The sequence below is a fragment of the Falco punctatus genome, assembly GCF_963210335.1.
Source record: "Falco punctatus genome assembly, chromosome: 1".
In the NCBI taxonomy this organism is placed as follows: Eukaryota; Metazoa; Chordata; class Aves; order Falconiformes; family Falconidae; genus Falco; species Falco punctatus.
In genome coordinates, this window is record NC_137580.1 from 58,869,053 (window position 1) to 59,346,017 (window position 476,965).

At 39.5% G+C, this 476,965-nt stretch overlaps 10 protein-coding genes and 1 long non-coding RNA gene across 38 annotated transcripts; 6 read left to right on the plus strand and 5 right to left on the minus strand.

Annotated features, from left to right (window-relative positions):
• Nucleotides 1–3,611: 3,611 nt before the first annotated feature.
• CLOCK (clock circadian regulator) lies at nucleotides 3,612–42,542 on the minus strand. Of its 3 annotated transcripts, none has more exons than XM_080385399.1 (21): nucleotides 42,421–42,542; nucleotides 39,703–39,793; nucleotides 37,931–37,990; nucleotides 37,368–37,516; nucleotides 33,045–33,136; nucleotides 31,569–31,658; nucleotides 29,382–29,502; nucleotides 27,745–27,858; nucleotides 25,025–25,143; nucleotides 21,259–21,341; nucleotides 20,930–21,036; nucleotides 20,141–20,288; nucleotides 19,848–19,923; nucleotides 18,781–18,922; nucleotides 18,297–18,397; nucleotides 17,279–17,368; nucleotides 15,120–15,278; nucleotides 13,371–13,577; nucleotides 11,908–12,116; nucleotides 11,346–11,610; nucleotides 3,612–9,279 (listed from the first exon to the last, which is right to left on the minus strand). In XM_080385399.1, the coding sequence occupies exons 2-21, from the start codon at nucleotides 39,747–39,749 to the stop codon at nucleotides 9,100–9,102; spliced, it is 2,559 nt and encodes an 852-aa protein (XP_080241525.1). In that variant the 5' UTR covers nucleotides 39,750–39,793; nucleotides 42,421–42,542; the 3' UTR covers nucleotides 3,612–9,099. The 3 variants fall into 3 exon arrangements, with proteins under 3 accessions (XP_080241525.1, XP_080241526.1, XP_080241527.1); XM_080385400.1 differs by having other exon boundaries at nucleotides 15,120–15,266; nucleotides 42,421–42,530; XM_080385401.1 differs by lacking the exons at nucleotides 37,368–37,516; nucleotides 37,931–37,990; nucleotides 39,703–39,793; nucleotides 42,421–42,542 and having other exon boundaries at nucleotides 31,569–31,636.
• On the minus strand, nucleotides 42,543–75,256 carry LOC308063021 (uncharacterized protein). Of its 4 annotated transcripts, none has more exons than XM_080385426.1 (5): nucleotides 71,520–75,256; nucleotides 60,720–60,810; nucleotides 57,145–57,229; nucleotides 51,688–51,745; nucleotides 42,543–50,614 (listed from the first exon to the last, which is right to left on the minus strand). In XM_080385426.1, exons 1-3 carry the CDS (start codon nucleotides 72,511–72,513, stop codon nucleotides 57,151–57,153), a joined length of 1,164 nt encoding a protein of 387 aa, XP_080241552.1. In that variant the 5' UTR covers nucleotides 72,514–75,256; the 3' UTR covers nucleotides 42,543–50,614; nucleotides 51,688–51,745; nucleotides 57,145–57,150. The 4 variants fall into 4 exon arrangements, with proteins under 4 accessions (XP_080241552.1, XP_080241550.1, XP_080241549.1 ...); XM_080385424.1 differs by having other exon boundaries at nucleotides 42,543–49,993; nucleotides 60,720–60,813; XM_080385423.1 differs by having other exon boundaries at nucleotides 60,720–60,813.
• A 5,098-nt stretch (nucleotides 75,257–80,354) lies between these two features.
• Nucleotides 80,355–123,573, minus strand: NMU (neuromedin U). 3 transcript variants are annotated; one of them, XM_080385496.1, is made up of 10 exons: nucleotides 102,508–123,573; nucleotides 99,124–99,182; nucleotides 95,243–95,290; nucleotides 95,085–95,144; nucleotides 94,450–94,479; nucleotides 94,292–94,342; nucleotides 92,169–92,243; nucleotides 88,779–88,832; nucleotides 87,352–87,391; nucleotides 80,355–86,776 (listed from the first exon to the last, which is right to left on the minus strand). In XM_080385496.1, exons 1-9 carry the CDS (start codon nucleotides 102,740–102,742, stop codon nucleotides 87,356–87,358), a joined length of 648 nt encoding a protein of 215 aa, XP_080241622.1. In that variant the 5' UTR covers nucleotides 102,743–123,573; the 3' UTR covers nucleotides 80,355–86,776; nucleotides 87,352–87,355. The 3 variants fall into 3 exon arrangements, with proteins under 3 accessions (XP_080241622.1, XP_080241623.1, XP_080241624.1); XM_080385497.1 differs by lacking the exon at nucleotides 94,292–94,342; XM_080385498.1 differs by lacking the exons at nucleotides 92,169–92,243; nucleotides 94,292–94,342.
• Nucleotides 123,574–165,510: 41,937 nt separating this feature from the next.
• EXOC1L (exocyst complex component 1 like) lies at nucleotides 165,511–179,316 on the plus strand. The gene is made up of 3 exons (XM_080385728.1): nucleotides 165,511–167,841; nucleotides 171,517–171,647; nucleotides 174,066–179,316. The coding sequence occupies exons 1-3, from the start codon at nucleotides 167,721–167,723 to the stop codon at nucleotides 174,327–174,329; spliced, it is 516 nt and encodes a 171-aa protein (XP_080241854.1). The 5' UTR covers nucleotides 165,511–167,720; the 3' UTR covers nucleotides 174,330–179,316.
• Nucleotides 179,317–179,431: 115 nt separating this feature from the next.
• EXOC1 (exocyst complex component 1) lies at nucleotides 179,432–209,439 on the plus strand. Of its 5 annotated transcripts, none has more exons than XM_080385688.1 (20): nucleotides 179,432–179,568; nucleotides 181,952–182,085; nucleotides 182,905–183,035; nucleotides 185,070–185,229; nucleotides 186,834–187,021; nucleotides 187,962–188,189; nucleotides 188,403–188,535; nucleotides 188,651–188,760; nucleotides 189,193–189,246; nucleotides 193,566–193,715; nucleotides 195,075–195,180; nucleotides 198,069–198,113; nucleotides 199,273–199,436; nucleotides 201,103–201,210; nucleotides 201,671–201,747; nucleotides 202,317–202,545; nucleotides 203,748–203,931; nucleotides 206,115–206,314; nucleotides 207,749–207,943; nucleotides 208,754–209,439. In XM_080385688.1, the coding sequence occupies exons 2-20, from the start codon at nucleotides 181,962–181,964 to the stop codon at nucleotides 208,904–208,906; spliced, it is 2,739 nt and encodes a 912-aa protein (XP_080241814.1). In that variant the 5' UTR covers nucleotides 179,432–179,568; nucleotides 181,952–181,961; the 3' UTR covers nucleotides 208,907–209,439. The 5 variants fall into 5 exon arrangements, with proteins under 5 accessions (XP_080241814.1, XP_080241816.1, XP_080241817.1 ...); XM_080385689.1 differs by lacking the exon at nucleotides 179,432–179,568 and adding an exon at nucleotides 179,653–179,792; XM_080385690.1 differs by lacking the exon at nucleotides 198,069–198,113.
• Nucleotides 209,440–211,813: 2,374 nt separating this feature from the next.
• CEP135 (centrosomal protein 135) lies at nucleotides 211,814–249,087 on the plus strand. 9 transcript variants are annotated; one of them, XM_080385554.1, is made up of 26 exons: nucleotides 211,816–212,331; nucleotides 217,482–217,677; nucleotides 218,859–219,049; nucleotides 219,557–219,724; nucleotides 220,830–220,971; nucleotides 222,646–222,730; nucleotides 223,707–223,835; nucleotides 225,460–225,675; nucleotides 226,246–226,311; nucleotides 227,283–227,433; nucleotides 228,426–228,619; nucleotides 229,095–229,238; nucleotides 229,750–229,893; nucleotides 231,864–231,941; nucleotides 232,098–232,249; nucleotides 234,282–234,397; nucleotides 234,468–234,622; nucleotides 235,120–235,175; nucleotides 236,184–236,352; nucleotides 239,061–239,171; nucleotides 241,010–241,195; nucleotides 242,151–242,360; nucleotides 243,319–243,521; nucleotides 246,217–246,321; nucleotides 246,634–246,780; nucleotides 248,466–249,087. In XM_080385554.1, the coding sequence occupies exons 2-26, from the start codon at nucleotides 217,565–217,567 to the stop codon at nucleotides 248,485–248,487; spliced, it is 3,453 nt and encodes a 1,150-aa protein (XP_080241680.1). In that variant the 5' UTR covers nucleotides 211,816–212,331; nucleotides 217,482–217,564; the 3' UTR covers nucleotides 248,488–249,087. The 9 variants fall into 9 exon arrangements, with proteins under 9 accessions (XP_080241688.1, XP_080241686.1, XP_080241687.1 ...); XM_080385557.1 differs by having other exon boundaries at nucleotides 217,482–217,587; XM_080385555.1 differs by lacking the exon at nucleotides 211,816–212,331 and adding an exon at nucleotides 213,842–213,949.
• Nucleotides 249,088–255,324: 6,237 nt separating this feature from the next.
• Nucleotides 255,325–386,661, plus strand: CRACD (capping protein inhibiting regulator of actin dynamics). 3 transcript variants are annotated; one of them, XM_080385522.1, is made up of 12 exons: nucleotides 255,325–255,601; nucleotides 316,348–329,979; nucleotides 348,152–348,320; nucleotides 360,729–360,864; nucleotides 370,620–370,784; nucleotides 372,846–372,908; nucleotides 373,292–373,360; nucleotides 374,710–374,892; nucleotides 376,570–379,909; nucleotides 381,366–381,556; nucleotides 382,546–382,711; nucleotides 385,832–386,661. In XM_080385522.1, exons 2-12 carry the CDS (start codon nucleotides 329,886–329,888, stop codon nucleotides 385,990–385,992), a joined length of 4,737 nt encoding a protein of 1,578 aa, XP_080241648.1. In that variant the 5' UTR covers nucleotides 255,325–255,601; nucleotides 316,348–329,885; the 3' UTR covers nucleotides 385,993–386,661. The 3 variants fall into 3 exon arrangements, with proteins under 3 accessions (XP_080241648.1, XP_080241649.1, XP_080241650.1); XM_080385523.1 differs by lacking the exon at nucleotides 372,846–372,908 and having other exon boundaries at nucleotides 374,707–374,892; XM_080385524.1 differs by lacking the exon at nucleotides 372,846–372,908.
• A 417-nt stretch (nucleotides 386,662–387,078) lies between these two features.
• AASDH (aminoadipate-semialdehyde dehydrogenase) lies at nucleotides 387,079–409,343 on the minus strand. 5 transcript variants are annotated; one of them, XM_080385650.1, is made up of 15 exons: nucleotides 409,301–409,343; nucleotides 408,267–408,520; nucleotides 406,137–406,257; nucleotides 405,093–405,433; nucleotides 404,166–404,358; nucleotides 400,971–401,212; nucleotides 398,051–398,157; nucleotides 397,409–397,581; nucleotides 396,686–396,878; nucleotides 396,052–396,170; nucleotides 394,748–395,585; nucleotides 393,491–393,654; nucleotides 392,774–392,899; nucleotides 391,370–391,501; nucleotides 387,079–390,365 (listed from the first exon to the last, which is right to left on the minus strand). In XM_080385650.1, the coding sequence occupies exons 2-15, from the start codon at nucleotides 408,494–408,496 to the stop codon at nucleotides 389,958–389,960; spliced, it is 3,387 nt and encodes a 1,128-aa protein (XP_080241776.1). In that variant the 5' UTR covers nucleotides 408,497–408,520; nucleotides 409,301–409,343; the 3' UTR covers nucleotides 387,079–389,957. The 5 variants fall into 5 exon arrangements, 4 of the variants coding, with proteins under 4 accessions (XP_080241776.1, XP_080241777.1, XP_080241774.1 ...); XM_080385651.1 differs by having other exon boundaries at nucleotides 394,748–394,850; nucleotides 409,249–409,321; XM_080385648.1 differs by having other exon boundaries at nucleotides 409,249–409,321.
• A 138-nt stretch (nucleotides 409,344–409,481) lies between these two features.
• Nucleotides 409,482–416,765, plus strand: LOC308063177. Its single transcript, XR_013927863.1, has 3 exons — nucleotides 409,482–409,571; nucleotides 415,549–415,728; nucleotides 416,560–416,765. It is a non-coding gene; the product is annotated as an uncharacterized lncRNA (long non-coding RNA).
• PPAT (phosphoribosyl pyrophosphate amidotransferase) lies at nucleotides 409,570–464,768 on the minus strand. The gene is made up of 11 exons (XM_080385774.1): nucleotides 464,052–464,768; nucleotides 426,425–426,491; nucleotides 422,825–423,031; nucleotides 421,363–421,475; nucleotides 421,098–421,243; nucleotides 419,749–419,821; nucleotides 416,800–416,951; nucleotides 415,466–415,593; nucleotides 414,950–415,171; nucleotides 414,091–414,211; nucleotides 409,570–412,657 (listed from the first exon to the last, which is right to left on the minus strand). Exons 1-11 carry the CDS (start codon nucleotides 464,177–464,179, stop codon nucleotides 412,482–412,484), a joined length of 1,533 nt encoding a protein of 510 aa, XP_080241900.1. The 5' UTR covers nucleotides 464,180–464,768; the 3' UTR covers nucleotides 409,570–412,481.
• Nucleotides 426,402–474,156, plus strand: PAICS (phosphoribosylaminoimidazole carboxylase and phosphoribosylaminoimidazolesuccinocarboxamide synthase). Of its 3 annotated transcripts, XM_080385748.1 has the most exons (19): nucleotides 426,402–429,448; nucleotides 434,309–434,395; nucleotides 437,868–438,305; nucleotides 439,352–439,441; nucleotides 440,200–440,271; nucleotides 444,371–444,457; nucleotides 451,220–451,291; nucleotides 452,007–452,408; nucleotides 453,839–453,904; nucleotides 454,956–455,146; nucleotides 464,762–464,810; nucleotides 465,535–465,732; nucleotides 468,329–468,507; nucleotides 469,194–469,373; nucleotides 469,464–469,577; nucleotides 470,828–470,911; nucleotides 471,032–471,212; nucleotides 471,969–472,127; nucleotides 472,822–474,156. In XM_080385748.1, the coding sequence occupies exons 1-19, from the start codon at nucleotides 429,061–429,063 to the stop codon at nucleotides 472,986–472,988; spliced, it is 3,204 nt and encodes a 1,067-aa protein (XP_080241874.1). In that variant the 5' UTR covers nucleotides 426,402–429,060; the 3' UTR covers nucleotides 472,989–474,156. The 3 variants fall into 3 exon arrangements, with proteins under 3 accessions (XP_080241874.1, XP_080241875.1, XP_080241876.1); XM_080385749.1 differs by lacking the exon at nucleotides 434,309–434,395; XM_080385750.1 differs by lacking the exons at nucleotides 434,309–434,395; nucleotides 437,868–438,305.
• Nucleotides 474,157–476,965: the final 2,809 nt, after the last annotated feature.

Consider the following 476,965-nt stretch of genomic DNA (forward strand, 5'->3'; position numbering starts at 1 on the left):
AAATGGTGTCCTTCCACAGCCTCCCAAAGCACTCGCACCCTGGCCGTCTCTCCCCTGCTGGCTGATCCAGGGGTTGGGATTTTAGCACCTTTCATCATGCTTCTTTCTTGTGTTTCTAGTGTGTTGCCATTGGAGAGGTGTGTGGCATTGCTCTGTCTGGAAATAACCTGGAGACTTGAGGTAAAGGTAGTAAGGGGCTGTGTGGGTGCATGCACACACACAGATATATGTATTTAAACCACCCAAAAAGCCTTACCCTTTAGGGTGAGTTTGCATCAAAAACTTCCAGATTTTCTTAACGCCTTCCCTTTGCACATACTTTCCAAGTAGCAGGTCTTAATTGAAGAGGCAGGTATGTTGGTGAGATGAAGCAAGCCTGCTTACTAGAGCTAAAACATTTTGGGAGAATGTGCGAGCTGGGTCCTTGGCCCCTGGGCTAAAACAGCCTGTGCAGGAGATGTTGAAGGCAGAACGTGAGAAGGTGTGGGCTGATGCTGCAGTGACTTGTGGTGCCCTCTGAATTCTGAGGGTGGGGAGCTGAAAGCCAGTGTTTTGACACTTGGGATGTTGATGGATGTCAGTGATAATTCATTCCTGCCCCTCCTTTCCCCACCCTGTGCCTGAAGTGCAAGAAAAGCTCGGTCTCTCTACGTGCCCTGATACCGAGAGATCTAGTGGGAACCATGGGGCGTGTCATACCTGATCGAACGAGCTGTGCAGTTCAGGGGGCTCGTCTGCTGCACCTTCATCGAACATCTTTAAGATCCTCAGTGGGCTGAAACGTGTTTAACAGGGTAGCTGGGCATACGGGAACAGATCACTTTGTCTTTTCAGCAGCCAGCTGTAGCACCGGCTTCCTCTCCTCCGAGACGGTGTCCTGACAAGTTCTTCGCCAACTTGCAGGAGCACTGAGCCTGTGTGCTAAAGCGCCAACGCTGCGCAGCATCTGTGTGTGATCAGGTCGGGGGAGATGTGATCTTTATAGAGATGCTCAAGCAGTGAAATTGTGGCCAAGCTCTTGGGGAGGGCGGGCTGGTGCTTTTGTTTTGGCTGCATCAGCTTGTTCATGTGGAAAAAAATACAACTGTACCTGTAGTTCAGGCCTGCAGTGGCAGTGTTGTAGCTGCTCGGGCTGGGAATTGCAAAACACCAAGGTTCAGAATGACAGAGCAGGCTTGATGCTGAACTGATGGGGCAGTACGTGCCATGTGGCATTGTAAATGCTTCTGAGGTGTTATGTACAGCAGGTTCCTACATGGCGGCGCTTCTGGGGAAAGAGCTGGTTAGTGTATTAGCCAGCCAAGTCCGGGGTTTTTGGGAAGAAAATATAGAAAAAGTTGAATAGTGCTTGTGCCCTTTTAAATGAAGGCGAGTTTGGGGGTTGCCTTGCATTTTAGAATACAAAAGGAACACCTGAGGTAACTAGCTGCAGTTTTAATTGCCACGGTCCTATGAAATTTCTTGTTCTTCTGTAGCTGGAGAATGCGAGTTACAGCGAGCGAGTGTTTAAGCGCTGCAGGGAAGGCTGTGCACACCGTTGCAATTGCGACATGGAAAACAGGCAGCTGTCCACTACGGCTTTCCCATCCGTCCTGCAGCTCTCCCTGCTGGGGCCAGATGCAGCCAACCTCAGTCACTGCCAAGGGAACCTTGAAAACAGCATCTAAAGCAGGAAATGGCATTTCTGACTGCCTGCGCACACAGCGGGAGTTTAAAAGTGCACACTGCCTGCCACTGCTCATTTCCAGGCACCAGAAACAAAGTGAGAGGACACGAGTGGTTTTTTTTTTTTAATATATATCCCAGTAGAACTGACCATCAGCTGAGATGTTTGAAGTGAGAAAGGCTTGTCCTTGTTATTTTCGAAGGTGCCTATTCCCAGCCCTTGGGTAAAGCCTGTCTCATTACACCGTATGTGGCAAAGGGCAGTAAGGGCCGATTACAGTAAGCTGCTAATCTTCCACCCCGGCAGGACAAAGTTTTTCAAAGGAAACCTACTGAACCAAGGTACAAGTCCAGGTCCAACTGAGCCCACTCTTCCCAGGGGAGCGCAGCCAGGTATGTGTAAGCTGGGCTGGTGCTTGGGCTTGCTGTTCTGCATCTGGAAATGTGGAAGAGGGGCTGCAAGAGGCAGCCCGCTGCTGTACAGCATCCCTGCGCCTCCGGCTCGGGGCAGGCTGCGCAGCCACTGGAGCGCTGCCACCGCTTTCACGTGAGCAGTTTCACAACACGTTTCTAGAAAGGGCTTGCTGGTTGAGCCTCCCTACGTGTTAGTCCCAGATATTGTCTATTAAAAAAAGTATTTCTGGTCCTGAATTAAGAGGATCTGGCAGTTTCATTGTACTATAACCTGAGTTATCCTTATTTCCAGAGACGTGGAAATAATGATGTAATGGCAGTTGTACCGACGGATTTTTTTTTTTCCCCTAAGATGACCTTGAACAGCCCCTGAAGTCAGCACCCTTGGCAAGTTACAGCTATGGGCCTTTGCTAACATAGGTACAGGTTACATGTAACATTCTTCCATCTCTATGTGGCATGCACTACAGCTGTGTGTTTCTTCCGGGTGATTTAAATTCACTTCCCAAGTGAAAATACATTGCCAAAGGGTCTGACAGCAAGAGACTGTGTGCTGCAAAGAATGCGAGTAAGACTGGAAATTTTTGTTCCTACTTCATGTTACCCTTGAACAGCTGAAATCTTCTGGAATTTATATCACTAATGCCTGAGACTTGGAAGTGCAACTAACCTTTGGATCGCTAATCTTTACAAGCGATTTACAGTTGCATTCTCTGTAAGCATGATTTTTGTTTTTCACTGTGCACGACAGCAAAATGCCATTGAACAGCATGGCAGGTGAGGCAGCAGTTATAATCACAGCTCTTCTTCTTGATAAGTTTATGGAAAAATGTATTGATATTTCCAAAGTTCAATTTTAAGAAAACTGATAATCTTGCCTGATACATGCTATTGGTCTTATTATGGGTGGGTGTTGACAGTTTTTCACTACAACTGCAGCACTTCTATAGCTGATCTTGTTTTGACTCCTGGGGCGCAGGCTTACAGCATATAGGAGCGATATAAAACTTGCCCGTGTAATTCCCAAAGGCAAAAGATCAGCACCTGCACATAGGCATCTAGTGTGGAATTACAGAAAGAACTGCAGACCGTAAAAATGGCTAAGCGTAGTTATCATTTTATCCAGGCATTCAGCTTCAAGTATGGGATTTCCTTCCCTCCCTCCCTTGAACATTTACTTCTAAGTCATTAATGTTTACGCTTTGGTTAGTGCAAAAGGGAGAAAGGGTTAGACCACCCTGATAGGTTACCTGTTACCACACAGCTCTTCAAAGCCAGGGCTGCGTGCTCTACAGGAGTTGTGCTCAACTAAATGCAAGTCTCTGCTTCCTTTTTCAGTGGCAGAGCTGACATTTCAGAACATCTCTACTCCTTTATAAATGGTGTTCTTTGACAGCTCACCCTCACCTGGGGAGGGGAGGCGAAAGCCAGAAACGGGAGAGAAGGGCGAGGCTTGATAAGCCCTCCCGTCCGTGCACACCCGATCACTGCAGTGCTGCTCCGTTGTTTGGCAAGAACAGGGACTGCACACGTGAAGGTAAAAAAGTAGTTTTAAGTTGTGCCCATTCAAACAAGTGCTGCGTGAGTAAATTCCAAGGCAGTCATGTAAATACACAAATCAGAGATCTCTAGCCCTTAGAGTGGGGCATCGATTTATAGCGATACAGAGAGAAGACAAAAAAAAAATACATTATGCGTTTTTACTGAAATCTTACAAGTCATTTGTTTGGGTAGGGGAGAGAAGATAAAATCAACATCGAGCAACTTCTCACAAGTCGGTTCTGTGGGTGGGGGAGAGAGAGTGCCTTCGTTACAGTCCTGGGAAGGGTAAGAGCGCTTCACTGTGAAACTTGGGATGAAACTGACATCAAGCAACTCAGAAAAAAACCTTCTAGAACCTTAGAAGCTACAAAAAGCAAAATTTTAAATGAGTTACATTTATTCAGTTAAAAAATTGACAGTTAGTAATGGTCACATGAACACCAGGGAACTGTATCTACATTTCCTGACGTCAATATGAGCGGCACTAGGGTTTTTCTGTTTTCTTTTATGTATACAAATCTAACGCCAGTTAAAAAAAATACAAAACAAAATTGAAACCCAAGACACTGTGAAATCAACACTGCTTAAAAACTCAAAATTCAATCTGATATATTTGAAAATAAATAATTTTTACCATTCTCATTAAAAAAAGACAACTCGCCAACTGCTTTCAAAGCAGTAACATCTTTAAGACCATTCCTGAAAGTGTTTCAAAAATAATTACCCTTTGATTGTCTATTAATGCAGCATCTCTCAGTCTTAGCTGGGGTCTCTATATTAGGCCATACAGTATTTTGTTCAGACACAGTGTTTTGTGGTTTTTCCCCCCTCCCTCCTGTTTATTTAGGTTCAATTTCTTTGAATATAGCATATCACACTGGACAAAATTCATGCAGATGACATAGCAGCATGAAGCATAGCAGAGCTTAAAATCACCTGTTGAAAAAAAAAAAAAAAAAAGAAGACAAGGAATGTAGTGTTAAAAATCATGATAGTGAAAAAGCAACTATCCAGTCTCGTGAACAACCAAGACAATCTCAAATGTTCTCTCACAGTTGTCTCATCTACTATAATTTGTTTAAATATGTCTTTTTTAATCCAAATTCACTTCATTCTCTTCAACCTTTTCCACCAGGGATAAGTAAAAAAATAAAAGGTTAATTATTAAAACTAGTCTCTTTTTCCCTTTTAATCAAAATAACCATTTTCCAGCCCTCTGACTGTACATCTAATTTTAGTAACGATTTCAAATAGAGAAACTTACGAATCTGACATGTTTGACATCTCCTGATGCCACATCTAAAACACTCATATTAACAATACCTGGGTTAAATCTCTGAAAATATAAATGGTTCTTCAATCGATTTCAACAGTTGAAAAAGGCCACATCTTTAAACCTTCAGAACATTTTCACACAGATGATAATCCTAAGGAACACTTAGAATTACTGAGCAGGCAACTGAGCCTCCAGATGATTCTCTCTCATAGGCAACTGTGCAACCTAAAAAGTCTCCTTCCAAGGAAGCTATCATCATTAATCCCTTCCCCTGGCCATATAAAACACAAAGCCAACTGGTTTTAGAAGCCTTTTTAATCTTGCACTTTGAGCCTCAAAGGATCACCATATTAAAGAAACATTTTCCAGAAATGTCTCTCTTGACAGTTTTATGCATCATGTTATCCCTTGACACCCTCCCACTTTTTAACAGTTTCACTGACTAAAGAAATAATCTGTTTTTCAAATAGTCTTTTCAGTAAAGTGCTTGTTATTACTCAAAAAAAAAAAAAAAAAAAAAAAGAGAAAGTGCTATTTGAATCTTAAAGAGGATTTCTCTTCCTGTGAAAAACTGCCTGATATAGCTTTATTTTATTCATTTTTACATAAAGCTGAAATGAAACCTACCTCTTGTAAGGATACTGGGTTACTAATTTTGGTGTTTGGCAGTAGGCAAGATGCCCACAGAAGGTGGTGACACACTGGAACCGTAGTGCAGAAGGTAAACCTTCTAGATGAAATGGAAGGCATATGGAGAGCTCCTACTAGAATCCTTTCATATTTATATACAAATATAATATATATTAAATATAATATAAAAATAGCTATATTCTTTTTCTCTGAAGTTATCCTAGAAGCTTTTCTTCAAACCCTCACCCATCACAGGCAAACCATGTCTGTTTCCCAAACTCCATGCAACTATGCCGTCTCTTTCACTGTATTGCCCATCACCAGCCCATTTCTTCATAACGCAGTCCTCTCCTTAACAGACTCCTTCCCTTCTGTCAGAGCCATTCCGTAACGTTTATCCTCCAGAACCTGCAGCATCACAGCATCCGTTACCGTGCTATGTATTAGGATGTTGCAAGTAGGTCTATGACTGTAGTAAATGAGTCGGGCAGAAGCAAAAGGCTGATTAAGAAAGAGGCGATAGCCTGGTCCTCTTCCCACTAAAAATCAAAGACAGTTCAGCAACTGATTCAGCAGCAGGGGAAGCTGCAGACCCTTTAAATATACGCTTTTTAGTCACTAGCTGTGAAACAAAGCATCTGCATACTTGCACAGAATCTGGACCAAGACTCGCTTTTGTAAAAAGTCTGCCTGATTCGCAGCAGGAACTTTTCAAATGTGTGCTATGTTTTTCCAGTTTTTTTTAAATTTTTCCATCTTTATACTTTTTCTACTAGCTGGTAGTTCTGTAATCGAATGACCTCCCTCTGAGGTTAGTTACAAAAAGCTTCTTGATCAAAGCATACATCTCTATAGTTCTCTTTCAGTAGCCATTGCTATTGTCATCATCTAATTTCTCTCTCACCTGGGTTAGCCTTTTTTACCGACAGACCTATAGCAGCGCACCAGAGCATTTGGGAAGGGGGAAAGGGGAAGAGAAGTTTAAACGAAGCTTTATAAAAAAAGCTGCCTCATGAACGTCTGGCTGGTATCTCTATTCTTTTGTAATTCTCAGTAGAATAGTTTAATAAACCTATTTTACCACTATTCAATAGTTCTAACAACACTATTAAAGCTCTCCCAGTTTTCTTTTTTAGTGCTATATTATTATTGTAATAGGTTAAAAATTTGTTTTAACCTATTTTCCATTAAGCAAAAGCACTGATAGCACAGACCTCCAGTCAACGCAGCTTAATTCAGAAACAGGTGGAATGGCATGGTAGGGACAGTGGAGCAAGGCAGGATTTCTCTAGACAGAACTTTACAGAAACAGGTTTCTGACAATTATTCTAGCCCAGAGAATGCCAGAAATCCCTTTAAAGAAAGGGAAGCGTTCCTTGCTATGTTTGGTATTGGCATCTGTTCCTTGCTCCAGGTTGCAAGAGGCTTCTTGGAGCAGAAAGCAATCTGATTCTCTTTGGTACTATGTTTTGCACGCTCTCCTTCCTTGTTCACCACTGTGCTTTCTGGCGCCAAACTCGCTTTGTAACTGGGGAGTAACAAAGATCTAATGGCGGGACATGTGCCGAGGCAAAGGCCAGCCTCAAAACAGAACCGTGTCAAACGCTTGGCTAAACTGGTATTACCTTCCTGCAGGTTTGGTTCATCCAGTAATACAATCAAACTGTTTCATAGTACAAAACAGTCCATCACCATTTGGTTACATTCATTCAACTCTTCCTCAGAATTCAAGATTAATCCAGCTTTCTCTCTCTAGTACTAATTTTAACTGCTTTTTTAAATTATCAGATCTATCAGCATTTATTAATTTTCCTGTGAAGTTCTGGTTTCCACGAACTAGTACCATAAAAACCTACTGAACATTTACTTAAAATAGCACATCATATCTGTTGGAACTTTTTATTTTCTTTATAAAGTGAAGTTGCCTTCTGAAGTCTTAGTTCAGTGATATCGCTTAAATCAATAGCCTGGTAGTGTTAAATGCAATCATGATCTCCCCCAAAACACGCTTTAAATGCTACAAAAATTATTAGAAAACCCCCACAAAAAACAACAACAACAAAAAAATCAGCTTACTATTCCTCCTCCTGCAAAAAGAGTTCTTTACTTTTAGATTTTTTTGATCTTTTAGGAGTATTGCCTTCAAGGTCTGAGATTTCAGAGTCTCCTCTGTTTTTGGCTAGTGTTTGAGGGGGAGTACCAGTCAAAAATGTTCATGGTTATCAACTCAGACCATTATTAAAATCAACACAGTACAGAAATACCTATGAAGTAGATAGATACACAAGTTTGGCTGACAATGTACTAAGACTTCAAAAATTGAAAATGGTTACAGATTCAAGACATTGTAATTCAAGATGTTCAACATTATCACCTGAATTAAAATCAAGGCACTATGGGTTCTGTTGTTGTTGTTAAAATGACCCTGAATTAGTTCTGACTAATTTTTGAAGGAGAATAAAAAGATTCCAACATATTTTAACAAGTTACAATTCTCACCACAGAGAAAGTGGTTAAAAAGTGCCCAAAAGGTTATTAAATGTAAATATTTTTGTGCAAATTACTCCTATAACTGAAACATTCTTGAAAATTACTGTCATTTTTTTTTAAACCTTTTACATAAATATTTCCAACTATGAACTATATCAAAAGATAGCTTTGGGGAATAAAATTCCAAACCATCCACAAGAAAGCAGTGCAAATTCCTATTATTTTCAAATAAAACAATGAATTAATTATGAAATGATGGATGATATTAATGAATCTGAATGTCCTGAACCCTGATGCATGATCACCAGTTCAAACAGCTTCATCAATAATTTAACCTCGAGAAGTCAACTAACCAACACACTATACCTCATCGAACAAACCCTGACATCACAGACAAAGCACAAACAAGAGACTTGTGCCCACATTAAGGGTGAAAATAATGATGCATCATGTTGTAAACAATAGGGTAGAACAGAGGAAAACATTAGTCTGAGTATGGCGTGAGAATTTAGGGAAACATATTAAAACCTACAAATAACAGATTACATTTTCATGCATCATATAAAATATTATGCTCTTTCTCCTTTTATGCAGACATATACACAATATTTTACATCATCTGTACAACAGAGAACTGGATTTCACACAACATTTTCAAAATATTTACTGTCCCATAATCATCTGAAAAAAAATTAGATGGTTTTTGGACTATATTGTGGCATTTTTTTCTGCTAATTCAAACAATTGCTCCATGTCCATTTTAATACTTTAAAAATGTACAGGACTGATAAAAATACCAATATTTTCAGCATCTCTCTCATTTCAGTCACATTTTGAGATTTCACCTGGACAAATTAACACATGGCAGCAAATCCTTTAGAACACAGAAACCGGGGCAACTATCAAAGTTGGCCATGTCCCCATCATCATCTTGTGGCTTAACAGATTCCAGAAGTTAGAAGTAGATCTCAGCCTTGTGTGCTGGAAAGCCTTTGTACTGCTACTTCTGTAGCCTCAGTGCAACTGGTTGTGGAGCAGCCCCTTCCTGGTAGTTCTCTTCAAAAAGAGGCAGACCCCCCCCGCTATTGTGGCTGACCTTTGGAAGGATCAGTCATCTTGTCAGTTCTATGCCGCGGAAGCTGCTGCTGCTGCTGAGACTGATGCTGCTGGTGGTGGGACTGAGTGAAAGTGCTTTGTTGTAGTGGGAAAGCAGCAGAGAGGATAAGCTGCGCTGACTGATTTCCATGAAGTAACCTGGATGTCTAAAACATGGTAACAGAACAAGTTTATTTTTCCTGCTGTGCTGAGAAACACAGGCCTAGCTGCTTTTTAACTTTTCATAAGGGTTCAACCAAAATAAACTTCTGATTTGGTCATTTAAGCGGAGCAAACAATGCAAAGATTAGTTCATACTAATAAAGTTAATTAGAGCATCTGACCAATCATTAAAGCAGCTGTAACTGGGCTTCATAATTTCCCATGACAATGGGTAGGAACATATGGCAATTTGTCTCCATATCAAACCGTAAGAGCACAACAGGGCTTAAGGAATCTATTTGAACAAGTGCAGGTGGCTGTCATCGCAGTCAAATGAAAGAACGGTGCATGACTTGGCACAGATCCCATTTATCCTCCACAGCCCAAATGAACAGTCAAAGAAACCGCTGCATTTGCAGACCCGAACATCCCCTTTGAAGATTTATTACTATTGGAAATAGTAATTATTTTTAACTTCTTACAACCAAAAGATGATCGTTACTAAAGGAAAGCAACAGAAGGATGGGTACAAATGCACTTGAACGTCTCAATCCTTAAACGTGTTCTGCAGCAGAAAGTAAGTTACATCGACGGCTGCACCTGCCGAATCGGACTGTCAGAAGCACCAGTGAGCAGAGGAAGGAAAAGCACTTTTCTCCCCTTTTAAAAAGCACTGGCTTCACTTCAAATTCTAGCACTTTTAACAGTTTGTATTAAAAATACTAAACTTTTGCCTAGACCAAAACAGACCTTTGGAGGTCTTCATTTTTCACAAATCTGCTTTGTGAGAATGAAGTCAAAACTGTAACAACTTTGAAATATAGAAACAGAGACATGGACACAACCAGCCTGCTAAGCATTTATCTGACTTGTCAAGAGAGTACATTCAAATCTGTGCTCTGGTTTGAGTCAACTTGCAGCTGAAAAGCCTTTGCCTGACATACGACCGAAACTGTTATTTTCCCATGAAAGACTTTCTTCAACAAGTAAATATTTTGTCAATGACCTAGTGAAAGAAAATTTTACGCAGCCCTAAATAGAACTATGACCATTCCTTGTGCATAGAAACGTAGGTTAAGCTTCCAATTACTTACTGTATTTGTATATGTTCCACCTATGCACAGGATCCCAAATTTAGTGCAAATGGGACACTACACATAGTAAGAAATACTTGCAAAATAAGGATTTTTTAATTATGTATACTCTTAAAAAATAAATACATTGACATGCCCAGAGCAAAGAATGTTAAGATTGTGCACAAAGTACATCGTGATTGTTACATGGACTTTATCTTTCTTTGGATAAGGCAACATCAGAGACCAAATTAAGTTTTTTTTATCCATGTCTTCTTGGAGGCACTTTCTCTCTAGTGTTCCAGCTACCACTCCCTCAACAACATCACCTGCTGGGTGAGCTACGTGGCAGCGATTAAATGGAATCAACAAATGGCAAGCTATTTCCCCATCAATCCTTTCTACCTTCTGGTTCTCTTTTCTTGTTGAGATTTTCTATTTCTAAACTCCTTGGGTTTTGCCTTCCTTCTCTTTTGATCCAATCTCTCTTCTTTCTCCACTAAAACAAGGTGGTTCTCCACTCTCTCTGTTTACAAGGTTACTTGCTGCTTGGCCTCCCCTGTAGCCAAGACAGATGTTCATGCCTCACGTTACAGGGACAAGTCTTGCTCTGGGCTGCATTCTGCTTTCCAGACCAACCAATTCTGTTTGATATCATCTCTCATACCTTCTTGCACTAATATGTGAATGCAAAGAAAACACAAGCTGTTTCAAAGGGAAACATCTGTTTCTTCATCCCATGCTCAATCAAGAGCAGCAATTCAAAGGGAAGAAGACAAAGGGTAGGACAAAGCACAGAGTAAAACTGCAGGAAAGACTACTGCTCCTTTAAATTGAAAGATTTTAGAGAATGGCTACAGAATAAACTTACATGCATCAGGCTTGTTTGCAGGTTACCATTTCAAGTGCTCTGTTTTCAGATAAAGCACCCCTAGGATAAGCTAGCGACGCTGGGAGTGTCAGGGCTTATGAAAAATTTATAGAGAACGCTGCATTACCTGTAGAAACTGTTGGGGGTGCTGGGTCAGCTGTGGCTGAGCTGGTTGCTGAACTGTGGTGAGCTGCTGCTGATGGTCTTGCTGACTTTGCTGCTGCTGTTGCTGTTGTGTTATTGACAAAGTCTGTGGCTGCTGCTGTTGGGCAGCAAAAGTGGGATAAGCTGTCACCACCTGTCCCATAAACATAGTACTTGGTACCATTACTGCTCCACATGCTACTGGGGCCGTAACAAGTTTTGTTACAAGTTGCTGACCTTGAGAAAATCTGTTAATAGAAAAAGACATTTAGAGTCCCTTCAGGAAAAAAAATCAATCTAGCATCACGTGCTCTTGAGAAATGCAGCTTTTTCAGGTTCGTACTTTGCTATAACAACGTGAGTTTTGATAAGCTTGCAAACATTATTTTGGGCAAAGTTTAGTTTAACAGTTCCATCCATATACAGTTAAAACGATAAATCACATAATTTTTTAACGCTGTGTTAGTTCCTTTTGTGTATGATGTAGCTGTGTAAGCACATCATCACAGCAAGTCATCTGCTGAATACTGGTCTTGAAGATTTACCTGATTTGTCTATCCTGTGTAAAAGTGGTTACTGCTGCAGCATTCTGGTTGTTGTTCTGTGGTACACTAGAAGGAACCTGGACCACATTTCCTGTTGTGGGCTGAGAAATCACCATAGTGTTATACAAAGGCGCCGAGACTGCGTTCTGTGACTGACTGGCAAGAGAAGACTGTTGATTATGGCCACCAAGTACATTTTGTTGATTATGCTGAAAAGAAAAAATATTTTCTCAGACAGTAATTCGTAAATAGCCAGGTATTACAGCTGTCCTCCTCACTGTCATTGCCCATACTTCACAACTGTCAATGGTTTTCCATTACAAATTAATACTTAAAGTACACATGTATTCCTACTGACTGAGGATTTGGAGGTGGGACGGGCCCTTGGACATCTGAAAATCTCTTAGATTAAGCTCTTCCCCTGTTCAGGTTATTTTTTTCCCGAATTTTTCAGCTACTTGCATACTGTTTGCCCAAGATCCTATTTCCCACTCCTTTAGCATCTCTGTGCCAGACGTAAGACTAAAATGTGCACACCATGTCAATCCATTTCTTACTTGAAATTCTGCAACTAGCTTACTGCTGAGATGGTAACACTGTCCACCACTAGTCTGTCTCTTCACAATCTCAAAAAGTAACTACGGAATTTGGATAAAGGTACAGAGAAGGGTGACCCCAGAGATGGGAGGTATTAAAAAGCCTCCATACACAAAATGGTCAAACCCATTAGAAGTGTTCAGCTTGCAGAACAGGCTTCTATGGAGATACATGTGACAGAGGACTTTGAAATCACGTATGACTGACAAGATGAAAAGCGAATAGCTGCACAGTGTGTTTCCCAATATATGAGCTGGGTGGCAAGTTTAAAAAGCAAACGTAATCATATTTTGCAGAAAGTAAAGTTGTAGAACTCAGTACCAGACACTGTGGTTTTCAAGTTTACATGGACTTGCAAGAAACTGAATAAACTCAAAAGAAGAAAAAGGCTATTACATCACAGATGTCATTCCCCTACGGCATCTGACCGAAATTGCTGAGGAGTAGAAAAGCCAACTGCAGAAGCGCCAGTATACGCTTGTCCTGTTCCTATGGTTTTCTAGTTATTTGCTGTCTCGACACTGGATTTCAAGCTCACCTAGTACAAATCTCATGTTACATGTTCTGTCAACAGAAAATTCAGACATTCAAAAAAAGGCAGGCTCTAAGTTTTCTTAATACCGGTCTTTCAAAAAAGCTACTTGTTGTTAATTATTCCACATGTCTAAGTTTTAAAATAAAAACAAGATCTGAAATTACATTATCAAGAACTTAAATGCATTTCAAATGGGAACATGAAGAAATTAATATGACTCAAAGGATATTGTTAAAAAAAAATTTTGGGAGAGGGACGTTAGGAAAGCTATTGTATTTCAGCTATGGTTTTGAGCATATATTCTATCCAGCAAAGTCAATGAGAACTTTACCTGTGTTGCAGTACTCTGCAAAGGCTGTTGTTGTATCATGTGTGGAGTACTTATATGGCCTGTGTTCATCCCACTTTGAGTCTGATTACTCTGAACAACTTGACCTTGCATGTTTATTGGTGTAAGCTGCTGAACATTTGAAGAACTTCCAGAAGCAAGTTGCACAGAACTGAAGTTGAGTCCTGAAGCCGACTGCTGCAAGAACATCTTAAAAAAAACCCATAAATCTGCAAGTTAGCTTTTAAGAAAAATCTGTTAATTGTTCAAGATGTTTCAGAGAAAGTAAGCTTAATTATTTTAAATCAATGCAAGATGAAGTTTCATCTTAGTTATTACAAGTGTTTGAAAAGCGTTACATCCACCAAGAGCAAAAGGCCCAACTCCCACGTAGGGTCAGTATTCAGAGACTCTACTGTAACTGATAAAAATCAGAATCCTGATTTCTAGAGCCCTAAACGTTAAGGCTTAATATTTGTTCTTAAAAGAAAAAGTACTATTTAGAGACTAACTTGTAATGTAGTCTATGACTGTCAGAAGACAAAACATACTTGAGACCACATTTCTATTTGTAGGTTCCCCAACAGTGAAACAAATTCAAATGAAGAAAATCTCAGAACGAACAGATCCAGGCATGGCACCAAGAATGTGACCTTCCTTGGCAATCAAGAAATCATGATGATTATACTGAGCTTTCCAAAATGGTTGTAATAAATTGAATTTAGCACAAAATATTTGAGTCTTTACAGAAAGTTAGGCCCAGGACTAGAACAAGACAGGGTAATAATTTCAAATGTGCAGCACTTCGATATCTTCCCTAGTTTCCACAGTCCTGAATAAGGTCCCTCCACAGTGCACAGGGAAGAAAGCTGTGAATCTCTCCTTTTGAGGCATCTATAAGGCAGACTACTGCTGGCAGGCTTCTGCTAGACATGATAAAACACTGAAAATGGCACATGCCAGAAACTCCTACACTTCAACGAGATTTAAGCAACATACTCAATACTTCCAGGAAATATTTTTTTCTCTCTTCATTCACAATCCACAGTGAAAATATTTTGATTATTTCCTTAAGGTGTATTTTAGTTTTAGGTGGGGTTTGGTTGGTTGGTTTTGGTTTTTTAACTGGCAAAACCCAATAGGGTCATTCTTTTCCAAAGACAGCTGTTGAGAAGGGAATGACAAAATTAGAAAAAACTATACTGGTTAAAATACAGAAGTCAGGTAGTCATCTGCTAGACTGAGTAATGCATCCTCTGGACTTCTTGTCTTTCTGGCTCAGTAACTACTTCAGTATACCACGCAAAGTAGAACCACTTCACCAGGAGGGTGTGTAGGAGGACCACAGCCTGATAGTTAGGACAGTTTAAGAAACAAAAGGTATGAATTTGACACCCACAAGCTAAGAGGAAACAAATGCTTATCTTGCACATTTTGGATTAATATCCTAATGGCTGCACAACTTTGCAGGAACTAACAAGCGCTGCATCCTTTTACATTTAGGTTTGGATATAAGCTAGGCTTGAGCTGCTCAACATCGAAAAGATACACTGGGGCACTTCCAGATACATTCAGAAGCAAAATGGCAGGCACCTCAGGAACAGCAGCAGATGCAATGGATTTTAGGCACATTAGGTCCAGCTGGAGCTGACAGGGGTAGGGAGGATCACCTTGTGGAATTAAGTGCCCAAGTCTCATTTTAGATGCCTAAATCCTCTACAGATCAAACCTGTGAGAGCTACACTAACTCACCTGGAGTCCTTGACCGTGGACAATTTGAAGCTGCTCTTGAATCTTACGCAACTCCTCCTGCTGCCGATGAATATTGGCCTCTATCATCCGTGTTCTTTGCTCTAGCTGGTCCTTTAAGTGCTGCATAGCTCCTAATTGAGCTGAAAACTGAAACACAGGCTGTAGTGCAATGAATAATTAAAAGCTGAGCAGAAATAATGGTACTTTATTTACAAGCAATAAATACACTCCTCCATAGCAGCAAAGAAATCAAGCACTGCTTTTTAAACTGCTAATAACCATATTCTGAGGACAAATTCATTAGTGTGAAAATGTCACAGAACTCACATTTAATTGATGTCGCAGTTAATTGATACATCAGAACTGGGGAACTAAAAAAAAGAAAAATCCCAAAAAGAAATTCACTAGTGTTCAAATCACCAAGACTGTAAAAAAGCCTTAGTAATTTAAGTGGTCCTGTGGATGTTAAAGGTCTCTCAGGTTAAAAATTCAAATTGTACCAGTTTACCAAAAAAACTAACCCAAAGCTAAAACATATGCAAATAACTTGGGAATATTCTCAGTCACTAACTACTGGGGGCTGTGCTCACAGATAAACTGTTTACCACTTCTATTCTTCCCCAGACATCTGCTATGGGTCACAAGTCAATATAATCTTTTGATACTTATTATCCTGTATATAGGACATAGATATTTGGTTGGGCCTGATACCACTTTTCTTATTTGACAGAAGTGTTTCATAGACCAAACTGCCTTTTGTTACAGGCATGTGTGTAGGAAGTTACCAGCATAGCTGATGGACTTTCAAATTCATGTCCTAAAATATCGTCTCTTAAATTGTGTTTATGTTTCTAATGGCCAAAGCTTACAACTATATCCACACAAAACAGGGGAAAATAAAAAAATAAAGGAAAAGTGTCAAATTGGGGAATTTTCTCATTTCAAGAGAATAATGTTAAAGGTGCCACTGGCACCAAAGAATTCAATTTCTGAAAGAGAAATTAATCTTACATTCAGAACACAGAATAAAATCATTTTGGTTGGAAAAAGACCTTTAAGATCAAGTCCAACTGTTAATCCAGGACTGCCGAGTCCGTCACTACACCATGTCCCTAAGCACCACATCTACACATCTTTCAAACACCCCCAGGGATGGTGACTCAACTACTTCCCTGGACAGCCTGTTCTGATGCTTGACAATCCTTTCAGTGAAGTTTTTCCTAATATCCAATATAAACCTCCCCTGGTGCAACTTGAGGCCATTTGCTCTTGTCCCATCACTTGTTACTTGGGAGAAGAGACCAACAACCACCTCAGTGCAACCCAGTTGTACAACCCACTCAGTACAACCAGGCAGTTGTAGAGAGCCATAATGTCTCCCCTCAGGCCTCCTCCTCTCCAGGCTGAACACCCCCAGTTCCCTCAGCTGCTCCTCATAGGACTTGTGCTCCAGACCCTTCACCAGCTCCGTTGCCCTTCTCTGGACACGCTCCAGCACCTCAGTGTCTGTCTTGTCATAAGGGCCCCAAAACCGAACACAGTGTTCGAGGTGCGGCCTCACCAGCGCTGAGCACAGGGGGACGATCACTGCCCTTGTCCTGCTGGCCACACCATTTGTGGTACAAGCCAGGATGCTGTTGGCCTTCTTGGCCACCTGGGCACACGGCTGGCTCATGTTCAGCTGGCTGTCAGCCAGCACCCCCAGGGCCTTTTCCTCCAGGCAGCTTTCGAGTCATTCTTCCCCAAGCCTGTAGTGCTGCACGGGGTTGGTGTGACCGAAGAGCAGGTCCCGGCACTGAACCTTGTTGAACCTCATACACTGGCCTTGGCCCATCGGTCCAGCCTGTCCTGATCCCTCTGCAGAGCCCTCCTGCCCTCCAGCAGATCAACACTCGGTGCACTTGATCCCCTCATCCAGATCATTGATACAGATGTTAAACAGAGCTGGCCCCAGTACTGAGCCCTGGGGAACACCACTTGTGACCGGCCACCAGCTGGATTTAACTCTATTCACCATCAGTCTCTGGGCTCAGCCATCCAGCACATTTTTTACCTGGAAAAGGACACCTGTCCAAGTCATTAGCAGCCAGTTTCTCTGAAAGAATGCTGTTCTCCATAAGCACAAGACTTAATAAACAATAAACCAACTTAAACCATACCTGGGACATGCCCGACTGGAGCTGTAAAGTTGCAGGCTGAGACATCGCTGGCTGTGCTACTGGTTGTCCAAGAGACTGGGAGCTTAAAGACTAGGATTTAAAAAATTGTTCCATAACTGGAAGAGAATGAACTTCATACTTGACATGAAATATTTCTTTACATTAAGTGTCAATTCTGAAACAGCATCATCTGAACATATGATAAAACCAAGTAAATGTTTCCTGAAATATCTTACCTCAAATATTAGAGAATTAAGAACATAAGAGTAATTGATTATATACATTATATATATATATATATATGTAATTTTTCCACTGCTGTAACTATATGAAAACAATAGGTATAAAACAGGAAAATCAGAAATTACAGCTGGTTTAGAAGTATTATTTATAGTAAAGGAAAAGCCTTTTTAACAAGTTTGGAAGTTGACACCTTTGATTTATTCTTAAACTAATATTTTTTTAAAATACATTTTGTAATAACGTACTATTTCTGAAACGAATGTATTAGTTCGCTTGGAACATGGGCACCAAGTACATGAAACATGACATTTTCTCCTGTAACTAAGATTTCAGAAACTATATGGAAGTATTCACTAATATTCTTAGAGCCCTGAGTTTATATGAATTCTCTATAGGGACACAGACAGCATCATGTTGGCAATTGTATAGATATATAGATGTATGTAATTGCTTATATACATATCTATCTATCTATCTTCAAAATGCAGAATCACAGAAAGAAGTTCTGTGTGAGTGGTAAGATTCATACAAAATCTTGCAAACTTTAACGTCAAAAAAACCTTCTATGCTTAATTATTGTATTTCCATAAAATGTAGTATAATGAAGTTGCATATTGATGATACAGTTCTGATAATCATGTATTCCAAGTGAAACTGTTAAAAGTCTAAATTATGTGTTTTCAGAAGAAATGGAACAAAGACTATATGGATTTAATAACACCTTTTAAAGGTGAATTACACTCATTAAATACAAAATTTTTCTCTGATGAGTTACCTGGCTACTCAGAGATGATCTTCTTTGTGCAGTCTTTTCATGACCCGGTAAGCTTTGCCTTGGAGGAGTGCTAGTGTCCACCGTCATTTTAGTTGGTGTTGCTGACAATGTTCAGAGTTACAACAGAAAGATACATATTAATAGTAATCTCAATTCTGCAATGCAATAATCAAATCACAGGAAACTTTGCATTAATAAAAAAAAGCTTAAGGCTTGGACTCTTTTTTTACCCTGACTATCCAACAATAATGGAATCTGATGGACTGAAATGGAGTGTTCTAGGGTCTGCTATTGAACTTTTAGAAGTCACTACACAACCTCTGAAAATCTGAGAGTCAGCAGATCTCTGAACCATCAAAAAGGACTTTTTCATTTGCACACTCTTCATAAAATGATGAATAACTGCTAGTTGTGCATTTGATTGAAGTAAGCAGAGAAAGCCTTCACTAGGAAGGCAATTATAATTTCAACAGTTGGTGCTTACATGAATGATCTGATACAGCAGTATGTGAAGATTTTCTTGAACTCCTGGAGGAAGCAGAAGGTGTGGGGCTGGTATCAAATCTTTCCAGTGCTTCTTTGAGACTCACTGTGTTTATGTGATTGTCAGACCCAGAGTCCTGACTCTGAAGAGACACATACAAACAATAATTATCTGATTCAGCACACAAAGTACATTTCTGTTAGCAAACACCTAAGAATATGCTGTGTCTAATCAACCCACTTACACAGGTGACTGTGCAGAAGTAGCGGCCTGTTTGATACCTGTAAGCTTAGTTTCCATTTGTGGCTTTTATCGTTAGAAAAGAAACCAAACCAAAGCCATGTAAGCTTAGAAACCAAAATGCATGGAGACACACACCATAAACTGACTACTGAGCTGACCTCCTTCTTGAGCAACTCAGTTCAGTCTGAACACCAGTGTAATAAGTCAACTGCTTATTCTTTTGAAAAAGGATGAGTTAATTCCATTAGAAGGAGCACTGACAGATGAAACTTGCTGAACTGCCAAGGGAGAACATTTCTGAACTGCCAGGGGAAAATGTGACAAAGCATCTGCATAAACTGGCTTATCTATGACTCACTGGGCTTCCAAGGATATTAAGTCAAAACGAATTTTGTATACTTCTAAGAAGTGGGACAGTCAGACAATGCAACAGCTCCTGCTTTCCTCTTGTGAATTCCTTTAAGCCATCTTTGTGAGTTGACCTTGGTATTTCAGATTATAGGTGCTTCCAGTAAGGAAGAACATTTATTAATGAATCAAACTCTGCAGGAATTAGATCTTAATAAGGACTGCTGGGTACTGCCATGCTGTAACTACATGCACATGAAGCCCTGAAAAGAGGAGAGTGAGTGTTCAGGGCAGAACATAGTTAACAAACACCCTTCCTAGACTGCTTTGATCATTTTGAATAGTCATATTATTTAGAGATCAAAATAATTACTTTATCTATAACAGGACAAAACACTTCTTGCGGCTATGTATTTGCTTACACATTATTTTTAGTATGAGAGAATAAGTAAAATAAAATTCTATCAGCCACTCACTTTATCTGCTGTAATCTCTGGAAGAGACTCCTCAATACCAAGTTCTCGTCGTCTTTCTGCTCTAACTTCCGCATAACTAGAAGACAAACCAAAAATTGACTATTATCTTGAATGATTTAAAAAACATACCTCAAAAACCAAACTCCTCAGAGCTACCTTGCTTACAAAGTATCTCAGGAAGTGTTTCAATGATTCTTTAAACTGCTATGATTCCTCTACCTCCAAAAAGACTAACAATAGAGCTCCCATGACATGAGAATCTCTCTAATACAGATTTTTAAAAAATAACTTACCTTACAACAGTGTGCGTACAGACAATAAACTCTGGCCTGGAATTCCACTGGTGATACGTGATATAGTAATGTGTTTGCAGCCAAATCCATTGTTGTCCCTTTGTAAGGAATCTGTAGTAACATGACTTCCCTTTCCCATATTGCATTACTATAGAAGTAAAGAATAAAGTTTACTGTCTTTCCAGGCTGTAAATATTGCAATTGCATAATAAACATTATTTCCCAGCTTCATATGGTCCCAAACCATGTCTAAATCCAGTATTATGACAATGATAAAGAACAGATTTTAAACTGTAGATTCCTACAAAAAAAAAGTTACACTGCATTTTTCAGAGAACTGCAGAATTCAAACTTCCGTTTTTGTGGGAGTTTTTAAGATATTCTGAAAAATTTACGTGCAAAAAACTTAAATACAGCTTTATAAAGAAAAACATAGCTAAACAGAAAGCTTATTCTATTAAATGTTCAAACAACTTTTGCATGTATTAAACATCACAGAGCCTTTTAAATGCTAATGGAAGAACTGAAGAAGTATTTGTCATAGTGCTGTGCACTCCAATTTACCACCATGAAAACTCCAAATAATAAGATAAAGTTAAATGTTTTTGTAGTTCTGTTATCAAAAGAAAAAAGATGAAGATCAGCAGTGCAATAATGTCAAACAGGAGTAAAGATGCTTCACTCAAATATATCACAAAATTTCTCTATGACAGTTGTACAATTTAACAAACTTTACACCAAACATCTATAAAACAAACTTGTTTGTTTTAGCAACTTAGTCGTACTCACAATGTTCGTGACATTTTGCCAGATTATCTAGATCATCCACGTGATAGTAATCATAGCCTGATGTTCCCAAAACTTCAAATGGAAGATAACCTATTATTGGAGGTGCCCTAATTAATACAAAAATTAATGTCATTTTATTTTCACACAAAAAAGCCAAACAAAATTATTTCATTATTTAAGTTTTCTTGATTACAGCATGTGCTCTGAAAAAAAATAAAAATTAACCCAACACAAGCTATGAGTAGTTAATGCTGATTAGCGAACTCTAAATACTATAGCCACCACTGTGATTCAGCTACTATTACTGCTATACATAGAAGGAATTGCACCTGTGATCCAAGAATAGGAACTTCCATTCTAAGCTATGTCTAGATGTGAACTCTTCATTGGGTTCTTCAACAGTGCACATTTCCTAAAAAGAAAAAAAAAAACACACAAAAACCAACACTCTCTCAAAACTGCTCTATTCTAATTCATAAACTCTTTTGAAATTCAGACTTGCCTAAAGTTAGTAGGTAAGTCTACAACAGTTATAATATTATTTTTAGACAGCTTCATTGGTTTTGCTTGTTTAGATGCATAGTATGAGGTAGAATCTAATCTCAGCTGTGCGAGGCTGACATTAAGTTGATTTAAATGGAACCACCCTGGCATGAGATGAAACTCAAACTCAGTATCTACAACCACAGCAGTACAAGCAGAAATCCATAGTTCCTGCACTTAAGCTTTTAACTTCTAACAAGCAAAAGATGACATGAAACACTCCCACCAGACACTCTGAATACAATTTATGCTTATAATGTGTAAAACCCAAAATTAGCAAGATGGTCATGTTATTTTGAGTTTAGGAATATGATTCTACCTTTTTGTAAATACAGAGTAATCTGAATCACTTTGGCTTGAAGGCACAGACATACTACAAAGAACACCCTATTCTTATGTTTAGAACTTGTGAAAAGTACAAGAATGATTGCATCTCCACTATTACAACAAATCCTCAAGATATTCTGTACATCGTTTTAAATGTATTCTGCTCAGACACGTGCAATCAGTGCATGTCAGTCAATTTCGATTATCCCCTTCCAGACAGGTAAAGATGCCCCAAGTACTGTGCCTGATGCTGAGAGCCAAGTACCCCAAGGCAATCAGTTCTTTTGCAAACTCCTCTAGTACTGCCTTACAAAAAGAAAGATGGATGATAGAATGCATGCATGCATGCATACACCCATCAAAGAATTATAATAAAATTAGAGATCAGTAAATCCTTCTTTTTTGAACACCTGCACACTGTGTCATACTTGCAGGAACTTGCAACGGTATTCCCATTGCCAGGAACACAGTAGAATCTATTGATGATCAGATACCACAACAGTTTCCTGAAGACCACACTATGGAAGCTGCTGCTGCACTGACATAATATTCATGACAGATGTGGACAGACAAGCACCCTGCTGCCCTGTAAACATCTGTAACTAAAATAGTCCTACAGAAAAATACAGCAGACTAAGTGTTGTTCCTACAAAGAGACCACCTTCCTTTACATTCTTCCACATTACAACACAGAGAGTTTAAGTGCATATTTTGCAGTTCTTTAAATAGATATTTCTAAGTTTTCTTTCTATGAAAGAAAAAATTGAACATACCTAGGCAATATTTTTTCCTCACCTTCATCATGTAAAATCTAAAGGCAGTGACTAGAAAGTGAGTTATATGATGAAGGTAATGAAGAAAATCATCCTGCGCACAAATTTATGATTCTTGGTGTGACTTCCAGTTCGTAAGACTTAACCTTCAAAACTGAAACTACCCCTAAACCCTAAAGTTCATCTACTTTCCTAAGATTCAGAACAAAAGTAAAAATAACGTAAGTGCAGGGAGTAAAATCACAGTAAAAACATGATTGTTAAAGAGGAGCTGGCAGCAGGTTAGCATCTGATTACTCAATACATTTGTATTAATGACTTGCAGATATTCCACTGTAAAATACTCCTGGGCAGAAGCTATCTTGTTCAACAAGGCATCTAGAAAAGAAAGGACTTTAATTTATAACAAAAACTATTCTGGTAGAATCATTTTGGCTGGATTAAGCCTACCTTCTTGATAGGATTCAACCATCTATCAGCCAAAATGCAAGACAAATTTTTAAAGAATGTGTAGAGCCAAATCCCTTCACTGAGGAAACAAAATCTGTGGCGTAATTTGTCACAAAAGTGGTGGGGTCATATGCAGAAAACAAAAATGTGAACTTTCTGAGATTATTCTCAATAATACTATGGCCTTCTGCAAAAGCACTGTATATCCTTGAGAAATTACATTCTAGGTTAAAAAAAATCCAGAACCGTATACCATCTGAAATAAAGACAAAAAGTGGCAGATGAGCAGGCAGGTTCTACCTTAAATAAGGCAATCCAGTACTAAAATGCGCATCTCATTACTGTCTGCACCACACATTTAGTAGTAAAGTTACTGAGATGGTGAAGTTCCTGAAGTTACACTTATTTGCTGTAGTCTATTCAATGCTAGCCTCAATAATAACAGAAGGTATCCAAAGAGTATAAGCAAGTAATTTTCAGATTAAAAGTCTTCACTCTCACGTTGGTCTTCTTCACAAGAAGATTCCCCAGATGAACAGCACTAACTGAAACCCTTGAGAGGATCTTAACACCTCTGTAACATGAAAGCTTCCTTAGGCAGTAGGGGCTCAGAAGTTCAGGTAGAGGAATGAAACTTTGGCCATATAATCTGTAATGCTTTTACCCTCAGGAGACTGACAGACCTGAAAAGATCATAAACAGATGTTCCTCAACTTCCAAATGTCCTGTTCCAGAAGTAGGAAAACCAGTTTTACTATAGCATATTCCTGTCAGACTAAAAGACAAAAATATTTGGAAATAATGCCCGGTTGGTCTTTATTCCCCCAAGCATTTCATGCAGCAAAATGTACACATGTAACATCTCTACAGACTGTAGGTATAACAGGAAGAACATTATTTAGACCCACATGGGAAGAAAAGTGTCAGATGAAAGATTTCCATGGCTTCAGGAAAAAATAGACAACAAACTTTCTCTGGCATGCAGCTTGGAGAGATCCAGTTCCTATTCAGCCTGCCAGAATTGAAGAAGTTTGATTTCTCCACAGGCTCCCTACTATGCTGTCAAAGTGCAAAGTATATAGATCACATCTTCAGAGGCTACCACCACCGATCTTCAGCTTAAGACACCAGTGCATTCAACTTATGGGCAGAAAATTTAAATGGTCAAAGGGTTCTGCATGGCAGACAGCAGCTTACCGATGTGCCATATATACATTTCATGGCATTTTTTACAACTGAATTGCAAGAACAAGCGTTAGATAGTAGACTATCTTGCACCTTGATTCATATATTTGTATAAAACATATAATCTGAGTCACAATCACGGACTATCCTGTACTGTATCTTGAGTATTTGACTGATTTTGGTGAGGAACAGGATTATACTTAGTAAACTACTAACTTCATCCACAATCAATTCTAAACTTGGAAAGATACCTTCACTGCATAGTTGCAGTTAAGCAAAATGTTCTTTTTAAACAACCAAGTTACTGAATAACAGCACTGAAACAAAACAAAAAGAGTTCTGTTACCTCAAAACCAACTCTCTGTTACTGACAAGTAACGCAAGCTTTCATTAAGCCCTACCAGATCTGCTTCTGTGTCAAGGTACAGCGAGACCATCAGCATAACATTCACATCCAAATTTCAACTGAAATATTAATTTCTCCATGTAATCTCACTGCTATCTTTGTTTATGTTAAACTTGCTAATTTATATTCCTATGGACTTCTAAATTTATTTCTTGCATATTACTATTTTATGTGATTATTTAGAAATTGTATTCACCATAACTTCATTTGATGCTGTGCATAACATTTAGCCTTTTGCACAATGTTTAACCTATCTATGTGTGAAGAAAAAAAAACACTTTCAGTTTCATGTAATAAAATCCTTTATGGTTTTCATTAATAATATTTGAAATGTGCGCATTCTCTCTGAAGCTTTCCTGTTCAGAGTCCATGTAAAAATGATACAAAAGTGGTTTCATTTGTGCATAATACCTTGATAAATTGAGGTGTAGCTAATCTAACTGTGGCTACAAAGCAAACTTTGTCTTCGTATGAAGGTCGGTGAGATCGCTGAATAGTTCCTTCAAAACCATTGTGCGCTGAGTTGGGAACTGAGGGAAGATAGAGGAGAGGAGGTCAACACACTACAATATAAGCGTGGAGGAATACGGCAATAAGATCACAAGACAAATGGCCAAATATTTATCTAATGCGCTTTGTTTATAACAACATGCATTAAGAAAAATGCTACATATACACAAATACGCACAGGAATAGTAGTTGTAGAGTAGTAATGGGTACACAACCATCAGGTAACTTTCTCAAGGAATGAAAATTACAGTTAATATGATATTACCTGACAGAGCACTTCTAAGAAAATAATAGCAATTCTAATCCTTCTTGGTAACTACTGAAAATGACTGGAATATACTTGCTTCAAAAATATCTTGTAAAACTTTTCTTTTTATCAGGTTTTGCTAACTTTTTCTTTTAGATTTTGAGGTAACTATTTTTTTCTAGGCTTCCATCACATTCAAATGACACAAGCTGAAGACATACTAAGTAACAACTATCAAAGGCATAATTATGTAATACGTATGTGAACAAATCAGGACACTGAGCTGAGAACAAACAGATTCCATGTACCGAATCACAGAGGTGGATGGAATCACAAGGGGGCAAAGGATGGACTAGACCTCAAAACAGATTAACCTTACCTTTCATTTCCAGCAGATACCAATTTAGTTTATCTTTACTAAGCTCTAGAGATGGTGACTGCAAACTGCTGTCAAGCCCTTCCAAGCCTAACTGGTTCAAGTTCAACTCCAGATGAGAACTTCTACTGAAGTTTCTTCATGCAATTTAAACTTACAGCTCCTTGCTCTTTCCATCAGAAAGAGAACAGGTAAATCCCTTCCTCTTTATCTTATCCCTTCTCCTTTGGTCTTCAGAATTTATCTTGCCTTGTAAGTTAAGATTTTTAAATTTCTGATTGCTTTCACTGCTCTACTCTGAACTCCCTTCAACTGCTTTACTTCCAACAAGTAAGTGTCAAAAACTGGATGAGGACATACAGGTGCTAAGAATTGCAGTGGGATTATTTCATATGGTTCAGACTATCCTTTAAAAGGGTCTTTTGGCATTTCACAGCTTGGTGGTTGGTCATGGTGATTTGGTCATGTTCAGTTTACATTCCCCAGTTAATTCCTTTTTCTAAAGGACTGGTATCTAGCTGACTGTAACCTTTTGTCCTGGTCATATAGTTTGTTATTCCTACATGGAGTAACTTGCATTTGATTACTTAGTCAATTTGTCTGCGTTTTTTCTCAAAAAATAATTTATTTTCTAAACTTGGGGCTGAATTCTTATCTTGTTTTTAGTGTTTTTGCATCATTTCATGACTGCAAACTATGTTAATGAAAATACTGTTTAAATCCAGACGTTCATTAAAACTCCATTTTGACAATGAACACTGGTAACCTTTCCAACCAGTTTCTGCAGCTACTCTCCAGCAATTTCAATTAACATGTGATCCCCTTACATTTTTGCAAGAACAGATTATGGTAACTGCCTAAAGCATATTAAAAAATCTGTCATTTATTTGTGCTTTGTCCTCTTATCCACAGTGTGTTACTCTTTGGCAGAGGTAACTGACTTGATTTGCTGCTATCTCTACCTGAAAAATCCACAATGGTTGCTATTCAGTTCCTTGCTGGCCTTCCTGAAGTTCACGTGTAGTTTAATTATTTGTTCTAGAGAATTTCCCAATATTGAAATGCAATTGATAGGTCTGCAGTTTCCCAAACCCTCCTCTTTCCAAGACTAGCACCATATTTGGCCTTTTCAGGCCTGTTTCTTGTCTTTCCTATAATATTACATACCTGTATTTGGCACTAAGACTCAACCTCTCCCCGTTTTGTGAGAAAAATACTGACACCACATAAAACCCCTACAGGTTTATTTACAAGATACTGGTTTTGATAACATTTTGGGGGTCGATCTTTATGAAGATATGCTACTGAGCACGTCGCACAAGCCGTTTGTCTGGCTGACCAAATGCCTCTCAAGTAAACAGGCTTCACAGGCCAGCCAAACAGATTGGAGACGTAGTACAGAGAAATAATACGAGTATATAACTAATAAAAATAACTTCAATGGAAGGGAGAAGGAACTCAGTGCAGAAAACTGTACTGGCCCATCCACTTATCTGAGTGGTAACTCCTGTTGGTGAAAGCACAGAATTGAAAGGGGGGGAAAACTACATTTTACTTCCCAGCTCACTGCATAATGAGAACTGCAGGTACTCAGTACCACTGATCTTCAAGTTACTTGGTCACCTGCTTAAGAGTAAGTATGGATTATGCTTCAATACATATGCTAAATCCAGGCTTTTTATTTTAAAGTCTTTGCTTAAATTTCTCTTACATTCTTGTAAAAATATTTTACAAGATACTAGTTTTCTTTAATTGAAAGCATTAACCATAATTACTACATTTCACATTCAAACACACAGACCTGCAACACCTGATAGGCAGCTTTGCAGCTTTTCTTTTTTTTCACTAAACCAATGAAGAAGTGATGTAACTCTGCTTCAAAATCTTCTTTTGAAAGACTGATTTTAGTTCATCATTAAGGTTTGCACAATGGTCCCAAGCCTGTTTAGTTCTGAAGCTGCCTAGATGTTCCACACTAACATAACTGAAATTACTTACCGTTATTCAAACACTTGAAATTTCCTATAAATTTTACGTATTCATACGTAGGTGGCTCTTTTGGATCTATTGTTCCTCGCAGCATATGGCAACAGAATTCTAGTTGATTTTTTGCTGAGAAAAGAATAAACAAATTAATAGGTTATACGCTTGATGAAATGCACAGACAACATGAAATGAAAAGCAGGAATAATTAAGCTGCACACTTATCGAGATACAGTAAGTGTTGCGATTACAACTGACTACAGCCTCTGCTTTTAACCACCGTGATATTAACTAACCTAAAGAAAAGAACTCCTTTAGAATTTGTGCATGAAGGGTCTGAATGGTAGTGACAGAAACCCCCGAAAAACTAGAGCTATTTTAAAGCAGCAGCTGCCCTGAACTTGTTTACTAAAGCATGCACTTCCAAAACTCATTAGGCTGCTATGTTTTTATTCTTGCCAACTGCTACAACTGTCTAAATAGAAGCTATATAAACAAGATGAAACTTTCTTATACATGGGAAAGTCACAGAGTGAAATGCAATGGAATGCTGAAAATTCTACTCTTCAGCAGGGGGGAAACAACAAAAAGCACTTCTGTTCTTCAAGGCTCACCCTTTTTCTGTTTAGAAGAAAAAGAACTGATCATGTTATCACACTGCAGATTATTTTTAATATAACTACTGTAATGGTTTTATCTGGATTAGAGTTAATTTTCTTCATAGCAGCTCATATGTTGCTGTGGTTTGGGTTTGTGACTAAACCAGCATTGATAACAGGGATGTTTTAGCTATTGCTGAGCAGTGCTTACCCAGTGCAAAGGCCTATTCTGCTTCGCACACTGCCCTGCCAGCGAGCAGGCTGGGGGTGCACAAGAAGCTGGGAGGGGACACGGCCAGGACAGTTGACCTAAGGCAGGGGTCCTCAAACTATGGCCCACGGGCCAGATACAGCCCCCCAGGGCCCTCAATCCGGCCCCTGGTATTTACAGACACCCCCCCCCCGCCCCCCCCGCCGGGGGTTGGGGGGGGAACCAAGCAGCCGCAGATGGCTGCCTGCCACTGCATCCGCACGCCGGCCCCCTGGTTAAAAAGCTTGAGGACCCCTGGCCTAAGGGATATCCCATACCATATATGACACTGTGCTCAGCAATAAAAGTTGGGGAAAGGAGGAGGAAGCGGGGAGAAAAGGAGGAGGAAGCGGGGAGAAAAGGAGGAGGAAGCGGGGAGAAAAGGAGGAGGAAGCGGGGAGAAAAGGAGGAGGAAGCGGGGAGAAAAGGAGGAGGAAGCGGGGAGAAAAGGAGGAGGAAGCGGGGAGAAAAGGAGGAGGAATCGGGGAGAAAAGGAGGAGGAAGCGGGGAGACATTTCTGCTTACAGCATTTGTCTTCCCAAGTAACCATTACACACGATGGAGTCCTGCCTTCCTGGAAATGGCTAAACACCTGCCTGCTGATAGGAAGTAGCAAATTAATTACTTATTTCACTTTGCTTGCGTACATGGCTTTTGTTTTACCTGTTAAGCCATCTTTATCTCAACCCACAAGTTCTGTCACTTTTACCCTTCTGACTGTTTCCCCATCCCACTAGGGAGAGCGAGTGAGTGGCTGTGGGGTCTGAGCTGCCTACACAGGTTAAACTGCAGTAACTACTTACATTTTAAGTATTCTGGTGTCAATGAACCACTTTCCAGCAGATGAGAAGACAGTATTTTATAAATTTCTGAATGTTCCCCCTCTGGGATAAAATTAAATACACTCTGATCCACAAGATCAGACTGAAAGAAAAAGATTTCATAAGCATTAAACTAGTGCAAGATGTATAATGTCACAAAGCCTACTATTTAAATGCAAAACAATTCCACAATTCAGAAGAACATTACTGACTCAACAAAGCCACCTGCTGGAATACACATGAATATTCTGCATGAAAAAAATCTCACTTTTATGTCTTAATTTTGGCACTGCAAAACCTTTAATGAAAAACACTAAATGAAAAGCAGATAAAAATACATATTGAAGTACAATGGAGTCTTGTATTAACTTCCCTGGGATGCAAAAATTCCATGTAAAGAAGCATTTTAATTAGAAATTATAGGGAGTTGTTCTAGGGCACTGTAACCTGTCAGTGGCATCCTCTACACTGAAATAATTTCTTGGAACAAAAGACAGACCCTCCCTACATCATATAGGTTATCATGTTACCAATAATTATATCCAATTGCAATTGATTTTATAAATACAATTGCTCGCTTTGGCTGGGGTAATTTTCTTCATAGTAGATAGTATGTTGCTGTTTTGGATTTGTGCTGAAAAGTATTGATAATACAGGAATGTTTTAGTTACTGCAGAGCGATGCTTACACAGAGCCAATGGCTTTTCTGCTCCTCACACAACCCCACCAGTGAGCAGGCTGGGGGTGCACAAGAAGTTGGGAGGGGACACAGCCAGGACAGCTGACCCCAGCTGACCAAAGGGATATTCCAAACCATAAGGCGTCATGCTCAGCATACAAAGCTGGGGGAAGAAGGAGGAAGGGGGAGATGTTTGGATTGATGCCGTTTGTCTTCCCAAGTAACTGTTAGGCATTATGGAGCCCTGCCTTCCTAGAGGTGGCTGAACACCGGGCTGCTGATGGGCAGTGGTGAATGAATTCCTTGTTTTGCTTTGCTTCTGTGCATGACTTTTGCTTTTATCTCAACCCAGGACTTTTCTTACTTTTCCAATTTTCTCCCCCATCCCTTCAGGTGGGAGTGAGCAAGCAAGCACTGGTGCAGTGCTTAGCTGCCGGCTGGGGTCAACCCACAACATTATTTCATAATTAGTTCCACAACTATGTACACAAAACTGGGAACAACAGAGATGAATGCAATAAAATTGAACAATGGAACAACTAATCATGTGCACAAATGCATTTGATTAAGTATTCAGAAAACAGTGATCACAGAATGTATGGTTGCAACATATAAATCACACCTAAAAGCAAAGTATAAATGTGCCTCTGAGAACCGACTTTTTTTAAAAAAACTAATCATAATTACCGGTACATTTTTCAAAATTTGCAGGCTGATACCATGCATACCTTAGGGGTATTCATGTTCTGCAGAATCATTTTTTAAATACGCCACTCCAAGTTTCACAAAATACTCGGCATGTAAATAACTCAGATATTTACAAAAACACAGCAAGGCACCTATCCTTTAACAGTCATTTGTCCTTCTCTTCTGGAAAAGAACTCACTGTTTCACTCATCAATTGTTTGCGTTTTTGAGTACTAATCTGCTTCATTTCAGAACAACATTATTCAAAGGTAACTTTAAAAACTACAATGTTAAATTTACCAGTGAGCAATCCACTAAGATTAAAGATGAGTGAATGTGATATAACCCAAAGTATGTATCTAGCTTAAAAAGCAGAACCGGCAGCAATGCATGTCTTATGAGTTCTTTGGCAAGAAAGGAGTAAAAAAGTAGTTTAAAAAAATTCCAAAGATATAACTTTTTAGCAATAACCCTCTGACTCACGTAGAGGCTGTGATAGGTGTGAACTCTAAAGGGTGCCCTGCTGTCAACTGTTATTTCAGTTATGTTAAAGAGAAACTGATGCTAGTCTGGCACTTCATAATCCTGCCTAACATAGTGCGGACTGTATTCTGTATTTCCAAAGTAAATGTTTAATATAGTAGACAGACCAGTAGAAAGTTGTGCTGAAGAAAAGGCAAAAGCATTACAACAAAGCATACATATCCTCTATAACGCCAAAAAGGCTAACGGTTCATTAGTACCCATAGCAGAACACCATCCACAGACAAACTGATACATTATAGAAAGCAATTTGTACTTACTGGCAAATGTTCAAGTAAGGGAGTTACACTTTCAGACACATATATTATATTTCCATCTGTCATAATTGCTAAAAAAAAACCATCAAGAGCCTGAAATTAAACATAATAGGCAGTTAAATAAAAAGAAACAGAGCATATTAAAAATGTTAAGCTATATTCAACATGGAGAACAATTTACATCAATTTTAGTTTACTATAAAAATGAGAATGCCTTTCATTACTACTTCTTAGTCTGCTTTTACACTATAAGCTTTATAATTCCCACGCTGTTCTGTTCTTAAATAATCTATGGTTTCAGAAGCAAGCCTGTATACAGCTAGCCACTGTTTCCCCACTCCCACTATGCCTGCATGTTATCTTCAACTCCATCATCATTTCAAACATCACAAAACTCAGAAAAATGAGCCAGAGAAAAAAAGCAAAAAAGGTGGAAGTTTAAAATCTCAGTCTTCCCAATCTCAAAAGAAACTTATAGCAACAATTTATTGAGACTTGAAAATTGTGCGATACAGCTCTGCCTGCCTCATCTTCTGCTTACCTCAAACTTATTCCCACTGAACATAACAACCTACCTTGTAGCTGAACGCTACCAAACATAAAAGCATGACAGAACTGTATTTCTAAATAGGAAATTTTAAAGCTCACATCTTTGAAAATATTTCTTGTATCATACAGTTCTAGCTTTACAGACACTAGTTGTGAACACATATTTTGTAAGAGGACTTAGGAAATGCCAAAAACAGCTAAAAAAACCCTTGAAAAACAGAAGCAACTTACTAACTCGTTGGAAAAAAAATATGCAAATTCATCACAGAGAATTATTGGAAAAAATAAGTACAGAAAATCAGAACTTTTTGCTTTTTAAATCTGCCTCAAACAAAAGCTTTAACTAAAGAATAAAAATAGAAAGTGCTTGTTCATTTAGTTTAATAATTTAACTATTACAAAAAATTGTTTCACTATCAAGATACAAATGACTTATCCTTATTTCCAAGGAAATGATAGCTTATACTGGAAGTTTATTTGTAGTAGTAATCCAACTATTCATGTAATCATCTTTAGCAAAGTAATGTTCACACACCATTTTTGGAAAGTGCAAAAAGCAAAGAAATTACAAGTTACGTGGATGTGTTGAGCCTTTTTTATGGTTAAGATTTTTATTTATGCATAACAATTCTTTATTTAACTAGTACCCTCCTTAAGGTGATAATTTAAAATATCCACTTTGACAGTAAGTATGTTCATTTGTGGACTTGCTTTGTTATAATGTTTTATGTAATTGAAAATGCAGTTAGAAGAAAAATTGTTTTGCATTACAATGCATCCATTAGGAATTTTGCCTTAATTTTAATAAAAACATACAGTTACAATTGAAATAAGAAAATAAAAAGTTATACCATCAAACTGAAAAATTTCATCAAGGAATGGCTCTCTGTAAGGAAATACTCTACTCCCAGAAAAACAGGAATAATATACCTCTAACATTAACTGTGTGAACTCTTCATTACTAAGGAATGTCGGCTTCCAGTCCTGTCGAATTTCACTGGCATCTGACTGTGCAGTAATTTCTGCAATGTAACATAAATACAATATAAGGGTTCACACTCCCAAAAGCCATTATTGTCCCACTAAGCTACATACACACAGTAGGAAATAGCAGAAGGTTCTCCAGTCTCCTCTGTTGTTAATGCATTACATATAGATGTTCCCTAAAAAGAAAAGTCTTCTCCTCTATGTCATAACCAGATTTGTCTTCTCTTTCCTTCTACCAGTTTGTGCTACAGTCCTGCCAAATTTCAATGTAATGCTGAAGTTTATGACAGTAAGTAATGGATTTTGACAATGGAAAAATACTCTTTCCTCTGAGACCATAATAAAATGTATCATTGAGTGTTGTTTTCAAAGATTTAGAAAGCCAAAATTCCTGATCAGTTTAGAACATTAAAATGCCTAATCTTCAAGTATCTTGGCCAATCCTGGTCATTCTAACCTTTTCACTAAAAGTTGTTGCTGTCCTTTCTCTTCTTCCCACTCTTTTCTGTAAAGACATAAGGCTACATTACAAAAAGAGTAGTTTCAACAAAGACTGTTAAGAGCTGTGTAACAGACTCTACTGCAGAATTACAGTCCGATTCATACACAGAGATGAATTTTGAACAGAGATTACTGTAGGACTTAAGAGAAATATATAGATTAACATGCCATACATAGGTAAGAGAAATAACAGCTGCTAAATAAATAAAAAATAGTAATAAAAAAATCCCAGGTTCTGAAAGCTGATGCATCCTTATCAACTGATAACTGAAACAAGAAGCAAAACCACGTAGTATTTGCAGTTTTGATGAGTAACAACCGCATTACAGAAGTGCTGGTTGTAAGAACAACCTTGAACAAGTAATCATGAATAAAGCATTCAGACAAATCGAAAGAACCAAACCATGTCTTTAAGGTTTATGATTTCTAAAGGACAAGTCTGTACAAAGCTGTAAGCTAGTTTGTTAGTTCAGATGGCTCAAAGAATACAGAAAACCTGCAACTGAGTGAAATATGCAAAGGGCTGGAACAGTCCAGAATTTTGGTTCCCAGACTGAAGGAGGAAAACTACAAAAAAGCTTCAGACTTAAATAAAAGTAAGTAAACCAGCAGCAACTTCATGCAAGAAACTGGCAAGAAGTGGAAAGCTGCAAGAACAGGGGAAAAGAAATATCAACAAATAAGATGGACCAGAACTTTGAATGATCAGATCTCACAAAAAACATAAACCGATCAGGCTTTTGCTATTTATTTTGAAATGGCATCACAAAGTGGGCTGGAGAATAAGGACAGCCTAAGTATTACACCAAATTTAACTTGTCAGTCAGAATAAATACTGAATGCTGAGGGGCAAGTCAAAGGACACAGAAATGAAAAGATCTGCCACCAAAGCAGAGGCAAAATTCAAGGAACTTAATGCACTTGGTCCACAGGAAACAGATAATCTCCACTTCAAAACTGGAAAAGTCTGATTCACTGGCTCATTCTGGTCCATATAACCATCCTACTTCAGAATTAAAGAAAAAGTCAGTCTGGCTTCCGCAGTCGAAGGAATTTATACTAAATAAAAGCTTAAGTTCATGCCTTTAACAAACCATTCTGAATTATCTTACCACAAGTACAGGTGTCCTTTTACATTTCCGGTAATTAGAACAAGTATGATATTGAAAACAAAGCCCAAGTAACATAGAAAGAACTTGTTTCACATGTGTAACTTCAGTGACATGCCTAAAAATTCTGGCAGAAGGTTGCATTCAAAGATAAAGGGCACGGAGGCCACGTTCCTGAGACAGATACCAGACAGAGGATAACAAAACTTGCACATTAAACTCCATCTTCAGATCCAGGATCTGAAGCAACTCTGCATCAGCACTGAGTATCCTCAAAAGAAATTGCCAGCTGGGCCAAGATCTGTAGTATTTATCTGTGGGTTGTATGAGTATCAATCTACTAGTTGTAATTATAAACAGCTGAATTCTTCAGTATTTCATAATTTTCAAAAATTTCTTGTTTAAAAATTCAAAGGAAGATGATAGGCAGCATTAGCCAAGGACAAGCTCTCAGTAATAGAATTTCAGTGCGTTTAGCCTGCTGTTTTTTCCCAATGAGAAACAGAACCCACACTGGCCAATCTGGAGCTGCCACCAGAGTACCAAGTCTGGCCAACATGGAAATGGTCCAGAAAGAACCAGAAGCAATGCTGTTAATCAAAACCTGGTGGCTGAACACAGTAGGATTTTCAACAATAAAGCAGCTAATCAGCACTGAACAATTAATTTACTGCTAGGGTCATTCTGCTTTATTGCAACAGATCCAGGCAGCCCAGGAGGCAAAATATGTTTCTGAACTTTGCCAACATTTTGTCCAAAACACTTTAATGTAAACCAGTGCAGAGCAATGCTAGTAAACACTGGCAGCCAGAGCTTTAGAGTCCTTAATATGATAGGTGCAGTCACACAAAGTCCCACCAGGTGAAGGACAAATGCACCATGACCTAACAGACATCCATCTGCAGAGCTGCTTTTTGCCCCTTTATCCTAAAAAAAAAAAAAATAATAACAATAATTTAAAAAAATACTCTCAGAAAGCACTTTGAAAAATAAAGTATGACTGACGCTGCTTGCTGACTACGTGTTCTTTCTTCACTCTACATTTTATGATAGGAATCATCAATACAAGATAGCATGATTCTGAAACAGAACCAATTTTTACAAAGGCCTTAGAACCCACAGAACTGACTTTTACAGAAAAGGAGCCTGCACACTGCTTTATTTTCTCTTATGAGACAAACGTGTCTCAGAATATTGAAACAGCATAATCAAAATTTAATTGGCAAAAAAAACCCTAATTTATGAGTTCTCACACAAATTACCCCACCTCCCTTTCCATTTTAATTGTTAGGTTTACCCTTTTAATGGCACTATTCGGTACACATCTGGTGCTACTTGAACCATAACACTAATGGAAGAGACATGCTAGGGTATGGAAAAATATTTATCATACCTTAACATACTTTAAATTAGCACACATACTGTTGATAAATACATACCTACTAATCCACTTAACAGATTAACTTATTTTATTTTCTAAACTTATAGCTGCTTCTTTTGTCCCTACTGCTTTTGAGTTAGTATGGATGCTCAGAAATTACTGGCGGAAATGGGTTAACTAGCAAGAGTTAATTTTCTTGAATTTTTAATCTTGCTTTTAGCATTGTGAGCCACAAGGTGCCATATTAAGAACAAGTGTAGGCACAGAAACAGGGATTTTTTAAAATACATAAATATCAAACAGCCATAAAAAATGTACACTTGGTGGAATAGTTTTTTCATGACAGAACTAATGATCTGTAATGAACTTCAGTGCAACATATCTGGGTGTATCCCAGCACCAGCTGATGCAAACAACCAGAAAAACAAAACATAGGAAGGATATTCGAAGACATTCATCATTTTGACATTTCATATGACAGTTTACAAAACAACACACACTCATTGGTTTATACATCAGTGGATATGTCTTGATATTAGAAAGTTCAGCTAAAAGTATTTATAGATTTTCTGGTGTTTTTTTCTAGCTAACAGAAAAAAATAAGACACCCATGCTGCTTGCCTGTATGCCCACTGCATGCCACCCTCTCTCATCAAACAACCTACCTAGTAATGCTTGCTGGAGACTACAATGCTCTCCCGCCTTATCATCTTTTTTAAAGCAGCCAGTTGTGTAGATACCTGACATGATGAGAGGGAGCATTAAGTTCCCTCAGACTATGTTTTCGAGTGATTTATCTTGCTTTATGTGGACCTTGGAGAGACAAACCAACTGTTCAAACCAGTCTTATCTAAATATCAAAGTCCTTCCAGCAAGTACTTCCACTGAAATGGATCAGCAGTTTTCTTGTGAAGTAAAATTTTGACAATCTGCACCTTATGAAGCAACTAATCCTAAAGGTCTCCATCTGCCCAGAACAAAAAACTTCAAGGTTATTTCAAAAATAAATTATTTGTTTTATGAAACAGACGACTTTGACAACTATGGGACAAAACAAAATTTAGTACTGACTTTTGCAAGATACAAGTCAAATCATAGTTATATCTGTGCTACCTAAATTGTGATATTAAACATCTTTCTTCAGGAGCTATTTACATTTGTTTTACAATTTCCTTAAAGGAGCTGCAAAATTGTTAATGTTTTATGTACTAAGTGAATATCATTTAAAAAAAATCAAGAATTTACAAATATTTTTTAATTATTAGAAATAATTACCTTTGTGCTTCCGTAAAAAGTCAATGCTCTTCTGCAGTACAGTGGATTTATCCATCTTCCGAGCATTACCTGGAAGCATGGAACCCAGCTCTTTGATAAGTACATTGAACTGATCTCGACGTTTCTTTTCAGACTTGTTCCTAGACACTCTGAAGAACAGAACAGGAAACATTTTATAACACCTATGAAACTTTCTTACAGTAAGCTGCATACTACTGCCAGGTTCCTGATGCTAACAGCCCCTTAAGAATTCCTGCTGTGAGGAGTGTCACAAGCACACTTATTCTGTATCTCAGACACCATTTTTTGAAGGGTGGCTTCCTCCTTCTCACAAAGCGGTATAGCTAAGTCTTTGGAATAAAGCACTCTTTTACAAAAATACAAATCATTGAACCACAGTTATAAATACACAATATATCTGAAGAATAACAGTAAAAGAAATGCTGTTCAGTAATATGACTATTTATAAAAGAATCACGTTTTTATTGTTTAGAAATCACCCCCATAAGTTGAAGTGTACAAGTACAGGACATTTCTTAGCTTTAAATAACGTAAAAACTTACCTTTTTGCTTTATCTTTGTCATCTTCTTCCACCAGCCCATCAAAAATGCTTCCATCATTTCTGAAAAAAAAAACCGAAGAGAAATAAATGTTGAGAGTATAAAATTTCTCTCTTGTGGAGTCCAATCATAATGAAGGGGTTGGGGGGAAGAGCTCATTAATCATCATCTCCATTACATCAAGAAACCAAAGCACTGTTTTACTGTGATGTCTAACAAGGACCATCACCAATAACCTGAAGCCAACTCTGCTGTAAGTTCTCCTTGTAGAACATTTACTAGAAAGAAAGCAAAACCCCTTACGTTTCTGAAACAACTCAAAGGATTTTGAGACTATTTCTAATGCGAACTTACAACCCTATGCAAACACTGAATTGAACACTGTTTTATTTTCCTCTCTTCTGGATTATTTGCATTACCTTACCCTTTTGAAAACATGACAGAGAACATATATAACTTATTTTTACCTACTGAAAACTTCTATTCCAATTATTGGAAGTATTTATAGTAAGAAAGTACATTTTTTCTTAAATACTGTAGTATTATTAATGGAAGAGGGCTGAGGAATATGCTCATACCTCATAAACATATGTAATTTTATAAATATACAATTAATATCAATAAAACCAGTGATTACTTCATTATATTTGCTTTCTCAACAAGTATCACATAACTTTTCCTCAACTTGACGCCTGTCTGCATACTGCTGAAGAGGTATTAAAATATCAAAATGAGAACGTGTTTTCCTTTGAAGATGCCTCAGTATACTTCATAAAAGCCCTTTATTCCATTTCCTTTTGTTTTAGAAGTCAAGTCAAAACTGTTCCTCTGTTTTCCAAAACTGCTGTATAATGGACATTCACATTTTATTCCTTTAACAACTTCTGTCTGCTTTCAGTCTGGTTTAGTGCTGTTCACATTGATCTCTATGTCCACCTTTTTTTTAATCCTGTTTCCTTCCCTTAAGCCAAGTAACCATATTTCTAAAAAGCTTACCTCATCTCTCTGATTTATAACTGATAAATCATCAATCAATTGTACCTTATGATAAGCAATGATGTTAGCAAGTAATTATTTTGTATGCTGCTACATAAAGCTTTTAAAAGGAATTAATATATTCAAAAGGCTGAAGACTCAGTGAAATGCCACAAAACTTCACTAAAAGAACTGACAAGTCAAAGAAGCATTTTAGAAGTTTTACCCTTTACTTTTATTGTTATTTATTTTGATGTGGTTTAACTTTCTATAAATTTGATGCAAGTTTCATTGCCTGAAGTCTCAAAAATGGTAATTCACAGAATATTAAGGACAGATGTTCACCTAAGCTGCTAAGAAAGTCCTGCTCAAGGAACCAAGTAGAAAACGTGTCTCAGCTATTACTTTTCCCTTGAAATAGGTTAGCAGGTCACTTTACTCTCATCTGCTGCATCACTAATTGTTTAAATGTATTTGTTTTCCTTAATCAAATACTGAAGTACTAAAAAAAAGAAATCCAAGTAAACATTATAAACCAGCTCAACTTGCACAGATGCTGTTCCATAGCTGAAAATGGTATTTTTGAGTATTACAGTACACAAACAAAACTCAGTATTTCCAATACAAAATAACACATCTAACAACTACCAAAGTTAACGTTGTCAAAAATAGCCGAAAATTCACTCCTCTTATTTCTTGCATAAATTTAATATTCTGTGTATGTGAACTATAGAAAAAGACTAGTAAAGAAAGCATTGAACAGCAATTCCTTCAAAACTCTCAGTATTTATTAACATACCTGTCTGCAATGGAGCTCATTTTATGAGTGCTTATGGTAAAAAACATAACATATCACACTTTAGTCTTGTGGTAGACATTTGTACGTTTGCCTATAAGAGAAGAAAAAAATATCAAAACGTGACTCTGGAGGAATAAACAGGTTCTTCATTAGAGCATACTCGAGCTTCCACTTCTCTATAAGCTGCTCTTAATCTTCCACTCTCTTCCAACCTACTGCTCTGCCCTCCTACCTTCTCTAATGCAGTCTCCATTAACGTCATAACCTGGACTTAATATCTCATTTTACATGACAGAGAGTTCAAAAGAACATTGTTTTATTAAATGCCATGATAAAAAAGTCTGGACTAAACCAATACAACCCTTTTTCTGACTCTGAATTCAGATTCAGCTTTTCATTTTTATTTTAACTTCTACCTAAAAGGCTCTCGTAAATTTGAAGGTGGAACAGATGTAAAATAGACTTCTCAGTAGTATAACACATTCTATTTAGAAATTTATGCAAACAGAAAGCATTTGGCATATAGTAATTTACAGCTATAATTTATTTCTTACTATATTTTATTCTTGAGCACATTGTTATAACAGACACACAAAACAGTAACAATTAAGATACCTATTAGAACGTGATCTCCTGTGAGAAAGTTATTTAACCTGGCTGTTTCTTAAAGCAGTCACTTACTCATTACAAAGTTTCAGCAGGAAGCTTTTGGTTTTCCAGCTGTACATATTTTGAATAAAGAATGTGCATGATGTATTAATAGTGACAGAAGGAACGTAAAATTAAAAGTAGCATTTAATTCAACAAGTACCTACTTTTAGGTATTCAAAAATTAGAAAACTACACAGATTACAGAAAGGCTGAAAGTCAAACATAAACCAATCAAATTCAATCTTTTCCTTTGATATAGAAAAGTCAGTTGTCAGAGGCTGCTCAAAAGGAGCATCAAAATTGTAACATTTTCAGTGATTAAGGAACAACTGCATGCAGGAAGAAGTTTTATGAGAGCTGAACTTGCAGGTATTTGGGAATTCTTCTATGTTACAAACTTAATAGTAAAAAGGCATTACATTTATTTCAAAGGAGCTAGGTCAGGGGTCCTCAAACTTTTTAGCCAGGGGGGCGGTACACGGATGCAGTGGCAGGCAGTCATCTGCGGCTGCTTGGTTCCCCCCCCCGCAACCCCCAGCGGGGGGGGCTGGGGGGTTCTGTAAATACCGGGGGCCGGATTGAGGACCCTGGGGGCGTGTATCCAGCCCACGGGCCATAGTTTGAGGAACCTTGAGCTAGGTTTAGTAATTTTAGTGACTAATAGTTTCTGAGAAGGAAGGGTTTGTTTCTGAGAGTGCCAAATCCAGTGGAACTTGCAGTGTTAATATGACAAAGAAATATGGCAGCAACTCCATGACCCAGTCTGCAAAGTGTTCCATGAAAATCTTATCCCAGTTTTTAATATATGAGGAAACTGAGGAAGAAAGCTTCTGTTTCAACAAAACTGTCACAGTCTACAACAGCCACATACTATGCAGGTTTGCTTCACAAAACTAGTATTTCTCCCCACAGTTTCATAACTTGAATGTAGCAGGAAAGTAAATGGGAGAGCTGTGCTGCAGCACTATCTTTTTAAAGGTTCATCACAAGTTTTGCGTGCAGTTTTGCCCAAATGCCCATGAGCCCTCTTACCTACCTCTTCATCTTGCCTTTATTCTCCAAAATCTAGTGCTCTGAGAACACACTGGAAGCAAACCATTCCTTTACTTCAATTCTTCAAAGTAAGAATTACACATACCATACTGACCATAATTTAAATTCCTCAAATTAGCTGGCCAAGTTTTATAAAGTAATGGAGCTGCACTATTTGAAAACCAGCCAGAAATGGCAAGATGTAAGTAAATTATGAAGAAGTGTTTGTTTGGACTTTTCTCAAAAGCACACAACAAACCAGCTGCTCAGCAGTAAAAGCAAACTACCATTGCTGGCATGGAATTAGTTTAAAATCAAGACACCAGCTAGAAACTTGTTTTCATTTAAGCTTACACAGTATGCACTAATACATGTATGCACTAAATACACTTTTAGCCCTGTGTTAAATTTTTAAATGTATTTGGTACCTAACATTATAGGGATGAAGAGTAATACAAAAATCTGTAGGAAAAATGATATTTTGTTCTCTTAATCCGCAAAAGAAAAATACATGTACAGCCAAATACAGAAAACTTCCATCTGTGACATAACTGACATCTTCATTATGCAGAATCAGAATCTGAAAGTCAGTATTTTCATTTTAACAAAGCACTGAATTTCTAGAATTCAACAAAACATTCACTTGTTACAGTACACAGATCCTACGTCAGAACTGGCAACCTAGCTTTGCTCTCCAAGACAAACAGTTAAAAGTACTGAAAGCCCACAGGAAATGCACTTGTAGTGCATTTATTTCTCACTTTTCAAGTTCTGACCCTTCTGTCTTTGCATCCGAATCTGCAAGACACTGAACATTCTCAGTGCTTAGACAAGCCAATAGGTAAGGCTGCAGAGATAAGGCCAATGAAATCAGTCAAGTTTAAGGCAAACACTACAGAAATCAAGGAGAACACCTATTTCTAAGATTCAAATTCAGTCGCATTCTGGAGATCAAAAGACACTACTTAACATTGCTACTCAGCCCTTCAGTGTTGATAACAGAAAGCCATAGGAATAATAAGAATATAACTTTACCTTTTACACTTTGGGACTTGTTAAAGTGTGAGGTTTAGGAATGAAACCTGGTTCCTCTGAAGAACAATATGGAGTTAGATGTATCCTCTTCTGCAGAAAAGCATTGAATTCTGAAATGTAAAAAAATTAAAAAGGAGTGTTTTAAAATCAATGAGATGTAAAATAATCACTTCTTTTAATAAAAGAGAAGTTGTAATTTCAACAAAAATAATTTATAAATGCAACATTCTGCTTATTAAAAATATCCTGAGTATTTCACTATCTGAATTCACCTCGCTTTAAAGCTCTTCTCCTTTATAAGCAGGATATTCTGACACAATTTACTTTCTGCTTTAAACTATCACTTTATGCTTACCTTTAACCTTGATGTCATTCTTAATTTCAAATTCAGTATCACCCACACCATCTACGTCCTTATTTCCACTTGCTACCTTAAAAGTATATCTTTACACCATTATTTTAACACCTTTTCTGCTGAAACTCTTTCTTACTTGGGCCTCTCCTGGCTTTCTGAGTTAAGTCTTCTCTCCAAATCTCCAGAATCGCCACCCTCAAGACTCCAGAATGTGTAGAATGCTGCTGCTTCTACTAGCATGTAGAATGCTGCTGCAACTAGCAAAGTCACCCAGCTGCATTACTGCTACTCTCTCAGACACAGCCATTAACCCCTTCTTTCAAAACCCACTTCATAAACATTTCCAAGAATGTATTCCAAATGAACCTCACAAATCCACCTCTTCCATAAAAAAACTCTGCATGAATATGTGACCACCAATTTCCAGTCTCTTTATACCATTACATTTCATTTATAAATTCTTCCCTTGAGCCATGCTACTTTCCACATTTTTAAGTTACATGAAATCAGTTTTCTCATCTTTATTGTGCTTCTATCTGCCTTGCTTACGGTTCTTAAAATAAAATGTATTCACTATACAATAATGTACTTGTACCATTTCTGAAAATTTTTATTTTAAAGCATATTAAATTCTAAAAAGGAAGCTGGGATCTAAAAACTAAGCTTATGCTACTCTTAAATTTATTAATGCGCTTAATGGAAAACACCAGAATTACCTCTTATTTGATTAGAAAAGTTAAGTTTCTCCTTCCCCTGTACCTAACAGAGGTTCTTAAGTGGTTAAAACACAGATGTAAATATTAACATAGGAAGTTAAAGCACAGAACAATCTGCCAACAGGAGAAAAACAATTACAGCATGATTCAATGAAGCCACTTGCTCTTGTCTGGCCAAATAACCTGCTGGCCCATTGACCTACTTTTTTAGGTGCTTACAGCCTCCTCTCCTATTCTGTTTTGTTCCATTTGACAAGTGCTAACATTAATAGTGACAAAGAGTCCCATGAAGTCTAGGTTAGAGAGTCTGCAACATGAAACCTGTGTTTTTAAACTGCTTGGACTCAAACAACTCTGCCAACTCTCACCCAGCTTCGAACAGAATTCTAATGAGGAAAATTTTAGACCTCATCTCTGCAGCATGTATTTTGTAGAGGTGTATTTTAAAAAAAAATCACAATGAAACACTTCAGAAAAATACCGCAGGACTTATATCTGATAACCTTATGCGATAAAGTCTAAAAGAGAATTTTTAAAAAGGAAGTTTTTAAGGATATTTCAAAAAGGGATTTTAAGATGAGAAGGAAAGGAATATGTTTATGTCACAAATACACATAAGCAAGCTTAAATCAGACCAAAAGGAAAGCTAATGACAGCGGAAAAGCTTTTGTAGCCAAAACCACATAGATCTCTAACTCAGTAGAAATGGCATGCATGCAAAAGCCAGCAGAAAGGTTAAGACGCCTACACACCAGCACTGTCAGCCACAAGTGTTCAAAGGTCATGGGTCTGTCTCCACAATTCATGAGGGTTTTTTAAATGCAATGAATTATGTGTACTTGTCTCTAGATACTGTGTCTTTTGTACACATTCAGTGCATGTTTTTAAACTCTTCTGCAACCAAGAAGGCAGAAACTTACAATCTTTAAGAAAGCTGAGGTCCTCAATCTCAAACCTTGGCTGCTGCCATGGATATACAAACTATTAATACATAACATTTCTCAATCTGTAGCAAAATCACAAAAACTAGCAACACTGTCACTTCTACACAATGCCGACTTACCAGTCATGGCGAGGCAGTAAGTTACTGGGTGCCAAGTTATTGCTTGGCCAAAGAAACGAGGTTCTGATTAAGTCATAGGGTAAAAAGCCACAATCCAATCGAAGGTAACAGTGAAAAAAAGTTCACACCATCTGATAAACATTCAATGTTTTCGAATGAAAGAATTTCAGTAACTTCAGTCCAATTTTATCATCAATACCGGTATGCACACTGGTGATATTAAATCTTAGAAACAAATTCAAAGAGCAAACTGTGATATTACACTACAGTCTTGCTCATGACAGATTTCTGTCACGACTGGACTAAAAATGGATGGGACAATAGTCAATGCTCTGCCTGTAATTAATTCTGTACATCATCAGTTACTGAAACCCCTACGCCTCCAGTACTTCACCTTAATGGTAACACTGTCAAATATTTTTGAGGAAGAATCAATACTGCTCTTATATTTTAAAAAAGTTTTTTTAAAAAATGTCTTGATTTTATAAGTAATATTTTCATGACTTTACAGATTGCAGCCCTCAGACAGAATTAATGCAAGGTGATAGGTATTATTATGACAAGTAATTTTACCCAGGAAAGATCACAAGAAAAATACAGGAAACAATGCAGTTTTCCAACGCTACGGTTTCTTCAAACAGAAATAGATTAACTTCTTTAATACAACCTGATCTCTGTGCCATAATCCTATTTTGCCAGGGGAACAAACTAGTTATTATAATCACAGAGGATAAGCTTTAAAGAAGATCTTGTCTAAAGAATCAAAATCACAGCACACCAGCCCACACCTCCACAGCACCTGATGCCCCAGCAGAGCTCTAACGCCAGTTATGTACCAGGGTAAGCCAGCCAAGGAGCAGAAAAACCACACTGCGAGCAAACAGCTGAGCCAGAACCTAGCTCTCAAAGTAAGCACAGCACCAAAAGCCCTATTGATTATATGGATTCTGGGGATAATTATAGACCTTCTTGATACTTTTTTCCAGGAGGAAAGAAATGTTTGCTTCTGGTAACTTGGATTATGAACTTCTGGTGTTTCAGTCTACTAAGACATTACACCATGGGCAAGCAGAGATCCATTATCTCATGCCCAGAATAGCACACCACTATCACTAATGTTCTCCATTTTGCTCTTTGCTTCATAGGTTTACCTCCAGCCCAACCACCTTTCTGTTCAGCTTTTGTTTTTTGGAGGTGGAATAGAGGGAAGGAAAAGGGAAAGAATTTGCTTTGGTTTTGTTCCTCTGTAGTAACCCGACTTTTTACAGAGCAACAGGTTTTTAGGCAGGTAAACCATAACCTGCTCTCTAATCAGATATAGTTTGGCCTAATAGAACAAGCTAGCAGGTTTCAAAATACTTGTTCCTCTGCTTGCAGCGCTATACACACCAACAGAAAGCAAATTAGGATAACAACGGATTGATCCCTTCTTGCTAAACAAAGGCTATCTGTTAAAATATGTTTTTAAAACTGACATACATCCCTTTTATCTTCTACCGCAAAATTAAAAAAAACAAAACAAAAAAAACACACAACCACAAACAAAAAAAAGGCAACCAAACAAAAATATCAGAAGGCAGGGCTGACAGGAACTTCAAGAAATGCTGTCCAAACTTTGCAGCTGAAAAGGTTATTCTAATAGCTGGAAATAGCTACATATTGTAAACTCCTCTCCATCATGTCAACAAATCAACTGTAGTCTTGGCCTGTACTTATGCAGAAGATCTGACATAATCCAGAAATGTCATTTGCTGTAGATAAACACGCTGTAACAGCAGGTGTACATCTACACCTGCTTCACAGGAAAACAGAGTATGAGAGGGCTGCTTCTAGCACAGACATCCACACAACTTGATCCCAGAATATCCTGGTCTGGTAGAGCAGCTTGCTTAGGGCCACTACCTTTGCAGGGGGTAGAAAAGGACACATCTGTGCAACATAATGAAGAAAGGGCAGTAGGACAGATGACTGGTGGTGTGGATTGCCATTATCAGAATAACTCACCCAGTCAAGTCTGTTCCTGAGGGACTTTTGAGAAAGAGATCAAGCCCAAGCAATCTCCTGGAGAGATGACCTGCCTGACAGGAGGCCTGTTGTGGTAGTGGTTAGAGATATCACACCTTTAGTCAAGTTATAATGGCACTTGAAAGAGTGCATACTACCTGCCCACAGACCTGTTTGTACATAGTCCAAACAAACAGCAGCACTTGGAAGAGCCTACAGATCACCATGAGTGGGAGACAACATAAACACCACAGAGGTAAAAAGAGGTTAAGTTCTTAAAAACTGTTTTTAACACAGATGTGTCCTTGTCTACTCCTGCAAAAGAAAGGGACCTAAGCAAGTTGCTCTGACAAGTCTGGCTAAGAGTCACTGTACATAATATCTTCATAGAAACATGGATGATGAGGATTAGAGGAAAAAGCAATCCTCTCCTATGTTCTTCATGTGCTGCCATCAAGAGAGAACTTTGCTGTGTAACTTTGGACTGGACACAATTTGCAATTTCTGGTTGCAGAAAATACCCCAGCCCACCATTCCTCCCCTCCAGGTCATTTGGTCTGATCTCTGTTTGACTGGCTGTTCTGCTGCCACTCTCACCTGGAGCCTGCATCTCCTTCCCCTTCCTCACCACAGAGATGGGCCCACAGCTCCCTCCCCGACACAGTGCAGCACTCCCATCTTGGTTCAGACTACAGTAAAGGTATGTGCAAGAAAGCCGTAAGAAGCCTCAGACTCTTCACCTGGGCTACACTGCTGCCCAGCCATATAACCCACTGATCTGGCCTGTGACTCACCCATTTCTCTTTCTGACTTTTCCTCAGACCTGCCTCCTCATCAGGAACTTGCTGGCCATCTGGGCTCTTCCCTGAGCCTGGCTGCCCATCCCAGGAAAGTACTCAGCAAATTGCCAGGCTTCTAATAACTGGTCCTTGGCTTGGGGTGCTGAAGCACTTACCAGGCTTTTCTCCCCTCCATCCCTTTCCAGGTTGCCTGTATTAACTTTGCCTTCTAAGATCCGAATTAACTACACTTGGAGATACCTGAGGTGTTGAGTATGTGTCCCCTTCAAATTGTTAACAAAGTGATTAGAATACCGATTTTCAGAGTTTGTTAGTGAGGACACTCCCTTTCTCAGAAAATCATAAAGGATAACAAAAAAATAGTACAGACCTAGCTAAGTTTATAAGATAAATTCAAAAGATAGTGTTTAATGACATGGCCATCAGAAACAACTGCTATTCTTCCGTATTCTCCTTTGAAGTATTTTCTCAGTCCTTTGTATTCACAGCTCCTTACTGGAGATACCTTTCCTTCAATAACAAAGCTGTAAAGTGTGGCAGAAACAATGCTGGTAAATGCTGTGTGCAACTAGCCTGTACAAGAGAAAGACTGTGGCTATATGTTACTGATTCCACTTGCACCAGTTGTTATAAAGCTCCAGCCTCCTTCTTGCCACCCTTCCCTTGGCTCCCACTGGAGGTGTGCACCCTTTCAGCTCTGGCAACACACCAAAGCAGATTTGTGAAATGACGTGTCCAAAAGAATCCACATTATCACAGTTTTAAATACAGTCTTTATTATCATGCTCTTATTAAAAAAGTGTGGCTTCGTGTACCTTTGAAAATTGGCATGGCTGAGGGGCTTAACAAAAAAAGCAGTACTTCACAGCATGACTTTTAATCAAGCTAGCCTGTCGGTGTTACAATTCAAAAGTGAAAACCTTCACGTCTCTAAATCTCCACTTCCTTTAATGGGACCTGCAGCCAGCCAGCTCAAGAACAGATCCTCAATTAATGCTCACTGTGCTATGGAAAAAGCGTTACACGTTGTGTAGAATCTGGAGAGTCTGCTAGTCTCTCAATGGAGGCATCTAAACTTGGTATATTTTACAATGAACAAGTAAAATCCCAGCATCCTTCTTCCAGCCTCTTAAACAGAGCCAAGAACAAAAGTTTTTTCAGAAGTTCAAAAGGAGAAAAAATGCCACACATATGCTCAAAAGTTTAAATTCCCACTAAATATTACCAATTATCCCTGAAAATTACCTACTACACACAAAATAATGACTTTCAACAGAACAGTTACCAGACAAAAAAAAAAAAAAAAATATCGATAATTTCTCAATATTAACAGAAATTAAAGGAAAAAAAATTAAAACAGCGTACCAAGATATCTATCCTGGAGTTAACAACACTTTGAAATTATTTATCCAGTTACAAATATGCATATTAATGAAACAGAGCATTAAAAATTTTAAATGTTTTAGATCAGATACGGATGCTAGTTTAAACAATTTGTCTAAAATTAATTGTCACACTTTCCTCAGAGCATAAATAATGCCAAGAATACTAATAAAGCTAACCAAAGAGGAAACATTTATTAAACACTTTATTCCTACAGTGTAAACTATTCATGAAAATTATGAGACACATAAAAGAGTTAAACATTGCCTTTCATCCACCCCAATAATAGGAGGGAAGAATGTCTAGATACAGAAAGTAAACTAACTTTTGAAAACTGTCCTGGAGAAAATTCATTATCAAATTCAACAGATGCAATTACTACACATTCAAAGCAAGGTAAATTCTTCTTCCATTCCATAAAAAAATTTCTGCTGAGTGTTGATATAAACTCATTTTTAAATTTAGAAAATGAGGCTTCACAATTATTATTACTACAACAACACTCAGTTCTCCACTACAATTAATCTTGCAGAAAAACATGAAGCTACATACTAGGTGAGCACCTTAACCAGTTAGTACGCATGTGTGTTGCAAGGTAGAAAAGGTAGCTACAAAGCTGTTTTTTAAATTCATACAAACGACTCTTTCCAAAATTCTATCCTAGACCAGAAAAATCTGCTCAATGAAGATTTATCGGGTTTTATATCCAAATGAACACTAATACCTTTTACATACAGTACTGACTAATCTAGAAAAACCTTCAGTCACAATTTCTTGTTTTGTTCTCACTATTGCATTCTAAAATCTTCAGAAATCCAAGTCGTCAACAAATGTCCAATACTGTCTGTAAGAAGTTAAGTTATGCAAGTTATTTCTGCACCCAATGCCTTTACAGTCTATTTAGGAGAAACTTAATCATATAGCTATAGGCCTTAAATCAGTTTTGTTTGATTTATAATTCACTTTACCGTTTAAGGGGCAACCACGTATTTCATAACAGCTTAATTCCTTTAAGATACCATTACCTAGCACATTCAGAAACATCTTACCGCTTCTCAGTTATGCACACATTAAAAAGGGGTGGAGGAGGCAGAGGGAAAGCAGAATGCCATGCCAGCCATCCTAATGAAATGAATTCAAGTTTTGGTTTTTTGTTGGTTGTTTTTTTTTTAAACAGGAGACAAAAACTTATTCCTAACTCATGGACAGGGTACTCACCTAGAATGTGGAAGAAACAGACCAAGTACTTCCTCTGAATCAGTCCACAGGTAAAAGAATTAGACATGTAGGATAGCAAGATCAATATATAACAGATGATGCAGGTCTACATACATACATGGCTACAGACGCTAGGATACAGATTCTACTACTTCATAGCCTAACAGTTACTTACATTTTTAAGCACTTTTACCAAACTCCTTGGTCAAACAAAGGTTTTCATGTTAGCCTGTGATCATTACTTTGACCACTCATTTCCACACCCATATTAAACTCCCTCTCTTCTGCTACCATCAGTATCTGTAATCACACAGTCAACACAGCTGAAAACTGGTCCAGCCTAAAACTAACCCAAATATTGTTTCATTCAGCTAAATCAACTGCATTTGTTTCACCATATGGCTGCTCAAAAGCTGTGTTGGCACAAGGGAAGGGGAAGCAGTGAATCACCAGGTTAGACAGCTTTTGGCAACAATGCCATTTCATGCTGACCTAACACCATGTGTTAAATTACAACCAGAGAACAAAACTGAGAAAAATGAGATTCAAATTTTTTGTCAAAGAGCAGCATTGTAGCTACTACTCGAGAAGTCTGCTTCATATTTAAATGAAATATCTGTACTCTCCCATGCATTGCTGCATCTCATGTGGCAACCTGTAAAAAACAAAATTTCTGGACAGAATGAGGTTTATATACATTGATCCAGACTCATGGATCAGGTTTGGAATATGAAGACAAACCCAGAACTCAGCTTTAAAGTCAATGGGAAACTCAAGCAAAATGTAAAAGCACAGCAGTATATATACCTGATGTGTTGCTAAGTAGTTAACATACTTATTAAGTAACATGTTAATTGGCATGAACTGTGACTGTTTTAAGATGATACTCTGTATGGATACTTGTACAAGGGCATTCACCTAGATTAATAATATGAAACTAAGAAAATTTAATGAAAGAATGATTTATACCAGCAGCAGCTATTTGCAACTCTTAGTTAGAATTGTACAAGCGTACCAAATGGACCTATATAAAAAGATTAGGACAGTTGTGAACAGCAATGTCCAAGAACACGTGACAGGTGTTTCAGAAAGTTAATATTTACTCTGAAACTTAATTATCCATCTAATGTAGAAATGCAAACATGGAAATAAAACACTATAAAAATATTTAGCGATAAGCATAATTTTTTTCTTCCAAGTTGATTGCACAATCCTCGATTTGTGCAGCTGTGGAAGTGCTTCTGATGCTTAGATTTCCCAGCACGGGTGACTCATGCACAGCTAAATTACTCTGTAAATCTTTTGTCAAGAGTGGACTGTTTGACTGCCTGAAGAATGGAATACGCAGTGCATTTCACTGGAAAGCATCTTCAAAAGGAAAGAAGTGAGAATTCACATTTCCATAAAATGAGAGAGTAGGAACATTTTAAGCTCCAACACTGAAGCACAGTCCAAGTCACATATTAACAAACAAGCAGCTCCTCTTCCTGCCTCCCCCAACCCCTTTCATGTAGAAGTCCTGCACATCATCCTGAGGACCAGAAAATGATAACAGAAGAAAGAATGAGGTAGTAGAAAAACAACAACAAAAAAAATAAAACAAGGGAAATGCTAGGGGATGCTAACTTCAGTGTATTAAAAAAAGATGTGGCAAAATACACTTCTGTATTAGCATGCTTACTGTTATGTTCATAAGATTAACAAGATTTAACAAAAGTAAAGACTTACTTTTCTAATTTCTGGTGTCTGCCAGTAGCTCCTTCAGTTTTTCCCCCAATACAACTACCTGTTACAGAAAAAGCAAGTTTACACATTATATGAAAACTCAACACTACTGTTATGGAATTACAAACCCCTGCATTGCACTACTTAATTTCATTAAACCAAACACTACAGTTACTCTTGCAATTAACTTTCAACGTAACAATCCAGCCTCAACTGGAATTACAGTGATTGCAAAACCTGAGATATAGGACAAGTCCTTCATATTACATAGGCAGGAAGTGCCTTAACAGGAAAGGGAAAAAACAAAACAAAATAAAACTTTGTAATTGGTACAGAGAGGAAATGTCTTAACTGTTGTCTCAGCTAAAGAATGGACAAAACTAAGGCAGAACAGCTTTAGTTTTCTTGTCCCTGGAAACTCTTTGCAAAGCTTGTTGCAACCACTTTGGGGATAGATGTTAGATATCATTTTGCCACCCTGCTATAAGCAAGAATCAAAAGGAAATGGAACATCATCCAATATTTAGTCAATAATTGGACTTGCTGAGGCTGGAAAGATGGTGCATTATTTTAGCAAGAGGGACAGCATTGCATGAACTCTGCAGAAACAGCAATGCATCAAGAGAAAAAAGCACATAAAGTCAACTCTAAATTTAATGTAATTTTACTGTAATTATTCTGCATATATATTCTTATATAAATGGAAATAAACAAAGAACACCACCTTTACTTAAGCATTCAAATATGAGAGCACTGAACACAACGGAATTTCTGAATGTTCAGTAAACACTGTTTAAAGGAAAGCCATAGTTTGAAGTAGCACTGTAATATTTAACCAACTGTCTTTTAGCATTCTGTGTTTCCAAAACATTGTCATTTTATGTAGATATCAAATTTGCAAGCATTCTTTCTTCATTCTCCTGAGGAGCAGCAGCGTGCTTTCCTCCTTTGTGGCTTGCTACTGACATGAGAAGAAACTTTCAGGGCTTGTGCTGACTAAGCAACTCCAGAAAACCTACTGAATTCACCACCCGAGGGTCACCAGAGAAGCAGCTAAAGACGACCAACAAATACCTTGTTCCCATAGATCAGTACGACCTTCAAAATGTTGGGTCCAGTCAATTTAATTGTAAATTAAGTTGATCAATTATGACACAATATTACTCTTCAAGCACTGGGAATTTCTGTAATGAAGACTTTCAGAACCTTGCAGACTAATTCAACACTCATGGCAAAAATTCTGCCAATTATTTCCCATTCCCCCGGCTCTTTCAAAAATATTTTAAGATCATGACATTGATTAAAAGACATAAAACACTGAATGTAACTGAAGAATTTCTAAGCCAATCTTTTTTAAGCTTTGCTGCTACCGTATTTGAGAGAAGAATCTTCAAGATTAGGTTATGGGGGGGAAAAGGATCACAAATTCAGCTCCTTTTTGTATTTTTGGAAATTCAGATTCTGGCCTGATACTTCCATATAAACTTTAAATAAAGTTTCAAATGAGTCATCAAATTTATTTATATAAGAACTATTAGTCCTTTTTACCATCTACAATACTCAACACAAAATCATATTACAAAAGTTATATCAACTACTTGGGACCATAGTCACTACGTTTGCGTAACTTTAAACTTTTCTCAGCTTTTTTCTTTTTCTCTTCTACCATTTCTCAAGCTTTACTTCCATAGAATTATCAGGCCACATTATCTACCAAAACACATGTCTCTGTATGCATACTCCTTGCCCCTCAAAGCCTCCTCTGCATTCTTAAGTTCTCAACACGTCCCAAATTAGTATCACCATATTTTATTTGCAAACATTTAGAACCTTTCCTTCCAGATTGTTACTGAAGATGCTAAAATTAGCACTGCTTAAAAGGCTTCCATCTCAACGAGCAAGTAGGACCTATTTAAAAATAAAGTTGCACAAGATGTATTTTACAATATTTTAAATGAAAGCAAACGTGGTAATCCATGCCTTATAGGCTCTTTTCCCACTTTGTTAACAGAATCTGACTTAGATCATTCAGCAAAAGTCCTGAAAAGTAACATTAAGAAGGTATTTATAAAGTCATTAGAGCTATTCCAAGTTTCAGTTAATATATCAGTTATGAAAAAGTAAAACTATAATCAAGTTTTACTTTCAACAGCAATTCTCTTCTGCTCAGAACATTGTGAACATAGTTTCAATGACCTAGGGTCTTGCTATTTAACACCAGTATTGAGGAATGGGATTCCAAAAGCTATCAATATTCACAGGAAATCTTAAAATGAATATAAATTGTATGTTGAGGTCACATGCTAACAGGCTAATGAAAAAAGCTGTACTGTATTTAAGCATACATTAAGGCTTGAAACAGTTTAGTTGATGTCTAACATTAACAAATATGCAAACACAGAATGAAGCACACACTTCAACATAAAAGTGCAATATTCATAAGACAAGATTACTTAAAATTATGAGGACTCTTCATAAAGAAGAGTTACAATTTCTTTTGTACAACTTAATTTTTACTTACAATTTCCATGTTTTGACTCAACATTTTTCTTCATTTTAAATTGAGGCTTGCACCTTCCTCAATGAGGCCTCCTCCCAAAGTTGCTATATGAAGCATCTAAATACTAAATTTTGATTTTTACTTAATGCAATGTTTTTTTAGAATAGAATCAAATCATTCAGGTTGGAAAAGACCTTTAAGATCAAATCCAACTGCCAACCCAGCACTGCCAAGTCCACCACTAAACCATGTCTCTAAGCACCACATCTACATGTCTTTTAAATTCCTCCAGGGATGGTGACTCAATCACTCTCCTTAGCTAAAATGCCACATACACACGTGGCTGTAATAATCACTCTTTTAGAAAGGACTATACAAATTGAATGGAAAGTTGCTTAAGCCTAGGAAAATAAAATATGCTAACTTTTATATGTTTATGCTAGTTAAAACATGAGGGAATAGACTGTATAAAAACAATTTAAATAATGTTGCAAATAACTGTTTGAAAAAAATAACTGGCTTGCTTTTTTATTCAAGTTCTCCAAAATGCTGCTGATACATGTGCTGCTACAAACTTAGATATTTTTTTTTTGCAGGATTATATTGAAGGGTGGTTGTTTTAATGTCCCTATCAATAGGAATCTTACTTGAATCTTGGAAATTTTCTGGAAAAAAATGCTGAAAGCTAAGACCTAGATTCTGCAGAGACCTAATAAACAGGAAAGATAACCAAGTTTAGTCCTAATCATTGGCTTTGGCATGTGGGATGTTACACTAGCAGTAAGCATGCAAAATTATTGGAAATCTCTGAACTTCAAATTATATAGGACAGATAGGGAGAACTCTTGCAACTGTTACTTCAAGATACAGTGATTTAACATTGGCAACCAAATATTACTTAAACTTTCAAAACCTTAACAACTACCATCTACAAACTCAAATTGAGGAACTCAGTCTGAGCCAGGTCTATCTTGATTCAAGACAGCTCAGTGCAGAGAAAGATGGCAATAACTGGAAACATCGGTGAAGATCATCGCTTTTCCATTTTTTGCCTTGCTCCTACTTAATAATGTGCAAAAAACCCCAAAACACAAAGTGCAATAAAACACTGGACTTGGGGATTTTTCAATGCAGATGAGCAGCTCAAGCAAAATATTTGGGATGGGAAGTATACAAATTTTAGAATTCTATATAAAAATTATGAAATGAAAGAAATCAGAGACTCCTATTTGCAATGATTTAGGAATATAAGCACAGAAGTAAAACAGACTAAGCGATCAGAATTTCAAAAGGCACTTATGATTTAGTAAATTGATTCACTGTCACTTGTATTTATTTGTTTCCTTGACAGTTTGTATTAATAATAGTTGCAAAGAACATTCTGCCACTTTGAAAGCTGTAGATATTAGCACTGAAAGTTGCAACTGGATTTGTAAAACAGATAATATCACAGATGTTCATTGCCCTCATCTACTAACCTAAAACCAAAGTGAAAAATTTTGGCTATGTCTCTATTAGCAAGTCATCTGCAATAGCAGAAATGGATCAGTACATCAAAGCAGCTGGTGCTGACACTCCCATGCTAGCTGTTCAAGAGGGTTTATTTTGGATCAGATTTCACCTGTTCTCCAGAAGCAAACGTCACCACCTCACAGGCCATTCAAAGTTTGCCAGGGATTTAATAACTGATTCAGACCTGCATGTTGCCAGTAGGGACAGAAGAGCACTTTGCACCTGCAGCAGAACTTTTTTACAATATAATTTCCCAGTTTTCTGGGAAACAAATGTAGTTTGAACACCCTGATCAAGTATGTGGTAAGGGGAGATAATAGAGAGATTTTATCCAAAACGGTATTAATGACACAAATCAAAATGCATACACTGGAATTACATCCTACCTTTCCAAACCAGGCTAACCAAAATAGGTGTCATGTCCCAAAACAGAATACTTAAGGGTACTGAAAGACTCTAGAAAATTCATGTAAGCTTTTCTTTATAATGCCTCACCACAATAAAAAAATAAAAAAAAAGAAAGAAAAAAAGAGAGAAACATCATGGTACATGGCAATCTACCAGCTACCAAAAAAAGCATTTATTTACCCTATGCTAGAATTCAGCAGAATACATAAAAATGGATATCCCTATCACTTAAGCTTCATTTCTCTTCTCCCCTTCTTTTGTTTCTTCACTCCATCTTTCACGTCCTCCCCACCTTTAAATATTTCACCCCTTTTCTTATTTCCTCCTTATTTATTTCAGATTTTTTCTCCCTATTTATTTAATTCCCTCCTATTACCTGTGATATTAAATACAGCAAGAGAAAACTGACTATTCCAGCATCTCTGAACTTTAAGACAGAGCTGTCAGTGTTGTTTTTTTCTTTAGAAATTCAGATGGTGCAGACTGAGACAGGCATGTATGGAAGCACCACCTCCATGATTTAACCTGTCCTAACTCAAAATTTAGAAGAGTTAAAGATGAACATGTGTTTGCTTCAATCATTCAAATTGATCTCTAAATCCAGTGCTAAGCAACTATGTGAACTGAGAAAAATCAGATTAATGACACAGGAATATTAGTCTACTGTAAGACTGAAATTAGCCCAGTTCTAAACATCATCTCAGAGTACACCCACAGAAACACAGAACACCGAAATGCTAAGGGAAACCAATCAAGCAACTTATGTTATGGAAGAATTTCATTACAAAAACACTAGACAAAAATATATTTGGCACATACACAGCTTTTTACCTTAGGATTAAAGCCAGGAACATATTGCTTAATCTTTGCCTTCCCCCCCCCCCCCCCCTCCTTTCTGAGCTATGTCATTTGTTTATATAATAATATAATCTTCTGGATTTTAGGTTAAATGCCAGTTTCTCTTAAGTCATAAACAGGATTTTGTCACACATGATTAACTCATTAATTGCTTAGAATAATTAAAATATTCAGAGACTCACCTAGTTTCACTGACATTCAATATACAATATCCAAGTAATTTTCCAGATTTTTGCAAATGAAAGAATGGGCTTCACTCTGCTTTTCCTAAAATTTAGATGAAAATCAGATTTCTTTAAAACGATTCCCAAAGAAAAATTGTTCTTTAAGAAAAACACAAAAACAAGCCACAAAATAACGCTATACAAACTTTCACATATACATAAATTGAAAAATTTAACTATAATGACAATCCTTTTAATTTCAGAAGCTTCCTTCTGTGTGGACCTGGGCTCAAAAGCAAAATCCAGTGTTTGTAAGTAATTCTGGTTTTAATAATAAAAAAAAAGTTAGCAACAATTTCACCACAACTTATTCCACTGATTTTTTTAAAATCCTATGATGCAATTACATAATTGTAATATGAATTCAATACTACATTTTTAATCCATGAAAATCTAAGAAACAATAAATAATTCAATTTACTCCTATACTAAACACAGATTCCACCTTCCTGTAACTCATGAACACCAGATGCTCTTGGGTCACTTCAACACAAAACCCCCAAAATATTTGAAAAGGAAGTTCAGTGCAGTCCTATAATAAGCAAATGAGAGGGGTGGAAACATTAAGATCATCCTCCACAATATAAATTCTAGTTTCAGCAAAAGTGGAAATAGAAGTCTCCGGCCTGTCTTGTAAGTCTGTCGTCATTTCTTTCATAATTTGAATCTTTAGACAAACAGGGCACTGATTTCTCCCACGCAGCACCTCTCTCTCTCCTCTCTGCCTGGCCCAGGGCATACCTGTGTTTCGGTGAACTCTACCACTGCATGTCATTAATTTAAACCAACTCCTCTGATCCAAACGTAAAAACCTAGGGTAATCTCTTAGGCTTGCTCAGAAACAATCTCTCTTTTTCCCTTAAATTTCAGTTAGGATCCAAGAGACGATTTTCAGATCATTAGCTCTCCATACCCTATTTAACAAATTTTAATTTAATGAGCTTCAGTTTTTCTTCACTCTTACGGGCAGAGCAGCCCCAATAATTATGAGCAAAATAACCAACTGCTCTACAATACTATGTTTCCCATTCCTTGTGGATGGGTTCTGATTGTGCTGCTGCTATTCCTTACTCATTGCACTTCTACAGCAGGTGTATAAGAACAAATCTGAGTTAGAGAATAGTTTGACTTCACTGTTCTCCTGAGTAAATGTGGTTTTGCACAACTAGTGACATGGGCATGCTTCCAGAGAAGCACAAAGGCACTGCTGCAAGCACTCACACATGCATACAAGTCAGTGATAAAGGGTACAACTTTCAAATCTCTCTTCTATTTCTGCAAATCAGTGTCAAAAGTATTTTCTCTCTAGTTATTTGCTTTTCATGCTTCTATGAAAAACATTAAGAAAAAATATGTGTGGGAAAATGTTTTTATATAAGTAAATACAAAATTTCTGCAACTTAAGAACAGTTTTAAACTGAGGATTTTCAGCACAAGTTAAAAAAAAAAAAGCACTGAGGAATAAACCCAAAAGGACTAATGAAAACATAAAGATGAAGGAAAACAGCCCACAGAGACACAAGCAGTAAAGAACACAGAAGTACAACCTGGAAAACACAAATTCTTTATAAAACAAAGCAGGTCCTCGTGGTCTAAAATGGTTACTTGAAAAGCAACGCCAAAGATATACAGCATATGTAAGTTTTCAGGCTGCTCAGAAAGAAGTCTTTTGTCACTTTTAACCACACAGTATGCACTGTTCAAAACAATATTTTACTATGATCTGTTCTGAGCACAAGAGCAGCAAAAAAGAAGAAAAATCAAAGAATACAGAAAAGTTGAATCAAAAATGCACAACAGTTATGGAAATATATTACTGAAGCAGCATTTGAAAGACAGAATCAACAGCAGGTTGGGGACAGGGTTAAGGAAAAGCACAAGGAGTGCAAAGTGAGTCTCCTTACTCAGTGTTTGTACTTGACATTAAATGCAATGGAGGAGATTAGGCCTGTTTACTTCTCACAGTCCAGCTAGAACATGCTCAGTAGCTCTGTCTGGTTATGACTAAAAGGATTTGGAATATATCTACCTCATCCGATTTGGATAGATGAAATGGATTTAGGCGAATCATTGAACTGGTACAAGCTGTATTTCCAGAATTCTATCATGCCGCCTAATGCAAGAGTTTGGGATGGAACAAAAAAAAAATAAATAGCCTGATAGTGCTGTGTAACAGTTTAGGTTTTCTCCTAAAATGAGTGCTTGCTCTAACATACGCAGGTGCTTCATCTTTTCAGTGGTAAGATTTGCACTGCATTTTGAATCAAGAGAACAGTACGTTCCTCCCCCTCATCTCATTCTCAGATGCAGGCTGACTTTTGATATAGTTTTAGCTGTAGCAGATACATAATGCAAAGAATTACTGCTCAATAAGTCTTGCTAACTACAAACAACTAAAACCAGGGTCTTCGAATAGAAAGTGTCAAGCATCATTAACTACAAGCACTGCTACCTGGAACTCCATTCACGACCAAACTTCATGCATGACCAAACATCTCCAATGCACGATAAACCATTAGGAATATAGAAAGGCTTTCTGCCAGCAAGACAAAATAATCCAGTTTCAGCAAGATGGGCACAATGTCAGATCTACTTAAATAGGTCAGTTTCTCAGGTTTTTCTGACTCAGTCAAAAAACGAGAACATCTGAAAAAAATTAACAATAACATCTACATAGAAAGAAAAAACACATAAACACATAACATGGAGGCTACAGAGTGCCATGGCTGTGATACTCATGATATGTCAAATCAAACCCCCTCAGCCATTCATGAGGTGAACCTTAAACGAAGTACCCTGCCTGTTTTCTGCTTCTCTGTGTGACCATGGATGTGCAAAGCAATCAGTAACGTTACTACAAGGTAAGAAATGAATGAATCTTGCAAAGATGAAATTGTGCATCTCCTGGTCCATCTTCAGCTGGATAGTACATGGTATCCAATCAAGGAAGAGGGGAGATACAATGTTTTCACAAGTAAAACTACATGTGAACAGGAATACTGTTACTTGAGCCTATTAAGATGCATTCTGTTGCTTTCTATATATTCTTACATTAATGGGGTATTAAGCCCACCTCCACTTTAACAAAAGCATCTGTAAAAAACAAAACAAAACAAAACAAAAAAAGAAACCCACATCCAAAAAAGCTGTAAGCACGGCAATACATACGCTCATTCACTGCAACACATCCCTAGAAGAGATATTAATGCAGTCTCCAGAAACCACAGGGCCACATTAGCACACTTCACTGCTGTGGACAGTGCCATCATGGGGTTGGATTTTTTGGTTTTTTTCTTGTAGTTTCCAAGGCAGCTTAGGTACAGTTAGTTCAATTGTTTCATTCCATGCTCCAGTGTACAGGATGAAAGCTTATTAAAAGCTTATTTGAAGTTTATTCTTGGCCCCACATGACATTAATTTCAATCTCAAATTGAAATGGAACGTCTACCTTGCCTGAGGTTGAATAAGAGACACCTCTGTTTAAAGCATTACTGTCCTAGTAGCAACAAAATCTAAATACTGACTTAAATTACCTAGAAATGCATTGCGCCTTGGTAGAGTGGGTGGATAGCGTTAGTAGTCCAAATGTGATGTCATCTGAGCAAAAGCCTTCTTTGGCACAGTCTTCTGAAAAACAACAAAAAAAACCCCACAGTTTTATAAAGATGAACCCATTCAAAACAACATTTAGAGGTGAGCCCTTGATTGCTGCTCTGTTTTCTCTCCTGTCATTTCAGTCACTTTAATACCATCCCTGAACTGTCCACAATTTCATTTTCCAATTCCTCTATTCAACATGATGAAGTAAATACACATGAAGAAGTTGAAAATCAACCATATACCACCTTTTACGTAGCTGTGGCTCTGCCTGAAATCCAAATCTGCGAGACAAATGCAACAGCCTAACGGTTAACATTAAAGTTACAGTTCTAACACTGTCTACAAAATATTAATACTACAATTACTATATTAAAATTGCTTTGGGGTGTGTTATGACCTTGCAATAATACAACATGCAAATTTCTGGAGAGTAAATACATCAATCTTAACTCTTTGTGTATTATGGTTCAAACACAGACACGATTTTAGAAATCTACCTCAGAACATAGTGTAAAACTCTCGCAGAACAACAGCGTCAGAAAGACTCAACCATCTTCCTCTCACTAATGAAAAACTAATTCCAGTAAGCTGTACTGAGCAGAAGCTAACTAAGCAATAGAGATTTCTAGACACACCCTACTTATTACACAAGGAAATAGCTTCCAATCTACTACACAAATTCTGTATTCCTACATACAGTGCTGTCTTTTAAATACACATGCACCAATTTGGTAATATAATCTCACTGACTACAATCCTGCTGGGAAAACTACTGCTATTTATCACTATTGATGTTTTCTATCCAGCACTCCCATGTGGCAAAGTACATCCTTGAAGGTATACACAAATCTATTTCCTTCCATCGTATGCAAAGACAGGCAGATTTCTTTGACGTAAGATAACAAAACCCAGGAACTTCAAATCCCCTGTTCTTTACCACCTTGTCCCCCAGTACATACAACACAGAAAGAAGGCGGCGTCAAGCTGGGGAAGAAGGTGGGTAATGTTTGAAGGTGGTCTACCGGACAAGCCTAATAGGGAAAGAGAAGTAGACCATTACAACCTACCTCTCTTATTTACTTTCTATACAATACAATGAAATATTCTGATGTTAGAAACCAGTTTTGAATCAAATACCAGTATATAGATAAGAAATGGCAAACTATACTCTATGGGGCAAGACAAGCATCTAGATGCCATTTTAAAGGACAATCTATACAATTTTGTAAGAGATTATTTTTAGTTTCTTATGCCAGCAATACAAACATTAACATTACTCAATATAAATCAGCCATAAATTTGTTCAAATTGTCTATATAAAGGTAGTACCAGTTTAACTGAAGTAACTTTGAAAAGCAATTTCAGTTATTTAATGAAAAAAAATTGTGATCCTTTTGACTGAAAGTGGTAGCTTCAATTGTCTTTGATGTTTGAAGTTTCTATAGCTCCATGTCAGTTACACTGAAACTCAGAAAAAGTCCTCCAGCTTACACAAAAACTGCGTGTAATAGAAGGTAGTGACAGAGCAACATGAATGCTCAACACTGAATTTTCAGGCACAGCTGCCTGTTGTTTTGCCACTCACTTTAAAAGTGAGTCAGAGACAGCTACGCTTCTTAAGGGGTTAAAAAAACCTCTTAGCACTAGAATTTGTGTCCTGACTCACCTGCAAAACCAATCAAACCAGCACAATCTCAAATCCTTTTCCTGTCTCATCTTTTTGTTCATAAAAGCCAAACCACTCAACATAATTTTTAAGTTTCTATGTTTTCCTGCCCCATTTCCTAACACCTTCTAGTTACTCTTCATCTTGATTCAGACTACTCTTCTGATTTTACTATGCCTTCCAGAGCCTGCAAAACAAACCATTTCCCTTCTTTTCCTTCAAATCCTTGTACTATTCGGGCTTGCTTTATGCTGTCTTTTGCTTCTATATTCTCATCTTTCTCCCTGCTGATCTACCTTACTCTGTTTAATTCACTCACTGTGACTCACTTATTCATTTGAACCCTTGTCCTCCCCTTTCTGAGGTCATTCTCCTCATTTTCTATGTCAGTGAAATTCAGATCACAAGCTCTTCAAGGCTGGAATGGTATCTTATTATCTATGAAACATCATGAAAAGCTTTAGTGCAGCACAAGATGTTTAAGTAATGCTTATGAGTTGGAAAAACATTTTGAAAAAACCCTGAAGTACAGTATTTGAAAAAAAAAACCCAAACATTTTCAGAAAACATATTGTAAGCAAAATTGCCAAGATTACCATTGGAAGTACCATACTAATTCCACACTCTAGTTTTGTCCTCAACCACACAACTGCTAGTAGTAGCTTGATTACATATAAGGAATGTTGCTGCTGTGGATGGCAAGAAAAACTTTATTAAATCACATTACTACATTAAAATTGACAGTGAGGAAAGCGTATGTGTGTGTGTGAGAATCTGCATTCCTATTCTGACAGTTCTTGGAAGCTGTGATTCATGCTGCTACTTGCTTTCTACTCATAGTCAGAGGAAAATCTGGTTTCCTTTTGACTATTTGTTACTACGAAAACTACTTTAAAATAAGCACAAGCCAAAGCCACCTAACTATTCTGCAGTCCAGATATTTTAAAACTGAAGTATTTTAATACTCAGAATTAATGAATTAAAATTTGTGAGTACTATAAAATTTGTGAAGATTGTATTGGTTATGGAAGGCTTGAAAAGTATATTTGACACTATTGAGCAGGGAATTCTCCAGAAAACAAAGTAGCAAGCTAATGAAGTTTTCTTTTCTTTCACCATTACTAAGTCTATGAGAAGCTTCTCTAAACCTATCAGCAGCACACACTACAATTCTCCACCAAGACTTGGTAAAAATTGTACAAATTCAACATAATGAGGTAAATTGCAGTCTACTGTTTATCATGATTCATAGGTAACGCAAATATATGCTAGATGGGAAAGAACCAGAGAAATGTCCTTCTAGACACAAGTCCAGCTCCTTCTGCTTTTCAACTAACAACTCTAGATGAGCTATTCTACTATATACATCATATCCAACTAAAAGAAGAATGGGTTTACAGGAAATCCCATTTGGGAGGTACTACCTTTTGTTATTACGCTGAAAGAAAAATCCCATTTTTTGGCTATTAATGGACATATTTCATACAATACCTGGTACAAACAGCAATTTCAGACAGCACCCTTTCAGTTTTATCTCTCCACTATTAAAAGCACTTACTTGCTATGGCCTTTAAATGGAAAAGTCCAATTTCTTAGGCTCAGGTTATACTTTCTTTTCCTCTTTACTACTGAAAGTGAGGTCTAAGTTCTAGTCTTGTCAAAGAAAAACACATAAAAACCATTTCCCCCCTGAAACAATGGGAAAATATTAATCACAGCTTAAAGCTATTATAAATTCAGAAAGACCAAACTGAGTCAGGCAACCCTCCAGTCAATGAAACACTATCATGTAATTCTGATCAGGACAATAATTGCCTGGTTAAGGGTCAAAATATCTTTTAGCAGCTTATCATCAAGCGAGCTCTTCAGCAGGCAGTAAAGCACAATCCTGATAGCTCTATTCCCCTTTCCCCCACCCTCCGAAGCCAGTTCCTGCCACATCATCCCTCTGACACAGCACGATATTCTCAGTCCCTGTAGCCCCTTCCAAAACACCCCAGTGTTCTGCCCGTCTCCTCAAGCCCCGCTGGCACAACCACCTCCTGTTCTCCTACCCAACACAGACCCAGCACGTGCTGAAAAAAAAAACAGGTCAGTGCCAAACTGGCATTGTATTCTCTCCCTCTCTCTGGGTGGGTGTGTGGGTGTGCGTGTGTAGTGACACATTTCTCTCTACCCAGCTTGCCTATTTTCCCAAAACCTGAGGGAACATTACTCTTTGAGATTTCTATCCCTCCTACAAACATGGTTGCAATTGGTCAATGACTTCAAAAGCAATTGGTGAATACATACGGAAAGAATGAGAGAAAACAAGGAAAAAGCATAAATCACGTTTTCTTAGGGAATCAGGCTTAAGGAAAAAAGGCAACTCCCTACAGCTTTTTAATGGAGAAAATTTCTTGATTGTTTACTGAGCCAAAGGAAACACACAGATTTTGGCAAAACATTTTCCAATTTCTCTGACAGTTTACAACTTCATGCCTAGGTTTCCAATATACCTTTAGAGGACTAAGGACTGCTCCATGTCACAAGGCAGTTTTTCCCCTAATATATCTTGAAGCCTTCAGATGACTGATGAAAATCCAAACCTTTGGCATTTCTCTACCCTGATTCATCTGAAAAACTACAAACTTCTACCTTACCACAACAGTAGAAGTTTACCCTCTCAGAATTCACAACCACCTCCTCACCAGCAGCCATCAAACTGATGGAATATTATTCTACCAGGGTGCACATCAGTGACAGCCACAACTCAAAATACAAGAGCCAATCTCTGATATTACATTAAATATGCAATGAAATAGCCACCAAACATCAAATGCTCTTAAATGCCAGAAACTAATATTTACTATGTCATTAAAAACTTTAGTCAAATGTAAAAATGGTGATTTATGTTTTATTTACAACAGCACCAGCATTTTCAGAATTGGAAATATAAAATTAGCTATATTAATACAATTTGAGTATTTTTTTTTATTAGGTAGCTTAACACATCACATTCTCTAAGATAATAATTTAGTAAGTAAAAATACGTATTTCTTCAAGATTTGTAATGTACGTGCTAGGAAATTCACACATTAACCTCTTCCCTCCTACAAGAGCCACTTTTAACAGGCCAGCCTGCCTCCTGTATGTTCACAAATACTTGCTCCGATGGTATTTAAAAGAAAGTGCTGGAACTTTCTGGGTATCTACCAGCTCAGCAGATTATGAGATGCTTATGGGATCTGAGACCATCCTTCTGCAAGCAACTGAGCAATACACTCACAAACTTGTGGAGCTGAACCTAAAAACTCTTGTAGATTATGTTGTTAGCAATACTATACCATACTACAAAGCACTTAAAATTCAGACATCCTGCTGAATGATCAGCCCATTCCCAGATACTCCTTCCCTTCTAAGTGTCCCACAACAACATCACTACCACATCATGAGTTACTAATTAAGTTCTCCTGCCTGCTCTGGCTGTAATAGGCAATACTATCCTAAAGTATAGTCTTCACTAGAAGAGAATATCAGCAGGGCACAAAAAGAGAATTTCATACAATGGGATCCGCAATTCTAAAGCACTAAAGCCAGGGAGACTTGCATCACTCAGCAAGACTTCTGAAAAAGTTAGTAGAGATGCAAACCATAACGGTAACGAGTGAACACAATATTATGCCTTCACCTGTTTCTGAAGGCCTAGGACAGAGGTATGATTAGTACTCACAATCCTGGTCCTCGTCCTTGATGTATATAGGTAAGCTCTTCCCATAAAACAGGAGTAATATATTCCCTTTAATATGCGAGCAGGAGGAAAAAGATGTGCTCTCATTTTGCCCAGCAGCACAGGGTTACAGCACAGTAACCTGGAACAGAGAAATCTGAAAGCCAGCCTCTACTCTGCCAGAAGGGGTTCAAACCATAATCTCTCAGCAGAATCCATGTTGCACTAGGAAGATGAATGAACTCATAACTTCTCATTTCAGTGGCAATCTTCAGAACATGGAAGAAAAAATAAAAAGCAAAGCTTTGCTGGACAGGGTGGAACCAGCAGTGTGCATGCCTGTCTACAGAGAAGGGCACCCAAACAAGAGGACAAGTGCTGGTTTCCAGCTCCTAATGTCATTTAAAATTTTAAATGCAATAAAATACAAAATAGGTTACGGAGCATAGGCCAGAACACAGGTACTCAATTCCTTTTTCTCCAAAAAAATAACTGGTCTAGTATCTCTCTTTGGCCCAATTAGACTTTAATCATCTTGTACACAAGGAAAAATGGATTTTTAGGGTTTGGGGTTTTGCTGATTTGTTGTTTGCTTTTGTGGTTTTTTTAAAGAAGCCATCAACAAAACCTCTTCCTCCTCACCTCTTTGTGTTTCTGAACAAAAGGGATAGTCACCACAGGGTTTTGGTCCGAGTCCAGTCCCATAGGCGTGCCCAAGGCGTGGTTTGAACATGCCTTTGGACAAATGAATGCCTAATTTACATCTTGCCTAATTTATGAATAGTAAAAAGGTTTAGATGCCAAGATGCTCAGTTGCGACAAGATTATGGAAGAGCTCAGTGAGAACAAAACTTCAAGGTGTTTAGAAAACTTTACTAGTGAAAACCTAGGAGATCCATAAAATTTAAACAACATGTGGCTACAATTTTATTTGGGGCTAGACACCCAAAATTCATCTAAAACACAGTTTTGACTCCTCTATATTATTTTATGGGTCTGGCCATATACCAAAGTAACATATATCAAAAACTTCTGAGAGGAGAACAAGGCCACACATATTTGTTTTTAAATTCACTTTGAATGGAGCTGTCTTACTGCAGGAACAATTTTCTTCTGTTTTAACATAAGGATAATAGCCTAGTGCCATTTATCTTGTGGTACCAGGCTGTCATTATGGGTAAAATGATATAAACTTCAAAACTGAAGCTTTCTCACATACACTGAGATTATTAAACACACAGTTTTAAGGACAAAGCACTGAAGTAGCCATCTTAATGCCTAACTTGACTACATTTTTATCACGAAGATGAGGAATACCCATAGTATCTACTAAGCTTCATAAGCTTCACCCTCTAAATGTAAGTCTTTATCGGTCTTGAATTTTGTGGGTATATCTAATTTTTAAGGATCTATATTAAATAAAATATTAATACTATTAATGATGATTTTATAATATACTCAGCAATGCTCCTCAGATCATCAGTGCAGAGTGAGAAAACTAATTCAGTGATTTTAATGACAAAATGTAACAACTGGAAAGAGTCCAAAGTTATAACGCTGAAGTGTTGAAAGAATCTGAGAAGCCTTGTTGCTTCCACATAATACTAAATATGACAACCGCAGAGCACTGAAACTTTTTACATATATGATTATATATTCTGAAAGCGGCTATAATTAAGAATTTATATTATACACAAACAGTATGGTAAGAGAATATTAAGACTATAAAATTAAACACTCAGGCATGACGTATGCCAAAATTAAAGTGGCTTTTGCATTACAAAGTAATTTTGTGGCAACAGTAAGGGCTGAGAATTCCATCCTTCAGGGCAGCACACAGCTGCATTAACCATGAGTCTCCTTCCTCTTCTCTAATTTTGCGTTTCACATCTTTAACTCCTGCAGCAAATGAATGGGGGAAATGTCCAACAAACAGTTTCAAATTATTACAGATCCCCATTAACTGAATTAACAAAATAACCAACTGCAGCAGTAAACTGTTTTCCGCAGGGTGGATCACCCACAGAAGCGAGTGAGATATCCTCCCAACTGATACGGCCGAATTTGCTCGTGCCAAAGTTACATTTCAGACACTGGAATCTTTCATTTCAGACTCTGTTACATGACTGAAGGTGTGCTTCCTACACCTCTTTGTATTCTGAAAGATCACTAAATTCAAAATACTAATACCAATACTACTACTAATAATTCAGTATTAGTAGAAGATCAGAGAGACAGCTGAATGGTTTGGCCACTGTCTGTCTGTAGTCCCACTGATTATTTTTTTCCCCTCCAGAGATAAATTTACCTTAGAACAGCTACTGCTCTCCCAGCAGCCTGTTGACTCTCTCCTGTTCCTGCCTCCCCTACAGCAGTGCCACTACAGCTTTCTACAGGGTGAACTAACTCAACGTAGAAAGGTTAAAAATACTTTGCAAAACAAATAAATAGAAGGTAAGAATGGCAGAAACAACTACTATTGTCTTTGCTACACAACCAACTACTAATACCACCTAACCTTGGAAACATCTCTAGGTCTGCTTTATCATCTGGCCTTTACAATTTCTAGCATTCATACGGAAACTAGGACTTTAGAAATACTGAAACATTAAAATGTATTTTTCCTTACTTCAAACATCTACCAAAGTCTTTTCCTCAAGAAAAACTAACTCATTACAATATGATAAAAAGGAAGGCACCTTAGCTGTAATTCCATTTCTTCCTGATTATAGTGTGTTTTGTATTAAAAACTGTATTAGGGTACTGATTTTCTATTGTAAGAGGAGAACTATTCAGTTTTCAATCTACAAAATTAGGCTGAAGCTGTGAGGCTTCAGACAGCAAACTACACATATCTCCTGAAGGGGTGCACAGCTAAGAAGGGAGCTGTTTTCAAAGATGAAATTACCTAGAGAAGCAAACTGCATTTTTGATTCACAGCTATTTTCAACACAAGTCTATAATTTTTAGTAAAAATTTCACAACTTTTCAAACTGATATAGAACATTTCATACAAAGAACACATGGGGAAGGTGGGGGTCAGTATCTGTACTACTAATTTATACCTTCAACTTTCTGCACAGATTTAGAATAGGGGCAAAAAAATAGCAAAAGCTGAAAGCTCTTGAAAGCAGCAATTTCCTTGGCAAGACCAATCCATCCACGAAGATTCATGACTTCAGTGAAATTCTATACTAACAAGATAATTACCCAATACTATAAATTAAACTTAAAATAATTACCATTCATTTTTTCAATTACGGAGTACAAAAAGAGTAAAATTAGCTACAATACAGTTTACGGGGTCCTTAGTGCATTAATAAAGAAAACATTCTCTGTTTCCTCACATCCTTTTATTTTACCTATGTGTATTAAACTTTCCTATGTAGAACATGAAGCGGAAGAAATAAAAAACAAGACATGGCTGAATGACATCTTAAGCTATTAAATATCAACCCCGGAGTTATTTTTTTCCTGTTTGGACTGTTTCTTATGAGGTAACTCTTGCCTTACCAACAGAATTCTCAGATGTTAAAAATGCTAGCATTCACATTCAAGCAAAAAAACCCTACCCCAAATACGTAATGTTTGGTAATCTGAAAGCAGTCTCTGTAACACATTTGAGAAAGTATCTTAAATGGATATGTATGCAAATCAATAGTTTATTAAGAAAAAAAAATGCAGTTACTTGTCCTGTCAAGCAGAATTTCTCTATTATAACAGTCAAATCCTGTCTAATTTCAAATAGCTGGCCCAAACCCCACAGATAAGTATAGACAAAATCAATTTTATTTTATTCCTGTAAGACTGAACAGTGTGAAACAAAACTAACTGCTCATACTGAACTTTGCCAGGTGTATTTCTCAAGTACTTCTTCCATTAGAGTATTTGCTTAAACAATCCTCTTGCCTTCTGGCACACCTGTCACCCGGAGAAATGATCTGGGTTAAATATAACCGCATTTAAAAAAAGAAAAAAAAAAAAAAAAAAAAAAAAAGGTAGTTAATTTTAACCTGGATCATTTCCCCAACTCGATTACGGGACAGGGTTCCACGAACCGTTGTGCCGGTGCGGCTGAGGGGGGCAGCAAAGAGGTGCGAGCTGGGTGCAACACTGCCACCGAAAGCACCGCCTGTCAAGCCATGTAATAAAATAAAAGGAAAAATAACAATAAAAAAAATACTTTAAGTATTCAGAGGATCAGGCTCTACGATCGGCCTCTCCATGCCACTTCATACCCCAGCCAGAGCTGTATCTTTCTTTGTGCCTTAGTAGGTCAACTTTTAACACAAACATGAACACAACGGCCTTACAAAAATACCTTGCTACAAATACATTTGATTAGTACACGGCCACTCTTCCTCATGAAAAATACATTTCAAATCCAGGCCTAAAGTACCAGGAATTTGAAAGTGAAGCCCACCGAGAATCCAAATCTACCTTAACAGAAAGACAAAACCGAAGTGCCACGGATTTCCAGCCCCTCGCTCGTCATATTTCACACACGGAGTGTCTGACACACTGATCCCAAGGATGCACGTAAGCCGGGAGAGGACCAGGAGCTACCGAGAAATCCTTCCATTTAACAGCATGAACCCGCTGCAGGCACCGCAATAAAGTTATCGGAGCGAAAAACATAATCCAGCGTGGTGCGTACCGAGCCCCGCAGCGCCAGCCCACCTGCCGCAGCGGCGCTCGGCGCCGCCGGAGGCCCCGCACCGCCGTCCCGCCTCAGGGAGGGCCCGGGCCCGCACCCGCCGCCGCGGTCCCTCGGCGGCCGCCCGCCCCGTAAACACCCTCCCCGCTCACCGCGCTGCACGGAGCAGCTCCCCCGCACGTGGGGCAGCGGGGCCGGGCGAGCCCCTCCGGCACCCGCTAGACGAGCCGCCCCACGGAGGGGAGCGACGGACGTGCCCCGGGGGGAGGCGCCGCCCGCGGCTCTGCCCGCCCCACCGCCGAGGGGCCGGGGACTCGGCGCGGCTCGGCACGGCTCGGCCCGGCGGCGGGGGATGCCAGGGAGCAGCCCGGGCGGCGGGGGCGGGAGCGGCCCGGGCGGGCGCAGGGCCAGGCGGGCAGGACTCCAAACGTGCCCGGGAGTTGTGACAGGAGCAAAGTGGGTCACCGGGCCTAGCGGGTGCCCCGCGAGCGCCCCCCGTCTCCGGCGGCGGCCGCCCCGGCCCGCGCCCTGCCCAAGGGCAGCCGCTGCCCTCCCCGCGGGCCGCCGCTGCCCCGGCGGCGGGGGACCCGCCGGCGCTGTCAAACTTCAACGGCCCCGCGCCGCGGCGTCCCCCGCCTTCCCCCCCCGCCGCAGCCGGGCCCGGCGGAGCCGCCCGCCCCGCCCCGCGGCGCTCTCCTTACCCGGCCGCGCGCGGCCGCTGCCCGCCCGACCTCTCCCGGCGAAAGCCGCTCCCTGCGCGCAGCCCCGAGCCCGCCGCCGGCACAGAGCCTCCTCCAGCGGCAGCGCCAGCAGCCGGGCCCGGGAGTCCCCCGCCACCGCGCCTGCGCCGCCGAGCCCACCGCCGGCAGCCGCGGCGCCTCGCGCCACCGCGCGTGCGCCGAGGCGCACTGCAAGCCGGAGCGCCCCGGCCCGCGCGCGGGGCCCCGCCAGGGCGCAGGCGCGGCGCGGCGGTGGCGGGCGGAGGGGCGAGCCCGGGCCCGCCGCCTGCCCTCCACGCTTGCGCGCCCGCCCGCCCGCGGCCGGCTGGGCGGGGCGAGGCGGGGAGGGGAGGGGCCGGGCGCGGGCGGGCGCGCAGGCGCAGTGGGCGCCGCGCCTGCCTGACCTCGGCTCACCTCGCCTCACCTCACCCGGTTCCCTGCTGCTCCGCTCCGCTCGAGGAGGAAATGGCGGCGGCCGCGCTGCCGGGCGGGGCGTGGGCCATCGGTCATCGGCCGCGGGGGGCGGCGCTCTCGCGGGGTCGCGTCCGGGCGCCTCGGGACCGGGGAAGCCCGACTCGGCCGGACCCGGTAGCGCCGCGTCTCCGGCTCGGAGCCCCGGGGCTCGCCGGGCCGACGGTAGCCGGGCTGCGAGGTGGGGAGCCGGGGAGCGGGGTCGTCGCCCGGCCGTGCTCCGCCTCCGGGCAGCGGCGCCGCGGGAGGCTGCGAGCGAGGCCGCCTTGCGGCACAGGCGAGGCGGCCGCCGCCAGCCGGGGTGCTGCGGGGCTGGGTTTGCGGGCGGGCGCAGAGCTCGGGGCCGAGCCCTCGGCGGGGGCTCCCTGCCCGAACGGTAAACCCGGTGCGAACGGCCGTTCCGGGCAGTGCCTGAGCGCTTGGCACGGCGCGTTCGCTCGTTCCCAGAGGGCAGCCGGCAGCAGCTCGGGTGCTCGCGGGGAACGGACGTGGCAGCACGAGTCATTCGGGGATACGAGTAACCCTGACGGCGGTCGGTGGTTTCTTTTATCGGTGTGCACAAAGGGTAAAACTAACGGAGTGGCAGAGAGCAGACTTGACCGTCTCGGGCCTTTTGTTAGCGTGCAATGCTGTTGATACCAATTTTATAGAATAGTCTTACTAACGTTAAAAATAAGTAATGACCCTAGCTGAATTTAAAATCTCAGCACCTAATAAAACTCTGGCATTTCTAAGACACTGTACTAATACTACACGGTTTGCACAATTTATTTTGTACAGTACTAACATTGGCTGTTGAGGTCTGAGAGGTTTCTGGACCACCAAGCTGATGGAAGGCTCACAGCAAGAGTTTGCTGCTTTCTGACTGAAAAGCCGTGATTTTAGTCAGTGCTTCTCATTTGCTTACAGTTTGGGGGGGTGGTGGTGGTGGTGGTGTGGTGGCATGGTAAAAGTAATTGTGAACTCGATTGACTGAAGTGCCCTGTATGGGGTTGAAGGATTTTTTAGGCAGGCTATGTCGCTACACAGCGACGAGATGTAGATCTGTTCGGAAAAATGTATCATTTCAGCATCATAGCTATCATAGGAGTTTGCAAGACTGTCTCTGATAATAAAAGTGTTATTGTGTTTGTGTGATATTAAAGCTTACAAAAACTGTAAGATGAGCCCATATTACCGACTTTGTGGAGAAAGTTGTGAAAAAGCCCAGCTAAAAATGCAAACATCAGGTATCGTAAATGTTACTCAGAGACGACTAACTGATACTGCAAGGTCTTTATGTACAGCTGTAACAGATTCCAGCCACACTGCCTACTACAGAAGTGGAATATGCTTAAATATGCAGTTATGTTTGCATAAACCTGCTCTGCATGCAGCAGACATTGCAGCAAACTGTTTTCTGTAAAATAAAACATTGCTCAGTGGTAATAGTATGTAAATATTCTCAGTTTTCTTTCTCAGTGACAAGGCTGTTTATTTTTCAGTTCATCTCCTAAACAGCAATATATCTAAAAGTGTAGTTACAAACATGTATCTGTAGAAGCCTCATTAGTGTTTGTGTCTGGAATGAAGGAATTTGACTTGGCTGCAAAAATCTCATGGATTTTTCTTTCTGGGTTACTTTTCAGGTGGGTCAGTTTCCCCATTTGAGTCACCTTGTGACTGAAGTCTTATGCAGAGGTATTGTAGGGATAGGAACCTCTTTAACAGTAACGCTGCTAAAGAGCGAACCATGAGCTCAGTTTTTCCGCTGGAGGAATTTTAAAAAGCATTAGGATAAAAACACTTTCTTAGTTACTGATTCATACTCTATTTCTAGCTTTCAATTGAGGAAAATGTGATACAAACAAAACTAATCATTTCATTACTCATGCAAAGCATAGATAATGTTCCTATGATGAAATGTAGTAAAGATAATAGGATACAGCAGGAATGGAAAAATCCAGGAGAAAATGCAGGAATATTTTCAATAAAAATGCATAATTATCAGAACTAGAATATAGTCAAGAAGCCAGGAGGCTAAAAATAACATCATGATGCATATATCAAATTTGCCACAAGATCTTTAGTAACTAGTAGTAATTCTTCAGAAAAACAAAGTAGAGATAGCATGTTGTCTCTCTTCACACCTTGCATGTATGGGAGCGTAACACCTACCTGAATCGGGAGCATGCTTTCTTGTAGTTTTGCTTATCTACAGTTGTAAACATTTTTGTTAAGAATATACTTATTTTTATTAGGAAGGAAAAACTGATCCAACTGTCAGTGTTTTAAAAGAGTGGGAAGATCATCCTAGACACTGGAGAAAATTCTTGAACACATGTCAAACAAACGGAACTGTTAGTCAATGGATTCAGAGCCAAATCCTGATTTTATATCACTATACACATTATTGTCTTTGTGTCACCTTTTCACTGGGTGGAACTCGGAAGGTACTTTGAGCAGAGTTCCACTAGTCATTTCACTGTGAATTAAAGGAGTATCTTCTACTTATGCTGGCTAAAAGGAATAATAAAGTATGAATTAGAACCTACCAGTTACTACCCTCCTTATTCCATTCCATTTAAGCAGAGTTTGTATGAAATGAAGAATCCAGATTCTCTGTGTCAGTGACAGCCATCTATACATATCTAAAGGTAAATATGGCTTTCATTCACTATGTCAATTTCTTTCACAAAAAAAACCACAATGGAAACAAAAAAAATTTATAGTTTCAGACTTGCCAAAGGAGAAAAAAAAAAGTATTTGAGTTAATTTGTGTCAGAAAAAATGATCTGCATTCAATTTTTCTCAAGCAACACAGCATTTCGTATCACAGCTTTTTGTATTGGTGTCTTCATGAGCAAAAATATTTTGTGCTGATCGTGTCATCTTATTCATAATGTCTTTGGGGGGTTTCTTCTAAGTCGGTTTCTATTGCTTCAACTTCTGCTAGTTTTGACTCGAGCTCTGTAACAACAAATTACAATTTGTTCTGATAATTACAAAAGAGGAAAAAGACTTCTATTAAGGCCAAGATCCATCTCAACAACAACAAAAAATGGAGCCACCCTTGCGACAACTTGTTTATCTCAGTAAAATATCTATAACCATGAAACTGCAAAATATCCATGCTTACCCAGTATTCCTACTGCAGAATTACATAAATTCTTTGGGTTTTGTAGACTTTTTTTTCTGCAAATGTAATCAAAAAACTTCTCCACCTTTAAACAATGATCTTTAGATCTAATGATTACAAACATAACATTTCTATAACATGAATTGTTTTAAAATATTTCTCATACCTTCCACCTTAAGATGTATTCCCCCACATTCAGCTACTCCAGTGAAGCTGCCTTTTATTTCACCAGTTTTATATACAAGTATTGTGGGCAAATATCTGTTATGGTAATTCTGAACACAGCTGTTCACAATGGCTTTGAGAAACTTGACTTCTGGAAACTTTCTGGCTAGCAGGCTGAGATGTTCATTAACCAGCAAACACATCGGGATGCTAGAAAAGAATAAGAAAGTATGATGACACTTCTGCTGTACATTATTTGTAAAATAATGGAAGCTATTAAAAATAAAGCCTTTGAAGAATAAATATACCTTTTCTTATAGTCTGCCTTTAATTTGTTACAAGAATTGCACCACAAGTTTTATTTAACTGCTTCTAAAATCACTGTGATTTAAAGAGCTGTCCAAGTACAGATACATAATGGACACAGTCTATCAAATATGTGAGTATTGCTACTAGATGCTTCGAGTGTTGTGCCTCAGCTCATTCCGTCCCATTTATTGTAGAGTTCAAATGAGATCTTTTAATCTGTAATAAACATTTTACTTCAATTTATTTGAACTGGCTTTCAGTTTAACATTTAATTACTTCATTCTTTTAGTGAAATTGTAATATTTTTTTGTAAAAAAGTAACATTGGGGAAACCAATATAGTCGTACTACTACCATAGGCTTGTTCATTACTTTCATAGCTACTATTTGCAATACAACCACTGTATCAACTTCAGCAAAAAAGAAACACACGCTCCAAAACAATGGAATTTTTTTGATCCCCTGCATCCCGTTAACCTTTGAGAAGTGCGGATCTTTACTGTTAACTGAAGCTCGAGAAGCTGATTTAGCCTATGGACCCTCGGTGAGTCCCAGCAGTACCCTCTCGTTGCCAAAGACAGGGCAGGCAGTTTTGTTACAAGCCATATGAGACTTTGGAGATCTCCTATTCATTCCTAAGAAATTACGATTTTCCTCACAGACTCTTACTTATGCAATGGTAAAGTATAGAATTAGTTCTCCAGTAAACAAAAGCAAAAGCAAGAAAAGCTGCTTTTTTCTTTCTTCAGACCTGTAAGTTTAAATTATTGTGATTTAAACAATCTCATTTGATTGTTCTACTTCTATTGCCTCTGGAAATAACACTCAATTCCTGACAACTGAGAAGAATCAAAGATGCTTTCTCCCTGCAGGCTTAAAAAGAAGGAAAAGACAAATCTATTCTGGATCTAAAAACTGCATTCAACATTCCATAATAATTCTCAGTGCTTTTCAAAAACTAATAGACTTGCTTTGACATTCTGCTGGATCCTGTCACAACTTCTGCTATCATTAGAGAATTTATTGGGGAACTGATAAACTAACAAATTCCCTAGCTTTGCTCAGTTTTCATAACTGAGAGTTTTCCTATTGGGCTTTTGCTTTGTTTGAGTTGAAGGGGAAATAAAGGTAGAATAATCCTGCTAAGAAAAGAATCTGCAAACTTTCTTTAACACAGATAGTGGACAACACTCAGTGAAATTCACAAATCTCAGTGAGGTTAAGTGCATGGTGATAAGCACACGCAGCAAAGAAATCTTTCACATAACTGAACAAAAGTGATTAACTATTGCAAGTTAGTAAATCAACAAATCAAGGAGGTCCCATGCTCTGTGATTCCATTGCCTCCAAACAATTTTTTCATTAGTTTACTGTATTTCATTTTTCTTGGTATTGCTTTTTACTTACCAGTTCAATTCTCTATATTGAAGAATTCAACAACAAAAACAAGAATGTAATTACCTTGACCAATAAAGATGAATTATAACCCAAACATCGCCTGCAGCATTTTTAACTTCCTTTACATACTGCTCTCCACAAATTTATCTTAGCTCCCCATACTTTGGCCTCCTCTGAAGACACTTCCATTCCTGCATGCGTTTCTGCATAATTAAAACGTAATTATAACAATAAGCATTTTGGAACATTTAAAATGCATTTTAAAGTAATATCTAGTGCATTTCTATCAATTACCTTAAAAAGCACTTCAAGTAACCCTTTAGCTCAAGGTCTTCTAACATAGTTTCAGAGCTAGAAAGGCTTCTATGCTAATCTATATAAATTAAGATAACAAAATACATTTTCTTAGTTCATCAGTATCAGATATGGAAAACAAGTAACAAACATTGCACAAGGGTTTATCATTTCATACAAAGCAAGAAAAAATAAAACAGGTACTATTTGTTTTTATGATTCTGAAAATGAGATTAGTTTGAGGAAGAACTACTAGTACTTACACTAGTATTTACCAGACAATTTTTAAAATATTCAAGAAAATTGGAATGTAAAAACAGTAGATGGCAGTATTCATCTATAAAAATACTTGCAAGGTAGAAAAGGGAAATGCCTTACTGAGATTTGTTGAACTAAAAGCAACTATTAATTTTACTAACTGAAAGCCACTATAAAAGTGGCTTTTCAAAAAAAAGATTAAATAATATATGTGCAATGGTTTTACACTCTAACAACAATGCATGACAATTTAGGTTCACAACTTCCACATAATTATGTGAATTATTGTCTTCCTGTGAGAATACAGCACTAGATACACAGCATTAGCATTAGAATTATTTTAGTCATTTTAATAATGCAAGAGCAGTAAGTACAGGTAGATTCTAGGCAGAGGAAAAGTTTTGATCACATTAACTTTTTTATTCTGTGTAAACTGCATGTCTCATTTTTCTTATTTACAGTACAAAGCTCTGCAGAACTCAGCAGAGGACTTTGTAAAACACCTACAAAAATATACGTGTATGTCCAGTGTAGCTAAAATTACTAAGTCTCCATACAAGGTGTCAAATTTTTCTGAACCTGAATTCAGAAAACATATTGACCCTGCATGGTATTGTAAGTAAAATGATTGGTGTACGCCTAATAAATAGCTGAGTAAGGTTGTGCCACAGTTTTGCCTAAGAACAGGATATGATAGATCACAGAACTACAGAATCACACCGTGGCTGATGTTGCAAGGGGCCTCTGGAGGTCGATTCAACCCCCTCTGCTCAAGCAGGGTGTGCACTAAGCAGGCTCCTCAGGAACATGTCCAGATGGCTTCTGAACATCTCCGAGGATGGAGACTCCACAACCTCCTTGGGCAGCCTGTGCCAGTGTTCAGTTACCCTCATAGAGTAAAAAAGCGTTCATGATGTTCAGAGGACACCTCCCATGTTTCAGATTGTGCCCTTCTTGTCCTGTCACTGGGCCCTACTGGCAACACCCTGGCTCTGGCTGCTTTATGCGCTCCACTCAGTTATTTATAGACATTGATTAGATCTCCCCTGAGCCTTCCTTCAATATAAACTTAAAATGACTATTTTCATGGAGTCAGAAAAAAAATTAATCTTGGATAAGAAGCAAAATAAACACAATAATTGTGTATTAGGAGTCCTCAGTTGACTTGATAAACACATTTCAAAACCACACAAGTTTATCAACTACCACCATTCTAGCAGAGAAACTGCAGTGTATGACATAGTGAAACTGTAATTCATAACACATTTTATATTGCATTTTTATTTCAATAATATATTTAGAAAGCATATTGTGCCAGAAATAAGTGCTATCCAAAAGGCAGTATTTTTGCTTTACACAAAATTATACAAAAGATGTATTTTGCTCATAATACTGAGATTAATTATTTAATTATAAATTAAAAATACTAAACAGTTTGATTCCAGCACTGCAATACAGTTTTCTTCTTTAATGGCATGCCATCCTGATATAGGTGGCATGCAGTCCACACACACAACAGTATCTTTCACAAAGTTGGAACCATGTATGTTGGGACCCTGTTTTTTCTAGTGTTCTTGTGCAACATGAGAGAGAAAGGATACTCTCGGTCAACCCTCTGTCCATTTCTTCCTGGCTTGAAATCCACAGAAACTGCTATTCAGAAGACGAGAGAGAAAATGGGATACAGAACTTCCTCCTTTGAACATTAATCATCATTGTTCTGACTCCTAAAGACTGGTAGAGAATATCTTCAGAGTGGCAAAGTGAGGAGTACAGTTTAATCAACCAAACAGAGAATGAACTGTACTTGTGTAACTTAGATAAACCCTTCGGACATACAATGCCTCTCAACATACAGTACCGTACTATTTCTTCAGCAGAACTGAGGATGTATAACAGTGGTTTCCACCGTGGCCCCTTCTATTCTTTCTCTCTCAAATATCCAGCTTTCAGAATAAATAATTCTGTTCTAACAAAATGTCAAAATAAAATACGGTGTAAACTGCTTCTTTTTGCCACTGGCAATCAGAAAGAAGTAGGACAGGAATGTTGGTGCCCTCTATCTGCTGGCAAAGGAGCAGAAGGTGAAAAAAGGCCGTTGTGTCAGTCAGCAGACATTATTATTCAAAAGATTCTGAGTTTACTTTTCAGGAGCATGTACACATACAATAGTGGCATGCACTATTAATCTGGATAGAAGTATCTTACTATACCTGTACATTTCAAAAGCTTTTCTATCATCATTGTCATCAAAGTCATCTTCAGCTTCCTTCAATTCTTCAAGATTCATTCTTTCATATGGTTTCACTAGAAAGTTCTCCAAAGTGTCTGCAAACATTTTAAATGTATGAAAAGTATTATATAGACATGGAACTAATGACAGATAAAGATCTACTAATTTCAGAAATTAGTCAACTTTGGCATAGCTCTGGGTAAGAGACAGAAAAAAATGAAATTTATTTAGCTATAACTATACAGGAAAACACAAAATACAGGAGCAGATTACTACCAATTGTTAAGAATGTGAATCTTGCCTATACTGACCGGTTTCTTTATGAAATTTTAAAAATCTGTTATCCATATGTTACCTGCCATAAAGTTTGTCACTGTGTTGTATGTTTAATTCAGAATTCTTTTTAAAATAACAAAACGAAAATAGTTAAAATAACATAAAATTATTGTACGATGGTGGTTACAAAAAGCATTATTGAAAATAACTCCACTTTTAAAATTTTGTCATAATAATGGCATGTATTTTTAATTTTACTTGCCTTCTGCTTCTTTCTGCAAGTGTAAAACCATTTCTCCAATTTCATCTTTCGGTTTTTCTTTTGAAGGAAAAATTCCAAAATTTCTCAGTGTGTCATTCCATTCAGTATCTTCATTTGGATCCTGTTTTAATATTATGAAACTAAATCAACAAATCAGTCTTATGCACCTTTTTTAACATCAAAACCAGCCCTTTTTCACTTTGGAATATAGTAAGAATATTACAAAACACCATTACTTAAAGGCTTCAGTACCTTCATGGACCTTCATTGTATTGGGTTTGCACGGCAAAGTTTTGGTAGCAGAGGGCTGCAGGGGTGGCTTCTGTGAGAAGCTGCAAGAAGTTTCCCCTATGTCCAACAGAGCCAATGCCAGCCGGCTCCAAGCCAGAGCTGCTGCTGGCCAAGGCCAAGCCCATCAGCACCAGACGGTGGTAGCACCTCTGGGATAATATATTTAAGAAGGGGGGAAAAAAAACCCTGTGTAACTGCAGTCAGAAGAGAGGAGTGAGACTGTGTAAGAGCAGTCACTCTGCAGACACCAAGGTCAGTGAAGAAGGAGGAGGAGGAGGAGGAGGAGGAGGAGGAGGAGGTGCTCCACGTGTCAGAACAGAGATTCCCCTGCAGCCCATGGTGAGGACCGTGGTGAGGCAGGCTGTGCCACTCAGCCCATGGAGGTTAATGGTGGACCAGATATCAACCTGCAGCCCATGGAGGACCCCACACTGGCATAGGTGGATGCCCAAAGGAAGCTGTGACCCCATGGGAAGCCCATGTTGGAGCAGGCTCCTGGCAGGACCTGTAGACCCATGAAGAGAGGAGCCCATACTGGAGCAGGTTTGCTGCAGGACTTACGGCCCTGGGGGGGACCTGCACCAGATCAGTCTGTTCCTGAAGGACTGCGTCCTGTGGAAAGGACCCACACTGGAGCAGTTCATGAAGAACTACAGCCCATTAGAATGACTTATGTTGGAGAAGTTTGTGGAGGACTGTCTTCTATGAGAGGGACCCCATGCTGAGGCAGGGGAAGAGTGTGAGGAGTCCTGCACTGGAGGAGGAAGGAGCAGCAGACAACTGTAATGAAGTGACTAGAACCCCCATTCCCTGTTCCCTTGTGCCACTGGTGGCGGGAAGGCAGAGAAACTGGGAGTGAAGTTCAGCCTAGGAAGAAGGGAGGGGGTGGGGAAGGGGTTTTTAAGTTTTTGTTTCTTTCTCATTATCCTATTCTGATTTGAATGGTAATAAATTAAACTTAATTTCCTCAAGCTGAGTGTTTTGCCCATGACAGTAACTGCTGAGTGATCTCCCTGTCCTTATCTCAACCCACAAGCTCTTCGTTGCATTTTCTCTCCCTTGCCTAGTTTGAGGAGGGGAGTGGTAGAGCTGCTTTGGTGGGCACCTGGTGTCCAACCAAGGTTAACTCACCACAATCATTCTCTTATGAATATTCATTTGTAATTTTTCACTTATCAACAGAAAACAGCAAGATAATAAGAGAGAAAGAAAACTCAAAATGTAAGCATAGATAAAATAATCTGTCTCCAAAATATCAGCTAAAAAATTGTCTAAAAGATATATGGAAACCTACTTTAGAAACTCAAAACTATATGCTGCTTAGTCAAACATACTTAAAGAAATACAGCATTATACAGGCAAGATTTTTGTATCAGTATTTTTATGCTTCTACTATGAACAAGGTATTGACACTGTGAATAAACATGTAAAACAATGCCTAGAATAAGAAAAATATTTTTATACAAATTATTAATATTAATGTGTCAACATAGGCTACTTCATACACCAAATTTGTAGCACAGGACTTCTGTAGGTGTTAAGTCTACATTTGTGGTAATTTTAATTAAACAGTTAAGATAAAGGAACTGCATGCTATTTATAAGACTGCATTTCTACTGAAATTACATTAAAAGAATCTGTTTATTGCAACTGGACTGCCGTCAGAATGGTAGAATAGCAACACATTAGGAGGCCTCAAATATGGATTAGAAGTAGTAATGCAGATTTAATTTAAAACAGGTTGTTAATCAAAAAGTGTGGTATTTTTGGCCCTGAAATAATGACTTGTTTGAAAACCTCCATAAAGAAATCTCTGTATAAATACCTATGTATCAGAAATATTTAGTGTTATTCATAACTCCATAATAATGCAGCATCAAATGAAAAAGAAGTATATTACAATAATTTTACCTAAGGAATCATCCAAGATTTCCATTGGATTACTACCATGCCCATGAAAACTGCATTGGCCTTTCAAGCTTACAGCTAACTCGTTTTTATTCAACAAAGATCTTGTACAGAATTTGAATGAAAACAAATTCTAATGAAGATCAAGTGGTACACATGCCTCAGGAATTTCACAAAGCTAAAAAAAGTGCTGTAGATGAAAACGTACTAGGGAAATCCACAAAGAGAGTAAATGGAATCACGCTATCCCTCTCACGGAAGTACAGTGGGTTTGCAAGAAGACTTGGCTCTGCCAGTTTCTCTGCCATGAGGAAGAAAGCGAGGCTTGGCAGGATTTGGAGTGGAAAGGAAGTGGCAGTAGTTCCTCCAACGCTCCTACTACATGTGCTCAGCAGACTGCAGGCAAGGGTACTGCTACCAATATTCACTACTAGCAGAGCACTCCAGCTTTGCAAACATCTAGTGCCTTATTGCTATGGTAAGGAAGAGTTTTCATAGCTTAAAACTTTGGTTCCTTCTACAAAGCTCCAGTATCCAGATTTTGGGCTATAGATGACAACCCCATTGTAAATAGTTATACTATTTGGAAAATTACTTTCTGTATCATTCTACCTCTAAGAACATGGTTATTTCATCACCAAGTCTTTCAAATATACTAGCAAACTTACTTTATCCACATATGAAAACATAGATGAAGAACTAAAAATAAGTTATGTTTTCCCCTTCTTTGATTGAAAAGTAATTTATATAATCCACTGGAAAGAATAGAAGAGAAGCTCCATATATATTCTAATTAATTACATGGTCACTAATGGGTCTAGAATAGGAAAAACCCAAATGCAGATTTTGTTATACTGTAATTCCTTAGGGTTTACTTTTTGTTGCATGGTTTTGAAATTATATGTCCAGTTATGATTATGGTTTTTATTATGTTTTATAATGCCTTGTGATAAATAGGACATAAAAAAGTCCTACACTGAGTCTTACGGCAAGTTTTCAACCCTTCACCAAAGCCAAATTTTTACTTAGGTACAGCCAGGGTATCAAAAAATCCACAGAACTAAGAGGCCTACTCCCCCAAGGGAAACACTGAAGAAACACGAGTGATAGGCACTCTGCCATCCTCAGAAGTGCTTTAGTGTATGATGTCTTGACTTAAATCAAGATCAGATTTCCTCACTTCACAGAATGCAAATCTTTCTCCACAGTAGAAGGATTATGGAGAATCACAAGGCATTATAAAACATAATAAAAAACATAATCATAACTGGACATATAATTTCAAAACCATGCAACAAAAAGGACTACTGAAACACAATTTGAATGTAGGTAACTTAGAAGATAAGCTCTAGCCAGTTTTTGCCAGGGATGATTTTGACACTTTGTGTTTTTCTGTATATGTAGGTCCTACATAAAATCTTTCCACAGTATTTCACATAAATGGGCTATTTTATACTATTTCTATTTAATGTTTGCAACATTCAATAGGTTTGTGTAACCAGTTGTACGTTAGACATTTTCTAGATGCTGTTAGATCTAACCAAATGTAAAAGCAAAAAAAAAAAAAAAATCAAGAATCCTGTATCACAGCAAATGTAACAGGAGATGGCGTCTCATAAATCTGAACTCCAGTGTCAAGGAAGAGAAGATCAGAAACCAGCAAACCTTTTATCATTTTTTAAACAGATTTAATTAAATCAATGTTTAAAAAGTTGGTGTTAAGTGATTAGCTCAAGGTTGTAGTAATATATGAAATAAATGAAAATATGTGTCAAAAAATTCATAAGATATTTGATGGTAAGAGTGCAAAGAAGCCAGGCAGTGACAGAAGTGATCCCATGTAAACTGGAGTTTGAAGGTAGAGTGCTGAAGCAGTATTACTCTAATAGCAGGCCACGATCTCAAGTAAAAAAACTCACAAAACTTGTCACTGTTGCCAATGATAACGTTAATTACCACCAGCTTTGCCAGTGGTGATGCATATATAAAGTCGGGAAACCCACAGGCTGGGTAATGCCAATCCTAACTCTTCAGATAAACTTGATTTGCAGGGGGGTTGGTTTTTTTTGGCGAATGACATGAAACAAATTCTCAATGTTTTTAAAATATGCTACACCTGTAATTGTCCAGCTAGCAGGGTGTAATATTTCATTATTCTTACAGGGCTGTAACGACAGTTAAACTCACAGGTTTCCTGGTGTGTTTGCACCAGGCACCCCCCACAATCTGCCCTCCCGCCCGCCAGGTCTGAGGTGGCCTCAGGCGGCCGCCCGGCTCTCTGCCCTGCGGGGCCCTGCGCCAGCTGCTGCCTCGCTGCCACCCGCCGCGGCGCGGGCGCCTTCTCTCTCCGGCTGCCTCCGTTGAGGCGGTTGCCCCGGCCGGCACGACGTGGCTCTGTAGCGCTCGCTCGGCACCTCCCCCCACTATCCGCCTGCAGTCTCCCCCGTTTCCTTGACGGCCCCACCTCAAGTCCCTCATTGCCCTCGGCCTCAGCTGCTGCCCCACTCGGACAGCTCGGGACTGGGGTGACCCTCCCGCCCACCTGCACGGCTGCCGCCGGGGCGCTGCCTCTCCCCGCGGCGGCCGCCATCTCACCCGATGGTGACAGGGCTGCCCCGGCCTCACCGGTTCTAACGGCGGGAGGCGGGAGCGCGGGGAGGGGCGGGGTGGCCGGCCCGGCCGTTCCAGCCAGCGGTCGTTACTTGTTGCTGAGAAAACTGATCCCGTTTACAAGAATTTCAGGAAGAAAAAAAAAAACAAAAACACCACAACAGAAACCAAGCAAAATTAAACAAAATCCAAACAAAACATCAAACCGGAGGCACTTTCCGTCTGGGCCCCCCGAGGCGGCGGTGGGGTGCGGATGTGCCTGAAGGGCAGCCCTGGTCCCCGCCTCGCCCTCCAGCCACGGCCTGCGCCTCCCGCTGCCTGCTTGTAAGGCAGTTGTGGGAAGAACTGAAACAAATCACCTAATTTAATACAATACAATATAATGAGCGTTTTGTGGCAGGCCTCGCATAAGTTTTGACCGGGGGTCATATATAACTAGATCCTCAGTTCACAAATAATTGCACCAGTCCAACTGGAGACATAGCAGACGGGAAAAGAAGCAGGTAAGAAGAGGGGAAAGAACTTCAGCTGGTTTCCGCCTCTGAGGCCATCCCTTTTCCCAGCTATCTTCTGAAGTTCAGCTGCTTATCCAAGCTTGCAGAAGCTGGATTAGTAATGCTGAGATGAATTCAGACCGTGACCAGCCAATACGTTAATAATTCCCTTCTACACTGAATGATTAGTTACTTTCAACATAATTAAAAATTTGTATTTTAACACAATCCTGGTATGAAAACAAGCTCAAGAGAGAGAAGCTAGGAAGATTGTGAGGCTAACATGCTTTTGGTAGAGTTTCTTTAATTACACTCAAAACCAGTTGAGTTTTCAAGCGAAAACTAATTCTGGAAGAATGTAAATAATGCAATTAAGTGCTCTTCTAAATGAGAACCATGCTGCACCTGCATTCTTAATAGCTAAAAAAATTTATGCCATTGTATTCAATTTCAGTTGAATTGAAATTGAGATATTTCTTCAAAAAATGCAACTTGTTCAATTTCCTTTTCTTAAGGTAATAGAGATTCTAATTTTTTTCATCCAGTGAACAACTGTTAACCTTAAGGCTCATTAACAACTGCCAAACTCCTTTATCATCAACCTAGTTCTGTAGATCACCTGCAGAGCACTTATCTTGACTGACCCTGCAGACTGCCAGAAGTCCACAGGCCTCAGTGAATGACATACAGAGGTAGAGAACATCGTCTTGAAAACCAAACCACACCTTTTGTTTAGCCTTCCTAGATAACCTGTGATTTTAAAGGCTGCACAAATCACTTAACAACATATTTTGAAAAAATGCAATCATCTACATTGCAAACATTCTCATTAAAACAACTCTGAGTGCCTTTATTTATAAGGGAAAATAAATGTACATAACTGTTGTTAGAGGCAATATCTGCTGCATGCACATTTTTACAAATACATTACACACAATTGTAAACATCATAACACTAAGAAACAATTTTAATGTTTTTAATATAATCAAGAAAGTAAAGAAACTTTTGAATCCTTAACAATCTAGTTTAAGAATGTTTACATACTAGTGGTTTTTAATTGTACATTGGTAATGATTAATTTTTCTAAGGAAAACAGTATGTCCATGTACTCGGCACTCGTACAGTATTAGCTCTAGGTCAGGAATCCGAAATCCTGAAAAGTAAGAAAAAGCATTAGCTGTTGGTATGATATAACATTAAATACTTAAAATATGGAAAAGGTATAAAATATATTAGAAAACATATTATTATGTTGCTATACTTTTTAATATCGTTCAAAATAGTTGAATGCTTTGAAATTAAATCCTGAAGTCTGTCCTTAGTTTCACTGAGAGGTTTTTTTCTATGTGAGATTAAGGGATTTCCCCCAGGATTTCGGTTTACGTCTCAGTATCTATTTGACAGGTAGTTGAATCAATTCTTCCTGACATATACTTATCATCATTGGAAACTTTCCAAACTGTTTACAAATCTGGGATATTCTCCATTTCTTGCTGCCTGAAACACCTCAGTGTTCTCTGTTCTAGGAACTGAGTACCTACTTCTATTCACTTCATCTGAAGTTGCATTTATTTAACACATCTGGGAGAAGCTTGGCTGTGGAAATCTAAGTTGGCTACACTGTTAACAGCTTTCTGAAACTACTTCTCAACAAAAATATTGTGGCCTATTTGTATAGAAGTAAACTAATTTAGATGTAGATAATGATTAAAAATATTAAATAAATACCTCCTTAGCGAAAATCCACTGATCTCCTTCCATTGCGTGGCTGAAAGACAAATATTCAATAGAGCTCTATAAAACTAACTCGATTCAGTAACAAAGCCCCACACAGCTTGGTACGTGTAGAAACTGGTAAAATTCCGAGTTCTGTCAATGTCATCTTCCTTAAAGATAAACCTGAGACCACTTATTGTTTAATGCATATCCATCTCTGGAGAACATACAGTAAAATTTACTACATATAGACTGAAGAATGCATTATGCCTATCTTGTATGATTTTATAAGAGGAGAAAGCCACAAGAAGTCACTCTAAGAAGCCATTATCCCTCATTCTTTCTGTATTTTCTTAACATGTGGTTTCAGGTTTGTTGTTATTGCATTGTAAGTGTTTGTTGCAATTCATAAACCAATATATGTCACTCTCAGTTTTATTTTTCGACTGCGTGCTTTAACATAGGCAAGGAGTTTCTCCGTTTTCACTGTGGTCATTTTCAGAAATATTTTAGACTACTTGGACTTAATACAATTTCTACTAAAGCTGATAAAAAATTTCTTACTGAGCTTAATAAGGATTTGCTTTTTACTCTGTCATTGTGAATGCACCAATGTTAGTATTACCCAACTTTAAAGATTCAAGCATGATACATAAGAAATTTAACTACACAAACTTGCAGTCTTTTCATTAGAATCACAGAATCATTTAGGTTGGAAAAGACCTTTAAGATCATCGAGTCCAACCGTAGTAACTTTCTTATTCAAAGCCATTAGCCACTTTCTTATTTAAATAGAAAAAAACATTAACCAAAACCAAGAGAGTTATTATTAAGTGTGACTTGCCATCTTTAACTTGCTAAATTGTGCTAAAATGGAGTAAAAAGGCTCTATGACATAAAAGATGAACATAGTAGTTTTGTTCTCATGAGAATTTTTTATCTAGTTTCTAACCCTACTGGTCAAATTACAAGGAAAATGGGGAACGCAGGCTCAGTAGCAGTTTTGATACAGTGTGTAAGCATGGCATTGTATTTACATCACGTGCAAATGTACCATGTTGAACAATGTTTTAGAACAATTGTCCAAGATGCTGTGTTTTCTATAACTTTCTCTGAGAATTACAGACATGATAACTTATTAAGGCATTGCATGGTATCATGTATACATTATTTGTTGTACATATTAATGTACATTATTTGTTGTACATAATAATGTTGTACATATTAATAAATATTAATATATGTACAAAGACTCCCTACTATTACTTTATTTTAATCTAAGAAAATGGAGCAGATCTTGAGTAGTACTATATGGTGGAATGCTCTTACTGAAAAAGTTTCCTCCATCACAGTAATTCTTAACATAATTCACTCTTTTCTCTACTTTTTGTTTTGTAACACCACAAAAAGAAAAAAAAAAAGTGTTAAACAAACCATACCCTGTAGAAAAAGTAGCCTCTGCTTTGAATCCCTCCAGGCCCTTGAAGTTCTTCCTGAAAAAAAGTATTTTAAATCATAGAATGGTTTGGGTCGGAAGGGACCTTAAAGATCATTTCGTTCCAACCCCCCCTGCTACAGGCAGGGACACCTTCCACCAGACCAGGCTGCTCAAAGCCCCATCCAGCCTGGCCTGGAACACTGCCAGGGATGGGGCATCCACAGCTGCTCTGGGCAACTTGTTGCAGTGTCTCACCACCCTCACAGTAAAGAATTTCTTCCTAATAATTAATCTAAATCTACCCTCTTTCAGTTTCATCATATCTACTCTTGTAAATTAATGCATATAGATAATGCATTTTTTATATACATATTAAAAGTATTACTTCAGTACTACCATACAGTCTTGCCCCTTAACAAGGCACAACCCAGACACAACCAGAGTGTCTTCAGGGTAGCAGAATCTCTACAAAGTAGAGCTGGTCTGTACCTCAGGGAAGGACAACAATGCAAAGCTTAAATATCAGAAATACATTGCCATTGGAGTGTCTTATGGTATTTATATTTCATTATTTTTCTACTTTTTCTATTCAATACATGAACAAAAATAAAACCAGGACCGAAACAGGCAGCTGTTGCAAGTTAAAGGAATTGATCTAGAACATAAAAGGAAATCAAGTGTGCAATTACTAATATGGAATTGTGATTTATGTTAATATGTTATTTTCTGCTTACGGCTAAGCACTTCTTAAAGACTACATAGTTTTCTTGTTTGATTTTATGACAGGTTGGTATTAGAAAACAACTGAAGCTAAAATCTGTATTCATTGTTACACCCACCTTCTAAACTTCCAAGGATTTGGAGATGTTAAAAAAAATACATGCTGTAATATATGTGCATGTATATTCACAAATCTGCATGTGTATATATATATATATATATATATATATATACACACAGAGACATACATATTCTTGAAGAAGTATGGTTATTTAAAGTTTATTTTAATGCCTGTCCTCTACAAGTTATCTTGTTCAGTCTCTTGGGTGGACTTGCTAACAAAATGCTCGTTGTCTTCTTTCTTAGATCATATTTTATAAGTCAAGATGCAACTCAAGAGGAATCAAATTCATGACAAAATCTGGTGTCAGCCCAAACTGGGCTGAGTGAATAAATTTAATAAAACGCGTTTCCTTCTTCACCTATCCACCTTTTCAATTCCTTATCTGATTGGAAAGAGGTGGGTGTGTTTATGTACAACAGGTTCTGGTTTTCTTCCCAGTGAGAAAAAAAAAAAGAAAATCAGCAAGCTAATCATTTCTAAAGCACGTTCTGTGACACCAGAGTCAGATAGTCCAACCAAAGGTGGGCAGCCCACAGGAACATAGGGGCTTCCTGCTCCATGGGGGATCGGAGTTCCTCTGCACATCTTAGGCAGGGTTGCTCCAGTCCTCTACTGGCTTTAAAGTTTACCCATGCTATCTCCCTATCAGCCCAACTGGTAGAGTCTCTTGGAAAGAAATATTTATAGCTTTCTCACAGTCATGGAATAATTGCAATAATCTGCCATCAATAATAAAAGTATTTCAGTGGTTTTGTAATTTTCTATGGCCCTCAGCAATAACATTTGGATAGGGTTTTAAACTCATACTAAAATATACTGAAATCTGCCATATAAACAAATATGATAAGTGTAATATGGATGAATTTCAAAGATTTATTATAACATTAAAATAAATAAGGTGTATGCAAAAATACAAAACCCAAAAGAGTCTGCAAAGGCAACTGAGTCCACAAGATGTGAGCGCTTTGTAAAGATCTGGTGTTTATGGGCTATACAGGAATAAATAACATCTTTAACAAGGTGACTGGCATTCACAGCAGGAATTGACAACAGGAAATCAAAAAAGTTGCTTTCTATAAAATGCAATTCAATTTAGAGCTGTTTTCATTGTTTCTTTAGATCTACATGAATATTTTTAAATGGCTATATTCCGTAAGTGACAGCCATGCCATTACTTTTCTTGGCTTCAGCTGTATAGAAGAAAATGTATGCAAGTACATATTTAATATTATGCATGTCTTCATTGGGATTTAATGAGCTCTTCACTTTGTAGGTCTAAATGCCTATCTTTTGCCTGTATATAGGTCCAATAGCATAAATACAGTTCACATCAAATTCATCACGAGGTAAATTTTACCCCATATTTTCCTTTCAGATATGTAGCAGGTTACATTTTCTTAACAATTTTAGTCCATGAGAAGAAGTACGAACTCTTTAAGTTCTTATATGTGGCCAGGTTCTGTCACTGGATAAGAAAAACGTGATTCAGGGCATATAGTTGGGATTATGCAATGATCCCAAGAGAAGGGCAGAAAGCTGGCATAAATAATCATAGGATTAAGAGTTCAGTGAAAATTTGGGAGTTAACAACACAGCCTTTATCTGGATTGAAAAAGGAAAAATCCTACTTATGGGGATGCTAATATCCGAGTTTTAAGTATCGCATTTGTAGACCTAATTGAACTTGTGTGTCAGTGAATATTAAGATATTGATAAGAATCAGATAAGAAATCACATCAACGTATCTAAGGAACAACCAAGCCGAAGTCAATGTGAAACAGCAAGAATCTGGGTCTTAGACTGTAGTATACTATGTTATACAGGAATCTTTGGTGTTCTTATAGAGAAGGATTCTTATATCTCAGACTACATTTTTCTCTCCATAGCTGTATTAAGGAAGTGGACATTAGTAGCCATCTGCTTTTTTATTTTTGAAATTCTAAGTTGCATTTGCAGCAAATATACCAAGTTTTTTATGATAGCTTAGAAATAATGGTGCTGTTTCTCTCTATGCAAAACTTTTGTTCCAAAACACACTACTGTTCTATTGAAAATTAATTCCATTGAGAACTTCATCTGCACCTTGTTAAACGGTAAAATTGCCTATAAATTACTTTACTAAGTCATAAATAATATGCATTTAAGGAGTAAATATGGTTTGAATTCCAAACAGGGAAAACAAGGAACTCCCTAGAAAATATAACTCAACTGCAATATAATGGTACAAATAAATTTCAATATATTTTTATTTTTATGAAATAATTAACAGATCCATTTTGATACATATGCTCTGTGTTCTACCACTGTCCTGTTTTAAGGTATATTACTTCAGTGTTTTCTTGGTTTAAATGTTAAATATCAGCAGGATTATTTTTCACTAATTAAATAATAGAAACCCCTCATGTTTCTAATGAAAATACACTAGTGTGATATTAAATCATGAAAATAAAAGTATTATGAGCAGAAAGGCCCACAAGGACATTTTTAGAAGAGCTAATGAATCACAAAGTGTGAGAATGCAAGCATGCAGAGTTTAAGATTACATACGTCCACTTTGTATCTCTTCAGTCTTCTCTCATTAAGCTGGGGAACGAGTTGCAGTAAAGGATGCAGGACAGACGACTGAGAGGACATGAACACACACACATGAGCAACAATGAAATTCAGACCTTATGATGCAAAAAAAGTCTCTTCCTGCAGTATTGGCTTATAGACCAAACAAGACAAAAAAGGACTGAATATGTTAATTAAGAAAGTTATTTTTTTAACATTCTGACTTGACAACAAACAGGTACCAACATTTGTATTTACACTACGAATGTGATGCACAGAGTGATGGAGGGAAAAGCTATGCAGCCTCACCTTTACTCACTGAAAGTTCAGAACTGTTTACAGACTTTTTGCCCAGGCAAATGCAATTATTCAGACTCTGATCAGCCTCTGTGAGTGGTAGAGAGAATATTTCCATACAGTACTCCTACTGACATTTCTACGATTGTCTACAATGGAACTTAGCAGCTTCAATCTCCATTGTACTGAAAAGTTCATTTGTCTTCAAAATAAATCACAGCAAGAAAAATTAATGTGGTTTTTTTTTTCTTCTAGAAAACACTGTGCAGAAGGGATCCATTCTCAAGTAAAATTTGTAACCATGGCACTGGTCATTCTACCTAAAAAACAAGCCACAATCATGAAATTCCTTGTGTTCAACAAGACTTTAAACTTGCAGACAACCTTGTTAAGCACAGTGGCATCATGTACAGTGTTAAGTACCCCTCTGGTAAAACACAACCACGTGGGCTTGCGGAGAGAGGTTCAAGCAAGAAACAAAGTAGAACAATCTAAGTTTGCTCAACCAATTTAAACCTTCAACTCATGCAAACATAATTTAAAAAATAATGCATTTTTGATACAGTACTTCTTAGAAAAGTAGCACAATGAAGAGAATTTTAAAATACGGAATAACTAATTAAAGTGTTAATGTACTTAATAAGTAAAATGAACTTGCCAACTTGGAGCTAATTTTGCTCTGTCGGCCTAAGATAGGCAATGTGACATAATATATAAAAAAGTGTAAGTCTGACATGAGTGGAGGAGTTAAAGGGCATCCCAGCTGGCCACTTGGGCTCTGTCTTGCAGTCAGTGGAGAGAGGTTAATAAAGACAGGAAATGACGGATCTCACCTAGGTTAGTATCTGAGAACTGGGCTAGAAAATAGTCAACTAAACAGCTAAACTAGAGTGAGTGAGAAAGTGGTAATCACTGCAGGCAGGCAGAGGCAAAAAGGTATTCAGCATAGGGACAAAGCGGGGTGCAGTAATCTCTTCAGCAGGAGCAGCAGCAGCAATCACTCATTTCACTGTGCCCTGGTTACCATTAAAACTTCCAGAGCAGCTGTGTCATGAAAAGACTGACGCCATTATCAGCAATATCACTTTCTAGGAAATATATCACATATTTCTGATGAAATGTAAAGACCAAGGCAAAAATGGATATTAACATATAATAATGACTGTTAAGAAATGAGAAAACATGAATATGTTTAACTTTCTCAAAATCCTATGATGCACAGAAAAAACACATAGATGCACAGAAATCACAGATTATACTTGCACTTTAGAAGCAGGAATGGATCACGTAGTTTATTTGTTGGTTTATGAGAATGTTTTTATAGCAACAATATTGGACTATTTTTAAAATCATATTTTTCATTTAAAATACAATCCAAAGTCTGAGTGAGACAAATACTATTTTGCCTAATACATATTTATGGCATGCACAAATAGATACAATTTAATTAATTAATAAAAAAAATCATTGAGGGTTCTTAGTATTTATGGTCATGTTCTCAGCTTCTATAAATCTGCATTGTTTCACTGCACATGTTATGTTCTAGTACCAGAAAAAAAGCATTTGATCTTATTCTTAAATGTTGAAACTACAAGATTAAGATGCAACTGGGATCCCATTAAGGTTTGGTTGGGTTTTTTTACACCTTGACAGTACTGATGATCCTCTCCCACGTTCTTAAGAGATGTTCTGTAACTTAAACATGAATCTCCCAGTTCTGAGCTTGCTATTCATTTGGAGAGACTACTGCAAAAAGGAACATCACCTCGTTTTTATGTACAAGCATACATGTACTCACAAGGAGGTGCTATGCCACTTACCATGATGTCTGAGTTGCCTGAGTCATGAGTCTTAGAATAATGAAATAAGAACTGTTCAAAAAAATTAAAAGTGGCATTTTACTACAAAACAGGGTGAGGGTGTTATGGTTTTCTTGACAATTTCAGTGTGATCGTAAAAACATACATAGAAATCTTACCCTTTTGGTGTTGTCTTTTTCATCTAAATCCTGTGGGAATAATCAGTAGAGAGGCTTTTATTTGTTTTCTTAAAAAAAAAAAAAGAGCAATGAACAATTTTGATTACTTTATAAACTTTTCAGTAATGGATTGGAATATCATCCTCCCTTAATAGACATATTACATTTGTCTATTTGTCTAATATTGACATTTACTTGTCAATGTAATTACTCTTTTCTATAATTAAAAGAATTTACAGAACTAACAGAGTTACAGAAAAAACTCTGTAGAGAGCATTGATTACTCTCCACTAGAAGAGCAGTTGCGTTTAGTAGATGCTCTTTTGTATATCCCTAGACTCTCCTAAGTAGATTTCTTTCTCCATTGAGAGCTCATAATTTTTCTAACCCAGAGCAATAAAAGCACCTAAAACCTTGTATCCAGCCTGGAGATTATTTTCCAGATATTGGAGTCTCCCTGTTATCTTTAATAGGTGTTGGATTAAGACACATAGCATTTCAAAGTAAAAAAATTATAGTTTTACTTCCAGGACTGAGTGACACTTCAGATACTGGGTCCTCAGAATTCATTGTAGACACTGGCACACTGAGAGATCAGGCTTCAGAAATGCTACGTGGTCTTTCATGTGTGTTACCTGTGGTTTCTGGAGAAATCCGATTACCAGAAAGCAGAGTTCTTCCAGTATACTGGATGTCTAATGCAAAGAAAACACGAACTCAGGCATCACGCTTCCAACCCTACTACATACAACAAACAGTATCAAAATAATAAAGTAACCTCTGTCTGACTCACCTGAAGCTGAGAATCTGTGGACAGGTAGGCAGAACATGCATCGTCTATCTGTAAAAGTTCACACAGTCCTTTTTTAAGAAGTCAGATTAATAAAAACAAGTGAACTATTTATATTTTCAGAAACAGTTCAGTGCAGCTAAAAGCATGGTAAGCTTGTCCACCATAAGGAATCCTTATAGATACATTCAGGAAATACTTCACATTCAAGGAGGAAAAAAAAGGCCTTAACCACATAAAAAATTACACTTGCTTAATCTGAGCAAACACCTATATATCTGTGTCCTTTATTGTCTTACCTGCCTCATGCCCCTCTTATTTGTAACCTTCTCAGACTAAGTCATATTTTAAATTATGGTTTTAAGCACCTGGGGTATGGACTATAAACTTAAATCTCTTCTGTGATATTTTTGGATTATACAAAACTGTGAAGAAAATGACAAAACTAAAGGAAGTGATTCAATGAGCTGTCCTCAAACACAACTCTTCCAACTGTATTCCAGCATCTTGAGTGATTATGACAGGTGCCAGCACATCTTATGTATGTCAGTCCTTTTGTGCGAGTCACCAAGCAGCCAACGCCCAAGTTTTGCACTGATTTCTTTGTCAAACGGAGAGCCTTACAAGGTTTTGTTTAAAGGAGGTGGTTCCCAGATCACAGTACTAGTAAGAGATATATAAAATATATTTCAAGGGAACTTAAAAGGAACTGTGGAAGAAGCCATTGCTGGTGAACTTAGACATGTCAGCACAGAATGGAACGTGACACACAGAGACACAAACCCCAAACAAACAAATCCACAAACCAAGAAGTCCCAACTCCCATTTCATCTGGATCAAACTCATGTCCATTTAGCTCTACATCTTATCTCCAAAAACCACCAAATGTCAACACCCAGGGAAGAGCAAGACCAGCACCTGAGTAAAACCCATGCTCTCCAACCACCAGCAATCTGTAGTGCAAGCATTCCGAGTTGGAAGTAGGTCTTTGTAACAAAGCTCAGTGGATTTATGTGCTGTGAATGTCACCAATCTCTCTCTGAACCACTGCAAACATCTAGCATCCACAAGGTCCCGTGGCAAGGTTTTCCTAAATACTGCATGAAATACCACTTCTGTTTGTCTTAAGCAGCCTTTTCAAGGCTGTCTTCATTCCGTGCTAGCATAATCTTGTCTTCAAAGAAGTAATGAGTAAATGATTGCTACCCATCCTCTCCGTACTGCCCATAACCTTGTATGGACAGTTGATCACAATCTTCTTCTGTTGTCTCTTTTCCAAGATGAAAGAATCACATAATACTGAATAATTTTTATTGGTGTTATTAATTGAGAAGGGAGAAGAAATGGAATAAAGGGTATTTGAATTAATGGAAGTAATATTACGAGTGCTGAAAGCCTGAAGTATTCTGTGAGGAAAAGAAAAAATCCTCAGTATTCCAATGAAAGTTTAATAATAATGAAAAAAAAGAGGCTTAACTTTTCATTATATAAATTTAAAATTGTATCAAGAGTAACCTCCATTTGTATGCACTGTTGGGGTTTTTCCCATTAAATATTTGACACTGTTAGTCCAGTTGCCAAAAAGCTTTGCCAGTCATCTTGTTCACAAACTGCATTTAAAAAAAAAAAAATGTGTCTTCTGATTTGTTGGGTTTTTTTTTAATAAAGAGTAGGCAATGCAATGGGTCTTATGATTTTACTATAGGTTAAAAGCCCTAAACAGTGCTCTTTAACAATGAAAACATTACATGAAAAAAGCAATAAACAAATAACATTTATCTGAGTACTTCAGGACAAGAAATGATTTATTTCTCTAGAGACAATCTATGAGAAAGCATTAGCAGAGATAGCGGGAAAGCTATTAGCTCACAGAATTCCCCTTTCAAACAGTTTTTGTTGGTAACACATCCTCCTTATTCACTTCATCTTGCATTTGTTTGTCTCTGGGTGTATTAGTTCAGCTTCACTGCTTTCAGAGTAAGGAAACGTAGAGGGAGAAATCAGCAGTGAACGAGATACACTACGCTGAAGTAATTTTGGAAGCCTACATTAAAAATTTACTGTTCCTTCTTAATGAGGTTTTTTTTTTCGTTTTGATTTTTATTGGTTTATTTGCTTGGGTTTTAGTTGGTGGCGTCTCTCAGAGAACTACCATAAATCCGTAGCAGGACAAGCCAGAGATTGCTTTGTGTTCAACACAACACAAGGCAAAGCCTCTCTCAGCTAAAACCTGCATGGGCAAAGCAAGGGCTGAGGAAAAGCCACAGCTTCTGTTAATTTATTTTTTAAAAGGAATTAAAAAGAAGAGCGGTTTCTATCATTCTTGATGCATCATCTCCATAGTTCTCTCTCCTCTCTCAGAAACGTGGCTTGAAGGTAGGAGCTTGCGTAGTGTTTGGGGTTGCTTAAGTAACAAAGAAACAAAAGGATGTGAGTCAAGTAAAGGTACATTATACTTAGTTACAAAGTTCCCATATTTAGAAAATCAAGAGTCATTCCTGGAAAATACTACCTTCATTTAGAGGCAGGGCTTCTCCTGAATAATCCACTAGTAAAGTAATGAACAGGGAAGAACTGATTCTTTTCACTCCAAGAAACTGTGGTGAGCCAGTACGATTTTGTAGTCAGGTTGATTTAGGGTATATAGCTATGCATCTAATTCTCTTTCCTGAGACTATCTCCAGTCCTGCATCATTCCTCCTGTAACAGTAAGTTTTATATCACTTATATTACATAATTTTACACAGAATTTAGTATCTGCATTTTTTCTTGACCAAAACCAACATGAACTTTGCCTTTCTTTCCAGTCACCCTAGGGCCAAATTCTGTTACAACTAGTAAATCTCAGCAATAAATGCAGAAATGTGTAAAACAGCATTATTAATCTAGAATGTAAATAACTTGTTTCCAAAAATTCCTTATAACTATCAGGATCTTACTTCCCAAGAGACTACTTTCTCCCAGGAGGTAAATATTACCAGGACTTATTCAAATGCCAGTCTAGAAATATATCAGGTTTTGAGTCGATACTTCCAATATGAACTCAGGGGAGCTGACAGTAGGGAAGTGTCTCCTGTAATGGCCTCAATAGGAAGAAATTTACTCCCTGCATCTGTACCCTTAGTGTGTCACTTGCTTTCTAATGTTATCAGAAGCTACAAAATTAAATGTCAACAGAATACTTGGTTACAGCAACACTAAAGCATGTGAATTGCAGGCTAAATCCTCTCTGTGTTATGTCCTGCCACTCCATTTGTTCCAAAAGGACAGGGAAGACCCCATGTTAACCTGTGTCATATCCTACAGTCAAAACAAATGTTCATTTCAAAGATGGGAATGGAAGTTATGATAGCAAAGAGTAACAAAATGTTAGAGGGGCTAACTGACACAGTACATTATCCTTTAACTAGTAAAAGGGAGGCTGGAATAGGATTAAATACAGTGTCCCAGCCCTGTGTGCAGAACAGAAGCAGCAAGAGGTTGGACTGGATGAACTGAAATAATTCCTGCATATCACATACAGACTATAAAACTACCAGATGGGACCCTGTGTTGCTTCCAGGGACAGTAACTGCGTGGTCATTGACAGTTAAATGACAAGTGTTATCAAACATAGCTTTCCATTGAACCACAGCAGTCTTTTCCTGGAATGACACGTCAACACCTAGCCTCAACTTCCTCCTGGAACAACCATTCAGAAAATCTGGAAAATAAGATATTTCACCTCATCGCTGATGTCAGGATAGGAGACATACAGGAGAAGAAGGACTGGAAGAAGCAGCACCTGAACTCCGTGCAAGGGAAATACTGAAGAGTGAGATGTGACTGTAGCAAGGATGGGCACAGAAGAAATGGGAGCATACCATAGGGCAGATGATGCTTACCTCTTTCCACAGCTGCAAATCCTCATCTGCCTCAAGTGCCTGAGATGGCATTGGTGCACCTAGAAGCACAAACCGTGCTTAGCAACACTGCCCAACAAAGGTAACTTGTGTAACCATGCTGTGTCAGTCATTTAAATAAACACTCTGAATACAATATACCACCTAGTACGCTTATTAACTGTGAAGTCTGAGAGCTGCGTCGTTCAAGGAAGTCTGCTGCCCTGCATGTTGTGGGGTTTGTCCAATCGTTTCTGCCTGCTCTAAGTCAGCAACACAGCAGGAGGCTTCATCACAAGTTCACAGCAGATACAGACGCTCACACCTCTTAGCAATAGACAGTGTGGAAGTTACTCAGGTTTCACCGAGGGTCAGACTACCGTTAGTCTGTTCTCGGTAGTTAAGTGCAGGCAAGAAAATTTGCATGGCAGCTCTTGAACGTTAAGATCCACTCAGCAAAACACATTCCAGCACCCACAACCTCAAGTTTTCTGAGAACTTGACTCGCCTCCAGCACATGTATTGCAAGTTGAGGATCTGGATTCTACCTCTTGCTTTCTTGTATTTACATAGCACATGTTTAACTCTTTGATTGTAATGTACACTTGCACATGAATGATGCCTGTGATATGAAGATGGTGGTTTTGAGAAAGTAGTAAGACACTACATGTGTAACTGGCTTTATTTCCTCTGTTTGGCATATGTGATGTATGGAGATCAGTCTCTTAGGGGACAAAACATGGTATTAATTGCATAATGCTGCAGAGATGCCATGCTTGGCTTGGGGGCAGCTCCTTTCTCCATCTCTGCCCACCCAGGCTGCAGACCTGGAAGCCACTGTCTCTGGGTCCCTCTCAATTCAACACCCAGAATATCCACCTTTCCACATTATTATTTTATCTGGCAGTATATTTCTAATGGTGATGTATTATTAGAGTTTCTGTAAATAATAGAAATAAGCATAACTGAATCGTGAGTACACTAGACACGATGCAAGTGTATCAATGAAGGGACATGTAACTCACCTGGGAGGGAGACAAGTGCTGGAGAGGCTGGTGCTTTACCTGTACAGTCCTAGCACTGACGGAAACCCTATGAAGTCATCTATTTATCCTCCTGCCCAAAGCTGCTGCCCACGAGCCATTCCTAACCAGTTTATACACGGTTCTTAAAGACCTCAGATTAATAGATATTTTATAACCTCCCAGACAATCTATAATTACCTGTTGTCACATTTTTTTCAAAGAATTGAACCAAATCAAACAACAACAAAAAAAAAAACAAAACCAAAAACCCCCACCAAAACCACAAAAGTGAAGGTAGACTTAGCTAGAATGGCCAAGTAAGCAAGGTATGAATACCCCTCATCTCCATTTGTTTTACATATATCACTAATAACAATAATTGCAACACTAGTTAGTTCCAGGCATTAAGGGGTTCATTTCAAAACTGTATTTTGGTACTGGTACAAATTTAAGGTAACTAATTATTCTGGATGCTTGTTTTCCCAAAAAAATAATCAGAGGGACTCTTATTTTCACACTGTGTAGAAGCGAGATATTTTTTACATCTCTGAGACGTTCACATAACAAAAAAACTGCTTTCTAAAGAAAAATTCGCTTCTTCAGATGTTTGTTTTAGTTCAAGGAAAAACACTAAATAAATTAAAGGTGTTAAAATTCTCTTACTCCAATCTGAATATACTAATTTAAGAATAGAAAGCAAAGTATGCCTGGGACTGGCATCTTGGTTGCAAAGAAAGGAACTGGGCAACACTTCAAATTAACACACTTTCCCCATTAAACCTTTGCTCACCCATCTCTGAGTGCTGCTTCTGCCATTGCCTGGCTCACAAAGCTTCCAGGGGGAGTAGAAGAAATCCAATAGTCTGTAAAGCTTAGGGCAGCAGGCAAGAAACCCTGAATATTACAGTTTGCTTGGGTTTGGGTTTGAGGTTTATTTCACCTGGAGTGTATACTTTTGGACAGAGGAGATGCAATTATTTCACTAGCTCCTACCTAAGTATCCTTAACCCTTCTCCACTTATTCACAACACGGAATAACCGTGTGCAGTCTCATCTGTTTTGTGCTCAAACTTAGGACTATGCTCCTCCCAGTGCCAAGTGGTGTCCCTTCATCACCCCATCCAGAACAGTGCTGCAGTCCCTACAGGGCTTCATTCATTTACATACACACACACCAGCATGCACAGGGAAAAAGTAAGTTATTTTGTAATATACACAAAAGAACCATAGCAGGGAGAAAAAAAAAAAAAAAAAAAGGGAAAAAAGAGTGTTATTGAGGAAAGGAACATGGAAAAGGAAATCCTCCTACAAAATTGACACTGTCCATGACATGTTCATCTCTTATCCTTCAATTCAGCCAACTTCTAAAACCTAAGCTTCCAAGGCAGCAGAATTCCAGACGCACAGTTTCAGTCACTTTTCAACCTGGGATTCACTTCTTATATATTCTTCCCTCCAATGCACAAGCTCCTGGCAATCATTTCTATAAGAACAACGCCGAAATACTGTGTGCCATGGCCTTTCCTTGCCCTCCTTTTCCTTCCCTCCACTCTTCCACATCCCCAAAATTTATTTTTAACAGAATATTAAGTATACTGTATTTAGATTTGTCTGATTCGTGATATCAAAAAACCAAAACAGATCAGAACAAAAACTCCTGATGAAAGCAACTTACACACATATAATACAAACAAAACAAATATTCCTTGCACAGGAACTGATTTTGTAATGTTACTTCACAAGCTGTAAGTAGCTAATCTATCTGGAGTGGGAAAACAGAACAGAAAAGAAAAGAGTGTTTTGTTAGAAAGCCCATTAGCTACGCTCCTGTCGCAATCGCCCCCTGCTACAAAAATAGCAACTTTCAGGTGCGAGACATTTCAAATTAAATCAAGATAATCAAGCTCTGAGCCTAAAGCAACTCAGCAGCTCTACCCTTTCCCATTCAACCCCACCCCCAGGGATTCTTCATGCAATAAATATTATTTCGGGTCGGACTAGGTGACTTCCAGAGGGTCCTAAATTTTAGTACAAGCCTGTGATATATCTCGTTTCCCTTCTCTTAGCTTTTAAATCAAAGTAGATTACATTTAAAATTAAATCGCTTTTAAGAAGAGCTACTTCGCCGAGTTGCTGGTGTGTATTTTGCCAGGACAGGGTAATCTTCCCGGGATAGAGGAAGAAGCCCCCTCCAGACCAATCCCCGAAACCGTGCCCAGCAGCTCCAACCTCCTGTGCCAGCCCCGCACGGGACCCCGGCCCAGCGGCAGCGGCTCGCTTTGCAGCCCCCCCCACCCCCCCAATAAACAAAATCTGCAGACCTGGCGGTGCAGGAAGGGGCGGCGGGGAGGGTGCTTCTCACCTTTGCAAGCAGACATGGAGGAGGCGAGGAGAAGCAGCAGCAGCAGCGGGGACCCCGGCAGCGCCCCGCCGTCCCCTGCCTTCCTCGGGCTGCGCCGGGGGGTGGCTGCGGGCGGCTGCTGGCAGAGGCCGGCCATGCCCGCGGTGTCCCCCGCGCTGCCTGCCAGCCACTCTTCTGGGCATGCCCTCGCTCCCTGCCCAAACTTTTTAAATCTCCCTGACACGTGGACGAGCATCACCTCGGCTCGGGGAGGGCGCGACAGCCGCCCTGCCCCCTCCCGGCGGCCCCCCCGGGCAGACCCGGCTCCTCCTCCGCCGGGCAGCTCGGCCCCGCTCCCCCGGGGGGCACACGGGCTGTAACCCCGGCTGGGGCGGCGGGTGGGACACCGACGAGAGAGCCTGCAGCCTGCCCAGCCCGTCGTTAAACCCCCTCCTTAAGAAAAAGGCCGTGTGTGAAAACACGCGTGTCTCAGACACCCAGCGCCCGGCAGCAGGAGGGGCTGCTCCGCTCTGCCAGCCCCGGCGGCCCAGGGCAACGGAATGGGGGTGGCCAAGGGGAGCGCTCAGAGACTGTCCTAGCCCAGCGTGGGGGGGAACAGAGGCACGATTTAAAATGGGGACATCTCACAGAGATTTGCCCCCAACTAGCTGAGCCTGGGAGTAAAAACGCGTTGAGCTCGCATGCGGGAGAAGGCATCGGTGGCTGGGATGTGGGGCTCTGCGGACATGCACCTGCCTGCCCTGGGACCCGCCGATCGCTGAGTTTTCCGAAGGAGCCCCACTGCAGGGGTGTGCCTGCTTCCCGACTTTCCCTGTGCCCTGCAAACACGAACACAAAATGCCACACCATGAAATAGAACTCAGTAATATGGTGGTATTGGGTGATTAAAATCCTAATGCTCTGCTTAGCAAGGCATTTTACTTAAAATACAGCTGCAGACCTTGCTCCCAGGTGTTATGCCTGTAGATAATCAAAGCAACTACATGATATTATAAGATATTCAAAAGCACACAGACCCCAAATCTGTAAAGACTCTTGGGCAGCTTAGTCCAGCCATCCCTGAAACACAGCGAGCCCTGGCTCACCAGACTTGGTACCCTCGTCTGCCAGTGCCTCCCACTGCCCACAGAATGCTCAGGCTGGTGCTGACCTGCTCCCCACACCCAGCCCAGCAGCAGGGTCCAACTTTCTCCAAAGGTGTGTGTCCAACTGTCTCTGCTCTTTGACCATTTTCTCCAGAGGGATCCTGCCCAGCTGAGGTGCTGCTCCAATGCCAAGATGCCACAGAGAGCACTTCAGGCCAGCATCTCCCAATTTACAGTCTGTCTTTATGATTTGTTTCCTCTTCTTTTTCTATGCACTCCTATTTTTTCACTTGGTTGCTTTTTTTCTGACTTTCAAAGGAAATATTACATCCATGGTCCAGCAGTGAGACAATGGTAAAATATTAGAGATTGTTATTTTCCAAAACAACATTCAGTTCTTTTTGACCATTTCAGTAGGTTTTGGCTGCGGGGTGAACGATGGGTGGTAGAATAAAGCTGCCTGACGAAAGCAGTGGCTGTTACTGTGAAACAAAAGATAAATTTAATTTATAACCACAGCATTGCTGTCTGCTCTTTGCCTTTACCCTTATCAGTTGTATGTGCTACAAATTGTGCTCTGCCACCCTGATGCTTTGACAGGCCATCAAAATTTTGAAAGCTTTACCAAGCAGCATGATAAGACGCTATAAAATTCTTTTAGTAATAGAAGTATCTTCTCTACCAGATTCAGTAGCAAAGCTTTCCTTAAAACGACCGGGAATAGAGCTAACCCTTGTGCCAATGGAAAGCCAGTTATCAGACCAGTACATAAATTAAAGCAGCCTGTATTTTGTATATTTTATTGTATTTATATCTACCTAATTAAAAGAGTTGTTTCAAAACAATCCAAATCAAAGAACAGCATTTGGTTCTGGTTTCTATTAATAAAAAGAGAAGACATTTATTCAGAAGACATTATTATAAATGGGAGATCATCAGTACTGAAAGGTATCTCCCTAATCTGTCTTGATTCAAATGCATGAATCGGTGTCCTGAGCCTTGGCCTAAGGATTTAATTTGTTATGCATTGTAATTATTATCTTCCTGTTAAATACTTAATAGATCGTGAAATAAGATAAATTAGAGTCTTTTATAATTTGAGAGTGAGATACCTGTAAACATTCTGCACCTGTTAAATAGTACAGTGCTTTAAGAATATTGAAAAAAAGATATATCTTGAACTTTCTTCTCAGTTGAAAGAGTTCTGGTTAGCCCAGAAATTGCATTTTTGTGCAGTGTGTTTTAATACTGCAGACTGAAAGATTTTGCTGAGTCTGCTCACACAAAAATATATTGAAAGATATTTTTAGGATGGTGAGAAAATTTTGCAGGTAGAAAAATTTTGGTCTTCTGTTTACTAGGAAAAAAAACAAACAAAACCAACAAACACCATTTAATAATTTTTTCTAGGCTTGGATTTGTATTGTTCCATAGTCTTTAATCTGAAACCTGAATTTTGTTTTCAGCAGATTCCTGTTAATGGGCAAAAGCAGTAGCCATTAAACATGCACTGCTTTTTGTGCCATGAGTTACATTATCTGAATTCTGACTGAAGCAGGTTACTGTCTTCCAGTGCTTCCAACCCAGTATGAAAGGCATTTCATTTTAGATTATGGCTTTTTAGTAAGAGTATCAGTGTACTTTGTATTTTCTGATATATCAGTAAACTGATTTGGGCATAACTGTAATCCTCCTAGCCATATACTAGAAAAAACAATATAACTTTAAACAAAAAAGTACATTTGCATTAAGCCTGATCTCAAGTTTATACGAAGACAATATTTCAACTGAAATCTGTGTGAATTTTGAAAAAGCGAATTCTCTTGCAAAAGCTTGAATCTCAGTTTATAGGAGGTTTACATAGCTTATGGTGGTTACCTTTGCGCAAGGAACTCACTGAAACACAAGTAAGCATTCTTGTAAACAGGAGAAAAAACACATCTTTCTCCACTGTATCTGTTTTTGTTTTGTTTTAATTGCTTGATGAAATTAATGTTACACTATTGCAGGAACAAAGCACATCCTCATTAAACGAATAACTTGGAGGATGTTTTGGATGCTGCAATTAGCTTCTTTGAAATATTTATATTCTTCCTAATGTTGCTTCAATAAATGTTAATTATGGCTAGTGGAAAGGAAATCAAACAGCTGAGTATGTGAAAACACCATCTTCTCCATCTTCAGCAAAGGCAAGGTCAGGAGGTACGTCACTGAATTCACTTGCTGTGTAGACGCACACACAGCCTGTGAAGAGGTCAATGCATATGTTTTTTCTATGACTTTAATAAAAATGACGAGAAATCATTCCATGTATATCTGAACGTAAGCACTAGGAAAGCCTTTATCTGTACTGCACTTTCTTCGCTGATATATTCCAGACTTCCTGGAGAATGCTTGAAATGGATCGGTGTGTGCAAGCACGCTGATGTCTCTCACAACTTCAGATCTTTCCTCCTTCTGTGCAATTAAGAAGTTGCGTACAGGGATTTTCTTCTTACTTATTTATGTTCTAGGGAATTAAACTTTGTGGAGAAAAGCATCAATAATTAATTAACGCCTGCTCAGATAATGCACTTCCTCAAGACATTCTCCACATATGTTACTGACCAATAGTGCACGTAAAGTTTATATCAGAACACAAAAAGATCCACAAAAGAAAAGTGACTGGAGACTCAATTAAAGAATCAGCATCTCTGAACAGGCTTTTATTCCAGCGTTGACTTAACACAAAAAGATACTCACTCAGTAGAAGTCTTTAGGGATATCTCCCTACAAATAGGAATTAAATAATAAAACCCAGGCTGTATAAGGCACGATAGGTCCTGTATTTTCTCAGAATATTCTTTTTGTGTTTTATCCCAGACAATGCCTCAGCTCCTCCTTTATGAATAAGTAAAATTTAAATGACCTTAGGAACCTCTAATGAACTAGTGAGGGAACTTACGTGAACTACTGGAAATGAGCACAGAAACCTCAGCCCTGGGCTAAGAGAGACTCCACGAGGGAACAGCGATGGGACTGGTTGCAGCAGATGTTCAGGACTCCCTTCAAAAGTCCCAGAATGTTTTGTATAAAAAGCCCTGGTATGCAAGAGACATGTTTGAGCCCTTTAATGACTAAAGAAAATTTGCTCAAGATGACAGTGACCAAACTCAGCAAAAACATAATAATCTTTCCAGAATGGTAGGTACCTATTTACATGCGGGCTGAATTTGGCTCACTGTATAGGGAGGCTGATGTCTCCTTGTCTCAGACACACAGCATGGGCACTAACTGTCCTCATACCTTTAGCTTGCAAGGAACCCTTAGAGATAGGATAGGAGATCTCTGAATTTAATTTCTGCATTTCTTGTAGTGTCAGCAAAAGATCCATTTTCCTATGTGAAAAGTAATGCACGTGGAAGAAAATAACCCTTATTGTACCTATGCAGCAACAGGCAGTATGCTATCCACCGTCATATAGAAAAGAGATACCAGAATCATCATAGACCGTTCTACATGGATACCAGCTCATTTCTCAGCCAAGTTAAAAATAGTGAAATAGGATGTTATGAATTACTGGGAAAAAAATATTATTACTACTATTATAATTATAAAGATGTGGAAAAAAAAAAAAGGAAAAAAAAAAAGAGGAAAACCTTATGATAAAAACCACTAACTACTCAGCCTTTGCACAAGGCTCTAGTGCTTTCAATGTGGATTACTGCAATTGTAATCCCATCGTTCCTTCCAGATGAAAATGCAGAGAATTGTAGTAAGTTCAGTGCAAGTTTGAAAAGTTTGGGAGTCTTCAGCATGGAAATCTGAAACTTAGAGAGGGATGCAATATAGGTCTATAAACATATATGTAGATGTGAGCAATGTGAAAAAAGTTGAAGAGTGTTTACACACAGAATTTACAGAATTTTTACAGAATTACTGTAACTAAGTCTTGCAATAAGACCTGGAAGCCATGACTCCTCATCTCATTTATTATATCCTGAGATGTTCCTGAGTCAGTCCCAGGGAAATAAAAATCTCTGTGTTCCATTAGACACCCTTTGCCTAGTCCATAGTGTTTAATCGCTGTCTTTGAAGTAAGCAGATTTCATAAGAAATACACTTAGCAGAATGGTGTCATTTTTATGGACTTGCATTTGTTTTATAGGTGGAACTGGTCACAGATAATCTTTCCCATGTCATTCACACCATTTTCCAAATTTTCCACCAACATTCCTCATTAATTCTATACAAAACATGGGCCTGGAACCAGAATGGTTTATTTCCTTTACGAAGTCCTGACGATTGTACTAAAAATGTAAATTTCTGTTCAAAGGAAAGCAATAATCGTCTACTATCATTACTATATAGGAAGTGTGGTCACATAAATTGCTTTTAAAAAGGCTAATCTTCAAGATACTTCCATCTCACTTTAATACACACCAAAACATATCACTGGCTGTGATGTTTACATTTATCTGGGGAAACAAGATTTTGAGCACCCTGTCAATTATTCACACACAATTAATAAAATAATAACATCTCAACATCACTTTCAGAATCTACAGGTCTTTTAACTAAAAAGACCTTAAGCAAGAAAGAAGCAAAGGTGGATGAGTAGCGACACTTAGAAAATGTCATCCTGCCTTCCCATGGCTGTGAGATGAGTTGGTTTTGCAATGGGATCATTTCTCTTTAAAAAAAAAGGCAAACTAATGTGACCTTGCAATGGTTTAGTCTAATTTATTCACAGTATGTACATAAATCCAGCTGGAAGTAAGGCAATCTGAAAATTTTGCTTATAAAATGCCAATATATTTTGCCAGAAGTTTTGAGCTCCCATTGGCTTCTAGAAAAAAATATAGTGCAGGGCTAAATTTGATATATTGTCTAAAACCATAGGTTTCCTCCCAGCTTGCTAATGAGGTATAGCTAATTCCAGCTGCAGGAAATTTCTTTGCATAGATCTAAAATGTATGCATTTGCTTGGAAGTCTGAAGGAAAAGACCCTAAGGAAATAATTTAGAAAAATGCACTAAAACCCCCTGAATCTCTTCCAGCCTGAATCGTTCAGAGATTCTCTGTCTAAAGCGTTAAGCAATGGGTTCTCAGTGATCTGCTGCTTGCCCTATATACCTGTTCACTGTCCTTCTAAGACCAGAGCACTCAGCAGCTGTCAATTTTACTTAGAAATAATACTTGTTAATGAAGAAAGCAAAAGAATTAATAGATTTTGTTATGTCAAAATAATGGTAAACAAAAATAAATTCTAGCAATTTCTTCATTTTTCTTCCAGCACCACAAAGCTGCTCTTACTCTAGGTTAATCATCGAGGCAGCTTACCTGATGGGATGTTATTTCTGGACAGAGCCTGCAACTATTTTTTTATTATACTGTCCACTGAATGCAGAAGAATGCTCAAAACCATCAGTAGAGACTTCGCCCTCCAAATCTCAAAACTCAAGAAATAAGACAATGGAATTCTCAGCAAGGATTATTTAACAAATATTACTAGATAGGAATCTGTGTAGGAGTTAAAAGACAACAGCACGCTTCTCTCTGCAGAAGATGGCTTACCACTTCTGCGTACATTGGCACAAAAGGGAGATGTAAAGGTTAGTTTCAGACTTGCCCTGGGCTGAGCACGGTTTTGCAAAATAAAGTGATGCAGCCTTTCCCAAGTGAAAAAGTGAATACAAAACACTGCTAAATCAAAATGGAAACCCTATGCAATTTTTCTGCAGTAAGAAAATTGGGACAGAAAACAACAAACTTTTTGAATCAGGCCCAAATCTACTTTTAAATTACTGTACTATGGTTTTACATTCTGGAGATACCAGCATTAAAAGGACCTACCTTTGAGATTAAAGTCCTCAGTATTACTCTTCTTAGTTACAACCACCCATAAAAAGCCATAAAAATTTCAGTCAGGAAAATTCAAACTTATGTATGCTGTCTGAAATCTATGTATACTTATTAAGGAACCGACAATCTCTTTCCAATAATTTTTGATGCAACATCATTCAAGGTTAAAGCACAGCAAAGTTTATCTGGGCTTGAATCACTATGTAAATTAATGGGATGCTTGAAAATAGGAGTTCAAATAATAACAGTGCTCAGTGACATATAATCATGTTTCTTTTGTCCTTTCTGGGCAATCTTGTAATAACACATAATAACACTGTGAGCAACCATCAGCCCCATCGGGAGTGACCATGAGTTGATGCTTCTGAGCTTCGCTTTTGCTGGGCTTGTTTTCACTTGTGGCAGATTTTTACTGACAGATCAACTGAATCTCATTACTTCAAGGAGTCATGCTTCGGGAAGTGAACACCTTGAAATGTCATGACCTTTCCATGACAAGAAAAAATGTCACCAAAGAAAAGGCAACGGAAGTGAGAGACTGAGGATCACAATTAATGAAAATACATTCATTGCACTACAATATAGTAATAGACTTTTCAATGGAAATGCAATTTCCAGTTGAATAGTTGAATTTAAAAGAAGAGAGATGTGCAGAATTATGTGCACCGCTGTATCAGTCGATTAGTCCCTGGTGAAAGAGCAGCTATTGCCCTGTTACTCTGGTTTGACACAGGTGGAGCAGCAAAATAATGGAGCTACACTAACTTTAAGCTGATATAACAGATGATGAGGCCCAATTGGTTGTTAACATATTCTGATCTGGAAATTTTTATTTTTAAGCTATTCTTCAGTGTGTGTCAGGGCTGGAGAGATAACATTTCACCAGACATACATGACCTGACAGCTCCCAACGTTGATCCCTTGTGTTAAACATTCTGAATCTAGAGACAGCTTCTGACTTTTGAAAATATTTAAAAGTGAAAGATTTTTCAGGAGCTCTGTTGGCACGAACCACACAGTTATGCTGAGGAGAGGTATCAGTGGAGTTATCTGAATTTATATTAGCTGAAGTTTTGCTCCAGACTATCTCAATTCCTGGTGGCTCAGGGCTGAGCTTTGTATACAATAATCTATGTAGAGTTATCTCTATATGCGTATGCAATATTTCATGCTGCATATAGAGGGTTTGTATTTTATTTTTTTTTGTATGGTAGAGGTTTTGTAGAATTTTGTACATAGAATATTGCATCTGCAATATTCTACTTTGCATATAGAATTTTGCTCCATCTTTCTCCCAAGTAGCCACAGAAATTTTTGAGCTGACGCAGCAAAGTAAAGGAGCACCAGCAGCGACTTTCCTTAGTGGCCAGCACCAGCTCTGACATCTCAGGCTGGAATTTGCAGCAGGTGACTCAAAGCTGACCAAGGTGCTGGGCCAGATAGCTGAGGGCAAGGACAGCTATGGGGTAAACTGCCCTGTATTATGAAACCAGCCTTTAGTTACGCAGTGATCACCGTGTGCAGAATGATATAACATGATAACAACCCAAACTTGTGAAGCTGAAGTCAAAATTACTATTTTTCACTGGCAAAAGTAACAGTGAAATGTCATAGAAGCTGCATGGAAATATTCCTGAGCCTAATTGCCTGGGCAACGGGCTGTTGTCCTTCAATTCTTGTTAATTTGTAAATCTAATCTTTTAATTAAAAGATTACACACACAGTTAAGACTCAATACTAATGCACTAGCTGAAGCAGCTCAAGAGATATTTACAGGGCTGTCTACCCATAGGCTGGTGTTTGAGCCCCAAAGGGGGATGCACAGCAGAAAGTCAACTGATGTCCCACCTCCTGCGTGCTCATCCCCCGCACTGGCGCAGTACTGGGCCATAGGCCCCCAGCGTTTGCAAACTTCTACTCACCCACCCATAACGCGGTGACAAGGCTCTTCTTTTCCTCCACCCTACAAAGTGGCGGTGGGCCCTTGCAGGAAGGTGCAGATTAATTCAGTCTCTCTTTCCAATGAAGATGTAACTTGTTAAACTCCAGCTGAAGCCGGAGGAAGTTGGGATCAGCCTACAGAGAGCAGCCGGACACGGGGAACAGGGTAATGACGATGGCGTGTATTTGAGGGAAGACTAAGAACAGCCCTTTATAAAGTAATCATGGTCACACATTTGGTGGTTTTATAAGCTTTATTAACAATGTATTACTTAAGTAGCAGTGCTGTTTTAACCCAAACACTCTCAAAGAAAGAGTAAAGACATTGCCATGACCCGCTTCCTTCTCTGAACTACGTTTCTCTGAAAATTTATAGACAAACAGGATAGTAATTTTACAGCAACAGGTACTTTAAAAAAGTAATTACTCCTGGTCTTCCCCAAGAAGGAAGGTAAACAGAATACATATTACCTGCTTTTCTCAAATATGGAAAACGAAGCTAGAAATTATTCATCAAAGGCCAACCAGGACAGCTATGTCAGGTTTGAATTCCTTGGCTCTTGTTTCAAAAAGTGCAAGCATATAGCCTTTCCCCAGCTGACAAAAAGAGAAGACACGAATCACAACACACTCTAGTTAGCTATAGCTAACAGACAGGCAAAAAAGAGACAAGGGATGAAAAGCTCCTTCCTTCCACTGGTACAAGGCTCTGTACGCAGCCAGGAGGTTCCTGCCCCGGGAATCGGAGCAGACACTTCTTTTTGCTGCTTCCAAGAGCGTTTGAAGAGCAGGCAGCACTTACGAGAAACTCCTGGTAATATCAAGTGATTGATATGCCCTGGCTGCCTCTGCAGAACAACTGCTCACTATCATTTGCAATTTTCCTCTTTTGGAGGGCATGATTTCATGACTGCCGGTCTTAATCTTTTGGTCTGTTTTGGGATCAAAGTGCTACTTTTTCTATATTTTTAAAGTTTCATTCAGAAGTGGCATTGGGATATTAACTTCCACAATAATTGACACACTCCAGACATTTTGAATTGATTCATATCACATTGCACATTTCCAGATTAAAGTTCTGAAAAATTATAAATACCTCTTTATGTTAAACAGACTTACAACCTTCTGTAGCTGAAGGACACTTAGAAAGTCTTAATGCTCAAAATGGGCTTAATTCCATATACTGTGGATGACTCAAACTCTTATTATTTTTTCCGGTTTTAAAATATATGTACTGATAACTGTCATAAAGCAACTGCAATAGGTACGTTATACCTGTGCAACAGGTGGAGTACCTAACACTAGGAATACTGTTTTATAATACATTCATTATTTGAGAATAAAGGTTCCTTCCTTAGAAAATTTTTTTGATTCCCACCTAATCCCCTGTTTTGGCAGCATCCCTTTCTGCAGTCCCAAGCATATAAGCTGTCTCTGTGAGATTCTTTGATATGTCCTCAGCTACAGTTTATTGTTGGACTCTGTGATCTTAAAGAACTTTTCCAACCTAAATGATTCTATGATTCTGTAGCTGCAAAACATTTTCCATAGATTGTAGGGAGTACCTGTAAGAGAGAGATTTCTACAACCTTTTTACCTGTTTCAATTTACATGTCCTGATTAACTGTGAATTGTAATGCATTCTACAATAGGCATTACATAAAATTTTTCACTATCTGAAGACAAATTTTGTTTAGAAAAAGAATGGTCTTAGAAATAAATATACCCAGGAATCTGAAAAATTAGGTTAGGTTTTCTAACAGATCTCTTCTTTTCTCTCAATCTGTGATACTCATGAGCATTTCTCGATCTTGCAGTAACAATGTAAAAGCACATCTTTTTTCTTTTGCTACTGCAGACACATGGAGTGGTCAGGTTATTTGTGCATCATCTCCATCCCACAAAAAAGTTTAAAAAACAATGCCTCTGAACTCAGCTGATCCTAAAAGTCAAGCATGAATTGATGTTGCTTCTCTGGGCAGAGCTAAGTGTTTGAAACACCTTTTATAAGGGCTACAGCCTTTGCCACTGCAGCTCTCCTTTCTGAATGCAGGATATTGCTTAAGATCCCTTGTGTGGTCAAGGAGATAGTGGGATGTTAACAGTTCAAACCCAAGGAACTGGAATATAATGTTGTGTTCAAGCCATTTAAAAAACGAGATCTGTAGGCTTGTGATGTGCACTCAGGCTCTAAACTGAGCTTTTCAGCCTCAGCTGTATTTTCAGATATGTGAGTAATACCTGTGGGAAGAAATAGTTGGAAATTTGGGTTACGACAATATGCACCGATATGTTGTTGAAGAAGCGTGATCTCCTTATTTCAGCCTGGAGAACCACCCCACACACCTATTACAAACAAAAAGATGTTTTCTTTTATATTTTCAATATAGTCCTAAGGGAACAATTCAGCGAGCTTTCAAAAAAATAATGTCTTATGCGTATTTTTATTGCTAATACCTTAGAAACAAGATTTTTTTTCCTAAAAAGCAAATGAATTCTAGGGAATAGGAAACACTTTTGAGAAGGAAGAAAATGACAAAAAGCATTCTTGTTTTTTTTGCAAAAGCTTGTGAACTTGAATTAATTCTACAAGTTTCCCTGCTGCTCCCTCCAAAATCAGGTGGATGTTGGAAAACCTCAACATTTTGCCCATTTTTACTGTTGAAATAACCAATAAATGTTTAAGATATTATGAAAACACTTTTTAGGTAACAATGTTTACAACAGCAGGACGTGAAAGTCTCTGACTTCAAGGAGGCTGCATTATTTTTGAAAAGAAAAATATTATTGAAAAAAAAGATTATAAAAAACTTGAGCCATTGGTCTAAATTTATGCATGGAGCAAGCGTGGGTACCTCAATATTTGTTTTCACACCTTTATACCAAATCCAAGTGTAGTCCACTGTCAAAACAAAAGCTTTTTTTTAAATTAAATCTGCCCTGTAATCTTGCATTTTCACACCAAATAATTTCCAAGGACACCAGTTGGTGTGATGCCAGCAATAGAAGTGAATGCTCTGGACTGTAGAAGGTCAAATCAAACAAACTGGAACTGAACAGCATAGGTACCTGCAGTCTGGTTTTTACACTGGCAGTAGAAATTGGGCAGAGAGAGAGATGTAGAATCTCTGCAATTAGAGGGGTATATTTGTTGGTGAATAACCATTTGAGTTCAAAATCATACATTCGGTTACTGTTGTCAGAACAGGAAAACAGAGGCAGATGAAGTTGCAAGGTGAGCCCCTCTCTCTCCCTGCTAAGAAATTAAATGGTTATACTGGTCACCAGTACAAGACCAATGTGTATCAACTCTGACTGTGCAGCAAAGACTAGGTTCCTGCACTGTTTTTCTGCTACCTTGGTACTGCAGTAATTACTTCATGTTAATTGGCATGTAAATGGGGGACATTGAAGCATCGGCCTACACTGCTCACATTGTGCTGGCAAAAGATGCTTTAAAAGTGAGTAACTCCATGCTGCTAAGACAGCTTTCTTTGTCCTACAGCAAACCTTGTTTTCCCTCTCTTTTCTAACCAAATGTCACAAAATTATATGCTGCAAGCAAGAATTATCCATTACAAGGCTTCATGCTGGCTTTTGGTTGACTTCCAAGGAAAAGTAGTTGTGCTTTACCGTACTTAGTTAGGTGAAGATTTACAAAGCTGGTACAGCAGCAGAAACACTGTCAATATGGCTGTTGGTAGGATTTAGTGGTGCTAATAATGGATCTAAATAGAAGCAAAAGCCATCTTCAGCCTACTTTAAATCCCTTTATTTCATAATATCAACAACACATTTAGATTTTAATAATAACCCATTTACATTTTTAACAATTTCAGTTGTTGGAGCTGGAACTGCAGGATACTAAAGAACAGCTCAAAACTATCATTATGACTCCCCAGACCGATGTTCTCCCCTTTTATGACACCTAAGCAAACTGCTAAATATTTAACAGTATAATGACTAGGAATATAGAATGGGTGAATTTAATTTCTCTTCACTTTTTCTAAGATGGCTTTTTTGGTATCCTGTGTATGTGGCGGTAGCAGTTGTGTATTGTTAGCAGAACAGCAGCTAACAAGTTCATCAGCACATTACTCCAACAGCTGGTTTTCGTACAGCTCTAAAGGCCAAGTTTCTTTCCGATAGTTTTCTCAAATGGAGGACAACAGATGTCAGGTTTGCTTAAGAACCTTTTTCTAAATTCTCTTTGTGATGTTTTTTCCCCCCCCAGCTAGTTAAGTACAATTTGGCTTCAAGGATAACTAGGCAGTTATAAACCATCTTCCTGCAATTCGCTGTGCCACAAGCATCTCACACCCAGGTGTTTGAGATGAGCCAGTACTTAAATTTTGCCTCCCCTAAACTGATTGAGCTTACTAATAAATTACTTCAAGCAGTCTAACGATAATATATATGAAGCAGTGACACTACAAGTGAGACCTAATACCTTAATTATCACCCAGAGCCTTGTAGAAAAAGTAGTCTTTTTGGACCAGCTCTGGTGTAGCTCATCATCTAGCCTGTATCATTTGATCTTGTACTCCTCTTTCCCAGTATGAGAACAAATTAAATGCGCTCACCCACAAGTCATACACAGTGCTACACAGCTGTGTACAGCAACAAGCCATTTGATCCTAAGGCGACAACGGGCTTTAGCAAACCTGGGAGTGTGATGCTCCTCAACTGATTCTGATGGGCTTCTCTTTCACACCTCTTCCCCTTTACCCTGGAGGTGGCAAGCAGTTAAAAAGGAATAGAAATTGGGCATTACTTGATTTATGAGAGGAACATGAGGAATTTTCCATCTACAAATATAGTCCCACACTGAAAGCTGTAAATAAATTATGCCATAATCAGACATGTTTTTAATGATGATAAGAATGTTCTAAGTTATAGATGATGAAACGACCTCCAGATTTACACAGAGAGGAAAGTGTAATAAAGTCCCATTCCCCTACAGGCCTAGGGAAAATTTGATATACTATGTGAGACAGCGTTTTGGAGGCAAACTGTCCACTGAACATCCTGAGATGCTCTATAAGGCCTCATCAACCCTATACTTAACACTTCACGAGACAGTCTGCAATAGGTATTAATTTCCACTAAGATTTCAGGCTTTGGTGCAAGGTCACTGTCAGAATGCAAAAGTAACCCTAAAACTGCAATGGTAAATCCTAAAACTGCCCCTAAACCTCACCAGACAGCCTGAAAAAACACAGGAGGGAGAGGAGCTGCTGGAGTCAGCGAGCAGAGGGCTCTCCTGGGGCAGAGCAGTTGGAAACAGCGTACAGCTAATGTGCTGCTAGGGGCACGAGAGCTCTGCTAACCCTGGAGATGGTCTCTCGTGGTGCATTGCTAGAGATGTCCGTGTGGCTGATGTCTCTGAAAGCTTTTGGCTCAGGGCCCAAAGATCCTGGGCCAGGCTTCCTGGAAAAGCGACTGGCTTTAGAGGATTTAGAAAAGCCTGTAGTACAATTAGCATAGAAATCTGTGATGAAAGGACCTGACCAGGGCTGCACCTTGCAGGATAACCCAGGAGTGTCCTAGGAGTGCTCCCACACACACACACGCCCATACAGTGAACTCTGAAAGAGTGCCTTCCACGTGAAATGAAGTGCCTTGAACAACAGAATACAAAAAGCCAGTTTCTGCTGAATTATACCCAAACCCTGGGTCTAACCATAGCATGAAGGATCCAGAGCAAATTTTCTGTCTTCAGTTCAGCCCATGCTTGGTTTGGTGATTTATTTTTTTTTTAACTTGCTACAACTAAGAGCAGAACATGGCCCTCAGCCTGTTGTAGAATAAAAATCAGAAAGATGACATGGGAGAAAACAGAGTTTGGTTCATACCAGGGTATGAAAGTTGTCCTGAACTATTTGCACTTGCAGCTTTTCCTTTACTCTCGTTGTTGCACTCACATGTTCACACTGTGTCACTTCTAATAAACTTACATTCAGTAAACTAGTAAAACATGTAAAACAAGTGACACCAGCATTAAAGCGTTCAGGTTCAGAAAGCTTTCTCCCAAAGCCTGTGCTTCAGTACTACCCAGCCGCCTGCCCGTTTGCTGTTCAGAGGTCCCAGAGGAGACCTGTTGTGTTGCTGGCTTTCCGTTTGCCCAGCCTGGGGGAGCTGCTTCCATGCTTTCCCTCATGCTGTGCTCATACTGGGAGTGTTTGGCCAGGTGGGAGCACCACTGGGGAGTGCCAGAAGAGCGACCCATAGCACCCTTCATGGCAGGAGCCCAGAACCAGACCAGCTGCCCCAGCACTAAGTCTTCACATGGGGGACCTCTGTCACTCCTGTCACTGCTCACTCATCACACCCCAGCGCTTCAGTAGCTCTGCTGGCATAAGCTTTTACTAATTACATGAATACTAATTACAGCATAACATGCAAAATAAGTGAAGTTCCTGTAATGCTTCCCCACTACTCCAGTGTTTCCCCAGAGCTCAGAAAGCCTCATCATGGCAGCTCACTGTAGCACAACTCCCATGCCTGCCTGCTCAGTGTCCTTCTGACCCTGAGTAAAATTGATTTCACATAATGAACACACTCAAGCATAGCCATGGAGCTGTTAGCTTTACTTCAGCAGGGTATTTAAATTTAAAAAAACCTGGGCTTTCTTAAAATTAACTGCTATGTAATCCCTATCCTAAGGTCAAAACCTAGAGCTTTTATTAGCATTGGCTGAGTAAAAAGGTGCAGCCAGCTGTTGGGAGACTTTCCCCAGGTAGATCTTGAGATTTTGGCATCTGAACTGTGTAAAGCAGTCTCTACCCCACTGAGTACTGGAGTTCTGGTCCTGGCTATGGGACCCTGGGTCTGCGCCAGTCTCCCTGGCTTGGCCTCGCTTAGGTCACAGCTCTCAGGCAGCAGAAACGGAGGATCAGTGCAGGTTTAGCTTTCCTTGTGGGCTCAAGACACAGCCGAGGTACCTGTCTAATCTGGGGAGCTGGGAAGGAATAAAGTCATGAACTTAAAATATAATTTCCCTTGTCCTACCATGGTGTACAATAACTACAGCACAGTCACAAGTACCCTATGTAAGAGGTAAGCCTCTCTCGCGGTACCTTCCGCAGCATCTTGTTTAAAGATCAACTTCTGTTAATATTCCCTCATTGAAGACAGTAAACTGAAAGTTCTGCATTAAAAGCACAAACAGGACAATGTGAGGACATGTTGTAGGTAACGAGGTATGATATCCCTGAAAACCCTAACTGTTAAGGGAGCCGAGCATGCAGAAGGTGGAAAGATGCAAGAATGGGTGAGTTCCCATGCAAATTCTGCTCCTGTTGTATGCCAAAGCGCAGCAAGCATCATCACAGCTGTTGCACCTCCCTAGATGTGGCAGTGCTGGTCTCCAGCTGAAGAGAAGGACCTCACTGCTGGTTGAACTTCTGACACAGGGGAGGGCCGCAGGAGGGTGACTACAGGAGGATGTACTGCGACAGAAGCATGCAGCGAGACTTCAACAGCAACAGTAGCAAAAGAGATGGCTCATGTCTTCCCAAAACACGCATGCACGCAAGATACAAATACACCACAAAACCATCAGGCAGGCTGGGTTTGTTAATACAGTTTTCTCTAGGGTCATCTTCTCTGCAGACACCTGTGGGCATTGAACATACATAGCAAGTACAGTAGCTATAGCACTAATCAATCAGTCTCTCCTGATTGTTACTCCAGGCATGATCCTGTGGGATACTTTAATAATAATTTTTTAAATTGTACAAGTCTCAAGAGGCACCTTGTATTTCTAGAGGCATGTTGTAAAAGAATTAGACTCCTTAAGTCTATGTCTTCAAGTGCCTCTTTAAAGGCCTCATCGGAAAAAAAATTATTTGGCTTTATTTAGTTCTCTCTTTTTCAGTGGTACTATTATCTTTAGGGGCACATTAATGGATCCTGAATATAATTTTTCTCTTGCCCTAGCTCTCATAGTGGACTTGCCTAAAAATCCTGAAACTGCAGCTCTATTCTTTGAGTAGGAATCAAGGGAATCTGCATTTCCAGCCTCGGTAGTCCTCATTTCATGACACAACAGATGACAGTAAAGTAGCTGTTAACAGCTACACATTGTTAAGAAGTTCACTCACCTTCCTGAAGGGGTAAATAACCTTTACGGACTGATTCACAGTGAAGAAAATGGATTTTTAATTTCCCAGGATCTTTCCTGGCTCTCATAAAAAAGCCTTGGTTTCACATGATTCCTGTCTCTGGGGTAGCAGTTTATCTCACTCTTTCTGAAGATATTAGAAAACTGGAAGTCGTGTGTACCTTCCTAACCCAGGAAGGATCTTCATGTACGTGCCTTTGAGACTCCAGCCATGGTGCTTGAGGCCATATTTTATGAAGAGTGCATTTTAGAGAAGGTGTAATTGTGCAAACAACCTGCAAACATTATGTCAGCACCCATTTCCAAATCATGTGTTGGCTTAAAGTTAATAATTAAAAAAAAAAAAATAATATCTATTTTCTTTAGCTCCTTAAAGAGGTTATTCAGGTTTAAGCATGCCGTGCTTTAAGTTAAATATGATGGTCTGTTAGCTGTATCTTAGTTTAGCATAAACTGTATTTCCATACACATGCACCCACAGGAGTTCAGTAGATCTGAAAAATTATTTCCAAAAAGGCATATGGTATTTGGGCAGTGTGTGGAGAGCACACATACAAGTTTGTAAAATAACAGCTTAAGCAAAATATATTAGAGGAACTCCACACAGCTTGTTTGCTGACGATTCACGAAGATATATTCTCACCTTACTATAACCATAACCTGCATGTTGCATTGAATATATATGTGTAGACAACGGCCAAGTATGGGAATTTTTATAGTCCAATTCAAGCTGCTGACAATAGGAAAAACAAGCTGCAGATGGTTTGCTCAAATAAGACAGTAAAGCAAATAAAAAACACACACAAACATATATAATCCACAAAAATAGCATAAATAGACAATAAAATAGGAGTATGCACAACTTCCTAGTGCACCTAGATTATACAACAAATTCTAATTATAGTATTACTTTATCTGTATGACAATTGATTTTAATATAAAGCTCTGGTTTCCTGTTTTGGAAAAAGATTCGAGTTTCTACCTTCCCCATGTCCTTCACATCTAAAAACCCCAGAATATTTGTTTGTCCTTAGAATCATAACTATAATGAAAATAACATTCTGGAAATCTCTACCTGAGACTAAATATGTAGTGCTCTTCCAAGTCCTTCCAATTTACAACTAGAGCGTGTATGTGATGACTCTTCTTTTCTCTTCCTGCAGATTTAACCTGTTTCATTACATCCTTCCCAGATATAACGTGTTTCAAAACATGAACCTCTGGTCTTAGTAGAATTTGAGTTGTAAATAAGGACAGAAATCTCCTCCAAAATAAAAACTTAATTCAGACTGTGACTGGCAATACACAAACAGGAAGACAAACAACTTCATGTATCTAGTACCTTAACTGTTTGCATCTGCAGTAACCTGAGAGAGACAAAAAATATTTTGTAGCAAATTAAACAGATAGGTTTTCCAGTGCTTTTGCAAGACAAATACAATTTCGAGAGTTATGCTTGCTATATGATCCCTTAGCAGATCAGTACTGCTATCGACCATGGCTTGGGGGCAGAGTGTGGACAGCTGCAGTGAAGGATTCAGCCTTGGCTGATCTGAAGCGGGCACTCACATTCACCATGATGGAGCAGAAACCTCTCCCACCCTGCACTGGAAGATACATTGACCTTACTTAAAGCCAAGCTCACACATACAACTTTGACCTACAGTCTGCAGCCAAACTACAAACCCATGCAGTGCAAGAAGCAGCCAGACAATGAAAAGATATATTTACTGGAACATACAGAACAAGTCCCACACGCACATTACGCATTTCAGCAAACAGAGGGGAAAGCAGAGCCAGGCTTTGCTCACAAATGAGCCAACACCACTGGATTGCATTTCATTTCCAGGATTACCTGCAAGGAGCTCAAGGCTCCGTGGGATTTCAGGGCAGTACACCAGAAGCCCAGCGCTATGGCCATCAGAAGGTCTTCAGTGTCTTATTCTGTAGAGCAATGAAGGCAGTGGGTTGATTAGCATTGATAACATGCAGCTGTGGCCTTGCCTCGACGGCAGTGGGTTGATTGACATGGATGATGTGCAGGTGTAGCTCGTTCCACCAAGTAGTTAAATAGCCCTAAGGATAGTGGGAGAGGTGGTTGGATGGAGGAGGAGTGTGGTCTGGCCTCTGGAGGAAGGAGAAACAGCACAGATGGGTAGAATCTGATTGATGGTAGAGGCCTTGTTGCAGCCTACTAGTTTGTGCTGCGACAATTGGTTGGACTCCAACTACAACAACTGGTGCCCAATGTAGCTGAGACAAGTGGGAGAACCTGCAATCCATGGCAGGCACCATGAGAGGTGAGCTGTTGACAACTAATTGATATGGGTGTATTGCAATATTTGTGGTCCATCTTAACTCAAATTGCAACTTTATTCTATCATTCTTCAAGCCAATGATATCAGCCAGTTCTTGGGATACCTGACAATCATGTGACATGTAGGAACTGTTGGTGTTTTGTTGTGGGGTGTCTTTTTAATCACTTCTGACTTCTTGAATTATGTATCAGTTGTCTCTACAGCAATATATCCCATGGAGCAGCCCCAGGGAAAGCAACCTGTAGGAGCCAGGAGCTTCTTCACAGACCTCCCTTTCATAGGTCTTTGGCTTACAGGAGATAAGTGACCGTTCCCTCTGCTTACAGGATTGCTACAACTGTGGGGCATGAGGATTCCTGTCCTTGTTCTAAAGGTTTTTGAAATATTTGTAGGTTTATGAAATTTTTCTTTCCCCGCTCCTGATAATCCTTAAAGTCTGATCCATGGTATTAATACAGACAAAAGCTAGAGTGGGCTGACTGTAGGCTCAACATGAGAAGGAAAAGGGCATCTCTGCAGGGCGGTGCATAAATTCCTTGGTTATCTCTCATCCTTCAATGTGAAATTTCCAGTGCTTAATACAACCAAGGTGCACAAACAAAATGAATCAAAGCAGTTTTCCACCTAGAACAAGAAAAGTCAGTGTCTTAGCTTAGCTCACCAGCTCTAAAAATGTTTCCTCAAAATGGTGACCTTTATGTGTATTTTTTCATTATTTCCATCTTTGTTGTATTATTATGGGGACTGTTAGTAACATCAAATTCTTCTCCAAGTCTCTTCGGTTTTCTTTGTGTTCTCCCAGAAAATCACACAAGTCCTTTTTTTAGAAATATTCACTTCATAAGTTGGAAGAAATTGCCTGTTTCCAGTTACTGATATTTTATGAGTATTCTCACATAGCACAGATGTTCTGGGACAAAATCTACTATTTTTCCTGTAGTTCATGTATAAAAATCACCGTTTATAACTACTATGCTTCTGTAGGTTCATTTACAGTAATTTCAGCAAACCACTAGTGTAGTCAAATGCTGATCCACCCCAAATGTTGCTGACCTCAGCAAGTCAGATTCTTCCCCAGTTAGGATGACAATTTGCACTGGTGGGATAGCCCAGTGATTGCCTGAAGCAGATACCCACAGCACTGCTTTGAAATAAAGATATAATGTACAGAATCTGAACCTAAGGCAGTGAAGACAGAGGCTACGATGCACTTACATGATGGTTTTGCACCTGACAATATAAAATAGTGAATGGGATATAACTGAAAAATAATTTTTACCTGCCAGACAGCAATTAACTCAGAAATCCATCACATGGCATTAGAGATGTCTCCAACTGCATGTGAAACATCTGAGATGCTAAACCAGCACAGCAAGGTGCTCTAAGTGTGGTGGTTAGGAAGGTATTATGGCTCCCTACAGAGGTAGGCTAAGCTAATGCTAGATGGAGTGGAAACAAAGAAAATGTTATTTTGAAGTAGGATGGTTCCTAATTTCCTTTCCCACATTAATTGGATGAGCTGTTATTTATTCACAGTGCAGAGGAGGAAAAAGGAGACTCAAGGGTACTTAAAGAGACGTAGACTGGTACAACAGGAATCTAGAAGTCACGATTCACACCTGGTTTGTGGTTGCTGTGCTGTGTGAGCCTCCAGACGGACTCTCTTGGACACTTGGGGACTGAGAGCAAGAGGCCAGCCATCCAGCACCCTCTTGGTGCACTCTGCAACCTCTCAGCTGCAGGGGTGGGAGGGTTAAAATGTTATGTTAAATGTGTTAAAATGTAGTGTTGTGATGGGAATTGCTGGTTTCAGAAATCAGCTTCCTGCTTGTTCTTTCACTGATTCCAGCTGCAGATCCCCAGGAACCACTAGCACATACTGATCAGCTGCGTCTTGGAGAATGACAGCCACCAGGTTATTAACCCCTTTGCCCTCTGCTGTTCAGTCCGTGTCTTATGCTACATTATTTATGTTCCGTATTCTGACCTTGCAGATATCAGCACTGCTCAACATACACATCACATCTCGCAGCTTCCAAGGGATAACTGTCCAACCCGGCTGAACTGCTAAGACAAGTCAATGGAAACATTCTTAATGGAAACAAAGAATTAAAATGACTTTTCAAGGAAAAAAACCCTGTTGTTCAAGCTTACCTTATACTTCTGCCATGCTGCTAGCTCAGAGAAACACAAACCGGAGATGGTCTGCTCTTGCCTTGTGACATGTATGCCCAGCTATCAGCCATCACCAGTAAGAAACTCATGTGTGGTAAATCCTCTTTCTCCTTTACTTCTTGTGAAGTCCTTATAATATTCAGTAATTTAATTTATAAATGATTTGTTGTTAATTTAAAGCTAACTAGACAAAATCTGTATTTAAACATCTATTAATGTTGCCTTGTTTTCGGAAGGTGGGAATGTTGAAAATAGTGCAACTATTTTATTTTCCAGGGAGTTATACCAATCACATTTGTTAGCTAAAACAAAAAATAAATTGCACAAATTTTTTTGTGCGTTTTAATTTTTTTAGATTGGAGCATTTGGATTGTTTGCAAAACTTGGTTTTGGTATTTAGCACAAATTGGCATAATGATATAGTGAACTAAGACACGCAGTAGTGCAAGTTTGAAGTCAGTGTTGAACATGTCAGTCATTTGAACAATACAACACAAAGCATCATCTGCTGAGAAAACTGGTAGCAGAAGCCATGGTGAGAAGCTGCAGTCACTCCACAACCCATGCAGGAGGACCTAGGAAAGTGTCTCAATGTGTGCAGTAATTCTTGTTCGGTTTGTCAATTGATCCATTTTCCAAGACCTCATACAAGTGCCAAACAAACAATGTCCATAGCTGAAATGCTGAAAATCAGAAAGGAAGCAATTATTTTTTTTTTTGTCTGGAATATTTGTTTTGATTGGAAAGGGCTGATTTGTGGCAAGTGAAACACTTCCACTTTGAAAGTGGAAAAATTACAAAGAAACAAAATTAAAAAAACACTCAGGGAGAACAAGGAAGCTAAGATATAATACTGGTTGACACAGCAGTCATATAATGTAAGCCTGGCATAAAGTTGTTTTTTAGATTTGTATATGTGCAATGTTAATAACATAGTAAATATTCGTTTTGTTTACAATCTTTGTCTCTAAAGTGCTTGTTCTCCGCTATTTTATACTTACTAAAAGAAGGAATATACTATTAGTTTTTACTTCAGTCTTTATACACTGAGGATATTTGTGTGTGTGCGCACGGGTGCTGTGAAGAGCCTAGGGGTTTTCACTAGTAAATAGTAAGACCCCAGCCTCTTTTCTTCACTTCCCTGCAGAAGTGTTAGTCTCTGAAGCTGGGTGAAGTCTCAGCTACACCAAACAGCCACATTCCCATCTAAAGCCACCAGGGACTGTACAGACATCTCTAAAAATCCTGTCTGTCAAGCCTGTATTTGTTTTTGTGAAAGCAGTTGTTATGACATGAAAACAAAACTTTCCCCAGATTAATGAAAAGCTGAGCATTTAAAAATAATTTCTCTATTGCATTAATGAACAAAGATGTTTCTGAACTAATTTGCCTAAATGCATGTTGACAGGCTTCACAGGGAAAAGGATTTTCTTATTTTACTCTTCAATAAAGCAAAAATGTTTTCAGTCTAAAAACTCCCCAAACTCTCTTGGTAACATTCTAGAGACTTATAAAATGCTACACAGTGGAATGTAGTGATTTATGTGGTCAACAAGAATCAGACTCACAAAAGTATTAATCAGCAGAATCAGTAAATATATAGAAGATGTGTAAAGTACTGAAGACTTTTAAAGACACATGAACAGTTGGGAACATTTCCCCAAGTGGTATTTCTGAAGCACCCTGCCATCTTCATTTTGCTATTGCTGTGCTAGGATGAGTGAAGTTAAAACAACTTTCATTTCAGCAGGAACAACTACTAAGGAAAAAAGTTAGATGAAGAATGTAAATTCCTCTAAAGTTGTCTGTGGGATTTCAGCATTAAATCTAACAATGACATGAAAATAAAACATTCCCCAGATTAATGAAAAGCTGAGCACTTAAAAACAATTTCTCCATTCCATTAATGAGCAAAGAAGTTTTAAAACTAATTTGCCTAAATGCATGTTGACAAGCTTCACAGGGGAAAGCATTTTATTATTTTACTTCTCAATAAAACACAATTGCTTTCAACCTAAAAACTCCACAAATTCTGGCTTGCAGCTATCTCTGTAACACTCTAGAGTCTTATAAAATGCTCTGCAGTGGCATATAGAAAGTTAGCGGGGTAGAATCCACTGCTTTCAGAAACTGATGACGAAGTGCAGAAATAGCTTGTGGCCCACGTTGCAGTTCATGCTGCAGCAGCAGCAGACCTCAAATGCTCCTACAGGTCAAGCCCTGACTGCAAGGTTACTCGTGAGCTGTCTGCCCCCACCTGTGTGCAGAGTGGTGGAAGGCTCTTGGGAGAGCACAGGAGTGCCACCACGCTTGGATCACAGTCTGGCTGGGTGTTACTCTTGGCTTTGTAGGCCATTCTCTCATCTTCTTGATTTAGAGCTCAAGGAGACCAGTTACATCTTTGACTTCTAGGGTTACCTGGTGAGACACCTTGAAAAGTGTCAAGGAACTTCAATTTGCCAGACATTTCCATGCCCCAGCCATATGGCACAAACAACGAAGTGACCCATTCACTATCGCATTTTATCTATATCACGGGGATATCCTCCCTGTTGTACATTCACTTCTTCCTCTAAGACTTCCTTAATAAGGTAATGGCCAAATTCTCTTGGTTTCAGTGTGTAATAGTTACACTAATTTGTTGTTATTGTCTTGATAACAAACAGCCTACACTATGCTGCTTAGTGTTAGGCTGTTCTCTTAAACATCCACTTCACAATACATTCACACACTCAGAGTTTTATGGAGAGACCTTCACCAGCTAAAAAGCATTTTCAGCCAGTGGCGATGAAGACATTTGGACTAAAAGCCTGAAGATGTCAGCAAGATGGAAGGCATGTGGTATAAAAATAATCTTTTAGCTATCCTAGGTACGTAAAATTTTGTGAAGACCATCTGCAATTTGACCATCAGGCTCAAAATAATATCAAATCTCCCAAAAAATTGGTTCAGGAAGCAATAAGTAATACCTGTAAGACTGATGAGAGTGGAGTTGCATTACTTTTTTGGGGGGGGGGGTGGTGGAAAAAGAGTAGGCAAAGGAGAAGAGGAGAATAATAGTAGAATGGGCTTTTAAATTATTGTGGAAATGTAGTAAAGGGAATTTTTTTGTTTTAATAGTTGTATTATTTCTACATGGCTGCGCTGCAAAACTGCATTCGAGATTTTGCTAGTCATATGTATTTTTGTGTTTATAAATATATTTAAATTCTTATGAAAATAATCACATAGAGAGACTGTTAGAGTAAAATCTCCACCTACATTTCTGACAAAACATCCCAAATTAGACTGTACAGTTTGACAGGTAAAAGAGATATTTTACAAGGCAATCGAAGAGCATAAGGCTGGGCACCCGAGAGGGACCTGTATCCCATAGGAAAACATGGCTGTTGAAATTGTTGCTGGCAACAGAACAAATCCTCTAACAAAAACATTTTAAATAGGTAAACGGGGAGACAAGACTTCTCCTGTTTCCGTAGCTGCTTTATTGCATTTAAGTTAGCAAACTTATTACTAGTCTCTGGCTTCAGCCATGTGCCAATGATGAGGAAGATCTGCCCTAGCTCAGGAGTCCTGCGTTCCCCCTTTGGCTTGCCAACAGAGCTGTCACTTCCAAGAAGGGCTGCCTGCTACCAGATCTGCCGGCGGCACCTCATTACCGCTCCGTGCTGGGTCACCGAAGGCTTCTCTGGCCAGCACAGGATGACATGATGCTGCTGCTGTCTATTAAAACAATGGAGGAAGATGTTAACAGAGCAAAGTGCTTAAAACATTGATTAGTTTTTAGAAGCACGTATATCTTAATTAGCTTTGTCACTGGATCAAATTAACAAGGTTTTAATGACAGTAAGTGATACGTTAATTTAGGAAATGATTCATTTTCTCTTTTTGAATTCCCTTCTAATAAAATGAATTCTGACATGAGTTTTCCAATTAGACACGATGTCCTTGTCTCACATGGTGCAATACTGTAGCTTGAACACCAGGATAGGATGACTACATTTGAGCACAAAAATTGTGTCATTAATTCCAAATAATTGTGTGACTTCTGAAGTCAAGCATTTCTTTTCTAAAATTTTGCATTTGTTTGGTTTTGGCTAAAGGTTTGTTAGCAACTTTAGCATACTTACAATTCTTCCATACCAACCTAAAATATGCTCAAGAATTTCTTAATTAATATTATTTCTTAGACATTTTCACTCTCTGGCCATATACACAACATCAGCACTACCTGAATACAGAAAAAAACCAACCCTAATAAAAAGCAATCATCATAATAAAGAGCCATTATTTCAGTAATAACTGACTGGACCAGCTCCCTGTCCAAATCAGTCAAATCACTCACACTAGTACCAGGCTAGAGCTTAGTAAACCAGATTTTTTATAATTATGCATTCTATCAGCATTTATGCAGCAACACACAAGCAGGTCAAGCTAGCACTCACTAGGAATTAAAAAAACACACAATTTTCTGATTTGTGTTTGTCTCGTCTAAAAAATTGCATGAGACCATCTGCTTTGTGAGGGGAAGGAATTCACCTGACAGCTGCAGGTATCTATACGGTTTTACTTTGAGAAATATAGATTTATTTTCCCAACAAATTAAATGAAGATGAAAATAAAGGTACAGTATTAGTTACAGTACTAGCATGCAAATACCAGCAATAAATTCTGAGGCTGCTCTGATTACCCAGAACAATTATGTTTGTAGAGGATGCTCTTCCTTTCACGTTCTCTGGGCCCTTTAATCAGTCTTTAATCAAAATATGAAATCTTAGCCATAGTTCTTGGCTCTAGAAGCCTACAGTGCTTCCCAGATGGCTCTTGAGGTAACATCAATCATCTTCCCATCCTTGAAAGACTCTTCATAGTTAACAAACCTCTGATGATTGATTACTGAGATGTTCAATCTACTTCCAGTTTTCAGTGAGTGCTTCAATTCTGAGTAGCGAGATGTAGCCATGTGCTGACACTTCTAAGTATCTGTGGTTTTGCTTTTGGACAGATGAGCAAAAACCTGCAACCTGACTGTACAAAGCTGTGCAGGGGCTGCTTTATATGAAAGCCCTAATGTGGAGATGGGGGAGATCCTTTCAGGCTGAGAAACCCATATCTCCTACTAGGAGAGCATCCAAACCACGCTTCCCAGGGCAGTCTGAGTTACATGACACTGGGGGGCTCACCTAGGTTTTGGTTCCCTGCAATAGCAATGCAACAGGTATTTGTGCAGGGGAGGAGGGAGAGACAGAGGGAAGGGGAATAGCTGACCACCGTGGGTGCATGAACCATGGTCCATGAATATTCCTCACACCTGCAGGAGCTTTAGGTCTATTGCAGAACGAAAGCCACAACTTAAGAAGCCCACCCAGGAACAGAACAGGTGAGTGAAGGCTTTGCTGAGTCTGTGGTGCCTGAAAATAGTGTGTAATTCATTATAAGGCCTGAAAGGTGAGTAGAAAACTCACCACACTTCTCCTCTAAGCCTATTGTGCTCAGAGCCTAAACTCCAGAACAAGAATACAGCGCTTTATCACCGCTTTCCCAGCAGAGGCAAAGCTCTTCAACAAGGACTGCAGTTGCCCTTGAAATATGCAACTATTCTGCTGCTTCCTGCGTTCACACACTATTTGCTTCGGTTTCATGGCTGTCAGACTTTTCATGAGCATCCTCACAACAACTCTCAGCGCCATGCCTTGTAACATCCTAAATGTACATTTTGGAAAGCAAGCATCTTTAACACACTTACTGGTATTACAGTGAATATTTGAGCTTTCTGGGATAATTCTTGTTCCTGTCCTAAAGAAAGCAGAAAAAGCACAAATTCTTGGATGCAAAGCAATCTCTAAAACTTCTTAGGGCAATCTCATGCCATAGAAGTGGAAGAAATTTGGGCTTTGCCAACTGCAAAAAGCTTACTTGAAAACATTTTTTGTAACACCGTTTTCAGTTTATGGAGAAATTTGAAGCCTCGTGAGTAGAAATGTACCATTGCTCACTCATGTAGCAGTGTTAGAAACCATGTGGTATATGTTTAGTTACAGGTAGAATTTTTAAAAGCCTGTTCTCCAGTCGCTCTGAGCAATGTAAATCAGGAACAGCTTCACTGCACTTGAAAAGCTGCAAACTGCAGCATAAATCCAGGAAAATACTAGCAATATAATGGTAGCATATCAAGTAGATAAATACAGTAATAATGCTACAAAGCAATGATTTTATGAGCTATTAGAACTGGCTACATTTGCACCTAGTTATTAACAAATTCTCCTGTTTTAAGAAAAAGTTTTCTTTTTTAATATGTGCTTATGTTACATTTTGCTAGCAAGAGTCTAATATCTTCACAGGGAGCCGTGAACAAGATAGCCTCTTTTTTCTGAAAAGGGCATTGCAGATCTCCTATTGAAAAATGAAACAGGGTTTTATGCTTGTTAATAAACCTCTTACTCTGCTCCAAACCATTTGGATGAAATTACATTTTTACTGAAATAGAAGTGAATTACTCTTTTTAATTGGGATTTTCAGGTCTTTCTGTAAATACATAAAACAAGTTAACTATGAAAGCTGAGCTTGAAATGCAGAGGCAATACCATGCCTCTTAGCACACCTTCAGTTAGCTTTTGCTCAGAGATGTGAGAAGCGTTTGCACAGTCCTCCAGACCCCTGGCTTTCTGCAGATTCATCTCAGCCCACCTGGGGTTCTGTTTTAACTTGTGCCAGCTGTAGCTGCAAATATCTAATGACCAGGTAACTACAACCTGCTGCTTTTTAGCTTTTCCTTAGCTTTTACATAATTCTGTAGCTGATAGGGACAGGAGGTTACTCTGTGCAGAGTGAACTATCTGTGATTGTAGAATAAAAATGCAGCCTGGAGGAGTGCAGATGTGGGACACCAAGTATCCATCTTGTAAAACACACCATATAGAGCTTATTCAGATGCTAATTTTTCTTGTGAACTGACAAAGAAAGTGAGGCGTACAGCACATACAGAAAGGATGCCAAGCAGATCCTAAAGTGAGAAGGAAGAAATCACCACTGATGTACTCTTCTCCTGTACAGGACTTGGGGGGCTGATGGCTGCCTGCTGCTGAAACCAGCCCCACTGGGACAAAGGGGGGAGTGGGAAGATGAGGCAGGGAAAGGGGGAGATGACAGCAGAAAGTTTGTGTGCATAACATACACATTCCACTGCCTGCATTTGCTAAGCCTATCCATTTTATAATGGTGTCATTTTATTGTTTATATACTTTTATATACTTATTTTTTATTAATTTTAAATTTATATTTATATATAATAAATGCAAATATATATATAATATTTATCAAAGATTAAAGTTTTTTAATGGTGTCACAATAAAATTCTGTATGTTAATAATTACATTGGTTTTCCATGTGATTCACTCCTTTCCAACCAAGCAGGAGTATCTGGAAATTATACTGTCATATGGCAAAGGAGATCTGCAGAGGAAGGACCAATGTGCTCACAAGGTGCCTGACTGAATTTTTTGTCATATCCAGAAGCCCTAAAAAATTAAATTTTTTAGGGCTTCTGTCCTGTAAAATCCAGGCTATTTTTGTTCTAAATTAAATTGGACCCAGGGAAAGGAAGGAAATCTCCCTGTAAAGATTAGACAAATATGGAGTAACATTAGAAATGACCTGCTAAACGCTTTATGAAGTCTAATTTCATGATACATCTGCTGCAAGTAAACAAAAATGAATTACACTGCAAAGCGATGGCAACTCAATCTGGTAATTTTCCTGGTGTCATTCCTCAAAAACGACTTTATCTTGGTGGCAGTATGTAAGGGCCTTTAAAACAAAAGAGAATCAGCAAAAGCTGATGCCATGGCAGTCCCTCCCCCATATATATATAGGGTAAAAAGGGAGACTGGGGGGAACAGTGGCACTGGAGAGAGCAAGGAGTGAGCCTATGACTTTTTTGGAGGTCTCACCATCAGAAGCTCCAAAATGCTGGGTGAGAAAAGCTCCCATCCCTTCCAGTCAATCAGTTTTCTCCTAAAAGTGAGATAAAATCCAGGAGAGAGTGGGAAAGAACATCAGGGAAGCTTCTTGCTTTGGCATGAAGAAGAGAGAAGGATTTTCAAATAGCATGTGGAGAGAGGGTGCACTGAGGCACTGTTCACAGGCCGTGGAAAAGGGATGCAGAGCCAGCCCTGGAGGAGGCCATTATGTCCGCAAGACTTCTGAAATGAAGTAATTTCTTGTTTTGACTGTCATAGCCAGTTTGGTAGTAAGTGGACCAGGCAAATGTGAAGCGTTTGCTGTGAAAGAATAGCTCAAGGCATACCTTTGCCGCAAGGTTGATTTTCTTTCTCACCCCCCACCCCCCACCCCCGGTTTCTCCTGTAACACAGAAATTAAATGACACCTGTTTTATTCAATTAGGTGCGTAATTGCAGCTATTTGGAGGTTTGCACATCCTTGATAAGCCACTGTGAGTTTATCCTGAAAGAGCTTCCTAACTGCCAGCAAGACAACAGCATGCTCAAGGCTGTGTTTGATCATGCAGCAGGGAGTCTGTGATGCGCACTGATGCCACAAAAATACCAAGGCTTTCTTCTCACTTTATTCGAACCCATTGACTTCGGCTAAGTCATAGGAACAAATTCTGTAGGACAAAAGGTAGGGAATGTTTCCCATGGTCGAGATCAGGAAGCAATACCATCTAATTCCAGTCATCAGCTCAACAAGTTTCATATGAACCAGAGCAACGCCGTGTGTTTGAGGAGGGTTGGCCATACCTGCTGCTGCTGGGAGGCTGCTCTGGTGCCTCCCTTTCCAGTACCACAGGCTACGTCTATCCAGATGGATGCAACTGTGGGTTTGCTCTGCCTACGCTTCAAGCCAGCTGTGTGCAAACCGCAGTCCAGAAGCCACGTAACTGCATTAGCAATTGCTGTGCCTGCAAGGAACATACGCACTGAGGGCCAGGGCTGTGCCATCGCCGGCAGCTGCCATCCTTCAGAAGAACATGTTAGAGCAACGTGGAGGGTGTGTTGGTCTGAAAGTACAAGTTCCTGCGTTGGTTCATCCAGACAGGCTCATTATTCACTAAGGCTAAATGTGCCACAAGTCATAATTTTTTTATAAATGTGATTATCATTTTGCTCCACTAAGTGCTCCAAAGTCCATTCAAGTGTTGAGGTTCTTTCCAGGCAAAATGTATTTGGTGGCTGCATATGTACCAGGGAACGACGCTTGGTCTTGGCCAGTTTTAATACATAGGTAGATTTCTGCCTAAGCACAGTCAAGGATTTTAAAGTGTTTCTATACTTAAAGTTATTCTATCTTTTTAAATGAGAAATCATCTTGTTTACATTGCTAAAAATTAATCAACATGACAGAATAGAACAATCATATGAGGTATTGGTTTCTTAGTAAAATATTTATTAAAGTTGTTAAATACGCTATTACATGAAGCCTTACACTTTAATTTATATAAATAATGCAGTGGAATGAATATAAAACCTTAGCATAAACACAGTAGAATAAATTTAATTAAAAACAGATATCTTGTGAGAATCTGTCTACATTTTTGTACTCATTGGTTTTATCTAGTAAAACAATAAACATACTAATTTTTTGAAAGCAAAGCCTTTTTCATTTAGAAATGCATTACAGAGCAAGTATTTAAGATTTTCAAATAATTACTTGAAGCGCTTTTATTGTTTTTCAAAATGAACAAAAGCTGCAATGGACAAACACCTGCATCGAGAAACCAGGAGTAATTAATTCCTGCCTCAATTAACACTTAGCTTTAAAAAGAAAAAAAAACTGTCTCTGCTAAGAGTATTTCCACTTGCAAAGAAGTGAGCTCAAGGACGTAGTTTCAATGGTTAATAGCACTCATTTTTTAGGAACACATCTTATTTTGATTTGAAATTGTCCAGTTTCAGTTCCTGCTCACGGGAACGTTTCACACGGGCAGGTCCCACCTGCCTGTCACTGGTTTGCCCAGGTGCAGATTAGCTGAGAGGTGGATGCTGCGGGACCAAACCTGGCTCTGCAGGAAGCCAGCCGGAGCTGCTCAGACCGCTGCTTCAAGGGCTCACCTCATTTCTCCACATCTCTGGGGAACCCTGCTCACCTGTGATTTCAGACAACAGCAGGCAGACTAGGTTTTCCTATTCTTTAACCATTCTTTCAGCTCTTCTCCCAATCTTCCCAAATTTTCGTATTCTTTAATTCAAGTGTTACTTGATATTCCTTTTTTTTATAGATTTGCAGATTAATATTAGCTCTTGTGGCTACTTGCCCGGTAGGTTGCAGTGGGATTTCTGCATGGTCAGTTGGCTTTCCATCATAAAGCTGCAGCACTTCCAGGTTTCCTGTTTCCTGGGATGCTGTGCAATGACCTGTAAATATGCCCCACCAGCTCTCCATGCCTGTTTGCGTAACTATAACAAAAATACAAAAACTTGAACCAAATCACCAAACAATTCAGTTACTCTTTGCTTTTTTCCAACATCTTTAGACTTGGTTGGAATCCTAACGTTTGCTCAGCCAACACTAGTTGTACAAAGACCTCTAAAGTGAGGATACAAGACCATGTTCTTATCAAAATTCCTCCTAATTGCTCCAAGAATGAAAAATGTTCCTGCATCGTCACAGCAAATATGATCTCCATTTCACTAAACTCCTCAAAAGGAGAAATATGCACTAAGCAATTCTGTCTTTTCCAGATTAAAATCAAGTATTGAACTCATTGCACCTAAAGTGGTCCAGTACCATTGTCAGACAATTCAGATAACTAGAATTCCTTCTGGTCTTTCCAGTTTTTTTCCCTTTGTCTTTTGCCTTCCCAAAAATGTTCTCTAATTTTTCTGATTGTTTCCTAATTCTTACATTATGATCTTCCACAATATTTCAAGAGACATCCCCCCCCCCCTTTTTTTTAATCACTGAATCGTGGGCTTGGCATCTTGTAAAATGCACTTGAATGGCTCCTAATTGTTATTTTCATTGTTCTGTTGCAATCCTCTCTCCACCTGAATTCGCTTACATTTGGTTTTGGAGCTTTTGAGAACTGTTCTTTGTAAACCATCAAGTACAACTGTTCTTTGGTATGTTCATTGCACAGTTCATATGAATATAGTACACAGATATAGTAGACACCAGCTAATTATGCATCTTGAATTTTCTCTAAAACTTTGGTCTAAGAGTGTTCAGGATCAGAAAAGCAGACTGAAGCCTTAGAGTCCACCGGTGAATCATTTCCTTGCTGGGGCTGAAGTTAAACAACATTTTTTAGCTAGGAAATACTCTAAAAATAGTGAAAGCAATGCTGATGCCTAGTGGTAAAGAATGAAATAGTCGCAGATGATGAGGAAGCCAAAGATGCATTGTAAATAAGAAAGCGGAGGGAACGTGAGAGCACTAAAAGCAGAAAGATATAACAAAGAGTGTGAATAACTGTTTCTGTAGTGACTGGCCAAGAAGCACAACATCTCAGAGAAACAAAATTGAACTAAGCTGAATCCTCGCTTCAACTTATTTAAAGCCAACAGATTTACTTCAAAAATAAATTCTGTTTTGTGAGATTTCCTCCTTAATTCTTTATTTTATAATATTTTAAAAATTAACAACCTCACAAAAAATCATATTTGGGTTGGAGAAAGGACAGATACAGTGATATGTCTTGGGATATATACAAAACAAATCCTTAATTTATGACAGTCTTTTCTCACATGTATTATGAAGTGAAGATCAAGTTTTGGACAAGAGAAAATTAAACCTTGGGAGGCAGTAGCACTCAAATATAGATATACTATATGAAGGATAAACTTTGTAGCCTTTTTGTTTGGTAGGATAGGAAGAATTAGTGAATTAATCAGGACAAAGGCTCTTACTTTCAAAATCTTTCCTTTTTGTGTGTGTGTTGATAAAAGTGGAAGATATCAATTGGCAGAAAAATGTTGGTGAAAGCAGGCAAAGATACAAAGAACGCCTGACTGCATAGCAATGGGATTTGAGAAAAGGCCAAAGAGTGTCATCATGAAATGAAAATGTCTCTCCTCACGAGAAAAACCAGTGATGAGCAGATGACTTGAAAAATCCTTGACAAAGTGACATAAAGATATATGTATGACTTTCAGCAAAATAAACTATTTGGGAATCCAAAAAACTGAAGGAATTAATCATGGAACGATGAATTTATATTGGAAAAAGGAGAAAATTTTGCACCATTGATTTTAAAATGTTCCAGTTTAACTTAAGCTGAGAAGGTTACTCCCAGCTTCTCTGGAACAACAACAAAAAAGGATCCATGAGCCTACAAATTTCTAGTCTCATTACTGTCAGAAGATAACAAAACATTCAAGGTTTTAGTATTCCTTCATGAGACCTTTACATACAGGGAAAAATTCAACAACCTGGCTTTTAGTGGGATTTATAAGGCTACCTAAGCCTGGCTTTTCACATTGAAGCTTTGTAAAATCATTACATGACTGCCTGTTTGAAGCACCAGGGCACGGATAAGCGTGCGTGGAAATCTGGAAGGGACGAATGTATAGAAAATCCCCTCAGACAACTTCCTTCTCACTTCCTTCAGGAAGAATGACTGTATTTCTAACCAGAGGCTGCCCAAGGTTCATTATAAGACATTAAACGAGGTTGCCCAGAGACAGGTCACCCTGCCCCCTCCAGCGTTGCTGCAAGGGAAGCCTGAGGGGCACCTGCCCTGGGAAGGGTGCCCACCTCTTGGGCAGGTGACATGGCACTGGATGAATCGGCAGAGGTCTGAGCCTCACACAGGTCAGTAAGAGTGCCTCAGCTAAAGTCCTTCAAAACCCATGTGCCCAACACCAGGAAGCGTGGTGAGCTAGGAAGTTCAAGCAGAAGATGAGATTGGACATGTGTCTTAATGGGTGTTTGAGTTCACCCCCACTCAAAACCCTGGAGGCAGGTTGTCTTTGCAGCTGCTGAGTTACCGCTGAATGGTCCCAGTAACAGACTGGGCAGCATCCCTTCATTTTGATCAAGCTATGAAGCCACAAGCCTTTCTTTTTTTGATTCCTGTCCTTGTAAGCTTATTGTAGCACATGCCACATGAGTTGGCATCATTCATCTGTCAAGCCAAGCCAGGTACAAAATGCAACATTAAAAGGTTCATGCCAAGATCATATATTACACCAGATTTCTTTCAGCAACAACAGCAGTTTCTGCTGTTGACATAAACATATGTGTTTAAATACGAAGTCATTAGGATTTAACAAGTCCAAATTATCATACTGAAATGGCTAAAGGCTAAACCATGCGAGAAATGTATACAAACATGTACAAGCCAATTTTTTTTTAAAGGAACTGTCTCCTGCTAAAGTATGAGTACGTAACTACAGTTACTAGATGTGAGATGTATTCGTGAATGTAGGTTTTTATGTGCTTGTATAACATGCAAATGTCTTTAAAATATATTATTCACTAGAGTTCCCATTTTTGTTTACATCTACTTACATACAGACTTATGACAGCGGAGAAAAAACACAGAAGACTGAATTATTTGCTTATAAAATACCATACCAATTCTAAGAAAAAAGTTGTCATTTCAGCAATTGTTTCGGTTCCTGCTCCAATTACATGATAATTTTCTTATCAGTAATCCTTTGGAGAGGATGCCAGGGGGTGGATCCCTTTCCTCCCCCCTGCCTGGGGCTGGGCCCATTCGCTATCATCCAGCACCATCTGGTGGACATCTTTCCCTCCCTATGACACTGCCTTGCTCTTTTTTTTTTCTTCTTTTTTTTTTTTTTTTTTTTCCCCCTGAAATAATTTAACTACTAGCTGAAGGCAGAGCAGAATTTGCTGAGGTCTGTGTGAGATCGAGGGTTCTGTTGAGCTCTAATCCGGGTCGCTACTAGTTCCCTTGGACTAGCATCTCTCCGACAGTTACTTAAATTCTTTGCCTCGATTTACATATTTAAAATTAATTAAGTGAAAGATAATTTTTGTTCGGTTTCACAGAATTATTTCAAAATAATTACACTGACTTAAAATAATAGGCTTTGCTTTCTGCGATGAGGTACAGGCGTGCAGGGCGGTGTTTGGCTGTTTATTGCAATTACGGGGGAGGAAGCGGAGTAGTTCCTCGTACGGTTTACAGGACGTTGCATCTCAAAAGTTAGCCACATGTACAAGGTAAGAAACGAGCAGAGAACTTTTCAGCAGGGCATGGCTCTGTTCTGTAACACGTAAGCATAATCCCAGACTTTTTCCACCATCTACTCACCATGAATCAGAGACCAGCTTCCATGTGCCATGGGAAAGCCTTTCCGTCACCTTGGCACCAGATGTCATTGACTGCCTAACTGAAAACTGCAACTTCGTGGAAAGAAACCGCTCAACTCTGGGGAACTCCACACGTGTTTAGAGGAAGTAAAGAGCCTAAACTAAATGTTGTTTTGCTACTCACAAGGGAGAATATTCAGTGCACACCAAATCCCTTTAATATCATTTTAATCTTTCAACAGTATTAAGGAGAATAAACCTAATACAGTCTAGAAGGGAACAGGACAGGAGAGTTGGCAACATGTTGAAAAAGTGGTTAGAAATAGTAAACCATCAACAGATGTAATCCATTTGCATTAATGAGAAGGAACTAAAAGCATCAAGATTCTTCTGTTTGGGGTACTATGCAAATCGACAACGAAGATTCTGCCCCCAAACCCACATTTTCCAGGGGCTTGCATGTGCACCAGTGCTTTAGTTTAAGATCCAACAAGCCAAAAGTTATTTCACCTCCCTCTGATGCTGCTCATTCCTGCATCTACACCAACTTCTCCTTCTGCTGGCAAAAGCAATGATGAAGCCAAACGGGTCTGGGGGGTTTATTGCTTCCTGCTGCTGTTGGATTGTTTTCAACTTGGATTAAGTCCCCAGTTTAGCTTCCTGCACAGCCAACACAAACCCTGCTGGCACAGGGGAGATTGCAGGGACAGGACAAGCAGTTCCCTGCATATGGATAATATATTGGTAACACTCCAGCGGACATAAGATATTTGGACAGGATGACATGGATCAGTAATGGTAGCAACCGAGCATCTGAGCATCTCTCTTTCTGGTCTCTCCTCGTCTCTTTCATCACACACCAAAAAAACCCAAACCTATTCCAAGAATGGAAGTTTAAAGCTTCTACTTCAGAAGTTTACTTCTAATACTAGATGTGCATTTATTATATTATATGCATGAAACAAAAATATTATTTGATAACATCTTTTGCTTTTAAAAAAAATTACGTAAGCTCAGTCAGAAGTAGCTGCACAAAAATGCCTGACATATTCCAATCTTCTTAAGAAAAAGGAAAATATTTTAGAAAAAAAGTTTAAAAAGAAAAATTCTAAAGATAGGTTTCAACACTTTGCATTTCTAAAAATAATGCTGGGAGCAAATCCATTTCTCTCAGCCAAGGTTGCTGAGTTGCTGTAAAAGTAAGGCCACATCACATTGGGGCTCTAACTACAAGCATACATCAATTATGTGCTTAAATCTAAAAGCAAAACTAAACAGCAAATGTGGTAATGGAACATTAAGCATTATGGATGGACATGATTTATGCTCCTCAGCAGCCATGTTTCTACTTGAGGTTGCCAAAAGAAGTCCCAGAACACATTTTGGACTTCAAGAAGGCTGAGAGAAGGTCAGTCATATAAAAAGAGAAGGCAGATTCAGAAAAAGGAAAATCATCAGAAATTAGTTCTTGAACAATGTTCTGAATGGTCTCACACCTTCAGAGATTACAGAATTCTTTCTGATTTATAACATAGGCTATAGGATATAAAAGCATCCCAGGAACTTGCTGATGCGGTTCCCTAGGTGAAGGGAGGTGCTTGGGGACCTAACAGGAGCAGCAACCATCTGCGGGAGCTGAAGGCTGGAGCAAGAAGCTGGGCCATGGAAGTTGTTCAGAAAATATCATCTCCTCAGTTTCATTAATTTGATACCTTGTTGCTGATATGGCTTTATTGACCTTGCCATTAGACTCACAGCCCAAAGCCCTCACAACAGGGAAACCTGGTTTGGCACCAGAGCCTTAGCCACCTGTGGCAGCTGCTAGGCAAGCCAGAGAAGTACATGGGGATATAGAACAAAAAAATTGAAAGATGAAAAAAAAATTAAAAACAGAATGAAATCATTCAGCAGATAGAAAGAACAATTATTAACCCCAAGGTAGCCACATACTTTTTTGAGATGCATTGCTTTTTCTATACAGATTTGGAGTCCATGTATTTCCTGCAGTTTAAATCCTATGCTCCTTAGCACCAGATTTTTGTGGCCATCTCTAGCTAATGGCACCATCCTTTGTGATGCAGCCAAGGACACGAAGGATGGGAGGTCTTAAGTACTGTTCCACTTACAAAGTTTTGATGTGGTTGGGATGTTATGGTAAAAAAGACCACACACTCCCAGTTAGCAGAACTGGAGGCGTGTGGTGAACTTTATCCAGATAACAGGAAAAAAATATTTTTCCCTACAATTACTATAAAAATAAGATGTGCTGTTACTAATTGACAGTCCCTCACACAACCAGTAAAAGAAAGCAGCGACTTCAGTGATGGCAGAGGTCAGAAATCAGGGGTTGACAGGCTTAATATTAATTCAGGCAGTTCTGAAGACTTCTGAATGTAGATCAGTGCAGAACAGACTGCTTTCTTACCATACACTTTGTGCTCTAAGGAAAAGTAAAATTGGGATTTTCATTTGACAAAAATACAAAAATTGTTGTCTTGCCAACTGCCCTGTTTCAGCTGGGATAGAATTAATTTTCTTCTTAGTTGTTGGTTCAGTGCTGTGTTTTGCATTTAGTATTAGAATAATGTTGATGACACACTGATGGTTTAGTTGTTGCTGAATAATTTTTAGTCTGAATGAAGGACTTTTCAAGTTTCCCATGCTCTGCATGTGTGAGGCAGTGCACAAGAAGCCAGGAGGGAGCAGAGCCAGGACAGCTGAACCAGACTAGCCAAAGGGGTGTTCCATACCATAAAATGCCATGCTCAGTATATAAACTGGGAAGAGTTGGCTGGGGGCTGCTGATCACTGCTGGGGGACTGGCTAGGCATCAGTCAGTGGGTGGTGAGCAGTTGTACTGCGCATCACTTGTTTTTTTCCCTTGGGTTTTATTCCTCTCTCTCTCCCTCTATCCTTCATTAAAGTTACTACTATTATTATTATTACCCTTATTGATTATTGGTTTTGTTGTTATTATTATTACTGTTATTATTTATTAATTTTTTCTCATCTCAGCCCACGAGTTTTATCTTTTCCTGGTTCTCCTCACCATCTCTTGGGCTGGAGGGAAGCTGAGTGAGCAGCTGCGTGATGTTTAGTTGCTGGCTGGGGTTAAACCATAACAACAACCTTCATTCAGTTTAAAATTGGCTTCTCTTCTTTTGGTAACTTTAGAGGCATAAGCACATTTTAAAAACAATAAAAGTTTCTCTTCCAATAGTTTGTACCAGTTTAATCAAAGTGTAATTAAACCAAATTTTAACTGTTCAATGGGACTTTTTACAAGGGCATGTAGTGATAGGACAAGGGGTAATGGCTTTAAACTGGAAAAGGGGAGATTTAGATTAGATATTAGGAAGAAATTCCTTACTATGAGAGTGGCAAGACGCTGGAACAGGTTGCCCAGAGCAGCTGTGGATGCCCCATCCCTGGCAGTGATCAAGGCCAGGCTGGATGGGGCTCTGAGCAGCCTGATCTGGTGGAAGGGGACCCTGCCCATGGCAGGGGGGATGGAACGAGATGATCTTTAAGGTCCCTTCCAACCCAGACCATTCTATGATTCTATGATTTATTTGCAGCCAGCCAGCAGCACAGTTTAAATTACTAATGAACATGCCCCTGGGTGTCATGCATTAAGCCTCACATCATGGCTATTGAGTGCTTTCATTTATAGCCGAAAGGCAGCTACCATGACATCGACACAAAGAAACTCCAAAAAACTGCTTGATACAAGAAACAGGTATAATAGCCAAGCATAACATAAAATTATGAAGCTTTAAAAAAAATCTCTACTGTTTTTCCTGTTACACTTTTCTTTCATGTTTCTAATATCATATTTATCATTTATTTGATGCACATTTCACTACCTTGCCTTTTATCTTCATTTTCTAGTCAAAACACGTGACTCAGACTGACCCTTGCTGGTGGAAACTTGCATGTGATCATTCACTCTCAAATCAAAAAAGGACCTATTCCAGGCAGGAAGGTGTATCCATCCGGACCAGGATACCACTCATGTTGAGGAGTTAGCACTCCACATGGCAGTTAACCTGAGTAATCAGTTAATGGGCTGTATGTCCCATGTGGCCTTCAGGCTGGGCTGTGGCAACGCACGTCCCTTGGCCACAGGACAACCTCAGCCACCTCACTGCAACACTGGAGCCTGTGGGCAGCTCCCACTCAGTTCGGGCAGCTACCCCACCTGCACAGCCTTGCCCTTTACCTGAAAGTACAGGAAGAAGTTCTCACGTGAATAACCTTTATGAATAGAGTTGTTTTCTTGTAAGTATATAATAGCTTGAATGTCTAGAACGAAGGAACCGCTCTCCATGGAGGGGATCTGCACGGCACGTCATGGGAAAATCCATCTGGGGTCTGCCTGATGCTGCACAAATGTGGGGTGCCCAGCATCTGAAGGGGATTTACTCCCTATCCATATTCCTTTTTTTATTATGTGGGTGTTTTTTTTTGAAAGAGCTATTTTATTAAGTCATTTGTTGCCAGGCATTTCTTACTGAGATCCAGAAAGCATGCTACAATGTCTTCTCACCTCTCCATCTCTGCTGCTGGTGAAGAACAAAGGATTTACAGATGAGTTTGCACTGACTTAAGAAAAATTATAAATTAAGATATAACTTTGGTTTCAGCTTGCGCCAGGAATTCTTTAACTCAAAATTTACCTCTAAATCTGATATCCAAGTCATTGCACCTTTCTCTGTACATTTTTTCCTCTAACAAAAGGAACAACCAGATACCTGCCTAAAAAGGTACTGTTTAAAAAAATGCCAAAACATATACTGAAGATGCGAGGTACTATGAAGCACGAAACATTGTCATTGAAAATTCTTGGGGCTTATGTATCAGTCTGGAAACTACAGCTCAATAATCTCATGAAACCACAAACAGAGCATCATGCTGCCTTCTGAAGCAGCTTCACAGGTTTTGAAAGAGCCCTTAGGTCCTTCACACTTGGTTTACTTCTCCAGTTATGAACTTCTTCAAAGACAACCTAGCCTAGAGGTGAAAACGCCGCACCAAGTCATTAAAGAACAAAAACTGAGAAACAAAGCCTTAATTTAAAGAGCAAGTGGAGGCTCTGCATTTACCTCTGCCAGGGACAGCCAGTGTGCCCGGCAGCAGGGCATGCCTTTAGTAAGACAGAACCTTTACTTTAAAAATGTGCCATCAGGTCTATTAGGGAAAGCATCAATAATTAAAGTTAATGCCTGGAAACTGGCATCAGCTACGGGCATGATGACTCAACCTCTTGGAGATCCATTCATTACATTCAACTACAAAAGCTAGAAGTTATGAAAAATGCATGAATAAATTCTTTAAGTATTAACACGCTACTTCTTTAAATGTTTGTTCTGACCCAGGTGGCGCTGCTCTGACTTTCTCTGCAGCTTCTTTTCACTTAAATGACCTTAGATTATTGTAGCTGTCTCCCAGGATTAAACAAATTACTCTCTTAAAAATGTATTATTGAAGGTTCCTACTTTGTAAGAGAGAAAATGCTCTCTGGCATCCTCTCTTCAAACTTATTACAGAATGTTAGATTTCATAGCAAAGTTTATACTCTTAAATTTAAGTATTTTGAGTTAGATATGCCGTTGGTTAAATTCATTTCTGGGCTAGGCAAAATTAAGTAAAAGCAGCCTAAGAACTCAAAAGAGAGCCCTATTTTGTGTCTCCAAACTCACCAAAGTAAAACAGGTAGACACAGTTTCACAGCATATCTTTTGGTCAGAGGTGGTAGCACTTAAGTATCTTCCACATTAAATCAACAGCAATAACAAAAAAAACCCCCAACTTTATGGAGATTGGGGCATTTCTCACGTGGTAGAGTGAAAACTGTTCTTCTGTGATTTTGGGGTTTAAGTTTCTAAATTGCATTCATTTCCTATTTTGCTTAAGTTTGGTTTTAGGGTGATATATGTCAAGATTCATCATTGATGGATTCTTTTGGTTTTTTTTTTCCTCTCCAGTAGGGTTTGGCTGAAGTTTATAAATTCACAGATTCACAGATAATCCAATTCCTTCTGCACTTGAACACTTCTTTCCAGAGCAAGAGTAATCAGTAGCATTTTGCAGATGAAAGAAAAGCTAGATGTTTAAAGAAAGAGCGCTTGAATCTTGCTGTTTCTGGCTCTGCAGCCAAATATGCAGAAATTGCAAGCTACCTGTCATTCTTTCTTTCTCAAAATGGTAATCTTTAAAAAACAACAGATGACTTAGCATCTGGGTAAAAAGTAACTGAAGCAGTTGCAGCTGTATTATATTACTTAATCCAAGCTAGAAAGAGAAATCTCGACGTTATAGGAAGTAAATGCCTTGACTTAGAAGGCATATAGTGAAAATTCCACTTTTGAAAATAACCACCATGTTCAAATACTGATCCAGTATTTTAAGATCCAGTTCTTCAGCTCACATACTGCTGCTGTTGTCCTATGTTTTATGGACCACCCATATCTTACACGTCTCAAGTGCAGACTTTACCATTATTGGTTCTTGGCTATTATCTAACCAGCTAAAAGCTATAGCATCTTTTTTTTATCCCTTAGCATATCCATTAATCAATCACTGCTAGTATACTGCAGTAAATATGTAATTTTTTCCAATTATGCATACAGTGGGTTGGATTTTTGAATCCTGTTTACATCCTTTTCTGCAAAAGTATGAGGTTGAGTTCTGCGATGGTTTGAGAAAAAGCTTGCCAGCATTGTAAAACGCTGAACTCTCAGTTCCCACTGAAATTAGTGATGGTTGAAAAATACTGTGCACATCCCTCCCTTGCAGAGTCAGGCCCAGAAAGCAGCGCAGGAGGAATTCCTTCTCCACAAAACAGGCACCTGAGAACATAACCAAAAGGCTTCCTGTAATGACTTAACATTTCACTTGCTAACAGCAGCAAGAACCTCGCATCAGAGGTAATTTTGACGAAGGCAGTAATGCACTGTCTAACTCAAAGCCCCTTGATGAAAGCGCATTACCACAGCACTTCCAGCAAGTGGGGAACTGTGTAAAGTGTGGTTATGGCCAGAAAAGTGGCCTTGTAGGAATAACACCCTCATATCACCCGATACTGATCTTACTTACTGGTGTAAGCTGCTACATCACGTTTGTTTATCTTACCAGTAAAAATGCAAAGGCACCATATTTTGACTAATTTTAGCACCACGGAATGAATCCAGTTACAGAAGGATATAAAAGATTATTTTTTGAGTCAACCTGTTTATATTTTAAAATAAATTCCAAACATGTTTTTTACTGTAAGATGTGTATGCCTGTAAGATATGTAGCTAGACATTTATCATAATTATAACTGACATAACTTAATTTGGAGCAGTTATAGCAACGAAAAAAAGTAATTTTGTATATTTAAACTGTAATTTAACTTTCAAGACTGACAGTAAGAAATAATACATTTTCATTCAGAAACTTAGCTGAGTGCTGATGCTTCTTATTAACAGCAAAACTGAACGGCTAGAATTGCTTATGTAGGCTGTTATCTAGTTACTAACCTAGTCAACAGATAAGTAACACTCACTATATGTAATGGTGACCGTGTGGCCCAGGAATGGCTTTACAACAGAGATTAAAAACACAAGAGTTACAAATTCCATGTTTGTAATATGTCTTTAAAATACAGCTACACTTTAATTCAGCATGATAAGACATGGGTGAATTTTTTTCATTGAATTCCTGAAGAATTCACATCAGCAATCTACACAGCTGATTAATAAACTGCCACAATATTTACTGCATTAACTAACTGTTAATGCAATCCAATTATACTTATACCTTACTACATTTAAAATCAGAAAGGATGATTAGTAAATCAGAGCTAAAGAAGATTGGCATTTAGCGTTGGAGGCGGACACTGTCTGACCTTCATGTGACTGACTGTAGGAGAACCCAGAGCCCAAGCTAGGCATGGAATTTCTTTAAAGAACATTTGGAGTCAAAATAGGATTAAGAAATAGCCTATTTGGACCGCAAAGGGATTTCATATAGGTTTGGAAATCCCTTTAGAGGGCTCTCCTACACCCTGGATGCCTGCTTTGGCCAGGAGTAAAAGGGCTGCCTTAGAGGGTAGTGGCTCTGACGGGGTTTAGGGATCAATCAGTACTTAGGTACTTAGAGTCATGAAAGATACAGCACTTGGTGTTGGCCCAGAGGGTAGAAAATTACCACACAATCACGATGTGGTCAGTACCACGACTCTGACACCAAATTAGTTGCCCATCCTGACAGATTTGTCTTATCGCTTATGAAAAAATATCCAGTGAAAGTGGTTCTAAAATCCTTCCTAGGTTCAAGTTCTTGTGCTTCACTATCTTTATAATGAGTTCTTGAGATCTAATGAAAACCTTCTTGCTGCACATTTCATTTTGTCTGTTGTAGGTATGACGTGAAGAACAATTTGATCATCCTCCTCTTCACAGAAAGATTCTATACACTGAAAGTTTCATTTAGTCTATAGAGGAAAACCAATGAGAGGGTGAAGCAAATTTTCTCCTCCACAATCTGATTTTCTAAATCTCTGATGATACTTTTGTGGACCCTTGGGATCCCTCCTTCCTGTTATTCAAATGTGGATCCCAAACCAGGTGTGCTCCAGGCAGCTGTAATCTCCAGGAATGCCTTCAGGATTTGTGTACCACAGTTGAGGAAAGGGTGTTCTTGCAGTGCTTAAGGATGAGCATGAGCCAGCAATGTGCTCTTGCCACAAAGAAGGCAAGTGGTGTCCTGGACTGTGTTGGAAAAAGTACTGCCAGCAGGTCAGGGGAGGTAATCTGCCCCCTCCAGTCAGCATGGATGAGGCCACACCTGGGATCCTGTGTCCAGTTCTGGGATCTTTAGTACAAAAGAGATGAGGATGTACTGGAGAGAGTCCAATAAAGGGCCATGAACATGATTAAGAGACTGGAGCATCTCTTCTGTGAGGAAAGGCTGAGAGAGCTGGGACTGTTTAGCCTCGAGAAGAGAAGGCTCAGGGGCATCTTGTCAATGTGTACAAATTACCTGAAGGGAGGGTGCAAAGGCTGATCCAGGCTCTTTTCAGTTGCACCCAGTGACAGGACCAGAGGCAGTGGGCGTAAATGGAAACACGGGAGATTCCCTCTGAACATCAGGAAACACTTTATCACCGTGAGGGTGACTGAGCGCTGGCACAAGTTGCTCACAGGGTTGTGGAGTCTCCATCCTTGGAGATAACCAAAGGGTCTCTGGACACGGTCCTGGGCAACCGGCTGTCAGTGGCCCTGCTTGAATGGGGGGGCTGGACCAGGTGACCTGCAGGGGTGCCTTTCAACCTCAACTGCTCTGTGATTCTGTGATAATGATCTATATCAATTGTTTCACAGAGACTTAGTGTAAAAGAAACCAAATTTGATCTTTGCCTGAATATTACAGAATCTTCGTTGCAATTGGTATGAGTTCTTACTGGACAATGCTGAACATTATGTAGCAAAATATCTCAAAAGGGGGAATTTACAGCAAATGCCACTACTTCGAGATCTCTACAATATATCTGTTGACTGTAATTGCCATTGTTACAATACTGAATTTTATCTGTGCTTTTTATTTCTGTGCCACTGTTTATGCATGCAAGAGGTGAAAAAAGAAAACATTTACAAGAGCTACCCCATACTGGACCTCCAAACCCCAAGATCTGACAAGGCTTTTAAACCTTTTTTCTGTATTCCATTACCTAGTTCACCTTAAGTAGATGAATGCTTACAGAGTTTAAACTTCAATCTCTTTATAAAACATTGAACCTCAAGCCCTGCTGACTCTATGATATTAATAATGCATAAAAATGTACCTGGATAACTACCATGTGAGTGGGAGCTATTCTCTGTTTTGGAGGGCATTTCCACCATCAAAATATGTATAGTGAAATACATAAGGAGCAAAGAAAAGCAGAAGAAGCATACCTTTAAAACTGACTAGACTACTGCTATCTAACTACGGACATACTAAATATCTGCAAATGTAACAAAAGAGTTACTGTAAAAAGTTATGGTTTTCTCAGGGCCACTTAAAATGTATCTGTCATAATGGGAGTTGCAAAGAAGACAGAGGACTTAGCAGTTCTGGTAGATGGTCACTGTCCCCAAGTGCACCACTCAAAGCACAGATGCCTTTTAGACCCAGACATGAAATAACTGGGTGGGTAGTAGCGATGGAGACATTGAGAAGATGGGTTTCCTCCTGGATATATTTAGTGCAAAACAGAATTCTGCAGACATAAAATCCAAATATACAGACCTAGTTAGTTTGTCTGTTCTGGAAAGTGATTTATGGTTCTATGCGGGCCAACATCTGACTTTTGAGCTATTAGGTGGCTCTCAAACTAACCAAGGCAGCTTCATTCTGGGAGCTACAGTGTTACAAGACTGGTGAAAGATTGTGTTGGCCTGGAGGAGAAGATGGGCCACCAGGCATTTTCAGTGTGGTACATTACTAGAGACTAGGTGTTTATCCACCCTTTTCATCTGTAAAGGAAAGCTGTACAAGTACTGTTGTCTTCTGAATTAGCTTCTCCTTTACCCTCCAGTTTTCCAAGGTATATGAGATGCTTATTTCCATGGTTGATCACACAAAGATTTTGGCATTCTGGTCGTACAATCAGAAATGTTACCCACTTTTGAAACAGCTAATACTAAGGGAGTGAATTAATAAAAATATGATTCTCTGTCTCAGGACACAGGACGTTCTCCCATGCTCATTCCTATCACATGGTGAAATGGGACGAGTCTTATCCTCTGCTCCTTTGCACACCTCTGTCTCAGACAGCCCTTTCAAATCAGAAATTAATCCAAAAAACTTTGGATTAATCTTAGAGCAAAAAACTGAAAATTTTCTTCTGGTTTAGTAAGTATGATATTCTCCAAAATGCAAATGTACTTTTTTTAAAAAAGGGAGGGAAGGGAAAAGATAGTTTGCTTACTTTGTGCCTGAAGGTCTCACAAAATTTCCATTTCTTTTGAGTTCTCCTTAAGCTCTTCCACTCCCTGGAGGCAGCTTACTTTTCTGTTTCTGCATCTACTTGTTCCTTTCCTTCCCATACATACTCACACTGACATGCAAACTAACAGCACTGAAAAATGTGAATTCTACTGCTAAGATGAAGAATGAAAACAGAAGAAACACTGATACATTGAGAGGCTATATGAACGTTTACTTATAGGAATACTATAAAGTCTCCCAATGTTAAAAAAATTAATTCTTTATACGGGATGCTAACTGTTTGTGCCTATAAATGTCCATTCAAACTCAGTGAAAATCTCTGGATAAGGCCAAGTAATAACACTCTGGAAAAATCTCACACACAGTCCACATCAGCACCATTTCATTCATTGTTTCCATAGTAGTTGATTATTCTTCTTAGGGAAAAAAGTCAGTGGGTTATTTGTGTTCCCTTTCTCCATTCCCCTTTACAATATTTACATATGGAACAACATTTCACATGCATAATTTCTTTGATGGGTGTTCTCCAGCACATGAGATTATTATACCATATTTACTACCTTCACAGCTTTTGGAAGAACAGGAAACTAGATTTCAATGTTTTGGCTAAATTATTTAAAAAAAAAAATCCACAAAACTATGACCATCACAAACCAATACACTTTGCTAAAGCATAGTGCATGTTTCCTTTGACATTTTCAAATTGAGTTGCATTATTTTAGCGTAGCTTGGCCATTATTCAGAGCTTGATTTGTCTCTTTGAATATTGCATATTGACTTGTTTTCTTAGTAGTGACTTAGAAGAGTCTGCTTAAAAATACTTAACCTTTTATACCCATCTAGAACCATTATTTGATTCCATTAAATAATTCTGTGAAGTCTCTCCTTGCTTTCCTGTGTATGTCATTAAACACACCAATAACCAAAAGCACTATCACTGAAGACCACAAAATATCCTACAAACACACTGCAATGTTCTAACAGGGTCGGTAAGTTCCCCGATTTCTGCATTCTCAACAGAGATGCATCAAGTTTATTACTTCAAAGTTCCCTACTGAGAACATAATCAATTAACTCTAGTACCTGGCACATCAAGATAGAAAAACTACTGCTTTCATTAGAACAGAAATACACCGGGCAAATAGCATTAGAAAACTACTTAAAGAAACTTCTAGCCTCAGGGACTTATCATTTGAATGAAGACTAGGTCACTTCCAAATGCTTTCAGTAAACAGTTTAGTAATATAAAAAGAACACTAGAATGGACAATAAAAATTGTTCCTTATTTATAATCTTAAAGAAATAATTTAAATCTTCAGCTTTATCTCTAAAAAGACTCCTGTGTCAAATTGTAATGCACTTGGCATACAAATTAGATCTTGTCTGCTCTAACATCAGTTAATTATATACCACCTCATCCTGTCATGGGAAAAACTCAACTTTTTCTCCAGGCATGAAGTCTGCCCCAGCTTACAATTTCTTCCTGTATAGGCATTCTTTCTGCAGATCTAGAATAAATTTTGTTGTCCCAGGAGCAGTAATGTCATCTCCATGAGTTTTCCCGTTTATCAATGTTATATAAGCTATGCACACCAAAATCATCAGACACCGCTCATCAGCATTCATCATCAATATACGCTAATGTGTACAAAAGTGTAGATTTCATTATTTTGACACTGTATTATTCAAGTCTTAACAAAAAGGATAGCAAATAATTGTCAAAGCACTGACCCTTCTTTGAAAATACAACTTTAAATATTTTAAGAGCTTTTTAATTTTTTTTTTTTTAAATTTGAAGGTACACACTTGGAGCTATGAAGTTCCCTTCTTCAGCTTCACATAGTATTTCAGAGGCAAAAGTATGAGCTTTGAAATTTTCACTGTCTCTGAATTCTCTGAACAGTATTAAGTAGCATTCACCTGGTGCATGTCCTTGCCTTATAATAATGGTTCCAACTTCACAACTAAAAGGCACATATATAAAGCAGAAAATTAAACCTGATGCAATGTCATCAGTAAATAATTATAAAATTTTGGCAGCAAAATGTAGACATCAGAACACTCCTTAGAAAATCAAGCATAAGATTCCCTCACTGGCACTTTATGAAGTGGTGTATGTCCATCAAGACTATTTTTACATCATACTAGTGTCAGAGCAACCACAAAGTCAGTGACATATACACCTCTCCTGTACAATTACTATCAAATCAATACTAAAAAACCTGATTAGTAACTTGCATGCATTCTTACTTCAGCAGTTCTCCAACACATCAGTCATGCTTATTACATTAGACACATAAATATCAATTTTCGCACAAAGCCTTTGCATGCAGCATTCTAAAAGTCTGATTGATTTTTTTTTTTGTACTAGGGTGTAGATCTGCAAGGTCTTTCAAAGACCTAAAAAGGGAAATAGCAAAGTAATTGCAAAATTCACTTATGCTGTCTTGAGATGTTGCACATGCAGGCCATCCTTTCAGAAATGTTTGCAAAGGAGCAAATTTTCCAGTGTCGTAGGTCCTCAAAACCATGGAGGCACTCTAGTTTTCCAAAGGAGTTGAGCACCTCAGTTCCTTTTGATCTCATCAATAGACAGGCACACATGCACCCTTTAAAAACGTATAGCAGTATCTTTATTTTCATAATAAATCCTGGAATGCTAGATATAGGCTGACTCATTAATATTAATTATGTGATTATATGTGCTTATGACACATGAAATACTAACAACAGCCATTTGTTAATAGCTGGTGGAGTGGGGGTTGCACAGCGATGCAGCTGGGATCCATCTGCAGAACTGAGTGGAAATATGAAGTGACTTGCCTGCAGCAAAAGCAGGTGTGTGCTCCCCACGACTTTCCCTACAACGCCTTGGCTCATGAATGCTATTCAAAATATCAAATGGTAAATAACTTCCCAGGTCTGAAGGTACGATGAGTCTAACAGTTTCATACTGCTAGCTCAGTCTCATACAGCTTTCATCTATCCTCACCACGACTTAGGCATAAATGTGTTCTGTTATCCCACCTTGCAAGAGAAAGGAGCACAGAAGAGATCTGAACACTTATTAGCATGTTCCCAGCGCTTATCAATACACCAGTTTTGCACTGCGAGACTGGCTTTTGCCCCGTATTTATGGGCTTTTGTCCACATCATAAGCCTTGAACAGGGCAACCCCCTGGAAGTTAGAGAAAGTTTTGGAGGAAAGTGGGAGACAGTAGGATAACCTACTTGAGGCTGGGAAATGTCTTAAAAGGTTTGAAGGACTTAAAAATTAAATAATCATCTTTAACATTTTAAAGAGTATCCTATATAGCTGATATTGCTCTGTTGCGTGACGCTGGTTTTGCTGTAACGGACATTGACTTCTTAACTACGTTGGACACAGTTTGATGGGACTGTGGCTTAAATAGCAAAATGTCAGAAAGACACTTGTCAATGTTTTATTTTGCAAGGTCAAGAGTTTGAGATATGATTAACATCTTTTGATGAGACTTTGGTTTTGGTTTTATTTGAAAATACTGCTTGTTCAAAGAATGACACAACAGTCTTTCCTTTAACTTTTGATAAACTACAGCTTGGCAAAGTTGAAGGTGTGATTTACTAGATAAATACTGAAATGTTTTGTTCTTCTTCAAAATCATTTGTATCTTTAAAAAAAGAAAGCCTCAATTTTTTGTTCATAAATGGCTTGTGAAAGCTGACAGAACACACAAGAGTCACCTGAAGGTTCATTGTGGTGAAGGTGAAGTTGAACCCTGCTGGAAATTAATCACTGGCAAAAAGTTTGCAAACAATGCTTTTGTTGGTTCAGTCTCAGCAGTACTTGATTTCCATTGCAAAGTTAGTGCTAGTTTGGCTTAACTGGTTCTGTCATTCCATATCTTATTCTTTTTTCTCATTAGGTCAACCGCTACATAAAAATAATAAACCATTCTCCTTAATTGAAAGTCTCTTTTGCTGTATATTCCTTCACCTTCCTTGAATAACATGTGTACTGCCCCCTTATATGTCACATTTGTCTAATTCTTCCAGTGAAATTATTTACTTTTGACCATCCTCAATTCCGGGTCCCATGGGTGGGCTTCTCTTGCATCTGAAGGAAAAGGGGACAGGGGAACCAGTTGCACCAGCTGTCGCCATGCCCATTTCATTGCCACCTGGCCTACAATTTGCTGTCCCTCAACAGAGTGCATGCAGGACTACCTCATCTCACCACCTTCTGATAAAAAAAGAAGGGAGAGGGTTGCAGAGGAACAAGAGGTGAAGCCAGCCCTGTCTGCCTGTTGGGAGAAGAAAGTGGAGTAAGGCTCAGCCTTTCCAAGGTCTGAGGAAGAAACTGGTAGGGGTGCTACTATAGGAATGAAGGCATTTTGCGGTACAGGTTACTGGTGACAGACACTGATAGTAAAGAAGTCAGAAGGGTGGTTGTGGGTCCAAAAGCTTAAATAGTCCCTAAAGCAACCTACCACTAACACTCCAAGAGCTGAACTGGAAATTAGGTCATCAGTGTGAGCCATGAGACTTCTACTCATTAACACATTTGCCAAATTAGGAAATGTTTAGTAGACTAGAACACTGATTATACTGTTAATTACATGAAGTGACAAAAAGAAGGCTTGCAAAAATTTTAACTGGAAGCATTACAGAAATTATATCTAGTTTGTCAGTCACCTTCCTGATGAATGAGACAGCTGCAGTCTCTTAGAGGCAATATTTGTCAATATTTGCCAAATGCTATAGACCAAGCCTTGTGCTTACAGAAAAGGTTTATCCTATTAATGCAACTAAACAAAAACCTACTAACTCCAAAAAGCCTATTTACTTTGTATCCACTAAATAAATGGAATCTAAATTTCTTTTCTCATTATTGTATGTAGGAGGATTACTTTATTTACGCAAGGATATGAAAACTTAGAGTGCAGAACAACATCTTGTCCCTCTATGTCCTTCTTGTTGTGCTTAATTGTGACAAAAAACTCAACAATCCTATAGAGATTGTCTTTGAACTAGTTTGAAAGTCTAAAAAACCCCTCATGTATTCAGAAATACATCTTCCATCTTGAATATTCATTGCCCTGGTATCAAAGAACTGTTTTCATGCATCCTTAATTACCTCATTTCACCCTTGTTCTTTCTCTCTCCCCTCTGCAGAATATTTTCCCCAGTAAAATGACAGCAAAATCTCAACCCAAATTGCTACTTCAGTATAAGAAATAGTCACAGTTCTCTCAACGTCCCAGCATATTTAGTGCTCTAGTATTTACGTCTAATAATATATATTGAAGGGCCAAGTTTCCCCAGAGTATACACATTGCCAGTGTTCGATACTGTCATCTGCTCTTCTTTCATACCACAGCAAAGACTGCCAAGTGTGGGTCCCTCAGGACTGGAAAACAGGTATCAGCTAGATTAGCACTCCTATACTCAAGGCAGCAATGACAGCTTTAAGTGAAATACTCTAAAACGTCAGAACCATCAATAATGTTGCACACTCCAAGCAAATGCTCTTTCTCTTTCTAAATGATATTTGCATAAATGCAATGGCTATGTATACAGGGCACCAGCATTACTGGATTAATTATTTATCAGCAGAAATCTACTTACCTGTCTGCAGTGTTGCTGGCTTTTTTGCTTGGAACAACTGTTCAGTAAATACTCAAGCTTTTCAAAATCTTTGTTCTGAAACAAGGGGAATATGCAAATATTGGTCTCTGCAACTATGTGGATTGTATCCCACTTTTCCCCACGGACACATGGGGAAACATCTGAGATATGAATTTATTTTTCTTCAGAAAATGTACTGAATTACATCTTCATCTAGACAATCAATTATTCATAAAATACAATAATGTACAGGTTGTGAAATACTTAACAGAAAATAGTTTTATTTGAATGCTTTCTACTGCATAAATAAAACCTCAACCAACAGCTACAGCCTTCTATTTTGAGTTTCAGCTTTGTACAATAGCTAATCTGCTGCCTGCTCAGTCCACTTACAGAGTTCAGGTCTGAAGGGTGTTGGGCTTGCTGGGCTGATTTATTTTCTTACTGCTGCTTCAAGAATATAGGAAAAAGTAGAAAGAACCTGTTGTGATTTGTCCAAGCAGATCATTACATCTGGTCAGATCTCTTATAAGTGAAGAAGGCTGTACATGTACTCAGGGTCAACACACACAGGCACGCTACAGCAAAGTTGAGGACTGAATGAGTAAAATGAAGAATAAGCCTCCTCAAGGAGACAACATCCTGACAACATCTTGTGTCTGACATTGCATATCACAAAAATTGTTAGGAATTGTAATAATTAACAGGATAAAAAGTAACACAGGTGGAACAAACTATTAGGGAAGAAACCATATGCTTTCAGAGATAAGTTGTGGTTGTACATGTATTAAACTGCCCAAAAGAGCTGACAATCATACTGACACATTGTCCAGCTGATGGAGGATGCTTAGATTTCCAAGAGTTTTTTACAAGATCTCATAAAAGTCTCTGGAGGGACCAAGAAATAAAGAGACTGACATAGCTAAGGCTGATATAGGGTAAAAAGGAAATTCCTCCCATCAACTTGTGAGTAGTGAAAAGAGAGGGGAAAAAAGGCAGAAACAAATGGTTCATTTTTACTGTGAAAAAAAATTACTTCAGGTCCTTCAGGGATCTGCATTGGGACCTAAACTGTCCAATATGCAGACAAGCGAACAACGAAAGAAGAGAGGAAGTAATGAGGTAACAAAATTTACTGAGAATATGAAATCTTTCAGGTTGGTCAAATCTAGAGCTGACAGTGAGTGACAAATAAGTGGCATTTTGATGGGCTGCTACACATAGCTGAGAGATCCTCTCCAAAATTGGAACAAGAAAAACCTTGAGGCAAAGGTAGCAAGACTGATCAGAGATACAGAGATACAGGTTAGGGTCTTTCAATTTACAAATTAAATGATGAAGGGGGAGGGTACGAAAAAAGCCTATGAAATTGCAAGGAGTTTGGAAATAGAAAATAACCATTCACTATTTCTTACAACACAAGTACTAGGAGATGTCCAAAGATATTATCAGACAGAAGGCTTAAAATGAACAAAAGGGAATACTATTTATCCAACATATTAAGTGAATTATGAAACTCGCTGCCACAGGATGCTAAGAAGGACAAAAGTATAAAGCATTCAAAAATTAAATCAGATAATTTCATAGAAGGTAGGTCTACTCATGGGTACTAAACATAATGGACTGAACACAACCTCAGGCTTAGAAAGTCCCTAAGACACTGGTTGCCAGGAACTGACTGAGTTTGGGAAAGGCCACACTGCATGGGCGCAGCCTGGATGCTTTCCATACCAATACTCCATGTCAGAGTCACGGCAGCGTGCTGAGAAGCAGTAGAAAGCTCCCTTTTGGCCTAATACAACTGGTTTACCTTCCTGGTATCAGAGCTACTTTTCCTGTGTTCTCTTTCTATGGAGAATACACAGACATTAAAAATATCAACCAAGTTACCCGCAAAACTATCACTGGTTCTGAATAACCCAGCTCTTCCAACATGAGACAGCCTAAGCCAAACATGCCCACTGCACTGAGGGACTCCTGCCAATGTATCCAGAAAAAAAAAAAAGGTGTACAAAAAGTTATTACTTGAATGAAAGAAAAACACTCCAAAGCGGCTGAAATGTTTGTGTGTGCTTTGTTTTAAATGTGAACAGTTAATTCAATAAGATTATTCATTTGCTTCAAGGGTAAGCAGCTGGAGAGCAGCAAAGCAATGCAATGAAAAAATAATATACACCAAGGAAACGGTGACACACATGTCACTATGTGTACCTTTTTTAAAATGTACATTTATAATTTAAACCATCACAATCATCTGCAATATCCTAGCCTAGAAAACGTGGCATCAGCAACTGTACAAAATGCACATGTGTAAGTGCATGAATCACTGTTGCCACTTACCCAATTTTTCCATCTCTTGGCTAATATTATTGATAAACATTTGAACACCTACACGAGAGGGAGCGTGTCCAGACCAGTAAGTGCTTCAGCAGGACTCCATGCTCTGCCAGAGCACCCACTCCAAAAGAAACTGAAACTGAGGTGATGTGGATTCTCTGGTGTCCAATAAGACATCAATTGCAATCAAAACTTTTCCTGTGGTCAGGACATTCACAGCAGCTTTCACCAGCTTGGGCTGATGTCTAAGCAAGGAATAGCTCTCACATGGCCATAGTGCAACTCTGCTACAAAATCAACCAGCCACCAGGCAGAAATTTGTTGGAAGCCAAGTTGAATTAGTTTCAGAATAAATTAATTATTTAATTAGTTCAACAGAAGGGTTTGATTCTGAAATGTTTTTATATTTGGCAGACACAATTAAACCACTATCCTGTTGCACTATGCTTAAATTGTCATGTGTGTCTGTGTGTTTATGGAGAATGCATTTGTGCTACTTCTATTCAGTATCACTTCCAGGCTCTTGGCAAAATTTACCAAAAATTGAAAAAAAAAATTGACAATCTAGCTTAGACTGACTGAACAGTGGAATTGAATGAACCTTCTGATCAAAATGACAAATGTGTATATATTTTATACTTTATGACAAATTTAAGTGATGTCTTTATTCATGAAGACTGCAAAAACCATAAAGTACTGAGCTGGAATGAAAGATACTATTTGCTCTTTTAACTCAGTTATCCTTTGGCAAAAACATTTTTGAGTCCCAAGAGGCAAAGTAGCAGAAAAAATGTATTTATATGCTTAATTCATTGTGGATATAAGTTTTGCCACACTTCTGTATCAAACACTCACATGGTCACAGTGTGTAGACTTCACACTATTGACTCATGACTCAATCATGGCTTTTTATATTAAATATTATATAAATATATAAAAATTATATAAATATAAATATATAAATATTATATAAATAAATAAAATATTAGCCATTTGTTTACAATTTTCAAATAATATTTTGCTGTGTCACTTTGGACAGCGTATTTTCAACTTCAAAGAACCATAGTCATTTTCTCTAACATTTCATTTAGGTAACAACTACTTCAAAAAATGTAATCCACTGTTTAGTAAAGACTTTCGCATAAGTCCAGCTACCTGACTTTCAGCATATACTGCTCATGATAGAAGTAGGGGTGTGCCCTGGTTTTGGCTGGGACAGAGTTAATTTTCTTCTTAGTAGCTGTTGTGGTGCTGTGTTTTGGATTTGGTGTAAGAACAGTGTTGATGGCACACCAACTTTTTAGTTGTTAAACAGTGTTTATACTAAGTCAAGGAATTTTCAGCTTCTTATGCTCGGCCAGCAGGAAGGCTGGAGGGGCACAAGAGGTTGGGAGGGGACCCAGCCAGGACAACTGACCCCAACTGGCCAAAGGGATATTCCATACCATAGAGCGTCATGCTCAGTATATAAACTGGGGGCAGTTAGCTGGGGGGCAGGGAAAGATCTCCGCTGGGGGACTGGCTGGGCATCAGTCAGCCGGTGGTGAGCAGCTGTATTGTGCATCACTTGTTTTGGTTTTTTTTCCCTCTTGAGTTTGATTTCTCTTTTGCTTTTTGTTATCTCCCTTTCCATTACCATTATTATCATTACTAATAGTATGAGCATTATATTTTGTTTTATTTCAATTATTACACTGTTCTTATCTCAACCCAGGGGTTTTACCTTTTTTCCCCCGATTCTCCTCCCCATCCCACCAGGGAAAGCGGGGAGTGAGTGGCTACACGGTACTTAGTTACCGGCTGGGGTTAAACCACAGCAAGGTGTCACTGCCCCATAGCAATACAGCACCTGAATTTCCCGCTGCCAGTGTAATGAAAATAAGCCTATGCTTATTCCAGGATTTAGTGTATAAGTGAGTGAGTGGAAAAGCACAGAACTTTTTCAAGCTTTCATTCTCCAGTAGCTGAACAGGGAGCACTTCAGTTCACCAAACATGGACAGCCTGCAACACAAGAAAGATTTTGCTGGTGTTATTCTGCATGACTGGCTTTAGGCAACAAATGATGGGACATTAGCAACAATATTAAGGATCTGAATTTGAGTAAGTTAACATATAGCATCGAACGAGACTTGTGCACACTAGAGGGAAAAGCTAGAAAACTTAACCCAATGGTTCAAACTAGTAAAGCCAACAAGTCTGCATCTATCTATAATAACTTGAGTATACTTATATATATATAAGTATACTTATATATATATAACTTATATATAAATAAAGACTATAGAACTGAGGTAATTACTTAATGATCAAATTGGAATTTCAAGCTTCTCACTCAAAAGCAGGCCTTGTCTGAGAGTATTTTCGAATTTTAATTAACACAGATGTACTTGTTTCAATGAAATAAAAATAATTACAGCATAATTAACAACTTCCATGTAGATGAAACTAGCTGGTTGAGCTTTCTTTAAGAGTTTTTTTGGAAAAAAAAAAAAAATGGATTCAAAGGTCTTTGCCAAAGAATTCAGAGCTGTAGCTGCAGCTCTTTGGTGTGGTTCCTGAAGGGCAGATCTCTTTGAAGCTCTGTATCTCATTGATTGCAGCAGCTTTTCCGAAAGCAGTATAAGATCTGTCTGGAGAAAAGAATTTCCTCTTTAATAATGACTTTACACATATATCTACTTCCCATAGCGAATGCTGCAAGTGGAACAGATCTTCCTGGACAGGACTCATCATTTTCTGATTACACAGTCCCAAGCCATCAGTGCATTGTTGACTGATTTGGTTCAGCGCCATCAGCAGTGTCCCCTCACGGGTACAGATCAGCTATGCCAAACCAGGTGCAGGGTCCTGGTTCTACACTCCCACGGGATAAGGATTTTTCTTTGTCTTCACCCAGTTCTTTACCAGGATGCTAATGAGGAGGAAAACAATTGATGTATTGTAAGTCTGTCTACAGAAGACGAGAAAGGAAAACTATGAAATGTAACTGTAGGAAAATACTAGCCATACATGTAAGTAACATTAGCTGGCTGCACAGCATTGCTCTGACAGTCAGGGCCTTTTGCTACCATGAGAACGCAATGGTGAACAGATGATGCAAGTGTAATCCATGTTATGAGCTGTGGCCTGGCAGAGACAAAAAGAGGTTGACCCACACTTTTCCCATCTTTGTGCAATACTCTCTCATTCTAATTCATAATTCAGACAAGAAAAAAGATGAAGCACCCTGTAGTTTTATTTTCTTGAACTTACACTAATACATAATTATTTATTTTTTTTTAAGTTATGGGGTAAAATGTAAGAATTGAATAAAGACCAAGAAAAAACCATAATGAATCCAGGTTTTCATCACCAAACGTTAAGGAAGTCCCAAGTCAAAAAAACAGAAGTTTGCCCTGGACACCCACTCTTTTTTTTCAAATGCCCTGCATCAAATCATGCTCATTTTATGCACCCAGGGGGGGGCAAGGATGTCAGGTGAGGAAGGCAAATGAGGAATCAGAGTTCTTTAAGTGCTGCAGTTTGGTATGCAAGATACAAGACTTTATGACCACTGTAGGAGTTATGGCTCTGATTAGGAGCAGACCAGAGAAATTAGCTAGATTGGGCTGATCCTGCCTTGAGCAAGGCAAATAGCCTACCAGTCTTGTGAGTAGTCTCAGCTTCAAGTAGTTCCTTCCATGTCCAGGACTACAACTAAACTGGACAATGCAGAATGACCATTTGTCTCCATTGCAACAAATCCTTCTGGCCCCGTGAAGAGGAAACTAGAAACTAGTTTAAGATCAGATCACATAATCTGCAAATGCTGGGTCATAACATTTCGGTTAATTATCCTTATACAGAACCCTGTACTTTGTAATGGACTCAAGTTTCTCTTTGACAATGCCAGCCACCTTTGAAAGCATTTGGAGACATGTCCACCGTTCCCTTGCTAATTTTTTCCCCTGATGAATTAAATTTACTCTCAATATTTTTATATTTTATTTTTATTTCTTCTCTAAATGTGTTTGATGTTAACCTTTTTGAGTAACTGGCAGAATAAGAACTTATAAAGATCTATATAGAATAAAATGTATTTTAAGTCACACAACTGTCAGCTATGTGCTCATCCCCTAAATACAATACCCATACAAGTTATGCAGTTGTATAGATTCCTGACTCTTTATGAATTTTTTAAAAATGGATCAGATATACAGCAGAAGTTTATAGTGTTTTAAGAGTGCTTTGCATCACGTTGATGTATTGATTTTAAATATAAATCCACATTAATATGAAGTAATTGACTATCTACATTAATAATAATGTTCAATTTTCATGAGGGAAGAGAATGGTTCTTGTGCCAAGGCAAATGAAATTTAGTACTAGAGACTACAGCAGCAGAGATGAAAATCATTATTAAAAAGTATAAAGAGGCTTTTGACAGAATATCTGTTAAAGTTGCTCTGGGTAACTCTTGAAGAAAAACTGGGTTTATTAAAAAATTGACAAGCAAATGAGAACATAAAAGGGCAGTTTGGTTGGCATCACACCCTAATTTATTTCAAATGTAATTATGAAGATATTTCTTGACCTTGGTCAACATAACTCTCTGCTCTGCTTCCTCCCCTGTGTTTTTATAGAACATACTACAAGAGTTGCTGTTTTAAACACAGCTGTCAAAATCCTGAGCTAAAGCTTTCAAAAGCTCCCAGCTGTCAGAAGATTAACAGTCATTTGTAAGCCTAAAAACTCACAGGATTGGGTTTTTTACTTTTTTTTTTTTACTTTACTACTTTCTTTAGGGTTTTACCTCCACCAAGAAAACTGTATGACATTGAATGGGTTATATTTGAATGACAAAGTGCTGAATCCATCATGCCAGGATTTTATGATGTTAATTAAATGTGGCTCCAATTCATCAATGTGTTATTATGTGCTTTGCTGAACAGGAGCCTAAAATCTTATGACATAAGTTAACTTACTTAAGGCCCTAATTTTTAGCTCATACATGTGTAAAATTCAACATGTGTAAATTCTTCACAGAAGAATTGGATACTTCTTACTTATGTTTCAAAATACACTTAGAAATTTCATCCATAAAGCAGCATCTGGTTACTATTCTATGAAGAACAGGTATGTATTTTCGCTTTGGACGGGTTGTTGGTATGTTGTGGCATCATTTATCCCAGTGACAGTCATGATTGCAATCTGATGATGACAAACCTGTACAAATTCAATATAAACTTGACACATCTGAGCTTCAGTTAAATAAAACCTCAAAGAAACTCTTTTATCTCCTTTTTTCCAAGAAAAGAGAACATTACTACTTTTTTAAACTGAGTAATTACATCATACCATTAGAGAAACCAATCACATTTGGGGTTTAGTGTTCTTTACCAGAACTGATGCAATCTTGAGTCATCCTCTGATTGAGCACCCATATATCTTGAGGTTGGTAAAAACTCTTTTAACGGGATCCCAAAAGGAATCGAGGAGGAAAATAGTTCTACAAAAACATTTTAACCAAATGATGTCTTCTCCAGCATGTATTTCTATGCTTCTATTTTAAAACTGAGTGACTCAAGCCATACCTCACTGAATAGCACTTCTGCGTAAAAAAAATCTCTCTGCTGCTTCAGTTACGCTTCCACTGCACAGGGATCTAATTTTATTGGTATAGCTATCAAAACACGTTAATAACTAGCCATAAGTAGGAGCCAGATCATCTATAAATGTCAGTGGGAAAAGAGACCTCAGAAAAGTAAATCAATGCTAACGAGGGAAAAAAAAACCCACGATGATCTTTCACAATTAGTTTGCTGAAGCCTCAGCTTTGGAAGCCTCTCTATACATCCAACTGACTGTAGAACGTCTGTCATGATTTCTAGCTTATACTCTAAAATCACATCTATGATGTTCAAAAAGTGGTCTGGAGCCCTAAAGCTGTGAAGAACACTTACAGACAACAGACTAAGTGTTAAAAGAGAAAACCATGTCTGCCTGAAACCTCAAACAGAAACCATAGTTATAGGAAAGTAAAGCCTAATAACTTAAATAAAATGCTGAATTGTTTTTCAGCCTACAGGAATTCTTTGCAGCTCTGAGAGATTATCCTGAATGTTGCATTTCCCGTCCTTTTATTTCATAACATTGTCAAGCAAGGAGCAATGGGAAAGACGCTTCCAGCGAAGACTGCTTTGTAAGGGTGTTCTTCTTGCCAGGAATTTGAGAGAGAGAGATCAAATGTACATCCTCTGGAGGGCTTCAACGTGCAGAACACGGTGAAGTCCCACCTAAACATGGTGACTGTTCTACTGTGCCAGTAATGACTACTCTGAAGCCCACCAAAGTCAAAGGAAATTTTGTAACTGACAATGGGTTTTGGATGAAGCCCCAGGTTATCAGTTACATGTATATTCTAATGCACATTAGTAGTTCCAAAGGAGTTCAGGGACCCACCATAAATATTCTTTCTAAAGCTGGTGAACAGAACAATGTGACTGAGAAACAATAAAGATTAGAGAGATTTATCCTTTTAGGACCTGCTACTACATCTGTTAAAGTTAATGTCCTGGGTACAGTAAGGAAAACTGAGTATGGACATGGGAAAAGTTTGCAGGGAAAAGACAAGGCATAAAAAAATGAACAGAAGTTACTAAAACTTAGCAGAATGGTCTAAGACACTCCCCTGGTGACTATTTCAGGCTGTAGACCGCTGTGACCCCGGGTTAGGGGTTGTGCAGCTTTCACAATCACCTGTAATTCATCTGTTTGGACAGTTACAGGTAAATCCCAATTAAATTTGGATTAAATTTGTTTGTGGCCCTGGTAACAAGGAGTTTAGTCCAGTTTATGTCTATACAGCCCCCATTCGTGGGCAGGATTAGGTGAGGTAGAGACGTCTGGCTGGGGTGTTGGACGCCAGAATGGGAAGTTGATCCTGGTCCATGGTTGGTGTGTCCTTGCTGGCTGGGTAAGTTACTGCCCAGCTGTTGGTTTTCAGTTATGAACTGTTAGGATCTGGGGTCACAGTGTTGCAGATAAGGTGGATCTGGATTCTCATCACTCAAAACATCCACTCAGCTTCTAGGAAACTGTTTCTTTTTTCATTCAGCACTAATAATACCAGCAAGAAGAATTATAGAATGGTTTAGGTTGGAAAAGACCATTAAGATCGAGTCCAACCATTAACCTAGCACTTCTAAGCCTGTCACTAAACCATGTCCCTAAGTGCCACGTCTACAGACCTTTCAAACACCTCCAGGGATGGTGGCTCAGCCACTTCCCTGGGCAGCCTGTTTCAGTGCTTGACAACCCTTTTGGTGAAGAAATTTTTCCTTGAAACCAGTCTAAACCTCCCCTGGTAAACCTTGAGGCCATTTCCTCTTGTCCTATCACTTGTTACCTGGGAGAAGAGACCAACACCCACCTCAGTACAACCCCCTTCCAGGTAGCTGTGGAGAGTGATGAGGTCTCCCCTCAGGCCTCCTCTTCTCCAGACTAAACACCCCCAGTTCCCTCAGCTGCTCCTCATAGGACTTGTGCTCCAGACACTTCCCCAGTTTCGTTGCCTTTCTCTGGACATGCTCCAGCACCTCAGCGTCTGTCTTGTAGAGAGGGGCCCAACACTGAATGGAGTATTCCAGGTACAGCCTCATGAAATATTAAAGCAGAAGCTCATAATGGCAGGTTTTGAGTGGGATGAAATTAGAGTGACCTGGAGAGCTTCAAGTTACAAACCACCAGGATTTCCCATCATAGCCTTGAATTGCGTATGGTGCTTTTCGAGTGAAAGTATGCTTACACCTGTGCCTACACGGTGCTTATCTGCTCTCAGTGAAAGTCTAGTTTTCTACATGAAATTTGTGTTATTCTTTGCATGAGTCATCTAAAAAGAGCCTCTAAGTCCCTAAGAGGGACTCCCTAAGGCTTATGTTGCAGAAGATGAAAGAAAAAAGAAAGAGGAGGTAGAATATCAGTAGAAAAGCAGCAGGAAAAACAGAAACAGAGCAAGGAAACAGACAACAGAGGAAGGTGTAAGTAGGTGAGAAGTTCTGGGCAGACGCTGCAGATGGTCTTTACCTACTGTAAGATTCACCCTTCAAAATTTTTAATTTACTGACAACTAAGCAAGGAGACATAAAAATTAACTTTATGCATGCTGCACAGGAAGAAGATTCTAAAGCCTGTCAAGCCTTATTTCTGGTCCACCCAAGTAAGCAAAGTAGTAGTGAAACAGAGAGGAAGAAAATTATGAGTAATCTCCAAAATGGAATGGCCATTTCTCCCCACTTTCATCTAAATAAGGGAGAAAAGACTATGAAGAATAGGGTAGATATATAAAAAAAAAAAAAACAAAAAACAAACAAACAAAAAAAAACCCAAAAAAAACCTTTAAGGGCATTATTCCAAATGCTACAGGTAGTCCTGATACCAGCTGCACCAGAACTGTCCTGCCACATTCTAACACAGGATGGGGGAATAAAGAATCAAAAGGATCAAGAGCAATAGTAAATTAAAAATTTTTCTGTTTCTCATTAAAACATTCAACGTTAAAATCACCATCATACCTTTCTACGTATATACTCAGTGGTTGTTTAATGTAGCATTTGAGAATGCATTAAAGGATATTGCAGAAGTAATTTAATTTATAAATTTAATCTCTACAATACTTTTTAAAATATAATTTGATTTAAAAGGAGATGTGAAGAAAATAACTACATCACAGGATAGGATCTTCTGAGCACTGTCTGCATATGCAACAGCTCAGAAATAAATCCAGACGAATCTTTTACCAAAGTCACAGGTTTTTTCTTTCCTTTTTTTTTTTTTTTTTTTTTTGTTTCTTGACTGCTGCATCTAACAGGTAGAAATGGTTAGATTATTATATCAGTTATCAAAACCTTTTGCTCCTTTTCCAAAAGATCTCTAAATATGAAAACTGTAATTTATCTGTGTCTGTGCTTTAAGAGTACATGGTTTGGGACATAATATGCAGATATTTATGAATGTGTTTGCATGTACCACACAGATGGTCAAGTCAGTATGGAGGCAGTGCTCTTTCCATACAATGAAATCTAAGTAGGCATGGACAGAAGAAGGTAGGAGGTAGAGGAGCAGCTGAACATTCATGAGTACATCTCAGACAGCAGCTACACAGCCCTAAAGCACCACCTAAAGCCCAATCATGGCTTTCAGTGTAAGGCTCTGCTATGCACTCTAGCCACGTACGACTGACCAGAGTGACACAATATTAATACGCAAGAATATCTGAAAAGATAAAAAGTTTAAGAGTGTTAATATATCAGACCTCAAAACACCCTTGTGAACACTGAGGCAGAATGATTTACAGTTTGATTGAACTGTGGAAAATAAAAATCTAACTCAAGAAGAACAGAGCTATGCACTGCTCTTGTCTCAACTCCATCACCTCCAAGATGCCAATGATGCTTCACATCAGCAAAGCACCATGTAGACCGATGGCACTAAATTAATTCTAATAATATTGTAATTTTTTTTTTTAAAAAAAATCCTCAGATCTTTTACCTCATCTTCTAAATCTTCACTTTAGTACTCGGTTTTATTGTGAGGTTAGATTCCTTTTGAAGCTGCATGGAGACTGTAAGAATAAAAACCCCAATAAGGTCTTTAGGCATAATAAGCTCAAGCGTAAGAATTAGAAGAGAACCTCCAGCTTCTGCAAGCAGCCAGAAACGAGTCCAAAGGGAAAGTTCTAACACAGGCTACTGCAGCTACTGAAATCAGAAGGGCACTCGCCCCCAGAACCTCACCCACACACCTGCAGAGATGCAGGAACGGGCCAAATTCCCGCAGATGCGCTCCCGCCGGTGCGCAAGGCCCCTCCGGGATAGGGACACAGGGGGGACGGCGGCTCCCCCGGCGCTCGGGCTGCCCCTGCCCGCCGCGGGCTCCTGCGGCACGGCAGCGGCGGCGCCTTCCGTGCGGGAGCGGTCCCTTAGCTACCGACAGCCACAAAGCTGTTAGCCTGGCAACCGTAGTTAATAGCCCGAGGGCCACCGAATTCCTTTTGTAAAGTCTACCGACTCTTGGACCGACTGACAGGACTGCACTGGCAGCTCTTGTTGTGGGTAAGCTGCCCCCGCCGTGAGCACTTCGCCGGTTTTCTCGCTCTTTCGCTGCTCCTGCGGCCGGGAGGCGGCCCCGGGCGGGCGCCCCGACGGCACCTCGGCCCCGCCGCGGCCGCCAGCGCCGCACCCGCGGGGGGCAACGCGGCCCCGGCCCGCCGGGGGAGGCCCCGCCACGCAGCGGGGGCGGGCGGACACGCGTGGGGCGGGGAGATCCGCGACCCGGCCTCCCTCCGCGCCGGCGGCCGGACACTTAACGGCGGCGGGCCGCGGCGGCGCAGGGGCTGGGCGGCAGGGCGCGGGGTCCCGCCGGGGGCCGCCGCTAGCGATGCCTCCCCCGCGCCCGGCGGCCCGGCGCGGCCGGGGGGCTGCCTCCGTCGCGGTGCCCAGCGGGTGCTCGGCGCGGCGCGGCGGCTGCGGGGCGCGGGGAGCCGGTACCCGCCGCTGAGCAGCTGCGCGGCGGGGGGGAGGCGATGTCCTCGCTGGTGAAGGAGGACCTGGCGAGGAGGCTCTTCGGCCCCCGGCGGCAGCGGCTGCACGAGTTCATCGAGGTGGAGGGCGCGGGCGCCGGGCGCTGCTACCTGTGCGCCGCAGGTACGGGGGCAGCCGGCCGGGGGGGGTACGGGGGGTGGTGGTGGTGGTGGTGGTAGTGGTGGTGGTGGTGGTGGTGGGTTGTGCCCGGGGGCGCCGAGGGCTGCGAGGGCGCCCGTGCGGGGTGTGCGGGGCAGCGGGGCGGGCACGGCAGCGGCACGGGCATCCCGGGTCCCCGCCGCCAGCACGGCCGAAGCCCGGCGGCCCCGCGCTGCCGGCAGCCGGCGCGAACGGCGTTTTCTCCCCTCTCTGATCCGTGCGGAATTGAACGCTGGTGGCGGCGGGGGGACGTGACACTTGCAACGCAGCCGCTGACGGCGTGCGGGCCGCGGCAGCGCTGCCAGTGCCTGCCCCGCGCTTACAACAGCAACACCTTGCTGCAGTTCCAATTAGATTTTCCATAAGAAAGCATAAAACGTACATTAACACTGCGGAAAACATCTAATTTCTAGAGCTTTTGCACTATCCCTTGTCTTGGTCTAATGTTCAGTTGCTTTGGGAACAATAAACCAGACTTGTCGTTTAAATAAATGCATATTTAAGTTACCAATTAGCACAAACCATGGGTAAAACAAGATTGCTGTGAGTGATTAACTTAATCATGTGACTGCTTACTAAACTTGATTTCAAGTTTCACGATGTTTTTAGAACAAGGTTGCAGAAAAGTTTGAGGTTTTGTTACATTTTATTTCCTGAAACTGAAAGATACTAAAAAAAATGCTGTCACCCCTAAGTATTTAGGTTGAAGTGAATGCTTCTTCCAGTCTGTTTCCTCTTTAGGCTCAAAGTCCATGTACCAGGTAGAAATAAGCTCTATACTGGAGACATATTGGGTTAATAACCGATATGGGATGATGTCACCCATATTCTGTGATCGTTATCTTTCTAAACATCAGAAGTCTTCAGGACAATTCAGTTGTTTTACAGATTACTGGAAATACTAAGCAAGCTGTGCTCTCCATGCGCATGTAATTTTAGTAGAAGAGGCTTCGTATTTTAGAGCTGTAAAAATAGTTTTAAGAAATGAATTCCTGAACGTCACAAAGCTTCTAAATGTACCAACCTGATCATAGTTCATAAAACTATCTGGTAGAGAAGTATTTTTAGTTGCATGTGGTAGATCTAAACAGTTCACTGTTATGAAACATCCAAACAGGGGAAATAGTACAATGCACCTTTAAAATCTTTACTAAAAATTTCTTTCCAAGGTAGAGGAGAACAAGCCACTAGAGAAAGCCTCTAATCAGATTAACTGATTGGAACTCTCTGAAGACATAAAAGGAAATTTATGTGGAGTATGAAGACTGGGATCTTTCCAGTATCCAATATTAAACTCCCTTAATATATTCAGGCATAGTCAAGTAAGTGGTGAGTGGAAATCTGATTCTGAAAGATGGGTTGCATCTGTCTGCCAGCAGCTACTGTAATCTGCTGTGATTCTGTGGGAGCAAAACACATTATCTAAAATCTTATCACTGCAATGGAACCTCAGTATATTCCTGTTGATTTCAAATTACCGTAACAAAACCCCCAAATCAGTCAGACTATAGGTAAAACTATGCCTTTTGAGTTCTATATTACAACAAAATCTTGATGTGGATAACTGAACAGTCTTATTTTTGTGCCATGGGCACAAAATTATTTTCCTTCCTCTTCACAATAGCTACTCTCAGTTTGCGCGTGAAGGCAATAGTATCCTTTCACTAAGTGATTTTTAAACCCTGGAAGAACGTAAAGCTGAAATGCAACCACATTTTGGGATTTTCACAACCCAGTATTGGTATGCCTGACAATAATGGTAGGACTAACATCATGTTGTCCAACAGAGACTCTGAAAAATGTGTTCAGTCCATGAAAGACCTCAAGAAACAGTTTGTGCTCTATGAAGGCACTGCTATAGCTGTGCCCTCCCCAAGAAAAGCTTTTAGAGTTTAACAGAATTACATGGTAGATTTAAGCGCACATTCTGTATAAAAAATTCAATTTCATTTAAATCTGCTAACTGGGTGCAAGAACAAGCAATATGTAAAATGCAGGAAAAATAAAGAAAAAATGAGGTTTGGGGGGTTTTTTAGTTGAAAATAGTCCTCCCAAGTTTCACCACTAGGCAGGAGGGACATGCTTCTGGTTTTGTTATTCCCAACGCATCCATGTTCCATCCTTATGTCATACAATTTCTGCTCCTGCATGAGGGATAAAGAAATAGCAGTGTGTGGGACCTGGGGGCCAGTAGGATATCCCCTTGTGTTTCTGACAGGACTGGGGGCTTTTGGGCTTGAGCTTGTTTCTTTTTAACTCTGAGGGAGACAACATATTCCCTCCCAAGCAAGCAAGCAAAAAAAAAAAAAAAAAAAAAAGGGAGAAGCTGAAAGTATGAAGAGAATTTTCTAAGATTAGTCTAGCAGCTCTGCTTGCAAATGGAAAACCCTTGTAACTTCTCCATAGAAGAAAACACAGTGGCGGTCCTTTGGTTAAAAATCATTGAACAACTATGACTGATAGGACCATAAAAAAAAAAAAAGCAACAGTGATTTGTATTTCCTAGGTAGGGAAGCTATAAGCTGAGAGAAATTATAATACATTTATATATTCCCACTGTTTTTCTTTGCAATGAAAAGCAAGCATATATCCGACGTATATCCTTTGTCTTTATTTAACAACCATTTTCTTATAAACAGGTGAGAAGTAGGAGATGTTTTAACAGGAATAAGATAAAATTAGTCTTTTATCTTTAAAATCTTTAAAAAAAAGATAGTTTCAAAAACTCAGGCAGTCAGTATTCGGAAATAAAAGAATTTTGCTCCTGCATCTGTAGCCTTGTGCTGTGATGTTGAAATGCTCCCCACAGAAGCAGGTGACATCTTGCCCTTACCTTAGACTAGCGGATGGCTTGGGGAGGTGGCCTGCCCTGCAGTTGTCATGCTGGGTGTGCAGGAGCTTGTTCAGGCTCCAGTGCTTTTCACACAGGTTGTTGTGCGTTAAAGAAATCTAGTCTCCTACCCAGCACTCAATATTATCAATTAATAATGGCAGTTATTGCAAACAGTGTCTTCATGCTCTTTTTTCCTCTCATTTCCTGCCTAAAGTCAGAAAATAGTAATTTCTACAGAGACAGCACTGCCAACTTGAAGCTTTGAGAAATATGTTATTTTTGTTAAGTGGCCTACTTACATATTTAATAGGGAAATGAGAGTTTTGCTTCAGAAAAGCAATGGCTTCGTAAGAGAACTTCATCCACAGAATGGAAAGTGTAGCACAAGTCTCGTAAATACAGAGCCTTGGTAGTGGTTTTGCCATTTTCTGACTCTAGGACCCCAGAAGATTCCCTCTCAAAAGTAAGTAGGGTAAGTGGATTATCCATACAGATCCTGTGCCAGAGTTAGGCTTTCATTGCACTGCTAGTGAATTCAAATGAAAGGCTTTTGCACAGACAAGGTTCTCTTTTCACAGGATTAGGTAAATCCTAAATCTACTAAAAGCTGTCAGTTTCATAGACTGAGAACATAGCGCTATCCATACTACCTGGGCAAAATAAAACTATTAAGTCCAGTATAGCCCTATACAGCCCTGCTCATCATCATTTAAGTTATTATCTAGAATGTAGTTTGATTAAGTCTTTTATTATTGGAACTTTTGGAAAGTACTTGCTTGCATATCTAAACTATTCTTTTCTTGCAGTGACTAAAAGTGAAGAAGTAGAAATATGTATGGTTAAACACTCGCGGGTGGATCGAGAGGAGAAATACGAAATAGTTGAGAAGTGGTTTTTGAGAGATCTAGAGATGATTGATGGAAAAGAAGCAGATACTGTAAGTCTTATGTATTATTAAATATATATATATTAGAGTATACTTTTCTTATGTTGCAGTTTGGGATACAAGTATTAAACTGCAATTAAAATGCATTATCTGAAAAAGAAAGTTATGTAAAACCCAAACCAAACCTCCAAGGAATTTTGGTTTTATTGCCTGTGAGAGGCTCTACATTGCATTTGTACTGTTGGCGAGGGAGGAGGAAGGACAGATTTTCTTGTTTGTTGTAATCTTCTTCCCTCTAGTTGAGATCTGAGGGAGAAGATGGATGTTTATTTGTTTAGCATAAGTGGGAATAAAAGCTCTGCACTTACAGCTCCCAGTGTAAACTGGAGTTAATCCTGTAGATTTTAATGTGTATTTGAAACTAAAATTTCATTAAATATTTTTATGGAGACTGTGACCCTGTCATTTGAATGTATGAACCTGTTCTCTGTGTGACAAAGTCAATGTGTAAAATATGCAAGTGCATCGTTTGGTGTACCAGCTCAGGAAATTGTGACTGTTTCACATAGCTTATTCTCACATTAATTGGATCCATTATATATTGGTGTACTTGTGTGTGTAAATATGAAACAGCTTTGGCTAGATGTGGCTGACCTTATGTTCTGGTTTAACCCCAGCCAGCATCCCCACACAGCTGCTCACTCACTCCCTGCCACCTGCAACCCCCGTGGGATGGGGAGGAGAATCAGAAAAAAAGTAGAACCCATGGGTTGAGATAAGAACAGTTTAATAATGGAAATAAATAATAATTGAAAATATTAGCAAAAAAAACCCAACAATTGTAGTGAAGAGCAGTGGGAGAGAGAGCAATAAAACCCAAGAGAAAAAAAAAAGGTGATGCACAATACAACTGCTCACCACCCACTGATCAATGCCCAGCCAGTCCCCCAGCAGTGATCAGTTGGCCCTGGCCAACTCCTTCCAGTTTATACACAGAGCATGATGTTCTATGGGACGGAATTACCCCTTTGGGTAGTTTGGGTCAGCTCCTTCCTGGCTCCTTGTGAACCTCCTCGCTGGCAGAGCATGGGAGACTTGAAAAGTCCTTCATTTAGAGCAAGCCCTACTTAGCAACAACTAAACCATCAGTGTGTTATCAACATTATTCTCGTACTAAATCCAAAACACAGCATACTAAATCCAAAATACATTACTGCTAAAAAAAGTCCTAATCTCTCAGATACAACTTCAGAAAGGTAAAATGAGTCTGCAGTAGTACAACACAGAACAACACCAATAGCAGAATTAAATCCTGTTTTACAAAAGCTAGAAGAATATGCTGAGGTGAATATCTTACTGCATGTATGAGAAGACTTTTTAACAGTTGTCCTTGCATAATAAATGTAGTCCAGGAAATAATGACTTTTTTTCCCCTTTGAAAGTGCTTTCAAGTGAACATAAAATAGAATTCAGATTACATTATCCTAGTGAAAGAGAAATCAAATCACAAGAAAGGTTTCAGAGCCTTGTTCCCAGGAAAATGTCAAACTGTGGTTGTTCTCATTCTGTCCTGTGCACATTGCTCTCAAGTCTGAAACTAGGATCCTGGGAAACAGAGGAAGCTCCGCTTCAGAGCATCCCTGCACCCTGAAAGCTCTTTGCAGTTTAGGCCAGAGAGGGAAAAAAGTAAAAACTAAGAATCCTTTACATCCCCTCTCCAAGTTATCTTGCTTCTAGAGATATTCCTGTCCCTTCCCCAGCCAAGGCAGCCAGAGGATTTCCTTATCACTTGCCTGCATGTATTTACTTCAGCTTTTTTTCTGAAGTGCTGTGCTTGAGTATCTTCAGAGATGATTCAGCCTTCCACAACTGGGATGATCAAAATCTGTTTCATTTTTGGTTAAAGAAAAGCCTAAATGAACCTCAAACTCATAATTATAAGGTGATTAACACTGCTATAAATATTCATAATAGTTATTCATATCCACAGAATTTAACAGCTATTTAACATCCTAGCTGCTGCTAGGATTAATTGTGCCAAAAAGCCAGAAAGCACAGATAATTACAATTTAGGCAGGAAGGGCAATCAATATTCTTCTTCTGACAGGCATATATAGTTATAGTCCAAGGCAAGTGCTTTTCATATAGTGTGTTTTAGGCAAAATGACAAATTGGTTCATTTCAAAACAAGATTGTATAATCCTTATAAAGTGCAGTATATTGCTTGGCCAAAGTCTGAAACTTTTACTCAGGCAAAACTCCTGATGGCAAAGAATTGCAGCTAATTACAAACTGCTACTTTGTAAAGACTTTAAAGACCCTTTAGCTTGAATAGCAGAAATATGCAAAGTCCTTCAGGGACCATCAAACTAAGAAAAAGCCCCGAAGGTACCTGAGCAGAGAACAACAGATTGCCATTCTAACATCTGTGATGCATGTAATAATTTCATTCTCTCTCCATTTTTTTAGGATAATCCATATTTTGATATGCACTTCCACAAAGTCTACAATCTGGAAGCATATAGTTGTGCATCTAAATATACATTTGCTCGAACACTGAACAAACTGAATGAAATGTACCTTAAGAAGGACTTGAAGATTGTGAACTTTGATGACACATACCTAAATGATGATTCAATCTGGTCATCCAACAACAGGGATTGCTTAGTACTTATGAGGATATGCTTCTATGCTTCCAATCTTTTATGTCTCTCCCTCTGTCCTTTGTCCTAAAGATGCATTTTCTAACATTAAGGTGACTGGTTGACTTTCACTGACCAGCATTTCATAAATCATCTGATCAAAAAGATAGTGATATGCAGTATCTGCTTTTAAATTTTACATATCAGTAAAAAACAACACACTTTTTACATAAATGATTGACCATTCATTTATATATATTAGGAGGGCCTCACTCTGGCAAATACTCACAAATATATGAGGCTTTCAACATAGGACCAATAAATCTCATGGTCAGTGGTGACTGTTTATGTAAATAGAGTTCAGCATTTGCTTATATGGTCACGGAGGTATGAATTACCTTTCATTAATAGCTGGAAATATTTTTAAAGCATTAAGTGCATTAATGGTTAAATTATATCCTGGGAGTGGGAAAAAAAGCAACCAAATGAGTTCTGTATGAGAATGACGCACATTTCCATTTTCAGATGTGTTGAAATACAGAACTCCATTAAAGAGATCACACCTACATCAATACAAGTATCAAACTCTTATCCTGACGAATCGGAGTTCTGCATTCAGGTACCATGGGACCAAGTTTTCACCTATGCAGTTACAATATGTTTTCCTCAGAATGTTTAGCACTCCCTTTGGCCTTCCCATTATTTGTTGTACTGTCTTCAAAACCGAAAATGAATGTCCTTAAGCAGAATTGCTTTATTTGTCAGACCTGTCAGAAGGTCCTTTTTTCTTTTGTGTCGTTAACATCTTCTTTCTGGTGCTATATTGCTTATGTATATGATCAGGGCTAATTAGGGAACAGAAACTCTTTGTTTATCTCTTCTCCACCTCTGGACCAAGAATTAACACAATACTATGTAAACCGCAGTTGTTGGCTACTACAGTTAACCTTGTAGGCAAGTGATAGACCTTTCAAAATTCATAGAATTAAGAGAGTAATTTTCACCAGTTTCTAGCTATGTGTTAGCATAATCAGTGCACTACTTAAATGCGTATTAGTATTTAGAGTAACATTTAACACAACGTGGAGTCTACTGAGTGGTTTGGAATATCTCACCCGTAACAAAAAATAATGGCTGGACTGGTGACAGTGTTGTATTACAGTAGAAATGGGATGAATTAAAGCTGTATTGAGCAAGAGCTGAAGAGGAATAGTGTTGACCATAAGCACAGTGATATTACCCAGTGTCAGTCAGCTAAGTTAGTTGACTGCTCTTCCCATAGTCAATAAAGAAATGTCAACCCAAAAGGTCATTCAGAGAAGCTTCTGGTCAGAGCATCCTGCAGGAGAAAATTTACTTTCTCTTTCGACAGCCAAGAGAGTACAGGGAGACTAGCTGTGGACTAAACCAGCTATGTACCTAAAGCTGACTAATGTAAATAGCTCCTAGGAAATCATGAGCTGGTTAATGTCCCCTCTCAGTACGTGCCTTCTGTAAAATGGTATAGTCATGCAAGGGTATGTAGCTTGTACTTCACCGTTGCCTTTCACATGAACTCCCATCTTTAAAAACGTTCACATAAATGTACTTTGGATTCAAAACTGAAGAAACATCAAATAAGTGAGAATATACTTGAAAAACTGTGTGAAAACATACAGCTTTTTACTTTACTTTTTAAATGGTATCCTGTTGCTTGTATATAGGAAATTCTATACCTTTGTTCAGCTAATCTTCCAAGACTATATATTTATTCTAGGCATACATTGTAAATGACATTCATTCTAACCCAAATCTTAGTAATTATGTGTCTCGACAGTTGTGAAGGCATTTTATGTGGGTAACACAAATCTTCTGGAATTTGTAAGGACTTCAGTCTTATTTTTGTCACCTAAATCTCATTAGAGAGAAGGACTGTATGTATAGTAACTGTGAAATGCAGTTGTTCTTTTCAGAATGTCTTTGGGATAAGCCGGTGCAAGTATGTGTGTTGTAACATTTGACCCACAGCTACAAGAACTATTTGCCCAACATCCAGGTTCCACAAACCCATCTTCAATAGCAAGTATGATTCAGACTACTATTTTCTGTGATACAGTGTTTCGTTTGGACTGTGTATTAATTTTAGAGGTCACAATGTTTTCTGTGATGTTCACAAATTCTTTGCTTAATGGCACAAGGAAATATTTTCTGAGTGGAAAAGCTCTCATCATTCATCTTGTAATTGTAATGAAAACATAGATCCTCTAATAATAAGCACTTCAGAGCGTTGTTTTGAAATAAATTACAGGTATAGTGAATTCCTGACCAATGATTGTCTGTATCACATTAGAAACGGGTAAGCTAAAAATAAATATAATGTTCCACCATATTTAATAGACTTGCATCACTAGTTTATATCTTTCTATTCTTGTATAAACATTAAGCTGACTATATTAGAAATAAGAATAAGCCTGCATTTTATGTGGAATAATATGCAATTAAAATCTGTTTGGCATTTCTTCTGATAATGTAGTATTTCAGACATCTTCACCAAGCGATCAGACTAAACAAAAGGGAAGGAGAAAAGGGGACATTGTCCATGTAAATTATTTCAGTTATTATCAAAAGGAAAAATATTTTAGAAGATCTTTTCTGACCTAATCTAGGGACTTGTTGCATTTAGACAGTTCTTTATAAGGTGTCAAATACCAAGACATTGTAATTGCTAGATGGGGCTGGTCGCACTATAGATGGTCTTTGTCCTGAGGTGTGGGAGACTGTCACTTTGCAGTTAGTAAAGCACAGCTGTGCCACAGAAGATAACAGAATATGCTAAATTATAAATGGGCAAGACCTGACAAGCTGAATAGCCAATCTTTCAATTAATGCAGAGTTGTTTCTTACATCACATTTCCTGACCTTGGATGTACAGAATGTAGTTTGAAATACAGTATCTAGGGATTCATCTGCTTCTTCTGGAAGACTTCTCCAAAATTTAATAGGAAGAAACTTACAGCAGTAAAGGATTATCACAAATGCATTTGTAGTATTCTTATAAAAGGTTTCAACCAGATGATGGAGCGAATTAATACTTGATATTCTGTATATAGTGTGGTATTTCTTCAGAAAACAGGAATTGTTACCAGCCATATCTGTTCCAGAGAAGAGGAAAAATATGGCAGCCTGAAAATGAAGAAGCATGATAATGAGCAACTTCATGCTCATTTGTTTAAGAGTCAGAAAGGGAATAGAGGCTGTCATAAAAGACATGATGTTTTTTCCTAAGTGTATTTTTTTAAAACTCTTTCACCAGCATCAGTTAAGAATATGGGCAAACCTGTGACAAAAGAATTTGAGAATATTTTGTTTGTAGCATTTATCAATACCATATTTGTCTTATTCTATACTTAAACAAAACATCAGTTTTCTGCAGCACCATGCGATAAAAAGCATTTATCTTCATTCAGGTAAGATAGTTCCACATCAACAAAAAATACACGGGTGAAGTTCTTGAACTGCAGTTCACAGATTTATGACAATTTTCACCATCTAAGACCCATGACCTTATATTTAAAACAGAAGGACGTTTCCCATGTGTTTATCTTTCATTGACAATGGATCTTTTCCTGCATCTTAAATTAAGCAAATACAGATCAATGCAGAGTTTTAAAAATCATTTTGGAAGAGTAGCGAGCTTGTTTTGGATTGTGCCTTCTGGGTTTTTTCTCATTTTTCTCTTTCTTTGTGTTTTGGAGTCATACATAAAGTAACCCACCTCCTCCCAAAGAAAGCCTATACTGCCTTTCCTGTCATCTACCTACCTATTCCTCAATACTTTCAGCATATAAATCTATCTTCTTCCAGTAAAGCAGGGGATTGTATTACATAATTTGTAATATGTAATTGAAGAACATTTTGTCATGTGTTGAAGTCAGTGTTGGAAGATCAAAGGCCTTTTCTGAAGAGCATCTGTGGGAAGCTGAGACAGGAGGGGAGAGGATGGCGGATGGCACTGTGCATCCTAGAAGATGATCTCATGTCAGTTGTACCATGTGTAACCACATTTTAGCATTAACAAACCATGTTTTGGAGTGTTTTTTTTTTTGCCCTTTAGCAGAATGAACCACTAAAACCAGAAAACTAGAAGGGTTCTTGCTAATAACAACAGCTTTATGAAACCTTGTCCAATCTTTTATGGCTGCCTTATCCAGTCTTTATAGATCTAGCCAGACAGTTACATTTTGTGGCTGAACTGAGAAATTACAGAACTCTTTTTAACCTTGGCCCTCATGAATGATACATTATAGAAGTGCACAGCATGTTTTGCAAGTCAGAAAACAGAAGTACATTCAAAAAGACTCTATTGGTCCATCATGTTTAATGCTTTCAGTCAAGTGGAAAAGTGATACAGGAATGATGAAATCCCAGTTTTACATGTTAAAAACCTACATTTTGGTAATGTGTAACAACCACTTGGAAAAGATGTTTTCTGTTGTAATAAATAAATAACCTACGTTATTTCTCCCTTGGCATTTTGCTATTCTGTTACAAACTGGTGGCAAGCCACCTCACATCATGCCGGCCCAGAGAACACCTCTTGCCCGTTGTAATACAGAAAGATAGGGTTTGCATTGTTTTTTCTGGCCGTTTAATGCCTTGTAATTACACAGCGGGGTTTTACCTAGTTCACAGCCACTGGAGGGAGCTTCTTCTCCCCCCCCCCACCCCCCACCCCCACATTTTGGAGCCCGGGGAGGTTTTCCAGGCCCTTTTTTCCGGTGTTTTTCCCCTGCCTGAGGCAACCCAGCTCCGACCCGGGCAGGAGCCGCCTCAGGAGGACACACACACAGGGGCACGAAGCGGGACCGCCGTTCCCCGCGGCATGGGACAGCCTGCAGAGCCCGCCGCGCTCAGGGCGCCCCGGAGCCGCACGGCCCGCCTCGGCCTGGCCGCACTCGCGGAAGCCACCGCGCAGTTACCGCTCCAGCCCAGCAACACCGCCCGCCCGCTCCCCACATAGGCCTTCCGTGGCCTGGGCCGGCTGCGCACCGCGCTCAGGGCTACAGCGCCGGACCTGCCCTCAGGGCGGGGGGAGAGCCCCCCTGCGCCCCTGCCTGCCCCGCCGCCGCTCCGCGGGTGGGTGTTAGGGCCGTTACGGCCTCCTCCGCCGGGGGGCGCTGCGCGGGCCGTGCGGCTCCCTAGCCCGCCGCCTCGCTGCTAGCGTCACGTGGGCGGAAGCGGCCCGCCGTGGGCGGTGCGCAGCGGGGCGGGTTTGCAGCCGGAGCCGCAGCGGCCGGAGGCGCCTGCTTTCCGGCCCTGTCCCGCCACGTCCCGCCGGCCCTGGCTCTGCGGTAAGAGCGACGTGGCCCTGGCACTCCCTGCCCCTTCCTTTTGCCTCGGGTGCGGGGCCTGCCGCGGTGCTCCGTGGGCCGCGCTTTCCCCCGCGGGCCGGGCCCTGGCGGCCGCCCCGGGCCGGCGGGCTGAGGGAGCGGAGGCGGGGCGGCGCGGCTGCGGCCGTGTCCCGCCGGCCGTTGCACTGAGGGGTGTCTGCGGCCGATTTCTGCGGGGCTGGCAGGTGGGAGGCGGCAGAGCGGGTGTCAGGCCGGCCCCTGGGAGGCCGCCGCTGCTGTCAGTAACTCTTCCGAGTGTCCCTGTTAAGTCACTTTGTGACTGGCTGATTCCGGGGGGTGTCACGGTTAGGGTACCGCCTCGTGTTTCTCTTTGAACCGAGAGGATGCAGGGATAGCGTGTTTTCTTGTTCACACGCTTAGAGAGACAAAGTGCTCGCTACGCAGCCTTAGCAAATTGCTCTGTTGATTTTTTCCCCTGTATTTCCTGGGCAGGCCATATCCATGATGTGATGTGTTTGATGGATCTCATGTCGCCGAGGCTTTTTCTGTGTCATTACTGGGGGAAAAAAATGCAGTGTCTAAAGGGATTTATTAGAGACTGGTGTGGTCTCAGCTGTCTTGAAGCATTTTTCTGAGGAAGCAGCTTTGTCTCTAGCTCCTTGAGTTTGATTCTGTGATCCTTTGGGATAGCAGGATTCATTAATAACTTAATGATGTGCTTGGTCCTGCCTTGCACATTGTGAAGGGTTTGGTGGCTGTGACTAAGGGGGTGAGTTTGTAACAGAAATTGGACTATGTGTCAGGTCGAGTGTGTTCTCGGGTTTAGCATGTTCTGTTTTATGGGAAAGGGGTATTCTGCACAATGTGGACAACTTGTGTTAGCCCTGTAATGGGAGAGTTAGCAAGTTGCAGCAGTCTGAATGTGACTTAGAGCAGAAAGTAAAATCGTAAATTGGGAAGGAAAGGGGATGTTTCTGAACTGCAGCAGGTTGTTGGTATTTTGTGTGTTCATCTTACGTACATGTTGGAGAGTAACAGGAATGACAACCTGATGCAATTTGGGGAACAAAAGATGTGCCAGGCATTTGATGAAAGGGGGGGGGGGGGGGGGAAATTGTTAGCTGCGGAGTGTTACATTGCCATAGGGCTGTCATATAAACAGCATTTCTTGGGGTGCCCCAAGCTCTGTACACTTGACAATACTGATTCCAGCTTGGTATGTTTGCCCTTGTTTTCCCAAAGCCCTTGGGTTACTAATCTTTAAAACTACCGTGTTGCCTAAGATGTGGGCAACTGAGCTGAGGCATAGTGGGACATGTTCTTTACAGAGGTATCAAATCTGGGAAAACTCTAGTACACTGGATTTTTTTTTCATTTGGTTGGTTTGGAGTGCTTTTTTGCCACCATGTAGAATGTGATGTACTTATCCAGCTTTAAGAAAGCTGTTTGTGCAGGATACTTGAGAATGTTCTCATAACATGGGATCAGGTACTAAGGTAGAATTTCTCTCATGGTACCAAGGGAGGCATGAGTGACTAAGCATGCAGAGACACTGATCCTGAATCAGGACGATTTTTCCTTCTACCAGAAGAGAGTTAGGGTGTGTATGTGGTACACCAAAGCTCAATAGTAATTTGTTGGATTTGAAGTTGTGGCATCTAAGTGGTGGACTGAATGACTATAAGACATACTGTATCCAGAATATATTTAAAAAAATCATTCTGTGAAGCAGGGAGCCAGAGACACTTTTTGTCCCTCTCAATGGAACATTATTTTTGGTTTGGTCTGCCCAATGTATAACCTTGATTTAGTGAAAAAGTCCTGACAATTTAATTGAAGGGTTAGATATATTTCAAGGATTCTGGACTTTTAAGTTTCATTTAAGGTCATCACTGTGGTGACTTCAGTTTCACATTCTCCAGCCTGTCAAATTTTGTGGTTTTTTTTTTGTTCACCTGTCTTCATACAGATTTTTACTGGATCCGTGGCATTCATACCCATTCTAGAATTCCACTACTTAGCCAGACAGTCTTGTTGGTTTTGGGGTTTTTTTCTTGATTCCCATTTCAGCTTCTTTTGTTAATGCCTCACATTCCCCTTTACTACTAAGAAGCTTTTTGTTCTCTATTAAATTAAGCAGAAGGATCATTCTAGTGTTGAAAAAGTACAGTTGTGTAACAGATAAGATAATAGGCTTTATCTTGGACTTTTCCTAAAGTGGGCTAGTTTTCCACCTAGGTTGTGCTTGTCTATATGATTCATTCAGTTATGTGTGAAATTTAATTTCAAAAAACTGTAGTTGCTAAAAGTAAATGACTGTTGGGGTTTTTTGTGTGTGTGTTAAATGTTTGTGAATGTATTATGACTTCTTAAAATCTTTCAGGTGAGAGAAAATGACTGCAATCAAGCATGCTTTACAGAGGGATATTTTCACTCCCAATGATGAACGCTTGTTGAGCATTGTGAATGTGTGCAAAGCAGGCAAAAAGAAGAGAAACTGCTTTTTGTGTGCCACGGGTAAGTAGTAATGCCATCATATTTCTTGTCTTCGGTTTTGATTTTTATTTGGTTTTATTTGTCTCACCTTTATTTACAGTATTTATTCTTGCCCCATATAAAGCAGGTGCTTTCCATTTCTAAAGGAGAAAATCAGTTGTAGCTTATACTTCCATTATTGCTTCTACTAAGAAAGAAACAAAACCCAGTACTTTTATTCCCAGATCTCGCTGTAATTTGACATGAAAGAATCAAAATTATTTGTGTGGGACTGGTGGGATTTTGAAGGAGGCTTTATATAGTGCTCAAAAGGGGATTTAGTAGTCATCTAGGCTGATCAGCCTAAATAAAATGCAAAAAAGAGTACGGGTTACAGTCCAAAGCAGAGGGCTCTGGAAAGACACAGTAACTGAACCGAGTTCTAACATTCCTTTAAGTGTGTGTGTATTATATTACATCTCTTAAAAATATCAGGTGCTTTGGGTTGATCTGTCAATATATTAGCTTGATAGAAAATGTTTTTATTCTGACTGTAGCATCCAGTTACCTCTGTGCTTTTCAGTTAGGTGGCCACGGTCTGAGGTCTGCTGTGTCAAAGAAATAACTGTAAATTGGGTTTATTACTTCACAAGCTGTGTGGAGATACATATCTGGTTGACTGAGATTTAAACTGAGCTGTAGGTATTGTGAATGAAAATGTTTTAAAGGGTCTCTTTTCATCAAATAAATGTTACGAAATCTCCCCCGCAGAGAATTAATTTCTGAAGCTGAAGCACAGCAGAAACAGAAGTTAAAAGTAATTTTTGCATCTTGAAATTACCCTTTTACTTCATTTAACAGTGACAACGGAACGACCAGTGCAAGTAAATGTGGTAAAAGTGAAAAAATCTGACAAGGGAGATTTCTACAAAAGGCAGACTGCATGGGCACTTCGAGATCTGGCTGTTGTCGATGCTAAAGATGCTGTTAAAGTATGTGTAACTTTTTTTTTGGTTTAGTGCTTTGCTCAGAACACCATCTTGGTTCCAAGTTAGAGTTTAACTTCCTGGATACTGACTGCTTTAAAGCTTAGAATGAGAACACATTTAATTAGGATGATAAGTTCCTGTGCTGCTTATGCCTGCATTTTGTTTTAGCCTTTCCAAGAATATAACCCTGGTAAACTGAGTAAAAGTAGTCTAGATATGCCTGTGTAGCAATATTTTGAATATCTGCCCTATTTATTTTAGTGATCTCTCAGTGACTGTACAGTGCTTGTGCTCAGTACTTGTTTGTTTCAAGTCTTACACAGATTTTTACTGCAAGCTTAATATCCCCTTAAAAAAAAAATTGATGACCATCTTACTGATGATATTCAGCTACATGTAATTTTTTTTGCTAGGACACTTAAAACATTCTTAATGAGCAGTATTTAAGCTCGAAGGTGAGCTGCTATAATCTGTTCTCTAAATCATGACATTGGCCATTTGTTGGACAGCATACAGTCCTGAGGTGGTGGTGTTTTCCACAGAACAACAAGAGCAACCTATTTTTGGCCATTTAAATTCACCTGCTGTCATAAACATAGATGTACAAACAGACAGAGGTGAAAATTATTCTTCCTGTGATGTCCAGTTTTATGTTCTGTTATCTGGTGGTTTGGAAGAACAGTGCAGAAAACTGAAGTTGAAAATTCTTTGATTTCACCATCCCCAGGTGTAGCTTAAATACATTATTTCAGTTATCCACCTACTTGTTGGCTAGGTTTTAGATTTTCCTTGCTATTCCTAAATAGCATGTTGGAGAATTTGTTCTTTTAGTTTAAGGTTCCACTTAAAATGATACCATCTTCTGGGGCTTTTTTTCGTAAAACAGAATTTAGTAACTAGTTTCAGAAGTATGCTGTAATGTATATACCACTCTAATGAGTGACTTTGAAATTTTCTTTCAAAAAACAAATGTTGAATGCTAAACTATCTCATATTAAAAAAAAGAATTAAAGTTGATAGATGCATCATGTTTTGGTTTTCAAATGTGATCCTGTGCAACTCTTGACACAAGCCTTTCCTGCACTAGTTGTGAGAACTCAAATTTTATGTAGTAATACTGTTTGTTTAGAAATGTATGGTAATTATATTTATCAATATAAGCTACAGAAAAAACCAGAACGGCTTTTTTTGCACTTGTACAGGAAATACCATTTCCTATCATGTGCAGTTTCATGGGTGGCCTGCTTCTACAGATAGCAGTGACAATATAAGTAGTAAGTAACAGCAATAGTAGTTTTTACAAACTAAGCAAGAATTTAGTATGTATCTGATGCAAAAACATTTTTCATCAGATGGAGGCTGGACCTTGTAAAATGCTTGTAATATGATCTTTAAAACAGACTGTTGCCAGTTACAGTTCATACTGAGTTTGTCAGTGGCTGTAGAAAGTATTTAATTTTTATCAAAGTAATATTCTCATCAGGCAGTAAATCTAGTTGAAAATACTTCTGTAGTAGTTTTTTACCATCAAAATTCCAAGTCTTTGCTATTCTGTTCAGTGCTGTCAAATACTATCATATCTATAAAATGTATAAAGTGCTTATAATTTTTTCCCTTGCCTATTACACTGTCTCCTTGAATTGTGTTGTATATATGTTGACAGTAATTCAGCTACCGTTTGTAGTTTCAGAAGGCTAATACAAGGCGTTAGTCATTCTGAAGACAAGTGTTTCAGGGCAGACAGCACTGTAAATGTTTGTTTAAACTCCTACAGATCTCTGTATTATGTGTTACTGTTTCCTTATCTGGCTTGACAAAATACTATCTTCATGGTGTGGATTCTGTTTTTTCACTTTCAGTGTTTTAGCGCATTCAGTAACATGCAGCAGGGCATCAGAGCTGGTGTGTTAGCTTAAGGATAGCACGTGTGTGATTTCATTTTTATCCTGTCATCTCAATAATTAAATGTGTAAACAATCTTTGCTGCTCAGAGAATCATTTGATTGTTGAGTCCATAACATATCTCATCTTTTGCAGGACAATCCTGAATTTGACTTGCATTTTGACAAAGTGTATAAATGGGTTGCAAGCAGCACAGTGGAAAAGAACACCTTCATTTCATGTATCTGGAAACTCAATCAGAGATATCTTAGAAAGAAAATTGACTTCATTAATGTTAGTTCACAGCTCTTGGAAGGTAAACTTCTAGAACTGTATGTTAAGCATAAAGTTTGAAAATTACTGATGTAAAACATACTAAAAAAATAATCCCAATGCTGATGTTTTTTTCCTGTTCACTTATATTTTCTATGTCTTCAGATGAACAAGGTGACTAGATAACATATTTTCTGCTAGAAAACTTCATTAATGAAGTTCTAAATACCGATAAGCTTATTGTATTTTGAAGACATTCTGTTTCTTGAACAAAAATCTACGTGCAAGATCTGGTACATCTAAATGTGTAACAAATCTGCTTTTGTTCCTGTTTTCATTTCCCCTGAATTAGAAAAATGCTTTAAAAAGAGATGCTTCAGTCATATGCTAAAGATTATATGAGGTTTTGTATGAGATTTCTAGTTTACAAACTATGAAGCATGTGTTAAATTCTTCTGGACCCTATTACAGTTCATGTGACTGGTTGCTGGAAGGCTTTATATCTTCTTCACTCATGCCATATCATTAAAATACTTTTAGTCACGTCATCTTTTAATAGTTGAAATTTTTTAGTAAAGCCTAGTGAGTAAGCATACTTCATGTTGAGTCTGTCAGAATTGGTTAAACTGTTGATATTAAATATGTTCAGGCTTGTGCAGAAGAACTTGAACTAGAAATCAAAAACAGGGAGGATAGCATGTCTGTATTTTGGTGTTGACTGAAATTTGGTTTCAACCAACCTCATAACTTTTCAGGTTTGTGCAATGTTAAAACATTCATACTGCCACTTAAAGTATACACACTGTTAATGCTTTGTCTAGCTAACATTCTCTGCTTCCTTTCCTCTGCTTTTCCATACCTTTTAATTCTTCAGAACTGCCTAAAGTTGCAGAAGGTGCGTAACACCGTTTTCCTTTATTTCTCTTTGTAAGCAATTTTTCTTAAATAATGTTTTTCTTTTTTTTTTTTTTTTTTTTTTTTTTTAAATAGTGCTTTGGATAGCTTATCAAGTTGCTAGAGATAAGACAGATGTTTCTAAACACTTTCTGGCTGGACTGCATTGATGTTCTGTTTGTCAGCTTTTGAATGGCTTGTTGAATTAAGGAAGCACTGCTATGAGAAATCATAGTTCATGAAAACATTATTATATAATTTTCACTTACATCAGTACTGATTTTTCTGCTGCGAAACTGATCTTGAGCATCAAGATAATTTTTATTTCTTCAGTGATATATTTCTTAATCAACTTTAGTATGTTTCCCTTATGCTCTGTCTACCAAAAAAGAGAATCCAACTTCTTCTGATCTTCTGCTAACAGCTTAATACTCTTACTATATTTTGATGTCGATTACCAGTGTGAGAGTTGAATAAACTGGGATGGTATGTCCCTTTGTATGTGCAGTAAAATAAGGTGGCTATTTGCATTTTGCTTATGTTGCATAATTTGGAAAACATCACTTGTGGGGAACCGGTTCTGGAAATTGTAATGAAGCCCATGGAAGACTGAGACCTGAAAAAAGTGTACATAGGTAAAAGTTGTTTAGTGGATTCATTTATTTGAAGATAGTGAAACATACTTAAGTGTTCTTAAAATGCTTGTGACTTTCTGCGCTTGATAATGGGTTTTATTTCCATTCTCTATGTAAGAATCTGTTCCAAGTGGAGAGAATCAAAGTGTAGCAGGAGGTGATGAAGAAGCTGTGGATGAATACCAGGAGTTAAATGCAAGAGAGGAGCAAGATATTGAAATAATGATGGAAGGTTGTGAATATGCTATTTCTAATGCTGAAGCTTTTGCAGAGAAGTTGTCAAGAGAGCTGCAAGTGCTAGATGGGGTAAACATTTCTTCTAATGTACAGTGTGTTAGCATGTTGAACTGTTTTCATTGATACTATGTAGCATTTTTTGAAAAGGTAGCTAACATGTTCTGCCAGGTATTTAAGTGTAAATGTGTATCTGTTCCTAGGCAGAGCTACATCCTGTCTATTATCATATTTTAAAGATCTTCAGCTCTACTCTTTACTTTCCAGACCTTCTGGGGTGAGTCGCAGGCTTTCAGATCAGGAGTTGAGAAGAAAAAAGGGAGGCATTCTGCATATACCTTTCTTGAAGGCAGGGGTGCAAGGAGAGAGAGAACAGACATTCATGTGCACGGATGTCGTCTCTTACGCCTAAAATACTACTCAGTGCAATTAGGAAACTCGTTTAGTCTAATAACATCGCAGTATTTGGGTGCGTGTAACAGGTCCATATTGTTTGCTATTTTGCTTTTTAAACAATCCAACATTCTAGGTGTCACTTAAAACTTACACAGATACAGGGAATACAGTCTTGAGGGAACAGTCAAGAGCCTCCTCAGACTGTGAAGCTGAATGTTTCTCTTATATTTTGAACATGGCTGTTACCGTAGAGATAACTTACTGTGCAACAGACTTATGACCTTATCACCTAAACTGCTTTTCTGGAACTAAAAATGTTGCAGTATAGTAGTGTTTATTGTTTGGTTTTTATTTTTGTGCCAATCAATACCTAATTCTAAGAACTGGAGCAGAGTTTTGGTTTTATGTCTTTTCTTTATGAAATAAAGAAGGGCCACAGACTGAGGAACTGCTGTGTTCAATAACACTTTAAATAAGTACTACAAGCTGATACTGATTTGTCAGTTTCATCACAAGTTTTAGCAAGTGTTTGACAGTAATAGAGACAGAAGGAGATACTGGAATGCTTGAGATATAAAAAATCTCTTAAAATGTTGTGGCTTAATTTTCTGTACAGGCAAATATCCAGTCCATTATGGCCTCGGAGAAACAGGTGAATATTCTGATGAAGTTGCTGGATGAAGCTCTAAAGGAAGTTGACCAAATTGAGCTAAAGCTGAGCAGTTATGAAGAAATGCTTCAGAGTGTAAAAGAGCAAATGGATCAAATTTCAGAAAGCAACCACCTAATCCATCTCAGCAACACCAATAATGTGAAACTATTGTCAGAGATAGAGTTTTTAGTGGTAAGCATTTTTATTGTTTACTGTGGTTGTTCACGTCAGGTGTAAAAACTTAAAAGAGTTGCTATGAACCTCATATGAGTTTATTTTTCTGTTTTATTATTGCACTACAGTAAGTTTTTATAATGATGGAATTGTATTTACCATTTTTAGTTCAGGAGCATAGGCAACTTGCCTGTTTCTGGCTTATGGACGGTACTATCCATTGTTTTGTAGAATCACATGGATTTGGCTAAAGGGCATATAAAGGCCCTTCAGGAGGGAGATCTGACATCTTCTCGAGGCATTGAGGCTTGCACTAATGCAGCAGATGCTCTTCTGCAGTGTATGAATGTAGCTCTTCGTCCAGGTAATGCTTCTGTTAAGACTACAGTCTGACATACAGAATTTATTATGGTAGTGCCTTTGCTGTATGTGCCTTTCCAACTAGTCTCAGATTTTTGTGAAGTTCTTTTTGCTTTTAGGACATGATATGCTTCATGCAGTGAAACAGCAACAGCAGCGGTTTAGTGACTTGCGTGAGCAGTTTGCACGGAGACTTGCGAGTCATTTGAACAGCGTATTTGTTCAGCAGGTATTACTTCTTACTATTTAATATGAATTTTTCAGTCACAAACTTCTAAAAAGAAAAACAATCCACCTAGAATTGGACATGTTCTGTCGTGTGATCAGAAAATGAATGGACTGCTAGAGGTGCTTCAAGCAGAGATACTACTAAGCATACCAAACTATATAAGTATTTTAATTGTAAGGCTTGATAATTGAGGAGAAAAAGCACTGACTTTTTTTAAGGGTGTCAGAGGCTGGGAACATTGGAGTTCTTGCTGTCCAAACTTCAAGGGCCATAAAAAACCCAAATATACAAAGTAAAATATCTAAACCTTGATTTTTGAGCCTTAACTTGAAATATTCAGAAATCACTGACCTGAGACTTGTTTCCTAAAGGCTGGATGGCTTTTTTTTAGCATCAGTTTTTTAATTTCTGTATTTTTTTATCTCCAATTAGTTAACTCAGACTCTCCTTCGGCTCTATAACAGGTCCCACTCTCTTTCAGTTCCAGTGAGTACATTGGGTTTGATACAAGCTTTTCTAACTAATTTTTTTGAGCTTGACTTATCTAACTAGCAGCTGCATCTTTGGCTTTACAAAAGAAATTTGTCCGTACCCATTGCAGAGCATTGGACTTATGCCCCTTCTTACTTAAGTTATTTTTATCAGCTCTTAAGCTTTGTTTGTCTGTTTGAGCTAACATTCCTCTGATCTGATCTCCAGAAATTGCTAAGAGACAGATTGAGATGTATGGAGGAAAAATAGGAAATTGTAATGTGTACAACTGTACAGATACAGCAAGTAAAATTGTAATATTTGTAATAATACATAATTAACACAATTAAAGTTTTCAGAAGTTTTAGTTGGGTATTGCACTGTGTGCAGAAAGTGGAATAGAGTTATGGTGGATGATTGCGTAGAAAGTTGCATTTGAGAGTACAAGCCTGGCTTTTTATGGCAAAGATAAGAGCCTCCTACATTTTGGTCACTTGGCAGAATTCCAGTTCTACAGCGTGTTAAATTTTTTTGCTTTTAGCTTCTGTTCGTAAGAAGGTATGTTTCTCCTGTAACTTTTCATATTTTGAAAAACTGGGCACAGACCGTGTCCTGGTCTCCAAACGAGCAAGTAGAAGTTGTGTTGTGGAAGTCCTGTGTAAATGCATTCACAAAGTTTGAATGTTGGACTTGTGTATGAAAGTGGCTGTTTACAGAACGCCTTTTCTGATGTTCTGTTCTGAGGATTTTATTTTAAAAAATGCTAAAATATTATTATTACTATGTAATACTGTGTTTATTAGATGAAATACTCTAGAGACTTTTCAATATTATTAAGAATGCTATTACCAATTCGCAATTTAATTTTTTTAAAATGTCTTTAAAATTCTGGTACTAATAGTGGCCTCACATTTTCTTTCATATGAACTCACCCTCTGAAAAGTTTTGGCCTGCTGTTAGCTGTGACTTATTAATCCGCAGCTAAAAAATATGACCTCGTTGTAAGGTTAAGTAGGGAGAGTTCATTAACTGGAAGAGATGAGCTTCTGCTAAGCCTTTTTGCTTGTTGTAAATAAAAGAAGTCTGCATACTTCATTTTGAGGTATGGATTCAAGTGTGAGACGTGTAACAGATTTTTGTGTTATCTTACTAAAATGGCCTTTTTTTTTTTTAGTCTGATTAACAGGATGTATCAATTTCTAAGTCCCATGTTTTTTAAAATTCTAACTGGAATAGTTTGTTACCTTTAGCATCTGAAGAGTTGCATTATTTGATTAGAATGTTTCTGTAGAAAAAAATAAAGCACTCCAGAAAAAACTAAGGCAGATAAAGATTTCTCAATTAAAATGGCAAATGAAAACACAAAATCATGATGATGTCTAGGCAGTTGTTAATATGAGCAAGACATAGTGTGATTGGGAACTTGTTAGATGGAATACCAAAGTTACATTGACATTTTGGCCTAAATATATATTATCTTGGAAGCATGAAATTGTTGGGTTTTTTTAAAAAGCTAACAAACCCAATGCTGTGATTCAAACTGCTGTTGTAAGATACTAAGGTGCTTCATCTCCTTTACATAAAAATGAGAATATTTGTTTCATATAATATTTGCTATGAGCATATAATGAATCTTAAAAGTTTTAAACAGAAATGCAACTTTGGATTGCCATTCACTGCTGTGTTTAAAAACTATTTGCAGTAACTGTTACTAGCAGTAAATGTTGTCTTTATTGTGTCCTAATAATGTTTGATTAACCTTACTGTGTGACTATAACATCTAAGATTATTTTTTGTTAACAACCAGGTTCAGCATTCAATTAAAAGGCAACTCTGGGCCTTCTGCCTTTGAAATATGAAATAGCTTGAAGCTTTGAAACTATGAAATAGTGGAATAACAAACTCGCCGTATTATTTGGTAACAGTTGGTATAAATGTATATGTAGTGAGAGGAAGTCTGTTAATTATAGAGTTTATAGGTGTACCTTCTCCATCTAATGTTTTGCAGCTGAATTGAACAGGACATAATTTAGGACAACCAGAATGCCAGAATGATTAGCATTGTGGAAAAGTTGGGTTCAAGATAAATTTATCTTGGAGAGGGGATTTGTCATCTAGTTTTACAAAGAATGTACCTACTAAGCAAAAATAAAAAGTTGTCTGTAACAAAGGGACAAGACATGAATAAAAGTGTTTGATGAAGCAATAAAAATTTGGATCACCGAGTATTTCCTAGCAGTAATATGAACTAGGCTTTGGGCTGACTTCAGTTGAAGGAAACTGAAAGCCACTAGTAAATTATCTTGAACTCTAATGAACTGGAATGTTAAAATGCATGCTGTAGGGATGGTTGCACACCAGGGGATAGGAAAGAGAAACATAAATGGTTTTCTGTATCTACTTTTTTATAAAAGCATATCGAAGATCTGTTGAAAACATTTACTATATGCAGCCCAGAAATACACACAGCACCGAGTCTGACCTCAGTAGCTGTGTGGCTAATAATGGCTGGATTCCAATTCAAATCTATATGTAGCAACAATTATACTTCATAAAGTTAGCTTTTTGTTGGAGTCAGACTACAAGATTGTTTTTAGAAGGGAGATTTAGATTGTGAGGATAAATAAAGTTGTCTAGGACTGGTTTCTTTGAGCCCATTTGTGTCTCGGTTTCTGTAGTTAAGAGAACAGGACTTAAAGTAAGTGCATGTTCATGCTGGATACAAAAAAGTTCTGGAACAGTTGCCCAGAGCAGCTGTGGATGTCCCATCCCTGGCAGTGTTCAAGGCCAGGCTGGATGGGGCTTTGAGCAGCCTGGTCTGGTGGAAGGTGTCCCTGCCCATGGCAGGGGGGTTGGAACTGGACAATGTTTAAGGTCCCTTCCAACCTAAACCATTCTATGGAGTAGTCCAGCTTTATTCAGAAGCTGGGATGTTTGCATTGTGTTGCTTAGTGAAGGTTAGTCTTTTACAAATAATGTCAAGACTTCTATCTTCTGTGAATGTATTGTGGAAGCTTTTAGGGCCTTTTAAACCAAAGACTTGAACCGCTAAGTACCCAATACAATAGAGAAGGGCGAACCAAAGTTCCTTTAGTTTTGACTCTGTGATCTGAACTGGCTTCTGTTCCAACTTAAAAGACATGCAAAGGCATTTTTTAAACTGTATAAATTACATTCTGCCAACTTGTCATATCCAAGATGGAACTGTCCAGGAATGCTTCCTCTGTCAAGGATTGACATTGACTTACGTGCATAAACCACCTGCATGTTATGCTACAGGAACTGGAGACCAATTAGGACAATCTTTTTGTGCTGCCATGGCACAAACTATACTTAAGATCAGGTTCTGTTGCTGTACTTACTGCAAGCCTGGTAAAAAAGACTTTACAGAAAATATTAAAGCCACTTCAAAATTAAGTCCCATCCTCCCCTCTGTTAAGCCAGGGCTAATGGTTGTGTGTTCTGTTATGTGGCTGAACTGTGGTGTTACCTTGCTTCCTGAATTGCCTAGGAAGCTTGTGGTTTCAAGCAAGTGAAAACTTACAAAAGCTAAATCATATGTTGTTCAAGCAATATGATATGATGTTCACTTAAAAGGATAGTGTGTTTTTTCAGGAGATAAGCCAGAGAAAAGGAGGAGCGTGAAATTAGTAGCTTGCTGTTAAATGGATTGGTTTATGCTGCATGTTGTAAACTGTTTAGTAAATGTTTACTGAAAGTGTGTGTTTACATTTGTGAGGAGGGAGAGAATGTGTGTGAACTGATGTTTTTAAGATGGCCAAGGCTTGGCCAAAGTGGACTGAAGTAGGTTGAATTGGAACAGACTTGGAGGCACAGCATGAAGTTCCATCACTAACACCCAGGCTGCCTGTTGACTGGGGACTTGAAATGTCTTAAGGTACATGGGAACAACATCCTTCAAAAGAAGCAACTACAGATTTTTTTGTTTTGTATAGAGGAATAGTTGAATAATATCTTAGAATTTTTCAGAAACAATTGAACATATTATTAAATCTTCACTCAGGTGTACCTTACGTTCTTGTGCAAAAAATGCCAAATTGACACACTGTAAAGGCAAGGTGGTAGACAACAAGAGCTTTACAGCAAACAAGCTTCCTAAGATGCATTACCTGCCACAACTGCAGTATCTCAGTGTCCCTGTTATGTTAGGTGTCTTTTCAGTCTGTGTCTCTAGACATTGTTTCTATGCAAGGTATTTCGATGCTTTTCTATTTGTCTGAATGGGGTGCTGTCTTAATCTTAAATTTTGCAGGAAACTTCTAGTACATCTGTATAGTGCTTTCAGATTTACTTTAATACTTTCTCTTATCAAGGGTCATGATCAGAGTTCTACTCTTGCCCAGCACTCTGTTGAACTGACATTACCCAATCACCATCCATTTCACAGAGATTTACTTCGATATGCTAAATTGATGGAATGGCTCAAGAACACAGATTATGGAAAATACGAAGGGCTAACAAAGGTGTGTGAAGTGCTCAAATGACAATAGAGAATGTACATAATATACTGGTTTTGAGAGTCGAAATAATGACCTGTGTGTATGTGCCTGTCCTTTTAATATTCCTTTATATTAAATTTAATTCACTGCTCCTCTTTTCTTGTTCTTCTTTGGAATAGGAAACTTCATATTTTTGGTATTTGTTGTATCCTGGTTTTTCTTTTTCCCCTCCCAAGATTCTGTGTCTGTGTTCTGAAGTATCATAGGATATTAATGTTAATATTTATGTTTAAAAAGTTTGCTATTTTACAGTCTAGTAAGAAAAATAATTAAGCTGGTTTTCATGTTGATGTACTTATTGTCTGTGTGACACTTATTTCAACAGACCTTCATTGCACTTGGGAATATCAAAAACCATCAATGTCTTTTGTAAATCAGATTAAATAGAAACATATTGGCTTTGTATATATGTAACTTAATTACCTTGTTTAGAACTGGCATGGAGTGGAAAAAAAGTACTACAGAAGTATAGAAAATGTTTACCTAGAAGTCAAGGGAGAGTTAGTCCTTACAGAAAAAGTCTTTCTTTAATAAAGTACTGTCATTCTTAAAACCTCAGACATGGAAGATTTAAATTAGACTCTTAAAATGGCTTAGAAGTAGTTGTTCTTTGGCCTTCAATGTAAGGCAAATAGTCAGTGAATGGCTAACATCTTCGTGATCCTCTGATAAATTGAGACACATATTTATGTATTATGTGTGCTAAGTAACAAAATTCTGAAGAACATAGGGAAGTTTTTGGTGATCTTTGTCAATGATTATTCTTATAACCTTTGTACTAAAAAAATCTAAAGAAACCGCATAATCTTCAAACTTATTTCATTCAATCACAAACTTATCATTGTGCCTCTTTAAAATTTGAGCTTATTTTTGGCGGTGTTACAAACACATTATTTTGGGATTGATTGAATCTTACAGTAAAAGGAGGTCACATATTCAGGAAGATGCTTAGCAATGGCATCCTATTTGCTTTTTTTGGGGCATAGTAAGAGACTGGTAAAAGAAGCTACAGAGAATGGTGCTGAATTCTCTCCATTCTACTCTTGAATTGAAATTCTGTGATGGTTTACCACTAGTAATCATATTTGTATGTACCATATTGCATTTCTCTCCTTACAGAGAAGGAAGTAGCAGTTTCTGACTGATGCTCAATGAACTCTCTAGGAAAATGAATATAAACTTCTTAAATATCGTTAATATATTTATAGTCCAAAACAGTTTGTTATTTAGTATAACTTACATACTTTCTAAAAAACTATTTACCTGTAATAGAACAAAGTTAATATGTGCACCTGTTTACTAACTTTATATTTTTCTTTTAAGAATTATATGGATTATTTATCACGGCTATATGAAAGGGAAATAAAAGATTTCTTTGAAGTTGCCAAGATCAAGATGACAGGCACAACCAGAGAAGGAAAAAAGTTTGGTAAGCTTCCAGGAGGCGCATATCTTGCTTTGAATTTTATTATTTGTTTATAGAATACTCATTACAACACTTAGGGCAAATTTTTTAATGGTGTAGAATTGTTTAGTTCTGGTAAGGTAGAAGTTGGATGAAAAATATGATTGGTAAAACTTCTGATTTCCACAAGGCGAAAGTAGCACAACTGAAATCTTGTGAAATTGGTCAAGACAGAAGGATAAAATACGGTATTTCCAAGATTTCTCAGATTTTCACTTTTTAACAAACAAAAATATTTTATTACTTAAACATTTTTATTACTGGAACAGATTTGAAAAATCAGCTCATAGAAAGCCTGGGCAGCATGCGTGTGTTCCTTCTGCTACTATTTCTGCTTTTGATAAGTTTTGGGTGGATTTTGAAGAACCTAGTTTTAATAATTCTGCCTAAGGAAACATGTATTTCATTGTGTTTTCAGTGGGATTTACCTATGTAGTCTGAGACTAGAAATTGTACTTTGTTAGCTTGTAGGTTTTTCTGTTTAAGGGAGTATGTATTCCTGCTAGGATTAAATACTCTTGTGTGAGTACGGAAGTGAAGCTTTTTAAAAAATAACCTGAATACTTAGAAAGCAACAGTGTTATAGGTATATTTATATATGGGCTATTCTACATTTTAAAATGCATTGTTTCAAAGCTTCTTCAAAAATATTTGTATTTGCCACAGTTCACCAGTTTCCAAATTGTAAATTCAGTAATTACTTGCAGCTTTAACTAGTAAGTTCTGTCAAACGGATTTTGGGTCCTGAACTTATGCTTTGAAGGTTGATGGTAGAGAACAGGAAAAAGTAATGAAAGGAAGAAAGCATGAGAGTGGTGAGGCTTGGTTGAGGGAGGGGGAAACTGGAAAGATAAGTCTTGGCAAGTTGTTGGACATGGAGAGCAAGTGGTGTCATCATGTGGTGTTGTCAGAACAGTAAAATTCATAAATCCTGAAAAGCTATCTCATTGCAAGAAAAAACCCACTTTATCCTAATAGAAATTGATTTCTAAAACATTCTAAACACTTTATTATCTTGGTACTTCTTTTGTGATTGGCATTTGTGAAGAGACAGTTTTTGTAGCAATTTCCTAGCTTCTGTAAATGTTACGGAGTGATCAAGCATTTTGGAGAAAGAGGTCCTTCAATTCACCAGCATTAAGAGCTGCACCTTGAGAAGGCTTCTGTGGTGTATTTGTAAAATGTATTTATTTTGTAAGAGCTTATAACACTGTGTATTTTCAAAGGCTTCTATGTTGAAGGTAGTGGTTGTTCTATTACTAGTTGCACGTTAATTCAAAATCCATTGGTTCTTAATAGTAAACTTATTTAAGGAATAGTGTAGGTGCATAATGCTGCAGTTGTACTTGGACATAAAGATGACCTGTTTCCAAGCTGTGTTGGTGTGTGTTCTTGCCTTTTTTTTGTGCTTTGGGAATAGCACTGCTATTTGAATGCCTCAAACGCAGGGGGGATGCTGGGAGAATTCTGGCATTCTGTGCAAGTGCAAGGTTCTTTGTCTGCATTTTTATGGCAAAAAAAAATCTGGGTCGTCAGCATTCACACTTGTCTTAAGTAGTCTTTTTTTTTTTTTTCCTTCTTTTCTGATGAAGCCAAGACTTTGATACTTAAATACCATAAAATCAATGTGGGAAAGAGGGCTACTACTGTCATATGTTTCTATGACGGGGCTTCTGAAAAGCCACTTTGGCTCCCCTGATTGTTCAGGGCCTGGTCTTTGCCTGTAGTTCTTCACATTCTGCAATACAGTCCTTTGCCTTTGTAAATTGAGGACAATGAAGAAGTGGGACTAATGCATGACAGATGCATATGCTGAATATATCAGGCCTAAACATTTTATTCAAAACCTGCCAAAACCCCCAAGGTCTAAAAACTAGGCTGGAATTAAAAATTTGCATTTGACGTTATAATTGTCAGTAGTGTTGCCTACTTGAGAACATCTGGTATTTAAGACATGTTTGTGGCATTTAAAAGTATTTACTCATTTTCTATTACAATAGGTTCTGCTTGCCTGCTCCATTTTGAGGGGCTTGTAGCATCCATCCTCATCAAGATCTTTTTAATACCACATACTGCTTTTAGTGTATGTATGCAAATGCCTTTTACTGGTTAGGGATTCTCTGTTTACTACAAATGCCCATTTACTCTAAATTGCATACTGAAGTCCACTTGAGGAAACTGTTTTATTCTGCAAAGAAACAGGAAAAATGAAAAAACACCTCGTAAATTTTTTTACCCTGTGTTTGTTGTTTTCATCCTCTCTGAATTTGTAGTCATAAATTTTTGTGCAACATGAATACAAAAGATGTATTCTCTATGTAAACATCCTGATTTGCAAACAACAGAAAAGTTTAGCCAGTCTTACTGTCAATATGAATGGTTTTGCAGTATTGGCATGTGTTTTCTAAATTGAAAAGGTGGACAATATCTATGACTCAGTACAAAATTACATAAGTACATTTTAATTTCTTCATGTCTATTATTATGATGATTGATCATGGAAACTGAGTCTTTTGCAGTATTAACTCTGACAAATAAAACCCTAATTTAATGGACTCCTCAGTTTGGGAGAATGTAAATACGTGTTACCAAAAATGTTTTTTGAACACACTATATAAGACAAAGTAAAGTTTAATACCTAGAAACTTACTCTGTTTTCCATGTAGCTTAGACACTGAGCTTCTAGAATAGTACCTCTCCAACTAAATTGTTTGCAATGTAGTTACTTGCTGCTTATAGTTCTCCGCATGTTTCTTTCCAGTTAGAGCTTAACTTGCATCTTGTGCATGGTTTGTGCAAACTGCATTTTAACTTGTCTTTGTCTTTGATGCTTGCAACCTAATCCATCCCAGCTACACTGCCTCGAAAAGAAAGTGCTGTCAAACAGGAAACTGAGAGTGAGTATAACTAGTTGCATTAGTTGGTATTGTCAATGCATGTGTGTCAATGTAAAGATGTAGTGCTGCATCATGGAGAAATGTACCTAACACTGAAGTACAGAACTCCGTTCAGAGTGAAATAAGCATTAGCAGAACCATTGTTTTTGCAAAGCAAAAATGAAGCGCAGCTAAAATGGTCCAACATAGAAGTTGAGAAGGTTTGCAGGTAAAGGCAACATCTTCTGGTTTTTCCCATGCTACTAGTTGATATTAAAAATATGTTTGTGTCTGAGAGCTTGTTGTAGTTTTCCAACTCTTCTAGTAGGTTGAGGTAACAACTTTTATTAGATCCGTATACTTTGTCTTGTGTCCCTAGACTAGATACCAACAAAGCAGCTAAAAGCAGTCCTGCAAATTTCATTTAAGTTTTTGTCGTTGAGGTGTGAGAACTTTATGTGGGGGGTCAAATACTGATGATTTCTTGGTCTTGTTTTGTTACTAGCTTTCTCCGTACTGTTCTAATGCTTCTGAAAATTTGGGAAAAAATAAAAAGATATGCTCCTCACCTAGGAGAAGGCCCCACAATATCAGGAAGAAATGTCTGAATGTGAATTATGATCACAGTGGGGGGAAGTGTTAGCAGTAGAGTTGCTGTGGGGCTGTAGATCCAGCAATGTAGCTGGAGCAAACTATGTAGACAAAAGGATGTTAACAGTGGAAAGATCAAGTTCAAGATGAAAAAGTGCGTCTGTGTATATAAAGCTTTTTAATTTTTGCCCTTTTGTGGATTAAGTTTTCTGCTTGTGGCAGCCTTTGCCCAAAGTACATTCACAAAGATCATAACTGGTCTTTGCTTCTGAGTATTTAAGGAGAGTATCTATCACAGTGTTCCTGTATTTCATGGTTTTGTTCCTTTTGTATCTTTTCCCCCTACTTTAAAGGGCTTATATAGCTACATTGTACTTGAAACTTGCTGGAGTATTTCAGTTACCTTGTAATGAGAAAAGAATGCCTTTATAGCAACAGCATTTGCAGATTAGACAAAAAATGAGTTGTGTGATCTCAGTATAGAACTACTAGCAACTCTTGATCTCATATATTCTGTAAGGAACCTGTTCTTCTTGAGTATTTTATTCTGCCTTTGCTTCCCTCCTTCATAGTGTCTTTTATTTCACAGGTCTTCATGGAAGTTCTGGAAAATTGACTGGGTCTACTTCTAGCCTAAATAAACTCTCTGTTCAGAGTTCAGGAAACCGTAGGTCTCAGTCATCCTCGCTGTTGGATATGGGAAACATGTCTGCCTCTGACCTTGATGTAGCTGATAGAACAAAATTTGATAAGGTAAAGTCAAAATGTTGCATAGGATTCCTGCTTAGTTTTGTATGAGAAGCGTCTTACATGTCCTTCTTGTATAGTTCAAAAATCTATACTGTTTAAATCTTAACACATGCCAATTTCAAATTCTGTATGCACCTAATAAAGACAGCTTCAAAGAAATACATAGATCAGAGTAGTATTCTCTGATTATAAGATTCCGTTTAGTTCCTATATATATATATATTGTTGAGTGTGATCTTTAAAGAACATCAATCAAAAAATGATCTATTAAGTTTAAGCCCAGTATGCTTTTTTAAGCAAATAGGAATTGAATAGATAGATTCTTCAGCTGTTTTTATTTTTCTCAATACAAACGTTCACGTGTTGTGTTGCATTTTGCCAGTATGTAAGCAAAATGAAAGATAAGAAAGCATAATCTTCTCTTAGCCAGGACTTGAGCATGACCCTAAAATCTACTTATACTGGTTTCACATCAAGGTTACCATCAGTTTTCAGCTTTAACCAATGGCACTAAAGTTATTGGAATGTCCTCAACATCTTTTTAAAAACCTGCTGTCCTCAGCATCTGGTGGCTTGGTTTTTTTACTGTGGAGGGAGAAGGTGCTGTTACCACAGTGAGCGATAAAAGTAATTTTCCTGTTCTCTATTGAATTATTTGATGAAGATGAGTATTTTTCTTCTGACTTCTTCAAATCCTTGCTCAGTCTTTTTCTGGGAGGAAATATTGTGTGCCTGAAACCATATTAAGTTATTACACACCTGTAGCAGCAACTTGTCTAGAATTAAAGTGATAGCTTTTAAAAACAAATTTATACAAGTATTGTGCTAAATTTTCCAATTTGTTCTTTTATCTCACACCCACTGGGGACATATGAGTGTAACTAATATATACAGAGTTGTAAGCTATTGAGCTGCCTTAGTAGTTTTTTTTCAATTTTGTTTTCCTATGGGAATTTTCCATAGTGTGGATTAACTATATGGCGCGTATATTAGTCCTTAAATACTTGCGGAGAAAATTCTGTGTTGTGTGAAGATTACAGATTAGAAGTATGTGTAACACCTGACTTACAATTTCAGTAGTTTTTATTACTAAAAGTACATTATTTTAATGAATTATTGGGAAAACAGTGTTTCATTTTAGATTAAATCTAAAAGTCATTATGAATACTTCTATTTCAGTACAAAGCCTGCTGCTGGTTACTCTAGCAGCTATGTAGAAGCTTTTTGTGCAGAGCAGGTAAACTCTGTACGTAGAGGATAACAGGTTTTCTTCCCTGAGGTGCTTAATTTTGTTGCCTTCCTCTCAGCAATCCAGGCAGAGAAGAGGGTGGCAGAACCCATGACTTCCTATCACAATGCATATGTTTTCACTATAGCACTGAGGTCCTTCCTCAGACTGTGACTAGAAAACTTCTAGTTGTGGAAAACCACAGATTTTTCTTTTTGTCCCCCAGTGTTACATGGATGAGAAGGGACTATGTTAAAGATGCAGCTGTCACTTCAAAAGATACAAGTACAAGCTGTTTCCATTTCTATTAAATAGAAATAAGCCTTTTAAAGCTTATTGAAGATAGAAAATATAACATCCTATGCAACAAACAATTAACATTAGTATTTACTAACTGTTCATAGTATTTGGTGTGTTGATAAAATATTTGGCTTTCTTTAGATTTTCGAGCAAGTATTAAGTGAACTGGAGCCTCTGTGTCTGGCAGAACAGGACTTCATTAGTAAATTTTTCAAACTACAGCAGCATCAGAGCATCTCGGGAACAGCGGTATGACTTTATTCTCTCACTGAAGTAAAAAGTACTGAATAGGGCCTCATAAGAGACCTGTTTGAAAGACAACTTCTGAATTTATCTGGAAGTTATGTGGTCCAGGTGATCAATTAGTTTTTCTCCATGAGCTGGCAGAATCTTTGTTTTTGGTTGACCAATACAAAAACTATTAAATAAGAACTGACACGCTGCTTTTGCCATGGCTTTGTTTCCACATATGATCACAATGGATTCTTCATCATGCTACCCAGGAAAGCAATGGGGACTAATTGTCAATAGCATTGTATTTGGTGGAACATGACCAGAAAACTACTAGAACCTCACAAACCACTGTATTTGCAGCTTTGGGGAGCGGGTGAAGCTTACAGTTATGGTTTTGTCAAATATACTTATCACTTTGATATAGAACTGGAGAGAAGCTTTCAGCTTCCTTTATATACATTTGTTGTTCTTACAGAGTGAAGTGGAGGAAATGGATGGAGGAGCTTTAGTTCGTTCATACACTTCTGGTGTTCCACAAACAATATCATCTGAGTATGTGCTGCTGTTGTTTGTTACTGATTCTTAAGCCTACATGTGAATTTATTTGGCATATAAAGCTATTTTCTCTATAATCAGAAATTGTTCTCTTTTAGTGAAAGTGAATAGTGAACTCTTCATTTGTACCTAAACACTGAATGTATTAGTAAATATAAAAACTTCTGTAGATAGGTTGGATGTTTTTGTCTATAGTAGCATAAAAAAGATGCTTAATTCTCTAATAGTTGTCAAAGTGAAACTAGCCACTGTAGTATATAAAATATGTGTTGGAAAATACGTTTAGCAAAGTTCTGAATTTGACTGCGTGGTAGCCTCCACGCAGGAAATGCTTTTTGGAATAGTTTATATCTGTAACTATTGTTTTGGTTTTTTGTTTGTTGTTTTTTTACTGTGTGGCACTGGCTTTTCTTCCCTTAGTAGCAGTCTGAAATAAGTGAGACTTGCTGAATGCAAATGAGACTACTATAGCAAATAAATGTATCCTAGAAATGTTATCAAAGAGTGTGTAAAATAGCCTGGTAAACTGTCAAGAGTAATATTTTTATCTTATGCCTTTTTAATAGGAAGGACATGATCCGACAAATGATGACAAAAATATTTCGTTGTATTGAACCTGAGCTGAATAATCTTATAGCGCTGGGGGACAAGATTGATAGCTTTAATTCGCTTTATATGTTAGTTAAGATGAGCCATCATGTATGGACAGCACAAAATGTGGACCCAGCTTCCTTTCTCAGCACGACGCTTGGAAATGTTTTGGTGACTGTCAAAAGGAACTTTGATAAATGCATTGTAAGTTCTGCAGTTATTCTGATTAAGCTAACTATAATATTATAGGAAGCCCACTCCTGCCAAGTCTGATTTTGCATTTCTTTATAGTTGATTTTTTTGCTTTTAATTGGAAGTGAAAATGAGTAACGGTATTGTTCCCAAAGGTCAAGCTTTCAAAAAAGATAAACAATTTGGTGGTTGTTTCTTCTTCCTCTCCAGTTTTCTTCAATAATTAGCTATTTGTAACAAATATGGCCACACATTCACTGCTATAAGCTAGCTGACATTTTAGTTGTTTGTTTAAACTTGTACTTTTATGGAGAGTACTGAAGTCAGTTAAGTGAACTGTAGCTCTCTGCGTTTTTTACTTAACAAAATAAAACCTCATGGACTTACAATGTTTTGCTTTTCCCCTTTGACCATAATGTGCCAAATAGACAGACACCTCTTCCATGTGTTCGGTTATTTCTATCTTACCTCTAACAAAAACTTGGTTTAGATAAAATGGCAAGTATTTGTATCTTACCTCTAAGAAAAAATTGGTTTAGATAAAATGGCAAATCTTTTGGCAGCAGCAGAGGCAGCTTCTACTGCCAGAAACTTCCTTTTGCTAATACAGTATGACCATTATATGAAATATGTCAGATTCAGTGAAAACATAGTTGCTGGTATAATTCTCTTTTTATTGTCATAAATGTGATTTGACTCTAGGCCAACATAAGAAGACTGACCGTTCTTGGTCAGTTTAATGCTTAAAATATTTTGAAACTGATTTTTTTTTCCCCAATTATACTCGGAAATAAAATGTCAGTAGAAGATTAAAGAAACTTCCTTTAGCAAAAGGAATTGCTAGCTTGACTGAATCAGAAAAGTGAAGTCCCTTGTTAGATTATACAATTAAAATTGTTAATTGTCTCTGGTAAATAAGTTTCGGGTCTCTTTCTTGGTGTTTTTTTTTTATTAGTAAGTAAACAAAAGGAGAATAAAAGCTGTAAGCTTTTACTTGCCCATCTTCCTTTTTTCTTTCCAATTATTTTATTTCTTAAGTTTTTGAGGGCAAAAAGGGAGGAAGACTAAGTAGGCATACCAGTGGAAAGGTAAAATTATTTCCATGTTTGAATAAATGTCAATTTTTCAGTATGTTTGCGTTTTCTTTTACTAGTTGTTACATGGTCTGGAGTCATATATTAGAGGCTAACATCTGTTCTTGTTTCAAATTTAAGAGTAATCAAATGAAGCAGATGGATGAAGTAAAAATCTCCAAGAAGAGTAAAGTTGGGATCCTTCCATTTGTTGCTGAATTTGAAGAGTTTGCAGCACTTGCTGAATCAATTTTCAAAAATGCAGAACGACGAGGAGATCTTGATAAAGCCTACATAAAACTTATTAGAGCTGTTTTTGTCAGTGGTGGGTCTTCTGAGGTTGTCACAGTTACTAAAATGATTGTTTCCTCCTATTTATATATAATTTTGCTCCAAGCAACAGTTTTTCTATGATTTTAAGACTCTATTGCAAGCCCTGTGACCAATATTGTGCTGAAATTGTGTTATCTCCGTTATCAGTAGGAGAGCAAGTATAGACCTTTTGATTGTAATACACTTTTTAAGAGCAAACGGTAGGTATTTCCCTTTGTACATATTTGTAAAGTAACTTTCAGTTATGACCAAAGGAAGTAGTTAAGACTCTGGAGGGAGAGATGTGATGGCAGCAACACAACATGCTCAGTCTGAAGTGGTTTCCTGTCTTTTCTCCCCCAGTCTATCTTAAATTAGGAGATGAATCGATATGGGGATCCCTGGCATTTGGTTCTAATACTGTTCACCCTCACAGCCTTGTCTAAAGTAAATCACTTGAGTTCTGGTTATGAATTTGAACCTTTCTTGGCAGATCAGGTCCTTTGTGTCCTAGTCTGACACAGCAGAACGTTTCTCTAGTCCTTATTTTCCCAGGTATGGTCTGGAAAAACAGCAGCAACCCCTTTGTTCTACTGGTTTTATTTAACATTTAACAAAAAAAAGATGGGAGGAAGATATGCAAGCCAATGAACTCTGGAAAAATTGTCCTTCCCTTTTAAAATGAGGAGGACACAGATGGATGGACCTCTCCATGCTGATTTACCTGCAAACTTTCAAACAACTCCACCTATAGTAGTGCCCAACCACTGAGACTTACCTCTTCTTAAGGGGAAGATTGGGCAAGAGGAGGAAGTAGAAGCGATAAAGCTAGTTTGAGGAAATTGCAACATAGTAGTCCTGAACGCATTAAGAAATTGTGAAGAGACATTACTTAATAGTAGACTACAGTCCATATGTAGTCCGCAGGAGCATCCCAGCTGGCAGGACAGTAAATTTTGAAAAAGTTTATTTGATTGCACCAACTTTTCTGACCTTAAGTATTTACTTAAGTGCTAAAACTAAGCAAACACCATTAGACAGGCAAAACTCTGCAATAACTAGAGCTTAGAAAAGCATTTTTAAAAGGGTTTCAGAATTATGCCAGTCAAACACTGAAGAAGAAACAAAATCTGTTTCAGACAAGTACAAAGCAAACTTATAGAACAAAGAATTATGATGAGGGAGGATAAGGGATAGAAGTAAAGAATGAAGATGAAACAAAATTATGTACAAAATCCATGCAAGCAGTATGTTTAATGCAGTAGGATATTAAATTTACGAGTGATATTCGAAATGGGTCAGAAAGATGTAGTACTTCAGGCAGAATTGGGGGGTAGGGGTGTAGAAAATTATATGGAAGCACCCCGTCGGCTGTAGCAGACTTTTCCTACTTGGCAGTTCAGTGTTCTGACTGAAATGAATTTGTGATCTTTTATTGATATTCTGGTGCCCATGGTCACTTTCATGGTGGGCATCCTGGTAGTCTTGGCAAAATGATTGACGGATGACAATGTATAAACACTTAACTGCACTTTTGGTTGAAGCCATCTTCTTCTAGCCTTCTTGTAGGTGCAGTAAGAGAGTGATAGGTAAATTTCTTTGCCTGCCCTACTTTTTTTTGAGGAGGATGAAAGTAAGAGACCTGTGCAGGATTATCTGGTTTTATTATTAAATTTGGCGATTGACACTAACTAAAACTAATAAGCAAAAATTGAGAGATTGAGTAAGTTTTTTTAAAAAAACCCACCACCTTATTGAGGACTTTTGTTCTAGCAAAGAGTGGAATCAGTTTTATTTTTCTTAAATTGTTTAAGAAATAGAACTATTTAAGAAAATCTATCATGTGAAATGTATTAGGGGTAATGAGAGCATGCTTGCAAGCCTCCACAGAATGTGGATTGTTTCTCATGTAGGTAAATGAGACCATATGTAGTCGCTACTTTATATCTTTTTATAAGTGACTTTTTTTAGGCATACAAATTTTCATGGTCTTAGAGCCTGTACGTATCTGCTACTACTTTAGAAGGCTCTCAGATACCGATTTATTTAGTGGCAATTATGACAATCATTCATACAAATGGTTATTGACATAAAATCCAGAATTCCTTTTCTGACAGTATTATGGTTGTTGGTTATGTTGTTTTGAATTTGGTTGCCTTTTGGTATTCTAAGTATTTTGTTTGCTTTTTCTTTCAGTTGAGAAGGTAGCTAACGAAAGCCAGAAAACCCCCAGAGATGTGGTCATGATGGAGAACTTCCATCATATTTTTGCAACACTTTCTCGCTTGAAAATCTCTTGTCTAGAGGCTGAGAAAAAAGAAGCCAAACAGAAATACACTGATCATCTTCAGTCTTATGTAATCTACTCACTTGGACAGCCTCTTGAGAAATTAAATGTAAGTGTATATGAGTTTATATGTGAGTAGTCTTTCTCAAGTGTTTAGGCGGTACTATCTGATCTCTTTTACACTGCACCTATCATAATCACTATTTTATTATTTTAGACCTGAGCGTGCCTGCCAAGAGTACTCTGCTTGTGAGGGTAACAGTCTTGGATGAAAACAACCAAATTTTTCATGGCAATTGACAGTACTGACTGAACATCAGTTGTGTCTTAAGCAAATGGTCCTGAGGAAGGAAGAAGCAAGGAGAAAATAATCAGGAGCTTTGGGACAATTTTCCCCACCTCAACTGCAGAGAAAATTACTGTAGTTCCTGAATTGTTCAACAGTAAAAAGTTTTAGGGAAGTTCCATATGTCTGAAGTTGAACTAAGCATTAAACTGCTGACAGGTTCACACTCAGTTCTGTCCACTGAGTGTTCCTGTTCATTGCTTTTCCTATAAGCAGGATTTAAGCCACTCGCTCCCTGATAAGTCTTAAGATGTATTCTCTTTTTGAAAATTTAAATGCTTTATTGCTGCTTCTTGCTTGTTGTGGGTTGATGCTGACCAGCACCTAAGCTGCCACATAATTAACTTCTTGCTCACTCCCCTCTCCGATAGGAAGAGCAAAAGTGAGAAAACCTGGGGGTGGGAGGTAAGGACAGTTTAATCAGTGAAGGGGAGAAATCAAGGAAGAAAAATAGAGATGCAAAGGCAGGCCGACACTACCTCTCACAAGCAGGCTGATGTCTAGCCAGTTCAGAGCAACAGCCACTTTGAAGACAAACAGTGCCCTTGCCCATTCCTTTGACCCTGATTTTTATAGCTGAGCACGATGTTACATGCTGTGGAAAAAACTCTGGCCAAGTTTGAACTGTTCAGCAATAACCAAAACTTTTGTGTGTTATCAGCCCTGTTTTCACCACAAATCTAAACCACAGCTCTATATGGGCTGCTGTGAAGAAAGTTAACTCCATCTCGGCCAGACCCAGTGCACTGTTTCAAATGATGTTGTGGCTTTACGTGCATGTTCATAGGTGTACTTCCATCCATTTTTGTTATGTTGAGCCAACTGGTGTGGAGCAGTGAAAAGAGAGGGCAATTATGAACAAATAGTGCTGTAATTATGGTTTAAGTAGAGAAATTCCTATTCAGGTGTTTATACAGTTTATCTGAACGATCTTGTATTTTCCCAGGTTATTGGCCTCATTAGTTGAGGATTTTGAGGCTGATTCAGTATTAGCTATAAGGTTGCAAAAAACAGCTTGATTGCTCCTGGAAATGATTCAGTCTTATGCTAGTAGTTACGGAGCGCTGTATTGTTGGGCTTGTGCTTCAATGTTTAAGGCATGGGGTAACACAACAGTTGTTAAGTAGAACCAAGACTTAATTTGACAAGCATATGTATATATTTATGATAATCATTAATGCTGTTATTGTTTGTTAGCATTTTTTTGAAGGTGTTGAAGCTCGTGTGGCACAAGGGGTACGAGAAGAAGAAGTAAGTTATCAACTGGCTTTTAATAAACAAGAGCTTCGTAAAGTTATAAAGGAATATCCTGGTAAGGAAGTAAAGAAGGGATTGGATAATCTCTACAAGAAGGTAGATAAGCATCTCTGTGAAGAAGAAAACTTACTTCAGGTAAACTAAATCATGGCTTAAGAGCCTTGTAATGTTTACAGAAAGGCTTTTTATTACTGCTTTTGTATATGTATCCTGTGAGAAATGCCTGGCTTCAGAGTAACTGTGAAAAACCATGACTTGATGAGTGGAAGTTTTTATAATTCCATTCTGATTCTATTTCTTGTAACGTTGATTTGAATGGTGGTAGTAGAGGTAAGAGTTCAGAAAGAAACTCTCTTTATGATTCCCCAGCTGACCATTAATGGGTGATCTGCAAAATATACTGGAAGTAGAGAACTAGATTTAAATGAACCGTTAACCTGATAGGAAATTTAGCTGGTATGCTATGGCAGAATATACTTCCAATTACACCTGTTCTCATAGTTTTATTATCTAAGTTTTTTCTTATAATCTGTAAACTTTCTCACTGGAGTAAATGATAAGTAGATTTAAGAGTTAAGTATGTATTAACAGCTTTTTAAAGTCTGAAATGGCAATTAGTAGCACTGTGCTGGTTCAGACTTTTTTTATTTTTTTTAGACAAAAGGAATACTTTTTTAGGGCAACTTCCTCATCATCTTTACTATGTTCCGCTTTGCAGATCTGGTAGGAGTCACATAAACTTTAAAGATCTTAAACTTAATGGGTAAAAAACTTCAATTGTGTTTTTTTGAATGCAGCAACTCTATTTACTGAACTTTGTTGTCAGCCAGCTGTAGTTCTAAGATGATATCTGAACTGAGAATCAACTAATAAGCCAGTGTTTTGTAGTTCATGTATAGTGTATTGTCCCAGTTGACATTTTCTGAAGTTTACTTTCTTTGGCAGGTTGTGTGGCATTCCATGCAAGATGAGTTTATACGACAATACAAGCACTTTGAAGGGCTGATAGCTCGCTGCTATCCTGGATCAGGAATTACTATGGAATTTACTATACAGGATATTTTAGACTACTGCTCCAGTATTGCACAGTCTCATTAAGTTCTTGAAGGGGGAAGAGAAGCTAGCAAAGTTTGTGCCTGTGTATAAGGAAATCAAACACTATAAATGCTATTTGTTTTTAAAATGTGGATTTCCATGTGTATGTGTAGTTAACTGCCACGTATGTCAAGTTACACTCCTGCTTCAAATGTCTTTCAGGGCAGAATGAAACCTTAGGGGATTTGTTGCTCTTCTGCTGGGTTGAAGTACTGTTTGAAAGCATTAATTCTGTGAAACACTTTGGATATAGTTTTCCCTTACCCTAATGTTCTTATACTTTTATTTATAATCCCTTCTCTTGCTAAAAGCAGTAAGCACTACCTTCATAGTATGTAAAAAGGATACTACTGTTTTCACTAGTATTTTGCATCTTTGAAATTATCTAAGCATTAAAGACTATCAAATTGTTCCATAGCTTCTTGAATGAGAAAGCTGATATGGAACGTAATGCAGTGTGAATACTGCATTTGTGTTCTGAGATGTAATGTGATTATGGCTATAATTCTTAATAAAACCGTGTTCATCATTCTTTATTTCGAAGGAGTGTTTTTTCACAAAGGTGAAAATGTGGCGTTGTTTCCATTGTTTTGGCTCTGGACATTGAGAAATAGGGCAATTCTACTTCAACGCTTCCCCACCCCCCCCACCCCCCCTTCCTTTTAGTAAGTGTGATGTAGCATCAGTATACTCCCACATCATGTAACCCGTTCCTTCTCCTGGAGCCTCAGCTGCCTGTGATTCAGGACCTAGTTTTTCTGTACAGCTTGAGGAAATTGCTGAGTTGTTGGATAGAGCTGAGGTGTATATAGAATAGAAACAGGTACAATAAAGATAAACATGTAGACAGAGATGCAGATGCAAGAATAAAAACCAACAGTAATATGAAGGTGAATGTTACAAAACTCAGAAGGAAAAACTAACCTGATGCCAGCTTGGCAACACTGAGACACCTGGATTTAGATGAGCATAGTAACATGTATTAGAGATCACTAAATCCTACTTGTCTTTTGTTTGCTAGCAAAATACTTGATCCAGGTTGTGTATGACCTGCTTACAGTGTCTTTGCATGTGACAACAGGTAGCCAAACCAACACCAAGGGGTGGTGTAAAGGTTACACTTGTCCCATAAGGGTGTTACCGAAATCTTGGAATGAAGAACTTATCGACACCAATGGGATGCAGATAAGCAGACACTTCTTTATTGACGGCCGGGTGCGTGAGTGAGTCCTCTCACGATCAACGCACACCAGGCTTCAAAATCATACACCATATATAGAACTTATTCATACGTATTCATACATAAATGTAATATTTCCTGAAAATCATCAACATATTCTCCTCCCATATCCGATTCTGCGCAGTAAAGATTGGAAAGATCTAGAAATGGGTCTGGGGTACTATATGGGTAGGTGGTACATGAGTCGGTGGTTGCGACCTCCCACTGCCGGAATTACCTTTTACTTAAGGTAACTGTTTCTTGGCAGGTATCTATGGGTTGTTCCAGTCTACCCCCCCCCCCCCCCCCAAAGTTCCCATTAATTCTACATTTTGCATCTCAATGCATTCTCCTATGTAAATACTGTATCCAATCATCTTTAATCTTAAGTCTGTTATCTAAGTTCTAATCATTCCTATTAGGTGATTCTGACCTATTCTTTCAGCCTTGGTACAGTGCTGTACAAAGGATTTCATAGTAGCTGTCGGTTGTTGTGCAAACACAAACTCCACTAAAATATTTCTTATAATTCTGTATTCCTATTAAAATAACTCTGTAAGATCAAATGTGTTTCAATATAATCAAATATGGTTGTTAATTCTAACTAATAATAGATTTGTAACATGGGGATCTGTTACTCCATGCACAGCACCAATTCATACAGAATCGAGGTGTTTCTCTCTTTTTGTTCCAGTTTGCACGAAGTAGGGAGCTAGGTGGTAATCCACAAAAACCAGCTCACCTCTTAACACATAGTTAAACTTTTTATATACTTTGCACAATTGTTTACAATCAGGTTTAGTTGCACATAGTTCTCATTGGTTGCTACAGGCCTTGTCTCCATCAAGACATAGCATTCCCTTTTTCCCCACCTTGCATGTTCTGTGATAGGGGGCTTTATTAGTAGGGGGCTTTCTTTGCTCAAGGTGGATTTTTTTAGTGTGCCGATTAGGATAGCTCACACATAGCTCAAGTAATTTTCTGTTTGGTCTCATTAATAATTTGGTTTTCCTTGAGATTATGTTGTTATTTCTTGTTATATTTATGTTGACATTGTATAGTGTCTGTTCCTTCCCCCAAGGCCATGCTCCACCGTCTCTTAAGGATTAACTTTTTCAAATTTTGCTTTTCATTGTCGATATTTACATATATTGTGTAAATTTCCAGTGAAGTAACAGATTGGCCTTTTATTAATCGTGAATCTGTGAGCCGGTCGACTACACACCGAGTGTAATTCCCTTCAACTACAGACAGCTTACAAAAGAGGAGTACCTCTCGCTTCTACATCAGACACCGCAGTCCCTGCAGTCTGGCCATAGCAACTACGCGACTGGCGACTATACTACAGGGAGCAAATGCAAGCAAGGCCCTCCAAGAAAGGCTCGCATGCAGCGGTTGCATCTGTGTCCCCCCGCTGTCACCGCGGGCCCTGCCTCCGCACGGAGCCCGCAGCTTGCGCCGGGAGGCAGCTCCCGAGGCAGCCGGGGGGCGCCAGCTGCCGGCCCCGCTCTGTGCCTAGCCCGCCTATTTCGCTCCGGGGTGCTGCAGGCCCCGACGGTGCGCGCAGCCCCTCACGCCCACCCGTTTCGCCGGCGCTGCCCGGACGCGACGCCCGCCGCCGCTCAGCCGCGCAGCCGCACTGCGTCACCCTCCCCGCCCCTCAGCGCGAGAGCTCCAGGTCGCGCGGGAAGGGGCGGGGCGGGCGGCGGTTGGCTCGGCCGCCCGCGGGTGCGGGCGTGTGCCCCGTTGCTGAGGTGACGGGGCGGAAGCCGCGGCTGCTCCGCGCGCCATTTTCAAACCGCCGGTGGGGCCTTGGGTGGCCGCGCGCGGGGCTGCGGGGCGGCAGCGCCAGCCCCGGCCCCGGGGAGCGCGGCGGGCGGGCAGGGCCTCCTGTGGGGGAGGGGAGGGTGCTGCCGGGGGACCGGGGCTCCGGGCGGGCGGCGGCGCTCAGCGGCTGGCTTAGGCTCCCGCCGTCCCGCAGCGGCCGCTGTGGCAGCCCCGAGGGCGGCGGGGCTCTGGGCCGCCTCCGCCCGTTGTGCCCCTGGGTGGCGCAGGGTGGCCCGGGCGGCCTCCAGCAGCACCCGACCTGCGCGGCCGCCTCCGCGCCCTCGGGGTTCTGCGGCCCCGCCGGAGCCGCACCTGCCGCAGCCTCGCTGAAACGCCTCGGCTACTCCTCGGCCGCTCGCCCTGCGAGAATTTGCTTTTAACGGTAGGTCTGGTAAGACCGACTCGGAGGGAGGAGGGAAAGGAAAAATAAACCTGTTTGACAAGGGACTGACTGGCTCTCAGTGGGTACAGACAGGTTGCTGAAAGGTCTATGAGGCTTCCAGTTCAGGGAGCGAGCAGGCTCATAATCCATAGGCCTTCCTTGTACTCGGTGTAAACATGAAGATTTTAGTGACTCTAAAGAAGAAATCTGTTTTCCTAGAGCATGGGTTGTCTTTCTTTTGGCAAAGTGGCAACGCTTCGCAGCAAACGTGGCGTATGAGTATCTAGTCGGAAGTGAACTTCCAGCAAATCAACTTGGAGACAGACTTTGCCAGGACAAGTGCAGGCACATTCAGTGCATCTTGAAAATGATCTTGCAGGAACAGCGTTCCACAAATGGCCTTCAGTGTCCGTGGACTGCATAGAGGTGTGTTTTAGCATTACTGTAGTCAAATGGTTGTTCTCCTATGTGACTTTTTTTACCTGTATAAAAACAAAACCAGTTTTTTATAGCAGAATGAGGTATGTAAGCAGTGATTACGTGACAGGAGCAGATGTTTTGCAAACATATTTACACACACACAGCCCCCAGAAATGAAAGCCTTCGTCATGTCTGTTCTGATGAATGAAGAACACATTTTGGTATTTCCCAGAAGTGAGACTGGAAACTCCAGCTCGTAATTGTTTTTAGTGTTATTGTTATAGACTCAGTAAAGAAAGTGATTTCATAGCATATAAATTTGTTTGTGCTAATTTCTTTGTGTTCTGTTGTCAGCTGTGTGGCTTTATCTTTCCTCTACACAGCTCAGTGACCCTATTATGTTTTCCATGGCCAAGATAAAAAAGCAGAGCAAAGGTGTATTCTTAAACTTTCTATTGATAACACAAGTATTGCATCTGGAACAGTTTTTAATCTATATTCATCGTGAATTTTGCTGCACTGTTTTCAGACTTTCAAAAGAAGGGCTTCAGTGTGCTAAAACTTTTCAGTTTCATATTCTACCTGTAACGGTTAGTGTAATGCATTCTTCTTTCACACAATTTTATGCAAAATGATTCTATACTTATAGCCTGAAGGAACTGGATTTGAAGTTTCATTACTGCCTGTCTTTCATGTCAATGTTCAATTTCAGTTGTTGGTGACTTAGAACAATAGGAAACAGTTCATAAGTGCTATATATGTCTATTTCATAAACACAGGCCTTCAGAAGAGGGCTTACAACCATCCAGGCACATCACAAAATGAAGAACGTGAAAGTTGTCATCTCTAGCAGTGCTCACGAACAAAGGAGGAACAAAACTATGAGGCTATTAGCTCTGAATATCTCTTCTGTGAATAACTGAAAGATGCAGTCATTTAGACGTCTTGATAAATCCTTGTCTGGAAATGCCTGATTTAAAGTGCCATTTAATTTTCCCTTTTTGCTTGTTTATCTGATTTTTCTGTTTTTCATCTAAAATGGAAATTACATTTTCTTCCTTGCAGCACGAAATCACATGAAATATTTAGATAATGAATGATGTGAACTATTTATGTGGCTAATGTAGCCTATCTCATGGGAAATACTGAAATTGTCAAGAGTGCTTTCCAGTACTTCACAAATTTACAGACAAATCTAGTAAGTTCAGCGTACCTTTCAGCATAACTCAGTCATGATTCACAAGGCTATTAAGTTTCTTTAAAGAAAAGGATGTTCTGGATTGAGTTGACTGGCTAAGAATGATGTAGAAAACTTGAATTTCCAAAAAACTTTTGAGAAGGTTCCTTACCAAAGGCTTTTAAGAAAGCAGGTCTGTCAGGAATGGAGAAAAGGTCTTTTAATGGCTCTTAAATGGCTCTACCTTAAAGGGTAGAATGTACTACCTTACAGTGAATGTGCAGAATATTTTCTGCTGTTTAACTCTGATTGGGATCTGAAAGAATGGCTTAAACCATGACAGACAAAATCTGCTCATTATATGGATGTTATATGGATATGTTAAGAGCAGTCCAAGGGTTGCAGAAGAGTGTTACTGGAGTGGGTAATAAAGTGGGAGTTAAGGAACAGTGTTAGTAAAGGCAAAGTAATGCACATCATGGGCTCTGAAGTAGCAGGTTTTGCTCAGAAAAAGAGACATTAGTGTCACTACGAATGCATCTAATTGATGCTTTGGAGCAATCAGGAATGCAAATTGTAAGTTAGGAATCATTATGAATACTGTAGACTACAACAAAGAATCTATGGCTGCTTGGAGCAATCTCAGTCTCAGGAAAAAGCATGGAAAAGGGACACGCTGTACAAGTTACTAGAAAATTTTGGAAAATAGATTTGCCCTCATGACTGAATAAGGAATGATTATTTACCGTGTCTTACCAAAAAAAAGAAAAAAGGGGGGAGGTGGGGCACCCATGAATTTCTGATATACTTTTCTAGACATTCAGTTAAACCCAGGAATTCATTGCCACAGGGTTTTTCAATGTAAGAGTGCAAAAGATTGAAGAAAATAATTAGACATGTCTAAGAAAGGTCTGTCAGGTAGTATTATAGTGATTTAAGTTCAACATTAGGCCCATCAAGTCCCTGCACTATAGGGTTATAGAAAGAGAAGGTATGTAGGAGTAAGGTTTGGCTCGTGGTTTTTTATCTTTTTATGCTCTTGATGTGGCAACTGTCAGAGATCTGGGGTATTGGGTCAGACTGATCTTGGATTCAACTGAATTGGTACAGCTGTTCATATTCATTTTTTATCTCCAGAACCCCAAATTTTCCTGATGGAGAAGATACTAGATACTTTCTGATGTCATGATGGGACTGCTGATAGACTTTAGGATATCAAATTCATGCTATGGCTGTCTGTCATGACAGATGCCTGGAATTAGTGACATACAATTTCTTTCCAACAAAGACTGTACAAGTCTTTGAAGACTTAAATATCTGTGTTAAGCTGTCTGAAATAATGTTCCCTAATTATTATTCTTACTTTCATTTCTGGATATTATGTATACCTATACTCCAGCTACTAAGCTTTCTGGGCTAATTTTGACTCAGATGTGGCTCTAGGGAGTATATTAGTTTTTCTTATTTGGTTCTGGTGGCAATAATGTCTTGAACTAAAAATACCCAGTCTTCAACCAGAAAGCTGTTGGTATCTCTCAATATTGGAGTAAGTTTTGGTAACTACACCTCATTTAAACATCCATTGCAGTGATTTAGCAAGATCCTGTATATTTCCTAGCCACAGTTGCTGGAGTGCTAACGTCTGTCCATTTATTTTCCCCACAGTTACTGTAGAAAAACTTACTCCTTAACGGGCTGAGACACAGTTTTGTTCTTGATGTTTCTTTTGTTAAATTTTCTCAATGTGATTTGTGGAAAAATCCTTTCTCTTTCCAAAAAACAAGCCTGATGAATGATTTAAAATTAATTCAGTCTTTTTAACTGATATGGTTGTTCTTAAGGAGGAGATGGGCTCAGGAGTTACCAGCGTACTTCTGTGACAATATAAGGTGTATTCCTGGGACTAAATTTAAACATAGTAACACAGTGACTATTTTCCTGAATTCAACACCAAATCCTCAACATTAATGCAGAAATACCAAGGTCTCGTCACTTCTAGCTTTAGTCTTTGGCTGCCAAAGGAGAATGAAGAGCATTTAGTACACATTAGTACATTGACCTCCACTTGGTACATTGACAGGTAGCATTCAGTGGAAGGAAGGCACCTCCTCCGCCGTCAACCGTCCCAGTGCAATATGTAAAGGATTGTTCTCCATGCTGTTGCTTATTTAATATTGTGATATTCTGAATCTCTCCAAACAAATATTTTGGCAGTGCTTGGAACAGATGCTGGGCTCAGAAGACCAGTGATTTTTCTCTCATCTATGGAGCAGTACCTGGCAACCACAGTCCCATTGCTAGACTTACCTGTAGTGTTTTGGTATGATAAGATTAAATCTTTCCAGCTTCAGACATGAGAGAAACTTGCATGTTTACTAGTTTTATTATTAATAAATAATTTTACTTTCAAATATCTGGATGTGTTTCTTTAATATCTTTTTAAGATCAGGGGGATTGTGAAACAGCACGGTGTAAATAACATCTATATTCTATCCCCTTTATATGAGATGCAAACAGTGCTTCTTCAGATTGGTAGTTTGGCTGCTGAGGTCTTTTTAGCCAGTAGGTTAATACTGAAACTTCTGAAGAAATGTGAGGGAAAATGTTTTACAGAAATAAGTGTTTTTCAAAAATATTTCTTAATATGTGAAAACATCTCTTCAATAGTTGAGGAGCATCAACTTTAGCATTCCATTTCTTTTCTTGTTCTATTTCTAAATTCAGAAGGACATAACAACATAAAAATTGTACCTCCCTCAAAGGTACATGGCAAAACCAAGGTTCTCATCTGCTTTCAGATACAGTGGTGTTGATCCCTTTTATATCAGGTTAGTTAGAAAAAGGTAACTAATCAGTCAAAAGAAGAAAAAAAACTAAAATTCAGGTCCTTGAACTGTACTTTCCAGAAAACGATGCAGGTAGGACTATAGTACACTGATGTTTGGTTTTTTTCTTTCCTGTTTTCACTCATAGAAAAAAGGTGTTCAAAGTTAATCTGTCCTTAAAATTTTACACATTTTATGCAATTTTACAGGTGGTTGGTTGAAGTTAAGTACTGCCTTGTGAATTTTGAAAGTAACATTTATATATGAAAGAAAAAAGTATATGGAGTTTTTGAGAATGATCTGTCAGTTTGCATTCTGGAAAATAACCGTGATGATTCAAAATAAATTTTGATTTTTATTTTGAATAAATTCAATTGAATTTAAATAATTAAAAAAATGGAATGAAAAAAATAAAAATAACCAGGATTCAAAAAATCATACTCTGCTTCTTAGAATCATACTCTACTTGGTCTTCCCACAGAAAGATCTTTTTAGAGTTCGCTTCCTACATGCTGGGATGAAAAATGTATGTTTTATTCTAAGATGTTAGGAAAGAGAAAACTAATTGCCAAAGCAAATATTTCTTTTAAAGAAATACGTATATTTTTAGTTGCTCCATGATTTTCTTTTGGTTTACTTAAATTTTAAGGACATGTTTATGCACTGTGTTTTCTACACAAAAAATGGATTTTCCATTACTTTTTTTCTGTATTATTCCTTCTTTAAAGGACAAACACTGTAACAGACAAGCCTTTGCAGGTGTCCTTTTTTCCTTGACTGTGACAAAAGCCACTTTGGAGGTGTGTTTACAATGACTACAACTGCAGAGCGAAGGTTCGTTAATCTCAGGAAACGTCTAGATCAACTGGGCTATCGGCAGCCATTGGGAGTGGAGAGTTTACCTTTGGTGGAAAAGCTTTTTAGGTATTCAAAAGGAGATTCATTAAAAACCATAGTAATCATGTAGTAGATATTGTTTCATTTTTGGCATATAAGTGAGAATGCTTAGTCTGAAGATTTATTTTCAAGCGTTGTTATTTCAGAACTAATGTTCAGTTCCTGTCTATGATGAAGTCAAATGGGTTTGCTTAAGTGATTAAATCATCTTAAGGTTTCATTTAATTCAGCAGAATTGCTTCTAAAGTTCTGTAGTCTAGGAAAATTGAACTTTTCTAACCCATAAGAGAGCCAAGATTAGTTGCTATTGATATGTGCTTAAAGGACGCACTCTTATAACTGATCATATAAAAAATAATCCCTGTTGTCTGTGCTGTGACTTAAAACATTCACAGCTCTGATTTTTTGGGATCTCATTTGGAGAGGTTTACATTTGCTCTTTCTGCAGTTTTTTCAGGACACATAATAGAAGAAAAACAGATTTTCTGGTGACTTTCTTAAGATATCTGCCATTTCATGGCTTTGATGTGGTTACGAACATAGTAATTTCCATAGTAATCCAGTTATATTTGGCTAAATATCTAAATGTAGGTATTTTGGTTCTGTTGCTCTCTAGCATCTCATACAGATGGAAGAATGATAGGTAGGCAGATGTGGAGTAATCTTCCCTCAACATTAAGTCTCATTTTGGTGCCTAACAGGCTTAATCTCTCAATCTATGATACTATTTTCACAGAAATATTTATAGCTGCTTACCACTAGTCTCTCTTATGGAGCTTCTGATCTCCATATAAATACTAGCAACCTCTGGGCTTTTAAAATCTTTATTTCAAGCTTCTTCTGTGGCAAGTAGTGCTACAATTTATGTAGTGCTTGGAGGAAAGAATAATTTTGCCAATTTTGAATATCTCACTTTATGTAGAAAAGAGAGTTTATTGAATTATCAGATGTAAACTCCTGATGCTTTCTAAATACCTTAACTTTTTATATTTGTCCTGCCCTTTCCTATTTACTTTTTTCTAAGTGAATGACTCCTGTCTTTGGTTTTTTCTATTGTGAATGTTCTTTTTGCCTCTCTGAACCCATTTGTTCTACACTTGACATTGTCTCAGGGAAGGGAGTTTGTTTCTCAGGTCATAATAAATATTTGCACCTGCGGTGTAAAGGCTGCAAACATTTCTGACATGTCTGATGCTCCTTTATTCTAGTGACCTAGTTCATACAACTGAGAGCTTGCGCAGTGCAAAGCTATCTGCTGGGAAAAATGAAAAAGAATGCAGCGATTATGATGCTATTTTGGAACCTTATAAAACAGAGAATGCTAAACTTACCAGGGAAAATAATGAACTACATTTAGAATTATTAAAACTGAAAGAGCAATCTGATCGTCATGTTCAAGGTAATGTAAAGACTGTGATACTTTAAAAAAATATTTCTGTGCCACAATAAACCTGAGGCCAAATCCTTGATCTGCAGATTCATTTATGTTTACTTATTAAGTGAACTTGAGTGGTCATTGACTTTGGTACCTTTGATAAATTAAGACTCGTGCACAGTGGTTCTTTTGTAGTTGAAAAGCTTCTGAGGTCCTGCAAATAATTGTTTTTAATCAAACATGAAAATGGTAGAACTTTTTAACATATACTTTCATACCTTGAAATGCTACTTTTAAATTTAAATACTGCTCTTAAATGTGCCTTTATTCTACAAAGGCATTTTATTTGTACAACTTATATAAATATGTATTTTTCTGTGTTTTTATATATACACATACATATATGTATGTGTATTTGAAAATGTCATGTTCTGGAAAAAGAATGTAGGATTCTCTTTATGTTTATTTTGGTGCTACTAGGAAAAATAATAATGAATAAGAAAGATAATATTGCTTTTCTCTCCCTTGAAGATTTGAAAGCCTCCTTAAGGAGGGTTGAACGTGAAAATGCTGACTTGAAATTTCTAAATAACCAATATGGACATAAAATTAAAATGCTGGAAAAAGAGAATAAAGCCAGGACTGAAAAAATTGAGCAGCTTCAGGAGAAGAATCTGCAAGCAGTAGTGGAAACACCTGGTGAGTGTAAATAATCACAGGTATTTTGAGTTTTCTGTGGGCTTTTTTTGACCCTTCAGAACATAATCTTTTTTTTCTTTTTTTTTTCTTCTCGGAAGAGGACGACTACAGTAAAATAACTATACAGTAGAATAACATTACCCTTTGAAAGTTTTGGCTCTAAATTGAGTCTTTGTATGGAAGAAAGTTTCATTAAGCATATCACTTGTGTTAGGGACAAATTTGAATACAAACTTAGATTCAATAGAAAACAAGTTAAAATGTGATCGGAAAGCACTGCTAATCAACAGCTATTATTTTAAAAAATTTTGAAATAATATTTTCTTTCCAAGTCACTGAATTACTTGGGTATTTTTGGCATCTGAGGGAAATCAATAGGTAGTTAGGTGAACTTAAAATCCCTCTCAGTTTCCACACGTTTCTGCATTTCATGTCCGTTGCTTCAAAGATGCAATGTTAGATTTTTGTCTTTCTGCATACTTGCCCCATGGTCACCAGGCTTTGGGGATTTTTCTATACTATGTCATCAAATGTTGCATGTTCTTATTTAATTGTGTGATGAAGAGTAATTGTTCCATCTGGAAATAATACTGTGTTTTGCTTTGTTTTTTATATAATGTTACCATGCAATCAAACAACTTATTTTGCAATATACTTATGATAGTCATTCACTGAAATGACAATAGGATAGAAGGAAAAAAAATATTACTAAATAATGTGAAGGTTAGTTCAGTCAAAAAGAGTTCTTAAATGTGAAAACAAAATGTCTTTTGTGGTGTTTTAATTTAGCTTTTTTAGTAAGTTAAATCACTGACAGATTCAACAAGTTTGAACTCTAGAATGTTTAGAGTCTTAAACGGTGGGGAAAATTACTTATACTGAACTTTGCATGTTTTGTTATTCTAAAACTGAACTTTGACAAGCTAATACTAACCTGTAAGAACAGTGTTGTCTAGAATGTAATAATTTTATCAACTTCTTAGAATAAGGTTAAAATGTTGAAATGTGGCAGTATTGGAATAAATGGGAAATTTCATTTTGTATTAAAGCAGAATACTCCCTTGCTTTAACTTGAAGTAACAGGCATTTGGGTTTGGGCTTTTAGGTGGCAGAAAAAGAAGCATTCCCTTCAGACGTCAACGCATGCAGATAGACCAGCTTGTCCCCCCATCAGGTGTTAGTGCCTATCCAGTTCCTCAGCCAGCAGACCCTTACATCGCAGACCTTCTTCAGGTGGCTGATAATCGGTAATCTAAAGAACTTTTAAATTTTGAAGTATAGGTGTTAAATATTTGCATTGATTTTTCCAGCTCCCACCCACCTTCTGCCTTTCAGTTTTGCCTCAAACAAAATGATATTTCATGATGTTTTAAGAGCACTGTAGTTCTTAAAAAGCATTTTTGTTTAGTGATTGACAGTGCTGCCTGTGACAAAGTTGCAATAGATATTTAATAAGCTGCCTACTTAAGGATTTCTCTTTTAAGATTTCTATACTAGTTTTACTGTTACACCTAATTTTAGATTGAATATTCTGGAAAAAAGCTAGGTGTAATTGCATAGGAGTAAACTAATTTTTCCTATTTATTTTTCAAGACTAAAATATTCTTAATTTGTGTAATACTGCTTTTTGCTTGGGAGCCTGTGTTATGTAAGGTTCAAGTAAATTCTTTTTTCTTACTTAGAATATATAGAGAGTTTACATGGCAAGGTGTTGGCAGTCGGGGGGCTGTAAGGGTGGCCTCTCTGGGAAGAGACCAGTGGCTGTCCTGTGCTGGACACAGCCAGGTCCACCTGGCTTCAAAACAGACCCAGCGTGGGTCACAGCTGAGCCCATCAGCCAAGCTGCTGGCTCCCCTGGGAAAATTTAAGAAAGTGTAGAAAACAATACTGCGCAGCAGCAGCAGTGAGAGGGAGGAGTAAGAAAAATAAGAGGGAAACAACCCTGCAGACACAGGGTCAGTAAAGCGGGGGGAAGAGGAGGTGTCTCGGGCACTGGAGCAGAAATTCCCCTGAAGCCTGTGGAGAAGACCATGGTGATGCAGGCTGTCTGTGCAGCCTGTGGAGAGCACATCAGAACAGATATTCATGTTGCAGCCCATGGAGGACCCCATGCTGGAGCAAGCGGATATGCCCTGAAGGAAGCTGCAGCCCATAGAGCAGGCTCCTCTAGGAACTGCAGCTTGTGGAGAGAAGCCTATGCAGGAGCAGGTTTTCTGGCAGGAGCTGTGGCCCATGAGGGACCCATGCTGGAGCAGTCTGTTTCTGAAGGACTGTACCACGTGGAGATGACCCATGCTGGAGCAGTTCATGAAAGGCTGCATCCCATGGGAGGGAACCCCATGCTGGGACAGGGGAACAGTGTGAGGGGGAAAGAGTAGCAAAGCCAAAGTGTTACGAAGTGCTTTGAATTGACTGCATCTCCCATTCCCCATCCCTGCACTGCTTGGTGTAGGGGGAGGTATAAGAGGTGTAAGAATCACAAGAGAAGCAGTGAAGTTGAACTTGAAAAAAGTGGAGGGTGGGAGGAAAGTGTTTTTAGTTTGTCTTTGCTTCTCATCATCATACTCTTTTTCATTGACAATCAATTAATCTTCCCCAAGTTGAGTCTGTGTTGCTTGTGACAGTAATTGGTAAATGATCTTCATGTCTTTATCTTGACCTATTAACTTTTTCATCTTATTTTCTCCCACATCCTGTTGAGGAGGGGAGTGAGAGAGCACCTGAGTGGGGGTCTGGCAACCAGCCAAGGTCAACCCACTATAATAGCTTAAACAGCTTGACTTATGCATTAATACTTTGGATGAACAAAACTTTTTTTTGTGAAATATTTATGTTAGGAGCAAAGAGAAAATACTAATATTGAATTGCGTACATATGGTTCCCCCATGAATCCACATAAAGAGTATATTGCTATATTTCAGAATTCATGAACTTCAGTCAGAAGTAACAGAGCTACAGGAAAAACTGGAGCTATCTGGACGTGAAATGAAAAATTATAGCAAACAGGTATGTTTACAGATTTTTTTATTATTATTATTTGGCTGCAGTAGCCATTGCAGTGGCCTCGATTATAATTTGTGTTTTAACCTTGTTGGGAAAGCATTGTGTGGCTTCTGAAATACAATATTCAAACTGGTCTACATTGAGCTATTCCTCTCCTCAGCTTTTGGAGACAGCAGCCACAATAAAATACTTGCCCACTGCTTTTGCTGATATATTTTGTGTATTAAAATTACCTTAAATAAGCTAAACTTTGTGATCATAAGTAGAATTTATGTATGCCTATAGTTTTTTAGTGCAGAAGGATTAACTAGTCCAAAATAGTAATTTGATCTACATAAAGATAAGTTTTTTCACTGTTTTGTCTGGTTATATTTTTAAAATTTTTAGGTTTTGAAAATTAATTTATGAACAACAGATTTTACAATAATTTGAGTGGATTGAGAAGATTATATATAGTCTTTAAGTGAGGGAATTGCATCAACTGTTGATATGTTATTATATGTTTCACTGTCTGGGGATTAGTGGACACCATCCTCTTTTTTTTTTTTTTTTTTTCACTTCACATCTTGGTTTCCCTCTTCTAGTACTCCCTCTTTTTTGGTGACTGAAATAGTCACTAAATTAGCTGATTTAAAAGTTTTTTTCCCGAAGTTTAAATGCTAGTCTAAAGACAGCTAATTTGCAACATTCAGTAAATTAACTTTAAATGAAAATTGTTGGTTTCTCTTCAATAAAACAATTTAGAAGGAATTGTTTCAGGTTTTTTCCCCACAAATTGTATTTGATTAACTTATTTTTCTTTCAAAGAAATCACTTTTTTCAGAAAAATCCTGAATTAAAAAAAATAGATTTTAAGGATAAAAATTGCATTACTAGGTGCATATACTTTTACCGAATGTTATACAGATGTTTATTTGAACGAAAGTTCTATTAAATGGTGTAGAAGATACCAAAGACCTTTTTTTTTTTCTCCTCAAAGGTTGAGCTAAGAGACAAAGAAATAGAGCGCCTAGTGCTAGCATTGGATGGTGGGCGTTCTCATGAGGCTCTTTCTCTGGAATCGAGAACTAAAAGTAATGAGAAGCTTATTGCTGATTTGCATTTGCAGGTAATGGATTTGTTACTGTTGTTTAGTCAAAACTAAAAATACTAGCAATCTAAAAAAACTTCTAAGTCTTTAAAAAAATCGCTATTAGGTATAAACCCAATCAATTTAACTTGTTTTGCTTTTTAGGTGGCAGTGTTTCTTGTGTAAGGAAATTTTGTTTCTTGTTTTAAGACTATTGGAGTGGTTTTGGTAAAGAATTCTGTGAAGTCATATCTGCACACAGTAATGTTAATCTGAGAGTATTCAGAAAATTTCTGTACCTTACACTGTATTCACCAAGTTTGACTACGTTCTCTTTTTTTTTGGTACATACCCCATTTCTGTTTTAGGAACTAACAATGATGTATGTACTTAGGGTAAGGAGTAGTCCTGAAGGTAATCTCATCATATAGTTGGGAATCTATCTCATTGAATTCAAATGGTCCCCACATTTACTCCTGCATAGACTTGCAAGGAAAGGATAAGCTCAGGATAAAGATTTATGTGTTTACTGTGTATATTAGCATGCATTCAGTATTGATCTCAGAATGAGGATTTTAAAAAAAATAATACAGGACAGGCTTGAGTACAGATTAAGTAAAAAAATTATGAAGATGGATAAATCAATCTCTGGATTTGTACCATCAATTCTCTGTTTTTTCCAGCTGAGTTAGATGTTTTGTGTAATGATTGTGCATGAGGTACAGTGGCATGAGAGCCATGTTACAGAACCTAGTAGGTTAGGTTCAAAATTTCATTTTGCAAAAATACAGAATGAGCGATATCTTGGAAGCAGCACAGCTGTGTTCAGTGATCCTGGATTAGGAATTCGTGCTGAACACAGATTGATTGTAGACAGTGAGCCCAGAACTGCATAAAGCTGGGTTTGGGCCACCAAGACTATCTGCTCAGGCTCAGTACCAGTTTACCGCTTTTATTCTATCACAATAAATGGATGAATATCTCTATCTTCATGACTATGAGAGGGCTCTACAGTAATACTCCTTTCTGGAGTTTTGGGGAAAGTCGTGTGGAGAGGGAAGTGGAACACCTCTGTTACCTTAATTCTTTCAAGATACTCCAAGCTGCCTGCCTCTCTTTACTTTGAGGGAAAGGTGTACTGGAAAAAACAATGTAGAGCAGGATTTCTGAGGATGTGTTTAAGGTGCTGAGATATGTTGGGGGCGAGATAGGTTTTGGGAATCTAACTTGTAAATCTTCACTTCCATGAAGGAGTAACAGTGAGACTAAGCCTAGCAAACATACTACAAAGGTGGAGAAAAGAATGTGTCCTCGTATCTTGTGAAATTTAGGGACACTCTTGAGTGCACTGGGTCTACCATACTGATGCCCAAGAAAGGTTTCTATACAGATCTCTGCTTTTCAGTACTTTGTTTTCAGAATAAACCTCAGGTTTTGGAGACAAGATAATGAACAGTGTAGTCTTCACCTTGCATCTTTATAAAATCATATTTTTTCATGTTGATAAGCATTAAGTCCTAAAACCAGAAAATCTTTCCATTTTTAAGAAGTTGTCCCTTTTTTACCATAGATACAAAGATACTGTATTTCAGAAGATTGAGAGGAACTTTTGCTACCTAGTTTAACAATACATATTAATATTTTCGTGAAAACTATCTTTCAGGTTGAATATCTTCAGCAAACAAACAAAGAACTTGAAAAGCGCATTCAAGACCTCTTGGACACTAAACAAAATGTGACTAGTGAGGTAGTGCATTTAAGCAATAAAAATGAAGAACTGTGTCAAGAACTGAATGAAATAGACCACTTGGCACAGCAGTTGGAAAGACACAAGGAAATTGTGCTCAAAACTGCAGATAAGGAAATAGGAGAAGCAAAGGTAATCACTAACAGTGTGAAGGATCTGCTCAGCTTTTAGGTGGCTTTGAACGCTTTAATTCTAACAAATGACCTATTGGCTTGTAAAGGAAGGTTAAAAAGATATTTTTCCCAGTGTACTTAATCTAATACAGAATTTCTCACTAAAAATGATTTATCACAGCAATTTTTTCTCTTTACTGTATTAGGTGAGATGAGTTTAGTTAAAAGGTAATCTGTCTTCCTTCTGTTAGCTTGCTATGAAATAAAATTCTGAGATACTAAACTATTGATAGGAAATGGATGTTTGCAACAGTGATGCCTGAGTTTGGAGGTTGTTTTTTTTTTTCTATGAGGAGTCATGCAGTGATTTATGTAATTACTGTGCTTCAAAGAGCACGGGTGTGTATACTACCGCATTTTCATGCTTTAAGTTCATAGGAGCTTTACTACTTAAAATTCAGCAGATTACAAGAAATTAATTAGACTTTATTTCTTACAAAGATAGTCTGTTTCCTTAATTTTTTTGTAACAAATGAATTGTTACTTTGAATATGTAACTTTTAACATACAGGTTAATTTTGTTTCATAGAAAGAAATTGAAAGAAGACAGGGTGAAACACAGGAACTTGAAGAAACAATAATAAGGCTTAAATCAGTAAGTAAAAATACTTTCAGATCTTGTTTGTAGCATTTTTACTGTCATCCACGTGATTCTTTCATTTATTATTAAAATTAACAATTTAACAATAGAACTTTTATAGTATCCCAAAACTCTACTGTAATTACCAATTAATAAATGAAAGAGCTAGAGAAGCTATGTTATGTTGTTGCAAAAATAAACTGAAAGAAACCTCAGTAGACAGTGTGGTTGACTACATCCTTATTGTACACTTCCTTATTTCTGCTATCTGAAGTTGTAATTTCCATGACATAATCTTTTTTGCCACAAATGAGTTATGACATCCTAGAGGATTTTCTTGATTTAGAAACTACTTTGTCTCTTAATCAGCATGTGAATAATTAGGCACTAGTTGGCGAACTCAGAAACAAAACATAGTAGCCTAGATGAAGAACATCAGGATTATCAATTCCTTGAAAACCAAACTCTTTCCAGCATACAGCAAGTTGTGTATTAGTTGAGTGTTTTAGTTTTTCTAGTGAACTTGAAAATACAAAAATATTTCATTTTCAGCACATCTGATTATAGGAAAGACATGCCCAATAGCATTTGATTAGCTGTAGCGCTGGGTTGACTGAAATGCCGTATTGTGATGTACTTCCACACCAACAGTGTAACTAAATGCCATTAAAAATTATTTCTTGCTTTAAGTATTACTTTTTTCCATGTTTGTATCCCACTATCCTTCTGGTTGTTGTTTTCATTTAAACAAGGGTTGGTCTTGTTTTGTTACTGATCGCAAACTATGTCTAAAGTAATGCTTACTTCGGTGTAATAAAAAGTAATATAAAAATGATGGCCTTTAACAAATGTTCAAGCACAAAATGTCCAGATTGAACAGAAGTAAACAGTGTTAAGTATTAAAAGTTTTAACAAAATGTTAAATAATTTTTTCCAAATGTCTCTATTGGCACTTCTAATTTTTGTAATAATACTTGTTACTTCAGGAGTTGTGCTCATGTCATAGGGAGAACGAGAGACTGAGTGAGGAGCTCTTTAGAAAAGCAGATGATAAAGAGAATCTTGAACTGTTGTTAAACCAGCTTGGGCAAGAAAAACAAAGACTGACAGAAAAAACAGAGAACTTAGAAATAAAAGGTAAATCATCAAATGTAGGTTCCTGTAAATTATCCTCCTATAATTTTTGAAAGAGAAAACCTTACCTATTTAAGATACAGTCAATAATACTAAAAGACTTGATACATGTGAATTAAAAGGAGACTATAGGTCTTCAGTCAGGATTGAAGTGAAAACTTGTCACGGAAATGTTTTCATTCTGTATGTTAGAACTGAAAGTTGACTTTTTACTGGGATCCCATAGGACATCCTAATACTAATGCTGTGGCAGTTTCATACCAAATAATTTATTTTGTCCAAAACTGTTTTTATTCTCTGTCTTTCTGAGTGAATTCAGGCTGTGTTTCTTAAAAGCTTTATACAGTTGATCTTGAAAACCTCCAGGGATGGAGATTCCACAACATCTCTTAAGCAACCCATTCCAGTGTTCGTTTATTCTCAGAGTAAAAAAATTTTTTCCCTATATTGCTTGTCATTGCCTGTAGCAGTTACTGTTCCTTTTTAACCTACTGTGCACCTCTGTGATGAAACGGACTCTGTGTTATCTAACCCCTTCTTGGTATTGTCAGTCTGCTTTTGGGTCCCCAGCTCTTCTCCAGGCTGAACAAGCCCAGTTCCCTCAGCCATTTCCCCACAGGGCAACTGTTCTGGTCCCTGACCAGCTTGAAGGGCCTCCCCTGGGCTCACTCAAGTTTATCAACATCTTTCTTGTACTGGGGGCGGGGGGGAACTGAACACAGTATTGTAAATATGACTAATAAGTGCTAAGAAAAGGGGAATAATTGCATCCCTTGGACTGTGTTTCCATTGATGTAGCCAATATGCTGTTAGTCCTCTATTGGTTCCAAAGCATGCTACTCGCTCATTTTGCCTACTGTCGTCCAGGACTTCTACATCCTTTTCAGCAGATTGGCTGCCCAGATGGTTACTGGGAGTCAGTCCCTTCCAAATGCACGTCTTTGTGGAAATTCATGAGGTTCCTATACAGTTGTTTTTATTTTTATTTTCTGCAGAACGAGAACTTGTCCTAGAAATAGAAAGAATGAGATTAGAATATGGTATAGCCCTAGGAGACAAATCTCCATCTCGTCTAGATGCATTTGTAAAGACTTTAGAAGACGACAGAGATTATTATAAGCGAGAATTAGAATATCTTCAGGAAATGATAAAACGAAGGCCTAGCCCAAGCCGTAGGATTCCAGAGAAGGTAAAGTTCCTGCTGTCAAGACAAGCTGAAAAAATAATGGAAATACTGTAGCACCATTGAAGGAGCTATCAAATGTATTTTCAAATTCTGAAGCAGTAAGTTATTGTACTAGTGTTTTAAATTACGTTCTTGAAATAAAAAAATTAACTGTGACCTTGCGTTTTATTTTCCTATTCGCATTTTACAGTAACATATTGATTAATTATAGATCAGTTTGTTTGAAATAAATAAAACTAGATGATGAACAGAAAAAAGTTGAAATCTTATTGTTGGCTGTTTTGCTTTTTCTCCTTAATGGTTAGTTCTTATTGTTTAAATTATACCACCAATGTCAGGCTTTTTCTTGCAATTGAAGCTTATTACATATGTATTTTTCATGTATTACTGATAGTGTGAGTTTGTTCTTTTTTGATGTTAATTATCCAACTATTTTAATTAGCATATTTTAACATAAATTTTATTGATCACTTTGCAGAGTGAAGATCTTAAATTGATCATCAGAGAAAGAGATGAGCTGCGTTCCATGTTAGACAGATTTGAAAAACACATGATAGAAATTCAATCCAATGTTAAATTGTTGACTGCAGAAAGAGATAGGTTAAATGTTCTTTATGAGCAGGTAAGAAGAGATTGGTTATAATTGGCATTGAAACAACCGATTAACACTTGTTATACTGTGGCTTATTTACAGTGTGAAAACTTCTCTTTCTAATAGAACTTAAGGAGTATAGACCTACTAGAATACAACCAATAATAATATCTATTTTTTTATTACTTGTTTAATAAAATTAAATTGTAGTATTAAGTTAGTGTATGAACTTCAAAGCCATTATAACTTACTGTACTGGCATTTGGAAATGAGAAAGATTGGGGAAATAATCTATAGAATGCATGAGAAAGTTGGGTAAGGATACAGGCTATACTTGGAACAGTAAAAGGATGATGAGTATGTTGGCAGCATAAGTTGTCATGCCACTGCATGATTTAGGGAGTATATTTTAGTTATTTAGGGAAAAATAAGGCTATAATAGCACTTCTATTGTAATAACAGCATTGAAATGTGGGTTTTTTGTTAGTGTATATGCTATATTAATTGCAATCCATGTATGCTGACAAATAATCTTTTAAAGTCTCAGGATGAATTGAACAGGATGAGAAAAGAAGCAAAACATAATTTAGTTTCTCAACGTCATGTGGAAGAAGAAAGAGATGTTGCACTGACCGACTTTAGAAGACTAATGGCAGAAAAAGAAAGCCTCAGAGAAAAACTAAAGGTGAGCTTTTGTAGCTTTGTTGCTTGTAGTGAGGTGGCTATATGGAAAGCTTACACAGTAATGCCATGTTTGTGTCTAGCTGTCTGTCAGTTCTCCTTTTTAGTAACTTTTGAACTTAACCAGCTTCAAACTCATTTGAAAGAACTTGATGAATTGTCAAAATTATCCTTGTAAACTGAGTTCCTAGGTGGGGATGGCGGGGTAGGAACCTGAGGGCAACCGTGGCATCACCTTGTGTGAAGAACCTAACTATGAAACCCCAACCACAGAATATTTTTGTCTGTATGCAGTACTTCAAAGATGCTTGTGTGTCCCTGTGCCTCTTGAGTTGTGGGGTTCAAAAAGGACCCCCTTGCATTCTAAACTTCTCAGAGAGGAGTTTAGATATGGCTGGAACCAGACTTGGTCAACAGTTTATGACTAAAGGATTATATACCTGCAATCAATCCTTTATATCACTTAGATATCAAAGTTTCAGCGCTCTTATTCCCAATTCACTTACTGAGTATCTGATGTGATAAGGATTCTCTCAGCCTCAAGGAGTAACCTTGAGAGGCATCCTTACTCAAGGTGAGATCCTGGCATGCAGCCTGTTGCCATGCAGGAGACCTCAGTGGGCCCTGGACTGTTCCCTAGTTATGGAGTAAGATCATATTTGCATACTAACTGCATTTCGTTTGGTGTGCATTCAACTAGCCTCAGCTGTTGAGCAAGATTTATAGCCCTTAGCTATTATGTTATCTGTCTCCCCAGAGTCCAGCTTAAGCTGGATGCAGCCATCGTGACCGCCATGAGTGGCTATTGCTTGAGCAAAAAAAAAAAAAAAAAATAGGGGGGAGAACACAGTTACATACGGTTCTCATCCTGCAAACTGGGGACTTTATGGACTTTTTCATATTCACTAATCTTTACTTACTGTTGCATTTTTGTAGCAGAGTATTTTTTAAATGTCATAACTGAACCATCAAACATAAATTCATAGCAATCTAAGTTTCATTATTTTTACCTTTTAAAACAGTATTTGTTAATGCAATAATTTTCCTGTTACTCTGACATTTTGATGTCTGGTATTAATGTGCATTAATGTCTTATTTGGTGTAGTCAAGAGCATATGACTTCAGGGGGGTTTCCTTGACTTCTTTATTGGCTTATTAATATAATACATACAGGTTTTTAAAATGTCTTGAAAATTCAGACATTTAAAATCTTATTAATGGACTGATCCAAAGACAACATAAGTCAAGGTGATTGTATGATAAACGTTTCCATAGTTTGATTTACTGCCGCAATAAGAGAACTGCAGTGTATCTGAATGCAGTGGTGGTAACTCTGACCTCTTTGCTTAAAGCATGTGCATGCAGTGGAAGAAATGTTTCCAGCTCCATCCTTTCTTCTCGTAGGTGACTACCAACATTTTGTGTATGTGCCACTTTGAAATACCTGTACAAAAACACTTACCTCAGGCATTTCTAGGAGGTTTTGAGAGTTGGTTTAATAGTTTCACCACATGTATGCATAGAAGTCAGAGAAAAATCATTTAACAAAAGTTTCTTCGTAGACTTGGGGAAAGACCAGTTATCTTTGCAGTCTGTTTTATATTTCATATTAATGATAATCTCGTAAATTATTTTCAAACAGTTTAGAACACTAAGGTATATATGCTAGCAACCTTTAATATTGACCTGTAGCTCAGTAGCTTTTCTACAGTAACTCACAAATATTAATTTGTGATATAAATACGCTTTTTCTTTAAAACAGACAAAACCCCCTCAAACAACCAAAGCCAAACTCAGTGATGTGTATTCAGCTAATGCTTTGTGGTTTTATGGAAAGAACTTGGCATTTGGTCATCCAACTAAGAATGTAGAGCAATGTTTTCTTAAATATTAAGCTTAAATTTCTATGGTTAAATCTAAAAACGTTTGTCAAACATGTATCTTATCACATGTAATTCTATATTTCTGTCTCAGATTCAGCAAGAAGCAGCTAACCTTGAAAAATCAAAGATGCAGCATGATATTTTAGAACTGGAGAATAATATTCAAGGAGTAAGTTCATTTTTAGGAAGTAAGCTTTTACTACTACTAAAATAGGATGCACTTTCCAATCAATTAATTTTGTTAACTATTTTCAGCTTAAATTTGCCAAAGTTGTGATAGCTTTCTACAACAATAACATACATGGTTATTTTTTTTAAATTGCAGTTTGAGATGGAAAGATGTGAACTAAAGACTACAGTTTCTGTCCTGAAAGAAAGAATAAACTCTTTGGAAAATGAATTAAAATTGAAGTCCGGTAAACTTGCCCAAACATCTGATGATTCCTCTCAATTTAAGGCTGAGATTTGCTCACTTCAGTAAGTCTAATACAAAATGTGGTGGCCTTTCACAGATGCTAACATAATTCTGTTTGTTCTATAACTGTATGTATAGCAGAGTTGAGTTCCTGGAAAAGACCATGAAGTATTTTAAAAACCACTTGGTGCTGTTTTTGTCTTAAGGAAAAGTAAATAGGAGTAAGGAAAGTGCTGTGGTTGGCTTTTCAGGGCAAGCTCCTCTTGGACTTATTTGATGACCACATATACTGGTAATTTTTATGGCTAATTGTGAATGAAAATTTTCTCCTCCTTCTAGAATTGTTTCCTCTAACAAACATGTTGTCTGCTCATGAATGTAATGGAACAGAAGATTTCTAAAAGGATTTCCAATGGCTTGTTGTTAAAAGGAAGACAGATGCCTTTGCAAACTGCAGCAGTAGGAGCAAACTGCCAATTTTACAGAGTTGTCAGTGATACTGAAAATTTTATGCCAAGCATTAGGCATTGATATTCCACAGCTGAGTGGTTCATGGAGTCATTCTGTAATGGCCTTTTACCTGAGCTGGTTTCCTTGTGTCACTCTCTTTCATACACTAATACATATGCACACACATACTACAGTTTTGAGAGTTGACATCTTACGATCCATAGACATAGTCTGTGGGGATTTGACCAACTTGCTTAGAACTGGAGGATTAAGTATACCCATGTATTTTTAAGGACTATTTAGACTTGCAGGATCATTGCTGCACTCTTTTAAAGTTGTTCTAAATGTGATGGAACAAGAAGGCTTAGAGAAAGTGGAAACAGAGTATTGAATAAATCTGGGCAGAAATTTGGAGATCTGGTATTTGGTTTAGGTGGAAATGAGTGCCTTTGATGCAAGAGAGCACTACAGGATAGGTAATGCTGTAGATGAGATCTTTTGTATGTTTTACAAGGGAAACCAGGGTCTGTGGCTCACTGGCCACCCTCCCCCCCACCCCCAAACAGTAATGTACTGCACTGTGTAACAGTAAAATAGCAGGGTGGATAACCATGAAGAACCAAAGCTGAGAAACAGGCCTTGGAGTTCATCTAATGCTCCCAATGGCATGGAGAAGGCTGATAATAAATCAGTTAGTGTATTTGTTGATAAAATTGTGACAACATTCATAAAAGTGAAAGATTTTGTTAGCTTCCTTATAATTTTAGAAAGCATTGATATTGTAAAAATGAGGAGATAAGGAGTAGGGCTACAGTCATGTCAGCATTTGGTTCTTCTTTTTGCATCGTAGCAATTTGTTATAGCTGTATTCCACCACCCCTCCCCTAAATTTTCAGTCTAAAATTGAGTGAGAGCAATGTTTATCTGCAGATAATGCTGTATTCCAAATTGGTGGGGGTTTGTAAAATGAAAAGCTTTTCTAGCTTTTGTGCGATCCCACTTCAGAGGCATTTTTATTTTCTGACCTGTTTTGTAACTAATCTATTAAATTACATAGGAGTTTTGTTTTGAATTTTTTCCCCTAGGTCATTGATATTTCTTGCTAAGCAAAACAACCATGTAGGTAGATGGTTTCATATATCTTTCGGGCTCTGTATGTCTTAAAAGTAGGATCAGAACTGTAGCTGTCAATTTGATTGCTTCTTAAAATGTGGTGTGGCTGATACTCACTGCTATGAGCTACATATCAAAACCTTTATAATGCAGAGTCAAAAGATGTAAGTAGCAAGAGCTACATGATGAGGAATAACAGAAATCAGAGGAAGAGAATGTTTCAGATGATCACAGTGGTTCCACTGAGGTTCAGTTGCTCCACTTTGGAATGGTGTTGAGGTGTACTTGCTCCAGGAGGCTGGAGCAACCAAGTGGTGTTGGCCTTAGCGATCCTTAATAGCCCTCTCTTTCCCAGAGAGGGAGGGACAGGACTGGTTAGTATGACACAGCCTCATGCTGCTGGTTGGTATGACACAACCCTATCATGAGGTTACACTGGAACTGTTCCAGCACTTCAAGCAGCTTAAGAACCATAAGTTGATGACCCTGAATAGATCCCAAACTTCTTTCAACTGTATACTGATTTTCCAGACTCTTAAATGACCAACTCCAGAGGTCTGTTGAAGATTTACAGCACCGATTGTCCATAAAAAAGGATGAACTGCAGTCAGCTCAAGAAGAAATTGTAAAGCTAGAGGAGAAAATAGGTAATCGCTAGTGATTTTTCTGCTTATTTCCTGTTTATAAAATAGAAAATACTTATTCTTTGATTTGTAGATAGGTTAAACCAGAGGAGCACTTCCCAGGATGAAGCAGTCAATGTGCTTAGAAGTACTATTACTGTTTTGGACAAAGAAAAGGACAGTCTTCAAGAAACTGTAGATGAAAAAACAGAAAGAATTGCATGCTTAGATGACAACTTAGCTAACAAGGTATGTGCAGTAAAAGTACCACTTTATAGTCCGTCTGGGGATTTTTAAAACAGTTACATTTTAGGAAGACATTTTGCCTTGATAACAAAGTGTGTGCAGAGCTCTAGGCATCACACAAACAATAGGCAATATAAAGACCTAGGCAATATAAAGGCTTATTTGCCAACTCATTAGCATTTAGTTATGATTGTTAGTGTATTCCCTAAACACTTCCAAGAAAATGAAGTATTTTTTGCGTTTGCACTTGGAGGTGTTTATTGAGTTGTAAGGTTCTAGACTGAGGTGACAAAATCTAGACCTGACTTCCAGCTTTTTTGATGACAAGATGATCCTTTCTCAGAAAAGAAAAGATGCTTGGAGATTTGAATGTATAAAGATGCAATTACTTATTGGTGAAGGGTTAAAATAAAGGTTTAAATGTCAAGTTCTTTAACAAAGTATCCTGTTATGCTGCAATGTAATAATATCTAATACAACTTTTTTATTGTTATTATTAGGAAAAAACAATTGCTCATTTATGTTTAACTCTCTCTGAGCTGGAATCCTCAACAGAGTAAGTAAAGACTAGGATGTCGTCTTTAGTGTTTTTTTTATCTAGTCGTTTTAAAGTGAAAGTAGCTGGCTTTTTTAGTTATTTTGGTGAAATTAAGTTAATTCTGTTTAAGTCAAGTAATGTACTATGTCGAGAAAGATGTACACACCTTTTGAAGAAACTTTCCCTGCAATTATATTGCAGGCTGCTAAGATACTGTTAAGACAGCTATTAACAATTGTTTGGCTATATTTATTTTCCTAAATTGGTAATATTTCTTAATTCTCAGTTAAGAAGTAGCGTTTTAGCATTCTAAGTACTCCACTAGATATTATGAGACTGACCCAGGTAAAACCTAGAGCTGAACACTTATTAATTATAGGCAAGCTAATTCTTCCAGCTTTAATTAAAATATATTTATGTAGTTTTATGCTGACCTTCGTTTGATCTCTCCTTGCATCTTTTTAAGTATGACTTTTAAAACTATAGCTCTTTAAAAGAAAATATTTAAACATCAATATTTAAGCATCTGAAGACCAACCAATGTAACTGAATATTTGGTACATTGATACATGAATTATCTGGAGCAGAATACTAACACAAGTTCACTTAAATTCACACATATTTCTACTTTTCGGTTAATCTCTTCCTTACTCTTTTGATTGTTGTCTTTCAAGAGTAAGCTGTCATCTCTTATAGTTTATAAAATATACAATGGCTAACATACTGTAACCACTACCAAACACAGATGAATGCAAGTATCTAATTCCTGTTTGCAAAATAAGATATGGCTTATCAGATACATCTTTGAAGTTGAAGATACATTCCCCTTTATTTGTGCATATTAACATTTTACATCTTTAGATTGTTTAGTCAGTTTGTCAGCCTTCAGAGAGCATGAATTACCCTTTTTTAAAAAAAAAATAAATAAATAAGCTTTTGCATATCCAGAATCCATGTCTGATCATTTTCAGCAGTATGTGGTATAGTATAAGAAGAAACAACTTAAATAAGATTTTCTTTTAATAGCCAGATGAAGGACATGCTGAGCAACAGAGACCATGAGATATCTAGCTTACATCGCCAGCTTGATACGTTCCATGTAGAGCTTGCAGAAACAGGAAGAGTAAAGGAAATAGCTCTGAAAGAAAACAGAAGATTGCAAGATGACCTAGCTACAATGGCTAGAGAAAACCAGGTATGAAGCCAGTACATAACACTGAAGTATTAAACTATTTATTGCTTGTTTACATATAGCGGTACATCAAAACTACTATATCCCTAATTTTGATTCGGTATGTTTAATTATTGGTATTTCTTGAACACTGGGATATTAAAAGAAACTGGGCAGAAATTGTAGAAGTAATTATTTAAGCATTATCAATACAGCAGGGGAGAAACAGACAAGCTTTTGAAAGGTTTAGTCACCCTTCCCCAGGTTAAAAAAGAAATCTAAATAAGATAAATCTAGGATATAATTGTTTATACTATAATGAAATTATGTTAATTGGTTATATCAGTTCGTAGTTGGTGTGTACTTGGTAAAAAATGGGTTTTAGTATCTGTGAATCAGGTATTATTGAGAGAGTGCAAGAAACTGCAAAAGCAGATACCAGGTTGTTAGTCAGGTGAAAGGGAGAGGGTGGAGATTACTAGCACGTCTGAAGTTGTTCTGTTGCATAGTGAATTCATTAGTGTCATCCATCTAGTTTCCATGAAGCTTGGATGTATTGAGTGAGGTATGCCATGTTTTGAAATTAGAGTGTTTTGGAATGTAGGTTTTAATGTTAGTGTTCTGTGAGCCTTGGCAATGGTAGCTGTCAAGAGGTATTGGCAGGCTTTTAATTTCCAGTTCTGGCAAGGTCAGTTGCCATTCATGTGTGTTGCTCTGCAGGAACTTTGCTTTCACTGATGAATTTGGAAAGGTTAATGTTGGATGAGAAAATATAAGAGGGCTTAAAAACTACAAGACAGAGGGACTGAAGAAAACTTATTTTTAAGGTATGATAGCCCTGAATAGTCTGGATTTGTTTCCTGATTTCAGGAATGGGTAAGGATGCACAGTCAATGGGAATAGGAGGGGTTCCCTTTCCATTGTGTCAAGGTTGTATGGGGTTTTTAGATGGTGAATTCAAAGGTGCCTTCTATTTCCCTGGAGAAATGTTCTTATTGGATTGTCTTTGCATTGGTAAGGTAGGTGTCATGGTGAGGGTGGTGTCTTAGAGTTCAGCTGTATAGTGCAGCTTTTTTTTTGGGGGGGGAGGGGTTGGTTTTTTGGGTTGGGTGTGGGTTTTTTTTGGTTTTTTTTTTGAGATTCTCTTCAGGTACTTTATTTGACTGCTTGCAGAGTTTTATGTTATTTATTTCTGTTTGTATTAGTTTTATATGATTTCATCTTTCTTTAGCTCTCTGCTAGTTTAGAGTCATAATATACCTCCCTGCTAACAGCTACCAGTCAGTAGCTTTAGACCAAGAAGCAGGTGGGAAGTAGGTTATGATTGCCCAGTGGACTCTGAGTAGGTTCATGTATTCGTTCATAGTCGGCTTTCCAGTTCGGGGGTTTACCTTCCCTCTCAGCTGCTGATGGCTAAATAAGTTTCCTTGTGAAGTGCATGCTATAAAGGCATGACTTGAATTTACATTACTTATGGAATCAAAATTGAAATAAAATCTTTAATGCCTTGGGGAACTACCTGTTTCCATAGGGTATCATTGAGTATTTTATGGAAAGATGAGCTCTTTCAAGTTGATGGTGTGCGTTAAATTAAAATTCTGCCAGACAGAAATAGTTGAGAGATTCAGTGAAATAAAGTGAGTATCATTATTATTATTATTATTATTGTGACATCTTCATCTTGAGATGTTCTCCAGGGGTTCACAAGTTAAACCAACTGCTGGTGTGTAAGGCTCGTTCTTTCAGCAGCATAAGGGGCTTATATTGTGTATGTCCATTTGTACTCTTCGCAATCATCATTGTTCCATCTCGTCTTCCTCGGAATTCTCTGGGTCTGGGATACGTGGCTTGGAGAGCCTGAAGTGATTGGAAAGCCATTCGGTCTTGTTAATCCCTCATGTCGTTTGGGGAATAATGAGTTGGTTTTGTGCACCATAATAAATATTATCATAATGTGCTGACTAAAGTTTTCCCAGTGTGCTTGGGAAGGCTACCACAAAGACAAACAGACTGATTTCAGCATATGCTAAATCGGGGACAAAGTGAAAAGGCTGTGTTAATGAATATTAATATATCACAGAAAGAAGAGAAAGAAATGAGACAATATCCTCTATTTCTCCCACATTTGATAGTGAGGATAGAAGGTGATACTTGCCTTTTTGGCTCTGTGGGCTAGAGGACTTGGAGAAAGATGAGAGCTGAACCTGAGAAGGCCAGAGTTAGCAGTTCCAACATTTCAAACAAATTCTATGGTGCATTTTTGATGTCTGAATATGATCTTAATAATGTATTTACTTATTTTATCTTGCAATTCTTCTTTAAAATAAATGTTCTTTTGTTATAAAGTTGATTTTCTAGTGACACAAAACTTTCATTTGCTCAGGGACAGTGAGTCTTAAAGCTAGAAGAATCCCAGCTCCCAAACATCTATATGTTGAATTTTCCAAAGATCAGTAGGGTGTGTCATCAGGGAAGCTACAGATTTTAGGAATTGGTATGATAATCATTGTTTTCTGTGTTTATTCTTGCCTGGGAAATTCTTTGGTGTATATGAGGTAATAGAGGATATTTTTGAACCCTACAAATCCCAAAGGGATTTGACTAAATTACTTAAAAAGTAGAAGATAATAAAATCTAGAGCGTATGCCATTACTTTGGTTTAGTCTGATACAGTAATATATCATGATTAATTTATTCCAATGCACTGTTTTGCCTTTATGTAATCTTTTTAGGCTATCAGTACTGAGCTTGAAGATGCGATACGTGAAAAAGAAGAAATGAAAACCAGGGTTCATAATTATATAACTGAAGTTTCCAGATTTGAGACCTTGATGGCTTCAAAGGTAAAACTATAATCTGTAGGCAGTTATTACTGCTTTCAATAAATCCATTAATTTTAGAGTATAGCACGTTATCATTAGGATACAACAGTCAAAGTAAGAAATGTATGGGTTGGGTCCCGTTCTACCTGCCTGTCCCATTTCCTTCTTTTTTTCCTTCTTTCCTGTGCAGTGTTTCAAGCTACTAGTGCATTCATATAAAACCTTATTATACCTGAAGCACTAATAAATTCTGGCACATCACAATTTCATTGATTATTTTCAGTTGGCCATAACACTTGAGAATGACAAACAAATCATGTTTGAATGTTGTTTTGCTTTGAGTTTCAATAAGGCAACTAGTAAATATCTGGTACTCTTTCACAGTTGTAGGCATCAAGCAGCTTATATGATGGTTTTTAATATTTTGCACTTTTTAAAACCAGAAATTTTGTATGTAGTTCTGCAGAAAAGTGTAAAAATAGCACATGGGAGGAATGTGTTCTCTATGAATGTAGAGTTCAGAGTTTTTGCCGTACCGACAAAACAGTGCTCTTGTTAAATGTGTTTTGTCCTGATACTTTGATTCAGAAGTGTGATGTGTGTGAATTGAAACTTAAATCTATTTGTTTTAAATGATTATATGTCAAGACAACATGAACTGGCAAATTTATTATGTGACTTTGAATAAGAAAGAATGAGTTTTGATCTGACTTTGACTTGCATGTCTAGATGAATGCATGTAAATTCAACTTTTTACAAGTAGAAGCTAAAGCATAGCAAAAAAATCAAGGTCAGTAGTGTATTAGCTTAGAACTCTCAATTTGAGACACTTGAAGTTTAGTGTTTAAGAATTTTATAACATATGTCTAAAGCACTTCAGCTAAAGATGTGGATCTTTGGAAAATAAGAATCCAGTTATTCATGTCAGGTACCAAGAAACTGTAGCATGTACAGCCAGTGACCAATCAATTACAAAAGGTTGGTTTCAGGAATTTGTCTACTTTTGCATCCAGATGTTGCCTGTGGGAACAAGGATTTACTTTTCTGCACAGTGTTCACTTGCTTAATCATGAATTTCTGCTTCTTAATGCCCTGCCTCATTCTGTCTGCACCTTCCAAGTGCTGCAGGAAACACAGAAGGAATTTCAAAACCAGTAGCCTTCCTCTTTAAATAAATGTGATTCATACTAGCAACATGCTTATCCCACTGTGCATTACATGAACAGAGGAAGAAGGGAATGAAGCTAAATAAAGAAAAAAATAAATAAAAATCACTGCCTTATAGTATGCACTTGCACTTGGGCCAAATTAAAATTCACAGATAGCACTTATTCTATCACAGCATAACTTGTAAGCATTAAAGCTTGCAATTTTGTACTTTTACAATACACTACTTAGGCGTATGTGCCCAAATAGGTTGTCAGTCTTTCAGGCGTTACTGTAACATAAGTATTTGTAAGATAGCAGTAAGTAAAAGAGCTGACAATTTACTCTTTCTGGAATTTCTTGGAAAAAACAGCACTAGGATCAGTACATCTCAGTAGTGTGACCCTTGACAGTGCAGAGAGATCCAAAATAACCACTCTCCTGGGAGCTTTGAAACTCATTAACAACTGCTAAGTGTGAATACTTCCACTTAATAAAACTGAATGCCATCACTATTTATTTATTATTTGGACTGACAAAAGTGATGACGCCCTTCAGGAATTGCCAGATGCTGGGATTAATAAAATGGAGAAAGGTCTACTTTTGGGGTGGGGGTGGGTGGGGTGGAGATTTTGTCGGGAGTAGGCATGAAATAAGATCAAGCAACTTAAAGGTCAGTTCATCACTGTAAAGTGACTTTCTGTTTCATCTAGGAAAAAGAAAACCAAGAATTGTTAGAGAAGTTCCGAATGCTCCATACACAAGCTGAAGACTGGGAAATGAAGGCTCATCAAGCTGAAGGAGAAAGCAGCTCAATACGACTTGAACTCCTTTCTGTAGATACAGATCGGAGACATCTTCAGGAGAGAGTTGAACTTCTGGAAAAAGAGATTCAAGGGGTAATAACTTGTGCAATGAAATTCTGTCAAGGAAAGTGGTGCTTTAATGAAGTCAACATACTCTTTTTAATGCTTTAATGGGAAATTAATTTCTATGTGTGAATGCTTCAAATGTGAACGCTGCTTTTTTTGAAACTGTAACTGATGTTGGTTATATGTACTTTGCTTCTCCCTTCCCTGCTTTCTCAAAATTAGAATCACAGCATATATTTTAATGCTTAGATTTAATACTTAGATCTCTTCTGTTGGGTGATAATTGCTGTTATATTATTGTCTCTGTAAGAACCTTCAGTTTACTTGCTTCAAAATATTAGCATATAGCTTTATGAATATTTTTGTCAGCTAGCTTTATGGGTATTTTGTAAGCTTGGTTCTTACTCATTCAAAGCTTCAAAGAAATGTATTTGAAGCATTGTTGGCTGAAGTAAATCTGGTGTAGTAGTCCAAATTCAGAATCAGGATTCCATAATTCTGAAAACTCAACCAATAGCATAAAAAATAATGAGGTTTATATTTTAGAAGCAATAACTTCATGGAGATCAAGGAAGTTTTGGAGTAAAATAGTTGTGGATTGACCATATATTGTGTCATGCTTTTAATTAGCCTAAAAAAAGTTAGAGTTCAATATTTTAAGCTGAGTGAAAAATAGATTGTGTTTTGGGGGTTTTAAGCTTCTAATTCTCTTCTGAAGCTGGAGTCCAGCCTTATTCCACTCTTACACGGTACTTGTATAATTTTTTAAGATGATGGTGATTAAAAATTGCATAAGTGGTTTATTAGTTGTTCTTAGCTTTGGTTTAGGTAGAAAAGAGGAAAGGAATGTGATATAAAGTCAATTTTATAGGGAAAGTTAATTTTGAAGGGGGGAAAAATGTATTAAAACCCTGTTACTCAACAGAAAACTGTTAACTCAACATTTAACATTGAATGGGTATCCATATTTGTCTTTGTTTAGCATATCGTTGCGCATCAAGCATATGAATCTCAGATCTCCTCCATTACAAAAAATATGTCCATATTGGAAGAGGATATTAAACGTGAAAATCAGGATAAGTCTTCTGTGTTGGCGGACCTGGCTTCCGTAAGGGAACTCTGTGTGAAACTTGAGTCTAACAAAGAACTTCTGTCTCGACAGCTGACATCCAAAAGCATGGATTATGAAAGGGTAAGCAGCAAAGGCAAATTCAATTTGCTATAATACAATATTTTCCTTTGCTTTTAATGGTTTTGCAGAACAGAATTACTTCTGAGAGCAAGATAAGTCAATTTGCATCACTTGTTTTGCATTTGTATATAAATTATAAATTTTGCAGTACACAGATCTATATCCATGATTTTTTTTACAAAACCAGGGAGTTTTTCATTCATTATTTCTATAAAATGTGGCTTCAGTAGTTTTTGCAATGCCACAAAGACTAATTATATTTTTGGGGGTTTATGTACTGTTCATTTGCTCAAATTTTCATAACAAGTGAATAGTGCCCTTCTTATTTAGATATTAAATAGTTTTCCCTCATGGATTTTTTTCAGTTAAATTGAAATTTAGATTCCGCTGAAGTTCATTAAACATTTTGAAATATTTTAAACAGTTCTAAATACCTGTAATTTCTCAACTTTTTTCTTTACAGTTGATTGTTGTATCTTTACTTAGTAACTTGGTCAGGCTTTCTGTTACTGTAATAGTAAAGACTTTGAGAACAGTCGTTTTCATCCCCACAACTTCTGTTTATTTTCATAGAACTGATGAGGAAAACAAGCATTGCTACATTTTCAGCAAAAGCCAAAAAGCTAATTGTGAGCTAAACTAGTCAGAGACTGAAATACAGTAAATACTATTTTTGTACTTGTGCCAAAACCTACTGCTGTTAAAAGCCAATTAGTGTTCTGGGTACTTACCTGAGCTTTTCCATCTCCCAGTAAAACGTTTGACAGATGTACAGCTTGAATAGTTTTTAACTAAGTATAGTTTTAAATAATTGTAGGCTTTAATTTGTTGTGTGAGCTCAGTTTCCTATTAATTTTTATGAAACTTCTAATCATTAGAGTTTTGATAATAACCTTCACAAAAGAGAACTGTGTGTTTATAAACCAGTGTATTAATAATGTATAAAATTGTGCCCTAGGTTCTAGGTGAATTAGAAGATATAAAATCAGAAGCTGAATTGCTGAAAAAGCAGTTATCCAGTGAGAGACTTACTGTTCAGAACCTTGAAATGTTGCTGGCTACTAGTAGAGACAAAGAATTTCAGAACCGTTTAACATCCCATGAGAAAGATTCTGAAATTCAGTTACTGAAAGACAAGCTAACACTGGCTGAGAGCAAACTGTAAGTTTTAGCAAGTGTATGTATGTATGTGTTACGTGGTTTACAAAGAAAATTTTTCTGTGTGACAACACTTACTCAGAACATCAAATTCTTGATGTTTAGTATGGTTGAGCAGATTTTTGCAGCAGTGTTATTTGGCCTTTCATGGCATCGTCTACTTAGTTTCTGTACAGATTTTTCATACCACTTTCATTAATCAGCACTCTGGTGGACACAGTTTAATACAATCAGTAAACCGTACACAGGGGTTCCAAAGGAAATCTACTCGAAAAGGAAGGAGCCTTTGCTGAGTTTTCAAAGTCTTGAGAATAAGCACTCAGTTTCTCTGGATTTGTCCTGTCTGACTCCAGAAAAGTCGCTTCACTTTCTCTGCTGGTCATGACTTTCTCACATCAGTGAGGCACAGGAGGTGATGCTTCTCCTGAAGTTCACTTGTCTGATACAACTCTGCTGTCTTAGTGCAATCACTGAAATCCTTTCTTTCTGAACCTCTTAATGGATATAACTACCTAATGGCAAGGTAGCTGATCTGTTGCAGACATTATTTCCACTACACAACCAGCCAACCCATGATAACTTGTAAATTTTTTTAATCTGTTGAGTACATCTATAAATATATGTATGCATTACAGTATGATTTGGTTATTTAACCTTTGCATCAGAGTATAATCAATCGTCAAAATATATAACCACCTCTCTCCCAGGTTCTGATTTTTTTTCTTGGCTTCAGGAAGCAACAATTCAGCTGTGTTTTAAGCAAGACGTATTTTTATTTGGCTTTGAATAATTTAATTATTAAGAGAACACAAAATTTCTTACTCTTGAACTACATTTTACGTTCTTATATTGAAGAGTATTCTGACTATTAGGTTTCTGGTAGCTGCAGTGTAAAGAACAGGAACTTTAAATGCTCACAGCCGTGACTGAAGTATGTGACAATTATGTTTGTGTTTTGCAAAGTATAAAAAATCATTTGACTTAGCAAAATTTCAGTTCTAACTGACAAAAATCGTGTGTCAATATTTTTGAACATTATTTACAGTTTTGGCCTTATTGTGCCTGTGCTTCCACTCTATAAAATGGTACTGATAACCTCTGACTTCAGAAGGATTCTCAAAGTTAAGTTTGACTTGTGAAGTTCTCCAGTGTTGTAATTTTGAGCTCTGTGAAGAGTGAGTAGTTGTGTTACTGAGAGCGCTATTTGGGCGATAATGCAGTAAGTGAGAACTTGAGGCTTTACTGTGATTAAGTATTAAATAAACAGAGAATATTGAATAGCTAAACCACTTCTTGAGAGCTATCTATGAAAGAGCCAGATGTCCTGTGAAAATACTGTGTATCATCACGTAATCTTACTATATGATGAGTGCTATGCATAGGGGTTCCAAATTAAAATATTTCTTATTTTTGGAGTAATCTACTTCATGATCATAATTTTGTTTAAATGTCATTGACGTGGAATAACCTCAGAACTCACAAAATTGTTTGCTTGCTTTCTTTATTTTACAATAATGATATTGGACCCTGAATTCTTGCCTCCATCCTGAAAGCATATGCCTGTCTCTGAAGGACTTAGAATAATATATCATCGAGACCACTTGCCTTCTGCGTCTGTTCTCAACATACCATCTCAAGATGCCATTCTAGGAATTTTACTGATGAATAGGAAACAAAGGAAAAAACATTCTGCAGTTCTTTTTGGATCAAATTTCTTGAGTAGTCTGCATCTTCCCAGAGTCAGAGGTCAGCGGGTACCAGACAAGGAAGTCTGTGACTGAGCTAGGAATGGAACTTATTTTTCAGAATTCAACTCCAGTGCTTTAGCCATAAACTAGTACATCTTTGCTTCTCCAGAACTGACTTTGGAACACTCCACCTCATATTGGCTTTGAAGAATCTATGGAATAACATAGCTGTCTAGATTCTGGTTTAGACAACTTATTTTACACTCAATTACTTTTTTTTGTTGTTGGTTTTTTTGCTTGCTTTATAATGCAATCAATGTTTTTTGCAAACAAACATTGAGTCATCCAAGCTGATGGTTTTCTAAGATGTATATTTAATTATCTCACTTCAGATTTTTTTCAAGGCAGCTTTTTATTTTGATTGTTGCAGTTAAAACAGTTAGGCCGGAACATCAAGGGTGTAGTTGATAAACTTTCAGACTCTGGCTTTTGTTGGTCTGAGCTTGCATTAATACAGCTTTTACTTAGATACACTTCAGTTGTGTTCATTGCTACCCAGATAGTTCCAGCTTCAGTAAAAACTGTATCAAGTAGGCTGTATATATTTGTATTTTTTTGTGGATAATTCCTGCTTGCTTCTTCTTTTTTTAAGTCTACGTATAAAAAGGATCTTGTATTGCAACAAAGGAGAGTAAATCAATAAACTAAGGATTTACTTATTTTGTCTGTGTTTATAAAACATGTTTGTGTTTATCTTTCCAGGAAATAACATTATATATTGTAGTAAGGATGTAGTGAGAGGCTCAACAGCTTCTCACTTCTTTCTCGGCTTAGGTTCTTCCAGAAACATTCTGTTGGGTTCACTTGGTTTTCACTGTAATTTGTCTTTGATTTGGTTCTGTGTGAAGACATGTTCAGTATCTATTTTTGTTTTATCTTGCTCTAATTTGTCTATACTCCTAGCTGACAGTGTTCAAAGGAAACTGTTGCTTCTCATGATTTTTTTTTAGAAGCAGCTGTAATAGAGAGGTTCCCATACTTCGAAGTAAAGTTGCACAGCTACAGACTGACTGTGATGTTTTAAAAAGGCAACTGACAACTGAACGATTTGAACGGTAAGATGCTTTTTTTTCAGTGAGGTGACTGCTCATTTCTTCTTTCTCCCTTTAAAACTGTGCTTTTTTCAATATTGAATTTCAATTCTGAATTCCCTTATACATTTTGTGAGTTTACCATCGCCTCTAAAAAAATAATCCCTTCTTATGAAAAAAAGACGTTGGGTGACATTAAGAGAAAACAAGGCTTTTTGCAAAGTATTGTGAAAATCGCCAAGTAAAAACGGGGGGGGGGGGGGAGGAATTGTTTTCATCCTTTAACATCCTGTAGTACCAAAGTGTTATGTAACTGAAATTGCTATCTGTTGGTAGAGAGCGTGCAATTCAAGAAATGCGTCGACATGGTCTCTCTACATCATCGTTACGTGCTTCATCTCCTCTCAGCTCAACATTGAGGTCTCCCTCACATTCTCCAGAACGTACTGTTTTAAGGACAGCTGATCAAGCAGCAGCTGAAAAGTAAGCGATTTGATTTTAGCAGGTTGCTTCGGTTTAAGAGTTAAGTTTAAACTGCTTGTAAATAATGCTTTTTTAGTTATATGAAATTCTTACACACTTTAGGTGGTTATAGGTTCTTTTGTTGACTCTCTTGCTATGAAATATCGATTGGAAGTAATAGATGCAAATGCTCTCCAAAGACTATATAATGTAATGGATTCCTCTTCCTGTTTTTGTTAATGGCCTTGCACCAGCTGTCAGCTTCCAAATATATATTGCCTGCTTATTATTACCATTAATTATATCAAATATACATTGCCGATTTATTGTTGTAAATAGTTAATCTCCAAACAGTGAGTGGCTCATATTAAGAGAAATGCCATGAAATTCTCTCAGATACAACAATGAAGGAAAGGCATTCCATAGGAGAGCGTCTAACTAAAATGCATTTGAACCCTACATGTTAGATGAAAATGTCTCCAAAACAAGTGCATAAAAATAATTAATGCGTTTTTCATTGTTAGTGATTGAATGTTATGAATGTCTAAGATTGTGATCACTAGAGTCCATATAAAAGAAACCAAAATCAACCTTTCACCTGTTCATTTTCACTGACATTTTTGTCCTTTTAGAGATCATTGTTGTTTTAGATGATGTCCATTATGCTACAGGTCTGATTATTGATTTCATATCCTGTCTGTCCTATACCGCGTAATAAACTGCAGTGAAGGGTGGAAGGACAGGGAAAAATAAACAGTGATTTGTTCAGGAAATGTGTGCTGTAACAGCTATATAGTATACTATAAAAGATCATTAATAAAAACTATTAAACTCCAAGAAACAGAATTTCAAACTAATAAGATTTTAAACTTTATTTTTGTTGGTAAATACATACAGCTTATTCTTAAGCTTACTTTTTAACAAAACCACAGGTTTCCTGAGAACTGAGGTCAGCATGGCATGATCCACACTGTCAGTAATTTTTTTCTTCTTCTGCCAGTTTTTGGATAAAGCAAAAAAAAAAAGGAAACTGTAGCAAATGAGATCTTGATAGCGGGAATGAAACAGTCTTTAGTCTTCCTTGCTTTACGTGAAGTCGCAAGAGCGATAAAAGTAGTTCAGTTGCTATACTTGAAGAATACCATATAGTGAACTCTTTTTATCCTACTATTTGCATCCTTAGTTTTAACAATGACACTCTGTACCATATCTTATCAGAAAATAGCCCATTTTCATGAAGTATGTATTTTTAAAGAAAACGGTTTTTAACAACTGAATTTGCATACAGTTTAATTTTTCTTTACTATCTTGACTTTTAAACCTATCAGTGGATTATTACATTAGAATGATCTCAGTAGTACTATCAGCATCTTCCACCCGACTGATTTATTGCTTCCTGGGAGCTTACCACAGTAAAGTGTGCTCTGTAATTACTGTTTTGTCATGTTACAACTGTCTTTTTCTCTAATCTGATTAAATATGAAAAAATACTATCTTCTTCCATGTCACATTTACTTTGTTAAGCATTTGTACAATGTGTCAATAAGCTGAACGTAGAGTTTTAGGTGATATGCTAATAGTTGATATTCAGGATTAACAGAAGAGAATACTAGGAGGCCAAATCTAATTATTACTTTTTATGCTAATATTTAGTAGTAAAATGTAATAGATACCTTTTATTCTCAAATATTTTCTTTCTCCACCAGAAATGTGACCTTCAAGGAATAACCAGTATGTGAGCAACTGAAGCATTACCTTGTTACAAGAACTTTTTTTATTTTTAGTTATGAAGGCTGACTTGTATTCTACCTCTGTTTTCTTCAAAGCGGTGATTGCCTTTGACATTTCTGAGAATTGGTGAAGTAATAAACTTAGCAAAATTCTGCTTTCCCCACTGGCTGGGGTGACTTTTTTTGCTGGCTGGTTGGTGGGTTTTGTTTCAAGACTGGCAAAGTTTTGTTACTATTTTGCAAACATAATTATTATAGAAAGGAAATGAGTACTTGATATGCCAATCTCTTGTTTTCATTTTACTATTTTATTTCTGTTTACTTATTTCATATGATTACAGAAGTTTGTTCATCTTGGTGTGAGCTAACATTGAATAACATGCGTGATTGTCTTAAAAATGCTGAGCCAGTGTATGTTTTATACTTACGATGATTTCCTGTGCTTGGTCTTTTAACAAGTGTTTTTTGTTTACAGGAAATTTTTCATGATAGTTAAAAGTATTGATTATCTATTTTGTGAATGCATTTTGTTTACTGTACCTTTTCTTAATAAAAGAATGTATCAGTTATTCTGTATTAAATTTTATCCTTTAATAACTACTCATCTCCTTTTGTTTAATCTTTGTGTGAAATTGCATTTTAAATATTATCCCAATATTAAATAAAAAGTGAAGAGAGAAATTATATTTTTAAAGGTGTATTGAAGTCCTTTAAATATTATAAAATTAATTCTAAAATATTTTATATTCAAATTTTTTGATCATATCTGGAGTTTTTTCAAATTCTGTTCTTTAAGAGATCAGAAAAAACCTGGACTCCTTCACACAGTTCCTGTCAAGCTTTTGGAAAGGTGACACAGACCTTTATGTTGTGACACACTTATGAGGTAAGTGCAGTGAGAACTAATCCTTAAAATATCTGGTCTGTTTAGCAGAGGGGCATTTCAAATTTGGGCTATGGGGTAAGATGTGATTAGCAATCACTATCTAATGATATGTTCTTGAAGTCCATCTGTGCAGATAATTGTGTATCAAATCATTCTTCTATTCAAGAACATATACAGTTTTGTAATAGTTACTGACCACTCGGGTTGACATGATGTGTATTCATAAGTATCATGCAGAGGACTAGAAGTGGGAGGATGTATTATTGTACATCCCTGCACTGGCCGACAGGTAGTGTTCTGCTTGCCTGACACTGAATAAAAACCCTGTGATCTCTAGCTGGCATTGCAAGCACCTCTAAGGTGTAAACAACATCTTAAATGACATGGGAAAAAGATATTTGTTTTCAGATTTTGTCTATTTTACACTGATTATTACAGTTAGAAATTATAAAGAATATTGTGTTAACTGGAAGTATTGTCTCATATATCCATAGAGAAATAATTACTGTTGTAAGGTGTATAGATATATTTTTTCATATATTGTGTTTTGTCAGTTATCTCGTATGTGTCTATATGTATTAAATTTTACTAATTAAAAACAACTTAGAACACCAATTGAGAAGTACCTGAAAATATTCGTACCACATTAGGCTTCTGAGCCATTGGAAGAAATTGTTTTAAGTAAAAATGTTTTAAATAACATGGGTGCATCCCATACTTTTTAAGTCTCTTATTTGCCAGTTACAGGAATGGGGAGGCTGTAATTTCTAAATGTTAGTTATGCGTTAATACTGTTTGTAATTAAGTCAGTAGTTTCTACTGATGCTAATTGATGTTAATTATTCAGGATGAAGCAGTTCAGTATGAATGAGGAAAGAACTCATGTTCTGTTCTCGAGGGCTTCAGTGGTGACTTCTAAATACCTTTTTTTTATATATAAACTCTTTTAAGTTGGAACCTAAATTAAGAAAAAAATAAGTGTTCTATTTGATTGAAAATACTGTATTCCATCTTACCAAAACATAGATACTTTGACATTACAATTAAAATTGTAGCAATTCAATTAAATAATTCTTACATTAATATTAATTAGGAAGAGCTAGTGGATCGCTGAGCGCAGGTGGTAGCAAAACTGTTATCATTTTGGTGACCAAAGCCTGTGAGGCTTTCTAAAACTAAAACACTACCAATATTCAGACTTTAGTAAAGCTGTCATTTTACCTTCTCTTACTGTTATTTTGTATGCATTTTTGTAAGCAAGTAGAATAAAAGTAGTAGTTACACCGCTTTGCTTTAAAATTGAGTATTTTGTTTTATGAAGTATAAAACAAGCACAAATTTGTGGAAGATTTAAATCTGTGGATTGCCATATATATCATGTGTGAAACAAATGAAACAAGCCTTTTATGGGTCAGGATATTAAGATGACTCTCCTGGACTTGGCTCCAAGAAGCTTCTGTGCTCTCCTTGCCTTCTGGAAGATCAAAGGAATCCTGGAAGTCTCATGACCTGTTCAGTCCTTAGCTGGGGTGAGTTGAAAGCAGAGTGGGGCAGACATGAAATCATGGGAAGAGTCTTGACTACTCAAGTTGCCAGTCTTCTGTTGTTATCTGCGGTTGGGACAGAGGAAAAAGAACGTTAGAAAAATAACAAAGGAAAAGCAATAATCATTGGGGTTGTTTCTCTACACAACAAAGAAACTGTATTGTCAGAAACAAATCTGGAGAGAATAGAAGAACGATTTTTATAGTAAAACCTAAATTGTTCAATTAAAATTATCATAATGTGTCTTTAAGAAATTCTTAGAATTTTTTTTCTAGTAGGATGTCCCTAAAATTTAGATAATTAACCTAATAGTTAAATAAGCAATTCTAGGGTTCAGTTGGAAAAACCCAGTTTTAACTTTTCTGTGGCCCTAAATCTGGGAAACACTGAGATTCCTGTGTGATGCTAATTAAGGAAGGTTAAGATTAGGGCCTCAGTCTTTCAACTTAAAATATTTTATACAGAAAACAGTGTGTATGTGGCAAGCCTGAGCTATTTAAATGCTGTTATTCCTAAATGAAACCAGATGACCACAGACTTGTATTTTTTAAACCATCCTTTGGGACAGAATTTTAATACTCTCTCCTTTTCGCTCTTAACAGCATAAGAAACCAGTTGTGCACAGGTTTGGTACTCAGGTCTTTTAGCTTTATGTATACAGATGTCCCAGTTTCATTTCATCCTCTGAGCCTTCTTGGGCAGCACAAAGATAATAGCTGCAGCAGTATCGATTCCTGGACCTGAAGTCTTACCATCCATCCCCCAGTATAAATGGGGCGAGACAGGAAGCCTTGATGCTGTGCAAGCACTCTTCAGCAACAGCTGAAACACTGGTGTGTTACCGGCACTGTTTTAGTAACAAAGGGGGAAAAAAACCCACCCTTCTATCTTCTGGCAGGCTGCAGTGTTCTGTCACGACATCCACCAGTGCGTGGGGCGCTCCTTGCACAGTGGCTGCCCTATGCTTGGGTACGGGCTGCTCCCACCTGGTAGGGCAGGCACGGTTTACCCGAGGGCACAGTGTCATCTGTAAGGCTCCCAGCATGACATGGGCGTTCTCCGTGAGTCCAGCAAAGGACCCCGGAGGTGGCTGAGGGATTGGAGCATCTCACACATGAGGAGAGGCTGAGCAAGCTGGGGGTGTTCAGCCTTGAATAGAAGGCTCAGCAGGGAACATCTCCGTATACATAAATACCTGATGGGTGGAGCAAAAAGATTAAGACAGGCTCTGCTCAGTGGTGTCCAGGGGACGTACAACAGACAAATTGAAAATGCAAATCGAAATACAGGGATTTCCATTTAAACAGAAGAAAAATTGTTGTGTGGTTTTTTTTTTTTCCCCCGTGAGGGTGGTCAAACAGTGGAACGGGCTGCCCGTTGTGGAGTCCCCATCCATGGAGGTATTCAAAACCTGGTGGGGGACAGTCCTCGATAGCCTGCTGTAGATGACCCTGGTCTGAGCAAGGGGTTGGCCTAGATGGTCTCCAGAGGGGCACCAGTTCTGTGACTGGGACATTTTACCTAATCACGCCAACAGTAGTGTGATTAGGTAAGTGCCTATCCAGCTGTAGTGAAATCGACCCTTATTATCTATACTATGATCTCTGACTTTTTTTAAGACTGGGAGTATAAAAAAATAATTGTATTGTCATTGTTTTGCTCAATATTAGATGTGTACATTACAGCTCAGGTAGATGGTGAGTTTTGGAAGTTATGACATGAGTTGCCTGTCCCACCTGTGTGTGCTGCTAGCTCAACGTCATCTGAGCAGAGCTGCTCCACCAGGTTTGTCCGCGGTGGTCCTTCACCATTTCAAGGTGGCGGTGCAGGGATTAGACTGTTTGCTTAAACTAGTATGGTATGATGGCAAATAAAGTGATAAAAATGAGAATGGCAGTGGCAGCTTCTCCTCGGTTTTAATACTGCTGAGCAGGGACAGCCGTTTTTCCTGAATGCAAACAAAAGTGTGGTTAGTCGGCCAAAGTCAAGTTCGGCAGGAGCAGGTACTGCTCTTGGAGGAGGTTTTCGTTGAGCCTCTAAGTCCAAAGGAGCACGTTGACGTCTGAGCTTGGTTTTGCTTGAGAAGAGATGTGTGGGTTACTGGACTGTACCTGTATGCGCGATCTTTATTTGTACCCATTTGCTTTGCATAAATAAAAATGTTGAATAGGCACCTGCTGGCTTGCTCCTTGCTTTTAAACGGTGTCTTTGTGCCACCTAGTGGACCCTATTTTTTCTAGCGACCGTGGCACATACTTCACAGGTTCGGGTTTCTCCATGGAACTTCTAGATACAGCTCATGAACTCAAAGTGAAAGAATTGCTAATAAGGCCACGTGTTCCTGAAGCCCATCCATCACTTTGCTACTGAGGTTTGTGGCTGCACACTTTCCAGAAATTGTCAGTTCTTAAGGTGGAAAAAAAAAAATAAATTCTCATTTTAGCTTATATACTCCTCCAGGAAAATGAAAAGATCGACCTTTGTCACGAAAGGTCTGATACAATTGAGCATTTGACTGCTTTGAAGGAATTGGCAAAGGCTGGATTCAGCTCTTTCCTGGTGGCTACTTTTGAAGTTTTCCATCTGTATCACCCAGTTCTCCTGCCTGAGACGTGTAAGTGCTGGGACAGCAGCAAAGCAAAACACAGCAACCCCCCTGAATCCTTCGAAGGAGTGCTGCAAAATTCAGCTCCGGTAATTGAGGTGGTTTGGATCCATATATTTTGGATATAAAAACCTATATGTGTCATTGCTAATGCAAAGGTAGCCGATATGGTTAACAGCCATCTACGTACCAGATCTGGTGCATAAGCTTCATTTCTGAGTCATCTGTGCCCTGTACACTATGGCGGTAGTCTTGAAGGGACTGAAAAGGGAACGGACTGAACCTCTCACGACTGGTCACCTCTAGAATACTGCAGGTGAAAAAGTGATTCCTAGCGATTAATATTCTTTCCAGAGTCATAGAGCTAGTTTTTTTGCACAAATCACGTCTGACTCAGGAATTCACTGAGCTGGAAATCACTAAGGAGTGGAAGAGTATCAATAAATGCTTGCCTAAACTTACATTCTTCCTTTAAAATACCAACTATTGGTATAAAACGTGTGAGATGGCTTTTAGGGTTGACCCAGCGTGGGTGTTCTTTTTCCGTAAGACCCAGTTCCTTTTGAGAATGCCAGGTGGGCTGCTCATGGCTGGGCCAAAAAGTTACAGACAGGCAGGATCCAAAGCCGTATGGCCCTTTTGTCCAGGGAGCATCTGGACCTGAAGAACCGGCTGGCAAAACAGCTTTCTCAGCAGTGGAAGACGGTTAATCACACGATCAATTTGGTTCAAAAAAAGTGGCAGAGTCTGGACGGAATTAAGAGCAGTGTCCAATTTTACCGCATTCTCCTTGGGAAACTGGGGAGACCAGTGTCCAGCACCGTAACATCTTGGCGTAGACAGCTGAACTGGGGGAGCGGGACCCAGCAGAGCCGATGCAGCCGCCGGATTTGGAGGTGCGGGGGAGAAGGGAGGCTGCTCTCTGCGCTGCTGTGCTGGGCAGCCGCTGATGTTCGTTTTGTTCCTTGTAGTTCCTCCCATTTTTTGGTGAACGAAGGGGATAAGCGCTTGGCTGGCTGCAGCACCCGCCAGGCGCCGCGCCCCGGCGCTGGTCTCGCTGTGAGCCGAGTCCCCGGGGCGGCGGGTCCCCCCGCGGCGGGGGCGGGGGCGCGGGACCCCGGTGAACCCGGCTAAACCCAGCCGTGCCCCGTCCTCGCCGACAAAGAAGCCGAACGGTACTAGTCGGCGGGCGCCGGCCGGGATGCGGGAGAGGCGCCGGCGCGGGCCGGGGCGCGGCGCTGCGGGGCGCCCGTGAGCGGCGGCGGCCGCCTCCGACGGGCTGGGCGGCGGCTGCGGCACCGGCACCGGCGCGTCCCCTCCGGCGGCACGCGGAGGGCGGACAGGTAGGACCCTGCCGCGCGCGTGTCCCCGCGCAAACGCCGTTGCGGAGCCGGCAGAGGGAGGGAGCCGCACCGCAGCCCCGCGGCCTCTGCGCCCCCAGCCCCTGCGCCCCCAGCCCGGCGCTCGCGCTCCGCTTCGCTCGGCGCCGGCCGCACCTGGGGGGCGCCGCTGTTGCGCGGAGGGCGGGGGCGTGCGGCGGGTGCGGGTCGGGGCCGCCCCCGGGCCGCGCTGCCCTGCCCTGGCCGGCCGTGCCGCTGGGGCTGCGGGCGCTGTGCCGGCTGCGGGCGCGGGGGCTGCGCGGCGGGGCGGGGGCTGCGCGGGCGGCCGCACACCCCCGCACGGGAGCCGCCACCGGCTCCTGCCCGCCGCCTTTGTTCCGCCGAAGGTGCGAGGGGCCGTGCGGGCGGTTTTCCGAAGGGGCTGCTCGACCGCCGCCGGGGAATCCAACGGCTGGACCCGGCTCCGTCAAATTCCTCCCGGTTTTCCTTTGTTAGCGTTTTCCCGGGGAGTCCTGCATCCCTCCGGCTTTGCCGACAAGCAGGAGCTGCCAAGGATGACTGGTTCACACGATGCTTCTCCAGAGCGGCATCGCTTTGTTTGCGCTCCCGTAAGCCATTGATCGCACAGCGGCGGGCGCGTTTTAGTGAGCGATGAAATAAACCTGCTGCTTTCCACGGCTGAAGGGCAGCGGCACATCGTGCTCTTCCTCACCCTGCACCTTCACAGCCGGAGCAGGTAAGCTGTAGGGGTGGCATTATTCTGCATGGGAAATTGCTGCTTTGCACAGTCTCTTCAGTTAGAAAACGTCTGGTTTAGGACTAGAGATACGTGTAACACATTTTTTTCCCTATGTCATTGAAAGATTTTTAATGACTGAAGGTTTGGTGTTTGTTTGTTTGTCTTTTTTTTTTTTTTTTAATTAAATTTGCTGGTATTGCTGTGAGTCGATTACAAATCTGCTTCTCTGTTGCTGTAGTACAAGAAACATTATTATGCTTCTACTCTGTCATTTTAACTGTAAAAATGCCCAGTTAAGAACACAGTTCAAGAGATAAATAGAGACCTGGAAACCACAACTGTGCATCCTGAAAATTTAATATGCCTGATAATAATGGCAGTGAAAGTGATCTGCTGGGTGGTGGGGTGGGGGATGGGGGCATGGAGAAAGGGAAGAGTAATTTGCAACCACAGGCCTAATAACAGATATTCTGTCAATAATAGATATATAGATAATACAAGTTGGTTTATCCCTGAAGAGATTTTCTGTACATACCTTGAACAGTGTGTAGCAATTGCACGAGAAGAGCTCTTTTCCAAGAATCTGAGCTGTTTAAGCTACCCGATAGCAGTAACATGTAGCAGGTCCTATATTTTAACAGATTAAAGACGATGAATTGGAACCAGAACTGACTTTTATTCAGTATGTAGTAATGCATGCTAGAGAAATTCCCATCACCGAAATAATTCTAATTGTGACTTGCATAGACAATTAAGTCTTTTATTGATATCAAAATACTAATTGTTGGACATTAGTGTTATTCTGAATTTCTTCAACAAAGCCAACAATATATTTTAGTCTAGGCAATAGTGAGCAGTTCTGCATATAGCTTACTTTACGTGGTTTGAGTCCAGGTCAGGAATTATCAAAGTGACAAATCCAACTCTGCTTGGCTGCTATCCATTTATCAGATTAGAGATCGTGTTTGGTTTTGAATATTTCATTGCAACAATGAGCTTGAATTTAACACTCTGAAGTGTATCAAAACTTTGTATCAAAGTGATCAGTATATGGGTTTATGTCCAAGTTTGATGATAATTACAATAATTGATTTGAAATCTTTATTAATTAATATGGCACGGAGCAAGGAGGTCGCTGCTGGTTGGTATTGGGTCATTTTTCTCCAATAGGAAAATGTATCTCAGAGCATCCTGTTCTAGAATTAAGGACGCTTTTTAAATATCCGTTTGGGCAATCCTGGATTTTAGAGAGAAATGCTTCACACAGGAGCGATGATTGGGTTTTTTTCCTATATGCTGTATAATGGGATTTTTGAAAGCGCACTGGTGTCAGACACAGTTGGTGTAAAGTGTGAATGTCTTGTTGTGTTCTGTGCTAAGACATTGACTTCCCCGGCCCAAAGTTTGTTCCTTATAGGTCTTGCTATTATAGGTCTTACTTTGGTCTGTTTTCTTGCAAGGGTTATGCAGGTAGTAGCAGTGATGAATTGGTAATGCATCAGGTAATATTTATTTTTTTTTTAACATCCACTTCCTGAAAACTTGAACAATATTTATTTACTTTTTAAAGGGACTGTTGCTTTGGTAATAGTATCTCATTTTAGTTGCAGATACTAAAGGCAGCCTTTTTAGTTTCACACTTCTGATTACAGCTGTCAGAATAACTTTCATGGTTTCTTCTGCTTTGTTTCTTAGTCACTCTGAATACTATTTTGCCAGGTACCTCAGTCGCTGAAAATTGATATATCTGTGTGAGTAATGTAGCTTAGGGTTATTTCAATTTATACCTACATTCCTGCTGGAGACATGTCAGGTAAGCTCTTTTTGACTAAGGAGTACATGGCATAATCAGTGTTGGATGAAATGCCATGATGAGTTTATGAATATGAATATATTTGCTTGTTGTTTTACAATGAAGTCTAACAAACAGAATTTTTATTTAGAGAGCGTAAGCTTAAATGACTGTGTTCTGGCTTTTTTTCCTCTCAAGCCAAAAGACAAATTTTTTTCTTTTCCATTTTCTGAATTATTCATGTTTGAAAATAGCTGACTGATTGTTAGGAGGGATTTTTTTTCTTCCCTTGCAGAAAATCAATGCACAACCTTTATTCCGTAAAAGCCCAGATAAAAGCGTTATAGCAAATATGGATAAGCCTACCACTGGCATGCTAGAAAAGTACAACTGATTTCTTTAGAATTAAGAGATTCAGGGCAAATGAAGTTGCATAACAGCTTCCATCAGTGTGATGTAAATGTTGAGATGCTCTAAAGACCCATATATTGTCATTGATCCCATGTACTGGAGTAAGATTTAATAACGTATGAAGTGCACATTAGAATAGAATTAATTGGTTTCAAATAACGTGATAGAAGGCAACCTAAAGTTACAGTCTCAACTTTACATTAGTGCTTCCACTGGAAGGGCCAAATTCTGCTCTTTTTTTCAATCTATTATTTAAATCAATTAGTGATGAATAACAAGTGTGTTTGTTTCAATGGAGACTCTGTGAGTTCTGTCTTTAGGAAACAATGAGATGTTGTGTAGATCATCTGCTTTTTGTTTCCCATTACTTCCTGAAGCTACTTTCACTCCTTTGATTCTCTCGGTTGCATACCACATGATTTTCTTGTTTTAGAACTAGAATATGTTTTGTCAGAAACATGCAGCATTTACACTTTACATTCAGCATTTACACTTATATTGATGAAGTCTTACAAAGAAATAAATTTGACTTGTAACAAATAATATTTAATTAATACTCTTCAAGAGCCAGCGTGTCACGTGGGCTGAATGACAGTGATTTGTTAAGTTCGGTGGGAAGAAAAAATGTAAAGATCTTGCTGCATATTTTCCTGGGTAAGTGGCTTATGCTGCAGTTGCACTACACATTAAATGAAGATGATTCAGATGCCGCTATAAATGTATGAAGTATATAAATACATTTTTAAACATAGTTCAGTTTCTCCTGTATATACGCATGCTGTATGCCAAGTTACAGAAATACAAGTTTCAGGCCTCTAATAAGGCCATTTGAGAAAATACTGTCATATTCAGCTGATTTTAGTTCATGGGACCAAGTGATGTATCTAAGTAAGGGTAGTTACAACTTTTTTGTTGACTATCTTCATTTGCAATAACCAAAACATACAGTCAAACCTGTTAAGTCAAACACTTCACATCCCAATGATGCTTTGAAAGGGGTAAGCATCTAATTTTAATACCAACACATATCCAAGCTTTAATTTCTTCATGTTTATTGCCTTAAGAAAAACGATATGGAAGTGGTCTGAATAAGTAAAAGCTTTCTTTGTGCTTTAGGGTCTGAGCGTGCAAAATGTTGTGCATGTTGCTGACCTGCTTGAACATCTTTTTCATTACTCAGTATGTTTTGAAAGTCAGCAGTCAGACTTGGGCAGCTTCATAAAGCAGCTTAATCTAGTGATTTGTGGTGAGACTTCTGTAGGAGGATGCTGCACGCAAGAGATTACGTTTATTGCTAAGTTGAAATGTGGAGGGAGTGTAATGAAAGAATTAAAGTGAACTGAACCGTACAAGATAGTGACTTTCATGTCACTCTTCAGAGAAAGTTCGTTTTCTTCGAAGTAACATGCTATCTTTCTCTGTGGCCTTTGATAAAGACACATTTGAAACATTTTAGCATATGGGGGGGAAGAAGGAAAAAAAAAAAAAAAAAAAAGGTACAGCAGTGGTCTGGGGAACAGTTTGGCCCAGAAGAGAAAAATAGTGATAGAAAGCCCTGTGAATCCATAGTATCTGTTGTTGCACACATGATATAGTTGGGTTGGGTGGCACCATCTGCCAACAAAATTGAAATGTCTTCCCCATTGTAAAGGCTCTTTTCTGTTGCTTATAACTTTGCCATGTTTTAAGCATGTGGGCTGTAGTTCATCACATATCCTTATGACTCAGGATAATTTTTGTTTTAATTCACCCAAATGGTTAATTGAGAATTAATGGTTTTGCCTTCTTACAAAAAAATAATAAAAGTTCTAAGACCTTTTGGAACCAGGGTATTGTCCTTCTGGTTTGTATCTAGGCTCCAGATCCTGCTAAGGCAGCGTACTATTGTCAAAGATCTGCATTTTTACTGTCTTTATGAAAACATGCTCAATTTTTCTTTAAAGATGTCTTATATCTTTAGAGTACTGTAGTTTTTACACATTCACCTGTGAAAACTTTAGCAAACAGAATGGGAGATTACACGTTTATCCATTACTCAGTACTGCAGAGTATTTCAGACAGTGATCTCGGTGGTGCTGGCTACATCTGCAGTTGACATCTGATTGGGGAGGAACTGTGAATATACTGGAGATGGAATTAAAATTAAGTTGTTCAACAGGACAAAAATAATTGTAGTTATCAACTGTATAAGGAAGGGTTTGGGTGGTAATTCTTTAGAAGAGCTGTGGTTTACAGTAGATTACTTGAAGAGTTGCTGTAATACAAACACTGTATTGTGATATATATATAGCACGCCAGTGTGGAAGACACGAGATGTGATACTTCCACACTGTGTAATAGTCCTCCTCAGCTGTAACACCATCCAGCTGGGGTGTACGCTTCAGGAAAGATGTGGATGAATTGGAGAGAATCCAGAGAAAAGTAATGAAAATAATTAAAGCTTTAGGAAAATATGACCTCTGAAGGAAGGTTGAAAAGCCTGGAGTTGTTTCAGCTCCAATGAAAGAAGAGTGGCAGGGTGACAAGGCATGTTAACTTTGTAATGTCACAAAGCTATTGTGAAGCAATGTTCATGCCTGTGCTCAACCAGATGATGCATAATGGGCTCAGCATTAATGAAACTGAATTGGGATCCTCAGGATTTTGACATAATTATAAGTTGTTTGAATATTAGTCAGGAACAACATAAATATGGTTGAATTCTTTCTAGAGCAGTGTGGTGGAACATCTTACTCTGGGGTCTCTTCTAGCCTTTATGAATCCTCAACATCTATGCTCTCTGGTGTTGATCAATCGTACCTTGTCTCCTCACAAATGTTGTGGCTGGCAGGATTGCTTGTATGTGATGTCTCCAAAGTGAGCAGGGGTGTGACCAGAGAGGTTCAGAATTTTCTCTATAATCTCTTGCTTAGAATCAAGGCTGATATCCACTCCTCTCTTCTTTCATAGCGGTTCCTCTGCTGGTCTTGGGCAGAAAGTATGAGGGTCAAAGGGCTAGGTGGCTTTGGGAAGAAGCTGAGATCCAGGCAACATAGGGAAGGGGACGAATGGAGGGCATGGGTACAGATTTCACTAGAAATTGGGCTATGTGATGAGTAGGATAGTACACGAACACAGGACATGAATGTGAAGGGGAGCTAAGACTTCATGGCAGATGACTGGGACTTGGTAAAGAGTAGGTCAGGGGTCCTCAAACTTTTTAACCAGGGGGCCGGCGTGCGGATGCAGTGGCAGGCAGCCATCTGCGGCTGCTTGGTTTCCCCTCCCAACCCCCGGCGGGGGGTGTGTGTGTGTGGGTGCGTCTGTAAATACCGTAGTTTGAGGACCCCTGGAGTACGATATAGAGTTAACTAGTAGTTGGAAAGTCTGGTTGCTGGCAGAGACTCTCAATATACCAGAAGCCTTGAAAAGTGCAAATTGGGATTGTGAAAGTAAGAAGATGACAAAGAGCCAAGACAGAGGAGATCACACAACTGGGAAAGTCACGTTGGAGACTATGGGGCAGAAGTAATTAAAGGTTGGAAGAAAATGGCAAAGACTTTCTTCTGAAGATTAAATGGTCTTCTAAACCTTAGCTGAGAACCTACAGTTGTCTTAGCATTTGGGCTTTGGGAGATCCATTATAAGTGACTTCTTGGTCTTTTCAAGTGGAGAATGACCACCTGTTACTGCATCAGCTGTTCTGTAATCCCAGATAACAGAGATCAGTGCCTGGGTTGTAAAGACCGTACTGCACCTTGGTGCTCCTGTTTTTTTTTTTTTCAATATTTTCCTGCATTTTTCAATTTTTTTTTTTGGCAAAGAGGATTGCCAAGTTTGCAAGTGAAAGAAAGCAATGCTGGGACTGAAGTTTCCTTTAGCCTTTTTGTATGTATTTATTTTAACTCAATCTTTAATGTTATTACTGAATTTTCTTTTGCTCACATAACCCAAGCTTTACCAAGTGCAGAGAGTGGATCTGCCCTCAGTGTGAATCACAGCTGTGTGCTGAAGGAAGCTATGATCTCTGGCATCTGTGGCACTTCTTGCGGAAGCAGGAAGATATCTGGTGAAATCGAAGCAGGAGGTGGCTTAATTAAAATATTTTTCACGCACTCAAATGAAAAGCTTAGCTAAAGGCACCAAAAACTCATTAAGGCTTGCTATTGCAATTCTCACTTTTTAAAATGTTTGGGGTTTTGCTTCAGTGGGTAATAGTGATGTACATAAAAGACCAGGTCCTAATTCCCATCTAGCCCAGTGTGAAGCGTTAGGACCTCCCCAACCCTTGCAAATGACATGAAAACGAGCTGCTGTTTATGGCAAGATCGAAATACAAGCTTTTGCTTCCCATGCTGCTTCTAGTGGCAAATAAGGCACTTTTTCATACCTTACTTTAGGAGAAATCTTGTACTTGGACTTCACAGAACTATCAGAGTACGTAAATTGCTAGAGAAAGAAAATGAGCCTGGTTTTTCTTGTTCTTTCAGGATCCTGTTCCAAGCTTGTTAGATATTTTGCAGTAGCCTACGCTGGCCCATCTGGGGGCTATAATGATGAACGGTGCCATACTGCTCTCAGCCCAGAAGCTTTGGCAGTCATTGCTTCCTCCGGTGCTCGTGTTTGGAGGAAGGACAGGCACCCTCAGCTCGTATGTGTGGGTTTCGATGTTCTTTGCAACCACCCTGTTCTAACATCCCCTGTTGACAGTGCAAGGGTGGATTGTATTAAACAACCCTGCTGTGTTTTTTCTGGTGAGTAGATTAATCTTTCAACCACCCACACAGCCTGCTGGATACTGTCACAAGTTACTGGGGTCTGGTATCCCGATACCAACACCTGATATTTGACAAACTGCATGCTTTGGGTGATTGTGTTTCCTCAGATAAGGTGAGGGGAAAAAGAAGTAGGTAAGCTTTGGAACACACAAGCGTTTCTTCAGATGTGAAGCAAAGGCTCTCTTTAGCCTGGGGTTACATTCCTTCGGACACCTGCCTGCCGGAACACCCTTTCCAGCAGTTAAACAATGGATTCCCGCTCACCTTTCCTGGCACGCTTGTGATGGGTTAACGCCAGCCAGCAACTAAGCCCCACACAGGTGCTCGCTCACTCCCCTGCCTGATGGGATTGGGAGAGAATCAGAAAGTGAGAAAACTTGTGGGTTGAGATAAAGACAGTTTAATAGGTAAAGCCAAAGCTGTGCACACGAGCAAAGAAAAACAAAGAATCCATTCATCGCCTCCCACCAGCCTGGAGATGTCCAGGAAGGCAGGGCTCCATCATGCGTAATAGTTACCTGGGAAGACAAACTGCATCATTCCAAACATCTCCCCCTTCCTTCTTCCCCAGCTTTACATGCGGAGCATGACGCCATGCAGTACAGAACATCCCTTTGGTCAGCTGGGGTCAGCTGTCCCAGCTGTGCCCCCTCACAGCTCCTTGTGCCCCCCCAGCAGTGAGCAGGCAGAGGTGAGGGGCAGAAAGCCCTTGGCTCTGTGTCAGCACCACTCAGCAGTAACGAAAACAGCCCTGAATTATCAACACTGTTTTCAGCACAAATCCCAAACATAGCCCTGTATTAGCTGCTGTGAAGAAAATTATCTCTGTCCCAGTCAAAGCTAGAGCACATGCATCAGGAGCCTTCCCAGCCAGAGGCTGGGTCAGTAAGAGGCAGATGCGCTGTAAGCCAGCAGTGCCACTGAAATAACTTTTTTCTCAGCCCAGGAACTATTTTACATTGCCAGAATGAAAGACAAGATGAAGATGCATTTGTGACTCTGAGAGAATGCCTAATGCTTTTGTTTGTCAAACAGAATGGTGGCAGTGGCATTTGTTGCTAGACCACATTTTGCGCCATTTTACCTGCAGCGTGCCTGTTTACAAATTGCATCTTGACTGGTTTGAGAAACCACCTTCCATTTGCTGTAGTCCAGATCCAAAACCAGTACAGGGTGATGCCATTTCAGCTCTAGGTGGCTCTCGGATTGTCTTCCAGGGTATCTGTGACAATGGCTGTCCATTTTCAAGCATGTGGGGTGGCTCTTCACTCTTACAGCAGTGACTGATCAGCGACGGGCAGTTCTTCTGGGCTGGAACAGTCTGTGGCTTTGGTTCTTTGATTCTTATGGTCACACCAAACATAAGGAACACCTCGTCTCGTGGTGCACTGCAGGCCAGGCTTTCCAAGTATTGTCCTAGGCTTGATGACTGGCAGCTGACCTGGAGATAGGTCCACTGAGGACCAAAGGACATACTCTGCTTGCTTTACTTCGCTTACGCTTGATGTTTTGTCAGCACTGGACAAGACAGGAGTTTATGCTTATGCGAACGTGACTGCATACTTAGGTGAACTTTGCCATGTAAACAGATTTGCCAGTGTTACATTTGGCTTTGTACTGTCATGGCTCAGAAAGTGTTGTGGTGGAAGGATGATCACAATTTTGCAGTCAGATTTGAACTCTTGTTTTGATTATGGGAAGTCCTGTCCAACGTTGGTAGGAATGCTTCTTCATCCCTCACCCTCATCTCTTCTCTTGTCAAGAAATTATTGAGACTCATCAGATCATCAAACAGCAATTTTTGTCTCACAGGCTCTGTGTGGTCCAGCAGACGATCTGAATCACTTCAAGCCAACGGGCCACGAGTCAGACAGCATTTTAAGAACTGATTTTTGGAACTGAAATTTTAAAGTCAGTCTTGTTTTCCATGGAGACACAGTGGGATAAGGAGTGTGCTGCCCACGAATAATGTTGGAGTCAAAGGTTCTATTTTTAACCAGAGTTTATTTACATAAGTGCACTGAGTATGTGAATGTGCATAGAAGACTCTATACCCTGAAGAAACTCTAGTTGCTGGTAAGCAGCTTTCCTTTCCATCTCCATGGATTGTCTGTGTTTAATATGTTCACATGGGGTCCTAAATTCTGTGTTCTTCAGTTAGGAGTTTTAACTAATTTTAATTAAATCCAATTAATAGAATTGCTTAACATTATAACTGACTGGAGTTGACATTATGTTTTAAAGATGTCAATATCCACATAGCGTTAAGTTGGCTCAAAAAAGCAAGCACGGATATTTTAAATTGCACACCCATAATTAGTGACTATGTTTTTACCATAGTTTCATGTGTGTCTCTACTTCTGCCAAATAGCACAAGAACATCCCTCTTGCTTCCAGGGTGTTCTGCAGTGTTGACTCTTCCCATCAAGATTTGTTTGTCCCAGGGATCAGTCTGTCTTACTGGCTCCTTTTGATCTTTGGGAGCCTTTAGCTCTCTGAGATTTACGCTATGTGGTAGTGCTGCCGGTGGCACAAGGGCACAACTGACTGTGGGTGTCTAATCGCACTTCTCCTGGGGACCAGCCTCACTCAGTGTTGCCCAGCCACACTGAATTGCGTATTGAATTTGTCATGCACATTCCTTTTTGCAGAACTTTATTGCACGTGGCAAACATATCCTATAATGGGCAACGGAGTCCAAGTGTCCAACCTACAAAAGCCCAAGCAATGTCTCTCAGTTATACGCAATCGGCTCTTTACAGGTTGTATCATGGACTCTGCTGCTGGTTGTGATCTTTTATTGTGTAGCTCTTACAAATTTCAGTTGCACACTTTTGCCATGTGCAAACTACTGATGCAAGTTCCCTGCATTAGTAGCACCATTAAGTCTTTTCATGTTATGTAGCTGTCAGAAGGTGTCATGCTTATCTTGCCCCTGCTTCAGTTGCACAGCTATAGCAATTAACATAATTTTATCTATTTTCTGTATGGAGAAAAATATGTCCTATAAATTATAAATATTTATGTACTGTAGGTCTGCATCTAGATCTGCATCTGCACCTGAAGCATACTGATGGTACGCTACTGGCTGCACTAGAAAGGTTGGTGAGGAACTGAATCATTTGATCTTCAGAGCAGAGCATAACCACTCTGCGATGGATCAAGCCTTCGTTTCTAAACAAGAAGAAAAAATCCTGCCCACTGTCAGCTTCAGTTTTTCTGTTCTCTAACCTGTTAGTACTTATCTTATGAGCAATAATGATGATTTTAAGTAATGTTGTGGGTACAATATCATGTGTGTTTGGGTATCATTGGGCAAATTCGTGCAGTGTTTTCCCTTTTTTGGTCAAACTGAGGCTGTCAGGTAGATGTCTCCTGGTCTTTATAGCTGCTGTCTGTAATTCACTTTACTCTTCATCTTATGTGTTTTCTTTACTTCGGCAGTGAAGGCCTCAAAGTTAGCCAAAATATGAACATTTTTATTTTTGAGAGACAGCTAATGTTCTAAATACCTGAACTGACACATTTAGGATTTTCAGAAAAACTTAATTTTAAAATAATTTTTTTTTTTTTTTTTTTTTTTTTAATTTAAGGTAACCCTAACTGAATTTTAAGGAAATTGTACTAGATTCCTAAAGAAAAATGGATTTCCTAAACCAAAACCCGAATCCCAACCTTCTTTGCCAGGAGGCAAAGAAAAAAAATAATCCAAGAACACTATTGACAAGGCCTTTTTTCAATACTCACTCCAGCTTGGCAGTACTCTATGATGTAGTATACAATACTGAGCTCATAATTTAAAGCTTTAGAGCATTATAAGTTCAGCACTTGCAGACTATGAAGTTGCTTTGCCCACAGTGAAGCAGAAGGAAAATGGGGATAATAGGGGAAACACCCCAGGAAACTCTTTGGTTTGGCTTTAACTCTTGTCATTTAGTAAATCAATTTAATTCCCTTCTATCCCGTCTTCCAAATGAACAAACAACGCACACTTCCCAAAGTCCTGCCTTTTTCCTTTGTGTTTTTTTTTTTGTTCTTTTTAACTTCAAAGATACAAACACAAAAGGAATTCTAGCACTAATATATTTTTTTTTCAAATGTAGAGTCTACATCTGTGGTTCTAATTATTAGGACCTTTTAAATTATATAATAATGTATTATTCAAATATTATAACACAGTAAACGGGTGTGTATATATAAATACACAAGTGTATTGTTAAATATAATTTAATGAATAATATAAATAGCGATTATCTGGAATAACATGTTAGGGAAATCACTTCACAGACCAAAATTTCGCATGCTGCCGCTAGCCTGCCTATTCCTGGTTCTGCCGTCCCTGTGCAAATACCAGCCTTACAACACCTGCTTAAAAGGCACCTCACTGCGCTGCCATCCCACACTGCTAGCGCTGGGAAAGGAGATTTTGTCAGGGAGAGAGATGCACCAGCGTGGGAGCAGAGGCAGCAGGTGCAAGGTTTCACTACATGGTCATCGGTGCTTGCAGGAGGTGTGCCAGATTTGCTTGAGGAAAGAGGCAAAAGGAGCGTGTATCTCTGTTACATACCTCCGAAGTGAGGTCTGCTAAGATGTGGTGGGGTCAGCACAGCACCTGGCGACCCGTGAGTTACTCTTCTATGTATGTTTCCACTGCTGTTTCTTGGAGAGCCTCAGTGCTCTCACACCTGAGAGGTTTGGTCCAGCAGGGAAAGCTGCTGGTGCCAGAGTTTCAAGAAATAGGTAGCTGTACCATCATGCGTAGACCTGCAAACGGTGGCAAGGCAAGTGTGCTTGGGGACCGGTGCCGGGAAGGTCTCTAGCAGTGTTTAATCATTCAAAGTATTATCTGGTGACCTTCACGTGTGCGTTTTGTATGTGTTTGCTTTTGGTCTCGGTGCTCGGGTGGGTGGAGCTTGTGCTGAATTCTGCCTCTGCTCTTTGTGCCCTTGGGGGCAGTGGTGCCAGCTTTGCACTTCTCAGCAATTAATTGCAATTACCCATTGTCCTCTTATCACTTGAAATTTTCAACTCTTTCCTGTGATTTTAAGGCCAGAAGGTTTTGTTAACCTGTCAGCCTCCAAACAAAGAGGCCACCTGGATTTCTGCTTTATGCACTTTCCTGACTGCGAGTGTGATATTTATTTATTTTTTAAAGCCCTGTTAACTGTATTTGTAGGACCACGCATTGTTGGTCTCAGCTAGCAGAAAGGAGGCAGCTTGGGCTATTTTTTCCAAACCATCTTTTAAATTTGCAGAAAAAACTCCTTGGTATAAAGAGTTATCAAATTTCAATAATTAAACTATTAATTTTCAGTAATTTGTAATATTAATAATATAATAACATGTATTTAGTGGTGTGTCGCAAGTGATAAGCTGCATTGTTTAGTATTGCAGTTAATGTGAGAAGGGAATCAAATAACTGATGTCGGACTTTTCCCAGGGAGGTAAGAAGCCGAAGACATTAATTTCTTGGTGAAACATATCGATATATTGTATTTTTTAATCTTTCACTATATGGGGATGGGAAGCTTTCTTCTGTTTCAATACAAAAACATGAGGAACAAAAGCTCAAAGACTATTTTCAGGCTTCTCATTGGGTGATTTAAATCAGAAAAAGAGAGACTGATTACACTGTGTGCTGACACCTTGTAATCTTCTGGAGCTGGTAACTGAAGAAAGTGAGCTCTGCTCTTCTTTTGCTGTTCAAAGGTTGCCCTCCAAAAACATTCCAGTGATGTTTACCTTTGATACAACTGTTAAGCATGACCAGAGATCCCCATGAAGTGGGAAGCAGATGCAGATGGCTGCGGGCAACTGCAGGTATCCAGGAGTCGGCTCTTGACTCCTGATGGTTTTTAGAGCAGGGATGGAGTCGCACCGATACATTGAAATAGCTGCATGAGTGAATCTATAGCTTAAGTGCATTTTCTGTCTTTGTGAGGTTTTGGATTTTGGTAGAGGAATTAATGTCTTATGGCAGCTTTGAGCTTCGGGAAAGCAAAACACTACTGTCATGCACTGCCAGTGATGTTGCCAGGAAGGATATTTGAGTAATGTGAATTTTGCAGAATAGTGTTAAACTTAAGAATATAAGAAGACTCAAACTAACCAGTTCGTTAATTATTTCAGCATCACTTTCCAGCTTCCCTTTTGACCCTTTCATCCTTTCCCAAAGAAATCTGAGTGTCTCATAAGCTGTGCAGCGACTTTTTTCCCCCTGTAATTACTTCTGCTAATGTTTTATTATTTCTTATTTTTGTATAAATCATCTGTCGGGGATAATACTGGTGTCAAGTGTGACAGCTCGCATGCACAGATCCTAGACGTGGGTGATGGTGGCAGCAATGGTGACCTTTAGCTGAATTCCTCATCAGGTGCTGCAGGAACCTGGTTAGAGGGGCATTTTCCACTTGCGTGGAGGTCTGGCCTCTAGGTAATTTTTGCTGGACTTTCTTATCCTTCACCAAGATCTGGAAGTCTGCTTGGTCAGTTTTGTTAAAATATAATGCCCAAAGTAAATAAATGAAATTGCAGCTGGTTAGTAGGTTTAAAAAATAGGGAGGACAACCTCACTGCGCAAGGTGATGGACGAGAAAGAGGCTGTCAGGTTTGGATGTTCTGTCACCTCCTTCATCTTTCCCATAGAGAGAGAAGTACGTGGGCTTCTCGTGCAGTGGATAGCCATGTATTTTGGTGTATGTGGTCAGGCTGGGGAGTAAAGAGAGTGCAGGCACAGAGGCTGGGCTGTTAAAATAGCAGTTTGCCACTTAGGTGATTCTCAAGGTAACCCTCTTAGTCTGTGCTGCTGAGCCTGGATCCCCCAGATAAATCTATCTTTATTTTACACATGGGGAAAATGCATGCAGTTACCAGTAAATGACATGATAGCTTTCACACTTAAAATGGCAAAAATTCTGATCTAAAGTATGGGATACATTTCTGTCCCTATGTAGATCCTGGGTCCTGGCACAGGCAGCTGCTGGCCCAGTTCCCTGATACACTGTCTGATAAAAAGGCAGAAAAGCCCTGCCGAGCATGAGCGAATGCCACTGCTGGGATGGCTCCACCGGTCAGCGGGTTTTATCCTGCCTGTGAAATGCTCTGTTAAGTTTATAAAAGATTAAAAGGAGAAGCAGCACCGTGCTGCACATATATTTGCTTTCTTGTCAGCCACGTATGTTGTCTCCACCTGACTGACCGTGGTACTTCTGTTCTTTCTCTGAGTTGCTGCTATTCTTGTAACTTGCACCTAATTTCTATTTTTTCATTTTTCTGGTGAAGGAATGCCTAAGATTTTGCTAATGTGCAATACATACTGCCTCATTCTTTCAGCTTTCATACAATCTAGTCTTACTTGGCATGGAGTTTTCTCAAAAAATAATCGGTATTCAATATTTCTATCTTCTACAAGCTGCACTAATATTTTGCATCTTCCCTGGGATTGCAGTGTCATAATGTTCAACATTATTAATATTTTTTATTTAGCAACAAATAACAGTCCTTAATTTGCCTTGCAAAATATTATTTATTTTCTAAATATTTAAAGAACATTATCAACAGTCTTTAATTCTGCCATTCAAACTCATTCATTAGTATTTTGTATTGCTGATATGCACATCTGTTCTATGCCTAGGGAGATGAGTTGACTTAAAACCAAATCATTTTTCTAATGGAGGAAACTCTGGGCTGATGCTGTGACACTCAGGTTCTTTCCAATGCTTTGGAGTGTAAATAAGTACTGCACCTCACAGCAGACTTCACAGCAAGGATCAAGGCCAATAAAAACATGCATCTATTTAGAAAGTGGATACTTTTTGATTTTTTTTTTATGTAAAACACATCTAAAGGGGGTATGCAAAACTGGTTCATGGTATGAAAGGAAATGTTTTCGCTATATAGGTTACTTGTTCTTTTATATAGGTTATTTGTTCTTTTTCTTCATATGAAAACACTTTGGAAGATGGTGTAATAAAGTGTATTTAGTGCCTAAGGCAAATCTAAGTCTCATTGATTATCTGTCTAGTGCCTGTAGTTTTTGCTCAACTATTTTTTAATGCATTAATACGACACTTAATACACTGGTAGTATGGCTTTTTAATATTATAACAAGAAATAATCTGTAGGTTAATACATGCTACAGTGATTTGATGTTTCTACCTCTAGTACATTATATCAGGTAACAGTTTAGTAGAGAAGAATGTTTCACCTCAGGAAAAATATTTTTTCTCTATAAATTCTAATGTCTGCTAAGGGGGTGTTACAATAGAGAGAATTATCTGCATGGAATATGCAGAAAATAATATAGAATGTAGAGAATAATGTTTTTCTCTACAAACTCTAATGCCTGTTAAAGAGATACTAAATTAACATTTTATTATTTCGTGTACTGTGACATATCTTCCTATTCATAACGCCATTTACAATGAGTCCTTGACACACTGTTTTCATGTCTGAAGGACGTGCAGGGCATTCTCCCATCAGCATTAGGCTATTTAAGACACACGCCTGGCTTTAGTAGGCTCGGATAATTGTTAGGATAATGTCAGGATAACCAAAGGCACTAGCCAGCATTGCTTTCCAGGCATAGTTTCCTGATCGCCTAAACTATTACTGTGTTTTGTAAAACAGCTAAATATGTATTTTTTTCATCTGTTTAGGTACATCTGTTTCTCAAAGCTTTTTTCTTTTGCAATGTATGAAAACCTTTTCTGCCAAGGTTCATAAACTTAATTAGAAAATCAAGTAGACTCTACCTATCAGATTCTTCCCTCTTTTTCCCAAAAGTAGCAGATGGGGTTTTGCTCTGTGCTTATTTGTCCTACATTTGTGCCTGTTTTTAACTATGAACTATTGAATATAGCATTAGTGTCATACCAGTTATTGTCATCGTGCAAGATAAGAAACAACATAGGAATATTTTCCCCAGCAATATAAACTATGTTTTCATTGCTGGTGTAGGGGAGATGATAATTAAACCTTTCAGATTATTTGCAGTTTTCTGTAGGTAAATGTAAACTCTAGCTGGTCTCCAAGTTGGCAGAACACCAAAAAGGAAAAAAGAAAGAAAGAAAAAAAAAAATATCCAGTCAAAAAATCAGATGACTGCTCTGGAGTCTCGCTGAGGACCTGGGCTCACAGCTCCAGGCTGCGGGCGCTGTGCTAGGAGGGGCACACGCTGCTCAGTTCACAGCTGGCTGGCGTTGTGCCACCCCCGCTTACAGGTAACTGATCTTAAAGGCTATGTAGACATTTTTGGGGTAGCGCTCTTGTGATTGTCTGAAGTGTTGGCTCTATTTAGAAACTGCATCAAAGGGTGGAGGAATTTGGACCTGTGTCATTCACACCACCCGATGGAAACATTTTTTGATCAAAGACCTCTGTTCTGCAGAACAAATACAGCAAATTTGTCCTGATCTGTCCAAAAAAGAGAACCTTTCTCTGTTTATCTGATGGCTTGTCAGGTTGGCGGGTGCGGTGTGAGGGGTGCCATGTGCCCCATAGCCAGGCTCTGCGGCCTCTGAGCACAACCTCTTGTTTGCACGCCCTCCCTGAGTCACTGGGGGTGGCTTTGATGTTCGGATGCAGGCTGATACTCATTGCAAAATGCCAGTCTTGGCTCTTGTGTGGCAAGTTTACCCTAGGAACAGCCACTTACTTTTATGTACATAAGCATGTATGTCTTTTTTGTAACTAACCTCCTCTGGAGTGAAAGTAATGGGCATGTCATTGCCGTAGGGGTCCTGGTCACACTGTGTGCCTGAAATACAGTGCACATCATTGCTGAAAAGCATACACCACTTCTTCAGCTGGCACATTTGCAAGGCAGTGCTCTGCTTTCCCTGAACTGGCAGGTCTCCCGCTGGCAAGAGCTAGTGATTTAGGTATGGAATAAGGAAGGGTAATAATGGAGGTTGTTGACATCTGGAGTCAAGGAGAGAGTTTTCCGGTGCATTGGAAAATAAAAAATGGTATAGAATTCTATTATATACTATTGACAGAAGAGCTGGAGTCCTCCTATGCTTGTGCGTGTGTGTGCATAAAGAGCTGTTTTCTAAACATTGCCTTTTTTCTTTCTTATTATTAACTGGGAAGAATATTTAGTTTTTTTAAAGGTGAGATGTAGATCTCCTGGTAGCCGTGGGCTTCTTGAAAAAGCCAAATTCTCATTAAGAAAGGGAAAAGTGAAACCGTTATCACATGAAATAGGTCTGCTGTCTCAGGCAGGAGTTGTAACTTTTTCTGTAACTACTAATTGCTAAAGCACCCTGAAGAATAATGCTCACCCAGATCTGTCTTCTCCTGCTTTAGAAAAAGCCTTTCAGAAAAGTTGGTGACAGTTTGATCTAAGAAGATACTTTAAAGCTGATTTAATTGAAAGTTATCATGAATATTTTTATTTCTCCTTTAGCTCAAATTATTAAAGTTGTTTTATAACAGATCTAAGTTACACCAAAGGTCCATACACTGTTTGTTATGTTTTTCCCTTTCATGCAGACAAAGCTTATCTATGTGTAGACTGAAGAACAGCAATGCAACAGACTTAATGCCCAGTGGGGAATGGCAAATGCCTCTGGGACATTAAGTTAACAGATGAGGAATACCAGGCTGGCCATGACCAAGGACTGACAAATGCAGAACTGTGGGTTCGAGTCGAATGCTTTTTTATGTAGTTCTAGCTTTTTCACACTCATATAACTTAAGCAGTTAACCACTGTGTTCTTCTGCTTGATTATCTATGAAAATATATGCAGCGATATCTGTACTACTTCAGCTGGTTACTCAACAGTTTGATGACATTGTTTAATGCCTTTGTGCTTCTAGACCCAAAAAACCTATATGTCAGTGGTGTATAAATGGCATCCCCAGAAATAAATTTCTCTTGAAGACCTATGTAGAAGCAGAGCGGATCCTGAAGATGTGCTTGTATCTTGGGTTATATGTTTGCATATGTCTGTGTATGCACGTGTTCAATATGCATGACAGATTTGTTCTGGTGCTGTCCAAAGCCACCAGCGTGGCCACTAATAACAATGAGGTTAGAAATGCAGTGTGGTAGACCAGGAAAACACAGGTTTCTCTGATCAGTATGAAAGATAAAGAGGCTTGACTCAGATAAGAATTCTGTGTTTGTAGATTAAAAGGGATCTGATCCTTGCTAGGACCTGCAAGAAGTGATGACTTAGTTATGACAGTCCAAAACTGAAGTTAAATTTACTGTCTAAAGTAAACAGGAGGTCACAACGATATGCCTGGGAGCAAGAAGTCAGTTTTAGTTATGCTGACCTCAGGCTGAACTTGTCTCTACAAAAAGGACACAGAAGAGCCAACTGTGTAGAAACTATTTTCTTGCCCTGCTGAAGGATTCATGAGTTAAGTAAACAAATCTAGATTAAGGCAGAAAACTTGGAGCGCCAACTTTGGGCCTTAAACTCAGAAGAGCATCAGAATTTGTGAAAAGTAATCCCTAGCTCACTTATAAATTAATGTCTGTATGGGAGCAGGCATTCCCTCTTCATATCTTTGTAACAAGCCTGGTACATTTTCCCACCTATACAATATTCTGTGATAATTTAAGGGTCGGTGAGTCTTTGCCTTCTATTTTTAACAGTAATAACAGTAATTTATTTATTTATTGCCCAAGAATTTCCAGTCAATGGAAGGTTAATTCAAACATCTGTGCTTTAGCTTGATCTCCACAGACCTCTTTCTGCCCTGAAATGGTTTGCAATGCTCCCCAGCACTTCAGTGGAGCTGCGTTGCTGTCTAGTATAAAGAGAATCTTCTCCCAGTTTGATGCATCTAAGTGTCGCTGGACTAGTGAAACACTCCTTTTTGCTTTTTAATGCAGGAGACAGCCATCTAAAGTATGTAATGCGTAAGACAAAAACGTGAAAAGAAAATGGCGCAAGACAACAAACAAGCAGAGTCACAGAAGCTCAGCTGCCCGTTGCAAATGCAGAGCTTTCAAAACGGTGGGGAGAATCAGCAGACTTTGTAACTTGCATCATGAGCTGTTACTGGGTTTATATGGCAGTTTTTGTGCTTAAGTGAGTTGCAATGCACTTTACATACTGTATGTGGCAAACTCCCAAATCTGGCAGTGGCTGTTTGCAAATGGAGTTGACAATATATAATGTCAGAAACCAATCTGGGTGTTGAAAGCGGCTATTGTGCTACTCTAGACAACAGAGTAAGTCAAGTTACTCTGGGGCATGAGACTCTGCGCTGTATGACAGGCTGGAATCTAAATAAATACATTCTGCAACCCCAAGGAAAAAGTCACTGTGCCGTTCATATGGACTGCAGACTTGAGTGGGAAATCAGTACAGGCATCAAACATGTATGATATAAAAATGAGTGTTTTCCTCTCGGTGGTCAATTAGGTTGTTCAAACCTTATATTTGTGTAAGATTTTTGAAAGGCGATCAGACTTACTCAGGAATTTACCAATATTGTCAGTTTTCTATCCAGATAAATACAAGACAATTTTCATAAATTATTTTTAAAATGTTACATTCGGGTGCAGATTAATAGCCTGAAATCACTATTCTTCCACAAAAGGACTTTTTACAAAGGAAGCATGCTGTCTATTTTGCAGTGGATATGGTATCTCAGAGTTCCGTTGAAAATGCCTGCTTATATGATAGAGAAAAGGGAATGTCCTCGTGTTAGAGTTGCTATTTGCATGAATTTCACCATGTATGCAACTGAAGTCATTTATCAGGAACCAGGCACTTCGAAGATAAATGTAACTGGGCTTTTTGCTGCCTTGATTGCAGTATGGTTAGTTTGAGTGCTGGTAAGCACATTTTAAGAGTAGGATGAAAACAGGAGTGGGAAAAGAAAATTGCTTTTCTGTCCTTGATTGCCAAGCTACCAACCTTCGGTAAGGACACAATAAGTCAATATCTATGTTGCAAACCAAATATCTGTCAAGAATTATTCCAGCAGTAACATGCTTCAGCAAATGTGGAAGTTCCTGGCTTTTAAAAAGTTGTTTAATAGAGCCACATAGTGTCATAGCAGTGTTTCAGAGCTGATATTGTAATCTGCCTCTTCATTCCTCCTTTCATCATACCTGCATCAAAACAGATTATTACATGTGATGGAATGGACTAGACCCATGACATGTTGCTGGTAGTCAAATTTAAGACCAGTTCCTAATCTAACCTTCTTAAAACCAAAACATCAGTGTTGCACCTTTTATGTGCAGTGAAACAGACATCAAAATGCAAGAAAATAACAAATGTTTGTGAAAACTTTACTTTTCTTGGGGAAAATCCTTCTAGTAAATCTTCTGTGTACTTTCGTAAGGAGTAGGATAGAAACCTTGAACAAGTGCAGAAGAACAAAGATTTAATTAGATTATCCTGTGCATTTCAGGTTTTATAGCGATTCTTAAGCTCAGGAAGCAGAGGAACAGAATTCAGCATGGGAATACAGTTGTGGTTGATTTTGGAACGTGTTAACCAACAGTTATTTAGAACATAAGTTTTAAACTTTATTTTTAAAGATGAAGATTTTTTTTTTCTTTTCTGGATACTATGATATAAAATCTAATTCTATAATTTACATTATACATGTCAAAAGATTTGTAGAAACTGCTAAGGAAAGTTATGTGTGGAAGTAAAGAAGGAAACGGGTTCCTGGAGAAGATAAAAGATGACTTTTTGTGTGAATTTTTAATATTGTATACATTTCAGCTCGGTTCATGATTCTTTTCAAAACCGTTGCCTTAACATGGCACTGCTTTCTTTTAAATAGACGTTTTAATTCTGTCTCAGCTGTCATTAGTCAGTCCTTATGAAGTTGTTAGTACTTTATACACAGGAGCCCTTTTTCAGCAGTTGGTTTAGCTGTGAGTCTTGTTCAGCACTGTCACTGTGAGTGGAAGCTTGCAGGTGCAGCTCCAAGGGCTGCAAGGGGGTAAAAAGGGCCTTTTGCTCTGCTTGGTTGGCTGTGGGAAACAAGGGGGTTCATGCTGCTTTGGCTGGAGAAGGGATGCCGGAGCAGACAAGGCTTGGAGCTACCCTCCTAAACAACCAAAACTTCTATAAACCAATGCGTGCATGGCAGCGATGACCAAGCACAGTTGGTTTGCTCCATGGTCGCCTGTGCAGGTTTCCAGCTGATGGGAATATAGGGTTGCAGGACATTTTCACTGTTAGTATAACAGGGATGTTCCCCCTTCCTTTCAGCAAGGAGGCGAACCTCCTCGTGCTGCTTGGGTAGGAAACTTGGCTGAACTGCTACCTCTGTGCTCTCTGCTCTGTACCAGCCTGTTGTCAGGGTCTGGGTGGTGCCAGAAGTTTTGAACGGCTGCTTCTGTGGCCAGGAGCACGGGGATGGGCAGGAGGAATGCTTTCTATGGCAGAGATGAAGCTGGCATACCTTGATAACAGAGGAAGGTCCTACTTTGCAGAGCGTGCAGGATACCCTGCCTAATGAGAAGGTATTTGGAAATGTTTGTTTTCTTTGTAGATTGGGCAAACCTGATATTTTTGTCATTGGTGCCTAGTCTAGCTGAACACTGTGACTGAGGACACTGTGTCAAGGCTCCAGTGGTCTGTCTACACTAGTGCTGCACATCAGTGCTCCTGTGCTTCTGCTGCTGGGCATGGTGGGGTCAGCAACTGTGGATGCTTTCTTAGGGAGAAAACTAGATCATAAAATGACATACAGGTCAGATTTCACATTTTGTGGATTCTTATATCAGTCTGCTAATACATTTCCCCGTTTATATTATGAATTGCTTAGCATTTGTTGTTTTAGGCAACATGTGTAAACAAGAAGCATTCAGAGCAGTGAAGCAGCTAATGTAACAAAAAGAGGCTGCAAAACAAGTAAAGCTGGATAAAGGGGAAAAAAATCAATGGGGGTGTGTGTGGGGGTCCCTTTTGCTGCAAATATATACTAGCTTGTATAATAGTTCTCTTCAGATGAAGCACTATTCATGTCATGAATAGCCTTTTCAAGTAAATATGGCTCACTGGCATGAACATTGAGAATTGCTATGGCTGTCAGCATCTGTTCTTTTATGCTCAGAACAATTTTTCCATCAAACATTAGAGGCCAAAAGGATTTTTAACTATGGTGTAGCACTACATTGTAATTTTCCTACTACAGCCAGTCTGGCAATGAAACTTTTCAAGAAGAAAGTAAAGCAAGTAAGATTGGTTGTATGAATCCAACATGACAGAGCTCTCCCTCCACAATGCTGTTAGCACAGAAAGCATTCATTTTGTAGAACGACACACAGATTTTATGTAAATAAGGGGCAGTTCCTTCAGAACAGATGTTTAATACTTAATGAAACTACTTTATCACCCTGAAAAATGATTTTTTATTCTAAATAATTGCCTTACTGTGGTTGCCTTTGAAAATGCAGAAGTCTATCAGCAGCATTTAAAAGAAAAAGTCGTCTTTGTATGTGCTTTTTAAACAAGTGCATACATCGTTTGTGCTTTGTTTCTAGCACAGTCTCTGCCAGCATCTGTGTGAGCTTCACCGAGGAAGCATCACTGTGGTGTTTGGAAGCCGATTCTGGCCACCTCTGCTCCTCTGTGAAGCCTTTGGGTGTTCTGTTGCAAAAGTCCATGCAGGAGCCAGATTTTGCACACGAAGCAAGCCCAGTCCTGAGCAGTAAAGGTGCAGTATCTGTTTTTACTTCTTCGGTACGCTGACCCCCAGTGAGGAGGGGAATTCCCTACAGGGCAGATCCAGTGCTCCTCACGCTTGGCTGGGGTGGGTGCCCGAATTAGGAGAGACACGCTGCCTCCCTCCCCAGTGGTGGGAGGCTGAGATCTGTTCTTTGCATCCAGCCGGGGAGGCAGGTAAGATGCAAAGAGGCTGAGGTGGCAGCGAGCAGATTTGCTCTATCCTGGCTCGCTCAAGGGATCCGCCGCGCTGGTGCGGGGATCGGTGGCGTGAACCTCCCTCCCGCCTTTGGGGCTGGTGTGGATTACACCTGCCTCCGTCTTTGTCTCCAAATCATAGATATTTCTGGTGCCTGTTGCCAAGGCATCCTAGCAACTGCGACAAAAATAAAGGTGGGTGAGTGCAAAGCTTTTGCTAGAAAGTGGAAGAATTCAGCGAGGTTATAAAGCCCTGTTCACTGTAACGCTCTCTGTCAGCTGAAATTCCTGAAGTTCCAGAGAGGCACAGGCACAGAGCTGCCAGCTGCCCGGGCAGAGAGGAAGGATGTTGAAATAACCACGCACAACGTGAGGGGAGAAGTCGATTTCTAATGTTTTATTTAACCAAACCCCTTTTCCACAGCAGAATATTTAAGTGGCATCAGTGGCAGTTAAAAAAAAAAATCAAAACAAAACACAGCAGTTTAAATGTTTCATTGATTTATTATTATAGTTATTATTGTTATGATTTAAACATTTATTTTAGCAGAGCGAGTAGGTTTTCAGTCTTTCATAGTTGCTGTTTTGTGCATTTGCCTTTAGTCTCAGTTTACTCAGTGTTGACTGTGTTAAAGTGATTTATAATGGCACTTTAGCCAGAAAAAGAAGCGTTTGATCAGTCTGTCAGTCTGCCCCTAACTGCTGCTGTACTGGATATACTTTCTGTTTTGAAGAATGTTAATCCTTTTTATTACACAATCCTCTTAAAAAAGAAAAAAAAAATAATCCTGGTGTTATATAAGTGATAAGCAACATGCTCTTGGTATATTATCATGGGTAGGAATATTTAATCACAAGTATTTTTATCCACGTAACCGTCAACAGTAAAAATGAAAGAGAGTAACATAACAATAAGACTTGCCCCATGTTGTTAGGCAGTCAGTGGTACAATCAGGATGTGAGAGTCCTTTTCCAGACCACAGGCATCATGTACTTTCAGATCATCTTGTAGAATATTGCTGCATGCTGCTGTGACTCCCTTTCCATAGGCAGTGAGTTGTTTTCATCAGAGTTCATGTCTGTGCTGTGGGCGATTTTTCAATACAGTGCTCAGTGAATTTAATAATTAAAAGACACTGTCTGCACTTAGATTATGCCTAGTTCCAAACCTGGCACTGTTCTTGAAACAACTTCTTGCTTTTTCTTATGCTTGAGGGATGCTAGGATGTACTAACTCCAGGTAACGCTATCAGTGCATATAGGTTTTTTTTGAATGCATGATGAAACAACCACAACAAATCCTTAAAGGAGTATTTTATTTCTTTATTTTGTTAATCAAAGTGTCAGAATGATGCACTTCCAGCATAACAAACTACTGAAAATTTATGAAAGCTTTAAAACCCATTTAAAACAAATGTGCAGCAGAAGTATCTAGTTTGTATATTGTTCTGTGCTTATCATTCTTGCCTCTTCTTTGCCTTTTATTATTGCACTACATCCTTGCACACACAAGGAGTCCCAAGTAGAGAATCCTGTATTTAAACAAGCGCTGTGTTGCACATTTGTCTTTTGGGTTAGAAAAAGCAGATTATTTCCTATTCACTAGGGAAGTTTGTCTTTGGAAGATTTATGAAGTCATTACGATCGTGTCCAAAGTCATATCCGATTTTGTACCCAAAAGTGAAATGTATTTATTAGAGTGATAGGTTCTCACCAAGATAATAAATATATACAGGATGTCATGCTACCTGGTCGTATCACACTGTTAGTGTCAATTACCTGCAACAGCAGTCATCATTTATGTCTACACTGTAGGATACAGAACAAACCTGGAAGCTTACAGGTTAAGCAATTCAGAGGTGCAATCAGACTGAGTACATGGGAATCTACCTGTTTATACTTCGAAATGTTTTAGAGTTGTGGCGCTGTTCCCTTTTCTGGAAACAGAATCTTATAACAGTAATGATTACAGGAAGATCCGTTAACTGCCCAGAAATCTATTCAGCTCAAAGAAACAATCCTTTATTTGTAGAAAATGCAGAATATAAACAAAACAATCTATCGGACCATATTCCAAAGGCCTGATTTGAAGGTTGTTTACATGGTCGTGAACGGTTAACATTGCTTTTTCTTTGCCCAAAATGTCTGTCTTCAGTTGAAGAATGATGACTCAAAAGGGAGATGCAGTTTGTGCAGCCAAGCAAGTTGTGCAGTTGGGCTATCTAAGTTAGCATCTTTTATAATTATATAATTATAAGTTGGTGCAAGACTAATTGGATGCCCTAGCAAAGTCCATCTTCGGATCCTACTCAGTGACAGTCTTTGAATGGTCCTGTATTCCTGCTAGCAGAATTCAATTACAAACTTTTCTGGAAAGTTGTGTACAGGGTGCCATTCTTCTCACGTTCCTCTCTCTTACTTTCCCATCCCAGAGCAGTATCAAAGCCCACCAGCCCCTGGCTCTCATCACAACTAGAGAGGGATAGGTCCAGCCGATACATTCTCCCATTACTGGAAAACCTGGCTAACGTAGCCGTTGTAACCCTCTAGGTCCTTCAGAAGTCTGCAAACACAGCTCTGGAGGACTGAGCTCCCTAAAGCCAGCCAGTTGTCAGAGTGTGCTTTGGAGACTGGAGAGCTTCAGTGGATTTTATTTGGAGTTAGTGGTTCCAACACTTACTGACAGCCACATCCTGGAAAAGTCTGTGCTCTGGTGATGACAAGATCTCACAGGTTTTAAGAATTTTGTACTATGTGGTCTCAGTGTCTTCGTAGGTAGAGTGAACAGGCTCTTTGCGTGTCGGTTTGGGGTGCTTTGTGAAAGGAAAAATTCTTAAGACTCAGTAACTTGAAAGCGCAGAGGCAAAATGCAATACTTCCCTTAGTGATGTCCCTGGCAAGTGAAGGGGAAATCCTTCGCTGGAATCCTGCGGAGCAGAATGAACGGGTGCGCTTGCATTTACTTGCAGTGTGTCAGGGGCCAGTAAACCCACTCTGGATTTTTCTTTAAGATCTGACATTCTACATAGACCCTTCACTGTGTTTGTCTGGCTCTTGTTGAGTTTGCTTTGGTCAATCCCCATCTACTAGACTAGTATTTTTTTAATATATATGTAATACTTCATTCATTATGGCTTGAATAGCTGTCACTTCTGGAAGGCATCTTCCTGTTGGAAGCAGAACAAAGTCTTTACATGCTCTCCTTAACAAAGTTGTCCCTGGTGGGGGGTTCTGTCGCTGAGGGAGCTGACAATGTTCCACACCTTGGGATCATAATGTTAGGCTTAATGTGTCTTTTGCTCTTGGCTATCTGTCATATTTAATATGTGAAGGCCGCCTGTTTCCTGGCAGCCATTTGGCTTCTGGAATATGGGCCAAGGTGATGGATCCATTCTGCATTTACCCTTGTCCCTGGATGAGGTGAGCTGTCAAATGTAAGTCCTTGTTGATTTTGACCTGCAGCTGGGCATTGCTAACAGTCAGCTTACAAAATGTACCATTAATATCTGCAGGTCACCATTCCAAATCCGTGTATTTCCAGGGCAGGTTGCTCTGTTCTGATTCATGGTTTCTCAGCTTGGTGCACTACCTTGTGTTCTGGGACACCGTGCTGGGAACAGCACACCAAGAATTTAGCTCCTCATGAAAATCACAAGGCTTGGATCATCCAAGCTTCTCTAAATTGAAGCAGATTTTCCAGCCAAGTGCGAGAGTCTATTCTATGTCCAGGTGCCATCTCAATCCTCCATGGCTCTTGCACAAAGCATGTATTTTGTTTGGAATACTGATCAAAAAAGCAAGCAAAAAAAAAAAAAAAAAAGAGTTTATTTTCCTCACCAGACTTTTGCATTAAGAGCCATACTTCACCTTCACCTTGCCACACAAACTCAATACATTCTACCCTTTGCTTCTGTGAATCACATATTTAAGAATTATCATTAAAGGCCACATTAATTGCACAATCTTCACAAACTTCACTCACATCAACAAAAAAGAATTCCCCACACTAAATTCAAAATGACACCATCACAGCACCAAAGTGAAGTGGACGTTTTACACACAATCCACCTCTCATCCCTTTACCATGATTACAAGAAAAATTCCCACGATCATGCCACTTTTCACTCTCTAGTGGTGTTCAGTCCACGTTTTGCCTGTTACCTCTCCCAGTTATTACCCTTATCTTGAATTCCTCACAACCCACATTGAGTGCCAAAAAAGAATGTGGTGGGTTGACCTTAGCTGGATGCCAGGTGCCCATCAAGATGCTCTATCACTCCCCTCCTCAGCAGGACAGGGTGGGAAGAAAATAAGATGAAAATAACTCATGGGTCAAGATAAAGGCAGTTTAATAAAAAAAAGCAAAGGTCGTGCATGGAAGCAAAGGAAAACAAAAGATTTATTCTCTATTTCCTATCAGCAGGTGGTGTTTGGCCACTTCCCAGGAAGCAGGGCTTCAGAACATGTAGTAGTAGTAGTTATGGAAGACAAATATCTTAATATTGAATACTCTCCCCCCTTTCTCTTAGCTTTTATTGCTGAGCAGACATATGGTGTGGAATATCCCTTGGTCAGTTTGGATGAGCTGTCCTGGCTGTGCCCCCTCCCCAATATGTTGCCCTCCCCCAGCCGGCTGTTGCTGGGGGAATGCTGGAGAGCCAGCCTGGATGCGGTGGAGCACGGCTCAGCAGTAGCCAAATCGCTGGTGTGTTACCAGCACCTTTCCAGCTATGAGTACAAAGCACAGCGCTGCGAGGGCTGCTGCGGGAAAATTAACTCCATCTCAGCCAGACCCAATACAAACACTGAACATCGATTTAGAGGAATACGTGATAGCCAGGGTACAATATGGGTGCAGGTTTGTGGCACACAAACTCCAGGCTGCTTTAGAAATGGCTGTATTTTGGAAGGCAGCTCAAAACTGTTGAAGTTCTGTAGGAGGGCTTTATTTTGGTATTAATAGGCTTTTAACCTTGCGCACTGCATTAAGTCTGAAATTCTATGTCTGACTCCAATTACAGTTTTGTCTTATGTACTCGGAATTACTAGAGGGGGTTTTGGGTGTGGTGCTGGCTTGCAGAAGAAGGTGGCTATGTCTTATCAACTCCTGTAACCTACCTCGCTGTTGGTGTGCCACCGAACCATTGCAGTTGTGCCTCCTTCCTATGTGCTGGTTTGTTTACTACACCGAATATGAAAAAATGCCAAGATTTTATATAGGTTCACATGCTGGTTAGACAAACTTGTGGAGGATTAATTTGTCACAAGCTCTTAAGTATGAAGATACTGTTTCTGGTTCAGTAAATCCTTGGTTGTTAAAAGCTGGGAGACTATGCCAGGAGGTGGTATATACCTTGGGTGTTGCCTCCCCTGGACTTCCCCAGCCATACACGTGTATCAGCATGGCTGGGGAAGTCCAGGAGAGAGCACACCAGTGGTCTATTTCCGTATGCTGGGAAAGTGATCACTGGGGCTAGACAGGCGTTGAGCTGACCAAGATCAATCTTTTCTTGAGGAGAAGTACTTATTACTTTTGTTAGTTTAGGATAGTAAATGCTTGAACTTTCGTAGCATCTTCTACTGAAAGGTGGGGTTTTTTTAATTAAATTGATTTAGTTAAGCTGTCAGGTGACCCTGATTGCTGAGTGATTGAATTGCATTTAACATTTTAGCTGTTGAGGTACACTTAGGTAAGCTTAATAGTCCTTGATGTAGCTTTTTGATTGGGGGACTTTAGAACTGAAAGGCTGGATTCAAAAGGCTGGATTCTCATTTTGGGATTTTGTTGTTGTTGTAAGATTTCTTGTGTTGGAGGATTGCATCAGAGACCTGTCATACCCTTGAGTATCTGAAGGGAGAGTGTCCCTCTCTATAAGCTGTGCTGTCATTCTGGGAGAATAAAGCAGATGGTTAAGGACTTGCTTTGCAAAATTCCAACATTTATCAGTTTTGAGGGTGTTCCTAAGACTGACTCTTAAATAAAAGGTGTATAGGTTTTGAAGAATATGGCAGCTAAATTGAAAGTGTCCAAAAAGACCTGAACTGGACATGGAACTAATTTCTGTTCAGATGTGAAGGATATTAAGCCGTTGCAGTCAGTGACATTCCAGGTCCACTGTGTGAGGTAGAATGGTTAGTGAGATTTTGGCTTTAAACCAGCTATCAGTTTTGACTTTCAGACATCAACAACTGTGGAGGTTTTGTGGGTTTTTTTGAAAGAAAAAAGTTGGAAGCAGATGAAATGTGGGGAAAAAATACCTAGTTCCCATTACCCTGAGAGTGCAGCCATGCAAGTAATAGGTTTGGCATTGGATACAGCTGGGAGGTGAAAATGAGACATTGGAGTCAGATACATTTTCATTTTACCTCTTTATTACTTGCACAGAACTGACAAACTTTTGGTCTTGGATTTTCAGCAGGACTTTTATGAAAATTTATGAAAGCTTGGAACATGTAAAAGTTCCCAACTCAAATAGCTAAATAAGATGTTTTTAACTGGAATTTATGATATACATGAGAATGCATCTGGTTTCTAGCCAATAAATGTGCAGGTCCCTCTCCAATTACATCTGCTTAACATAATTTAATAAATAACCAGTTAGTATTTGTACATGATAACAGTTAAGATGTAGGAAGCATTTATTGAATGTTTTTCACCTCCAGTATAGGCTTTTCTAAGCTTTTAGGTTCTCAGTATGTTTGAATTTAAAGCACTTAGGGAATCTTTCCCACATCTGTGTCTCAGCGTGTTTTAAAAACTTTTACAAACTCTACTAGAAATACACAATGTGTCTTTATAGCAAGTTCTCCTGTTTTGCCTGGGAAGCAGAGGGGAGGACAGTGGTGCTCCCACTAGGTGGGACAGGATCCTGTAGGGTTTTTAAGAATTGGCACACCCATTTCTTCATGGGAGAAAGGGCAATTTTCCAAAAGCCCATGGGGGAACCTGTTGAGAGCCAACCCAGTTGGAGCAGGCCAGGCCAGTAGCTGCTGCCTCTAATGGCTTCCCTTGGATTGTAATCCCAGCAGGTGACACAAGAGCCTGTTCTTGGGAAATTTTGACTTCTGCCTTGCTGGGTGATGCTGGGAGGGTCAGCGCTGGGAGGCAGTGGGAACCCCTGTGACACAGCCTGGGTCCCTGCTTGTGCTCCATCAGCTGACCGACAGCGGGGGAGGTGGGAAAGGAGTTTGGAGATCAACAGGGTGTGTAGAACTTCCACTCGTGTGTAGAACTTCCACTCAGGAGCAAGATTTGAATGGTGTGGTAATCCAGGTGATGTTTGCTTGGGAATATTTAGTGCTGAAATGCTTAAAAATATTTAGCTTGAAAATAGTTACAAATAAATGACTTTTGCTTCTGCTTGTACATAGGATTTTTCTTACAATTCTGGAAGCGCTGCTGGAACAGCAGCTCTGACTTTGGCCAGGTCCATTAGTGACATGAACAGAAATGATGTGTGTCCTTTTACCATTGAAATTACCATCACGTACAGATGTTGTTGATGCTGGGTATAGTTCTGACTTGCCTGGTACCAAACTCCCTGGTAGAGATTTATTGTAATGAAGGAGAAGCTTGGTTCTGGTTTTCGGGTACCCTCCAAACCTAAAAGCCACAATGTAATGGATGTGGAAAGCCTGCCAACACTAGAATGTGTTGCAGGAAGATTCAGACCCATGGGTTGTGTGTAATTTTTTCTTTCTGTGCGTTTCTTTTCTGAGTGTTTCCTTAAGAAGTCTCCACTGACTGTTGACAGATGTGTATGAAGAGCTTTGTTGCTTTTTTTCTCCAAGAAATATTATGAATCAGTGATCTAAAGGCTTATGCAGATAATGCTGTAATTGGTTTTGAAGGTTGTCTGGATGTGCCTCGTCACCGAGCAATGAAACCCAGTTTCTCATCATCCTTAAACTGAACTTTAATGTCGCTTCAGTGTCAGATCCTGATTCTTCTGAGAGTCTCTGTTTCAAAACAAAACACTCATAAGTGTAAGAATAAATCTGCCGCTTTTTTTTTTTTGTGAGCCAGTAACAATATTTTTGTCTTGTGCCTTTTTAAGCTGTGATTAAATGTTTAATTTAACAGACATTTACTCACGCTTATTCTAGTTGATTATCTAACATTCCTGAATGTTATATGGCCACTGCAGCTCTCTTTAGATTGGTGTATGAAGGGCAAGAGACTGATATAAACACTGAATGACTAAAAGCACTCCCCCCGTTAGAAAAGTGAATAATACAGATTCTGTTATGCTGGTGCTTCAAAACCATGACTTTTGATGAATACAAATTAATTGATCTTGTCAACATAAGGCTTCAAACAGCCCACTATCTACATGAAAAACCCTCAAATGAAACAGTATGTGGCATCTCATGGCACAACAATGCTGATTGCTTCCACTTCTGTTTCAGGCTTGCAATGACTCTCTAAATTCCCTTTCTTTCATCTTGGTAAAGAACTAATTGAGACCAAATTGGCTTCAATCATGTTTTTCCATTTTGATCTGCAAATAAAACAAAGGGTGAGAGAGCAAAATGGGTTTGAAGGCAACAGTATTTCAAAATTGTGTAAAACCCTTCATTTAAATGGTTTTCATCTCTTTAAGGTCTGAAGTTTTCTGGATGGGAGGATGACGTATTATTAACTGCCAATAAACCATAAATGATTGGGCAATTTATTCTTACAAGTGTAATACACACATCCCAAATTATTAACTCCTTTAAAATACTAGTGATCTTCAGTCATGAAAATTGTAGCAGTAGATTCAAGAAAACTTAGAAATTGAGATTTAAATGAAAACTGTGAAATGGATAGAATGCTGTGCAATACTGTGGAAAGGAAAATATATACTACTTTAAATCAAGTACTAATTTAAATACATCTTCATTTTCCTGCTACTGTGTCATTTCCGGGTAGAGTTATCTGTATCTTTGTCTTAGTGTGGCTGGACCATTACCAAAGGTCTCTGCTATTTTAGAATTCTGGGAGTGTAATGTTTGTTTTGGGAATAATTACAACATGCCTGAGCAGCTCCCCTTTTCGTCTCCCCCTCAGATTGCTTGTACGTGGTCTAAATTAAGATTCCACAGAAGATTTTATTATTTCATTATTATTATTTCAAAGAGTGAAGGAAGTATTCTTTGTATTTTCCTCTGCCAGGGAATATCTAGATATCAAAGGGAGCGGAGCGTTTGAGCCTTTTTAAATTATTCAGGATTGTCATATATTTTACATGAGAAGATATTCTTGTGTATCTTGATTAAGGATAGGAAACTGGTCTAATATAGTATGCATTAATTTGTAGAACTTCAGATCCTAAAAAAGGACTGTGGTATATATATGATTATATATAGAGACCTTTCTATATGTTATAAATAACTGTAAAGTTTATTTCTATGAAGGAATTATTGAGAGGGGAAGACTGGAAACCCTTAGTTTCCGTGATTACAGGCTGAATTTTCTAGTACCAGAAACATCACCTAAGCTATGTGAAGACTAACTGCAGAGAAATATGATGCTGCTAAAATGTAAAACTGTCAGGAAAAATAACTGTTGGCTATTTTAATTAAACAAGTTTATGGAAATATCTCTGTTTAACTTGATTTCAACTTTTTTTCTCAAGCTAAACAGCTTGATCCAGGGTTTAGCTGGCTTGTTGAGGAAAATTCATTTGTTTTTAATCTTTAGCAGTGAAGTAAAAAGTACAATAAAGGTTTAATGCTAGTGTATAAAAAGCCCTAAATAAAAATATTTAAAATATGATAACAGAAAATTAAAATAATTAACACTTTTATGTGTTTGTTGATGACATTACAGATGTTCCACATTTTTTATACTTGCTAGGCAACAGTAGGCATATTCATTACAGGACACTCCACCAAAGCTTACAGACCCATGGCACTATGTTAAATGCATGCTTGGGATTTTTGACCCACAACAGGAACTAGAAATCTTTATTTGAAGAAAAAAAGTACTGTAAGGAGGAGTCAGATTACTCCTCAAAACTTAGCATTATTTTTTCCCTTGAGGGAAAGTATTACTCAGTAGCTCTTTGATGCATAAAGACCTTATATTTATTTTTGTCTTCTCTGACAAATTCACTGATCTGTTGCTTTAGAAACTGGCAACGTCAAGAAGGTACATGTGTTAAAATAACCTTTTTCGTGTCGTACTGCTGCAATAGATATGGAATCCTGTGGCCACAAGTTTTAGCCTTTCTACCTCCCCCAGAGCATAGCTGGAGTATCATTATCTGGTTGGCTTGCTAAAATCTGATTGTTATTACCACTTATCATGGGTACACCCTTACGTCTGTCTTCAGAACAAACCAGAATAAAAATAGGTGGCATCCCACTGCTATGAAAAAGAAGGGTTTCGTTATTAATCATTCTCAAGTTACCAAGTTAAACTTAGCATCTTTGGATTCCACCAATATCAGAAATTTAATCCTAGTGGCAGAGTGGAAAACAGAATTGATTTGCATCTAAAAATATTCAGAGTAACCTTATTTACAAAGCAAACACACTTGTGTAAATATACTTTTAAGTGCTTGTGTGCATGCTTATATACATTAAAGCAGCTGCTACCTTATTTCTACTACAAACAGTAAAATAAACAATTTTAAAATAGCCTATATATTAGGCCAATAAACCATAGCTGGCCATGGAAAGCACAGGTTTCTCTTTTCATCTATTTATTGCCATACCACAAACAGAATTTTGTGCCAAGTTGGCTGCCTGACTATGTCATCTCACTGTGAAGCACAGGGTAAAATCTCTGGAAATGGTGGCACTGCATGTGAAACCATCGCTCATGCAACCTCTTTGATATCTGAGTTAGAGCATTTTCTCTGTAAATAAAGTAAGGCCAAATTAAATGACCTGAAACAACTGCAAGCATTGATTTTTAGCAAAGTATTTCTTGTGAAAATTTCACTGTTTTACTCTAGAGTATAAAATTTGCTTTCATAGACTGTGAGCCTTTGGTGATGTGTGGGTGCTTGTGTATACATTTTAAAATAAATGTATTACCAGAAGGGTGGTATATTAATTGTCCAGTTCAGGAAACATGAAGTTCATGTATTGCTGACAGTCAGTGAGATAATATATTACACCAGGAAAAGATTTTTCTCCATGTTTTGTCAATATTTTGGACTTGGCGAAAATAAAAAAACCCTACATGTATTCCTTTCACTGTACTTTCAAGGGAATAATTCTCCATCTCCTGCTATGCAAACACCAGTAAGAAAGTGTGATGCTTGCTAGTGTTTGTTTCTGTCCTTCTTGAATATTTGTTTCTTCACAAACTGTAATGCTGATTTTATTGTTTCTGTGGAAAGAAAAAAAGTCTCTCACCCCACCAACACAGTTATAGCCTGTACAAAATCTGTGCATAGTCCAGAAATGCAAAATGTTCTCACTAGGATATGCTGGATGAAATCCTGGCTTCATATAAATTAGTGGGAGTTGTGCCATTTACTTCAGTTGGACCAGGAATTTTCTCAGCATGTGCCGTTTAAAGAATACTGAAAAATTCAGAGCGATTTTGGTGGACCAGATGGTTGTGTTTCAACCTCTGATGGTATAAAAGTAATTCATTTAACTTTTTGGCACAAGGCCTGTATCTTTTCAAACTGGGAAATAATGTTTGGAGTTAAAAGCTTGAACTATTATAATAAAATGGGGAAAGTGGACTGATATAGCAACATAGTGATATTAAATTGGAAACTACCACCTCCTTCAGGAAACAATGACAACTCACAGTGACAGTCAGGTTTTGTTCCCCAGCACCATGTTACTGGCAGTTGACAGAAAAACCAAGTCAGAAGATTGTTTTATGGGGTAACTGATCTAGCATTTCCAATGTCTGGGACTTTTTGAAAGAAAAAAAAAAAAAGCAGCAAGCTGTGATTGTAAAATGATGCCAGTTGTTTGACTGCAATGTATTTAGAAAGTAATGTTTGGTACTGAAACGGCAAGTGAGGGCTGAAGGTCAATACTGAGTCATGCTCAGCGCACACCTTGACACTCTTTAACAGATGTGACAGCTTTAAATTAATTTATCTTTTCAGCATTTATTTTTATTACCTCAGATGAACTAGTACCTAATCTAATAAAATGCACAAGGGTTGTTGATTTTAAGTGTAATCATCTTGTAAAAGTAAGACACATGTCCAATACGTGTTTCAGATTCCTTGCCAAGCGCCAGAAATTTAACCTTAATAAATGACTCTGGGGCTGTCATTTAATCTTTTCCCCACAGGAAATAAATGCATTAATTAATTGAATTTAATTAAACTTAATTAAATTAAATAGAATATTTTAAAAAATTATGTAGTACTGGAGCACAGAATTATGAAGTTGATTGCCAGACACCAGGGAAAGCACAGCCCCTTCCCACCTCGATAGAGATGCACTACTCTGAGGGCTGGGCTACCAGAAGTCAGTTTCTCTTCAGAGATTTGCTTCAATAAAATGCTTAAAAGGAAGGATTGGGTAGTTTCTTCCCAAAACTCCACAAGAACTACAATAGAAGTCATCTTATTTAGGTTAGGTTTCATACCTTTGACATTGCTTTGTTTAAATTAATGTAAAAATGTACTTTCTTCACACAAGGACCGACCAGCTTAAAACCAGTGGGAAATGTTTCCTGTACTCTGCTCAGCGTGTAAAAGTCGTATAGAAAGTGAGCGATAGTGATGTACATAACTGAATTGGGGCATGCTTAATAAGAAAATCTGTTTAATTGGGATGTCTTCCAGAGAAACTGCTTAGGCTGAGACTGAATGGAAATGACTGCTGCTTAAATGGAACACTATGAACAAAAAAAAAATCATCTAAATGGAGGTGCATTTTGCTAGGGACATTGTGTAGCAATAATTAACTGTGTATTTAAATAGATACGAAATGTAGGGCTCTTTTTCTATTTCAGAAATAGACAAAGATTATACCTTCCTGTAGCTCTGTCCTTAAAATTCCTGGGCTTATGTAAAAGCCATCATAAACCAATTGTGGCCAGCAACTAAATGAATCCTAAATATTCTCCATTTCCCCTCTGCTTTCCCAGCCAGCATTCATTTGCTCACAAGGCTATACCCACAGATGGTTTTAGGCAAGCGACAATCATTGCATCTCTCTAAATGTGATGCTTTGATCCTAGTTACTATGTCTTAAACTGCTCCAGAACTTTCTCCAAGTTCTGCTCTGGTGGAAGCTCTGCAATTCATTTCAGTAGCAACAAATATAAAATAATAAATAGGTGAGTGAACAAGTATCCCTTTAACTCTTGTGTTGGGCTTCTGTTCAGATCTCACAATTTTGATTCAAATCTGACACTTTCAATCTACACAAAGCTGTCTCCTGAGATGCATTTTATAAATGCATCTATCTTGGTGACAGATTCCTTTCCAGCTTCTCAAGGTAGTTCTTCCAAACTATGCTGTATTCCTTGTGTTGAACACTGAGCCTTGTTAGTATACGATGATTTTATGAATTTCCCTAAAGCACTGGTCTCTGAGCAGTAAATAGATCTGTGTCTCTTTTTCAAGAACGTAATTCTGTGGGCCTCATTTTATTGGGACACAGGAATTTACTGCCTTTCTTATCCTTAACGTTCTACTTTATTCTCATAGAATGCACTGTGGACTTCCAGGAATTAGAGAAGGGGCTCTCTATATGTCAGCTGGCATGATGGGTTTCTTTAGGCAGGCAAACAAAGCATGATCTGTGCTGTAGCAGGCTTGGGAAACGCAGCACAGAGGTTCAGTGAAAGAGAAGCTGGGCAGCAAACAGTGATGTATGTGTTAGTATTGCCCAGAACGTTGCCCAGCTCTGCCACACTGAAGAATGCCGTCTGGATCTGTGATACCTTCCGAGGTCCGGCTGCAGTGGTGGTGAGATTAAAGACCAGATGGCTTTCCTTGAAGGAAAGATTGATTTGTTGTGTGAAATTTTAGCACGATTCTTGGCTTTAATGTTTTCCTTCAATTTAAACCACAGATTTTCCTGATTTATAGAAAGAAAGAATTTTGAAAAAGTAGTGTTAGAAAGGTTTGGATGCTGCTACCCATCCATGTAAATCTTACAGTATCTCTTGGGTACCCACAACGGCGGGCACGGAGAACCTGCTGCTGTTTGCTGCTGACCCTACAGAAAGAAAAGAACATGTGCACTGGGTCTGTGCACAAAATGGAGAATTTAATGCCCTTTTGCTCTTCTGCTATTCAGTGACCAGGTTGGTTCCTCCTTGCGCTTCCAGGAACTTGAGGGTCTTGGAAGGAGTGGGAGGCAACCAGGAGGAAGATAAGGACTGCCATGTGTGCCTATTTCCAGGGCTGTGGCCTTTCCAGGTGCTCCCGTTTGGAGCTGTCTCCACTGGATAGCAATGTGTGGTGAAAGCAGGACAGAAAAAAACTATGTAGGATCATGTATTTGGGCTGCCTCGAGAACAGATTTTTACTTATATTTCAATGCTATAAATTTACTGTCACTTTAAATGTTATTTTTTAGAGAGAGTGCCTGTCTCGTGGTTCCAAAGGAAATAGCTGGACTTGCTAAATTAAGGACCTGGGGAAAGGTGCTCTGGCTCTTCACCTAGAGAAAAGGAAAATGGTAACTTCTGCTCCTAGGCAGAGGTAAGGGGTGGCCTTTACGCACCGGTGTCTTTGCAAATAATGGAGAACAGACCAAGGCTGAGAACTTTAAAAATAATAATTTCTCTGTGTTAAAAAGTGGAACTTGTCATTGTGTTTTGCCTTATCTTTAATGATAAACTAATAGTAGTAAAACTCCTGGCCCCTTAGTAGGTAAGATGCTGTTTGGTGTTGGCTGTACAGACAAAGGTTTATTCCATGCATGAAAGCCCGGTAACCCAGTGTGCTGCAGAGGCTGCAGAACATCGCGCTGAGTCTGGGGAGCTGGCAGCTCATTAGAGGAGCAGGCAGGGCCTTTGCTCTTCATTTGCAGCTGTAGTTAACTTACTGTTGTGATATTGAGCTGATGAGGGGATGGGGGGAAACATGGTTAACATTAGTGTTAATGAGAATGGAGGTTAATGCCAGGAGTCTCAGAATCTTATACAATATTATGGAAAGTCTGGTAAGAAATCTAAGCTGCAGGTATAGTATCAATTTTACTCTCTTAAAATTTGCATACCAAACACATTTTACCCCCATCCACAAAAAAAAAAAAAAAAAGGAAAGATAAAGAGGATATAGCATGACAGTTTAGCTTTGTAACAACGGTTGACATCATTGTTTATTTGCTTACCTTTTAAGTAATATTTCTATTTCCAAGCCTTCTTTTCTAACCATAAGAAACATCAAGAGCTGCTTCCCTCTGGACGTGAAAAACTCCTAAGGGGTTCTTGCAAATGAACTGGAGTCCACAATCCCCCAAAACACAGAACAGGCCATATTCTTCTTGACTCGGGGACCTCAACGACATTGAAGGGCTGAGCTATATGAAGTGAGGAAGCAAAAACTGGTGTGCTTATCGACAAATGTTTATAAAGAAAACTGTTAAAGGTTATTGTGTCCAGTACTAGTCAGTAACTTGAAATTAGGATCTGGTTTCTTTAGGATCATCTGGAATCTCTAAATATATCTGTTGGGGGTTTATTTTTTAGGAGAACATAGCTGTCAGGGAGTTGTATTTTCCTGCTCCAAACGAATGTGGGTGTATGTGAATATGTAATACAATTAATTACCCGCAGTGGATGACATTTTCCTTTCTTTACAGTGCTGAAATAGAAGTCAATTATCACTCTAAAATAGCTTGACTTTCTAGCCTTCAAACAAATAGAGAAGAATATAGAATTTGCGCATGATGACTATACTCTGTGAAATTCTTTCTCCTGCGTGCGTTTGCTTTCTTTCATGTTATTATGGCAAATAACAGAATGATACAGGGAATGCTATACTGTTTTGGTGCAGAGCCCCAGGAGATGGCAAGAGTCTCCTTTTGCCTAAACAGGCTCTGCAGGACCAGCTAAGAATCCTGTTGCTTAGCCTAGTTGGCAACAGCACAGAAAAACTGTCTGAGTAAGTTACTTTGAGGCTTGAAATAAGCATCAGAGCAAGATCAAGCCTTAAACATTCTACAATGCAGTCAGTATGTGCAGAATATGAATTGTTTTAGTGTGAGGCAATTACCAGTAAAAGCATAAAGGCAGAGTGGTTGACTGCAGAAGGGTTTCTCTTGCTGCTGGGGAAGGCGTTTGGCTGCTGTGCACAGAGAAGCTTCAGCCTTTTGCCTTGCCATAGAATTGGCATCATGAGCCACCACTTTGCTGTGCGCAGAGTGTTTGCCAAGAAAGATGGCATGCGTCTATTCAGTATAGTTGGGATTACTGGTGGTTCCTTTAGGACACTGCTCAAATACCAACTTTTTCTAAAGAATGTCTATATTCCTACTTTCTGGTTGATTTGTTGAGGTTTTGGGGTGGTGGTTTTTTTTTTCTTCAGTTTTCATATGTTTTCAATATACAACTTGGATGGTACTATGTAGGGATAGTTGGGGTTTCAGTGTGTGGCATTTTGCCTGCCTTAGCCTTTGCACTGTAGTTCACTCCTGTCATGGGCAATTATGCCATGTATTGCTTCCACTAACTTATCACACTCCATCTTTAAAACAGGTTGCAAGTTTTTTGCTTCCAGATATTGTGGTTTTGGTTCCCCCCCCCCCCCCCCCCCTCCCCGATTCTTGTTTTTTTATGTTGGGGGGTATTGGTGGGGAAGTTTTGTGGTGGGTTTTTTTTTTCCCCATGACCAGTGGATACATAGAGGTTCTCATCCAAGCTGGCCATTATCTTAAATTAACTTTTTTATTAAGACATTTCTCTTACGACTGATGTATTTCTAGAGAACCTCCCTGCCCTTCCCTTTTTTGCTTTAGTTTTACCGCACTACAGAATCTGGGGTTTCTCTTCTGTTGTCCCACTGTCTGGTGCAGAACAGACACATAGACAAAGATTTTGGTTGGCACAGACTTAATCCTCCTCCAGAACCCAAAGCAGCAGTTTTCTGCCTCAGCTGACAAGCCTTCCTCAAAGCATATGGTCGTGCTAATGTAACTCCACTTCTTTTAAGATGTGAGATGGTACCTCCATGCAGGAGACAGAGCAGCAGCATGAGGGTATGTTCTAAAAATAATTAAGCCGCTAACATGAGGATTAGGTTTGCTTCCTTTCTTGCTGCATCACCTTTTAAATGCTTAGATACATTGTGGTAGTAATCCTTCCCTGCAATTTAAGGATTAGTGGTGCGGCCAGATTGGAGTTTCATAACTGACTCTGGACTGGTGATAACCTGGCTGATGCACTGAGGAGTGCTTAGAGCTGGGAGCAGACAAGCACTTAAAGCTCTTGTATAGCCCTCAAATTTGCAGATCAAATCTTACGTGTTCTTGCTACTCATGGCAACGCATATAAGAACATCTTTAGCTACCATGAGATCGCTCTGTTCTCTTCCACAGCAGAGGCTTGTGCTGCTTGTGTGCTGCCACCCACTCAGCTAGGAATCTGTTCCTCTGGCATTTGTTTTTTTCCTTCTTTCTCTTTTAAAACACTGTGTCTGCCACTTGTGAATGTGCCCTGTCAATGGCTGTTTCAACACAGGTTAACAAATGAAACTCATTCAGCTAGAGGGGCCTGCTTAAGAGAGTGGTGAAGTTTGATACAAAGTTTTGGTTCATCCCCAATTTCTGGATCACAGTCTTTGATTCTTCTAATGAGCAAATCCCAGACTCTCAAGCCTTCTCCAGACTGAGGTGTTCAGCCTTTGCCTGTAATAGATGTAGCTGCATAGCTGACAATTTCCTGAAGTTCATTCATTTGGGTAGTAGAAATATTTAAGATATTATAACCTCACTCCATTTAGAATCCCAAGATAAATGAAAACGCATTACTCTTTTAAAGGGTTGTTCATTGTACCAGACAAGGGTTCAGCATTGTTTGCTCAGAGAATTTACACATATCACAGGGAATGTGCAAAATCCGTTTGCTCAAGAGGGCAAAGGAGGATGCATTTGAGTGCCTGAAAAACAAATAGACCTCATACATAACTATCTCTTTGCTTGAAAAGTTATTTAGGGTTTTTTTCCAAATTTTAATGTAGGGTTCCCCTATTGCTATTTGCCCAACGGTGGTATAGCAAGCCCTCAGACCTTGAAAGGCTTGGGTAGCCTAGAAAAGGCTGACTTGTTTCTTCTCAGCAACATACTAGATTGCTTTATGTAGAAAAACACAGGTCTGTCATATAGGATTTACATGCTGTTATACTAAGAAATACTACTGAAATTTCTTAAAAGAATTTTAGAAAATAGAGCTGCTATAGAGTATTTTAAAGTGCTGTCATTGAGTGCTAAATAATATATCCTGTTGTCCAGCAGGCTGTGATGAGGCATGTAATAAGGACAGTTTGGGCATTTCGCTTTTCAAATTGTTTGTGCAGGGGAAAATTGGCAATATTGTCAAACAACAACTGTTTCGTTGAAAAGTCTGAAGTGCTGACACAGACACTTGCGGCACATTTGTGAGCAAAGCAGCTCAGTATTGCTAAACATGCTTTACATTCCTTTACTTGCTGTCTGCAACTTTCTTTGGCGACAGACACCATCAAAAGGCTATTACTTAGGGACCACTGTTTAGGAACACTGTTCTGTCTTAAAAATTGAGATATTAGTAGGTGAGTAAAGATGCAGGTATATACATGAGTGCAAACATTTTCTAGGTCTTGGTATAGAAGCAGTATAATGTATCAAAAAATTATAACACCTAAAACCTATTCTTCTTGCTGTCGGCAGAAGGTAGTGTGCTAGTTTTCACATTTAATGGGTTAAACAAAGTAATGGTTTGCCAAAAAGGAAAAATCCTGATCATCATTGTAAGATGTGGAGATCTGGGTATACAGTTTCTTTAGATATCTTTTGGCCAAGTGGTTAAGAACCTGTCTAGCATTCTCAAAAGACCTTCCTATTTTGAAATATTATTTAAACTGCCTGTTTTCTGGTTGGTAGCCACCAGGGTAGTTAAGAGTCCTTTTTGAGAGTAAGGGGTCTTTTGAATTTCATCAGCTATGTGTAGGTAGTTGGAAAATACCGGGTGGAACTATTGGGAAATACAGGTTTTGTCCCCCTCCAAAATTAATGGTGATACTACAGTGAGGAAAGGCTTTAGCTGTATGGTTTTATGGCTTAGAGAAGTAGATGTTACTCTTATTTCTTAAAACTGGCAAACTTCATAGCATAGATGTAATCCAAAATGCAGCACCTAGATGAAAAATATTTTCTCTTTTATGCACTGTAGTGGAGCCATTAATGGTACCTGTTCTGGTTTTACTTGTATGATGCTCTGGTAGAATTGCTGCTTGCTGGCTTTATATAAGAGATTTGATTTCACCTGGGAGAAAGTGCTGAATCTTCTAATTGAATAGTTATCTAGTTGATAGTTGATACAGAAGAAGAAAATATAGTTACCTCTAGAAATGGTTTGTTGCTGAAATAGCTAGGCTTTCTTGTACAAAATAATTATTAATCTATTCATAGCACTGAAGGCATCTAAGGTGACATTCTAGTCCACTTTTAATATTTAATGTTAAAGGGTCAAAGGTTTGTCAGTCTAATTCTGTCTTGATAGCAGATCCTTCAGACACCAGAGGGTATCTGGAGTATTAAGAGAGGAGAAATAACAGGGTGTATTCTATTCCAGTGAGAAGTCCCGCAACTTCGCTACAAGTTAGCTCAGATTCTAGCGGAAGCCGATATCTAGCTCGTAATTCTACCTAGGTTGTAGTTAGGTTTGAACAGTCATTTGTGATGTTTTAGATGTTTAAACTCACCTGAGACAAATTTCCCTGGGTTTCCTGACCTGAAGGAAGTTTTGAGACAGTACCTAAGTTCACATATGACTTAGCTGAATATTGGGAGCTAGAATTTTACCTTTATGTTTCGCTGTTTGTGCTGCCATGACTGCTGTCTGCCTTCCTGCCTCTGTCATGGTACACACCCTGTCCTTGATGTCCTGCCATTGCCATTCAGCTTCTCATACTAGCAGTGTTATACCAGAGTGACGCATCATCCGACAGAGCCGCTCAGAGGTGTGTAAGGTTAGTCTCTGTTCTCACAGACAACTTCCCAGGTGATCTCATCACGTTGTAAACAGCCTTTTGCAGCCGTTGCCAATGTCACAGCTTGGGACTGGGGACAGTTCTTGGCCATGACCCTCTTAGAGAGAGCAGGCAGGTGCCTTGTAATGTTGTGAAGTTTCGTTAGCCCTCTGCTAGGCTCCGTGGAAGCTGAAGGCAGCTGGGTGCATCCCTACATCTGACACAGTGCATGAGTGAGTCAGCACAGAGGTGTTTGTGTCACATTTCCTGCAGTGTTATCTGAGAGGTGATGGAATGAAAGCCCCGTTCTTGTCTGAGCTGTGCAGCATCACATCGGGAATAAAGACAGGAGGACAGTTTATTTCAGTTGCAGGAAGAACTGACTTTCTCATCAGAAGTAAACTTTAGAGGTGCCTACAAACGCTATCCTAACAGTTTACCCAATGTCTTTTCCACTTCAGTAATTTCAGTTACAGGACGCAGTAATTTGTCGAGTATTTGACATAGAGTTCAGAAAGGGTCTTAAACGTACCAGCTGCTAAGGGCTCTCTTTATGGGATCTAGCTCAATCCCAAATCTTTTGGGGAGTGGCACAGCCCACGCTGCACCACGGTGAGAAAGACCGGCTGGAAGCTGTTGTGAAAGCAGATGGTTCAGTGGGCCACATCTGATTTGTAGGCACGCAGCTCATGTGAGCATGAAGTATTTATTGCACCCAGGAGCTATTCTTGTTTAAAATACCCTACCGTAGTGTCTTTAAGTGCCGCAGTTCCTATGATGTTTCCAGTAATGAAGATGAATGTGCTTGTGCTAAACCCTTACCGTTGTGGGTACATTTGGGGATTTCTGTTGGGAGAGCTGTTTCCAGGTGCTGCTATCATGATAGCTAGAATTAATTCAAGATGAGGTGACAGAAGTAGCTTGCTATCAGCCCAAGTAAGGAGCACTGATAATATCTCGTGCCTGCCAAGGCGAGCTTGTAGCCTCTGGAGCTGAAGGTAGTGGAAACTCCTGGGAAATGTTTGGTATGAAAAATTTAATTACTCTTACTTAGAACTGGAAACAAGTCAAACTTAAAGCACTTAGGAAAATAGTTGAAAAAGGTAAGTGTTTTAGCAACAGTAAATGTTTTTGAAAAGATTTGGCTCAGAGAGCAGAGAAGGGTTCATCTAGTACAGTCCAATACAGAAACTGTTACCTCTAGTCTCCTCTTCCTTCCTCTTGACCCTTCTTCCCCAGTGGTCTCCAGGGGTCTGGTAAAATGAAATATGGATCTAAGTTGGAGGTTGTTGTTTTTGTTTTTTTTTTAAAAGCATACAAAATAAAAACCTATCCTAATGTTAGCTCTTCATTTAAAAACCAGAAGAGAAGGATCACTTCAGAACTTGGTTCAATGTAACCAAGCTATGTCTGAACACTGGATGCAAGTCTCAAAGAGGTTTCTTTTCTTCCTGGAAGTCTGCAATATTCTGGCTGCTCCTGTCCTGACAAGTACGCACTTAATTTTGCATAAGCTGTCATGACAAGAAAGTTTCATACAACTTTGCTTGCCCTGGTTGACGTTTTCCACCCAGCCTGTTCAGTCCTGAGGATTATTTTGAAATGTTTCTGAAGAAACTGACTTCTCACTTTTGAGGAATTGAATCTGGGTATCGGGGAGGAGTTTTCGCCTTTTTTTTAGATGCTTCATAATTTAAACTGGAAAGCCTATGTGCTGTGGAGCCAGGATGTCAAATATGGTAAGGGGCATGATGTGGTGTTGTGCCTCTTTCTACTGCCCTCAAAAAAACCTAGCAAGATGCTCATTCCCTTTCCAAATCTGGAGATTACAGCTTGTGCACGTTCAGTTAGGATTTACTAGATAGTACTTGTGATACTCGCCAGAGACAAGATCCGCAGTTGCTTCCTCGGAGTTCTCATGGTGCGTGAGTGCAGCTGTGCATGGGCTGCACTGAAGCAGAGGCCTCAGCAGAGCTGTCTCCCAATACTGCTTTATGCTCTAGCCTTCAAATTTGCTTCCTACACCTTCCAGACTTTTTTGCCCCTTCCCTTTTCAGACTGTAGTCAATGTACAAAATATTTTTAATGGCATTTTATTACCAAAGCCATAGTTAAAAAGTTATTCTAATATAGCATAAAATAACACAGTTAACTGTTGAAGAATAATTTTTCTGTGAGAACAACTCTGTGTCCATGGAACAGCTCATTTCTGTGCCTCACTCATCTGCTAAGAAATAACAATGCAAGTTTCCAATTAAATAAGGTTTGTTTAATTTGCCTGGTAAGCACTATGGTAACTGGTTTGGAAGCAAGGCAGGGAAGCATTTTAAAAACTTGAATGTGCATGTTTTTTTCCCTGGCTCCACCCTACCCCATGGCTTGTTGCCGTTTTTGGTTTCGTTACTGGAGGTTTTCTACCTGTTTGGTCATATGCCAGTGGAGGGGAGGCACCAAGTCTGCCAGGGGCAAGGTGAGCAGCTGGTGAGGGAGAAGAGAATGGATCCACTGAAGGAAAGAAAAAAGACTGAACAATTACCATTTGTCAGAATAGGTAATAATTAGCCTACATTGTAACAACCTAGGTCTAGGAGTTGCAACTATTTGCTCTTATATTACTACCCTTGTTCAGGGTTATTTCCTTGCACTCTAAAAGGCATCTATAATATGTATTTTGATGAGATAAAACAATAAAAATTGTATATCGAGACTAGCCTTAGCAGAGAGAACTAATTTACTTGTGGCTTGCTGACATTTGAGACTTGCTCAGGGTTTCATGGATTTACAATTCTAAGTCCTACTTGCCTGTAGGATCCAAATAGCTGCTTCTAAATTAAAATTCTGTGTGAAGCTACAGTAATTTGACAAGAAGGGAACTATCCCAGCCTGTTGTTGTTGAATAGAGGTGATAACACCTCCTTTGCAATTTCACACGTTCCCTTTGTTTTTGTGGTGAACTTTCCAAAATTAGGTGGCTAATTCTGACAAGGAGACGAAGCTTTTCCGGCACAAGGAACTTGAGCTAAAATAACCTGGCTGCAGCTAAACTCTTTGGAAAGACGCAGCTTATGTTTGGAACGAATTTGACTGTTCCTTAATGCATTTGATGGATGTAATCCCTTTGGACAAGTCTCCAGGGGAAAGAAAGCTTTCTAATGCACTTCTTCAAAGTTTGGTCTCCATTAATAACTTCGTGCCAAGCGAAGATACTCGGTACCACCAGGAGGGTGCAATTTCTAAAGTAAAGACACCTAAAGGAGTAACCTGTCATTCAGTTAAAAGGTACAACTGTGTACCTTGCGCATGTGGGCATTTTGAATTTTATAAAAGAGAAATCTTCTAGATCCATTTCAGAAAGAGCGTGAGGGATTTTGTTTAGGTTTTTTTAAGCAACAAAAGGCTAAAACTGAGCACCCATGCTATTATGGCATAAGCATACGCTTTCACGTATTAGCTTCAAATCAGACTACTGCAATGGACTTGTCCAATCCAGCCGCCACCTGAACTCTATGAGTACATTAACACCGGTGCATGTATCTTTACATTTCTTCCTCTTCTGTTTTGATTCAAGTCAAATTATTAGTGAAAAATCTTAAAGCCCTGTAACCTGTGTATAAACCTTGTGCATTCTGGAGGGGACTTTTTTGTCCCATTATAATTAGCAAATGAGGCTGAAGGTCTAGCCATTGAATCCCAGCTCTCAGTGCTGCAGGGCAGATTGGGGTTTGTCACCTGAGGATGTGTCTGTCCCTAGAATTCATACTATTTCACCATTTTTCTTCAAATCAGAAGTCTTCACATGCTCCAGGTTTAACGAACATTTGTTGGGTTTCACCTTTGTGGTCTATGAATAAATCCCTGTTTCCACAGGTATACTTAAACCACGGCAGGCTCACTCTCTGTGAGGGAATTAACACCTTAATGAAGCACTAAATATGAATTTAGAGCAGTGTGGTCATTCAGTGATGATTGACTTTGACTAAGTGAAACTTTTGACCTCTGTAGGAAGAAACTTCACTCATAAAATCAGCAGAGAATCTTTCTTTCAGGTGCAAGAGGAAACCTGGCAGGAAAGTTTTGCCTTTGTAATAGAATTGAGAAATCTTGTATTTTCCTGATTAAAATGCAATTAAGTACCCTCCTTTTCTAGGTAAAAATGTATTAATTTAATAGCACGAAACAGACCTCTATAGAAATGTATTAAGCTTCTGTACAAGTTGCTTGAAGGCTTGTTAAATTTAAGAGAATCTAGCACTCTCTCCAATTGCTTGTTTTCTAGAAGATTATCTATTAAAGTGCAAGAAAAAATCCTAAGAACTCTGCGTGGAATATACTGGCGCTTACCTGGAAAAGTTGCATCCCAATTTTTTTTTATACAATAATATATTCAGTCAGTGTGACATGATTTGCTGGTTTTGTTCAGATCTTGGAAGATGAGTGTTGGAATATCATTGCCGTACAGTGTGGAGTCAGCACTCCTCTCAACAGTGTCCCGAGCAAGGAAGGTTACAGAATTGTGAAACAAATTGCTATAATAAGTGGAGAAGTCCCAGATGTCTTAAGTGCAGGGTGGGTCCTGCTGCCACTACCTGTCACGTCCATTTTGTGGAAAAAGGAATTGCAGCCTTCTGGATCTGTCATTTTTATGCCAACTAATCACAGATACTGGCATCATTGACTGAACAGTAAGTCCCTAGCAATGTGGGGAAAAAACTATGCCATGGAAGCATAGTGAAAAATGAAGATGAGTACTGTCATGTTGGGTAGAGGGAAGTGTGATGATTCTGGTTAGACCAAGCAAACAAAGCATGCTTTGCTTGCCTATGACTGGCACAGAGCACGTCCACTGGTTCCATTCAAACCAGACCATGGAAATGTTACTGCAGTTTCCCACAATTTAATGTGATGCTATCTGACAGAAAATTAATGCAGTAAATTAGGGTGGATGGATGCAATTCAGTAATTCTTAGGTTTTGTATGACACAGGCTGTAGCATTCTATAGGAATACACCGAGCTGTTTATGTAAACTAAGAGTTTGACTCTTTGTTCCTGCTATGTCAAACAGTATTATCTGGTTTGGTTTACTAGTATTGTAAGCTGTGGACAAATTCTTAGGCTTTTACATCTAAGTGGAGAACAGCCACACTAACAGTTGGGGAAGACCATATTCTTTTCATTTGTCAGCATATCTTTTCTTAAACTATCTGTGTTGCTATTGAAACTTAGGAGTTCTAAGATGGCTTTTTTTTTTTTTGTTTCAAACAAATGAATGAATGAGACCCTCTCAAGCTGTCTTTTGGTAACATTTTGAGTATTTTCCAACAGTTTTTTTTTTTTTCCAGTGCAGAGAATAGGGTTTTTTTAATATCAAGGGCAGATGGACTCATCAAAGATTTGAAGTTGCATTTGCCTTAGGCATGCATGCTAGACTGGCTATTTAGGCTTATTGAACCTAAACCAAAGATGGAACAAGCTGGAACCATTCACTCCATGCTTTCATGTAAAATTTTCTGGAATTCTATTCTGAGATCCTGGCAGCAATATTCTGGGACCAACTTTTCTGGTAATATTTTGGTCCTTCTTGGGAACTGAAATAGAGAATACAAATATCTTGTGAAAGCTTCTTAGACATTTTATTTAAAAATAGATGTTGAAAAGAACATTCCCAATTTTAGCCAAATGATTTATCTGCTTGCCGCAGGGTATCAGCATCGCTACTACATGAGCTCACCTGCTTTTGTTTCCATGGCAGACCCCCCATGTTTCCCGTTGTCAGTATATACATGCAGCTTCTGTAGCTGCCATTGAGGTCTCTGTAGCTGCCATTGGCTCCCTCGTCATTTTTTTTTTAAAAGCTCCTCTAACTTTTTATTTCCTATAGAGTTCTCTCAAATCTAACTACTTACATCAGCTGGATTTCTTAATTCCTAGCAGCATAGTAAGCATTTGGTCATTCCAGCACCACCGAGAAATTATTTAGCATTGGGCAATATGCTGAAATAGTGAAGTGAAATAAATGCAGGAAGTAATTGCAACAATTTTAATTTTTTGATGTGAAAACATACTGGTATCGCAAATACCAAACTGTTGAACTATTTCTGAACATCTAGCAGAACGCTTTGTAATTGGGTCCTTTTTGGTGCCCAGTATCACTTTAATTTTACTATACTGACCTAGAGAAAAGATAGCACCGAATAATCCCTGCGTTGCTTTCAGAAAAGGGCAGAAAAGAAGACAGAGACAAATACTAGATCCGTGCACTGGAAGTCTTATGAGAGAGAATTGGGATCTCTGGGTTTAAAAGGGCAGAACTAAAAGCAAATCTACACTTGGAATACTTCCTTGGCAGTAAAGAACCTTTTGCCCTTCAATAAAAAACTGTGGCAGGCTGACCTCAGCCAGCTGCCCACCCAGCCACTCTCTCACTCCCCCTCCTCAACAGGACAGGGGGAGAAAACAAGGGGAAAAAACCAAGCTGGTGGATCAAGGTAAAGATAGGAAGATCCCTTACCAATTACTGTCACAGGCAACACAGTCATGACTTAAGGAAGATTAATTTAATGTGTTACCAATTAAAAATAGAGTTCGATGGAGAGAAAGAGACAAAAACTAAACCACCTTCCTCCCAACCCTTTCTTCCTAGGCTCATCCAATACACAAACAGCCATCCAATAAACATTTCAAAACTCTCAGGATTTTGGTTGCTTCACACAAATTTATCTTGCTTCTTAATTACACAAAAAGCATCCCAATACAACAACTAAATGAGGTCCCAATTCCTCAAAAAACATCCTGCATCATATTCCACCTCACACTCTGCGAGATGTGACCTGGCCCTGTAACAGTGGGGATGGAGCTGATGCTGAGCTTCCCTGAGGTCTCTGAGCTCTACCAGGAGAACCTGCTCCTCCAGAGAAGCAGTGGTCTCTTGTTGTCTTGCTGGAAATGCCAGGTAGGGCACAAGGGTTGATGGCATTATCACAACAGTCTTTGTTCCCATCTCCTTTCATCTCCCTTCAGGACATGCTACCTGAATGGGTTCTTTTCCAAATTTCTGCCCATTCTCATGCCCTAGGCACTTTCTCACTGAGGGAAAGTGAGAGGATTTAAGTGTCTCTGCTGCTGACAGCTGACATATTTACCTTCTACTATCTCATTGGAAAAGATGCCCTTCTGAGGTTGTTGCAGAAAAGAATGAGAAATACGGCACTGATCCATAGGATTGTCACAACTTCTTATTGCTGGGATAGCAGCAGTTCCAAAAACATGTCGAGTGCTTCTCAAACTTACAAAAAGATTTCATGATTATCCCGTACAAACTATATAATTAGAGCAATCATAACCTAGGACATTGAAAAATAACATAGGAAGGCTTCCTAATCCATACTTCTTTTCATGTGGAGAGAGAAAACACGAAAGTTTCCAGGTAAGCCAAAATATCTGCCAGGGTGGAAACTTTTTCAGTGTATCAAAATGCAGAAAGCAAAGACGAACGTGTACTGCTGTTGCTATGCTATACTTTCACGGCTACATTTCTTTCACTCTACATATATTTTCTGTCTGTCACACTGGAGGTGGTGACAGGTTTCACCACCAGCCATACCTGAAAAGGGCTATCTAAACTGCTTTAAAATGTCACTGTCTCAATAGAATGTGTGGTGTTCACAACAAACTTCACCCAGAGGATTTTTTCTGATAATTTATGATTAGAAAAAGCATCTGATAAGAATCCATTAAATGCTATGGTATCTATTCTATTAATAAATTCCTATTAAAATAAAGAATAACTCATTTTACAATTAGTTGTTTTTAAAAAAGGTTTTTTACATCTGATAGATCTTCCTTTTTGTGAGAATAGCCTCTGCAAAGATGCATTTTTCCATTTGAAAAAAAAACACAGTAAAGATATTCATCTATTGCTTCACTTTGCTGGGAGACAGAGCGATTTAAGTGAAGAAAAAGCATGACACTGAATAATAAGCAGTGCACATTCATCTTTTCTAGGAACTGGAGTTGTAGCTCACTACAATTACCAGAAACTGACATTTTGAATAACTGTAGAAAATTCAGTATGTTTGCTTAAGATGAAAAAAGACTTAGCAGGAAGGTTTTACAGTTGGGGGGGAAGGGAGAAGATGATTTTAAAAATATTTTTTGTTTATTCTGTTCTTTAATTCAACATAAACACAAACACCAAACTGGCATTTTCCTAGTGTGTTCCAAGATAGGTCCCCTACTTAGATGAAGGGGGAAAAAGAGTTTCTAACAGAGCTGTTAATTCTTTTAAGTCATCATTTGATAGTTAAATAGATATTAATTAGTTTTAAGCTGTGTAAAGAGTCTCTTGCCCTATTAACCGTTTTATTTAAGTCTGCTCGTTAATGCTGAGGAGTTTGTATTTATTTTCAGGTTAGATCAAGTTGTGAAGGGCAAGTAAAAATTCTTTGAGTTTTGAAGCTTTCCCCAATGTGTTGTAAAAACCTGAAGACTGATAGTGTGTGTGTGCCTGAGCGGGTGTGTATATACATATTTATGCACACAGATATTTTAGATTGGGTAGTACTTATCACTGCTGGTAAAAGGCTTGGAAACTTTGCTGCTGATATGGGGCAGTTCTGCCTGTCACATGGACAGGTATTAATGTGTTTTCTGGAAAAGCTATGTATTTTTTTCATACAAGTGTCATGGAATTGAAAGAAAAATTGTTCCACGGTACTCTGTATGGGTTATTCCAAGAAGAGGGTAAACTACAGAGCCCTGATATGCACAAATGAGAGTTTTAATACAATTAATGCTCTCAAGTACTTTCCAGTGATTTTTCTTATTTCCTTTGGGGCTTTTCATTTTATTATAGTTTTACAGAGCTGTTTTTTCATAAATACCCATGCAATTTCTGTCTTTCACTACATGTGGCACTTTATTAGATAAACACAACAAACACTGAAAGTCCTAAGCAAGAAACAATATATCCTTGTATTTGATAGAAGACTGTCATATCTTCATACAGCAATTTATTTCCTTCCCTCATCCCTTCCTATCTCTTGAGGTTTGCATAATTCGCATTGATATCCTTAAGATATCTAGAAGCAATTAGGGAAATTACTGTCCCTCACCACTCAGTTTTCTGCCTTTTCTCTTTTTATATGTGAGAGACAAAATTTAGAAGCTCTTCAGGGCTGGAACTATTGATTATCACTAAGTAATATTAATCTTGTCTGGACAACACAGCTTTTTGCATATAGATTTCTTGCAGGGAAAGAGTGCCAAATCTCTGTGCAAACCCACTTCTTAATTTCCAGATAACAGAAGTACAAGAGAGGGGGAAAGCACAAACCCTTCTGTGCCATTTTTACCACTTAGGCAACAATACATCAGTATGGGAGAAGTAGATGTGAGTCACAATGTGATAGCAAGCAAAAACACTTACCAAGATGAAGATACTGGGCTGCCAGTAACCATCAACCCCAGTTTCAGAGTCAAATTGTCATGTTAGAACAGGCTGAAAAACTATCTAGAACAAGCTGGAAAAATAGGACATTTGAGGTGCTTGTACAGCTAGATGGAAAACAAGTTCTTACATGTACAGCAAAGGTGGCTTAGACCAGTTGTCAGCTAAAATTATTGCGTGCAGCAGACATGACACTCAGCTGAGTTTCCTCTCCATGTTAGCAGGATGGAGATCGTCAGTGAAGTGCTCCCTCTGTCATTTCTCTCTACAAAGAAGAAAAAAAAAAAGGTGTGTCAGTCACAGAGCTGCTGGCCACAAAGAATCATCCAGTGAGGCACTGGTGCATTTGGCTAACTTAACGAGAGACAACATTGCTTCTGCTCTGCCAGAGCAGGCACCTCTCCTTTTTTTTTTTTTTTTTTTTCCTCCTTTTTTTAAAATATTTTTTTTTCCACAGAAATCTTTGCCTTTTTTTGTTGTCCCTCAAGGGTGATGCTTGTGCCTTGAACAACGTCATTGGAAGGTCTTGCAAAATCACCATCCTGTCTCATTCAAATTCCCTTTAAAGGAGTGCTGTCCTCATGATGTCATTAAGAAACCTGTCATTATCAGGGCATTTTGGAGTAACTGAATTTTTAGTGTTAGAGACTACAAAAGTCTCTGTCAAACACCACAACCTTGAACTCACAGGACCTGGATGGGGTACTGTGGAGCTATGATCACTCCTTATTTCGTGTAGCAGCAGCTTTACCACTGTGCGAGAAGCATTTTCCTTGTTCGACTTTGTGCCAGCAGCTACCCTCTCTCCTGCCTTTTCCTGGCAGCCTTTGCCTCCTGTGTCTTCCATGCTACTACCATGTGAATGGACCGGGAAGCGAGTTGGGCTGGAGCAGCTGTAGTCACAGGTGTTGAAAGGCGAGGGAACAAAGCTGAGAAGCAAGAACAGGACCCCCAAAAGCTACACTGATCCCACTGCCGTGTGTGTGGGGATAGTTCCCATCACTCTGTGAGGCTGGAGGAGCTGGGTGCTTACTTCAGCAGAGCTTCTGTTTGTACCTTTGGTCCCCATCTTCCCCAAGATGCTGCTGCAAGCCACAGGTTGGACCACCGTGGTCTGTGTTAACAATTTTGCATCATTTACCAGCTTAGATGCAATGACTATTTCTGTGTTCTTAAATGTAGCAAAATGTATCTTACTTCTGTCAAATGCTTCACTTCAGGAAAGCCTTGGACGAAACAAAGATGTGACAGGGATCCCTGTCTTAATTATTGGACTGTGCGTTTGTTTGTCCCCAGAAGCTTCTGCTTTTTGCCACCAGTGACCTGTGGTGGTTGAGATACAAACACAAAGCCTGTCAAAAGGAATCTACTACTGCATCAGGATGGATGCTCTTGTGTTGGCTGCCTGCTGGTGCGTGGCAGTGCTGACTAGAAGACTTTCTACCTATACAGCATGTTGGTTTTATGCTTCTCTAGTTACTCAAGAGTGAGGTCACTCGGTTCATTAATGATTTATGTTTATATAGTGCCTTTCTTCAGGCAGCAGGTAAATTTATTTCTACATGAACAAGTACCTGAAACAAATTGTTAGGGATTTCTCCACAGGCTGAGGAGGTAGTTATGAGAAGTTCCCTTTCCCTTCTATTTTTGGATACACACTAGGGTTAGGCATCATTACTCCATGAGGCTTGTGCTGCCTGTGCACTTTGTGATATGCCGTTCCTCAAGGAGGATTTCTCAGGCTTTTCTGTTCCTTTTTTCTTTTTCTTTCAAGTTCTTCTGACAGTTTTTTTTTACTTTTACTTTTGTAGAGCAGGATCCTACTCCACAAGCAATTTTACAGCTCATTTAAGTCAGCCTGTAGGACGGAATTCAATTTAGATCAAATAAAGGGCATGGAAGCTGGTCATGTAACATTGCAAATAGTTCTTCTATCTATGTTTGAAAATAGTGTGGGTATATAGTCAGGAATGACACTTGTAACCACAGAACAGTGTTTTTAAATTGTGCTTTAACTGGACAGAAAATAACTGGAGGATTTTTACCATCGTAAAAGAATATTGGAACAGTGGGTGACCTGCCTTATCACTGAAGGTACTGAAGGTACTGCGAGGGGAGCAGTAACATATCTTTTTCTGGGCACTAGAGGCTATAATTGGCACAATAAATAGAGAAGCAAAACCTTAGATCTTGGCAATGAAATGAAATGGTATTATTTCGCATTTTTCTCTTTCAGAGTGTATTAGAAGCATTTCTAATTGAAGATGTTTGTAGTCCTTGCGAAAGAGCATGATATATTGTTTTAAAAGAAACAAACCCCCCTATCTCTTCTGAAGGCAGTGTTACATATAAACTGTGAGGAAGAGAAGCCTAACCACAGGGAGAGGTTGTGTTCTCATTTATTCCTTGCCACTTTACACTTAAATTCCGCCACTGTAAGTATAACTAAATACTGCGATCAAGTGTACTTCAATTCACACTTGAGCAAGCCCCCCGTGGCTTGGGCGGGTTGAGATTAGCCAAGGATGACTGAGGAGCTGGATGGGATAGTCTGATAGAGAAGTTCTAACACCCTACAACACAGGGAAAACGACAGTTTTATTTTGGTTTAGTTGCTGTTCAGCATCAGTGAACGTAAAACTACAGCGTGCTCTGGCTACGCTACAGTCCTGCGGTGTGCTGGTGCTTTGCAAGGATACACCCGTTTTCCTACTGCAGTGCCATCAAGCTCCCCTCTAAGCCCAAGTGAGTGTTTTCCCTTTTCTGTACCTCATCAGCAGTAATATTGTGCGGGCCCAGTCTTATTTACCCGTCTGTATGTCCCCGTGTCTTTTGATGCAGCTTTGCCGTTCTTCTGTGCAAATGTAATTAACCTTCAGTGCCCTTGGCTGTGCTGGGTGGAAGTGAGGGAATGCAGAGGCGAGCGGCGTGCACAGCTGCAGTGTCTGTGCATGCAGGGGGGTGGCTGGCCCTGTGAAGTCTACTTGGTTCATATTAAGACCTGGCAGGTTTTCCTGAGAAGGCTATTCCTGTCTTTCAGTGTGGGAGATCAAAGCTTCCTTCTTCCTCAGTCTTTTGCGTGCATTTGAATTTTATCGATACAACCTTGACTGGAGAGATGACTTTTTAATTGTGTAACCCTGACCCAGGAAAATTACGATGTCATCAGCAATTGCTCTGTAAGTCTGTCAAGATTAATTAAACCAATTTTATCCTATTTACTCATGTCATTGTTTGGCTGATGATAAATAGGTTTGTACATTTTAAAAAAATATGAACGTTTTCCTATATTTTATTTCCTACACACGGAAATTACTTTCCTGGTTTCTTCTTTTCCATTTTCACAGAAGCACAGTCTGGCTGAGGTTGGGAGGCACCTCTGGAAGTCATCTGGTCCAACCCCTCTGCTCAAGCTGGGTCACCTAGAGCTGGTTGCCCAGGATTCTGCCCAGTTGGGTTTTGGGTATCTCCAAGGAGGGAGACTCCACAACCTCTCTGGGCAACCCATGGCAGTGCTTCGTCACCCTCACAGTAAAAAAGTGGTTGCTGATGTTCAGAGGGAGCCTCCAGTGTTTCGGTTTTCACCCATTGCCCCTTGTCACTGGGTATCACTGGGAAGAGCTTGGCATGGTCTTCTTTGCATCCTTTACATCCTTCTAGCTTGTTACATTTATTACAGGTATTTTCAGAAGTATGGGCATGTAGAATACTGCTGAGAGTCAGCTCAGATATTTTTCGGTTTTGTGGTCTTTTTTTTTTTCATCTTAATTTTCTTACTTGGGTTTGCACCTCAGAAGAGGATTCCTTGCAAGGCATGGATGCAAATAGCTGTGTAAGGAGATCTGGGAGAAGTCTCCACTCCTACCTCTACCACTACTGAAAACTGGGAGCTGAATACTTTTAGCAGGTGTTTTTCCCTCAAACACCAAGCAGCTGTATGAATTAAATAACATTTCATGATATCCTAGAGCTCCAGGATGCAATAGATGTCAATGATAATAGATATGCTAAGTTACCAAAGCTTTTCTTATCCCAGGATTCATGTGCTTCTTTTTGAGATATTATTTATTAACTGTGATTTTTACACTTTCTTTTATTTGCAGTTCTCTTAGTTACTAGTTCTGAATGTTTAGCTTCTTATTTATCTCTCAAGAAAGCATATAAGAAATTTAATTTTGGCTGAGGAGTGAGAACACACTTTGCCCACCATGTTTGGTTATTGTTTTCTGCATATGGATCAAGAACGTGATTTGCTCACTATATTTGCATGAGATGAGAAGTGCACTTATTAATATGATGGTAGCCCCTTTTGAAAAAATCTCTGATGCTTTTGCTATGCATTTTGTTAAAAACTGTGTATCTTGCAAAAGCCTAGGAAAAGGCAGGTCAGATCATATCTGCTGGCATTTATTATTTTTTTTCTCTTAATGAGTCCTGGCAATTGCAGTGATGGTGTTCCTTCCCCTTGAACAGTCCAAACTTTGGGAGGGAAGTAGTGTTAAATAAACTTAACCTGTTGTTCCACGGCACGCTGTGTGTGTGTACACAAACACACATGCACATGTATGTTTAGGGATTGTGCTCCCTGCAGGGGCTAGAGAGTAAAACTCAGGTTTAGCACCACGATAATCTGTTAATATGATCTAATATGATCTCTGGAGATTGTTTATTTTCTTAGCTTTGAACAGTTTCGGACACCATGTGATGCGTTGTCAGTGATGATAACCCAAAGTAATGGAATTGTATGATGCACAACACGGAGCTATCTCAGCCTCTAGTACAGAGAAATGAGTGTTTTAGTGGCCACCAAGGAAGTGCATGAGGGTTCTTTTGGTTTTGGTTTGAATTTAACAGCTGAACTTTGGTATCACAACATATTATTGCTTGTTAGTAAAACAACTTCTGTCTTAGTACTAACTTGTCTCCTAAGCCTGACAATGCCAAAAGCGCTTTTCTGAACTGTACTATCCATAACTAATAACTAATTGCAAGCTTTTGTCAGTTAGTCTGGAAAAAAATGTATTCATGTGATATTCTGTATATTTTTGTACGTGTGCCAAATACATGAAATTATAGGTGTTATTAAAATTAATGAGAGCTAACACTGCTTCTAGTGCAGAATGATCTACCAGGTTCTAAAGAAACAATACAATTCACAGAGGGATCATCTTCCTGCTCATGATAACAAAACACTGAATCACAGCTTTCAGTATTTTAACTGAAAGATATCTCTACACTCTATTGCTTTTTTCAGTTGTTGGCTTTCTCTGTCTGATGAGAAACAATTTTTTTCCCCCTTTAAATCAGAATCTTTCTTTGCATATGAAAAAAAGTATAATGTGAGTAATGTTGGTTATGATGCTGAACATAATATTTTCCTTTTGGAGTGTTACTCAGCTATCCTGAGAAGTTGAGACATGCCCTTAGAAAAACAGGGAGTTAATAGACAGAGGGAAAAGACGTAGCAGGGTCCTTTAGTGGACAAATATTTGATGGTTGGCCATGCTTAATTACCCACCAGTCTTGTGTTGTATGGCAAAATAACAACCATGTGTACTATGTACAAGAACAACTATTGTCTGAGGCACTGAAAATAGACCAGTTGATCAATTTACCACTTGTAACTCTAGTATTAGGTAGGTATTTTCAGCGACCTGCTTTTATAATGGCCTTTTTCTGTTCTGAAGTTTTGTACTATTATTATGTCTTGAGGAAAGTGTTGATTATGAAAAGGTGAAGTGCAGAATAGAGAGTTCTGTGTCCTCTCACAAAACTTCCCGAAGCAGAGGCAACGTTTTGCTTCCTGTTTTCCATTTTGGTCAGATTTTCTTGGGCTCTGAGGTTTGGTATCATTGCCTCTGTCTGCTACTTATTACTGTGGGGTACAGTAATTTTCCCTAAGTGTATGCAGAGTATGTGTCTGCTTAGCTTTCTATGCTGGAAATACATATTTCTAATTTTGCATTGAGTTTTATGGAGGCATTGGAAAAGTACCATATAGAATAGTTTCCTGAAATAATCTTTCAAGGTCCAATCTTCCATGCTGTCCTGCCTGCCTGCAGGGATTTCCTTTTCATTGAGATGTTTCCCTATCCACCTGTCTCCGCTTCTTCCCCTGAGAAGAAAAAGGGTGTTAGTAAATAGAAAGAAGACCTTTTCTGTTTGTTACCACCAGGGCAGCTCCATGCATGCTTCTTGAGCTTAGTTGTCAACACTGACTGTGCTTTAAGTTTGTTTTTCTTTCACCTTGAACAATGGAAGTCTGTATTAAAGCCAGGAGTTCAAAGTCCTTTAGATTCTGATTTTCAAGAACAATAAACTAATTCAGAGCTTGGCCTATTGCTCACATACTTCAAAACCTTAGCCAGCAGAATGAAAATTGACTCTCCATAACGGCAGCCACCGGTAGATTTACTGCTCCCCTTGGGATGCACACAAGGTGATAGACCTGGAGTCTCTCAGTTACAGGAGGCTTGCTATTGCAGGTGCATTGAACTCCTGGTGTCTGCTGGTGCCACGGCCATCAGCATAAGTCAGTCAGGTGCAGGAAGGGCAGGGAAACACGTGAAAATTAGCAGCCTGTCCCACTGAGAGATGCTCTCTGCTCTGCCAGTTAACAACACAGTGTCTGCTGGGTAAGGGCTGTCAGAGAGGCTGTGCGGGGAACGGCTTTTGGCTGCAGGCAGGGCTTACAGCTGTGAACTAACAGAGACCTTGGCATTTGCTTACTGGGAGTGCTTTTTGGTGAAAAAGCAAATACATTCCTGCTTGGTTTTGCTAGAACGACACTAACCCAATATCCTTTGCATGCCACAGACTTTCCATGCTCAAACCACTACTGCACATGCTGTTTTCAGTACTGCACCTTGTGCCCATAAACAAGAGGGTAGTGCTGAGTCTACATGTGAAAATTCTGTTTGAGGTTGATGTGTGTGTGTATGAGATGTTAAACATCTGGAGTTCCCAGTTACACACAAGAATAAGTTGTTCAAGACCACAGTTTGCCATACGCATTAGGAGTACCTTTTTTTATTTTTTTATTTTTTTTTAAAATTGGCCTGACAAGCTCAGGGTATTTTCATATTGCCTTCTTGTGTCTCTTTCACAACTTGAAGATATACTGAACATTATCAGTGGCGCAGATTTAACTGGGTGCTAATTTCTCGTTTCTCAGTTTAAACAGACTGCCTCCTTCCAGGTGCCTCTGCTAGGATCAGCGCTGATCTAGATTATCTGTTCTGGCAGCCTGAGAGTGCCCACCAACACTTAGCCCTTGAACTTCAGCAGTAGCTGAATGTTGGTGCTAATAGCCCCACAATTAAATGCCTGCAAGCTGTTCTGTTTGATTGACCATGGTCGAAAAACACACTTATCCTTGTGTCTTCAAATGGAGCGTGATTTAGCCAATACCCTGATTACATTGTTTGGACAAAAGACTCTTCTTTGTAGCTGCCTGAGGATATAATTGTGAATGAATACAGCAAATGCTATCTAATAACTGTGCGGGAATAGGATACTTGCTACAATATCCCTTTCTGATACTTACTTTTAGTTATATGCAAAATGAAGCATGAAAATTCCTAAGAGTCAAAAACTTTTGAGGGAACTTTTACATCCTGCTTTTGTTCAAAATTGCAAAATTAGTTTCAATTTTTTCAATGTAAAAGTAGTAACTAGTGAAGCCAGATGAAAAAAAACTGTTCAAAAAGTGGTTCAGTTGTTCTGTGCAATTTTACAAGGTTTTTTCACCTGTTTAAATTTTTCCTATTTTGCAGTATTTTCAAATCAATTACTATAATTTGAGGTTTTTGTAATAAGATAGTTTTTTTATTTTAAAAGGCATTTCATGCTTTGTTGCTAGAAAAATAGTTAAAACATTTTCACATACTCTGGTAGAAGTAAAATAAAAGTTATTATAAGCTCTCATTTCAATTTTTAGAATTGTTGGTTTTTCCTATTGAGAAACTAGAGTCAAAACCTGCATTTTTATTTCAGCCAAAACTACAGTAAAAACAGTGACATATTTGTCTTGAGCTATAATTGATTTAGAAGTGCAGGATGTGGCTGTTTGGAAGGAAAAATAAGAAAGTGTTTCTATTTCACTAGTTAGAAAGAGTAAAGAAAGACCATTTTGTATGGAAGTCTCAGAGGGAAATCTGAAGCTAATGAAAATTTCTCAGGTTGCAATATCTTTTTTTCTTTTTTTTTCTTTTTTTTTTTTTTTAAGACTGCAAACATCTCACATCTCAGACCATTTACAAGACCTGTGGCAGACAGAAATTGCTCAGTTTATAAGCACCTCTCAAAACAGGGAAACCAAAAAAATACTCCTAGGCTAGCTTAAAAAAGGTGAATTAAATTCTTTCTTTTCCCCTTATACCTAGGCAGTCTGGGAGAAGAATGTTAACCACTGGTCCCTAGCAGTGTATCCAGATTTCTGATCACTTATATCAAAGAAAAATCCCCATTTCAGAGAGGGTGCAAGACTGTGTGGAAGTGCCACACCGCATCTTAAAAAAAGGTAAGGAAACGTTTTTCTGCTGATCCTTTGACACTATAAGTGGTGTCTTCATTTAAAAATTCATTAAGTTGATGGCAGAAGTGAAAATTTAGGTAATAATTTAATACTGAAGTTACTTATTTTAACCTGCATGTTTTTACTTATAAAGAGAAAAAAGGAGCTTCTTTATATTAAAGGAAGGATGTAATGCCTGTGTTACTGTACTTAAAACTATTTTTGGTATATCTTTTGTGTATATTTTGGAAAAAAAGAAAACAAGAACTGCGTACAACAGCAAATATTTTCTTTCCTTTCAGCCACTGAAGGTATTCTTAGCCATGCAAAGATTTATGTAGTCTCTGGTCTCTCATTTTGCCGAGACAGATATATGTTTGTAGAATGCTGCCTCTGGGAATTTGTGCTAAGTAATAGTCCACCATTTAGGCTTTTATCAGAACACATCTGCACTATTTTCCTTTCTGCCAAGTGTTGGATTGATTTGTTATTTGTAAAATATTTACAACTCTACTTCCTTAGACGCTTCAGTTCTAAAAAGTATTGTAAGAAGCTGAAAACTGTTAAAACATACTGCACTGTGCATGTTTCCTCTGATAGTGGAACGGCAGGAGCAGAGAAGTTTTTCCATTCAGATTTTCTTTTCTTTCCCCTCTCTCTCTCTCTCTCTCTCCCTTTTTTTGGCCTGGGAAGGATGTCGGAATTGTGAATGATAGGTAATAATTTCTTCCTAGAGTCGCTCTTCTGGAATGTAGTCCCAGGGAAAATGTGTTCACCGATCACTTTCTCTGCGAACACCCCACTCTACACTACATTTCTATCACGTTTGGTTCAGTGTCTATCTAATGTAGAAATGCTGTCTGTGCTTTTGCACAAGCCAATACGGCTCTGTTGTTCAAAGTTATTTATGTGGTTTAGAGAGTCTGTCCTATCTAACAAATATCAGCCTGTAAGTTAACAAAGACTATTAGTTAACTAAAAGTCCTGCCTTACTTGTGACTGTCTTGCCAAAATGTATGTTTGACTGGTGTGTTATGTGGCAAGAGAATGAATGATAAGCAAGTAACATCGACAACTCTTCTGAAATGGTCAGCTGGAATACATTGGCTACTTGTTAAGAAAAAGGTTCTGTTTTCTTGAGATGGTTGTAGCCATGAGGACATTTTTCTGCCATAAAACCAACTACACCTCAGCCGAACACACAGAGATGTTTTTGAAATACCAATTTGCAAGGTGTTCTCTGTTAATCTATTATAGGTAGGATGCATTCTTACTTTTTCAAAGCAGGAAGATACAAAGTATGCCACCACCAACGGAAAGTGCTCTGTGAAGGCAGAATACTTCTTACCTCTCTCTCTAACCTCCTATTTCCATGCCCCTTGTGTGTAAGGTTTACAGATTCTGAGCTAACTTCTGTTTCCTTTTAATAGATTTCATTTTTGCATGCAATACAGCAGTTTTCAAATAGCACATTTTATACTTTGCCAAGTAAAATACAATACCTGTTGGCTTAAAATACAAATATTCAAAGAGCACTCTATGAGAGTGGTCAGTTACAATATCATCTCCAGGTTAGCTAATATTAATTTCATAAAGTATGCAGGACATACATTTCTGTATAAATCTTACATAGCATTTTTCTTCCAAGAGAATTAAGGCTAGCTTTTTCTGTGACAGTGTAGCCAGTGTTCTTTCATAACCCACCCCCGTATCCTGTTGTTAGAATATTCTGCTTTTTACCGAAAAAAATAGGAACAAAAATTTAATAGGAAGTAATTTGTACTATGAGTAAAGATTTTGCTACATGCAAAAGGCTCTCTTTGTTGTAAATCATTTGTAAATGTTGTGTTAGTCAATTTTTGAACAAGTTTACTGAAGTCCAATATTTTATTTTGTCTAATACATACTCCTATTTCTAGCTCATTCTACCATTTTGCATTTTCTAGGTTAAAATGCTTACTGCTTCAGACTTATATTTATTGGTGACCTTATCCTGCTTCATCCAGAGGCTTTGGTTTTCCTTTAAGGCACACTTTTTGTTTTCATTCCTCAAAAAAAGTGGAAGAATAGGAAAACCTTTGTTCTTTATATTCCGTTAAAGTTTCTGATTTTGTTTGTATCACCCAAAGCTGTTTTTTCCCCCCTTTATTCCATAATTTCTTGTTCTCCTTCTTTTGCTTCTCTTGTTCTTCATATTTACCCAATTCAGATCTCTTTCTTACAATAACTGATGACTATGGATACATTTGATTGTGTTCTTTCAGTCAATTTAGTGGAAGTACGAACAACAAAGATTTTACGAAATGAATCACCGGGCAGTAACTAGCTATGCAAATAATCTATTTCCTTATTTTAATGAAGAAGAGGACTTGCCAAGAAGACAGAGACCTTGGTTTAATCAACATTATATTGTAGCATTTGTTCATGACTGATTTTCTAGATTTGTAGACTTCTTTGTGTTACACTTGCCATGAATTTTAGTGATGGTTAGAATAATCCTCAATGTGAAAAGTCCCTTAATTGGTGGAGCCTCTACATATTATTTGTGTGAATGAATTGGTTGTCTTCTCAAATTTAATATCACAAAAACAGCAAGGAATTCTTTCACTGTAAATGGACTCTGATTTCATGCTCTTCTGCAACTTAACCTTAGCTTGCTTTCATGCAGAACAGTCGTGTCCTCATTCTAACCCAGTGCAGGAGTGACCCCATGCACCAGCAAAAGCTGCTCGTTTAATCCATGGCTTGCTCACCTGGTGCCTCTGGCCGTGCAGGGCTGGGACCTGGGGTAGTGAGCTGCAGAGCTCAGCTGGGTAGCTCTGTGCTTGCACCATGCAGAAACACCCCCCCCTTAAAAACCTCATCTGTGCTTACCATAGCTACGTCTGCCCACTGTGCGGCCTCCCCAAGATGTGTCCTACTTAGAAAGGACTAACTTCTGTCTCCTCCACGACCAAAGAAGAATAACCAAGGAGATGACCTGAAAGTCTCAGCAATTTGGAATTATGTTCACAGTTCCATGCAAAACATTTTCTGATATGCAATTGACTGAATCCCCCTGTGTGCAGAACTGCACAGAACTTTGCAGCAGGAGTTGAAAACTTGTGTGGTTAAGCCCATCTGCTGATCCTTGTAGAGTAGTAATTGCAGTAAAAAAATTTAAGATTTTGATGGTCTGAAAACTATGCTGTAAATATCAAATACTTGTTTCATATATCATTAGGGGTTTATGTGTATTTCTCTCTGTGGCCAACATATAGGGAATTGGAGGCTCCCAGCTTCTGAGTCTAGGTGTTCAGTGCTTCTCTTTCAAAGAGTTGTGAGATCCATGCCTAATATCTACCAGGCTGGCAACCTGTAAGCTTTTGGAAGTTGAGAGGGTTAGGGTTTTTAATTATTACTGGCAGGGAAGTGGGAGGCAGTGGGTAGATCTGTTATAAAGTGAAAGCTGCACAATTTGGGGATCTCCAAGAGAGCCTGGAGAGGCTGAATGGCACAAGATCCTGAACAGTAGCTTCCTCTGAAAGGTAATAATTGTCATGCTGAAGAAGAGTTGATCTTGATCAACTTGCTTTGAAATAATGGAAAGACAACTATAAATAAAACAACAAATGAACAGAACAAGTTGCCACATGATATTTTTCATGTTCCTTAAGCCTCTCAATATTTAACTTAACTACTTTTGCATCTGCTCTCTTTCCCCAGGAAGCTACCCAATATGCAAAAACTTGTCTTGATAATTTTGCAATAGTTTTTTACGCTTTTACTTCCCTCGTATAAGATGGATACTATATCTATGTTAAAATCAGAGCAGTATTTATATTCAGCCTCTAGATGCCTATATTTTTTTGAATCTTTGTGCTTAATATAGATTAAAAGTTTTAGAAAAATGAATATATTAGTTTCTAAGGCAGAGCTAATTTTTTAAAAATTATTTGGTTGCAATAGTTTTGTTTGGTTCTAAATAAATTTGTTTCTTTATTTTAAATACCAAGTTATAATAGGAATTGAGGTTTTTGTTCCCAGTTAATTCAGGAGTTCCAAGCAAGATTTCCATACTCACCAGAAGTATTTTGGTGTAGCTTATATCTCAAAATGGGGCCCAAACTATGAAGTCTGACTGGTTCTTGAGTTTTTTCAACGTGTTCAAAATTTCTTGTGTCAAGTCAATTTTTTCACAAGGCCAGGAGACATGTTGACAAAATTTAGATCAGGTTCTGTTTGGGTTTTTATGTTTTGTGGTCCCACTGATGACAGAAACTTATGCAATTGAACCAGAGTTTAATTGTTATATTTAGTTTTATTATATATTATAAACTATATTTAATACATATTTAATATAATATATATTTATAATCTATATTTAATAGTTATATTTAGTTAATCTGTAAGTTGTGGTCTTTTGATTTCTTCTATGCGAAATTCTGAGACAGTATCAATGAAGATTACTGTAAGCAAAATTATCTGAGGGCAAAAGGTGATTTCTGCTCCCTGTAGTCCTTTTAGAACTGGGTCAGTTAAAGGAGCCCCTATAGTTATATTTTGTATGGCTGCCCCTACTTTAGAGTTTTAAAGTCCAAATTTGGACCTTAAGAGTAGTCAGCAATTCAGGTTTGTAGGTTTGGGACAGGCAAAAACTGACACAAATCCTGACCTGACTTTGCTAAAGTGGCTTTTGTGTTTGTGATGTCCTGCCATAAGTGTCCAGCGGCAGCTAAATAATCTTAGAAGCCCTAATTTGGGGCAAAGAAAATCTCATGCTTAATAAGGTTTAGTGCTTTCTTGAGCTGGAAGCTCACTACAGTCCTGGGCTTTAGCAGCTGACTAGGATGGAGGGAGGTAAAGATATTCAGAAAATTCTGAAAGAATACATGCCCATGTAGATATCACAGCTAATTATGATATGGCATGTTAAATTCAGTACTGGCAATGGACTGACTATCTGGTCTGTATTCAAATATTTAAAATTCCCTGTGGCCTTCCTCTCCATGTGAATCAGTCTCTTAGCTGAAATGCAGCTCAGACAGAAACTTATACTGCTTTTAAAAATCTGCGCGTGCGTACTTCATTATTTTTACTTCATGTATCACTGCACTCCTTGATCTTCTCAGAGATCTGTGATGTCCTGAGCTGGCAGTAGGCACCTCTGAGGTGTATTCAAGACAAGGTCCTTCTTCAGTTCCATCATCTCTATCTTTGAGTAGAAAGGGGAGCTGAACTCCTGTCATGGCTGGGTAATGTTTCCCACTGCAGGGTCCTGCTGAGTTGCCAATTTTTGTTGATATATCTCAGGATAAAACAATGCCATATAGTGCTGGTTTGTATCTTACTCTTTTTCCATATTGCGTGTGTTTTTGTCTACAAGTAACACTTCTTCCCCCAAAAAGAATGGTTCTGGAGATGAAGCAAGAGTATGAAAGATATATAACCCACAGGCAAGCGTCACTAGAAAAACCCTTCAAGGCCTTTTAAACTGTTATTATAATCTTGCTATATGTTTTACAGAAGGGCAAATGCTGTAATATTTAATGATTACCATCTTTTTAGATCTGGAAGATAAAATGCACTGTTATAATACTCCTATGTAACGTAGGCAGTAAAAGTACCATTTATTGAGCCTGTTAATGTAGTTGTTTACTCCTTGGTGAAACTTAAAGTATGGAAAACATGCAACTAGATAATGTAATTTGAAGAAAATAATGTTCTGTAAAAATATTTCCTTCTACAGTATCCAGGTAGCTGATATATAGTGCTTTATACTATAATACTGTTTAACACAGTTAAACTCTTTAATATAGTGTTCATGTATGGCACTGTTTGCTTATTGTGTTAAATAGAAATACTACAAATATTATTTAAGGTATCTATTATAAAATTATATAAAAATATTAGTTGCTTCCATCAGTGATCAGAGGAAGGAATATCGACAGTAAGATGGAAAATGTGTTCTGCACAATGTGACTTTCTTATTACAGGGCTCTGCGACTCCTTGGAGGTGTGACTTACTGGCACTGCTGCATTTTGTTATGAAGCACAGCTATAATGTTCACGTATTAAAGATTTCATAATGTAATGACTGATGTACCCTCACAATACTGCTACTGCACAGTTAAAGCAACCTAAAATGTAAGACAATTTAGTGCATGAACAATGATTTAGAAATAAGGGAAACTTAGCCTTGTGTTTGATTTCAAAATCTCAGTGGCTATATAAATGTCTTCTGCTATACTTCTTGTTTCAGTAACATTTGAAAAATAAAACAAAACAAAAACACCCACAAAAAAAATGGCTGCAGCTGAAAGCAATACTAACCCAAATGTTAACTCTGAGGTACTGGGTACAGATGATTCAGGTACTGTAAAAAAACCCTGGGTTTTTGGTTGCAAATTAAAGAGACAGAACACATTTTCAGTTTATTTACAGGGGAAGCTTCTTCCTTCCTCATAAATTACTGCAAAGATCTGTTTGTGCCTGTGCCTATGTCTGAAAACTGTAGAGTTGACCAGGCTGGTTTTGCAGTTCCTTCTTACTGCAGATGTGTCTCCCAGTGGCCTTCTACATGGTCTGGAGCATATTTGAATGCTTGGGCTAGCAAGATTCAAGTATTTGTATAGGAAGTTTAAGTTACAGGTTTTTACAGCAGGATTTGATTTAGTGTTTTCTTCCTTGCTTCCCTTTCTTTTTTTTTCCTTTCCCCCATTATTTCAAGCTGTAGCAGTGTTCAGCTTAATTCTAGTATCTGGTGAACAAAAAGGGTCCTAGAAGCTGGCTCTGAGAAGCAATACTGTATTCAGTTTATCTTGGTTTTCCTCTTTTAATTGTAGGACTGTTAATTTAATTATATTTCTGAGTACCTTGTCAAGGTGCATGTTCTTACACTTCATGTATGTGTCCAGTTGTTTAATATACTTTATTCAGAAAATTTTCCTGATATTGAATCTGATCTTTCTTTGGCAACATTTTGTCCTAGAAAACACTTAGAGACTCCTAAATAACCCTACTCCTTTCATTCTATAGTCTCACAGCAAAATCAAAGTTTATTACTGAAAGATGAAACTATCTTTAAGGTTTCAAAATATAATCTTTTTTATTCCCAGACTTATGGGGTTTCCTCCCTTAAGCTATAAAAAGAAAGCCACCATAAGGAAATCTCCAGTGACGGAAACATAGGAAGGAATTATAGAAAACTAGATCATAAAGAAAACAATTCTTTAAGGTTCCCATTCAGGAATTTGCTTGAGGAAAATTTAACTGAATTCCTCAGTTGGGGTTTTGGTGTCTTAGTTGAATGCATCTTAGTTAAAACAATACCATCTGTATATTTTACTTCTGCTGAAGTGTTATTAAATGTTAAATAGGCTGAAGACATCTTACTTATTTTCCCTAGTCATATTCCAACTGCCCTCATAGAAACTAGCACCCTTCCAAGGAAACTGGCCCAGCAATTTTAGAATTAACAGACCAAATAATACAGTTTAAAATTTTTTCAAATGAAAATGAAAGGCATTCATCATCACCAGTAGCTTACTAAATTTTAATTCATATTAAGTACATAAGGGAAATTTATATAGTCTTTGTGATATCTATACAAAGTTGTAAATGGACAAGCCTGCAATTCAGTCAGTTGAGAGTAGGAGGAAATAAGTGAAGAGATACTGAACTTTCTTATGGAAGTCTTAATTCTAAAAAACATAAAACATTTACTAAGAAGACTGAAATGCCTGGTAAACTGCTAAGAAATCTGACCTATGTTGAGCACTAGTTACAGAAACAGAAGTTAACAGTGCTTTCTCTGGCTTTAAAGATTTGTAATCTATATCAACTAATGATATATATATATTATATATATATATATAAAAAATGATATATATATCAACTAACAACTAGATGAGCAAGATCGTCCAAGCTCATTCCACAATGATGTTCATCATATTAGTGCATCAGAGCAGACCCAGGCTATTCACCTCTTACGCGTGCTTGATTCCATTGGGGGCAGCAGGGTGTATAAACAATAGAAAGACTTTTAGGGAAGGACTTTGTATTAAAATAGATGGTTGAGCTAATTAGGGAATGGGAGCAGAGACTTTTAGATGCCTCCACTAAACACCATTTTTTCCTTATGGTTTTAAAAAGCTTGGAAGAGCTGTGCAATGGTAGCTCTGAAGAGTCAAAACACTGCTGAAAGTTGTCCCCAGAGAAGTCAGCATACAAACTCATGATCTACCAGTTCTCTGCTAATTTCATGACCTTGACTTCAGAAATCCCAAAATCCACGAGGCAGTGATTTTAATCTTTATTTAGGATTCACATGTAGCTAATCTTGTTTAAATCCTCTCTGCCTCCTTATTTTCCTCCCCCCTTCCTTTCCTTTTGTCAGCCCTTCATCCTTCACCAGTTTGCCTTAAAGGCCCAGGGTGGATGAGTCAGTGATTCCAATCTGGATCTGCTTAGATACCAACTCCCTTTTAGGGATAGCAATATCAGGCTTTAGCTTAGTAGGCAGTCATTCTTTTTGAGTGACCTTTATGTCTAGAACTTTCTTTCTTTAGATACGGACTGCTGCACTCCTCTCTGTTTCAGGAAAGCGTGGTCTCTGCAGTCTTCTTAAAAAAAGAAAAAAAAACCCAAACCACTTAGTTCTTGGCTGCTCAGATGTTACCAATCCGATGAAGATTTAGACTGGTTTAATCTTGTGTTGATCCCTCACTTTCCTTTCTTGTCCGCTTCTCACCAGTTGTTGGTTCATCTTCGGTCACCTGAATGCCTATCTCCTCGCCTTCCTGCCTCCCACCAGTCTTCTCCTCCTCCACACTCCCAGGGAACCCCTAACACCAGCACTACCAGACCACAGGGCACCGAATGTTGCTTTTGTGTGATCTGACAGTTTGGTGGGAAGCTAATACTGTATCTCTCCCATGCTAAATAGAGAAGAGGCTGTAGGTTCTGGAATAAGGAAGGCTGAAAAGTCAGAACACCTGGTGAGAAGGAGGTCTTTCATGCTGTCAGCATGGCAGCACCTGAGTGCTCGAGCAGGCACATCTAAGATGCTTCTGAAGCACCGTAGATGCCCCAGTTGCTCCATGCTCGGGAGCTGCAACCACATGGTCAGATTAGGGGTGTCTCACTTAGAGGGGCTGAGGAAGGAGGGAACATTTTTCTCCCTCCTCACTTCTCTTGTCATCTCTAAAGCCAGGAGAAGCCTGGAAGGTTAACACATGATAATATTGTTCTGTGTTCATTTTTTTCAGTCGGCCAAAATATAGAAAATGCTTCTGTCTCTTTAAAATAGTGTGGCATTTTGTGCTGTGACTACTACTGAATGTGAAGTTATTTGAGTGAACAGAATAACTTCATGCGTGTTGAGGTGTGAGGTGACCTCATTATTCCTAAATCTGTTCCTGTTTTGTAGCACTTCTTATTCGGCTCTACTCTTTCAGCTGCTCGAGTGTTTTTATTTCTGCTCTGGTTGTGTAACAGATTTTTTTTTTTTTTTAAATGTCAAAATCACAGCAACATAAGTTGGTTAGTTATGCCAACCTGGTAGAAATTTAGCTGCTCATAGATAAGACAATAATGGAGCAAGATTAAACAGGGTTTGTGGCTTAGTAAGATAAGAAGCAACACTTGCCAGGTTTTATTTTGCTGCAAGGATGTTGATTAATACAAGGGATGCTTCTTTCCAACCAAGAGTTCTGGTAATCTAAAAGGTAACATTTTGTCTTTGCTTGCACAAAGTCAGGGTTTTAGAAAGGTGTTGGGTTGAAAACTGGTAAATTGGTGCTCCCTGCCTGCCTTCAGAAGAGCTTGTCGTGGAGAGCGCTGGTAGGCACTCTGCAATCAGTGCCCGCTCCGGGGTAGAGATGCCCACCTCCAGGGAGACACTGCTCCCTTCGGCACTTTGTGCTTTTGCTCCTGCTAAGGACCATGCCTTTGGGACTGTTTATCTGGAAATGGAGCACCTGCCCGCTTGCAAGAAAATGAAAAGAAAATATTTCTCAAGACTACACTCAGGGGGTATTGGTCATTATCAAGTAGAGCTTGTTTGAAGAAGCGGGTTGGAGGTGGATGACTGTATGTACCGTTGCAAATGCCATATATTGTCAAATTTCTTATGATAACTTGAGAGTTTTTCCTTTTGGACCACCAGCATTCAAGGAACAAATGAGAGACGAGAGTCTGACTACGCTGCTTGAGAGCTCTCTTCATTGACTCCCAAGTAGTTCCAGTGGGACCTGTTTTGTCTAAATAATGCATCCCATCTTTTGTATCATTAATCACCCTTCAGACACTTCCTGGCTTCCAGTGAAGAGGTTTTCGCCTGGTTAACTGCCTGCCACTCTCGTTTGATTTCTCTTACTAGCTTCAATATTCTCCACTGACTGCATGTAGTTTGGACCACTTGAGTGAGTTAGTCATCTGTGGGGTTTCAAACCAGCAGGTAAGTTTTCTGACCAAGTACGTTTCCTGAGTTAAAGTTCTAGTGCCTATGCCAAATCTATGGTAGCATTAATAACCTCCAATATCTACAATGACAAGGTTTTAGCAATCCCACTGTCTCGATTTCCTGCCACATCTGAAATAGGTCAAGATGAAAAATGAAGTCAGCTAAGTTGGTGAGATGGGACAAAAATTTCAGTTTGGCATCAGTGGTTGGCATCACTGCCAATTCAGCGATGTGAATTATTTAACTACTTTCCACAGAAGAAAATGTAAAAGCAAACCACTCCACATGTCTACATTTTTTTTAAATTATTTTGCATGAACTGGAATTGTTTGGGGAATAACTAGGACCTTTTAAATGTCTACTGCATTACACTCTTCAATAATCAAAACCTACTGTCATGTAAGTTAGTTTAAAAAAAAAAACACTTTATTTTTCTCTCTAAGCTTTGCACAGTTTAATTTTGTCAGTTCACCACCATTTAACTCTCTTTCATTTAATGTTTTGATGTGTAAGAAAAACTTGGGTTTCAATTTTCATCCCTGCTTACACAGAGAAAGGCTGTGGCGCTGGTGGCAGGCAGTTTGGGTGTGACTGAGATAAAGCTGATATTAGGAAGTTATAGGGAGAGTGGTTTCTACCTCTTCATCACAGGGTTGTCCACCGCTTGTCTTCATGCATAGTGTCTGAGTGATGCTGTTCCTCAAAACATCTGAGTGATGTTTTGATGTTACAAAAAGTCCTTTGGTAACCCCGTGTGATGATTAAACACTGAATTGTCCTGGGCTTGGACATTTTTTCATGGTCATTCATGCATCTGCAACTTTGATGCTAGTTTAGGTAGTGCCTCTAAGAGGTACCTCTTGACACCTATGCTTTTCCATATTGTGATGTTCATCTGTTGGTCTCCAAGGTGGATCTCAACCATGAGGTCTGAAGTGATAAAACTGCAAAGGACTTGAATAGCTGAGGAATGTGCCCAGGGCGTGACCACAGCTATGATCCACAGGGTGTTTGCTCCAGTAGCTATGCAGCCTTTCTGATGGTCCTGAGGCCTATTGTAAGCTCTCATGGTCTGAATTAATCCCGGCTTGCTGGCTATTAGGAGGGATGCTAGATCTAGTGTAGTGCTGTAGGAGGAAGGCTTGAGGGGGCTGGGTGAAGTGGTTTATTTGCTGCAGGAAATCTTGGTCTGCCAGCTGCTGCAGTGGAGGAAGCAGCCCTTTTAGATGGGTCAAAAAGCCATACATTTTGTCAGGCCAGAGTAGTTTAATTTCTCTGATCTTCTTTTATTATTTTTTTTAGGTCTTTTTAATTAAAAATGAAAGTGGGTGAAAGTCATTCTCTTGGCTCCTGAGAATCTTTCATTAATGAAATAAAATGTGTCCCTAAAGAAAGAAGTTGCTAAAGTCATTATTACACATAAATCTTGCTATATCTACTGGAAAAAAATCAGTGTGAGATACCTCAGAGGAGAGAGCAACAGGAGGATATTACTCTCAAGCTTTTTATTTTGTCTTCTCACATTTTCAGTTTGAACCCATTTGCCTATGTTTTGGATAAATGATTCTATACATTTGTATTTCCAGTGCATAGCAAAATGAGGCTGCTGAACAGCCTGAGATTCTTCAACGTTTCTCCAAATAGACTGTGGGTTTGATTGACTTGACAGAGGGAGATTTAAGAAACCAGATTATTAAATGCACTATGTACAATGGATTAATTAAAATTTTCCTCTGTTAAAAGCTTTATCTTACTGACTTCAAAAGTCTCTGTGATTGATATGCAAGGGCTAAGGACCTCCATTTAAACCAGATGATAACCATCGATCTCGTTGGTTTCACATTAAGAAAGTACAATCTTTCTCTAGATCTTGAGTTTTATGGGAAGCACTTTTTGGTCTGAACACCTTTGGGATGTGAAGGTCCAAGCTTAGCCACTTGTTGCTGGTCTTTGGGTAAAACCTGTAAAACATTCCTTTGAACAGTTTGCAAGAATCGAAAAGATGGCATTTAAAATATGACTTTCCTGTAGAGGATTTTACTGCTCTATAAGCTACCTGGTTCCTGGGAGGTTTGAAAATTAGACCACCCATTTGTGTGCTAAACTACCGATCTGGAGCCTAGCTTTACTGGGTATATTTTCCCTTAAATCCTGGTTGCAAAGATCCATTATGGAAGACTGGCACTTCTGCGAAAGCTGCTACTGGAGCCATGGAAAGTTTTATCCCAAGCACAGAGAAGTACTGTAGCAGGCTTTGGCTCAGCCTGTGTTGACTGAAAACTGCATAATGAAGTCTTTTTTTAGGTTTTATATTCAAAACTTTATTGCTTTCTAAGAGGGTTTTGCATCACTGTTGATTCTTTTATGATGATAACATAGACTGCCTAATGCTTGTCTCCATTTCATGGTACTATAGGATGCTTCAGAAAATATGAGTGTCTGGCACAGTTTTTCTTGGAAACCGCAGCCTCCAGATTTCATGGTAGTTATTGACATTAAACTGTTCTCGTAAAGGTGAAAACATGTATGATAATATAATGACAGTGGGTTTTTTGACTTTTTAAAAACCACTGCTCTTATTCATAGCACTTATAAAAAGTTGTCTAGTATTCCAGGTATGCCTTACTGCCCTTGTAGAAAAGGTAAGCTATTTTTGGCTTTGTAGCTGGGAAAGACTGAGCAAAAAGCGGTTACATAAACTAATGTATCAAATTAATATGGCATGAAAGATCAGTCAGGAGGTCTTAGCTATCAATCTGAAATCACCTTGGCTCTTGCTAGTTAAAACCTCCCTTAGCATTTTCCACAGGGAGGGTGCTAAATAAAGAGTGCTGAAGTACATGCTCAGTTTGATTTGTAAGGCTGTTCCTACAAGCTTCCTATCACATTATAGTATGTCCTTCAGAGTTGTCTAAAAAGCAACAAGAAAAAAAGCCAAAAAACCCCTTCTCTTTGGTGATTTCATGGCTTTTGTTTCTTCCTCAGAGAAGATCAAGTCTGCCGTTTCTCTGACTTCGACTGAAATTGTAGGCATGATCAATTTGTTTAAGAAACCTTGTAAGTACTTGACTGATTCTGTAGATTACAGAGCACACGATGTCCTGTCATTCAAAAGCTCACTGTTAAGTTTTTGTGGCTTAGTCTGGAATACTTTCCATGGGGAGCTGGCTGAGGGGGGAATGTGCTGTGCTTATTGTTTTTAAGCAGGAGCTGCTGCTCGTGTATGTGCTGCTTTTGTTCATTTTTATGGCAGTTGTAATAAACAGTGTTTGTGTGAAGCAGAGTCAAATGCAAACCAAAAAGGTCATTCTGGTTTATGGTTTTGCAGGTAATTCCCTGTGGCATCACTGGGAGCTACCTGCACCACTGTGGGAAACTTGAATCCCCCAGCTTGTGTTTTATGTTAGATGCTGTGTTTTACCGTACCTTTTGAAATGGTCCTTTTAATTAATGAAATTTTAGAATTTATGGATTTAAATTTGAAGCAAATAGAAAAGTATGTGCTCATTTAGGATCATCTGGATTATTTTTCAAAGTTGTCAAAAAGTTTGCTATTTTTAAAGCTTACTACTGTGGTTCTAATTTCAGTAGGTTTTCCTATGTTAGTTGTCAAATACTGTCTTTCAGTTGCACTGACACCAACTTACATTATTTCACTTTTATTTCTTGTATTGGATTTGCAGGGATTATTTGGCAAATTCAGCATTTATTTGAGTTAAATTATGCGAATGGACTGAAGCAGTATAGTTTGTACTTATGTTTAAATACCAAGCATGCTGTCAAGCAGTAGTGATGGATCCATGTGGTGTCCTTCTGTTCACCTCTTTGTTGGTGGGCTGTTGGGGGGGATGGAGGAGGAGGCATTGGCCCAAGTGTTTATAATAAACAGGAGCTGCTTTCAACACGAGATGATGGTTAACTTCTTAACATGACAAAAGCTTTAGTCTGTTTTCAGGTTTCCTGATTATATGTCTATTCCAGTTCAGAAATAAATAGTATCTGTTTCCACTGGATTGCATGATGTTCTGCACAAGCTTGCGCTGCTGAAAAGGTATTAAGAGGGGAAAACGCTCTCACTTGATTCTTCGGAACAAGGTGTGATGTCCCCCTGTCACTAATGGTCAGGTCAAATGCTCTCCCAGGGAAAGAAAGGGGAGAGGAAGGAATGTAAAAAAGCCTTTACTTCTCAACAAGTTATTTAATCAGCTCTAATTATGGATTTGAAGGATTGAAGTAGTAAGAAGACTTACTTTGCATGCACTGTTGAGGAATTCATGTAGGAAGAAGAGACAGAAGTATTTGAAGTACCTGACTAGCTCTCTGTTGTCATCTGTTAATAATTCACATGGCCCTTTCGTTTGTATTTGTTGAGAAAAACAGAGTAGGCTTGAAATATAACGAAGTTCGTAACTTCCTTTGTGAAGTCGTGGGAGTATAGCGTGTTCATTCAGTACAAAGAAAAGAATTTACTTGTGTGAAGTTTTCAGACTGTTTTAGCTTTCTTTTTGTAGACAACTTCACCAGTTATGGGAGGGAAACTCTCTTTCTCATGTGGCTTTTACACTTGTGTTAGCTGCTATTAGTTAAGTCATAACTGAGTGACAAATTCCAGGCTCAGACTTTCCCAGAATTTGTGCCTGCTTTTGAAGAAAACCATTTGCTACATGATTACCACCAAATGAAACTGTGCATCACTGTCTTGTCTTATATTGGGGTTTGTGGTTGATCACTGTACAGTACTAATGTAAAGACTTTAAAACCCCTGGCAGCCAGCTGTGGGGGACAAATCTGATTCAATGTCATGCCAGTCTTCTCTGAAAGTTGCTGTTCTAGGAAGCTGTGTCCATGGCCGCTGCCTCCTTTCATAGGAAAAGGATTGGCTAAAATATATTTGGTTTCTCTGAGGGTACTTGTGTTCCATGGATAGGATTAAAAGTAGAAAGACGGAGATTATCTACAGTTTACCAGCCTTCTAGCTGAGGTGAGTGATGACGATTTTGCATGCCTTGGTGCTCTTGTTCCCAGAACATGCTTCTGTGCCAAGGCTGTATTTTGCCTTTGCTTTCAGTCCCTGTTCTGTCCTAGTATGTGCAATGATTTCTGAACTTTCTCACCCACAGCAAATTTGCTCTCCCAAAATGGATAAAGAGCAAATTTTGAAAACACTGTGTTATTAAAATCTTGTTGGTAATATCTTTCTTGGGATATTTGATTGTTTCTGATTCCCTAAAGAGTATAATTTATGTAAGAGAAAAGTGTGACTGACTTACCTTACTTCTGCACAAGTCCTGGCAGAACTCTAAAAGATGATAACCGTTATCTTTATTTTATAAGATTTCATTCAGAAGAGTTGGAATGAGTGGTCTGACTGCCTGTCCCTATGGGTCGGGACTGGTTTTTAAATTACTCCTTTGCTGCTTTGAGCAGACTGGCTGCTATTGGAAATGTGATGCTTGTCTAGGTGGAATTCTTGCCTGCGCCAACCTTGCCATGCCTGCATTAATTTTTCTTAATTACTAAACAACTTACACTTAATGAGTTGCAATTAATCAGTACCTTTGGCTTTGTTGCACATATAAAATTATACTTTCAGTAAAATGTTTCATGAACTAATTAGAGATCTCAGCCCAGTAGTTGGGCAACTTCTGTCCTTTAGTTTACTGGTTTCTTATTAAATAGTCAGATTAAAATCTTGTCTCCTTACTCCAAAGATGCAATCTCTTTATGTTCTTCTTCTATGGCAGACTACATTCAATTCTTATTCTGGAATGCTGTTTCCCTAAATGATGCCTCCTTTTTAGCCTACAGAGCAGAGCACTTGTGGCATTTCACAATCCAGCCTAAAGCAGGGGTGACCAGTGCTCTGTGGCTACGTTTGCCCCAGCTGACTACTCAGGTGCTGGAGGATAATAAGGGGCTGAGTCTGCAGAGAGTGCTGGCTTATCCTGAAGAACAGGTACAAACAAACCTTACCAGTCTGATGGCATGGTCCAGGAGGGCAGGGCAGAGAAGCACATCTATTCATAGTGAGGTCAGGTCCTCAAGATTTACTAGCTCTGGCACAAACCTCGTTCCAGCAGAAGAGAGCAGTCCTGCAAGGTGGCCTCGGCAGCTGTGCCCTTGCCTACCAGCACCATGAGGGGCTTACAGCCACCTTGTTTTTCCCCACTGTGGTTCTTGGAATAAAAACTAAGATGTTTTCAGTAAAGAAAACCAGAGCAAAATAAATCTCCTTCCCCCTTCAATTTGGGCTCATTCTGCCAGAGACCAAATAATGCTGGTGACGACTTTGCATCAGTTACCCAGAACCAAGGTCTCCGGAGCTGCTGCTTGGGTTCCTGTTGTGCTGTAAGTGCTATGTTTCCACCACAGCTGCAAAGGGTGATGCTGGCTTTCAGAGGGTTTGTTTCATTGGAGGTTCTGAGGACTTTTCTACAGGCGATTTTTGTGGCAGACAGTCTAAGTACACAAACATTTGATGTTACAAGGAAGTAATACGGATTGCTGCTGCCTTCTTGTCCTTCCTGAGATGTAAGATCCTGCACACATTTTCACACCCCTCCTTTCTGCCCTCTTCCTTGGTCCTGGTTAAATTTCAAATCCTTCAGGAGGCTTTTGGCCTCGTTTATAATGACATGCAGTGCATGTGGTGTCCACGCAGCAGTGGGCTGCGCTAAAGTGCTGCCAGGCTGAAACCCTTGACAGGCAGCGAGGCTTGCAGGTAGGTATCAGCTGCATGGATGTACACAAGGCACCTTGCAGAGGAACAGTTACAGGTAGATAAGCTGTTTCAGCTTCTATCCAGTGTCGCTTCCACTTCATTCTGAATGTTTTATTTGAGTAAAATTAAGGAAAACACTTCCCTCAGCTTTTGGAATAACTTGGTAAAAATATTTTTGTATTTTTAAAAGATGTTCAAATAACTTTTGCTAAAAGTAGAGGAATGTCAAAGCTGTCTTTATTTCCTGTTGCGATAATCCAGATGCTATCTGCATTGCCCTACCATTACTGGAGCTTTAGGATATAGTGTGGGTGATGGCCTTATAGGAGTCTGTTTATCAAAATCAAGTACACATATTTGAACACCTTTCAGTCACATGTTTGACTGTGGTTTCCAAACTGGCACCTTTGAAGTAAGTAGCAGCTGCCCTCCTATTAATGAATGCGGATATCTAATGCCAGGTAGCTGTATGTATTCTTTGCAGGTTTGGTTTTTTTTCCAGATTCGTCTGTGATCTGCAATTTGTAAGTACATGATAAATTTCATGTACAGAAATGCTAAGTGTCTGTGCTCATCTTCATTTAGCATTTGTTTGAATGTTAATAAAACAGTGAATTCTCAGGTGGTATACCAGTTTAGCTGTCATTAGTTAATTTTCAGTTTACAGTCTGAAGTACTTAAACCTATTTGTGTGAGTCAGCCAGAAAGCAGGTATATGTAATATTAACTGTGACTAAAACAGTTAGAATTGCATATGCTCAGAGTAATGTTTTCTACACAAAAAAATTATGAGCAATCCATATCCTGTCATATATGTCGTCTCTCTACCATCAGGTAGGGACATACCTCATAAATCAAGTCATACTGAAAACCAGAAAATTTGGAGAGTCTCCTGTTTTGTTCTGACTCAGTGAGTGTGGTTGTACAATTTATGGTTTGGCTCCAAATAATTCACAGCAGAAAAGTAGGAAAAGAAAAAGGAAGGAGTGGTTTTTCTCTTGCGATTGAGACATACCCTCTGTGGAAAAATCCTGGAGAAATGTTGCTCTGCATTGGCATTACAATGCATTCCTGCCCTATAAGTGGCGACTGGCATTTTTCTTTCTTCCAGGCAAAACATAAGACTTAGTTTTAAATAGTGAAGAATTGGGGATGAAGGTGTGGGAGAAGCCTGAGCTTACTTTGTATATTGTGAAAAGTTACCTTTGTATAACTGACAGCGCTGTCATTTCTTATACATGAATTTAAATGGTTCTTTCCTCTGACTGCCCTGGATGGGGCTTACTGCACATATGGCTTTTGGGCTTTAGCTCTGCTGTTTAAAGAAGTATCAAGGTTAGCACAATCATTTAGAGCATCAGGATTTTTCTGAAAATGCCATAGAAAACCTGGTATTGGGATCTGGGGCTCTGACAGAGGGCCAACACAGGGCAGTGGAATGACTATTCTCTTCACCTAGGACTTTCGGCTATAAATGTTGATTTTGCCCCTCTCTAGGCCATGACTAAAAAGACTGCCCACCATATGAAGCCACTGTTGTTTCCATACTCACACTCGACAGCTCTTTCAGAAATGATCATATGAGGAAGGCTTGAAGAAGTGCAGCCTGGATTTGCTTTGAGATGCTTTGCAGTATCTCAGCTTCAAAATGTGTCAAGGACAGAGATGTGGGCATCTCTTGAGGCTGGTTAGTCACATAATGGAAACTGATCATTTTTATGAACTTTTCTTTCAGCTTGTTTAATATTTTTTTACTGTTAGAATTCTTTCAAACTTGCATGTGCTGCTGTTACCCTGGGTGGTGCTTTACACAGACGGAAAAACTGTTTCAGCTACTGAATGCTTGCAGTCTAGATAATTTAAGAATAGGTATGAGGGAAGTAAAAAAGGTTAAAACTAGATGAGTACTCACCTCTCACCTCTGCTCCCACCCCTTTCCCCCATTTGCTCTCTGCAATTTGTTTTACAGTGATTGCTCTTGAGCCTTCAGTTTTACAAGTGGAGCAGAGGTATCAGTTGGGAGCTTGTTTATGCAGGGTGGCAGGAAGCCTACGGTGTCAGAGGAACAGCTGGGGAAGGGGGCAACATACAGTATGGTCACCACAGGCTTCCCCTGGATCTCGTTGTGACTTCCCTTAACTGGGCAGGCAGGGTACCAATTCCTGTAACAAGCTGCTTGCAGGGGTCCAAAATGTGCTTTGGCACCTGGGAAACAAGTGTTCAGAGCTGCTGAAATGCTTGGAAAAGCTTCCATCCATGCTTGACAGTCAGACTTTGGCATTGATCAGTACCAGGAGCAGAATTTCTGTTTCTTGCTCTTGTTGCTATAACTGGAACAGCTGGAGGGTACCTGATCTGCCAGAAGGCACCCTGTACAAGTGACGTTTTCTGGAATGATGCTGTGTCAAGAGATGTTGCGCTTGGCTGGTCCCCTGGGCTTTTATGGCTGCTGTACCCCCGCAGAGTATGACAGACATAGCCTGTGCTCCCAACGTCCTTCCAAGGCTTGTAAGCTGCAGACTTGAATATTTTTCATTCTAGGGATCAAGTTGATGTTATATCCTAGAATCTACAATGCATTAATTTCCCTTGGTGCTAGTTCTGTTTAATCATCCTCACTAGCGCAGGAAATCTCATACTTTGCCTGGCCACCTGAGTCCCCTCCATTATGTTTCATTCTGGGACATAGTAAATGGTAAATAAATTCCAGTGTGAGCAAGTGATGTTGGCGAGAAAGCGCCATTTCCTTTCTCTGTGAAGTTTTATTGTGTCTGACTTGTGGCTAGATTTGATGCTTTTCACCAGTTTAGTGGCAATAGTGCTTCGTTATCCCAGCGCAGTGAGGTAGTGTGTGAATAAGCATCATCAGTCACATCCTGGCATGGCAAATCCTCGCCTGGAAATGAAACAGCATGAAAATAGGAAATAGTTTTTTTCTCATTGTTCCCACTGTCTAAAGGAAAGAAGATGTTTTAAAAGAAAATGTTTGGTTGGCCTAGTTCAGGGGTAGAAAGAGTTGTTCATTTGTGCAAAGGCCTTTTTATATTTGAATTCTTTTGATATTTCTAAAATGTTTAGGTTTACAAATGCTTGAGTATCATTTCTTTATGGCTGCTTCTCCTCTCTGAATTTGCCTCTTCATGAGTAATTAATTTTCTTCTGTCATCATAAAAGAGAATGGGTAGGGGGAGATTTCACTTAGCATCACAGTAGTAGCTTGGGGTTTCCCATTTTAATGGTAGAGACCTTACAAAGAACCCTTTCGTGATAGTTCTGTTTGCAGTGTTCATGCAGGTACCTTACTTGGCTGACATTTAAAATGACACTGCTTCAACTTAATAGTGTTTTGTGTTAAAAAATATACTCAGAGTTAGCCAAATAAATTTGATGACAACAGACACCTATTTGAGTGTTTTATGAAGTGAATATTGTTAGTTTTGCAAACATCAGAAGAAAAACATACGAGAGGTTTTTATTTCTTAGATATTTTTAGGCAAGTCTAAGCTGTCAAATTTCAGCAGATTTCTCTGAGTTTTCCAGTCAGATAAGTGTTTCAAGTGACGTCCTGTTTCTCTGTTGTAATTCTGGAAAACAAAGGCAAACAATGATTGCCTCAATTCTTCAGTTGCCTGCAAATAGCAAGAGCTTCACTGAAAATATACAAATTTTGGTGTGTGTTCTGACTTTTTACTTGTTTTTAATAAATAACAAAGGGAAATATCTTTATATTCTGTATCTTTTATCATGTTGCTGACAAGATGAGGAATTGAGTCAATTTTAAGCTCCTTTTCTAAAGCAGATCTAGTGTTTGAGAAAATTGCCAGAATTTCAGCCCAAAGATTTACAGTCATCTTCCTATAATAAGGATGTCTTACGCAATGCTTGTGTCAGTGCTTGGCCTGGGTGGTGAAGGCAACCCAGGCTGAGGGCTCCAGTGCAGATGTGGAAAAGTCTCCTGTCCTGTCTCTGACTCTGCTCTGTGCAAAAATGGTTCAAGATTTGGATCTGGGCTTCAGCCTGTTGCCTGCTTGCCGTATAGGGATAGGTGAATGAGGAACAATTAGGTAAGGGCTGTAAAATGCTTTGGAGTTTGAAATACAATACTAATATAGAGATTAATGCTAATGATCAAATTTGCAGTTTTGTCCTTAAGGTCAGCTTGTTCAAGATTTTTTCAAAATCTTGTTTCTGAAATTGCTGGTAGCAGTGTTGGTTAAGCGCTGGCTCAGGTGGAGCTTTTCTCTTGAGAGCATTCAAGTCAATACTGAGATACCAATTTCATCCTTAAGCTGATAGTAGCCTGCGTTACAAAACCTGCCAATTTCAGAAAAAGGTGGGAATGGCCATCTATCCTTGGCACTCGGGAGGGAGATCCCCTGCAGACTGGAATACCAATGTGTCAGCGGGGGAGGTAAAAGCGCGGTATGGTGCTGTTCTCTGTGCGGCACGGAGGGGAGGCTGTGACGCTGAAGATGCAGAGGAACAGGAGCTGTAAGCCACCTGTGAATAGAGGAGAAGTCTCTCTATCTTGTTGTGAAGATCTAGCCAGGTCTGGCATATTTCAGTGTTCTGAGGACTTGCGGCTGGGTCTCCTGGTTGCATGCCAAGGATGCAAGCCTCATCCCTGGATAGAACAGAGAATGTCTCCATGCAGCGCCTGCTTCTTGAAGAGTGGGATAATCTGGGCCTGTGTAAGTAGTGAAAGCTGGTCGGGCAGTGAAAAAACAGGTGTTGGATGTATAGGCAAACTCACAGACTCAGGCCAGCTGTCCCTAGTCTTAATCTGGTCACCGTTATTGTCAATTTATGCAAAAAGGATTTGCTTATCAGAAGAGGTAAGTGAGCCTGGAGGAGTGGTTGGGAAAGGAGAGCATGCAGCAGAAAGGTGGGGAAGGAGCAGTGAGGAGGTGAAGGTGTCCTCCTGCCCTGGCTCTGCAGAGCTCCAGGAGAAGCGGTGGCTCCTTCCAGGGGCAATGGCATTTCCAGGCTTTGGAGGGGAACACAAGAGTAGGTTCTTTACCTCCTGTGCTGCTGGCTAATGTTATTTCCCATGATGTTTTGGTGATATGCCAGTCTGGGAAATGAGTGCCATGATTCCTTCTGAACACCTTGCCCAATAGGCTAAGGTGTCTGAGGTTTGACTTCCTTCAGGAAAAAAAAAAAAGCCTAAACAAAACAAAAACCTTCCCAGCTCCCTACTTCACTCTGGTTATCACCGTGCAAGCATTCACTTTGGTCTTGATCTTTTTACCAGAATTGGCTGGCAAATTCCTGAATGCCATGGTTCTTGCAGCTCTTTTCTTAAGAAATAGTTTATTTTCTTTATTTTGCTACCCAGCTGTAAACCACAACAGCATGATTTTAATTCTGTGAAATCAGAGATGGTCAGAAGTATTTTAGTTTTTAGACACATTCGGCCTGAGTTTAGCTTAGACTTGGCTTCCAGGTTACTCAGTTATGGGGTTTTTGTGACTCATTGCAAAATTTAGAGCTGGTTCTGAGATATCAGCCTCCTAAATTTGGGGAGGGGAGGTGGTTTTGCTGCCTCCTGTTCAGCTTTCACTTTATAAAATTTAATGAGGAAATTATTAAAATAGAGTTTCTACTGCAGTGGTTGGTAATTTGCTTGGAATAAGACCCCTTTTACTCTTGGCTTTTCTATATCACTTTATAGTTCTCTAGAACTTTGAAAGACAACACACAGGCATAAAGTAATCGGTTTGGGGTTCCCCCCACTCCCTGTTTAGAGTTACATGTAGAACTATGCCTGAACTTTTAAAAATGTATTTTTACATCACAGAAGACACATGGTAGCTTTCCTTGTGATCTGTGGAACTGCTCTAACTCAAAAGGTATATTGATAGTTTCCAAAAAAACCCTCCACCAATGAAACATCCCTTATGACTGCGGACTAAGTTTGTAAAATGAAAAATGGACTCTTCATTTAATCTAATTTATCCAAAACATTTTATCAGTTCATGTGAATTTTAAAGGTAATATTCATCTATTTATTTGTCATTGTAAAAGTATATTAAATGGAAACTGAAAAATGAAAAAAATCACTTGAAGCCATTCTTTGACGCTTGCTAGTTGTCATGGTTTCACCCAGCAGGCAGCTAAACACCACACAGCCACGCACCCACCCCAGCCAAAACCAGGGCACCAGTCACAATGAATCAAAAAAACATTTTTATCTGCTGATTTTCTGCATTAATTGGTTATTATTGTTCTGAGTAGTGACACCGCTTTGAAAGTGCTCCATAAATTGCTAGTTTTAGTGCCTGCGGCTGCTGTATGTCACAGTATGTCTTTGCCGGTTTCAGTCTGTCAGGCAGTAAAAGCAGAGACTCTGTCTGGTTTTGCACCACAACAAGAAATTTTTATCCAATAAGACTGCCCTTATGTGACATTCAGGAAAGAAACAAAACACCTCAGCAATGTATTAGTTTGTTTGTTCCCTTATAAAAGAAGGAAAAAGTTCCGAATCCCAATCCAAAATACATTGGAGGTACCTGCTTGATCTCAGCCCTGGTTTGTTAGCACCTGGTGATGTATTTAGCCAGCTGGGTCTCCTTCCCCTTGCTCAGGTAGTAACCCCTATCAGCTTCACAACCCCCTTCCATAGGATGACATTTACTTTTTTTATAGCTGCAACACAGTTCTGGCTTATAACTATCCTGTGACCAGCTGGTGTGGCCAGGTCTGTCTTCTTGCCCATTTCTAGCTGTTTGAGGCCAATTTACTGGAAGAATGTCTCAGCAATATGCCCTAAATGAATATGTACGTAATATTTCAACATCGCCTCTCATTTCTGTTATCCCAGTTCTCCAGCCATCCAGTCTTTCTGGCGTAACGCTCTGACTCTCCTCTGAGTTCAGGATACTTCTCAACTTTGTCTTATCGATAGATGTCAGCAGCATGCTGTTAGCACTTGAGCCTTAATCGCTGAAGAGGTTTGCTCTATGAGTTTCGCGCTCGCCTCATGAAAATTAACATTTTCTATGGTAAGCCAGTAGTTTCTGTGAGAATGATTGCTCCTTCTCTCACTGGCGAAAAAGCGGGAGGTGGTATGATCCAAAAGCACTGACCTGTTCAACACAGGAATTCTTCTAGGGGCTGGAGGGGCAGAAAAAACAGTTCATGTAACACAATCCCCTGCAAGAATAATCTTAGTAGAAGTGATTTGGGTGCAGAATCCTTGTCTGTCGGCAGCCTGTGCCACGGGGAGGGGCAGCTCGAGGCGTTTGGCCACGTCAAGTTGCGTTCCTTGGACTTTGGACTGCTCTGCCGTGGGGCCTCAGGCAAGTCACTTTGCCTCTGGGAGGTTTGGCCTTCCATCTGCGGCCTAGCCAGTAGTTCAGGTTTTAAATGCTTTCAAGCAGGAATTGTGCCATGTAAGAAACAAATCTGCTGAGGGAATCCCATGTTATACAATTTTTTTTACTCAGAGAAGGGAATAATAAGCGAACATCTCTTTACTGCATTGACCTGAAGTGTTTAATGCAGATCTGGAAAACTGAGATAAACCCCGGCATACCAAAAGGGTCTTCCATCATGAATAACTTGAGTTAATAAGTCTTGCCCTAGTAAAATAAAACTTTCTCCCTTCTGTTACATAATGGGTGAATGTTTTGTTGGTGAATCAGAAGCTATTGCAGTCTCTTCCTTTCTGAAAGTCTCACATGCATCACTGAGCCCAGAGCTATTATAAGCAGGTTTTGTTTTAGCCCATATGTTCTGCAATGCAGCCCAGCACCTCAGTAATATCTTTCACGTTTACTTAACCCTTTCGCAAATGTCCTTATATGTATGAACTTTGCGAGGTGCTGTCACTGTGCTCAAGATGCATATCCCAAGTTGTTTTAAACTATTTTCTGTGTCACCTTCCCCCTGGAAGCTGGGAAAGGAGACACTCCCTGGCTACAATAAGGTTTGCTGCTGAAGTTTGTACTGACTTTCCCATACTGTCTTCCCTGCCGGGAGTCCCCACTATCCCTAGCCTATCCCATGTGTTCCTAAAGTGACGTGCCTGCTCTTGGTTTGGCTGTGTTTTTCAGAGAGCGGTGCCTTCCCCATGCCAAAGGTGCTGCCCAAGGCTGGCAGTGGGATGGATTAGGGAGGCAGGATGTTGGTGTTGAAAAGAAGGGTTGGGTAAGGAACATGAGGCTTTATGACCTCTAGGACCACTCATTGTGATACTTAATAAAAATAACAGGCACAGAAATACTAAGAATGGCTGGGAAGGCTTTAATTCATAGACGGGAAAAAGAGGAAAGCGGGATCTCAGAAAGGAAGGAAGGTGAGACTCTTGCCCAAGTAAATGAGACTGAAGATGGGATGGGAGAGGTATTTACCTGGCTCTGGTTCTTCTGTTTAATGTCACCTAAATGCTTTAAAACTGCCTTTTACTCCTTGTCTCCATGAATATCCCTTTCCTGCCACTAAAGACCACCGTACTAATCCTCATTCAGCGGAGGTTAAGTCCTTTTGCCTTCAAGTGAGTAAAATAAGGTTTTACTTTCCCTGTTACTTCCTTGTTGTGTCAAGAGAAGTGTTGAAATAGTTCTTGCCTTGCTCTGGATGATAAAAGCATATTATATGGTGTCCGAACATCAATAAACTCTACTATACTGATTCATATATATTTCCTAAAAGCTGACTGTCTCAGCTATGTATGGTTTCTTTGAAAGGTACAGTCTTTGGGAGAAAGAAAAATCAGAAAATGGGCTGTTGTTTATGGAAATGTTTTTGCTTCTGCAGGTGGCAAGGGAAAATAGACATTTCTGAAAAGTAAGATTGGTTCTGGCTGTGTTATGGATACTTTAGGTAGTATTACTAGTTTATATCAGGTAATCCAAGAATGCCTCATCATCTCTGTGGGACAAGGTTTGCAAGAAATTGTATCTCTTATAAGATCACTTGATACCCTTGGAAAAACAGGCAAGCATTGGCATGCTATTTTTCCTTTGCTTTGCCTAGGTGTTTCATGAGGCTATTGTGGCTGCACCAATTTGTTGCCCTTGATCTCTCTCTATCTTGTTTTCATTTACTGTTTCTCAGGTATCGATTTCATCTCTGGTCATATTATTTCGTCTTATCTCTGTCAGCATGGGACTATTGCATACTGCCTACCTTACGAGCGTTATGTGCTGTCACTAACTGTCTCACACAGTTGAACTCATTGCTGGGAGGTTACGTTATTGAATCTGAGCATCAATCTTTTTTAATATCAATCTTTGTTGTTATGTTAAATGTTTCCTTAGGTTCTTTGGTGTTTGTGCCTCCTTTGTGTATCTGCCCCATGTCCATCTATCAGCCCCAGCTTTCTTTTTAGCTGCCTATGGAAGGGAGGGCAATGGACTGAGGGCGGGTCATGGAGGCAGAAAATGTTCAGAGACCAACTTCCCCTGTGAAATCTGATGAGCTACAATAGCTACAGGAGCTCACACCTATTCTGAATTGTGGGAATGCGGTTAGGCAGAGCAAAGTTTGCCTTCCTTCTCACTCCCAAACAATTTGTTTCCCTTTCCTGGAGGAGTGGAGACACCTCTCTGGGGAGCATTGCTCCCAGCTCTGAACATAAATGTATCAGTAATAACTGAACATCTCTGGGGACTCACAGAAATAGATATACTAAGATGTGGAGTGGGTGGGAAAGCTGGAGGCAAGTGCGGATCCCAGTTTACTGGGTAAGCTCTGCCCTATGAGAACAGACTGGGCAGGGGGAGCCAGAACGGCTTTTTTTGGTGAGGAGCTGAATAGCAAAGAAGTTTGTGCAAATGCATGGCCAGTCCAGGGCTCAACAGAGCAGTGGTAGTGGCTATCCTGTTATTTTAAAAAGAGCATGAATAAGCATACTATTAGCTTAAAATCAAGGCAGAGTGTTTTATTACTGATACTGGCAATGTACATCATAACAGCCTTTTTCTGCTGTAGAGATGTGATTAGAGATGTCAGTCAATTTACCCTCTTAACAGTGTTCTTTAATTCCCTTTTCTGACTTGGCTGCTGTATTGTGCCTGCAGCCCAGTAACCCGCCTGCCCTCTCCCTGCCATGCAGTTCTTAATGCTGTGTGCGTTGTGGATTTCCATTCTCTAAATTCTTTATGAATTATTAAATCAAACAGGAATTTCTATATCCTCATTAATCTAGCCTATTACACCATATTTTATACTCATTAAATTCACTAACAAGGAACACATTATTTTGCAGACAACTCCTGTGCAATATCTCATACTACAGATAATACAGTAATACAGACGGGTGCTGCATTTTACATAATGAGCAAATGTCTGTTAAATCTCCGCAAATCCCATTGAAAACCTGAGGTTTGAACAATCTTGGCCAAATGTAACTTCAACTTTAAGAAGTCACTATAAATCCTGCTTTTATTTATTTTTTCCCTCAACGATCATCTTCCTACCCACCAGCATTTTCTTGGTCATCTCTGCTTGGAGAGGTTTCTCCCTGCAGGTTTTCTCACCCACGCAACTGTGAGTGCCCCCAGCACCCCAGCAAGGAGTAAAAGCTGCAAGGAACCAAAACCTAGTTAGATATTTAGGTGTCTCTTTGATAATTATTTGAGACTTTCTGTTTCTTGTGTGAAGCTTGCTTTGCTTGAAAATTATTTTTCAGATGTTTCCAGTGGTGTGGTCCCATCCAGCAGCATAGCCTCACACACACCCACATTGTGCCTGTTGCTTAGGATACATTACTCACTTTCTTTCCAGTCATTTAGATCTCTTCCCTATGTAAGCGTAATAGTTAAATCTTTATTTGACCTGTGCTTCTGTTGAGGGTTTTGTGCAGTTTTTGAAGGCATTACAGCCTAGGAATCCATATGGATTTGGGTGACATTTGAGCAATTTAACTGCAAGCTATTTTATGGGAATTCGTCAGCTGGTGTGTTGCTAAGACTTTGCCAGCTGGAGTCCGAAGGCTGTGCCTGATTTATCAGCAATGAAGCCCATTGCACCCACCTTTTATCTTTCTTGGGGAGCACCCTAGAGTGAAAGAGAGTGTGAGAGGAGTAGCTGCTCCTATCGGTCTCCCCGCTGTCATTGGGAGTGGAGGGACCATGTGCTGCCTTCACGATGCCGATGCTCTCCACTTTAACTGGCTCTGTGTTAGGCACTGCATGTCTTTATGCAGCTGACAAATTACATGACAGGTTAAAGATTATTCTAATCTGCTCAGCTACTCTTCTGGAATAAGCTGAGAAGGGAGCGTTTACCATATGTGCTGTGTTATTCTAGCTAGCGTATCCAACCTTGTTTATCTGTCGCCTTCACACCTCATGTTTTTCTGTGATTCAATACTGATTTCCTGGTAACTGTTTACAGCGATTTGAAAAAGAGAGGCTTGCCAAACAGACAGGAAAAAACTTTAATTGCTGATTCCCCGTGTTCTCCTGGGGCTGGATCTGTAGGGTTCCCATTTGAGTGATTAAGGAGAGAAGCAAATGGCCCATGTAAGCAGACTTGCTTCCTGGCTATCTCAGCAATTGTCCTTGACACAAGTTGACAGCACTGGGTGCTCCAGCCTTCAGCCTATCCTATCCTATTTTTTTTTCTTTCAGCAGTATAGACAGACAGGAGGGATGAGTCATGTTTGAGCTCTAGCATTAGAGACTCAAAAAGCTTCTGTGCAGGGCATTGTCTGTTCTATTGCCAATGTTTGGGTTCCTTTTTGTACTTGTTTTACTGCTATAGGAAGCATTTTACCCTGTAGGTGATATCATCCCACATCTTCCTCCATAACATCTTGCAAAAAATTTACATAAATAGATTTTTTGTCTTAGTGGTCAGGCATTGCCTCCTTAGAAACCTGGAAGGGCTGGCTGCTCCTTTTCTCTGCACTGGTAGGATGTGGAATAGCGTGTACAGCCTGTACAGGGACGGTTGTTCATCGGTTTTGCAATGAGTCACGAAGCCTGATTTAAAGAATTCACACTTAGTAATGTGACAACTGTGATGATGGGGTATGGAGCGGGGAAACAGCTAAGGGGTATATTAAATCACATGGAGAAAAGCAGATCTTGGCTGGAGATAACCATGTTGGCTCTCACCCATTTTGATGAAATGACAGCTGTGTTGACCTGTCTTATTTGTCCAACACCTAGATTCATAGTTGGTGAATCAGTGCAGTAGATTTTGAGTTGAGGTAATTCACAGTTATATCTGAGGACCTCCAAAAGAGGAGGAGGCAAGAGTAGTGTGGATGAATGACACAGTGAGAACCTTTTTTTAAAAAGCTGTAGTTGAATTGATTTATGCAGTAAATTGGATTAACCAGCAGAAATGGCATCACGCAGCCTTCCTTTTCAAAGAAGACTGAGGAAGAAGGCAAGGTGGGAACTGTGGAGAAACAGCTCTTTCACCCAGTCTTGTGTCTGGTACTGATGCTTTCTCTCCTGTATGCTCTGTCGTTTGATTTATGAGTTTTTACAGGCAGTCTCTGAAGTGCATGAAGTGTTGGGGCAGCTGTGGCCTAGAGCAATAATTCCTCTCTTTCTCTGCACGACTGCCTGACTGTCTGTTGGGGGCTTTGTGTAAAAACATATTTCTCTAAAGTCAGAATTGAGCAGCAAGCAATTGGTGTGGCTGGAGATGCAAGTTGGTCAGCTTATAGATAGCAGAGCTAGGGGACAGGGAGCGCAGACCCCTGTACCCCTTTTTCTTCTGTGCTGGTAAAACTGCTGTCTCCGTGGTTGTTGATTTTCTTATCTGCTCATTGTGGGTCAGTGATCTGGATCAAAAAAGTCTAATGCTGGGCCTGAATTTGAGGTTCATAATTCAGCTTTTTATTTTCATGCTGCTACTGGGATGCCTGGTTGTCTTAATGAAGTAGCAGAAATGCTGTGTATCTTGACAGCCCAATGAGAAGAATGACAGCGGTGTAAACTTCTCAGGGATCTGTAAAGGAAATGCAGAATTGCTATCTGTTGCATCTTTGACATTATAATTTCAGGCTAGGTTTTCTACTTCATCCACAATCAGGTACAGATGGATTCACAAAATGTAGCTTTCTGGCTCTTTGTGTAAGTTTGATTCCACCCCTGGGTTCAATTCGGGCTCATTGGCACCATGCTAGTTTGGAAACCACTTGTCACTGGAAGCAGCCAGATCACGTTGTGCTTGGGTACATTTTCTCTCTCTAACTACCCTGTAGTTATGCCTCTAGCAACTACAAAGAGGTGTTACCCCGATGTGGCCTTGCTATATACAGCTATAGCAGAGTAGAGTGTAAAACCTGATGTGGTATTAAAAAGTACTGTTGGCCTACAGAAGGTTTTTCATGTTTCCTGGGCAAATGTTCCTACACAGGCCTCTACGTACTTTGCAACCAAAATTTCTGCTTTCAGCTCAGCAACGGCTCGTAGAAGAGTAGAGCGTGCTGAGGCGGTGTGTATGCACACAGCCTGCAAGAAAAGCACATACAGGGATTTAAATAGCTTATGAAGATATTTGTCACCAGTACAATATGATGCTTCTCAAACTGGGTTGTGATAGGAAGAGAAAAGTTGTGTGGTTCTTTTCTTAAAAAAAAAAGCCAGTTTTCAGTAGATTCAATGCAAAAATTAAGTAGAAGCAGAAAAGAAATTAAGTTCTTTGACAGTTATGGTGTTTTAGAAATTCTTTGGTGCATCACAGCCCTCAGAAAACCCTTTCTTGGCAATAGTTAACAGGAAACTCTTGGTACTTTTCAGTAGATGTGGGGAAAGTAGTTTGACGCTACTTTTATTTTCTTCAGCCTTTGGTGGAAAAAAAAGTTAATGTTTTTTTTCTGGTTAACTTTTATTTTTTGTTCCTGTCTCATGTCTGTTTTGTCTTTTTGCTGTGCTTTTTTTGGCGGAGCTTTTAAAATTTAAGTGTCTCAAGGAAGAAATGCTTGGTCAAATTCTGATCTCAGTTACTTGGGGGAAAAAAAAAGTCAGAACAATGTATTGACTTTGCTGATATAAAGCTGGATGTTTATTGAAGTAACCCACCAGCAAACCAACAGAACTTTATCCTGTTCTCTTTGTTCATATGTAAATTGACTTGTCTGTTTATGAGGCTACATAAGTGAAATACAGCTGGTTGTGTTCAAATGCTTTTAATTCAAGGCAACGGATCCAGCACCTACCAAAGTGGGGTGACCAAAGCAGTGCTTGTCTTTTGGTGAAAAGGTCAGAAGTGTGTGGTATAAAGCCAAAAAATGAACCTCAGCATTATATTCTGGCTCTGGAAAATTATCCTTTCTCTTCATCCAAACATTTGGCTTGCACTGACACCTCCAAGCAGATCCTTAAACCCACGAGCAGATGTTTTAATGCTCTTACCTTTGCTGTGTCAGTATGACGTGTCAACAGCAAGTGGCAGCCCTGCATTTACATTGCAAGCGCCGGGCTGCTTCAGGCTGGTGACTTGCTCTTTGACCTCATTCTTCCTTTGAACCTGCTGCTGCGGTGCATGCTCGCGAGCCGCGTCCCTCAGCCCTGCGCCTGTTTGTCTTGTAATCCACAGACAAGAAAAAAGCAGGCAAATTCCAGCCTTTCAAGAAGCTCTTCGGCAAGAGGAAGAAAAGAGAGCCCGTTTCAGACTGCGAGGAAGCCAAACTGAAGCCCAGCCACTCCTTCGGCAACGTCTGCAATGGCACCTTCTCCTCTGACGAAGAGCCAAGCGGTGGTCTGAGGTAAGCGCACGCGGGGCTGCTGCCAGCCCATGCGAACACAAGGCTTGTCCTCCCTGCTTCTAACGGAATTAAATTTAAATTCGGCTTCTGCTGAGTGGTATCAAGTTGTACACTGCTTTTTAGGAAGCATGTGCATCTCAGTCCCTCCTTCGAATGTGACACCTGCTGCCATAGACCTCAAGGTCTCGCTTCTTGCATGCGTCACTTATTGGGTACGTGTGCCGGTCTGCAAAAAAAGAAATCCCAGGGTGAAGCAGAAATGAATTTGAATCCGGCTCAGTGATTTAACAGAACTCCATGGCGATCACCTGAGCAGAGGTATTAATGGCAGATGTGTTTTTAAAACTGGGAAAAGGAAAACTTGAACTGGCTGCTACAGATACTTTCTTGTGTACTTTTCCCTCTGAGGTGCTATCTCTGGGTCAGGACAGACACATCCTCTTTCAGTGTCTCAAATCAATCAAAAAGGGATACTTTTTGCATTGTAATTGGGGTCAACAAACAGGCTGCTTTTATTCTGATCTGATTTGAATGTATAGTAGAAGAAGGAAGAGAGGGGAGAGAGGCACCTGGAAATCAGATCATATTCCAGTGGCAAGAGAGGATGACAGAAAGACAGCATGAGAATTTTGTGTAGAAATGGTGGGAGAAAGGAACTGCAGAGTTATCGTCAGCAATCTCTTAACTAGGAACAGAACAGAAGAAAAACAAAAAACCAAGCAAACAAAAATCCAAACCAAAAATAAAAAAACAAACCACTCCAACAACAACAAAAAAACCAAGACCAGATGCACAAACTAATTGGGTCAGTAATACTTATTTCACTTTCTGACTGAAAGTCTCAGATAGATTAGTTGACTTCTGGTCAAAGCCTGCTTCTTTGGAAAAAAAGGACCTGTTTGCGCTGGGGAGTGAGTATCTGAAAGTAACTAAGAAATCTGAGGGCATCAAAAAAACATACCAAATCCCTCTGCCCAAGAAAGAAATCTGCCCAAATCAGAAACATCACACTGCACAGTATTTTCAGTGGTGCAAAATCGTAGCTGTGAATATGTGATTTTTAAAAAAAAAATATTTTTTTTTGTAAGCTTCTAGATTTTTTTGTTCCATTCTGTGAAATTCTGTAAGTTCCAGGTTCCATCTTTGGTTTCTGCAGTGCAATCTTGTACACCTCTTTTGCCTGTCCCAGCTTTTCAGAAAATCAAGACTGAGCATAGCCACACTGTAAATGGAGCTGTGACTGACTGCTATTGCATTGCATTACCTGTGTGCATGATGCTGAGACTGTAGGAAGTTACAGTGCCTTTTGCCTTAGGAGTAAACTGATGAACAAGAGCAAAACAAAGGGCATCATCTCACTCTCAGGGGTTTCCCATTCAGAGTAACTGAAAGTGCAGTGCTGTGCCCAAGAAACAGTGATACGTGAACTTCTGCTGTTCTTCTAACGGTGAAGCAGACCCTTGTGAGACTGTTAAACACTTGCATTTTTAAACGTATTAATTTTTCTATTTAATAAAGTCATTAAATGTAAGCCTGTGGTAGAATAAATCAGGCTATACAATTTAAGTCACAGGGGATTAGCAAACGTGAAGGGTCCCACATCTCCTCTCAAGTGGAACATTTCTTTCTGTGCCTGTGATTTGTGAGAGGTTCTTCTGTTTTAGCCTGGTAGAAATACTCAGTCAAAACTCTGTTTGTCCTGTCAGGCTTCATGGTGCAAACGTGGTTGGGATTTGATAATCATTTCCAGTTTGCAGGTAGTGTTTGTCATGTTGCTCATCTTACAACAAACATGGATGTTCGGTGCAGTGCATTAGATTGCTTTGGGGAGCTTAGTTTTGCCACTCCTTTATGTTTTCAGCAGCATGACTTCTATCCATTATATTTTTTTGCCTTTAGTATAATTTCAAATGTTCATGAATTGAATGTAAAATAGGCTAAGTAAAATAATATACGTAGCTATTTACAAGTTGTCTAACAGCAGATATATTTCCATACCTTCCACTACTCATATAGAAATAGAATAGAGCAAATACCAATAACTAGTAGTATATTTATATAACCAAAATCCCAAGTAGTTTCAAACCATTTGCTTCAAACTCTTCAAGAATGTACAAGGACCGTATATTTATAGAAGCTTAATAAAATTTTGCAGCAAAAGTTCAGGGGTGCTCCCGTCCCTTTAATAGAGCTATATTTCTTCAGCAACCTGTAAAGTACATTAATTTGTTATCTGTAGATGTTTCATGTGGACTCTTTGTTTTGTTTGAGGGAGAGGATGTTGTTATTTTTAAAGATATTAAGGGAGGATTCTGCTTCAGGGAGGCAGAGGCAAGCAAATAAATGAGTTTAGGCTAAATAAGACATCTGTATTGCTTCCAAGACCTAAGCTAGTATTTCACTGTGTGCTGTATTGGCTTACAAGCCTGATCAGCGCTAATGCCTGAATCTCTAATGGAGACTGCGCCAACCGGGTGATGCAGATGTACCAGGAGCAATTTAGGTAATCTGCATATGGTGTAGATTGACTAGCTGAGTTGGAAGCAGCTTGAGAGATCTGCCTGTCCATCCTTTCTTACTCCTGGACTCATCAGATGCAAATAACTTGCTCGGTATCCTGATGTATGCACGCTTCAACCTATTTATTCATCCATGTTGTTTTGCAGTTCCCAGGTAGGAGGTTTCCTACTGCAATTTGTCTCGCCCTGCCTTATGAGAGACTGGAATTCCTTTTCCCACTTTTATATTGCCCTTCTTGAGTTTACAAAGTTAAAACTGTATTCATTAACTTTCTGTCTAACTTTATGAGCTGGAAGACAGAAGTGCTTATTACAAGACAAGTTGTGTTTGTGGAGCTTCGCTGAAGTCTCCAGAAGCTTCTGTTCTGAGGCTATGATTTGGCACTTTATAAGATTTTATATTTGTTTTATTTGTCACAGTTGACACTAAGCAAGTATTGTGAGGATATACCTGAAAGGGCACCTGTGTAGTGCCCTGTGAGAAGTTTGTCATTCTGGGTTGATGTGCAGAGGCAGCGGGGAATTAGATTTTTCGTGCAGAGGGTACAGTAGAGTGCCTGTACTTGGGCTGAATGCAATATTTCAAAGGACCTGGAATCAGACCTGCCAGGTCTTTAAGACTCAAGTGTGACAACACTGATCTTCTTCCAGGGAAAAGTCTCTCAGCAAACTTCAGCCTCTTGAAAGTCCCTGTCCATGAAATGGGACCCCTTTATTTGCAGCATCGGGCAGTTCTGTACGAAGTAATCTAGACCAAGAGTATAAAAGTGATCCGTCTACCCGCTTGCAGCTTCAAGGAGCTCCCAAGATATCTTCTCTCTGTCACATCCAATTTTTATATGCCGGGCATTTTATTTTTTTCCTTTTGCCTTATTAGCCTGATTTCTGTAATTGGCTTTTGTCAGTCTCCCAATTTCCTTTGTAAGTGCCTCATTTTGAGCACCTTCCTGACTCCAGTGGGACCACCTTGGTGCAGTGGTTCTCAGTGTCCACCTTCTCCTAGAGACTTCACCTCGGCAGCACCCTGATTTCAGTAAATAGCTCTTCAAGCCCAAGCACAGCAAAGCAACATATGTCCATTGTAAGACTTTTAGAAACAAAGCATGCTTGGATTGACACGGATCTGTGTAGAACAGGTTTCTTATTTCTGGGTAGTGAGGTCTGTTGTGGGAACAACGGGGTTTTCCAGGATGGAAAAGGTTGTAGCAAAGAGCAGCTTTGCTCTCTTCAGTTTATTTGCCTGGATCTTTTTATAGGATTCAGTACAGGTTTTGGTGAAATTAGAGTTGTTTCACCTTTTCTGTAATTTACACTGCAGCTGAGCAGCACAGCAATAGGAGCCACAACCACCTTAGGAGTGGCCATTCCCGCTGTGTCCCGAGTGGCTTGTGGTCAGGGTGGAGGAGTGGGAAAAGCTTTTCTGAAATGGTCCCCGATGTCTTGACAGAACAGAAGACATAAGACTAGCACCATGCTCAGGGCTTTTGGTGATCTGACCCTTTCTTGATACCTCGGCTCTTGCCTTTCTCCCTCTTATTAGCAACTTGCTTAAGCCTTTGTGCTCCAAAAGCTCTCTTCTCAGGTATGTGAGCTAGGACTTTTCACTGCTTGTTGCAATTTTATCACTTACTACAAATTTGCACTAAATGCCATCAGCTTGCCATTTTTCGGTTTGCTTTTTAAAAAAAAACACTACCAGAGTGCAAAGATGCCTCAATATGTATGCTGTATGTAGGTATGTTGTAGTTTGTATATGATCCTGAGAAGTCTTCAACAGGATTTGTCTCTGCAGCTCTTCAACCTTTTATACCAGGTCCCACTCTCCTTTTATGTCTCCTTTTTCATTCTTGTCCTTGGCCCTGATCATGACTAACTTCATTTTCGCTCCAGTAATCCCAGAACTTTTTATACTCCGGTCTTCACTTCTTCCATCACATATGCTGTCTTTCTTTAGTCTCCATGAAAGGTTAGGTTGCCTTACTGTCCACTTGTCCTCCCCCTTGCCTCTGTTTCAGATGTTTTCATTGCATTCCCCCTCTAATGATCACATACTTTATTTCCTTCCTGATACTGCATAGCAACTGTCTTTTCAGCAGCTGGTGAGGTCTAGGGCAAGCAGAATTGTCACCTGTAGTATAATGTACTGTCTTATTTCCTCTTCCTTTCCTTCCTTATAAGCTACTTAGCACTTCTTCCTGCCAAGGCTAACTTAGACTTTTCACAAACATTTGCTGCTATTTCATAGAATAGTGACGCATGCAATGGATTGCCGGGTCAAGTGTGAAAGTTTGACCATCTAGAGTCTACTACTAGTCTACTACTATTTAGGCTAGTCTACATATTTCTATGATAACTGGTGAATTGACCACAGTCCTCAAACTGCGTTAGGGATTCACTTGCAGAATCACTGGAAGCTAGAAAGATGCTTTTCTTTGCTCTGCATACTGAGGCTTTCTGAAATCAGACAATGTGGTGAACAATTACATAAAATTAATGTGCCAAGAACTGTCTAGTCCCACATCATTACCTTCTTGACTGACAGCAGCAAGGGCAGGGCTGCTCCCTGAAGGAAGGCAAGGGGAGCACCAAGGGGGATCCCACAGCAGCGTAGAGGCTTTGCTGCCCAGGGCCCAGTCACACAGTATCTACACAAGGCAAGAAGGACAGATGCTGGCCAGGTCCAACCAGAAGCACAGATAAGGTGATACCTGGATGATAAGGCAGGTCTGAGACTGAGAAAGAAAGTCATTCTGTAGGTCAGGATCAGATCCACTGATCACACAGCAGGTCCACATTTGCAAAGGCAGGACCAAGGGCAGGCCAGGAAATCCGTCTGCAAATTGAGGGCTGGATCGAGATGCTTCGTGACCAGGCACAGTTGTGAGAGACCAGCACTCCTCCAGCATAGCTCAGGCAGGGACCAAAGCCTCAACTGTGATCTTAAATAAAGCTTGTGGACACATGCGTGCGGGTAGAGGTCCCTAGATAAGGCTGGTCAGGGATGTTACAGCTTATTAGTGCACTCAGGGCCTTGATACTTCCCATGATTACTTCTTGTGCCCTTAATTAACACGATTTTAGTTAGATTATTAGCATGTATTCAAAATTCATCAGGAACTTTACAGTAAGTTCATAGGTTACAGAACCCATGATGACACCAAATGGGAGCTTTTTATAAGGTAACGTTGTATGATGTCTTTGAAATGAGCAAGATTACTAACAGAGAGGCTTTGCAGGTCATTGGCATCAGAGGGGCTCTGGTGGGTCGTAACAATAGGACTGTGAAGTTTTGCTAGAGTTAGTGCCCTGAGGTGCAGCAGTCCCTGAAGGTGATATGGATATATCTTTGGACTGAGCACAGAAACGATCTCTAAGTTTACTTTATACAAAAGAATCCTTCAACTACCCTGCTAAAAAAGTCTCCCTTTTGCCTGTCTAGCTTGCAAGGACTGTGTTTATGGGTTTGTTAATGGAATGAAGTGACACACTGTCAGAGCACAGCTGTAACTCAGAGTTATATTGCAGCATGGACAACATTCCCCATTCAGGCATGAGTTAGAACCAAAACTCACATTCCAGCATGACAGATGAAAGAGAGGACACTAAAAATACAGCTCAGGATTATGATCCATTTTCCTCTCTTACAGTATTAATGCATCTCTGGAATGACTACAAAATACAAATTATGTTTTTCATCTCTAGCTGCCCTGGGGACATTAATGGGAGATGCAAAGAGCTGGAATCACATATCTATTTTAAAACAAAAAATTAAGTAAAGGCAACTTATCACTGCACTTGTCATTTCCCTGGGACACTATTCTGGGAGGTGATTCTCAGATGTCCTTGAAGGGATTATACTAAGGGTCAATACCTGGGTAAAACAAATTCATTCCTACTTTGCATGCTTTGTGAATTTTTTAGTGTTAAAATGGGTTTATGTTAAAAAGTTGACTCTAATAATTACAGAATTGGTTTCTAATGGAAATCTAAAAGAGTGAAGATCATGAGACTGGGATGTTTTTGGAGTCAGTCTCTACAAGCATGAAAGAGCAGAACAACTCATTCTTTCCCTTTATTTTCCAGTTTCTATTTCGAACTCTTTAATATCAGAGTGGGAGGAACATTTATGACACATTGAAGAGGCAATTGGTGGTACTTTTCTGTACTACAGTAATGCACCGATATGGGATCACGCAAAAGCTGAGACCTCAGTGTTCCCTGCTAGCAAAATGTCCCCTTTCTAAAGACACCACATTTATCTTTGAGAGGAGAAATAGCTCTGGAGAAAAGCAGGGTCTAAAACGTAATAGCCACCAGTACTGAGGTAGACTTAGCCTTGTATCTGCACAGCATTACCCCTGCACATGTACTTAGGGATGCAGTCCCCCAGCAGTATATGCTGATGGAAGTCTGAACTGTAGTTCTCTGACTCTTTCCAGCAGCTCTCTGGAGATGTAGCTGGCAGGGAAGCTTGTGTCAGTGTTTGCTCAGCCAAACCAGGAAGCTGTGTGAGGTTTTGAGTTTTGTTGGTTTGGGGTTTTTATTTGTAGTTACTCAGTCAGAACAGCTCTCTGAATTGTTTCATGTGAACCATAAGCGTTAGGCAGGCACAAAATAAGTGATGGCAGCATGCAGGGAAGAGGACAAAGGGAGAAAGTGTGGTATCTCTTCCAGTCCTGACTTGGAGTATCTAGACCTGATGGAAAATCACATCCTAAACAGATGATGATGCACAGCAGTGGATGGCTGATGGGGGTCCAAAGACCCATCAGTTTGCTGGTCATCATGGGAGAGAAGTTAAGATGTTTCTTGAAGTCTCAGGATGGTCCCATTCTGCTGTGAGTGATTTGTTTCACATTTCCTAGTTTCCTAGCATATACAGACACCTCAGCAAGAATGAGTAATGGAAAGAGGAATTACTGCACAGACATTTTTGCAAGCCAAATTCATACATAGGTACATTAGAACTATGATACTTCTGATATCTATGTAATCTGTTTTACCTGTGGTTTTGTGGGAATCTTCCAGAAGTCTGGAATACAGCAGAAGGTGTTCTCCCTTGCCAGGGGAATGCATTTATCAGCACTGAGTTAAACAAAGAGTCTGAGAAACAAACTTATTTTGTGCAGAAAAAAGCTATTTAGGCACATATTTAGGCACGAGATGTATTTGAGGCAACTCTTTACAGCTGAACAGTTAAACCTGGACTATGTGTCTACATCATGTACATGGTCAAGATGTGATACGGTCCTTGTACTCCATCTCTTGCTCTATTTCACACCCATTTGACACTACTGGTTTTGTTATTTGTGAAAAACCTGTGGGATGGTGGGTCTGCTGTACTTTTATGCTCTTGAGGTGCCCTCAAGATAAAGACATGTCCTGGTGCATTCTTTTTGTCTAAAGCCCATGTGTATCAAAGAACACCTCGTACATTCTCAAAACCATAGTAATTCTTAAGAATTTTGTCCTAATCAAAGAAGGTGAAAAGTATGTTAGTTTTGCTAAGAAACCAAGTATTCTGTGCTATCTTCAGGAATCTGAAGGGGGATACAGGTGTGGCAAAGAGAACTCCGACAACGAACGGAATTAAGTTTGCTTCAAGTATGAGAAAATTAATTTTGAAAATTTGTGGTTTGGAACTGAAACTGGAACATGATACTTAGGTTGCAACACATCTTCAGAGAGAACATCTTTAAGGGTTTGCTAGAAGTGCTTTGTATTTTGGTATAGCACATCCATAATTCATTTAATTTAGTCAGGTTTCTGGAAGTGAGTCAGATGATGATTCAATTATTTTCAGCACAAACAGCCTCTGAAGTGTCATCGTTGATATTATCAACAGAAATGCTCATAAACTGATGCCACTGTTTTCCCACTTCTTTTGGAAGTTATATGGCAGTTTGAAACTGCAGCCCAGGTTTCTGACATACCATGTATCTATTGAAAGCCATTTCTGATGTCCACAAGACTTTTAATTGAGGGGAGGACTTTCTGAAGCACAGCCTGTGGATGTGGATTGTGAGGATATTATATATAGGCTTCTGAGGAAAACTTCAGAGGTGGGAATGGTAGTAGCAGTGAAGGAAACTCAGCTATTCATACTGTGTTGTGACTTAAAAGAAATTCAGTCTTTCTGAAAGTAGAACATGAGGAAAGTGAAAAAAAGAGGTGGAAAAAGAATCTTTCTGATATAATCTGTCAAACTCAGCTGGGAGGATTTGAAAGGGTGGTGGGCTCCAAGTGAGTAAAAATAAGACCTTTCAGAAAGTTAAAGTAGCCTGGAAAGCACCTTAAATGTTATTTAAAATCACCCATAAAAGAAACTAGGTTACTACAATGTGTGAATTTTTCAATGTACTTTAGGCTACATAGACATTTAAGCAAAATTCTTAAAACATTTTTACTGGTTATTGGACATGTGGCTAGTAAAATCACTCCGTCACCCAGTTCTGAAATATCCAGTACATCTGCAAAGAATTTTGAGGGGATAAGGTAGTGAGAAGTCTTGGGTTAATTCACCACAGGGTTTCTTGTGTTCTGACAATTTGGAGCGTGTTTGTTTCGGTGGCAAGTTAATAGAAAAACAAAAGTGGACAAGAGCTTTCAAATATTTGGCCTCAGCTCTATGAACCAAAAATGTGTGATGCCATGTAATGAGCAAGTGCCTAAACCGAAAGCAGCTGGTGTATGGGAGAACACCAGAGAGATGCTGTACGTGTTTAGCATGGTCCTAACCTGCCATTGGTACCATTGTGAGCATTTGTCAAAGGTAGGATCGGAATTTCAGTGGTGATGTACGTAGGTACTCCCAAGCTGTTTCACATCACCTGCTGTCCCAAGGGAAGCTTTCAATGACATTTTAACAGGTCTGATCACGCTAGCCATAAACCCAAATCTGCACATAGCCAAAAGCAGGTGTACTGTGTATCTCGGTCAGGAGATTAATTGGATTAGTTCAGTCAGGAGGTGAGACCATCTCACTGATGGCATCCTCGGCTCAGTAGCATGATAGGGAAGATTTTTCATCTACAGCCATGTCCCAGGCAGTCCACTAGCACTGACCTCAGCAGTTGCTCTTTTATTCCATTTCAGGGACTCAGATTATTGGGCAGTTCCCGCTGGCAGAGCATCCCTGCTGCTGGTCAGCTGGAGTTTTGAGGTTTGAGCTGCTAGCAAACCCTGTTCAGTTCAAAAGCTGCAGGTTGCTGTTCCCAGCTTGAATATTAACAGATTCATCAGGAAGGTCGCGAATGACTTGCAAACAAGTCACTGAACTCTTTGGTGCCTGAATTGCAAACCTTGCCTACTAATTAGCTGTAACAATAGGAATAAACATGAGCTGCCTAATGTTAAGTATAAGGACGCCAACCCACTGGACAGTAAAAGGGGAGAATGGTGTCATGTGCATGGTGAATAGCTGTGAGACAAAGCCACAAGCATCTGGGCCACAGAACTGCTGGAAAAATCTTTGGGAGAGGATCTTCTCTGGAGCGCAATATGGCCTGGGTTATGCATCCTCAGCAGCTCTCTCAACTCAAAGGTAAATAATAAACAATTAAACTCCCACTGGCCTTGCCTTCCGCACCTGCAGCAGTTTCATATATTGAACCATGCAAATGTAGGAGGGGTTGGCATGGGCTGGTTTGTCAAATTTTTGCATGTGCTGTGCAGTTTTGGTTGTGAATTCAGACTTTTTTGGCCCCTTGCTGAATGCAATGCTGGCACTTTCAATTCAACCAGACCTAAGTGGTTAAATGAAAAAAGCCAGCTTTCCCTCAGCTTCATGTCAAAGCACTCATTCTGCAAGCCAGGCCTGCTAGGGATTCATCTCTGTTTAAGGGGCATTTCTCAAACTGTGTTCATGGGCTGATTCCTGGATGGCTAAAGAAGGCAGATATATTCCTATGCCACGCAATTTTACCACAGCTCTGTGTACAGGCTGAATCATGGCGTGGATTCAGGACACACACCTTTTTAGAAGAGGATTTAAAAATATAATTTATGATTTCTCTAATAAAAGGTTTCTAAAAGAATGTGTTTTACCTTTAGCAGCCAAAGGCGATCTAGTTGTGGGTTTTGCTTTAAAAAAATAAATCTAAAATGGAATATAGCATCAATTAAAAGTTCCTTCTCTTTGACGGCTAAAACTGATGGCTGTGAAATATTGACCAGCTCTTCACTTGATTGTGTGTTGGTTTGTTTCAAATGAAGCATGTTGTTCAAATATTAATTCTGGATAAAAAATAGTTTTTCAGTGAGTCTGTGATTGCATGGAGGATGAAACGGTACAGAGAGCTGTGTGTGTTCTCCCCAAAAGCTTGGATTGATCATTTTGTGAGTGCAAATGTATTTTATAACGAGAGAGAGAGAGAGAGAGAGAGGTTGTGTGGGGCTTTTTTCCTATTCTTTTCAGGTTACCTGTAATAAATTTTGTAATAAAAGTCAAGAATAGTCAATCATTTAATCAGTTATAAAATATTAATGTAGTCCTATATAACATTCTTTCATGGTAAGAAAATATTGCTGGTTTTGCTTTAAAAGATTATGTTAATAACCAGGAAAAGTACATTCCAAACAGATATTTTTTTCCAATGTATGAATAGAAATATCTTGAACACTTTATAAACAATTAGCACATTTTGCAAGGGAGAAAAAGATAAGATATTGATTTTCTTAAATATGTAAGGTTTTCATTTTTCTTGTTTTACTTAACCCTCTCTCTGGAAGTATCATCTTCCTTGCTTTTGCATTTGTTTAGAATGTTTTTATCACAGATAGAAAATTGTGTTGATTAGATTGGTATATTAAAAAAATCTATTTTTTTTTCCTCCAGATTGTTTATTTACTGAAGCTATAAATGGGTTCTATAGAGTTGCCATTAGGTTATTAAAAGGAGAGATTTAAGACTTCTCGGTTGTTCAGTTTTCTTCTACTGTGGCTTTTAACATATTTGTATTTTACCAGCTTTCTGCTTACCATGAAATATTCCAGGTGACACAAAACATGACTTTCAAACTCTAACATTTTCCCCCCCAGAATGCCCCCAAAACACCAAAGCTGCAACCCACAAACCTTTTTTTTTTTAGTTCTTAGTTTTTTTGATAAGCCTTTAAAATCTCCAAGAAATTAAATCACTTTTTGTTGAATCCCTTTACCTGTGGATTTTGAGCAGAGCCATATAACTAGGTCAATTGCAATGCAGCCTCATCCTTGGCACCCGTACCTAGTTGAACAGTAACACGTGGGCATCTCTCACTCTTCGTAGCTACTCAAACCCACACGGGTTGGTGTAATATGCTTCTTATCAGTTTAGGGGTTTGATGATAACATTTTATTGTCAGTGTGATCATACTGGTGATAGAAACAGCTAAGCAATCAGCCAAAAAGAGCTAAAGCTAGCTCTTTAGAAATAGATTGCTAGAATGTTTTACCTCTTTCTGTGTTATAGGGCTGCCTTTGCTTGGGACCTGCTGTCTTTGACTAAGAATGACAGCAGGTCCCAAGCATTGGGACTAAGCACAAATGCAGGCTTTCTTAAATATGCAGCTGGTAATGTGTACATCATCATCATCTACTCTGTATCCTAAAAATAACATTTAGATTTGAGACTTCTAAGGAAAATCAATTGAACTTCTCAATGCGCCTATTAAAAACACCCCGCTCTATGTCCTTCCAAGGAGGAAAATTGTGCCTGAAGGAATTGTATACCTCTGTTAAACTTTTTATAACAGAATATGTTTGGATGCATCTCTGCTGAGAATGTTCAAAGTTTTTACATAGAAGGCAAAAGAGTGGGAAAATCTATACAGCAGGGCAGCTATGACACGAAGGGTCACTCTCATAAATTAATTGCCGTGCTCATTTACTTTTTAACTGTGTTTTACAGGTCCTCCCATTATTCTATGGGCAGTCGAGCTTTTTCCCATGACAGTATTTTTATACCTGATGGGAGAACAGAGAGTGAACAGGCCATCCAAGCAATGTCACAGGAGAACGTTTTAGGAAAAGTCAAAACTCTTCAGGTAAGAAATTGTAAGTGGGAAAAATACTTAAAATGTGGTGGGAAATGGTCTCTAGAACGTGTTAAATATGGGTAAAGGTAGATTGCTTTTCCAATAGCCTTGGGGCAGTTTCTCAGCAATGTAAGTTGTCTTGCCAAAAGACATATGAATAAATCAGATAATCTGCAGAAGATCTAGATTTTGGTCTTGAAAGGTATGGAAGTGATGCTGCAAGCAAATCTACAGAAATGTCTGCATCTTGTGGAACTCTCTGGAATTGAACTCCTGGTTTTGGCATGTCCTGATCTTGATGCCCAAGACCTACAGACATGGCATTGAGTGAAAAAATGAGGGTGGTGTTGGTGGCAGGGAATGGCATGCAGAGTGAGACTTCTTTGCAAAGCTGATTTAATCATCCTTTTATATGTATTGCATTTTTTTTCTCCTTCATTTTCTGCCTGTCCTTTTGGTCGTTCTCGTGACAGGTGGAAATGCTTATCTCTCCAAAGCAAACAGCACATAAGTAACTACAGAAACAACACATTTGGGTATTTTCTTCTGAAGAGTTTGATGTGACCTGCTTTCCCTTCTTTTCTAGAACTCTGTCCCATTAGTGCTCTTACTAATGCTTTGGTTTACTTCTTGTACATCTGTAAGATTCCCAGCTGTGTTCTAGACCTTGAAAGAGCTGTCCTTCGGAAGCATGTCTCAGTTTATTGCTCAGGATGCTGACATGTCCTGTCCAAATGCTGATAATTTTTTGATGCTGTGCAAGTGCCGTTACCCTATAGCTGACTAGTAAATTTTAATTGATTTCTTGTACATCCGAAATAAACTCCCAGTCCATCTTTTCTGGAGAGTGAGAGGTCATGCACAGTAGACAGATCTGACCTTCAGGATGAAATTATTCCTTTTTCCTACCTGGTGCTGTCAGCACACAGAGCACCTGAACAGCATTAGCTGTGCTGACTGTGGATGAACTTTGAAGCAGAAACCACACTAGGACAGCTCCAATTTCTCTGTGCTGGTTTTTCACCTTAAATTTCCCTGGGTCAGGTAGATTCGATGCATGCTACTTTCCAGACTGGAGACCATTATATTTTAACTTACTGCTGACTCTGGGCAAAGATGCAGTTGGACCCGTCTTGCAGAATGCTTGAGTCTCGTTTGGATACAAAGCCCACTGACTTCTGCAGGGAGCTGTGCCCTTCCTATCTGTTGGATCTGTTGTCTTGGCTTCAGTACCTAAGCTTTCCTCTGAATAATTTTTCACTTTGTAGGAAATGGGAGAAGCCACTCCTAACTCACCTTATAATTCCCAATGGAAATTATTGCCTTCACTAAACTCAGAGACATGATAAAAAGTACAGTCACTGCAGTTGCTAACAACCATCTTCACACAGTAAATGGTAACTCAAGAAAAAGCAAAAATAGTCACAACTTGGTGATAACTTGGAAGTCACAAAATAAACAGCCAGTGATAATGCTCTTGCTTGTGTGAACTCTGCATAAGCCTTTTTTTGGTGTGGTTAACCTGCATGTATTTTAAGGGGAAATGTTGTTTCAGCTGCTTGATGTCAAAAGGGTGCTTGCCTTTTTATTTAAAATTGAAGGACACTAGTTTTATAATTTTAGTATAGCTGCAACCCAACCTGTTACAACATCCCCAATTCAGCTTTTCCCACTCTGCTGCTGATGGTGATATCCAGAGCAACTCGTTCGATCAGAAAGGCAATGCATAATAGATTGTAAATGACACTTCTATATACATGTTTACACAAAAGTTACATATTCATCTAAATGTCCATCGATTATTTTTTTTTTTAATAACACCACAGAAAGGCTCCTTATACCATGCCCAGGGCCAGTTCTTTCATCTGCAAAACTTGATGCCCATCATGTAACTGTCCCCATTTCCCTAGTCATGATTTCTGCAACTGTTCCGTGAATTTTAGGACAAGATCATGCCAAAATCCCATTGCACATTTTAGGTTGACCTTACAGTTGAGTCTCAGGTCTGGCTAGTTATTGGGAGGGACTGTCATTCCTGTCTGAAGGTTTTATGCACTCCATAGCCCATCCTTTTTTTTCTGCTGTAGTATTCTAAAAGGATCCTGTGTTTGCTGTGTGATTTTGCAGTCACAGAAAACACTGATACTCAGTCTACAGTTATGAGAAGCTTGTATCTACTTTGAAATCCCTTTCTGCAAGCTCACTCCCACTGGGAACTTCTGTATTTCTTCAAGTGGTGGAACAAGAGGAGGCAGTCATCTCTTCTGAAGAGTGCTCCACTCCTTAAAACCAATGCTATGGCCAGCTCCTGGTCTCAATCATTGCTATGCCACCAGCATTACTGTGGGTTTTGCCCAGGCTTGTATGTCATGGCGGAAGCACAACATTTCCAGTTTCTATTTGTCTGGCAAGATGCCCCTCAGTAAAGAAGTGTTGCCAGGATTCAGAGCCCTGTGCTGGCTCTGAGCTTCCTGTATTCCAAATGGAGATCAAAAGCTTTGCAAATTTTAACCTTTTTCAGGATTTTTTTGGGGGTGGTACAGAGAACATTCCTGGAAAACCTAAATCTTTTTTGGAAGAGGCACTGCTTACAAGCCCAACTGAAAACATGATGGAAAGGGTTTTGAAATCAGAATAGAAACACAAGCCATTTAATACTGATGGTGCTGGATCTCATTCTGCTGACCACCAAAGTGTTTCCCTCTTTTTGTCTTGCATTTCTGCTGACTTTGGTGTGTTGATAAACCCACAAAAAATGTTGTGTCATGGTGCAAAACTCTGTAGCAGCCTGGGCAGCTGGCCAGAATATGAACTGGTTCAGCTTCTTATTGTAAGAATTCTTCCTTTCTGATTACGCATGCAAAGTAAATTAGTTCTTTCTGGAATAGCTCTAATTTCTTTTTATTGATTTTCAGATTGGCAGCATTCATCTTATCAGGCTTTCTGTAAATGGATTTGGTCATGTTCAAAGGTTTTATTGTGTGCTAGAAGTCAGGCTGAGAAAGGCCTGACTCCTTGTTAACCTCCTATAGCCTTTGTGTACCCTGAAGTTATTTTGTGTTGGCTCAAGCCATCTGCTGTTGTAAAAGTAATCTTTTCCTTGCCCTTTGGATCTGCCGAGATTTATCATTACCTAGTTTTTAAGATCCAGTGTAGAAAGCCAGCCTGAACCTTCTCCTACAAAGAGATGATACCTGGGCACTGGTACTCTTAACACTGAACTCATTTAGTTTCTTGGGTCTAGTGCTTTACTTCTCGTACAGGACTGTAAATGAGACACAAGAAATGTTTAAAATCTAAATCTAGCGCTGTGTCAGAAGAAACCCGAAAGAAACTCAGGGAGCTTGTTTTTACACCCTTCCCTTTCATAGGTAAGGGGGTTGGTTTTTTCCTGCATCAATGTGTTAGATCCATTTCCTCACATTTTGCAGCTGTGACTCTTCTTCCTACTACTGATTTTTGTCAGAAACGGTCAGGAAATTAACAGAAGACAGGTTTTGTTTCAGACCCACAAAAACTGTAGCGAGTAAAATGGAAACTTGTTTTGAGTGTTAGTATCTTGATGCATCGAAGCCATTATCCCCCTTTTGCTGCGACAACGCTGTGGTGTGGCACTGCTGCTGCCTCTGCAGGCAGGACGATAGCCTGTTCTCTGCCTCTTGCCGTCACCGAAAGTATACGAGGTCATCTGGCATCCATGAGGCTGTGGCACTCAGCTGCAAGAAATATTAAAGGTTGGCTATGGCGTATGGCTTATTGCATTGAGGAACCACTGGGCTACTGTTTCATGTGGCCATGTGGTTTAAAACAAATAAACCCTCTGCTCTGTAAATTTGTAAAACACTCATTTATTACACAGATTTTAATTACAATAAAACACGTCTTGGGAATCCAGACTTCTTGGTCAAATTCTAAAGGGCCACTTTTTAAATTCACATTTCCCTGGCTTTGTAATGACGAATGTCCCCAGTTATTTTCTTCCTGTCAGACCTAAGGACTGTTTAGTTTTGGATGCTACTTCTTTTAGTCATTAACGTACTTTAACTAATTATCAAGCTGGTGCTTCCCCTATTGTGCATTGCACATCTGTATTCTACCAGCCATTCCCATTGTTATTTCTGTTTGATATTGCCCAGATCTCAACAAGGCCACAAAGTCTTTGCTGAACCTCAAAGCTATTAACTTTCAACTTGATGCTCTGCATTTTGTAGAATCAGGAGTGAATTTTCACTGCATGATTGCCCAGCTTTGTATTTTGTACAATTAATTTCTTTGTTGCCAATATTTTCTAGTGCCACTGCAGCCTAATTGTTTTCTTTATATTTGACAATTGTTTTCACTTTATAAACAGAATTTATCACTTTCTTCTTAATCATTCTAGCATTTCCAGAGCAGACCTTTTTCCTATGATCATAGTAAGCCCTGGAAATGAGTTTCCATTTTCCTTCCTTACATCTGCTTTGCTCTCGGTACTCTGCAAGGAGACACTCGGGTGACAAATGCCACAGATCCTGTACATATCTTCAGGCTTCTCCAGAAAGTCTTGTTCTTAACACGTAAGCATGTAAATGGTCTATTGTCACTGTATCTGAAATCTTCATTTGCATCTGGATTTGCTGTAAATACGTATCTCTTTAGATCATGTACAGTTTGTTTCTTCACCATCCTTCTATTCTGGATTCTCCCAAAATCTTTCTTGAAGTATAGTGCCCTAAATCACATGCTGCTCCAGCAATGGCAAGTGGAATAGTTCCCTTCCTGCATCTTATGTACAAAATATCTGTGGTAATACTTCTTTTCCTCTTTGTCAGTAGGTTTACATGTTAATTTTACATCTAGTTTACTTTCTAAAGCTTCCAGCTATACCAATATAACCTTACATGATGCTTTCCAGTTTTGCTCTATTAATTTTTTAATTATTTTGTAATTGCTTACGTGAAGTGTTTTGCTTGTTTAGATATGCTGCAGATTTTCCTGTTTGGATAAAGAAGTGGACTCACTTCCATAGAAAGAACAATTAATGTAAACTGGTTTTTTAGTCTAAAACAGAAATTATAAGAGGCAGAATATGGTAGAGAGACATGAAATCATGCGTGGAATTGAGAAAATGAATAGAGGACAATTATTCAGTCTTTCACAGCATGAGAATGTGTGAGTATCAGTTGAAAACAGTAGCACTTTCAAACCAAAAAACAAATATTTCTTTATGCATAGCTGGACTGCAGAACTCATTGTCATACAGCACTGTTATTAATGAAATATTTACAAAAGTTCAAAGAGCAATGTAACAAATTCATACAAGAAAAGTTCCCAACTGGCTATTGACCCGCAGATTCCTCAGATGTCACAAGCCATTGGAGCATTTACAAGGAAAATCTCAGTATGTGCTCACCCTGTTCTTAAATATTCCCAAGATGTTGGATTTTTGAGCCGCTGTGAGAGACTGTACAGGACCAAGTGGAATTTCAACAGTATGGCTATTCTTAGGATGTGTATTATTGATTGCTTCATTATTTCACAATTATATATTACTAGAGAACATAATTCCATTTATTTATATACCTGGGCATTGCAGACAGACCTGAAAAATAGGTACTTGAGTTGAAGGCAAAATATGACAAGCATTTCTTGTAAGACTTGTTTGAATGGAATCAGCTGAATTAATCCACTTTTTTTTTAGTGATTTTTTACTGAACAGAGCAAACAGCTCAGTGGATCCAGTTTTGGATTCACTCCAGGCATAGAGCCGTAAGAACGATGTGGTTTTGAGGGGTTGAATCCAACATGCATGCGAGCAGGCATGTACACAGAAGAGGAGCCAAACTGGAGTGAAAGAGGAGATGTACAGCCCAGTCTGGGCTCTCTGCCGATTAATATGGAAAGTTTGTTCTGTGGCATTTCCTATGCAAACACAAAGACTGCCTTGAAAGTCTAAGCTTTTTAATTTGCTGCAGGAGCCAACCAATGCAGAGCAATTTAACTTACGAGTTTTATTTCTGAAGTTACTAATGGTAAGCTGGGCTCAAGGTTCAGTTAAATAGCATCCTATTTTAGCAAATTATTTTGCATGAAATTAAAGTGGGCCTGTGTCATGGTCCGCTTACTGAGGAAGATGTAAAAAATCAGATGACTACAAACTTTTAAAATTTTTTGCAAAATTCCCAGTATTTCTTTGCTTTTATTAGATGTGCAGCCCTGCCCTTCACCTCGCTTTAATGGTACTGCACAGACAGCCACCTGGGTTGGGTGCGAATAGACAAACTCTCATGTATGTCTTAAATCTTACAGAAAAAAGTGGGGGATGAGGTAAAACTGGTCTGGAGCACAGTTTGGTGATGTGCGTGTGGTCCCTCCAGCTGCTGTTTCATGGTATAATTGTCATACGTGGTAGCTGTGCTGAGAGCGGTCAGTAAGTCCTGTGGAAATACCCATCCACTGGCTGCAGACTGGAGGGCTGGGAAAGCCCTTTGGAGTTGATAAGGCTGGAAGTGGAAGGTGCAAGCAGCAAATGGTCATCTCTTTCCTTCTGTTTCTAGCTGACACCTAGATTTCAGAGCAAGGTGGTGATTTCTGGCTGGTAAATTCCAAGTTGTCTTGCACAAACCAAAAGAGACCAGGGTCACCGATATGCATCTATGCAGATTTCCACAAAGACATTTAAACACATGACTGTGCAATGGTAGAAGAACAAAATGTCATGCCTGCAACTTCTAATGACCAGCGTGGCAAATAATCCTCCTTAAGCAACCATCACCCACATGCTGTCAGCACAAGGAATTCTCAAGTACAGAGGATTTATAGATTTGTGTTCAGGAATATGTGTCTAACCAACACTCTTGAGAAATTTAAAGCAGATGCTCCTTGTCAGGGAATAGGACCCCTTCTCAATGGCCTTGCAGCTTAAATTGATGTCTCTCTCCATCTCTGGGTTAGACTATCTCTGTGTGTTCTTCCAGGTAAAAGTTGTAGGTTTTTTCTTTCATGGGTGATGCACTTTTAGGGTTTTATGATTGGTAGAGATTATATCTGTATGAATTCTTCTGAGAGAGGATACTTGCATTGTAGTTCCAGTATAAGCACATTTTAAAAAGAACAAGGAGCAGGTTTAACATTGGTCTTTGAAAGCAATAAGAATAAATTTGCTCAGTGGTAACTCTAAGCTATCTGAGATTTTGAAACTTGGTATTCAAGATCACTTTTGGAGATTAGAATGCACTGAAAGAAACTGGCCAGTGGAGAACTATTAGTGGAGCTTTTTTTTGAGGTAAATTTGTTCAAAAAAGGCCAATAAATAAATAACACAGAGAAGAGCCTTATGTCCTGGAAGGAATGAGAGGGCTACTAGAATTTCTTCTTCAATTTTCAAACTAATTTATGCAAGTCTGAAAAAACAAACTTTTAAAACTTTGAATTAATTAAAAAAAAACCCCAAACAAACAAACAAACAAAACCCCAAAACCCCAAAACTGTGTACAGTCCCTAAATATTGAGGATGGTCTGTTTCCTGCAAATATCAGGAAAATAACATTTTAAACTTTTATATACACAAATATACATTTTTACAGCAGAGCCCTCAAGCATCTTTGATGACAATTAAAAGGCCATTCTTTCCCAAGCATAGACCATTCCCACAACAGCTCCATCACTAGGCAAATGTCACTGTGCATTGCACTCTCACTAGATCAAGAACTTAATCAGAAGATCAAGAGAATAGCACACCAGCCCTTCCTCCAACACACACTGCAAGCCATATATGTACAGGCACTCATGTTCTCACCATAGGACAGATGTACAAATCCTTTGTTTCTTGGCTAGTTGCTCAGGTAATGCTGGTGGTTCCAGTTTTCTGCCTGGGAGAACTATTTGTCTAGGAATATGACTTTAGGAAGAATAAAGGAACAGCCTTAACTTAAAAACCACGTTATCAGATTAAGAAACTGTTCTGAAGTAATTTGCTACTATCATCAGAGGACCTGCCAATAAAGCAGAATTACAGCCTTCACATGATCTAATACAGACCCATTTGCTCTCTCCAGCTCCCATTTATGCAATGGAAATACGTAACATTGCAAGTCAGAGAGCTGCACTACTAACATGAAAGCCTGGAAGGACTTGGTGAAAGCCTTGCCTTTAGATGATGGATGCACTGCCAGTAATCTAGGCAGGAATAAAACTCTGCCATGCAGAACTGCCCACTATGCCAAAATGATGTACTAGATCAATTTCATTACTTTCTGCCAAAACCCAAATGGGCATAAATAATGCATAACTTGATGAGGAGGCCGAGAAACTGTTCTAATGAGGTGTCTCTGCATGTACTTTTTGTCTTAATAGTTCAACACAGAAATCTGGTAATATTTTGTGGTAATGTGGATAAACTTTGTGTAAGAGTCTAGTCCACTGGGCAGTGATGGCCAGCGAGACTGATCTGACCTGGACACTTTTAGAGGTCCATCTGTTGCTACTAAAGCTTTCCTTCCCTTGCCAACTGCTCACCTAAGCCACACTACTGATTCTGTGCTATGGGGAAAAAAAAATACTCTTTTGTTCTACGTGCTGTCTGCTCCAATCTTCTGCAGTTCTCAGCCGCAAACTTGTGTCAGGGGTCCGTGTACATGCCTGATATCGCCACTGAATAGAAGCTTCACAGTTGAACTGAGTATCACTGAGCTGTAGATGTTCATAATAAGGTAGGTTAGAAGTGGGAGATCTCCTTTGGAAAATCTTCTGTGCTTGACAGAGTAAAGCAGGAAAATAACTCCATGGTGTCTTCCTTCCTGAGAATGATTTCCTGAAGTATTTCATGTCAAAAATCTATCAATAAATGTTCCTTACTCCATTTGTTCCTTCTAGAGAATTTCTTCTAACTCTTCACTTTCAAAGACTGCATGGTATATGTCTGGTATATGTCTCTGCAATAGCCAGGGCTGCAATTTCTCTAATTCACCCTGTCAGAGGACAGATATTATATACTACTTACTTTACTCATCTTACGCTTGATATAATTCGAGATTACTTTCTTGTAACCCTTGAGTGGAGATTACTTCAACAAGGAAAATAAATGGTGGGAAATCTCTTTTATCCATTCATCTACTGCGTGTCCCCTGCATAAACTTCTTTGTGCAAAAGCAGTGATGTGGCAGTGCACGTGAGCATGGGCAGACGGGAGGTTGTGTATTGTTCCTATGAAACTAAGCATCAAAAAGAAGCTGGGTTTCCTCTCCTTTGCTTCCTCTAAGGCATAAACCTTATGACTAAACATTACAGTAAGGATATCTTTAAGAACTCTGGATGCGTGAGATGCAGGGTTTGGGGGCTGAAGCAGAAAAATGTTGCCTACTGGGGCAGTTTTAGTTTCTCAGTGTATGCTCGGCTCATAATCTTATTTCTTTGCAACAGTAAGGCTTTGGTTCTATAAATAAGTCTTAACCTAGGACATAGATTAAAAAAAGAGAAGGAATGTTTTGAAATTCGCAGTAAGTCTGCAAAAGTTGGCAACACTGACAAGAACTCAAGTTGACCATCCAAAATCAGAAATCATGTGTTAATTCCTGACCTTGATCACTTTGCAGGGAGAAGGAAAAGGAGTGCCCACCATGTTGCAGCAACATGAGCCTCAAGTTGATTTTTATTGTCCAGAGTCAGAAGTTGCCCTGGTTGTTTCTGTGCAGCTTTCAGGTGGAGAAGTGGCACACGCTAGACTTGGCTTGTTTTGCTCATGATATAAATACCTCTTTTTTGGTTTTTCTTTTCTTGTTTTTCAGCAACAGTTGGCCAAGAATATAAAATTTGGGCAGCCTCCGCAAATGACAGTTTCTGTGAGGACCATGGGGGAGGCAAACGGCAGTGTAGAAGAGGATGTGTTGCTCAGTGGCCCCATGGAGACTGAGACTCAACAGGACGCAGTGATCTCAGACAGTAGCAATAAAGTAAGCACTTTAAATCGATGTATTCATGGCGTTACAGCAGTACTAGTTCACTGGGGCGTAGCAGGTGTCTCAAGTGCGGCATAGCTGAGCTCAGCAGGCAGGGTTATGTGTGTGGGATCTCTCAGCTTGTGCTTCTCAGACTGGTGAGAAGCGTGTGCTCCTGGCATGCTGAGCCATGTCCCACAGAATTACCAGTGTGAATGCTTGCTCTGAACTTCCAGCAGCGCAGACGTCACTTGCAAGAAGACAGGAAAATTTTCTGAGACAGAAAATGACTTGAAATATGGACTTCCCAACATGGAAACATGGCATTAAATGGCAAAAAGGAAAGTAATTGCAAAATGAGAGGGGTCTGGAGCCTAAATCTGTAAAATCCTGGGTTTTGAAGGTAAATATCCATATTTCTCATGTAGAGGAACCAAAGCCGTAGAAGGGGGAGAAGCGTTTTGAGAATACTCCCTAAATCTAAATGGCCAGTATAATTCAGATAATTATTCAAATTATCCATGAAGATTTAGACACCAGGAACTGTGGGCATTCAGGTGTCCAGAAGGGTCTTCTTCAGACAGTGAAGAAACACAGTGAGTGACGGAAGCTCTTTGGAAATTCCCTAAGGTGAGACTGGTTCTGTGTGTAGCTGGGATGGCTGAAGGGAGCGTGGGGGACAGAGGGACATCCTCCCCTGCCTGGCAGAAGCTGACTTTGTGCCGGGGAGCCCTTGGGGAAGGCTTGCAGCAACCCACCGTGCACATGCAGCCCTTAAGATCCTGGAGGGACACCGGGGCATGAGCCTCTGCTCGCATTGACTAACTCTAGCACTAGCTGTGTGAAATGCAAAGGCAGTAAGTGTCTTCTGCAGCTCATGCCTATATTCAGCCAGACACACAGAGAGGAGATTTATGGCTGAGGTGGCCCAAATTCTTCAGTCTGTAAAGAGCAACATAGCTTCTCTGTGACCGCTTCCTTCGTGGCTGTGGTTGGATCTGTCAGGGAGCCAGGCGTTTAGGTAGGACCTGCACACTCGCACCTGTCCTTCTGCAGTCTGGAAGGATAAAAATGAAGTCGAAGGAAGGTACATTTTTTCTGCTTCACAAATGCTCCTTTCTGAAGCAGTCAAAGTGAATCAAGAGCATCCTGCGTGCTTCAGAGCACGAAGACTGCAGTGGGACTGTGGACAGGCTTTGGCTATGCACTGTGGTACTAGCCGAGGCTGAGGCCAACATAGATTCTCTTCACACAGCCTTCTTGCTTCGTCCTTCAGGAGATCCAAATGTCACCTCATGACCTCCAGCTTGAAGGAGAAAATAATTCAAGCCCTTAAAAAAACCGCTAGAGTATCTTTGTGTAATAAAGAGGGATTCAGTCCTTACCACCTACTCTTTTAAATAATACTTTTTGAAAACACAATGAATGCCCCTTTGCGTAATTCTTTTTCCAAATACTGAAGGAGCAAACATCCCTGCTCAGAGGATATTGCAGACATAAACAAACCAATGCTACATGCACAGGGTCAGCCAGACCACTAGGTACGTACCTTTTTTCTTTCTGTGCACTATTTATTACCTGCTTTATCGGAGATTTTTGGTGCACGGCAGATTGCCTGGTTTCTGCTTCTGTCTCCGCTGTTGACGTTGTAACTCCTCTGTATGTCTATCTGCATAGGTCCTGGGGGACAGGGTGGCTTTTGTCAGGAGCTGGTGGCCAGGACCACATAGTGCTGCTCTGCTTTGAGCAGGTTTCCTGTGTGGCTTTGTGACTTCTGATTTTCTTGGCTGAGTAACTTGGATGGATGGCAAGAGTTCTGGGATTCATTTAACCTGTATTTGTAAAGCTCATTTTTCAGGCTAGCACTAGCAATCATGTGCACCCGGCGTAAGGGGATTCCAGCATTTATTCGGTTATAAAGTAATACTGTGATGTAATGATTAAAAACAATGTTTCTGGGTGTGATGAATTCTGCTTCAAGCCCTGCACCTTAAAAATCCCTCCCTGTGAGATGGCTTGGAGAGGGGAATAGCTAAGGAGTCCTAGTGACGGATGGGTTTCGATTGTTCTGGGCAGGTGGTTTGCTTTGTGAGAAGAAGAGCTGCCAAGAACATGGAGTTGAAACTCCTTGCAGCAGAGGTGATGCTTGATCAGGTTCCTGTGTTTTTTCCTTAGGCGTAGGTCAGGAGATAATAAAGTTGTTAAGAACTGATTGAATTCCTGCAAAGCTGTGCTCTTTCTTTTGATTTGAAATCTAGTTATCTTGTTAAGGAAGCATAAATGTTTTGCCTTTTGTAGTGTCCTGTAGCAGCAACTGCTTCTGTATAGATAGCAGTGATTCAAGGAGCAGCAAAGAGAAACAGCATTTAGGAACAAAATTATTTTATCGCTCAGTCGTGCAGTGACAGGAAGCAGGGTAAAAATGGTACCGTAACATGCATGGTTTCACAAGTCCTTTGAACCATATCTATTAGATCCTGTACATTTTAATATCTATCTGTCATAATCTTCCTGTTTTCTAGTCCACTGACTCTCCAGATTTGTTGAGAACAATGAATTTGCCTGGAACAGGACATGAAGTGGAAGAAAAGGTAAAAAAGCTTTCACATTTTTACACTTTTTTTTTTTTTTTACAGTTTGCACTGAGTTGCTTTCTGATTTTAGTTATTAGAAGCCTGAAAATCAGTTTTTGCTTTAATACACATTTTGTTGTTTCATTGATCATCCAAGATTTTGTGAACATTGTGCAGTTCTGGGCCTAGTAAATAAGCAATAACTAAGACTGAGAAATCTGTAAGAGATGATTGCAGGAAACAGCAGAATTCGGTCTCTGCCAGTCTAGCAGCATTCCTGCATTTGATGTATTAATCATAGAGCCATAATTTTCATAAGTACTTCTACTACGTTGTTATGCCTTCATGTAATTCAATAAGCATATGCATAATGTTCCATCAGCTTTTAAGTAATTGGTTCCCTGATTAGCATGTGTTTAACCTCGTAAGATTACAGAGCTGCCCTGAAAACAATGTGTGTGATTTTCTTTCCTTACAGAAGATGTTTTCTCCCTTCTTTTTTTTTCCTGTCTTCTTTTTCCACTTGGATTGTGCCAAGTACCAGTCTCAGGATGATAGCTTGGTGACTTACAGGAGAGACTGATGACAGGCTCACTCTTACACATCTAGACGTACAGTTCCACTGTATTTATTCATGAGAGGAGTCTCACTAAATCACTTTGTTTCTATTTGCACTTTTCTGAACAAGAGAAAAAAGCACCAGTCAAATCCAGTATTGTCTTATTTCATTTGTTGCTGTTCTTTGGTACTAGCTTGGACAACTCCACGTGACTGTGGAGGGAAGGTTTTCCACAGGCACTGTGCCAGTCTGAGATCCAATACCATAGTCATCTCCCATGCAGACAGCACAGCTCTGTACCTGTTCTATTATAATGATTAGATAAGTCAATCTGATTTGCTCTGGCCTAAAGTGTATAATCTAAGTTATTTAAAGATGTAGTTATTTTTTTCACAGTAAGCAAGCTTTAAAATGTCCCAGTTTGCTGTTGCTTAAATCTCTGCCTCTGCCCTTCCCATTCCCAACAACTTCAGAGTGGAGCTAAACTGTGGAAAAACTTCAGTTAGAATGGTCTAACTATTTTGTAAGTGAAAAGTATAAAAACATGTAGCACTGGCAAAAGGAAAATATTACAACTGTAACCTTCAATGTCCAAAGTTCATAATTTGTATAATGGCAAAGTAAGATTTCAAATCTTTTCTGCAAATAACTCCTTTGAATTCAAACCTGGAAAGGCACCTTCCCTGCCCCTCCCCACCAGCCCCCAGCCCACCACCCCCACCCCAGGTGTATGTATTATTTATTTATTTATTTATTTGAATGGAACAAATACCTTAATAATAGTTCCTTGTGTTTGTGATACAAGCAGGTCCCTCCAGTCAAATCATCTCGGCCTAAAAGACAATTTTCCTGTTCTGGCACAATTGAAACAATCAATTTGGATGCAGTTCCCCAGGCTGTTGCTCGTCTAGACAACAGTGCAGCTAAACACAAGCTTTCAGTGAAGCCAAAAAAGCAGAGGATGTCAAGAAAGCACAAGAGATTAACAAAGGTATTGAATCACGGGTCAAACAGTGAGAGGAGGGGGGTCACTTTTGAAGCTGGGTGCAAAATAACTGTAACTGAGTGCACCAGCAATAACTATAGACAGAGGAATGTCTTCAGACGTGATTAACACTGTTAAAGATAGATATTGCAAGCTTCTTCAACAAATCTCGTGTCTTAAAGTAAAAAATAAATAATAATGCATGCTTCTTTCATTTTGTCTTGAAATTGAGATAGAGACCTAAAGATGAATCCCTAGCTGGAGAAAAGATGCAAAGAAGTTTTCATATAGCCAGTTGAGACAAATGCTACTTACACCTGAGGTACTTCCACTAGAATTTTACATTGGGAGAGTTTTCTGATCCTAGTTTTCCTAGTAAAGATATTTAGGCTGCAAAGGTCGGAAGAATATCTGCCACTGTTAATGCTGCTCTGGTATAGGCAATCAGATAGTGCAAAATTTGTTGGGGAAAAAAATTATTGTCTAAAACTGTCATGGGTTCTGACAGTGATAATATTATTGTCTTATAAGAAAGAATAAGACTTAAGTGACACAGCTCTTGCTACAGCTATAGAGTGAATTATCAGATTCTAGCTTTGTACACTTACTGCGTGGCTGTTTTGGTTTCGATCCTGACATCTTACTAGTGCTTATAAATGGGACAAGACTTCTCAACTAATACAGGGTTCAGGAGAGGCCACTGTCTTTTCTTCCACACTATTGTATTTGCATTTATTACTCTTGCAGTGAGGAAATTAAATTTAAACTTCTTGTTTATACAGAATGTTTAACTGGAGCCAAATGATGGCTCAACAAATGATAGCTGGACTGGGCATTAGGTGAGCTGTTTTCCTCAAGGAAGGTGCTGGGAAGTGCTCTTCAGGTGCAGCTCATCTTCAGACTGCGTTGCTACAGAGACAAGGAGTAAGCTGTGAAGAAGGTGTGAATTCAGTTTGTTGCAGGTGTTGCACCCACCTGCCAGGGCTGTAGGGCAAACCAGTCAGCCGTCAGCACGTCCCTGGCACGGCGCAGTGCAGTGCTGCTGGGGAGCTCTCGGTACTCTGTCCGTGCGTGGTCCCACAGTTCCTGCAGTAGAACTGGAATCTCAACCCAGCTAATGAGGACAATACCCTGGCTCAGGATTTGTGAAAAGCAACCAAATTGTGTTTCCCTGAGCAATGTTCTTTCCTGGCTAGCACTGCAGAGCTCTCCTCTGCAGGCAACAGCTTCTGTCTCTGCAAGTAACAGCTAGATTTGCCACAACAGAACTGGCAAAACAGTGTCCTTAAGCAGGTGCTAATTATTTCAAGCTTAAAGGATAGAGTTCTAAGTAGTAGAACAGGCATATGAAACTTGTGCTCTGTTCCTTGGGCTTCTGTAAATTTGAAATGGCAGGTCTCGATCTAGGTAAGCTCATGTACACTGAATGGCAATTCAGTATTCAGCATTATACTGTTATCACTGTTGGGATGTTTGCTTTCTTTTAAAGGCTATAATCTGAATAGGTGAGAGGCATGGGATCTATGATGTGATCCATAAATCAGGGTGGAGGTGTTGGCTCTGGATCTAAATAATTATTAAAAAAAAAAAAAGTTGTTTTGTAGTTGCAACTGATTGTTCACTGTAGAGAATAACAAGCCAATAGCAATATTCAGTAACTCCAAACTTGTCTTCCAATTTTAGGGATCACAAAGTTTAACAATAACAGAATTTGAACCAGAGGACCTAGAAACTCAGCTGTATGGAGACATACGCCCAGGTTATAATGGACACATCATAGCAGACAAGCTAATCCAGAACAGAGACGAGCAGAAGCAGCTTCAGCTGGCAGAGGAGGAAAGAATTGAAGATCACTGGGGGATCTTGGAGGCTGAAAGGATAAGACAGATTGTAGAAATGGAAGAACAAAGAGAAATGGAAGAACAAAGATCCCAAGAACTTGAGCAGATGCAGAAAGAGCAGGAGAGACGGCGTGAAGAAGAGAGGAGGCAGGATCTCCCTGAAGGAGAGAAATCTTTGAATATAGAAGAGCAAACATGCCATAAAGAGGAGAGAAGACTGCTGGAGGCTGAAAAGAGGCAAGAGCTGAAGGAGCAGAGGTGCCAGGAACTGGAGAAGCAGAGGCAGAAGGAGTTGGAGGAACAACAGAGACAAGACCTGGAAAAGCAGAAGCGCCAGGTACAAGAGGAGCAACAGAGACGAGAGCTGGAGGAGCAGAAGCGCCGGGTACAGGAGGAGCAACAGAGACGAGAGCTGGAGGAGCAGAAGCGCCAGGTACAAGAGGAGCAACAGAGACGAGAGCTGGAGGAGCAGAAGCGCCAGGAACAGGAGGAGCAACAGAGACGAGAGCTGGAGGAGCAGAAGCGCCAGGAACAGGAGGAGCAACAGAGACGAGAGCTGGAGGAGCAGAAGCGCCAGGAACAGGAGGAGCAACAGAGACGAGAGCTGGAGGAGCAGAAGCGCCAGGCACAGGAGGCACAACAGAGGCGAGAGCTGGAGGAGCAGAAGCGCCAGGAACAGGAGGAGCAACAAAGACGAAAGCTGGAGGAGCAGAATCGCCAGGAACAGGAGGAGCAACAGAGACAACTGGAAGAGCAGACGCACCAGGAACAGGAAGAGCAGAGACGTCAGAAGTTGGAGGAGCAGAAGCATCAGGAATGTGAAGAGCAGAGGCACAAGGAGCTGAAGAAGAAAGAGAGTCGAGAGCTGGAGGAGCCGAAGAGGCTAAAGCTGGAAGAATTAAGGCAACGTGATGTTGAAAAATGGTGTCAAAAGGAAGAAGAAATGAATGGGCTGGTGGAACAAAAAGAACTTAAGGAACAAAATAAGGAAGAAAAACATAGACAAGATCTAGAAGAGCTTCAAGAAGCTGAAATAAAACTGAAGCAGGAGAAAGAAGCTGAGAGCCTCCAACAACAGAAGAAACAGGAGGAACAAAGGCAGCGTTTGAACGAGAAAGGAGAAAAGACAGAGCAGGAACAACCCCAGCAAGTAATGGATAAGAAAAAGAGATGGGAAGAGCAGAGAAAACACAAGCTCACAAAACAAATGCACTTGGAAAGTGCAGATGGTGTGCAACAAGATGAACTGAAGCAGCAAAAGGAACAAAATGAACAAGAATGGAACAAACTGGAAGAGCAGAAGCTAGACACAGAGGGACAAAATCTTCAGCAAAACCAACAAGAAAAATCCCTGGAACAGCAACAGGACAAGGATCAGTTGTGTTCAGGAGGGGCTGATAGGCATCCAGTAGAGGAGAAACTCCAAGAAGGATCAAGATCCCAAAAAATGAGCCAGCCAGAAAAAGGAAATAGAACAGCAGAAGAAGTTCTAGCCCAGAAACTGAAGAGAGAAGTTGAGGCTCAGGAACAAAAGCGAATAGGGGAAGAACTTCGGTGGCAAGAGGTAGATGAAAGACAAACTGCATCCAGACCCTTCACATTTCAAGTGTCTTCTGGAGATAAACAGATCATATTTCAGAAGGTGAATCTGAGTCCAGTCATGCCCGTCAAAGGAGCAGGACTCTCTTCTCCATCCATGAAAGACTGCAGGATGCACACTGGCACCAAGGGTTCTCACACGCTGCCGTCATCTGTGTGTGTACCCCATACAGCTATTTTGGTTACCGGAGCACAGCTGTGTGGCACCGCAGTTAACTTGAACCAGATAAAGGACACGGCTTGTAAATCGTTACTTGGCTTAACAGAGGAAAGAAAAACTTTGGATATTCCTTCACCAGAGAAGGCCCAGAAAAAGAAACAGGATCCCAAACACAGTAGCAGTAAAATGAAATACGCCCAAGAGGCACTGAACAACCAGGCCGTGCTAGCTGAGTGGGCCTCTATCCGCTCCAGAATCCTAAAGAACGCAGAAAACAGCAAATATAACGAGAGAGACCGAGTAAGTGTCTGCAGACACAGTGATGACTGGACACCCCGAGGACGAAGTGCTCCCCACGGCAACTTGAGGAAAACCCTCTCTGCAAATGCCAAGTTCTCCATAACACCAGCATGGCAGAAATTTTCAGAAGCCTCAAGAAGCAATTCAGATGCTGAGAATGTAAGTGCGGCAAAAGGCAATGAAACAGTGGCTGTGGGAAGAATCGCTGGCTCATCTGCTGATTCAAAGGAAGATGTGACTTCCACTTTTAAGGATAACTTAGCCGAAAGGGCTAAAGAGAAAATGGAAACCCGTAGCGAAATGACAGACAACACAGAAGGCTGTAAATTTGCAAAAGACCTTCCATCTTTCCTTGTTCCAAGTTTTCCTCATTCTCCAAGTAAACAATTACCCCAGCCAGAATCTCCTGGTGCTCCGGAAAATCAGCAGAATAACAGCACAAAAAAATCAGACAAACAAGCACCAAATGGAGAAGAAAACATTTCTCCTTTTGGGATAAAGTTACGGAGGACAAACTACTCTTTACGTTTCCATTACGATCAACAGGCAGAGCAAAGGAAAAAGAAAAGATACAGTGCAGGAGATAGTTTTGATGGCGTGCCAGACCCACTGGTGACAACAGAAGGTGAGAAAGAATCCTCTGTTTTTGCTCCACAAGAGAGTACACCCCCTGGCATGGGGAGAGCCAACATCCCTGGCAATTTCAAAGACTCAAAAGACTCTTCAGTTACTGTGGTGGAGATTTCCCAACAAGCGGGCATGCCAGTGGTCCTACCAGCCACCAGCCAGAGCGCTTTACCCCCTCATGAAAAATCAGCCTGCAAGTCACTGTTCCCACAGAAACCTGCTTTAGCTCCAAAGCCCACCAGCCAGACACCACCACCATCTCCTCTCTCTAAAGTGAACAGATCACACCTCGCCGATAAGTTAGGGCAAAGGCTGGCAAAAGCTGAATCAGAGGGTGGCTGGAGAAAAGAAGACAGAGTAAATGCAGTGCACCTCACACCATCCAATGAGTACAAAAATGAAGAGGAAGAAATCAGAGAAAAGAAGTCGTTTTTCCCATCTATAAGTATTCCGTGGAGAGAAAAAAATGACAAAAAGCCTGAGCCACTGAAGAAAGGTATATATTTTTCAAAGGTCATTTTTAGCTCCTGTCTGCTTTTCTAAAATGAAATACCGGAGGTCCAGAGGAAGACATTTGGTCTTCAGCTATAATTTTTATCTGACATTGTATTTGTGGAGTACCACTACTTTGTTTAGGGTTTTCTGAATGAATGGGACTTCCCACCCCCACAACTTAATCCGGAAACACACAAACAGGGTGACCAGTGCGACCTGCTTTAAAAAGTTAATTTCAAGGAGGTAGCTGAAGTCTGCGTGTGTTTTCCTTGGTAGAGATGTTGCCTAGCTAGTCAGAGGATGGACTCTTGTGTAATGGTGTCATCAGAGCAGAGGGAGTAGTTTTTATAATTTACATTATGTTGTTTCTTTTTTTAGGCAATATTATCTAGCTTAAAAAAATACTAAGATCTAGGTTCCCTTATAGTGCCTATCCTGGCCAAATTCTCTGTCTAACCCAATATAGCCGGACACAGGAGTCTGCATTTCAGAGGCACTCTTCAGTAACAGAAACAATTACAGTAGCCACAGTGGCTCTTCAGAGGAGGGTTGAAAGCCCCCGTGTACTAAAACAGTATTCTGTACAAGAGGAAAAATTCCCCTTTCGGTGTAAGGACACTCAAAAGAGCAAGGCAGGAATTCAGCATTTTATTAGGAAATCCCAATTTTTTTCCATTCTTGAATTTTGCAAGCATCAAGAGACTTCTAAAACCACATCTCAGTGGAACTGCTCCTCATTTTTTCCATTTTTTTACACTTTTCCCTTTCACGTCCAATTTTAAATGAGAATTTATGAAAACTAGTTGGAGGCAGAGCTGCCAGCCCAGCAGAGCCTGGGCCAGTCGGGGGTTTCTGTGCTCACTACCTCTGCAACTTGGTGCTGCTCCCTGCCACTCACAGCTCTATACTGGGTGCTAGCCCCGATTTCATGCAGGGTGCAGAAAGTGAAACGCTCAAGTGACAATATATTTAAAAAAAAAAATAAAAATTAAGAGGGGCTGCATTTACAGGAGTGCATCATTTCAGCCCCCTTCTTTTGGCCAAAGTTTGGACACTCCTCTTGCCTTAATTATGGCTGGAAAACCAGGGAACTGCAGTATGTAGTGGCTGGATCCCTTTTCATCACAGTTATAAACAATCAATGCGTATGTATCACTTTCACTTAAATATCTCAGTGTAAATATTTGTAGTAAATAAAGCTTAAGTGTTTGGTGTAAAAAAGGATAAATTTGGACAGCTGTATGAATGTGTTGAGTTAGGTCTTATGTTGAATTAGGTCTTATTCTTCAGGCATAAAAACTGTTTCGGGATTTGACATACGGTCCACAAGGTCTGTGAATGGCACGGCAGTCAATGGGCTCAGCTCCAGAGTTTTCACAAGGTAGGGAAGTTGTACGGGTTTGCTTTAGAGAAGAGATATACATTACTCAACCAATTCTTGTCATGTTTTCTTTCAGAAAAGCCTGTCCTCCAGAGCAGGCATTCTTTAGATGGCTCTAAATTGATGGAAAAAGTCGAAACTTCACAACCGCTTTGGATTACATTAGCACTGCAAAAGCAAAAGGGATTTCGAGAGCAGCAAGCTACAAGGGAAGAGCGGAGACAAGCCAGAGAGGCGAAGCAAGCAGAGAAGCTGGCGAAAGAAAATGTAAACAATCTTTAGAAACCTGCCCATTATTACTGCTGATAACCTAATTATAACTGTTAGCTAGTTTTATTATGAGAAAGGTTTTTTTGGTTGGTTTGTTGGGTTTTTTTTTAAATGTTTGGTAGTAGTAGTCTGAAAGTTTTGAGTTCCCTTTTGCAAAAATGAGGCCTTCAGGAGAAAATACTGTGCAATAGTGTGACAATTGTGTAAACTCTGATGCCTTAATATCATGTGGTAGTTAACAGCAATCATAAGCATGACCACTGCACATATTGTATGCAATATGGCTCTTTCAAAGCTTGAGTAAGTTAAGATGTTAATCCTTAATGCTTGAGGAATAACAGCTGGCATGCTCACTTACAGGTGAATATAGGTGAATATTAGTGAGTTTGAATTTATTTTTATTGTAACATGTATTATTTGGATAAAATGCAGATGAAAGAAATGAACCACCACGTGAAACATCCAAATGCCTAAAGCAGGATGAATAGCTATTTACTATCTACGGTTTTCTATTAGTAAGGAAAACATTTCTTAAACACTGCAGAAGTGATGCTACACAAACAGTGATGCTGTATTTAGATTCTACAGATGGTAAAAAAGGGAGATAATATTTTGATGTTTGTTATGAGACCTAAATTTTCTGATGAACACATGCATAACAACAGACATAGATAATTGGCAGAAGACAGCAGTGGGTGTGAAGTGCACACTGTTTCAGTGCTGTTATTTAACAGGTAGGGCTGGCTCAAATTGTTCAACAATTTGACTTAAATGAAAACATCACAAATTTAACTTTATGAGTTGTGGGGTTTTTGACAGTCTCTATTGACTGTTAGTTCTAGAAGTATCAGAGTGTTTTGATCCTTTGCCAAAAAGGAAGGTTAAGGAAAGGACAGGCAATGAATGAAAGCATCATGTGTGACATCTCTTACTTGTAGCCATTGCATGACAGTTTCTCATTTAGCACTTCTCCTTCTCTGTTCCAGGCTGCTGTAAGTAATCAGTCAGAAAATAAAAGCAGCAGCAGCAAAACAAGTACACTGCAGAAATCTACAACTCAGGAAGGGGAGAAGAAAATTGAGACTGCTGTTTCAAGACTGGAAAGAAGGGAGCAGCTGAAGAAGTCAAACACCCTTCCAACTTCTGTGACAGGTACAGTGAGAGATTCAGATTTACTCTAGGAATAATGCACTCCAGAAATGGTATTGCATTTCTTTGAGAAGGTGAATGAGTGAATTTTTTCCCCCCCTTATATATGGGAATGGGTGATGAGGCACTGAACAGGTTGCCCTGAGAAGCTGTAGCTGCCCCACCCCTGGCAGCGTTCAAGGCCAGGCTGGATGGGGCTTTGAGCAGCCTGGTCGAGTGGAAGGTGTCCCTGCCCTCGGCAGGGCGGTTCGGGCTGGATCACCTTTAAGGTCCCTTCCAACCCAAACCATTCTATGATCCTGTATTACCCTTAAAATTACAAATGCATTTGCTTTCAGCATGGAACAACACAACATGTCCCTGTCTCTCATGTGCTGGCTGTTATGCTGTAAGTGCATCGTTTTACCAGGTTTTCACCAGGTTCCCCAGGTTGTTAAGGCTGCACTACTTCATTTCCTTACATTTGCCCTGGTTCAAGTTGAAAAAATTAGGCTATCTTCCCAAGCCATATCCAACACTATTTTTGGAACATGACTAATGCACATTAGAGAGGTTTGATTTACTATAAATCACAATTGCAGTACTGTTTTGCCTTTAGGTTGGGTGTTAGCACAAAGGGGGAATGATACTTAACTTCTACAAAGTGTATTTGTGTAGGAAATGAAGCATATTGTGCTCCCAAACCTCCCAGTTTGCTAAGGAAAAATACTCACCCCAGAATATTTGGAATGAGTATTTTCATTTCATTCAAAAATGCACAACCCAGTCAATTCATTTGAAGGTAGCCTGTCGCTTGGAATGTGGGACTTCTACCTCCCAGTCAAGTATTTGGTATGGAAGGTTGGAACCAGAACCTACTACTTTATCTGTAACTTCAGTTAAGCTGAAACAATTCATATTCAAAAGGCAGGTGCATTAGAGTAAATACTTCCCCAAAAGGGCATAATATTTGGGGTGGTATAAAGCTGTTATTAAAATAGAAACTTGCCTAATATTTCCCTAGCCAACATGAGTCCTAGGCAAAAGGTTTTGGGGAATAGTACAGATAGGTGTTGAACAAACCTTTTTACAGGTTGCACAGTAGAGTGGGCTTCTTTGAAAGTAAATACCTATCTCAGCCGAGTCGATTTGGCACCACTGCAAGCCAAGAACCATGCTATTGAAAGCAATGACATAATTCATTTACCTGATGTGTAATAGCAACGGCTGACAGTGCCACTCCTACATTACGGACTGTTGAGAGCTGAACAACCCCTGCACATGCCTGTGTTCAACTGGTTCAGCAGCTGCACGTGCACACTGCAGCTGCACGCCTGTGCAGATATCCCTCAGAACTTTACTTGCAACATCTTGGGTTAGACTAGATGATCTTTAAAGGCCCCTTCTAACCCAAATCATTCTACCGTCTCAAATAGAATGCCCAGAACTTTCATGCTCCCTGTTAGCCTGCTTCCAGTGTCCAAACTGGCCTTGGAGGCAGGCAGCTGGAGCAGCTTCACAGTATTCCTGTCAACCTGTAACAGGGCTCTATTGTAGCCCTGCCCCAAAAGATTCAGTAGTGTGAGGTTATGCTGTACACGGTCAGATCTAGCAGAAATCAAACTCTAGCACGACAGAGGATGCCAAATTAGATCAAAGAAGGGCTAAAACCTGATTATCCTTAGTTGAGCTGTCTGCACCAGAACACCTGAAACTAGAGAGTTTCAGAAGGAAATTCAGGAGGAATTAATGTAAATTAAAAGCAGAGAACTTGTTGATTCTAAAGGAAATAGTGACTGGATGTCCATGTGATTACTGGCTACATTTGTGGCCAGGTAGCCATTATCAGCTACACAAATATACTATATACAAGTATCTATTATGGACGATGACACCAGTTTGAGTTTCCCACAATTAGGAGAGCACTAAGGCAGGAAAGCAGGCCAGAAATGTTTAAAACAAAAGTTTGCTGAGTCGTGCTCTAAGGACATGAAAAAAAAACACCCAAAACCTGAAGAAGTTGGTATAATTCAGACTTGCACTTGAGTCTTATACAACAGGAACTGATAAGAGGGTATAACCTTTAAAACAGCATCAATAAAAATAATTAGCTTTTCAAAGTGTCTGTCTACAGTAATAGCTGCTGTTACTGTTCATTTGCTTATAGCTAAAAATACATGATTAAAGATGTACTAAAAAGAAAAATAAACAATTACTGCCATCCACACACTTTTAAAAACATTCAAAACCTGAAAGTGAAATGCAACTAAATGTAACTTGGTTTGAACCTGTACATTTAACAACAAAAAGCTTTTTGGCTCATAAAAAAGAAAATGTGTAAGGTGAGGAGTTATTTTGTAACCATGATTTTTAGAGTTACTCCATAGGTTTCAGATAGGTCTAATTTCTATCCAGGTTGCCTTCAAGGGCATTCACTGTCTCAGAATGAAACAATTTTCCCACCTGACTTCTACAATATACTTCTACACTTCTGCTCTGTGAAGTTGCTTGTTAGAAATCAGTTGCTTATTTGACACATTTTCTTGCTGAGACAGCTATTTGTCTTAAATATTCAGTTTTCAGGAAAATGTGACAAACAGCTATTGGAGAAACCAGGTTTGTTTCTTCTTCAGGACAGTCTCATGGGCATGGTTAACTGAGGCAGAAAACTAAAGGACCACTTTAGTCTCTGTGTTTATTTAAGAACCCTAATCTGAAGAGAGAATCTAAATCCTCCTGAATAGTTGGCTCACGTGTTCAGCAGCTGCATTACCAAAGAGAAAAAAAAATAATCCAGCTTTATTTCCCATTGTCTGCCACATTACAGATGTAATTACAATGGTTTATGTAAAGATGACAACTAGCAAATTGGAAATGTTTTCTCTGGATCTCACACAGACTAAAAATTTTGTCCCTATTTTTGTGTTACTTGGAGTCACCTCTGAAAAAGGAAACTCAGCTTGTCCTACCTTATTTTGAAAATACAATAAAAAGGAAGATTTAACTGAAAGGGTTGGAAATAAATACCAAGTTTTAGATCAGAACATCTTCACAGAAAAGAAGCCAAATCTTTAGAATCCTGCAACAAAGCAAAAGGTTCAACTAATGTTTTCTCTCTTTCCCTCCCCACCCCATCAAAAACAGTGGAAATTTCAGATTCTGTTCCACCTGCCACACTGGCAAAAGAGGTGGCCAAGAGATTCTCTACGCCTGATGCTAACCCTGTGTCAACGGAACCTGCCTGGCTTGCATTAGCCAAAAGGAAAGCAAAAGCCTGGAGTGACTGTCCACAGATCATAAAGTAAACTGTAAACTTACATCTCTATTGCTGACTATCGATTGCTTTCTTTTTATTTATTCAGCTTTTTACACATGACAAAACTGAAAATGCATGTATTGAAGGACTGAAAACTGAACTGATTACCATTTTGCTCTAGCTCACTGTAAAGTCTACTCAAGTCATATACTCCATTGCTTTGACAAACAGCTAAATAAGGTCATGGCAAAAATTTCAGAGCCAGACTCTCAAAAACTTAAAAATGCTCAGCTATTGGACGAAAATTTTAGCGAGTATCATAATAAGGGCCAGAACTTCAGTTCAGAAGCTCCTTAAATTCTGTGGGTATTCAGTTGTGAAATTTGAGATCTCTACAGTTAAGTGGAGATCTTTTTTTTTTTTTTTTTTTCTCCAATGCTACATTGTTGAAAATTAAAGGCAAGATGCATGTTCCCTTCTCTTTTACCTAAATTTTTTTTTAAGTGTTAAACTGTATGAAATGTCAGTTCTGTCTGCTATTTGAAAGCTTCTTCCCTAATGGAGAACTTCAGGAGATATCATACTACCTGCAAATGCTAAGTAGAAAGTTGGTACCATCCAAATATTGAGATAATTTCTTTTATCACAGGATTAATACATTATGTCTATATTCCCTTACTCCTCGGAAGAAAACAATTAATCCTACTTTTTTTTTTTTTTTTAAAAAAAAGAAAGTAGTAATTTAAACAAAAATGTGAAAGAAGCCAGGGAGTTGGTGTTTCTTCTAGTCATTTAAGTGCATCACTGTTTGTGCTTGGCCATATTTAAGATGCATAGAGACAGTGATTGTAGATTACAACTTTAAATCAATCGACCTGAATTAAAATCAGTAAAACTTCCTGTGCTCACGTAGCTGTAGAATTTGTCTCAGTAAGTTCCCACAGGAGTAAGACTTGCAGAACTGAAGTTAACTGAGAACGGAAACCTAAGTCAGTGAGAGTCTCAGGAGTTTTAACTCTGCATTCTTCCCGATTTTACTCCATGTGCAACTTCAGGTAGTTCAGATAACTTCCTGTACTTTGACCAATACAGCCAGAACACTTACGAAAGAAGTATACTTACCCCATCTCAGGTGTCTGCTGTGGCAATTGAACACTTTATTACGTCTTGTAACTAAAACAGAAATGTTCGCCCCCTCCCTCTTACAAAAAAGGATAAAGTCCATAAATAGCTAGGTCTACATTTTAAAAAGTCATGCTAGTAAATAGATCGGTAACACACCCTTTTTTTTTTTTTTTTACAAGGAAGTCTTTAACAAAATTGAATGTCTCCTTCTTATAACCTTAAGGCTCAAAGGAACCTTTAAGTCTACAACATCATACAGGGAGACATTATCATAAGAAGAAATTGCATTGTTATAGAATGATACCATATGTTTCATGAAAGTATATTTAGCCAAACTGCTGTATGCAGCATGAGGAGTAGCACTTTAAATTATGCAGAAAAAAGAATGAAACCTGCCGTATCCTCCCGTTCCAATAAACCAAAAAGGGCTTGTCAGCAGAAGTCACTCAATACACTATTTCCCAGAAAACAAACAGTTCAGTATCATGGTTACAACAGCACAAACAAAACAGACTTGCTAGATTGAGTAGGTGTGCAGCAGCAAGATAGGTTTTCTTGGGACTCTTAAGCCATCAGTTTTGCTCAGTTTCATATTTAAAACCAGAATGTCTACAGTAACTTTCTACCCTTAATATCAGTATTTAAAATGGTTTATACGGCGATAAAACAATGCTGCTCTGAAATGATTGGGGAAAAAAACCCTATTTAATGCCTTCATAGTCAAATCTCTGCAACCTTATAAGAAAGAATGGGACCCACTGTTATTTTTGCTCCTCTAGCACCATGAATTAGTGCATCTTAAGTCAAATTTACATTTTTTCTGAGTTTATAAGCCTGCAGTATGTATTTGTAATTACAAGAACTGAACTGCTTGAAATCCATCTTTATGATTATTTCTCTTGGGAGAAGAAGTCAGGCAGAAATATAGAGAAGGTGAAGTAAAACAGGATTAAAGACTTAAAGATACTGGTATTCTGAAAAGCATAGCAAAATTAGGTGCTATTGTGCATGACATAAGGATGCAACTTTCCAATACAATACATTTATAGCACATAGAATAGAGCTTTCATTAAGGATGGTCTTAATCTAAAGCTTCAAAGCAGAGGTTTTTTCCAACCATTAAGGTATCTAGTGTAATAATGGAAACTGTATTATGTACAGTACTCAATGGAAACATTTCTAAAGTGTACATGTTTAAGTGACATTTCATGTTAAATTAACAAAAATTTGCACTAATTACCAATGAAGTGAAGTGTTACTTTGCTTTAGCTTTGTTGCAACCATTTCTGATAAAGTGTTGGAAATCTGTAAAAATAAAACCAAAACATTACTACCGAGTTCAAAACAGCAAAAATGTTTTAAGGACCGAACAAACCACTATGTAGTATATTGTCTCAATTTTTTGTAACTTATACACACAAAATACCATTTCTTCTGACAAGGTTATATATGATTAACCTCTTATGTTCATATAGTAATGTATAAAAACTATAAGATGTATAATTGTGGGGTATTTGTTGTGTACTTTTTTAATTTTTCAAATGTTTTAAAGTGCAATTGTTTATTATACTAATGTCATTTTAATTCTTATTAAACTATAACCCAGTCAAAATTATCTAATCAATGACGCGTGTATTCTGTGTCTCCTTTTTACAATCATGCAGTTCAGGTTTGCTTTATAAATAGAACTTTTTACAGTACTACAACTGTCTCGCCTATGCATTTCGGCTAATGATAAAATGGAGGGAACCAGACACGATGAAGCAACATAGCCAGTGCAACTTCTACTTTACTTTTGATTTCAAGATGTTAGCATTCAAAGTAGATGGCTCATCAGAGAAAGTGAGAGAGCAGTTTCTACTATAGCTCTTTTACAAGACTCATAATTGGGAAGATGCTCTCAGTCAGGTGTACTTTTGTCACTGCAAATACTTGATTTGCATTACTAAGACCACTGATAATTCTTTTTATGTCATTAAAGCCAACCAAAACCAATTTACACAACCATTTATTAGTAGCGCTCCACAAAGATACTGTAGAGAACATCCATTCAAATCTCTTATATATTTTTTTTGCCAGTGGTTGATTTAAGCAGTGCACACTTCATCTTGGAACTCATACTGTACCCATCACTGAAATTTAAGAGATATACATGTAAGTATATTCTCCACTTTAGAATAAAGAAGTAACTCCTACCGACTTCAACGGAGTTTAAGTATAGGTTTGACTGAACTGAAGCCAAGGAGGGCCTAGGCTCACAAGAGATAAAGCACTCAGTTTATACAAACTACAGTAAACAGGTCTCTACTACCAGGTATATGCAATGCAGGCTACCTCTTCAGTCTGATTCAAAAAAGGACTTGGGTTACCTTGCCACAGCATAGAAACCTCGTCATACTAGACAAACACCAGTCTGATGCATGGAAAAGCCAGGCACAGACAGGCTAGGCTGGACTCACGGAGAGGAACACATTTCTCCCTCAGCAAGACAGGCACGTTATTCCAAGCTGTGGAGTAGGCACCTTACCACAGTTTCTCCCAATCTTGCAAGTGTTTGAAGCAACTACTACTAGCTTTCATTTTCTTACTGCATAGGTCAAAGCACAACATTCCCATCCAAACCATATGAAGCATGTTCTTTCATGAACTGGAGCTGGAAAATGAGGGAGGGGTAGTGAAACTTCTGGCTGGGTGCTGAGCAGCCATCCTCCTTCAATCAGTACAGCAAGTCAACAAACATCACTTTACCTACTCTGGACACTGCCTGGTGCAAAATGCTACCCAAGTCATCTGCAAAGAGCACCTCTTGCCTACAGTAAAATAGGCAGAGATGTAGCCAGCAGCTGTGAGTTCTTAATTTACAAATGTAAACAATAAAAAGGAAGCAGCCTAACATCTTAGCTGTGCTTTTTTTCCTGTTACATACAAATCTAGGCAATAAACATAATCATTTCTACAGCCAACAACAAGCTTTGTTCCCCATACTACAGGGGAAGAGAAAACCTCTCCTGGAAGCTTATCTACTCCTTCTGCTGTTCCACTCTTGGCATTCAGGATCCACACTTTGCCATCTGTAGATACTGCTGCCAAAAGAATTTTGTTCTTTAAGTCATCACTTTGGAAAATGAATGGTGTTCCATATACACTTGAAGTGGCTTCAAATTTCCACAGTAAATTACCCTCCATGTTACAACAGTAGATAAAGCAATCATGGGAGCCAAAAAATATTTCTTGCTCAGTTAAACTTGAGATGCATGGAGATGAAAACACCGGTCCATTAGTTGAGAACTGCCAGACCTACAGAAAGAACATAACCACCCATTATCAAAGGTTGTTCCATTATCGGTTTGACAGCAACTGTAATTTGTTAATAGAATAGTTGTTGACAGAAGAGCATACTACATTCCAGTGATAGCTGGTCAAATGACGAGTTTTAAACACAGAAGAAGTGATAAAAGACTCATAAAATACGATGTGCAAGAGTTACTGTCTTCTGTGAGGCCCATGTAAAGATGGCCAACTTGGGAAAAGAATATTCTTAGGCTGTGGTACCACAATTAGTAACGCACTTCAAGACAACATTCTGATAACATGCCATTCTTTGCCAAAAAGACAAATACTCCTTTTGTAATACAGATTTCCTCTGTTCATGCTAATGATATGCAGATCCCTCCTCAAGAGAGTATCAGTTTTGCAACACTGCTGCAAGCAGACACAAAGCATGGCATGGGCTAACAAATATTTTATAATCAGAAAAGGCTTAGGAATTGCCACGTACACTGCATCTCAGGCAAAGAAACAGAAAGCGTCAGTTGTTTCACCACCAGATACAAACCACGTTCATCTCTAAAAAAATACTCTTTTTTAATTCAATGTGAAGGCTGGCACATATTTTGCCATAATTTTTGATAAATGCATAAACATTCTAAGAAAACTTTACTTCTACATAGCCACCATCCTGCAGAAGAGAGAGCTTTCAACATGCTTGAAAAACTCCAAAAACAGAACCACACCATTTCCTTTCCTGGCACTGCTCTTGACCATTAACTTTGGCTGTAAGCTCTGAACTAGAAGTTCTGTTACTGCATCAAGCAACTTGAGAGTCTGCAGTTTTGCCATGAACCACATGGACTACCCTAGGCAAAAAGCTTTTCTACTTTCTCCTCTCTATAACAATAGACACTTTATTTGGTTCACAAAAAGGTTTATGTTAATCATTAAACCTCAGAAAACAGCATTAATAAAGCATCTTATTCAAGATTTTGTGATGAACATAAAAATCCCAACACCACCACTTTTACCTTTTCTCCAGAATGAGTGAAACAGTATAAGTTTCCATCCACACACCCAACACAAACATACTTCTCATTGCAGTGAGGAGAGGAGAAGACTGGTTTTCCCAGGAAGCTTTTCCAAATCTTATTCCCCGCCACCTGTAAACAGCAGCATGGAATAGTATCTGATGCTTAACACAACTGTACAAAGCTGCACAAAACAACCCTCCCTTCACAGCTTGTCCCAGTTCTTAAGAAGGGGGTGGGGGGGAGGGGGGGCATGGCAGGAAGCAAAGAAAAGCAGGCTTCTCCCATCCAGAATGCATACCACAAGCAAACATACTCTTCAAATCTTATTCCAACAAAGTGTTTAGTGTTTTCCATGGGATACTCAATATCTCTGTTTCACCCTTCTCTTCCTCCCCCTAGACAAAATAATGATAATAGTGTAGTAGTAGTTCTAATAAATGACAGATTCGATATTTATTCCATTCCCAGCTCCTCAAGCACGTGACAAGGACCGATGAAGGAGAAGATATCTTGAAAGCAAGTCATACTGACTACGTCATAAACTATAAATACTGTAGGAAATTATTCTCAACTATGCGTTACTCAGGATTATGGGGGAAAAAAGATAAAAATCTATTTTTTCTTAAGTACAGCCCACTAGGGCTGCAAAACCATACACTGGTTTTCTAACACTAGATTGGGTATTACTGAGGACACCTGTAGTGGGTGGGAGATAAAGATGGTTAGGACTGATGCTCTGGCTTGCGTGAGTACAAAAACATGAACAGCTGCTCCAAGTGACTGCTCCTTTTATCAGGCAGGACCAGCTGTAAGCCAACAATGCCTCAGAAAGCCATGAAATTGCTCCACATCTATCAAGAATGCCATTTCTCCAGTGCAGAGAACAGAACAGCAGTCCAAGACTAAAGGGGACAGCTCTTTAAATGACTACAGGGAGGAAAACAGTAAGAGGAATGAAGGGGCTTCTTTCTCTGTTCTGTTCTGATTTCAGTAAATTCTGTGTATTTTTTTTTTAATCCTACAGTCAAAGAGTGGGAGAAAAGTAATCTACAGATTACTAAAATAATCTACAGGGAAAAAAATCTACAGACATGCTCTCACTCACTAGTATAACTGATAAGGTAGTATATGGGAATGAGAAGACACTGATTCCAGCTTTGGCCTACAGTCAGCATGTAAATTCAAGCAAGTCACTTCAGTTCTTTTTATCACCAGACAGCTTTCTGAAAATAGGAATTATTATGGTAACTTTGTGTATAATAATAAGGCCCTCAAGTGAAAAATACGTTATGGTAACATATGATCATCTAGTTCCTTTCATCAGAAAAGTGATCAGAAATGCATTTTGGTTTAATTAAAGTTTGAGATTGGGATCAAAGACATGTAAGCAAAGGTACATACTGGGTTTACAGCCAGTAATAGTCCTCCTAGTGTAGCAACATAAAGATGATGTGGAAAGGAATTCAGACAAGGAGATGAAAACACAGCTCCACCTTCACAATGTAACTTCCATATACATGCCTTCTTCTGTAAGCACAAGAAAAAAGATAAATAAAAATTTTTCAACTCGAGTTAAAGCTCATCACATTTACAAAGACCTTTGAATGTCAAAGCTTATCAAACACTGCATTTATTCAGCAAATGCTAGTTAAGAAGTGAAGATATAATCTCAGTGCTATTATAGCAACAATTACGTTGTTGGCTACTTTCTCTTCCAGTAAATGATTCAGTTAATGAAAAGCCAGTATTCTATTGCTTATTTTGCATGTGCCTTCATCTGCTCTTTTAGAATGCAAGATTCTCTCTCCACTGTTAAGTCAGCTTTATTTCTAGCTGGGCACGCTATTGTTTCAAACCACAGAGAATTTAATAACTAAGAAACTTAAGATTTGATTTCAGCCAGGACTAGTAGCACAAGAACCACAGCTGAGAACGCCACTAGAACTATTTACTACCACATAATCCTAACCCTACTTCAAGCAGGCCTAACTATTTCAAAAGTGTAATTGTGGACTCCTGAGAATACTAACACCAGTGGACCTTCATCTGGTGTACTACAAACATGATCTAAGTTGGGTATTTAGTCTTCTATGCATAAAAGATAGTCAGTGTTCTTACATAAATATCCAAACTATACACATGTTGGTCATGTGAGCCTATGTAGACTAGTCCACTGGAAGGGTCTACAACTGCAGAGCTTTTCACCAAATCTTCTGTGACAAAAGTCCAGTGTATTTCTCCATCACTGCTTTGAAGCACATACACTAAGCCATCATAACAACCTGTGCGAAATACAACACAACAAGGGAAAAAAGAATAATGACTATTTGTATTTATGGGGCAATTTATGCAGCTAGCTGCATTGCTGCTGGAAAGAAACAATACGACTCACAAGGTACAGTTTCAAAACATTTTCCAAAGCTGCTCCTCTTCTTTTAGCCCAACGTCTTTGCTGCTAGTTCATACATTCAAAGTAGATTGTTCTGTATGTTCTTTCCAGATTACATTTAGAATATACTTACTTCACTGCCTTTTATCAAATTTATATAGTAATAACATTAAAAGACAGAGTTGCTGAAAATGGTGAAGAATTTTTGTAAATTAACCCTTTCCCTAATTTTCCTTTCTGAAAACAAAGATGCTGAAAGAATAAAGCCTGTGCGTTTTCTAATGAAAACTGAACTGCAGTTCTAGAAACTCCTTCAGTTTTAATGACTTTTCCATTTTGTTTTCAGAGTAAGTATCAATCAAAATACTAGCAAAAAGGTGGTAACATTAGCTTTGCATAAAAAACCTCACCCCCTGGACATATGTGTGAAGCAGTGATGTATACATATTAGCTAAAAAGATAGCACTGATGAATAATGGCAACTCTGTTGACAACGGATATGACAAGACCAAAGAACTATCCAAACATGTTCTTTACATTTCCAGAAAGAAGTCAAAAAGAGATAATTAAACTCTGTGGAAAATAATCTGAGGCACCATGTACTAATTTCTATCCCCATCAATTTTTAAAGACATTTTAAGACTGTATGCCCTTTCCACACTTCTTTACAAAAAAACATTTAAAGGTCACACCTTAATCAACCACTAAAAAGAAACTGTACGTATTGACTATTCCTTAATAAGGCCTTATTAATAAATTGGTATATAATAAACCACAAGTGTACATGTTAGATAAGCTCTGTCACTGGTTATCATGAAATTTACTTCTGTTTCTATTTTACAATAAATTAGTTCTGAAGCAGATATGGAAATTTATGAGTAAGTGTAGATGGAGGACATTCAGAGGTAAGAAATAAGATTCTCTGTCATTCATGATTTATTTAGCAGAAAAATAATTTCAAATTAAGGCTAAATCAAGAGACATACCAACAACAATGAAATTTCCACACTTGGATATGCAGGCAGAAGATTCAATACGATCTCCAAGGTTCTTCTCCCATTTTATTTCTCCCAAGTCTAGGTCAATCGCCTGCATTGCGTGAGAGTGAGAGCCAACATACACAGATGCAGATATTTCTTCTTTAGATGGTATTATAACCAGCGGTGATGCATCAACACATTTTCTTGTATTTGACTTCCATCTTATGCCTAATGCCAATTCTGTCGCTGTTACATGACTACATTCTGCATGGATCTGCTGTACAGAGCAACAGTCGGCTTTATTTGCCTTGTTCCTAACTGTTAAACTTCTGTTCTCCATTTCATACCCTTGCACATGGCTTTTCATTACACTTGGAGTTACTAAATGCAGAAAGGATGGTTGCTGTAGCAGTTCCACTCCTGCCTGTACTGTATTATTGGGCTGCACAAAAGACTCTGTGAAATTCATAGAAAAAAAATGATTTCCTCTGCTTAGTGCAAAAAATGAAATTAACCCTGAAGCAACCTCAAGACCTCTTTCAGATTTCAGTTTAGCATATTTTCCATGGAATTCCTCTTCACTGTTCCCACTTAATTTTCTTTTCACAACATTGTCATAATTCATTAATTGGTCTTCATGTGGAAACAGATTTTTAACAATATGTCTATGAACCTCTTCAATCGAGCGATTGAGAATAACTTCAAGAAGTCCAGGCACAGCTTTGCCTACTAGCACCTCAATTTCATCACAAAATCGTAGAGCCTTTAAGGAATCTCCACCACTGTACAGAAATATTGCATCTTTAGAAATTCCGGTGGAATCACCCAGGAGATCCAGAACAGACTAGAGAAAAGAAGAAGGGAAGAGGTAACAGTCCACGGGTGTTACACCATGTCACACACATAAAAACTCAGGTTGGGTAAAACCCACCTGAATAACCAGAAGTCCCACTAAAAATCAACAACTGAGGAAACTCACTATTCTGAAAAAAAATCACATGAAACTTGTTAGTGCCACAGAGGTAGTGACAGAACAAGAGCTGGGGAGGAACGGGGAAACAGGGAGATACTAGTTCTGTACTACAAAATGTTTTGCTCAATTTCAGTTCTGCAGTTCTCCAATACCCCCTCTTGGCCATTGCAGAGCAACTAGAATTAAGTATTAACTGAACAGAAAGAGCTGTACTGCTTATATCTATAGGCAGCTAGAATGTTCTGGTTGCATTAGTCATACTTCTTAAAACTGTTTAATTTCTGACACATGTATAATGATCCACTTGCAAAGATAAAAAGGCAGCTCAAAATACTACCTTCCATAAATACTGCAATCTTTCCCACAATTCCTCTGCGCCACTCAGCTTACTGTCACGCCTCCTGGAGTTTAGATGGTTCTGGTAAATCTTGTTCAGTTCAGATATATCAACTTTGCCTTTGTAGAAAATAAAGTATGATTTTTTTTCATTGCTCTTTTAGCACTTACACTTCCAAAATTTCCTCTGCCCAAATAGTCTATTCTTGTAAATACTTCCTCATTCATACCCAACTACACCTGTGTGGTTTTTACCCAGTCAATCAACGCCATAGAACCCAGTAAGGTTTTTAAAAGTTCACCCTAGCCTCCCAACATAATCCCACCTTCAAGGCCTGATCTTTCCCCAGCCAAAATCAGGGTTCTGTTGCAAACTGCAACAGGAACAACTGAGAAAAGAAGTGTGCAGTGATAAAACTGAATTGATTTTACCACTACTGTTTGACTCTCAAATGAAGCATTATCAGGAAAACATAACATGTGGTCATGATCTCCTCCTAGGAGTTAGTTGTCTAATCTACTATTTAAAAAGCACGAATCAGGCACCAGATTTTGGTCAACAAAGAAATTAAAAAAGAAAAAAGGAATAGAGACCATTAAAATAAGCGGCAAGGATACTTAATAGTTTAATTTACCATGTGATGTTAAAGGCAAAGTTTTGATCGGAACAAGCTCATCAGGGACTGCGTAAGATGGTAGACGTTTCTGGAGTTCTTTAAGTGTTTCTCTCTCTTCTAAATCATCTTTGTGTACAACAAACAGGATAAGTTTTTCCTGCTGATACCAGGTCACTGCACAAGCTTCTACCTCACAAAGATCTTCAGCAGCCTGTAATTAAAAAATATTAGTCTTTGAAATGCAGCTCATCAACAGAGTAAAAGAAGTAAACCCCACAATTTTAAAACGTACACATTTAAAAACTGTATGTGTTTCACATTCCTACATAACAACCTATGAAATATCTCCTCTTGTAGTTGAGGTTTGTACTTCATGAACTCAGAGATATATGCATTATTTGTCTAAATGCCAGGAATGAGATATAATCCATGAGGCTGACATTCAGTCCTGTAGAACAATCACTATACAAGCATTGCAGTGCAACACTCGGTATTTTTCAGATGTTTATACAGTTCTTAATTCTGCTGGAAGAAACCATACAATAAAACAGATTTCCAAGAACTCAGAACCAAACTCCTCTCCAAATTATGGGACTAGGTTTTTGAAAATACACCCTCCCAGTTTCTTTTAGATTCCTAAAAGTCATCTGAAAATTAGGGAATACCCACTTCTGATGACAATGTGTTCCTTATCCCTGTTCTTTTATACTGGCATACTCTGCTCACTAGATGTTGTATTACCTGCTGCAAATATTCAATATTAAAACGTTTGCCGTGACGTTTAATCTGATTGTCTTTCCGACCCAAGAAGAACAACTTTGCATTCTGCACTCTCACAAAATCCCCTGTTTCTCTCATTGTGCCCAGGGGTACAGTTATTTCATCATCAAGAAAGCAGACTCGTTCTTCACCACCTATACAAGAAAAGATTGTGGGCATATATATTAAATGGCTAACTGTAAATTGAAATTGTAAATAATATTTTATCAAATTCTCCTAATTCTAACAAGCATTATAAGAAGTACTAAAAGATTATTACAGAAGTCTAAACTTCCGCAACATACAAATTGGGCTATGTAGTTAATCCAGTTCATACACAGAAATTACCTCAATTGAGAATGTCAAAATGCAAGCAGTAAAAAAAGTCAATATAAGGAAACCACATTCTGCAGATAAAATTACGGTAACTTTCTGTTCATTATCCCAACAACCTAAAATACCATCAGAAGTTTCCCAATGGAAACCTAAAATGCTACATTAATCTGTATATCAGAGGCAGACACCAATATAAAGATACAAATAAACAAACAAAATAATCAATGTATTATTAAAATGCAATCAATTAAGAACAGTATCTTAGAAGAATAAGAAATATAAAATAACCTATAAATACTTGTCCCTCGCCTTCTAGAACTGAACAACCGTTGGCATCTCTGACCTCAACTTTTGTTCCAAGGAGCGGTGATCCCAAAGGTATAGGGAAATCAGTTCTAAATATATTAAAGAAAGAAATAGTGAAAAATCTTTCCCTTCTGAACACAAACAACTGTTCCAGAAATTAGTTAGCATACAGTCTTTTAAAGGATTGGTATTAGAGCAAAAGCAGATGCTTGAGGTTTCTTTCTACAAATAAATCTTCTTTAAAAACATCTCAATTTGTTCAAAATTTAAAACCTCATCAATGTGCACAGGTTTCATTATCATACACCAAAACCCCACAAAATGATAGAAAATAAAGCTTGAATAGACCCCGAAATACCCTGAAAAAATGCTGAGAACTTCCAGTTTTTGAGGCACCCAAAGTGCCAAGTTGAAACTTTCAATTAAATTTCATACCAAAAGTCAACCAATTTAAACACATTAACTGCTTCCTAATTCACTCTTTCCCTGACCTACCTAGTTTGAGCTTTTATTCTATTTTATTACTGATGTTGTGGCAACAAGTACAGTTGACTTTTTCAGAAAAGACTGAAATAGAAGAAACAGTAATTTCGATGTCATTTATTATAGACTTCTGTTGAGCTGCAGACCAACTCCTTCCTTTCCCTTCATTCTCTAGCCTCTTCAAGCACTTGCAGAACCTCATTTATTGAACACAGACACTATTTCTGAGTGGGAACAGAGAATAATATATTTTCTTCAGTAAAGCAAAATTTAAAAAGCAAACTAACTTTAAATAGTTTTGGTAATATATGAAGTTATGCATGGGTTCCAGTTCAATTTCTATCATTAAGTATCATATTTTAACCTAACAATTCTTGTTCAACTCCTGTTATTTAGGCTGTTGAAACTTCTCCTTTTCTCTGATCAGCCAATGAGTTCTTTATCTCAAGCTGACCAAAAAGCAGTCAACTTTTGTAAGACATGTATTTCTGCCAACTGAGAATCTTCTCCTTTTCCTTCCTCTGGTCAGTTTCAAAATATAATTACTTGACACATAGGTATGAGAAAGCATCCCAGATTGTCAATGTATCTGCTTCATGTCATGGGAAAGTCCCAACCAAAAAAAGAGCAGAATTTAACATCACCAAATGAAACCCCAAGATTCCTACATATACCATAGAACAGCAAAAATAAGAGACAAACACCACCTCATTGGACCTTATTATTAAAAGACTTGCGATTAGACATTCAACTTAGCGAAACTTACCTAAAGAACAGAAGGGTCCAGACCACTAAGGCACTAACTTTGCGCTGATTTTTTTTTCCATTTTCTAGTGTTCTCTAGGAACTCTGCCAGTTTTTATCATTCAGCTGGCAAAAATAAAAGCCACTGTATTCCAACTGTCCTACTAATACTAAGGAATGAAAAAGACAAAAAGGTCCATCCTTCTTTGTGGTTTTATTGTATCTGGGCCTGCTTACTACAAAGGAATCCTAATTCCCTTTGCAATGAGGCTTACAGGGAGCAGGCTCTGAGGTGAAGGGTGGGAGACAATAGTCAAAGGCTGTAAAAACTTCCATCATCTTAACTGCACCTCAGTTAGGATTAGAAAACAACACACTATCTCTGGAGCGCAGAAACTTTGAGTAGAAAAAACAATTTCACTGTGGAGAAGATAATGTTTGAACTCACGAGAAACCAGAATGAAAATTAGTTTTGCATCTTAACTTAACATCACTTTATGACCACCCACCATTCTCATGCTTCAAGGGTTTAAGTAACAGGTTATACATCACATCATTTGTCCAAAACATCCCATTTCATAGGACGTGATTAACTCAAGTCACATGTGTAATTATCATGTCAGGGAACAATTACACATTTCAGAAACTAACTGGAAATACCTTTCACGACCCCAAAACTCCTGCAACACTCTTTATAAAATACAATTAAAAAAAAAAAAAAAGGTGAGAAATTGAGTAACAGAGTTTAAAATGGCAGAGTGCTAAATGATTAAAAGAAAGTACTTCTGGATATCCAAGTACAATTACTGTGAGACCCTGGGTAAGCCAGTTTGGACGAATTTCTGTCATACTAGTCAAGCAGTATCAGTGGGATCATTTGCTGAATAGTGTATTATCCAGTATTAGAAAAAAAACCCAACAGTACCTAATCTCCACTTAATCGTTCATTTGCGGAGTTTTAAGAACTGCAGGCAAAAGCATGGTAGCCCTAAGAAACACATGTGTACCTACTGATTATATCTGAAAATAATCTTTGAGCATTTTTGCTTAAATAAGTAAATCTCAGAAGTAACATTCTGAACTTGACAGAGCTAAGCTATACATTTGTTCCAAGGCTACTATTAACAGATACACAGCCCGGTTTCTTTACCCTCACTGACTGCTCTGTTAGGTTTCTTCTCTTTGAACATGCAAGATCTCACTGGAAAAGCCTCACGATGAGCAAGCAAATTGGGTAGGAATCATTTGCCTGCAGAAGCACAACACTGATTCAGTATTCCCACATAGTCAGAGATAGCACACCCTGGACTAAGCTAGTCCAGGTTCAGCATGTGGAATCACAGGCTGGAATGAGGAAAAGGTCTAGATACAGAGATGACTAAAACAGACACCATCACAACTCATCATGTGAAATGTAACAGATCTACAAGTATACAGAATTTCAGACTGTAGTCCTGTTCTTCAAGAATTGTTCATCAACAACTTCTACTTGAGGGAGCTGTTATTAGAGAAAGAGAGAATGGATTAGTCTATTTCTACATAAAAATCAAATGTAACTTCTACCAGCATAAACACCCATGAGAACTCAGTAGCCCTGGAAACAGAAGACCAAGGTTCTATTTCTAGAGATTTTCATCATTCAATGCCAAGCCACAAAATCAGTGCATTTTCCTACCTAAAATCAGCAGTAAAAACCTCTTCAGGAATCTTGTAGCAAGTGGCCCAACTTGACACTTCAGTAATACCATACAGATTAAAAATACTTGTTTTGTTCTCCTTGTGCTTCCAACTTTTCAAGAGATTCAGTACAGGAAATGCTTCACCACCAAGGGCTAAGACACGAAGCGAAGTATTTGCAGACAACACTGCTGATTTAATAATGTGAGCTCCAAACCTCCTGAGAAGTGTTGGTGTGGCCTGAATGATACACATTGAAAAAAGAAAAAGAAAAAAAAAGATAAGAGAAAGACCTCCTCTATTTTTTCAGTATATGTGTGCACCTCCTCCTGCTTTATCATATGCACTGCATAGCTACTATATCGTGGATATACTTAATAATCATCTACGTATAGTAGATGGCATCAGCCATTAGATACCCAAATAGATCACACTGGTGTTCTGCGAGGTTTGTTTCTTATGTGAAGCCTTTAATGAGTACTATCAGCACCAATCTACATCCTCTGCAGTTTCTTCTTTACTTAGATGTGTTATGGGTTCCCTGTCGTGTCTCTGCTGTGTGTTGTGTCTCTGTGAAGTGTGTGCGCATCTCCTGGGACAATTTTCTTCTTAGTAGCTGATACAGTTCTGTGCTTTGGATTTAGTATGAGAGTAATGTTGATAACACACTGATGTTTTAGTTGTTGCTAAGAAGGGCTTACTGTAAGTCCACAATTTTTCAGTTTCCCATGCTCTGCCAGAAGAGGTACACAAGAAGCTGGGAAGGAGCAGAGCCAGGACAGCTGATCTACACTAGACAAAGATCTATTTCATACCCAGAATGTCATGCTCGGTATATAAACTGGGGGAGGTTGGCTGGGGGCTGCTGATTGCTGCTGGGGGACTGGGTGGGCATCAGTCAGCGGGTGGTGAGCAACTGTATTGTGCATCACTTGGTTTTCTTCCCTTGGGTCTTATTCCTTTCTCCACCTGTACTCTTCACTACAATTATTGTTGTCATTATTAATATTACTTATTCCAATTAGTAAACTGTTCTTATCTCAACACACAGGTTTCACCTTTTTCTGACTCTCCTCATCCCACCGGGTTGAGGGAAGGTAGGGGGAGAGAGTGATCAGCTGCGTGATACTTAGTTGTTGCCTGAGGCTAAATTATGACAGCATGTTAGTTCTTAGCTTAATTGCTGTGAAACAGAAAGTAGCAAACACAGTATTCTCTGATGTTACTGTTTGAGCTTTTTATCCCTTCATTCCAGCATGTTACAGCTAAAATATAACCTATACATCTGATTAACCTGCATATAGAACATTTAAAGACCTTTCCGTAATACTAAAAATTCCTAGGATGCCAGATTCTGGGTTGTTCCTGATTTGTGTAAATATAACAGTTTACAAAGATAAGTTTTTCTGAAAGCTTTCACAGCACACTCTAAAGTGAGCAGGGGAAAAGAGAAAAAGAAAACAGGTTCCTTAAATACAACTACTTCTATAAAACTGTTGGTGTAGAGCCCTTTCACTGAATGGAAAAATAGCAAATCTTTAACACACTTACTTCACGCTCATTCTTCCCAACTTTTTCTAGTAAGAAGGCTGCACAATTAACGGAATTATGTATTACCAGGTTGTGTTCTTCTAGTAACAGATGAAGACTTTCACTTTTCAAATGACCATATAAACATTTGTGAATTATAGTGGGGGGGGGGGGGGGGGGAAAAAGAGGGGAAGAAAATTTCTTTTCCACTCCCTCATAACCACTTTTCAGATTTCTCAAGTCTGCTCAAGCAAGTCAAGAGGGGAAGGTAATGTCTTATTCTAATTTAAAAAACATAAAATCACTGATCATCAGAAGGTAAGGTGTAAGTAAATTTTTGTCATTAATTCAACTAAGAAGCCCTTCCTTCACTGACTGAGACAACGATCAAAAGATCACAAAATCAAATTTTTCTTAGAAGGACATCTCAAATACCTTTATTCACCAATTTCTGCCTTTCTCTACTAATGCTTAAGATGCTTTTTAAAAACACATCTTAAAAGACTTAAAAAACATACTTTAAAAATCTTACTAATAGAGATTAATGTATCAGAATTTGGAAATTTTTTTCTAAAAGCAAGTGAACTAACTTATCAAGAAACTTGTATATTACAGCAACCATAACAAATAGATACTAGAGCAGAGAATAAAGTTACAAAATATTTGTAACTACTGGATTTTTTTCTGCTGTGCAATCTTCAGCTAACTGCTCACTAATCTTAAATTTGTACCCTACAATCTCAACTACCACCATTCCTCTGAAAGAAAAGGAAATTTCAGCATTTCCTTGAGTGCAAATAGTTCAGAATTACAACGTTAATGGCAAAGCAAGGCTTGGGGGTTGATTTGTCACAATTAATAAACTAATCAGACCACACTCATTTTGTTCTAAGTCAATTACAAGTGAGATCCATTTCTAGCAACTCTTCCCGCCCCCCCGATTTAAGTTTCTATACTCAATTTAAGAGTTTTACAAAATACCTCATTACTCTACAAGGCAAGGGCTAGGCTTGTTCAGCCATGCTGGATGCACATAATTTCAAGTAAATTGAAAAAACCCAAACCCTTTAAAACTATTAGAATGGAGATGCTATAGGACATGATCTATTCCAAGACATAAGAGGCACATGAAGCCTCATAGAAACAAGTGGCCTGAAAACTAAGTGTTGCTGTGGAATCAATTATTCTTTTGCTCTCATTATTGTAAAAACAACAAACATTTTATCATCCTATAAACAGCACTGGTTTAGTTGTATTTTTAGCACAGAAACTACCATTAAAACCTAGAAGTTGTTTATGAGGAAAGGCTTTAAGATCAAGCCCATTAAAAAGTGCTAAAAATGTCTGTAAGAGGTTACTTCATCACCAGATTCTTTAGAACTGCTTAGTTAACAGAATAAATTAATTCTTAAGAATTAATGGTTTCTCAATATGAATGTTGGTTCTATCTTAGTTCATTGTTTTCTGTCACAGAAAGTTTGAGGCTTGTAATTTTCTAAACAGCTAACACTCTACAGCAAAAAAGATAGCATGAGCTACACCTTCAAGGAATAATGCTCCTGTTCTATTATGATTAGCGTCCAGACTGATGAAAAAGTAGTACTCATTAGCAAAGATGAGAAGCAAGACAGTGAAGAAGACACCTATCTTAGGTGTTGCCTACCTGCAACACTGTCACACGGTGACGGTGAAATAGAGCAGCAGACAGCTCCACAGGCATCATTTTAATAGTGTTTGGTACTACAAGAATAGAGGCTCCACTTGTCAGTGCAATGAACAGTTCAACCACAGATGGGTCAAATGTTAGAGGGGAAGCCAAGAATAGCATATCATCCGGTGTGATCTCAAATATGGATCTAAAAATCAGAAAGCTAGAAATTACAAATCTGATGCATGTTGTTAAAAAAACATTTCCAAACTAGAAGAGCAGCATGAAAGAAATGTGCTTTAGCAAAGCTAAGATCTTAAGGGCTGCTCTGAATATATAGGTGTATGTAGGCCAAACGATTTTGAGCACGAGCTCCTGCATCTAATTAAATTAATGAGCTACTTCACCAAGATATCTACCACATTACACACCAACACAGTACACTGAAGAGCATATTTAAACTAAGAGATGCTCATTAAATAAATAAAAAAAGGATGGTATTTTCCATAATAATTTTTTTAGGAAGTACTAAATGAAGCAGAAAAAAACCTAGCCTGAAAAGGAATTGGGACTTAAAAATTACAGAACACAGTAAATGTAACTGCAAACAAATAATTAATTTTGTTAGCTATTTCTTTTAAGCCACAAGCCAGAACACAATACTTAGAGCAACAGCTTATTATTTGAAGTACATCCCTCAAAAATTCAAGTAAAGCACCATTTCAACATTAAAAATAATAGTTAGAGAAACAGAATTTTATATGATACTATTTAGAAACAAAAGAAACAAACACAAATAAATCTGAAAAGGCAGGGAAGGAGGAAGTGAAACAGTTAGCAAAACCCCAATCTACACTCCTCTGAAATATTAATTAAAAAAAAAACTGCCTAAATATCAAATTTGTAAAAGCATTTAAAAGGAAAACTGGAAACCACACTTACTTAAGATGCAGAATATTTGGCACTATACATTTATGAGGCACTCTGACTATTTTGGGGATCCCAGTAGTTCCAGATGTATGCAAGATGTATGCTACAGAGTATTTCTGACCATCACCCATGTATCCTCCTTCCCATGTTTTTTCTTTGTTTTGATCTGGGCAAATGGTATATCCCGGGTGCGAGTTACCCATAGCTTTGGAAGGTTCATATTTACTTTTCACGTCATCTACTTGTGAATTTAAATCAGTATTGCTCAAGTTCATTTGGAAGAGAGTTAAACCAATGTGCTCTACTGTGGAAGAATTGTGGTTAAAGCAACCAACATGGGACATCCGGAATTTCTGTAAGAGAAAATAAACAATTTAAACAGCAGAACTCAGGATGCACTGTTATTGTCCTACTGTATGCAAAATGAAATAACGTTTCATACAAATAATCTGTGATTGTTCATGCCTCTATTTTTGGAGGACACATAGCAGACAGTCTTAAGCTCATGTATTTTTATGTATTAAATATGAGTGAACACAGACTTCATAAATATGAACAATTCTCTGAGCAAATAATGAGAAGGAAAATATATAAAAGAATTCTGCAGAAGACAAAGAACTCTGAATTATAGCTATATGGCCCAATCTTTTATATTCCCTTTGCAATGAGTGAAGGCATAAGACTTGTGAGGAGCTGGACAAAAGGAAACCAAAGTAGTAAATGCAGGAGCTTTTTTTCAACTATTGCAAAGATTTCCAACTCTCAGCCTTGACATACAAAGAGACAACTCTGGAAACCAAAGTCTTCCAGGGCGAGTGCACAACAAGCTTGCCTGGACAACACTGTAATAGGAAAACAGGTAATATTTTTGAAGAGGAAGAGAAGTACTTTGTACTTCTAATTTTAAAGATGTTCTTTTCTGAATGAAAAAGACAACCTCTTGACATGAAGAAACAAAACAACCCCATCCAAGCTTATTAAAACAGAATACAGTCTGAATAACTACACGTTTCTAAATTGCCCTTTAATGCTTCCTGTAGAAGCCTGCAAACTTACATTTATTTTGTCATCCTCAACAAGAATGTACTGAAGATTGCTTTTCTTCATGAAGTAAGTGGATAACATTGGTGGTGCATCTGGATCAATAGGAGAATAGGCAGCTGGAACTTGAAGGATTCTAACAAGACACAAATGTTTTAAACTTACTTTTTAAAAAAAATAAGAAAATCTTCCTAAATTTCACTAACATTTCTTCTATGCTTTTATAGTTGCCAGAGCCAGAAAACGTAGTCACTATGTGACTTTTAAAGTTTTTCTTGGAAATAAAGTAGGAAGAACAATCAGCGTTGCCTTTTGGTATCTTACAGCGCAAAAAGATTAAAGCTGGATGAAAACATTGAACATTATTTCTGGCCAAGCAGGCTGGTGATGACAAAGGTATCACTGACATCAACAGCATCACATTTTAAAAGCTGCTGCTATTGACTAGGAACAGAAATACAAGCTTTTTAGTTATACAACATGTGTAAACATATTTTAAAAGACACTGAAAGTCTGCACACTGAAAACAGTTTCTGTTCTCATAAGTCTAAAGAATCCAGCATAAGAAAATCTGAGCACATACTGGAATTTCTTCCCTAATAAACAAACAGGAACACCGAGTATCATTCCGCTCTCATCCCGGCGCTTTACGTTGTAGCTCTTCCTCCACAGTTGCTCACTACAGTCCCGCCCTCTAGTGGCTCCATTTGATAATGACAAGCACTTGAATTTATCAACGCCACAAAAAGCGGAGTAAGCGGCGACTAAAACATGAGCGGTCCCCATAAATATTCACATTTCTTCGAAGGCTGGGTTCCCACGTACAATTAGTTATATTACCTCTTTATGCAAGTGATTTATCACTGTAGTAAAGCCGAGATTCAGGATAAAGACTTGGAAAGAGCAGCATTCTATATACATGGATAGCCACTGGCTGATCATTAGGCACCGAAGCCTGCCCTGCATCATATATAGTGGTTAACTACTCAGCAATGATAGCTGTTAAGAATCAAAACACCGCCGTAGTTCCCAGTCCCACAGCAAAAGAAAACTGTGCTGCTGCTCAGTTCACTGGGATATAGGATAAATTGGGTTGCAAGGGACCTCAGGATGCCTAGCCCAACCTCCTGCTCAAGCAAGGCCAGCTGTGACACCCAACTAGGTTGTTCAGGACTTTTTCCAGCTACGTCTGAAAAACCTCCAAGGATGGTGCCTACAGAACATCTCTGGGCAATCTACTCCACTGCTGGACTCAGAGAAAAATGTTCCTGATCAGTGAGAAAGTTCCTCAGTGTTTCTGGGAGGTTTATGATTACAGCCCTCACTCACTCACTGCACTGAAATCTTTATACCCAGCTGTGATACATCTTCTTGTGCTGTTGTGTATTTTACATGCTGTGTGACAATAGGAAAATATTGACACAGACCCTCCTCCTAGGAAGCACAACTGCTGCTGTATATATCAGCTGAAGAAAATATGCCTGTGATGCTGCAATTCTGTATTACATCATAAATGCAATAGATATAAAAGATACATATATAAAGGATACAAACAGAATTAATCAGAAGTAGGATTTTAAAAATTCCTGGATTAACATGAGTGTGTTTTCAGGTCACAAACATTTCAACTTCCTAGCTATTAAATAATCAAGGTCACTTTAGTGCTGCATTACTCATTACTTTTTTGTAATGGAATATTTGTAACGGAACTTTAACTGTACACTCATTCAGCTTAAAGCATGAAAATTGTTTTCGACACATCTTTTTTTTGCTAGCAAGACAAGAATATATTAAAAAATCTGCGTATTCCTTTTTTTTGTATAAATTTATTCTGTAGATAACCTCCATTTCTAAATAAGCACAAAGACACAAGTAATTAACTTTTTATATTTCTAGAAATAGCCTTAATCACTTTAAAAATAGACACTTTAGATCAATAAACTTAAGATTCAAAAAGCTTTAGCAGTGGCTTTTGTAAAGATTATAATACTGCCATTTTTTCTCTTAAAGAATGCAAGACTTCAGTGCCTCTTGACTGTATTACTACATTTTTGTTGTTATTAAAAATATAAACAAACTGAAAATTTCCTTCAATGAGATGACCCTTAAAAAACCAACACAGACTGCAAGCATTGAAACCATTACCCCAAGATCCAAGATGGTAAGTTTATTCCTGGATAGCAGTAAAGGCCTATTTCACATTTTCCTTGCTGATCACAGTGCTTTTGAAGGAAAGCTGTTAACTCCATGGCAAGCTTAACCACCGTAGCATACGTGTAGAAAGTTGGAGCTTTGTCATTGCATTCATCAAACCAAACTGCTTTTCTATCAGAGTACAGGCTAGCTGCCCGATTCACCAGTTCCTGAAGAGTCATCTCAGCTGCATATCTTCAATCCCCCTGAAAGATTAACAAACCAGACTGCATTGTCACCTCTTTAACTTTTGATACTTTAGTCAAATTATATAGGCACACAGAACACTACCAAGAGGGAAAAGAAGATTCTTGGCAGAAAGCACACAGCTTCACCACACCTTATACTGCAAAAGTGTCAAGCTTAATACTTTTATCATTTGCCATAGGCCTTACCCCAAGGCCCAGGATACGGTAATTCAGAGACATCGTTGCATAGAGGCTGCATGTCCCTCACCATTACATCTTTATTTTTAAAGCTGGGCACAACTAAATTAGTAACTTTATTAACACAATTTAATTAGTTACTTTCTCTTTAATAGAATTGTGAAAAACTAATCTTTCCTTTGCAAGCAGAAAACGCAACACGCCGATAGCCAAGGCTTTTAGGGTACTGCTCGTGCTGGTGCACGCCTGCCCCACGGGCCCTCCCGTCACGCCCGTACCGGACGGCCGAACGGCGCCCGCAAGGCTGCGGGCCAAGGCCCCCCTCTCGCCTCCGCCGCGGTCCCGACCGAGGACAGGCGGCTCCCGCACACCCCGCCACGCGCAACGCCCCCCGTTTCCACACACGACGGGCACGGCCTGGCCGTTCCCGGGGCCGACGGCTGCGCCGCGAGCACCGCGGAACCTCTGCGGGACGGACGCCAACAGCGCGGCCCCGCCGGCCGCTGCCGCTGGCCCTAACGAGTCACCACTCCGCGCGCGTCCCCCACCTGCCGCAACGCCCAGCAGCACCTCGCGGCCCCAGCCCTCGCCCCGCCGCACCTAGCAACAGTGAGTCGGCCCTCCTGATTGGCCGACTCTGCAGTAATAAAAATATAAAGTTAGTATTGCCCGACTCTGCAGTAACGCGCGCTCTCATTGGCTAGCGGCCGTCGCGCTGTTTGGGCATCCACAAGCAGCGCCCGGCGCGCCAGTGGCCTGCGTGGGGCTGCGCCATTTTTTCCCGAGGGTGAGAGGAATGGTGAGTGTGCCAAAGCCCTCCTAGCTCTGCGGCAACTCTTCAGACGTGAGAAAGGGGCTAAATCAAGCACAGGTGGCTGGGGTGAAGGGCAAGATGCCCCTGCCACACTCAGCTCACTCGTCTGTCTCCGTGTCGTGTGTGTTCCGTTCCCATCCCCCCCACACACCCCCCGCAGGTGGTACGGGCCCTCCTGGCGGTGCTGCCGCCGTTGGGACGGGGGGAGAACATCATTTCCGGGGGGCTGGGACGGGAGGGCGGCAGTGGCGGCAGGGCAGGGCGAGAGGGCTTTGCTGTCGGGCCGGGCTGCGGCGCCGGGCCCGGGGCGGGCAGCGCCCGCTTCCCCTTCAGCTGGGCTTTCGAGGCGCCAGCGGGGAGCGAGGGTGGCTGGAGCCGGCGCAGGGAGCGGGCAGCAGTAATGCAGTATGGGCTGCGTGCCGCGGTGCGGGGCTTAATGTAAGGCACGAAGTGATGTGCTCCAGGTTCGAGGCGCTTTCAAGGTGACTTTATTAAAGAAGTCACCGATCCACACAGCCGCAGTAAAGGGAGAAGGAACGAGATGACCAGTTCATAACCATTTTTAATATTACACATGGGAGAACTCAAGATATTAGCTTTCTACCTTGTCACATTTTGTGAATGATAATTTGGCACAGTTGCACATTGGTAATACAGCAGAAACAGTTTCACAGTAGAACATTAAAAACAATACAAATAGTGACACTTAAAACCAGGTTGCGCCCTCAACATCCTCATTGCATGTGTGTGTCTGCTCTATGTGATAAAAAAAGGCTTGGTAACCTGGAGCATAAGTCCAGCTGTCAGAGAATAAAATGACACTTGAAAAGTATGTCCCCTTTAACTTAAGGTTTGGAAAAATACGTACTAAAGATAGGCATGTAGTGTCTCTAAAAATTACAGTGTTTACAGTAGCAGACCTTGTAATTTCATATGCATAACATAGAGGGGGAAAAAAGGCGTTAGAACTAATTTTATTGAAATCACAATTATGCCACCTAATGCTCAAATCACATTTAAGCAATTATTACTAGATTTCAAAAATGCGTTTTGTTGAAAACATGTTAAGAGTATTTGCACAAGTTTGATTTACAGTCTGTTCTATAAACAATTTCAGATTAATTGATAGATTTCTGTGCTTGCAGCCTTGTTAAACTGTACGTGTTTATCTTAAGCAGAAAAGGCTCCTCACACATATCTATAACCTATGAGCTTGAACTATCCCTTCTTTTAAAGATTATTGCTTTTTTGAGGGAAGGAAAGAAGAAAGGTGAAAAATTTTAATGATATTTTTTCTGTTTTCTCCCACTCCTCCCTGGTTAATCTGGAAGAGGGGGCAGTCAGCATGATTCCACGCTGTTCTTTTTTTGCTCGATTTACTGTCCAAATGAACTGTTACTTCTGTTAAACAAACAAACTTGCTGATTAGAAGAGATCCACTACATCTCCCAATGCGTAGATCTGGGCTTTAGTGAAGAACACATAGTAAGAGCCCAATGCTCATGAAAATTTAGATTCTCCCATAGGCAGTAGGTTCTGGCTCCACTGCACACGGCACAGTTTTGACTTCATTAAATGTATTAGCATGCTTTCTTGAATTGGGACTTTTGTGTTGTGAACATCTGTAAGGCACAATTGCCACAAATCCCACGTAAGAAAGCTCCCTTTTGAATTTAATCACCAGTGCTGAAATTTTCCACTATATGAAAAATGATGGGGAAGGAAAAAGTTCTTAAAAACTTTTTTTTTTCTTTTTTTAACAGTGTCACAAACAATTTTAAGGCCAAAATACACAATATTAAATAGAAAATCTAAAATTAAGTTGTTTGTATTCAGTGAAAAGAAATGAGGTATACAAAATGCTTCTACACTTGTGCGTAAATTTGCAATAGTTTTCAGAAGGTGCTTTCCCATTTTCAGCTAGTGGTTCATTGTCCAAGTGATCTTCATGTATACAAGCAGCCGTCTAATTATGACCAGTTAAAAAATACAATGCATTCAATACCTTATGGTTTTTCAGAACTCTTATTTTAAAAAAGAAAAAAATACTACATTTATTGTAACAGCAGTAATTTTGTAAAATAAAGCTATACCTAAAACAGCTCATAATCTTTAGTTGCTATATCATTTTTACTGTTGAGAATGAAAAGTTACTTTCTTTTTCAGTTTACTTTGGATGTTGACATATGAAAAGCACACTAATTGTCAGGACTTACTCTGGAGAAAACAAGATGTAAAACAGAAAAAAAATGGCAGTGCCAAGTATTTTTTCTCCTTCCACATCCTGTTGGCAACTGATAAAAGCACATGAAGATAATGTAATTACACTAGACTTCAAAAAAAAAAATTGAAGTTATAAAACTAGAGAGCTTTTGGCTGAGCATTTCCCTGAGTCTTCATTTTTTAAAATCATATGTTAGACATTATGCTTATAGAATCAATCTGTTACAAAGGGCTTGATGAATAAAGGCTGTTTAGCTATGCAAAAGTTAGGTACTTCTGTTCTTAAAAATCCTAAGCAAGAACTGCTAAGGAAGCAATTTGATTCTTCAGAATCTAGTATTTGTCCTAAGGAGAAAAGCAAACTTCACATACTTTTGCATTAATACTTTGATAATTGGAAATGACAAAGTAATTGTGAACAAGTCTAACGGATATCTTTTGGGGCAAGACCGAAATAACTCTGGGACTGTCACATAATTAAAAAAACTTTGGTTTTTACAGTATTGTATGAGAAAATAGAAGGCACAACTGTGCACCAAAAATATGATTCTGTATTTTATTCCGCTTACATTGTTTTCATCTGCACACTGGACTTTCTGTAAGTCTTTACCGTAAAGATCTGTTTTAGTAACAGTAGTTAGTTAGCTGTAATAAGCTTTCCATATTACCTAAATGTGAGAAGACTATTAGCAAGAAGGCATCTCTGAGAAAGGTACATTCAACAGCAGATCGGCTCATGTCCGTTCACCATTCTAGCTCTACGGGATACTCTCCAGTGAGACATGCTGTGCAATGACCGATCTTTCCGACACGCGACTTCTGGGTTTTAAGGCTGTTCTCATTCTCTTGCCTTGCTTTGATGCTTTCTTGCACAGATGACACCAGCCCTTCCACAGAAAGATAGACAACACTGTCTGCTCCTAAAAGAAATAAAGAATTCGTCCATTAAAGCTGCAGTATTGTACCAATTGCAGTGCTCTTTGGAAACACAGTCACGTTACTGCATGGATTATGACGCCAGGTGGATCACCTTACCTAAAGAGAATGGATATGAAAAATTATCAGACCATAGTAAGCCTTACCCTTCTCAAACTCTCTATACAGCGAGTAGACTCACTGAAATCTAGACGGAAGGATCTGAGTTGGGAACAAACGTGTCCACATACTGCAAAAACAGAAACAAAGTGCAGAGTGTGTATTAAGACTCCCTAAACTCCCTATAGTTTCCCACTTACCCTGCAGTTCAGGTCTGGAAACAGATGTGTGTGTGGCTCATGCTTCCCAAACTGAACACCTAGGGCTACAAACCCTTACTGGGACTTGGAGGAGGGGAAGACCATCATGTTGAAAAAATTCAGTGTGCAGTTCATGCACATATTCTAGCAGTAGGAAAGTTTGATAGCCTTTTCACATCATTAGTTTTCTTTTGTATGTACTCTTACTATTTTGTGAGTAATACTTAAAAATGAGATCCTACAAACTTGAAAAATTTCAACATGCCTTCACAATAGTTTGGGAGAAAAGAATTCATTGCAATATTAGATGGTAAGAATAAGTATTTAACTGAGGAAATGTAGGTTTACAGTTTTCTAACTGTAACCACAGCTATGTTCAACCATTTTTTAAAGTATTTTGCAGCCCAGTAGACCATATATAGCAGATCTCACTCACAAACCTTCACGTGACTTTTGTTGCCGATACTGTGACAAAGAGCATGTTACCACATCACAACCAACAGAAGCTGTTGGTTCTTTTGTTCTGCTGCAAACATGACTCATTGTAGAGCTTTGAGAATGTGTTTAACATTCTTTGATTAGTTTCAAATGTCATTTCTTTCAAAGTGAAATATATAATGCAGTTAAAACTATTTACATAAATTTCAATTTGTAGAAACATCAGTGGGTGTTTGCAAATTCCAAACATATTTATATGAATATCTTGTGAAACTACATTTTCATTATAGGACAGATCTTCACCACTTATTTTCTTCCTGGTATTTTGCCTACAGTAGCTCCTTGTAAAGTTTCCTAGGAGCTTTAAGTATTGGAAAGCTGTGTTGGAAGTATTGGAAACCTTATTTATAACTTATGATTATGCAATTATGGTAATGCTTTCTATTGTTTGGAGAAATATAATTCACTAACTGTTAAAAAAAAAAGTGTGTAGCTAAATTGGTTTGACCTATAGGGTACTCAAAATGCAGAGATTTAGTGTATCAACCTCACAATTTTGTAGTCGGTTTTGCCACTGTTGCCTTGATGTGTTGTGCTTTGTTTTGATGTAGACAACAAATACATACAAGTAAAAACTCTCAAAAAAAAAAAAGAAAAAAGGAAAAAATAGTAGTATTTACCTATATAGTTTGCAAGATCATGAAATTCAGGTCTGTTGGCAATGAGTTCTTCTTTAGTTGGAATGTTTATTCCCATGTAACAAGGAAATCTTATGGGAGGTGAAGCCACACGGATGTGCACCTGAATAAAAACACAGTTTAAAACCAGAATGCTATAAGGTGAAGGTCAGCAGATCATAATAAAATAACCAAGTCCCAGTTCTGCAAAATAATCATGAAGAACAGAACACAGCACTGCACAGAAGCCGTGGAAGGGTTAAAAGTAAAATAAAGTTGTTTCAGATGCCAACACAGCAGGAGAAAGACGGTTTTAGAGTTTATTTTTATGGTATTTCCTAATGTTATTAAAAGGATCCATCCTGATTTTGCTTTTCTTCTGTGGTGTTCAATCCTTGATGCACATGTTTCAATACTATACAGAACATTTTTGCTCCAGCGACAGACTTGCACACTCTGTTTCAATTAAAAAATACTGATCAATTAAAAAAATTGTGCTTTCGTGATTTAAGGCATGTGCTATTTACTGCAGTGTGTGGTTGTACTTAATGCAGTACGAAAATCACACATATGTCAGGAATACAACACCAATACTTGATTTTCTGATCTGAACTAATTTATTTTCCGTTCTCTCTTTGTTTGCCAGAGTGCTTTTTAAATGGAGACCTGCCCCTCTCCCCTGAACCATCCAAAAATCACGCTATCTTCACAATAAACACTTGCTAGCCATTATTTTTTTTGCACAGTTGCCCTTTTAAATAAAGAAACAATGTCTATTACAATTTAAGACAAAACCCTGTGCTTTACCCTCCCATCAGTCTTCTATTTACATCTGTATTGTACTGACTGAAAATTAACTTACCTCTTTGGCTCCTGATTCTCTCAGTAGTTTTATTATGGGTGAGATTGTATTGCCCCTCACAATTGAATCATCAATGATAACAACTCGCTTGCCTTTAAAATTATCAGACAGCACACCAAACTTCTTCGCAACACCAAGTTGCCGCAACCTCATGTTTGGCTGGATAAATGTTCTTCCTACATACCGATTTTTACAAAGTACTTCAACATACGGTAGTCCACACTGTAAACAGGAGGCAGTTAAATCAAATTAATATCTAAAGAACTGGTTATTCTCAGTTACTGTTTTTCTTAAAGCAACCTTAGGACTTAGTATTGACTTCACAGTAACCAAAAAAACTGTGAAATACCTTAATATACTGGCATAATGACAGAAAAAACAAGTGCAGATGACTCAGTAAGAGTACTCAGTGTATTCAAGATACAAAGTGCTATCAATACAAAACTCTTAACAGCCCATACTGTTATACTCCATTACAAAAAAAGAGGTGTGTGTAGTATGCTTGGTAACATTTACCTTTTGAGCATAACCAAGAGCTGCTGGGGTGGCAGACTCTGGAACAGTGCTGACCAGGTCTGCTTCCACGGGTGCTTCAATAGCAAGCTGCTGCCCGCATCTTCTCCTGACTGAATACACCATCTGACCTAAGAACAGCAAGAAGTGTTTTTCCTGGTGTGCATAATTCAAATTTCCTCAGCCTGCTGTACACATTTCTGCAGCAAGTTTCAGGCATAGAAGTCAGGAAAACTCCAGAACTACAAAGCAGTCACTCACACAAGGTAATATTTTATTTCCTTCCATAATGTATTCTAACATTCATATGTTAGAACACAGAGAATTAAATCCAGTTTGCCCTAACCAGATAACTAAAGTTCCTGTAGATATTACAAAATTTATTTACAGGAGGAAAGAAGCAGAACTTAAGCCTGCCTGTTCGTAATGTGCATATTCAATTTTTAGGCTGGTGTCTCCAGCAAAGTTTGTGCAATCCTGCTGTCTGCCTCTGCCCACTTACTAACTTTTAAACAGTTGGCAAAATTCACCCCAAATTTATTAAGGGGATAAGAGGCCCCAGAAGCTGTTAAGGTCCTAAACAGTCTGCAGCATGGGAGGGAACTGGAGATGCTGTGATAATGCGACACAGCAAAGGGCACAGCATCAGTACTAAGAAATGTAAGAAGGGAGGATACTGAAGTGTAATGGGATCATGAAAAAAAGGGATGTGGGTGAAGCAGGCTTTGTAAGGGTGGGGAACTGTATTGGATCAACAAATGGCATGCCCACAGAAAGAAGAAGTTGTTTGTTGGGTGTGAGAGCCCTGGTTAGTATCTTATCACTGAGACAATTTTTGAGGGCTTCTATAGAAATGATAATAAAAGCATTAGACTGACAACACTAAGTACTTCGATAATGCATAGATTTACAAGTTATATTAAAAGCATCTTTCTTTCTTGCAAAGGAAATGCCAAAATAAAGTTATTTTGCAGATCCTATTTCAGAAATCTAATTTTTAAAAAGTTTTCCAAAAACCAATGAAGATCTGTTCTTAAGTCTCAGGGATGTCTCCTCTACCTTAATCATGTTTGTGGCTTTTTTCATCCCTTCCATAGGACAGGCAGCCTGACTGAGGCCATATGCACAGCCCCAAACAGGAAGGTGATGTTACATGCTCCTCCTGATGAGTTTTATCTCCTCAAGAACTGTGCCAACCCATTCTGTCTCAGCCCTGCCCTGCAAGCTCACATTCACTGGTACCGTGCTATGATCCCAGATCCTTTCTAGAGTCATTGTTCTCCAGGATAACGTCTCCCACTATTTAGGGAGGGGCTCTGCACATTGCATTTTCTTACCTTCAAAAATACTGTCTGGTCTTGCAAAATAAACATATTCAAAGATGCAGAACGCTGATGGATCTCCTTCAGGTCTTGGTACAACATCCAGTGTCTGGACATCATATCTGGATATTTTCACAATCTCTCCAGGAAGGACCTCACGATAGTACCTTGAAAGAGAAATACGTGCATTTAGAACTGTCCAGAACCTAGATGATCATTTATATAATATATAATATAAACAACTGACAGGAAAAAATGCTTTTGAACATTCCAACATGCCAGTTTGCTTCTATCTTAGGATTTGACCTGCAGTGTTTTAAAACTAACATGCTAAGACAAGTGACCTTTACTAAAAGTCTGAATTAATACTCAAAAGCAGTAAATTAATACTTAGTACCAGAGAATTATGCTAATCTTCCTATATGTGAGATATACGGTTCAAACAGACTTAATTGAGAGTAAATTTATTTTAGTAATTTCATCTTGGATCAATACTAGAGGACTTTTCTATGAAAGCTAATAACATTATGAAGCAATATAAAAAACCATGATCAAGAATAAAGATGGTAGCCAAAAAAATCCCACTCCGTAAGCCAGTATCTAGAGAAATATCTGTCTAGTGGTGACAGGCACCTATGCCAGAATGTCATATAGCTGACTGGAAATGTACATTCGAATCCTTATGTCTGAAGAAATACAGAATAGTATTAGGTTTATTATTAAGTTACAATGTTTAACCTTATTAAACATTTTTCTAGATACTTTAGTGACTACTCAGGTGGCTATTATAAAAATTGCAATCTAAATCTATCCCAAAATACTGAAATATTCTGGAGATACAGATCAGACATGAGCAAATCCGTGATCAATCACTGGTCGGATACTAGCATTAGCAGGCAGCAGCAGTGCCTACAGCAGATGTTTAGACAAAATTGTTTTTTTAAAAATCCACAGGCTTCAGCTGATGGTCCTACATGGTAAGCTTCTCTTAACAAGAGATTTTGAAGAAGTTTCAGAAAACAGTTATTCTTATCCACATGTAGAATAAATTGTCTCGAGAAAGCCCCTGTTACCAACAGCTAATAGTTCCTACAGAGACAGGGTTGAAGTTACAGCAAAAGAACACAGAACGCCACTCCGGCAATAAACACTGCAGAATGGCATGAAAGACCTGTAAAGTGCAGTCATGTTGCTTCCTGATTTTACTCTACATTTCCTTTTATTTGATAGTTGTGTTCTTAATGCAATTTTTCAGTTTTTTATTTGAAAGGGATCCAGATTAGTCTAGCCCCAAATGCACATTTTTTAATGTCTGATTAGTAGATTAAATATGCTTCTTCATAATCATAGAATGGTCTGGGTTGGAAGGGACCTTAAAGATTATGTAGTTCCAACCCCCCTGCCATGGGCAGGGACACCTTCCACCAGACCAGGCTGCTCAAAGCCCCATCCAGCCTGGCCTTGAACACTGCCAGGGATGGGGCATCCACAGCTGCTCTGGGCAACCTGTTCCAGCATCTCACCACTCTCACAATAAGGAATTTCTTCCTAATATCTAACCTAAATCTCCCCTCCTTCAGTTTAAAGCCATTACCCCTTGTCCTATCACTACATGCCCTTGTAAAAAGTTCCTCTCCGGCTTTCTTGTAGGCCCCCTTGAGGTACTGGAAGGTTGCAATAAGGTCTCCCCAGTCTTCTTTTCCCCAGGCTGAACAACCCCAGCTCTCTCAGCCTGTCTTCACAGGGGAGCTGCTCCAGCCCTGTGATCATGCCCATGGCCCTCCTCTGGACTCTCTAACAGGTCCATGTCCTTCTTATGTCGGGGGCCCCAGAGCTGAACACAGTGCTGCAGGTGGGGTCTCACGGGAGTGGAGTAGAAAGGAAGAATCACCTCCCTCTGCCTGCTGGCCTCACATCTTGTGATGCAGCCCAGGCTATGGTTGGCTTTCTGGGCTGCAAATGCAAATTGCCGGCTCATGTTGAGCTTCTCATCCACCAGCAGCCCCAAGCACTTCTTCTCAGGGCTGCTCTCAATCCGTTCTCCACCCAGCCTGTATTCGTGCCAGGGTTGCCACAACCCACGTGCAGGACCTTGCACTTATCCTTGTTGAACTTCTTGAGGTTTCCACAGGCCCACCTCTCCAGCCTGTTGAGGTCCCTCTGGATGGCAACCTTTCCCTCCAACATATTGACCACACCACACAGCTTGGTGTCATCAGCAAACTTGCTGAGGGTGCACTCAGTCCCGCTGTCCATGTCACTGACAAAGATGTTAAACAGCACCCATTTCCTTGAGGAACGCCACTCATCAATCTTTCTTACTTTAATTATGCTCTAGTTCACAATTGCCTTCCACTCCAAACTTCTAAAGAACAATCTGCAGTCTCCCAAAGAGCTTCTTAGCCTTCTCTTTTTATCACATCTTTCTTTTCAGAGTATCTTAGCTAGAGAGGTAACATGAATGTCATCTCATTCCTTGGCTCTGATGGGTGTTTGCACACATGGAAATAGTTTCATGTGCCCATCATTTTTTTTCAGACAAGGAGGCTGGCTCATCAGATGGCATATGCTACAGCTCAGGTTCGTTCAGTCTGCGACGTACAAATGCAGCCTTTCTGTAGCTGAAGAATTATTTTATAATACAATGAATCTGCTACAAACAAGGCCTAAATTAAAAAAGTTATACCGGTAACCAGGTTTAATGCAACAAGTAAGAGGCATTTACTTTACAACAATAATTTTTACTGTTACTTTCTGAACACATAATTTCGTTACATTAAACTGTTCAAGAAAATCACCAGGCAAAAAATAAGACTGGCAAAAAACCCCCTCCAAATAGCTCAACAACCTAACCCTTGATGTCTTTCATATTGTTACAGATTATGATACTTGGCAATTTGAGGTTTAATGTTTAATTGCTGCCTGAGGAGAGCGTTCAGATAAAGTGAAAATCAGGGCACTTACTCTGCACCAATAGACAAAAAGCTACAGGATTCAGAAGAGACTACCCATCCTTCTGTCTCACTGTTATCTTTTCCTGAAATGAAAGACTGAAGTTAGAGTCCACAATTCTTGTTACCATTACCCCCCGCAATTGCATTTCTGCTGCAGTGTCTGGCTTCTATGGTTCAGGTTGCTAAGTGCACAATTAAAGACTGTTGTAATTTCTAACTAAAAAGTACAGCATTCCAAAGTTTCTGTAATACAACCCCCCCCCCCCCCCCAACAAGATAAACATCATAAACCTGTTCTAGGCAGAAGTGCCAGTAACAGCATCACATTCACAGTTCATGAAGAGAGACAATTCAGATAACTACCTTTGTTATCTCTGCACTATTTCTAACTTTCCCAGTTCTAGTTCAGTGCCTTTAGATATACATTATTACTTCTGCTCACCTGAGAAACTCCTTCTTTTCCTGTGCTAAATGTGTTGATAGATTCTTTTGATTGCAACAGAGGGTGGACTGAATTTCAATAAGGAGTTTTCAGAGACAGACACAGGAAAGACCAAACTGTGTAATATAGGTAGGGCAGGAATGTTTGTATGCTTTTAAAAAATCTTGATACTTTTTCTTGTGGTTAAAATTACCAAGTTTTGTGTAGACACGGGAGCATTTACTACTTTGCCTTTGAATTATTTTATTTTTATACAAATGAACAATTTTAATCTCACTTCATGGAAAATGTTGACTTGCAGGCTAAACAGGAGCACAAATATTTTTTCCTATAAATTGATTGTATAGTGTTCCATTACCATACTACGTGTGACTGGGAGTGCTTGGAATTTAGAAATACACTGCCAATAATCCAGCACTTTTCAGCCACCTTACTACAGGAGAAAGAAGAAACCAGACTTGTTTCTGGACTGGACATCATCCTGAGTAACTAGCTCTGAGTGGCCCTGCTTGAGCAGGGGATATGGACCAGATGACCTCCAAAGGTCCCTTGTACCTCAACCCTTCTGTGATTTTGTTCTTCCTTGCTTTCCTGTTTAGGTGATGAGATGTTAATACATTTTTACAAATATTCTATTACAGTTGGGCTGCATAATTCTGACACTGTCATCAGGTGACTAGGATTCTCTTTTGCTGGGCACAGGAAAGATGTTTGCAGACATTCTACAAATTATTTTTTCTTTACCAACGTTCTTTTATTTTGAATTTTCAAAACTGGCGTTTGCATCACATATTCCTACTTGCACATCAGTAAGTATAGCTTTTATTACTTATATCAGTGATTTCAGGCAAACTGTATATATACTTTTATATATATATATATATATATATGTATATGAATATATATGTATGGTTTACCTTTTCCGTTCATGTCCCCTACTGGAATAAGGCGACCAATGCAGAGTGGGCGATTCCCATATGGATCACGTACTGCATAGATTATGTCTTTGTGCATAATTAGCAATGAATATGAAGTTGGAGTTTCATTCATTAAATTTTTTATTCTGAAATGAGACATAGGTGAACATAATTGTATGTCACACAAACAGCTGTGTGCATTTACAATTGCATATCGTGTTGAGATTAGATTGCTGTTCTTGATTCTGAAACCCATCCTCCTCACCTTGCTACCCAGTCAGCTGTATCATCATTTTCTAGAGGAGGTGTGAAAGCCAGCAACTGGGTGATCAGTTCACTGTCAGAACTGGTCGACAGTCCTACACCATGCCGCATAAGCTTTTAAGACAAAATAAAAGTGTTACCAACATTAAAAAAAAACACTATATAACATTGCTCAGATTGTAATCTAACAGCACCTTTGTACAATGAACAAATACATTAAAACATCAGTGTTTCAGGTGATCAGATCATAGTAATGTCAATTTTCTTCCAAAAAATCAAAGATGTAAAAAGACCTGGTACAAACACCTATGCTTGGTACTGCATTTCTCCCTTTGCATCTCATTCCTTTGCTCCACATGCAACCAAAATTAATACCACCAATATTCAGGGCATAAATTCATGTTTGGGCCATTTAATCAGCTTTGTGCTTCTGCTTGCTCTAGGAAGAGAGGTCAGATATCCCAGGGAATATATGAAATTACCTACATCAGACAAAGATAATCAGGGCAGAAGCATGGTTTGGGCACAAAGAAACAACAAAAGAAAGAGGTGTAAAGGGAGACAGAGTGGGATTAAAAAACTGAAATCCCACAATTTAAAGTCTGCTAGACCTAGTCGGCCAAATTGTTCTGTCTTGGCGTATTTATGCTTCTAAGGGAGAAGAGAATCTGCAATGTATCTAGCCACCCATTCAATGCTGTATGCGTTACAGTTCCTAATTTTTATCTTTAGAAATCACTTTACATCTCATGTAACTCTGATTCTGCATCTACATTTCCTCAACACTTTTTTTTCTCCCATCCATTCACACACTTATGGCTCTGATTAAAGACGGGCTAGGTTCTTTTGGGCGTGCTATACATTTGCCTCGCTGCAATGCACAAGTATGTCCTCGCTTTTGGGTGGAACATATCATAGAAGAGATTTCACAATGAAACATCTGCATAATTTTATTTTGGTTCTTAACACATACCCTTCTAGCCAAACACACTATCAAAATTTGACATTTGTTGGTTTACATCCTGATAGTGTTCATGATTAATTTTGCAAGCCAGAAATACAAATAAAGACAATATTCCAAACCAGACATTTCATATTACAATCACCTCGCCTTATTATGCCTCTCCTAATTTTAAGCATATGATTTGCTCCTTCTATCAGCCACTGCAAAGGAGCAGAGCTTCAAGCCAAGCTACCTTTTGTTATGGCTGAGTTAGTTTTCTCATTTGGTCAATATGAACGTGACCATCAGTCTAGAGGATTGGTGAATCCCTGTGAGAGTTACAAATTGCTCCCTTCCCCAGGATATTTTTACTCCAAAATGATTTATTTTGATTTTGGTTCTCTTTCACTACCCCAAGAAGTCTGGTATTAAGGGAAGTCATAGCAAATGACTTTAAGGCTCATTGCTGCCTCATACTCAGAAAGAAATGATCCCAGAGCCTCCCAAAGGAGGTACTAACCTTCCTCCTGAGTTGTACAGCATTTGTTAGCTCCCCGTTGTGTGCCACAGCGATCTTCCCATGAAGAGTCTCTACGACAAAAGGCTGGCAGTTCTGCAGCTCAGAAATTCCCGAGGTGGAGTACCTCGTGTGCCCAATACCGAGGTTTGAAACGTAGAGCTTCTTCAGGCTGTCTGCATTGAAGACATGATTTATAAGACCCATTCCCTTCAGGAGAAAAAGAAAAAAAAAAGGTTTGTTTGGTTTTGTTTTCCTGGCAACTTCCTCATTTCTCCTGGTGTTTGGTTTTGGTACAGCATTAACGTAAGCAACTTTAAGAGAAAGACAAATAACCTGAAAGACATGGGAAAGAAAGAAGCTGAGTAGGTGTCGCAGTGATACATCAGATCCCATTACTGTGGTTCTTAAAGAACGCAATATAAATTTTTGTGCTGAGGATTTTCATGGAACAATCTATTCCCTGACCGAAAATACATTTTCTGAAAAATACTGCCGAACTGTTGTCTTGTTTGAAAACACCAGAAAAAAGACTGCCAGAAGACTGGCAAAGAAGAAAAAAAGTTGTGAGAAGGAAATTCTATGTAAAAAATTCCTTTTACAGGTTAGCAGTATATAGGATTTACTTTTATCTGGACCTATGATAATGTTTATTAGATTCCATGGTCTTTCTTACCAATGTCAGAAGCAGAGCTTTTTTAAAGAGGTTTTATTGTTTACTTAAACTTTTCATGTAGCCAAGTTGCCTTCTATCTAAAGCAGAAAGGCTTCAAAACTTTTTAGTCAGCCGTCAGGAGGTGCTTTTCACAACAGGCGCTATGTAGAGACAATATAGCAGCAAGAACAGTCTGAAAATACTGCAAAGTAGAAATTTAGACTGAATTCCGGGTCCTCCTACAAACTCCTGCTTCTGCCACTGCCTGTGGAAAACATTTACATCCTATGCTCGGTTTCCCTATCACGCGTGGCAGTTGTGATACACACACCAGCCCAGGGTAACACTCCTCTAGGACCTTCAAAGATAGATGGGAGAGTTCTGCAGCTGTGAGCGGTTCACAGCCTGTGCCACAGGTACAGCAACAAGAGAGCAGGATGGGGCAGGAGGGAAGGAAAGTGGTTGAACTCTTTCCAGAGCTTAACGGAAAAAGCTTAAAGAAAGCTCAGCTTTAGGCTATTTTCTGCTGTGACTGCTATAAAGTCAGAATACCAAGAGGCTGTGGTTGCACATGTGGATTTAGGATACTTACAATCACAATAAAAAGTTACTGCCTCAAACGGCCAAACTGGTACAGATTTGCTTTAGTGGTTCAGCAAACTTTGCGCCAAATCACTTATTATCTGTTGTCTCACAGATGACACAAAGGTGGTCTGAAGTCTACGTCATGTGCTCAGGCACATAAAGAAATGCAACCATGCACTCTTATTTTACTGAGGCTAACTTTATCCTGACAGTTCACAGGTCCGGTGTTAATGGATGTGGCCAAGTTAAGCACTGCAATAGCTTAAACAAGCAATGTTGTTTTAAACCAGATTTGGTTACACAAGCACATAATCTTTTAATTGCAGTTTGAAATATTCCTCTGAGTTAGATGGCAGTGGTGCGGGATGGTGAACGTAAATTACATCAGTATAAAAAATTCCCAATCTTATGTATGTGTTATACAAGGCCTTACACATGCCAGAACATGATAATGGTCTGGTAAATGGCTACCTTAATATATTATTCTGCATATCCAAGTGTGAAACAATCAGAAAGTCTTTCTCCTACTGGTATCGCTATGTCTATGCAAGGGATTTAAATTTTTCCACATCTTGAGCTAATACAGCTCTGACAATGATGTTTTGTTACACGAATGCAGCTGAAAGGCTCTGACAGACAAATCTGGAGGAGTCTTTCTTGGCGATTTTAAAACAAAGGATTAATAGCCTTTATCAAGGGCTATTAATTTGTGGTCAAAGGCTGTCAACAATCAGAAGGGAACACACCCCCATGCCTTAGGTGTTCCAGTTCATACTATAATTATGTTTTTTAAAAAACTATTGACAAACATGAGTAGTGAGAAGCAAGAACCTTTTCCACTCTTGTCTCTGCTATGAAGAAGAGTCATACGGGGTTTGGAGGACAACAAGTACAGCAGCATCTCAAATGCTGACATTTTTAGGGACTAGTTTAGAACTCAGAGTCCTAGATACACTCAGACCCAAATGTTTGTTACATTAGCACCACTTCCAGGATTAAACAAGTCGTATAAATTGTACTCCACAAGCTCTTTATTACACTTGTGGTTGTTTCAAAGTGCTGGAGCTGAGACATGTATTTCAAGGATAAAAGAAGCCATCACACATGCTCTGCAACTTTTAAAGTATCAAAGCTGCTATGATGAGATAGTAAATTTTAAATTCTTAGCATGACAGCTAAATATTGCAGCTCAGTAACATGGAAACACTACAAATTACTAAATCACCTGCTGTTAGTTCATTCTGAGAAGCACTTTTTACTATGGGATATATAGAGCAGCCTACTTTAAAGGAAGCTGGAATTCCTGTAAACCTTAAGGAAAGCTGCAACCCAAGGAGGAGCAGGAATGAACAAACATAACAGTGCTGAAGTTGAGAAAAGCTGCATTTAAAAGTGTGTGTATGTGTGTGTGAATCAGGCTGTAAGTAACAGATACGAGAGGGGAACTGCCTGTAGAGGGAACAAACATGATGCTTGAAGTAACAAGATTTTGCATGAGGCATTGAGCAGTCATGCATAGATACACATGCTGCTGCAGCAAAGCAGCTCTTACTCTTGGACTGCTTTGAACAGGCTAATTAATCTTCCTCAGAGACCTCTGAACACCAAGACATACCGCTTTCTGATTGTGGTCAGAGAACACGCATCAAGAAGTGCCTCATGGTTATTTTGCTGATGTAGTTTTATTTCAAATCCTCTCCCCTTCCAGGATGGAACAGGCTGATAATTTTTTTTTTCCTAATCACCATTTACTACAGAAGGAGCAGAAATATCCCAGAGCGTGCAAGTATCCTCCTGGCATAATACGTTCGAGGCTATGGCCGTTTTATGCCGTTTAACATCCCTGGGGATTCTCTCAGCTTGAGAAAGACTATGTGACCTTCTCAGGCCTCCACTCAATCTTTTATTCTGTTTATTTTTACCTATGGGTAAAGTAGCTGCCACTTCTCCAGTCTCACTAAGGCAAGAATTAGTCATCCACTTGCTTGTGCACAGCCTGTAATGGTATTTCTTTTCTCTTGATCTCAAGTTGCATTGTTGCTCTTCCGAGTCTCCAGAGTTAACACCTTAGGTGCAGGGTGACTTTGGTAGGTAGTTTTTGTGACATTAATAGACTGATCTTGATACTTCTGTGTCTGCCACTGTGTGTATGGATACACCCACCACCATAAAGTTGGCATGTTTGTTTTAAACATGCACTTAAGACACAAATTGTACCAATAACAGGGTTAGATACTATCACTGACAAAAACAAACAATCCATCAAAACATGTTACTTTCCCTCTAATCATTCTGTTTCCTAGCCAAAACAAACTTTCATGTGCCTGAGTTAGGCACCTACACAACATTAATTCACATTTTACCTTGTGCACTTTGAATGCCTGGGATGACTCTCCATCACTTGTCACAATTCCAGCACTCTCCTGGCCCCTATGGACAAAACAGAATTAACATAAAGTAATGAAATGCTTAGAATATGAAATGCTTTAACATACAATAGATTGATATTTTTCCATCTGTTTTTTACAACATGAAATTTTAATGTAGGCTTATTTGTTGTTTTATTTTACAGGCTTGTAATTGCAGCTGGTTTCTTGCCCATGTTATGCTTTATTTCAAAACAGTCACATAAGGTTTGTGCCTAAGCCTACTGAATTCAGTGGGAATCTTTCCACTAATAAGCACTGGCTCAGGTTCTTACTGCAGTGCTATTTCAGCGTGGGCATAAAATAACAGCAGATGCTTAATCCGAAAAGCCACTTTGCAGTGATAGTCATCTAGGCAGTAGTAGTAGGCTCTATAGTGCTACTCCATTTCTGCTTTGGGCTGGAGGAGTTTATTAAGAAACTGATGGTTTTGCCTAGGGGTATGCATTGCTCCTGCCACAGATCGCCTATGTAGAAGCTTTTGCATTCTTGCACTCCAGCAGACAAGCTAGCCATCTACACCTCTAAAAGCTACGTGGACTCTCTGATAAAAGCATTTGAGTACATCAAGCTAATACTGGACATCACAGCTTCTGAACTCAAGCAAAACAAGTCTGGTGTACAGCATCACTGCAAATGGAAACACTTCCTACAGCAGTTCAGCCTCTGGCTGGCAGTTATGCTTTGCTGAGCAGAAGAGCTCTATCAGCTGGAAGGAGGGTTTTCCCGAGCCTGCTCCCCGTTGTCCCCAGCCCTGTCTCCAGGCTCGGTCCCTAGGGCGGGCAGGCAGCAGGCACGGGTGCCCTGATGGAAGCAGGCAGAACACTGCACAGCTGCCCAATGTTTGCATTTCAGTCCTTATCCATGGAAAAGATGTTTTGCAGACTGGGTTTTAGTGGGCAACAGTGCAGGCTACTCAAATCTCCCTTTACAAGGCCTCCTGGAGTAAGGCAGAGTGTTCCCTCTAACAAAACTGCTGCCGTAGACCCACCATGCCCGTAACACTCGTAAGGACTGTGGTAGACTGGTAAGCTCCCATCCATTCTCATATACAGTAATGCCTGAAAAGCGAAGATGTTTTTCTTAAAAAGAAAACATTCAGAATATTTTTAGAATATTAGACAAAGATGCTATTTGTGCGCTAGACTGGTTTAACTCAACTGAAGTAACTGATATTATTTAGTATAGCCAACAATAAAACTGGGCACCAAAAATCTACAGAATGGACACTAACCTACCACTGACCATGCTCATTAGAAATTTTCTCCCATTCCTAAAATCCCTCTATTGGTCACTAGCCCCAGTTCTATGTAAACCAGAAATTTAAAGAACAATTGCTTACAGAAAGCTAAACAAAACGAGCTTCAGACCTATCAGAGCGACTTTGCCCTGTTACTGACAGAGCTCTTCAAGAGAAAAAACTCAAACACATTTATTTTAACTCGGGAAGATGTCCCACCTGCAAGCACAAAGACAGGTAGTGAGACTTAAGGTAGTGAGACTTAAGAGCTGATCTGCTGCATTCAGCAGCTGTTACCCCGATGTTAATGTTACAGGCAGTTGCCATTCGAATAGGGACACCGTCCCTTTAAACACCAACAACATCAATAGCAGAAAGAGGGAAGGGAAGGTGCTGAAGGCAGGCAGGCCCCTGCCGTGTGCCACCTCGGTGGCCCCCATCTCTTAGGTAGCTCTCATGACCAGGTAAGCTCAATGTCATTACGGCAGAGCCCGCACAGCTCTACCAGTTTAGTCAGACGTTTAAATATGCAAGCTTTTCATTAAGACATCACTAATAAACCCATGAACGCTAGAGTTAAAAATGCGCATATATACCACCACCGGTTCAACCCCAATCCTAAACAGAGAAGCAAACGCCAAGTGGGATGATCCCAGATGGTTTTGCCTAGGGGGGTGCATTGTTTCTTCCAAGGATCACCTATGTAGAAGCTTTTGCATTCTCGCACTCCAGCAGACAAGCTAGCCATCTACCCCTCCAGAAGCTATGTGGACCCTCTGATAAAAGCGTTTTGAGCACATCAAGCTAATATCGGACACCGCAGCTTCTGAACTCAAGCAAAACAAGTCTGGCGTACAGCCTCACTGCACATGGAAACACTTCTACAGCAGCTCGTCCTCCGGTTGGGCACAACCACCAACTCCTCCAAACTTACAACTTGTCGGAGGGCGCAGCCCCGGGCTCCCCGGCTGGAGCCGCACAGTGAAGGGTGGGCACGGACGGGTTTTGCGGGGGAGTGGGTCGCGTGGTGGTTTTGGTTTTTTATTTGTTTGTTTTCGTGTGTGGTGGGTTTTTTTTAAAGCAACTGGATAGCGCGAGTGGGTTTGTCCCCCTCGCCCCCCGAAGGGTTAAGGCGCCGCCGCCCCCGGCGCCGCTGCCCCGCCGCCCCCGCCCGCTGATCTGGCAGTTTCTCAAGTTACTCCCCTCAGGCAGCTTGAGCCAGTAAAACCAGATCCCTCCACCTCGGCGGAGCTCGCTGACAACCAGCCGTCTGGTTTCCTAGGAAACAAAATCTTGGCTAGAAATAGTGAATCATTTCCAGGTCACTTTCAACATGGAGAGTGGAGCGGGGAAGCATTGGACTGAGGAGGAGGTTAAAGCCTTGTTAAGCGTCTGGTCAGAAAAAAATATCAGAAAGCAACTCCACGGCACCCTGAGGAATAAAGGAATATTCATCTACATTGCTAAAAGGTTGCAGGAGTTAGGAGTTTGCAGGGATTGGAAACAGTGCCGTGCAAAGTATAAAAACCTGAAGTATGAATACAGAACGGTTAAATATGCCCACAACTCGGGGGATGTCACTAAAACCATGAAGTTTTTCCATGATCTGGATGCCATATTGCGATACGAACCTGTCACACAATTAGCAGCAGAAGAGAACGGCAGGTGTTCTGCGACTGAGGCGCAGCTGAACACAAGCCCCACCACAGAGAGCGCGCAAGGTAAAAAAACAAAACGTTTTTGCTTCTATTTTTCTCTCTTTGCTTAAAAACCAAAGGGACCAAACCCCAAGCCTGAGTTTGCTTGAGCTGAAGCGGAGGCTGCGCAGCTGCTGGAACTGACTGGATGCACTCCTTGCGCCGGGGAAGAAAATGTTAGCACCCACCAGTGTCGAAGTCTGTAAATACAGCGTAATTCTAGCAAAATTATGGTAACTGCTCCTATTGCAGCCTTGGTGCGTACGCGCCGCTGTCTAGGCTTCTGCACTGGCTGGAAACGGTACATGAGGAAAAGCTGTTCCCGTTGCCGGTGACGCTGGTCCGTGCGCGGTACTTGGCGGAGCAGGTCTGGCCAGGCTCCGGTGCGGGTGGGAACTTAAGAGAAAGGTGAAAGTAAAGGTTGAAATCGGCGTGGTTTTTTGAAAATCGTTATTGGTGATACGAGTGAAATCTAGGGGGTTTATTCGTATTTCCCTGTATCTGCAAATTTAGGTGTGATGGCTAAAGGTAAATCATTTTGTAAGTAATTCAACTTAAATATTTGAGAAACGGGGGGGGGGTGTGTGTGTTTAATAATGTCATCTTAAAAATTGTAATGTGAGGAAAGTAAAACTCAACGTTGTTTGTCATTGAGGCAAACCAAATGAATACAATGGCTTTTATTCTGAAGGGGGTTTTATGAAATTATTTGCATCTCTTGTTTTATTCAGCCCTCTCTACATATGCATGTAAGCTATGCTTAACATTTCATTAGGGTCAATCTGCTATTTGACATCACTCAAATCTCCTTGTCACATCCTAAATGTCACTGAAGCATAAGCCCCAATAAGAGTAAAAAGTACCGAAATAAGACGGCTAAATAGAGAAATGAAAAGCTGAGCTGTTCGTGCCCACAGTATGTGGTAATTTACATCAGTTAAGATTGTGAACCTTTTTTAAGAAAACAAAAAACTCAGCGTTCGTATCAGGGGAGATTGCCAAGGGCACAGAAAGGAGCTGGACATACAGCTTGCCCTTGTACCCTTCCACATATCCCCCTACAATGCTGTTTTACAGATCCCAGGAAAAGAAATTGCCATTTTTCTTGTAATTGTTTACTTTAACAAAAAGCTTGACCTTAATTTGTCATCACTAAGAGAAAGTCTTTAATTTATCAAAGTAACTTCAAATTAAAATGGCAATTTTATAATATTTTAACATGTTCTCTCTGCACTGTGTATTGCAATCCATTTTTATTTTTAAACTTGCAGAACTGAGGCCAATACAAGCTGTTACACTTTTGAGGACTACATGGAACTAAGTGTCCTTCATCTGAGGATCTGCCCTTAGATTACCCTCTTGTTTTTTGATGTAGTTTGCACCAACTATTAATCCTAATTCTCATCTGCTTTAGACCTCTAGCAAGTTTAAATCAGGAAAGTTTAATTTCAGTTGCGAATCCCAAACTAGAATATATATTACAAAAATTACGCCTGGGTGAGACACACCTCATTCTGAAGCATTAGGGCACCTTGGTTTTAAAGATGATATAATTAAAATAAATATTTTCAATGCACAAGCATTTCTGTTACTCCCTTAAAAAACAAACACCCCCCCCCCCCAAGTTTTATGGATAAACAAAAATTAAATGCAACTAAGTGTAATAATGCAATACTAACGGTAAGAATTCAAATGCAAAGTTTTTCACAACAATTATGATTCAGCCACAAAGAAAACACAGCAAGATAGAAATGCGTCCTGCAGCTATGCAGAATGCGTGCATCCATAAGAGGGGCAGAGAGAGCAGCTGTGAGAACACCAACTTTCTTCATTTAAGAGCACAAGTTAAGCAAGTAACACCGTACTAGGGGCCCAGTCCTTTCCGCCTGCGGTCAAGTGCTGCCCTGTCCGCCCAGCTCAGGACTTTGAAGGGCATTTGTAAGGCTAAAATGGCATCGGTGGCTCTGCAGCTGATGCTCACAAGTTCTTTTGTGGGGGCAGATCTGACAGTGTAGCTCCCACAGAAGGAAACGCGATTCCCTGCACCCACCAAGGCAGCTTGCTGCCCCTGAACTTGAACCTGGCTGCTCCCCCATGGTCTGCAGGAGGACAGGGACTGCTTTCATGTGGGTGTCATCCTCAAAGGGAAGGCAAACAGACCAAAGTGTATTTGTATCCCTGCAGGTCCCCCCCCCCGGGCTTCTCCCTTTCAAAGGCAGAGCCTTACAGAAAGGGAAAATGGTCACTCCCCGCTTTAAAAAGATGCCAAGATGCCGAGATGCCTCATTTTGACAGAGCTGGAGGCATCGAGGATGTCTAGGCTTGTGACTTGGGTAGCAAGAACAAAATGCTATCAGGAAACTAAAACCTGTGCCAAATAATACTGTCCACCATGGGCGTCTTACTTTATTTGAAGAACTTAGTAGCTGTACTAGTTTGTTTTGTTTAAAAAGAATGAAAAGGGACAAGGCATGCTCCCAAAGAAATTCCTGTATTTTTACCATTCTGCTTAGCCTCGGTCTAAATATTCATATCCATCCTTAATGTAAAGCTACAAAGCATGTCTTTCTGTTTGATTTGCCTGATTATCTCAACTACTGGGAGGTTGCTGGGGAGGGGGAGGAAGGGGAAAGGAAGGAAGGAAGGAAAAAAGAGACCACGTTTATGGAACTGAATGGTATTTCTGTTTCCTTGAGTGTTTTCTTCATATCTGGTAAAATCAGTTTTCTTTTGAACATGTAACTGAAGAAACTGATACTGAAAATCACAATCAAATCTGAGAGGTGTCTCGGGACAAACTTGGTAGTAGCGTACACACCAAATTCCCAGCTCACTCACAGAAAGATGGCGCTTTTTGCGTAGGCACTTAACGGCAGCAGAGGCCAGAGATGTTCATTTTGTCCTCCCAAAATACATGTTTTCAGAGGCACACAACACAAGTTGTAGCTTAAACAATCATTAAAAAAGATGTAAGTCAACATGTTCACTTATCTCAAAATTTAGTTTGTGTACTGCAACAGTAATCGACAGCCAAGTAAATCCATTAGAGTGATGGTGCACTACGAAAAATGCTATCTTTCGTTACAGTTCAAATGAATCACCTTCCCATTTTGTTAATCAGTTTGATTGTTTCAAGTTAAATCAAGTATTAATAAATTAACTGCAGTATTTACGGAAGTAAAGCTCGCCTAGTATCTCATATTAAGTAACTAACACTCTTTCATAGTCCTCTATGTTTAAATATTAATGCGCTGGTCAGTCACTTTACTTGACCTTCATTTTACCACAGCAAATGCAGAAAAGGTATCAAGTCTGAGCAGAAATGCATCAGCAATGACAGTATTCTCATATACACAACACTCAGACAGCTACTAGAAATGCAAAAAGATCCTTCAGAAATGCCGACTCGAAAATGCCACTCGTATGTAGTTTTACCGTGTCTGGACTTTAACATTAAACATGTCATTGTATTTCATATGCATATTTTTTGTAATAAGAGTGTGTATTGCTCTTACTGAGTAACTTTTTTGCTTATCGGATGCTTTTTTCCCCCCATCAAATATTCTAACATGTTTTTGTGTTAACTGTTCTTATTTACTTAAAATTATAATAAATTGTTTCTCTGTAATACTATGATGTAATTAAACTTGCTCATCCTAGTGCCCATAGGATACTCAGCAGCCTTCTGACAGAATTTATTTCCCCTCTCCTTCGCTTGCTTTGCAGCTCCTAAGCAGATAAAAGGCCAGCCTGGTGCTGGAGGTGGAGGGATGAGCACACCTTTCCCTCCATCAGCCCGGCCGCAGGGGGTAGCAGCTCCTGCCAGAGAAGCAAGGCAGACAGCTGGGAGCAGTCGGAGATCAGGCCACTGCATCTATGAGTCATTCTGAGCCTTGCTGAAAGTCAGGAGGATTTAGGATAATGCTTTCAAGTGCAGTTTTTGGTTTCACCTATGTCAGGATACCAGGTTGCATCCTAACCGCACCTTGTTACTGCTCCTTGTGACGAGCTACCGCAGCACCTTTGAACAGGTAGCTTTGATCTGTGTGACCTGCCTGGCAGGAGCTGACAGTAGCTCAACTCCCTGTACAGTGAATCAATATTTCAAACCTCCCTGTCAACACGGTACGTTGAATACAGCGTGTTACTATAGAATATAGAACTTAGAAGTCTGGCCTCCATGAAAATGAAGCTGATTCAGAACCTGACTTACGTATGCTGCTTTGTAAACTCACATAGCAATTACTATATAATACTGCTTTTTAGAGAAATGTAGGAATGTCATGCTGTAAAAAGCTAGACTGAAGAATCCTGTCAGCTACAAATACATCCATTCTCTAGTTACAATACTTTTCCTGCTTTCCCTGTGCCATTAATGAATTTCATAGATTTCCTGAACTCTTTGCAGAACATTCTTGTTTTCTTCATACACTTCCCTAAATAATTCTTCCTGGATATTTTTTTTGTTTGTTACATAAATGGCTTTGTGCTTACGTGAATCCGTATGCAAAGTCCGCTTTTATTTGCGTGTCTCTTACCTTTCATTATCTACTTTTAAACTATACTTTTAATGTGCTGTCCATCCCAAATGCTGAGTGAAAAGTGTACAAGTCACTAGAATCAAGTTGGTTTCTTCAAGGATTTAAAAATACATTTCAAACAGGCTTCATATGCAAGAGGTAAAATAATTTTATTTACTTCCTGTAACTCATGTCCTCTTAGGGTGACAGGCCAAATTAATTTTAAATTTTATTTAAATACAAATTAAGTGTGGAGATTACAAAGTTAATAATCTTCTCATTGCGTATGGACATTTTCACTTAAACTAATTTAAGCTAACATAGTCCATACCTATTTTTCATCTAAAACCTCTTTCCTTCCCAGGTGAAATATCAGTTTCTTTAGAAGATGATGAGGATGCTCCAGGAGATCCACTACTTTTTATGTCTCATGTCAGACCAGTTCAACTAGGTATAGTATGATGGCGCAGAGAGATCAAAAACTAAAAAGCGGCATGGTTGTCAGAGCACTTTCTGACAGCTTGAATCCGCCGTCATTCTGTTTCTGATCAACATAGCTTTAAAATAGCCACATTTTGCACCATCTCCTTCCGGGTTTTAGCACTTGGCAGTCTCATGCATCACTAACTAGATATTGGCCGCTATATATGATGTAACACCTGCATGACCACCATTCACGTTCAAAACACATCCCGTGCTATAACTTGGCCATATTAACCACGTTCATTTTGTTAAATGCTAGTGGAAAGTATGCCAAATGGTAGGGTGTGAAACCACTGTCAACTTGCAGATTTTCTCTAACTCATGTAATTTCTGCTTAAAGCAGCATGAGTGAACGGCCTGAGCCAGGAGAGATGCAGAGGTCAGAGCTGTCTCACTGAGCAATCCAGACCTGCAGCGGTCTTCAAACTGCATCCAGTCTCCAAGCGAAGGGTGGTCAGCAATGCTTTAGTCCAACCAGCCATACAACTCACTCGGACATAATCCTACTATAGGTGTTTGCTCAGGAAAGTCATTACAGAGGAAAGGCCCAAATCTGGCAAGCCAGAAAGAGGAAGAAGATCCTAGGTGTGAGCCTCTTCAAGGGGCTGCTAAAAGGAATGGAGGAGCCTGAGCACATTTTAGGCAGAATTAGACAACTGATGAGCTGATCCCATGCCTGAACAGTAGCACTGTCCTGAATTTCCTATGCTCTTTCCATTTTTTATATACCCTCTATGCCCATCTATATACATCCCAATCCAGTTACAACTTTCACTACAGAATCTCCAAGGTGCCGTATTCAGGGAGAAAACAAGTTCCTAGCTAAACCTACAGCTTTTACATTACACGCTATCCCCCTTTTACCCGGCATAACAAGACATTAAGGGGACAAGAATCTCACATGGAGTTATATGCACATATATATATAAACAAGTCTTCTCTTGCAGTAAGTATCTGAATCAAGGTTTACAGGAATATATCTGTGTCACTCAGTGCTCTTGCAACACACTGCACAAAGCAGATTTATTTGGCCTGCTAGAAAAGTCTTCGGTTCTGAGAAAGTTACTTTCTACAAAGCTAGCAAAGTAACTTCAATTGCATCGGCTCTTGTGTACTGATACTGAAATGTCTTACCCTAGTACCTGTCTTAGTCTTTAGATTTCAAACTCCACTCTAAGAAAAATGTTGGGCCCTTTGTATTTATATTGCTTAATATTTTGGTTTCATTTCAGCAGATATCTCATTTTGAGGGAGCTTAGAGAAAAATCAAATATGGCATAAAATTATCTTCCAGATAAAAAAATAATGCATATTACAGAATCATAGAATTGTAGAATGGTTTGGGTTGGAAGGGACCTTAAAGATCATCTAGTTCCAACACCCCTGCCATGGGCAGGGACACCTTCCACTAGACCAGGCTGCTCAGAGCCCCATCCAGCCTGGCCTTGAACACTGCCAGGGATGGGGCATCCACATAAGCTGTTTTAACAATTTTTTTAAAAACAGATTAGGGCTAAAATACATTTGAGGCATAAGGAAAATTTTCACATTGTTTCAGAGCAGTGCTTGTGGGTAATACATTTTGAATCGCAATGTTTTTTAAAGGGAATGAGGAACAAACACTGGCACCTTTTTCCACTCTGCATACAGCAGAAGGAATAAGCAATACACTATGTCACGAGCACTCATCTGAACTACCATCCACAACCAAAAGTGAGCCTAGTTGCAAATGAGCTTACTAGTGAGAAATGGTGGTCTACACAAGAGCTATAAAGAAACCTTATCCCTCCCAGACTGCCCCATACTCTGTGGCTTGACTGAGAAGTGCAGGGAGCACCTTCTGCATTTGTCTTCCTCTTCTCTTCCCCTGGGTCCTTCTCTCTGGCCCCCGCAGCACGCTCTGGTAGTGCAGAATGGACCACTCTGGAAATCCAGGTAGTTGAAATGCTCCCGGTAACACTGAGCAGAGAGACTACACCAAGCCTGTCTGATGTTGGCAGTTGTCACCTGTGACCTACGGTTGCATTCACCTGTAAACAAACATTTTCTTTGACTCCCCCAGGAAGAAATGAAGAAAGCATAAGTGATACGTAACCTGAAAATTACCCTCCTCAACAACGTATCAGTGAGCTGGCTGCTGCAGAGTCCTGATTAACACAGGGCAGGACGAACAGGGGAAAACCGCTATCTCTGAACAGCTTTTTCACAACCAGAATGAATTACGGAGACTAGCAAAGAATGCCTCTGTCTAGGACAAGTTGGTCCTCAGACAGGTGGCTATACACAAGTACACTCCACTGAAGCTGTATGTACAAGCAAAGGTCAGATATTTTTGCCATCACATAAAGCTCAGCGACTATAAAGTATCCAACCCCGGTAACCTGGCTTGCCCTTTTAGAATAAGACACTGGCAAAGGCATTTATCACTTCAGTATGGTTGGAAAAAAACGTGTCAGTTACTGTGCACTTTCATGTTTGATGTCTTCGTTGAAGCGCTGGAATTGTGGGGTTTTGGTTTTTTTTTTTTGTTTTTATAGTTATTTTTGCAAAGATTTAGATAGAAAATGCATGAGAAACCACTTTCCAAACTAATTTGATAATCAAAATGAAGTCTGGGAGCAAATTCATAATTAGAAACAAGTAAACATTAAAAAATAAAGTTGAAGACTGAAGAAAATTAAAAAATCTTAGTTCTGCAGAGTAAGATAACTCAAACTTAATTTTTTAATAAAAATCCCCAAATGTCATTGATTGACCTGCACTGAGAAAAGGTGGAGGAGGTTCTGTACCATGAGAACTGTGCTCGTTATCGCACAAACGCTCCTGTGACTGAAGACAAGTCTCCATTCATCAGCTCCTCACAAACTGGATACTTGGTCAAGAGTTAAGGATCAGATTCTTCAGATCCTTACCCAGTTTAAATCTCTCTATGTGTGTAAAACCATGAGTATGGCACAAATGCAGAAAGTCAAGTCTTGATGGTAGTGTCAGTGACTCGGGGCCCAATTTATTGCTGTGCTAAGGCAGCACTTGCTCTCTGCCAAACGGCGCTCCTCTCTCATGTCTGAATGACAAAACAGTTCCTTGGTTATTCTCAGAGGTGTCAAAAGTCCTTGGTTATTCTCAAAGGTGTTACAAGTAAAGTTCAGTGTATTAGGGCACAGAAGAAAGGAATGTTCCTCTCAGGTTAGTTAAATGTACATGCACTACCAGTGCTGGTTTTCAAGAGAGGGCAAAAATGATGTCAGAGTTAACAAAAATGCTGAAAAATTAATAACCAGTAGCTCGATTTTAATGTCACCTCTACTCCGTCTTTCTCTGGAGAGACAAGTCATGAGGAAATGGCATACTTCATTCTCATTCTGTCTGTCCTTTCCCACCCCAACCACCCAATGCAGGTAACCCGTTTCTGTGTCTCTCCCCTACCCCACACGATGCAGGTAATCCAACGTCAGCAATAGAGGCTTCCAAAACACCGGCTTTTATTCCAACAGTAGCAAATGAAGGAGGAAAACACTGGACTGTTAATGAAGTCAGAGCTTTGATACGCATATGGTCAGACAAAAATATCCAGCAACAACTGGAGGGGACAGTGAGAAATAAAAGAATATTTGAACAGGTTGCTGCTAGACTTCAGAAGTTTGGAATTGACAGGGACTGGAAGCAGTGCAGGACAAAATATAAAAATCTGAAACATGAATACAAGAGTGTTAAAAGTGCCCAAGACTCAGGGAGTACAAGTAAAAGTATGAAATTTTTTAATGAACTGGATGCTATTCTGGGGCACAGCACCATGGAACAAGCAAGTAAATCAGATAATGATGAAAGTGAGAGGCCTCCAGAATGGACAGAAGCAAAATCAGAAAAGGACTCCATAGGTAAGTACTTCAGCTACCCATATATAATGTAAAACATTCAGTTTTCCAACACTAGAGATTTGAAAGAACACCAAAAAAAAAAAGAGCAACCAGCTAGATTAACCAGTTTGCTGGGGGGAAAAAAACACCAAATGGAAGTTTACTATTGTGTCTTACATTATAAGGTGGTCTTTCAGATTGAGTGATTGCTTCAGACTTTTTGTAGCAAAACTGAGAAACAAAAGGAGGAAAAAAAGATGGAGACATAGGATAAAATAAAGCAATGCAGAGAGGCCATTCCGGTCAAAATCACGGCAGAAGAGACTGTTACCAGCTTAGTTTAAAAAAAAAAAAACAAACAAAAAAGGATCAGAGAGATGGTCAGACTGTGTAACGAGAAAAAATGAAGACATTGAGCAAAAAAGTCTGTAGTTACAGACATTGGTTAAAAAAATTAACACTGAAATTTCCTTTCTCCTGTTGTCCCCAATAGTCCAGCTTCACTGGCCTTTGGAGCAAGTCTCCCAAACCAGTGAAACAGCTATGGTGAAAATAGCAAAAGGAGTAACACCAAGAGTACTGTCAGAGCTTGTCTTTATTTTTGTGCTGTTATTGAAAAAATAACTTGGATGGATTAATGCAGAATTAGACCGATGAACCTACACTACCCAGGAGTTAAAACATTTTTTATTGGTATGTACAACCAGAAACATGCCTGTTGTTTAAGAATAAAATTAAACATAAAACTCTTTATTACACAGTAAGAGTCCTACACAGGGCATGATATTACAATGGCCAAATACAAGACTAGAAGTTAGTAAACTAATGGAAGAAGTGAAGAAAAATATAGCACAGAGATCATCTCTGAAAACTATGAAAACATTTTGGGGGAGGATTCACTCTTCAGTTGCTGTTTCTAAGCTTTTCGCTAATGCATCTACTACTGCCTGCTGGCATAACGGATCTTTTGGCATAGGTTGGATGGATCTTTTGATTTGACACAGCACAGCTGTTCTTATGTAGTACACAAATGCAGTGCCCTAATTAACATAGCATTATTTACGCAGAAATGCCTGGAGACACAGCTGAAGAGGACTCTGTTAGTAACATGTCAGAAGACCTACGGGTTGGAGATACAAAGAAAGTTTCTGACTCAGGTAAACTGAAAAGTCTTCTATTTTATATAAATGACTCCCTCAATTTAGTAAATCAAGATGGATTTCTAAAATAAGCCCACATTGTAGTTATGGTTGGAAGAGACAAAGACCCAAAATATTTACAAGCAGGAGATAACGTCATGGTGATAACTATACTTTCAGTACAAGCATATATGCACATTTACAGTGCTCTGCTGAATTCGATAAAAACAGTCTCGTAAGTAATCTTTTCAAAGATTCATGGCCCAAGATGTAAAGAAGAAGAAACTATTGGTTTGAACAAGCTGAGTGCAATGTATTACCACATTTACTTCTACTTAAACTCTGTCTTTCCAAGGATTAGAATTGTTCACTCTCCTGTGCATGAACTAGTAACTGCATTCTCTTTTTCACAATATAATGTGATCAATCTTTAATATAATTGTGTAAACTCTCATGTTGGGGAATGAAAACTTCATTTAAGAGTACCACTACTAGCACTGGCTATGAAGGTCGTATGCTCTTTACAAAGAAACATTATGATTTGCATCTGAAAGCGTAACTTTCAGGGGAAGCGGGAGTTTAACGTTCAGCTAGAGACACATGAAAGTATCAAAGGCTGACAGACCTGACGTGCCACAAGGGACCTTATGATCTCTTTCGGTAGCATGAGGCAGAATATGGTCTAAATTAGGCATTAAGGAGTAGTCTTACAGAATTTTAAATGGTCTAATGTGAACTTTAAAGATTTTAATATCAAATTTAAAATCTTCTGACAGATGATGTTACTGTAAATACTACTCCAGAGAATCAGGCAGCTCTGCGTATAACGAAAGAAACACCTATGACAAGTAAGTAAAGACATGGTTGATCATGAGAGGTAATTTGAGGTATACTGGACAGTAGCAATTTTGTTTTACCATTCAACAGCAGTTACATTTATTAATTTAAATTTACTAACAAAGAAATATGTAACTGGCCTTTTACCACACCACCATGGGCACTTGAGGCATTCACTGGAGAAAAATAGGTTGTCATGAAATGTGTATTGCTTATAAGGACCTCATTTTGAGAGAGAAAAATACATAAGAAATCATGAAGAGTACTTTGTGAGATGCAGTTAAGACAACTTGTCAAATGCATAAAATTCCGTTTCTCCCCATCAACAAGTAAAATTACTACATATACATGAACAGTAGTGAGATACTGTAATAATACATAGATTGAGCAGTGCCACTAAACTGCCATCTGACATAGTTTTCAACTGCCTGCAGCTACGTAATATTGTAACTTTTTGGATTGCAATCTTCCAAATGAGTTATTTAAGATGGAGTTAACAGACTACTTCTAGTAAAGTTCTGAGCATTCATTTTTGACGCTTTAACACTCCTTTAGGATAAGTGTAGGTGTTAAGACATCTATAGCCTACCTTGGTTACAGTTTGCCTTCTCAAGTATATGGATTTTAACTGCATATTTTGTTTGTTTCTGGATAATTGTAACTGCAATCTGATTTTGTGGGGAAAGCTAAAACAGCAAGTACTTCAGAAGTGTCTCTGGCTCAGCCTATCCACTCTAAAGACTACTGTTCAAACTTTTGTAGGGAAGAAAAGGCAAAACCACAGCACTACATCATGAAGCGACGCAGTTTCAGTTTCTAAAATTCTTTCCCTGGTTCCCAAATGAATGATAACAGACTCAAATTATTTTACCACAGATAGTAAAAAACACCTAGACTTTAATGTTATTACCTGCAACATAATTAGATATTACATAAAGCAGAGAAAAGATGCTCAGTTTTTACTTTACAATATCATGGAGACCCTTTATTCTTGAATTGTGATACATGCCTTTCCTAGATGGTTGGAATAAATTTAAAGTGAGAACCTGGCAAGTAAAGAGATTGTATGTACCTCTGTATTCATAAATTTACTTCCTGACAAGTAGTGAAAAAGTCAATCAGGCAGTGATATATTACATTGAATCTTTGATACCAGATGTCTGACAATCGATAGCCTTTAGGATGTGACTTCTTAAGGACTACTCCATATTCAACAGAACCTTCGTAGGAAACTTGCTCAGCAAGCACGTGATTGTAATTTATACTCGTGCCTTTAAAAAAAAAATTGTAAACCCCCTCAATTGGATGTAATTAGGAATTTATAAATTCTGTTCACCTTGTATCAAGGTATCTTCCTAGTTAATACATGGAGTTGATGTACTCTGCTGTCAGACATACGCTAGCTAGCCTGGGCAGATAGCTGCTTTCTGGCCACTGCAGCTGTGTGAACATGCAGAGGTGCACAAGCTGCCTCAGCAGCGCATGTGCTTCTCACCAGCTTACATGTGAATCTCCGTTATGAGCCACAGCAACACTGTCGCCACCGCTGACCTTTACAAATGGTCCCGTCGGGTCTGCTGTACTCTAGCAGGGAAAAACTTAAGATGCTGTTAGTCGAAAGACAAATACCCTGCCCGGTTCCAGGGAAATACCTGGTTATTTGACGTTTCATGGTACTGTTTTTCGCCTCTGCCCAAACTCGGGGAGCAGCGCGTGCCCCCTGGGAAGGGGAGGACGGAGGGAAACAAGCCCCGAGGTGCGCCCGTGGCGGGCGGCGGGGGCGCAGCGGCAGGGCCTGGCCGGCAGGGGGCGCAGGAGCCCACGGCACAGGCGGCCCGCTCCGCTGCCGGCCAAAGCCGCCGGGGGAGGCTGGGGCCGCCGTGAATGGCACTTTCCGGGTGAAAGATACCCATATTAAACCAGCCTGGAAATAAACCCGTGTTTAGTCGTTTTGACTGATGTTTTCTGTTTCACGGGATCGGTTTTGAGGGCAGTGAATTCCAGAAATCTGTTCGGAAGAGCCAAACTGTTTCAGTTAGCCCAGGCAGTAGCCAGCCATGCAAACCCTGTGGTGTGTGTGTACATTCCAGTGTGTCACTGTGCACACACAGGGGTGTCTGATTAAATACAAGGGCCAGGGAACAACAGCGGAGGTGAAAACAAGATTCTAGGGAATACCAGTAGCTTGATGTTCTTAAAAAATACCTACAGCAAGTATTTTGCTTCAAATGACTTTTCTTGTCATTATTTTGTAGGATTTTTGGTGCCCAGCGTACTTTACTGTATGTCCTTCTCAGAACAAATTCAGAACAAACTCATGACGCTGCCAGGGTAAATTTCTAAGCAAGGGCTTTTTAAAAATCTGTTGTTTAAGATCTTAAGTCAGTGCATACTGGGGCACTTATGTTGGCTTGAAGACTTACGGCTGTGTGCTTGGAATTTTAAAACATACAAAGTCAAAAGATAATGTTTTAATACATATGCCCCAGGCTGGTGTGAAGTAGAGTGTTTCAGAGAAGTGCAAAACTTCTTCATTATTCCGTGGCTCAGCCCAAGCATACAAACTCCTAACTGCATCCAAGTTGTCTGTATCCAGTCTCATAGATCTGCATGACAGAAGCAGCAGCAATTTTGCAAGCTGTTGGAGAGTAAACATAGGCCACACACTCCAAAATTTCCCTAGCTTTGACATTTCCTACTCCCCTTTTATACTAACAAAACACACACGAGAGTAAGGATTAGGTGACAAATTACTAATCTTGCCTCATGTGCCAGAACCCAGGATGGTGATAGTGACAGAGTGCCAAAAGAGAACAGAGCTTGTATCAGTCTGAGCGGGTAAAAGGAAAGACTGCGACAGCATGGCTCTGGTGGCCTTGTGAGCAACGCTTCAAACACAAAGTAGAGATTAAGCATATTTGCTGGCAACTGTCTATAGCTTCACTACACAATGCGGACGGAGCCACTGTGTTTTATCCATGCCAGAAACCGTTGATGGTTTGTTCTGTTTGGCTCAGTCTTGCTCTCCTCATGCTCTCCCTCCAAAAACTCTGAACGGTGGCTTAGAAAAAAAAGCCAGGCTCCCTACCCACATTCTTGGCTCACTAAGAAAAAAAAAAAAATTAAAAGGCGCATGATGCTGGTCACATCATAAAGAACATCTGATGCAAACAAGGCCGTATTGATTTGGGGGGTAATTTTTAATAAAATGAATCTAGATCATGCTTTATTGCTCAATGTTTAGGGGAAATATTCTTGAATGGACTGAGAACAGGCTGGGAGCCAGAAACTGCTGTCATCGATCCGTGGTGTGGCCTTCACCATTTAATCTCTGTACTCCCTTGGGAATGAGGATCACAAAGACCACTTGCGTCATCCCCCAGTCCATCCCTCCCTCCCAGGGCTGAGGGGTGGAGCTGTCCCCCCCGAACACCATAGGGCCAATGGCAGAGGAGTGGAGGTCTCCTCCCCGTGGAGGGGAGCCCAGGGACACCTCTGTCACCTTGCCTGGAGCCAGGGCCCAGCTGTGTGATGTAAACCTCTTGCAGGGAGGATGCTCTCAGGACAGGCATTTAGTACTTTGTCTTTACTAGGCAGGCAGGCAGCCTTGCAGATCAGTGGTCCAGGCACAGCACCCTGATGCAGTGTCAGGACCCTCACCCCTTTTGGGGTTAATTCAGTGACTCATGGCATCAGTCGCTTGGAGTCTTCCAATAATTCCAGTATGTATTGCAGCACCCCTTAGGAAAGTCACTGTCTTGCCTGTTCTGCTGCATGGAGGGTCACCAGTTACTACATATCTTACAACCGCTCATCAGCGAACATTCTACAAATTCTGATCTAGGTTTAAATAACTTAAGATTTGGCACATTTAATCCATACACTTGTATTAGACAGCTGTTACATGGTGTTCTGGATTTATTTTTAAGTGCATACGCTCTGCTCTTAAACCCACAGCTGCAGGGAAATGGCAGCTTTAATGTATTAAGAGATGAAATCTTCAACAATAGTTGTCATTAATGGCATTCTTTAGTTGGTGGTTCCCAAGACATAACTCAAGACCTGTTTAGTTAATTAGAACTCTGTAATTATTATATTTTTTTTTTACAGAAATCTTTGAAGATGAGGGGGACTTTGCCCACTCCACCCCAGCAGCTCTGGAAACTACACAAATAAAGAAGGAGACGATTGACATAGGTAGGTCAAGACTGTGTCTTGATGGTTATAACAGCACATTCTACTTTACTGGGGACTGCAGATTTCTAAGGTTCTTATGTTATTTCCACACATTATACTCATTCTGCTTCTACGTTATGATAAAAACTGGGGTTTGTTTCATTTTATATTGCAAAAATGTATAAACACTTATTTCTCCTTCCCCCAATTAACAAAATCTTATTTTCCCAGACAACGTACTCCTTATTATGCTAGATGTGGTAAATCTGCATTTGATTGTGACACAGATACTGTTCTTTTTCATATACAGTTGCTAGAGAGGATAAACTGGAGAGCTGAACAGCTGTCCAGAAGCACTGAAAATTTTATACCTTATCTGTCTTTTCGAACTACTTCATGACAGTGCATTTAATTTCAGACTATACGCTATCAAACAAGTGCCATAAATATTCTTAATTATTTTATAAGGAAAGTCGAAATCAGAGCCTCGGCAATATGTAGAAGTCATACATTCAATGACAAGTATTCAGAAGATTTTTTTTATTAAAAACATTACAATTTAACATTAGAATACAGTAGGGATATTAATCTTCTGGAATAAATGCACACAGAAACGATGGAAGGTCATGAAAAAAAGGCATCAGAGGAAATAGCAATGACACTGAAATTGTCCTGACATCCTCGAACAAAATACACTTTATGGTAGTGTTGTTTGTACTCAGAGGTTAATGGAAAGAATAAAAAATTCTATTATAATGATTATGTGAACAACAGGTTTTTTGCCTTTTACACTGAAAGTTTCTACCATAAAAATATTTCTATTGTATGCATCAGTATTTCTGTGATCCAGGCAAGAGCTTCCTTCTTGGCAGTTATGTATCTGGAGTTTGGGTGTTGAGACACCCTATCCAATAGAGGTTTTACAACTGTTTGCATAGGTCGATCTTGATTATGAAAGACAACTGTATCGAGTATGACACCAAGGACAACATCAGAGCAATGCCATCACAGCAATGCCACACAGCAACACAAGTTACACTGAGGATAAAGTAAAGCTGTGTCCCTGAAAGTTCAGAGACATAGCGAGGTCACACTAATGCAAAGAGAAGAGTTCATACACAATGACATAGAATAAAATGTCATGCAAATCAACTGACTGCCTTGTACACACAAAATCCCTGTTCCTGTCACGTGATATCCAATTGAGGATAGTAATCATGTAAGTCAGCAGTACAGGTGCTGTTGCCAAAGGCAGAAAGAGATTAGAGAGCCAGCATGGCTGAGCAGGGGAGCACATAAATGAACACCGTGGGGTTTTTTGGTAATAGTTTTTTAAAAAATAATATCATTTAAGAGCCCAGGAGTAGACCTGCTGCTCCGTTTTGGCCCAAGGTTGTACTTCCAATAGCTGCAAATGTTAAAGGAAGATGCAAGAATTTTCTTAAGAATTATGGGGCAGCCTATTAATGAAAACACACTTTTTTTCTGGCACTGCAAGTAAATCACACACATATGCTTATTAAGAGTATAATTTCTGATGTTAAGTTTTCCATAAGTATAAAATTTATTTCTGCATGTGGCTTCTGAAAAACAAGTATTTGCCAAATCACTTGAGAAAGCAAGTTATAAAGCAAATGTAAAAATTCTAAGTACTACTCTGTGCATATATTAGCAAGTACCATTATAGAAAGCACATCAAATGAACCTTGCTTATTTACCAACAATCTCTTATTTCTAACTGAGTCGAAACCATGCACTCAGTTTTTCAAAACATAGAAGGAATATTTACTTCTACCCTTTACCAAAAACTGTACTGAATATAGACGGTGTATGACATCCCCTACCAAACCAATGATGACTAATCTTTCTCTCCTTCCCAACCCAAAAAGTAATGTCACACAAAAGTGAACTTTCAGCCTCAGAGCAGTTCAAGATGAGGAAATGAGCCCAGAGTCAGCAAAGCTGGGTTTTGGTGTCCACACGTGATTTCAATAATTCTGATGGGTCCTGAATTTTACTTCTAAAAGGAATAGTTTTTATGCTGTGAAAAAGCGCAAATCTATTATTGCCTCAGCTCTGCAGAGGGAAAAAAAGCTGGCATGTATACATGCAGAAAAATAATAGATCAATGTATCTATTCTGGTAGAGATGGGATTTTGAAGAGCACTCATATGCTGTTAGAATAAAAAATAGTTTTCCTGTCTTCCCTGTTTTGTCATTGAAGTCACATAGAATAGTTTCAGATAGAGCCATTCCTATATGTAGAAAGTGCAAGTTAAGCTGAGGCTGAAGACTTCCACAAAAGCATTAATGAATTGTTTCCCATTTTTTCTTCTGCTTATGTTACCGCCATCACAAAAGCTCTGTACCAGAGACTAGCCTTTCACCCAAAGGTAAACAAACATGGATGGCTGTCTCCCAAAGGAAGGCAAAATCCTGCAACCCTCCCCACAAAACCTAACATCCCTCCCTGCCCTCCCTCCCAGAATCGGGGAAAGGCACACCTTGAAGCCCAGCTTTGAAACCCACCATGGCAGCTTAAAATGGACTCTAAACCACTGTTTTTTTGTGGTCAAAAGGAGTCCTGAACAGAGGAGAACAAGAAGGAGTAAGGAGCAAAGGTCTCTTTTCAGTTCTCACAAAGATCTGAGACAAGCCCCACCAGCAGCATGCAATGCAGCTTGTACAGAACGACGCTGCGTGCAGGTGTGCGGGCAGGTGCCTGTGCCTCCCTCTCCCCATCGCACCCGCATCACATGCACAGCTCCCGGACTGGAGAGGGGGACAGTGGCCTTCTGGGGCCCCGGTCCCTCCGCATTTCATGACGGCAGTGGGGAGCACTCATGGCCCTGTGAAGGAAAGGCTGCAGCCCAGCCCTGTCAGGTGTCAGTTCATCCACAGGCATGTGCCCTTACAAATGGCACCCGAGCCTCGCCAAGCCTGGCCTACCCGCAGCACTTAAGAAAAAAGTCTGGAAGGCACGCCTGTGCTAATCAGTGTATACAAACATGTTATGCGAATAGGCATATATGTGAGATGCAAACCGTCCGTGTATGCCTACGTGTTTAATCAAGTGTTTTAAATCCATGCCATATCCACAGCTACCTTTTGGGGAATGCAGGGGCAGAGAGAAGGATAAGGCTTAGAAGAAATGCCAATAAAAAACTTTGTTTAGGGGGGCGTGTGGCAGAAGACTTGTTCAGGAGACTCCCTGCTGAAGGGAGCAGCAGGCCCAGCACGCAGACCCGACCCTGCTGCCTCCCTGGGGCCCGGGTTACAGCTGTGAAGGGGAACCCCCGTACAGCCCTCAGATTACTGTCCGTGATCGGTTTTTCAGGTGGGCAGCGATGAAGTCGCAACAAGAAGTCTGAGGGCAATCAAGAGAAACTGCAGAGCAACTGGTTAATGGATCAGGAGCACAAGCAGCGTTCCCCTCTGTCCTTCCAGTTGCAGGGAATGACGAGGGAAGAAACAGAAAGAGCCAGCTCCGAGCCTGGTGTCACCGGGAGAATTTTGGGGGTTTTGATCATGGGTGGGTTTACATGACACCAGGCCTGCTGGCAACAGACGGGGTACACCTGTCTCAAAGAGGGCAAAGGATCTTTGCACAGGCATTAGCAGGGCTCGTTGAAAGAGCTTTAAACTACATTTGAAGGGGGAAGAGGATAAAACCAGGCTTGCTAGAGATAAGCCTGGGGGCAGCACACCGATGATTGAGGGATGGTGTCCTAGCGAGGCCCTTTGGTCTGCCATTTCAGTGGAGGCAGGGGACAGAGATCCATGAGTCAGCAAAGACACAAGGGTTATTGATGTGTTAGAAACCATGGAAGGGCCTGAGAATGGTCACGTAGGAATTAGGGCTTCTCCCTCCAAAAAGTGGCAGGATCAATAACCCAGCTGAAGCACACCTACACCAATGCATGCAGCACGGGCGACAAATGGGGGGCGGGGGGCTGGAAAACATTGTGTAGCAGGAAACCTATGATATAGTTGCCATCATGGAAACATGGTGGGATGACTCACACAACTGGAGTGCTGCAATGGATGGCCATAAACTCTTCACAAGGGACAGGCAAGGAACGAGGCTGTGGGGTAGCCCTGTATGTCAGGGAGTGTTGTGACTGTCTAGAGCTTAATGATGGCGATGATGGGGTTGAGTGTTTATAGGTAAGAATCAGGGGGGAAGGCCACCCAACCAGGATGAAGAGGCAGATGAAATACTCTATAAGCAGCTGGAGGAAGTCTCACAATTGCTAGTCCTTGTTTTTGTGGGGGACTTCAGCTTACCAAAAGTCTGCTGCAAATACATCAGAGAGGAAACAGTAGGAGGTTCCTGGAGTGTGTGGAAGATAACTTTCTGACACAGCTGGTGACCCAACTAGGGAAGGCATCCCACCAGACCTGCTGTTTGTGAACAGAAAAGCACTTGTGGGCGATGTGATGGTTGGAGGCCATCTTGGGCATAGTGATCATTAAATGAGTTTTCAATTCTTGGAGGAGTAAGAAGTGTGTGGTGGGGTGTGTCAGCAGAACTGCTACCTTGGATTTCCAGAGGGCCAACTTTGGCCTGTTTAGGAGCCTGGTTGACAAAGTCACTTGGGGGGCAGTCCTGAAGGGCCATGGGGTCGAGGAAGGCTGGACATTCTTCAAGAAGGAAATCTTGAAGGCACAGGAGCAGGCTGTCCCCATGTGCTGAAAGACGAGCTGGTGGTGAGGAACACTGGCCTGGCTGAACAGTGAGCTTTGGCTGGAACTCAGGAAAAAAAGGAGAGTTTATGACCTTTGGAAGAAGGGGCAGGCAATGCAGGAGGACTACAGGGATGTTGTGAGGTTATACAGGGAGAAGATTAGAAGGGTCAAAGCCCAACTAGAACTTTACCTGGCTACTGCTGTAAAAGACAGTAAAAATTGTTTCTGTAAATACATTAGCAACAAAAGAAGGGCTAAGAAGAATCTTCATCCTTTATTGGATGTGGGGGGGAAACATAGTAACAAAGGATGATGAAAAGGCTGAGGTACTAAATGCCTTATTTGCCTCAGTCTTTAATAGTAAGACCAGTTGCCCTCCAGGTACCCAGCCCCCTGAGCTGGAAGACAGGGATGGGGAGCAGAATGAAGCCCCCATAATCCAAGGGGAAATGGTCACTGGCCTGCTACACCACTCACACACAGGTCTATGGGGCTGGATGGGATCCACCCAAGGGAACTGAGAGAGCTGGTAGAAGTGCTCGCTGAGGCACTTTCCATGATCTATCAGCAGTCCTGGCTAAACAGGGAGGTCCCAGTTGACTGGCGATTAGCAAACCTGGTGCCCATCTACAGGAAGGGCCAGAAGGAGGATCTGGGGAACTACAGGCCTGTCAGCCTGACCTTGGTGCCAGGGGCGGTTATGGAGCAGATCATCTGGAGGGCCATCACGCAGCACATGCAGCACAACCAGGGGATTAGGCCCAGCAGCATGGGCCTATGAAAGGCAGGTCCCGCCTGACTAACCTGATCTCCTTCTATGACAAAGTGACCTGCTTAGTGGATGAGAGAGAAGCTGTAGATGTTGTCTACCTGGACTTTAGTAAAGCCTTTGACACCCTTTCCCACAGCATTCTCCTGGAGAAACTGGCTGCTCAGGGCCTGGGCGGGCGTACGCTTCGCTGGATGGAAAACTGGCTGGGTGGCCAGGCCCAGAGAGCGGTGGTGGATGGAGCTACATCCAGCTGGTGGCCGGTCACAAGTGGTGTTCCCCAGGGCTCAGTACTGGGGCCAGCTCTATTTAATATCATTGTCAACAATCTGTATGAGGGGATCAAGCGCACCCTCAGTACGTTTGCAGATGACACCAAGTTGGGTGGGAGTGCTGATCTGCTGGAGGGCAGGAAGGCTCTGCAGGGGGATCTGGACAGGCTGGACCGATGGGCCAAGGCCAGTGTATGAGGTTCAACAAGGTTCAGTGCCAGGTCCTGCTCTTGGGTCACAACAACCCCACGCAATGCTACAGGTTTGGGGAAGAGCGACTCGAAAGCTGCCTGGAGGAAAAGGCCCTGGGGGTGCTGGCTGACAGCCAGCTGAACATGAGCCATCCGTGTGCCCAGGTGGCCAAGAAGGCCAACAGCATCCTGGCTTGTACCACAAATGGTGTGGCCAGCAGGACAAGGGCAGTGATCGTCCCCCTGTGCTCAGCGCTGGTGAGGCCGCACCTCAAACACTGTGTTCGGTTTTGGGGCCCTTATGACAAGACAGACACTGAGGTGCTGGAGCGTGTCCAGAGACGGGCAACGGAGCTGGTGAAAGGTCTGGAGCACAAGTCCTATGAGGAGCAGCTGAGGGAACTGGGGGTGTCTAGCCTGGAGAAAAGGAGACTGAGGGGGAGACCTTAACACTCTCTACAGCTCCCTGAAAGGAGGTTAGAGCAAGGTGGGTGTTGGTCTCTTCTCCCAGGTAACAAGTGCCAGGTAATCAAATTTAGATATTAGGAAAATTTTTTTCACTGAAAGGGTTGTCAAGCATTGGTACAGGCTGCCCAGGGATGTGGTTGTGTCACCATCCCTGGAGGTATCTAAAAGACATGTAGATGGTTTAGTGGTGGACTTGACAGTCCTGGGTTAACGGTTGAACTCAATGATCTTAAAGGTCTTTTCCGACCTATACGATTCTATGATTAATGGGTTAGGCTAATGGATTATGACATTTTTAAGTGGATAGGCATTACCTGCAGAGGATGACAATAATATTAGCACTTTATTGGTCTAAGTCCAAGTCTATTTTACTTAAATCTATGTATTTCTATAGATGATGATTCTATAAGCACTACCTCAGAAGACAGATCTTGTACGCCAGTAACAAAACGGATGGTCGGGACAGGTGAGTATTAATTTCCATGTATTCATTCTGAAATGAAATTGCATTGTAATTTCAGTACCAAAGCTGGACCAAGCAGATCTCTACTGTAAACATGGCTTTACTTTTCTACTTCTGACTCCAGTCTAGCTTTATCACTAAACTTAAAAATTAGTTTCAAAGCTCTGTTCCCTGTCATGAGCAAAACTTGCATTAATACTGTAGTTCAACTTTGCATTCTATGTTTATCTGATGAGCAGCATTTCCTACTTCTGAATACACAGATAAGATTTTTTTTCTTTGATTGAATCCCCAGTAGCATTTTCATTTGCATGATATTTTGCCATGCCATTCTAATTTGACACCATACTGGAAAGCCATTTTATTATCAATACTGGTATCTTGTTGCTTTAAAGCTTAAGGCGTATTGCTTTCCTTCATGCAGCGCTTGGATAGATCTGTCTTTAATTTGACAACAGCAACAAAATTACACTGACAAAATGTGGAAATTTAGATGCCTTAGAGAAACAAGAGGTTTCACTTGCTACATATTTTGCATACTTGAGAGAAATGTAATCATGTATGATGTTAACACCATAAAGTTAAAAGATTTTCATAACAAGGGAGTATTATAAACATTAATTAATCCCTCAGCTTGTTACAAAATCATTAGCTACAATTACACTTTAATGTATGTATATTCAGCAATACTCAGTTGTTGTTTCATTTATATTTTCAGACAATCACATCCCCTTGGAAGAAGCACAAAATCACTTTAAAGTTATTACAGTTAATGATACTGGAGCAGGAAAACACTGGAGTGATAATGAAGTCAGAGCTCTGATAAACATATGGTCAGATGAAAAGATACAACAAATGCTTGAAGGGGCCACGAGAAATAAAGAAATATTTGAGGAAATTGCCAGAAGGCTAATGAAACGTGGTATAGACAGAGATTGGAAACAATGTCGCACAAAGTACAAGAACCTAAAATATGAATACCGTGCACTGCAGAAGGAAAATGAGCATCTTGGTAATCCCAGGAGAAAAATGAGATTTTACGATGAAGTTGACTGTATCTTAAGAAGACAGCCTCTGGGTCCCTCAGGCTGGGGATGTGAAAGTTCAAGTCTCCTATCAGGTACTAAAAACTTCAGTGATGAGATAAAGCACTTAAAATGAAAAAAGTTGCCTTGTTGACCTATGCTGTAGTGGTAAAATATGTTGCCAGAATGGGGAGGGAAAATAACTGAAGAACCTGTATCTGCATGGTCACGTAGGACATCTGCATTCATGAACGGAAATGGTCTTTGGAAGAATTTAGAAGTCAGAACATTAACAAAAAGTGAAAGCACCTGAAGCATTCAATGTTATTGGAGAACCTTTGTGCTTTTGGAAGCTTAAGCGAGATACAGTGAAATGGTGCTAGAAAATGTGGCAGGTTTTAGAGGTGATATAGCAGGCATGTGAAATCTTACAGAGAGCTCCAAGTTCACACCATTTAAAACTGCAGAACTGTAACAGTCAAGCCAAGTGCAAGGACTCCAATAAAATTAAACTCCATTCAGTTCATACCATAGTCAAGAGAGAAAAATACAGGGCAGTGATGTTTATTTGAGCACTTGTAATTATATTAATTTTGCTAAATTAGAATCAGTTTTCTAATTTTTTTTTTTATTTTAGTATCAAAAGACCTCAGATCTAGGAACCAACAGCTCACCTTGTGTATGCTGTAAGGGTTCTCATGACTGGCCAACTGCTCCAGCTCTCAGGTATACCTGCCCTTGCTCCAGGCAGATCAGATGCTCTTGTAGAAGCAACTTAACCACTGCAGCTTAAAGCTGAGTGAGTTATGGTAAACCAGAACTAATTCTGATTTTTCTCAATATATTAGATAATAATTTGCAATGTCGCAAATGTTAGTTGAGGACTTGAACCACTTCTGCAGCAAAGGCCAGATGGACAGCTTGAACAGAAACTACTGGAGTCATCCTTAAGCCAGCTGTCCTCAGTCATGAATCGGAGCCCTAATGTGGTGTCCAAGGGCACCGTACGGTAATGCCATTAGCTGAGGCTGGAATGACATCCACACAGCCATAGGCTGACACCACTGCTTCTCATCTGCCTCATTCCTGTGCTCGATCATTCTTAAGACAGACATTTTCTTCCAAATCCAGAAACGGAAGATATTACTGCTCATTTCTGCTCTCCATGAATGGAATTTGTCAACACCAAGAATGTTTGAGCCAGCCTGGCTGGTTTACATTTTAGCATGCTGGAAAAGGACTGTGTAGTCTGTGTTGTGAATGCTGATGCAGGAGACAGTAAAACAATAACCTTTCAGAAAAGAAGCTTTAGTAATTAAGCTGTTCAAGGGATCTGCCAAATAAATGTCTCCACCCAGATTTTGTGGGCCAACCCAGTACCTGACTTTTCTAGAAGACTCTCATTGCTCCAGGTCACTTGTCCCAATGCATTTGCTTTTGTAGTATATAACTTTTTGGTGTATGACTGACTGTGCTTTGAGAATCACTGCAAAATACTGAAGTCACCTTGCTTTTCTCTTCTAAGTTTCAGTGGGAGATGTTACAGCAAACACAGGATCCTTGAGTATCAAGAGAAAAACATGGAATGATGGTAAGAGCCCCTGACTTTATAAAGCATCTATACACTGCTGTTGAATCGGATGCGAGCTTCTAGTTTCTAGTACTTGAGCAGTTAAAAAAAATAATCCTAGAACTTAACACCAAGCTCCATTTCTTCTCTCACCCTCAACAATGTGCAAAAGAAAAGTCCTGATAAAAATGTGGTCCTAAGGAAAACTGCAATTTCTTTATTTAGTCCTCATCCCTGGTATAAATGAGATAACATCAGAAAATACTTCTTTGATTTATAAGAATCAAGTGCAAAGAAAAGAGAAAAAGATTTTTAATAGAAGATATCTTACCTGTGTTGCTTAGAGGAAAACAAGGACAGTATCACAGTCATGGTTGTGGTTTTCCGATATTATACTATGTGTCAGTAAATGAGAAATTACATGTTTAGACATATAATGTGTACCATGTAATGTCTAACGTGTTGTACAAGGGAAAACAGGTTAAGACAGCTATTCCAAAGAGAAGATATGATGTAGAATCATTGAGAGAAAAATTAAGGGATGGATAGAAATATGCAGCATGTGATCTGATATAGGAAAGATCAGGAGCTTATTTTTATTCCTGGCAGAATTGTCAGGCTCTAAACGATCAAAAAGTCCAACAATGAGGGACGACAAACTTGTTTTTTTAGGAAGCTCACCCCTATTTTAAATACTAAAACGATGTCTTGTCTACAGACAGATCTGAACACCACAACACTTCTGCATTCAACCCGCCCAGGCCACCATCATAAACTACTAACAGGACTAACTCTATGTGATTAAATGTACTTTCATTATTGCCTGTTAGATCAGTACATCTTGCAGAAGGCAGTAGCTAGGCAAAGCTGAAAGTTTTAAATATCAGTGATTTTTACAAGGTCTGTTCCATTCCTACTCGCTGTTATACAGTGACCCCTTACACAACACCAGCAAGGCAACAAAGAGCGTAACAGAAGGACGGCATTAGGAAAATCTAGCTTGTGCTAAACTTCAGTGTCAGCAGTTCATTGACTTGTGCACTCTAACTACATATTTTGCTTTTGTCCACAGAGGTGTCGCCTGTTCCACTTAAGAAAAGTGCTTCTGAAAACACCATATTCCACTTCCAAAAACTATTAACAGAGAGAGTGCACACAGTAACAGAAGGCAAAAACTTACTGTTAGAAAGGCTTTGTAAGCAGGAAGAAATGCAAGACCTCAACAGAACACAGCTGTATGCTGATCCGTCAGCCATACAACAGGTTGGTTTAATGAACTTTCTATAAAATTAGCATGCAAAGAGATTCTCTCAGATAGTAAGAAAGTAAATAAGACTTATTTATGAGTGTAGGTCACCCACGAGTACATGCTTGCTCCCCTTCAATATATTCACTTTCAGTCATTTAAACAAGTTACCATCATAATCCTTAACTATGAGCTTTTAGCAGTGACATCAGTTAGTCTGATAGAAGATGTAACTTCTGCCTACATGCCTTGACTCACCTACATGCCACAATTAACAGGCTTAATTGAAAGAAAATAATAACTTTGACTGATGAAGGAAAACATATAGTTAAAATTTCATCTCATAATTTCCAAATTACCATCTCTATGACCTTCCTAGCAAGTTAGTCCTCTGCAATTAACCAAACAGCTGAAGCCGTAAGAGAACAACTTCTTGGTTAGGCAAGGCTGGTGGGGAAAACATACCACCTAATTCCTTTATCAGCATTTACCCTCCTCCTGGCCTCTCCACCTGCCTGTGCTAGGGTGGGGGACCATCCCCATCTGCCTGCTGAAGGTATTGTGCTGTGCAGAAATGAACTTGAGAATTCAATGAACCAGAAAGAAAGTACACAAAGTCGCTGCCCACCTAGAAGGGGCAGGCATGGGTTCTGGTCCCTGGACAAGGGGTCTGCCTTGTCCAGTAACCAAAAGTACAAAAACCATAGAAACAGTGCAGGGAACAGTGACGTGGTAAGTGACAAATGCCATGCCACAACTAACCACACTTTGCAAAATCCTACTAGCCACCACTACTTCATTTTGTGATTGTGTAAGTAATAGCCTGCACTGCCTGCAAGGCATGCTTATCTAGGGGTTTCCTTTCAAGCAAAACAACTCAGTTCTGGATCTCAGTCATGTCTGGGCATAGACTTACACAACCCTGCCAAAGCTAGGTCAGTTCTGGGCACACACAGGGGCACAACTGAAGTCAAATCGTCAAGTCCTTACTGCAGCAGCAACAGCCGCCAGCTTTTTTTACACAGAGGCCTAAATTCCACCCAAGTCTCTCTTTACAACATCTTACACAAAAATGTTACTGGATATAGTGCTTTGTTTCCTGCTGTATGGTTAATTATTGTCTTATTAAATCATTTATGAGAGACATTATGAAGGTAAATAATTTTCACCAAGGTAGATGTTGTCTGCCATTTGACTACCATTTTTTAAACAATTCTGAGAAGTCAGAGAAAGATTCCTAGAAAATCAGTTTTTTGATCATATTCATTTATACAGTGACACAGATTTACTATTCTTCCAGTGTATGTTTATATACTACTTTTCACATTGGTTTCTCAGTACAAACCACCTTTGACTTGTAATACTAGCAACATTGTGAGCTTAAAAATCTTTCTCCTCTTTTTGCAATGAGTTGATTGGAAGATACACATCTTGAACTTGCGTTATATTACTTGCATAGAGAACTGCTGTCTTTGGTAGGAGAACAAGGGATCTGTCCCTGCCATCATGGCAGTCAGGTATCCTTCTAAAACATGCCGAGCCAGCTGAAGACCTCACCATTCCTAGCAGTACTAATATCACAGGTTACTCCTTCCACCTGTGAACCAGAAAAAATGTACTCCAGTACATTTAAACAGTTTAGTTCCATTTTGATTCAAATTAAGTTTTTAAAAATACTTTTCTTTTTTTTTTAATTTTAAAATAAAATAGTATGGATCACTTATATCTTCTGCTCTACCCGCTGTGTTCCATGAGTGCAAGGCTGAAGTTGATTTGATAACTCATTGCAACAAGAAGATCCCTTTTTCTCCATGCTACTCTGAACAGTCCAATGCTTGCTGGATCCCCTATAAACCAGTTCAGCTCACTAACCTGACAAAAGACTAGCTCAGCTGGGGAAAAAAAAAAGTGCAGATGGTTTTCTGTGTGATTTGGAGCAGCCCAGCAAGTTCTCAGCTGTGCTAGGCCTAGGTTTGAGCAGCTCAAAGGTTGTTTTTGTTGCAGTATGACTCCCTCTCAGAAGCAAGGCTAACCTGAGGGAGGCAGTTGGAACTGCAAAGACAAACTGCACTTAAAATGCGATGCACAAGGATCCCAATCTTTCCAAAACTTTTCTGTCATTCACTACAATGTCCCCCCAAAAACTTGCTCCCATAAAATAAAAAAGTAAAGACTTAAATTTATTCATTAAAATAAGCAGACCTTTCAAGAAATATGTATCTGGTTTTAAATGCTGTTGTTAAGGTGAGAACTGCATAAAAACACTGAGGCAAAGGACTGTCTAAATTCTTAGTAGGTCAGAGCAGAGAACTGCAGAGCACACTTGGCTTGGAAACTGTTCATATCAACACTAGAGGGTAGACATGAAGCAAGAACAGAAAAAAACCTCAAGTAGCTTTCCAAGTAAAAGTTTTTTTCTCAAAAAACTTTCCAGAGAGCGGGATTTACCTCACAAACAAACGTTCAAAGAAGGTGGACTTCCCCTTGTGTGGGATTCCACTTCTATTCTGCTTTGTGACTGGAAAGTATAGCTAGCTTTTTGTAATTGTTTTGTCAGAAGGCTATCTGCTTTTTCCCTGCTGTTCACATTTATTTTCAGTCAAAGATGGTAAGAGATGTCAAGTGCATGGGGAATTTAGCATCATCAAATATTTATGTGCTACTCCCATTTATACAGATAACAATTCATTTACTTGAATATGTAGGATGCTGAGATAGATAAATCAAAGTGGCATCAAGACCTTTCTTCACTGCAGTTGTAAATTACGATTCCACATCACTTTTTGCTTAGAGGCAAAATAACATGAATGTTGCACATTTAGGATTCCAGTTGTCAGGAGCTGTGGGCTGTCTCCTTTTGACAGCATCTCCCAGAGTAGTGACAATGGGCTAAATACAATGTGACTAGAGTGAAGGATTTCTCAGAAAAAGTCCCCTTGAAAATAGCATTAATCCAACTCGTCCTCCCAGTGTATTTTTATATCCACTTGAGCTTGTGCTGTGGCTCTGCTCTGTTGACAGCTTTGCATTTATTACAGCCACACAATATTTAGTCTAGGCACCATTATGGGCAAGTTAAGTGGAACTTGGGACACTGTCTGACATATGCTAAACGGTTGTGTGTGAGAATACTACCATAGGACTGACAGGGTTTGGGGACGAGAGACCTTCTTAAGACATAGATCCACAACATGGTTCCTTTTTACAGAAAGGCCAGACCAATCTGTTTCCATGTATTTTCATGCTGCTGGGAATCTTAATATAAATTACATCATGAAAATGATTGAGCTTAAAAATCAAAACCAACACTGAGTAATTATGGCAGGAGCAGCAGTCCTGTAAAAACCAAAGATCTTTGCTCTTCTCCCTCAAATATCTGCACTATTACCAAGGAGCCAGATTACTGTGAGGACAAATCTGTCTCCTCCCCAGTGGCAAATGGAGATACTGAAATTTTCAAGGTGTGGCAGATAAATGGAGCAATCACCACTCTGACCTATATTTAAAAGTTCCATTCTTCTCTAAAGCACACTCATTCACTGAGATGAATGGGTCACTCTACATGTCTCAGATAGGGCTGTTACCCTGGAAAGTCCTCTGAATGCCCCATTTAGATTATTTCCTGGTAGACCAAACTATATTTGGGCCAAATGCCTGGAGAATGAGCTTCAGGGAACAGAAATGCTTGCATTCATGTTGGATCCACAAGCTCTGTCAGCATCACTGTTGGCCTAAAAAACTCTCCCTCCACACTCTCAGCCTTTGTTCCTTCTAGCAGCAAGGTCTCCTTTGTGTTGGCACTAGCACTCACATGGCCAAGTGGTTAACCGACTGACAGAACTGATTTAAATTAAAACTACACTAATTAATAAAAAGCCCCTCCAAACAACCCTGCTTTTTTAAGTTCAGGGAAAGTAGTGTAAGACATGGCAGAAAGAGCAGCCAAGGCAATTTATTTGAACTGAACTACCCAGCAGGCATGTCCCATGCTGTGTACAACCCTCCCTCCGTTCATTAGGCTCAAATTTAAGGTATGGGCAAACAAGCCAACAGAGCAATCCCGTGAAAATTACTGGAGAGCTGTGTCATGCCTACATGGATGATGTAACTACAGTCAACGTGAAGAAAAATGAACAGTCTCACCCCAGCGAAGGCTAGGTTAATCTAATGGAAAGTCTGTTGGTCACAATAAACATTAAGGGCTGCCTCCAAAATGTCCTCTTGTATCTACATTTTGGCACCACTTCCCTCCTGGTTTTTCCGCTCATTTCATTCTAGTTGGTTACTCCACATCCAGAGATAAGAGCTGCGACTGAACTGCATTCTGTGACATGTACATCTCAGAGATTTGAACTTGGTTAGAATGGAAATCTGGCTTATCTTCACTTTCCAAAAAAGAGCATGCAGGAACCTGAGCTCTGCAGGAAGTTATGTAAGACAGCCAAGTGGCTATAACAGCTCACCACAGCAAAAAAGTCTTGCTGCCTATCTCTTCCTACAAGAGTAAGCTTTATGGCATGTAATTAAACCGGGCTGTTGGCACCTAGCAGCACAGAATGCCCTATAAATGTAAACCAAGATAGAACAAAATGATAAAAAGTGGTAACTCCATCCACATTCATTCTGTGTCTCTGAAAGTAATCGAAAATGTTTTACCAGCACATACAGCATGAATGTTCTGCTAAAACAGCATACAGACTCAATCACTAGCTAGGCAGACATCTTACCCAGTATATTCCATAGAAATATGGTTAATTACAAAATTTGGCATTTAGACAGTTAAAACATTTAACACTGCGGTTCTTGCATCTGGGGATGGGGGATCTGCTGAACCCATAATGGGCTCTCGAGATGAAGAGATAAATATGTTACATACCAAATTACCAGGATCATTCCCTGTAGCATGTCTATGTTACTCAGAAAATACCCATCCAAATACTATTGCATTTTAAAGCTTTTTGTCTGAAAGATTCACCGTGTAAGAGAGGGTACTAATAGCTTGTTAAATAGGCTTTTTAAAAAAATCTATCATGTAGCAAGAGGTTGTATACAAAACATAGCTGAGCACTTTCATTATGCTATATTGAGTGTAGATATTTGGAAGGATGGCTAATGGGAAGCGATCAGTCATTTTACTAGATTGAAAGAGAAGTAAGAATTCTTAACTTATATTGCTGATTATTTGCGTTCTGTTGTGTGGGTTTTAATAGTGGACAGTAATAAAGAAGGTATCAAAAAAGCATGCTGGCTGAACCTCCACTCTTCATTTACTTTGATTCTCATTAACAAATTCCATACATAGACCCAGCTGAGTTGGTATGAGGAGTATTCTCTGACTTTATAGGACTTCTACTTGCACAGAAGAGGCCTTTTAAAGACCTCTTCTAAAAATCAGTACAAAGCTGGATACATTCAGATTTCAGTATACAGCATTACTGCCAAAAATATTTTCCCGGGAATTTTGCAAAAAGTTAACAGAACTCACACTTGTTCCAAGATTAACTTTGCAAATTTGTCCTGGTCAAGGACTCAAATGACGTTTAATAGATTTGTAACTCAAAGTACTACTCCTCCCTCTCTCACCGCCCCCAAGAAAAGTCGTCTCCTTACCAATATCCTCTTGACTTTATTTTGGCATAGTGTCAGTGGATTTTGCACTGACTTCTCTGGATTACAAATGGTAAAGATGATTTAGAAGATCCACTTTAAAGCCTTGTTAATGTTGACACCAGAGTAACAGCGTTAGTTTTAGAAGCTTTAAAGTTTCAAACATAAAGAGAATTCACTAACGCAGCTGTAAAATGTGTTAAAACCAGATGTTTTAACTTTGAAGAAATCACTTCAAAATGGTCTCAAATTGGCACAATGTTCTTAGTGTGTGGAAGGACTTGATTAGCCAGTGAGTAGGAATATACTAGGTTTCAGTTTAATTCACAGTTCACCATTATAAACGCCAATAAAAAGCCATATTGCAACTTCTGCTACAAAGGAGTGTGAATTTAAGCCTCAACAATCTAGCAGCCCCTTTTGAATTAAAAACAAAACAAAAAAATCTCTTAAAGTTGTCGCTTATATCAAGATAGTGAAATTCCAAGTCTATCTTTTATCTTTCATGATATGCCTACTTGTGGTCCCACTCCAGAACCTTGCTTACAAAATACACGCCAGTTTTTCATGCAGAATAATTTCAGTGCAACAATGAGCACCACTCAATCACACGCTGTTGAATACATGCTTAAGTGTTTTGGTGGTTTGATCCAGCACGCGGAGTTTCAAGTTTTCAGTTACAAACATCCTCACCACTAAAGTAAATCTCTCCAGTGCCGTAATGTCTTTTTAACACTGTAATACAAACTACCAACTCATTTTAGGCCTTTTATCAGAAACAGCAAAGTCCTTCACATTGCTGCAACCAGCTATATCGGAACATAAAACACAAAGAACTTACATGTTTTTGTGGCACGTAACAAATATTCTGGATCTTTATGTATATAGATAATATTTCAAAGATTAGAAAATCTAGCATGTTCCCAACAGCTGCATCTTCTTTATGGGTCAGTCATCTCAGAAATGCAGTTTGATACAATGCCATGCCTGAATATTCTGGGTTTTTTAATTCTAAGATGATTTAAGGGCCAAATTCTGTAATTTGATTTATTGCACAGGACTAATTTGCATATAAAAGAATATGCTTATGGGTATCTGAGGCCAATAGTCATTACCTGAAAATCCTTACTAATTTGAAGGTGACATCTAAGGACTGTTATTTTCCAGTGGCCAATCAACTATCTGCCAGTCCCTTAGGCTTGACAGGGACCGTCCATTAATATTTACCATACCTCTTCCATATTTACTTATTTTCAAAGGGATACAGTTAAGAGACACTTCTTAGTTTTTAAGTTTAAAAAGAACAGGCTTGATGAAATTTACTGATACAGTTAATGTGAAATCTTAATTCTGGTTTTCAAGTAAGATTCCAAAGAGAAGAAAAACTAGCTGTTATCCTATTACTTCCTGATAAAGATGTCATCTCTTCTACACCTCAGAGCAGGAAAAATGGAAAGAGGTTAGAAAGAAACATTAAAGAAGGAAATGGGAACATTACCACCTCAGCTATTTAATATAATTTTATTGAGTGATTGCGAAGGTATACCTAATTGAACAGACTGTTTCACTTTGCAGATGCAATAACGTTTATGTCTCTTAAGAAAGCGTCCCTTAAAAAATTTGACAGTTATTGAGTTCGATCAGAACTGGAAGTAGTGCATGCATGCCTTTAGGTGGGTATCTGCCTGTAAAACTTGCGAATGGCTTACAGTTTCAATGGCAACATTAATATTACTATCTACAGTTGTGTCCTCCACAGGGAAAATTTGATATTAAAGAGCTCATGGAAATCAAATATACTTGTCAAGTGCCCATCAGAAAAAAAAAAAGAATATGTGTACTAAAAAGTCATGAAAAAAGGTCGCAATGAAAATTGAGATAATTAAGATGCAAAGAAATGAGAAGACAGCAATCATTTTATTTCCAACTAAGAAACCTCAGGTCCACCAGTGTAACTCTGTAAGCACACGTGAACTAAGATTTTTTTCCAGCCTCTTCATAGAAAAATGGCGCAACCTAAAGTGAGACTACTGATTACATGGCTTTGTTGTTCCTTCACAGCTCTACCGCTTCCAATAAGACCATTTTTGATGGACACTGGCAAATATATATAGTTTATGAATGAGACACCTGCAACCCAAAGAAAATTATTAGTATATGAGCGTCATGTAGGGATGCAGCATGTTACCACTAAGAATGTATGAAACTTAGCTGTAATAAACAGAAAACGGCAACGTAAACAATTTTCCATTGTTGGTCCAAAACAGTTTCAGAGCAACCTTTACATGTATGTGACCTCAAAAATACAAAGAACATAGGATTTTATCTTTCAGTGCATGTGTACTTAGACAAGCCCACTTGCCCAGTCCGTCAGGAATGCGCTTATTTAGCCCACGTGTGCAAATGAAGTTGAGCATGGTATATAGAGGTATGGTATATAGAGGTGTTTGTGTTACAGCAGCCTAGCGAGTACCACAGAACTAGCCTGTTGGGCGGAGCATGTGTTCCCACAAGGATACACCTTTCTGCCACCACTGAAAAAAATGATTAGCCTATGTCAGCGCACAGCATTATGACTTTGTATACCAAAGGGAAGCAGAACCCAAACGTCACTTTGCAGCCCTGCATCCCCGTGGATCACCGTGAAGCCAGTCCGTGTTACATCGCCGTAGGCGTGTTAGGTAGAACGTATGTTTCGTTGGATCCTAGTGATGGATCTAAACGACTACGGCTAGTAGGAGCCTAAAACTGCCTAAGCCCCACGCCGTGTCGGCAGTCTCGAACTGCGTGAATTACACACTTCACGTCAGCATCCCGAGTAACGCCAAGCACGACGGGCGGGCCCCGCCGCGGCGCGGCAGGGTCGGGGCGGCGGCAGCCGGTGAGGGGGACGCAATCCCGCCGCCCGGTTGCGCGGCCGCGCCGCGGGCTCCGCGCACAGAGACCCCCGGGCAGCGCGGGACGTGCGGCCGCCAGCAGGAGCCGATGCCACTTAAGTGAGATGCAGCCGAGGTCCAACGCACGTCCGAGCGCTGCTGCTCGGCGGGGCGGCCCGGGAGGGTGGGAGGCGGCGGGGGCGTTCCTTGCGCTTCGCCGCCGGGATGCTGCCGGGGCGCCCCGCCGGCGCGGAGCGGGAGGACGGGACGGGACGGGACGGGACGGGACGGAGGGGGCTGACCCCCGGCCGCACCTCTCCCCTCCCAGCCCGCTCCTGCCGCCGGCGGCACGTGCCGGCGCGGGTCCCCGACCACCCCGGGGCTGCTACCGCGGAGACGCCGGGTCGGGACGGCGGCCCCGTGCCCCCCGCCCCCTTACCTGTGCTGCAGCCCCACCAGCCCCAGCGTGATCACATGGGGCACGTCCAGCTCCGTCGGCCACACGCCGGAGGCGATGCAGCCGAACACGCCGCACTCCTCCCGGATGCCCAGCTCCTCCAGCTCCATGGTGCGGGCGGCACGCGGCGGCGGGTGGCCCCGGACCCCCTCCCGCTCCCGGTCCCGCTCCCGGTCCCGGTCCCGCTGTGGCGGCTCCCGCGCGCTCCTACCGGCGCCGCGCGCAGCCTACAGCGCCGCGCCGCGCGGGGCCGCCGGTAGCCTGCCCGCGCGGCCTCTCATTTACATACGGGGGGGCCCCGGCCCCACACCGCCGCCTCGCCCGTCCCCTCCCCGCCCCTGCCCCGCTCCCAGCCGGGCCCGCGACCCCGGGCCCGCCGCCCCCGCCGGGCGCCACAAGCCGGGGGGGTGTTTGCCCGCGGGGCGCGGGGGGCCGGGGGCCGGGCGCGGCGCGGCGCCGGCATTGGCCGGGCAGCGGGCCGGGGCCGTGTTTGCACGGGGGTGGGGGGGCCGGAGCTCGCCCGGGGGGCTCGGCGGGGCGGAGAGGGGCCAGGGCCGCCCCCGCCGCGTTGGGCGGCGATTGGCGGGCGGCGCCGCTGCCCGCTGCCCCGCCTGCCCGCCCCTTCCGCCAGCCCCTTCTTACCCCGGCGGCGGGGCCCGGCGGCGGTGCTGAGTCTCTCCTCTGTGCCTTAGGTGCCCGCTCCCGTCGCCGCCGCCGTGGCCATGGCCCCCGCAGCATCAGGTAACGGCCCGCTCCCCGCGGGGCACGACGCGGGGCGCCGGTAACGGTCGGGGGGTGCCGGGCCGCTGCCTTGCTTGGCGGAGAGAGCCCTTTCCCCGCAAAGTTTTATTTGGTTGGGGGGGGGTGTTCAGTGTGGGTGTCCGCGCCCCGGCCGGCGGGAGGGGGGGCGCGGCTGCTCCCGTCCCGCAGCAGGGGCGGCGAGCGGCAGGTGAACGCTTCGGGGCGAGCTTCGCGCCTCACCCGCTACGGGCGGGGGGGGGGGGCGGGACGGGGGACGTCGGGGTCCTGCCGCTGCGGGCGGGCGGGGGTCCTGCTGCGGGCGGCTGCCGTGCCCGCCCGCGCCGTTCGGCTGCCTGAGCTTCGGGCGTGTCCCGGTGCTTACAGAAAAGAAAAAAAAAGCAAACCCCCGCGGGCGGGTAGAAGCGCTGCTCTCCAGCGCGCACGCCGTAGCCCCGGCCCAGCAGCGTGCAGGCGGGCGCCGCGGGCACGGCCGCGTCCAGCGGGGCTGCTCCCGCTGAACGGGGGCGCGGGCAGGGTTTTGGGGCGATTGCTGTCGCCCTCGCCGCTGGGGGGGGAACCGGGCTTAGCGTGCCCTTCGGGGTCACTGCAGCGCGGGATGCTGCCGGGTCCCGCTTGGCACGCAGCCGCTAAAGTATGCGGGCTCGGCGCACTTGCATGCGCAAGGGAAAACTTTTTTCCGCCTAATTTTTTTAATTATTTCTAGACCTGAAACTTGGTAAAAAAGTTAATGAAGGGAAAACGAAGGAAGTGTACGAGCTGCCAGATATCCCGGGATGTGTTCTCATGCAGTCGAAAGACCAAATAACAGCGGGAAACGCGGCCAGGAAGGACCGAATGGAGGGGAAGGCTGCCATCTCCAACACGACAACTAGCTGCGTGTTCCAGCTGCTTCAAGAAGCCGGTAAGTATTTCAAAGGTGGAATACGTGCCTGGATATCATGGATATTGCTACAACACAGTATTATTTCTATATATTGGTTTATCCTGCCTTGAGGCTGTAATGGGTTTTTGGAATGCTTTTTCTATTAGATTTTAGTTACACTTTTCCCTCTGGTACTACAGATCTGGGTAGGTGATTTCTTCATTTGGAAGATGAGACTATCTACTGAAGTAATCTTCTAATCGCAGATAGCACTTCTTTTCCTTGTTTGGACGCACCCCTCCTAATCCTCCTCTGTACTTGTCCGTTCTCCCCTCCCTCCGTGCCCTCTTGCCTGGAATACCGGACTAGATGCATCTCCTGCAGAGAAATCACTGCTAGCTAATGGCACTACCAGACCTATGTCTAAGCTGTTTGAAATTTGTGTATTAAGGTTAAAAGATTAAATCAGAGTACCTTTTTATATTTTTCTTTTCCCTTTCAGTTGTGTGCTATATCAATTTAAAGTTTCTGTATGATTTGTACTTATATGCATTTGCGATACAGTCCTCTTAAGTGTTTATCAGCCCAATTTAATGTATCGGGAACAATGCTTGCTTCTAAAAACCTCAAAATATTTCTGACGTTACAAGTGAGTTTTCATGGAGTACCTAACTAACTTGAATTACTCGAGTAAGTTTTGCACCAAGCTTCCAAAAATGGAGCCCGTATCTTTGCCTTGAAAAAGTATTTTGAACTGCCTCTTTGCAACATGCATACTTCTCAGGAATTTGCGCTGGTGGGTTTCTAACTTGAATCTGCAAATGGTACTATAACACAGGTAGGTACCAGTAAACTTGGTTAAGGCCACTTATAGTTGTGCGCTCAGCACACTTCAAAGCATTCTTGTAGAAGTCTCGCAAAGACGGCTTCAAGTATCAGCTGAGTTACAGCTTGTAACAAATACAAGTTTTAGAGTAGTAACAGATGGTCAAACAGTAAAGGCCTAGTGTGTTTCATATGTGGGGAAGAGAAAGATGGTTTCTATAGAGTTTTATCTCCCGTATCTCTGTGCAAGTAGTACTTAAAATATGGGCTGAGACAAAGATAAGTCATTTGGCATAATCCTCAGTCACTGGCTTTCTTGAGAAGCGTATTGTGCATGCGGTACGAAGTAGCCTCCAAGGTCTGTCTTTCTGATGATATTTGTGGTTGATTACCAGTTTTCATTTAGGAATCTTTAATGAGATGTTTTGCCCAATTCTTAAATGGCAACAGATAAGATAACAATAAAAATAGTATACAGATATAAACTATGAATGTGAAGAAGCCATGCTGCAGACCTCTCAAAGGTCCTCAGTAACTTCAGGTGCTGCGGGAAGAATGTGCGGAGTAAAGTGTAGCTGCATTTTAAAGCAACAAAAGAACTTTCAGGGTTCTACAGTTTGCTTATTTGACTGGCATAAATTGCAGATAACGTGAATGCCTTATTGTATAGGTAGTTTGTTTGCTTTGCGCAACTCTTCTTAACCTACCCTTTCAAAGGTGATGATTTACAAAGTTCTGTTAAAGTTTCTCTCCGTTTATAAAAGCAACTGTCGGCCCTTTAAAAGCATGCATCTGCACTGGTGAAAAATGTAGTAGTAAACCATGTAGGGGCCGTAATACCTGGATTTAGAAGTGACTTAATGTGCAGTTGATTATTTAAATCATTCTGGCCTTGAGGGCAGTGCAATAAAATCTAAAGAGTCAATGCTAATACTGTATTTTAAGACTTTAATTCTTCATGGCTCTGGAAGTGGAATGGAATACAGCTACTTCTTGGTTTGAATGGATGCAGCCCCATTGTCGGGTTTCTGGCAGATGCCAATTGGGCTTAGCAGTTGTCTTGCCCTGGGGGGAGCAAGGTGGGACTTTCTTCAAGAGTGAAATGGAAAAAAAGAGCCATTTGGCACTTACAGTGCCTATCTACGTGTGTTTGCTGGCCCCGGTTAGTATGGGGTCATCTTAGAGTTATGTGAGAAGGTTGACTTGCTGCAGCAGGTTTGTGTGTGTGTGCTTCTGAGCCTGAAGGTCTTTTAGCTAACAAATCATGAAGATCTCGTGTCCTAAATAAATGTTAGTTTGTAATGAAAGTGAGGACTAAGTCATTCTCTTCCTGATCCATCCTCCTTTATTGAACAAAGTAGTCAAGATTGCTGTGCTCCCTAGCTCCTTTTGAAAGTCTCCAGTTACTGTTCCTTGTAAAATGGATCTTCCACTAGAGAGCATGGTTGGGTACTTGGTTGCTGCTAACTTTTGTTTACAAACCAACCATACGGAGGGATAGATTTTTTTTTTTTTTGGAAGCTCTGTGAACAAAATTATTTGCAAGAATAGGATTTCTGACCAGAGCATAAGGTTCTGAGCTACAAGCGAGTGTTGTATGATAAAATAGGCAAAACTAGTGACTTGTGGAAGCTAACAACATTGATTGCCTTTTGCAAGGTCAGAGTGGGCATAAAATACCCTGAAGAGATTCAGGGTGTCCCTTAAGTCCAGAGAACAAGATTCGATTGTACTTAAAGATGGTTGTGACTCTTGTCTCAACTGTGGGGTGTGTTTAGTAATGAGACTAAGCATCTATCTTTGTATTTAGGAATTAAAACAGCTTTTGTCAGGAAACAGAGTGACACAGCATTCATAGCAGCTCACTGTGAAATGATCCCAATTGAATGGGTGTGCAGAAGAATTGCTACTGGTTCCTTCCTCAAAAGAAACCCTGGTGTCAAAGAAGGATATAAGTTTTACCCACCCAAAATTGAGATGTTTTACAAGGTAAGTTTCCTTTCCTGTGATGTTAATCAAACTTAAACAGAGAGAGAACTCTGTATCTCCTTTTAAAATGTTGACAAATTAAGCCAGTAATGCTCATATTGCTGGTAGCTTTGCCATACTGACGTTTTTGCGCATTCTTGTCCAACAGCTATTTTTGTCTAAAGTGCATATAATGTAATACTGGCTTACAGGGCCATCAAAGAATAAGAAGCCAAATGGTACATAAACCAGAAACTTGTTTTATTTAGAATGTAAGGATTTTTTAGGTGTAAGCTGAGGCATCAGTTGAAATTGATGTGTTCATACATTTGGAGAAATTAAACAGTTACTGCATGGTAAGGGTAAGTAGCTAGCTAGGCACTTAGCATTCTGAACTTCTTTAGGAATGTGTGCTGAAAGAAGTATCTTGTGAACTATGACCTAAAGTGCTGTTTGTAGTGTACCCTGTCACTTGTGGGGCACTGTCCAAACTTGAAGTGCTTTTAAAGATGTTCAGGTGTTACAGCAAGTGTTTTCAATGTTGCTGTCACTTTTTTTCACTGCTAATCATAAAATACTAGTGTAAAGCCTGGGTGTGGTGTTTTTTTTTAAAAAAAACCAAACAAAGCCTAGTATTTTCTAATGGTTATTTTCATCTTGTAGCCAGCTTAAATTACATGATGTATATGTTCTGGTTTTCTTAACAGGATGATGCTAATAATGATCCACAGTGGTCTGAGGAACAGCTGATTGAAGCAAAATTCTGTTTTGCTGGACTTACTATTGGCCAGACTGAAGTAGATATAATGGCTCGTTCTACTCAAGCCATTTTTGAAATCTTGGAAAAATCATGGCAGCCTCAAAACTGCACTCTGGTAGACCTGAAGGTATGAGTCTGATTTCTTGTTGATCCTAGATCTGACAGAAAGTATATCACTATATAGTTCCTAAATTGGGATTCTTACTGTCTTTTTTAGATTGAATTTGGTGTTAATATTCTGACAAAAGAAATTGTTCTTGCTGATGTTATTGATAATGACTCATGGAGACTGTGGCCGTCAGGGGACAGAAGCCAGCAGAAGGACAAACAGGTAGTGTTTTAATCTTTACCTTCCAAGTCACTTGGGAAGGAGAATGAAAAAACACGAACCCTATAGTTAAACATCTGCTTTCAGAGTGGCTTTTTCTGGATAGTTTTATCTTGTTAGAGTAGCTTATAAGGTACCTAATGCCCAAGCCTATTTTCATTAAATAGTTGATCTGGTTTATGGTAGAAAATCCTCTGCCTGTATATCTTCAGTAGGAATGCCCAACAAGCACTATTGACTGGAGCTTCCAGGGGTAATAAGAATTTTTGACTTGTTGTGCAGGTAACAAAATAGTTGGATAACAAATTGGTAGGAATAATAGAAGACTTGGTTCCCAGATCTGCCTCCAAGTTTCTCCGTTTATTCAGCGTGGTATCCTCTAGTAGTAGAGAACTGGTGACACATAAGAGGGATCTTGCTGGGAGGATGCTTCTCAACATTATTTTGGTGAAGCTTGAATTCACTATTCAGTTGTCTTAAGTGTTACTAACGGACTATCCACATATGAGGGGCTGCAAACAAACATAAGTTTGAAATAAAACTTGTCCTATATTTAAATTTGTAGCAATGACACTTGTCAAATATCTCTGACTTACCAGATAGTAGTTATGAAAGAACAAAGGTTTGTGAATGCTGCTGCCATGGAGCTTCTGTGACAGTTGTTGAGACTAGTAACAGAGAGCCTGTGAGAGAATGTGGCTGTAAGCCACAGGGCAAGATTTCAAAGGGGATGGGGGGTGTATTACTCTTAAATTAGGAAGCAGAACTGCTCTATTGCTTACTTTACCTGAATTATGTAGTAGCATACTCAAGTTAATTGCTCTGACAGTGCTTTTGCTCATCTCCCTAAAATAAGGTATGTGGTAATATCATGCAGAACGTAGGTTGGCTAGTGCAGACAATCATGTCGTTGCAAATCCAATTTTTAAAATTTTGTGTATCTTTCCTTAAATTCACCCTTTGAGAAGCTTCCAAAACCTTGGTACCCTTGTGGCTGAAAGCCTTTCATGTTGCAGACAGCTATGAATAGTAATGTAGAAGGTTGTTTAATGAAGAACCATCTCAGTAGATGTAAATAGCTCTTGCTTCCATATCTACTCTCCCGTGTCTATACCAATCTCTTGCTCTCCTTCCTGTGGAGTTTCTAGAAACTGCATAAATATTCCAGTTGGGGTATCCGTATGAATTACGGTAGCAAAATGAGTGCTTTGTGTACCCAAAACACTAACTTCAGTCTTTTTTTGTCTTTTCAGTCCTACCGGGACCTGAAAGAAGTGACTCCTGAAGCACTGCAGATGGTCAAGAGAAACTTTGAATGGGTTGCAGAAAGAGTGGAGGTACCTGTTTTTAAAAATAATGTATATAGACTTTGATAACTGCACATCTTCATGCCTGTTGACTGCTTTTCCCCCCCGCCCCCCCCCCCCCCTCCCTGGCCTCCTTCATTTTTTCCCCAGTTGCTTCTGAAAACAAAGAGCCAAGGTAGAGTGGTAGTGTTGATGGGATCTCCTTCTGACCTGAGTCACTGTGAAAAAATAAAAAAGGCATGTGCAGCCTTTGGAATTCCTTGTGAGTTAAGAGTGACGTCTGCTCACAAAGGGCCAGATGAAACCCTGAGGATCAAAGCAGAGTATGAAGGTAAATGCCATAGAACTACTGATTTGGATTGAAACAGTATCGTGTTCGAGAATTCCTTGGCAACTTAAGGATTTGTGTAGGTGTTTTTCCATGTTCTGTCAAACAGAACACCAAGGTGTTACAATGCTGTTCTACTCTTGCTAATTACACAGTGAGAAGCTATAGACTTCACTAAGCAGCTGGAGTAATGCGTTGTCCTACTGCGCAGCCACAACTTCCTTTACCCAAAGCCTAACCCAGGACCAGAACTATTTTGCCCGAGCCTGATTATGTTAATGCATCTATGGTAGCATCTTGCTGGTGATGCTGGCCATTCTGAAACAAGGAGGGGTGACGGAACTATTTATTTTTGTGGGAGTGTACTTTCTGCTCTGTGAAACTACAGATGTGGTAACAGAGAAGCACTTTGAGGTGAACTGTGTATGATTTAAGGAGAGGAGGAACACTTAAAGATGGCAGAGGTTTAATGGCTGTTACACAGCTAAGCAGCACCTATTCGTCTGGTACTGAGACTTCCCCTCGGAGGCAGACATGCTGACTTCAGCTATGGGAAAGCGTAGCTGGGATTTAAGGCTGCGAGATTTATAAGATTTTTATGTAAAAGGGGAAATTAGCACTAGAATTTTGTGTCCATGTTAACGGAATTGACAAAATAACTGCCAACAGAATTGTGGCCTCTGATACAACGTTCCCACAAAAGCAAGTGGTACAGAAGACGGTAGATGTCTTATTTCTGAATGCCTTCCTCCCCTCCAGGAGATGGAATCCCAACAGTGTTTGTTGCAGTAGCTGGCAGAAGCAACGGTTTGGGGCCAGTCATGTCTGGTAACACTGCTTACCCAGTTGTCAACTGTCCTCCGCTCTCAGCTGACTGGGGTACTCAGGATGTGTGGTCTTCACTCAGACTACCCAGCGGTAGGATGATCTTAAACTTCTGCTCTTGTTCTGACCTAGTTCTATTTTTGTTCTTGTTCTAGTTGCATACATATACAAACACATACACAACAAAACACTGGAAGAGGAGCTGGATATAGTACTGAACAAAATCTTTGAAATATCTTGCATATAGTCTTTGACTTCTTGATAGCAAAAAGCCCAGTAGGCAGAGCAAAGATTGCATAGGAATAATCTTCAGAAAGATGTAAACCATGGCTCATCCTTGCCTAACATTCCAGTTTGAAATTGGAGTTGGTATTAATGGTAATTTAAATAACGGAATTTTGTTCTAGAGCAGTGTTTTCCGTATGATTAATTATCTTTCTCCACAATTGGTGTAGGTAAGGGCTTAATTCTGTTACTTCAGTGCATTGCTACCTGTATGATTCTTGACTTAGTGACTTGAATGGATGCTTGGCAACTAGGAGGCCCAGAAGTCGGTTAGCTTTGTACAAGGAGAGTCATTCGGCATGCTGGCGTCTGGTTTAAAATGCCGTGAAGCAGTTCTGTTAGAAGTAGTGGAACACAGGACACTTCACTAGCTTTAAAACCGGATCATGTAGTTCCTGGAGGCTGAAACAAACATTGTCTTAAATTGTTCTTCAGAAGCAGGTGTGTGTGGGTTTTTTAACTGTAAAATATGGTTTGGTAAGTGGCACTCCTCTCTCTGCAGGTCTTGGCTGTCCTACTACTCTGTCACCTGACGGAGCTGCCCAGTTTGCTGCCCAGATATTTGGGTTAAACAACCATTTGGTGTGGGCCAAACTGCGATCAAACATGTTAAACACCTGGATCTCCTTGAAGCAGGCTGACAAAAAACTTCGAGAGTGCACCTTGTAAGTCATACTAACAAGTAACTTTTATCAGTTATGCAAAGATAATGGCGTGCATATTCATTCATATTAGGATTTACATTTGGATGAGCTGAAAGTCCTGCATCCTTTCTTACAGAAGAAAGCATTATTAGAGCAGCAGATGAAGTCTGTTTTGTCCTCATCCTTCCCTTGTGTATTTTTTTAATGTGACAGCTAAGGAAAAGATGGGGAAGTAGTATTTTAGGTATCTTTCTGTTGCTCCAAAATGGTGCTGTTCTGCTCTTTAGTGTATACTGTTAACTACAGACTGTCAAGAAAATGATTTGGTGCGATCTAAATAGAATCCAACTAGTCTTCTCTATTTCTGTAACAGTAATATTCTTCTATAGTAATAATGTATGTCTTGAACCTTATTAACTCAACTGGACCGCTAACTAGAGCCACTGCTGATGCTGTTCTGCTTGCAATGATGGTATGCTTTCTTTAGCAATAAAATGGCAACATATCCTGTATAAATAGGAAAAGGGGCTGGAAAAATGTTTTAAGAGCCTGGAATAAATACCTGCCTTATTTAAATAATTTATATGCATACATGTATTTTTTAAAAAATATGTGTGTGTATATGTACCCCATTGATACTTTCTGAAATGATGTGATAAAGTTGAAACCAATTTTCTTGTTCATACCAAGCTATAAATACAAATGGTTTGTGAGCTGTAACTAGGCTTGTTGCCTGTTTGCTGTAACTCTTGCCTAGTCCAGTCTTTGCCCTTTTATATACTAGGCAGATCTCTACCTTCAATAGTTCTAAAGGGCCTACATGATGTTGTCAAACTATCTTCATACACTTCAGTAACTCTAGCTATGACATATCTGTATTTCCTCACTCTGTTTCTATGGAAATTTTGCTGAACTGAAAGGGGGGAATAAATATAAAGCAAAAAAGTACTGGGGGGAAGTTAAGCATGACTGTCTTGTCTTTGCACACACCAATCTTCTGAGTAGGTATGATTCTAACAAATATGCAATTACTTGAGGTATGTAATACTTATGCTTTTACAATTATAAATAAACTATTGAATTCAAAGCTTCATGGAGATTTACTGAATACACTCAAAAACTAGCAATCAGCTGTAGAATGTAAATTCAGGGCCTTAAGTTAAATGATAATTGTGTTTAAAAAAAAAAACAAACACAAACAAAAAAACTCCAAACACCCCCCCCACACACACACACACACAAAACAAACAAACAAAAAAGCTTATGCACTAAAACCTGCACAGAATGGTATTAGGTGACAGTCTTCTGGAAGATGACGTTCTACTAACGTGTCTCACTGTTCCTGGAAGCTGTGTTGCTTTGGTCCTAATGTACTGCTTTATGATTGTGTGGTAGGTCAGGCTTACCCATAATCCAGTTACTTGCACTAAATGCCACAGCTGGCTTTCTCCTTAACAGGAAGGGACCACATCTTATCCATAGTTGTACGGAAGAGCTCTAAGCAGTGTTCTTAGCAGTGTTTTCTTCTGGAGTTAAGTGGCAGGAGTTTTAAAATTCATCAGCTCACACTAAAGCACAATAACTAGAACTCTTTTCTTGGTCTTGAGGACACTTGCTTTTCTAATGAATTTCTAAATGAAATGTCAATAACAGTGAGGGCTAGTGATGACAAAGAGGTTGAAATTCTTGGGTGGTGTACCATCTCTTTGGAAGTGCTGATGTAAAAATGAAGATCCTCAAGACAGTGGTTTTTAGCGAGCACTACTTACAAAGGTTGTACTCACCTGCATGCTTATGATGTCAGCTAGCTGTCCTAACAAGACAGTAGTATTCAACTAATAGAAAAATTAATGGGCAAAAAGAGATTTGTGTGAGTTGGGTCATATCTTGTAATTGGACAAGAACCAAAGCCAACAACTAAAGGAGACTGTGGCACTTCTTTCTCCTGGTGGCAGCAGCCTGCTAGCTCAGCTGTATAAGTATACATAACCTGGGGCTGAAGTTACACAAGAGGTAAAAGTGGCACTTCCTCTTCTTCCCATCCCTACCCAACACTACACTTGGTCTTGGCTCTGAGCTGTAATCAATCTGACAAGTTCATTAGCTCCCTGGCTACCCCAGCACCATGGTGAGATGGACAACTGCAGCCAGGGATTTGTTTTGTGGGTTTCCCCCCGCCCCCACCTGCATCACTGTGTGGTATTGCTGTCACTGCACAGTCCTTCCCCTTGCAGTGAAAAGTAGTAACAGACAATGGTTTGAGCATTACACCTGGAATATTCTGTCCTGTCTTTAGTTACATTTCTCAGACTACTTGCACCCTGATTATACTAAACTAACTTCTAAAGTTGTGCCGGTTTATGCTGGGCATGAGCATGCTAAGTGCTTTAGTTGCCATAGAGATGGTCATTCTTCAGCTTCTGGCTGGGGTGGGTTGTCTGGGGGTGGTTTTTGTGCAGCTTGTGCTGAACTCTCAGATGCAAACCCTTGCTTGAGCTGTTGCCTTGCAAAGAAGTACTACAATGCAGCAGCTAGCATTAACAGTGCACGGCTGTGATCAGCAGGTAAAACCTACCAAATCTATCATACCTGCAGGGACTCCATATAGTTGTCCTAAAGGCTGAAGTGCTGCGTATCAGCTGTTTAGCTGGAAGTTTTACAAAGCTTTTGCTATGAAATGAAAATACTTCCCCTTGGTTCAGCATTCCGACTATTACACTGATGCATAAACTTGAGAATTTCTTCAGCCAGAAATTGCTCTTGTAGCACTTGCTTTTTTTTTGTTCAATTTTAAAATCTATCCCAACAACTTCTTAAATAAGAAGTGCTTTTACCTTCACAAAAACTATTACACAGAGGGGTTACTGAAATTTATTTCCATTTTTAAAATTGAGTTGGGATACCTGTAATGAAAGTCTTAATTGTTAAGGACCTGATGTGAAACCTAGGACCCTGGTTTAGATCATTTCCTAATCGGCAGTTACTGGCTTAACAGTACATATTCTTGCAAGGTATCAGCAAGGAGCTATTTAGACTTGGCAGAGGAAGGTACTGAGGGCAGGACTTGTTTTACATCCTACACTGCCTCAGGTACAGGTGAGTGGCATCTGGTGTTCACCCTTTATAACATCATTTCCTTTTCAAAAAAAGCCAACCCCAAACACCCATTCTGTAAAAATGAGGGGAAAACCAGCCCTGGCTCCCACTGATTTGTCCTCCGTCTGCAGTTCAAAGGTTAAGGCACTTCTTCAGGACCCTGAAGGTAAGGTTTTAATATCCTGTGCCTGTGGAGAATTGTGAGAAGTGAATTGAAGGCCTAGGAGAGGTTGTGAACTAGATTTCTTGGGGATGGCATTAAGGCACTCCCTGGTTTTGAAGCCTTTCTTTTTGGAAGCAATTGAAGTATTTTGTTCCCAAAATAAAAAATCATGACTTCTCTCGCACCAGAGTAGGCATTTGAACCTCTTGTCACACACAGCCCCAGTGATTTCAGCAATGCAACTTAATTATGAAATAACCGTCAGAAATCTTGAACCATGATTCAAAATAAAATCAGACGTGCCTGTTCCGCTGTATTTGGATCACATTGCAGTAGGCATCTCATACACATTTTTAGAGCACGCTTTCCTGTTCTAAACTTTTAGCTTACATGTGAGAATGCTCAACTTCTGGGCTTAGACAAAAATAAGGTAAGAATTGTTTGAACAATCAAGACTTGTTTCAAGGTATGTAGGAGAACTTTTAATGTTTCATAGCAGGTTGATTAAAAAAAAAAAAACAACAAACCAAAACCCCACAAACCCTGCATTTCCTGCAAAGCTTAAGTACCTCTAAAACTGGGTTGCAGTCCCAGTTCCCAAGTCCTTATTCTATTTCAGATCTTGAGTGTGAGGGACGTAAAGCCACTTACACTTCTGCTGTTGTGCTTTTGTAGAAGCATTTTAGATCTTGACAGGGTAGAAGAGCCTCTTATGCATGAAAGCTTCATCAGGATACACGAAG

Coding starts and splice junctions, on each gene's coding strand:
- CLOCK (XM_080385399.1), bottom strand. CDS start 39,749: ATGTTTTTTACCATAAGCACTCATAAAATGAGCTCCATTGCAGACAG. Junction 29,503..31,568: donor CCTTACTTGAACATTTGCCA/GTAAGTACAAAT, acceptor TTTTTCTTTCAG/TCTGATCTTGTGGATCAGAG. Junction 11,611..11,907: donor ACACAGGATAGACAAATCAG/GTAAATCTTCAA, acceptor TTCTATTAACAG/ATTTTCTCAAGGTCAGCAAC.
- LOC308063021 (XM_080385424.1), bottom strand. CDS start 72,513: ATGACTCGTGCTGCCACGTCCGTTCCCCGCGAGCACCCGAGCTGCTGC. Junction 60,814..71,519: donor CAGCGGCCGCGCGCGGCCGG/GTAAGGAGAGCG, acceptor GTTGTTTTTCAG/AAGACTGTGCCAAAGAAGGC. Junction 57,230..60,719: donor AAGGCGCAATGCATTTCTAG/GTAATTTAAGTC, acceptor TCTAAATTTTAG/GAAAAGCAGAGTGAAGCCCA.
- NMU (XM_080385496.1), bottom strand. CDS start 102,742: ATGCTCGTCCACGTGTCAGGGAGATTTAAAAAGTTTGGGCAGGGAGCG. Junction 99,183..102,507: donor CTCCATGTCTGCTTGCAAAG/GTGAGAAGCACC, acceptor TTGTGCTTCTAG/GTGCACCAATGCCATCTCAG. Junction 94,480..95,084: donor GATTTCTCCAGAAACCACAG/GTAACACACATG, acceptor TTATTCCCACAG/GATTTAGATGAAAAAGACAA.
- EXOC1L (XM_080385728.1), top strand. CDS start 167,721: ATGTCCTCGCTGGTGAAGGAGGACCTGGCGAGGAGGCTCTTCGGCCCC. Junction 167,842..171,516: donor CTGCTACCTGTGCGCCGCAG/GTACGGGGGCAG, acceptor CTTTTCTTGCAG/TGACTAAAAGTGAAGAAGTA. Junction 171,648..174,065: donor ATGGAAAAGAAGCAGATACT/GTAAGTCTTATG, acceptor CCATTTTTTTAG/GATAATCCATATTTTGATAT.
- EXOC1 (XM_080385688.1), top strand. CDS start 181,962: ATGACTGCAATCAAGCATGCTTTACAGAGGGATATTTTCACTCCCAAT. Junction 199,437..201,102: donor ATAGAACAAAATTTGATAAG/GTAAAGTCAAAA, acceptor GGCTTTCTTTAG/ATTTTCGAGCAAGTATTAAG. Junction 201,211..201,670: donor AGAGCATCTCGGGAACAGCG/GTATGACTTTAT, acceptor TTGTTCTTACAG/AGTGAAGTGGAGGAAATGGA.
- CEP135 (XM_080385554.1), top strand. CDS start 217,565: ATGACTACAACTGCAGAGCGAAGGTTCGTTAATCTCAGGAAACGTCTA. Junction 219,050..219,556: donor ATCTGATCGTCATGTTCAAG/GTAATGTAAAGA, acceptor TCTCCCTTGAAG/ATTTGAAAGCCTCCTTAAGG. Junction 226,312..227,282: donor CAATAATAAGGCTTAAATCA/GTAAGTAAAAAT, acceptor TTGTTACTTCAG/GAGTTGTGCTCATGTCATAG.
- CRACD (XM_080385522.1), top strand. CDS start 329,886: ATGGCTTTTGTTTCTTCCTCAGAGAAGATCAAGTCTGCCGTTTCTCTG. Junction 370,785..372,845: donor TCTCAGACAGTAGCAATAAA/GTAAGCACTTTA, acceptor TGTTCTGGGCAG/GTGGTTTGCTTTGTGAGAAG. Junction 382,712..385,831: donor CCTTCCAACTTCTGTGACAG/GTACAGTGAGAG, acceptor CATCAAAAACAG/TGGAAATTTCAGATTCTGTT.
- AASDH (XM_080385650.1), bottom strand. CDS start 408,496: ATGACTCTTCAGGAACTGGTGAATCGGGCAGCTAGCCTGTACTCTGAT. Junction 398,158..400,970: donor GTTTTTACTGCTGATTTTAG/GTAGGAAAATGC, acceptor TAATATATTTAG/AACTGATTTCCCTATACCTT. Junction 396,879..397,408: donor ATATTGAATATTTGCAGCAG/GTAATACAACAT, acceptor TTTTAATTACAG/GCTGCTGAAGATCTTTGTGA.
- PAICS (XM_080385748.1), top strand. CDS start 429,061: ATGGAGAGTGGAGCGGGGAAGCATTGGACTGAGGAGGAGGTTAAAGCC. Junction 434,396..437,867: donor TGTCAGACCAGTTCAACTAG/GTATAGTATGAT, acceptor CACACGATGCAG/GTAATCCAACGTCAGCAATA. Junction 469,578..470,827: donor GCCAGCAGAAGGACAAACAG/GTAGTGTTTTAA, acceptor TTGTCTTTTCAG/TCCTACCGGGACCTGAAAGA.
- PPAT (XM_080385774.1), bottom strand. CDS start 464,179: ATGGAGCTGGAGGAGCTGGGCATCCGGGAGGAGTGCGGCGTGTTCGGC. Junction 421,244..421,362: donor ACAGCTGACTGGGTAGCAAG/GTGAGGAGGATG, acceptor GTCTCATTTCAG/AATAAAAAATTTAATGAATG. Junction 415,594..416,799: donor ACCAGACAGTATTTTTGAAG/GTAAGAAAATGC, acceptor TGCTGTTCTTAG/GTCAGATGGTGTATTCAGTC.